Source organism: Pongo abelii, chromosome 6 (genome assembly GCF_028885655.2).
Source record: "Pongo abelii isolate AG06213 chromosome 6, NHGRI_mPonAbe1-v2.0_pri, whole genome shotgun sequence".
In the NCBI taxonomy this organism is placed as follows: domain Eukaryota; kingdom Metazoa; phylum Chordata; class Mammalia; order Primates; family Hominidae; genus Pongo; species Pongo abelii.
Genome location: NC_071991.2, coordinates 41,413,042 through 41,989,757, shown reverse-complemented (window position 1 = coordinate 41,989,757; position 576,716 = coordinate 41,413,042). Strand labels below are relative to the sequence as shown.

At 41.4% G+C, this 576,716-nt stretch overlaps 1 protein-coding gene, 2 non-coding genes and 2 pseudogenes across 12 annotated transcripts; 4 read left to right on the top strand and 1 right to left on the bottom strand.

Annotated features, from left to right (window-relative positions):
- The first annotated feature begins 103,261 nt into the window (after positions 1-103,261).
- On the top strand, positions 103,262-559,960 carry HECW1 (HECT, C2 and WW domain containing E3 ubiquitin protein ligase 1). 10 transcript variants are annotated; one of them, XM_054558881.2, is made up of 29 exons: positions 103,262-103,633; positions 234,951-235,008; positions 302,873-303,197; positions 311,453-311,560; positions 360,158-360,252; positions 395,651-395,726; positions 406,383-406,552; positions 435,491-435,633; positions 440,009-440,109; positions 441,697-443,055; positions 448,322-448,423; positions 453,743-453,893; positions 461,118-461,257; positions 463,932-464,053; positions 466,413-466,598; positions 477,282-477,416; positions 489,703-489,808; positions 490,714-490,810; positions 498,372-498,455; positions 498,882-498,991; positions 504,854-504,974; positions 505,738-505,851; positions 506,687-506,839; positions 538,883-538,981; positions 539,594-539,723; positions 548,198-548,344; positions 549,954-550,068; positions 552,276-552,474; positions 559,491-559,960. In XM_054558881.2, exons 2-29 carry the CDS (start codon positions 234,982-234,984, stop codon positions 559,600-559,602), a joined length of 4,827 nt encoding a protein of 1,608 aa, XP_054414856.1. In that variant the 5' UTR covers positions 103,262-103,633; positions 234,951-234,981; the 3' UTR covers positions 559,603-559,960.
- On the top strand, positions 115,416-122,032 carry LOC129060324 (tigger transposable element-derived protein 1-like; annotated as a pseudogene).
- On the top strand, positions 184,876-184,937 carry LOC112134466 (U7 small nuclear RNA). Its single transcript, XR_002915892.2, has one exon. It is a non-coding gene; the product is annotated as a U7 small nuclear RNA (small nuclear RNA).
- LOC112134444 (U6 spliceosomal RNA) lies at positions 198,292-198,395 on the bottom strand. The gene has a single exon (XR_002915874.1). It is a non-coding gene; the product is annotated as a U6 spliceosomal RNA (small nuclear RNA).
- On the top strand, positions 261,729-265,949 carry LOC134761701 (large ribosomal subunit protein eL20-like; annotated as a pseudogene).
- Positions 559,961-576,716: the final 16,756 nt, after the last annotated feature.

The window sequence follows — 576,716 nt, the reverse complement described above, 5'->3', positions numbered from 1 at the left end:
TACAGGCACACGCCACCATGCACAACTAATTATTTTTCATTTTTTGTAGAGATAAGCTCTCGCCATGTTGGCCAGGCTGGTCTCGAATTCCTGGGCACAAGTGATCTGTTCACTTTGGCTTCCCAAAGTGCTGGGATTGCAGGCATGAGCCATAGTGCCTAGTCTGCCTTGTTATTCTTTTGGAAGTAATCTTTCTTTCTGCTCTTATGATTTTCTTTTTAGTTTCCCCTCCTCCACCACCGCAGGTTTACTCTGATGTTTTTAGATGTGCATTTCTATTTTTCTGGCTTGGGTTTTTTGTTTTTTGTTTTTAAATTTTTGAATCTGTTGTAATTGATGTTTTTCATTAGTCTTACAGAGTTCAAAGCCATGATGTAAGTTAGGATTTTTAACTGTATCTCCTACCCTCTCTTCTGTGTTTCCTCTTCCTGTATCTTAAATATTTTTTGATCTTTTGAATGTTTTTCTTCTGAACTTTTTTTTATCAAATTCACTAATTTTCTCTTCAAATTTGTCTAATCTCCCATAAACCCTGATCGTTGAGTTCTTAATTTCACTATATTTTTATTTCTATTATTTGAGCGTTGTTCTTTTTCAACACATATTATTTTTTACGTTTTGTATTCTATGGGGAAATATTTAATCCTGTGTTTTTAGCTACTTGACCATAATAAAAGGAATTATTTTAAAGTTTAGGTCTAATAATTCCAATGTCTGGAGCCATGTAATCTTTCTGCTGTTTCTCTTCCATGTAGTATTGACTCCTATTCTGACTGATTTATTTTGTATCAGCTTCCAGGAATTGTATTTGAAAATGTGTTTACGTCATAAACACATTTAGTAAATGAAATGAAATTTATAAATGTAAATGAAAATTATAGATGTAACTTGAAGCCCAGAATTGTGACATTTTCCTCCAAAGATGCTTTTCATCTCTTTTTGCCACATCCCTGTGGGGTCTGAGACATCCGGGCTCATGTTGATTGCTTTTCAGCTTTTGCCATTTCCAGGGCTGCTCTGGTGATGGTAAGCTGGGATTCAGCGGGAATGAGCACTAGCTTACTTCCAATTCTCCTCCACTCCCAAGGCACCATCCTTTAGAACAACACCTGGAGCACATGGGGTTTTCCAGGGACCTTACCCTTAGTGCTCTTGAGCTCTTCCTCTCTTCTCCAGGACTCCACACTCTGACAAATGCCGATTTCTCTCAGCCACCTCTTTTGGGTTGGCAACTGTTCCTGGACAGAAAGATGTCTCAAATGTTAGGCTTCTCTTTCCATTTTTTTGGTTTTGCTTTTTGTTTTGCCTTGTTTTGTTGTTGTTGTTGTTGCCTTCTCTCAGCTTTGTCTTAGTAATTTTTACCTCCTAGTCACCAAAGCAGATTTATTTAGTTGCAGTAGTATACATAGCATAAAATGTACTATTGTGACCATTTTTAACTGTACAGCTCAGTGGCATTAAGTATATTCACATTGTTATATAACCATCACCACTATCCATCTGCATAACTTTTTCACCATCTCAAACTGAAACTCTGTACCCATTAGACAAGCACTTCCCATCCCCCTCCCCCAGCTTCTCCTCCCCTTCACTCTCTGATGACAGCTATCCTACTTCCTGTCTTCATGAATCTGACTATTCTAGGTATGTGGCTCATGTAATTGGAATCATACTGTATTTGTCCTTGTGTGTCTGACTTATTTCACTTAGCATAGTGTTTAAGGCCCATCCATATTATAACATGTGTCAGAATTCTCTTCTTTTTAAGGCTGAATTATATATACATATATATATACACACACACACATATATATTTATGTATACATATATACACATATATATTTATATATACATATATACACACATATATATACACACACACACATACAAACACACACACACACACACATATATATACATACACACACAAATACCATATTTTGTTTACCTATTCATCCCTGGATAAACGCATGCGTTTCTTCCACCTTTTGGCTATTGTGAGTAATGCTGCTATGAACATGGGTGTACAAATACCTGCTGAATCCTCTTTCTTTTCTTTTTTTTTTTTTTGTTGTTGTTGTTGTTGTTGAGATGGAGTCTTGCTCTGTTGCCCAGGCTGGAGTGCAGTGGCATGATCTCAGCTCACTGCAACCTCTGCCTCCCAGGTTCAAGCAATTCTCTGCCTCATCCTCCCGAGTAGCTGGAATTACAGGTGCCCACCACCATGCCCAGCTAATTTTTTTGTATTTTTAGTAGAGATGGGGTTTCACCATCTTGGCCAGGCTGGTCTTGAACTCCTGATCTCGTGATCCACCCGCCTCAGCCTCCTAAAGTTCTGGGATTACAGGTGTGAGCCGCCATGCCCAGCCCTGAAGTCCTTTCTTTCAATTCTTTTAGGTATGTACTCAGAAGTAGAATTGCTGGAACATATGGTACTTTTGTGTTAATTTTTTGAGGAACCCACCATATTATTTTCCACAGCATCTGCACTATTTTGCATTTCCATCAACAATGCACAAGGGCTCCATTTGTCTGGGATCTTTGTTTTAATAATAACCATCCTAATCAGTATGAGGTGGCATCTCATTATGGTTTTTATTTGCATTTCCCTAATGGTTAGAGATGTTGAGTACCTTCTCATGTGCTTATTGGCCATTCGTGTATCTTCTTTGGAGAAATGTCTATTCAAATCCTTTGTCCATTTTTGAATTGGGTTGTTTGGGTTTTTGTTGTTGAGTGTCAGGAACTCTTTATATATTCTGGATATTAATTTCTTATAGATGTGTGATTTGCCAATATTTTCTTCCATTCTGTCCATCTTCATATCAATCAAAGAGGCATCACCCCTCAGCAAGTAGACTTTCGCTTACTCTTCTGCCTCAGCATGTCCCCTCAACTTACCTCTGCCACACCTGCTGCCCTGAGTTCTGTGCTATGTGTGCTCAGTTCCCACAGACAATACATTTCCCTTTTCTTGCTGGGGTAGAGGAGGGCTAGTCACTTGGCTGCGTGGGCATAGAAAGAGATTTACAGACCTAGGCATTCCTCATAAAGGCTCTTCTCAGAGCTTCCTGTACTTAGTCTGCTCCCCAGCCATGCCTCCAGCTCCTGGGCCTTTCTGGAATTCTGTGACACAGTCCTTGCTTCTTGTCAGTCATCCTTTCTTTAAACACATGAGATTTTACTTTCTCTGCTAGGTCAGTTTCCACTTTTATTTCACCTTTCATCTTCCAAAACATGTGCTGATATCTGCCATCAGCTGTCCTTTTCTTTCCTATTCTGTTTTCCCTGAAGAATGTATATGCTTTTATCTCAATGCTGCCACTTTGATGGGGTTGCAGGAGGGAGTGGTGATAATATGCGTTTAAGCCCTCAGGTCTACAGGAAGCCCATTTAATTCTGTCAATCAAGAAAATGACGAGACAAATCTCAATCATTTTTGGAGATTTATTTGCCAAAGTTAAGGACAAAGTTAAGACCTGCCCGGGAGACAGGTCTATGCCTTTTCCCCAGGATGATTTTGAGGGCTCCAAATTTAAAGGGGATAGGGCGGGATATTGAGAAGCACACAGTTCTCACTTAAACAAAAGGGCAAAGAAAAATGAGGGGAATCTGCATTTTACATAAGATAACACAGACAAAATGGGGTAGAGGAACAATCGGATATGCATTTGTGTCTGGCAGGCCAGGGTGACTGCCTGTAAAGCTATCAATTAGCATTGCCATGGTGAAGTTTTAACAGCTCACCAGGTATTTCCTTGTTGGCAAAGTAAGGGGAAGGTGGGTAGCTTTTCATCTTGTAGCCATTTCATTTAGGAACCAAAAGGTGGAGGCAGGTGTGCGTGACCCAGTTTCCAGCTTGAATTTTCCCTTTGGCTAACTGAGTTTGGGGTCCCAAAATTTAATTTCTTCTCACAATTCTCTCAACAACACTAAGACTACTTGTGGTAATTTTATTTATTTATTTTTATGTTTTTGAGACGGAGTCTTGCTCTGTCACCCAAGCTGGAGTACAGTGGCAGGATCTTGGCTCACTGCAACCTCCACTTCCTGGGTTCAAGTGATTCTCGTGCCTCAGCTTCCCAGGTAGCTGGGGTTACAGACACCCACCACCATGACTGGCTAATTTTTGTATTTTTAGTAGAGGCAGGGTTTCACCATCTTGGCCAGGGTGGTTTTGAACTCCTGACCTCAGGTGATCCTCCCGCTTCGGCCTCCCAAAGTGCTGGGATTACAGGCATGAGCCACCGCACCTGGCTGCTTGTGCTAATTTTAAAGATAAATTGTCATGGTCACTCAGTTAGGAGGTGGAGAGGCTGGGTTTGGAGCACAAATCTGTCTGATGCTGGAGCACGTGCTCTCATGCTATACCATCATATGCTCACTCTCATGTTATGCCTTCTGCTGTAGTTAAACAAAGCTTATGCTTAAAAAAACTATTAATTTAATGTAGAGAAGTCCTAGGCAAAATAAAAACATTTTGATTTTTTTTCTAGTAAAGAAGGAAACTTACTTCAAAGTTCTTAAGTAATTATGCACATCTCAGGAAGTAATCTTTCAACTCTTGTGTTGCCCACATTCACTGTGCCATGTAAGAATTTAGCAATCAAAATATTAATAATAGCAATAATAGAAAGTATATGTGTTTATTAAATGCAATATGCATCCAATTTTCAGAGTCTACAGCTTACAAATAACTAATTACACTGCAATCTCTTTCTCTCTCTCTCTCTGATGTACATTTCTTTTAGTAAAAGTCATCTGAGAAAGCACAGTAGTGATACATAACCCTTAGAATTCATGTGCTTTGGCAGAAGCCCCTGGAAATATCACCTAAAAGTCAAATACCAGAGAATTATCTGAACATTTGTCATCCATGAAGACTCACAGTCAAAACTATATCTTCTTGGTTTTAGGTTACATGTCTGGCAGTACAGTTGATTGAATATTAATTTGATTACTTTTTACACTAAGAAAAAGACTGATCATTTCTTATGCTATGCCTCTTAAGATAGCAAAGAAGAAATTATACAGTGGTGGCTGATTGCATGGACTTTAGGACTTGACTGAGCTTTGTTCAAATCTGGGGCCTACTAGTTGCATGACGTTGAGGAAGTCTACATCTCTAAACACAGAGGTTCCTTGGAAAATGAGGACGATAAGAACAGTGTCTACTTCAAGGAGTTTTTGTAAATATTAAAAGAGGAAATAGAGGTTGGCATAGTGTCTAACGCCTGTAATCCCAGCACTTTGGGAAGCCAAGGTGGGCGGATCACTTGAGATCAGGATTTTGAGACCAGCCTGGCCATCATGGTGAAACCCCATCTCTACTAAAAATATGAAAATCAGCCAGGTATGATGGCAGGCACCTGTCATCCCAGCTACTCAGAAGGCTGAGGTAAGAGAATCACTTGAACCCCGGAGGCGGAGGTTGCAGTGAGCTGAAATTGAGGCACTGCACTCCAGCCTGGGTGACAGAGCAAGACTCTGTCTCATAATAAATAAATAAATAAATAATAAATAAAAAGAGGAAATGCAGGTAAAGGGTTTAGCATGGTGTCAGGCACATAATCAGAGCATAGTAACGGGCAGGGGCTATTACCCTACATTTGTTCAAAAGTTTTACTGGGAAGGCCCCTAGAAAAGTGAATGAAATGGAAATAAACAGAAAGAAGAGAGGGTGGGTATGAGAGAAACAAAGATTTGTTGAAGGCCTACTTCATATCAAGCATCAAGCTACAGTAATTACATAGCTTAATCACTTTCATCCTGCAGCAACTCCCGGGGTTGTGTGGGGTCACCCATTTCCCAGACAAGGAGGAAAGTAAGTTGGGGTCACATGGATGTGGAAGTGGAATTTGGATTCCTGTTTGCCGAACTCTAGTCTACTCTCATTTTTACAACACGCACTTTGCCGGAGCCGGATGCTGAAGTGACTGGAAGTCAGGTCATCTGTGAATTTGTATTCTATTCTATTTCTGAATCTTTCTTTTTTTCAAAAAAGCAAATTCTCCCAGATATTTCTGGTTGTTTCATTAATGTTATGTTATTATGTGTAAAGTACAAAATTAATTTCTTCTCCTTTATTAATCATCCTTGGGGTGTGGGGTTAAAAATAATTGTCCCTGATTTCTCATGGGGTATTTAAAAATAATAAATTTCATGAGTTATTTTAGAGGGCAAGTCTCTAGATAAAATAATAACCAAATTTTAGAACTAGAAGAGCTTTTAGAGATCACGCAGGAGACCTGCTCATTCAACAGAGGAAGAGACCCAGGCTTAAAGAAAAAGACTTGTCCATGTTCTGACAATGAGTTAACTGCAGGGCGGTCCTGACTCTTTTCCACAACCACCACCTTAGGGCATTTTTTCCTGTCTGCCTGATGTGGGAGGAGAGAAGCATCATGGCTCTCTTCTAGGTTTGTAGACTCCTCGTCAACTTCAAGATCTTCCAATTCAGTCTTGCAAACCTTCCTGTAATTTCACCCATAGTTAATAAAAGTAGTTTCTAACAGTAATAATAAGTGGACTTATGATGAGAAGTATCTATCATATATAAAATATACCTGGTAGGTGGTAATTCTATTATTTTCACTGATTTTTCCCTCTATTTTTTCCTATTTCCTTTGTCCAGCGGAGTGTAGGCAATTAGTGCTCCAATGCATCCTCAAAATGGCAGAAGAGACACGTGCAGAATTGGAAGGTTGGCTGTGCAATAGGTATCGGTTGAGAGGTCACAAGACAAAAAGCCCAGCCTAATAACACTTCCAAACCAAATATGTGTCTTCAACATCTATGTCTCTATTTTTATTTAATAAAATCAGGAATCTTGGTAATTCTTTCAACAGATGTCCATTCATCTTTCAGCTTTAAAAAACAGTCAGTCAGTGTCATTGATGCCCACAGTGGAATGGGAATATTATTTCTCTGGTCAATTGTAGATGTGGAAAAGGGCAGTAGCGCCCAAACTCTGCCTCACCAAGCAAGATATGCTGTGCACGGTGCTCAGGGGAGCTGTTAGGCTTCTCACTGTGCCTTTATTAGAAAGTGAGCAGGTGCCACACTGTGTACGCATTAGCAGAATACACTGAACACAAGTTGCAGGCTCAGCCTATTGTGCTGATGGAGGCAAAGTGAGAGCAGGACCATTATAAAGACTGCTAGACCCAGAGTATGAGGAAGACTGTGAAGCAGTATGTGCTACATATGTATATATATTTTTTGGTTTTGCACATTTGAACTTCATTTATTCAAACATACATAACCCTATCATTAAACACCAGGAAAACACTCTCTAACAATTCATCTGTCTTTAGAAGAATGCTTTCAATCTGGATCGGCCTTGCTGGTGGAATTCACCAAATCATAACTGTCAACAGTCAAAGCATACAATGGCCCACATGAGGCCTCTTCCAGAGAGACACTGGAAAAATGGAGAAAAGACTCTCCTTGCTTCTGCCAATAGCCCCTTAGATTAATTGTGTTGATTGTTTTCCAAAAGCATGGGAAAGAAAGGAATGATTTAAGAAACAAAGGTGTTTGGAAGTGAGCTCCAAGACCCCACAGACAGGAAAGGGCACCCTTTAGAGGTTGCTCACATCATTTGCTGGCTGTCAAGGTCCCCAGTCTTATCTACCTCACAGGAGTGGCCTGAGTGCTATTTCTTAGCACTGTTCAGTAAGATTTTATGCTAGCCAGAGAAGAAATAAAAATAATTTTTTTCCATCATGCAAAAATTATGTGGGGCAGCAACACTGAACATTCAAATTGAGAATTTTTCTGAGCTCACAGTAATTAGTGAGACCTTTTCAAGTTTCTCAAAATTTGTGAGTCTGCTTAAGGGAAAAGAGTCATTAACATAAGCAAAAAAGGACGAAATTATTATTTGATGCTCACTGGAAGCACTGGGTGTGGTATTTTATTTGTTTTGTTTGTTTGTTTGTTTGTTTTATCATTCAAACCTACTGGCTCCTAGCCTTCTTCATATAGTAGTCTCAGGGGGTTTTTTTGTTTGTTTGTTTGTTTTTTTTTTTGAGATGGTGTCTTGTTTTGTCACCCAGGCTGGAGTGCAGTGGCGCAATCTCAGTTCACTGCAACCTCTGCCTCCCAGGTTCAAGCGATTATCCTGCCTCAGCCTCCCAAGTAGCTGGGATTACAGGCACATGCCACCATGCTTGGCTCATTTTTGTATTTTTAGTAGAGACGGGGTTTCACCATGTTGGCCAGGCTGGTTTCAAATTCCTGGGCTCCAGTGAGCTGCCCGCCTCGGCCTCCCAAAATGCTGGGATTACAGGCATGAGCCATCATGCCCAACCCAGGTTATTTTAAAAGGAAAGATTTGGCTCTCTCCTTAATCACATTCTCGTCTTGTATTTACTGTCTACCACCATCCATTGTCTGTCTGATTCTCTAACATTCTGAACCTTCTTCCTGGTCCCTCTGAAATGCAATTCTGTCTATGCCTGTCTACAGTGTCCAGAGAAACAATATGAAATTGGAAGCTTGTGAGGAGATTGCAGTAACCAATGGAGCAGCTCTGAGAAACAACCCACTCAGAGGCTGCCTCTCAACTCCCCCAGTAATGACCCACTTCCTGACCTAACACATCTTCAGGTATGAAGGGTATTAAGGGTTTAGTCAAACAGGTCACTTGATAGCTGCGGTGGACATCTGCCCTTTTTATCAGCCAGACATCTATCCCCTACTAAGAAATAGACATTTACCGAGACTGTCACTTGCAACAAGCAAGTGCCGGACTAGGGGAAACTGCTACTGTTGATTTGCGAAAATTAGTCTCTGGGGAGGACTGAGATGTTCCACTGAAGATGTACTGCAGAAGTTCCACTTCATGTCTTCCAACCCTTTTTTTTTTTTTTAACTTTTCTTTGAAGTTCAGGGGTACAAGTGCAGGTTTGTTACATAGTAAACTTATGGGCGTTTGTTGGATAGATTATTTCATCACCCAGGTATGAAGCCTAGTACCCATTCATTGTTTTTCCTGATCCTCTCCCTTCTCCCACCACCCACCCTCCAAGAGGCCTCAGTGTGTGTTGCTTCCCTCTATGTGTCCATGTGTTCTCAACATTTAGCTCCCGCTTATAAGTGAGAACATGCATTATTTGGTTTCTGTTCCCGTGTTAGTTTGCTAAGGATAATGACCTCCAGCTCCATCCATGTCCCTGGCAAAGGACATGATTTTATTCTTTTTTTATGGCTGTATAGTATTCCATGGTGTATATGTACCACATTTTCGTTATCCAGCCTGTCATTGATGGGCATTTAGGCTGATTCCATGTCTTCACTATTGTGAATAGTGTTGCAATGAACAAACACATGCATGTGTCTTCATAACAGTGCAATTTGTATTCCTTTTAGTATATACCCAGTAATTGGATTGCTGGGTCGAATGGTATTTCTCTTTTTAGGTATTTGAGCAATCCCCACTCTGTCTTTCACTATCAACCTTTTGAAAGCTCCTTCCACCTGCCCACTCATTCTCCACTTCCAAAATCCCACTCTGACATCATTGGAGTTCTACCTGACCTCCTCAGCACTAGTCCCGTAAAAATCCTGCCATACTTTCCTTGTTGATGAGACTGCATTTGTGAGTGTTTTCCCTTGCCCAGCAAGAATAAATTTAACTTAACCAACCAATTATCCCTAATGGGCTTGTGGGACTTTTGGCATTTCCTTCTGGTAAAAGCACCTCAAATTCTCTTGGGAGAACTCATCCATAGTCTCGATGCACATGTTTCCAGGCATTACTGACTTTGCTCTCATTTCTAAGTGTGAACACTGGCTCTGGCCTATGCAACTATCGCATCTTGACAGATGAACCAGTGCTGGGCACATGAATCAAGCCAGATGATCAGAAGCAATGAGCATCAACCTGAGGATAGTTCTAGAGCTATTGGTGAAAGGCATTTTTCTGTCTACTGGGGTTGCTAAGCCAGAAGCTTCCTGAGGCCATTTTGAAACTGTATGAAAGAGGCTGCCTGAAACAGAGAGAAAGCAATTCCTAGAGACAGCATTTTCGAGCATAGATTTTTCATGCTTGAACTTTGTTTGGACTTTTAGTTATGTGAACCCATTAGCTCCTTTTTCACTGAAGCTAATTTGAGTTACTGCCTATTGCTTGTAATAAAAAAAAATATTAACAGAAAGTCAATAATCGAGTTACTGCTTATTCTGTGTGGACAAAACCCAGCTGGTACCTTAATCTAGTAACTGGGGTTGTTTATTCCTCTTGCCCTCCCTTAATCCATTTGCCATAATATTGTTTCCAAATATTTGCTCTTTCTCTACAGTGGGATTATACATCCCCACCCTGTGTTTTGATCTGTCCACATCCTAGGGAAGGAGCACTTGGGATCACCTCATTGATGGACTTAGCCCACTGTGCTTTAGCCAATGGGATATAAATGTCCATGACATCAGCTGTATTTTACCTGAAGCTTTACATCATATGGTAAATGTGATGCAAAGATGGCCCAGGGTCTTCTGCATTCCTGCCCTCTGCCATGAGAATAGCAGTTCTCCTATAGAAACTTTTTGTCCAATCTGGGTGCCAGACATCTACAACCCTCATGTATCTGTAGCAAGAAATACTGTTCTTGTTGTAAGCCATCCAGATTTCTTGGAGCTGTTTCTCACTGCTGCAAAAACTAAGGCATCTTAGTTCATCTTGGCCTAGCATTGCCTTGATTTGACAATTCTAATCTCATACTTTTAAATGACAAGGACCTTATTACCTGCTGCCTGTCTGAATCTCCTAACTCCAAGGGGGAGAAGGGGCAAGAGGATCTGGGGAAGAAGGAGCCAGGGCTGAGAGTCCACCCCTGAGAAACCATGAGTTCAAAGACTGTAGTGCCAGAAGACTCAGAAACAGTAGAAACAACACTGACTACAAAAGCTGGAGGAAAGACAGAAACAGCAACAGACCTGTAAAGGTCCAGATCATACATGAAGCAAGGAGCCAAGAATTTAGGACCTAGGGCTCAAAACTACTAAGGGTAGGAGAATTAAACCTGGCTGATCTGGGAATGGTATAGGGTGGGAAAGTGAATCCTGATTATTTTGTTAAGTTCACATTAAACGTCCTTGATGGAGCAGAAATCACCTCTACCCAGATCCCCTCACATTCCCCCCCGGTGTTGGGATATCCCAATGGGTTGCTCTGATGCACTTTAAGCCACTCTTAAGGTGGCAAGAAGATTCATTAACAGTTTTCCACCCCATATCCTTTCGATCACCACTGGCAGTAGAACTGAGTGCAGTGCTGGCCAAAGTCCCATCTTTCTCTCCCACATGCCCAATTATTTCTTCCTTTCACATGGTTGGTGTGGGAAGTTGGAATGGGGTGTTGGGGTTTCACATTGGGCTTTTTGTGGAGGAGCCCTGAAGAAAGCTGTAGAAAAAAGGACAGAATCCCATGGTGCTGACAGCCAAAGGTAGAATGCTGCAAATTTGATCCTTTTATGCTTTCCATGAAGTTATATTTTCCCTAGTAGTAGTTTTCCTGATTTCCGAAAGAGTGGGTTAGGCTCAATTGTCAGGAGGAAAACCAGCCAGCTCTTCAATTCAGATTGTCTCCCTGAATTCTTTGCCTGTTTGCATTTGTGTTTTGCTATACTTGGCATGCCAGAGGGTGTCATGGTGGTGATCAGGAATGTTAAAAGCAGTGGGAGGGGTCATAGCTATGAAATGGTGCTGTGGGTAAAGAGTACAATGAGTTGTTAAACCCCATTCTGTGCAATGGATGGGTAGGTGGACCCATTATAAATAAAGCCTGTCAGATGTGCGGCAATAAAGGTGCTTTATTAGAAAGACCCATCTGTAAGATCTATCCATGGGTGAAGAGTATGAAAGAGAAGAATGAGGGCATGTGCACTTAGAGACAAAGACTTTGAACAGTGCTCTTCAAGGCTAAAAATGAGGCCCAGATGCAGGAGCCAGGTAGTCTGGGGAAGTGAAAAACTTCCCTCATGTATGGTGTGGCTGTGGCCAGTGTGGATGGAGTAAACTGCTGTAAGGTGGGTGGGTGGGGGCGGGAGTGAGATTTCTAATACTCTGCTTTTATTTTGGTGACTAGCTACATGTACTAAATTGCTATGCTATTACATTCTGAGCTCCTTGTATACTTTCCTATTTATTGTTTTACCGCACCCCCCCGCCCACCCCCGCAACTTAGCACAAGCATTGTTCTTTGTTCTGTGGGTGATAATGGCTGAATAATAACAATTATGGCAACAAATGGTTAATTAAATGAATGAATGATATAGATCCACACAGGAGTACTATCAGGTAAAAATAGCCATAACACCAAGCTGTTTTCATAAAGTAGATTCATTTACAGATTTTTTATTATTGTTAGAGACATAACTTCTTTTAATGAAAAAAATGTTAGATGATAGCCAGTAAAACACATTTAATTGTTAATTCTGGGCTTAGAAGAAGATACAATAAACGGGAATATCGCCAATAGGTTTTACAACAATCATTTGAAAAGGCAGTCATTTTCCCAAGCAGTTCCCATTTGATCACCTCCATTAAGGACTTCACACAAGGGAACCATGGTATCTTTCTAACAAAGGCACCGGAGGTATTCAAGCCATTGTCATCTAATAGCAAAGCCCTTAATCCTGCCCGCCTACCTTCTAATCTTATATGCAATATAGTTAGTTTGTAAGGCTAGAGAAAAACATGCATAGTTGACTAATTATTTAGGACTCCAGGGTAATTCTTAAAGGAGAGAGTGTTAATTCCCAGGCACCCCTCAGCAAGCCTCTGCGGATGTTTTTCTTGCATCAAAGTAAAAAGTTCATGTATCATTATAGGGTACAGTCTCTGAAGATCTATTCCATCTCAGAAAAAAATGCCTTTGAAGAATTTAGGCGATACACAGTCCCATTAATGGTGTATTGCGCAAAGTAATTATGCACACAGAATCATTATATTTATAAGGAAGTTTGAACACGTTTGAAATGAGGGCTGTTGGTTTTCGTTTTGCTTTGTTTTATTTTGTTCTTGGTAGCTTCCGGTACTATTATGTTCATCCCATGATTGAAGATAGTCTTAGGTTTAATTTTTTAGTTTTTTACTCCCAAAGAGCCAGTTACAATTAGGTTAGTAAAGCCTAATTTATTTCCATCTCTGCCCACCCAACAAGTTTGGTTAAACAGGACCAAAGCTAGTAATTAGAAACCAGGAACTCTGCTACCCACCCACCATTAGTAAGGCGGGTACATGGAATTATTTTGGTAGTAGCAGAAATGGGTAGGTCTTTTTTTTTTTTTTTTTTTGAGACAGAGCCTCACTGTGTCACCAGGCTGGAGTGCAGTGGCTCTATCTTGGCTCACTGCAACCTCCGACCCCCTGGTTCAATCGATTATCGTGCATTAGCCTCCCATGTAGCTGGGATTACAGGCGTGTGCCACCATGCCCAGCTAATTTTTATACTTTTAGTAGAGATGAGATTTCACCATCTTGGCCAGGATGGTCTCAATCTCCTGATCTCGTGATCTGCCCACCTCGGCCTCCCAAAGTGCTGGGATTACAGGTATGAGGCACCGCGCCTGGCATGGGTAGGTCTTTATATATTCACATTATCTTATCGATTGTTAGCTAACAGATGATTGCAATCGGGGAGCATAATATTTTGCCTCACTTAGCACAGCATTTTAATCTATCACCCGCTTAACAGGTATTCACTGAGATACTTTACAAGGCACTGTAGGGATACGCATCATAAAAAAGTAATTCTCACCTTCAAGAAACTAATAATCTCTTGTTCTAAGCAATGAAAAAGAAAATAAATACTCAGTCCCTTTCTGATTCCAGCTCAGATCACCAGTCTTTTGGGAAATTTAACCAAAATAATGCTGGAAATGAGAACAAGAAGCTGGTTTTAGGAGACAGGAGGAGATAAGCAGTTGAATTCCAGGTATGCTTATTTTGAAGTGAGAGAGTGGGAACGTTTGAATGGTAATATCCCAGAAACAGCTGAAAATAGAAGTTTGGAGATCACAAGTGTATATGTACTATATCAGGATAGAGTGATCAAAGAAAACGAGGAAATGAACAAAGTCCCTGAGCAGCCAAGTATAGTGATAGACAAACAGACGCCCTGGAATAGAGCGGCAGATCAGGACTGTGGTTAGGTAATTGGAAAGAAAGGAAAACGCAGGAGAGAAGTTGGAAAAACAAAAATAGTTGTTTCCAAGCAGAGCTTCTAATTTCCCTTACATTCTAAATAGTCACAGAGTACTACTACTATCTCTAAAGTCACAAAGTGTCTGAGAGGCTCAGAAGATCAAGAGCCAAGAAGGCGTTCAATTGACATTAGTGATGATGGTAAAACAAATAAAGGCTGTTGAAACTGAAAGACCAAGAACTTGTCAGTTACTAACTTTATCATATAAAGCCTTGCATTCCTGCAAAGAAAATGGGGGGCAGAGGTACTAATGAAACCCTAGTTAGGGAATTGATCTCAGAAGGGATATTTATTTGTAGATTATTTTCCAGGCTTTAGGTAATAAATAAATAAGCAAATACATAAATTAGAAGTCATGTGGAATACTACAGCAAGAGGCAGATGAAGGAGTTTAGTACAAATCCATTTCAATCAGAAAATAAGAAGACACCTCAACGTGTATGTCTGTGCATGGATATTCAGCATGTCTCCTTAAACTACAGAAAGTAAAGAGCCTGCTCTGAGTGCAAGATGGTATTTTATTTTGGTGTCTAAGCTACTAATGATCCTCCTGGAATCCACAACTATTTCTTTAAATCCTTTTGCAGCTCAGTTTTGAAGAATTATGTCAGTTTTTTAGTCTTCTTGCCTACTTCTCTAGATCCCAGAAAATTAGTCCACTAACAGAGTAAATGTTTTTTGGGGCACCGTGGCAAAATTTTGGTTGTCAGACAAATTAAGTCACAGCATCCCTCAGGGAAGCCATATCAGAGGAATACGGAAATGGGAAGAATGAGGCTAAATGCCACTACATTTAAATGCTGGGTGTAGCCCAGGAGACTCTGCATGGGAAGCCTGTTCCGACTTCTATGTATATAATTGTGTGTTCCATGCACGTGAGTGCTGTACGCTGTGTCCTGTGTCTAAATGCTTCTTGTTGCCTGCTTTCAGTCCCTACAGGTTCATTTCTCGTCTATACTATTCTTGTCCCAGAGTATAAAACACCATGAGGATTTTACTAATTGGAAAACACTCCAATATAATTGGTCTGTAGGAAACTCCAAGTTTACAGAAGGCATTTATCACAGTTAAAAGAATAAGCAAAATTATTATTTTAAAAAACTTGGCGCACGAATGAACATTTCTCTGAAAGAGAAAAGGGTTCTTTATACATGGTGCAAGTGCTTCAGAGTGGTTTTCATGCTGTATACAGCTGTTTTGAGGGTAAATGAGGCTTTCTTAAAAAGGAAAAGAAAAGGAAGGAAACTAACATTTCAAACAACATGCTACGTGTTAGTTGCTGTAGTAGATGCTTCATAGACATTATTTCCATTTTATTTCATTTATGAGAAGTTTTAATTATATTTGCAATTGGCAGAAATTTCAATTTTCATTAGGGAAATAATAAAAGGAATGAGGATGACTGGAAGGACAAGGTGGCATTGAAAGAGATATTTTAAGCCAAGGTACATTTGGCAGGCGGCATGGAATTGAGGAGTATGAGAGACACCATAGGCCAAAACATTCTTAGTCATCTCTAAGAGCAAGGCTGTTTCCTGAGGAAGTACAATGGCAAATATTGGTTGGATGAATCATAATTAGGTAAGAGGAAACAATTAAACCTGTATTAAGGAGGACAAGCAGAGTAAGCAATGAATGAACTGAAAGGAAAACTGAGAAATTAAGAATATGAGCCGGGCACGGTGGCTCACGCCTGTAATCTGAGCACTTTGGGAGGCCGAGGTGGGTGGATCACCTGAGGTCAAGGGTTCGAGACCAGCCTGGCTAACATGGCAAAACCTGGTCTCTACTAAAAATACAAAAATTAGCCGGGCGTGGTAGCGCATGCCTGTAATCCCAGCCACTTAGGAGGCTGAGGCACGAGAATCGCTTGAACCTGGGAGGCAGAGGTTGCAGTGAGCCAAAACCATGCCACTACACTTCAGCCTGGGCAACAGAGTGAGACTCCATCTTAAAAAAAATTAAGAATATGGACATTGCCTAGCTGTTCTCCAAACATCTGCAAAAATTTATATATAATTTATATATAAATATAAAGAGTATTTATATACTCTTCCCTCAATCTGGTCATCACTTGCATATTATCAAAACTGTAAATTGTTTGCCAAACTCGAAATTAAACTAGGCTTTTAGAGGTCAGGATCACGGTTGCTCTGGGGGTAGGCAATAGCTGGACAGAAGCCCACGGGAGGATTCCTGGGAGCTGACACAGTTCTGCTCTTGGTCTGGATGCTGGTTACACACAGGAGTTCAGTTTGTGGAAATTCATCAAGCTATACAATTATGATATATGTTTTTCTCTGTATACATACTAGACTTCAATAAAAAATGCTTGACAATTTAAATAAAGTATCTTGTTACACATACTTTGAGTTTCCCTGATTACTTCTGTGTCTGTGCATCTTTTTTATTTTGTTGGTCATCAGTCTTTCCATTCCATATATAGATGAAAAGAGACTTCAACCTATCATAGTAAAATTTAGATTTTCAAAGTTAAAGAAAGAATTCAACAAGGCATACACACACACACACACACACACACACATCTCACATATAAATAGAATACAAAGTCTACTTCACCATGTTATCAAACAAAATTGGGGTCCACTGGCTGGTGCAATAAGGCAAACATCCACACTGAGATTTGCAGCAGGAGAAATGAGGGTGTTTATTTGCAGGGCACCAAGTATAGAGACTCAGGCAGCTCTTGCTTCAGCCCTGACCTCTCCAATGGCTTACAGGTAAGAGTTTTTAAAGGTGGGAAGGCAGAAGCTGCAGGCAAAGTCATAAATCAGTAATGGAGGCTCTACATTGGTTTGACTTTAAAAGGCAGGACATCTCAAAGCAGGGGCCATGAGTCATAGGTAGATTCAAAGCTTTTCTGATTTGTGATTGGTTAAGGAGGTGAAGCTTTGTCTAAAAATTTTGGGTTATCAGAAAAGAATGCTAGCTCTGGCTCATGAACGTGACCTCCTCTAGACCCCTCAGGAAGAAATTTAGAACAAAACATGGCAGTCAAAGTTCAGTCCTCAGCTCCCCCCTCATTTAAGGTCTGTGCCAGCAGATTCGTTTGGTGGGGGTCTGGGTTTCTGAAGAATGTATTTATATCTTAAGATATGAAACATCTGTTAAGATGCTATCTTTAGTTTCTATAGTGAATGATTCTCCTGACTCTAGCTTCCTTGGCTATTGTTTTAGGCTGCTATTACCTTCTCATTTATCAAGTTACTTATTTACTTCTCAGGCCTACCTAGGTGCCTGGAATTTCCCTTGACAGAACTCAAGATTTTTCTTTATTTTCATGCTTGCCAGGGGTTGGGGGTTGGTTACAGGTTGCTAAGAGGGCTCCCTGTTCTGTCTCAACCATAGGAAAAATTTCACTTAAGTTAATTCTAAAGAAAAAAAGATCAGACTTCAGATCTCACCTTCACAATATTAAATGATACATTATCATAAAGGCAAAAGAAATACTATTCCATATTAAATAATTCCAAAATAAACCTCATATATAATCTTTCTATAAAATGTATCAAAAGCATTTCCAATTAATTAATAAAAAGAAAAAGAAAATTATCATATAAATAAATTGCAGGTTAACGTTAACACCTAAATGTAGAATTTAAAACTAGTGCACATATCAAAAATCATTCTAAGTAAAAAGTCTTTAGGGAAATTAAAGTATACAGAATATATAACACAATAAAAAAAGCAGAGAAGGGAATAAAAAAGGTAAAGCAAATCTAAGGTAACAACATTAAGTTGGATGTGCAATTTATATAAATATATTTAATTCTCTTATTAAAAGATTAGGTGAATGCTAAAGTGGACTAAAATAGTAGCTTCAAAGATGGTCATTGGAGCATTCCTCTTAATAGCTAGAAGCATAAATTTCTACCTATTCCTTCATCTTGGCTTGAAGTAAGGGACCAAGATGAGACCATTTTTTGACAGAATGGTCAAATTCAGTCAAAAAATGGTCAAATTGTGTATGGAACAAACACAAATGTCCTCCACATAACAACGAACAAACAGGAAATAGGACAACATGGGAAAAGGCAGGAGTTCAGAAGAGGGAGCACCATTCTGAGTTAATAGATTAAATTCATTCATTTAATTTTATTATTTCCAAAAACCCTGCTAAAATCCCATTAAAAAAAAGACATTTACAAAGAGCTCATAAATCCACAAGAACATTGAGAACATGGGAGAAGACAACAGCAACACATTTCTTGAAAATGGATGCAAGGAAACAGACAAGGTGTAAACAGGCCAGTCGTGGAGGAAGCTGAGAGCCCGCAGCTGTGTGTGGCTTGGTCATGGCAAAAAGGCTCCCACTCTGGAGGCTGAGTTGGAGCTGAAATCCTGGCCACACATTTCTCCAGTCAAGCATGCACCCTGACATGGGGCTATGTCTGCCCTGAAGAAGGGGTGCCTTTGCTAATTCATTCAAAGCCATCGTGGGCTCAGCAACTGCCTTTGTCTAGAAGAGCATTCTTATCCATATACTCATATACCTCAGTGGGGGCTCTCCTGAGAGTTCAACCCAGTTTACACTCAGAATCCCCAAAATGCTTGAGAACTGTCAGCACTAAATCTCTAAATCTCTGGCTCATGGGGCATAAAAAGCTGCCAAATTAAGGAAAATCACATAAGTTGTTTGGGAAGCACCTGCATTTCCCGACTCCTTACTCCATACATGAGGCAGCTGCCCCTCACTGCTGCTCCCTCATCCTCTCTCCTAGATTTCTAAAGGTTTTTTTCCCCTAGAGACTGTAAAAACAGGTTCTCTGGACTGGGAGTACAGTTGAGAGCCTTTGGATCTTATCAAAATCAGGGGAATTAAGTAGACTGCCGGCATACAGAATGCTAACTCCCAAGACACCTCCTCCCAGCCTCATGCCTTTTCTTTGCTCTCGGAAAACCGGCAGTCAGACCTTAACCTAAAAGGCAAGATGCCTCTCTGGGAAATGTGCCCAGACCAAAAGAACAGATCTGAAAATACTGACATCAAGGCAGCCCAACCAGTAGCCCACCCAAAATATCTTAAAGCGAAGCTCAGAGTTGACAAGCCCCACCACACCAGCATGGGTTTAGAGCTTCCACGTGGCTTTTTTCCTCCCACTCTTTATCTTGACCATGCCATCAAGAATGGCCATACATATGAGGAAAGCCCCTTATGTGGAGGATAGGCAAAAAGAAGGATGGGGGATAGTTTCATAGTTAGGAGTGTGTTAAAATGCACTCTGAGGAGTTGAATTTAGAGCAAACTCTTGAATGAAGCAAGAAAAGGATGCATGCAAATATCTGGGGGAAGAGCGTCAGGCCAAGAGCAGAACAGGTGTGCTAAGACAGCATACCGTCTAGGGTACATGAGGACCAGCTATCTTGCCAGTGCAGGTGGATTCACAGGTAATAAGAGGAGAGTGGTGGAAGCTGAGGTCAATGGGGGAGGCCCCTTGGGGGGAATGGACTTTGGTAGATATGATCAGCTGTGATAAAGGATTTGAAATTGTTAGCGTGATGTGAAATTGTTATTGTGATATAAAGTAATTGCAAGGTTTTGAGTAGAAAAGTGGCACAATACGTGACCTAGTTCAGCTTTTTTTCTGAGATGGAGTCTCGCTCTGTCGCACAGGCTGGAGTGCAGTAGCACCATCTCGGCTCACTGCAACTTCTGCCTCCCTGGTTCAAGAGATTCTCCTGCCTCAGCCTCCCGAGTAGCTGGGATTACAGGCATGCGCCACCACGCCTGGATAATTTTTTGTATTTTTAGTAGAGACGGGGTTTCACTGTGTTAGCCAGGATGATTTTGATCTCCTGACCTCATGATCTGCCCGCCTCGGCCTCCCAAAGTGCCAGGATTACAGGCATGAGCCACTGTGCTGGGCTCTAATTCAGCTTTTATCTATTTATTTTTAATTTTTTTAAGAGATGTGGTCTCACTATGTTGTCCGGGCTGGCCTCAAACTCCTGGCCTCAAGCCATGCTCCCACCTCCAGCTCCCACAGCACTGGGATTACAGGCATGTGCCAGGCTGAAATTCAGATTTTAGAAGGATCCCTTGACTGCAGAGTGAAAAATGGACTGCAGACTGGGCAGAAATGGATGCACAAAGACGGGTTTTTGGAAGCTATTCTAATAGTCAAGGTGAGAGATGATGTGGCTTGGACTAGAGTCAAAGTGATTGGAGCAGTGAGAAGCAGCTCTATTTGGGTCTAAACATAAGGTAAAAAATGGCCCTAAGGATTTTTGTCCAAGCAACTTGAATGGAGATGCCATTTCCTGAGTGGGGAAGACTGTGGGAGGAGCAGGTTTGAAGAAAAAAAGTTAAACAAGTAGTTTTGTTTTTGACAAGTTAAGGTGTAGATATTCTCAGATATCCCATTGCAGATATTAAGTACACAATTGTTTATAAGACTCCACAAGTCAGGGCAAAGCAGCAAAGCTGGAGGTTGGAGCTAAAATTTAACCTGCCGAAAAGTCATGGAATTGATTGTCAATGTGTAGGAAATCATTGTTGGCTGAGAAAGCATAGCTTCCAAGACTGGGCCCTGGGGCACTCTAATATTTAGAGGTCAGCGAGATGAGGAGGACACTGTACAATCCAAAGAAGGAGCAGCCAATGAGGACAGTAAAACCAAGAGTGTGGTGTTCCTGAAGTCAGTATAGCTTCCACATAAAATCTGTGATTGCCAAGTTTTAAACACTTGGTAAAAGTCTGCACCAGAAATACATCAGCATCTTCTCACATAACACTTAAAAAATAAACGTACAGAAAGAGCACAAAGTAAAGGTCCTCATCATGGCCCAATCTTATTTTCTAGCATAGAAATAAACCATTTTTAACTATTCATTGTATATATCTTCCAGTCAATTTCCTCAATTTTATGTGCATGTGTTTGTGTGTATGTATGGGGGGATGCATACATATTCATGTATTTTCGTATATATATGTGTGTGTGCATAATTTTTACTCTTTATATAAATGGGATCATTTGTTCATAGTGTGTGAAATTTCTTTCTATACTTAAGAATGTGAAATTTCTTTCTATACTTAAGAATGTGTCATGTTTCTATACTTAAGAATGTGACATGAAGAAAAACACATGGTTTTTCTTCATGTCAATATGTGTAAATTCATGTCATTTTTCTTTAACTTATACAGATTATCCTAGAGTATACAGGCACCATAATCCATTCAAGCACACTCCTATTGATAAACATACGTAATGTTTCATGTTTTCACAATTAAAACAATGCCATAGTAAAAATTTTTGCACACACTTTGTGTATACTTATTCCCAAGGATAGATCTCTGTGCATAGACTAGCCAGATTTATGGTACACACTTTTAAAATGTTGATAGATACTACCATATTCCTTGACAATACTGAATATTATAAATTTGGTATGCTGCCACTCTGGTAATAGATACTTGGTGTGATTTGCATTTCCCCAGTTACTGGTGAAGTAGAGTCGAGTATCTGTTCATGATTTTGGACTGTTTGTATTTCTTCTCTGGGGATTGCCCATTCATTTTTTCAGATTTTTCTAAGAAATTGATTTTCTCCATCTAAGAAAGTCTTATCTAACTCATGATTCTAAAGATGTTTAACAATATATTCTATTGGTGCTTTACAATTTCATTTTTTATTGTTAGATGGTTAATCCTCTTGTAGTTAATTTTATGTACAGTGTTATGAAGTGATCTAACATTTTAGGTTTTTTTCCCCGAGTGAACAATGAATTTTTCTAACACTTCAACTAAAATTTCTATTTCTTTTTCCCTACTCACTATGTTGCTGCTGGCTTCCCAGAGTTGAAGCAGGGCCTTAAGTGAGAGTTAAGAGTCAAGAGAACCCTTATGTGGCTGGTTCTGATACAAGACACGATTGACATAATCTGTTGTTGGTTTCCTCTGACCACAGCAGTGGCTTCAGACTGACTCTTTCTCTAGGGCACTTCTATGGGCTCCTCAGGAATTCCCTTGCTGGGCACCTGCAGCTGCAACATGGACGTGTGGCAGTGCCTCATCTTCAGAGCCACTTCCACATGCCTGACCTTTGCAACCAAACATATATGTCTAGGTCATCCAGACACACACAAAACTATCCTTTCAAAGCAGAAACGGTCCCACTTTTAATGTGACTCTGAATGTTTTATTAAACTTGCCTATAATTGAAAATGCTTTTTATAATTGTATAAACCTAGAATGAATTCCAATTTTCATAGACACACAAAGTATTTTTGCATCATTTTAATACATTCAGTGATCTAGAAGTGAAAATACTAAGTGAATCAAGAGATGATTGTACTTTTTTGTGTTCAGCATTTCTCCAAAGTTAACATTTCAGAAAATCACATCAAATGACAAGGTCCATGACTCGCTAGTTCCATGCCCCTGTATTGTTTGTATTTGTAGCTGTCACATCTTGGTGCTTCTGTGTATAGTCATAAACAGCCAACCACTTCAGTATGTTTTCTGTTTTTTTTTTAGTCAGATTCAAGCATTTACATGAAATACATGTTTTCCTTTGATGTTCTTCATGTCAGGCCATTATAGTGATTTTCATTTTTCATTTAATTTTTCACTGTATATGTAGGTAGGATGTATAGCAATATGAATTTCATTTCAGGATATATAGACAACATTACAAAATACTTGTTATAAAAAGGGCCATTGGATGCGGTAGGGTTGGGAGCTGCTGCTATTCAGAACAAATTCTACACTTTTTAGCTCATTATCCAAACCCTGTATGGTCAGAGCTCTGCCTACTTTTCTAGACTCATTCACCTGGTCATTCCCCATGTGCACCCTACACACAAGGCATCCAGAATAGCTTGTCATCCCCTGAACATGCCATTCTCATATATGTCTCTGTGCTTTGCTACTCCACTTCACTACTTCCTGGAGTGCTTTCTACCTCCTGAACCTGGCAGACCCCACTTTGGCCTCCATTTCTCTGCCCAAGATCCCTCTTCTCTGCAGAGCTTCCCCGTTTTCATCTGACATTGTCAGTGCTGTGTTTGAGTTTATCTATGTACATTTCTGTTTCCCCACCTGAACTTAGACCTCTTTGAGCACACGGTTTAAGGACTCATCTTGCTATCCTCAGATTTTCACCCTGCATTTGTGTGGCAAATTGCAGGAGTATAGACAGTATTTAGTAAATCATTTGATTCTCACAAGGCCAAGTCACGAAACATCCATATTCTGTGGTGATATCAGTCCCCTGGAGAGTAGAGGACAAAGTGGCATGGAACAGGGTAGCACTTAGGCCAGGAATGAGGCAGAAAATGAAGCTTCTGTCTGAACCTTAAGAACTCCATTCTCCCACTCCTCTGTTTCTCTCTCCCACTTCCTGCCCGTTAAATGCACATCAGTGAGCTACAGCTACCCAATGAGTGTGGCAGGAACTCAAAGCACCAGGCAACGCTATGAGAAAATGTGCACGTCTGCAGGGCCCTGGCCAGTGTCTGACAGCTCTGACAGGCGCGGGTCTTAAAGAACATGATGTGGATCTTTGCAGAATATTGGTCATTTGGAAGTGTCCCCAAGTGCCACAGTTATGACATCACAGACAAGAGACATAGAACATTAGACTGTATCTCGGGTATTCCCAGCCCTTCATCCTACCATGAGATAGCTGAGTCTTGAGAGGGGAGGAGAATTTCCTAAGATCTCTGCCCAGAGATTGCCATGAATGAGGAGGCCTGGCCAGATTACTTGGATTCCAGCCTGCACTCAAAGATCGCTAGTGTGGCTCGGGCACGTGCATCAGTCAAGCTCTGTCATCCTGACTGATGCCTTCTCTCTCATGTCCCAGCAGACAGGCGCTTGGAGTCACGGTGACATCTGGAAGCCCCAGAATGTGAAATATAAAAAGTCAAGTAACTCTTTTAATGATATAAGTATATAGCAACTGTAATATTTACATATTAATATATAGATATGGAGATACACAGCAGTAGAATATAGATTTAAAGGAATAGAGGCATAGAGGGAGTGTATGCCCAGAGAAAATTTCTAAAAAGGGATAATGATCAAGAGATAATGATCAAGAAATGATCATTATCTCTGAGGACTGCAGAGTTGGGATGTCAGGAGTTTTTCATCTTTTTCACAGTTTTTCATCTTTTTCACAGCACCTCTTTCTTTTTACCATTTGAATTATTTTTACCATACATGTGTAGTGCTGTAACAGTAAAAAGCAAGCTGTTTTTAAAGACCAGCTATCTCATTCAAAAAATGAATTCAAAGTAAAGGCCTATGGAAAAGCATTTCTGATATTAATAACTCGATTACACAATCAGAATCTTCTTCCAAGACTTCCAGCCTCCCTTTTGCAGATGGACCTCGGAATTCAGGTTTCTTTCGTTAACATCCCAGGTTGTCTCCATGCTTTGAGGTTTGAAACCATAATGTACGATTTCTTTTGTTGAAACACTTCTAATCTTTTCTATCAAAAGTAAAGACACTTATTTCTAAAGATAAAGGTACCACAATGCTATTTTCAATAGGCAGACTCCTGACAAAGATTGAAAAAACCTTATTTTTTTTCCCTTAACAAAACTAGTACTTGCTCATTGTAGAAAATTAAGAAAACTCAGGTAAACAAGAATGGTGCATGTTACAAGTAGAGAAGTATTTTTTTCAATTTACATGAAATGTTTATTTCCCAAATCGTGGTATGGTTCAATTAATGTTTGCTTTTTCATTGAAGAGAAGAAAGAAATGTCTGTGAGTCTCAATAGAATTGTGTGGTACTTACATACAATTAGGATGCAATGAGTAAGAATCCATGTGTTGAATTGCTGCACTCTGTTCATTAAGTCACTGTAGGATTACTGAAAAGCAGAGTGAATGATCCATTGCTTTAATTAGACTGCCTTAGGCTATTGAGAGTAGTTTGAAGAAAAACTACTATGCTTGGTAGTGGGAAATCTTGGAAGAAAATAGAAGACAAATAGAGGTGGCTAAATGAAATCTCTTGGGAAGAGAAATTCTGACTATCATTTTCTTTTGCCAAGAGGGTTCAGCTTTTAAAATTAAAGTACTAGGATTAGTTCACAGCATCTGATTGCCACATTGGATTAATGTAGTTTCGTTTGTTGATATCTAGGTTTTTAAAGAAACAGCATCACGAATAGCTGTAGATTCAGAGCTTAGCCTTGTGTAGCATCAACACAAAAGGGGGAGTTACTGAGTTACCGCAGTGACTTGGTAAAGAATTATTCCATTATTGCAATTATCTCACCTCAATTATCTCACCTCAGGGTTTCAGTTCCAATTTGGGTCTCTGAGAGGGAGAGGAAGCCAGAGAGACATTCTGAGGACAAGAGAGAAAGAAGAGTCATAATCCCCTTAGATAACTGGAGCTTAGTGGAGGAAAGAATGTGAGAAGTGTTCCAGGCCCTGGTGATATCTAGCCCAGCCTCCCTTGCAGACATTTGCTATTCTAGACAGACCTTTCATTCATATAAACCAGACAACAGGCTGGGTGCGGTGGCTCACGCCTGTAATCCCAGCACTTTGGGAGGCCGAGGTGGGCAGATCATGAGGTCAGGAGATCGAGACCATCCTGGCCAACATGGTGAAACCCCATCTCTACTAAAATACAAAAAATTATCTGGGCATGGTGGCGTGTGCCTGCAGTCTTAGCTACTCGGGAGGCTGAGGCAGGGGAATCACTTAAACCTGGGAGGTGGAGGTTGCAGTGAGCCAAGATGGTGCCACTGCACTCCAGCCTGGTGATAGAGCAAGATTCCGTCTCCAAAAAAAAAAACACCAGACACCACTTTTGCAAGTCTAGGGGGTAGGACACAGCTGTAAACTGTAACACCTGTTGGAAGGCCAGGAGCTGTGAGAGGGTTTCTAGATTCTACAGTGGAATTTAGTCATCCCAGGTGAATCTTCATCTCCTGGGGCAATGGTTGGAGGCCCATGTGTAAAACACAGGCAAAAAGGAGAAGGGGCTCAATTAAGACATCCCAGAGAAATTATCCATCAACACCAGAAAGCTCAGTAGATGGGCAGAAGAGAGGCACTTCGCTACACGGATTTGGGGCCAAACTTGTCAAATCCTTCATAAGAGAGTGTGGCTGAGGTGGAGAATGAGGTGTGGGAATCAAAAGCAGGATTTGAGAGCTGGAGCTTGGGCACCAGCCCTTTCATCCCCATGTGAATTAATGAAAACATGATAGTGTCTTAAGATTTTGCTTCTCACAGTGTGATCCCAGAGGTGTCTAAAAGAACAGACAACTGGCCGGGCGGGGTGGCTCACGCCTGTAATCCCAGCACTTTGGGAGGCTGAGATGGGTGGATCAGGAGGTCAAGAGATCAAGACCACCTTGACTAACATGGTGAAACCCTGTCTCTACTAAAAATACAAAACTTAGCTGGGTGTGGTGGTGTGCGCCTGTGTTCCCAGCTACTTAGGAGGCTGAGGCAGGAGAATCGCTTGAACCCGGGAGGCAGAGTTTGCAGCGAGCCGAGATTGTGCCACTGCACTCCAGCCTGGCTACATAGCAAGACTCCCTCTCAAAAAAAAAAAAAAAGAAGAAGAAGAAGAAGAGAACCACAAGAATCAAGGACTCCTGGACCTGGGAAAGGCTCTTGCTTCATGAAAGAGCCCAGGGCCGGTGCTGAGGTTCCCAGCCAAAGGGAATGCAAACTCATTCTGTAACCCATTTTATTTCCTGCTGGGACTATTTCTGAGCACAGGCTATGCATGCGGGTACCATTCACGTTTCTTGAAGCTATTTGGAATATTTTGGAGGCTATAGCCAAAGGCCATTTCTGGAGTTCTTAGCTAAATGATTAAAATAAACAACAACAACAAACAAACCTAAAATCAACAACATGACCTCTGCCAATTTTTCTATCACCCGTTGTAGGAATCTCTGGTCAAGAAACTGCAAATATTAATATTTCCCTGGGATGTTTGGTGGGAAGTAGGGAGGGAAATGTCCATACCAAAAGCTTCCAAGTGAAATGTTCTGGCTGACACCCCCAGAAGAAAGCGAAAGCTAGAATGGCAGAAGCCATTGATGGAGAAGGAACATGCGGGCAGGAGAAGTCCCTGGAACCTGGATGGAAAGAAAGTCGGAATAGACTTCTTTATGGGCTGCAGAAAGAAAAAGGCTTGGCTATGATGAGGACTGTTTCCAGCAGGCAAATTTCAGCAGCTTAATCTCAGTCACAAAGGAGATCTTATCCATGAGACAGGGGCTCAGGTGCCACAGAGAAATCTGTCTGAGGAGTCTGCAGATGGCCCACATGTGCCAGTGATGAAGACAGATTCCACTGGAGCCACTGAGCACCATCTTAGCACCCTGCAGGGCCAAGAAGCCACACCAGCCCCAGGGAAGAGATAATTTGCAAGGCAGCTAATGGCACGCACCATTCTCCTCGCTTCCTTCCAGCCTTTTTACGTTTTCCAATGTGTTGGAAAAAGAGATTTTGATAGAAACTAGAATACCCATGAAGAGTAAGGTTGAGGTCATGGCAGATGAAGATTAAGAGTGAAGAAACAGAGCAAGTGGAGGAACAAACACAAAATTAAAGAAATCACAGAAACGCTTGACACTTCAGGTTGAAGATGCTCTCAGTGTATCAGGTTGTGTTTTGTTTTGTCTTTTTACCTTAGAAAATGAGAAGACACACCTATATTTATCCCGATGAAATTTCAGATTTTTAAAGATAAAGGAAAATTCCCAAAGGACATAGACAGTAAAACCAGGTTAACTATAGGATTTGTCTCCAGGCTTCTCTGCAATATAATCATGCCAAAGATCATGGAATAAGATCCACAGAGTTTAGAGAGGAAAGGATGTGGTTCAGGACTTGTAAACCAGGACAATTTATCATCATAGCATCAGAAAATGACAAACGTAGTTTGAGATAGGCAAGTATTCCAAGAGCGAATTACCCATGTTATAGTAAAAATATCCAGGAAGAAGGTGAAAGAGGTAAACAATAGTGATATCAATGAAACAAAGTATCCCAGTGAATAATTGCTGTTTCTGTGGTTATGAGATATACTTAAAATGTCCAAATGGTTTTTAAAGAGAAATTGCAGAGTAAAAAACCTACGTGTAATATTCTGGTTTTAAAATCTGAGATAATTCTAATGTAATCTGGGAGATAGAGAAAAAAAGAAGAAACTTTTAAAAGCAAGATGAATTCCTCATCTTATTTGAGGCATTGAGGTTTTATTGTTATTATAACAGAGAAATAAAGGCTTACATGCTTTTAAGGAAAGATGTTCTCTAACAGACTATGAGTAGAATGTATATTTTCCAAATTAGTAGAAATACAAAATACAATACACTAAAATAAACAAAAAACCAACAAAAGTAAAGAACAAAGAAATAGAAAAGCATGAAACACAACTGCATCAACTAAGATAAATGTAAGTTGATCAAATTTCATCTTTAAAAGACAATAATTTTTAAATTGGGTCAGCAAAACAAAATCTAGCTAAACATTATTTTCAAAAACATATTTAAAACAATTTGAAGCAGAAATATTTTTTGAAGAGGTGGACAAAGACACACCAGATGAATGCAAATAGAAAACAAATAAGAATATTAATACTAGACCAACTAGAATTAAGGAAAAATCACTTGAACAATGGAGACTTTATAAATAAAATACATTATCCAAAATGAAGATATGATTGTCATGAATAATTAAGGGACCAACAAAAGCACAGCATCCAGAGATATGAAACCAATGTTCTTAGTAATTATCTTAGAATATGCAAACTAAAAACACAGTTGGGGGTTACCTGCTCTTTAATTATATTATTTTGTGAGTTTTAAAACAATTTATTAATGTTTGTATTAGGGTTCTTCACAGAAACAGTATACATATAGAACACACATATCACTTTCTCTACATTTACATATACATAGAGAAAGAGATTGATGTATTATAGAAATTGGCTCATGGAGGCTAAGTTGCACGATCTGTCTGCAAGCTGGTGAACCATGAAAAGCCAGTGGTGTGATTCAGTCCAATGGCCTGAGAACCAGGAGTGCCCACGTCTAATATCAGAAGACAGATGTGGGCCGGGCATGGTGGCTTCATGCCTGTAATCCCAGTACTTTGGGAGGCCGAGGCAAGTGGATCACCTGAGCTCAGGAGTTTGAGACCAGCCTGACCAATATGGTAAAACCCTGTCTCTACTAAAAACACAAAAATTAGCTGGGTGTGGTGGTTTGCACCTGTAGTCCCAGCTACTGGGGAGGCTGAGACAGGAGAATTGCTTAAACCTGGGAGGTAGAGGTTGCAGTGCGCTGAGATCGCACCACTGCGCTGCAGGCTGGGCGACAGAGCGAGACCCTGTCTCAAAAAAAAGAAGACAGATGCACTAGTTCAGAGGAAGCAAATTCCCCTTTCCTTTGCCTTTTTGCCCTATTCAGAACCCTTGAGAGAATGGATGATGCCTACTTACATTGGAGGTGGTGATCTTCTCTCAGTCTACACATTCAAATGCTAATCTCTTCCAGACCACCCTGACAGACACATCCAGAAATAATTCTTTATAGCTATTATAGCCTCTTTTATGCATTTTTATTTTCAAGAATTTGTATTTTATTGAATGCTTAACTAAAATTCTTTTGGATTTGTAGTAAGAATATTTAAAGTCAGGAATTTTCTTTTAAGTATGGCTCTGAACATATTTCATTAGTTTGGGTAGTATTAACTCACACTACTAGTCTTATAATCTGTGACCTGCTTTAAATTTAAATTTTCTCTTTTACCCAAGACTTATTTAGTAATATCTACTTTTAATTCCTAAGTAATGAATCCTAGCTTCTTCATATTGCGCTCAAAGAATGTGGCCTAAATAAAATTTACAAACACTTAAAATAAATTGAGAAAATATAATCTTATTTGTAACATGAATAATTTTTATTTGTCTCAATGTTTTCTCAATTCTTAATTTAATTTTCTAAAATGAGCATTACTATTTTTGTTAAGAGAAAAAATAATTACAATTAATAAAAATAAACTCAATAACAACAACGACAAAACTAACAACTCAATTTAAAATGACCAAACGACTCGAATAGGTACTTCTCTGAAGAAGATACACAAATGGCCAATAAACACATGAAAGTGTGTTTAGCATCACTAGTCACTAGCAAAATGCAAAGAAAAACCACAAGAAGATATCCCTTCTCACCCATTAGGATGGCTACTATGAAAATCAATAAATAAACAAATAACAAGTGTTGGTGAGTGTGGTAGTCCATTCTTGCATTGCTATAAAGAAATACCTGAGGCTGGGTAATTTATAAAGAAAAGAGGTTTAATTGGCTTGTGCTTCTGCAGGCTGTACAGGAAGCATACCTGCTCTTCTGCCTCTAGGAAGCCTCGAGGAGCTTACAATCATGAAAGAAGGCAAAGGGGGAGCAGACATCTCACATGGTGGGAGGGGGAGCAAGAGAGAGAGAGTAGAGGGGAGGTGCCATATACTTAAACAACCAGATCTTGTGAGAACTCACTCAGTATCTTGATGACAGCACCAAGCCATGAGGGATCTGCCCTCATGGCCCAATCACCTCCCACCAGGCCCCACCTCTAACACTGAGGATTACAATTCCACATGAGATTTGGTGGGCTCATGTGTTCAAAATACATCAGTGAGAATGTAAAGAAATTGGAACTCTTGTGCATTCCTGGTAGAAATGTAAAATAGTATAGCCGCTATAAAAAAACAGTATGGTGGTTCCTCAACAAATTAAATATAGAATTACTATATGATCCAGCAATTTCGCTTCTGGGTTTATACTGAAAAGAAGTAAAAGAAGGGACTTGAACATATATTTATAAACTCATGTTCCTAGCAGCATTATTCACAATAGCTGAGAGTAGGAAGAAACCCATGTGCCCAGGCAGGGATAAATATATACACAAAATGTGGATACATACACAATGGAATATCATTCAGCCTTAAAAAGGAAGGCAATTTTGTCACATGCTACAACATGGACGGAACCTGAAGACATTATGTCAAGTGAAATAAGCCAGTCACAAAAGAACAAATGCTGTATTTGTATTTGTATTTGTATGAGGTACCTAGAATTGTCAAGTTCATAGAGACAGAAAGTAGAACGGCAGTTGCCAGGGGCTGGAGTGAGGAAGGAAAAGGAAATAATGTTTAATGGGTAAAGAATTTCCATTTGGGATGATGAGAAAGTTCTGGAAATTGATAGTGGTAATGTAAGTACAACATATAAATGTAATTAATGCCACTGAACTGTACACTTAAAAATGATTAAAATAGTAAATTTTATGGTTATGTATAGTTTGTCACAATAAAAAAAATAATAAAGAGTAAGAAGAGAGATGCTAAGAAGAGTGGGAGGCGTTACAGGATAAGCCTTGGGAAGCTCCTGAGAGACGGCAATAGTCTAGGAGCCACAACCTGGGTTTGGTGGCTTCCAGTTTGGCCAGAGCCTCCTTTTCTATGAACTGTGTCCTCTCCTTCTCCTTTATCAGTGGCACCTGATGGAGGTGAATGTCTATGGCCACAGTCCCAGGGACAGAAGAGGGAAGCATAGGTCACATACCCTGTGCCTGGCCTCAGTCCAGGGTTTTGTCTGGGTGAAGGGAACCACTCTGCAGAAGTCAGAGCCTGGCCAGAAAGAGAGGAAGAAGATCTCAAGGGAGACTGGAAGTGAAGAGGAAACGAAAAAATGGTAAAGGAAAGAGGAGGAGGTAGTGACAGTGTGAGAAAGAAACCAATGCCCCTTCCTCCTTGCAAAATGGTGGGGTAGAGGGAGCAGATAAGATGGTTGCTGAGGCAGCACGTTCCCCAAAGCTAGAAGACTAAGGGCGGGAGAAGTGAGAAATGGAACAGGAGGCCACTGCAGTAGCAAGATGTCAAGATGGAAAAGACTTTGTATCCAACTGTCCTCCACTGGGACAACACCTAGTACGTGAGTGCCGTGGCCTTAAGAAGGTGAAGTGCAGAGAGCCACTGAGTTACTGCTACCTTCAGTTATTGACCTATATCCAATACACAGAACCCTCTGCTCATTGTAAGAAATGTATCTGGGGCATAACATTGTGGGTGTTAACAGTTTAACATGATCGATATTTCCCAGTATAATCCATGGTCAAGAAATAAGATAAGGTTTTGGGGTCAGCACAGTAGGAATGAATCTTACAAAAGAAAGAAATTGCTGGCTCAAAATTGATTGGTTTACTTCTGAAAAATGAAGTTTTCCATTGCTGTTGAGATCTTTTGATACAGATCTGGCTGAGATTGTCTTTGGTATAGTTTAAGTCATTGTGGAATTTGAAACCTATGTTGCTCATTGAATGGAGTTTGGAAAATGAGGTATTTCCTTCTATATTTTAAAGATGATATCTAAAATTTTTCCTCTAAAATAGAGGCAAAATACGTGATTTCTGGCATATTGTAAATGTTAACATTTTCAAATGAAACAGTTGCATTGTTCTGATAAATATAAAATGTGTTCTGAAAATGGAATATAAACACTATTGCAATTTGATAGGCAACATCCATTTTTTAAATACATGAACATTTCTTAATTAACAGGGAGAAAATTTACATCATTCACTTCTGACTTAAACCATATTTCCATCACACTTCCTCCATCAAGTTGTCTTAGTGCAACTTTTATTCTTTATGCTGTCAAATTTCTTTGAAAGAAAAACATGTCCATAAATTAAAATTTATTTTTTATTTTTATTTTTTATTTTTTTCTGATTAAAACTCTCTAAACTTAAAATTTTCATTTTAGTTTAATTATTAAAAACCAAAACACCTTAAACATATAATAAATTTTAATAAATTATTTTTAACCATAAAAAAATTTTATTGGAAATGAAGCTGTTACTAAAATAGACTGGGGGAGGAATTCTATGAGGTCTTTGCTGAAGGTGACTTTCCTGAGTGATATTGACAATTGTTCTTTTGCTTAGAGCCCCAGACACTTTTGCAACTTGAGTCACTGTACCAGAGTTGGATTTCAGTTGGGTGAATCTTTTGTAAGGTGCATGAAAGGAAGTCCTGGTAGGAAATTTGAGAAAGCATTAATGTGACAGATGAGTTCCCATGTGGTTCCGTGTGAGAAAAGAGTACATATGAACCTTGAGGGCCTGAAAACTGATTGCCCTAGGAAGCCTTCGTCCAAGCCCAAGGAAGTGAACTTCAATGTACATCACTGCTCAAGGAAAACAGTCTCCAAGGGCAAGTGGGGTATATCCCAGTGGGGGGTGAAATGAAACCATTCAAACTTTACTTTTTAAACTCTCACTTCTAAATTTTCTACCTTTTCTGTGGTGAAGAATATTTTGGGTATAATTTCTAATACATCGATAAAGTAGAACAAGGGTGTAAATGTGAAAATCTCCCCTGTGGAGCAAGACAGTGATGAATATGATTTTAGAATCATATCATTCTGTCTCAACTTGAAGAACTATCTTGCCTATGATTGAGGTCTGTGAAGCAGGATTTCTCAAAGGAGGGTTTTAGGTGCATCACCAAGATCTGTGAGTTCTCCACATAACCTATAAATGATGCTTTCACTGTAATGATAACTTGGAAACAATGTAACTATAGTGTAGACTGGAGCATCCGGGTGAAAACTCTATCTCAAGACCTCCTGTAGGATTTTGATGTCCCCTGCATTGTGGGGGCCCCAGGTCTGATCCTTGGTCCTCTTTTTTTCTCCAGCCACATTTACTCCCTTGCATCTTCTTCATTCAGTGCCTTGGCTTCAATGCCATCTATCTACTCCCTGACTTTTAACTTTAAATCTCCAGCTCAGACCTCTCTCCCAAACTTCAGATGCTAGAACCCAACTTATACCCCACTTGGATGCTTACCAGATGTGCCAAAGTTAATCGAGTCACAACTGAGCTTGTTATTTCTTTCCACTTTGGAACCTGCTCTACCCACAGCTTCCCCACCTCTGGTGAAGGCAGGCTCCATCCTTCCTGAGTGACATTTCCTTTTTTTTTTTTTGAGGAGTTTCACTCTTTCACCCAGGCTGGAGTGAAGTGGTGCGATCTCGGCTCACTGCAACCTCCACCCCCCAGGTTCAAGCAATTATCCTGCCTCAGCCTCCTGAGTAGCTGGGATTATAGGCGCCTGCCACCACACCTGGCTAATTTTTGTATTTTTAGTAGAGACGGGGTTTCGCCATGTTGGCCAGGCTGGTCTCCAACTCCTGACCTCAGGTGATCCACCTGACTCGGCTTCCCAAAGTGCTAGGATTACAGGCGTGAGCCACTGAGCCCAGCCACCTGAGTGACACTTCTAAACTGTGAATGAGATCATGCCATGACTCTGCTCAAAGCACTGAAATAGCTCCCCATTTCACTCAAAGAAAAAGCCAAAGTGCTTACCTTGGTTTCCTGGAGTTTTCACATTCTTCCCTGCTGCTATGCTTTGAATGTTTTGTCCCTTCTGAAATTCATGTAGAAACTTATCTCCAATGTGGCAGTATTGGGAGGTGGGGCCTTTAAGAGGTGATTGGGTCATGAGAGCTTTCATGGATTAATGGATTAATGGGTTATCACAAGCGTGGGGCTGGTGGCTTTATAAGAAGACAAAGAGACCTGAGCTAGCACACTCAGCTCCCTCACCATGTGTTGCCTGGAGCAACCCTGGGACTCTGCAGAGAGTCAGCAACAGCAAGAAGGCCCTCACCAGATGCTGCCTCAAACTTGGAGCCGGTCCCAGCCTCCAGAACTATAAGAAATAACTTTCTTTGCTTTATAAATTACCTAGTTTTAGGTATTCTGTTATAAGCAACAGAAAACAGACTAAGATAACCTTTACTTCTTCAACCTCCTCTCTTACTCCTCCACTCCCAGCTCACTGATGTACAGCCCCATTGACTTCTCAGCTCTTTCCTGAACACATCAGGTATATCCCCACCTCAAGAATCTGCCCTACCTGGTCCTTCAGCCTGAACTGCTCATTTCTCCTCAACAGCCCCTTGGCTCACACCCTCACCTTTCATAAATGTTTTCTCTCATCACACTTTTCCAGTGAAGCCTACCCTGACCCCTATTTCAAATTGCAACCTGCCCCACTCCAGCCCCAGCAGTCCCTAAAGCCCTGTCCTACTCTTTTTTCTTTTTAAAAAAATTGTTTTTAAACACACTATAAAATTTACTTATTAAAATAACTTTTGTTTTCTGTCTCCTCCTGCTGGAAGAGGAGTTTCATGAAGATGAGGTTTTTCATTTTGTCCACCAGTGTATGCAATTGCCTAGAGCCTGTCTGGCACATGGCACGTGTTTGAATGAGTGTGCAAGTGAGTGAGCAACTGAATAGAATGTAGAATAGCATGAATCATGCATAGCTTTCTGCTTAAAGGAAACTTTCATCATGCTTTAAATAGATAACAGTTGTGGGCCATGTGAGTTCTCACACAGTGCATGGAGCCAAGGTTTATAAAACTCAAAGGTCTGCACCAGACAACAATCGAGCCAGGTTTCCATTTCAGGCAGGCACATGGCACCCTGTCCAGCCAGCCCCTCCTGCTCCGTAGTCACTTGCAAAAATTCAAAAGCAGCAACTATCGGAATTACAATGAAGATTTTTTTTTGTTTTCAATTCCAGAAATAATTGGATTAAATACCCATTTATTATAGATTCAATAATATCACAATGCCGATCTTATTTTCAGATGAACTAGTCATTACAAGTTACTATATGACGCCTCTTCAAAACAGGCATTGAATGATTGCTTGCCAGCAGAATTTGGGTTAAATATGAAGTCTGTTTATCCTGAACTGAAAAAGCCTTGTAGTTATTCATATCACTTTGCCCATCAAACTTATCCAAACAGGCATTCTCTAAAAATTTCAAGTTAAAATATAGAAATGGATTAAATAAAGAGTGGAAACTAAGGCTATCTCTTTTATTTCATTAAGCCCAAATTGAATGATTTAGTTTCACCAAAATAACATCAATTATTATATTACATTAGGGTCATTAATGTGATTTTTTTATACTTATATTTAAGTTTTGTTTTAGTTTTGTGGTTAAGAGCCATGCGTATAAAAGCATTTATACCTAGTTTCGTGTTTGTCATAAAAACTGAGTCCTAACAGGTCTCTATCTGTTATTTACCAGAATTCGGGACAAATTCTACAAGGAAAGTCATAAGGAATAGGCATTACTGAGAAGAAAAAAAAAGTAACAAGGTTGGATTAAGACAAGAAAAGGCAATGAGATCACCCATGTTCCCGTCACTCCATAGAGAGGAAACCCAGGGCCAGCCAGAACATGAGAGACACACAATGGGGCTTGTGTCCCATTGCAAGGGCCCTTTCCCATGGGGAAGTTCCTCCTTACAGCGCAAGTATGCAAACGTTGTCTTGTCAATGGGGAGATAACCCCAGCAGGGTGCCAGCAGCTGGGAAATGGATGCCAGCTGTTTGCAGGAGTGGTCTGGAAAGGACAGTTCAGGCCCTGCTGTCAGGGGAAGGAAGTTGCTGGTCCCAAGGGAAAGGGGGATCCCTGGTCCCTGTTTGCTCATTGCCCAGGCAATGCAGCATGCAAGCATGACGATTCTACTTGATGTATCACCGTGTTTGATGTATTTTAAATAACAGTATAATAAAAATCATTTAAATCAGTAACAGATGTTTGTTACTTTCCTTTAATAAGTTCTACACAAAACTCAAGTTTTTAAATGTTGTCGGATTAGCAATGGCATTTGGTGGGATGCCAAAAGCCATTGGTGTTTGCTGAAAAATAGCCTCAGCCCACCAAGATATCTTAGTTTACTATCAACAAGTAGTTTAGGAGACCTGATTACTATACTATGTAAGACCAAGTAAATCCTTCACTTCAGGGAACTGCATTTTTGGGATCTGGGTTAAGTGCATAGTAGAAATAAGCCCCTTGGCTATTTTCTCCTTAGTGGTAGAGGTATATTCCTTAGAGAGTCCCTCAAAGGCTTCGAGGTTTTCCAAAGATCAAACTAATGCCAATCCACAGCATTTTCAGATAGGAGTTGATCCACCTCTAGCTTCAGACTCAAACATAGCAAGTCCTATAGTGCAGTCAGTGAAGAATGAATATTTTTCCCTTGCCACATGGCATTGCCATCAGCTTAACCAAAGACCAGATCTTCTTATACCACCTGCTCACTGACCAGGTAAGGGCTGTGAAATCAATGAAACTGGCGGTCTCTGAATTCAGCTGTTTTTGTTTGTTTTGAAAAATAATCACTCTTCAAAAAGGATGTCTATATATATGACAGATAAAAATCTTTTTTAAAAAAAATAAATGATTTATGTAGAGACAGTGTCTCTCTATATTGCCCAGGCTGGTCTCAAACTCCTGGCCTCAAGCAATCTTTCTGCCTCGGCCTCCCAAAGTATTGGGATTATAGGAGTGAGCCACCATGCCCAGACTATGACAGATGAAAATCTTAAAGGATAATTTTACCTTTTTTTGTGCTTCAGTTAGACATATTAAGGGATTATTTCAGTCTCCAAAAGCTAGGACACTTAAAGTTGAGATGACCAACTGCAAGTCCAATTAGTTGAAGATGCATTGGCTTAGTTCCAGGAATTGGTACAACTTTTGCATTTCCTGAAGAAGCAATTATCTTCTTCATGGGGCATAATCCACTTCTTTGTTCATTTTTTCACACTGTTGATCAAGGAAAGTTTTGTGGAATTAACTAGAGTTCATTTGAAGTCATTATACCTTTCACAGGAAGCTTTGTTGGAGGCCACACTCTATGATTACTTTGCACTTTATAAGCAAGAACTTTTCCATGAAGACCTCTCAGGATTTCCTTTTCTTTCCTTTATATGTTTAGTGTGTTTTAGAATAACATACTACAGCTGATAATGCAACCTAGATGACAGACAATCTCTCTAGCAGAGAAGTCAACTTTAGTTTCCAGCCAAGAGGAGCCATCCCTGTGGGTGGGCATTGATCAAGAAAGAGCCTGCTTAATTTGGAGAGCCTTTTGGCAGTTTGCAAAGCTCTTTCTCCTATGATTCCTTTTTTTTCCCTTCCAACAACCCTGGAAAAAAATCTATTGTTATTCCCATTGCAAGGATGTGGCTAATCAAGCTTAGAGAAGTTGAAGCCCTGCCAGGTAATGAGTTACAAATGAGGGAGGAATTGATGTCTTCTGCTCATGAATCCTGTGCACTTCCCAACATATCACCCCCTCCTTATGATATGAGGTGTGGGGTGAAGATAGCTCTTCCTAACAGCTGCCACACCCCCATAGGTCACAGACTCATGATGGCTTCCAATGGTGGGAGTTTGAAATATGCCAGGCAATAATGTCATAGACAAGGTGAGTACTGCTCCAATTGGAAAATGTGTTGAAGTGAAAAATAAGGCCATTATTTAAAAATACCCTGAAGGTTTATAGTACTTAAAATTCTATTTTTAAAAACCATTTGTTTTCATTATTAATCTACTCTAGTAGTATTCGACTTTCCCCTAAAGGATTTCTAGTACAGAAAAAGATTGATTTACAAAACCAAAAATAAATCACATGCAAATTAATATTAAATATTGTCAGTATGGTTTCTGATATATAGAAGTTTTGTGGCCCTTGGGCCATAATCGCCTTTTACCAGTCAGCAGAAGACTAAAGAAAACAAAATTTTCTTTAGTCTTTCTTTACTCTTAAATCTTAAAGATTTAAAGGAAGCAAAAGGAATGCTTTTTAAATCCAATGGCTGTCAGCAGGGTCAGAACTAATAATTTAATATTATTATTATATATTTTCCTTTTTTTATTTGCTTTTTTTGGTTTTTTAATTTTAATTTTTTTTGTTTTCAAGAAAAATAATATTTTAATCTGATCTGGAAAATCAAATGAAAGCAAAAAATTCATGATGAATCAAATCTAAAAATTTTAAATGAAAACTGGATAGGTATTACTGATTTTTCCTTTTACTACAAGCTCAAATATGGCTCAACACAGCACCATTACTGATCCTCTCTTTATTTAGAATTTTTATATTTTGTCCAACATGAATTTTTTTATTTGAGTTTTTAAAAAATATAGTATTAAAATATTATTTACAAATTTTGCACCCAAGCCAGGTGCCTACTCACCTCACCGTCGTCCTGGCCCAAGCTCTCAACACACAATCTCCATCCCTGGACACTTACATCAGAAATAACATTTGAGTTCTTCAGGTCATCATGTACTTGGATATGTTAACAGCCCTTTGAGAGCCCCTCTACCCACCAGGGCCCCTTGTTGCAACTAAAACTGTGTCCTGTTAGACACAGACATTGAGGGAGCCAAACCAGCAGCAGACAAGTAACAAATGCCTCTCCCTTCAGATTCCCCATGGTCTAAAGAATGCATAATTCCCACAACCCGGAAGCATTGCATGGCTCAGCTATGTATTTCTGTCGACGACTTTATTCATGAAAATGCAAACAGATTGAGGACTAAGCACACAAACAAATACTGCACCTCTACATATTCAGTAAAAAGGATTAAAAAATGATTTCACTAAATGTCCTATTTTTTAGAGTCTTGAAGGAATATCCAACTCAGCTAGTCTCTCAGAGACCAACTTGCAGGAGAATCTCACACAGGGCAGTGTGATGAACACCACAGAGCTGACATGGAGCTTCAGCCACACAGACCACCTAGCTTCTGGGACACAAGGGGACAGGAGAAGGGGCATTTACTCAGCTTCTGAGCTGCATGTGTCCAGCACTGTCAGGACCCTCTGCCTCTAAGGGTATGTAATTGAGGGAATGGGGGAAGTTGAAATTTCAGAATGCGTGGTTAATAGAGTGGAGTGGGCAAGATTGTAAGAGCAGAATTTGATGGATATGAGAGCCTTGACTGAGGGTGCACTTACAGGAGGAGATGAATTGGCAGTAAGACAAGAAAAGGGGCATGCCTCGTGGTAGACACCTGATGGCTAGAACCCACTGACAGTAGACCACTGACTGCTAAAGGTCCAGGTGAATGCGGCCATTGAGGACCTTGCTTCCCACCCTCCTGGTCCTTTCTGGACAATATTCCCTCCCACCACTATAATTATCGGATCATGGTGGAAATGAGAGCATTGGGTAGCATTTGACACATGGGCTGAAGGAGGGATTACAAGAGCACAGCAAGACCCCAGGAGGCCAACGGGCTATGGCCCTCTCAGCTCAGGCATTGTGCAGCAAGCTGCTAAGGGGCTGTGCTTGGCGCTTGGGCAATTCTTCTGGCCAAGCTTGGAACCTGCATGTTTCCAGTGACCCCAAGCGAGAGGAAGGCAAAAACACTGGATAACACAACAGTCCAGATAGGGAGCCTCAGGATTAACTTGTGTACGCTGCCTCGCCTCTGTCCCACAGCAACCTACAAGATAGGAATTGCTGTTCCTAAATTACAGAGGATGAAGCAAATTCAGAAAGATTTGTCAGCTTGTCTAAAGTAATGCAATAAATAAGCAGTCTCCAAGTCACATGGATAATCACATGGAGGCTATAAAAGGAAGAATCACCGCTTTTCTCAAGCAAATCGGTTTCTTGATGTCTTTTGGTTCTCACTCCTTGCCTGTTCCTGATGCTTTGACCCCTTTTATAGAACAGGATGCTCTAGAATAATGGATGGTCTTGGGTGGTGAATTAACGTGGATAAATAGGGACAGGGACGGTTAAATTGGAAGCCTTTCTTACAACGGTGATGGTTTTTTTCCCCCCGTCAGGTTTCCTTTTCCACTGAAATGCCACACCAATACTTGTTGGATTTATGAGGTGGCCAGACCAATGTGTTGTTTTTTCTTTTTCTTTTTTTTTTTAAGTTTCCCTTGAGAGAATAAATGGTAATGGAGAGAACTATTTAAAAAGGTCGTGGTTTCTCTTGCAACACAGTAGCTAAACCTGCCTGATTTTATGTGCATTTTTGTAAGGATCAGCTTGTTAGACAGTATTAGCAGAGAAATGACACCTTGATCTTGGTTTGCAAGCACTTCTCCCATCAGTCCTAGATTAGGCCATGCAGGGGTGTTGGTTTATGCATGCTGCAGCAGTGGGCATAATGAATATAATTTACCCAGTGGACAAAGGTGTATACCAAGTGAATTTAAATAATTGGTGTGGATTGACTAGTAGCTAAGAAGTGGGCTTTTAAAGAGATACTAAAGATTGAAAAGTTTTTCTTTTTAAGAAAAAAGAAAACATTGATTGTAGATAATGAAAAGCTAGGGTTTGCCCTCTTCATGTCTACTTGCCTTCCAAATAGTTATATCCAAAACTGTTTTTCCCTCTCCCCTACCTTGCCCCCATGTTAAAATAGAAATTGGGATTAATATCCTACTCCTGAATACTTGTAAAATTTGTACAAAAATATCTTCTATGAAAATTATTTGTAATCTGTAGACTTATTACCTGTGAGATGTCTTGAGATGTAAAATCCCATCCTTTGGGTTGTGAGTTTTTTGTTTTCTCCAAATAAATCTGAACTTTAAAAAGAAAAAAAAATAAGTTGTAAAAATGAGAACCCAGTACAATCTGTTTGACCTCAAAGACTGTGGTCTTTCCACCAAATGGCACAGCCTTCAAAACTTCTATTTCAAAAGTATTTAAAACATAAACAAATACTTAAGCTAGCAAAGGCATCTGAGACTTGAGAATTCTTGCAAGCAAAGAACAACAACAACAAAACTGAGCACCAAACTGTCAAGAAGTCAATAAAACCCAGTGGCCTCAAACTAGACTGATACACGAAGTAAAAGATACCAAAGACGCTTGAAAATGCTTTGCATTCACAATAACCTTGATTTCAACAACGGAAAGACACCAACTTTGTTACCAATTCAAAGATACCAACTCAGAATGTAAAAGAAATAAAGGTAATAGGATATCACCAAAGTTTTGCTCTGTAGCCTGTATTTTGCAGGTTATTTTCCTGTGAATGATTTTAAAGCTTTGCTCTTGTTTTACAAACACATTTTATTGCCTTCGGGTTGGAATCAAGCACCAAATATACAAACTACAAATATGTTTAGACGTTGGACTGAAGAATTTGATATTTCAGAGATTTCACAGTCACATTCCCCGAATCTAATTTTACAAAACAGAAAATCAACATTTTATCTGATGATTTGGGCATAAATAAGGTTTAATTTTTATTATCAGTAAGGAGGATGAATTAAACTGGGTAATGTTTCAATTAAAAAGTGAACAAAGTGTATGGCAGCCATGAAAATTCATTTTGCAGCCTCTAAGTACATGGAACACATTTGAGCAAGAGCCCAGCCACTCATTTTTAAATTCATTGCCATGTTTGACCCAAAGCAACACTTCCGATGGGCTGTTCCCAGCCAGCAGCTGAGTACAGCAGGGACAGCCCCATTCTGGGGAGACATAAGACTCTTCTGACAGCCAACTGTGCCTCAAGGACGCCTTAAGTCTTGCTGAACCTTCGTTATTGACGCATGGGGTCTAGGATGTCTCCTATCCAGTCATTCTTCTCTCTCTCCTTCATTCAGGGCCAGGATTGCAATGCAGTCTGACAGCTCTTTCAGCTTTTCCCAGCTCTCTCTCCACTTCCTATTTTATAACTCAATAAAATCCTTGCATGTTTAATCCTTTCCTGGTGTCTGCTTGTCAAAAGACATACATTCACATCAAACATAAACAAAAGTAAAAACTGTGATAACTTATTTTCTTGAATTTTGTATTTATTGCTGAAGTTTTAGAGCTTAATTTAGTACCTTTTACATAGTACTTAATCAAATTGGTAAAAAAAAAAAAGATATTCATTTAATCAATGAATATCATAGTAAAAAATGTGTGAAATATGTAGCTTCCAATTGCACACCAAATTTTACATATTTGTGATCTTCCTTTTTTATGACATTTTATTCATAGAGGATAAGATATACATCTAGGATTGGAGATGGCTGAATAGAAGCCTTCACTAGTCATTCTCCTCACAGGAACACCAAATTGATCAACTATTCACACACAAAAAAAGTACCTTCATAAGAACCAAAAATCAGGTGAGTGATCACAGTACCTGGTTTTAATTTCATATCACAGAAAGAGGCATTGAAGAGGGTAGGAAAGACAGTCTTGAATCACTGGCACTACCCCTCCCCATCCCCCAGCAGTGGCTGCATGGTACAGAAACAGAATCTGTGTGCTTGGGGAAGTGACAGCACAGTGATTGTGGGACTTTGCGTTGGAACTCAGTGCTGCCCAGTCACAGCAGAAAACAACACCAGGCAGAACTCAGCTGACACCCTCGGAGGTAGCATTTAGACCAGCCCTAACCAAAGGGGAATAGTCCATCCCAAAGGTCTGAACTTGAGTTTCAGTGAGCCTCGCCACCACAGGCTAAAGTGCTGTGGGGACATAAATAAATTTGAAAGGCAGTCTAGGCCACAAGGACTGCAACTCCTAGGCAAGTCCTAGTGCTGTGCTGGGCTCAGACCCAGTGAACTTGTGGGGCATGTGACCTAGTGAGACACCAACCTGGGGTGGCCAAGGGAGTGCTTGTGCCTCCCCACCCCCAACCCCAATTAGCACAGCTTGCAGTTTCAAAAGACACTCCTTCCTTCTGCTTAACGAGAAGGAAGAGTAAAGAGGGCTTTGTCTTGCAACTTGGATTCCAGCTCAGCCACAGTAGGATCTGGCACTGGACAGGGACCTGAGGCACTCATTCCAACATTCCAAGTCCTAGCTCCCAGATACATTTCTAGACATTTCCTGGGCCAGAAGGGAACCTTCTGCCTTGAAGGAAAGAACCCAGTACTGACAGGATCATAACCTGCTGACTAAAGAGCCCTTGGGTCCTAAAGAATCAGTAGGAATAATGAGATAGTACACACCATGGGCCTTGAGAGAGACTCTGAGACATACTGGCTTCAGATGTGACCCAGTACATTCCCAGTTGTGGTGGCTATGGAGAAATACTCCTTCTTCTAGAGAAAAGAAGAGGGAAGAGTAAAGGGGACTTTTTCTTGCAGTTTAGGTACCAGTTTGGCCACAGTGAGGTAGAGTACCAAGCAGGCTCTTGGAATCACTGATTCTAGTCCTTGGCTCTTGGGTGGCATTTTTGGACTGCCCTCGGCCAAAAGGGAGTCCACTATTCTGAAAGGTGAGTCCCAGGCCTGGAAGCATTCACCACAAGCTGACTGAAGAGCCCTTGGGCCTTGAGTGAACACTGGTAGTAGCCTAGCAGGACTCCCTATGGGTGTGTGGCGGTGATGGCCATGGGAAGATACTCCTCTGCTTGTTGCAAGGGGAGGAAAGAGTGGGAAGGACTTTGTCTTGTGGTTTTGCTGCCAGCTCAGCCACATAAAATAAAGCATCAGGTAGATTCCTAAGGTTTCTGACTCCAGGCCCTTGTTCCCAGATGGCATCTCTAAACCTGCCCAGGACTAGGAGGAACTCACCACCCCAAAGGAAAGGATGCAAGCCTGGCTGGCTTTACCTGAAGTTGACTGTAGAGCCGTAGGGCCTTGAGCAAATATAGGCAGGAGTGAGGTAGTGGTTACAGTGGGCCTTGGGTGAGACCCAGTGCTATGCTTGTTTCAGGTCCAAACCAATGCAGTTCCAGTTGTGGTGGCCACAAGGGTGCTTGTGTCACCCTTCCCCCAGCTCCAGGCAGCTCAGCACAGAAAGAGAGACCCCATCTATTTGAGACAAAGTAAGGGGAGAGAATGAGAATCTCTGCCTGGGCATCCAGAGAATTCTTCTGGATCTTATCCAAGACCACTAAGGCAGTACTCCTATGAGTCTAAAAGAGCCACAGCATTACTGGGCTTGGGGTGCCCCTTAATGCAGATATGACTGCAGTGACCAAAAACATAGTTCACAACACCCAAGTACCTTCAAATACCTGGAGAGCCTTTCCAAGAAGGACAGGTACAAACAAACTCAGACTGTGAAGACTACAATACCTAACTCTTCAGTGCTCAGACACTGATAAATATCCACAAGCATCAAGACCATCTAGGAAAACAAAACCTCACCAAATAAACTAAATAAGGCACCAGAAACCAATCCTGGAGAGACAGTGGTATGTGACCTTTTAGACAGAGAATTCGAAATAGCTGTTTTGAGGAAACTCAATGAAATTTAAGATAACACAGAGAAGGAATTCAAAATCCTATTGATAAATTTAATAAAGAGATTGAAATAATTTAAAAGAATCAAGCAAAAATTCTGGGGTTGAAAAATGCAATTGATATATTGAAGAATGCATCAGAGAACTGATCAAGCAGAAGAAAGAATTAGTGAGCTTGAAGATAGGCTATTTGAAAATACACAGTTAAATTGTCATCAGTTTAAAATAATGGGTTATAAGATATTATTTGCAAGCCTCATAGTAACCTCAAATTTAAAAAAACATACAATGAATACGCAAAAACTAAAAAAAAAAGAAATTAAAATATATCACCAAAGAAAATTACTTTCATTAAAAGGAAGACAGGAAGGGAGGAAAGAAGTAAGAGAAGACCACAAAACAACTAGAAAACAACACAATGGCAGGAGTAAATTCTTGCTTATTAATAATAACATTGTATGTAAATGTACTAAACTCTCCATTCAAAAGACACAGAGTTTCTGAATGGATAAACAAAAAACAAAAAACAAAAAACAAAACCCAATGATCTGTTGCCTACAAGAAACATACTTTACCTATAAAGACACACATAGACTGAAAATAAAGGGATGGAAAAACATATTCCATGCAAATAGAAACCAAAAAAGAGCAGCAGTAAAACATCAGACAAAATAGATCTCAAGACAAAAACCATAAAAAGAGATAAGGAGGTCTCTTTATAATAATAAAGGGGTCAATTCAGGAAGAGAATATAACAATCATAAGTATATATGCACTCAACACTGGAGCACCCAGACATATTAAGCAAATATTATTAGAACTGAAGAGAGCTCTAGACCCCAATACAATAATAGTTAAAGACTTCAACACCCTACTTTCAGCATTGGACAGATCATCCAGACAGAAAATCAACAAAGAAACTTTGGACTTAATCTGCACTATAGACCAAATGGGCCACAACTAATAAAAGAAAAGAAATAATAATGATTAGTGCAGAAATACATGAAATTGAAACAAAGAAAACAATTCAAAAGATCAATAAAGTGAAAAGTTGGTTTTTGAAAAGATAAACACAATTGACAAATATTTAGCCAGACTAAGGAAAAAAATAGAGAACACCCAAATAAAATCAGACATGAAAAAGGAGACATTACAACCAGTGCTGCAGAAATTCAAAGGATCATTAGAGGTTACTATAAGCAACTATATGCTAATAAATTGGAAAACTAGAAGAAATGGATAAGTTCCTAGATATATGCAACCTACCAAGATTAAACCATGAAGAAATCCAAAACCTGAACAGACCAATAACAAGTAATGAGATAGAAGCCACAATAAAGATTCCCAGCAAAGAAAAGCCTAGGACCCGATAGCTTCACTGCTGAATTTTACCAAACATTTAAGGAAGAACTAATACCAATCCTACTCAAACTATTCTGAAAAATAGAGGAGGAGGGAATACTTCCAAACTCATTCTATGAGGCCAGTTTTGCCCTGATATCAAAACTAAAGACACATCAAAAAAACAAAAACAAAAAACAAAATACTACAGGCCAGTATCCCTGATGAGGGCTAATGCAAAAATCCTCAACAAAATACTAGCAAACCAAATTTAACAACACATTAGAAAGATCATTCATCTTGGGAAACTGGGATTTATTTGTGGGATGCAAGGATGGTTCAGTATATACGGATCAATGATCACATCATATCAACAGAATGAATGACAAAAACCATATGATCATTTCAATTGATGCAAAGAAGTGTTTGATTAAAATTCAGTAACCCTTCATGATAAAAGCCCTCAAAAAACTGGTTATAGAAGGAATATACCTCAACATAAAAAGAGCCATATGCAACAGACCCACAGTTAGTATCATACTGAGTGGGGATAAACTGAAAGTCTTTCCTCTAAGTTTTGGACCATTACAAGGATGCCCACTTTCATCACTGTTATTTAACATGGTACTGAAAGTCCTAGCTACAGCAATCAGACAAGAGAAAGAGATAAAGGGCATTTGTCTCACTTGGAAAGGAAAAAGTCAAATTATCCTTGTTTGCTGATGATATGATCTTGTATTTGGAAAAACCTAAAGGATCCACCAAAAAACTATTAGAACTGATAAACAAATTAAGTAAATTTGCAGGATACACAATTAACAGAAAAATCTGTAGCATTTCTATATGTCAATAACAAACAATCTGAAAAAGAAACTTAAAAAGTAATTCCATTTACAATAGCTACAAATAAAATTAAATACCTAGAAATTAACCGAAGAAGTGAAAGAGCTCTACAATGAAAACTATAAAACATTGATGAAAGAAATTAAAAAGGACACACAAAAAATTTGAAAGGTATTCCATGTTCATGGTTTGAAAGATTGTTAAAATGTCCAAAGCAATCTATAGATTCAATGCAACCCCTATAAAAAAAAATGACATTCTTCACAGAAATATAAAAAACAATCCTAAAATTTATATGGAGACACAAAAGACCCAGAATAATCAAAGGTATATTGAGGAAAAAAAAAAACGGGAGGAATCACATTGCCTGACTTCAAATTATACTACAGAGCTATCATAAGCAAAACAGCCTGGTACTGGCATAAAAACAGACACATAGACCAACAGAACAGAAAAGAGAACACCAAAATAAATCCATACATCTACAGTGAATTCATTTTCAACAAAGGTGCCAAGAGCATACAACAGGGAAAGGACTCTTTCTTCAATAAATGGTGCTGTGAAAATTAGACATCCACAGGCAAGAGAATGAAAATAGACCTCTATCTCTCACGATATACAAAGATCAAATCAAAATGTATTAAAGACTTAAATCTAGGACTACAAACTATGAAACTGCTAAATTCAAACTATGAAAACATCAGGGAAACTCTTCAGGACATTGGATAGGGCAAAGATTTCTTGGATAATACCCCGTAAGCACAGGAAACCAAAGGAAAAATGGATAAATAGGATTACATCAAATTAAACACCTTCTGCACAGCAAAGTAAACAATGAGCAAAGTGAAGAGACAACCCACAGAATGGAAGAAAATATTTGCAAACTATTCATCTGACAAGGGATTAATAAACAGAATATATAAGGAGCTCAAACAACTCTATAGGAAAAAAATCTAATAATCTGATTTCAAAATGGGCAAAAGATCTGAATAGACATTTCTCAAAAGAAGACATACAAATAGCAAACGGACATATGAAAAGGTGCATAACATCACTGATCATCAGAGAAATACAAATAAAAACTACAGTGAGATATTATCACATCCCAGTTAAAATGGTTTTTATCCAAAAGACAGGCAATAACAAACACTGCTGAGGATATGGAGAAAAGGGAACCCTCATACACCATTGGTGGGAATGTAAATTAGTACAACCCTAGGAGACGAGTTTGGAGGTTCCTCAAAACCTAAAAATAGAGTTACTAGCTATCCAGCAATCCCATTGCTAGGCATATACCCAAAAGAAAGGAGATCAGTATATCAAAGAGATAGTTGCACTTTCATGTTTATTGCAGCACTATTCACAATAGCCAAGATTTGGAAGCAACCTAAGTGTCCATCAACATATGAGTGGATAAAGGAAATGTGTTACATACACACAATGGAGCACTATTCAGCCATAGAAAACAATGAGAACTTGTCATTTGCAATAACATGGATGGAACTGAAGGTCATTATGTTAAATAAAATAAGCCAGGTACAGAAAGACAAACTTCATATGTTCTTACTCATTTGTAGGAGCTAAAATTTAAAACAATTGAACTCATGGAGATAAAGAGTAGAATGATGGTTATCAAAGGCTGGAAAGTGTAATGGGATGAAGGGAGGATGGTTAATGGGCACAAAAATATAAATAGATGAATAAGATATAATATTTGATAGTACAACAGAGTGACTATAGTCTACAATAATTTATTATACATTTAAAAATAACTGTAAGAGTATAATTGCCTTGTTTGTAATACAAAGAAATGATAAATGCTTGAGGTAGATAAATACCCCATTTACCCTGATGTGATTATTATGCATTGTACACCTGTATCAAAATATCTCATATACCCCTATATAGTTTGGATATATGTCCCTGCCCAAATCTCATGTTGGAATATAATCCCCAGTGTTGGAGGTGGTCCCTGGTGGGATGTGTCTGGGTCATGAGGGTGGATCCCTGATGGCTTGGTGCTGTCCTCAAGGTACTGAGTGAGTGAGTTCTCGGGAGATCTGGTTGTTTAAAGTGTGTCCTATCTCCCCAACTCTCTCTTGTTCCCACTCCTGCCATGTGAAATACTTGTTCCCTCTTGGCCTTCCACCATGATTGTAAGCTACCTGAGGCCCTACAAGAAGCAGATGTTGGTGCTACACTTCCTGTTAGCCTACAGAACCATGAGCCAATTGAATATTTTTTCTTTATAAATTAGCCAGTCTCAGGTATTCCTTTACAGCAATGCAAGAATGGCCTAACACATACCCCATAAATATATACACCTACTATGTATGCACAAAAATTAAAAATTGGGCAGACACTGTGGTTCATGCCTGTAATCCCAGCACTTTGGAAGGCCAAGACAGGTGTATCACTTGAGCTCAGGAGTTCGAGACCAGCCTGGGATACATGGTGAAACCCCATCTCTACCCAAAATGCAAAAATTAGCCAGGCATGGCCAGGTGCAGTGGCTCACACCTGTAATCCCAGCACTTTGGGAGGCCAAGGTGGGTGGATCACCTGAGGTCAGTAGTTTGCAACCAGCCTGGCCAACATGGTGAAACCCCATCTCTACTAAAAATACAAAAAATTAGCTGGGCATGATGGCGCTTGCCTGTAATCCCAGCTACTCAGGAGGCTGAGGAAGGAGCATCGCTTGAACCCAGGAGGCAGAGGTTGCAGTGAGCCAAGATTGCACCATTGCACTCCAGCCTGGGCAACAAGAGGGAAACTCCATCTTAAAAAAAAAAAAAAAAAAAAAAAATTAGCCAGGCTAATGGTGGTGCATGCCTGTGGTCCCAGCTACTTGGGAAGCTGAGGTGGGAGAATCACTGGAGCCTGGGAAGTCGAGGCTGCAGTGAGCCCATGATTGCACCACTGCACTTCAGCCTGGGTGACAGAATGAGACCCTGTCTCAAAAAAAAAAGAAAAATTGGAAAAAAGTCAAAGAATGTGGGATTCAGCAGGGGGCATAAATGTCTAATGAAATCTTTAGTTTAAAAAAATGTTCCAGCCAGGTGTGATGGCTCACGCCTGTAATCTCAGCACTTTGGGAGGCCGAGGTGGGTGGATCACCTGAGGTCAGGAGTTTGAGACCAGCCTGGCCAACATGGTGAAACTCCATCTCTACTAAAAATACAAAATTAGCCAGGCATGGTGGCCGGCAACTGTAATCCCAGCTACTAGGGAGGCTGAGGCAGGAGAATCGCTTGAACCTGGGAGGCAGAGGTTGCAGTGAGCTGAGATTGCACCACTGCACTCCAGCCTGGGTGACAGAGTGAGACTCAGTCTCAAAAAATAAATAAATAATTTAAAATGTTCCCAATTCTAACTGGGAGACGAATACATTTTTTAGGCATTAGATTAAAAAGGATTTTAACTCACCGCTTCAGTGTCAATAGATGACGTATCAACATATATTACTAAAAAGAAGTAACAATGACTACCATTGCCTTAATCTTCCTTGTCATTTCTAGCATTTTTATGTCCTAAATAGGTGGCTTGGAAACTACCCTTCATTTTCCAGAATAGCATAAAAACATCAAATGTACATTACCACCAATACAGTGGGTGTCTTGGAAACCATGCAGGAGCCTTTAATCTCCTGGTCACAATTTCTTTTATTCTTTCTGGCAATTTTAGGGAGCTGACTAAGAGCCAAATGTTATCATAGTTTAGCCTAAGCAGAAGATAAAAGTCCATTGAGAGCTTACCTTATGGTTTTTAATAAAGTGCTTTCTCACTTTCATACAAGCTAGACGAAGTTAATTAGTTTGGATATGAGAAGCTGTTCCCTGTCCTCTTTCCCCTCCAAGCACTAATTAATATTAATGAGTAAAAGGATAAAATTACTAAGTACTCCTATAATTGTACTCGTGGATCATTTCCATAGGATGATCCTGAAATCCAGATAAATAGGACTAAATGCGGACTATCAACCATGACAGAGTTGCCAGACCTTGCTATAGATTTCACTGAAAACCCTGATAAGAGGGCTCTCCCCACCTTTAGGAAAGGATTTAAGAGGATTATTTTCCAGGAACTGATTGATTTTCTAATAGTGATGTTCCCGCTTTCCCTTCCTTCTTATTGCTTTCTTTTTTTCTCCCTGTTTGGCAGGGAGAAACAGCGAGATTTGAGATTCTGCCATGCAAATTATTTTAACTCTTTAGATGCAAAGCTTTCAGGCTTTTATCCCAATGCTTCATGAGACTAAGAAGACAAAAGAGAGCACCACATTTTTTTGTGAAGTGAAACTCTTGAAGGAGGATGTCAACAATGTGATAAAATGGAAAGCTGGTCTGCAGACTGAGAGATGACGTTAAGAGTGGTAAAAAGCAAGGCCCAGGCCGCTCCTGCCGGCAGGTGAAAGTCATCTGCAAATGTCTCAAGCCCAGTTAGAGTTAAGGTGTTTTCAGCATATTAATTAGGCTGCCAGGCTTGAGACAAAGGAAACCCATGTCTCTAGGGAATTACATCACTCAGTTGTAACCACCTTCGCTGCCTGGTTCTGGTATCACTGGGACTGAAATCTGACCGAGAGATGTTTCATAAGGGTTAAACATTACTACTTTCACACTGAATAGTAGAGTAAGGCATTTTGCGGAGATTCTGGGTCTGAAAAATGAGGAAAGATTGTAAGAAAATGAAAAGGTAGGCGTCTTTTAAAAGGCAATCTATTGTGTTAGAATAAAACCAATAGTCATTTGTAGCGAAATGTATATATACTCATGAAAGCTACACCTGTATGTAGTAAGAAGCTTTAAAAACAGGAAGAAGGTCTAAGCCATACATACTCAAAATGCTTTTTTTTTTGGTTGGTTGGTTTTCTTTTTGTTATTGTTGTTTGAGATAGTGTCTTGCTCTGTCACCAGGCTGGAGTGCAATGGTGCAATCTCGGCTCACTGCAACCTCCACCTCCCGGGTTCAAGTGATTCTCCTGCCTCAGCCTCCCAGGTAGCTGGGACTACAGGCGCATGCCACCACACCCGGCTAATTTTTGTATTTTCAGTAGAGACAGGGTTTCACCATGTTTGCCAGGCTGGTCGCAAACTCCTGAACTCAGGTGATCCACCCACCTTGGCCTCCCAAATTGCTGGGATTACAGGCGTGAGCCACCGCGCCCAGCCATACCCGAAAAGTTTTAAGCATCTTGGTTAACAAGATAAATAGGAGCTATATGGCTGACTGACAGAATCAGGGGAAAAAAATAACTCCCAATTATATTTACAAGTAATTAAAGATATGGCTAGAATGCATCCAAATGATGGAAAGTCTCCATAATATTTAAGCTCTGCCTGTTTCCCTCACAAATGTCTTCGTTACAGATTCTAGCCTCGTTAAGAAAGCCAAACAGAAATGAAGAGATTCTAAATAGGATAGTGGCAGAGCTTGGGAAGGGTTTGAGGGATAGTCTTAGAGTTATAAATAAAAACAACGGGCTGGGCGTGGTGGCTCATGCCTGTAATCCCAGCACTTTGGGAGGCTGGGGTGGGCGGATCGCTTGAGGCCAGGAGTTCAAGACCAGCCTGGCCAACATGGCAAAACCCTGTCTCTACTATTAGGTTGGTGCAAAAGCAATTGCGTTATTTTTGCCATTAAAGTAATGGCAAAAAAATGCAATTGCTTTTGCACCAACCTAATAAAAATGCAAACATTAGCTGGGCATGGTGGTGCAAGCCTGTGTTCCCAGCTACTCAGGAGGCTGAGGCATGAGAATCACTTGATCCTGGGAGGTGGAGGTTGCAGTGAGCCCAGAACATGCCACTGCATTCCAGCCTGGGTGACAGAGTGAGATCCTGTCTAAAATAAATAAATAAATAAAAACAGTGGAGCAAGCCTTGAAAAACGCAGACCTGCTGTGTACCCCACAGCCATGCTCCAGATGCTTCCCCTGGTGGTTGCTGCTTCACTGCAGAAAACCTAGGATGGGAAGATGCTGGAGCTTCTGTATTTCCTTGGCTTCTGCAATACCACTTTTCCCTGCTTTCTATTTGTCTTTTTTGTTGTTGTCTTGGCACAGGGCCTCGCTCTGTCACCCAGGCTGGAGTGCAGTGGTGCAATCTTGGCTCGCTGCAGCCTTGACCTACTGAGCTCAAGCAGTCCTACCACCTTGGCCTCCCAAGTAGCTGGAACTACAAGCACGCACAAACTTCATCCAGATAAATTTTTTTTTGGTACAGATGGGGGTCTCATTATGTTGTGCAGGATGGTCTTGAATTCCTGCCTCAAGTGATCCTCCCACTTCGATCTCCCAAAGCTTTGTGGTAACAGGCATGAGCCATGCTACCTCACCTATCCTACTTATATAAAAATCTCAACCCCAAGACTTACTTTTTTGTTTTTGTGTTTTGTTTTGAGACAGAGTCTCGCTCTTGTTGCCCAGGCTGGAGTGCAGTGGCTCGATCTTGGCTCACTGCAACCTCCACCTCCTGGGTTCAAGCAATTCTCCTGCCTCAGCCACCCAAGTAGCTGGGATTATAGGCACATGCCACCACACCCAGCTAATTTTTGTATTTTTAGTAGAGACGAGGTTTCACTATGTTGGCCAGGCTGGTCTTGAACTCCTGACCTCAGGTGATCCACCCACTTCGGCCTCCCAAAGTGCTGGGCTTACAGTTGTGAGCCAGCGCACCTGGCCTGAGACTTAGGTGTTTAATGGAAGGAAGGAGTGTCAATGGAGTGCCCTCAGTGACTCCTCCCTGGCTAAAAGTAAGGAAAGTGGTGAGTGTGTGCATGTGCCTGTGTATGTGCACACATCTCCACATTCTTGTAGATAGGAGTCTGTTTAGGCCTGACCAGCTATCCCAGCTATTTCTTGCCATATTTAAAGGGAGGGGACATGTGGGACTAGGAAAAAGTTGTTTCTCAAGAAGGTCTGTATACTAATGGTCCCAGAGTTCCTAAAAGACTAGAACCTTAACAATTGGGTACTATCCTTACACTTTGCCGACCGTCTCATCTGTCTCCTCCCTCTGCCCCTCCCAAAACATTTCAGATAAGAATTACAAGACATCCAACCCCTTCTAGCACCTCATCAAGTCACAGACCTTGTCTCAGGGTTAATCCACCTACCTTATAGGTGGCTGTGGGAAGGAAACTTGGCAGCCCACCCATGTTGACCTTCAGGCTCCTATGCAGACTGCTGTGCCCCTGAAGAACCCTGGAAGGTTATTGACTCCGTTGGAGTAGCCAGCATTTTAGTGACACGTGGGGTTCTTTTGGGACTCAGTGTGTGGGCATTCCTTACCACTCCTTAGTCTGTTCTACAGGGAGATTTCAAGAGTTGAGCTCTCAGTAGAGTTTCACTTCTGTCTTACATTCTTTGATGCAAATGGTCCTCTGAAACCCCCATTCACCTTGAGCTCATCTGCAGATGGGCCATTTACAGATGTACTGAACATACAGCAGAGTAACCCACCCTTCCCTTTCTCCAACACAGACTCCTGGAAACAGTGAAAATCCATTTCTGACTGAGAGTATACACACGTTTGCCCAAGAATATGGTTTATGAACATGTGATCACTGCAAGCAATTCTCAACCCTTTTTGAGCACATTGGCCTCGGGTACCACAAGTGCCTGGGTCAGAGGTACCAGGTGACAAAAATCAGGGAACACTGTTAAGAACAAGGATTCCAGAAGGCTGCCTGGGTTCAAATGCCAACTCCACTGCTTATTCACCATATCACCTTTGAGTCAGTTATTTTACTTTTTTGTGCCTCTGTTTACTCATCTAAAAACTGGAATAATAATGACAACTACCTTATGTATTTTTATAAGAATAAAATGATTTAATGATTTCAAAGTGCTTAGAACAGTGCTTATTACATAGTAAATGCCATATGAGAATTAACCACTTACTATTTATTTATTTTAGAGACAGGGTCTCACTCTGTTGCCCAGGCTGGGGTGCAGTGGCATGATCCTACCTCATTGCAGCCTTGAACTCCTAGGCTCAAGTGATCCTCTCACCTCAGCCTCCTGAGTAGCTGGGACTACAGGCAGGCAACACCATGCTGGGCTAATTGTTTTTATTTTTGTAGAGTCTTGCTATGTTGTCCAGGCTTGTCTCAAATGTCTAGCCTCAAGTGATTCTCGCATCTCTGCATCATTTATTATTATTATAAAGATAGGACCAAGCGTGGTGGTTCAAGTCTATAATCCCAGCACTTTGAAAGGCCAAAATGGGAGGATCGCCTACACCTAGGAGTCTGAGACCAGCCTAGGCAACATAGTGAGACGTCATCTCTACAAAAAATAAAATTAGCTGGACATGGTGCCACATGCTTATGGTCCCAGCTATAGGGAGGCTGAGGTGGAATGATTGCTTAAGCCCGAGAGATCGAGGCTGCAGTGAGCCATGACTGTGCCAGCATACTCGTAAAGAAAAGAAAATAAGGAAGGAAAAATGAGGAAAGAAAGAAAGAGAGAGAAAGAAAGAAAGAGTGAGAGAAAAAGAAAGAAGAAAGAAAGAAAAGAAAAGATAAAAAAAGAAAGAGAGAGAGAGGGAAGGAAGAAGGGAAGGAGGGAGGGAGGGAAGGCTTCAATAAGCATCTAACATGCAGATTAGGGAAAAGGAAGATCTGGCTACTATGTCCAAAACCAAAAGTAAAAACAAATCACCTATGAGAGAAGTAGAAGCAAGAAGCTTTAGAAAGTAAAATTTGCTTGCTAAATGGACTGAGGTCTGGGGATTTTTCTGAAATGTCAGTTCTTTTAGACTCCCATGCCTCAGGAGTGAGATAATACAATAATGTAAACGGTCTTGTTTGTTGGAAGTTAGTACATTTTGGGCTTCTACTGATCTAAGATGATCTAGGTTCATTATGTCTGTCTTTTAAGACGTGATAAAAGAATGAAAACTTTATAAATGTTTGCTATATTATTCTTATGGTAATTAATCCATGCAATTAAACAATCACAGATGGCACACCATTCAGGGCTGTACAGATGATATTGAAATAGCCATTTGGCTATTTGGATTTCTAAAAGTTTGATTGAAGCAGAAATTTACTGTTATATTTTGGCCAAATACGGAGGTGGAAGCTGAATTTCAGAACATCCCTATAAAATGACAAATTTCTGCCAAGATGAATAAAGAAAAGAGAAAAAAAAGGAAGAGAGGGAGAAAGATGCACAAATAAATAAATTAGGAATGAAAGATAAGAGGGGAAAATACCATGAACAACTTAATGCCAACACAATTTAAAATATATACAAAATAAAATCCTAGGCAGGGCACTGTGGCTTCCACCTGTAATCCCAGCACTTACAAAGGCCAAGGTGGGCAGATCACTTGAGCCCAGGAGTTCAAGAGTAGCCTTGGCAACACAGGGAGACCGTATCTCTACAAATAATAAAAATAATTGGCCAACCGTGGTGGTGAATGCCCGTGGTCCCAGCTACTCGAGAGGCTGAGGCAGGAGGATAGCCTGAGGCCAGGTCAAGGCCGCAGGGTGCCACTGCACTCACTCAATGCAGAGTATCACTGCACTCCAACCTGGGTGACAGAGTAAGATGCTGTCTCAAAAATTTAAAAAAAATAAATAACACCTGAGAATAATATAGCTTATAAAAAACCTAACTCAGGGTGAAATAGCTTGAATGCTTCTCTAACCATTAGAGAAACCTATAGTGTTCCCACAAAAACATCAAGCTCAGATGGTTTTACAGTCAAGTTCTAGGAAATTTTCAAAGAACAGATCTTTCCAATATTATGCAAACTTTTTTCAGGAAATGTAAAAGAGAGAACACTTTCTATTTTAATACCAATATCAGAAAATGGAACTGTGAGAAAGGAAAAAATTAATTATCTATACATGAGATTTAAAAATCCTAAACAACATAATAGTAAATATGATCTAGTCATGTACAAGAATAGATCATACAACACAGCCAAGAGAGATAAACAAACCCCAGAAATGCGAAGATGGATTAACATTAAAGCAATCTATGAATATAGTTCTCCTCAAGAAGAACAAAATTTCAGAAAATGTAATCATTTCAATACATTTTTAAAAAGCTTTTGAAAAATTCAGCACTTGTACCTGACAAAAAATTTGGCAAATCATGAATATAAGTGTATTATTTCCTTTTTTTTTTTCTTTTTTTTTTGAGACAGTCTCGCTGTTTTGCCCAGGCTGGAGTGCAGTTGTGCAATCTCGGCTCACTGCAACCTCCACCCCCTGGGTTCAAGCAATTCTGCCTTAGCCTCCCGAGTAGCTGGGATTATAGGCACATACCATACCACCACTCCTAGCTAATTTTTGCATCTTTAGTAGAGACGGGTTTTTGCCATGTTGGCCAGGCTGGTATTTCCTTAACATGATAAATGATGTCCACAAAAAAACTTACAGGAAATAATAAATATTATTAATGGTTTAACATTAGAAGTCTTCCCTTTAAAGCCAGTAATAAAACTAGGATATGTACTGTGGCCATAATAGATATCCTCTATCCCTCATTATACTGGAGATCTTATTCAGCAGAGTAAGAGGAAAGAAAGAAGAAAGAAATGAGAGACAAAGGCATAAGGAATAGAAAAGAATAAACAAAACTGTCATTATTTGTATATGATTGTCTATATAGAAAATCTCAAAGAATCTGCATACAAATCATGATAAATGTGAGAGTATAGCAAGGTATCCAGATGTAAGCTTATTAGATTTAAGTCAATTGCAATTTTTTTAAGAGACAGGATCTTGTTCTTGTCACCAAGACTGGAATGCAGTGGTGTGATCAGGACTCACTGCAGCCTCGACCTTCCAGGCTCAGGTGATCCTCCCGCCTCAGCATCCTGAGTAGCTGGGACCACAGTCACACACCACCATGCCAGGCTAAGTTTTGCAATTTTTGTAGAAATGAGGTTTCACCATGTAGACGAGGCTGATCTTGAACTCCTGGGCTCAAGCAATCCACCAGCCTAGGCTTCCCAAAGTGCTGGGATTACAGGCGTTGGACACCACTCCCAGCTGTCAACTGCACTTTTGTACACCAGTCAGAAAGGACTGCTTGACATGTGTTGGTGCTTCACAATCTTTGAAGAGGGGACCCAGAGAATAGGGCTTAGGTTTCTGAGAAACAGAAACTACTCAGGTGATGATTATACCTTTAAGGTGATATGATTAAGTCGGGTCTGAGAATGGAAAAAAAGAGCTGGAAACTGGAACCAATTATTCCAGAACCAAATATTCCCGCCATGGTAAAAATCCATTGCTTGAGTGAACACAAGGCTCTTCTCCCTTCCTGCCTTCCATTCTTCCCCAGCATCCCTCATCATGGAACCTAAAAGGAAGCCATTTGGCAGAAATACAGTTTGCAGAGACTTAGTCCAGTATCCATTGCAGGGTATAGAAGGCTGGGCTTGAAACAAGAGACAATAGTTAATAATCCAGCCATATGTATATAGAATATTTTAATATTTAATGTTTAGATTTTTTTTTTTTTTAGAGATGGGTCTCACTTTGTTGGCCAGGCTAGATTCCAACTCCTGGGCTTAACCCATCCTCCTGCCTCAGCCTCCCGAATAGGTGGGACTACAGGCATGTGCCACCACACCTTGCTCTAAAATATTTTTAATATTTAATTATTAAATGACATTTAAAAAGTCTTAACAGGAGAAATATACTGTTTTCATGGATAAGATGCCACATTCCAAAAATTTATCTATATTCAACACAGTTTCAATCAAAATTCCCACAGGTTTATTTTTGGTGAAACTTGTCAAAATAGGATTTTAAAATTTATACAGAGAAGCAAAACCCCAAGAAGAGTGAAGCCATTTATGAAGAAAAATAACAAAATATAAAATTACTGTTTTGCAAATGTTTCTAAGTTACAGTAAAATTTGTTCAGCTCTGAGTGTTGACAAATGTATGCAGCCATATAATCCTCCCCACAATCGAGTTATAAATTATTTCTGTGACCTCCTCCCTCAAATATCCTCGTGTCTTCTTGTGGCCAATCCCTTTCCCCACTTCTGTCCCCAGCAACCTCTGATTTTCCTTCTGTCTCTACAGTTTTAAGTTTTTGAAAATGGTAAGTTTTAAAATATGTTTTTAATGCAGAATTAAACATACTGACCAAGGCAACAAAATAATGAACCCAGAAACAAACAAATACATAGAAGGAGACTTGATATGCGACAGCGGTGCAATTGCCCATCAGTGGGAGGAGGGTAGATTTGTCGATAAATGGTGCAGAGGTAATTGGCTTATCCACATGGAAAAAAATGCAATTGAATTTCTCTCTCATACCATACAGAAAATTTAATGGATTAGTGACTTAAAAGGTACATAAAAGTCATACTTAAACACTTGGTGGAAAATATAGGACGCTATCTTTCTGACTTTAAGAAAAGAAATTTTTTGTTAAATAAGACCCAAAAGCCACCAACATAAAAATTAAGAAACTAAAATTAAGACTTACTGTTCTCCAAAAGACACCATAGTGAAAATAAAAAGATAAGCCATAATCTGAGAGAATTTACAACAAAGATTAATATCCAGAAATATAAAAATTCTTATGATTTAATCATAAAAGACAAACCACTGGGAAAAGGAGTAAAACATGAACAGGCATTCTATAGAAAAGAAAACAAAAATGACTGGTAGATGATAGGTAGATGGATGGATAGATAGATGATAGATAGATAGGTAGATAGACAGATAGATAGATAGATAGATATAGTGATAGGGAAGTATGCTTAGTGGATGCTTAGTAGTCAGGGAAATTCAAAACAAGAACATAATTTTGTTAAATGGGTAAATACATAAGAACTCTAACAATACCAAGTGTCAGAATGCAAAAGAAGAAAATGCACGCTGTCTGTGGGAGCGTCAACTTGGCATTACTTGAAAAAGTTAAATACTTGAGTTTCCTGTGATCCAGAAATTTCATTCTCAAGTATATTTTCATGAATGTATGTTCCAGAAGTCATATATACAAATATACTCATAGTAGCATTATTTGATATTTCAAGATACTGGAAAAAACCTGATATTGATTGATAAGAGAATGAATTATTATTTAATGTAGAATATTTATTTAGTATGCAAAATACTTATTTCACTAGTGTATAATAAATTGTAGCTAAATGGAACAAAATGGATGAAACTTAGAAGTAATTATTCAGTTTAAAATGGTAAATAAATAAAATCAAATTACAGAGAACTAAATACAGTATTGTGCCTTTTTCTAAGACTCAAGCACAAGTAAAGGGGAAGAACATAACGTTTAGAGATCTACGCATACACGAAAAGCTATGGATTTCTGTGCTATGGCTACCTCTGGTGGGGCAGGTGGTGGGGTTGTAAGACTCAGGTAACTCCAGTGAGACTGGGAAGATCTGAGTTCACAATTTGAGTGCTAGATTCACAGGTATTCATTTTGTTATTATGCTTATCACTTAAGAAAAATTACACAAATTCAACTATTATATGATAAAAGCAAGACCGTAAATAAGAAGATTTATTCTTTTTCAAAAGGCTGCTGGACTTTAAAAAATATTTACTAATTTTTGGTTCTACAATATCTTGAAAAAACATTAAATGCTTGGAAATTTAAATTTGCATTGCATGAAGATTCTCTTCTTGTCTAAGCAGTCAATAATGTTACCTCTGAAGCTGTCAGTTGCACACCAGGGTGGGTATGAATTTATAGAAGTGGCTTCCTTTTGAAATTGTATTACAGTGTGCTCTGAAAGCTTCAGAGGCTACAGGGAGAAGGTGCCTTCTTTTTGATAGAGTATTAAATTTTCTGTGTTAAAACTATGGAAAACAATCTTCCTCTACATTCTCTTTTTGAAATTATTGATGCTTTGGGAACATAATTACTATTTCCCTTGCACATCCCATTTCTTAAAATAAAATCTTTTACAATAAAGATTTACCTGTTAGCCCAAATCTGTCAAAACCTAGTGTAATATTCTTTTTACATTCCCGTAGTAAATACCAGCATACAAATTCATTTGAGTGTCATGATTATTCCACGGATCAATGAGTGTAACAGATTGTGTGAAGGTGGTATAAACTGCATTACCATGGAGGGATTCTTTTTTAACATCTTCCACTTGGACAATGAAAGAAAAAAATAGCTCCACTATCTGAAATAAAATGTAACATAGAATATAATTAAGATGATTATTAATGCTTTTTATTTATATATGTTTGACTTTCAAGCCATCTGGCATCCCAGCTCTCTGCTTTATTTTTCTTTTGCCCATATTTCCTTCCTTACTTATTGTTAACGTAGCTTTATCTTATCTATTGGTATTTGTGAATTTCCTTAAGTCTGTTTTAAGATTTCAAGTGTAAATGAATAAAATAACTGATAAAATATGCCATTGTTAACAGAAAAACCAGCTCTGTAAAATATTTTAAAGAGGTTTATTCTGAGTCAATATGAGTGACCATGGCGGGGGAACACAGTCTCAAGAGGTCCTGAGAAAGTGGGTTTTACTTTTTCACTTTTTTCAGTTGCACACCGGGGTGGGTATGAATTTATAAAAGTGGTTTCCTTTTGAAATTGTATCACAGTGTGCTCTGAAAACTTCAGAGGGCTACAGGGAGAAGGTGCGTTGTTTTTGATAGAGTATTAAACTTTCTGTGCTAAAACTATGGAAAACAATCTTCCCCTGCATTCTCTTTTTGAAATTATTGATGCTTTGGGAACACAATTACCATTTCCCTTGCACATCCCATTTCTTAAAATAATATTTTTTTTTACAATAAAGATTTAAAATATTGAGGCAGCCGGGTTACAGTTGAGTATTATACCTTTCAGGGAGACAAGAGTTACAGGCAAAGACATCAATCAATATTTTGCAGGTCTGTTCTTTAGTTCAGCTAAAGACAGGGTCCTTCTCCGTCCCACGGCCATGAAAATTTAGACTCAAAGACGGTTTGAAGGGTGGGTAAGACAAGGTTTTATTCGGTGAAAAGCGGGGAGAAAAAGGGGGAAATAGGGATCGTCCACAAGCCAGAGTCCCTGCTAGAGTGCTTGCCGCCAGCGGCTTGAATTCCAGGTTCCACACAGAAGAGGAGGAGCTGGCTCTTCCCTGCTGCAAAGGACATGAACTATTGTGGCTCCACCCCAGTGTGCAGGCCAGCTGGAGTTTCTCTGAGGACCCCCTCCAAACTGGGTGTCTCATTCCCCGCTCTAGAGAGGTGTATCTAACTGCCGTTAGAATAAGGATAAGGAAGAGCGATCTTAACTGCCTCCTGCTGACAGGGGGCGCTGTTTTGGGGGAAGCCGCAGTCAGAGCTCCTTCAGAGGCCTATTTAAGGGTTCCCAGCAGAAAGGGTCGTCATCAGAGGCTCCCGTTGCATGACTGACTGTAGTTTGATGGCCTGAAGGCAAGAATAGACAAACCAGGTTATTAGAAAACATTTATCAAAACAAAACAAGGAGAGGAGTAAGAACAGCTCAAAAATTCCAAGGCCTTTTACCAGTTTGCACAGGGAGAGGGAGGCCAAAAGCCCAACTGGTTAAAAAAACTTTACCCTTTTGCCAGCACATTAGGCTTCTGGGTTCCCTTCCCCGAGCCCATTCCTAAGCCAGTCAGTTTAAGGTTTGGGAAATTAATTCTTTCGGGTTTGGAGGATGTTTCTGAGGGGAGTGTCCCATAGTAGGAAGACACAGTTACCTATCAGTGAAGAAGACAGAGGAGGAGAAAGGAAAAAAAGAAGGTGGTTTTTTTTTTTTTTTTAAAAGGAGTCCTAGAAGTTCAGGATGCATTCAAAAGGGGTACAGACTGAAGGCGAATGGCTACCCATCTAGAAAGAGGGTGGCAGGCATCCCTGGTTCCCTTCTCTTCCTAGCAGATACCTGAGGTATTGTGGGACAATCAAAGATGGGAGAGACTGAACAGAGTGAGTCCAGGAAAGGTCTTTATTAAAAGGTGATCACCTGGCTCAGTAGGACTAGCATCCAGGAAAGTCTGAGCCCCGGACAAAGAAAACAGCCACTTTTTAAGCAGCCAGTGGCTGGGAGCTATGTGATGCAGGAAGCGTACTTACAGAAGCGAGAACAAAGGCAGTTGATCAGTCTTTTACATTTATTTATATTACATGTTTCACATCCTTGGGAAACCATTAACTGTATAAACCATTTCTGTATCAACCTTGTAACTTTGCAGCTGTGCCAGGGAGGTGAAGCAGGAACTCACTGAGCCTCAAGGAATGTGAAACTAGCAAGTACAGATAAGGCTGGCTGAGCACAGAAGGAAAAACAGGCAGTTAGTATTTTTCTCTAACTTAGACTACGGGGTGGGGCTACACTACACTTAGCTTTGGAAGGCAAAAGTAAACATTTTTGGTTGTCTCATAAAATTATACTTGTAATTATACTTGTAAAATTCATAAATTCCTTCTTCAGACATACATGAGGGAGAGAGGGAAAAGCATCCTCTTTCCTCTTCCATCTTTGCATCCCTGAGTCCCAGCAACCTTGGCAGGTGCCACCTTGGGTGGAAGAGCGGCTTGCACCCATGAAGCAGGGGGCCTAGTGGGTGAGAATCATCCACTCTTATCCACATATGCCCTATCTCCCCTGCTGCCAGCAGCCTTGGATTCCCTAGACCTCATTTATGCCACGGATTCTAACGTGGTCTTTATCCCTGAAACAGGAAGCCTGGGGTTGGCTTAATCGACAGGAATCAGCCATGCTTACCTGTGTTGTGCCTTTTAATTTCTGTTATTGTCTGCCTCTGGATCCCTCAGATCCAGTTTTCTTTCCTAGGGCTTTGACCCGATGCTTGGAATTGAGTTTGGGACAAAAATGTGTCTCAGCAGGGGTTGCATGGACTTCTTATCATAAGCCGAAAGCAAAAGTGAAGCTGTGGAACTGAGTCCTCCTCCAACAAGAGAGAGGAAAGGATGTCTTGTGACACATCCAGATAACTGGTAGCTATATTTATGCTTGACAGAATTTGGGTGCATGTTGCTTGGCTTTGGTTAGCTCCCTTGGTCTTACTTTCCCAAAAGGAAACCTCCAAGTGATGGGCATCCTATTTATTCCCTATTTATTCCATTACCTGGCAGGATTTGTAGGATAATTGCTCTGAACTAGAATATTGATCTGGATTTCTACATTACCTATCCCCTTTGTTCTTTCTGAGCTGCAGCCAGGGATTGCTGGTTGGTTCATAGGAGCAAGCAGGGTTAGTCTAAAATGTAGCCCAAAATCTTAAAAACAACTAATGAGTTTAGAATTTAATGACAAATGTTGACCCAGCAATCCCATTACTGGGTAAATACCCCAAGGATTATGAATCATTTTACTATAAAGACACACGCATGTGTATGCTTATTGCGGCACTATTCACAATAGCAAAGACTTGGAACCAACCTAAATGTCCATCAACGATAGACTGGATAAAGAAAATGTGGCACATATACACCATGGAATACTATGCAGCCATAAAAAAGGATAAGTTCATGTCCTCTGCAGGGACATGGATGAAGCTGGAAACCATCATTCTCAGCAAACTAACACAAGAAAAGAAAACCAAATGCCGCATGTTCTCACTCATAGGTGGGAATTGAACAATGAGAACACATGGACACAGGGAGGGGAATATCACACACTGGGGACTGTCAGGGAGTGGGGACTAGGGGAGGGATAGCATTAGGAGAAATACCTAATGTAGGTGACAGGTTGATGGGTGCAGCAAACCACCATGGCGCATATATACCTATGTAACAAACCGGCACGTTCTGCACATGTACCCCAGAACTTAAAGTATAATAAAAAAAGAATTTAATGACAAATGTATGTTTTGAAACATGATTTCTCTCTCCAGTCCTCATTTTTGTTAAAAAAAAAAATCATCATAGAACTGAATGGTTTACAAAATAAATTTTAGTCTTATACTTGGCCTGATTATTTGCATAAAGTGCAGCAAGAATAATTCTTTCTAATTAGGCCTTTTAGATTGGCTTTGATGGAAGTTTGTTCCACAAGGAATCTCAGATAAGACCTTTTAAAACTGAGCCCAACCATGAGTTTGTATCCTCAAAACCCTGTGAATTGGGTGATCCTTTCCTCTTAAGGTCCCATAATAAACTTGGAGCTCTTGGAACTGTTAGAAAGTGACATTCTTTACTGACCACAGGTCAGGAACCCTTTACAGGGACTGCATAGACAAGGGTATGACACCAGTTTCCTCACTGGGCTTTTATTGGCTCTGCAAGTCAAGATTGACTCCTTAAAGGGAAGCATACCCTTCCAGTCAAATCCTTGGTAAAAGAACCACTTTCTCCAATTGTGTTCTGTTGCAAAAGAAAAATGGATTCTTATTGCACTGATGCAAAGAACTATATTGCCATAAGAATATTCACAAATAGTTTCCAAATTCTAGAGGATTCAGGCAGAGAGAAACAAACATGCTCCAAATTTTGATCACAGGAGTGTATAACTTACTTATTAAAGGCTGTAAATAGTTCAAAATAAGTTTCCTTGACTCTGAAAAAAACAAAACAAGGATCAGAAATATTCCAAGCAAGGGTCAAAAAGATTTGCTTCAGCTTCCTGAATTCAGTCCAGTTAGTTAATTCTTGTTTTGCTTGATATTCATGAATATTTCAGCTCTTTATGAGTCCTATACATTTTCCTTTATTCCAGTGTTACAACCTCTAAAGTTATCAGAAGCCTGCATTTGAGAGCACCTGTTAAAGTTCTATAGCTCATTATAAACCATTTTTGAAAAGGATTAAAATAAGACAACAATTGTCTATGAATAGCAAAATGTCCAGGATAGTTACAGTTAGAAACATGATTGACAAAGAAGTTTGGTTATTTCCATGGTTTACAATAACCTAACATAACAACCCTAATTATGATGGATAGCATATACTCGCACATTAGAATTTTAGAAATCCCATACAATTTTGGAACATATATTAGCATTATTCACCAAAATATAACCTAAAGAAGATTGAGCATCATTCTGGCAATCCCATGTACCTAAATATGTTAAATAATTCCTTTTACCTCTTTTCTGGACACTTCATGGGCCCTCTGAAGTATTCAAAAAGCCAGGTGTCAGGAAAGACAATTTTAAAACTTAAGGTCGATTTTGGGCAGCCTTTTAAATATGTTTAAAACACTTGATATTATGAAATAGAATTCCAGATTACCATAAGTTATTTATTTTGCCAAAAAGATGACCCCGAAATTTTAAATAATCAAAAATCTTTTATAATCCTTTAAAAATTTTGCCAAAGAGCAGATTAGTGCCTTAGGAAAACCTTGTTATGCTTTTATTTCAATGCTCAATTTACAGAAAAAACCATATAATACCCTTTTTTTGAATTTAGTCAATACGTTCACACACAGAACCTCTTCTGCAATATTGATTTCCATAATTCTTCTACCACTTCTTTGAACCTTCAGCTTTTTCCTAATTTAACTCAAAAAATCCTTTAATCCTTTAATTCTTAAAAACTTTAGGCAAAAGTTTACATTTCCATGCCTTCTTATAACCTTTTACTAAAAAATACATTTTACAGTTCTTACACACCTTGCATGCAAATCTATTTCTAGTAGTTTCAATTAACTCCTAGCTATTTTTAACTTTAAGGTAAAACTTGGCAAGTTGCTTTAACTGTGTGCTAACTGCAGTAAGCTTTGCCTTCTTAGTTAAGGACATGGTTAGTTCCTTAAGTCCCCAGGTCTTACCAGTTGTGAAGCCAGAAAGTCAAATCAGAAAGTCAAATAGTTCTCAAAACGCAAAAGTCAGTTTGCAACCTCAAAACACTTAGCAAACCTTGCATCTTGAGGGACTAAGTGGCTAAGTTGGCTGGACTTCCTGGGTCCCTAGGGACTTCCCTAAGGGGACTTTCCCCTAAGCCAAAATAAGTCACAGCTGCAAGCTAAGGGCTTGAAACTTCAACCAATCAAAGGGGACTTTCCCCTAAGCCAAAATGAGTCACAGCTGCAAGCTAAGGAATTGAAACTTCAACCAATCATATAGGGCGTTTAAGCTCTAGCTGCAGCCTGATGTTTTTAACCAATCAGGCCCGCCAACCCACAAGTGGATAGAACTTAAGCTAATTCTATAGGACAGGAAAAGAGGAGGGGTCATAAGGGGATATAAGCATAAGACAGGCAAGCCAAAAACAGCAACCCTTCCAGGTCCAACACCCAAGCCAAAAACGGCAAGCCTTCCAGGTCCCCTTCCACCACGTGGAAACTTTACTTTCGCTTTAATAAATCTTGCTGCTGCACACTCATTGGGTCTGTGCGTTTCTCTAATCGAGCTGTAACACTCGCCGCTGCAGTCCACAGCTTCATTCCTTGAAGCGCGTGAGACCACGAACCCTTCAATGGAGAGAAACCTTTGATCGGAAGAAGACTTCTCGTCTCACATCTGACCTGCATTTAACCAATAATCTTTAAGGCTGTTTTTATTTCTCAAAGATTAAAGTCACGTGAACTGAAAGGTACCACAGCTTTTAACTTTCCTTAAAAAACTACTTGACCCAAGCACTTGTTTTTCTTTAGGACAAATTAACTAGAGCTCTTTTTACAGACATTACACACAATACACACACAGAGAGACAGAAGAAAACCCAGTCTTCACAAGATCCTTTTTCACAAGCAAAACTTTACAGAGAGTACAAACAGTGATAGTTGGGGGACCCGGCCTAGTAAAAAAAACATCTTCTAAAAGAAAAAAAAAACTTTAAAGGTTAACTGCTGACGGGGTAGAGAAGTGGAAGCAAAAAACAGTTTTAAAATGCCTGGAGAAGAACCTCTTATTCTTATGCAACTGGTTCCTCCACCAGGGAAAAAAGCTTAAGCTTAATTACTGTCCAATAGAGTTAAACCCCTTGGCCAGGGAAGGGGAAGACTGCGGCAGCAGTGCGTGGCTGGGAACCAGCCAGCCAGCTGTGCGGGACCCTTGGACCATGCGTCCTAGGCCCAGCAGGGAATAGGCAAGGAATAGCGGGTGGAGGGGAGCTGCTGCTCACTGGTCCCTCCCAAAAAAGGAAAGAAAAGGCCATGAAAAGGCCCGGGAGTGACAGGGCAGGGTGGAGGGGGCGAAATGGTTTCCTCCACCCTCAGAAGTGTGAGGATGAAAAGGCTCAGAACCAACAGTGAGAGTTTTTGAGTCCCCATTTCACTCACTGCTTCTCAAGCCCCACATTGGGAGCCAAAAATGTTACAGGACTTTTTTAGTTCAGCTAAAGACGGGGTCCTTGTCTGTCCCACAGCTATGAAAACTTAGTCTCACAGACAGTTTGAAGGGTGAGGAAGATAGGGTTTTATTGGGTGAAAAGGGAAAAAACAGGGGAAACAGGGATCCTCCACAAGGTCAGAGTCCCCGCTAGAGGGCTTCCCGCCGGCAGCTTGAATTCCAGGTTCCACACAGGAAGAGGAGGAGCCAACTCCACCCAGCTGCAAAGGGTGCAGACTTCTGTGGCTCCGCCCCAGCGTGCAGGCCCGTTGGAGTTTCTCTAGGAACGCCCTCCTCCCTGGCTGTCTCAAATACATGGAAGATATACACTGATTCAGCCCAAAAAGGTGGGATATCTTCAAGTAGAGGCTTCCAGGTTATAGATAGATGCAGAGATTCTTCAATTTGCAAATGGTTAAAGGAAGAATATTCTGTAAAAATTCGGAGCCAGCAGAAAGGAATGTTTAAGATAAGAAATTCTCTTAACATGGGTCAGAGTGACGTATAGGGGTGTGTGACTTAACCATTGTCTGGCATGGCCTTAGGTTTTGTTTGTAATTTGGTGTCTTATTGTCACAAACAGTTAATGTTATATTCTTTTTGTTGTTGTTGTTAATGTTATTATCTCTATTTTAGCATTAATGCCAGTCGGTTGTGCCTAAACTCCAAAAGGGAGGGGGTGTAACAAGGCGTGTTCCACCTCCCTTCATGTCATGTCTGGGAATTCAATTTTTAAGGTTTCTCTGGGGTACTCTTGGCCAAGAAGAGGTCTATTCAGTCAGTATGGAGCTTGGGATTTTATTTTTAGTTTACACTATATACCTATACCTATGTCAATATATATCTTTTAAATCAGAAACTAAAAGTATTTAAAGTGGGCAATTATTTCAGCTAAGGAAAGGGGATTCCTGCTCATTCTTGGATCAGAGTGGGAATAAATTCCCAGGTGTGGTTGAAGTAAATGGGATGGCAAACCAGCCAACCCATGGGACCCTAGACTGACTGGTGTATAAAATGATGATACAACCCTATCAAAATATTGATGTACCTGCATAAATGCATGGCTGCAAACTTTCACAAAAATGAACATAGGAAAATATAAATGTGTATCGTGTACATATTTTTTCATTTTCTGTGTATTACAACGTTTTGACATCTTAAAATACTCTGAGTACAGACTGACTCTCCTGGGTCTAGCCAGTTCCTGGAGGTAACAGAGAACTCAGCTAGGAGCATGCCTTTGATATGCAAACTAACCAGCTGGAGCCATACCTCCTCTTCCACCCGAGGAGGAGGCAACATTATCTGCCTTATTAGCCCAGGCCAGGTTCCGGGCAACTAGGGACCACCCTTTTGGTTTAGAGCCCCCCGAAATGATTAAAACTAGCCAACCCTACACTGCCTCCCCTGCCTTGCCTTTCCTTTTCTGCAAAATCCAGAATAAAAATACTGGCTTTGACTTTCCTCGGCCAGTTGACCAAAACCCGGCACTTCCCCTGTGACCCTGATGATTTGCTGTGACCCCTGCTCTAGAACTTGGGAATATAACAAACTTTGTTCTCTTGTACCTCTCCTGTGTTCCCTCTTGTGGCTGCACCCGACTGACCATCACCTAAAAGAGGACAGAACAAAACACTTGACAGCTAGTGATAACCTTAAAAAAACAGAACTCAGAGAGCAGCTGGAAGGAGAGAGCCCTACTGTATGAGCATCGTGTGCTGAGACCTGCCTATTCACTCCCAGGTACATTACACGTATGATCAGTAAGCTCCAAAAACATCCTACAAGGTAAGAACTACTGTACTTCTGTTACAGATGAGAAAATTCGAGAATTAAAAAAGCAAAGTAAAACACATAAGACTTCATAGCAAGTCTTATGAATTTTACACCATCACATAGGATGTAAGAAATATATTCTCTTCTTACTTTCTAAATCAAGTTTAATTGAATTGCTGGCAGAGGATTCAGTCTCTGACACTGCTTGGGCTCCCTCACTGGCCCAGGCTCCTACAGAAGTCTCAAGAGAATCATGTCATTCAAAATAGCACTAATATCAGAGCTACAAAAGTTGATCTCATGGAGGTAGAGAGTAAAATGATAGACACCAAAGGCTGGATAGGGGAAGGGGAGGGAGAAATGAAGAGAGGTTTGAGTGAGTATGCAAACACAGTTAGATGGAAGGAATAAATTCTAGTGTTCAGTAGCACGGTAGAGTGACCATAGTTACCAATAACTTACTGTATATTTCAAATTAGCTAGAAGAGAAGATTTGGGATGCTCTCAACACAAATGATAAATGTTTGAGTCAATAAATATCCCAATTACCCTGATTTGGTCACTACCCACTGCATGTACATACCAAAATATCATATGTACCCCATAAATATCTACAATTATTATGAACCAATTTTTTAAAATAGCTCCAAAATAGTTATTATAATCTTTAAGTCACACCAGTAACTAGAGATATGCTATTATTCAAAGCTCCATGATCCTTTGTCAATGGTACAACACTAAAACGTTTTCCCACAAACTGGGCACATTGGTGTATATTGATTAGTCCCCCCAGCGCCCCAAATGCTAGTCCCTTCTGAAGGCTGAGCAACTCTCCTCTCTCCAGCTCATATTGTAAGGAAAGAACTGACTCCCATTCTTCTCCTTCTCCTTAAAGACACTCTTCCCACATTAGCCCCTTTCAACCTATGTGCTATTCCTCAAACACTACATGCATTCAGAGATCACAGCCACCAGAAACAACACAGTACACAGAATAAGAGTAAGCATGGAGATGGTGGCAGGTTGGATCTAGGTGGCTGTAGTGTCCACAAGTTAAAAATGCCCTTTGGTAATATTGTATGCTACCTATATTACAGTTTTATATAAAAAGCCATTCTACCAGATTCTTGTCTGTGGATTTAAAACTTAAGAACAAGAGACACTGGGGAAAATTACATCTTAATCCAGCTCCTCACAGGTGCAGCCCATCACTCAGCCTCTGACTGTACATCAGGGCAGACATCAATGCACATCAATACATCAACAGATCCAAAAGTACATTTCAGATACAGTATCTCATATGATCCCACTCTATGACATTATGTTTGACACTTGGTCAGCACTGAATACATATTTGCTGTATACATTCTGTAGGAAGCAGACATCAATGGGTGGTAAAAATGTAGGGAAATGATGTGATTATAGCTGTGCTTCATCAAAATCACTTACCAGGTGGAGGGACTTGATGTGGTAGATAGTAGAAGCAGAAAGACCAGAATATCTTTTAACATTTATAGTCAATCCTCATTACTTGCAGATTCCAAAAAAATGAGTTTTACCTCTAGCTAACATTTATTTGCAGACCCAAAATCAATACTTGCAGGATTTTGATGCCATTTGTGGGCATGCACAGAACAGCAAAAACTTTGAGTCACTCAACATACACGTTCACCACCAAGGCTGAGCAAGCCAACACTCTGCCTTCTTGTTTCAGCTCTCATACTGTAAACGAGTGTCCTGTTCACAGGCTATTTAATGCCACATTTTTTTTTATGGCTTTATGCGTTTTGATGGTAATTTCTTTTTTTTTTTTTTTTTTGACATTGAGTTTCACTCTTGTTGCCCAGGCTGGACTACAATGGCATGAACTTGGCTCACTGCAACCTCCACCTCCTGGGTTCAAGTGATTCTCCTGCCTCAGCCTCCCAAGTAGCTGGGATTACAGGTGCCCGTCACCACGCCCAGCTAGTTATTTATTTATTTATTTTTTATATTTTTAGTAGAGACAGGGTTTCACTATGTTGGCCAGGCTAGTCTCAAACTCCTGACCTCAGGTGATCCACCCACCTTGGCCTCCCAAAGTGCTGGGATTACAGGCGTAAGCCACCATGCCCAGCCTTTTGATGGCAATTGCTCTGTTTAAAATGCCCCTCAGGGATAGTACTGACATGCTGTCTAGTGTTCCGAAGCACGAGAAGGCTGTTTTGTGCCTTATGGAGAAAATACATGTTAGATAATCTTCATTCATCCATGAGTTGTAGTGCTGTTGACCATGAGTTCAGTGTTAATGAATCAGCAATTATAAGGTATCTTTAAACAGAAACGCACATAATACAAGGTAATATATCAATCAGTTGACAAAAATGTTGGACCAGGGGCTTGCAGGAACCTAATTCTGTATTTCCTCTAGGAGCAATTGTTCAGTCTTCACTAATTCTGTGTTCAGGGTGACTTTATTCTAACTACTGTGAATCACAAGAATAGACTGTATAACCATATAAATATTTCATCTATTATTTTTATTTGAAAATCTGGCAGTAACACCTATTGACAGTAAAAGGGCCAGAATGCAAGAATTGGTTAACAAACACCAGGTTTGCAAATAGCCCCTTACTTAAAGATGAGTCCAAAACATCATAGGCTCAGAGGCAGGGCCCTAAGGAAAAAGTAGACAGAATCAGGGAAGTGGAATGAGATCACCAAGTCTCAGAGGAGGAACAGATGACTGAAACTCTCTTTTAGTGAGACCAGAAGAATTTTTTTTAAACTTCTGTATCCCCAAATCAAATTGCAGACATGGTCTTTGAATAAATATCCATAAGGAGAGAACAGGTTGAGAAAATTTTAAAGATGCAGAATGAGATTTCTAAATTAGGAAAGTCACACAAGGAAACCCAAAATACAACAGAAGAGTTAAAACATAAATGATGGCAGAAAAGGACAAATAAAATTTGCACCTAATGAGTAAGCGATAGGAGCAACAAACCTGGCTAAATCTCCCAGAGTGTAAAAGTCTCCCAGGACAAAAGGGCAAAAATATGAAAGTTACAAGAAACTGTAGTCTATGCATGATATGTGCAGAATGGAGATCTAACCAAAGAATCATGAATTCTCTAAAGCAGGAAAGAGACAAATGAACTTAGCAGCAAAAATTAAAGGCGTGATTTAAGGAAACTTTCTTTAGCTGACAAAACATCAGATTATGCAGAAGGAAAAGCTCCACAGTGTTTCAAGAAAAACAATCAACAAAAGTGATATATATCTAGACCCTTTTCTAACCAAAACTCTGAATCATAAAAATAATCATCTAGGCAACAGAAGAAAAAAATGTTTGATTCTGAAAAATTGGAGTTAAGATGTATTGTAGGCCAGGTATGGTGTCTCATCCCTGTAATCCCAGCACTTTGGGAGGCCAAGGCGGGCAGATCACAAAGTCAGGAGTTTGAGTCAAGCCTGGCCAATATGGTGAAACCCCGTCTCTACTAAAAATACGAAAATTAGCTGAGCATGGTGGCGGGCACTTGTAATACCAGCTACTTGGGAGCCTGAGGCAGGAGAAACACTTGAACCCAGGAGGCAGAGGTTGTAGTGAGCCGAAATCATGCCACTGCACTCCAGCCTGGGCAACAGAGTGAGACTGTTAAAAAAAAAAAAAAAAAAAAAAAAAAAAAGATGTACTGTAGCTAACTGGAAAAAGAAAGCAGAATTCAGAACTCATAAAGAGAAAGTCGTATTCTAAAAAGACAAATGATAAATAACACTGAAACAAGTGAAATGCCGAGTTAGCCCTGCATAGCTGTGGTTTTTGTGTTCTGAGCACAAAACTGAATGCCCAGATCCAAAGTCCTGAGAAAGAATCTATGTGGTAAAAAAAATTCACATATTAGCAATAACCTAGGTTTATATCTAAAACCATTTAATCTATATAATATCATATCACTAATAAGTTATACTGTATATTAATCAATTTATATTATATTGTATTATAAAATAACAAGATGGGAAGGGAAGGAAGAAAATGTTGAAAGCCCATAGATTCTTCATCTTGAAGTAATGCCATTCGCTTCTCACTATGACATTAGAGAAACTGATGATAGAACACTTTTGAATTTGAAGGTAAATGTAAGCCTGAGTAAAGAGTAAGTGGTGGTAGCAAAATCACAGTGGCTTAGCACAGCAGAGGTTTAAGTCCAGAGTGATCTTCTGGTTGGATGATTCTTCTCAAGAACTTTGCTTCTTCTAACATATGGCTCCACCATCTGAGAGACTTTCACTTCCAGCCATACGGAGGAAGAAAGAGTGTGCATGAGGAAGATTGTGCTATTTCATGACCAGGGCTGACATTCTATTGGGCAGTCACAAGGTCACCATTGGATGCCAAGTGGCGAAGAGCCAGTTGCTGGGAAAGGTAGCTTAGTTTTTGAGCCCAGGAAGGAGATGAATAGTGGCTGTCTTTGTCACAATAATCAATACATACATATTTGCCTTCTAAAATACTTGGAAGGATAAAGGTAAAGAAAGTATGGCCTGGCCAGGCGTGGTGGCTCATGCCTGTAATCCCAGCACTTTGGGAGGCCAAGGCGGGCAGATCACCTGAGGTCAGGAGTTCAAGACCAGCCTGACCAACATAGAGAAACCCCATCTCTACTAAAAAACAAAACAAAAATACAGAAATTAGTTGGGTGTGGTGGCACATGCCTGTAATCCCAGCTACTTGGGAGGCTGAGGCAGGAGAATCACTTGAACCTGGGAGGCGGAGGTTGCGGTGAGCCGAGATTGCGCCATTGCACACCAGCCTGGGCAACAAGAGCAAAACTCTATCTCACCAAAAAAAAAAAAAAAAAAAAAAAAAAGTATAGCCCATATAGCCAAAGATAGAAGTAAAGAGAATGATATGTTCTGCAATTATGCAAAACAAGTCTAGCCTACTAAAGGGTAGGTGACCATGAAGAGGGAACAACCCAGCAGAAACCATACACCAACAGCCAGACAGATGAGTGAGGCTTTCCTGGACCAGCAAACAGCCAAATTATCAATTCACTTGAAATGCATGAGTTAGCACAGCTGATACCATAAGGAAAAGAAGAATTATCCAGTTGAGCCCAACCCAAATTGCCAACACATAGGATTGTGAAAAAAAAACAAATGGTTATAATATTAAACCACAAGTTTTGGGGTGGTTTCTTGCACAGCAATAGATATCTGATACAAATAGTTATGTAGCATATTGATTTCAAAGCCAGTTTCTAGAGGGTCTTCTGTTGCCAATCATGATGGAGTAACAGGGATCAGATTTATTCTCCCTCCTTAACTATGTACAAAGCCTGACAAAATATATGAAGCAAAGACTTTCAGACATCAGACAACAGGTAACACAGGTCAGTGATCCCTGAGAGGAGAGAAACAAACCAAGTAAGCCCCGTGATTGTTTCAGCTTAGTGCCTAGAGAGACTTTTTGGGCTGCAGTGTAGGAAAGGGAAACCCAAAGAAACAGAGCCTGGCAGTCTCCCTGCGGTGAGGTGATAGGATGAGAATCAGTGAGGCCGCAGAGGCTGGAAGTCACAGCACAAAGCACAGAGAGGAGGGAACTGCTTAGAGAGGAGGAAGCTGCGCGGGGAGAGTCCTGGAGATCCACAGCGGGTTCCCCTCAAACCTTCAGCTGAGTACTAATCAGTGCATGTGTGTGAGGAACTACCCCAGGCTGGTGAAAGAACTTCCCAAGTGGATTAGCAGAAAAATCCTGGAAACTCATACAGGGCCAAGAATAGTTTGTATTTTTACCATCGAGAGTGAAACAACTATATTTAATATGTCCAAGTAGGCTGAGGAGAGAGCGAGCATGCTAAGGAGAGACACGGAAGGTATGAAAAAGATCCAAATTAAGCTCCTGAACATGAAAAATTAATGTCTGAGTCAAAAAATATATGTGATGGGATTAACTGAAACTTGGAGACTACAGAAGAAGATTGCAGTCTCCTATTGAAAACACAGCATTAAAAAGTATACAGAAGAGAAAGAAGTTTAGAAAAATAAATGAAACATCGGTGACCTATGGAACATAGCTATAGTACACAGCTGCCCGACTTACATGTAACTGAAGTCCCATGGAGGACTGGGGACTTATATTTGAAGAAACAATGGCTCCAATTTTCCCAACTTTGGTGGAAATGTAAACCCATAGATCCATAAAGTTCAATTACTCAAACACAAGAAACATGAAAAAGTCTTTACCAAAGAACAACATATAATCAAATTGCTCAAAACCAGCGATAAAGGAAAAAATCTTAAAGCAGCCAGAGGAAAAAAGACATACTATGTACAGAGAAATAAAATTTAAGAGTGACAGCCAACTTCTTGTTTGAAATAATACAAACTATTGCAAGCCAGAAGACAGTGGAACAATATCTTTAAAGTACTGACAGAAAAAAACAAATAAAAAATAACCTGTCAACCTAGAATTTTATGCCTGGCAAAAATATCTTTCACAAACAGAGTTGAAAGCAATCCGAAGTGAAACAACAAAGCTTCAGGCATCACGCTACCCAACTCCAAGTTATACTACAAGGCCATAGTAACCAAAACAACATGGTACTGGTATAAAAATAGATGCATAGATCAATGGAACAGAATAGAGAACCCAGAAATAAAGCCACCTACTTAGAGTCAACTGATCTTTGACAAGTTGAAAAAAACCTATGCTGGGGAAAAGAGATCCTATTCAATAAATTGTGCTGGGAAAATTGGATAACCATATGCAGAATGAAACTGACCCATATCTCTCCTCATATACAAAAATTAACAAAAAGTGGATTAAAGACTTAAATGGAAGACCTGAAACTATGAAAATTCTAGAAGAAAATCTACAAAAAACTTTCTGGACATTGGCTTAGGCAAAGAATTCATGACTAAGACCTCAAAAGCAAATGCAATAAAAACAAAAGTAGACAAATCAGACTTGATTAAACTAAAAAGCTTCTTCAGAGCAAAAGAAATAATCAACAGAGTAAACAAACAACCTAGGGAATGGGAGAAAATATTTGCAAACTATGCATCCAACAAAGGACCAATATCCAGAATCTACAAGGAAATCTAACAACTCAATAGAAAAAAAAAAACTCCATTTAAAAGTGGGCAAAGGACATAAACAGACATTTTGCAAAAGAAAACATACAAACTGTTAATGAGCATATGAAAAAATGTTCAACATCACTAATCAGAGAGATGCAAATTAAAACCACAATGGGATACCATTTTATACCAATCAGAATGGCTATTATTTAAAAGTCAAAAAATAACAGATGTTGGTGAAGATGCAGAGAAAAGGGAATACTTATACACTCTTAGTGGGAATGTAAACTAATGTAAACTAATACAATCTCTATGGAGGTTAGAGGTGCTCAAATAACTGAAAATAGAACTACCATCTGATCCAGCAATCCCACTACTGGGTATCTAACCAAAGGAAAAGAAATCACTGTATCAAAAAGAGAATTGCACTTGCATGTTCATTGCAGCACTATTCATAATAACAAAGATATAGAACCAATCTAAGTGTCCATCAATGGATGATTAGATAAAGAAAAAGTGATACACACACACACAGACACACAGACATCATGGAATACTACCCAGCCATAAAAAGAATGAAATAATGTCTTTTGCAGCAACACGGATGGAACTGGAGGCCACTATCTTAAGTAAAATACTTACAAACAGAAAGTCACATATCACACGTTCTCACTTGTAAGTAGGAGCTGAATAATGTGCACACATAAACATAGAGAGTGAGCAATAGATGTAGGAGACTCAGAAAGGTGAGAGGGTGGGAGGTGGGTGAGGGATAGAAATTACCTAATGGGTACAATGTACACTATTCAGGTGATGGGTCCACTAAAAGCCCAGACTTCACTGCTATGCGATATATCCATGTAACAAAACTGTACTTGTATCCTCTACATTTATAAAAAGAAAAAAAAGAGAGATGAAATAAAGACTCTTTCAGTCATACAAAGTCTGAAAGAACTCATCAACAATAGACCTACACTACAAGAAAATGAAGTAAACGGTTAGAGGGCATAAAATTGGAAGGAATAGAACGTTCATGTATATGGCTTAAACATTACGATTAGATGACAAAGAGTTTTGAATTGTGTCCCCAAACAAAGTCCAACTAGTGTTGTTTAGGAGACTTTGTCATGGTTGAAAAAGAGGTCAATAAATTAATTATTGAATATTCCTCCCCAAAAGATGTAACCTGGTCAGGTGCAGTGGCTCACACCAGTAATCCTAAGACTTTGGGAGGCTGAGGTGGGAGGATAACTTGAGCCCAGGAGTTTGAGACCAGCCTGGACAGCATGCCGAAACACCATCTTTACAAAAAATACAAAAATTAGCTGGGCATGCGGACACATACCTGTAGTCCTAGCTAATCAGGAGGCTGAGGTGGGAGGATCACCTGACCCAGGAGGTTGAGGCTGCGGTGAGCCGTGATCACGCCACTTCACTCCAGCCTGGGTGACAAAGCAAGATCCAGTCTCAAAAACCAAAAAAAGAGGTAGACTAATTTCCCTCCCTTTAAGTGAGTACTTAATGACTTGTTTCTAATGAGTAGAATGTGGCAGGAGTGATGATGTGTAACTTTTGAAACAAGATTATAAAAGGCATTATGGTTTCCTCCTTTCTCACTCTCTTGGATCCATCCCTTGAGTAGGAGTCACCTGCCATGTCATGAGGACATACTTAAGCACTCCTACAGAGAGGTCCGCATGGCAAGGGACTGAGACATTCTTACAGCAACCAGCACTGACTGATCAAGCATGTGAGGGAGCCATCCTGAAAGCAGATTATTCAGCCCTAGTCCAGCCTTCAGATGACTTCAGCTCTGGGTAACATCTTAACCATAACCATGATCATGAGATGCCTTGAGCTAGAACCATCCAATAAGCCATCCCTAGATTCCTGACACATTGAAATCATGAAATAATAAATGTATATTACTTAAGCCACTAAGTTTTGGGGTAATTTGTTATGTAGCTTTAGATCGTAAATAAAAAGTTAAAATCTCAAACAAAACTATATACTAAACCTCTTAGAATGCCTAACAGCATAGCAGGGAGATGCAGACAAAATATTATTGGGATTATGATGTTGATATTAGTTGATGTAGACTTCAAGTCTTGATGCATACCAAACTTCCCTTCATATCTGAATCTGCAGAGGAGATTTAAACATCACTATGTAGGCAGATGTTAGGTATAATTCATCATAGCCCAAGATAGAAACATTTATACGGAAAAGATGGGCTGGCATTCAGATTTCTGAGAAGACTTGCTTACTGCCTCTCCAGGGTAAGAAGGGACATGAGTACAGAGAAGGCTAGGTAAAGGTGTGCTACTTATTACTAGCTAGGGAGAAAATGGATTATTTTTCTTTTATAAAAACGGACATTTAAAATGAAGCTATCAATGTCATGAGCTTTGATATAACAAAAATGCCTTGAAAAAGTACGTAAAGCACAATCTTTTAGAAATACATGGAGAATTGACAAAAAAATACAACATTAGTATAAACTTCACCCAATTCAAAAGGCAACTGGAATGATCTACAAATAGATGGACTTGGAATTACTTGCTGTTCCAACAGTTTATTAAATGAAACATTGCCTAGAGGATGGACCACTGAAGAAGTTGGCTGAGTCCAAGGCCAGGACCCAGTGCTCCCAGAGGCTTCCTCCAGGGGTGCAGCTACCTCAAATACACAGCTGCCTGGGCCCAATCCTAAGTGTCTGCAAGCGCTTTGGCAAAAGAGGTTTTTGGAAGTCTCCCAGGTAAGCATGAGAGCTTGCCTGCCTCAACAATCATTACATGGAAGCTCCTTCTTTGCTTTGTCTTCAGCAGCTATTTTGGTTCAATCCTTCTGTTTGGGTGAACTTGGCCAGCTTGCTTTAAACATCTCAGCAAACTTCTGCCGTAAATATAAGGGTGTCTATAAAATATTTTCAATGGTGAAAAACAACTGATGAAGCTAAGTGATGGGTAAATGGATTGTGCTAGCCTTCCAACATCTTTTATAGGTTTGAAATTTTAAAAACTAAAATGTTAAGCAGGGGCGGGGGATGCCACGTATTAAAGAAATAACATTAATCCAAGATGTGGGGGAGATGGATAGGTGAGGGTAGCATTGAAATGAGTGGGTACTTGCCAAAGCTCTGTGGTGAATGCATAGGAATTCATTATGCTTTCCTCTCTACCCCTGTACATGTTCAAGATTTTTCACAATGAAACACTGAAAGAAAATCAATTGTAGATGGAGTATAGTATGATTCCACTTCAGAAAAAACAAAGAGAGAGAGAAAGCAGATATGCTTAAATGTATATGTGAGGGATAGGAGGGCTGGCACACAGCGTGCTACTAGCACTGGTTACAGAGGATTCGCTGTGTCATTATACCTATTTATAATGCACTGTTTGACTTATTATATAATATGCATGTATTATTGTTATAATTTTCAAAGCGTAAAAAAGAATTTTAAAAATGATACCATAAAGGGAAATAGACTTAAATGCCTTCAGGCCTTAGGAAGATATTGATGTGTGACAAAGTCTGGGAGTTTGGAGAACTGTAGCAAACAGGAACAAACCAGTTCCATTAAAAAGAAATTCACTCTGTATGTCCAACTAGACACCTCCAGTTTTCAACCTCTGAACAGACCCTTTCTCAATATCCCCTTCATAGATAACTTAAGAGTCTAACAGTCTACGGAGCTGAAATGACCTCTTCTAAAAATACCCCTTTGCAATCCCTGCGACTCGTATTCAGGAACCAGAAACCAGTTCTTGCTGCTTTCTCACAGACTCCAACATACTTACTTCAGACTTTGACATTTTCTAAGACATTGATTCCAGCAGAGACAAACCTGAATAGACCAATAATTGTGGAAAAGTTTGGGAATATTGTCAAAGAACATCTGTCCCAAAATATACTGGACTAGGCCATTTTATTGATCATTTAGACCAATCCCTCCAAGAACAGATGATGCTTTGGTTCACATGAATTGCCTGGGGGCCTAGATAAAATTGGAAATCCTCTCAACACATTTTGTATAGCTTTGAAAACCCTCACAGAGCACAGAAAAGAAAACTACTTGGCCATCCTTGATTATAAATAGGCAAATATGAACAAGTTGAACCGATACCATATTAAAAGAATAATGCACCATGGCCAAGTACAACTGTCTTTCCAGGCATGCAGCAGCAGGGACTCTAATAGAACATGTGTTTTTACATTAATAGGTTAAAGGAGGCAACCCATTACATAATTTCAATTAAAGTAGGGAAGCTGCCTTTGTGATTGTGTGTAGGTGACTGTTCAGCATCAGAACCTCTTCCTATGTCTAGGGAATTCCATACCTTGTGAGTAATGTACGGTATGAGAGAGAAGATGGAAGTAGAAATTATCTGTTCTTTCAGCTTCTTCTGCATCCAGGGCATGAGTACATCTCCTAGGTTTGGCCAATCATACTGACACCAAATTTGAATAAAAATTAAATCGGTAAGCAAAGAAGTCAGGCCAGCAGCAGCATCATGTCCACGCTCTTGGGTGGCAACGCAGCTGTGCCCCCAGAAGAATCCAGGGTCATCTGGTATGCAGAAGTGATCTCACTGGTTTCGTGGATGATTTGGCTGTCATCCTGATTGATGTCTCCCCTTTCTGAGGACTTTGCCAGCCTGATTCCCCATCTTCCATGGGAATGATCTGGGCCCCTCAGGTTCCAGTTTACAAATTCCCTTTCTGATTAGATCTGCTATTCAGTTCTTTCACTTGGAACTGAGATCCTTGAATCATAGAGGCTGAAAGGGGATCTGATAAAATTAATCAGCCTTCTTAAATTTAAAAATAAATAAAAGTAAGCTTTTAGAAAACCAAAAATAAAAAGTGGCTTGCTTAATGCAGTACATACCTACTACCTATATTCTACTTAGTAGTGAAACACTAAAAATAGTTCTATTAAAATCAGGGCAAAGACCATGGCTGCTGTCACTACAGTTGTTAACATGTTTGAGAGAATCAATGCAATAACAAATAAAGAGAAAATAATGGGAATACTGAAAAAGAAAATAAAGTCATCATTATTTGCAGGTGATATGATTTTATCTGGAAAAGCCAACAGAATTAACTAAAAAATCATAAGATCAAACAGATAGTTAAAAACATTAACCTGTTAAAAAGTAAATAGTAACAAGTCAACTAATTTTTCCTTTTTTTCTTCCTTTTTTTTTTTGAGAGAAGTCTCACTCTTGTCCCCCAGGCTGGAGTGCAATGGCGTGATCTTGGCTCACTGCAATGTCCGTCTCCCAGGTTCAGATGATTCTCCTGCCTCAGCCTCCCAAGTAGCTGGGATTACAGGCGCCTACCAGCATGCCCAGCTAATGTTTGTATTTTTAATAGAGACAGGGTTTCACCATGTTGGCCAGGCTGGTCTCATACTCCTGACCTCAGGTGATCTGCCCGCCTCGGCTTCCCACAGTGCTCACAGGTGTGAGCCACTGTACCCGGCCAAGTCAAAGAATTTTTCTACACATCAGCAGTGACCAGTTTGTGCTAGAATGGAAAAATAATACCCAGAAATATTTCCTGGAAGATAATTCCTACAATTACTGTTGTTGGGAAATATATATATATAAGATCTATATTAAAATCTACAAACCTATAATATATAAATGTAAAATTTAGAAACAATGTAAATAATGGTTGATATTTATTGAGGAATTATTGAATAAATAACAAGACATATCCATGGATGTAAAATTTAATATCATAAACATGCCACTTCTTTCTAAACTAATCTATATTTTAAATTCCAGTGACAACATGAGTGGAATGAAATATTTTTAGAGAACCTGACAAAACTATTTTCAAGTTCATAACTGTGAATAAGTGCCCAATAAGAGCCAAGAGAATCTTACACAATGAAGAGGGCTTGTTCTGTGAGCTATCACATTATCTTATAAAGCCAGGAAGAGTAAAACAATGTGAGAATATGACCAGAATAAACAGAAAAATAATAGAACAGAAAAGAAAGTTCAGAAACAGAGTCAAGTGCACACAGAATATAGCAATTACAATGTAGCACAAAAAAGGATTTCTCCATCTAGGCCAACATATGAAATTGTAACATGGTAAATTTGTCAAATGCAACTACAGCCATACTTGCATGAAATTTATAGCATTAAATGCATATATTAGAAAAGAAGAAAGACTGAAAAACAATAATCTAAGCATCCATCTAAAAATTAGTAAAAGAACAGCAAGTTAAACCCATAAGCAGAAAAAAAATGAAATAAAATAGGTAAGTGTAAAAAGTATGACATCATCATCATTATCATGTAGAAAAATGTGAAGGATTATCAATTCCAAAAGTTGGTTTCTTGAAAATACTACTGAAATTGATAAACTTCTGGCAAGCTGATCAAGAACCAGAGAGGAAGAAAACATACATCATTCATATAAGGAATAAACAAAGGGACATCTCACAAATATTAAAATGACAGAACGAAAATATTATCAACAAAGAGAACATTGCCCGATTCATATTGTAAAGCCAGCTAAACTTTGATACTGCAATCTGATAAAAAAATAAAATCTTACTACATGCTAGTAATATGTAAAAAGAAATAATACTAACCTTTTGATTTATTCTTAGAAAGTAAGGCTGATTTAACACTCAAAAATAAACTACCAAATTAGCAAAAAAAAAAAACCTTATATAATAACCTCAATGAAATAGAGAAAGCATTTAATAAAATTCCTCATCCATTTATTGAGGGGGGAAAAGACTCTCAGTATATTAGGGAGAGAGGAGAATTAACTCCTTAACCTAGAGTATCTGTAAAAACCTATAGCAGATTTCTGAACAGTCAAATGGTAAAATGTTGGAAGCTTTCTGAGACTGGGAACCAGATAAAGATTTCTGTCTACTTGACTTTTATTCAATATTGTACTGGAGGTCTTAGTGTAATTAGACAAGAAAAAGAAATAAAGGATTAAAAAGGTAGAAAGAAAACTCTCATTGTTCTCAGATGGTAAGACTGTGTATTTGTAATTACCTTAAAAAATACCAATAAGTCATTATAATTAATACATGAATTACCAAGGTCTGTGGAAACCAGATTTTAAAAAATTCAACTTTATTTCTATATACCAGCAACAAACAATTAGAAATTTAACAATTTTAAATATTTTATTTAAAATAATATCAAAACATCTGATATATAAAAATAAAACTAACAAAAGATAAGGAAAAGTTCTTCACAGAATCTAAAGCACTATTGGGGGAATTAAATACTTTGAGGAGGTATATGAACATTCAGTATAGCAAAAATTTCAGTGTGCCCTGAAACTAATATAAGATTCAATGTAATCCCAATCAATATTTAAATGTTTGGGGGAGAGGGGGTTGAAGAGGATTCTTTAATTTACATGGAAATGGAAAACATCACAAATAGAAGAAAGATACCTTCCACTATATTTAGTAGTATAGACCTATACTACTACCTATATGATACTATCAGGACTAGTAAACATACAGTAATTAGTATGATTTTTCCTTTCTAGCACAAACTGGTCACTGCTTATATACAGTGACTGAAAAAGACTTGGTGGGGGCATCCCAGATGCTGGCAATGTTTTACTTCTTGGGCTGGATGGTATTTTTATGAATGTGTTCACGTGGTGATAATCCATTGAATGGCATCTTTTATGAAAATGTAGGAAAGTGATTTGTCAACCGATTAAGTTATAAAATTTGGTTAAGTTCTAGCAGAAAAGGTTAGATACGATTTCACACCATATAGTAAGATTAAGTTATAATATCTGGTTCTATTCTAGAGGAAAGGTTAGATATTAATAGCATTTCATGCCATATAGTAAAATAAATTCCAATAAGCTAAATAATTAAATGTAACAAATAGCACAATTTAAAGTTCAAGAAGAAAATATGGGAGAATATACAACCTTGGGGAGCAGGAAGAAGCCGAGAAATTGAAGGTGATTTGACATATGATCCTCAGTGCAGAACACTGAAAAGCAAAAAGATTTCTGGAAGTGTATACAAATTTCTTAATGATGATATATAAAACATCCAAATACTAATGATAAACTGGGAAAATATTTATACTACATGAGCAGTCTAGGAATCAACGTGTTTACTAATAAAATGTTTTTAAAGATGAGACTCGAGAGACTTAGACTTAGCAGGTGAATGACAATTGAAAGAATCCACTGGGAAGAGGAATTTTACATGGAGTAAGTTTCCTGAGGCTGTTGGTGGCCCGTCTTATAATTAACACAGGACTGTTCAAAATATATAAAAGAAGACTCATTAAATTGTAAAACCATTACATTTTTATTTGTTCTTCAGCATTGCTAAACATCGTATTCAAGTCTTATTCAAAACAAAAAGTAAATCTTACTTTTTCCAAGAAGAGCAACCTTTCTCTCTCCCACACACAGTGGTGGTCTCCCTGTGATGAGAGAAGACAAAAACCAGGTCCCGGGTCATTCTGTCCCTCCTCAGAAGATGCCCCTCTCTGAAGGAAAGGGACCGTCTGTAGAAGATGTGTCTACCTGGGTCCAGTCTGATGCCCATTGGAAGCCCACTCTCTGTTTACAAGACCCTGCACAGCCACCTCTGGGTCCGAGTGGCCTCTTCCCAGAGTCCTTCCTCCTGTGAGTGGGCTCAATAGTTCTGAGCCACCCTTAAGGTGGAGGTCAAAGGTGACTGTTTTGGGGGTTGCACAGAGCTTGGACCTGCAGGAGAGGTCCCTTCAGTGTGGGATGGAGCCCAAGGCCAGAAGAGAAGGAGGACAGGCTGAGAGTGAAGCTAGGGCCAGCCATTCCTGCACCCACCTTGTTCAGCTCAGAACTTCCCAGGAATTTGATTTCCAAATTGGTTTTCCAAGTCTTAGGAAGGTATATTTGTTCATCAGGAGGATTGAACATATTTTACATAACAGTTAGCTTGAATTCTAACTTTAAATTGTTTATGCACACTGTATGTGAGTGTCCATTTGAAGTCTGCCCTGCCCTTCATTTATTATAGGGGGCCAGATTGCTCCCAAAAGCCCAGGTGATAGAATAAGCTTGGAATAGATGAGGGAGTACCTTTTCACTGTTGAAGGACAGAGAGAGAGAGAGAATATGAAGCATCCATGGCTGTAAGTCAAGAACCTTGTAGGTGTCATGATAGAAATTGAGAGAGGTCCTATCTTTACTTTAAAACAGGGTTTCCAATTTTTTGGCTTCCCTGGGCCACATTGTCTTGGGTCACACATAAAATACACTAACACCAATGATAGCTGATGAGCTGAAAAAAATTAAAAGTCAGAAAAAAATCTCATAATGTTTTAAGAAAGTTTACAAAATTGTGTTGGGCTGCATTCAAAGCCATCCTGGGCTGCATGGGGCCCACAGGCCATGGGTTAGACAAGCTTGCTTTAAAGGAAAGATTTTTTTCCTTTTAGGTAAAAGTTGAGAACGTGTGAATAAAGAAAGTGTGTTGGATAAGAAATTTGAAGGATTATGAATGTTTGAATTGTGTTAAGAATGCATAGCTAGAGAGATAGTTTTCTAACCTTCTTTGTATCTTAAAATGCCATAAATATTTTTCCATATCATCCATAATCTTTCTACAGTATCATTGTCAATTTATGTATAATAGTCCATTTGAAGAATGCCATATTACATTGAACAAATGTACTATTTTGGATTTGTGGGTAATTTGTAATTTTTTTCAATTACAAAAATACCCCCTAAGCATCACCAGAGATAAATATCTAAATATTTCTTAGATAACTTTCTAAGATAAATTCCTGTAAGAGTAATTTTTGAGTCAAAGGATAAGGTTTTAAAAGCATTTCCAGTTTGCCTTCTACAAAGTTTGAATCAACTCATCCTCATTTTCTATGCTGTAAGAGAGTAGTAGTATTCCAGCACCATCACCAAAATCAGGTAGTGTTGTTTACTTTATCATTAGTATCCACAAATTTCTTAGACATAAAGATCTGGCTGGTCTGAAAGTAGCAGGTTATCTCAATTGATTGTTCACAGTCAGTTGTAGAGCAAACTGCTTCCTCTACTCTTTCACCCCTTCTCACTACTGCACTTGACTAGTTGATATGGTTTGGCTCTGTGTCCCCACCCAAATCTTATGTTGAATTGTAATTCGCAATGTTGGTGATGGGGTCTGGTGGGAGGTCATTGGATCATGGGGGTGGATTCTAATAGTTTAGCACCATCCTCCTGGGGCTGTCTCATGATACAGTTCTCATGAGATCTGGTTGTTTAAAAGTGTATAGCACCTCCCACTTGGCTCTCATTTCCTTCTGCTCCAGCCATGTAGAACGTGCCTCCTTCCCTTCCCACTTCGGCCATGATTGTAGGTTTCCTGAGGTCTCCCCAGCCATGCTTCCTGTACAGCTTGTGGAACTGTTAGTCAATTAAACCTCTTTTCTTTATAAATTACCCAGTCTCAAGTAGTTCTTTATAGCAACGTGAGAACAGACTAATACACTAGTCTTAAAACGTTTTTTAAGAGCTATCATTATCTTTAATTTGCTTACCTTAGATTACTAGTATAACCTTTTTTTAATGTTTCTTGGTCACTTGTAATTCTTTCATAACTAGTCTGTCCTTTTTATTTCTTTCTCTAATGGATTATTCCTTTTACTTTTTGCTTTGTCATTGTTCTTTAAGCATTATTAATTTCTCCATTATACGGGTGACAAAAAATTTGCCTAGTTTTTTTACCATTTACATTTCGTACTTATACTCAACTTATAAAATTCGGGTTGCAAAGTGAGAATTAAGAAAACAAGAAGGCTTGTTGAGACTTCTTTTGTCTTTTTCCAAAACTTGGTGTGAACATAAACTATTTTCCCCCAGATTTTAGAAAACTATGCTCTTCAGGGAAAAAAAAGGCATAAATTCCAAAATTCATCTTTGCGTGCTTATTTCTAATTATAAGAATGCTATTTAAGACACATTGCTTGTCTTACCCATTTGAATAAGACAAATGTTGAGTTTAAGTCTCCTCTTGGAGTGAAAGAAAAAGAGGAGAATGGCTCCCCAGTACAACTCTACCAGGATGTTGGCAGCCACATGCTCCCAATATTCCTGGGAGACAGAATGCACTCTTCAACATGTACAGAAATGGGATTTCACAAATGAGCTTTATGTCCAACAGGAAGCTCTGAAATCTGGATGGTGTGCAGGCATGGCTGGAAAATATGTCACATGGATCTCGTGTGTGTGTGTGTGTGTGTGTGTGTAGAAAAACATGAGATTCAGTCTATTTTGCTAGTCTTTAGCTGGAGAAGTAATACATTAAGAATGGGGTAGAGTCTTATATGAAAAAACGCAGCCCAGCACTTTGGGAGGCCAAGGCAGGTGAATCACTTGAGGTCAGGAGTTTGAGACCAGCCTGGCCAATATGGTGAAACTGTCTCTACTAAAAATACAAAAATTAGCTCAGCGTGGTGGTGCATGCCTATAATCCCAGCTACTTGGGAGGCTGAGGCAGGAAAATCGATTCAACCCAGGAGGCAGAGGTTGCAGTAAGCCAAGATCGTGCCACTGCACTCCTGCCTGGGTGACAGAGCGAGACTCTGCCTCAAAAAAACAGAAAAAACATGGGACTGGAGGGTGGGGGAGTACTTTGTAATAAGTGCTATTTTAAACTGGCAGTGAAGTTTCCCAGTCAGCTCCTGTTCTGCCCCTTGTTGACATCAGTGACGTTCTGCTGCATTATGTTGTACTTTTTTGGCAACTAGAGGACTCTTGGGTCCAGCATGTGCTAATTATAATGAAAATAGAATAATTAACATATATCAGAAACTTATTTGTGGTAAGAAGACACTAAGTGCCTACATGTATTTATTTGTTTAATCCTCATAATCAACTTATGAAGACATTATTGTACCGATTTTCAAATGAGGGAAACTGAGAAAAAGAAGGTGAAAAACACACCTGTACATATATGAGCCACTGCTACTGAGAATAATTAGAAAAAGAAGGAACTGGACTTTAGGACTACCTAAGGCAATAAAGCATGGCAGAATGTGCGTAGAAATTTTTACCTTGGAATAAATAGATCTTGACGGTAGAGGAGTATTCTTGTATCTTTGTAAAAGCATTAGTATTATGCACTCTGAGACTATGAGGGGATAACAATGAGTCAAAATTAGAAAAGTATAAGAGAATAATTAATTTTATTATTTATAATCTGTGTGTCTGATAACAAAAGTGACATGAGTTGAACAGCAGCACCTTTCTGCTGGGCTGAAGGGTTTGTGTGGGGAAGTTTGGGAGAGGAGTTAGAGGGAAGCTTATCTCTTCATAAAGGTAAGGAGGAAAAACTATTTTGGTTTCCAAGGCAATCTTGGTGGGAGGAAGTTAGGACCAGAGGAAAGGGAAGAACCTGTGAGGTGGGGCAAAGCTCCAGTAGCAAAATGATGGAGAGAATTTGAACAACAGATTGTTAGATTTTGAGTCAGTAAACATTTGCTATGCCACCTCCCCTCCCCCACAACCTACTCCCAAACATCCAGAAATACCTGCATGTGTCATTTTTGTCTTTTTTTTTTTTTTTTCTTTTTGGGTAGGTGAAGAACAGCCTCTGTTCCGTCTGGCTGAACCTGCAGCCGGATTCATCCCAAAAGCAGTGACAGTGAAGTTTTCCCTCAAGAAACTGCCCCAAACCATCCCAAGATGGGACCCTTTGAGATTCCAAAGAAAAAAGCACTAAATGCCAGGGTGCTGAGTCCAAAGAATGTATTAGGGTAACTTACCTCAAAAGGGCTGCAGCATTCTCCAATGGACAGTGAGACAAAAGATGTCCTACCCACATGTGTCAGTAATGGGCTGGGGTAGGGGTCAGGTTATGGAGTTTATTTGAAGGTTTAAGGAATTTGGCTCAAGGCTGGGGCTAGTTTCTGCAGGTGTAGCAACATGGTTGGTCTTTCAGTGTTTTGAGCAAAAACCTAGACAACTTTATCAGTGCCTGGGAATAGTCCACGCGCCCCCTTTGGTTCAAGCCTGCAGGGGAAATTATGCAGCTGGCTAGGTCATAGAACAGTCGAAGTACTCTGTCATTTTTGGTCAGGACAAAGAAAGAAAACAGGGGTAACTGGGGCATCCTACAGCATCGCATCTGTGTCAGTGCAGTCCATTATGATAGCAAGCAGAAGTTGTCCAGGGTCAGACATGACCGAGAATATGAGCACACCAAGAATTCGAATAACTCTCTAGCACGTTTAGGACTTTCCCCAGAGTGTGGAAGTAGAACGTTTGAGCTGATCATAAAGATATCAAGAACTACTGTATAGAAAGGTCCCTGATGACCTTTTATTGCTAATAACGCACATCCAAAAAGGCATCTTTTTTCAGTGACTGGATGTTTATTCAAATATTCAGTACCTACCATTATTTGAGTAAACATCCAGTCACTGAAAAAGGATGCCTTTTTGGATGTGTGTTATTGGCAATAGAACAAAATAATTTATAACCCTATCTTTGTAGATGCATGGGGAGTAACATCCTGAGTGAGTTTTCTTAATTGTTTTGGAATCCTTTAGCAGAGAAAATGACAGGCTTAGATCAGCTAGCTATGCACTTCCAGCATGTTATAAAAGCCAGAAGGTCTCTGTGACAGGACTGTGGGAAATCCTTACATCTTTCAATGACAGCGCAGACTGCTGAAAATCACGCCAACGATCGTACTGTCAGAGAGTGGTAAAGCTGCAAAAGAAACTGAATGCACAGCACAGCCTTCATAGGTTGCCTATGTCAAAGTTAGGTCCCTGGTAGGAAAAGAATGGGACTTAAGACCTGAGAGTGGGACATTTGGTTGATTTTCCTGAAAACCGTAGTCCAGCAGAAGCAGCTGTCTTTCTCCTTTGCTAGAAAATTTTCCTTGCTTGGAGGCCTTGTAGAGGCACACGTGAGGCAGGCATCTTACAAGATGAATCTTGTCCTCTGTTAAATTTGCCCTGATCTCCTGTCATTATCTCTATCCTGTTAAATTAGGGTCAGGTCTCAGCATAACAACTGGTGATTACTGTCTATTTTCCAAGATAGAGAAAATAGGTTTCACACTGCAGGGTTTGCAGGACCTGGTTAATGTGTACCACCAAGTTCCAGGATTTTGCAGTTAAGAACTAGAAAGAAAGAGTCAAAGAATATTTATCCTATGGAGGAAAATATGAGAGAAGACAAAGATGTTTTAACCTATTAATATATTATAATATATGAAGTATTAAATATTTTATTTTAGATATTCAGGAGGTTTACTTTGTAGCCTTGTATATAGTCCATTTTTATAAATGTTTCTTGGCTGATTAAATCAAACATATCTGTTTGATTTTTAAAACGTGATATGTGTCTACTGTTTTTTTCAATAATGTTATTCTAAGTATGCAATTTAAATTTCTCTGTGCAATATGGTATTAATTCAGATTTACTGAAGTTGCCCCAAAAAAGATTTTGTAAACAGTTTCTCTGTGCTTAACATTTGTTCACATCTTGATACAAGGTTATTCTACACATTCTGACTTTACAAACTTTTTTTTCTTTTCCTTTCTTTTTCTTTTCTTTTCTTTCTTTCTTTCTTTTTTTTTTTTGAGACAGGGTCTCACTCTGTCACCCAGGCTGGAGTGCAGTGGTGTGAACATGGCTCACAGCAGCCTCAACCTCCTGGGATCAAGTGATTCTCCCACCTCAGCCTCCTTAGTAGCTGGGACTACAGGCCTGTGCCATAATCCCTGGCTAATTTTTTATTTTTATTTTTTGTAAAGACAGGGTCTCGCTATGTTATCCAGGCTGGTCTTGAACTCCCAGGCTCAAGTGATCCTCCTGCCTCAGCCTCCCCAAAGTCCTGAGATTACAGGTATGAGCCACTTCACCCAATTTTAAGAACTTTTTTTAATAAATAATTAATATCAGTATAAAATTATTCATTATGCAATTTGTTGGTATGTTTAAGGCTTAAATTTGTCAATAGAGTTGCAAATGCTATTTTAATGTATTATTTTGCCTATTCTGCCTACTTTTCCTTTTAAATCTCTTTATATTTACTTTACACTTTTAATATATGTATATATGATGTATATGGGTGAATTAAATTGTTATATTTATTTTAAAACCTTCTTCAGGGTTCTGTGTGTGTGCGTGTTTTTTGAGACAGAGTCTTGCTCTGTCACGCAGGCTGGAGTACAGTGGTGCAATCATGGCTCACTGCAGCCTTGACCTCTAAGGTTCAAGCGATCCTCCCACCTCAGCCTCCCGAGTAACTGGGACCACAGGTGGGCGCCACCATGCTTGGTTAACTTCAGGAGTTTTAGAAAAGGAATTTAAGCCATTTATTTTAAATAGGGCAACAATTATCAGACCCAAATGGTATGTTTGACCTTAATTATATTATTGCTTTATCTTTCTCTGTCTCTATGAATATGGTTTATGATTTGTTTGCTTCTATTTTGTGGATTGAAAAGATGTTGAAATCTTGTTTTATATTCTAGTATTTAAATGGTTTAAAAGAGCTCAAGCTCTCCCATGCCTAATCCTCAGAGGAAAGCACTGTTAACAGTTTGGATTTTGTCCTTCCTATATTTTCCTTATGATTTTATAGACATAAAATATATTTATATTGGCATGAATCAATGTAGAGATGTTTAGCTATTAATATGCAATAACATATGTTTTATTTACAAAAATGGGATCATATTATAAGTTTTCATTCTCACTTACCAATAAAACATGGACAACTGTCCAGACCAGCACATATAGCTCTCCTCCATTCTTCTATAATGGCTATATAGAATTCCTTTGATTATATGTATCAATTCCTTATTAATGGACATTTAAGTCCTTCCCAGTTTTTTGCTTGGTTTTGTATTACAAACAATACTCCAATAGCTATCCTTGTACATAAATATTTTTACTTATCTGTTTAACTATTGCTTTGTCTAAGAATAGACTCATAAGAAAACTGCTGGGTATTTGCATAACATATTTCATATTTTAATAAATACTCCACAACTGCTTTCCAAAAAAGTTTTCTTAATCAACTAAGTACTTATATTTTTTAAATTATCAAAATCAGAACAAGGACTGTTGTGTATCCTTACCTCCCACCCAACCATCAGTTTTCCTGTCTTTATCCACACAATTTATCAACACACAATTACAGTTGTACTTTATCATGATTTTTCCATATATAACTTCTACCTCAATAAGAGCATTTTTTTCATTGATTTTGTTACTCTATTACCAAAGTTCTAATGAAATTTATATTTAATTGGTTTTGATGTTCAGTTATATTAGTCCATTTTCCCACTGCTATAAATAACTACCTAAGACTGGATAATTTATAAAGAAAAGAGGTTTATTTTTTATTTTTATTATTTATTTTTTTGAGAGGGAGTCTCACTCTGTTGCCCAGGCTGGAGTTCAGTGGTGTGATCTCTGCTCCCTGCAGCCTCTGTATCCTGGGTTCAAGCGATTCTCCTCCCTCAGCCTCCTGAGTACTGGGATTACAGGCGCCAGTCACCACAACTGACTAATTTTTGTAGTTTAGTAGAGACGGGGTTTCACCAGGCTGGTCTCGAACTCCTAACCTCAAGTGATCCTCCAGCCATGGCCTCCCAAAGTACTGGGATTACAGGCATAAGCCACCACACCTGGCCAAGAAAAGAGGTTTAATTGACTCACAGTTCTGCATGGCTGGGGAGGCCTCAGGATACTTACAATCATGGAGGAAGGCAAAGGAGAAGCAAGGCATACCTTACGTGGTGACAGCAGAGAGAGAGCAAGGCGGAAAGTGACACACTTGAGAACTCACTCACTATCAGGAGAACAGCATGGGGGAAATCTGTCCCTAGGATCCAATCCCCTCCCACCAGGTCCCTCTCATGAAACATGGGGATTACAATTCAACATGAGATTTAGGTGAGCACACAGAGTCAAAACATGTAAGTTGTAGTTCTATATTTCTGCATTTTTATTTCTATCTTGCTGTCTTGATGTATATTTTAGAGGAGTTTTTATAGGAAGATACAAGAATATTATGTTTCTGAATTCCTCGATATCTTGAGCAATCTTTCTATTGCTTTTACATCTGAATAACTTATGAAGGTATAGAATTTTTATTGACAAAATATTTTGCACTCTCAAATGTTGTTTTAGTGTATGTTAGCATTTGATGATGGAGAATAGAAATCAGTTCAGCCAGTCTTTTGTTCTTTTGTTTTTTTCTATATGTTTAATGTCACTTGTATAATTTTTTCCGTATTGATAATAATCTAAAATTTAGTATATATTTAGGTGTAAGATTTTTATTTATTTATATTTTTTTTGGAATACCAAGAATTCTTTAGACTTGTAGACCCAAGGATTACATCAACTCAGGAAACTTTGCTTCTGTAAAGTTTTTGATTGTTTTATTTTACTTTTGCTTCAAGTTTTCCCTCTTTCCCCTGAGCAAGACAAGAATTTTAAGGTTGGGGCTCCTTTATCTGCACTATATAGCTTGCATTTATTCTCTTATCCATCTCATTGTCATTTTCCTCTGGAATTTGGTAGTTTCCTCAGGGTTATCTTTTATATCAATCCTTTATTTTCTATAGTGCCTTTTCTTCCCTGTCAGTCTCCAATATCGATTTTTAGTTTGCATTTAGAATTTTCTTACATTTTTATTGTTCCTCTCCTTTTTGTATCTCTACCTCCATCAGTTTTTTTTTATTTTTATATTTTCTTTGTCAACTTTATAAAGTTATCTAGGAAATACCTTCTAAATTAAAAAAATTGGCATAAAGTTATTTCATCTATATGATCTTTTTTAATTTCTCAGAACAATATTATTTCTTTAATAAGGTGTACTTCTAGTGCTCCCATTTTTGTTTTTAAATTGTTTATTTTATGATTCCTCAAAAGGCCAGAGAGTTCTCCAGGTTCTTGGAGTGTGCGGTGAGAGGAACATTCTTAGCCTCCTCACTGCTGACTTCAGTTTAACTTTAACTTTAACTTTCAGTGCCTTGCAGGCAACAGGGGTCTATAGGATTGTGGTTGGGTGTAAACATCCTTTGGTAGGCTAGGTTATTTAAACTGGAAACCCAGTTTGCAATGTTTTTGAAGAGCATACTTCATTTAAGTCTATACTCCTGCTCCAGTGTTCACTCCTTCCATAGCTCATCCTGGATCCACTTTAGCTCATAAAGCTTTCGTCATGGGTGACTAAGCATTCTAGAGAGCAGTGCAGCTCTTCCTGGCCCTTATGTTCTCTGTCATGTCTATTCTATGAGATATAGATCTAAGTGGATGAATAGAAAAAAAAAAATAGAGGGACAATTGCAAGACCATTTTTAGCCAGCTCAGAAGATAAATGTCAAACAGTGGAAGGATGACCCCTGGTGTGTTTAGGTGAATGCCTCAGAGTTGGTCAAAGAAAATGTGGTTTGAGGAGGGCTCAAAGTTTTATCCTACCTCATTTGATGTTGTATGATCCATGCTAGATTCCAAAGGTCAGATCATGTGATATACAGTCCAAGAATACAATCTCAGTCCTTCATTTTAAGGGTGCAATTGTTAGAATCCTGCTCAGATTTTGGCCACTGTGGTTTTCTTATCTCTTTTATTTCTGACAATACTGTTGTTTTTTGGCTTCTGTTCTCCATCCTCTCTGCATTCATACTCTTTACCCTGTGGCCTTGCAGTTCCTTCCATCAGTGAGTGGAGTCTCTTTCCCTATCACCTGTATCTGGGCTGGCCTCATGGTGGGCTTTGGCCAGCAGAATATGGTAGAAGTGACAGTATGCCAGTTCTGAGACCAGACCTCAGAAGTCTTGCATATTTCTCTCTCTCTCTCTCTCACTCGCTCCAGCTATTGCTATGAAAACAAGACTGGAATAGCCTATTACAGGATGAGTGACCACATGGAACAGAGCCAAGTTGTCCCAGATGAAGTTGTCCTAGATCAGCCAGCTCCCAGGAAACCTGCCAACTGCCCACACAAAGGAGCCCAGCTGAGATCAGCTTAGTCTGGACTAGATCAGCAATTTATGGTGGATTTATAGACTCAGGAGAAATAGTACATGGTTGTTAACTAACTTTTGGGATGGTTTGTTAGGCAGCAATAACTAACTGATGCATTACATTTAATCACAGGAGCTGTGTAAAGATCCTTGACATAAATGCAAATTACACTTCAGATATGTTGGAACAATTTACTTTCCTACCAGGAGAAATACAAGTCCTAAAATGAGGAAAAAGGTATCTCAATTTAATTTGCACTTAATTGGGTTATAGGGCTATTTAAGAATTTTTCATGCATTTATTGCAAATTTTAAATCATCAGAGTTTTTTAGTAACATTTGCCCACTTTTGTGTAATTTGGTTTAAAAATTTTTTCGGTAAAACTTAAAAAAATTTGCAATATCTCACTTTCCTCAAAACACTTTTAAACTTAGTCATATACATTACAGCCTGTTGAAATCTCCAAAAGGACTTGAAAAGAACATTACTGATGGAATGAGCTAAGGAATACTGAAGGCTACCATGTATTAATCACAATGTTATAAACTTTACATTTGTTATCTCACTTGACTCTCAACAATATTTTTTTTTTTTTTTTGAGATGGAGTCTTGCTCTGTTGCCCAGGCTGGAGTGCAGTGGCACAATCTCAGCTCACTGCAAGTTCCGCCTCCTGGGTTCGCGCTATTCTCCTGCCTCAGCCTCCCCAGTAGCTGGGACTACAGGCGCCCACTACCATGTCCAGCTAATTTTTTGTATTTTTTAGTAGAGATGGGGTTTCACCGTGTTAGCCAGGATGGTCTCAATCTCCTGACCTCGTGATCTGCCTACCTTGGCCTCCCAAAGTGCTGGGATTACAGGTGTGAGCCACCGTGCCCAGCCAAAAATTTTTAAGGTAAAAATATTCATAAGTAGTTTTATAGATGAGGAAATTGAATTTAAATAAATTGCAGAAGAGTACAAACAAGTAAATAATTGATCCAAGTTTCAAACCCAGGTGATTTGCTTTGTGTCTATGCTCTTATTATCACCCTCTATTGCTGTTCCTAAATGAAGGCTTCACCTTTCTAAAGGCATTTGTTTCTAATTTCTTTCTTTTTTTTTTGGTCTGGCTGTGTTTTAATGCCTAAACACACTTTGATTAGGTTAGTGAGAATCTTTCTGGCATATGATAAATTGTTGATAAGCATTCATAGTTCATACTTGTGTGTCACTTTTCTTTGTCTCGTGCTTTTTAATAAGTATTTTGATGGAAAGGTGGGTGAGGGCAAATTAGCCAGCTGCCATCCTCATCTGACACTTGTTATCAACATCTCTCTCTTTTTTTAATTTTTAATTTTAATTTTTGATCAACATATATTAATAATCTAAAAGTATTAGAAATAATAATTTGTAAAATTTATACACTGTATATTTTGCTTCACAATATGTTTTTCATTTATTTATGTTTAATTAAAAAAAAATAGAGACAAAGTCTCATGATGTTGCCCAGGCTGGACTTGAACTCCTGGGCTCAAGTGATCCTTCTGCCTCAGCCTCTCAAGTAGCTAGAACTACAGGTACATGCCACCACACATGGCTTTTGCAATATATTTAAATGACAAATCTCGTTGTTTCCGTTCCTGGCTTTAAAAATCTTTACGGTTCTCCATTACTTGCCGAATGAATTCTAACAGCTGGAGCAGGGCATGTTTGCCCTATCACGTATGTCTCAAACCTTTGCTTCCAGTCTTCTCTCTGACACCTCTCTTTGCTCCAGTCAAATTGAACTCTTCACCAAGTACATTCTGTTCTTTCTGTCTTCTGCTTTTTCATGTATGCTTTTCTTTCTTCTTCGGATGTCTTTTGGTCACCCAACAAACTTCTGCTCTTCATTCAAAGCTCTATTAATAGAGGCGTTTCTAGCCTCCCTAGCCATATTAGTGTGGTTGCTCCTCTCACACTGACAACACATCCCTCTCTCAGCACCTATATCGTATTGTACTTACATGTTTAACTTGACCACAAGTTTAGTGTGATTGATATTTACACTGCCTATCATAAAGTAAAAGCTCAGTAATAAATTTTTTAATTAATAAAATAAACAATATATGCAATAAATAGAAAGGATAGCTGGTGAAAGAAGGTGGAAAAAAGAAACAACAGGCATACAGATTGGAAAGCAAGAATAAAACATCCTCTATTCACAGACAACATAATTATCTACATTGAAAATTCCAAGAAATCTATACAAAAGCTACTAGAATGAATAAATGAGTTTAGCAAGGTCACGGGATACATAACAAATACACATACACACTGTTCTACCAGTGAATGAGTTTTAGTTATGTTTTTTATTTTCCGTATTTTGTGGTGCCTTGACATCTTAGGGGCTTTTCAGGCTTGGAAGAAACTGCCTCTCCCAGGGCTAGCTAATTCCTAGAGATGGCAAACAACTTGCCTGAGAGCCCACCATTCATATGTAAACCAACCAATCCAGAGTCCATGCCCACAACCACCTCCTTTGTCCAACTCACATAGCAAGCCAATTTCCCTTGCCCTAAGTCTCCCCAGGGACAAGTACAGGCCAACTAGAGACTACTTCTATAGCCCACAGCCACTGAAATTATTGGAACTATCAAATCCTAGACTTGCTCAAACTGGTCTGCCCTGCCTGGCCGTTCCTTACCATAGCATACAAAATAGAGGCTCTGAGCCATGCTCTCCCCGGCTTCTGCCTCCTGACTGACCCAGGAGCTCCCCCTGTGGCCCTGCGCGGTATGCCATGCCTCCTGTTTCTAGGGTTCTGTGAGTATAAACTTCTCCCTTCATGAGAAGCATTTCCATGTCTGTATGTCTGCATGTGCATACTTAATTAAAACAAATCCCAGGTACACTTTAATACAAAGTGAAATTCAAAATTAAAATCAATACCTTTTACAATAGTACCAAAAAATGAAACTCTTAGAATCTACGTGGAAACTCTTAGAATCTGTGTAGAATTTGCATGCTGAAAACTTCAACTACTGATGAAATAAATCAAAAGAAACCTAAACAAATGCAGAGAAATGCTAAGTTTGTGGGTTGAAAGGTATTCAGAAATTGGAAGATTGTTAAAATGTCAATTCTTCTGATGTTCATCTATAAATTTAACACAATTGCAATCAAAATCCTAGTAGGATTTTTTTTGTAGATATTGACAAACATTTCTAAATTCATATAAAAAGGCAAAGAAATGAAAATAGCCAAAATAATGTTTAAAAAGGACAGAATTGGAGGGTTCACACTACCTGATTTTAAGGCAGTATACATCTACAAAATAGTGTAGTATTTGTAAAACAATAGAAAGACAGATCAGAGGCACAAAACAGAGAATATAGAAAGAGACTCCTACAAATCTAACCAAGTGATTATTGAAAAGTTGCAAAAGCAATTCAATCAAGAAAGGATCGTTTTTTTCAATAAATGGCGCTAGAAGAATTGGACATCCCATGTGCAAAAACAAATAAGCCAACAAATAAAAACGTCACCATCCATAGCTCACACCTAAAAAATAATAAGAATTCAAAATGAACCAAATACTTAAGTGTAAAATGTAAAACCTTAAAACTTATAAGCAAAACACAACTCTTTGTAACCTTGGTTAGTCAAAAGAGTTCTTAGATATACAAAAAGCATGATCTCTGAAAGAAAAAGTTGATACATTGAACTCCATCAACTTTAAAGACATTTACTCTGTGACAGAAACTACTAAGAGAATGAAAAGACAAGCCACACATGGGGAGGAAATATTCAGAAAACTTATCTGACAAAGACATTGTATCTAGAATACAGAACTCTCAAAAATGAACAATATAAAAGCAAACAACCCATTTAAAAATGAGCAAAAATTTTGAGCACTTTACTACAAATGATAGACAGATGGAAGAGAAGCACAAAAGTAGATGCTCACCATCATTAGTCATTAGGAAAGTCCAAATGACAATCTTGTATTATTGGCTACAATTTGTTCCTGTGCAGAGACTGTGTGAGATAGCTTCAACAGCTCGGTCTTTTTCTTCTCCTAGTTATAGTGCATTCACTTCCGACATTATGTTGAAGGCCTGTCCCCAAAGATAAAGCCCTGGATCGGTTCAAGTTATTGTTTTCTCAGCATTGGAGGGACCACTTGTGAATGGTGCTCTGTTTGCTAATCTTTATCTGCATGTGGCCTGAGATGAGCAGGTGAGCAGGCATGTCAGCCCCTCCCTGGGTCCTCCTGGGCCTCGAGTTACAAAAGGTGGAAGATTCGGTTGCATGGGCATTATGATAATACAGGTGTTTGTATATGCATCTCAAAACCTTCAACATCACTTTACGCCATTATATAAGGTTAGTATTAGGAGGGATGCACTGGGACTGTGACTTATTATTATTTATAACAGTATTTTGAGTACATTAGGAACTTAATAAATATGACTACTAGGATGGCTTTAAGATTCATGCCATGTCTTTTCCTTTCTCCACCAAATACTCTTCTCTTTGAGGTTAGGGCAGCTGACATCTGTAAACTCTAGATTCAAGGTCTTCTGCTTGAAACAAGACCTTAAGGAAATTACAGAACTAACATAGCCTTTTTGCTTTCTTCTGTAAAATAGGATCATGCTACCCAGACTACAGGGGAACTGTTAGGAATAACAAACAAAACGGGCCAGGCATGGTGGTTCACGTCTGTAATCCTAGCACTTTGGAAGGCTGAGGCAGGAGGATTGCTTGAGCTCAGGAGTTCAAGACCAGCCTGGGCAACTTGGCAAAACCCCATCTCTACTAAGAATACAAAAAACAAATTATCCAGGCATGGTGGCACACACCTGTACTCCCAGGTACTCGGGAGGCTGAGGGGGGAGAGTTGCTTGAGCCTGGGAGGCAGAGGTTGCAGTGAATGGAGATTGCACCACTATACTCCACCCTGGGCATTGGAGTGAGACCCCTCACAAAAAATAAAAAAGGACAATACACAGGAGTCTGTATATGCTGCCATTGCACCTGGCATGTAGAAGCTGCTCTACAAGGCTTCTTTATCTACTCAGGATGTGAAACTTTGTGTACTGCTACTTTAATATCTTTTGTCTTCAGTATAAAAAAAGCAACTCCTCAGGGGAGGATAAAGCACACCACAAGGATCACTACATCAATAACCTCTATGAGAGATGTGGACTTGTCAAGTCATCTCCATGATGGATAGAACAGAGAGCAAACATCTCTGAGCCAAGTTGATGCTGATTCACTGAAAATAATGAGGTGAACATCCTGGCAATTAGTTGAGGTAAAAAAATTATCCTTTATTGTGGTTTGGTGACATTGTGCTAATTTAGAAACCATGGATGCTGGTTTATGTGAGAGTTTTTGTTTTCTTTCAAGTCTCTGGTTGGAAACATCACATGGTTGGTTGCTGTTGCTGTTTACTGCCACAGCCTGTTCAAGTCTATTCTCGGAGAGTTTTCTTCATATAGGAGTTGGTACTAATCCAAGTGTAAAATCCGGAGAAATGTGTGCACAGCTTTCTGTGTGGATTCTTAGCTGAGGTTTGAAAAGTGGTCGCTTTGAGCTCATCTGACCAGAAGATCTGACTGCTGTCAGGCAAAGAAAAGGGTCTGTCAGGAAAGGACTGGGCACCCCAAGTGGAATACGGAAAGAGAAGGGCTGTGCCTCCTTGCAGAAAAGAGCACAGCTGGTGAAGCTGCCTTCACATCGTCCAAAGTTTCCAGTTCTAGAAAGTTCCAGTTGTAAGAGTGAAATCAATGCCAAGAGGCAGGTCAGTTGAATGAGGGCCACTGAGAAACTAGCCACTGTGGGTGGAAGGGGAAGGAGATTTGGTATTGAGAAGTCTGTACTCAGGTCTTCAGTAAGGAGTTCTGAAGTCAGGGTGAAGCCTTTGTTTATTCTAGAGGAGGCGGAGTTTGGGGTCTGGGAAAGAAGATAACTTCTCAGAAAGTGAAAAAAAGCTCATGTAGAGGATGCTGGGCAAAATAATGGGAAGGAATAAATCAGCATTGTAGAGAATGTGGTTGGATCATAAAATCCCAGGCTATAAAGATTATGTGCTCAAAGCTTCTGCATTTTATGTGAACACACACAAACCAAATGTCGACCAAATGCACAAAAATGTGCATACATGGAGCAGCCAGCCACCAATAGTAACCAGCATTTCACTTCTCTTTGCATCTCAGTTGGCTGTACCTGGAAGGGTCTAGACTTTGCCTCCTTCTCGTTCTAGCATTCTGACACTGTGCTGTGTAACAGAAAACCCGGTTTGGGAGCTAGGTTTGCCCAACAATAGATATTCTGGGGTGATTTTCATCCTTTGCATTTGTCATTACGATGTTTGTTTTGTGTGCTTGTGCAAATACAGGACAGTTCCTGAAATGTGTCTCTGAGTGTTCTTAACTGTGTGTAAGGTAAGCGAGGAAAGTGTGTAAGACAGAGGCCAAGAACACCTGTCACAGGGTACCCGCCTAGAGTGTCTGTACTGCATCCTTTCTGCTACTCTGTTTGCACACACACAAAAGGGCCGAGGAGCCGGGGTTGGTGCTGGATATGCCCAGTACGCGTGCTGGGTGTTGGAAGGATGGGGCCGGCGGTAACAAGAATCAATATATATTTACCGCGGGGGCGGGGGTGGGGGTGCGCGGAGGCTGCAGGGCGGGGCAGCGCTAATGAGAGCAAGCCCGGCTTGTGGTTGGTTCTGGAGTCTGGTACCCACAGAGGAGCAGGCAGGGAGGGAGGGGATGCAAGCGGGAGGATAAAGCGATGAAGTGTGCTGCGTTACCGCACATCAGGCGCTGTTGTTGGAGCCGGAACACCGTGCGACTCTGACAGAACCGGCCCCCTCCTCGCGCACACACTCGCCGAGCCGCGCGCGCCCCTCCGCCGTGACAGTGGCCGTGGCCGCCGCTCTCTCGGGGCACCCGGCAGCCAGAGCGCGGCGAGAGCGGGCGGTCGCCAGGGTCCCCTCCCCAGCCAGTCCCAGGCTCCCGGTGCACTATGCGGGGCACGTGCGCCCCCCAGCTCTAATCTGCGCGCTGACAGGAGCATGATCTGTGCCCAGGCCAGGGCTGCCAAGGTAAGCGGGCGTAGCGCGGGGACACTGCCTGCCGCCCCTTCCCCCCCGCCCTTCTCTGGGCGGCTTCCCCGCCGCACGCGAGGCCCCGGCAGCGCCCTCCCTTCCCGGGGCCGAGATCCACCCTCCTCCCCACCCTCTCGCTTCTCCCGCGAGGTTCAATTGTCAGCCTGGGACGCACCGCTGCCCGGGCCGGGCCGGCATCCCCGGGTGGCGACCCCGGCTTGGGTACTGCAGGCGCACCCGGCCCTCCTGTGGGGTACGGAGAGAAACAAAGAAGCCCCCAAGCGGGTTCGCAGCGCCTCCCCCGCCCCTCGGCGCCCTCCCAGTGGCAAGGAGGTGTCAGGGGAGGGGGCGGAGAGACCTACGTAATCCCCCTTCCCAGCCCACACCCACCCCTTGTGAACCAAAGCTCTGGATTTGCGCTTCGCCTTGGGCTCGCTTTTGAACAATTGTGTCCCATGCAATGCCCGTGGTTATCCCAGAGAGCGCCCAGAGCCTCCGCATGGGCTCGCCGGTGCTCGCTCGAGGGGCGCGTGGCCAGGTCCGGCCCTTGCTCCCATGGATGGGTGCAGGAGGGGAGGAGGCGCGGTATGGGTGCTCCCTCAGCGCCTCCCTGTTCCTGGCCGGCTGCGCCGCTCAGCCGGGCCTGCCACCTGAGTTTTAGCGGGAGCGGTCCGTCATGTCGCCTACCGTATTGCGACTTGCAGACAGGCGGGGAGGGAGCCGCCGGGGGAAAAAAATGCGTCCGGTCCATTTTTGGCTGGAGGTGCGCTTCCTGCTACCCCTACGTTCCCGGGCGGTGACAATGCAGCAAAATCCGAGGGCTCAAACAATGTGGTCCCTCCATCCCCGGTTCCAGGGCATTCTGATTGCTCTGTCGGTTTGACGTCCCGGCCACTTGGCTGATTTTCAGAGCCATGATGCGCGGTGTCTCTGTCTTGCACACAGAGGCTGGGCACCATAACTTCTTCCCTGCCGAATTTCAGCGCGTAGGGGGAGCTGGCAGGGACACAGGCTGCAGAGATGCCCGGCTTCCTGTGGTTCCGGGCACAGCGCGCCTCAGTCTGCATTGGGCTGACACCAGATAGCATGTGGGGATTTTCCTAGTTGCCGAAGAAGATATTATTTGACGTTGCTGTAGTTCTGTGCTTACTTCTCTTGGAATCTGCAGTGGTGCAATTCTCCCCTTGTTTTTCCCCCCTTCTCTTTGAAAAGATATCAATGCTATGTTCAGCAGAAATGGATACAGCAAGAGCAGCATAGTTCAAAAACTGAGGGAGGCATCTTCTCTCTTTTCCTGGGATTTAAACGCGATTTAGGAGGGCAGATGCCCTACCCGAGAAGGCCAACCTTTAAAGACCCCGGCAGTGTTGTGGTCCAAGGCGTCTCAAAGCAGGTGGGCAGATCTGCGTTTCTCATCAGCGGACTCGCTCCGGCTGTGGCTATTACGGTAATTCATTCTAGATTGGGGATTCATTTTAAAATGTGTGTTTTCCACTAAGAAGGGATTAGAGTCCACATTCCCACCCTGGTATGAATGTGTGTGCCTGTTTGGTAGAGAGATAGATTGTGGTAGAATTCCCTGTTGCTCGTTCCCTCCGCTTGCTGCCTCCTCTGGAATGTGGCATTGGAAAAACAAAGCACTATTTTAATTCCTAGACCTCCAGGCAAATTGGCCGTTCTAGTGTTTTATTTAATAAACCACGTTCTGATTAATTCCACACTATAATCCCAGTCTAGTGCAGTTGGCTGCTTTGTGGAATGATAGTTCTCTTTTTTGTTTGGGGTAGTTTTTTCATGAAGGCAAATTGCCTAAGTTTGTTTAGATTGTGACATTACTGACTTGGTAGGGAGGCCACATCCTGAGCTGGAACAGCCCATCAATGCATCAATACAGAGGGCCTGCAGCTCTGTTATTTGTGTATATAGCATCGTTTGACTTGATTCCTTTTACACTCTGGCTTTTAAAGATGGATGTGTTACAAGATCACTTTGAGCTTTACCTTCTATTATGCTTCCATCTGATATGATTGTTAACAAAAGAAATATCAAAAGGCCAGATGTGATGGGAAGACAAGCCTGAGTCTCATTCCTTATGGTAGAGGAAGTTGGACTGGCTGGTTTCTATCGTTCTTTCTACTTCCAGCATTCTGTGGTAACTGACAGAGGAGTAAGAAAAGTTACCCAGTGTTGGAAAGGCAAATAATTATAATGTGAACCATGCAAGCAAACCAAGGATTGATTATAGAATCTGCAGCTTATTTTTATACCTTGCAGCTTTTAAAACCCAAGTGTCTGCATTTTCTCCATAAATGAAATTACTCACCAACTCAAACAGGTCTTTTTTTTTTTTTTTTTTGGCCACTATAGCAAAACATTTGGTGGAGGGTTGGGGAAAAGAGAAGAAGATTGAATTAATTGGATAACAGGTTTTCTCCTTTTGTGGAGTTATTCATTCCAACCCAGTCTTAGATAATTGAGAATTCACTTTTTCCAATCATTGGTTTTTGTTTGTTTCTAATGAGACACTCTAGATAGCTGTTTCATCCTATGCAGTAATTGACAATGGCATGAGACTTACTTTCTCTGATGTAATTTGGTGTTGCTCACAAAACTTGCTAGCACTGTTGCTTGTTATAAAAATGGGCAAAGCAATGATTGGTCTAAATAGGCAGGCAGGCAGTGTTTTCGTGCGCTATGGTAATTTTTATAATTTAGGTATAGTCAAGATATTTGATTCATGCTTAGCCACACAATTTTCCGTAGTTGTGCACTCATTTGTTTTAAGTTACAATCAGAATAACATCCTGAAATTGCAGTCCCTGCAAGCCATAATTAACCACTTCTTCTCCTGTTTTCCCATAGCCTTTTTGTTCATAGAGCTAAGATAGCACTTACAATATTGCAGTTATCTGAGTTGTAAATGTGCCACAGTCTCCTTATCTTAAATATGGGATGAGCTTCTTCAGAACAAGGGCATGTTTATATTAATCTCTCCAGCACCTAGCAGTTTGCCTGGTACAGCGTGTGTTCTCAGAAATGTTTATTGAGTGGATTTCAGGTCATAAAAATGCCCTCTAATTGTATAGGCAGGAGGTAGATGGGAATCCTTCACTTTGTGAGTCAGCTGGGGGAATCAGAAAGGTTATGTAAGATGCTTAAGGGGGAACTGAGAGCGAGGACTCAAATCCAGGCCTTCCACAACACTGCCTCTGAGAGAGGCTCCACCCACCCTCAGTAAACAAAAAAACATGTAGAGAATGAGTTCAAATGCTGTAGGTTTTGGTTATTTATTTTTTTCCTTGAATGATCTGGATTATCCATTTTGACAAAATTTATCTGATAACTGCTCTGTTCTGTCTTGCTCTGGCCTTAGAAGGAAACATGGCCCAAGCACTCTAACCTCTAATTCACACTTAAACAGAAGACATGAGCACCCTTCTGCCCACTTTCTCTCTAAGTCCTGGTTCTATCCACCAGAGCTTGCTAGGATGATGGACACGTCTAGGGAATGTCTACTCATTATTTGCTCAAGCAACATTGAACCACTATAAGTGCTTCTGAAATGACCTACAGTTAGACCAGAGACAACCATCCTTCCTGGGCCAGCCAAGCTTGACTGAGTCTCCCAATAGGCAGGTTTCTAGACTAACAGGTGTGACTTACAGACATCGAGACACCTGCTTCTCTCCCATTTACCTGCTTCTTTTTCCATCCTAAAAAAACAGGACAAGCTACATTAGGAAACCAGGAAGTTGCAATACCCACATGTCCTCTCTGTAAAACAGCCGTTGACGCATTTGATGTTCACGGACTTTTAGAGAAAACAGTATGAAATGCTCTGTGGGGTTTTCTTCAAGTCACTTTTCCTCTTTGAGGGTTAGTTTCTTCTTCTTTAAAAGTAGAAAGTTGAATCAAGTAATCCCAAAGGTCACTTCTAACATCATCATTCTGTGATTATTTTTGTTGGTTTATTCAGTTGAGCAATTTGAAAGGAGAAAAAGATTAGAAATAATGTAACTTGGCAATATGTAGAGAAGAAATAATTCAGGCTACATGGGTCAGCCTGAATGGTTATCTACTAACTACTTTGAGCCTTCTGTTAAAGCTATTCTTTATACATTTCTATAATTCTTTCTTATTTGTAAAACAATTTACTATATTAAGGGGAAAGATTTGTGGCATTTCTTGTTCCCAGTGAGGAATGCAGTGGTGGAAAAAGTATGCGATCTCCAAAATGTACAAAGTGTTTAGAATTTGGGGGTTTAATAGCCTAGGTTCTAAGCATTTTTATTCTCACCACTGAGTATGTTTCACAGCTGAATAACTCTTACGGTCAAAGTACAATTCATCCAACAAATTCCCCTTTCAGTTTCTCTCTGGTTCCTCACTTTGCTCTTTTTTTCCACTTCTTTAGCTCCACCCAACTTCCTATAACATCCCCCACATACGTAAGCCATATGCCAGTAGTACACTGCCACCCCCTACCCGTCCCACCAAAGGCAGGAGTCAGAGCTTCACAACCTCCTTACTCAGCTCAAGCTTTTCTACTTTCTGAGGTTTATTCATTACCATTGCTTTTCCAAGTTAAGACACAATGAGATATAGAAGTAGGTCGAATCTTTTAACATATTGTTTATCGTTTACGTCTTTTTCTCAGACTTTCTGACCACCATTTGGAACCTCAATGCCATGCATTTAGGTGTCTTAAAGCCTCTTTAAATATTTTAGGAAGCAAAGCAGCATATTAGCGATTTTATGTATCCCATCCCGCAGCGTTTGGATGTGTGGATATTGGTAAGTAGTTGTACTGTTCTGTGACATGGGCACTGAAAGGAGAATGATAATAATGCCATTACTTACTGGCAACATATGACAAAGATCACTAAGCTCCTAGGTCATCTGGATTCCCACAGCAACAAGTGGTATACACTGTTTGCATTATTTGTTCAGAACCGATACTTTTCCTGATTTATTGGTCTGAAGCTTGATGCATATGGAGGCCTGAAAAATAAGGATGTCGCATACAGACAGGCTCTCCTGGTGTTATCAGGCATCTATGCATGTGATATGCAGGGAGAATTTGGTGGATGGAACTTAAGCCGGTACCAGGGGGGCAGGGGAAGAGCTGGGAAAGGACGCCATCTGTGCCCATGATGACAAATGCCATCATGGAGACTTCATTCGGGGTCCCTTTTATATATTTAGTGAAGCAGATTTTCCATTTCACACTTTCTAGATATATTTGTATTGCACAGATGTCAGGGAAATATCATGTGTGTGAAAGAAAAAAAAAAGATCAAAATTCACATCCATGGCCAGGGATTGTAATTCAATCATTTTGTCCTGAAATTGACACCCATTTAACGTGCATGGATGTTCCCTGCTTTTGCTTTTGCTTTGGGGGTTCAAGTCAGAGCAGTTTGAGAAACAGATATCTCAGCCCTACACATTGTTAAAATTTAGAGATCTAGATTAACGGGGGAAAAGATGGGGAGAACAAAATTAAACATATAAGACCTTGCCATCAGTGCCATCAGTACCAGAGCTGATGAAATCAATCAGCAAGTGATTCCCCATCCTCTTTCCTGTAACACACAGATGAGCTGAAGAAACCACAGGACGCAGTCAATAAGTTTTTATCCTCAAAAGGACTTCTTTTTTTCTTTACCGTTATTCATAATTCCTTTTACCATCAAAACTTAAAACTACTTAATGACGTTTTCCCTCTATTTTGAATACAAATTATTTTGTAGAAATGAGGTTTTTGAAATTGAAAAAAAAAATCATTTTGAGGATTGTTGCCAGCTTTATTTCCCCCTGCCTACCCCCAGCATTGTCCTTGGTGTCCCCTCTACGTGACTGGGCATAGGACCTGCATGTAAAGAGGATGATGATAAGGAAATAATCGGCATACAAATGGTACTGTGATATATGACATTTACAAAACCCCTCCCTGACTCCACATCCCCCTGATTGATTTTCTGTTCCTTTTTAAAGGATATGCTTCAAAAAGGTTGTCCCACTGGCCTTCTTCACTCCCTCCATCTCAGCCTCTAAAGACATATTTTATTGTGACATATTTGATTTTGACAAACAACACATTGAACATATATGAAATATATGAAGCAAAATACAACACACACCCACCATGCAGACTGAGACCAGAAGATCACCGTCTTATTTGAAGCTACTTTTGTGTTTCTGCCCCCTCTCACCTTTTGCCTGTCTTGAGAGCACCTCGATCAGGTATCAGTCACTCGTTCCTGTCACTCCCCTCCCTGTTGTCATTAGGGTCACCAATGATCTCTACCTGGTGAAGTACAAGGGCACAGCTTTGCTGATCTGAGCAGCATTTCCCATGGGGCTGTGGGGGACCACTCTCTCTTTCTTAAGCACCTGGCTTCTTCCGGGACACCAGATTCTCCTGGTGTTCCTGCAGCCTCTCTGGCTCTTCTCTCTCAGGCTCTTTGGATGGCCCCTGAGTTTTTACCCCGATTGATCTCAACTGAATTTTGACCTTTAAATGCAGGTACGGGGATTCCCCAGGCCTTGGCTCTCAGACTTCTTCCCTTCTTACTTAAATTCCTTCTCTGAACACTGTCTTCATGCTGATGATTCCAAGTTTATTTCGTCAGCCCTGACTCATTCCCAGAACTCCAGACTTGAAAATGCAACCGCCCAGCATCTCCCTTTGAATGGCACGTTAGCTTAAAATTAACATGTGCAAAATACAACCCCCGATTTTTGCTCCCTAAATGTGCTTCTCTTTTGGTGTTCTCCATCTCTCTCAGGGACAACTCTGTCCTTTCAGTTGTTCAGGTCAAATACCTGTGAGTCCTTCCGACTTTTTTCTCACCCAGATCTAGCTTTCAATAAATCTCTCTCCCTCTCCATCCAGCACAGCCATCCCTGTCTAAGCGCCAGTAAGCTTTCCTAACTGGTTTTCTGTAGTCCTTGCCCATCTGCAGTCTGTTCCCTATACAGCAGCCCAAACGAGCCTTTAAAAGTGGAAGTCTTCTCATTCATTCATTCAACAAATACTGCCTAGACATCTGCTGTGTACCAGGCATTGGTTTAGGTGCTGGTACCAGGTTAGGTGCTGGTACCAGGTGCTGGTTTAGGTGTGTACCAGACATTGGTTTAGGTGCTGGGATGTAGCAGGATCACAGTGCAAAACAGTCACAAGTCCTTGTCCTCCTGGAGTGGACATTGTGTTACTTCTTTGCCCATAGCCCTGTTCAGGATGAAACCCAAACTCCTTACTTTGCCTACAGGGCTTGTGTTGCCACTCTCCCAGTCCCCAGTTGTCCTTGCTCTTCCTAGAACATGCCAGGTACAAATACTGTTCCCTTGACCTGGAGGGATGGTCCGCAAGCTACCTGCATCCTGACCCCCTTTATCAGATATCACCCTCAGAAAGGCTTATTCTGACCACACACAATGTGCCCTCTTCCATCTGCTTGCTTGCTTTCTTTTTCTTCATACCACTTAGCACCATGCAATTTGTTACATAGTTTCTGCTTATGTGCTATTCTCTGTCTTCCCTTCTAACTTGTAATCTCCATTAGAGCAGGAACCTATTTGTTTACCCAGTGCCTGGAAAAGTGTCTGGAACGTATTAGACACCACACTGAATGTTTGCCGACTGACTGAACGATGTAACAGGTGCTTTCCTTAACCGAAATCCAACCTCAGAACTTTCTCTATGTTCACATTATATTGGATAAATTCCCTCTATTTATTTATTTATTTGTTTTATTTTTTGAGACAGGGTTTCACTCTGTAACCCAGGCTTGAGTGCAGTGGCATGATCTTGGCTCACTACAACCTCCGCCTCCCAGGCTCAAGTGATTTTTCTGCCTCAGCCTCCTGAGTAGCTGGGACTACAGGTGCACACCACCACACCCGGCTGATTTTTGTATTTTGTGCAGAGATGGGGTTTCACCATGTTGGCCAGGCTGGTCTGGAACTCCTGGCCCCGAGTGATCTGCAAATCTGAGTGATCTGTAATCCCAAAGTGCTGGGATTACAGGTGTGAGCCACCATGCCTGGGCAGATAAAACCCCCCTAAAAGCTGCTGGATTAGAGTTTAGATATTTTCAGGTCTCAGGATCCTCTGAGCATACATCTTCCCTTTTCCATGCACTATTTTTCCCTCCCCTACAAGGAGGTGGCTGGGGGTCTTCCTTCCTGCCTGGACATTTTGTTGGTCCTGAACCTCCGTGTTTTTCTCCCGGCTGGTGTTCTCTGACAGTTAAAGAGAGTGGCTAGCTTGAGCTTGTCTTTGCTTTCTCAGCACCCAGCAAGCAGACCTGGCAACTCAATTATTGTTGAGTTGAATCACTTAGTTGTTATTGTTGCTGCCAGGACTTGATAAAAACTGTTCTTTGCTTCCTCTGGGCCACACTGACTTTGTCATCTTGAATGTGAGCATGGCAGTCCTGTGTTCAAAGCTCTCAGGAGTGGCCAAAGTACGCACAATTCCCTAGGCTGGCATCGTAGCGCTGTAGGCCTTGGCCAGCCCATGTCCCCATGCACTCTTTTGACCCTCTGTGGCAGCCAAGCAAATCATTTTCCCATTTCTCCAAACATGCTCTGTGCTTTTCCGTAGTTGTGTAAACATATAGTGATATGTAAACATATAGTGATATGTAAAATAGCACTATATGTATAATAAATGATACTATTTTCTGCTCTTAGACTCCCCATCCCTCTGTAAATGTAACCATTTTTAAGATCTAGCTTAAACCTTACCGCCTAGCAGAGTCCATCACTCAGTTTCCTAATAGGATATGATTTATCTCCCTACAGAATTCTCCTGGAATGAGTATCATTATTTGCTTATTCTTCACTCTCCTGTCTTTCAGCCTCCCTACTAAATGCTGAGCACCTCTAGGTTAAGGGCTTGTCACACTTCTCTTAGTATTCCTGAAAATACGTGTCCCAGTATCTGCCTCAGCAGGTACTTCTTTCTCCGAATGTGAAATGAGCTCAAGGAACAACCTAAATGTTGAGAAGGTCTGCATTTCATTGCTTCTAGAATGCTATATGCCATGTTGTATCCACAAAATGCATACCCCAAAGGTAAGTAGAAAGTTAGAAGAGGTGCACTCCACAAGGATAGATTTTTATTTGTTTGTTGATTCTCCAAGGACAAAGAACAGTGCTCTTCACTCAGTAACCATTTAAAGAATGAATGAAGTACATAGCTGGCATCTTAAATTTCTAATACCCTTGTTCTATAAATGAGCAAAGCCGAGGACTGCAGAGCTTTCCCAGGTTCACAAGATCAGAGGTAGAGCCCAGTTTTCTGCAGCGTGAATCCTGTCTTTCTCCTGATCCCTACCCGTGCCGTGAATAGCGTCAGACCTGAGCGAGAACTGTCCCAATAACTCTCTCCAGGTGATGCTCACTAGTGTTACTTTGTTACCAGTATCTGAGGAACTTCCTTCTTTAGGCAAGGTCTACTTTTTAGATCATCTGAAAGAAGCAAGAGTAGAAATTGCAGAATTTCGAAGGACTCAGAGACCCAGAAAGGGGGGTTTATTGGCAGTGCTCCTCTCCTGCTTTAGAAACAACTTTTAACAGCAAGTAGCAAACTTTTTGATGAGACCTCTCTCATAGGAACTTTGCAAGCACTCTCCATCCTGTTGTCTCAATAAAGTAAAATTTATCTTTCTTAGAAACATACATTCAGATCATGGTGTGACATCCTTGGGAAAAATAGTGGAAATTCACAAATTGTTATTTTCTCCTTTCTCCCAGGAAAGGAAAAAAATATCACTATATGTATAATAAATGTTAAGCTTCGAGATTCTAAAGAGAAATTTGACCAAGGGACTACTAAATCACAAATCTAAAAATAAGTCCTATATATCTATACACAAATATGTATAAAACTACATACACATACACATAACATATATAAACACATGCATATAATTTTTAAAATTCTGGTTATTTTCAAGTCATTTTCTGTTGCTTATTTATTCCGAAAACATTTCTTGAGCTATTATGTGAAAAGCATTTAGGTTCTTTTGTGTGTGAGATTTTTCCGTCTAGACAAAAATCTGCTTATGGTTAAAGGTGAAAATGTCCAAAGACAAAGCAGAATTAAATCCCTCCCATGCAGAAACATCTAATTTGAGAAGGCAAAATGAAAAAGTTGTAGCCTTTAAGGGTGATTTTTTTTTTTTTTTTTGCACTATTCATGGCGCATCTATTTTGTACCAGACGCTGGGCTGGGGGCCATTACCACGATGAATGAATCCACAGCACATTTCTTGTCTTTACAGAGTGAGCTCCTCAGTTTTACAATATTGCTTCCGGAGGAGCTACTCACAGTTCAGTCATTAAACAGAACATTGCCCTTGTCAGGAGCTTAGAAATCATCGTGACATTCTTGGCTTAAACTTAATTTTACCAAAACTGAGTGTACCTGCTGTTGACCTTGGGTCCCTTAGGGCCAAGGCACCAGGTCCGCTTCCCGAGAGACCACTGCTGTAGGAACCTGCTCCCCTGTGACCCTGAGCTTTGACATAAGTTGCCTTTTTCTAGGGGATCCAGATAATCTTCTGGAGCAGGGAGCACTTTCTGTCTAAATATTCCATATGGACTTTAATGAACAGCTGTGTCCTTGCCCATCTGCAGTCGTTGCCCATTCTGAGGTTCAGATTTGGCCTGAAAGTCAAGTTTCTGTGGTTTTTGCCAGATCAGGACCCACAGGCAGAGTGAATGATCTGGCTTGGTGCACATAATTAGCAGGTGGATGAGGCCAGGGTGGCAGATGTTTCCAGACCACACTGGACATGAGCCCCACCCAGCCCTCTTGCCTGCCTGATGCTGTGGAATAGTGGTACCATAGCCCTTCCAACGAGGTGGGCTGTGGGCTGGGAGGGGAGGCTGGAAGACCAGGCCCTCCTCTCGAGAAGTCTGTGTCCTGCTCTCAGTTAAACGGCACATATTGCCTTATTCTAGAATGTGTTTTAGTTTCTTGGAGAAAGCGTTTAATGAACCGTTTAAGCTATATAGAGAAAGTTGAGAGATTATGGCAAGAGAGATAAAACAAATCTAAACCCAAGTTTTATCTACAGGTGTGGGAGTGATTGGGGGTGGGTAGGAACTGGAGGAAAGCATCAAGCTCTAAGATAGAAAACCTTCATTCTGTGCTCCTGACTCCATCCTTTTTCAAGTGTTCATTTGTGTCTACTAAACGATGTAATCGACGCACTATTTTTATAGAAACATGAAACTTTGTGGTAGATATTTTTTTCTTCATTGTTAGAACTCCTGCCTTTGAAATTTCATTTTAGAGGCAAAAGAGAGTGAACGGCTTTGCTTTTACATTTAGCATATGTTGGTATAAATTCGCAAATGGCTTTTGAGGGATCCAGATATTTTATTTTTCAAATCTATTTTTTCAAAGTGCTATTAGCAGGTGGAACTCATGACTTCAGGCAATTTTCAGGCAATGAGCTCAGTGAGATTTGAAAATTAGCTAAGCCATTTATAGATTCATAGAATGCTGTCTGGGTAAGGAACCTAAGCCATGGTCCCATTCAACCCACTCATTTTCCACACGGTGAAACACGTTGTGAGCACCCATCTCCCAGGGCCACAGAACTTATATTTGTTAAACCTGAGAGAGGAACCTGTCTCTGAGCTTGGGACCTCATGCTCTGCAGCACCTTTTGCTAGCTCTTTTCAGGGGCTGTCCTCAGGGTGCAGGGTGGTGGCGTCAACGATCGAGGTGCAAAGTCAGTGCTGGGATAGGGGACTGGGAGTAGCCAGGAGCTTACGCTGGTTGCTCCTTATCTTCAGCCAATTATTGACAATATTGCTAGTTCTTCAGATTTTTCTAAGAAAACCAAAAGATTGTGTTTTTAAGATAAATTTTATAATTTTAAGATTTTTTTTCTCATTCAACTTAATGATTTTACAATACTCAGTGGGCCAAACCAAGTATAATTGTAAGTCTCCAATTTGCAACCTCTGCTGTAGGAAAACTGTGCTTTCAAGATGCCTTAGTTTGGGGGGTTATACCAAATACCATAGATTGAGTGGCTTATAAACAACAGAAATTTATTTCTTACAGTTGTGGAGGCTAGAAATCCAACCTAGCTTGGTCGGGTTCTGTAAGAGCCCCCTTCTGGGTTGCAGGCTGCTGACTCCTTGCACCCTCGCTTGGTGGAAAGAGGGCTAGGGAGCGTTCTTGGGCCTCTTTTATAAGGGAACTAATGCCATTCATGAGGGTTCCAGCCTCATGACCTGTTACCTTCAAAGGCTCCTCCTCCAAGTATCATCACACTGGGAGTTAGGATTCCAACATGCGAATTTGAGCGGTGCAAACATTCAGTCCCTAACAGAGGATTTCTATGAATGGGAAAAGGACCATGATCATGGCTTCGAATAACTAAAATCTGAATGTGGCAGAGGGGCTTGGCACCTCCTGACTTGCTCTGAGTCCAGAATGAAAAGTAGCGGATAGAAGATTTTGACTCAATAACAATATATATTTTCTATTACTCAGACTTATTCAAGAAGAGTGAGGCATTGGCCAGGCGCAGTGGCTCACGCCTATAATCTCAGCACTTTGGGAGGTCAAGGTGGGTGGATCACAAGGTCAGGAGTTCGAGACCAGCCTGGCCAATATGGTGAAACTTCATCTCTACTAAAAATACAAAAAAAATTAGTCAGGCATGGTGGCACATGCCTGTAATCCCAGCTACTTGGGAGGCTAAGGCAGGAGAATTGCTTGAATCTGGGAGGCAGAGGTTGCAGTGAGCCGAGATCATGCCACTGCACTCCAGCCTGGATGGCAGAGCGAGATTCCGTCTCAAAAAAAAAAAAAAAAAAAAAAGAGTGAGGCATTAATACGAAAGTTGCCACTGAGTGGAGCTAAGCGGCCTTTGTAAGGGATGCTGGAAAGGTCTCTGCTGGATGGAGGCTGGTCCCGTCCCATCCTGGAGAGGTGAACCCATAACTTCCTCAGTCTAAGCTCAAGGAGACCTTGCTTTCTAACCTGGCTTTGCAGTCATCCTGAAAACCTCCAACCACGTTAACATGCCATGGGAAATGGTCCAAAAGCTTTGGGGGACAAAATCCATGTAAATGCAAGGCATGCGTATATATGAGTTTGTTCTCACTTTTTTTTTTTTTGGTTTTTAGTCACCACTGTACCGACGAGGATCGCTTTCCTATTTAAATGAAACCCTACCAGCTTGAGTTTCCTTGGATTCTTAGGGATTGCTCCTTCCCTTCTTTTATAATTGTTCTATTTTCTCTTGTCCAAAAAAGCATTGTGCAAACCTTCTTTGTCATCTATATCTCTTCCCCACCACTAGAAAAATTCTTCTCTTTACTTGATTTTTGCTACAACACCTTAAAAATGTTATTTTTAAAATATAACATGTATATATCATTGTCTAAAGCAAGGATCTGCAAACTGAATTGGCTGGCCTCTTGTTTTCATAGATAAGGTTTTATTAGAACACAGCCATGCCAGTCATTTACATCGTGCTTAAAGCTACTGCCACACTATAATGGCAGAGCTGACTAGTTTAGACAGAGACCATAAGACCCACAAAACCTTAAATGTTTACTAACTAGCCCTTTAAGAAAAAATTGACCTAACCGCTGATTTATATGAAAACAAGTATACAGGTGTACTTGTTTTATTGCATTTCACTTTATTGCACTTCCACAGATACTGCATTTTTCTTACAAATTGAAGATTTGTGGCAACCCTGAGTCCAGCAAGTCTATCGGTGCCGTTTTTTCCAACAGCATGTGCTCGCTTAGTTTCCGTGTGTCGCATTTTGGTAATTCTTATAATATTTTAAGCTTATTTATTATGATATCTGTTATGGTGATTTCTGATCAGTGATCTTTGATGTTACTAATGTAATTGCTTTGGGGCCCCATGAACTACACACATATAACATGGCGAACTCAATCAATAAATGTGGTGTGTGTTCTGACTCTTCCACCCATTGGCCATGCCCTCATCCTTCTTCCTTGCCTCGGGCCACCCTATTCCTTGAGACACAACAATATGGAAATTAGGCCAATAAATAACTTTACAACAGCCTTTAAGTGTTCAAGTGGAAGGGAGAGTCTCATGTCTCTCATTTGATATCAAAAGCTAGAAATGGTCAAGCTTAGTGAGGAAGGCATGTCAAAAGCCAAGACAAGTCAAAAGCTAAGCCTCTTGCACCAAACAGTTAGCCAAGTTGTGAATGCAAAGGAAAAGTTCTTGGAGGAAATTAAAAGTGCTACTGCAATGAACTCCTGAATGATAAGAAAACAAACAGCTGGCCAGGCAAGGTAGCTCATGCCTGTAATCCCAGCACTTTGGGAGGCCGAGGCGGACAGATCACCTGAAGTCAGGGGTTTGAGGCCAGCCTGACCAACAAGGAGAAACCCCATCTCTATTAAAAATACAAAATTAGCCGGGTGTGGTGGCATATGCCTGTAATCCCAGCTACTTGGGAGGCTGAAACAGGAGAATAGCTTGAACCCGGGAGGCGGAGGTTGCGGTAAGCCGAGGTTGCACCACTGCACTCCAGCCTGGGCAACAAGAGCGAAACTCCATCTCAAAAAAAAAAAAAAAAAAAAAAAAGGTGGGGTAAAACAAACAGCCTTCTTGCTGATATAAAGAAAGTTTTCGTGGTTTTGGATAGAAGATCGAACCAGCCGCACAGCATTCCTTTAAGCTAAAGCTTAATCCAAAGCAAATCCCTAATTCTCTCCGATTCCATGAAGGCTGAGAGACATGAGCAAGCTGCAGAAGAAAAGTCTGAAGCTAGCAGAGGTTGGTTCATTAGGTTTAAGGAAAGACACTATCTTCAGACATAAAAGTACAAGATGAAGCAACAAGTGCTGATGGAGAAGCTGCAGCAAATTGTCCAGAAGATCCAGGTAAGATCATTGATGAAGGTGGCTACATTAAAAATAGATTTTCCTTTTTTTCTTTTTTTAAAGACAAGGTCTTGCTCTGTCACTCAGGCTGGCATGTAGTAGCGTGATCACAGCTCACTGCAACCTCGGCTTCCTGGGCTCAAGTGATCCTCCTGCTTCAGCTTCCTGAGTAGCAGGAACCACAGGTGCACACCACCACATTGGGCTAATTTTTTGATTTTTATGTAGAGATGAGGTTTCATTATGTTACCCAGGCTGGGCTCGAACTGCTGGGCTCAAGCAATCCTCCCACCTCAGCCCCCCAAATTATTGGGATTACAGGCGTGAGCCACCGCACCTGGCCAAAAATAGATTTTCAATGCAGATAAAACAACCTTCTATTGGAAAAAGTTGCCATGTAGGATTTTCATAGCTAGAGAGAAGTAAGTGCCTGGCTTCAAATCTTCAAAAAATACATTGACTTGCTTGTTAGGGGCTAATGCAGCTGGTGACTAAGTTGAAGCCAATGCTCATTTACCATTTGAAAAATCCTAGGGCCCTTAAGAATTATGCTAAATCTATTTTGCCTGTGCTCTATAAATGGAACAATGAAGCTTGAATGACAGCACATCTGTTTATAGCATGGTTTACTAAATATTTAAACCCACTTAGAAAAAAGATTCCGTTCAAAATATTACTGCTCATTGCCAATGCACTTGGTCACCCAAGAGCACTGATGAAGATATACAAGGAGGTGAATGTTTTCATGCCTGCCAAGATAACACATTCTGCAGCCCATGAATCTAGGGGTAATATTGACTTTCAAGTCTTATTATTTAAGAAATACATTTCTTGATGCTATAGCTGCTGTAGACAGTGATTCTTCTGCTGGATCTGGGCAGTCCATTGAAAACCTTCTGGAAAGGATTCACCATTCTAGATGCCATTAAGAACACTTGAGGTTCATGAGAAGAGGTCAGAATATCAACATTAACAGGACTTTGGAAGACATTGGTTCCAACCCTCATGGATGATTTTGAAGGGTTCAAGACCTCAGTGGAGGAAGTCACTGCAGATGGAATGGAAATAACAACAGAACTAGAATTGGAAATGGAGCGTGATGATGTGACTGAATTGCTGCAATATCATGATAAAACTTTAACAGATGAGGAGTTGCTTCTTATGGATGAGCAAGGAAAGTGATTTCTTGAGATGAAATCTATTCCTGGTGAAGATACTGTGAACATTGTTGAAATGACAACGAAGGATTTAGAATATTACATAAACATAGTTGATAAAGCAGCAGCAGGGTTTAAGAGGATTGACTCCAATTTTGAAAGAAGTTCTATTATGGGTAAAATGCTATCAAAGAGCATCACATGCTACAGAGAAATCTTTTGTGAAAGGAAGATTCAGTCGATGGGGCAGACTTCACTGTTGTCTTATTCTAAGAAATTACTACAGCCGCCCAACCTTCAGCAACCACCACCCTGATCAGTCAGCAGCCATCAACACTGAGGCAAGACCCTCCACCAGCAAAAAGATTGTGACTTGCTGAAGGCCCAGATAGATAATTGTTTGCGTTTCTTAGCATATTTTTGAAATTAAGGTGTGTGCATTATTTTTCTAGACATAATGCTATTGCACTGCTAATAGACTACAGTATAGTGTAAACATAACTTTTATATGCACCAGAAAAGCAAAAAATTTGTATGATCCATTTTGTTGAGATAGTCACTTTATTGCAGTGGTCTGGAACTGAACATGCAATATCTCTGAGGTATGCTTATATTAAATAGGTAATTGAAAAACAAAAACAAAAAGGATAAAGGATAAAATAACCATCTGTAATGCAATGACTAGCTGGACAAACCACTGGTGTCTTAATTTCCTCTAATCATATACAGTTGTCCCTTTGGTATCCATGGGGGATTAGTTCAGGACCTCCTGTGAATACCAAAATCCACAGATGCTCAAGTCTCTGGTATACGATGGTGTAGTATCTGCCCATAAGCTACATACATCCTCCTTATACTTCAAATCATCTCGAGATTACTTATAATGCCTAATACAATGTGCATGCTATGTAAATAGGTGTTATATTGTTTAGGGAGTAATGACAAGAAAAAGTCTGTACATGTTCATATAGATGCAACTTTTTCTCAAATATTTTCAATCTGCAGTTGGTTGAATCTAAAAATGCAGAACTTTTAGATTAGAAAGGCTGATTGTATACATTGCAATATGAAATCACACCATAAATACAATTTTTTTAAGCTTTGACTTATGTAATTCTAGGTGTGATTTTAAGCACTCAGAAACACCTATGTTCATTTAGCAATATATTAGATGCATTTTCTTCTCAGAGATTTTTTGACATTGTATATGTGTATATTACATGTTGAGTATCCCTTACCAAAATGCTTGGGCCTAGAGTGTTTCAAATTTTGAAATAGTTGCATATACACAATGAGGAATCTTGAGGCTGGAACTTAAATCTAAACATGAAATTCATTTATGTTTCATGTACACCTTATACACATATCCTGAAGGTAATTACACAATATTTTTGATAATTTTATACATAATACAGTCTGTGCACATTGAACCGTCAGAAAGCAAGGGTGTCATTATCTCAGGCACCCATGTGGACAATCTGTGGGTGTTTGACATCACCATCATTCCTGACTCAGAATTTGTATGCTACAAAGAAAATGATAAGTAATCATTTTCTTACACTTATTCGCACTTCAGTACTCAACAGTAAAACAATATGGCATATCATTAATATAGTGATAAACAATGTGTTCCAGGTAGCTAAGCAACACAGTAGCATCACCAGAATACCTGTATCAGCTGTTAGACAATGACAACAAACATCAGCAGACTGGATCAATTGTGTGTGGTGCACATGAATTTTGACTGTGACCTGGCACATGAGGTCCATTGTGGAATTTTCCACTTGTGGCATTATGTCAGCATTTAAAACGTTTCAAACGTTGCAGTATTTCAGATTTCAGATTTTTGGATTAGAAATGTTCAACCTGTATTTTATTAATAACTGGTTATATAATAATCTACTTAGTACTTTGTGTATATGTATGTATCTATTATGCATTGATTCTTTAGTGTGGCACTTTACTGTATGTTTTATATATAAAATTTTATTTGGCTGAGCATGGTGGCTCACACCTGTTATCCTAACACTTTGGGAGGCCAAGGAGGGTGAATCACTGGAGGTCAGGAGTTCAAGACCAGCCTGGCCAATATATGGTGAAACCCCATCTCTACAAAAATACAAAAATTAGATGGGCATGGTGGAACATGCCTGTAATCCCAGCTACTTGGGAGTCTGAGGCGGGAGAATCGCTTGAACCCAGGAACAGAGGTTGCGGTGAGCCGAGATCTCGCCACTGCACTCCAGCCTGGGCAACAGAGTGAGACTCTGTCTCAAAAAAAAATTTTATTTTTTATTTAATCCTTCCAAGTTTTTGTGAGAAGTATTATTAACTTCAATTTACAGATGGGAGTACTGAGACCTGAAGTGTTTCTATGGCTTGACCAGCTCACTCTGCTGGGCTTTCCAATGACCAACCCTGCATTTTCAGCCTTTCACTTATTAGTGGGCACTGAAGTTAAATGTACCTTTGTTTTGTTTTTTGAGAGGAGTGGATATTAGAAACATTGAATTGATTAATACAGTGTACACAAATCATTGACTGAATTTTGTTAGTATTTCCATAGAAATGATTCTCAAAAGCAGAACTGATTAATCAAAAGGTACACTGGGGTTTCCTCAAACATACTGAAGAATGTGGCTTTTCAGAAAGTTGTAACAACATATATTGTATTCCAACCCTCTATGAAGGTGCCAGACTCCAGCTTGTCAGGGCTGAGCGCTATGATTTAAACCCTTTTAGTTTTGCTCTTTTGCCAAAGGAAGAGGGATACTGGAGGTGGGCTCTTTGCAGGTAGGTGCAGCCAGGTGACTCCTGAGAGTGGAATCTGGGAAAGATGTTGTTTTCCTGATAAGGAGGTACATTTTCAGTTGGCACAAGTGTTCACCCTTTGTCCTTCTGTCTCCTCCTGCTGTCTTATGACCGAGGATTGAAAGCTGCATGCTGAGGACTCCACATGGAGGGAAAGGTGGCCTGAGGGCCTGGGTTACCAGGGCATCGAGTGGGGAAAATACCCAGTTTACTGAAACCTCTGTTGTTAGGTTCAGATGCAAAGGCAAATGCAATCCTATCCACTCTGTTTTCTCTGACTCTCAGTGAAAGGATCATGTTTGTATCTCATTTTCTGCAAATTCTCTGTACTGGGACTTTGCATCTCCACACAGCCCCTCACAGCGCCCCCTCCCAAGTAAGGTTTTGGTGTTTCTCTTGCCAATTTGAATTAAGTCTATATATTCTAGATATTAAGTATCATTTTTGATGCAGTTTAAGATGTGTCTTTTAATTTTATTTATGATGACCTATTGGTTAAATAGTGATCTTCAGATGTCTCCATCAAAAAGTACAATTTGTCTTCACACTTACTAATAGAGACAAATTCCTGTTCCCCAATAACCTTGCACTTAATTGTCGTATCATTGAATGGATCACCCCTGAATCTACATTGGGGGTTGCAAAATGGTAACTTTACAATCATATGATTCCCTTCACATTCATTAGCGGTCATTCTTCTGTGAACGAGTTTCCCTCTCTCTCCCTCTCTCTTTCTCTCTCTCCCTTCCCCCACCCCTCCCTTTAGGGGAAGAGAGTCACTGGGTTCTTAAGGATTTTTACTTACTCAGTGTGATACAATCATTATTCTTTATGGTGCTCAAATTAACCCAGTTTTGCCCAGTGAGTGCCTTTTATATTATCTCTAACACAATAAATTGAGGGCTTACACTTTTCTTTAATTCTTGACCCTTCTTTCTTCTTTCCTTCCACCCTCCTGGTCTCTTCCCCTTCCTCTGCTCCTTCCTTCCTTCCTCCCTTCTTTTCTTCTTCAGTTGGAGGTGGGAGGTGCTTATAACATTGGCTAAAATTAGAACGATAGTAAATAATAGTGCTGAAAGAAGTCTTCTATTTAGCTCTTGTCTTGAAGCTGGATTTAGTTTTTCATTATTAAATAATAAGGGCTATTTGTTTCAGTTTTTTAATAAGAAAGAAGGATGATTCTATTCTAGTTTTGTCGGTGTTTTAATCATGTCTAAACATTGAATTTGGGGGAATTTACTGAAGTTAACTAGTGTGTTTTTTCCTTTGACCTAATGAAATGATCAATTACATTAATAAGTTTCCTAGAATTAAACTATCTTTACAGCCTTCAAATACACCCAACCTGAGCACTATTATTTTTTCAATTCTGTGATGACTCAATATGTTTAGTTTTATATATATATGATATACTTACATATGAAATATATACACATTTATATAGAAATGAATAAATAAGATTAGTTTACATTTTTATTATACTATGTATTTAACATTTATAAAATGAATTGGTAAACTTTTTAAATTCTCCTGGGAAATGAATATCATGTCGTGATTACTATTCCCTGGAAAATCTCCTTGAGCTTATTCCTTTTTCTGTATCAATCTGATAAATTAATTCATTAATCTCATGGTTATTGGTCTCCTTAGTTTTTATTTCTAGTTGAGATAAATAAATTATCTTTTCCTAGAAAACTATTTTTCTAAATTCAAGTTTTTGACCATTTTTCTTTTATAGAGTTTCCTGTTTATTAGTAGATTTAATTCCTTTTGTTGTTGTTTTTACATTTTATATTTCTCTCTTTCTTTCTCTGTTCCTTCCTTACTCCGTCCCTTACTCTCCCCCTCTCTTCCTCCCTCTGTTTTTCAAATAAGATTAGTTGTAAATGTGTCTATTTTATTGTTTTTTTAACTCAAGAACTAATGCTGATATTCATTTCCTTCATTTTATACTTTCTTATATCTATTGTTTTCAAATATATGTATATTTTTAATAATACAATTTTCATGAGTGTCTTTTGCTTTTCTTTTTATGCTGTTTTGGATGAAAACTTTATTGTTGATTCCCATCTTGGTATGTCAATAATTTTAAGCCATTCTTTTCTGCTAAGTCTAGATTTAGCTTAAGAATTCTTCTCAACAGAGAGCTGTACATTGTCACATGTAGGCTAGGATATATAGCTGTGTCCATCTTTGGAAAATATAATTAGTCACAAGGCCTCTCTAACTTGTTCAAACTTACCTAAATTATGTTTTTTTATAGCCCAAGTGTTTCATTCTTAAATTTTAAGAATAAATTTGTGGCTGGGCATGGTGGCTCAAGCCTGTAATCCCAGCACTTTGGGAGGCCAAGGTGGGCGGGTCACCTGAGGTCAGGAGTTCGAGACCAGCCTGGTCAACATGACAAAACCCTGTCTCTACTAAAAATGCAAAAATTAGCTGGGCGTGGTGGTGCATGCCTGTAATCCCAGCTACTTGGGAGGCTGAAGCAGAAGAATTGCTTGAACCCGGGAGGCGGAGGTTGCAGTGAGCCTTGAACCCGGGAGGCGGAGGTTGCAGTGAGCCAAGATTGCGCCATTGCACTCCAAGTGAGACTCTGTCTCAAAAAAAAAAAAAAAAAAAAAAAGGAATACATGTGTTTTAAAATACGAATGGAATGAGCTTCCCACCTATAGATTTTGGGGAAAGTCTATGTTTAAGTGTTTTTATATTTAAGTTTAAATTTAATTTTTTAAAGACAGGGTCTTGCTCTGTCCCCAGAGCTGGAATTCAGTGGTGAAATCATAGCTCACTGCAGCTTTGAACTCCTGGGCTCAAGCAATTCTCCTGCCTCAGCCTCCTAAGTAGTTGGGACTACAGGCATGCACCACCATGCTGGGCTTCTGCGGGTTTCTAAGTGGCATATTTTCCTCAATCTTTCAATATTTGGGGGATTTTTTTCTTACTTTAATAAATAGTGTTTTGTCTGCAACTATCATTTTTGTGTTGTGACTTTTTCCCCAAGACTCTTGACATAGTATTCTACCTTTGGTGATCATGGTGAAGTCTGAGGGCAGCCTAAATTTAAATTAAATCTTTGTAGATAATCTGGATTGTTTTTCTACTTGGGTACATTTAAGAGTTTTAAAAAATGTATCAGAGCATTTTGCTAAAATGTCTAGGTATATATTTTGCTAAAATGTCTAGGTTTTTGCTCTCATTGACTTTACCTGAAACATGAAGAATTTTGATTTGCATACTCAGTGAAGGAAAATCTTTACTTATTATATTTTTGTGTATTGATTCTTCCCCCTATGGTACTGTATTTATCTTGGGGATGTTGTTATAGGCTGTTATCTATCTACCGATATCTTCCCTCTCTTTTTTCACTTACTAACAAGACCATGACTTAATTTGGGAATGGTCTCTTCTTAACAGCTTTATCTCCCAGTCTACCTTACAGGCAGGGGGTAGTCATATGACATATTTGAATCTAATGAGATAAATTTGGAAGCTGCCAGGTAGAGCTCCTGAGAATGCTCTTTAAGGGGGGATGACTCATCTGACATGCCTCATTCACCTCTTACTCTTCCTCTGTTAGATCTGGAATGTGATTGTAATGGTTGGAGTGCCAGCAGCCACATTGGAAGCTGGGGAGGAGGGCCACACACTAAATTTGATGGAGCTAGGGCTAAAAAAAAATAGTCTGGGGTTCTTAGAACATCATGTAGCTGCCCTACCACCCCAGATCTGTCCATCTCTGGACTTCTTGCCACATAAGAGAAAATAAATATTTCCCTTGACTAAGGAAGTGCTCATGGCTTGTTTGGTCAATGTCTGAACAAAATAACTTCTCTGATAAACCAATAAAGGTAAATTATCCATCTACACCTATCATCTTTTCATGCATAGCTTTTTCCTTTGACCCATTCTTTCATATTCTTGAAGAGCTTTTTATTCCTTTTTGATACCTCTAATTTGAATTTTCACTCCAAAGCAGACTTTATTTCTATTACTTTTAATTTTCATGCTGGAAAGATATAGCTCTAATCCCCTATTTGAGTTATATCTTTTTTCATTTCAACTTGCATTTCATTTCGTTTGATTTCTGAATGTAAGTTTTGTCTAAAATCAAGATTATTAAGTTATTTTTCACATCATTTCTCACCTGATTTCACAAGGCCTTTTATGCTTTTATGACATTTTATTCAGGATGCAAAATAGATACCATTTACACTTTTTTTACTATTTGCTGATAGCTCCTTTTCAAACTGTGATTTTCCCAAAATCCTTAGAATTGCACTCCCCTATCTGTATTAAACTTTTTTTTTTCAGTTTATTCACCTTTGGACAGTAAAACAATCCAGGCTGATGTTTACTAAATTATTAGAGGAACCTAGTCCTGTCTCTATGTGGGTTCTGCCAGAATCGGAGGCACCTGATACTACTATAGACAGGATGAGGGCTCTAGACCCTGCCAAATTTTAATGCTTAGTTGGCACCTATCTATTGAGGCATATCTCCTAGGGCTTATTTTGAATGAGTATCTTCCCAAAGCTGTTATATGTGTTTCTCTCATGACTGGAACAGGGGTTGTTTCCTGGGTAATAACATAAGAGGATGCACTTGCAGAGCTCTTTAGCTCTTCATTCCCAAAGGGGGCCAATTCCAGCCCCAGGGCTGAGAGCACGCTCCTTCCTCAGCTGGGTTGAAATTACAGGGAGGTTCTCTCATCTCCCAGAAGATGTAGAAAGAGACTGCTTAGGAAGGAGAGCTGGCAAAAACGGGTCACTTCTGGAAGCACTGCTTCCACAATGGAGGAATGACAACCCATTTTCTGGTGGTGTATGGCTGTGGCCTCAGCCTCATATCTGAAATAGGGTGGTAGGCTACAGGTGGAAGATTTCCAGCCCGTTTTCTTCTAAATTACCCCCTCAAACAGATCACAGTTTTGCAATCCAACCCATTCACACTGCAGATAAGAGAACTTTTTCCCAGGGAGCTGCAAAACATTGGTCAGCATTAGCAATTCCCAGTGCTGTGCCTTGGGGAGCATTGCAGTCAATGCACGTCCACTCTCACTTGTTCTGGTGGTGGCCGACGCTAGCCCAGGATGTTCCCAACCTAAGACTGATCCCACTGCTTTCAAGGCATTTCAGCTGAGAAACCCTTTATTATCTCAAGTTTAATATGCCCAAAGCCAAGTGTATGACTTTTCCTGGTAATGACATTTTAATTCTTCTTGCCCTTAAAACTTGTAGTTAAGCAACTAGACCCACCGTCCAGGTCAACCTGTTAGACTTAAACAATGAGACACAGATGTATCACCCAAATACCCCTGAGGTTATCCAGAATTCCACTTTCCCTCCTTTCCATTCTCACTGCTGTCACAAGTGTGTGGGGTTCAATCGCTTCATGTCTGAATCACCAAAGGAGCACTCCTGCTCATCTCCTCTGCATCTCCTCTCCCCTCCCTCCCAGCAGGCATGTCAATCCCAGGGTGATGCTTTCAGCAGAGCATCAGTCATGCTACCCTTAGCTGAGGAGCTGCTGTCTCTTCCCTGTGGTCTGAAGCTCAGGTTCCAAGACCATGATTAAATGGTCTAGGCCCTCCAGAGATGTGGCCCACATTCATCATCCATCCATCCAGTATTCCTTCCTGCCTCTCTCTAAAATGGATACTCATCTCATCAGTAGATTCCACACATTCCATTCTATATTTATCCTCAGCTCTTGGAACTTGTAAATGATATCTTTTCTGCCTGGAATGCTTTCTGCCTTCTTTTCTTTCTTTCTTTCTTTCTTTATTTTTTTTATTTGAGACAGGGTCTTGCTCTGTTGTCCAGGCTCGAGTGCAGTGGTATATCACGGCTCACTGCAACCCCCACCTCCTGGGCTCAGGTGATCCTCCCACCTCAGCCTCCCAAGTAGCTAGGACTACAGGCATGTGCCACCACGCTCAGCTAATTTTTGTATTTTTAGTAGAGATAGGGTTTCACCGTGTTGCTCAGGCTGGTCTCGAACTCCTGAGCTCAAGTGATCTGCCTGCTTTGGCCTCCCAAAATGCTGGGATTACAGGCATGAGCCACTGTGCCCAGCCACTTTCTGCTTTCTTTATCACCCGTTTAGATCTTATTCCCTCCCAAAGGTGCAGCTCAAATCCAGATGTCATATTATTCTGACCAACCCTTTTTTTCTTTTTTTTTAAAGAGTCCGGCCATTATATACTGAATAAGAGACATACACATTTGGAAATGATCTCAATGGCTTTGTTTGTAAATTCTTTTGCATCTCTCTCATTTATGTGTGTGATTCCTCAAAAGAATGTTCAATAAATAAATAGATGCTATAAAAGTCAGAATAATAACCCTCGAATTTTTTTCTCTAGCTGTAAAAGTCAGAATAATAACCCTCCAACTTGGAGAGGTAATGAAAGAAGTTGTTTTCTCAGTGATTGAAATTGCTGCTGCCCGGACTGGCATAACCCAGTTGTTCAGGAACTATTGGATGCTGGTGAAGATATCATTTCAACTTTACATTTTCTCGGCTTATGTAGTCAATGGTTTAATCTATGCTGATGATTAGATATCTCTTTATTAAAAACATGAGTTTTTTGTTTTGTTTTTGTGTCTGTTTTTCCTTTTTAGTTCCTAAAGCACAGATTGCTCTAGCACTGCCAGTAAATTAATTAGGAACCACCAGGTGGTTTTCTTCTGGGAGTAGGAGTTGAGGGTCACTTTGGGGGAGTTCATTGTCGTGTCCTTTCTTCCATATTTCTGAAGTGTTGTTATAAAACGCCTTGCTTTTCTGTCTGGATATGTACTTGCCTGCACGGTCTATTTACCACCCCTATGGAATCATCATCTTCTCAAACTATGTCTACAACGTTTGCTTTTACATAAGTTGGACAATTAGGATAGTGTTCTGTGCCTTAGTAAAAACGCTCTCTTTCTTTTAGACCAAGTGACCTAAAACCTCAAGCAATAGTTTTAGGACAGAGTATTCCAAAGCACTTTCCATAAAACTGTTTTAGGATGAAAATAGAGCTTATTCCGGGGTAGGGGTGGGGGGAAGGGTGAGTGAGAGATTTTAAATGTCAGATAAAGTGGCCTGAACAAAGAGAAACAGATTTCTTTGCTTCTTTACTGCAGGACTTCTCAAGGCCTTTGGCAGGCTGCTGTTGCGTGGTAAAGCTCCACCAGGGCCAGGTTTCCATGTGCAGCTGTGCACAGAGACTGGTTTTTTGTTTGTTTGTTTTTGGTTTTTTGTTTTTTTTTTAAAATAACATTTAGTATTTTAGCATTGTTTTAACAAGGCGTTTTCACATCCTTCGTGCCATTTTAATTGGTGTTCTTTTTGTTTCCATCTCCATTTTATTATGATATCTTCTTTATTCTTAATGAGCAGCTCTGATGTGAATGGTGCCTCTAGGAGGGAAATAGTGACCTGACCCTAGGGGGGCTGCCACAGCATCCCCAGAAGCATTTGGCATGAAACTCTTGTTCTTCAAAGAACATCTTTCAGGCCTAGTGTTTAATGGGGAGCACCATGGCAAACCTCAGCCTGGGCTGTTGCAAATCTTGTAATCAGAGTAAAATGGAAGTTTTGCCATATAGCTTGTCTGGCCACTAAAATGCTACCGGCTTGGCTCAGAAATGTTCAAAAGACCCCCTGCATAGAGGATGAGTCAAAGACGCAACATGCAACTATTCCTTTGTGCTGCTGGGAAGACCGTGCTGTGAATCCATTTCCTCCTTAGAGACTCCTGTTTTCCTATTTAATTAATGTCATATTTTCTCTTCTATAACATTTAGTATTTTAGCATTGTTTTAACAAGGTGTTTTCACATCATTCGTGCCATTTTAATTGGTGTTCTTTTTGTTTCCATCTCCATTATAATACCTTCTTTATTCTTAATTTTTCTGCTCTTTAGTTTTCCCTTATTTCTTTTCATTCAAAAATTTAACACAATTTTATATTGTTCTCGGCTTCTAATCTTTTAATTTACTTTCTTAATCCAAGTTTGGTTGCATTCCTCTTAATTGCTTTATTTCATTATTCATTTTGAGGCTTTCATCTTTGGAAAAAAGGGCAAATTTGGTGATCAGATTATATGGTTTTGACTACCTTCCCAACCAGTACCTGTCTGGGTGTCTTAGGTGAGTTGTTTAACCATTCTCAAAGCTTCAGTTTTCTGGTCTGTGAAATGGACTTGGTGATAAGTTGTTGTAAGTATTAAATGAGAAAATGCATCCAAAGTTCTTAGCCCAGTGCCTAGCTAGATAAGAAATGTCTAATAAAGATTATTTACAATGTGAATATTATTACATTTTAAGTTGTTTTGTCATCTTTTTATTGTTAAATTTATACTTATCTAATATTTTTTATTATTTGTTTCATTTTTTTTTCCCCATTCACCCTTAAACTTTGGAATTCTGGATTCTGACATCCTTTTTTGGCTCTGTTTCATCTGTATTTCTCCTCATTAAATTTTTTCCATTTCTCCTGAATTTGGTTATTTTTATGCTGACATCTTTATACAGTACATGAAGCAGGGATGAAGGGATTGCTGAAGTTAGTGGACTCACAGGACTGGCAGGGAGGTCCCAGGCCACAGAGGTGCTTCTTGACTGATGAGTGACTGTGCCCCTTCGTAAGTCTCCTGTCTCTTTTCTTGTCAGTTCTCCAAAAAAATCCTACTGTGAGCTATTTCCCATTGGTTAAGGGCACATCTAAGTGCTGAAGTAATGCTGTTCCGTCACACTCATTAACCATGAAGAACCACACATCGAATCCGTCGTTTCTGGCCTTCATGGTCCCTCATTTATCTTCTTTTGTTACTTTTTGAAGGTAGTTTCTAAATGGCGTCCTGATAGATCCTCTAGTCTTAGATTATAATATGATTCACTGATTCAATATATCGTGCTCAGTATTCTCCCATGAGATTAGGAGAACCCAAAGTAATGCAAATGCTCCCTTTTTGCGGTATCAGCTCGGCTGCTGTAAGTGATGACACAGACTGGGCATCTTCAGCAGAAATTTATTTTCTCTCAGTTCCGGAGGCTGGAAGTCTGAGGTCAGGGTTCCCACTGAGTCTGTTCCTGGTGAGGGCTTGCTTTCTGGCTTCCAGGTGGCCACCACCTTACTCTGCTCACGTGGCCTTCTCCATCATAGACAGAGACAGGAGCAGAGAGAGAGACAGAGCTCCCAGGGGTCCCTTCTTCCTAGAACATTGGTCCTATTGGATCAGAGCCCCGCCCTTCTGACTTCATTTAATCGTAATTACTTCCCTAGAAGCTCTGTGTCTTAATACAGCCATGCGGTGGGTTAGGACATCAACAGGTGAATTGTGGGGAGACACAGACATTCAGTTCATAACACCCGTCTTTGGTGTGGAGAAAGCTGACCAATGGTCTGGTCTGCCAGCACTGCGAGGTGACATTTCTCACTACCCACTCGTGACTGAAAGCTGGCTCCCTCTGGCTATAACATTCTTTGCTTGAATCCACTGACTGGGGTCATTAGGAAACTCTATTCAGTTACCTCACCAGGGCGCCCACCCACACGGCCCTGGAATCTCACCGAAACCACCTGTCCAGGAATTGCCCAGACACAGGCACGCTGACCCCCTGCTGGGTCACGGTGCTTACCTCAGAGAACTGCTGCACCTGGGGCTGAGCCCTTTGAAGCTAGTGGTTTTCTTAGAATGTGCTTCTCTTGGAATGTAGCCAAGAGTGTTGACATTTCTCTTGGGTTTTAACATATTTTTGTGAGATATTTGGATTTTTTTTTTTTTTTTAAAACAGAGTTTCGCTGTTGTTGCCCAGGCTGGAGTGCAATGGCGCAATCTCGGCTCACCACAACCTCCGCCACCCAGGTTTAAGCAATTCTCCTGCCTCAGCCTCCTGAGTAGCTGGGATTACAGGCATGCGCCACCACCCTGGCTAATTTTGTATTTTTAGTAGAGACGGGGTTTCTCCTTGTTGGTCAGGATGGTCTTGAACTCCCGACGTCAGGTGATCCACCAGCCTCGGCCTCCCAAAGTGCTGAGATAACAGGTGTGAGCCACTGCACCCGGTGAGCTATTTGGATTTTAGAAAACTGATTTCTCAGTTTGCAGGGGACCAAAGAGATACAAATCCTTCCTAACAGCATGGGTGTACTGGCGACTTGGAGTCTATGAGCCGGCCACCTCAAGTCCTACCGCAGGATTCCTCCCACTGGCTCTAATTTAGGCTTTGAGAGTTTGGATGCAACTGACCTCAAAGTTTTATTCCTCCCGAAAATCTGCACACGCTATGCTTGCACTGGAGTCTGTATTTACTTCTCCATTTATTTTACTGCATTCCACATTCTCTATGATAGAGAAAATTCTCTGAGGACTTGAAAACTAGATTGAGGTCTGGGTCTGATGGAGGTGTGGGATGCCTGTTTCTGTTGTGAACGCCTGGCCTGGATACCCTGCATCCTCATCATTTGGGGATGCCAATTAAACCTGCAGATTCTGAGCTCCCAGGAGGGGGCCCATGAAATTGGGCCCCTGGGACTTGGACCCAACACTGTGGATATTGCCTAAAATCAGCACTTTTAAACAAGTTCCCAAGATAATTCTTATACTCGCACTCCAGTGTTCCCCTAGGGCAGCTTTGTCACCCAAACAGAAAATTCTTAGAAATGTATTCATGCACAGAATCTAGCATGCTGAAGGGTAGCACTGGAGACCAAGCTGGGGGAAGTTACCTCCTCCCTGCTGAGGGTGGAGGGTGGGCTGCTGTACCCACCAATCCTGGCTCTGGCTCAGCTCCCTCCCCACACAAAGCCAACGTCCTGCTAGGTTTCAGCTCAGAGTGACAGCAGACTGGCTCCCCATCCTCACATCTCTTTGCCCACAGGCCTGGCCCCTCTGTCCATCCTATGTGGCTTCTAATTTTTTGTTTTACCTCTGGAATTTGACAACAGTTCCTAAGGGATCTAGCATGTATACACATTGGTTCTTTTAGCACTCCAGTTTCAGCATCCACTTGATAGCTTCCTGTGCCTCATGCTCAGAAGCAGGGGTTCTGGCTTGTCTTGCATCTACTCCTATCTGTGGGATGGAGCAAAGTGTGTAAAATCGACAGGTCCCAGATCTTAAGGCTGGCTCAGAGTGGTGCGTGCTGTGGTTGCCAAAGCTGGGCTTGGCCATGTAACACTTCAGACTGGAGAGTGGTAGGCTGCCTATTTTATTTTATTTTATTTTATTTTGACAGAGTCTTGCTCTGTTGCCCAGGTCAGAGTGCAGTGGCATGATCTCAGCTCACTGAAACCTCCACCTCCCGAGTAGCTGGGATCACAGGTGCATGCCACCACGCCCAGCAATTTTTGTAGTTTTAGTAGAGACAGGGTTTTACCATGTTGGCCAGACTGGTCTTGAACTCCTGAACTCAGATGATCCACCTACTTCAGCTTCCCAAGGTGCTGAGATTACAGGGGTGAGCCACTGTGCCCAGCCAAGGCTGCCTTTATTTTTTATGTATTTTTTTGAGGCAAGGTCTCGCTCTGTCACTGACGCTGAAGTGCAGGGACTTGATCACAGCAAACTGCAGCCTCAACTTCCTGGGTTCAAGCAATCTTCCCACCTCAGCCTCTTGAGTAGCTGGGGCTACAGGGATGCACCACCATGCCCGGCTAATTTTTTTATTTTTTTGTTAGAGACAGGCTCTCACCATGCTACCCAGGCTCGTCTTGAACTCCTGGGCTCAAGAAATCCTCCCACCTCAGCCTCCCAAAGTATTGGGATTATAGGTGTGAGCCATGGTGCCCAGCTGGACGCCTCCTTTAGATGCCAGATCTCACTCCCCAGGTTGAAGCTGTGGGCATAATTGTAGGAGTCTGGCCCTGGAACCCTTATGCAGCTGCTGCTTCAACTGCCCAAAGGACTTTGGGGAAGATCCTCCTGGCTACCAACCGCTTGTTCAACCGCAAAATGTGGTCATTCCATGTATACTCACTGGGGAGATTGAGTTATTTGCCTTATTTGATGGCCACTTGGGATGGGTACAGGACATTGATTAAGTTAGGAATTTTTCCAGCTCAGAAGTCTAGAGGGAACTAGGTAGTTTTTCTCTGCATACTCAGGAGTATAACTCATAACCTTCCTGGTCAAGATTTGACCTGCTAAGACTGTGTTTGTCAGCCAATGGCCAGCAGGCTTCTTGCCACTTTGCCACAGATGATGATATTGCTGCACTCATGGTCAGCAAGTCTAGCGTGTTCCAGGATCCCATTTCAAATGCCAAATGACATCGAGTCATCATGTCTTCCTAGACACCTGTTAGCTGTGAGAGTTTCTTGGACGTTCCTTGTTTTTGATGACCTTGACAGTTTTGAAGAATGTTGGTCAGGTATTTTATAGAATGTTCCTTCATTGGGACTTTTTTTCTCACAATTATACTGGGGCTATGTGGTTTGAAGAGTAAGGTGCCATTTCATTCCATTATATTAAGGGTATACACTATCAATATGACTCATCACTGTTGACCTTAATCACTTGGCTGAGGTAGTGTTTGTTGGATTTCTCCTCTATGAAGTTTCGCTTTTTCCCCTTCCCATGCAGAGCTCTTTGGAAGGAAGTCAGTCTGCATAGCTCACACTGAAGGAGTAGGAAGTCTGTTCTTCTTCCTTGAAAGCAGATACCTACCTACCTATGGAATTTTGCTCCAAGGGAGATTGGACTCTTCTCCCCCATTGATTAGTTTACTCACTTATTTTTGTCAGTATGAACTCAGGAGTATTTTTTATTATTTCAGTTATAATCCAATAATACATTATTTTGTTGTTGAACTTGTCTGGGAGCTCTTTTATTGACTCGTGTGTCCCTTTGATATGCTGCATTTTGTGGAGTTTTCTTGTTTCTTTGTCTGTTGCTTTGTTTTCTGGAGCACTTTCTTGTTTCCTGGCACTACAAAATACTCCAGACTCATCTTGTCTATTTCTTGTTTTAGTCCTAGATCAGCCATTTCTCCAAGGTGCCCTGTTTTCTTTTATTGGGGAATAGAATCAGACATCGAGATGTGGGTGCTGGTTTTATGGTATTTTTGATGTTCGAAAACCCATACAATTAAATTTTATGTAGCAAAATCTATCAACCTTTTACATTCTATTTTCTCACTTGCTTTTAAAATTCCTTCTTTCTAAAGACAAATCGGTGGATAATTATATGAATTTAGATGTAAATAATCTGCATATATGTCCTTTCATTTTTTTTAACATTTGAATCTTTAAATATATGAGCTATACTTTTGGTACATGGTGTAGATGTTTTACAACTTTATTCCCAAAATAAATTACTAATTCTCTCAACAGAAATCATTTTATACTTTTTAAGCTATTTTTCCTTATCTTTTGAATCTTGAGATATGGGTTAATTGGATTGTGGGTTAAGCTATGTGAACTCAGTGTAGTCTGCATGGCCCCTTAAGATGATTAATGGAGTGTGTTTCCCTGGTAAAATCAGCATGGCTTTGCCCTTTCCGTCTTTCATACACATATATATTTGAGACAGGGTCTCGCTGTCTTGCCCAGGCTGGAGTGCAGTGGTGTGATCTGACCTCACTGCAACATCTACCTCCTGGACTCAGGCGATCCTCCCACCTCAGCCTCCTCAGTAGCTGGGACCACAGATATGTGCCACCACGCCTGGCTAATTTTTGTATTTTTTTGTAGAGACAGGGTTTTGCCATGTTGCCCAGACTGGTTCTTGAACTCCTGGGCTCAAGCAGTCCTCCCGCTTTGGCCTCCCAAAGTGCTGGGATTACAGGTATGTCTTTCTTATATCTTCCTGAACAGCTTCTGGAGGCAGAGGTGTCTTCCTGCTATAGAGGTCTAGAGAATATATCTCTGCCCTTAACTGAGAAGTCTATATGCTCTCATGTATTGCCACAAGAGATAATTTCAAACTCTCTGTTGCCCAAGTGTTATCCAGAGCATGATTGTGAGAAACAGAGCACTAAATCATTTTATGAAAAGATCTGTAGGCTACCCAACCTTCTGTGTGTCACCTCCAGGGTAAAAAAAAATAATAATAACAGAGTGGAAGTTGACTTGGGTCTACCACTTTGAGTCCTCTGTAGAACTGCTCTTGCTGAACGGCGTTGGTTTTTGCTCCTTCCTTGCACAGTGGTATGCGGTGAGAAGCAGCCACAGTTAAATCACACCTGGATTTATCATTTGGGGCCCTTACAATGGAAAATGTGATTCTCTCCACTACCCCGTGTCTCCTCTTTGGTTTGGCTGATAGGAAACTCAAAGCCAAATCTATCCCCATTTACAGCAAAATGTTTGCCTTTGACTGAATTTTACTATCTTGCTTCCAATTTTGCTTTGTCCTAATTTCCTTTTCCACTTAATTTTCTGTGGTATTGGATTTAGGGTTTCTCCACCTTGGCACTATCGACATTCTGGGTCCAATGATTCTTTTTTGCCAATGATTCTTTTTTGTTGGAGGCTGCCCTTTGCTTTGTAGGATATTTGGCAGCATCTCTGACCTCTGCTTGCTAGTAGCAGCTGCACCCACCCCACCCTTTCCAGTTGTAACGATCAAAAATATCTCTAGAGTTTTCCAAATGTCCCATGGGGAGCAAAATTGCCTCTGGTTGGGAACTACTAGATTATATGTATCAATGCCATCACTGAAATATTTTGGTTATAAGGCAGTATATAATATTTTGAATTAATAATAAGGAAATGAATAAGCCTTAACTGGTGAAAAGGGGAGAAAGGGAGTGGAACATTTACAGTTGGACCTGGAAATTAGAGTCTTAATAAGTTGCTCAAGCATTACTGTAACAATTCTGAACCACTGCTTGTCTCTTCACCTGGTGGTTCTTAGATGGAATTTCCCTGAAGTATCATGTCTTTAAAGAGAGAAGCTTCTGAAGGGGAGAAATAGAGGCTGTATGATGGACAAGGATTCTTTGGGGATGCCCACTCCATGCAGACAAGGAAGATGCGCCAGGCTAATCAGGAGCCAGTGGCAGTAGGGCACTGGCCAAGCCCCATGTCTGTGCACAGACAGCTCACAGCCCATTGGTGTATGGTGCTTATCCCAGAATATGTGGACATGAAGAAATGAAGATAGAGGACTTGAGTAGGTGGTGAAGATCATCAAACTGGGATATAGGAACTAGGTTATTTGCCACTTTGGGGGTGCCATATTGCTTCTAAAGACTATTTTATGGCTGCTTTATGTGCCAGTGCATTTGCATACCCCTTGAGGAACTTGCCTCTGGCCAGCAGTGGGTAATGGAAATTTTGTACTTTTAAATTTTGTTGTGAAAGACTATTAAAGTTTTCTATTATCCAAGGAAACCTTTACTAGGCTTTCAAAGCCAGAGCTAAAGAATAATAGGTAGTTCCCAGGCAAATATTTTAATGTGCCTATTCTTATTTCTCTAATGGTAATATGCATTTAATCATGAAAGAATGTAGTTTTTTTTTTTTTAACAGCACTCCAGGCTAAGCATCTTGCATTACAGTAAATAATTGAGAATTGAGCTTTACACCATTTCATCCAATTGAAATAGTGACATAGAGTGCATTTTGCCCTTTACTTGAAGAAACATGATTTTGCTCAGCTTTCAATGCACATTCCTTTGCAATTGAAGCACAATGTAGTTTTTCTTTTGTTATTGCAGAACAGCTGAAATGAAACCATAGATAAACGTGTAAGAGGTACTTTTGAAAGCAGAGCTATAAAACTCAGTTCCATATTCATCATGGCTTGGATGTCCAGAACTTGCTTACATCTATTTGTGGACTTTTTTGTATCAAAGGTAAACAAAGACTTTTAATAAAACAATAAATGTCTTTAGTTTAAAATCAGGTCATGTCCCCTTTTTTTAATTAAAAAAGGAGTGATGATTCATCTTCCATCTCCCAACTAGGGTTCTCCAGTAATGGCCCTTGATGGTGCTATTTCAAGTTGTGTGTATCAGGAGAGTTTCAGCTGCAAAGGGACTGGCCATTGGCCACAGGAGTCTTGCCAAAATGATGTTTGGGTTAATTGCACCATCTAGTTTATTTTCAGTCTTCCCTACTAGATAGCACTTAGCATTGTTTTGCTAAACTCTATATCCCTAAGCTGAGCACTAGGCCAAGTGTATAATAAAAACTTAATATATATTTGGGTCACTTTGTATTTAGTGATAGTGGGCAATTTGCAAAGCTCATCCCCCAAAGGCATAATAATGATATTTATAACAGTTGTTCCTAATTCTTGAGAATCTATTATGTGCCATGTGGCAGTTTGGGTTCTCCTGGAAATGAACCCTGAAATGGATTTGCGTGTAGAGAGTGCCCTTGAATTCAACATCTGTGAAGGAAGGGGGCAGAAACGGGAATGAGCCAAGGGAGAGGTGAACTATAAAACAGGACAGGGCAGAAAGAAGGCCAGCAGGCCTCAAAGAGTTCTGGAGCTGAAATGGTCATCAAGGTTGTTCCATTCTGTGTCTGGCCAAAATGGCTGGGCCTCCACATCCCTGTCTTTGGATGTGAGTCACCACTGAAAAGGCATGACCTTGGGTGAGGCTTGAAGAGGCTGGCAGCTGAAGGTATGTGCTGACAGCACTTCCAGCACCTGGCTGCAGTCCATCTTAGAAGAGGATGTGCCTGCATGTCTCTGTGTCCTCATGCCCAAGCCATTCTGCCAGATGCTTTCCACCTAGTAGCTCTTGTCTTCACTGTGATCCTTAAAGTTAGCTAATATTTGCCCCGCCCTTTACATATGCAGAAACTCAGGTTCAGAGAGGTTAAGTAGCTTGCTAGGTAAACAGTGTTAGATATTTAAATCTGGGTCTGAGTCCAAAGCCTGTACTCTTTGGATTTCTCTAGAGAATGGATCAATCAAATAAGAAAAGAAGAGTGCATTGGGAGTCAGGAGACTGAGGTGTGGTCTGGCTCTGCTGCTAACTTCAAGTTTAGACTCAGTTGATCAAGTCCCTTGATGACATGGAACCAAAGTGACTTTTGAAGAACATGAGTACATCAAGGATCTTGCTAAAATACAGATTTTGCTCTAGTAGGTCTGAGATAGGGCCTGAGATTTTGCATTTCTAAGAAGCTCTCAGGTGATGTCTACGCTGCTGGCAAGCTGAAATCTCAGAAGACTCCAAAGTCTCCTTCAGCCCTGAAAGTCAATAAGTCTCAAAAATGTAGGGATAGTTCTTCCCTACAGAAGAATTCCATTTGATAAACATAGAAGAAATTAAGGAAATACAAAATTACCATTAGAACACCCCTGTAATAATTGTGGCAGATAAAATCCACAGATGAATGCTAAAATTAGAAGCTAAAAGTTTTAGGAGAAATACAATATTTGCATAGTATCAATGTATCTCCCCCTTAAATACTTATTGATTACAAAGAAAAAATAATGAGGTTAGAGCAGAGACCCCCTTAACCATGTGATCAAAGTCAATTATCACCAGTAATAAAACATTGTCATCATGTTGACATATCGACATCACCTCCAGATACAATGCACTGAGAAAGACACATCCCTTCTATGTATTCTTGTCCAGAACACACAACCTCAGTCTAATCATGAGAGAATTATTAGACAAACCCAAAATAGGGGTCATGCTACAAAATAACTGTCCAGAATTTTTTGAAATGTCCACATCCTGAGAGACAAGGAAAGGCTGAGGAATTCTCATAGATTAGAGGAGAGCAAGGAGACATAACAGTATAATGTGGGATCTTGGATTGAATCTTGGAACAGAAAAGGGATGTTGGTAAAACATGCAAATGTCAGCAGTTTATAGTACTGTACCAATACTTAATTTTGACAAATGTATCATGATGATGTAAGATTAGATATTAACATAAGAGGATGCTTGGTGGAAGATAAATGGTAACTCTGCTCTATTTTTGCAACTTTTCTATAAGCCTAAAATTATTCAAAAATGAAAAGTAAAAAAGTAAAAATATTTACAGATATATTCAAATTTTTTTCAGACATATTTTATACATAAAGCACTCATACAATAGGGATTATTTAGACTTTATGTATTGCATGATTTGCAAATAATGATGATTTTACTTTTAATTTTCTACTATTTTTACCTCTTTTTTCATCAAAAAAGTAAAACTCAAACAATTTTGAATTACTGTAGTGATCGTAGATATCTTTGGGCATTGCTGAATGCAATGCAATTCTATTTCATAGAATGCCCCTTATTTCATGATATCTTCTTGCAGTGCAATGTATCTTATGGTTAAAAATGATGATAACTAACATTTATTGTACTTACTGCAAATCAGGCATGTGCTGAATTGTTTTAAGCACCTTACTTCATTATTCTGCCCAATAACCCTATTATTATCACTACTTTACAGAAAAGGAAATAGAGAAGTAAAATAACTTGTTCAAGTTCACATAGTAATTTGTGAAACCAGGATTTGAACCAAGGTTACTTAATTTTCTAAGAAAGCTTTTAGTTACACTGTCTGTAACACTGTATATTCCTCTGACCAATTGATTTCAGATAGATTTGCTTTAACATTGAAGGCTGCCATCACTGAACCAGCATTTTATTTTATTTTATTTTATTTTATTTTATTTTATTTTATTTATTTTATTTTATTTTTTATTTTATTTTATTTTATTTTATTTAGATCGAGTCTCACTCTGCCACCTAGACAGGAGTGCAGTGGCGCAATGTCAGCTCACTGCAACCTCTGCTTCCCGGGTTCAAGTGATTCTCATGCCTCAGCCTCCTGAGTAGCTGGGATTATAGGCACCTGCCATCATGCCGGCTAATTTTTGTATTTTTAGTAAAGATGGGGTTCACCATTCTGGCCAGGCTGGTTTTGAACTCCTGACCTCAAGTGATCCACCTGCCTTGGCCTCCCAAAGTGCTGGGATTACAGGCATGAACCACTGCATCAGGCCTGAATCAGCATTTTAAAGATGGCATCACAATGGCAAAGAAACCAGTCAGTGCTTTGTGATCCTCCACCCAGTACAGGCACAACAGGGCATCCAGAGAAGATAGGGGTCCCAGGTTGACCCCTGCCACATTCTTGGCTCAGAACAGCTGTGGTTGGGAAGGTCCATGGGCCGGGGAGCGGGTGATGAAGGACTTCAGCATCTGTATCAGCGCCCCCCACACAGACGGCAGCTGCGGCCTAGCCCCCAGGCTTCACTTGGCGTGGACAACTTGCTAAGTAAAGTGGGGGGTGGGCCACGGCTGGCTCCTACCTGGACAGGCCTCCAGCTAACTCCTGGCTTGCACAGCAAATACAAGAAAAAAAGAAACATAAAAATCAGTTCATGTGCCCTTTCCTGACTTCTCCTGGCACTACAGCTCTGACTGCAGAGATGGTCCCGTGGTCCCAAGACAGAGGCTGGAGAAGTGAGTGGAGCCAAGAGGCATAAAGATCTCAGTAATTTGGAAAAAATTCCCAACTGGGTGCAGCTGGCTACACCTTTTCTTCCCCAGGTGACACTCAGGGAGGATAACATGATCTCATAAGATTATTTTGGGGTTTCCTTGACTTAGAGTTTCCATTCTTTAGTATTCTGCCTGGGGCACAGAAAGTACTCAGTAAACCTTGTAAAAATGATTGGTTTACACTTTTCTTTGATAAACATGGACAGACAATGAAGGATTTTAACTGAAGACACTTTAAGAAAAGCAGCAGGTCAGATGGGTGGGGAGAAGATGTGAAGTGTTTGGGAAAATGCATAAAACAGAATTAATTTTTAAAATAAAAATTGAAGAACATCTCAATTAGCAATCTCAAAGAGAGTTGGAGGGGATATTGTGCCAAAAAAGTAGGCTGCTGTGAAAAAGGAAATTTAAAATGTGATTGCTGAAGGAGCTCCACCAATATTGGCAACAAATACCAAATAAACATTGCTAAAAATTGAATTAGGGATTTAGAAACTAACTTGAGGGATTTTCACAGAACATAGAGTGAAAATATAAATAGGAATTACAAGATGGAAGTGACTGAGAGGATAGATTTAGTGTATCCAACATACGTTTATTCTCTTCACTCTAATTGGAACAGATGGAGACGGGATAATATTTAAAGATATATAAGAGAAAATTTACCTAGGCTAAAGAAAGATTTGAGGTTGGTGGTGAAAATTTCTCCCAAACCCATATAAGACATTGAAAAAGACACACACATATACATATCCTAATAATATGTTCTAATTTCATGGGTAAAGACATAAATTCTATACATCTCTAAACTAAAAAAAAGATGGGAGAGATCAACCTAAAGTGTCATCAAATAGCTCATTTACCACAAATTGCCTGATGACAAAGGAGCAAGATTCACCAAGATTGTGAACCTGGATTCCTTTGTGTAGACAAACTAGTCTTTGTATAGCTACAAATGAAATATACTTTGAGATGTGAAAATACTTAGGAAATATTCTGTTAATGCATAATTTCTGGGAAAAAAATGTCCAAGGACCTATACCACTCATTAAAACCCATCAGAATACAGAACGAATACAAGGGAAAGATAGTACATACATGAGACAGTTATAAGCATTGAAAGCAGTAATCTCACAGATAAGCCAAAATGTATTTTGAAACTATATATTTTGGAAATACAACTGTGAACAAATAAGTCCTAATAATAAGAGGCATAAATTAATAAAATCGTAACAATCCAGAGCTAAAGTTTCAAATGTTTTTTTAAATACATTGGATAGAAGTATTTAATTTTTCAGAGCATTATATTACTCTTTATTCTTTTTTATAGGCTCATGTTCCTGTTTCATGGATGAGCTCTCTTATATAAGGGTACAATATTGCTTTTTTGTTGTTGTTTTTGTTAGTTTTCCTCTGCTCCTTAATATCTCTGTTTCTTCCAAGTTCTTTTTACCTGCCTGTTTGTTTTGGTCTCTATATTTCCTGTTAGAAGCTTTCTTCAACTATCTGGTGGTCCTTGGCTGTGTGGTCACATTTAGGAATGAGATTTAGTCTATCAATTGGTGGAGCTCACTTCATTCCGGGGGCCCTCGGGTCTTCATATCTGTAGGTGTTTCCCCCTGAGTTGGTTGTTTTCTTCAGAGAAGCCTCCAGACTTCTTCCTGTGGATGTGAGCTTGACTATGAGTTTGGGAGCTGGAGAAGGCTTAAGTCAACGTGGTGCAATTTAGTAATGTCCGTCACTCCTCTTCTGTGCCTGGTGCCTCTTAGTCTGGAGCTTTTTAAAAAAAATTCCTCTGAGAATAAACTTTCTGTTGATTGCTGGGGTGGGTAAGAGGATGCGAGAGTCAGCTTTCCCTATATACACCTTCTCTTATGTAGGCTTCTCTCGAGTTCTAGAACTTTCTATAATTCTGTGATGTGAATTGGCTTGTTTCCTGCTGACTTCCTTTTTGGGGCACTAGTTTTTGGTCTTTGCATTTTTTTTTTTAAACCCACTGATCTCCATCAAGCCCATTGTTTAAAAATATACGGATTGTTTCATTCTCATTATTTCTTGAATTTTCTTGTCCTTGTGAAATTACTGCTTTTACAGTGTTCTTCTGCTATCTGGTCAGCATTGGAAAAAGGGAGTGGAGATGGGCATATGTATACCCTTTCCTGTCGATGTATATCCGTGAACTTTGGGGTAACATTTCCACAAAAGTGTCTCCCCCCACAAAAAGGAAGTCTCATAGAGATTTTGGATGGAGTTACATTAAACCCGTACATTATTTTAAGGGGAAAAATGTCTTTCTCATGTCTAGTTTTCCCATCTGGAGACATAGATGTCTCTACATTCAGTTCAGAGCCCTCTTGTCAGCATCTGTTTTCTTTGTATTGGTTGTGCAGCTGATCAAGGGACAGTGGAGAGTGGAAAGACTTTGAAGAGGCTTTGAAGAAAGACAAAGTTTCCCAGCCTGCCTCTCCAAGAGCTATGTGGCATCTGACAATTTACTCAGTTGTCCAGACCTCATTTTCCTGAGGTCTGACTAACAAAAATGGAATTTTTTATATATATTGTTGAAATGCTTTGTATAGTAAACATGGAGACAGTAACCCCACTTGTGGAGTTGTGAGAATCAGAAAGAGTTCATGTGAAGCATACAGGATTGAGATAACATTTACTGTTTTATTAGAACAAGGCACTTCTAGGTACATGCCCGTGTATTTTATGCTTTTTGTTGATGAGATAAATGAGATGTTTACTTTTTGAAGATTGTAATTTTTTTTTTGGTAGTTGTTAGAAAAGCAATTTCTCTTTGGAGATTTAGCCTTAATCTTGTTACTCAAATTCCATGTCAATTCTAATAGTATTTTAAAATCATTTCTTGGATTTGGAAATAATGAATGACTGCCTCCATTTTCTTAAGGTTCTATAAATGTGGTATTGATTTCCTCTATGGCAAAATACTTATTTACAGTAGTCAACAATCTTTCCAAGTAGTCATGTGTTTGCATGTCTGTGTCTTAAATTTTATTAATAATTTCTAACATTTCTGCATTGTGGTCCAGTGATGTGGTTTATCAAATATATTGATATATTTGAGCATGTTCCATTTACAAGGAAGGTGTACTTCCTGTTTAGTAGGTACAAGTTTGTTATGTACTATTAATTTTTCCTTACTGGTTAAATATCAGAAGACCAATTTCATTCACTCATTCACTCATTCATTCACCTGCTTTATCTGTCAAAGACAAAATAAATTATGGTAAAATCTCCCCAGTTTAGTTTCTATTTGTCCCCTTTGCATTTCTAGGTAGTGAAAGTTTCCTCCATTCTCCAGTGAATTATATTCTCGTTGTAGTAATCAGTAGTTTTCACGAGCATTTGTATTGTTCTTATTTACACCTTAGGTGTATTTGTTTGTGGGAGTAAATAGTGTATATCAGGAAACATTAGTATGCATTTGAAATGAAATTTTTGCCCCTAGCATCCTAAAGAGGAAATTTCAAGAAAGCCCTGCATTCCAGCACAGGAAGCAGGAATGTCTTAAGCCACACTGCACTGTTTCTGCTGGAGAAGTCTCCCTGCTCTCAAACCTTCCTTCACTGGTAGCTTCTAAGATGCATTTTTGCAGAGTGATGTTTCTTCCATAGTGAAATAGGTATAATGTTCTGGAAAGGTTAGGCATTATCTTTTTGTTTTATTTTTAAAATTATATAACATTTGATATGTACAGAGAACATCTGTAACCTTAGAACTGGAACATTACTGAGACTGCTTCATCTACCCAGGTGCTCCTCCCCAATCCTGAACTTTGTATTTAGCGTAACCTTCTGTGAGGGGTACAGACTGCAACACAAGGCTGCGGCTCAGGTGACTTAGGGAGCCTGCCTTTTGCTTTCAAGTCATGGAGTAAATTCATCCACCTCCTGAAGAACATCCTCAAGTGGCTGGCTAACTTGTTGCACGACTTTCAAAATAACAAACTTTGTGCTTTGCTCTACCAAGTGAGACCACATGTAGGAAAGTTCTTGGAAATTATGAAATTGTACACACATGTAAATGTCCTTATGAAGACGCAATATACTGCTATCAAATTTATCAACTTTCTAAAATGTCCTTAAAGAAATACAATTCTTAAAAATAAACAATAAACAGAGAATATACCAAGAGGGCTAGAATACCTGGCAACTAGAAGTTGGAGGGGAAAAAAGGAGACTTTGGGGACAAAAAAGGTTCATAACTCTTCAAAGACATTTTTTGGTTAAAATCCAAGATGAAGAACAAGTGAACAGAGGAAAACAAATTCATCTTATAAGGAACTTGAGTTTACTAAAAATTATTATAAAGTCTTTACAGAAATTTGTATTTTACTTTGGCAAAAGAATTTTATATATATGTATTATTGAAATGCTTTGTATAGTAAACACAGGGAGGTTGATTTAAAATAGGCTATTTGATAAATTTACTGAGTGTGTACCTCTCTACTCAGTGAGTATTACCGTTTTGACTTTTCTCTGTGGCAATTGTCTCTAAGATAATAAAAGCTGGCGAACATTTATCATGGGATACAATGGACACTGATTTTATGAAATTGACTTCAGAGAAACCCTTGTGCTCACAGGCATGCTGAGCTCAGAGAGGTCCTGCCACCTTCCCGGGTCCAGTACAACAATCTCACAGGTGTAACAGCAGATTCATGAATGAACACAAAAGACCTGTGCTCACAAAGGTCTTTTATTCATGGACAGAACCACTTAGACTGACAACAATCTACATTTCACTAGTGTCTTTCTTTGTTCGTTTAAAACAGTAAATCCAGAATGAATCCAGTGACAGTAATACAGGAAGAAAATTAGCACTGCAGTTAAATACTTAAGAACACTTAACTGGGGGAAATAAATTCTACCAATTCTAAACTGTGATGAAGGATCAATAATTGGAAGTTTTTTAAAAATGACTTTTTAATAAAATTATAAAAGGAAAACAAGACAAATATCTTGTACGTGAAAGACTACCATATAAAGAAAAACTTATTCTTTACAATACTTTAAGATTTTGGTGTGCATTAAGTGTTTGTCAGCTTCATACTCCCAGAGTCTCTGAGGTATCTGGGACAGAGCAGGCCCCCAGTAGATGTTCGCTGAATTAAGTGAATGAATTATGGGGTGTGCCCAAGCCAGTCTTTCTTCTTTCACTTTTCTTATTGGTCATTATTAATCAATGGTATTTCTCTTATCTTAGTACCTCTGGAAAGATCAAAGTAGTGAATAAATGTAGAATTAATATGAATTTTGCCACACATAATGAAATGAAATTAATATTTCAGCAACAACACAACTGCAACCTCAAAACGATGTGTATCTATTTCTATGTTTGGCTTGATTCATCTCAGAAAAGATAACCTGAGATAGTAGGCTGTCACTAGTGAGTAAATGAATTAACAAGTCCTAATTAATAATTTCATGATTCATTCCCAAAACCTTTTTGTGCCAGTCCTTAATATTATCACCAGATATTTCTGGTTCTCCATCTTCCAGGCATGTGGTAGCACTGCTCACGTTAGGCGTGGTCATGTGACCTGCACTGGCCAGTGGAATAAGTGGAAGTGATGTGTGTTACCTCTAGGTTGAAGTTTATGAGGCCATTCACCACATTATCCTCCCACACCAGAGTGATTAGGAAAGCATGGGTCAAGCCAAAGCTTCCATCAGCATGTGTTTCTTATAAGCAAGCCTTCCCTACTCACCCAGATTAGACATCTAGTGTGAATGAGAAAAGAAACTTTTATCAGATTAAGTCAATGAGATTTGAGGGGCTATTTGTTACCACAGCATAATTTAGCCTGTCCTAACTGACACATGTTCATTCGCAAACCTGGGCTTTGTGCTAGGCATAGTGGAAGTCAATACTAATAAAATATGCATCTTTATTTCAAAGGAATTTACATTCAATAGGAGAGGCATGCGTATAAAAAAGTACCACTCAGACTATAAGCACAAAATCAAACATTTATGGGACCCATTAAACATTGTGGGAAGTGTTGCTTCAGGTATAATGGCTTGAATTAATCTTTAGGAAACTCCAGAGTTTTCATAGTTGAAAATGAATTCTTTCCAGTAGAGTCTATCAAACACCCAAAAAAATGTTATCAGTAGATTCATTCCTCTGGCTGCATTATTCAAGACCAAAGTAAAAAAAAAAAATGTTTTTACATTTGATATATTAAATCATTTCTGAGTAGACTATTAAAATAATAATTTTGACTGTAATATTCAGATACTTATATGAAAACCATTGCTGTACTCATAGAATAATAAATTACTGTGTGAAATTATGCAGCGAATTGTGCTGTCACAGGGTTTACATTTATAAGGATAAAATTGATATATTCTTTTCTTTCTTTTTTTGAGACAGGGTCTCACTCTGTCATTCAATCTGGAGTGCAGTGGTGCAGTCTCAGCTCACTGCAACCTCTGCTTCCTGGGCTTAAGCGATCTTCCCACCTTAGCCTACCGAGTAGCTGGTACTATAGGCACATGCCACCAAACCTGGCTAATTTTTCTATTTTTTTGTAGTGTGATGGTGTTTCGCCGCGTTGCCCAGGCCGGTCTTAATCTCCTGAGCTCAAGTGGTGCACCTGTCTTGGCCTCCCAAAGTGCTGGGACTACAGGCAGGAGCCACCATGCCCACCCAATACATTATTTTCAAAATCATATTTCCTCACATCCACAGAAATGTAGAGCACAGATTTTGGCCTTAGACAGCTCTGGTCTGAGTCCTTGCTCCCCTAAGATGAAAAGTGAAGATGTAGTCTAGTACAGGTAACTCGTGTATCTTAGCTTGAATTTCCTTATCAATACAGTGAAGTATAATATAAGGCTTTTAAGCTTCTTTTGAGTAGTGATTGAGATAATTCAGGAAGCACTTTGTGCAGTGTTTTATTTGGAGTAGTCACTGAAGAAATGTTTACTAAATAGTACTAACTGTTACTTATTACATTTTCTCTTCTTATAACCACATTGCTTCCAAAAACTTGTGAAGGTAAAAGGCAATACAGGTTAACCAATATGGGTGGTTATTATACATAAACCATAAAAATTAAGAGATTCGGGAAACACACCAGTTTTCCGATTTTCTTTGAGATTCTTATATTCATGATTTTGCTTAAGGGAATGCATTAAATTTTTTTCTTGCATGCTTATTGTAGAACTTTTAGAAAACATAGATAAGCAAAAAGGATCAAGTAATAAGAACTTACCCATTATCTCAAGATCTGGACATAACTACTGTTAATACTTTGGCATATATCCTACAAGCATTTTTTCATGCGTATCTGTGGGTGCATACAAAATATGTATGATATATATTTCTGAATGAAAAAGGAACTGGGTACCGCTTTTTAAAAACTGGATATTTCATGAACACCTTTCATGTGGATATTCTCCTGCACAATCCTTTACAATGAGGGCATGTGCCGCACATCTCCCATCTACCCCTCCAATCCCATCCCCTCCTCTTTCCATCTTGCCTGTTCCATTAGGCAGTCATTCCCACCCAGCTACCTCTCCCTGGGTTCCAGTTACCATACCCTTGAGACAATGGTAACTGTACCATGCTTGTGGTTTACTTTCTTTTTGTGAATAGTTCAAAATACTTCAAATACCCAATTCAAGTGTCTCATCTAGTTCCTCCTAGGACCCTGACTTACACACCAAGAGAGAGGTTCTCAAACTATAGTGTGCATCAGAATCACACGGAAGGTTTGTTAAAACACAGATTGCTGGGAATCACTCTCCAGAGGTTCTGATTCAGTAGGTGGGAAAGGGCCAGATAATTTGCATTTTTAACAAGTTCCCAGATGGTGCTGGAGCTGCTGGTCTAGGGACCACAGCCTGAGAACTGCTGCACTAAGCATTCACGCCATTGTGTGAATCTGACAGTTTATTTATTTATTTATTTAATATTTTTAAAGAGGAATTTATTTTTTATTTTTCTTTTTTTTTACCTTTGTTCATTTTCTTTTTTTTATTATTATACTTTAAGTTCTAGGGTACATGTGCACAATGTGCAGGTTTGATATATATGTATACATGTGCTATGTTGGTTTGCTGCACCCATCAACTCATCACTGGCCTTAGGTATTTCTCCTAATGCTATCCTTCCCCCAGCCCCCAACCCCCCGACAGGCCCCAGTGTGTGATGTTCCCCACGCTGTGTCCAAGTGATCTCGTTGGAATCTGACAGTTTATTTAACCATTTATCTCTTATGCAAATAACTCTGGCTTTTTTATTCTTTTAGCTAAATCTTTATACATTGATATGTTAGTTTCCTTAAAAAAAATTTCTAAAAAGTAGAACTTGGGCACAGGTATATGCACATTTTTAAAGTTTCTGAGATTGCCAAATTGTCCGTCAGATAGATTTTATGAATTTACAATTCTACTAACACATACAAAAAGCATTTCCTTATATCTTTACAAATATATGAAAGCATTTCCTTGTATCTTTTTTTTTTTTGAGACGGAGTCTTGCTCTGTTGCCCAGGCTGGAGTGCAGTGGTGGCGATCTTGGCTCACTGCAAGCTCCACCTCCCAGGTTCATGCCATTCTCCTGCCTCAGCCTCCCAAGTAGCTGGGACTACAGGTGCCCACCACCACGCCTGGCTAATTTTTTGTATTTTCAGTAAAGACAGAGTTTCACCATGTTAGCCAGGATGGTCTGGATCTCCTGACCTCGTGATCTGCCCACCTCGGCCTCTCAAAGTGCTGGGATTACAGGCGTAAGCCACCGCGCCCGGCCGTATCTTTACAAATATAGTACATACACTATTTTCTTGTTTATTAAAATCCTCACCAATTGATAAATGAGCAAATTAAACTATTGTTTCACTTCACATTATTTTGATAACTAGTGAGATTAAACAGTTTTGCAGATACTTTTGTCCCTTTGCACTTACTGATTTGTGGGTGGCATCTTCATGATCTTTGCCCATTTTTCTATGGGTCTGTTTGTCATTTGTTTTATAATTTAAGGTATCCTTTATATGTAAAGAATTACCTTTTATACATATTTTCAATATTTCCCCCCAATTTGTTGTTTGCCTTTGGATTTTTGTTTATTTGTTTTTATGCAAATACTTTTTTTCATTCTTTGGTTAGAGCTCTCAATGCTTCACTTGTGTTGTTGTGGTTTAGTCTTGTCGTTAGAAAAATGAGAGCTGCCTTCACCCCCAGCAGGATGTTACTATCCACTTGGATTTTCTAATACTTTTATGGTTTTCTTTCTTTTTACATTTCAATGCTTCGACTTTATTTTGATAAAAGAGAGATATAATGTTTTCCCTCCATAAATGTCCTAGAGGCACGCGTTGAGTAATTCATCCATTCTCCCTTGGTTTGGAAGTGTCACTTTTACTCATCGCAAAAACAAACAAAGTATCAGTGTTTGTTTTTGGAGTTTCTTTCATTCCATTGATCTGTGGTTCTGGTCCAGAACCACACTGTTAATTATTGTTATTTACTATACTTTTAATTCATCTCATTAATTTTCTTTTTTTTCAAAATTTCTTTAGCAATTATAATGGCTTACAAATCAAATAAATAAAATGTTATTTCTCCTATTTCTTTCACAAAGGCCAATAAAATTGTATCAAATTTCACCTCAGGGACAAGCTCTTTTGTTCATGAGTTTCAGCACTTCTACCGTTCCGGCCCACTGTGCTGTGCCTTTTACAGTTGATGTCATATTTATTTATTTATTTACTTATTTATTTTTACCTTATTCAATTTACTTTCCTTATTTAAATTTTATAACATCTCCCCACTTCTACAGGTTTTTTTTATCCTTCTAAACCATCAGCTTTCTTGAGGGGATGTTGGCCCTGGGTGTTTGAGTCCCCTGGGTCCTGTAGGGTGAGGCGGGGATGGGATCTTTGAAAACTCAGAGCCCAGGGAGTGGTGTCTCCTGCCAGATCCACAGGTGGAACTGTGTGTCATGACTGATTGGGAATGAAGGATGACAAAAGAATCTGAATTAGTGTCACTTTTTCAAGAGGCCTCGCTTTTGCAGTTGCCCATTGGTTTCTATGACGTAGTTTTTGGGATTGCTTTGGGTCTCTTTTAATGTTATTGGTACAATTATTTTTCATTATGTTGGTTAATGGTATTCCTATTGGTAGTGTTTTAGATTCAGTCTGAGAATGAGAAGAGCTGGTGGAGGGAAGTTAGAGATCCCATAGCAACCTCTCTGAAGTGTGGCCTTGTCCTGAGAGCAGAGGGCTCCTAAGCCTCTAGATCCCTTGTGTAATTACAGTGCTTGGCACACAGCACAGGCCTAGGTAGTATCTGTTGAGTAAATGAATGTAAGGATTGTGTACAGTTCTTAAATCAGAAACAGCACCAGTATGCATGGTACAGCGAGATATATTTTCTCTGGCTCTGACTGAGAAAGATATTTCAAATAACGCTTTCAGATAATGCAGGCTTGTGAGATAGTGAACTCTCCATTCCTGGAAGTATTCAAGCTAAGGCTGGAGAGGTGATGACCGCTTCCATTATTTTGGAGGGTGAACTTCTAAGGTCCCTGTGTCACTAAGACTGGGTGATTCTGTTATTCCTGGCTGATTAAGCTTATGTTTTAGATTTTTCCTTTTCCTTTTTCTCCGGTCCCTAATTCCCATATACACTTCTCTACAAAGTGTCTTCATTGCGGTGTCACTTGTGTGCATCTGCGTCCTCTGTGCTATAACTGCAACATGACCCATTTCCCATGAACACCCTGGGGGTGGTGCTTGCGCTTTTCATGGGCTTGCGCCTTTCACCGCTCACTATTGAACATGCAGATGTGATGGTGGCATCTGTCACTTGCTCTGTGATCACTCTTCTCTCATAACTGGTGGAAGGAAAAAAATGATTTCACATTAATGAACACCATAAACAATTGGATATCCACTTTAGTGAACATCAAGATCTATCCATTAGTGTGTCTTATCACTCTCAGCTACTTTTTGTTCATTTCCTTGTGTTTTGTAAGGAATTGAAAAAGAAAGCAAGATGATATTTAGAGCTTACTTGTTAGTGGGTCAGTTTCCTTGGGCTGCCATAACAAATTACTACAAACTGGCTTAAAACAATAGAAATGTATTCTTTCAAAGTTCTAGAGGCCAGAAGTCTGAGATCCAGGCATTGGCGGGGCTACACTCCCTCCCAAGGCTCCAGAGCCCAATCAGTGCCTTTCCTCTCCCAGCTTCTGGGGGCTCCAGTTGCTTGGTGGCTATGACTGCATCACTCCAACCTCTGTCTCCATGGTCTGCCTCCTCTTCTCTCTGTCTCTCCTCTGTGTGTCCCTCACAAGGACACTTGTCATTGGATTTAGGATCCACCTGAATAATCCAGGATGAACTTTTTATCTCAAGATACTTGACTTAATTACATATGCACCCTTTTCCCAAATAAGGTCATATTCACAGTTGCCAGGCATTAGAACGTGGACATATCTTTTGGAGGCCCACCATTCATCTTATTACAGGCAGTAAGCCAGGAGATTCCATAGGGAGAAAAACTGAGTAAGATCTCACTTGGAGATCCTGGGAATGCCTTTTAATACTGAGGTAGTGGTCCCTATAAACAAAGCTCCCATATTACTGTGATAATAACATTCTAATAATAGCAGCAGTAATTTATGGAGCACTTGTTCTGTGCCAGGCATTGTTCTAATTACCTTTACAAGCATCATCTGAGCTAATCTCTCAACGACTCTATTAAGAGGCAACTATTGTTACTGTTGTTTTACAGATGAAGAACATGAGTCTTAGAGAAGTCAAAGAAGTTGCCTAAGGTCACATGAGCAGTGGGCAGAGGAGTTGCTTACCTTTGTTAGACTCCAAATCCTGTGTGACTATGAAACTCATTAACTGAAACAACCCAGCACCCTTGGACCTGTGCAGGCAAAGGCAATGGAGTTGACGAGGAGCACACAGCACAGACGAGAATAGTCCCAAAGCCTTTTGCTGTATCCCATCTGTGCAAACCACTCCCAATAAACAAACAAACAAACACCAGGCTTCTTGAACAATTTCTCCCCATTGCCAAGCTATTGGAAGAAAAGAACACAAATCCGATCAGATTCATTACTAGTTTGAGGATTGCAAATACATTCCACCTTGGGTTGGATTGCGAACCATATATGGAAAGGACACCATGTTGATCAGTGTGCATGCACACACACATACACACTCCCACTGTGTGCAGTGACAGAAGTGCTCTTTGTGTGCCAAACACCGCCCTTGTTCTGTCTGGAGGGAGGTGCTGCAAAGACTGGGGAGATCGAGGCAGGCTCTGCTTCTGGCTGGATTCCTCAACCCACCTCCCTAGGCTCCCTGACCTTCCATTTGAAGGTCCAGGCCAAGTCGCAGACCATACGCCAGTCATCCAGGGAGCTTGCTACAAGTCACCCTCATGCTCCCGGTCTTCCATCCCCAGCTGTCAGCCAGAACCCAGATTCAGTGACCAGTTATGACCCCTGGGAAAGAGTTGCCCCAGATTCGATCAACTGAGCTCCCCCAAATGGCTCTGCTTTAATTCTCCCTAATCTTGTTCATTCCCTTCCTGCCTGCTACATGTGGCTGCCAGGAACCCTCACATCTTGGGTCTCACCACTGAGAAATGGTGGAGATGTTTGGATTTGACAGAAGGATTTGGACAAGCAAAGATGAGGATATTGCAGGTGACTCGAACCGTTGAGTACAACTGGAAAGAAGGAAGTCATTGTCCTGTTCTGGCAAGAGCAAGTAATTTATTTAATATTTCTAGAATCTGAGTCTAACAGAAAAAACTGGGCCTTGGGTGGCAGGAGGTGGGCAGGAGTTCATCTTGCCCTGGCTGGCAGATTTCACACAGGGAGAAGAGCCGAGGCAGGCAGCGAAGAGAGCGGCTGGAGGCCCAGGCTTGGGTGGAGGTAGTGGGAATGAAAGGGAGCCAATACATGCGGGAAGTCAAAGAGCAGCTAAGGACCAGGCTGGGGAGAGGAATGGCCAGAGAGAAGTCAGAGTTGGCCTGAGGCATCCGGTCTGCATGGGCTGGAGACAGGCAGGCAGCAGGGAAGGCAGGAGGAAGAAGGGCTCAGCCATTGGCACTTAATAGTTATTATTTTTATGATTTATTTATGCCTCAATTACTTTCAAAAAATTAAAGCAGCTAGTAAAAAGTGCACGACCAATAAAATGTTAGCACATATTGAAACAGTGTTTTGTATAAGTTGAATTGAAGGTGCCAGTGGGGCCTCCTGGGGGAAGATTCAGCAACATTGGGAAATCAAGAGGGCACCAGGGTGTCCTCTGGATTGAGCCTTGAGTGGAGGGGGCTGCTCGGTATCTGTGCTGTGTGCCCAGACTCCCCTCAGTGCACCCCTCCTGTGCTCCCCATGGGAGGACGCACCCCTGCCTCCTTCCCTTGTCAGGCCTTCTGAGGGTCAGGCCCCTGCAGGGCCAGCAGCCGTGGCACAGTCCTTGGTGCATAGTGGGTGTGTTTCAGGGCCAAACTGGACTGGACTTTCCTTTTGGTGTGGAGGGAGGGAGAACCGATGGAGAAAGAGGTAAGGACAGAGAGGGCCACGTCCTGGGGTCAGATCTCCAGGACTGATGGTGCATGTGAGGCGAGTGCAGACTCTTCCAGAATCAGAAAGGAGATGCTGAGCATGGAGCCGCGCTTCCATGGTGTAGGATTTAGACTATTTGTCCTGCACTCTGCAGGTCATCATAACACGAGCTCTTTCATCAGCGAGTGTCTTAAGAGTGAAGAGTTGTGGCTGAAGGCAGAAGGATGAATCAGTGGTTTCTAAAGGTTCCTCCCTCTGTGAGTCAGGGAATGCCCCTTTGTCTTTATTTGTAACTGCTCACTTGTTTCAGAACATTTCCACTTTTGGAGAAATGCCATAAGTTAGTCTGGCTTGAAATTTGGTTTCAGTGGTAAGGCCTTCTCAATCCCTAAATGATGAAAATAATAAAATAGTGGAAATAAAAGGGATTTTAATTTTCCCTGGCATCTATTTCAAGTATTATTACAGTGCACTGATTGTTTGTAATGTTTATTGAAATGTATCAATTTCCCTTTTTCTTTTCCTCTGTTTTCACTTTTGTGTCCAGAGTTGGAGATTTCCAGAACACATTGGCAGCCATGTGCATACAATTTCCAACTTTAGAACACTGTGTATGAATTATGTTACAGTATACGTATCATGAGGTTAGAAAATAATGCAAAGGACACTGGGCTTTTGGGGGGGGTGTTTGTGTGTGTGCACACAGGTGTGTGTGTCTGTGTGTGTTTGAATACAACAGCCTCTAATGACATCAAAGGTCATTAATAACAACTCAATCAATTATCCGTGAAGGTGTAAGATGCTTACTCTGTGGAGTTTAGATAGATTTGAGAACATAAGAGTGGTTTTATTTTTGCTTTTTATGCATTTGAAAAGAACACAACTCTCCTATATAGAGTTTTTGGTTTCTGGTTGTATGATGCTTTTTATCCATACACAGGCATTGTGAGCCCACTCTAATCACTTAGATTTTTTTTAGTAATAGTTTCCTTACAATCAATCATGCTAGCAGTTGTGAAAATATTCTATGAGCTTTATATTAAGACAAATAATGTTGAGATGCTGTGTCTCCAGCAGAAATAAACAACTTCCTTTCTATTTCTTAATTCAATCAGTCATGCCAGAGATATAAAACCATGCCATCAGCCATTTGCATGTGTTGAGATTTTGAGACTCTGAGTCCCAATCCAGATTTAAAAGAGGACTTTCCCTCTAACTCCTTGCCTATTAATATACTCATTCACTCATTCAATTATTCAACCAGTGTCTATGAGCTCCTACTGTGGTTCAAGCACAGCTGGAGTGGCTAGGTCACAAAGATGAATTGGACATGGGTAAAAGTCTTCCTTCCTCTCTGGTGAAGGGGTTTTTGTTTGTTTGTGTTTTTGGGTTTTTTTGAGACGGAGTTTCACTCTTTCGCCCAGGCTGGAGTGAAGTGGCACTGTCTCAGTTCACTGCAACCTCTGCCCCCTGGGTTCAAGCGATTCTCTTGCCTCAGCCTCCCAAGTAGCTGGGATTATAGGCACCCACCACCACAGCCAGCTACTTTTGTATTTTTAGTAGAGATGGGGTTTTGCGATGTTGGCCAGGTTGGTCACGAACTCCTGACCTCAGGTGTGTTCCACCTGCCTTGGCCTCCCAAAGTGCTAAGATTATAGGCATGAGCCACTGTGCCTGGCCTGGTGAAGGAGACTGACTTTGAAATGGTGAATGATAAGCTAGATGCCTACCCAAGCTATAGTAGTATTAGGATCTAGAAGAAGCACCCAGGCCAGCTGCAGGGTAGAGATGGATGAGGGAAGGCTGACCCCTGAGCCAACTCTTATTATTACTGATATTTTAAGAAAAGATAGGGGTTAGTCACATTACAAGTAAAAGCTTTTCTTTACTGAAAAGATGTTTTGTTTATTTCACATTGCACAGTATACATTATCCTCCAGATTACATTTTATTGATGATTATAGATGATTCATAACTTGAGAGGAAGTGTAATAAGAATCTTTGCCCACTAAAGAGTAATAAGACACTGAGGTGAATGCTGCAAAGCATTCTGTTGGTCAGGTGGAAAGGGCCCATTTGAATTATTGATCTTAATTAATTACCAGCACAGGACTGAGGGTGGGGCCAGGGAGGGCAGCACAGGCACGGGCCATGGCTGGCCATGGGTGACGACAGGTGCTCCTGGAGAGCTCAGCAACTGTGGCCACATGTGGATGACCCCGTGTGCCAGGCCCCAGGGGACTTCACCTCTCAGGCTGTAGGCAGCCACTGAATGATGCAAGGCAGGCAAGAGGCATGACCAGAGTGGGGTGTTACCAAAAGACCCCTTTCTGATGAGACAGTGGATTCACTTCCCATTGTTATAACAACTTATCACAAACTTTGCGGCCTAAAGCAACGGAAATTTATTCTCTCAGTTCTGGAAGCCAGAAGTCTCATATTAGGTATGAGAAGGGCCATGCTCCCTTCAAAGGCCCTAGAGGAGGATCCTCCCCTATCCTCTTCCAGCTCCTGGTGGTGCTTGACCTTTCTCGGTTTGTGGCCATATAACTCCAACCCTTGCCTTCATCTCCACATGGCCTCCTTCCCCTATGTCTCTGTGTCTTCTCCTATTCGAGGAATACTAGTCATTGCACTTAGAGTCCACCCCAAATCTAGGGTGATTTTATCTCAAGATCCTTGCTTAATCACCTCTGCAAAGAGCCTCTTTCCAAATAAAGTCATATTCTGAAGTTCTAGAAGGGTGGATATAAATTTAAGGGATCCACTATTCAACCGACTCCAGATGGGGGGAGGTTGGAAGAGGTTCGGAGGATGAGGTCTAGTAGGACCTGGGAGGACATTACAGAGGAACCTACAAGGAGAGAAAGAGAACGCATAGGTGGGATGCTGGGGCAGGTTTCAAGAAATGTGTGCTCAGGAGGAATAAGGGAGGAAAGGGTAAAAAAGAAGGATGAGGGATTGTGGCATAAAAGCCAAACCTTCACAAATTTGCTTTCCGCCCATGTAGGTATCTTCTAGCATTAAGTCCTAGTTCAAGTACCACCCTCTCTCCTGTAATGGCTGACAAAACTGTTACTAGGATCACCTCATTTAATTCTTAAACAGTACTATTATGATCACTCACACTCTAACACACACCCTGTTTTAAAGACGAAACAAATTGAGGCTTGGAGAGGTTAGGTGGCTTGCTAGTAAATAAATGCTGGAGCTAGAATTTGAACCAGATAACCATACTGTAAACCCAGCACTCCTGAATACTCACACATCACACATACCCCTCACCAACACCGCACCAGCAAGTAAAATTATTCCTCCCTTCTCTAAATCCCCATAGCCCGTGGTGTATGCTTCCTTTCAGCATTTGTTCAAGTACCAACTAGTTTATTTTTACAAATAGATATGTATACATGTCGTGAGGAGAGGGACTGGACATGTTTCACTTTTGCATGATGTCCCCAATATCTTGCACCTGCATTGCACAAAGATCATGTTTGTGAGTGTTGAATCGTGGGATGCTATCATTAATTCAGACCACAATTATATGTTCAGCCTATGCGAGAGAGAGAGAGAGAGAGAAGGAAACATACAGCTATTATACAGTATGTGGTGTGCAGGGATACAGGTGAACACACAGAGACCTTGGGATGCACCTCATATGTATGTGCCAGCTGGGCATGGTGGCTCATGCTTGTAATCTCAACAATTTGGGAAGCTGAAGTGGGAGGACCCCTTGAGGCCAGGAGTTTGAGTCCAACCTGGGCAACATACCGAGACCCTATCTTCTCAAAAATTTTTTTAAAAATTAGCCAGGCATGGTGGTGTGTGCCTGAGGTCCCAGCTACTCAGGAGACTGAGGTGGGAGGATTGCTTGAGCCTAGGAGTCTGAGGCTGCAGTAAGCTGTGATTGCACCACTACACTTCAGCCTGGGTGACACTGCAAAACCCTGTCTCCAAAATGATAATAATAATACAATAATAATAATAATATGTATTAATCAATAGGGATAAGAGACACATACACAGACAGACACAAATCAGTGAAGGAGGTGAACAGGCAATTCACAGAGGAAATAAAAGTCAATAAGTATATGCAAGGATACTCAGTTTCACCTGCAATTAGCACTATGCGTGTTAAAACACTGACAAGATATGATTCTACTCCAACCAGATTGGTGAAATAAAACATTTAAGGGGGGCAGGAAATTTGTCATTGTTCACCACAGAAAGATATGCACCAAACTGAAAATAAACTGAAATGGTGTCTTCTGAGAGCTTGGGTGGGGCGTGATTTCTTGGAGGACTTTACTTTTCTCTGTAATATTTAAATTGTTTTACCAGGAGAATATGTTCATGCATTACTTGTATATTTGAAATTAGTAGGGAAAGAAATCAAATGCTCCCCCTCAATTTACATTACTGGGTAATTACAAGGAATCATATGCTATTCATTTCTACTCCCATAGCTGAAAGAGGACCTTGCATTCCCAATTCTGTCATCTTTCTACTACATTTAGATGATAAGTTAGATGAGATCTGGAAGTTCAGGAAATACCTGTATGGAGGTGAAGTGTAGAGCCTAGAGCTGTGTTTCCCAGGGGCTGGACACTTTATTGTCATGGGGGCTGACCTGTGCATGGCAGGGTGTGCCACAGCATCCTGGCCTCTGCCCACCAGATGCCAGTAGCAACCCACCCCCCACCCTTTCTATTGTAAGTTGTAACAACCAAAAATGTCTCCAGACATTGACGGATACCCCTGGGAGATACACCCTTTTCCCCATTGAGAACCACTGGTGTCCAGGGAGAGCTCAGAAAAAGAACTTAAGCATCCCAACTCAGCCCAATTTCACTTCTATAAGAGTAAAAGTAATGGGCTTAATTATCATATGCTAGTACTTTGCTCTTGTCTAAAATGACCAGTGTCATAAACTCCTTAACAAAAATTACATTATATTGCTTTTCTTATCTTTGTATCTTTTTTTTTTTTTGAGACAGAGTCTCGCTGTCGCCCAGGCTAGAGTACAGTGGCGCGATCTCGGCTTATTGTAAGCTTCGCCTCCCGGGTTCACGCCATTCTCCTGCCTTAGCCTCCCGATCTTTGTATCTTAAACACATCTTCCTTCTCATGATGCCAATTCCCCACCCCCAGGGGACAATCCCCTACCTGGTGAGGCTGATTGATTTTGAGCCTCTAGGGTAGCACAGAGCCACATATGTAGAGAGTAAGTGATTACTTTGTCTGCCAACATTGTCTTTATCAGAACCACTGGACAGATCATTTAATGCAGGGGTCCCCAACCCCCGGGCCATGGGGCTGGTACTGGTCCATGGCCTGTTGGTAACTGGGCCTCACAGCAGGAGGTGAGCAAGCATTACTGCCTGAGCTCTGCCTCCAGTCAGATCAGTAGTGACAAGATTCTCATAGGAGCCCAAACCCTATTGTGGACTGCACATGCAAGGGATCTAGGTTGTGGGCTCCTCATGAGAATCTAATGCCTGATGATCTGTCACTGTATATATTAACATGTAATAATATATACATGTATATATGTTATATATTACAGTGTAATAATAGTAGAAATAAAGTGCACAATAAATGTAATGTTCTTGAATCATCTCAAAATCATCCTCCCCCACCCCTGTCTGTGGAAAAATTGTTTTCCATAAAACAGGTCCCTGGTCCCAAAAAGGTTGGAGACCGCTGGTTTCATAGACACCCTTGGCTCCCAGCCACATATGAGTTGGGACTCTTGGTTATAGAAGAAACCCATGCAAATTAGCTTAGGCCAAAAGAAGGGGTTAGTCACCATAAGGTTACAGCCCGTGAACAGACCCTGAAGGGAGAGCACACTGTCTCTGGCAGAGGTCAGGGTGCCTGGAAAATAGTGGTAGCAGGGATTGCATTTGAAAGGGCCTTGTCAAAGGTGCATGGTTTGTATTAACAGAAAGCGAACTCACAGATCATCCAGGCCTGGAGGATGGGTTGGGAAGTGAGGGTGAGTTCAGGAAGGACTTATTAAGTGGATGCCAGCTGTCCAGTGAGAGATGAAAGTGGCCCAACTACCCGTGCAAAGGTGAGGATAGAGTGAGTACATAGACCCCAAGGAAATCAGAGTTGGCTGAGCTGAAAGTAGGGCGGAGCGCACATGTGCAGGGTGAGTGTCCTTTCCCACACAGGGAGGAAAAGAAAAACGTTTGTGCAAAAGGTTAGGCAGCCAGGGGAAACATGAATGAAACCAGTGTCCTTGAGCTAGAGAAAGTGACACTGTTGTGGATCAGTCGCATTTTCGCTTCCTTACAGAAACTCAACAGGGGCACACTGTGGTTGGTCAGATGGGAGTGCACAAGCACGAAAATCCATGGATTTGGTATTTGAGTCTTCTCCAATTTTAACTTAAAAATGACAACATGAAAATAAGTGTGTGAGTTTAGAAAAAATAAAATGCTTGACTTTCTTATGCGGAATGAAGATTATGCCTTTACAATCAAGGAGTTCCATGTATTCTGAGTGCTGGGAAATGTGATTCCACTAAATGTTGAACTGTCCAAAGTCACTGGTGAAACACACGCACATACACACACACACACACTCAGATGGTTAAGATTTCGTGTGCTGCTTTTATAAAATCTCATTTTTCACAGCTGTATTTTCCAATCCATAAGTCTGCTATTTCTTTAGTTCTTGCCCAAAGCTTGAATGAACGTTGAAAAGTTTGGGCATCACACTTTTGGTCAGCCACTGCATGCTGGCCAGGCTCCAAGGAAAGATGACCCTCAGGGGCTCCAAGGAAAGGACAATGCTCAGGAGCTTCATGTGCGCAAACAAGTGGGAAACAGCTTCTTAAAAACCAATTCAATACAATAGGTTTTAACAGATGCGTGCAGTACAATGAAAGGAAAAAAAGGGGCGTTTAGCTCATATCCTAGAAAAATCTCTAAGCCTGAGATTTTGAAGAATTGTCTGAAAATGATAAACTATCAGACTTGAAAGTGTTTAATACAGAATCTTCCTCAATGGATTGGGCATCTTTATCCCTTCTCCCTGTTGTTGGCTACATTGCAAGAACTCTTTTGCAGTAAGATGGCACTTGTAGATAATAAAAGTAAAATGCTTTTGGGGTCTTTCTTTTGACAGTTTTTGAGATTAGTTTAATGTTACTTGTGTGCTGTGAGCTTTAAGTTTTGATGAGCTGAATCTTCAAGCAGATAAAAGATTTTTACCGTTGCTCAGTGTTATGTAGATTCCTTATAGGTACAAAAATAAAATAAAAATCCAGGCACAGTGGCTCACATCTGTAATCCCAGCACTTTGGGAGGCTGAGGCGGGTGGATAACTTGAGGTATGGCGTTCAAAACCAGCCTGGCCAACGTGATAAGACCCTGTCTCTACTAAAAATACAAAAAAAAAAAAAAAAAAAAATTAGCCAGGCACAATGGTGGGGGTGGGGGGATGTGTAATCTCAGCTACTCAGGAGGCTAAGGCATGAGAATCACTTGAACCCAGGAGGTGGAGGTTGCAGTGAGCTGAGATTGCGCCACTGAACTCCAGCCTGGTGGACAGGGTGAGACTCTGTCTCTATATAAATAAATGAAATAAAATACAAACTACAACTCTTAGTATTTTCACTATTGGAAAAAATAGAAAAAAATTTTCTATTTTTAGAAAATTTTTAGTATTTTCTAAAAATCTCTAGAAATCCTAGAGATTTCTAGGATTTTTTTTTTGATAAATTCTTTCACACATGCCCATGTTTATACATCAAATTCATGTATACATCTAGGCAGGGTTGAATTATACCCATGTTTACTAATTTAACTATTACTATATGCATTAAATGTAATGTGTTACCTAATGTTTAATGTCACTTTTATAAACGTGCTTTACATGTGAGAAAAATAAACAAAAAAGACATGAGACAATTAGGGTTCAGCCCTTTCTGCCCTATGTCCCTTCCCCAGAACTCAGAATCTTCTTAATTGGCACAGATCCCTAAAGGGAACAAATGTGACAATTAGAAGTCTGCCCTAATTATGAGAGGCTCACAGGAATACCTGATATTGGGAAATACTCTTACTTTCTGAATAGCATTGTAAGTGATCCTTGGACACAGCATGAAGAACTCATGTGTGTAGGAGCAGGGACACTTTTTTACTCAGGATAGAACAAACAAGCAGCCAGAAGAACACATACAGCTAGACCATTACACATTCGTTTGCCTTTGTCTAGCCCTCGAATGTGCCTTTAAGCACCCACTGTCTGTGGTTCCTAATCCTGAGTCTGTCCAAAGCAGTGGTTTCACACCACATTGACAGAAGCCTCCGTGTTCAGACACCGCACTCCTTACAGCTAAAGTTGCTCTGATTCTCTATTTTACATATTCTGATTCTATGTAAAATTTAATCTGAAACTGGGGTTCTCTGGGGAAAATTAAAACAAAGACAGCAGATCCCAGGTTTGAGATGTATGATACCATTCCAGTCACATCTGAGCTACCTGCAAATGGTGACTAAAAAAGATGCAGAGGAAAATTAAAGGGCCACTTTGCATGGCTAAGCAAGGGAGAATGGTTTTGCTATCTGGTTTCTGGAAAGAACGGTTTGGTTTCCTTGGGGCCAGTCAATAGAAAGTTTGGGTTTCTCCTGAGCATCCAGTGACCATATGTTGTCTCCAGTGGCTGTCCACCCCTCCCCATGTGTTAGGAAAACCATCTGATTAAATAAAGTTCTCTAGGGCAGCAGTCCCCAATATTTTGGGCACCAGGGACTGGTCTCATGGAAGACAATTTTTCCATGGGGTCTGGGGTTGGTTTGGGGATGAAACTGTTCCATCTCAGATCATCAGGCATTAGTTAGATTCTCATAAGGAGCATGCAACCTAGATCCCTCTCATGCGCAGTTCACAGTAGGGTTCAGCCTCCTATGAGAATCTAATGCAGCCACTGATCTGGCAGGAGGCAGAGCTCAGGCAGTAATGCTTTCTCACCTGCAGCTCACCTCCCGCTGTGCAGCCCAGTTCCAAACAGGCCAAGGACCACTATTGGTCTATGGTCCAGGATTTGGGGACCTCAGCTCTGGAGTGTGAAAGACTCACAGTATCACCTCCACCACCCAGGTGCCTGTTGTTTTAAATGAGTTTTTTTTTTTTTTTTTTTTTTTTTTGGAGACAGGGTATCACTCTGTTAGTCTGGGATGGGGTGGGGTAATCAAAGCTCACTGCAGACTCCAACTCCTGGCTCACGTTATCCTCCCCCTCAGCCTCCCTAGTAGCTGGGACTACACGCGTGCACCATCACACCTGGCTAATTTTTAAAAATTTTCTTGTAGAGACAATGTCTTGCTTTTTTGGCCAGGCTGGTCTTGAACTCCTGGCCTCAAGCAGTCCTCCCACCTCGGCCTTCCTACTGGGATTACAGGCATAAGCCACAGTGCCTAGCCTTAAATGAATCTTGATAGGTGGAATTTCAGACCATACTGGGAAGATGTCTTAAATATCCCTGCTATATAAGAAATGGGTTTGTCCCCCAGTTCCTGACAAAGCCCCATTTTCTGACGCATCATCATTGCTACTGGAGGATCCATGGAGATCCCTTATGAGGGAGGCTGGACCCTTATCAGCCTGGGTTTTCTGGGTCATACATAGTGGGTCTCAGAGCCAACCCTTCTCCCAGCCAACTTTGCAAATGCTGTTTCTTTCTTAGTTTCTGCAACTATTCTACTCCTTGATCCAAAGGTGTGTCTTGTTCTGCTTACTATTGATGTCATTCAGAGATAACCCTAGTTACTTCTCTGCTTCCTTGATCTTCTCCCAGTGTCAATCCAGATCAAGAATAATTCTCTGGACTAGGCCCTGAGCAAGGTTCTTGTCTCCTGGGATTGAATGAGCTCAGATGAGCTCCCTGGCCACCACATCAAAGCTTCGCTATTTCTCTCCTTCACACTCAATCTTAATAGCTTTTTTTTTCTTTCCTTACGAAAAAAGGCTGTCAGCTCGCAATAACAAAAACAGCTCCAGGGAATTTTGTTTCCTTTTTGGGGGATGCACAAAGTTTTTATTTTAACCAACTCGTTGACACACTAGAGAACATTGTCACTATGTCCCTTCCCTTGCCACGTGTGAATAGTAAGCAAAGAAGAATGGTTTAAAGTAGTTGACATTTTGCTGTGCCCCTAACAGCAACTCGGATGGCATATACTTACTCATCTCTGTTTTGTTCTATTTAAAATTTTTTTATATAATATTTGAACAAAAAGAATAGATATTATAGGTATATGTATATGTGAGATATATTAATAAAACAAACACATCTGCCAACTCAAGAATTAGAAGAGCTCGAGGTACCTATGTGCTCCCCAGTCCCATCCCACTGATTTCCTGTTATCATTTTCCCAACATTTTATTATGAAATTTTTCTCTTTTTTTTAAGTTGAGGTATACATTTTTGTTGGATTTTGTGGGTTTTTTTGGTGTACAACATGATGTGTGTGTACACATACACATACACACACACAGTGATGTGGCTAAATCAAGCTGATTAACACTCATTTCCTCACACACTTACCATTTGCTTGTCATAAGAACATTCAGAATCCACTCTCAGCAATTTGTAAGTATATAATACATTGTTATAGCTACAGTCACCATGTTGTACAATAGGTCTGAACTTACTCTTCTTAAGTGACATTTTGTATCCTTTGACCCACATCTTTTCCATCTTTTATTATGAAAATGTCCCAGCATAAAGGAAGGTTAAAGAATTTTGCTGTGAACATTGTCATTATTTTTAAAATTAAACTTTCTTTGGGGATTTTTGAAGACCATTTCATGAACATCAGTGCTGACCGAGTTAGGAGTTTCCCTTATGGTGCAGGTTGCGAATTTCCAGATGAAAGACTCTGTATAAGCACCACAAATAACTGTCAAAAATGCAACCAATGTGAAGGCAAATAGAGTAAATCTAATCTTTGCTAGACCTTGTCCATGGATGTAAGATGAAGTGTTTTGGGAAAAGCGCGAAGCCTTTGTGTAACGAACAAGTCATGAACGCATGAAGCTAACGTTTCACTCCAGGCTTGTGTAAACTGCCCGCTTTGATAAATGCAGGCTTCATGACGGCTTTTGGTTGTTCTAGTCACGTTTTCCTTCTCACAGGCACACCTCATTTTAACACCCTGTCAGTTCTGCCACCTTTTCAATACCTAATTATATCTCAAGTCTTAAATGTCCCTTACCCACCAGAGCAAATTTCCTCTTAATGTTCACAGTGCCTAATGGCCAGCTGAGATTTGGATAACCTTTTGGATAATTCTTCTCAGTGAGCCATGTAGTGTTTTCTCAGCATAATGTTTACCTATTTTGCAAGTACTACTCGAGGAGGAAAAATGGATTTCCTGATACAGTAGACAGCATTTGCAAATAAAAAGTGGCAAATATGGGCAATTTATTTGGTAAATAATGGTAGACATTTGAATCCCTGGATTCAATTCTGGGGTCTGTTACTGTGTGCAGAGGACTTTGTGGGTGAACTGTAAAAGAAACCCTCAATGTCTCCTTTTGCTCTGCCATATATTTTTCGGAAAGCAGAAAGAGGCTTCAGTCAGAAGGAGTATACAACAGAACTTCAATAAGAGGTCGTGAAGCAGTCCTCATTTTGTATTTTAGGACCATTTTCATTATGCATCTGTGTCTCAGTCAATTTTCTGTGGCTATAACTGAACATCCAAGACTGGGTAATTTATAAAGAAAAAAATTCTTTATTTGAATCCTGTAGGTTGGGAAGCCCAAAGTTGAGGGGCTGCATCTGATGAGGGCCTTCTTATTGGTGGGGACTCTGCAGAGGCCTGAGGTGTCTGGGGCCTTCACACAGTGGGGGGCTCACAACAGATGGCCAAACTGCCTTTATAACAGACCCGCTTTTGTGATAACTAACCCTCTCCCTCAATAACCCATTAATCCATTAATCGACTAAATGATAAATAGGTTAATCCATGCATGAGGGCAGAGTCCTCTTGACCCAATCATCTCCCGAAGGTCTGACTTCTCAACACTGCTGCATGGCGGACTAAGTTTCCAACACATTAACTTTTGGGGACACATTCAAACCATACCACTATGTGATGTTCTAGAATAGGGGCTCTTTCTCTAGGGACTGGGGACCCCTAGGTCTGAGTTTCTAGAAGTTTGTCTAAAGGCCATCTGCATTGCAATGACGAAGCAGTGCCTCTTCATTTGCAGGCTCCTGGGCCTCTTCCTGAGATCCCTTAGATTACTATTTTTGAGGCTGGAGTTTGAAAATTTGCATTATAACAAGCTCTCTGGCTATTATTTTATGATATTGTAGTTTGAGAACTACTTCTCTAGAGTTTCAGGGTTGAAAATTGCCTGAAATTGTAGGCAAACATTTTTGCGATTTGCATATAAACTTTTTTTTCTATGGCATTCAACATATTTGGACCTATTACTCTAGAAAACAGAAGCTTGGACCCTGGAAGAATATTGCTCTCTCACACATTTGGAATTAAGTGGCTCAGCTTCTGTGGGAAATGATGCCCAGAGAGGCTTAATGAGAACTTTGTAGGAAAAAGTTCCAGCACTCTTCTCTCTGATCATTGGTGATGGGGCCTTCCACAGTGAATCTACCAGTACACAGGTCTGATCGTGTCACTCTTCATTCAAAAAGGTCATGTGTTCCCCAGTACCTAATGACCAGAACCCCAGGATCTGAGCCTGACCCCAGGGCAGTCTGGACTGAGTTTGTCCCTCATCAGATTTTTCAGTGTATTCCCCACAGTCATCTTTCCCGTGCTGTCTCCCAGCCAGGGTTTGAGCCAGTCATCCTTTTATTCTCCATGTATTGTGGTTTTAAAAAAGACTGCGGATTCAGACAACTTGCACTCTAGCCCTGGCCCTGCTGCTTGTCACCTGTGTGAGTCTAGGCAAGTGACTTAATCACTGTGAGCCTTCATTTCATCCTTAATAATATAAGAAAAATAGCACCTACTTCAACCCGTTTTGTGAAGGTTAAATGAGTCTGTGTGAACATGAAGCTTAGCACAGCGTCTGGCACAAACACTCTGGCTGGCACCCTTCCTCCCATCTCAATGCCTTCTCCCCTTCTCTACAAATCCCAAACCTATCCATCTCCTCCTGAAGTCTTCTCAGTTCTTCCCTTTACTCCCCTGCAGGAAGGCACTGTCTCCCTCTTCTGAATACTGGTAACATTATTTTCATCCTTCTTTAGCACTTAACCAATCCTGGCTTTGTGAACTTTTCAGACATCTGTTTGATCTCCCCTGCCCCTGTGGGCAGGGTTTTTTTGGTTTGGTTTGGTTTTTGAGACAGTCTCACTCTGTCACGCAGACTGGAGTGCAGTGGCATGATCTCGACTCACTGCAAACTCTGCCTCCTGGATTCAAGCAATTCTGCTTCAGCCTCCCAAGTAGCTGGGACTACAGGTGCCCACCACCATGCCTGACTAATTTTTGTATTTTAGTAGAGACGAGGTTTCACCATGTTGACCAGGCTGGTCTCAAACTCCTGAACTCAAATGATCTGCCCGTCTTGGCCTCCCAAAGTGCTGGGATTACAGGCGTGAGCCACCGCACCTGGCCAGCAGGGTTCCTATCCAACTATCCCCATGGACCCAGCCACAAGCTTTCTTGCACATAAAAGGTGCAAGACTGGAACTTGGTTTTAATGCTATTCATGATAGACAGGAATTTAGTGTAAGATGTATTCCATGTTACCCAGGAATTTACTGGATTAAATAAGCCACCACTTCGTAACATGAAAGAAAGTGCCAAATATCAAGTGATCCTCCAGCTTGGACTCCAGACAGCTTTCTGCAAAGCTGCTGCTTTCTATGATAGCTCACATGTGTTGAGCTCCTCAATGCTTATTAGGCACTGGTCACTGTGCGGAGTGCTGCCTCCTCACACTCGCCTCTTGTCTTGAGTTCTCTCACATCCCTAATTTAAAGGCAAGAAAGTGGAGGCTGAAAGATGGAAAGAAACATGTCCAAGGTGCCACAGCTAGAGGCTGGGCAGGAAGGGGGACTGTATGCTTTGAATCACTGTGGTTCACTACCAGAGCCGCTGTGGCGTTCCTCAATTCCAGCCCACTTGGACCTTCAAGGCTTACAAAGATCCTTTCATTGTAGATTCTTTAAATTAAGGATGGCTTGTTAAAATGGAAAGCTCAATTGCAAAAGCAGCCTTTTCAGAACACTTCCTGAAAATATCTTTTTTATGGAGCATGATACCTGATTCATATTCACCAAGTACTGAAAATAATGTTGTCTAGAGAAAAAAGCCTTGGAGAATATCAACTACTTTCTTAGAAGTGCCAGGCCCTTCACAAGTAACACCGAGGAAAAAGAAAGCATTTTCTCCAGAATAATTCATCTCCTTTCCTCTGCAGTGAGAAAACATCAAAGTTGTTGACACTCAAAAGACACAGGTTCTTGCTTTCACAGAAAATAATAAATGGAAAATAGCCAAACCAAGATGCTGGAGAGAGTGGCTGACAGCAGCACCCAAGGGCTCCAACTTGAATCGAGCTGTATTATTTGTGCAGCGTCAAGGTGAAGCTGAAGTCTACAGCATTGAGAGCAAAGGAGACTGTAATATTAATAGAAGCCTCTCACTCCCAAGTCTGAGAGTTCCAAGTGTGGTGAAAATGGCAACCTTTGCTTGAATTATGCCATGCTTCAGTAGAAGTTCTTTGTGCTCAAGAGCTAAGTGTGGTACTAAAATTGAATGGCTTTATGTTTTACTAGTACCTGAACGTCTTAACATGATTATGTTCACCCATTAAAAGAAATACCATTGGTTATTTGGGAGAATTGTATATTTGCTAAGTTTGTTGTTGTTGTTGTTGTTTTTGTTTTTGCTGAGACAGCAAATACATCTAAATGCAAGGTTTATGCTTTTTAGTTTTAAGAACAAATGACTACAAAGAAGTGTTTTAAATATATTTAGTATTGCTTATTGTCTGTATTAAATACTGCAGCATAGAATATGACTGCCTTAATTTATACCTACGGAAAGTTAGATAACATCCAAATTTTCCTAGTAGTAGCCCATACCTCAGTGTTATATAAAAGAGCCTAAGGGAGAGTTCATTTTCAAAAACATGATTAAGATTTATTTATCACCATGTAAATCGACCCTGAAAGGTGCATTTATTAGCGCAGTAATTTTTATAGGTAAAATGAATGAAGGTTCAATTTGACCAGGGATGTTATACAGGAACCTTTGCTCTGTCTGTGGAGGGTAAAATAATCAGACATCTCCAGCAACCTTAGATCTGACACTCTGATCCTGTGGCCCCCAAATCAGTAGAGGAGTTTCACAACTGCACTTGCCAGTTTACCTTATCCTGCCCTTAGCAGAATTGGTAACATTCACTTTTATGCAAGATGCACTTTGCAGAGCCTAAAAGAACAAAAGATGGGGACATCACCAACTTATAGCACAGGTTGTGTGACTGTGTTTGAGCCTGCTGGTAAGGAATGTTTGCCCAGGATTACTTTCACTGCACTGAGGCTCCTGGGACAGGCTGTGTAGGTAGAGTCCTCTAGCTCCCACTCCCTCTAATGGTTGGAGGGTGCACAAAGAACTTGAGGATTTTGAGTAATCATATTGACTTATATTTTTATTGCTTTTTAAGTTTTATTTTATTTTTAATTGACACATAATAACTATATATATTTATGAAGTACAATGTGATGTCTCAATACATGTGCACATTGTGTAATGAACAAATCAGGGTAATTAGCAAATCCATCACCTCAAACATATATAATTTCCTTGTAGTGAGAATATTTAGAATCCTCTCTTGTAGCTATTTTGAAATATGCAATACATTATTGCTAACCATAGTCATCCTACTGTGCAATAGAATAGCTGAACTTATTCCTTCTATCTAACTGTAACTTTGTAACACATTGACCAACCTCTCCTCATTCCTCTCTCTCCCCTAACCTCCCCAGCATGTGATAACCACTATTCTACTCTCTTCTTCTATGAGATCAACTTTTTAAGATTCCACATATGAGGGAGTTCATGTGGTGTTTGTCTTTCTGTGCCTGGCTTATTTCACTTAACATAATGTCCTCCAGGTTCATCCATGCTGTGGCAAATGACACCATTTCATTCCTTTTTATGGCTGAATAGTATTCCATTGTGTATATATACCATACTTTATCCATTCATCTCTTGATGGATACTTAGGTTGTTTCCATGGCTTGGCTGTTGTGAATAGTGCTGCAATAAATAAGGGAGTGCAGATCTCTTGGACATATTGATTTCATTTCCTTTGGATAAATATTCAGCAGTGGGATTGCTGGATCATATGGTAGTTCTATTTTACATTTTTTGAGGAACCTCAATACTGTTTTCCATAATAGCTGTACAAATTTAAATTTCCACCAACATTGCATAAGGGTTTCTTTTTCTCCACACCCCACCAGCACTTGTTTTCTTTTATCTTTTTGACAATGGCCATTCTAACTGGAGTGAGACAATATCTCATTTTGATTTGCATTTCTCTGATGATTAGTGATGTTGAGTATTTTTTTACATACTTGTTGACTGTATTTCTTCTTTTGAGAAATGTCTATTCAGATCTTTCACTCTTTTAAAATTGAATTATTTGGGTTCTTTGCTATTGAGTTGCTTGAGTTCCTAATATATTCTGGATATTAACTCTCTGTCAGATGTATAGTTCCCTAATATTTTCTCATATTCTTTTTTTTTTGAGACGGAGTCTTGCTCTGTTGCCCAGGCTGGAGTTCAGTGGTGCGGTCTCCGCTCATTGCAAGCTCTACCTCCCAGGTTCATGCCATTCTTCTGCCTCAGCTTCCCAAGTAGCTGGGACTACAGGCGCCCACCACCGCGCCCAGTTAATTTTTTGTATTTTTAGTAGAAACAGGGTTTCACCGTGTTAGTCAGGAAGGTCTCGATCTCCTGACCTCATGATCTACCTGCCTTGGCCTCCCAAAGTGCTGGGATTACAGGCGTGAGCCACCACACCCAACATCTCATATTCTTTAAGTTCTCTCTTAACTCTGTTGATTATTTCATTTTCTGTGTGGAAGTGTTTTCATTTGATATATTTCCACTTGTCTATTTTTACATTTGTTGCCTGTGCTTTCAATGTCTTATTTAAGAAAGTATTTAACCAGTCCAATGTCATGAAACATTTCCCCAATGTTTTCTTCTAGTAGTTTCATAGTTTCTGGTCTTATATTTAAGTCTTTAATCCATTTTGAGTTGATTTTGGTATATGGTGAGAGGTGTTAAGTGTTAAGTCTCATTCTTCTGCCTGCGGACATCCAGTTTTCCCAGCTCCTTTTACTGAAAAGATTGTCCTTTCCCCAATGTGTGTTATTGGGCCCTTCATGGAAAAATCAGTTGGCTGTAGATGTGTGGATTTATTTCTGGGCTATTTTGTTCCATTGGTCTACATGTCTGTTTTTATGCCAGTACCATGCTGTTTTGGTTACTGTAGCTTTGCAGTATATTTTGAAGTCAAGTAGTATGATGCCTCCAACTTTATTCTTTTTTCTCAAGATTGCTTTGCCTATTTGAGGCCTTTTGTGGTTTCATACAAATTTTAGGATTTTTTTTCTATTTATGTGAAAAATTACATTGATATTTTGATACGGAGGGTATTCAATCTGTAGATCATTTTTGGTAGTACGATTACTTTTGGTAGTATGATCATTTTCACAATATTAATTCTTCCAATCAGTGAACATGGGATATCTTTCCATGCATTTGTGTCCTCTTCAATTTCTTTCATCATTGTTTTATGGTTTTAAATGTAGAGATCTTTAACTTCCTTGGTTAAATTTTTCCTAGAAATAGATTTTTTTTGGTGGTTATTTTAAATGGGATTATTTTCTTGATTACTTTTTCAGATAGTTCACTATTAGCATATAGAAGTACTACTGATTTTTATATGTTGATTTTTATCACTATATCTTTATTTTAATGCAAGTTTTTATCAAATATTTTTGATCATCTCCTAAGCTCAGTGCTCTGTGAAGGTAAGTACAGAGTTGTGGGGGAAAAGGCATATAAGATATAGTCTTTTGTGTAGGTACTCATCTACCATTTGCACTTGACCTCACTACTTAGGTTACAATTGAGTTACAGTAACATCAGTCTCATAAACCTTTCCCCTGTGAAAACAGCTCTTCCACTTCTACCACAAGTCTCACTTCCCTGTCGACCTGGTAGGTGAAGCCAGGCTGGAGAATAGATACCTGGTTTTCCTCCCTTATTCCTAGTTTTCCTGCTCCTGCCCACAGGTAAAGATACTGCAAACATCCTCCGCCCTCAATACACAATGTAGACTCATTATTAAGAAAAGTAATTTATCTACTATAGTCAGCATGAGTTAGTGTCATTGATATGCTGGTAAACGTTTAAAACCTGACAATTTTTGAAAAATGAAGAATATATATACACATACACTTATTTAAAAATATTGCTGATATAAAGGATGTGTAGCACACAGTTTACAAATAATAATAAAATATAAAATCTTATATAAATTCTGTGAAGTCAGTTGATTTTCATACAATGTTTACCTTGATTTTTGCCAAATTTCTGACTATCCATAGTCAATCTATGGTTACAACTGATGAGTGAGTATAATTCATATTGACTGTTATTTGATACTTTCATTTATCTTAACCAATAAGACATACATTGGAACTTCACTTATTCTTCTGGAATGTGAGTAACTATTTTGCTAAGGATAGAATTTTTCTGAACACTGGAAGAATATATCACCAATGTTTTTTGCTATTAACAATATAACAAGTGTAGGCACACTTTTAAGTTTAATCTATGCTATTAACATTTTCTTTATCACTGTTTTAAGACTACACAATTAAAAAAAAACAATAAATCAAGACGTGCTTTGTAGCATTTGCCAATTCTTTTAAAATTATTATTATTATTATTATTTTTTGAGACGAAGTCTCACTCTGTTGCCCAGGCTGGAGTGCAGTGGCTAGATCATGACTCACTGCAAGCTCCACTTCCTGAGTTCATGCCATTCTCCTCCCTCAGCCTCCCAAGTAGCTGGGACTACAGGCACCCACCACCACGCCTGGCTAATTTTTTGTATTTTTAGTAGAGACGGGGTTTCACCGTGCTAGCCAGGATGGTCTCGATCTCCTGACCTCGTGATCTGCTTGCCTCGGCTTCCCAAAGTGCTGGGATTACAGGCGTGAGCCACCGCCCCACCAATTTTTACATTATATTCTTACCATGTCCAATTTCAAGCTATCGGTGTGGTGCCACTGAACATTGAGTTGGACAGAGATGCCCAGTAGCAGACCATTATATAGCTGTGATATTATGAAATATGTATTTGGTCTTCATCCCAATTTCCTGAGATAGAGTTTCTAAAATCCTTGGAATCTCTGGAATAATAAGAGTGCTTTTCGTATGCTAAAGAAATGGCTGGTGGCTGGACGTCCCTAAATAGCTTCAGGATAGGGGCTGGTCATAAGAAAGAACATTAGAGGATTGGGACTTTCAGCATTACCCCTCAACTTCTGGGGAGAAGAGAGGGGCTAAAGGTTGAGTTGATCACCAATGTCCAATGATTTAACCAATTATGCCTGTATTCATCCGTTCTCACACTGCTATAAAGAAATATCTGAGACTGGGTAATTTACAAAGAAAAGAGGTTTAGTTGGCTCATGGTTCTGCAGGCTGTCCAGGAAACACGATGCTGGCATCTGCTTGGGGAGGCCTCAGAAAGCTTACAGTGATAGCAGAAGATGAAGGGGAAGCAGGCAGGTCTTACATGGCTGGAGCAAGAGGAACAGATGAGGGGAGGTGCCACACACCCTTAAACAATGAGATCTCAGGAGAATTCACTCACTATAAAGTACCAAGGGAGCATGGTGTTAAACCATTAGAACCACCCCCATGATCCAGTCGCCCCCCACCCCACCAGGCCCCACCTCCAACATTGGGGATTACACCTTAACATGAAATTTGTGTGGGGACGCAGATGCAAACCATATCAATGCCCGTGTAGGGAAGTTTCCATTAAAAACCCAAAAGGACAGGGATGGTGGCGGGGAAGGGGCTGGCTTCCTGAAGGCTGAACACACGGGGGGAGATTCCTGAAGGGTAGCACACCTCGAGAGGGCACGGAAGGTCCACTCCCCATGCCCCAGAACTTGGTCTGTGTGTCTCCTCCATCTAGCTGTTCACTGTATCATCTGCAATATCCTTTGTAATAAACTGGTAAACATAAGTAAAGTGTTTCACTGAGTTCTGTAAGCTCCTCCAGCAAATTAATCAAACTCGACGGGTAAATGGTGGGAACTGGCTCAGAGTTATAGGTGACAACCTGCTTCTTGCAACTGGCATCTGAAGTGGGGCCAATCTTGTGGGACTGGGCCCTCAACCTGTGAGATCTGATGCTATCTCCAGGTAGAGTGTCAGAATTGAATCGGAGGACACCCAGCTAGCGTCCGCTAGAGAATCCCCTGAAAGACTGTTTGGTGGGGAAAAAATCCCCACACATTTTGGTGGCCAAGGGTCACAGAAGTATTCTTTGCTGATTATTGTATGAGAGTAGGAGAAAGCATTTTGGCTTGGTTTTTTCTATATTTAATAGTAGAATTTCCATCATATAAATTCGGTACACACAGAATAACTTCAAAAGCACAGATGACTGTATAATGTAGTCAAATCATTAGGATAGAATGAGTTTTGAGTATTTGTTACATTTTCCTTTAATATAATTTAATTTTAAGTGATATAATTTAATTTGTAATAAAGATTTCATGGTTTTATTTAACAATTGGCATGCAGACTTTCTGAAAATTTAACAGTCTTCTCTCACAAGGCAGTGTGGGCTGGCTCCAGCAAGCTGGGATGGGATATGGGTTAGGTTGTATGCTGAAGAACCCTTAGATGTATTGCAGGAGAGGATGGGCCTATACTACTCAGTAGGTCCTGGATAACGGGTGGTTTCCAGGGCTTACTTGCTCAAAGATCAAGAGCAAGATAATCATCATAGAGCTTCTTTGGGAATTTCATGCTTAGAGGTCACCTCTCTTAAACGGGAGAATTCCATTAGAACACACCTTCTCTGATTCATTTCTAACTCCTAGATGATTTATTTGCTTATTTATAAAACATAGCTCTAGCAGTTTGTGCTCATTATCTGTTGGTGCTTCACAAATTACCTAAAAGTTAGTAGCTTCAAGTAACAAGTACACATGTACACCACATAACAATGTTTCAGTCAAAGATGAACCTTATGTATGCTAGTGGTCCTGTTTAGATTATGATACCATGGCTGGGCGTGGTGGCTCACGCCTATAATCCCAGCGCTTTGGGAGGCTGAGGCGGATGGATCACGAGGTCAGGAGATCAAGACCATCCTGGCTAACACAGTGAAACCCCGTCTCTACTAAAAATACAAAAAAATTACCCGGGCTTGTTGGCAGGCTCCTGTAGTCCCAGCTATTCGGGAGGCTGAGGCAGGAGAATGGCGTGAACCCAGGAGGCAGAGCTTGCAGTGAGCTGGGATTGCACCACTGCACTCCAGCCTGGACGACAGAGCGAGACTCCGTCTCAAAAAAAAAAAAAAAAAAGATTATGATACCATAATTTGACTGTGCCTTTTGTACATTTAGATATGCTTAGATGCACAAATACTTACCATTGCGTTACAATTGCCTACAGTATTCAGAACAGTAACATGCTGTGCAGGTTTTCAGCCTAGGAGCAATAGGTTATATCATATAGCCTAGGTGTGTCTTAGGCTGAACCATCTAGGTTTGTTTAAGTATACTCTAGGATGTTCACACAACATTTCTCAGGACATATCCCAGCCATTAAGTGACATGACTGTATTGATGATTTTCTCACAGTTTCTGAGGGCAGGTGTCTAGAGTGGCTTATCTGGAAGGCTCTGCCTCAGTCTCTCATGAGGTTGCAGTCAAGACGTCAGTCAAAACTACAGTGTCTGAGGGCTTGACTGGTCTGCAGGGTCTGCTCCTATGAGGACTCACCACATGGTTGTTTTCCTTGCTACCTGGACCTCTCCACAGGGCTGCTCAATTGCACTCACAACATGGCAGATGCCTCTTCCAGAGCAAATGATCACAGAAGAGAGCAAGTCAGAAGTCATGATGTCTTTTAAGACCTGGTCCCAGAAGTCGCACATCACTTCTGCTCTATTCACTTCACTAGGAGTGAGTCACTAAGTGCAGCCTCTCAAGTGGAGGGAAATTAGGCTCCACCTGCTGAAGACAGTGTCAAGGAACCTGTGAACATATTTTGAACCACAACAAACCATAATTTTAGGTAACTTAACTCATTTTGTTATTTTGATTCGTGCTTTCAAATTTTAGGGTTTTTATTTTACTTTTCAATAGTTCATTATATTATCTATATTTTATTCTTTTAGTCACTATTACCTTTTACTCATTCTAAAATCATTTTTGTGACTTCTATTACTAATATTCTTATGTCGTTTGTCTGAAATTTTGATTTTATGTGATTGAATTTGGGCTTTTCATTTATATTATAATTTGCTTTTCTATATTAAATATGATAACCTTTAAATAGTTGGATTTCTTTCCAACTCCTTCAAGCTTGCCTTTCTTGTCTATTAGTGTGCCTTCTCACCCAATTTGACCAAATAGGTTCTTCTGATAATCATCCGATTCTTTTGGTAATTATAGGTGAGCTCCAACATTTAGAGGTAGATGGGAGCTCTATATCTCCTACCCCAAAACTACACTAAAAAGTGATATGCTACAGCACAAGTCAGTCCCAGACTGAATTTTTTCACATGTGCAACCATCTGTTACCAAGCAGGCACTAAATGGCTGAATGTCCCATCAGTGGACTCTGTGAAGACCCCACCACTGCCTTTTTGGCACCGTAGCACGTACCTTGTAGGAAGGACTAATTCCAGCACAAACCTAACAAATATCCTGATGACAAGAGTGGCTTACCTTGTGGTGGGATCAGGTGAGGGATGTTCTCTGGGCATAGGGCAGAATGTGGTTCTAGACTGAGGATGTCTCTTCAAAGGGATTGTTTTCTTGGCTCACCGGTTTCTTCAGCCCCATTCATTACAAGTTGGAGATGCCTGTACAATACTCTGGTTAATGAAAAGTTATTTCCAAATCCCATAGATCAACTAGCAATCTCCTCTGATACAGATTTAGATTGAGGTTTTTGAACGAAAACCACATTCTGAGCTGAAGACTCCTGTAGGAGCTAAATAACTGCTCCTGTGATTGGTGTGTGGGGATTTTAAATCAAGGAAATTCAGTGTTATTTACCCAACACTAGGTTAGTGGTTAAACTCAAGCACACCTAAACTCAAGCACACCATCTACACGAAGGCATTTTAAAGCTAACTCCTGATTGATGGTGTGCTTGAATTTAATCACTAACCTAGGGCTGTACCCTCTAAGTGAGAATACTGTCTCTGTCAGCACTGACTAGGTTCGGCTGTGGGAAACCCCAGAATCACCGGCAATTAAAATGTAGGAGGTGTTTCCTTGCTGGCTCATAGCTGACACCTCTGATATTGTTGGGCCAAAGGGAAATTGAGGGCTCTGAGGAGTTCAATAAAAATTAAGTGTACTGGCTGGAAATGACACATGTTACTTTGGCTCACAATTCATTGGCCAGATGAGACTCCTGCCCCCATGCCATATCTGGCCAGAAAGAGCAATCCTGCAAGTGGCTGGAGGGGGAAGAACTGGGAATACTTGGCCAACAGTTCAGTGCCTTCTGCTAACACCCTCCTGCCATCTTGTCGTTGGGGTTAGAAACAATTCATGAAAAGTCATCGGTGAATATCAATTACAATTATAGGACTGGTTCTTTTAAACAGCCTACATTTAAGCCAATCCCTGGATTCCTAGAAGCTCTCTTCCCTCTGTAATACATCCTGAGTGATGCCCACAGGGTGAGGTGCACTCGGCTAATCCTACACTCATTCGCTTCCTTTCTCACGGTTGAGTTGAATGCTTACAGAGGCAGTTGTGTGTTTGCCCAAGCTTGTTTATGCCAGTAATACTTACTTCTACAATGACATAATTTAGTTAAATAGTACATAATATTATAAAATATAAGGACAGAAAGAAAGAACAAATCTCTTTTAAAATTGCTACTGAAATAGGAACTGAATAGGCCATATCATAGCTACTCAAATTTTAATGTGCGCACAAACCACCCAGAGAGCTTGTTAAGGGGCAGATTCTGATTCAGTAGGTGAGGTAGGGCCTGAGACTTCGCATTTCTAATTAGCTCCCAGGCGATAGGGACACTGCTGGTCCACAGATTATGCAGTGAGTAGCAAAATATGAGACTATTACAAAAGCTTATTGGAAAATCATTAAAATACAAAAAGAGATTGCCTGCAAGTCACTTTGCTAGTACTTTATTTAAGAGCTCACTCCACTTTGAAAACCTAGACCTGGATATCATGAAGCTGCTTCTTCTCATAAAGATAATGTGAATACCATTCAGTAAAACACATTAAAAAAAAAAGAGAGAGAGAACTTGACCTTATTATGAAAAATAAATACATGGGGTTAAAAGTAAAAGTTTCTGGAGGCATTTTATTGTTTTTAAGTGATTCATTACTAAAGAAAACTTTTTGCACTGGAGAAGAGAGTTTCTACCATATTGTATTAAATGCACAGTTACCAATGGAAGTTGATAACAAGACTCTTGGCAATTAACCAAACTTTAAGTAGATACGTCTCACAAAATGTCAGAGTCACCTCACTGCCCAGTTCCAAAAGTGCCTGGTACATAGAATACAATTGCAGACCTGCCACATATTTTGAATCTCGGGGCTTTTTGTGTATTGTTTTTTTTCTAAGAAGGGGAAAGTTAGTAACATTCAATATTTCAGGAGCCAATATTGGGAGAGAGAAAAACTTGCTGAGTGTTTTCAAAGCAAATAAATGCTCCTTACTTCTGACATTTCCTTCACACAGCTGTGGTCACAGCTGTGGAAATTGTTGTTGTTGTTGTTGTTTGTTTGTTTTGTTTGTTTGTTTTTTGAGACGGAGTCACGCTCTGTCACCCAGGCTGGAGTGCAGTGGCATGATCTCGTCTCACTGCAGCCTCCACCTCCTGGGTTCAAGCAATTCTCCTGCCTCAGCCTCCTGAGTAGCTAGGATTACAGGCGCGCACCACCACGCCTGGCTAATTTTTGTGTTTTTAGTAGAGACGGGGTTTTACCATGTTGGTCAGGCTGGTCTTGAACTCCTGACCTCGTGATCCGCCCACCTCGGCCTCCCAAAGTGCTGGGGTTACAGGCGTGAGCCCCTGCGCCTGGCCGGGAATGTGTTTTATAGTCACAGTAGGGAAGGGGAGGGATAATGTATTTCTTCATTGTACGACTAAATCCTGATAAGCTTGAGGGATTTTCAAAGGAAAAATGACAATGAAATACATTGATATAGTGGAGCCATGGATTGAGAACTATTTCTCATAACGTATTCAGTTGTCCGGTGACGTATTTGTGGAAAAATTTCAGTCCTCATCTTTCTACGCTCTCTCCAAGGATCAGAGAGCTTGCTGCTAAAGGAAATATTGAGAAATGCTCCAACCATCCCAAATGGGGCAGTCTTAAGGTTTCCAAAAAACCCATCTGCACACAGACCCTCTTCCCAGAATGCTCTCCCTCCATGTTCCAAACTCATCTCCTCCCTTATTCAAGGCCTCTAAGTTTATAAGGGATTATTCTGTGCAAACTGTTCCTTCCTAATTTAGACCCAGTCTTGTTTCTGACTGCTAATAGGTCACTGCATGACTTCATATCAAATCCCAAACTGGAGTCTGTCTCAAGTATTAATACCATTCTGTGAAAGACAAGAATATTTTCCCCCTTCCATAAGCTGTGTAGGGAAGGACCTTGGTGCAAGTACCCACCAAGCAAGCTATTCCAGAAATCACAAAACAAAAAGGCTCACAGACCAAATTAAGATGCTTGAATTCCACAGTTTACTAAATCAATATAAAATGCAAACAATGGAAAACTGTGGGGTAGATTAACACACTTGGGTTATATATATATGCAGGAGGAAGGCGCACACTACCTAAATCCTGGGCTAGTAAAGTTCATGTGTTCTGTCTGTCTGCCATAGGAGCCTTCTCCAGTGATGGTGTTATTAAGAGGCCAGAGTTGAGTTTGAGCAAGAGTACCTCCAGACTAGAAGATATCTGAGGCCATTGGCATACACTAGCTCTATTACAGCGATGTAGCCAGCCTATAGCTGTAGCTTGCCAGTTAGCTGCTAAACTGCCATGTTTCTAATTACACTTCTTGGACAAAACACATGCAGAGCCAGAATGGGGACATATGAGGTGTCACCAGTGGACAGTCAATGTCAGGCATGGCCCAGCTGTCACCCACAGGTGTGTGCTTATAACTTGGTCTATCCATCCTTTTCTAGCTCTAAGTAACACATTTTTGCCATCATATATTCCATTTTCTATTTTTAGCATTTCAGGTTTCTAATTTACTGTCAGCATTTAGCATATACGATCAATTCTGCCCATGTCTTGCAAGCCATTTGCTTACTCATTGTCGGGACTTAACACAGACTACGAGATTCTCCTGTGGCATACAAACCACTTGCTAACTCACTATGTATGCTTTTACATTGCTTATGTATTTCATCCACTTAATTTGCTCTTCTTGTCTTCTTCAGCAGAATCGAATAATCTCAAATAATACAGCAAACTCATATTATGCAGTAGAACAGGAGGACTGATGGAAAACACAAGGTGCAAAATATGTTTTTGATGGCTTAGCCAGTTGGTGCTCCTTTAAAAAGTGGCACATTACTCATTTAGAAGAAATAAGACCTAGTTGTTTTTTTTTCTTTTTTTTTTTGAGATGGTGTCTCACTCTTGTCGCCTAGACTGGAGTGCAATAGCGTGATCTCGGCTCACTGCAACCTCCGCCTCCTGGGTTCAAGCGATTCTCCTGCCTCAGCCTTCCAAGTAGCTGGGATTGCAGGTGTCTGCCACCACACCTGGCTAATTTTTATATTTTTGTAGAGATGGGGTTTCACCATATTGGCCAGGCTGGTCTCGAACTCCTGACCTCAGGTGATCCACCTGCCTCGGCTTCCCAAAGTGCTGGGATTACAGGCGTGAGCCACTGTGCCTGGCAAGACCTAGTATTAATAGATCAGTAGGGTGACTCATTAACATTAATTGGTTATGCATTTCAAAATAGCTAGTAGAGAATAACTTGAATGTTCCTGGCATAAAGAAAATATAAATATTTAAGTTGATGGATATTCCAGTTACCCTGATTTGATTATATGAATGTACCAAATTATTATTACTTTCACACCAACCTAATATGACATGTACCTTGAGTATACATATATCTAATATGTATCAACAAAAATGACTAAATATGTAAAGATAAACTTCATAAAAAGAAAAAAGTGATACATTATCGAAGATTCTTTTTAAATAAATTCATTTAAATCTACTAATTATATTAATAACTTATGCATGCTTACTTTAGGACATTGGAAAATATAGAAAAGTATAAAGAAAAAAATTGTCCTTAATGCTACCAGCTGGTGACGATCAATTCAACATTTTGGCATACTTTATTTTTTAGATCTTATTTTAATAGATATCTTTCCCCATCTGTTAAAGTTGTACATACATTTCTATATCCTTGCTGTCATAGGGCGAACCCCAAAATTGGGATTCAGCCTGGAAGGCCACCTGGGCTCTTGGCTTTACACAGAAAGGAATTCAAGAGCCGGCTGACAGGGTAAAGTGAAAGCAAGTTTATTAAGAAAGTAAAGTCATAAAAGCGTGGCTACTCCATAGGCAGAGCAGCCCCAACGGCTGCTGGCTGGCTGTTTTTATGGCTATTTCTTGATTATATGCTAAATAACGGGTGCATTATTCATGAGCTTTCCAGGAAAGGGGATGGGAATTCCTGGAACCGATGGTCCCTCCCCCTTTCACACCATATAAGGTAACTTCTGGACATTGCTATGGCATTTGTAAACTGTCATGGCGCTGGTGAGAGTGTCTTTTAGCATGCTAATGCATTATAATTAGCGAATAATGAGCAGTGAGGACTACTAGAATTTGCATTTGTAGCCATCTTGGTTTCAGCAGGTTTTGGCCAGCTCCTTTACCGCGTCCTGTTTCATCAGCAGGATCTTTGTGACCTGTATCTTCAGAAACCAGTCCTGCCGAACTCCTATCTCATGCCCTCTTTCCAAAATATTATATGTATTATATCTTCCTATCTTACTTCACGTGTTTTCTTTTTTTTGAGATGGAGACTTGCTCTGTCGCCCAGGCTGGAGTGCAATGGCGCAATCTTGGCTCACTGCACCCTTTGCCTCCGAGGTTCAAACAATTCTCCTGCCTCAGCCTCCTAAGTAGCTGGGATTACAGGTGCCCGCCACCACACCCAGCTAATTTTTATATTTTTAGTAGAGATGGGGTTTCACCATCTTGGTCAGGTTGGTCTTGAACTCCTGACCTCAAGTGATCAACCCAACTCAGCCTCCCAAGTTGCTGGGATTATAAGCATGAGCCACCACACCCAGCCACTTGATGTGTTTTCTATCTAGTGGGAGACTGCCTTTCCCTGGCACTGGCTGCGACCAATTATTATTTTAGAGAGACAGTTAACAACTGCCTGACCTTCACCTGATGGCTACAAGTTGACATTCCTGGGTGGCCTCTCCTGCCCTGCTTGCGTCTGCCTAACTATGTACTCTAACAGAAAGACCTAGTAAGGGAAGGAGATTCTCTACAGATTATGAATGCCCCCCACAAGAGACAGCTTTGCAGGGCCATTTCAAAATATGTCAAAAAATATATTTTGGAGTAAAATGCTTTGATTCGCTTCAGCACTGGCTATGTGTTATGTGATGCTATGCAAACATGTTTGCATCTTATTGTTGCAAAGAGTCTGTTCTGTCAATCTTGGGATCTCTTTTAATGTTAATGCCGGTCAGTTGTGCCTGAACTCCAAAGGGAGGAGGGTATCATGAGGCACGTCCCATATGGCCTGAACTGGTTTTTCAGGTTTCTTTGGGTCCTCTTGGCCAAGAAGAGGGTCTGTTCAGTCAGTTGAGTGGCTTGGAATTCTATTTTTTTGGTTTATAAGACCATGGTAATTTCTGTATTTAGTCAGCATTTAATCACTAAATCTTAATCTTAGTAGGCATTTTTTAAAATGCTGAACTAAAGTGAGATTTTCTCTTCCTTAAAAATCTGGGATGCTCGTTCATTCTCTGATCAGTTCAGATGCAGTGTATGAAAAAGCATAAAGCTAGTGTTACAGCTCATTTAGAATTTGTCTAGCAGGTTTTCCGGTCTTTACCAGAAAGCCACCCCTACCCCAAAAAAGAAAGAAAAACCATAAACCTGTGTGTGTGCTCCCTGGACCCTTCTTTTCCGCAAAACCTTGCTCAAATCAGAGACAAGGACCTTCTTTTCTTGGCTAGTCCTTGACCTGTCCTTTCTCTGAAATCCTTTAAGATGGCCAAGCTCTGTGGATTCAACCAGGCAAATGCTTTAACAGAAGGGGAAGGGGATGCTCTCCACCCTTTTTTTTTTTTTTTTTTTTTTGAGATGGAGTCTCACTCTGTCGCCCAGGCTGGAGTGCAATGGCACGATCTTGGCTCACTGCACCCTCCGCCTCCTGGGTTCAAGCAATTCTGCCTCAGCCTCCCAAGTAGCTGAGATTATAGGTGCCTGCCACCACGCCTGGCTAGTTTTTGTATTTTTAGTAGAGACAGGGTTTCACCACGTTGGTCTGTCTGGTCTCGAACTCCTGACCTCAGGTAATCCGTCCTTCTTGGCCTCCCAAAGTGCTGGGATTACAGGCATGAGCCACAGTGCCCGGCCACTATTCACCTTTTATTACCTTCCTTAAGCCAAAATAACTGGGCTGTGGCAACCAGCATTCAGTACCCTGCTACCTCATCTGAGGCAGGTCCGATGACGGTTTCTCTGAAGGACTGTTTTTTAATCAGGGAGTCTTTTTGCCAAGACTTTGGCAATCATTGTGTTCCCCTTACTTACTGCCACAAGTATGATTTACTTTCCACATAGAAGGATTCCCAGATCCAAAGAATGACTTAATAGCAATAGATAACTGTCACATATTGCTAATTCTATTTATTTCCCGAGAAAAAAGAAAGAAGTGTTAATGGTATGGTGTTCATTACTGGGGCTTCAGTCTTAAAAGGGGAATATAAACTTCTCAAGGCTGTGCACTGCACTGTATGTGAGGTCGCACAGTCTGGGAGGCCCTGTGCCACCTTGTCAGGCTTCCTAAAGGAGCTCTCAACTCCCATCCACACACAAAGGTGTCTCCTGGGGGCCAGGCCCTGGGCAAGGCTGTCTGCCTCAGGAAGTTGCCCACACAGCCACAGGGTGGCAGATCTGCCTGGTAACTTGAACGACCGGTAGTCCTCCCTGCTTGGTAGCCATGCCTCTTACGTTACTGCCCCAGAAAGCAGAGCCCACGGGCATCATCACTTCCATCTCTTAGGCTGGCACCATTGATACTGGTGGGCTGGGGTCGGTCCCCAAATACCAGTAGGACCTGGACTCAAGCTGATATCCAGACTTTTGACACCATTGTGAGAAGGAACTTGAGGATGAATCCAAAAATCGTGAAAGTTGGGAGATTTATTTGCAAAACAAAAAGTACATACTCAAGGAAGTGCAGGCATATTAAAGAGAGAGTTTGCCCCATGGATTTGGGCTGCTATCTTTATGGATTTCTTTAACCAAGAGGTGGAATATTCATGAAAATTCCTGGAAGAAGGTAGAAATTTCTCGGAACTGTGGTGCCACCCATTTTTACACCAAATATAGGTATTCCCAGAACTGTCACGGGGTGGTGGGTGTGTGATTGAGGATGTTAATGAGCGTATAATGAGGTTCTAGGAGAAACCCAGGCCAAATCCGGCACCACCTTGGGTCCAGTCGGTCTTAGCCAGCTTGGTCCACACCCTGGTTTTTCAGGATTTTATAAGCTCATAGCTTCTGCAGCTATTTCAAGTGTCCTTTTTCTAGTCATGTGAAACTGCCGCCTGGAATTTTCCAATCTCCTGCAACCACTTTGTATTATTATTATCTAACCATCAGTGCTATAGCGGGTGAAATCCCTCCTATGGACTGACTCTTCTCCTTCCTCTCCAATACTGTTAGGAGATATGTGTTTGTTTCTTAATTTTGACACATTATCGGATTTTGATATTTTGATATTTTGGTATTCTAAAGAGTTTAGTATTTTGCAGGTATTTTAATATAAAAAGGTAGGCACTGCCTCTATCTTTACTTGATTTTATCTGAAACCAGATAGGTCTTACTGTTTCTAAGACAACTATTTCAATCAGTGTCTAGGGTTTGTTGCATTCAATTGTTCCATTTTGCATAAGTGAACCATGCTTTGATGACAAACAGCCAGCACCTCTGTGATGATCTCATTCAGCATTGGAGTCCAGGGTAGTTTGCCACAGGTCCCGGCTCTCAGAGGGTAACTGCATATGTATGAATCTCCTGCCTCATTGATTTAACGCCCTCAGGATGAGTGCGGTGGGCCACTCTCTCTGCACACTTCTGCCCTGAGCGGGAGATGGGCCAGGCTCCAGTGAGAGGCTCTAGGAGTGTGTTTTGATAGTTTCTTCCACAGTATGCACAGCTACAAAGTCAGCTCGGCAAGTTTCTAAGTAAGTTTGGAGTTACATTACATACCTTTATTTATTAAATTTAAATCTTTGGTGGTTTTAACACTCATATGAAGAATAATTTGTAATATTTTACATTCATGTACATCAGAAAGTGAGAAAAAATTAAACTATGTTTTAAATTGAGTTTTATTTTCCCCCTGCCCTTGAGCCATTTTTTTAAGTATATACATGGTAGTGTGTGTATCATATTCATTTCATAAAAGCACCGATTGTTGTAGGAGATCAGTGAGCTAAAGGACGGGCACATATCTCTCAAACGCATTCATATTATCCAATAAATTAAATTCTTAAAGAAAAGAAAAAAGGCCTATTGATTGGAACACAAAAGCCCCCATCCCTGATCCCAGTGCATCTTTCTCTAAGGTGATGTAATCCAAAGGAGAATTTATAGAAAAAAATAGTTTTTGTTCTGTGTACACTCAAGAAAATTAGGAAAGATGAGAAAAAAAAAAAAAAAGAAAACGGAAAATCTCTTCTTTTGGGGGTATGGGTGGGGGTCACAGTCTTACCATGTAGGAACTCACTCATTAAGTGGAAGAGGGAGCGGAATCCCCCCATCCCACCCCCACACACTCACACAGAGAAACAGCTTTTCCAGATAATGACTTTATGCAAATCAGAGAAAGGCTCTGCTGCCCTAGACCGCCTTCCTGCTACCTGTGGAGAGGCATTGATTAGCCCCGTGCAAAGCGATGCGTCCTGGGTGGACAGATGCCCAGAAGCGCACACGGTGGCCCAAGGAGAGGGTGGGACCCGCCTCTTGGCACAGAGCGATCACTGCCTCTGCTAAATAACCCTCTACAGCTCCCCCAGCCCTGAGCGATTTCTCCAAACTGAGCCCCTAAATCTGTATCAGGCACTGCTGCATAAAGAACAGGTGTGGCTCATGGCAAGACAAGGATCAGCAGGACTCTGCCCACTGGGAGAGGAGCGGTAAGGTGAGGGGGATGTGAGTATGCTGGGCAGGTGGGGGCCTCTGACGAACAGAGACCGCTTCCAGGACTGGCAACATAACCGTGGCCCCAGTGACAAAGGAAAATGCGGGACAGCTTGTGCAAAAATTATTAAAGATTTCAAGATGGCGACAGCAGAGCATTAAACCCAGCACAGGGTTCCCAGTGAAGGCGCTGGTTCACAGGCCCCTGGAGCCGGCACTGGGCCCCTGATTCCCTGTCAGCTGTGGCTGCCCCATTCAGTCTGAGCAATGACAACCCACATCTTTCCTGCCATTGCCCCTAGGTCATCTCGACCCTCAACGCACACACTCCAACACCCTACACACACACACACCATAGTCACACACCCCACACTCACACACACACACTCACACACCACACACTCACATTTACACACACCCTACACATACTCACCTACCATAGTCACACACCCCACACTCTCTCACACTCACACTCACACCCCACATTCACACACAGCACACACATTCACACGCTCACCCTATACACACCCACCATAGTCGCACATCCCACAGTCTCACACACCCACTCACACACTCACACTTACACACCCCCCACACACACCACACACATTCGCACACTCACCCTACACTCTATCACTTACACACACACCCTACATACACTCATCATAGTCACACACCCGATGCTCTCACACACACGCACATCTTACACACACTCACCAGTCACACACCCATACTCTCTTACACTCATACTCACATTCACACACTCACCCACCCTAACACGTACCCACCATAGTCACACACCCCACACTCCTACACTCACACACCATAGTCACACACCACAGACACCACACTCACACTCGACACTCTGTCTCACACACACCCTTCACTTACACACACTCACATACCACACACACCATACACAACCCACAGTCATACACACTCATTCATACACCATAGTCACACACCCCACACTCTATCTCACACACACCCCCACACTCACACACACACCACACATACCATACACACCCCACACAATACAGATTTGTACACTCTCACACCCCACACTCTCACACACACTATAGATTTGCACACTCTCACACACTCCACACTCGCGTGCACACACACATCCTCGCACACCCGCAGTCCTCCTGAGATCCCTTTGGGCTGGCCATGTTCTTCTCCCAGGAGAACTGGTGAAGTAGGAAGCACCTTCTCCAGCGTTCTCATCATCAAGAGCTAGCTGGCTATTGTTCCTCTGAAGGCTCTCACAGCATGCTTCCTACCTTGTATTTGTTCAATAATGCTAAGCTAAACCATTTCCCTTCCCAGTTCCAAAGCCTGGAATGACCACAAATCCGATATAAGAGAGTCCAAATATCCTGCCTCCACACGGAGAACCCTCCAGACCTCATTGCACACTCTCTCTCTCCACGGTTTTCTCCAGGCAAGCTGAGAGCTCCTGCTCAGGGAACAGCCTCTGTGCTTCCCTTCTGCACGCCTGGTCTCTTATGATTATGCCTGCCTGTCTTTAGCTGTCCCTTCAACTCACAAGTTTTGCACTTTTAATGTTGACATTTTAAAAATGTGTTTTATAAGTCTAATCAGTAGCAAAGTATATTATCTGTATTTACTTCAATATTGACATTTTACAATAAAGTTATCTGTTCAAGAATATATATCCTATGGAATCTGAATATTATAGACTTTGAGAGTTTCCATGATCAATTTATAAAATACATGTAAAGCTTTTAATTAACAGTTGAATATTTACATTATTCTTTTCCCCCGGAACTTACATTTCTATTTCACCAACCCCGCTGCATTTTATCCTAATATAGTATAACCCTCTGGCAGGAAGTCTTACTCATCACTATGTCATATGTCCTGTCAACAAAAATAAGTACATAGTGGGAATTAGATTTTTTTAATTCTTTGTAAGCATCGAGTTTTTATATATGAGAAATATCCAGATTAATATATTTTACAGTTGTGATTCATACACAATTGATTACACATGTTATACATTTTTAGTAGAAAAAATATAGAATTTTATCCGAAATGTATCTCTTACTGAGTAGGAAGGGGCTTTTATTTCTCTTGTGTTCCAGTACCCATGAATGAGTGCTATTTCTTGTTAAAATGAGACAGTTTGGGCATCAATTCTATATATACACGTTTGGTTTGTTGTTGTGGTTGTTTTTTAATTTCACTGTTGTAAGCAGTGAGGGCAATTTTAAGATTTAATTCTGTTTGTATTTAGGGGCATGGTTATAGTAATGATCTGTGAATAAGTACATAGGAATGGAAGAAGTCACTAAGCGTCGCTCAATTTTTACAACTCCTTCTAGGGCTCATGCCAAAAATCACAGAAACTTATTTTTAAGGTCCTATTATCTGACAATTTGATTAGGTTCTCCTCTATTTTTTAAAAGTACTAGAAACCAGCTAACTTTCAAACAAATTTGATTGGCCCAAATTAGAGTCATTGTCTCAGTTTCTGGAACATCTACCAAAAAAAAAGCTTTCCTGAATGACATTAATTATACTTATTTTATTAGAGGTACCTTCTATAATTGATTAATACTGTTAGAAAAAGTAAGATTGAAATATTGTTCGTTAGTACACTTTTGTAGTATGATACAGTATTTTTAAATCTTCTTTTAAAATGCTTTTGTCAAAAACTTAAGAATGGCAAATTTTGGCTCATTGATGTCACTCAATTAGTAAAATGATCACCTTTTAACCAAATCTGCAAAGCCAGTCCTCTTCAGCAAACCCAGCAGCCAACTCAGATTTCTTCTCTGTTGGGTAATCCTACCTTCCAATTTTTTAGATTCAAACCCTTTGTGTTAATGTGTGTGCTGAGACAGCCATCCCACTTCTGAGGTTGCCTTCTAAGATAAATACACAGGTGAGACACAGAGCTTTGCCATGTTCTCTTGTCTGATGAAATAAAGCTCTTCTGCTGCCAATGTTGTGTCCTGGGCTCATTGCTCTGCTCTTATGGCCAGCTCTTGCAGGAGCAATTTGGCTTCAGCTGAGTAATAGAAGAAACAAGGTCTTCAAAACTTATTACCACTTCTGCCTCCCTGTTGGGTAGTAAGTCTTATTATCAAACATAGCAATGTGGCCCAACATGCTCACCTCTGACTCTGTTTCCATGCTTTACCCTAAACAAAAATAGTTACAAAGCCAGCAAGATGGGAAACCTTACCAAAGCGCCTTGATGGAAGGAAGCTTCACAAGGACATGATCTCATTAACCCTTTCTTCATTTTCCAGAAGCTTTTTATTTCCAGAGTCGATGTAAGGTTCACAGTGGGGAAGAAATACACCTCTGTTATTTTGAAACATGGGAGAAGGACATTTGTGATAGGGGAGGTGTGTGTGTGTTATTCAGCTTGAAGACCGTGGACAAAAAATAACAGACTTGCTCTAGGCTGGACTCAAATCCATCACACACTGGCCCTTGGTGTTCCTTTTCATCAAAACGTTGCTTGACTGGCCTGCCCAAGTCCCTCCTGCTCTCTGGGCGTGGTGAATTAGAGGACACTCCAATGGAAGAGGTAGTCCCAATCACAGAGCTCCAGAGAAGGGGGTTTGGAAGCTGGAAATGCAGATTTCTGAGTCTTTCTTCTAAAGCTGAGGCTGCGGAAGCCCATGAGCCTGTAGAGGCAGGATGTACAGAGAATTACCTATGTGCATATTCATGGGGAAGCATGCTGTGTTAACACAAAAGGAGGAAGGATGCCCAGAAGTCAAATTGAGAATCCACGCTCGATGGGATGCTAGGGGGCTTTTCTGTAAACCTATAATATTTTTAGGGTAATTATGATAAGAAAAACAGTAATGGAACAGCCAGTGTTCATTCATCTTTACATTCCCCATGGTAGATTTGTGACTTAAGATATGCAAGTGGTAAAGCTGACATTTTCTTCACAATTCCACTTTCCAAGTCTTTTTCCTGCACAAAGTCACCAAAGAAAATCCGCAATTCTCCTAGACTCTAGACTAGGGAATCTTGGTCAGAGAATTTGCCTGCAATGACTTATGTCCAGAGAATGGTCTTGTGTGGAGAGAAATATCTATGCTGAATTCTTACAACTAAACGAAAAAAATATATGCTTGAAGATTTCATTAACATTAGGACATAAAAGCAAAAAGAAAAATGCCTAAATGTCCAAGTATAGATAAAGGACTGACTAAAATAATGGTTCATGTGAGAGGAGTATGACTTATGACTCTGGGGTAGAATCAAAGTCCATTTTATCTGTGAGAGCTTCAGAGAAATTCATAATAAGGAGACTTCTGTGTAAAGAGGTTCCTTGATAATAATAAAAATAATACTTAGCCAACACTGAACTACTCATGATGCTCCAGATACTGTTTTAAGCACTTACTCATTTAACCCTCAGAGTAACCCTATGAAATACAAGTAGATGGGAAAGCCAAGGGCTACAGAAGTTGAGTAACTTGCTGAAGGATACCTAGCTAGTCAGTGGCAGAGTCAGAATTTGAACACAGAGTCTTGTACTAGAGTCTGCACAATGCACACTGTCCTGTCCCAACAGTTTTCTCATTTGTTTTGGTCAAGATCTGTACTCCACAGGATCTCTCTCTCATCAAAAAATTGTGTGTGCATATTTTTGGGCACTAAAAACATGACATCAATAATGACAATAGTTACAGAACCAAAAAGAAAAGTATCTTTCCTTTTCCATATTCTTTTTCACATTCATGTGCATACATAATTATTATAAGATTATAATCATAAAATTTTTCTCCTTGCCTTTTTTTTTTTTGAAACAGTCTCACTCTATCCCCCAGGCTGGAGTGCAGTGGCACAATCTCGGCTCACTGCAACCTCTGCCTCCTGGGTTCAAGCGATTATCATGCCTCCGCCTCCCGAGGAGCTGGGATTACAGGCACCCGCCACCACGCCCAGCTAATTTTTGTGTTTTTAGTAGAGATGGGGTTTCACCATGTTGGTCTGAACTCCTGACTTCAGTGTCAGGCCTCTGAGCCCAAGCTAAGCCATCATATCCCCTGTGACCTGCATGTATACATCCAGATGGCCTGAAGCAAGTGAAGAATCACGAAAGAAGTGAAAATGGCTGATTCCTGCCTTGACTGATGACATTACCTTGTGAAATTCCTTCTCCTGGCTCAGAAGTTCCCCAACGGAGCACCTTGTGACCCCCACCCCTGCCAGCCAGAGGACAACCCCCTTTGACTGTAATTTTCCACTACCTAGCCAAATCCTATAAAACAGCGCCACCCCATCTCCCTTCGCTGATTCTCTTTTTGGACTCAGCCCGCCTGCACCCAGGTGAAATAAACAGCTTTGTTGCTCACATAAAGCCTGTTTGGTGGTCTCTTCACACGGACGCGCGTGACACTCAGGCGATCTGCCTGCCTCGACCTCCCAAAGTGCTGGGATTACAAGGGTGAGCCACCGTGCCCAGCCCTCTCCTTGCCTTTTATACTTATTATATTTCAAATAGTTTTATTTTGCTATATTATCTTTATCATCATCAGTTGTGATAGCTGCAACATGCTACAGTAAGTTGATGTTCCCTAACTTATTGAGATAGTCCTCTCAGTTTCTTTTTTTGTGTGATATTGCAAATAATGTGGCAGTGAACATCCCATATATCATTTCTTTTCCTTCTTCGATTATTTTTTAAAGATAATTCCTGGAGTGAGATTACTGAACGAAGGATAAGGATAGTTTTTGTTTCTTGTAAGAATAAAGCCACATTACTTTTTTTTTTTTTTTCTTGCTTGTCACCCAGGCTGGAGGGCAGTGGCACAATCTTGCTTATTGCATCTTCTGCCTCCCCAGTTCAAATGATTCTCCTACCTCAGCCTCCTGAATAGCTGGGATTACAGATTACAGGCACCCGCCACCATATCCGGCTAATTTTTGTGTTTTTAGTAGAGACGGGGTTTCGCCATATTGGCCAGGGTGGTCTTGAACTCCTGACCTCAAATGATCCACCCACCTCAGCCTCCCAAAGTGCTGGTCACTGGCGGTAGCCACCGCTCCCGGCCAAGCCACATCACTTTTTAATGGGTAATAGTGTATTGTCATCAGTAACATATCACAAGTGTTATTGCATTTTAATGTTACAATCCTTTTGCAGTTGTATCTTAAATTGTATGTATTTAATAGCTGACAATTCTCGCTATTATGTAATATCTTGTATTCACTATGTTTAGATGTATATTGCTGAAAAAAACACAAATTGAATTATAAATGGACTCTCTTTGTCTTACCTAAAGAATTTATTTTGAACTTGTAATAACAAATGAATTGTTGCTTAGCAAGAATGCTGATTGTGACTATTTAGTTCAAGACATCAATAATTCCTGAAGTTCTTGGCAGATTATGGTTAGAACTCTTATACCTCGGCACCATAATAAATAAATATTTTTGCCTTCTTCAACAGTAGGTGTCAAAGCAGCTAATTTTGTTGCTCCATCATTGTTTTAGTTCATTCTTATCCTGAGGAAATTTCAAAAGAAAGCTTGAAACTGAAGACCATTTTGCATGACTCATGTAAAGTTTGTTGAATAAACAAAATAAACCCATGGCAGTGAAATCACTCCATGATTAGTTGGCAGTAGATTTTGTTCAAGAAACCCTAAGTCATTTTCTTGGTGCATTTGTTTGTTCAGCACTGTATTTTTTGCAAGATGGCAGTTAAAGGATGCAACTCACTATCAGAGTGCAAATCAAGTGAAAAAAAAACCTTATGTTCATTTATTCATTATGTAAATATCTACTGAACACCTTGACTCTGGTGGTGGCCAATTATACAAGACAGGCATGGCCCTGCCCTCATGGAACTTTTGGCCCAGCTTGGAATTGTCAAAGAAACACAAAGCTGAACACTAGTTAAGGAGACAAGATGGATTCTAGTCAGTACTACTGCAGTAAGGAAGAGACCTCAGTGAAATCTCAGCTCAGCTCCCCTGAGACAAAGGTGGTATGTGCTAAAGGAAAGGGACTAAAGGAAGGTAATGGGGGGTGGTCTATGGGTTTAGGCCATCTGAGTTTGTTAATTGACACTTACCTGGAGGAGAAACAAAAGACTCCTATCTTTAGGACAGGACATAGTTTTGCCAACTGGATTAAGACCCCACAAAGTTAGGATCTTACCATCCCACAGGAACTGGGAGACAAGAGAGCTATTTCACTGAATGTTTGCATTTCAAAGAGATGGCTCCCACATACTTGATGGAACATTTCTGGGTGGTAGAAGGTTTCTGTCTCAAACAGGCACAGAAAGAATATATAATTGCAAGCTTTCTAAAGTAAATGCCCTAAGAAAAGTGAGCTCAGAGGCCTATCATCAGGTGTTGTCTGAAACAAACAGTAATTTTTTTTTTTTTTGGAAATGGAGTCTCGCACTGTCGCCCAGGCTGGAGTGCAGTGGTGCAATCTTGGCTCACTGCAACCTTCACCTCCTGGGTTCAAGAGATTCTCTTGCCTCAGCCTCCCAAGTAGCTGGGATTACAGGCGCCCATCACCATGCCCAGCTAATTGTTTGTATTTTTAGTAGAGATGGTGTTTCACTATGTTGGCCAGGCTGGTCTCAAACTCCTGACCTCATGATCTGCCTGCCTCGGCCTCCCAAACAAACAATAAATTCTTTCGGCAGCATTGAGTTTTCTCAGGCAGGCATTTTAAGGGGGCTGGAATTGTCATCCTAGGAACACAGCCTGGAACTGATGGGAACTATGCTAGTGTTTATTCAAGACTTTTCCTGTAGTGGGGTGGATGAAATCACTTGTGCTGCAAGTCGTAGTTCTTCTAGGCCAAGGTCAAGCCTGCTTGAGAACTCTGAATAGAGTCTGGTCAAGGAGAGTCTTTGTCCCAACACTGGCAGTTAAAACAAGGCTCATTGTGTCTGCAGTAAGAATGTCGTGCAGGTCGTACACTCCACAGCATGCCTGGCCATGTGCAGTGGTCTCGTGACCACAGCTGCTTCAGCTGTTCAGAAAATTTCTAATCGATTCTCCTCAGTTTCATCATGGTCAGTGAACAAGGTCCCTTCTGTCCTACCCCTACCCAAGATCTTCAGGTCCCTTACTCTCATTTCGGGGCAAGATGACGGGAGAGTTATAAGTGCCCAGGGCTGTTGGACGATTTGTGGTCCACAGTGCAGGGGGCTGGGGGCCTCCTACACTGAGCACAGCTGGGCCCCATCTTCCTTCCAGCCTTTCCTTTAGCCCTTCAAGGAGAAGGTCTTTGTTATCCCTCCCCATCCAGGACACCCTCTCTCCCCTGCCACTTCCACCGCCTGGACACTAAAATTCTCCATAAGCAGACATTGTCTGGCGCTCAGGCTGTGGCTCTTTCTTTCTCCTCTTAGTTTCCTCTTTGCATTGGACTAGGGGAGAAAACCCATCTTTTGGAACGGAGAGCAACTTAATGTACAGAGGAAACACATGAATTAATACTTTTAGATGAGCCCCCGCCATGTGCACTCACAAGGGAGCATTGTAAGGGTTCTGATGGTGGAGTTCCAGGAGCTGTGGGCACAGACACCAGGAACGCGGCAGCTGATCTGCCGTGGAGTCAAGAGGATCTTCCGGGAGACTCTGTCATTTCTGTAAATCAAGGGGTTAGGAAGACAGGGGAGAGGAGAGGGAAATGGAATGCGAAGATAAGGGTTGGCCAAAAAGGTCTACGATGCTTTTTTTTGGTCTTTTATTTTTTGTCTCTTCTGCTCTCTATTGGATCAAACACATTTTGTTTTATAGCTTTCTTTCCTCCCCTCAGTCCCCCACTGGCTTGGAAGTAATGTGTTCTACTTCAATTCTTTAGTGGTTAACTTTCATTTTTTAAGAGGCATAATTAACTTTATAAACACTGAAGCTCATTAATCTCTGTATTGTACTCTAACACCACAAAAGCCTTACAATGCCCAGCTTCCCTCCCCCACCTCCCATACTGGGCGCTGCTTTTATTTCCTTCTTTTTGTAAACTTGCAGGTCTGGTCATTTATCATTATTTTTACACTCAGTTCATATTTAAGTGAATCAAAATGTTTTTTCATCCCTTCAGATGGTTTCTTAAATCCAATTCACTTCTAGATTCAGTATTCTTTCTGCTGAAATAATCTTTAAGCTATTTAGAATGAAAAACTCTCTCAGTCTTTGTTATAGCTGAGTTAACCTTTATTCTTGAACGACAGACTTGCGAAATATATAATTCTAGGATAGCTGTTGTATTTTCACTTGGCACTTTGAGTATATTATTGCATTATCTTCCAAAGTCGTTTGCTGCTTTGTAAAAAGGTGCTTTTACCTAATTGCCGTTACTTTTTAAATTTTTATTTTTTTATTTTTGAGATGGAGTTTCGCTCTGTTGCCCAGGCTGGAGTCCAGTGGTGCGATCTCAGCTCACTGCAACCTCCGCCTCCCGGGTTCAAGCAATTATCCTGCCTCAGCCTACAGAGTAGCTGGGATTACAGGTGCATGCCACCATGCCTGGCTAATTTTTGTATTTTTAGTAGAGATGGGGTTTCACCATGTTGGCCAGGCTGGTCTCGAATTCTTGACCTCAAGTGATCCGCCCGCCTCGGCCCCCAAAGTGCTGGGATTACAGACGTGAGCCACCGCACCCCGCCTTTTTAAATTGACAAATAATATTGTACATTCGTGGTGTACAAAGTGATGGATAGTGATGCAATCAAGGTAATTAGCATATTTGCTATCTCAAACATTCATCATTTCTTTGTCTTGGAAACATTCAATACCCTCCTTCTATTTAATAGCTGTTTGAAACTATATAATACATTACTGTTAATTGTAGTCATCTTACCATGCTATAGAACCTAGAACTGATCCCTCTTGTCTAGCTGAAATTTTATATCTTTTAACATATGTCTCCCTATCCTTCCCTCCCCCTTCCCTTGTCAGCTTCTAGTATCCTCTGCTCTACTTTTAACCTCTATGAGATCAACACTTTTAGTTTCCAGGTATGAATCAGAACATATGGTGCCTAACTTTCTATTCCTGGCTTATTGTACTTTAAAAAACATGGAATACTTCACAGTTTGCGTGTCATCTCGTGCAGGAGCCATGCTTATCTTCTCTTACTGTTCCAATTCTGGCAGGTGTGTTGCAGAAATGAACACTGCCATTACTTTTGAGATAATCTTTCTTGTCTTGGTAATTAAAGTAGTTGTCTTTTTATGGTCTGCAGATTTACTAAGCTGTACCTATGTGTAGATTTATTTAATTTATTCTGATTAGGATTTGTGGTGTTGCCTCAATTAGAAATTCCATTTTTCTTTATATCTGGAAACTTCACCATCATCCCTTCAAACATCCCTCCTCTCCCATTTTCTTTTTCTGTTTCTGGAGCTCCTGTTAATAGATAATGGACATTTTCATTTCTCTTCCCTATTATTGAAACCCTCATATTTTCCAGATCTTTACCTCTTCGTGTGACATTTGAGTGATTTTCTCAAATCTTTTTTCCAATAGACTAATTCTCTGAAGTCTGCTCTTTCAACCTTCTATTGATTTCTCTATTTCAATGGCTAGACGTTTCATTGTAGAATTCCTTTGCTTCTTTTGCAAATCAACGTGATCTTTTCCCACAGGGTCCTGTTACTGTCTTATGACTCCCACATCTTCCTTTACCTCAAAACAATGAAAGGTGACATTCTTATTTTAAGTGTTCTCTTGAGCTGTTTTATTATCCTGAGTTATTGGGGTTAAAGTCTCCCGGTCTTTCACCTGCTGCCTCTCCTGGTGGTTTTCTATCACTGAGAGTCCCCGGGGTCTCGGCCTGGCAGAATCTCCAGGGGACAGCTCACATTCACCTTTTCTGGGCCTCGTACGATTCAGCAGTTTAGGGTAATTTTTTGTGTCAGTTTTCAGCTGGGGAAGCAAATGCGTGTCTCTTTACCACCCACACAGTGTGAGTTCTAGCTTCATTCTCATTGGTGGTTTAGGTCTAGGACATGCTCCTTTTAGGCAATTCCGATCCCTCTTAACCTCTTTGGAGCCACCGTTTCCCAGGGCTGGTGGTCAGTGCTGTTTCTTTCCACCGAAGCAACAAGCCAGCCCTCCAAGTTGGAGTTCCTCCAAGCATGGAACTGGAGGTCTGGATTCATCTCCCTGCAAGAGCATCAGAAACCACACACTCCTGGAGGCTGAGGCCCGGGTCTGGCTCTGAAATACCTGTGCCTGCCTCTGGCTTCCATTTTAGCCAAGTCACCCTGGCTTTTAGAAGATTTTGCTTCATTTCTGGCACCTCTTTTGATATTGAACTTGGCTATATGCACAAAGCATTACCTCTTATTTAGCATTTTTACGTATCTGAGGCTGGTAGGGCAGGGTTAGGAGTGGGAGGTGGGCAGCCTTTCATGCCAGCTCAGCTTGCCCTGTGGTGTGAGGCCCCAAATTGTTTTATGAAGCCAGCATAACAGTGGCATCAGACCCGCTGAGCCCCTCACAATCTTGCCCATGATCGCCATCGTGGTGAATGGTTTCCAGGCAAGACCACATACGGCATGCTGGCCCCCTGAAGACCCACACTCCCCTGTCCCCTGTTGCTCCTGCTGAGCAGAGCCAGAGCTGATGACGCCTCGCAGGCAAGTGTCCTCAGCCAGGGCCTGCGGGCGTGTGACACTCTCCAGGCACCAGGCATCACTCTGCTTCCTGAGCCTCTCACTCTGCATCCGGTTCTCTGCCTTTTTCAGGCCAATGACTATTATTTTATTTCTCAGGGGTATCTCAGGGCTCCTGTCTCCTCTGTAAAGCACTGTCATTTATAAGGGAGCTTCTCTCTCCTGTCTCAAAGAGATTAGAATTTGCAAGAAAGAGCCTCCTTGCCCATTTTTTTTTTCTCTGTGAAAAAAAGTTTCAGTTGGAGAGTGATTTCACAGCCAGGCTACAACTGGGTAAGGTTTGATGGAGACGTACAGATGCGAAGCCAGGAGTATCAGTGTCTTTCCACAAGTCTGCTGGGAAGGAGAAAAGAAAATTGGTTATTTGAGTGAGAGGAATGTGGAGAAGAGTGGACATATCTGAATGCTGGCAGGAAGGAGCTGAAACAAAACGAAAGGCGGGCATTCCAGAAGAGTGAAGGGAGCATTAATAGAGCAAGTTCCGAGATGGGCCAGGCACTGGCGTTCACCCCGAGGTCATCTGCCATGCCCAGTCCTACAGTGTCTTTACTTAAGATGAGGTACTCAATATGTCAGAGCAGAACTTTAACCATAAGAACACAGCCACCACTCTGAACTTTGGGCTCTTCTCCAAAGCGAAGGTCGGACAGAGTTGAGAGAAACTTAAAATCAACTTCTCTTGATGGTTTTACGTCAAGAGCCGGGGACTGGCAGTTTCCTGGCCTGAGTGGACCCAGCCATATGTGGGGTCTGAGTACAGGACCTTCCTTCCCACAGAAGGATCCCTGCAGCCTGTCCCACTGCCTGGATGGGGAGACCTTGCTGACCAAGGACTCTCTTAACTGGAGGGGTTTCATAGAAGTTGATGTGTCTATTGTCACTGCCCAAAAAGAACTTATTGTGGAGATAGGTCATTGAAAAGGTGCATTGTGATGACGTGAGAATAGGAAAACTTTCAGAGTATGAGGCCCTGGGTGGCTCTGGTAGAACATCATTAAGAGGGGCTCAGGTCATCCTGAGACAGGATTTTTGCATGCCTGGGCCACTGATAGAAGACTCAAGAAGGATCAAGTAGAAGTGAGTGTGTGTGTGTGTGTGAGTGTGTGTGTGTGTGTTATTGTTACAGGGGGTCCTTGCTCCCAGAGCTCCCAAGATGGTGTTGGGCCACTTCCAAGATGGCTGCAAGCCTCATGTTCTCTAACCTGGGGTTCTTGGCCTCATGGGTTCCAAGGAACGGAATCTGGGACCATGAGGTGAGTGTTATAGCTCTATTAGAAGCCGTGGGTCATGGAAGAGAACCGTGGAACCCAGTGACTAGTGTTCAGCTCGATTAGGACGAACCCGGGCAATTAGCCGAGCAGGAAAAATGGCAATGGCAAGCCTTTAGCCCAATCCAGAGGAGCAATGGGTGCCTTGCTGGATTAGGAGCACAGAGGATGACACCCTGCCGGATCCGGAGGGGTGGAAGTCAGTGGTGGGTCTGCGATGGCAGCAAATAGCAGTGGTGGACGGCGAGCGAAAGCTCAGCTCGAGCTGTAACAAACATGGACCAGAAGAGTGTGCAATTGTAAGATTTATTAGAGTGAATACAGAGCACCTACACAAAGGGAGGGGACCCAAAGAGGGTAGTCGTTGCCAGCTGGAATGCCTGGGTTTATATCCCAATCATTGTATTGTCCCTCCCGCTGTGCTCTCAGGCGATAGATGATTGGCTATTTCTTTACCTCCTGTTTTTGCCTAATTAGTATTTTAGTGAGCTCTCTGATTAGTCGGGTGTGAGCTAAGTTGCAAGCCCTGTGTTTAAAGGTGGATGCGGTCACCTTCCCAGCTAGGCTTAGGGATTCTTAGTCAGCCTAGGAAATCCAGCTAGTCCTGTCTCTCAGTATGGAGACAGGTAGGCTAAATATCAGGATGAAAAATCCAACCTTTACCATTTTATGTAAATCAAACTGCTTTTGGCTTATTCAAGCAGTTCCCATTGTTTAAGTCCCATCTGACACATCACCTTTCTCCTCTGTGAATGAATGAACCAGTTCTGTAAGTATCCAAGTGTGAATGCTCCATGCGGGCACCATGTGGGTGCTAGCGATGCAGGGAGAGTTGGGATTGACCATCTCTGTCCTCAGGGAACTCACAGTCTCATGGGACAGTGTCTTCCCACCAGAAGGCATGATTCCCAGGGGTAAAATACTTTCCAAGGGGGACTCAAGCATGGAGATTCTATGGAATCCTGTCCTCAAAACCTCAACTTCTATCCATTCTTTTCTAAAATTGACCTGCTAGAATAAACCTGTGTTCATAATAACCCTTCACAAAAGGTGGGCATTCCCCCTTGCCTCCCTCAAATTTTACCTGTGCATTACCCACAGAGCATAAAACTTTGAGGATATTGAACAAAGGGAAAACCTTTTTCAAAATAATAAATCAAGACATCATAAACCCTTTGAGCTTCCCTTCTGTTTCTGCCTTATACAGCTCAGTTAAGAATAAAGGGTGGTGTTAGAAGGGGATGCTTTGTCCTGCATGTTTGTGATGTTTGGAATTCTTCAGATGTATGGTATGTGGAGTAATGACAAGTTTCATTTTAATGACTTTGCCTCTGCCTGTCTACTATGCAAGGAGTTCTTAAGGGAGACTTACAGGAGAACAAGGCCAAGACAGCACTGTAAGAAAGACTGAATATTGGAAACAACCCCTACCCATATTTAAATGTAAGCATTTCTTTACACCTGTCCTCAGCACTCATCCCTCTGCTAAGACAACAGTCCCTTCAAAGAGATTTTTGCTATTGATTCTTGTAAACACAGTTGTGATGTTTCCTGAACTATCAACATTTTCAAGGCTATTAAATGAAATGCATGAATAAAACTTTTACCCAATCTCTCTCAGATTAGGGTTGTGTTATTAATTAAGGTAGTCAAAATCTGGTTTATCAAATCAGATCATACACTCTTTATTTACAGTCATTTGCCATTTTATAAAACATCCAATAACTTTTTCCTGCTATTAATACAAAGCAAAATTATATACTAGCTGCTAGACTGATAATTTTTAGCAAAATATTCTTTTCACTTTTTAAAATATATAAATTATGTTATAATTGTGTTTAACAAGACTATTGGAGTTATTTCTGGTGTTTATACATGAGACTCATTTAACTGCCCCTCAAAACCAAATCATATGCACACAATTACAGAAGGGAGGCCAAGGCTATTATGCTGCACTCTTCTTAAGTAACTGGTAATTTTAGCTGCAAATTACATTGCACTATAGCAAATTAAGTAATGAGAATGATTTATTATCTTGTTTATAGAACTTACTTTAAAATGGATAAATATATTAGATCTTCATTATTTTAATCTTACTGGAATGTCTAAGTACTCTAACTTACAAATTGCATCTTTTACTTTATTTCCAGTCATATTTCTAATATTCTTTAAAATGTACATTAACACATTTATCTGGATTTTAAAATGAAGTCAGACATTTTTCTGAAAAAGATCTTATTTGGCTAGTTGGTTTGACAAAGAGAACTGGCTTTGCCATTTATATTATATGGTAGATATTTTCCACAAATAGAACGACTAAATCTGTAGCTCTAAGATTATGACAAAAGTATATTTAAAGCATGAGCTAAGATTAAATCATGTTATTACAATATTATATCAGTAAAAGAGTAACGAAATTAGTAATATGTCCATTTTCTTGCCTTTTCATGAGTTAATCTATGTATTTCTCAGTGAAAGAATAGCAGGTGTAATTATCCATCACCTGATAAGGCATGGTAAGTCTTTTTTATATACTTCCCAGAAAGTGCATGACTCTGGGACTGGGTAACAAATCTTGCCCCAAGTGAGGTGTTTTCAAGTTCTTTACATTCATCAAACTGAAGCAGGACTGACTTGATTGAGTTATTGGCTTGTAAATCATTAAAGATGATTTCATGATAAGAGACTTTATCATAAATGACATGTGCTTATTTTGTTTGGATCAACTGTATACTACTGATGATAACTCTAACAGTACTAATTGATTACTCAACCTGGAAGAAATGGTTTAACACTTAGAGCTGGTGATCATAAGAATTTTTATTTTTATTTATTTATTTATTTATTTTTCTTTTTTGAGACGGAGTCTCACTCTGTCCCCCAGGCTGGAGTGCAGTGGCGCGATCTCGGCTCCCTGCAAGCTCTGCCTCACAGGTTCACACCGTTCTCCTGCCTCAGTCTCCCAAGTAGCTGGGACTACAGGCACCCGCCACCACGCCCTGCTAATTTTTTGTATTTTGGAGTGCAGTGGCGCGATCTCAGCTCACTGCAAGCTCCGCCTTCCGGGTTCACACCATTCTCCTGCCTCAGCCTCCTGAGTAGCTGGGACTACAGGCGCCTGCCACCACGCCCGGCTAATTTTTTGTATTTTTAATAGAGATGGGGTTTCACCGTGTTAGCCAGGATGGTCTCGATCTCCTGACCTCATGATCCACCCGCCTCAGCCTCCAAAAGTGCAGGGATTACAGGCGTGAGCCACTGCGCCCAGCCAATAATTTTTTTAAAAATTAAATTTAAATCTTTATACATATTTTTATCACAGAAAAGAATGATATAATTAATAAAAGAGTTTACATCATAAACAGCTATAGCATTAGGAAGAAATTTTGTTGGGGACTTAGAATGGGAATATGATTGCAATGAGAAAAACAAAAGGTATAAAGTTTCTATGTGATCAAATCAGTATGTATTTTTTCAGGAAACTAAACATTTCATCAGGATTTTGGAATTTATTATATTAGACCTTTAGAGACCTTTATTTTAATTCTTTAAAAGCTGTTTTCCCTACTGGTGGTGATTCTAATCTTCTATATTACTGGTATTGTTTACTTGCTTTTTCCCTCTAGTTTTTCTTTTCTAATTGAAATACACATATGTATTTCTATAGTTTTTCTAGTTTTTCATATATATTTCTCTCTAATTTTTATAGTTATTTTCCATTTTTTCAAATCTTTTCTGTTTTTATACATGGATGTACATACATGTAAAATTAGAGAAAATAAAGCAAATAAACAAGATTAGAAATGTGAAAGGAGATTATAACTGTCCTTGATAGGGAAAACAGCTTTTAAAGAATAAAAGAATGCCATCTAAAGAACTAGAGTAATATAAATATCATAATAAATAACTTAGGAAATAATACATTCAAATATATATTCAAATAACTTTTCTGAGTAATAGGTACAAAAAACTAGACAAACTAGAGTTTCATGTGTGTGTCTGTGTATATGCATCTATATATCCTTGTCAAAAAATAGCTGTTTAATTTAGATGGCAATGCTACCTTCCCCTGCCCCTGTTTTGTTTGGTTTTGTTTTTATTGTTCTGTGGTGGTGATTGTTGGTATGTCAGTCAGGATCCAATCAGGAAGTTATGGCAAACTCAGGGTGGCTAATTTAAGGAGCATTTCATAAAAGGACTGTTGACCAAGGCATGGGCAGAGCACAGGAGATGGCAGGGTGGCTGGGCAGGCGTGAGCAGATGCAGGTGGGCACGGGCACTAGCCCAGAAGGAGGAGGAGCCCCCAGAGAGGGGCCAGCTCACAGCCCACAGTGAGGGAACCATGTGGGGGCATGCTCTGACCTTGCACTTCTCCCTCCCTCCAGTCTTCTGTGTGTTCCACATTGGCTGAACCCAAGTGGGAGGCAGCAGGTGAGGGGGCCCATGAATGCCTGCCTCCTCCCAGTCAGCGCCCCAGGACCCAGGGCAGGAAGAGCAAAGTGGGACAGAAGAGGCAGGTGCAAGGTAGCCTACACATTTGGGGTATTTATTCACTTACTCTTCCTGCTGTCCTTGGGTTTGCTTTGCTCTTTTTATCCTGATTTTAAGAAATGTAAGGATTGAATTCTCAGGTTCTTGATTTACATTCTTCTTGTTTTATAACAATAGCAGCTAAACTATACAATATGTAATTACCAGTGACTGTATAGGCACTGCCTAGTCAGAATGCACACTGCCCTTGGGACTCCTGGAGAGCCCTTGCTGTGCCCACATTAACCCTTTAGCTGCTGCACCTTGCGAGGGTCGGTTGTCCCGAGAGAGGCTGAAAGCAGTGCTGTTTTCCAATCCTCACAGAAACGTTGCCCTGTCCTAACAGTCAGCACGGCTGACCCAGCCAGTGTTGGCTAGACGGCAATCCTATGTAATGCTATGGATTCCACTGTTGCACATAATTTTATTTGCATTCCTTTTGTGGCATTCTCATTTTCTTTCATTTCTGAGCAGTATGTAATTGCAATTTAAAATTCCTTTTTAACCAAAGGTTAAATCGTTAACAAATGGTTAAGGTATTTTTAAGCTTCAAACTTGTATTATTATACAATATCTATCCTAGTTGCTTTGCAGTCAGAAAATGTTATCACCACTCTTTATGCATTTCATAATTTATCAAGGTTTTCTTTGAGGCCCTTGTATAATCAATTTTTGGTAAATGGTCCATGGATATTAGAAAACAGTCTATTCTTTGATTGTAAAGATCTTGAAAGACATCCACTTAACTGATATTATTTAAATCAGAGTCCCTGCATACTGTTATATTTTATCAAATTGATGTGTCAAATGCTGAAGGAGTTAGGTCAACATCCTCTGCCATGTCTGTGCCTCCCTCTGTAGCTTTGTTCTGGTCACTGCTGTGTCTCCAAGGATGTATAGGGCCAGTGTTCAGAGACCAGGCAGAGGAGTGGGGCAGACAGAGACCGCTGTAGTTTCTTCAAACTGTCTGACCCCATGACAGAGAGATGTTGCACAGTTTATGGAAGTAGTCTCTGGCCCTGAGTCAGGGAGAAGACAGAACGGGAAGTCATATGAGTCTGTCGTTTTATATGGTCTTTGTTTTATAAGATGAAAGCTGAGTCTGATGAGATGAAGCAGGCTTTTTTTTTTTTTTTTGGGATGGAGTCTTGCCCTGTCACCCAGGCTGGAGTTCAGTGGTGCGATCTGGGCTCACTGCAACCTTCACCTTCCCAATTCAAGCGATTCTTCAGCCTCAGCCTCAGCCTCAGCCTCCCGAGTAGCTGAGACTACAGGTGTGCACCACCATGCTCAGCTAAGTTTTGTATTTTTAGGAGAGACGAGCTTTCACCATATTGGCCAGGCTGATCTCAATCTCGTGACCTTGTGATCCGCCCGCCTCAGCCTCTCAAAGTGCTGGGATTACAGGCATGTGCCACCTCGCCCAGCCAAAGCAGGTTTTTAATGCCTTAAAGGTTTCTGCTGTGGCAGAAGGCAGTCCATCCACCTTAGCCATCAGCACCATTGAGTTTTTCTCTTTCCTGGATCATGGTAAGCTGAAGACATTGCCTGGTACTGCTCCCCAGATGCTGTGTTAGCCCCAGGGACAAAGGTCTCCACTAGCCCACATCCTGCTTCCCTTTAGCAGTGTGGCAAAAACAGTGTAATTTTTTTTTTTTTTTTTTTTTTTTTTTTTCTGAGAGTCTTGCATCTTGCTCTTTCCCCCAGGCTGGAGTACAGTGACATGATCTCAGCTCACTGCAACCTCTGCCTTCCGGGTTCAAGTGATTCTCCTGCTTCAGCCTCCCAGGTAGTTGGGATTACAGGCGCCCACCATCATGCCCGGCTAATTTTTGTATTTTTAGTAAAGACGGGGTTTCACCATGTTGCCCCGGCTGGCCTCGAACCCCTGGCCTCAAGTGATGCTCCCACCTCAGCCACCTAAAGTGCTGGGATTACAGGCGTGAGTCACCACTCCCAGCTGCAGTATAATCTTAAAGCATCCTTGCACCAGAGGGACCAGCTGTCAAGGGTTCTACGGCTCACAGTCTGGTCATAGTGGCAGTATTCGAGTGCTTTCCAACACCATTTTAATAGCTCCTTCTCTGATCACACTCTCCTGTTTGTGTCCTATCCCTAGGCCAGGCACATATTTTAATGACAGCAACTTATTACCAAGTACATGAAAAAAGTGAGCTCTTTATCTAATAAAATTTTTTAATACTGGAATAAATTTAAACACTCACTTACCTTTCTCATCTCTTCATATTTTGCTGCATAGGCACTTTATGCTTGAGTTCTGACCCTGAGCCCACTACTGTAAATTAAAATTGAGTCTCAGTTAGCTATGTAAAATACACTTTGGGTTCCAGCTAAATGAAGTCCTTTTCTGGAAATACAGATAAGAAATAAGAAACATGTTTCTCTCTACTTCAAGTGCATGAGTTCTGGTAACTAGGGTAGGTGTTGGATTATAGTTGAATGTCTATATCAAATTAATGAGAGATACTGTTGCTGCTTTTCATCTGTAGATGAATTGGGGTACCCTTGAAAGCAGGGAATGTCTCACTCCCTCCAGAATCACTGATTGCAAGGAAGTGAAACCTACCTGAGGTAATTTCAAATGACCATAAAAGGGGGAAGAGGGGAGAAGGATCAATGTAATAAGATTATACAGCAGACAGCTTTACTTGCAAAATGATGAGGGGCTTAGGCATCACTCCTCTTCTCTTTCTGAACTATATCCTATTTCTTGGCCATGTCCTTACACAGCTATTGGCGTATGGTTTGGAGGACTTCACAGAATTAACACCCACCACTCATATCTTTTAGAATTATCAGGAAAGGAACTATTTTTGGTCACTGAGCATCTAATTAATTAGCTCCTTTGGGTGCCATGTCCATCTCTGGCCCAAGAGCAGTGTTATCTAGCACAAGCCTGGCCACCAGCACCCAATCCTTCTGGGGCTGGAAAGTGCAGGATTTCCTGGAAGAAAAGCCTCCCAGGGAGGCTTGTGGGGTCCACTAGAGGGAATGGGGGCACAGCACCAGCTAGGTATTAGGAAGAGTTTTAGATTCCACTTTGGAGGAGAGCTGTGTAAATGGCCCAACAAAGTCTGTGTCAAAAAGGATTTTGAAGCTTTAGAAACAGGATTTTGTAGATGAAAACTGATAGTTCATCTTGTATTTTTAACTTAAAAAATCAATACCACAATGCTGGGCCATTCAGTGTAAGATATATTTAGATCACGGATTGAATTGTTATTCCTGAGCAGCAATATGGTCCAAGGGAAGGTGAGATGAGGCAGGAGGCCTCGCTGCTTTCTCCTGCAGCAGCACTGGGTCACCTTGAGAACCTGCTCATCTGAACCTCTTAGAACTCAGGGTATTTTTTCCAAACAAGAGGACAAGATGTATCATGGATCTGAACACAGCAGTGGTTTAGGATATCACATCTTGGATGCACATCTTTATCTTAGAAACAATTGGGTCCTGATAACACATTTTGGTGGAGAAGGGAAGGAAGCAAGGAATGGGGTATGGCAGGGCAGAGGGAATGAACCTGGCCACAGTGTGCCTGTGACCAGCAGTATAGATCACAGTGTCTTGGAAGGCACAGCAAAGCTGGCTTTGGACAACATTTATACCTAGGGCGTTTTACTGATGGGCTGATAAAGCCACCCTCATCTTCTGGATTGATAGTTCTTGATGAACAAAGCCCAAGGGAAAAGAGCATGTCATGGTTTAAGAGGTTCGTTAATTTGGAGCAAGTCCCCAGCCAGGATTGGAAGGTGTATAGAGAAAGTGATACAATGAGTGGAGGAACATGAGGGCTCTTGTCTCACGTGATTTAGATAAAATGACACAGACACACGTAGAGTGGATTTAAGGAGCAGAGAGTTTAATAGACAAGAAAGAAGAAAGAAGGAAGAAGCTCCCCTGTAGAGAGACAGAAAGACCAGGGCTCCAAAGCCAAGAGAGGGAACTCACGTGCCAGGGAGCCAAGAGAGGGAACTCACCTGTGGGGTACACCAGCCAGGTATACAAACAGGCTGGAGGAGGTGGTGTCTGATTTGCACAGGGCTCAGGGGATTGGTTTGACCAGGCATGTCATTCAGGTAGCCTGCGAAAAAAACTGGCCTTCCCACCCTAGCCTTTTAATATGCAAATACAGGGCGCCATGTTCTACACATGTGGGGATATGTGGGAGTGGCCATGTTGCCAGGCACCTGTGGGGGCAAGGGCAAGAGGACAACAGTGGGAATCGCCATGTTGGGTGGACCCGGTTTCTAATGGCCTGCATTTGCATATCAAAGGTTGTCAGCCAGGCTCTAAGACCCAGGACTTTCCTACTGGACAAGAAATGTTTCTGGAGCTGCTTCAAAAATGAAAACTTTCCAAGGACCCGTTTTCCTCTCTGTCTGCCTAAAATAATTTCTTAATAACTTCTACTGTAACAGGACAAGCAGCAGACAAAACCCCTTGGACACCAAGCTAAAGAAGGAAGGGCTTTATTCAGCTGGGAGCTTCAGCAAGACTCATGTCTCCAACAACCGAGCTCTCCAAGTGAGCAATTCCTGTCCCTTTTAAAGGCTCACAACTCTAAGGGGGTCCGTGTGAGAGGGTCATGATCGATTGAGCAAGCAGTGGGTATGTGACTGGGGGCTGCATGCACCGGTAATTAGAATAAAACAGAACAGAACAGGACAGGGATTTTCACAGTGCTTTTCTATACAATGTTTGTAATCTATAGATAACATAACTGATTAAGTCAGGAGTCGATCTTTAACTACCAGCCCAGGGTGTGGTGCCGGGCTGTCTGCTTGTGGATTTCATTTCTGCCTTTTAGTTTTTACTTCTTCTTTCTTTGGAGGCAGAAATTGGGCATAAGACAATATGAAGGGTTGTCTCCTCCCTTATTACCACAAAAGGTTCTTTTGTGGGCAGGAGATGGACACAGTCTCAGTCAGCTGGGCCAGCCCTCCAGTGCGGTGCTGCTGGGGAAGCTGAGGAAGGCTTCTGCAGTGAATTCTGACACCAACTACCTGGGGCTGGGCCAGACTTCGCAAGTCAACACTGTCCCCCACACACTGCCACAAGGCCATGGGCCCCAGGTCACCCACACTTCTACCAGCTGGCTACAAATTTAGGAGTTCCCAGTACCCCTTAGGTTTGCTAATTTACTAGAATAACTTTCAGAACACAGGAAAGTGGTATATTTATTATTACAGTTTTATTATAGCAAAAGGAGATAAATCAGAACCTGCCAAAAGAAGAGCTGCATAGGGTGAGGTCTGGGAGCACCTAGAATGCAACGCTTCCTGTGTCCTCTCCCTGCGGGGTCAGGATGCATTACCCTCCCAGCACAGAGTATTGCCAATAGGGACGTTCGCCTGAGTCTTCACGTCCAGAGTTGTTATTGGAGTTTCATATGAAGGCATAGTTGACTGAATCATTGGCCATGTGGCTGACCTCAATCACCAGCTCCTCTCCAGAGATCAGGCTGATGTCACGTGACTCAGAGACACAACACTCTAATCACAGCCCTCATCCTAAGTCATCTGTAGGCATAAGCTAACTAGGAGCCCACCAGCTCTAGCATAAACTATTAGAGCCTGCCATGAATAACAAAAGCACTACTATCATCCAAGAAATTCCAAGGATTTAGAGGCTACCTCCCAGGAATTGGAAACAAAGTCCAGCCAAACTCTAGGACACAGGAATCCCAATCCTTTTTGGCTGAGCAGGTATATTGAAGAAAATGTTGACGTGTGGGTGCCTGGGCCTGGCAACCAGATAGTAGCTTTAGGGTAGCCACCAATCCCTTCCACCCCCATGGCCTGCCCTGGAACAAAGGAGAGAAGGGAGACCAGTTTCTTGTGAGCTTTCCATTATGGTGCCCCTTGGCTTTAAAAATGGGCAGGGCTGGGCCAGAAATTCACAGGCCTCCCTGTGCAGACCATGTGTGGCTGGTATCACAGAAGGAAGCCATTAGAAATGCATATTCATGATCATGATTCCTACTGCTGGAGAGGGACCATTGGGGCTCAGCATTTAGTGCCCACCTCTGCAAGGTGGGCACCCACTGATGCACCACTGTGGGCTTGATGAATGTTTTAAAGAATCTTTCTTCTAGTGACCTGGAAGCACCTTGAGTACTATTTGGTAAGGGGACAGTACATTATACTTTTGTTACTTGGATCGCTTATCAATTAGTAGGGTTTATTACCTGGGTTTTAGGGCTAAGAGAGTTTAGGTAGGCAGCTGTGCGTCAACAGCTGCCAGGGGTCCCATTTCACATACACTAGAAGAATGTGATGGTACCTGGCACCACATCTAGAGGATTAGGGAGATTCTGTGGTTTCTGACACTGTGTTTCCAGGGTCATTTTATATTTTGATTTCTTTAGGCCAAGGATGAAATATGTACCAGTCAATCAGAGAAGACAATTGAAATGAAGCCTATTTAGCTTTCCTTTCCTAACCCTAGTCAGAACCACACATTTTTAAATCTCCTTATCTCTTAAAGCCTCTAATGCTAAGCCTTGTGCACTAAGTGCTCAGTAAGTATTTGCTAAACTAAATGTCAGAGGGATTCGGTTTTTTTTTTTTTTTTTTTTTTTTTTTTGAGACAGCCTGTTGCCCAGGCTGGAGTGCAGTGGCGCGATCTCGGCTTACTGCAAGCTCCGACTCCTGGGTTCATGTCATTCTCCTGCCTCAGCCTCCCGAGTAGCTGGGACTACAGGTGCCCACCACCACGCCCAGCTAATTTTTTGTATTTTTAGTAGAGACGGGGTTTCACTGTGTCAGCCAGGATGGTGTCGATCTTGCAATCTGCCTGCTTCGGCCTCCCAAAGTGCTGGGATTACAGGCGTGAGCCACTGTGCCCAGCGGGATTAGTTTTTAATTGTTGAGCTGATTGCATTTTATCATCATAGGTGGCAATGCCAAATGACTGTTGCAGAGACGATTATGAGATGCAGATCCTCGTTACTCAAAATATAATCCTTAGACCAGAGTGTCCTCACCTGGTAGCTCAATAAAAATGCGTAGTCTCAGACCTACTGAATCAGATTCTGCATTTTAACAAGATCTGCAGGCCATTCATATGGACGTTAAGGTTTAAAAGTTCCTCTAGACCAGCGTTCCTCGACTGTCATGGCACATTAGAATCTCAGAGCAATTAGGTCAGAATTTCTGGGGTTGGAACCCAGGCTTCGGTACTTAGTAAAGCTCTCCAGGAAAACCACTGAGGTAAGCATTGCAAATCACAAGGAAATAGCCTGGATCCATTCAGAGAACCTGGGGTTTTTTTGCTCTGAAAATAAGAAGCCGAATACTCATGAACCAAGTCAGCTTTCCTTCCAATAAAATCTGGTTCCATCTCTGTATTTTGCACATCTTTCAAAGATTACGCAAACAATCTTTGAAAGATTATGGACTGTTCTATGTCCAGAAGGTACTTTGTATAAGAGGGATTGCATTTGGGGCCTTTTTAATCTAGGATCAGATGTTTTCAAAATGTTGACTCTGAAGAGGATTGAAGTGTCTTGAGGAAGAACGCAAGAAATGTACAATGCATCTTTCTGGGGTGAGATCTTTTGATCATATTTTCTTCAGCTGCTACTGCTGAATTAGAGTCTAAAGATATTGTTCTTCTTCCATAGAGGGCCAAGTTCAGTAGGGTGCAGCTTGCTAACACAGGAGTTTCAAATTATGCAATTAGTCTGGAAACCTGACGTGTGTGAGATTTGTAGCATTCAGTCTATCTTCCCATGGTCACAGGGGACCTTCCCCACCATGTGGATGCCTGTTTCCTTTGCAGGCTCCTCCTTTCCCTGAGCTCTTACCATTGGGCTGTCTCAGGGCTTAGGGCTGTGATCTTCTCTCCTGTCTCCACTCCCTGCCCTGGTCATCCCATCCCATCTTATGACCTATTTCACCTGTGCACTGGTGGCATAAATTTTCATTTCCATCCCACATCTCCTTCCTGAATGCCAGACTTGTTTTTCTATCACCACTTGGATGTCTAAGAAGCATTTCAAACAGAAAATGTCCAAAACCAAACTCTTGTTTTTCTTCTCCAAACCTCCCCTGCCTACTTCCTCATCTTAGTTCATGGCCAATCTATTCTTCCAATTCACTCAGGTTAAAAAATGAAGTCATCCTTCTCTTTCTATCCTGCTCCACATTCAATCTAGCAGCAGATCCTTTGCTTTTATCATCAAGGTATATCTAGAATCCAACAACAGCTTCTCACCACCGTCCTGGTTCAGACCACCACTGTTTCTCACCAGACTTATTGCAAAGGCTCCTAATCTGTCTCTTGTGCTTGCTCTTGGTCACCTTCAGTATATCCACAGCACGACATCTGGAGAGAGCCCATTAAAACATGTGTCAAGGCCAGGCACCGTGGCTCACGCCTGTAATCCCAACACTTTGGGAGGCTGAGGTAGGCAGATCACCTGAGGTCAGGAGTTCCTGACCAGCCTGGCTAACATGGTGAACCCCCATTTCTACTAAAAATACAAAAAATTAGCCAGGCGTGGTGATGCACACCTGTAATCCCAGCTATTCGGGAGGCCGAGGCAGGAGAATTGCTTGAACCTGGGAGGTGGAAGTTGAAGCGAGCCGAGATTGCACCATTGCACTCCAGCTTGGGCAACAAGAGCAAAACTCCATCTCAAAAAAAAAAAAAATATGTCAGGTCCTGTCACTTCTCTGTTCAAATCCCATCAGTGGTTTCCTATGCCTTGGGAGCAGAATCAGAGTCCTTGCTGTGACTTACAAGGTGCCACCTAATGTGCTTTCTCCTTACCTCTCACTCTGCCTCTCTGCCCCTCCTGCTGGGTCTCTGCTCTGGCCACTCCAGTCACTCCTGCCTCAGGGCCTTTGCCTGTGCCATTCCCTCTGCCTGAAAGCTCCCCTACCCCAGCTGCGAATCTCCAGGTCTCACTTCTTCCCTCCTTCACATCTGCAAAAATGCCACCTTCTCTCTCCTTTGATTGCCCCTTCTTAGATTCAACCCTTTCAGCAGCCTCCCATCCCCTCTTCCCTCTCCCACATTCATGCATCATTGTCCCCAGAGTTCACATCACTTTCTACTATACTACAGGACTCCATTAGTTTTATTCATTGCCTGTCTTCTCACTCTAGAGTGTAAGCTCTGTGATTGTGGAAAAAAGAGCTTTGATTATTTTAGTCACTGCTGTCTTCTGTCGTCTAGAAAAGGCACATCAAATGAATGAATAGATGTATTTGCTATTCCAAAGAACATCGAACTGCATTTAATGTAAAACATCATGCATTTCTCACCCAGTGCTTACCAGGCCCATGCCAGGAGTTGGGGAAGATCAGTAAGACATTATCCCTGCATCTCTAAGTTCATAGCCTAGTGGAGGCTCTGATGTACAAACAAGCACAATACAAAATGATCCATGTACTTGTAGCTCAAAATCAGATGCCCTGGGAGCCCAGGGGGACACTCATAACCTGGCTGAGTTCGGGGATGTGGCATTTGTACTTGTGCAGAATGGGAGTCCCAGGCAAAGAAAAAGAATGCACCTTAGACAAAGACTGTGCCATGTGAAAAGGGGCACAGGTAAGGCCGAGCGCAGTGACTCACGCCTGTAATCACACCACTTTGAGATGCTGAGGTGGGCAATTGCTTGAGCCCAGGAGTTCAAGACCAGCCTGGGCAACACAGCAAAACCCTGGCTCTACAGAAAATAAAAAGTTAGCCGGCCATGGTGGCACATGTCTGTCATCCCAGCTACTCGGGAAGCTGACGTGGCAGGATCACCTGAGCCCAGGAGGTTGAGGTTGCAGTGAGCCATGATTGCACCACTGCCTGGGTGATGGAGTAAGGCCTTGCCTCAAATGAAAACCAAACAAAAAAAGAAAAAGGACCCACACAGGGAGTGTCTCTGGGATTGCTGGACAGCAGGAGGGATGTGGGTGTAGTGGAGGGAGTGGCTGGGAGAGGCCTGGAAAAAGGGCAGGGATGAGGCCAGCTTTTCAGGCTGTTTGCTGTGCTGGTGAGTTTGTATTTATCCTGCAGGCAATTGGGGACCTATTGAGTGTTTTGAGCAAAGAAATGACATGATTAGATTGATGGCAGGTAAATCCTATAGCAAAGGTGTGGGGGAAGATGGCAGGTGACACATTGGAGGTTTGTCAGGGGCCTGGAGATGGACTGAGCCAGATCGAGGGACTCACCCAGCTATCAAATGGTGGCTGGACTGTTTTTCATGGTTGAAGCCATGACTGGAGACTTAAATTATTTTACAACCATCAAGTTAAAAACAAAGAAGGCTGGCGACAGCAAGTACTGGAAAGAGTGTAAAAATAGGTGAACTGCGCAGATGGTGGGAGAATCAACTGTTCCCTTCCCTTTGGTGAGCACGATGGCCCTACCTAGCAAAGTGGAGGATGGGCTGACTTACTGCACCAAGAGACCTGGGCTTGCGCATACACTGGGGAACCACTCATATGTATAACCAGTTGTATAACCAGTTGTAGGTAAGAAAGTGATTTGCTTGAAATAGCAAAATAAAAAAACTGGAAACAATCTAAATGCTCATCTGTAGGAGAATAGATAAATAAATTTTGGAATATACATCAATGAAATATTATAGAATGATTAAACCAGAAAACCAGAGATGCCTGTATTAACGTAGGTAAGTATCCCAAATAAGAATTTTATTCCTATAGTGTGAGGAACTTTTAAAATGATGATTATGAAATTATTCATGCTACCAAAAAATTATTAAAAACCATGAATAATGGTAGAAAATGCTGCTAATTTTCTATGAGATCAATATAGAATCTACATAGGATGCCATGATTATTAACTGAATAGATCTTTTTTTTTTTTTTTTGAGACAGGATCTCACTGTGTCACCGAGGCTGGAGTGCAGCAGTATGATCACAGCTCTCTGCAGCTTCGACTGATCTTCCTGCCTCAGCCTCCTGAGTAGCTGGGACCACAGGCACATGCCACCAACTCAGCTAACATTTTTTTAATTTTTAGTAGAGACGAGGTCTCAGTATGTTGCCCAGGCTGGTCTCGATCTCCTGGACTCAAGCAATCCTCCCGCGTTGGCCTCCCAAAGTACTGGGATTATAGATGTCACCATGCCTGGCCAGTTGAATAGACCTTTGATTTGGATTTGCATCTTATTATATTATTTTTAGATGCCTACATGAAAATTCAAAATGCCACTAAATACCATATTTGCTTTTGTAAACCAAATAATAATATCATGTTTTATATGAATTTAGGTTCGGAACATCGGGGTTAAAATGGAAAAAATTTTGATAAAAGTTCAAATGATATAAACTCTAGCCTTGGCTCTGTCCTTCTTATTTCCATAATTTTGCTCATATCCTTTAAACAACCTGAGACTTCTATTATTGGTTGGTTTGTCTTAAAATGAAGTCAGGAATATCTACCCTGCCTCCCCAGTGGGGTGATGATGTTGAGGATCACGAGATGGCATCAGGAAAGGGGCTCTGCCACATGTAAGTGCCCTCCAGCGCTTGTTACTAATAATTCACTGTCTAAATGCTTTACTTTTTTCATCTCGTGGAAGTAAGAGATTTCAAAATAACATTGTCACTCAACTGACAGGTCGAAAAGGACAGTAAAGCAGCCTGGCTTTTCTGTTCACAGACCAAACCATTAGGGTCTGTGTTGTTCCAGATCCTTGACAAAGCAGGTGCCAGGGTGGGACTGGACATGCAGGAGATGGGTGAGGAAAGAGCCTGTGAGGGGAAAAGGCCAGGGAGCTGCAAGGGCCTGATCCTCCTGAAAGAGAATGCAAGGGAGGAGGGTGGAGCAGAAGCCCCCAGGCAGCAACATCATTTCTAAAATACTGCCCTCAGAAGAGCCTGGCATCTCCCGGACATGGGCATCCTCTGCATCCCTGCTGTGTGCAGTCATTGGTCAGGGCAGCCTGCAGAGGATGGCCTGGGTGTGGGGGCTCCGGAACACAGGACGGGGGCCATTTCCGGCCGTCCAAAATCTAAGCACTACATTTTCACGGCTGTCACAACGTCATGAAAACTGCCTGTCATATTTGGATGACCATGGCTGCCATTATTTTTAGCAAAATGACATATTAAAAGAATATATTCATCTAGACAATATAATCTGGAAGACAATGCCTCTCTCATTCTTAATGTCTCATTATTAACATTGATTATTTCATTATTTAGTGCCCAGTGTCCTTCTTTATGTTAAATGCATTCCTGTCACTGACAGAAACAATATGAAATTGACCACTATTTTTAGTGATTATTTAACATTGATCTTGAAGTTCAGGCTACTGAAATAATATGTGAAGCAAAAGCTACAGGGATGGTTATTTTAAGGAGAACAAATGGTCATTTTTTTTTAGGGATGTGAGTTTATACCTGTAAAGTGTAAGGAAAATATCTAGTTATTTGAATTAATAAGAGTTTACAAAGCTAACAGTATTCAAATATAAAATTTAAGTCATTTAAAAAGCGTCTGATTTTCAATGATAATGAAAATATAAACTATCCATAGTTTAATCACTAAGTGCAGAAAGTATGTAATAGAAGTACAAAACTTTACTAAGAAACATAAAAGATTTAAGTTAATCTACCAATATGCCATGTTCTTTCATGAGAAAACTGAATATTGTAAAGTTACATTTTATGTTAATTCATATACAGTTTATGATGTTATTAATAAAATATCCTCTATTTTTCTGTTAACTGACATTTTTTCTTACTTGAAATTATTAACATTATTTTAAAATATTCTGAAATAATGAATAGTCCAGAAGAGGTACATTTCAAGAGGGCAAAGAAGAGGAATGAAATAGGATTAATACGACTGTATTTTAAAGCTACCATAATGAACAAAATGTGATCCTGACTCCAGAAAAAGCAATACGTCCATGAAACTGCATAACTCAGAGTAAATTCTGGCACACGGAAAAATCTGATACATGATAAGGGGGAAGCAGGTTACCAGTAAGGAAGAAGTATGTTACTCACATGCACCCAAATAAATTACAAATGGATCTAAGAGCTGATGTTTTCAAAATAGTGCTATCACATGCTAGATGGGTGTAGAAATAATGTTTACCTCTATCTGGCTGGGAAGGGTGAGTAAGTAGGGCTTTCCAAAATTAAAGTGTTAGGAGGAACCGGAAAGAATAGTTTTAACACATAAAATTGGAAATCTTCCATTAACAGCCAGATACACAAAATTAAAAAGCAAATAACACCCAGGGAAAATATTTGCAACAAGTATGTTAGACAAAATTTTGTAGGCCAGGCACAGTGGCTCACGCCTGTAATCCCAGCACTTTGGGAGGCCAAGGCAGGGGAATCACTTGAGTCTAGGAGTTCAAGACCAGCTTGGGCAACATACAGAGACCTCGTCTCTACAAAATAAAAAAAAAAAAAAAAGCAGCTTGATATTTTAGAATTCACAGAGCTCATATACTTAAGTAAAAAATAATAGCAAGCTTGAGTAGATAAGGCTTTAAAGAACAAGATCAGACAGCTCACAACAGGGCAATATAAATTGGCTAAGAGAAGGTTGAAAATGTACAGTCAGGAGATGCAAAGAACTATGGGAACACTCAGTGTTGTTGAGTTTGGGGGAGAAGAACACTTGTGTGGATCATCAGCTGGGTAGAAATTAGGCCCTTTTGTAAGTTCACTTGGCTATGTATTCATAGCCTTTCACTCAGCTATACTCATTCAGGCCATAATATTTCTCACACAAATGAAGCAAAATGCAGTACACATTTTGTGTGTGCGCAAAGATGCTTCTCCACGATTATTTAATAGCAAAAATATAAACAATCTACGTGTCCAAAATGGTATCAAAAAACTAAATGGTAGTGTGTTTATAAAAGGCATCCATTAAAATTTATGAAACTATCTTAGAATTTTCAATGAATTCCAGTTATTAAAATTGGAATACAAAATTGTGTATACAATATGTCTTAAGACCAAAAAAAAAGGAAAAACAAACGACAACAAGGAATCTACCAAATTGGTTAACAGTGGTAGATTCTGCATCATGAGTGTCTTTTTTTCTTCTGTTTTCTGCTTTTTATAGCTTTCAGATTTTCCACAGTACGAATGAATTATTTTTGTAATAAAAATGAAGAACAATGAATGCTATGTTTAAACCAGATGTGAGATAGCTGCTGTACCTTAAGGTCAAGAGACATTTAATTTGTATTTGCTTTCTGGTAAATTAGATATGTTTCCAGTGTTGAGCTCTCTCCTCCTTCCCTATATTGAAGTCTTTGCAATCAGCTGACACCAAATAGGAGTTCATTATTTTGGAGAGATGCTTTACACCATAATGGCTTTGATAAGTCTCATAAGATCCATTGCCATGGAAAATATTTCTTAAACGATAGAATTCAAAACTCTATTTAAAAAGAGACCTCTGCCATTATCGTTAGCAAACTAACACAGGAACAGAAAAAAACCAAAGACAGAATGTTCTCACTTATAAGTGGGAGCTAAATGATGAGAACTCATGAACACATAAGAAGGGAACAACAGACACTGGGGTCTACTTGAGGGTGAAGAGTGGGAGGAGGGAGGGGAGCAGAAAAGATAACTGTTGGGTACCAGGTTTAGTACCTGGGTGATGAAATAATCTGTACCACCATCCCCTGTGACACAAGTTTACCTGTACGACAAATCTGCACAGGTACCCCTGAACCTAAAATAAAAGTTAAAAAAAAGAAAAAAATTAATGGGCTATAAATAAATAAAGAGGCCTCTGATTCAAGCAAAAACTAATTAATGGAGGGTAAAGGAAATGGGTGAAAGTTTGAGAAGTAACAGTATATTTATGTAATTTCCGAGTGTCTCTCCACAAGATACTTATTATTTACAAAGGATAAAATAGTGACTTTACAGTGGAGAAATCTGACAGACAGCACCTTAACCAAGAGTTGCCATCACCAGTGCAGCTTGTATTGGGTTGGTGCAAAAGTAATTGTGGGTCTTTTTTGCCATACTTTTGATGGCAAAAACCACGATAACTTTTGCACCAGCCTAATACCTCCTGATACAGGGCATTGAGGGCTCAACATGGCTTCTGTGGCTCCTGCTGAAGTCAGAGCCTGACTCTTATCACAAGGAAACATCAGGCAAATTTAAAGTGGGCAGTATTGTACAAAGTAACTAGCCTATACCCTTAAAAACCATCAGTGGGCTGGGCATAGTGGCTCATGCCTGTAATCCCAGCACTTTGGGAGGCTGAGGCGGAAGGATTGCTTGAGGTCAGGAGTTTGAGACCAGTCTGGCCAACATGGTGAAACTCCATCTCTACTAAAAATACAAAAAATTAGCTGGGCATGGTGGCGGGTACCTAATAGTCCTAGCTACTCAGGAGGCTGAGACCAGAGAATCACTTGAACCCTGGAGGCAGAGGTTGCAATGAGCCAAGATCGCACCACTGTACTCCAGCCTGGGTGACAGAGAGAGACTCTGTCTCAAAAATAAATAAATAAATAAATAAAAACAACCAGTGTCGTGAAATACAAAGAAGACAACTGAACTGAATATAACACAAGATCTCGCATCTTGGATTTTTCTTTTACACAAAGGACATTATTGAGAAAATTGATGAGATCTGAATAAGGTCTGTAGATTAGATAATAGGACCATGTTGAGATTAATATCCTGATTTTTATAACTGTACTGTAGGTATATAAAAGAATGTCTTGTTTTTAGGAAATATGCATCATAGTATTTAGGAGTATGGGAGCATCCTGTCAACAGATTACTCTTGAATGGTTCGGAAAAACATGACACATATGTATGTATAAATATGTACACATATATAAATTATATGTCTCTCACATAGAGAGAGACAGAAAAAGGAAAAACAAACAGCAAAATGTGAACATTTGGAGCATCTGCGTGAAATATATTAGGGAATTCATTGTCATATTCTTACAACTTCTCTGTAAGTCTGAAAGTATGCCAAGATTTAAAAAAATAAATTAAAGCAGAAAGGGACTGTTGGTTGCAGCTCTTCCAAGCATTAGCACATCATCAGGGCCCTCCAGCTCCTGAGTTTGACATGCCTTTTTCAACACTGAATCCTCTGTCTGTCCTGTAGGGAACAGACGCTATGTGTCTGGTGCTATTCTTAAGTCCTCTCCATATATTTTCCCTCCAAAATCTGTTGACAGCACTATGAAGTAGATAGAATTCTAATTCTCATTGACAAGTAAGAAACTAACATTTAGAGAGGCTAACTAACTTCCATAAGATCCCACAGCCAGAAAGTAGCAGAATGAGACTTGAACTGGGGCTTCTCTACCTCCCTCTGCTCTTCTGTCCTTTCCACAGTTGGGAATCATATGTCCCTCCCATCACAGCCCCTTGAATGTAAGTCTTTTTTTCTGGGCATTTACAAATCTGAAAGCATCCCTTTTGGTGTTTTCACATGACATGGATTCACTGAATTGATTTCCACCAAGGCATGTTATCTGCTTTGCTCAGTGTGCTACCACTAAAATCATGTTCCGCCTTAGAATTCCTCAAACTATTGGATGCCAGTTAGGGAACATGAAGCAGTGGGCTATTTCACTAAGTCTGTATATGTGAGATCCTTTAAGCTCTTTGGCATAATATGAGCAATCTCTAGCATACTCCGGGTGCTGTTTTGTCAGAAGTCCCTCCTGGGCTATGGTAAACAGTGAAAGCAGCCAAGATGATAACCTCCCTTGGCAGGTCTTCCTCCTCCTCCCTCCCTGTTCCAGATGCTATGATGGAAGATGGCACTTCTTTTAAAACGTAAATGCCTCCAGGAGGACCCAGTTTAGGTCTGTGAAATTCAACATCATAATTGTGTTAGTGCCTTCATGGAGACTCACTGCTTGCCAGCTAAAGAGACTGAAAAGGACCCAAGATAGTAGATTCAAGGAGAATATGTAGACCTTGGATGGTGCTAGAGACATACTTCCCCTGGTTTTCAATGCTTGGGATGAAAACCTAGTGAAGATATAGGAATTCAGCTGTGGGCTTGTACCAGTAACATAGATCATCAGCTGTTGTCAGCAGGAACCAAGTCCCGCTGGCAGCCTTGAGGAAGGCACACAAAATGTATTCTGACATAAGAACCTCTTGGGGCCAGGCACGGTGGCTCACGCCTGTAATCCCAGCACTTTGGGAGGCTGAGGTGGGCGGATCACGAGGTCAGGAGATTGAGACCATCCTGGCTAACACAGTGAAACCCCATCTCTACTAAAAAATACAAAAAAAAAAATTAACCGGGCGTGGTGGCGGGCGCCTGTAGTCCCAGCTACTTGGGAGGCTGAGGCAGGAGAATGGCGTGAACCCGGGAGGCGGAGCTTGCAGTGAGCTGAGATCGCACCACTGCACTCCAGCCTAGGCAACAGGGTGAGACTTTGTCTCAAAAAAAAAAAAAAAAAAAAACAAAAAACCTCTTGGAGGAATTTGATCCCAGAGTTGACAGTAATTGGAGAAAACTGATTGTTAAGGAAAGAGCTTGGAATTTCAATGAAAGAAAGAAACCAGCAAATACAAAAAGAAAAAGTAGAGGACCTGGTTGATTGGGATAGTTTGAATGGGCCACAGGAAAGAAGAAAGACACCCCTCAGTGCAACCTTACAAGTCTCTATTTGTGCCAGAACCTCTCCTCCACTGGTGAACTATAAGAACCCTCCTTCAAAGTAGGTCAATTTAGGCAAAAGCCAAGTGCTGGTGGCATAAAAGAATCAGGACATGCCATCTTGCCCCGAGCAGTGGAATTTAATTCAGAAGAGGAGTAGAAATGGAGGCTGGCTGTGCAACTGCATTAGCTTGCTTTTGCTGGTTATGCTGTGAAATAAATATCCATATAATCTCAGTGACTTCCACAACAAACGCTTATTTCTCACTCACATCACATTTGGCTGTGGGTCAGCTGCAGCTTTGCTTCCCCTTGTGGTTTGGGCTCAGATGTGCTTCTGAAGTGTAGGCTGAAGGCATAGCCCAATCTAGAACTAGAACATGGTGTTCTTGCAGGAAAGGGGGCAGTAGCAAGAGGGATGGTGAAACTCATGATACCTCTTAAAACTTCTTGCTTACAGTGAACATCACATTTAATTGGCCAAAGCCAGACCTCCGCTCTGGAATGTAAAATAATCCTCTCTGGGGAGAGGAGGCAAAGGACTCTAGGCTTTCACCATCTCCAGAAGAGAGAAGACTTTATATTTCTCCAGAAGTCTCTTTAGGGTAGCCAATTATCATCCTTTAACCCATGTGCCTTTGCTCAGAAATCATTAACACCAAAAACATAAAAATATTCATGGAACATTGTTTCATGACACTCATGCTTTTTAATATTCTGATTACTGTGTTTAGTTGTAGAGACCCAGTTTTCAGAGTTGTGGAGATGAGTGCCCCTCTGGCTCATAGCTCTCAGTAGGCACATATTCTCCTTTGGCTGACATATAGAGACTGGATCCAAAATCTAACTTCTCTCCTTCTCCCTAGCTGGTTGACACTATCTCCCAGAACCTCTATTTCTATGTTCAATATCACATCTGGAAACTCTTAATGTTTTCATATATATGCAATGTAGAAACAACAGTTACTTAAAATATCACAATTTGGATATTATAAGTTTTCTTGCCTCATTAGCCCTCCATTTCTTATCACCAACTAACATAATTTATTTAGTCTCCAGGACATTTTAGATTCTATTATGGTAAAGACAAGAGTTGACCACACATAGTCACATATATCCAAGTCAGTGCATGCCTATGGGTTTTAATATCTTTATGTTGAAAGATGCTGCTGTTTGCTTTTCAATGTCTTAGACACTCATGTGTCTGTAGAATCTTAAAATATTATCCAGTGGAAAAATATGTAATTGGAAAAAGTGGTGGTGCAGTCCATTTAGCAGGCTGATGATAGATTTTCCTGGATGCCTCTCCTTCCCCCAAATAATAACTTCCATAAAAATAGTTTTATGAAAGCTTCCAAAATGGTGCAAAATAATACTGTTGTGGAAGCTAGAAACAGGGATCGGTATATCTGACTCCAGAATTGATTTCCAGGATAAAGGTGCAAATGGACTCTGAAGATCAGCCCAGACCTCTGCCTACCTGCACATTTCACCTGCCATTGGTAGCTCCAGGCCTGCACCAGTCAGTCTCAAAGCCTCCACTTGCTCCTCTCTTCCTATATTTATTGGAGCTCTCCAGTTCCCAAAAATGCAGCAAAGCTGGAAGTAGGTATAGCGACACAATGGGCATAATAGAAGCTGTGATAGCTGCAATAGAAAAAGGCAGATTCAGAGAGAGAGACATGGAAATAGATTATAGCTTCTGGTACGGGAAAGATAAGATGCTTCATATCATCCAGAAATAAGCTTCATCGCAGGTAGCGAGATGAGCAGGTGAGGAGCAGCCAGCTTCTCTCCACAGTCTGCAAGAGCAGCGTGTGATATACGGGTTGCTAAAGAAGCAAAAGGTTAGCCACAGGCTTTAGAAATTACATGCCTGTGACAGCTCTCTTCTATCTACAATTCTGCCAAATTCTCACCACCCACACCTCTCCCACCCTGTTCACACCACCGTGTCTGGCCTAGATTCTTGCAAGGTCTCCCAACTTCCTCCCTCCTCTTCTTTCCAGTGTGTTCCTAAAGCAGCAGCCAGAGAGCCCCTGCTCACTGCCAGCCAGATCATGTCGCTTCCCCACTCAGGGCTCACCAGTGACTTCCCACCTTGCAATGTGTGAACACCAGAGTCCTTACAGTGAACTAGAAGCCTAACACAACCCGGCCCCTTGTGACATCCCCAGCTTTATTTCCCTCTGTCCTCCCCTTTGTTCCCCATGCTCTGGCCACACTGGCCTCTGCAGATGCTCTCCCACCTCAGGCCTTTTTTTTTGCCTGGAATATTCTTCCCTTGGGCAGGAATGGACACTTCCTTTTCTTCCTTCAGGTCTTTATTCAAAACCTCCTTATCTTTGAAGCTTTTCCTGGAGACCCAGGGAAACCTTCATGTCCTACCCACATCTTAACATTTCATTTCTCATTTGTTATTTCTTGAAGTTGCATGATCTCTAACATGTGCAGTTTACTTATTTATTGTGTTTTTGGTTGCTCTCTTTCCCTCAACATGAGCTCCATAGCCAGGGCCTGTAGGCTGTGTTGCTCACTCACGTATTGCCTGATCCACAGTGCCTGGTATGAAGTTGGCCCACCACAGACATTTGCTGAGTGAATGCATGAATGAAAAGCCCCCTCCACATGAGGCCCTGAAAGGAAATATGTGCACAGCAAATGAAATAAGTGCTGAATGAGGTCACCTTTTATGACTATCTTGGTCCCTGTGCAGGCGTCTCCTCCCTATCTCATTGCCTCACAATAGTGAATCGCCAGCAAATCCGGCCAATCCCCTGCCAGACCCGTGGTCCAGACCCAAGTCTTGATGGCACTAGTCCCTTGGAAGCCAGCCAGAGCACACCTGGGGCTGGCCAGGTCAGGAGAGCCTCCCCTGGAACTGGCAGAGCCATATCCAAAGGAGCCCAGAGCTCTGTTCCTGGGGACCCTGCAGGAAGAAGTGGAGTCCCCCGGCCCCCACACCCAGCACCTTACTTGGGGTGAAATCCACAGAGAGTAACCCCTGCTCTGAGGAGTGGCCACAGCAGGAGGAGGTTTGGCCCTCCTTGATGGGGGACCTCTGCCCTCCCAGCCTGCACTTCAGACCAGGAAAAGTGTTTAAAGATAATACTTGGGAACAAATACTAGGCTGATAAAAGACAACAGAAGGGAATAAGGGACTATTATTCTTTAAAAATGCAGAATAAGAGAGGCATCCTTGGCCCAAGCCTATGATAATTTCAGAAAACCTTTTGAACTCAAGAAAAAAGGAAAACATGGACTACCAAGCAGCTAGGACTTTGTGTGAGCTACATGAGGAAATCTATGAAGATTCATTTAAAAAATCAAAAGGAATTTAATCCGTACAGAGACATGGTGCTCCTGGATGGGATAACTTAATGTGCAAAACTTTCCCATATACATTTATTAGTTTAATTTAATCCCACTAACAAGATACATGAGTCTTTATGTTCTGGAGGATGGCCAATGGGTCTCAGTGTTGGGCTCTACTGGCATCTTGGTGGGGAGTCCTGAGTGTGGGCATGGGTGTGGGTGGCATTCTCCTACACACCCAGCACACTCCCCTGGGCCCACAGTAACCAGCTCTCTGGATTCTAGATGGACAAAAATGCAAGCACACCTAAGAGAACTTATTTCAAAAATCAATGAAGGGCCGGGCACGGTGGTTCACACCAGTAATCCCAGCACTTTGGGATGCCAAGAGGGGCGGATCACTTGAGCCCAGGAGTTTGAGAACAGCCTGGGCAACATAGCGAGACTCCGTCTCTTTTATAGAAATGAGAAATTAAAATTAATGAAGGAGGTACCTCTGCTACCCAATGTGATATATATAATAAATATACAGTAAATATGTTTATATGTGCTAGTCCATGTATATGCACACATGCAAACACTAATCTTCATGGGTGGGCATATGAATAGAAACAGCAATAGGAGTAAAGTCCTGAAATAGACACAAGTTAATAAGAAATTTCATATATTATGATATATTAAGTGATTACTTAATCTATATCATTATTTAAGTAAGTACTAAAATTATTAAGTGATTTGGAAAACCATTCATGGGGAGAAAAGCTAAAATGAAAGAGTGAATTCAAAGTGTCTGAGACAGGTCTCAATCACTTTAGAAAGTTTCTTTTGGCAAGGTTAAGGCTTACTCCTGACGGTGTCAGGAGGTCCTGAGGCCCAAGGTGGTTGGGGTACAGCTTGCTTTTGTACATTTTAGGGAGACATGAGATGTCAATCAATAGGTATAAGATATACATTGGTTTGGTCCGGAAAGGTGGGAAAACTTGAAGCAGAAACTTCTAGGTCGTAGGTAGATAGATAAGAGACAGAAGATTTCATTCTTTTGAGTCCTTGATCAGCCTTTTGCTGAATAGTCAATGTAGTCTGGCTCAGTGAATCTGCATTTTTACATAAACAATAGGGCAGAGGAAGCAATCAAATATGCATTTGTCTCAGGTGAGCTGTGAAGATCAGCTATCAATTCACATTGCCAGGGTGAAATTCAACAGAACTATTTTAGGGTAAAGATCATGAGGCCCACAACAAATTTCCTTGTGGGCACATTATGAGGGAGGTATGTAGCTTTTTAAAAATCTTTATAGCTGCCTTATTTAGGAATAAAATGGAAAGCAGGTTTGCCTGCGATAGTTGCCAGATTGACTTTTCCCTTGGGTTAGTGATTTGGGGGTCCCAAGATTTATTTTCCTTTCACAATAGTAAATGAAACAAAAAAACTAACTATACCCAGTGATACATTTCAGAAAGAAGAGACTATAAAGGTAAAGTGAAAACTAGGGAAGAGAAGGAGGGAGGAAGGGAGGAAGGGAGGAAGCAGGGATGGGAGGGAGGAAAGAAAGAAAAAGGAAGGAAGGAAGGAAGGAAGGAAGGAAAGAAGTAGGTAGGTAGGTAGGTAGGTAAAGTGTGACTGTTTGCCTAATGGAAGCTGGGGCTTCAGAGGTTCTGGGGAGAAGGGACATTGCTGCCAGTGTCTTAAAGGTATTTCTGACCAAAATAAAATGTAAATCACTGGAGAAGACCTGCCTGGAGCCCTCCTCGGCTCTTAAATGGAATGCTCTAACATCTTGTTGTGTGTTCAGCTCATCTGTTCAGTGTGTCTCCCCTCCTGAAGGGCAGGGACCACACTAGTCTTTGCAGGGTGGGCCACTGAGCATTGGCACTCTGGAGCCAGGTGCCTGGCTCTGAATCTGCTCTTCTGCTCCTTACTACTTGCATGACATTGGGCATATTACAGTGACTCTCCATGCCTCAGTTTCCTCCTCTGTAAAGTGTAGACAGTTATAGCAACTGCCTCGCTAGATTATTGTGAGGATCAAATGGGTTAATATGTGTAAAGCACTCAAAACAGTGCCTGGCACATAGGAAATCACATCAATACTAGAGATGAGCATTTACCCCCGTATCTGCAGCTCCCAAAACAATGCCAGCTATATGGGAGACAGTCAATGCATGTTGGGTGACTCTGAGCCTGCTTTGCTAGATAATACCTCTCCAACTCCCTAAGAACACAAGCAAACCACCCCTCAAGGATAACTGGTGACAGATTTTGAAAATAGAGGCAGAAATGCAATTCACCAGACTTTTTTATTTCCCCCCACTTGGAGCCTGCAAAAGCGCTGAGCAGGACTTAGTCTGCTTGCATATCCATGACGGGAAAGTTAAATGAGATACTGAAGCCAATGGGAGAGGGCCCTTGGTTGCTCAGGGCAGAGTGAAGCCTGTATCCGTTTCATAATTCTGCCCCATCATATTGCTTTTTGTAAAAGGAAAATGTTTTGATAGTCTGTCACTGAAATCTGTTTTTAATGAAAATACCCTAGGATTAGCTATTATTCTTAGAAGACAGCTCTGTTGTGGAGTTATTCAAGGATGGAGTTCTATTACATGTGTTTGCCCATCACAGATGTGCCTCAGATGAAACATGAAGGTTAGGGAAGAAAGCAAACAGCTCTGGGCTGAGCAGCAATAAAGCGCTGCATTGGGAGGGATAGCACTGGTGGGGAGGGGTCCCAGCTCATGGACATGACGCTGGCACCACAGTGGGTGCTGGCCAGAAGCTGTCCCCATCCCTGTTCTTACCACCTTGGCTCCAGGACCCAGCTTGACTTCTCATGTGACTTTTCCCTTTGGTACTCAGAATTGGAGTCTGAGGAGTAAGGCCTGGGGAGGAGGTGGCCACACCCACAGGTGGTCATATTTATATTGCCTGGTTATGGAGTTAGAACTGTTCCTCTAGGGACAAACTGGATCTTTGGACCAGTCTATCTACCAACAAGGATGGCTCCCTCAGGTTGGGAAGAAAGTGTCAAATGGGAAGTTAGGGAACGTGGAAGTTTAAAGTGAAGCCATCTTTATGTTCTCCCTGTGTGTCATTGTTTAGCCATATGGATATGCTACAGAAGTGAAAAAATGTATGAATGAATGAAAATGAAAAATATATGAGTAAAATAAATATCTTTAAAAAGGAATAGCCCACTGGCTATACCACTAAGTTCATGCTCTTCAAGTAAAGCCTGGACTATTTGTCAAATCCTTTTTTTCCCTCTAATGTAAGAGGGTTTTTCTGTCATAGAGGAGGGGCCTGGGAATTTGGAAGGCATTGTAAGTCATTGCTGACAGGAAATGATGCTATTAAGTATTGGATCATAAAGAGACCTCCTCCCAGGAAAATGAATTCAGTGACAATAACACCATAATGTTATATAACAGTAAATTTTATATCTCCTGAAAATTGATGTTGGATCAAAACAAGTGACTGAAAGAAAATAGATTGGGACAAAACAAAATCAGTCAGAGCCCAACTCATGCTGATGAAATCAAGGTCACAAAGTTTAAAACAGAACTTCCAACATGAGACCAGACGGCCACTTTTTTGGCCTGCTATCCAGTCTGGCTGATGGCTGATGGCTGATGAATACTTGCTGCGTCATCAGCCAAAAGGGAGACAATCTAGTGAAACTCTTCATCCCACCTCTTGGGCTCTTGCAACAAAGAATAGTTTTATTAAATTAGCAAATGTAATTTTCTGGTCTCTAAGGAGAAGAAAGTTTTAAAAATCCCCTTCAAAATATGTGCAGCTGAGTCTTACTTTGTCTTTGCAAGGGTGTCTAGTGTGACGTTTCAGGAATTAACCACATATATGGGAATGCACACACAGGTTTTCCTTCCTTCATGTACCAGGTTGGTTGGTCTGTTGGCAAATAGTTATTAGATGGCTCACACTGTGCTAGGGTCTTTGCCCTAGAGGGCAAAGATAGAAGAGGAGGGCCGTAAATTTCCTTGAGGGGTTTGGGGTCACTGAAATAGGAATTGTATGTCTTTAAATATCTCTACAGCTTGGCACCTCCTGTTGGAACTCAACAAATCCTAAATGCCAATTGTCCATACTTAGGACAACTTAAAATAATTGATAGTCACAATGATAGTCTTTTGTGAGGGGCAATTGCCCCAGCTGACCAGATTTCTGGGGATGTCAGATACACCCACTTAAAATAAGTGTAAATTATTTTTAAATATCACAAGCCCCCTTTGAGGACCAGCCACTCCAGGGCTTCTTAGCTGTGATGCGCTCTTACAGCCCCAGACCTGTAGGGACACGACCCTCCCACAAGGGGGCACACTGGCTGGGCTTCCCACAAACTACCCCATAAAAAAGAGAACCTTACCCGAACAAGGACTTCTGGCTTTCTTCTAGGGTGTGGTTCTGAGTGACCTTTCATCATATTGTTTGTCGTCTGTATGGCTTGGCTTTTCAAAAGCAAATGTACTTTGTTTCTATAATTAGGAAAAAAAGTTTTTTTAAAATGTCATCTTTTGCCAGGCACGGTGGCTCACGCCTGTAATCCCAGCCCTTTGGGAGGCCGAGGCGAGCGAATCACGAGGTCAGGAGATCGAGATCATCCTGGCTAACACGGTGAAACCCCATCTCTACTAAAAATACAAAAAGTTAGCGGTGGTGGGCGCTTGTAGTCCCAGCTACTCAGGAGGCTAAGGCAAGAGAATGGCGTGAACCCGGGAGGCAGAGCTTGCAGTGAGCCGAGATCCGGCCACTACACTCCAGCCTGGGCGACAGAGCAAGACTCCGTCTCAAATAAAGTAATAATAAATAAATAAATGTCATCTTTTATATTGCTAGCTTTTATGTATTCCACCCATGAATGATCTTGACCTCTTCCTCAAAAAATCCTCCACTTATCAGATGACAGACCGAATGAAAGACGAGGGAAGCAAAACAATGAAACAATTTGTTTTAGCCTATGATAAATCACAGTATGGTCTGAAGGGTAATGTGCTTTCTAATATTTGGTTTTTAATCTTAGTTCATTTGGGTAGGGACAGATCAATATTTGCCCAGGAGAAACATCCTGCTTGGTTCATTTGATTTTTAATAATCCTAACTCTACTCAGGTGACCTAGCAGCTGTGGCAGAGCATCAGGCCTCGGAGGTGGTGTCACTGCCAGTCAGCGTTGATGAGTAGTGACAGGCCCTGTCGGATGGTTGATTCACAGGGCTCTAGAGAGGTCCCAGGGGTTTGCAGGGCATGAACAGGGTGCGGCAGCCAGGACCTATGGAGAAGCGGCCTCAGGCAGGGCTGGGCCTCCAACACCGCCCTGCTCTCCTGTTGCTGTGCCGCAAGGGTCTGCAGAGGGACCCTCCCCACGTGACTTCCTGCTGCCCTGTGCCGAGCACTCCTAGAGGATTTTCCTGAGGGTCATGGCCACTTGAGTGCAACAGAGGAACTGGCTGTGTATAGCTGTGTATAAACCAGTTGTGCCTTTGAAGGAAGAATCATCTAATCTAAGGTTATTTTAAAGTAGTACTTTGTTGATTCCTAATACTGTCCCTTGCCATTTCCTGGGGATTTCCTCTACTTGAAATCTGTGCACTCATTCGCTGCTGTCAGGCTGGATCCCATATGGCAGAAGCAAGGGGCCGTGCAAATCTGTGTAGCTGAAGGTGGGCTGCGAGCAGGGAGTAGAAGTACTCATCAGATGGCTTTTGTGTGGACAGGTCACTTGGTCCCCATTTGATTCCTTCATTTCCTTGGGCTCCAGTTTATTCCTGATGGACGAGGGTTCCATCCAGGTTCTCTTTGGTGGGGTGGGGTAAGCTTCCAGGAGCTGGAGCTGGATCCTTTTTGATCCCCATTCACTTTCTTTATAAAGTCTCCACTTCTGCTCTCATTCCTTTTTTATTTCCAGAGTCGAGCTTTGCAGTTAAACAATTAGTAAACTGTAAAGAGATAATTTACAGTAAACTGTCAAGTGAAATACACCAGTATCCCCAGTGCTAAGTGCTAAATAGATAATGTCTAAACAGCCCATTTGAGTGGTCTTTTTTCCTCTTCTTTTTACTCTCCTAATGTACGTGTGTGTGTGTTTAATTAATTGGATCAATATTTGGCTTAGGACAGTGAGCACACCCTGTACCAGGCTCTGTGCTAAGTGCTGAGGATGGCAGCCCTAGCTCCCAGAGAATTCTGAGTCAGTTTTGCAAGATAGACATTAAACAAATACATACATAAACAGTTCATTAGAATTATTTTTAAAACTGTCAAAAAATACTAACTACAGGGTACTATTCCCAGGCCTCTGTCATGGGGGAAGGGGAAGTACAGGGGACGCCAAGGAGTGGGGGGTGTGGAGGAAGAAGGGCTGAGGGCAGCTCAGGTCAGGCAGCAGGGACAGCACACTGGCATCTCCAAGGAAGGGGGAAATAAGTGCCTCTGGAGACTGTAGGATTCCCAAGTGGCCAGAGTGTCACAGGTCAGGAGGAGTGAGGCAGCAGTGAGGCCGGGGAGGAGGGAGAGCCAGATCCACTTTGCATGTTTGTATAAAGTAAGTCTCAAACTGGTATTTAGAGCTTTAGCCTAAAGGAAGTGTGAAGCCACTAAAACAAGGAAGGACGACATCAGGTTTCCTTTTTCAATAAAGTGTTCTGTCCATTGTGGAGACTGTATTAAGAGCAAAGGTGCAGACCAGGAGGCCGATTAGGCTCCATGGGAGTTGAGTGGGAGAGGGAGGTTTGGACCATGCTGGAGGAGGCAGAAATGGTGAGAAGCAGATGAATTCTAGAACCGTTAAGAGGTAGGAGCAGATGAACTCAGTGCTTGGTTGCACAAAAAGGATGAAGAAAGAGGGCTGGAGAAAGAACGCTGTCCAAGTTCCTGACAGGGAGCTCTAAGTGGCGGAGGAACCATGACTAAGACTGGACTTTTAAGGGAAGCTTGGGCATAGGAATAAAGATCCTGAGTTTTTCTTGCACGATGCTTCGGTGGCTGCGCAAAGCTTCAGTGGATGGGGACTGGGTTTGGACATCAGATGAGTGCTCTGACCTATCACAGAAATTGAAGAGTTGGCAATGTTCACATGGTAACTAAGGCCAGAGGCAGGGACATGGCCCTAGTGTGTTCCCTCTTGCGTCTTTTCCTAGTTGGCCCTTCTCCAAGGGGGAAGGCAGTGCAGGGGAGCCTGCAGATGGGGCAGAGCTGGGGCAGCCTGAGAACCATCCAGAAAGCCAGTGGCTGTGGCAGGGAGTGGGAAGGAGCAAGGGTGCTGCACAGTGTGAGTCACCACTGAGAAGTCCAGTAGCGTCCACCAGGGCGTTGGACACAGAGCAGGATCTCAGTACATAGATGTTGAATTCTCTCCGTCTTCTATTCAGATCTGCTTGGACCAGGGTTGAGAACATAATCTCTGCACCCAGAATGCAAGCTTGCTACTCGTTTCTTACATGAATTCATTTGTCAGCAAAGCTTCAGGTTTCATCGGGGTTTGGGAATGCTGACATCATAGACTGCTTTTTTTTGGAATCAGGACATATTGATTATTTTCATGGTGACTGTAACTCCAAAGGAAGATGAGGTTATAAAATCAGAATAAAGACTCATTAACCAAAACAATACCTGGATTAAGAGGGCCCTGATGGATGATGCCGTCAGCAACTTTCCCATGCCTGGCATCTCTGCTCAAGTCCTGTATGCTAATTTTGGACATGGTAGCTCTAAAGTGCCAATGATGAGACCAATGATGCCAAGTTTATTGTGGTGACAGTCACTCCGCAGGACAACAAGTGGAAGGGGACGGCACTTCTTGAGTCTTTCCCATCTGAGTAAATGCCTGAGGGAGTAAGGGCACTGAAACAGGCAGTGAATTTTCAGCAGTTTAACTGTAGATTCCCCTTCCTTTGTGGTTGAGGGAGCTTCAGGAGTGGATCATATGTGAGGATGCTTTTAGCTGGTCTTCTCAGACGGCTGGGAGAGCAGAACTTCTCTTTCCCCACAAACACCCACACCAAATCCTTGTTTCTTGAAAAAGAAAAAAAAATTCTAGGCTCGTAAGTCTCATTCCTTAAATTAAAATTTAAAATCAAATCAAATTACTTATGGTACAGAATAATGTTGCTTGCAACTTTTTATCCACTTTATCAAAATGAGTGTGGTCCTTGTGTGATTTTTCCTTTTGCACGTCGGTTGCCCAGGCCAGGTATCTTGGCAGGGGTGGGGGGAACAATGTTGTTTGTGTGGGTAATGTTGCTGATTTTGTTTGCTTGGGATACACGCTAAGTTAACCTCGTTGGACTTTTCCCCAGGAATTGATGCGCGTACACGTGGTGGGTCATTATGCTGCTGCACCTGTGTAGTGTGAAGGTCAGTGTGCTTTTCTGATTATAAGAAACCATCCATGTCATTCCATTATAAACCCACTCCACTCATAATGGAATGTGCCTCAGCCCAGGGCCATTGCGGTTGCCCAGCCCAGGAATTATCTCAAGTGTGGCTGGACATTTGAGATCCATCACCCTCCCTCCCCACCACCTGCATCCACCCCAGAATTCGACTGTGCTCCATTTTGAGATGATGTTTTTGCATGTCGAGTCCTCCTTGTGTGATGTGAACGTACAGTTGTTGCAAGTGAATTTGTACCTGGAAACACTCTATGATGCTACTTCCAGAATTACAGCTGAGAGCTCCGCTGTCTATGGGTAATTGCTGTACAGTTGATATGGACAGACAGAAATAGGCCTTGAGACAAGAGCAATGGCTTCTCCTCCTGACTCAGAGCCAGGCCATCCTCTGGGAGGCTGATGGCTCATTAGGATGGGCCCTTGCAGCAGGGTGGCTTTCCCTGGAAGTACTTTCCACCAGCTCCCCAAGACTTCCTGCTGAGGCTCCTTCCTCTGTGTCATGGTTTTACTTTTGGTGACAGCCCAGGTTTACAGTCATCACAGCTCACATTTACTGGGCACCGTGCATCATGGTTTGTGCCGAATGAGCTCCCCTCATTGTGCCGAATGAGCTCCTCTCTTGAGAGGTAGGTATGATCATTGTCCCCATTTGATGTATGAGGGAACTGGGTCATAGAGGGTTGAGTGGCTGCTCTGAAGTCTCCCAGTAGGTAAATGAGGAGCATTGATTCCAACTGAGGTCTGCCTGTCCGAGCTGGAGTCCATCCACTGGGCCCTGTGCTGCTCGGGTAATACTCAGCCAATCCTGATGTGAGGCTTTTCTCTAAAAAAGAAATAAAAGCCCACATTTGCATAGCACTTTGCAAATTTATTAAGCATATCCACATGCATATTCAGCTAATCCTTGAAATAACCCTGCAAGAAGGAGAGGGACGCCCTGAGATGTTTAGTGTGTGCCTTGGTACGCGTCAGCAGAGGGGAGGATGAGGCCACGCTCACATGCAGAGGCAGCTTCTCCTCTGCCACAGGGCCCTGCTGGCTACTCATGCAGAGGGCAGCCTCTTAATTCACAAGTGCTGCCTAATGCACTTAAAGAATGAGCATAGCATGTGTTGGATTCAGGAAGCATTAAATTAATACTTAATCCTGTGCTGCCAAACATCCAGGAACAGTCTCAGCACAGTCACTTAAATTCCCCTTTATCTCCTTGAGTATCCCAGCTTGGTGTGCGCTCAGGAGCCACTTTCTCTGTACCATTTGCACAACTCAGAGCTCAGCAAAGCCTTGATTTCCCCAGTTCACTCAGCTTACTCCACCCTCCAGCCATCCTTTGGGGAAGGCGTAACTTTTGCTAAGAGAAAGTTTCCATAGCATTCAGTCTGTCTGCATTCCCCTTGGACTTCGATGTTTTCTCTTTGGCTTTAAAGATAGAGTGAGAAGTAGTTTTTAAATACCAATCAGTTCTTTCTGAGTGCATTTCACTTTCAGGAAGAATGCCCCCTCTTTCTTCTTTCCAGGACTAGTGTCCTTGGGAAGTTAGGGCTTCTCAGTCCTAGACAATCTCAGCTCATGGCATCTTCAGATACAAGCTTTGCCTTGAAATAAAACTCCTGGAACCAAACAGCAAAGCCAAATACGCACACAGATCATCATAGGGGATTTTATTCAGTGATCCAGGAAACAGAAGGCCAAGTATTCTCCCCTGACATTTATGTGAGTGAGTTCTCACTGGGTAACATGAGAGAGAAGACTGGGACCCCAGCTGATGCTGTCAAGGACTTAGCTTGTGAAACAAAACATGAGCATCAGTACAGCCTCCTGCAATGACACAGGGAACCTGAAAGGACAGGATGCAGCAACCTTATTTCCAGGTTTCCTGGAAGGTAAATGCAAAGCTCCTTACCCTGAACCTTACTCAGTAAAGGGAATCTACGGCCCCATAACTTCTGTGCTTTCATGTAAATCTTCAAAATTAAAAATAATCTCAAAGTTCCCTACACCTTCCCCTAATATTTTATAAGAAGATTCATCATGCTCTGAAATGAGTCTGCAGCACTACTAGCTGGACTTATGAAAATACCTGGAAATAAGCTCTGGAGGCTAAGACAGGAAGATCACTTGACGCCAGGAGTATGAGACCAGCCCGAGCCATAGGGAGATCCCATTTCTATGAAAAATAAAATAAAAAAAAATTAGCTGGGCATGGTGGTGTGTGCCTGTAGTCCCAGCTACTGAAGAGGCTGAATGGGGAGAATTGCTTGAGCCCAGGAGTTCCAGGCTACAGTGAGCTAATATGGCACCACTGCATTCCAGCCTGGGTGACATAGCAAGACCTTGTCTCTAAAAAAGAAAAGAAAAGAAATAAACTAGGGATCATTTAATTGACCACTTAATGTATTTTCAGCTTCTGGAATGATCCTTAGCAGGATGAATGCTCATCTCTGGGAGAGGCTCATACAAGGAAGAATTTTATGCTATAACCACCGGTTCTCAACCAGGGGTACATCGCAAACCACCAAGTCTAGCTCTGCACATGAAGCCTGTGTACTTGCACACTGAAAAGATCTCTAGGTGATTCTGGTATGCACTCCTGGTTGAGAAACACTAGCTAGACCTGACGGGAACTAAGCCTTTCCACGTCTGTGAATAAGAGAATGAGAAAGAAATCTGTGCTGAAGATCTTTATGCTACAAAAACAAGTATCTTATCACCCAAAGATGGCTTTCTGAAGCCTATCAAAGGCCCTCAGTGGAGAAAAAACAAAACATGCATTGCAAATGATCGGCATCTCTGTGTCTGTTAGGTCCCCCAAGAGGGCAAGAGAGAACTAACGTTTGTGACAGAGAAAGGGAGGAAGTAGATTGTGTGGTGGCTGCAGCCTGGCAGAGCCTCTGCCAGCCCAGTGGACTCTCAGAAGCGAAAACTGCCTGTTCAGAGACCCAGTGTTGGGTGGGAATGGCTAGGCCCTTGCACTCTCACCTAGCTTAGTGTTAGACCAAGGCACCCTAAAAAGAGCCTGAGTACCCCTCCATACATAGGTGGAGTGGAAGGAGTTGGTGGCTGGAAGCTGTCAGCTGACAGCATCCTGACAACTGGGCAATGAATCTGTTCTTAAAAGAGAAGCACAGCTCCATGTCTGCTATACTCTCCAAAGACTAGAAAATCATTTCCTCTGGGCTGTTCAGAGTTTAGCTCTGTTTTGACTACAATGCCAAGGTGTGATCCTTTGGTGGAATTCACTGCCTTAAGGTAGAGGAATGAAGGGAGGGCAATGGAAGAAATATGCAGGAAAACTTGGTTCATTTGATTTCCTTCTGTTTAGGGCATGTGCTGGATGGCAGGACATGGAAGAATAGGGCACTAAAATTTGAGGGGTCATAACAACTTCTCATGTCAAAAGTGAAGCCCAGACCAGGCACAGTGGCTCACACCTGTAATCCAGCACTTTGGGAGGCAGATAGCAGGAGGATAGCTTGAGACCAGTCTATATAAGCCTGGGCAACATAGTGAGACCCCATCTCTAATAAAAATAAAGTTTTAGCCAGGCATGGCAGTGCACCTGTAGTCGCAGCTACTCTGGTGGTTGAGGCAGAATTGCTTGAGCCCAGGAGTTAGAGGCTGCAGTGGGCTATAATCGTGCCATTGCACTCCAGCCTAGGCAACAGAGCAAGATGCTATGGAAGGAAAGAGAGAGAGAGAGAGGGGGGGGAAGGAAGGGGAGAGGGAGGGAGGGAGGGAGGGAAGAAGGAAGGAAGGAAGGAAGTAGGGAGGGAGGGAGGAAGGGAAAGAGAGAAAAAAAGAGAGAGAAAAAAAGAAAAAGGAAGGAGGAAAGGAAAGAAAAGAGAGAGAGAGAAAGGAAAGAAGGAAGAAGGAAGGAAAGAAAGAGAAAGAAGAAAGCAAGCAAGAAGGGAGGAAGAGAGAGAGGAAGGAAGGAAGGGAGGGAGGGAGGGAAAACAATGGAGAGAGGGCGGGAAGAGAAAGATAAAGGAGAGGAGGAGAGGCGAGGAGAGGAGAGAAAGAAGAAGAAAGAGAGAGGAGCCCAGAGAGGTGGTGTGTTATCAGAGATCACCCAGAGATCGTGGGGCTGAGGTGGAGCCCCAGAGCTCCCAACAGCACACCCCTCTCCTGACACAGAATGGGCATTGTTACATCAATCTCCTTCACCCCAAACTCTACACAATAAAGAAAATCTGTGGCTCCAGAACTTTTATGTTCTTGCTTAAATCTTCCAAACTGAAAACGATCCTGAGGTTCCCTACACCATACCCCGCCCCACCACATCCTTCATCTAGACACATCCTGGGTCTAGAACGTATCAGCAGACAGAGGTGTAGAACCACAGCCAGTTTCCCTAAACTTCCACTAATCTCTGGCTTGCTTTTGGTTATAATGTTGTGCAGATATAAATTGACAAAGTCATGAGAAGCCTCTCTTCTAACTCTGCAATTTGTCATCCTGACACCAACAGAAAATCAGGACATCATTAATTCTCTACACTTATTGATTTGGAACCTCCATTGTAAGGCTGGCTGCTTTTCTCTCCCTCCTCCTCCTCCTCCTCCTCCTCCTTTTCCTCCTCCTTCTCCTGTCCCTCTTCCCCCTTCTCCCCGTTCTCCTCCTGTTTCCCCTCCCCCTCCTCATAGTTTTCAGGGTCGGAGTCCTAAGCCACTCTATTGCAATAGCTACCAAAAAGAAAGGGGCTGAATCTGTGTGCATGTGAGGCCACGACCTCTAGACCCCACTGACTTAGGGGCTGCCCTGCCACTCCTCTAGCTCTTCTCCAGTCACTGCCTGAACTCGGCTTTCCTGGACCTTAGGGGATAAATAGTGTGGTCCAGCACTGCCCTGGGTGAGCTGAGTCATGCCCTTGGCAGGGTCGAGGAGCTCCCGTGAGGAGACCAATCGCCTAGCGTGAGTCTTCTTCCGGGACTGCTCGCCCTCTGCCCTCTAGGTGCCGGGCGCCGCCCGTCCCCACCTCCATCAGAACTCGGGTCATCTGCGGAGCCTTGGCTGCGGCCCAGTACCTGGGTGTGACTCCGCCACTAACATTTTCCCAGCAGGAAGCAGCAAGAAGCTCAGCACAGAAATAAAACTGTCCTGGTGAGTCGCTCACAGCCTGTCCCAGTAACTGTTCCGGAGCGTCAGCCTGACGCAGCACCCCTGGAGGACCACGCCGTGCGGGCTGCGAGCCTCGCCCTTAACCATGCCCAGCAGGACCAGAGCCGCCAGCACAAATCAAGGTCCTGGCCATTGAACAACTTCTGAGCCTGCACTTTAAGAAGGCGCTCTTGTTTTGAATACGTAATCTGTCCTGTTCTTTCAAAGTAAGTGCTTTTATCAAGGGCCTGGACTGTCTTTTAAACATATTTTTTTCTCACTTGTACATTAAAGGGAAATGTATTTCTGTCTAGAAAAGGAGACCGGGAGAGGAATGAGACTGTGCGGTATTCAGGCTTGGTTTAAACTAGGGCATGCACACTGCATAGCTATTTTCTTCAGGCAGCATGTGGCCAAAAAACATGCGTGTGTAGCTGACTGTTTTGAGCTTTGTTTATTTTAAGTACTGTATACTGAGGGATTTTGTTCAAGCAAAGGAGTACCAGCTTTATATGCAGCCACAGATGCCTCTCTTGCTTGGTAGTGCTAGATTTAGAGCTCAAAATTTTCCTTTTCAGCAAGAACTAGAAGTTCCCTAGTAGTATTTTTTCCCCTCATGCCTGTTTGCACTGTGCAGAATTCTTAGAGAACACGGCTTTGCAAATGTTCTGCGGCAGTCTCAGGATAGCACGGTATGTCAGCAGATATGGGTCCCAGGCCTGTTTGCTTAGCTATGCTTTCTTAATGCAGGTTCTTGCTTTACACGATTTCAAACAATAACTCAGTATTTTCATGATCACAGCTGAATATACGCCACGGATGGATGTGTATTTTTCTTCCTCTCGCAGATTTTTTTTAACCAAAACACACACACACATGCGTGCACACACACATACACACACACACACACACAGAGAAATACAAAATAAAAGTGGATTTGGTAGCATTGTATTTGTCTTAAAATTTCTGGATAGGGATTATGCTGGGTCACTCTGGTCCACAGCAGCCTCATGAACTATTCTGAATTCGATGACAGACCCTGAAATGAGGGGGTCCGTGACACCAGCTCAGCCTGGCTTGGATGTTGTAGATGGGAGCATGGACCAGTCATTCCTTTTCAACTGGGCCACTATTTATTGAGCGCCTAGTGTGTACCAGATATAGTCAAAAAATGAGAGATACAGCTGTTAGCAAACAGGTCTCTGGCCTCCTGGAGGTTTTATTCTATCTGTGAGGAGGGGTGTCAGAAAATGAAGAACCCACACAAGTGTAGAACACAATGTAAAGCCCTAGGAAGTGCTAAGAAGAGAGGACAGGGGAAGGAAGGTGGAGAAGAGAGCACCAGGAACATCCTGTGTGTACCTGCCCTGCCTTGTACCTCTGCCTCTGGGTACAATCTAAAAACCCATGCTGTCTCTCTGAACTTGCGTAAAAAAATAGCCCAGAGGTCACCAACTCGTGCTCCCTTGCAAGTTTATTTTATTTGGCTGCCAGTGTTTTTTGTTTTTTTAGGTTTGATTTTATTAATGACTTTTTAAATAAAAACAGGCAATTTTATGTAAAAATTCAGAATCTTAGCTTCTCTTGAAAAAGATCAAAAGCTCCTACAGTCCTGGGCCCACCCTCTGCTTGGCCACAGAGCTGAGTGAGGAGGGCCCTGTTAGGCCAGAGGGCATATGACCTTCAGATCCTCACAGCTCCTACTTAGCTCACCTCCTCTGAAGGCAGCTGTGTTTTAGCCTATTTTGTTGCTGGCCCTACAATCATTCATTACTTCTCCCAGGGCAGTAATGCTTCCGGTGTCAGGGACCCCACCCCCCTTACTGGATGGGCCCTGTGGGTGCTTCCTCCTCTGGCTTTCTCTCCCAGTCATTTTATTGAGGTTTGCCTCTCCTTGAGGGCTGCAAGGGGCAGTGAAGGTGCCAAGCTATCAGAGTCCCAGGCCAAGTCACAGAAGCTGTCTGTCGAAGAACAAGCCCTGTCCTTCTGCAATTCCAGATTCCTTTTGCCTAGCCTAGTGGGACAGGGGACTGAATGTGGATGCACACAATCTAGTTTCTTTCTTTTTTTCTTTTATTTTTTTGAGATGGAGTCTCACTCTATCACCCAGACTGGAGTGCGATAGCGCGGCCTCGGCTCACTGCAACTTCCGCCTCCCAGGTTCAAGCAATTCTCCAGCCTCAGCCTCCTGAGTAGCTGGGATTACCAGTGCCTGCCAACACGCCCAGCTAATTTTTGTATTTTTAATAGAGATGGGGTTTCACCATGTTGGCCAGGCTGGTCTCGAACTCCTGACCTCAGGTGATCCGCCCGCCTTGGCCTCCCAAAGTGCTGAGATTACAGGTGTGAGCCACCATGCCTGGCCACAAAATCTAGTTTCTTTGTACTTATTATACTCACAGGTCTAAATGGCTAAGATGCTTTTGGAGTTACGGGTTCATTACACTCCTGCCTGATTAAAACCCAGCCGATGCTCTGGTTATTTCCTCTTTTCTCCCTTATACAATTCCCCGCACAAAGTCCTTCTCAGACTCTTTCTTCCCCAAATGGAATTAGCCGAAGCGCATGTTATTTTGCTCCAGTTACTGTTTACTTTATTTATTTCCATGTGGCTGTTCAGAGTAGAATGCTATTACCTGACAGGTAGGCATAGAAACTCAGCAATCGCAAGAGGTGGCGTCATTCATCCAAGCTGGACCCAATGCTCTGGGGGGGTACATTCCACGGGGTCCTTGGCTTGACTTGTAAGAATCTCAGCATCCAGCAGTATCCTCCTCCTGTCTCCACTGATTCAACCAATGTTGGTCTAGAATTCGCTCCCTTAACATACAGAATATTTCCAAATGTGCATCACTATCAGAACCATACACCTGCGAGCCCTCTACTCAACATACAAGTGTTTCACTTACACTCATCACCCTTCCTTACTCCATGATAGATAATAGGTTTTTCTCTGGGCAATACCTTCCCCTGCTATGTGGGTCTTTCAGTAGCTCACCTCTGAGTGTCCTCCCCAGCTTTCTGCCCCCAGTCAGTATCCGTGTCAGTGAGGAGTTGTCTGATGCTCACTCCCAGGGCTTGTGGTTCTTCTGCTGAGAGTGGATCTCTTCATAGCTGTCTTAGGGCCATGTGTACTTATACCCAAGAACCGGCAGCTTTAGCATCACCTGGGAGCTCAGAAAAGTAAACTCCAGAGCCCACTCCAGAAATGCTGAATCAATATCTGCACTTTAATAAGATTTCCAGGTAATTCAGGCAGACATTTAAGTTGGGAACACACTGGCTTATGCCATGGCCCAAGCCATGCAGAGGCTTTCACAGCTACCTCTGGGCACATTGATCCCAGCCTGTCATTAAAAACTCCCTTCACCAATGTACAGATGTCATTTGATCATTGGTTATGAGTTCCCACAGTCATACCCACGCATTTTGTAACCTTCATCATGGATAGTTAGACTCTCCATCTATAGGTAAATATCACTAGCAGTTGGCCAGACTATAAAAGATCCTTGGGAGCTAAGTCATTTATTATTAAACACCTAAATGGTTACTGGGGAAAAGTAGTCTTGCAGTGTAGTTTAACAGTAGGTGTAGAATGTGGAAAAACTAATTAAAGTCAATAAAAGACAGTTGTTGTTAAATAGACTGTTAACCGCCAATCGAACAAGACAAAAGTGGTTAAGAGCTGACACGGGAGTCCAGTGGCCAACCTTGGTTAGAGTTCAACTTTGCTTCCAGCTGCATAACCTTGGAGAAGTTATTTAGCCCAGTCATTTGCAAGTCTGTCTGCTCAGTAAAATCATCTGTGGAGCTTGGACATGGATTTTCAGCTGCTTGGGATTTACCTGGTTCAGTAGCTGGTCAAGGCTCAAACATCTGCACTTTAAAAAAAAAAAAAATCCTGGTCATTTTGATGCACAGCCCGTTTCGGGAACCACTGGCAACCTCTTGGAGCCTCTCATTCCCCCTTTCTTGAATGAGGACAGTAACAGAGAAGCCTCTTGAGTTTTTGAGAGAATTGAACGGTAGCATGAAGGGAAGGAAGGGTCCTGCCACATGCCTACACGTAGTTGTTGCTCACTATGATGATGACGGTGATGACCATGGTGATGCTGATGGCGAGGATGCAGGCTCCATTTACACACCCACTGAATAAACTCAAATCTAGCCTCCTTTATTTCTCAAATACAAGCCTTGCTTTATGTACACATCTGTTTAGAAGCCCACAAACATAGATTGTCAGAATAAACCCTATTATTTTATTATGGCTGCTGGTAGCTCTGTTCTAAGCTTGATTCCACCTTTTAATAACTCTGACTTAGTTTTGTTCAGTGCCTTCAGTTTTCCAAGGGCTTTAAATACATCATCAACTTTGACATTCCCTCCAATGTTAAGAGATGTGCATTGGGAGGCCAAGGAGTGGGGTAGATCACCTGAGGTCAGGAGTTCGAGACCAGCCTGGCCAATATGGTGAAACCCTGTCTCTACTAAAAATACGAAAAAATTAGCCAGGCATTGTGGCAGGTGCCTGTAATCCCAGCTACTGGAGAAGCTGAGGCAGAAGAATCACTTGAACCTGGAAAGCGGAGGTTGCAGTGAGCCGAGATCATGCCATTGCACTCCAGCCTGGACAACAAGAGTGAAATTACATCTCAAAAAAAAAAAAGAGATATGCAGAGATATCACATGAATACATTCATTTTATAACTGAGGAAACAGGCTTAGAGAAGTGAGGGGCTTGCTTAAAGGTGCCCACTGTACAATCTGGAGTGAGGTTTAGATCTCTGGACTCTGAGTCTGTGCTGACTGTTGGTCTTTCTATCTAAAGCTCATATTAAGGGAAATTTTCCAGGCAAATCTCTTTGATTGACTGGTAATGAATATCCCCAGATTAGATGAACAATTGCCTAGGAAGCGTCTTTGTTTCCTGAGTCAGGCTCCAATTTAGTCTTATCTTCAGGTCTTTTCAAATCCCAGGAGACCAAACACAGAAGATCTTTTTTTTTTTCCAGTGGAGAATGACCACTGAGAGCAAAATAATGAAGCCCCACTTAAGTGAAAATAACACAGGTAATTGTTAGAGAGAAGAAATATGGCATGGCCCAGTAACTCTATATTGTAGCACTTGTATTTGCAATTTTTCATGAATTCGTTCAGGTAATTAATTTTATGAAATAATGCCAGGTGGCATGGTTCCACTTTCCCAGCCCTGCTGGAAATGTCTGACTTACTAGACAAGCACTTTTACTGGAGAATGTACTGGAAAACACACAAATCAAACATTACGTCAATATACAATCTACTGACACCATACTAGCAGGAACCTCAACAAAAGCCCCCTTGCCTCCCCCACCATTGTTTCTCCTCAGCAGAGAGTTCAGCCTTCCAGCTTTCTTGGATATGATGTACGAAAGTGTGTGAGGAGCCAGGAATTTCCTCAGCTGCCCCTCAGTTTAATTACCATCTCTCTTCGCTTCCAGCACTGGTCCTAATGCCCAGAGAGATGGCTACTCTCTACTTTTGAAAACCACAGAACCAACTGTAACTGTATCTATCTAAACTTGTCTTTGCTAGAGTCATTTATACACCCTAACCTTCTTTTATGTCACTAGAAGAAGGGATGTTGAATCACCCCCACTAGGGGCTGCCATCTTGGTTTGCTCACCTCATCACGTTTTCTATTGTTGACTAAGGATAGCTTTGTCATTCCTTGCTGGGCTGTGCAATAGCTACTTTACACCCAGTCCAATGATCCATATTACAAGTTTAGAAGAGGAAACACAATGCCCTAGTCAATGAAGACAATTAGAGGTTAGAACACAAACTCTATGTTATTTAAGAATTAGGGCATCTAAAAGCTTGACAAGTGTGCCCAATGTGATCCAAGGAGCTAACCCAACTATGCTAATACCTCATCTGGAATTCTACTTCCAAGCAAAAGAGTTTGAAATAAAAATAGCTGGAGAGAGTCAAGTACTGTTCCAGGTACTACATTACCTTATTTTGATAACTTCAGTCACCATTGCATAAAATAAGATTTATTCAGGCCGGGCATGGTGGCTCATGCCTGTAATCCCAGCACTTTCAGAGGCCGAGGTGGGTGGATCACCTAAGGTCAGGAGTTCGAGAGCAGCCTGGCCAACATGGTGAAACCCCCTCTCTACCAAAAATACAAAAATTAGCTGGATATGGTTGCGCGCCTGTAATCCCAGCTACTTGGGAAGCTGGGGCAGGAGAATCACTTGAACCCAGGAGGTGGAGGTTGCAGTGAGCCAAGATCGCACCACTGCACTCCAGCCTGGGTGACAAGAGCGAAACTCTGTCTAAAAAAAAAAAATATGTATTTTTCAACAGATTTATTCATAAATATTTGTGACATGGCTCTTCTGGGCCGTGCACTGTGCCGGGTGCAGGAGATGACATAATGAGCCAAGCCAGCCCCAGCTTATTAACAGGCTTCCAGTTTAGTGAAGGAGAAAAGCCATTCCACTCACAGGAAATGTGGATATTCTGAAGGGAAAGAACACAGCTCTATGAGCATGCATGAGGGAGGAGGGAGGACTTTATTTGGACTGAAGTTAAGGAACTAAAATGTGAGTTGTAGTTAATTAGGTGAGAAGGAAGGATTTCTTTTCCTTATTATAAAAAGTGATGTCATCTGCTTCCAAGAAAATCTGACCTAATTATTTAATATGAAGAGGTATGAAAAATAAAACAAGCTAAAGTTTGTCATGGCTAAAACTGTCCTTTTAATCTTTAAAGTGTGCTGCTCACCATCTTGCACACCATCTCCTATTATTGGATAGATAACTCACGCTCTAGGTCCATAGTAGGCCCTTGTAAATGTTTTGAGCGTCTTTAAGGCAAAGAATAATGATTGGCTATTTGCTTTATCATACAATCCAAAATAGTAAATGTGAAAAGTGAGTATGTGGGTTTTGAAACTGTTTGGCATTGAAGATCTCATGGAGCACTGTGAAAAGGGAGCATTATAGTTCAAGCCAAGTAAAAACATAGTAAAGATGAACATCGGCTGGGTATGGTGGTTCACACCTGTAATCCCAGCACTTTGGGAGGCCAAGGTGGGCGGATCACCTGAGGTCAGGAGTTCGAGACCAGCCTGGTCAACATGGTGAAACCCTGTCTCTACTAAAAATACAAAATTAGCCAGGCGTGGTGGCAGGCACCTGTAATCCCAGCTACTCGGGAGGCTGAAGCAGGAGAATCGCTTAACCTGGGAGGCAGAGGTTGCAGTGAGCCAAGATTGCGCCACTGCACTCTAGCCTGGGCAAAAAGAGCAAAACTTCATCTCAAAAAAAAAAAAAGAAAAGAAAAGAAAAGATGAACATCAAAGTAATTTCTGATTAATAATATCATAGTGAAATACTAGAATAATTAATAAGTAGTAAATTAGCTTAATGTGTGCCAAGGGAGTGATAAGTAAAAGCTACTTCACTAAAAGCAATATTTCCTGGAACAGAACCTGCTATTCTTCATCCCCCTTCTCTGCATCTGGCTTCCCCTCCCCCAACACCCCCCCCCAAAAAAAGAAAGAAAGTAAGGTATATAGACCATGTATTGACAATCATTTATTCGATTCTATTTATGCCAAGTTAAGACTTAATTTTAACTTGAGAGCTAAGCATTTTAGAATATTGATACAGAAATCAGGAAACAAAAAAGAAAAATGCCCACTCTCTCTCCGTTCCCAAATTAACAGTTAGTGTCACGATGATGGTTATTAGATACTCACTCATCCTTTTCATCATTCATTCATTCATTCTGTGAGCCTTAAGTGATTATTGTACTAAGTGCTGTGGGGCCACCTGAATGAACACGACACAAAGAGATGTTCACACAAATACATTGTATATGTTAATATTCCAAAGTGAGCTATTAGTAGTTGGTCATGAAAGAGTTCTGTGGTCAAGTAAATTTGGGAAACACCAAGTTAAACAGAATTGATCGGATGTATTTGCTGCAGGACCTCTCTGAGTCTAATACGTGGCAAGAAGGGGATTTTGAAACATAGCATTTATATCACGTTTTTCTAACCTATCATCTAGTAACTCATGATTACTTGGATACACTCTGGGAATCACTAACGTAGTCAGTAAAACAGGGTTCTGCCTTCAAGGTAAGAAGGCTGATATTAGTAAGGCAGATTAGGGCCCGAAGTAAGAGGCATGGGGTTTGGGTGGGTCAGATTCCCACGCTGATGGAGGGGTAGCAGCAAACCTCCAGTGGAGAGGAGGTGAAAAACCAAAACCAAGCACCATCCTCTAGACCAAGCAGACTTGATAGGGGATTTATTTTACTTGTGTGGTTAATGTTAACACTATTAATTATTATTAGTAAAAGCAGTGTGTTGAGGTGACCCTCAACAGAGTACCAGGAATTTTAGCACAAGGGCTAAAGAGTATAGACTCTCAGCTCAGAGTTTTTAGGTTTGTATCCATGTTTTACCACTGCTGACTTAGACGACCTGAGGCAAGTTATTTTGCCTCTCTATGTCTTAATTTATTCATATGCAATTAGAAATAATAATAAGAATAGTGATATTTAGTGGGATAACATGGGTGAAGCACTCTTCACATTCCTGGCGCTTGGCAGGTTTTCATTAAGTGCTCATTAATTATTAAATGCTCATTAGTCTTCCCAATCCTATGAATCTGATATTGTCTTCTCTATTTTATAGATAATAAAATTGAAAATCAGAAAGTTTAATGCGATGTTAGAATTACACAGTAAAGGCCAGGAGTGGTGGCTCACGCCTGTAATCTCAGCACTTCGGGAGGCCAAGGCAGGTGGATCACCTGAGGTCATGAGTTCGAGACCAGCCTGGCCAACATGGTGAAACCCTGTCTCTACTAAAAATACAAAAAAATTAGCCGGGCGTGGTGGCGCATGGCCTGTAGTCCCAGCTACTCGGGAGGCTAAGGCATGAGAATTGCTTGAACCTGGGAGGTGGAGGTTGCAGTGAGCCGAGATTGCACCACTGCACTTCAGCCTGGGCGAAAGAGTGAGACTCCATCTCAAAAAAATAAAAATAAATAAAAATAAAAAAAAGAATTACCCATTAAAAAGCAGTGGAGCTAGCATTCAAACCCACGTTAGTTTAACCCCAAGCCCCATGTTTTTCTAGTGTAGCATGCCAATAAAGCGACTGAGAGGTGTATGGATACCAGATTATGGAACTAATTATATACTTCATTTACAGGTAGATCTTGGTCAAGAATGTCTCCAAAGCTGGATTAAGCCAGTGTAATTGAATGGGAATATAGACAACCAGGACAGACTCAGATTTTTTTTTAATGTATTGGCCCAGGAAGGCTAGAAATCCTCCACTTGACCTAACAGAAGATAATTAGAATTAAAAATGGCACTAACTGAAAACGTACTTGTTAAATTGCCTGTGCTTATAGAGTTGTTGTTGGCCCTGTTGTTTTTGGTCGGCAAAAAGAGACATATTTTTATTTGTTGGAGCTAACAGAGGCAAATGTCTTGAGTTGGGCAACAGTTACACTGCTGATGGTAGGGAATGGCTTCTGTAGAGTGAAAGCGTGGCTAGAAAATCCCTACATCTAGCAGTGGGAAGTGCACCCCAGTTTGTTTTTTTTGTTTTGTTTTGTTTTTGTTGTTGTTTTTACCAATTCAACTCTTAGTGAAATATGAATGATCACTTTTACCTTAGCCCCCAGATATAGGAAAAAGTCAGCACTCTCAAGGAAAACAAAACAAACAATAGTATGCTTCAGTCTGCACTATTCTTCTACAAAAAATGTCCAATTTGGCCAGGAGCAGCAGCTCAACCTGTAATTCCAGCACCTTGGGAGGCAGAGGAGGCGGGATCACCTAAGGTCAGGACTTCGAGACCAGCCTGGCCGACATGGCGAAAGTCTGTCTCTACTAAAAATACAAACATTAGCCAGGTGTGGTGGCACAGGCCTGTAGTCCCAGCTACTCAGGAGGCTGAGGCAGGAGAATCACTTGAACTCAGGAGGTGGAGGTTGCAGTGAGCTGAGATTGCGCCACTGCACTCCAGCCTGGACAACAGAGTAAGACTCCGTCTCCAAAAAAAACCGTTCAATATATATAATTTTTAGAGTTATAAAACATGGAAAGAAGCAAGATAATATGATAAATAAATAGAAAAAATACTATCAACAGAAGCAGGCCCACAGATGAATCAGATATTGGAACTAGCAGAGAAAGACTTTAAAACATCTACTGTAAAGATATTCAAGGATGTTCAGAAAAAGATTGCCAGAATGAATAAATAGATAGGGGATTACAACAGAGAAATGGAAGCCATAAAAAAGAAACAAATGAAATTCTACAGTAAAAATAAACATCTGATGTAAATAATGGATTGAATAGGCTTAACAGCAGAACAGAAACTGAAAGAAAAGATTAGTGAACTTAAAGAATGGTTAATAGAAATTGTTCAAACTAAAGCACAGGGAAAAAAATATTTAAAAACACTTTACCCATCATCAATCAGTGACCTATTAAATGGCCTAAAATATGAGTAGTTTCAATCCTAGAATAATGAGAGAGAAAATGGGCCAGAAAACATATTGAAAGAAATAACAGCTGAAATATTTGGGCTACAATGAGAAAATATCAATCTATAGATTCAAGAATCTCAGTGAATTCTAAGTAGTAGAGATACAAATAAAACAACACCCAGGCACATCACAGTCAAACTTCTGAAAACCAAAGATAAAGAAAATATAAAAGCAACCACAGGAAAAAATGATATGTTGCATATAGAGGAATAATGACAAAAAATTATGACTGACTTCTTATCAGAACAATGAATGCCTAAAGGCAATGGAAAGGCATCCCCAGTTGAGAAAGAATTTGTGGAGGAAGTATACACCATGCTCTGAGGACAGATAATAGAGGGTACAATCTGGTTAAGGGATCAAGACAGGCTTTCTGAAGAAAGAACTATCTGAACTAAGATCAGAAGCATGAGATGTTAAGTAGGCACTGAGAAGGGAAGATGTTCCTGGTATATGCAAAGCCCCCACTGCAAAGGAAAACACGTCACATGGAAAGACTGAAAAGTGCCAAGATAGGTGCAACACAGGGACCAAGGAAAAGAGATGAGCCACACTAGCCATTATAGGACACAATATGGATTATTGTTTTCATTCTAAGAAAAATAAGATTTTCAAGTGTTTTAAGCTGTGCAGATCACTTCTGCTGTCATGAAGCAGCAAATTTGGGTTTGAAAAATTCTGGATAAAGTAGAGAGGCACCAGAGTAGCTGAGGAGATACCAGGAGGCCATAGGACTGGCTCAGGTGAGAAATGATGGTGGCTTGGACTAGGTGATGGTACCTGTGAAGATGGAGAGAGGTGGACAGATGTAATGTTGATTTAGTAGATAGAAGTCATAGGACTTAGTCATTGCTTGGATATGGGAGATGAGGGACACAGGGGTATCAAGACTGACTTGTAGGTTTCATCTAGTTGGGTGGATGAAGGTGCCATTTACTGATGAAGGAAACTGTGAAAAGGAGCAAGAATTATTTATTTTTATTTAACAAGCATTCACATAGGACCTATTGTGTGCCAAGCACTGTTCTAAGAAAGTTTGCAAACATTAACCTCTTTCACAAGAGTGAGAGGTTGGTGCAATTTTTGCCCCAGTTTTACAGATGAGGAAATTAAGAAATTAATTAACTTGCCCAAAGCATTAATTGGTAAATGCTGAAGTAGGATTGGAACCCAGACAGTGTGGCTCCAGGGAACAAGTTCTTGAGCTCTGCACTAGGTTGCTTACAAGGAAGTATAATGAGGATGAGTCGCAGGAGACTGAGGCATTCAAGTGGCCATAGGGACCTGGAACTGAGAAGAGAAGTTATGGCTAGCGATGAATATTTGAAAATTATTGGCGTAGGAAAAGTAGTTTGTCTTGATGTAAAGAAATTGCCTTTTTTTCCCCTTAAACAGGAGCCTTATGTCTAGAGCTCCAGTTCTGTTGCTGTGCTGTGCGTAGCATCCCAAGCATGTTCTTTGAAGAGGGCAGAACCTTTTTCCTGAGGAGTGTGACTTCCATGTCTTCCTCGTCGGATTTGTTCTCTTCTATTTGCTCTTTCTCACATGTTTGCTGCCCCCTAGTGGCCCTTGGAAGCTCTGCCCCAAGTGCAAGGCAGTTTAAACCTTTGGGGGTTAAATGCAGCTGGTGCAGAGTGACCTGGCTGCCCCTGGTAGAGGACCAGAAAGCTCTGAACTCCAGGAACATGTGGCACGGACTCCACCCCAATTACATGGTACCTTCAGTTAAACTCACGGGATAATCACACCAGCAGGGGACAAGCTGGAAAGCGTTTTGTTCTGTGACAGTGATGTTATTTAGCAAGTGGCTACTGACAAAGCAAACATTCAGATTTCAGTGGTTGCTGAATTTTGGCCATATCAATCATATCTTTATTGTGACAGTAAGGGGCCCATCAATGAGTGCTTCTGTCTCATAAAAAAAGAGTAACTGGCAGATTTTTGCTTTGTTTTGTTTTTTGTTTGTTTGTTTTTAATTTTTCAGTGTTACTTATTTCTTGCTTAACCAAATTAGTAAAAAATTACAAACCTGGTCTGGTGCAGTGGTTTATGCCTGTAATCCCAGCTCTGTGTGAGGCCAAGGCAGGAGAATCACTTGAGGCCAGGAGCCCAAGACCAGCCTGAACAATATGGTGAAACCCCGTCTCTACTAAAAACACAAAAATTAGCCAGGCATGGTGGCACACACCTGTAATCCCAGCTACTCGGGAGGCTGAGGCATGAGAATTGCTTGAACCCAGGAGACGGAGGTTGCAGTGAGCTGAGATTGCGCCACTACACTCCAGCCTGGGTGACAGAATGAGACAGTCTCAAAAAATATATATATGTGTGTGTGCGTGTGTGTGTGTGTGTGTGTGTGTAACAAACCTAAAGAAATCAATAAATATTGAGGCTACAAGAAAAAAGAAAACAATGGCTATAATTCATTGAATGATATCTGTATATCAGCCACTTTATAGATTTCATCTGATTTAACATTCACAGCAACTTGCGAGGTATTGATGATATTATTTCACATATGATGAAACTGAGGCTGCAGGGATAAGTCCTGGGCTTTCCCAGGATCCTATAGCTATGGAGGCAGAGATGAGATTCAGACCTAGTCTTCATGATTTTAAAACTATGTTCTTTCCCTGGTGTTATGATGCCTTCAAATGAATCTATAATTACTTACTTAGCAGTTACCTTACAAAAACTAAGCTATGAAAAGTAGTTTTCTCCTCCAAAGAGTCTTCAATGCAGTAATGAGGTTAACATGCATTCCTAGGGGGAAACAAACTATTAAAAATAATAACTTTACCATTTAAAATGCCATTTCCTCCTTTGCTTCCTCTGAATAGCTACTATAAAGAGACCAGAGATGCTCTGTAAGTAAATTATACAGCCCTGGGCCACTATCCTTGGCCATTTGCATTTCCACCTTCTCCCCATTTCCCAGTCCCCAGGCCCTCCTGCCATTCAATCATACCTCAGACTCTTACATGGCACATATATGGCTTGATTTGAGTACAAGGAGGTCGCTTCCACCCATTTATGAACAGTCACATCACATGTCTGTCGAAAACAGAAGGCTACACATTTGTATGTAACAGTTATATTTAAAAGAATTGATATCAGAATGACAAGAGTGGTTATGATGGCTAGCAGGATTTTGCATAATTTCTTCTCATCTGCATTTCCTGCGATTACTTACCTGTGCGATGAAAAGAATACAGTTCAATTTCCACATTCTAAAGAGAGAAAAATTGTTATTTTTCTCAGAGAGGAAACAAGAATTTTATTGAAGCATCTAAAAGCGTCAAAACTTCAAAGATTTTTGCCTCTTAAGGACCTAGAGATGGGGGTTTTCATTAACTTATTAAACACAAAAGAATTAAAGAAAATTACAAATATTCTTGTCAACATAGCACTGCAGAACAAGCCATGGAATTGCTAAAATAATCTGAGCTCTGTTGTTGTTGTTGTTGTTGTTGTTGTTGTTTGAGATGGAGTCTCACTCTGTCACTCAGGCTGGAGTGCAGTGGTGCCATCTTGGCTCACTGCAACCTCCGCCTCCCGGGTTCAAGCAATTCTCATGCCTCAGCCTCCCGAGTAGCTGAGACTACAGGCGTGTGCCACTATGGCCGGCTAATTTTTATATTTTCAGTAGAGACGGGGTTTCACCATATTGGCCAGGCTAGTCTTGAACTCCTGACCTTGTGATCTGCCTGCCTCAGCCTCCCAAAGTGCTGGGATTACAGGCATAAGCCACTGCTCCTGGCCCTGAGCTCTGTTAATAGGAAGGAAAACATAAGGAGAAATACTAGGGAACACAGAAGAAGGGAGGGAGGAAGGTGGGAAGGAGACAAAAGGAAGGGAGGGAGGGAGAGAGAGGGGGCCAAAGAAAGAGAAAGAAGAAGAGGCTGCAGGATTTGTTGTATTCTTCCTAGCATTATTATTGTTTTTATTTAAATTCATGTTTCTCCACTCCTTACCTCTTAATTTTATTATTTACCATTCACAAATCACAAAGTAATGATAAAAATGCACAAATCTCTAATTTTTAAAAATTTTACTTGACAAATAATAACTGTGGAATTATCCCAACAAATATATATTTGCGGGATGAAATGTTATGTTTTTATATATGTTTATATTGTGGAATGATTCAGACAAGCTAATTAATATATCCATCCTCACATAGTTATTTTTTGTGGTGAGAACATTTAAAATCTACTGTTTTTGCAATTTTGAAATATGCAATACCTTATTATTAACTACAGTCACCATACTGTGCAATAGATCTCTAAAACTTATCCTAACTGACAGAAGCATTATACCTTTCGACCAGCATCTCCCCATCCCTCCCCCTCCCCCCAGCCTCTGGTAACTGCCATTCTACTCTCTGCTTCTGTGAATTTGACTTTTTTAGATTCCACATATAAGTGAGATCATGCAGTATATGTCTTTCTGTGTCTGGCTATGTCACTTAACATATAACCTGAACATCCTCCAGGTTCATCCAGGTTATTGCAAATAACGGAATTTTACTCTTTTTAAAGATTGAATAGTATTCCATTTTCTATGTATACCACACTGACTTTAGCCATAAATCTCTACATTTTGCTTTTATGTTTGTTTTTCTTCAATAGAGCATCTGTCTTTTGTAAAAAATAATTACTATTGTCAGCCAGGCACGGTGGCTCACGCCTGTAATCTCAGCACTTTGGGAGGCCGAGGCGGGCAGATCACAAGGTCAGGAGATCGAGACCATCCTGGCTAACACAGTGAACCCCGTCTCTACTAAAAATACAAAAAATTAGCCGGGTGTGGTGGCAGGCACCTGTAGTCTCAGCTACTCGGGTGGCTGAGGCAGGAGAATGGCATGAACCCAGGAGGCGGAGCTTGCAGTGAGCCGAGATCACACCACTGCACTCCAGCCCGGGCAACAGAGTGAGACTCGGTCTCAAAAAAAAAAAAAAAAAAAAATTGCTATTGTCAAGAAATAGTTCTTGCAATCTGCTTCCCCTTCTAAAATATCTGGGGATAATTAGTCTGGATGACTTGGAATATTAAATTTGCTCCTCCATTTTTTCTTATTTACCATGGAAACTTGATAATATGGATGCAAAAGCATATTTTCATATAGTCAAGAAATTAGGAAAACAAAATGGACAGAAAATAGGTCAGGATGCACTAGCTTCTATCATGGAAACAAACAACCCTCATATTTTAGTGGCTGAAACAGGTGACTATGTTTTGCTCATTGTCCTAGTCTATGGGTCGGAAGGGTAGCTCTGCTCATTCTAGCCACCCTTGGTCCTGCTGACAGCCACCATCTCTGAGGTTGCCAGTTTCCATCTCAGAGGTAAAGAGAATTCTGAGGTTCTGCACAGCCATTTAAACACCTCAGCATGAAAGCTACACCTACTCTGCTTACAACTTATTGGCCAGAATTGGTCCCATGGCCCTCCTAACCACAGGGGGCCAGGAAGTGTCATCCTGCCTTGTGCTGGGTAGCTGAGAGCAGACAGCCTAAACAAGAGCACAGATTTTATTACAGAAGCATAAAAAGAGAAGCTATAATATCAGATAACATAAGTTTATGTTGAAATGTATAAAATTGTTCATACTTTGCTATCTTGACCTACAAAAATGGCAATTTCATAAGGTTCATGCTAATAAGTTTAAAACACCTTTTTTGTTGTCTTTTTCCTGACACCACTCCTGACACCAAATGTCTGGTCTTCCACACTAATTCTCCAGTTCCCTGACACCAACGGGGTATCCAACAATTCAAATCAATTCTGGCACTCACTCCTAGAGTTAGTCCAAATCCTACAAGTTAAAGGCTCATTCTCACAAGGCTGCTCCCACTTCAGGCATCAGCCTAAAACAGGGTTCCCAGGATTCCCATGCTTTTGCCCAACCAACTACAAATTTGAAGGTTCCCAAAACTCCCCCCTCAGGTTCAATGATCTACTAGAATGACTTATAAAACACAGGGAAGAACTGTACTTACTATGACAGCTTCTCATCAAGGGTACAAATGAACAGCCAGATGAAGAGGAAACTGTGGGGGGGTGTGGATTCTGGAGGGTGGGGTGCACCACCCTCCCAGCACCCAGATGTATTCACCAGCTCGGGAGCACCCCTGGGCTACATCATTTAGGGTTTTTTTATGGAGGCTGCATTATGTAGGCATGATTGATTAAATCGCTGGCCATTGATTGCTGGATCAGTCTCTACCCCTTCCCATTCTCCCAAGGTCAAGGGGTGGGCTAAAAATTCCCACCCTCTTGTCACATGGTTGTTTCCTCTGTTGACAGCCCCCCATCCTGAAGCTGTCTAGGGACCTACCAAAAGCTACCTCATTACCATAAACTCTGGTAGGGGTGAAGGGGCTGATTATGAGTAACAAAAGACACTTCTCTCACTCAGGAAGTGTTTTTTTGTTTGTTTTGTTTTGTTTTCATTTTTTGAGACAAGAGTCTCACTCTGTCACCCAGGCTGGAGTGCAGTGGTGCGATCTTGGCTCACTGCATCCTCCGCCTCCCGGGTTCAAGCAATTCTCTGCCTCAGCCTCCTGAGTAGCTGGGATTACAGGCATCTGCCACCACGCCCAACTAATTTTTTGTGTTTTTATTAGAGACGGGGTTTCACCATCTTGGCCAGGCTGGTCTTGAACTCCCGACCTCATGATCCACCCGCCTCGGCCTCCCAGAATGCTGGGATTACAGGCGTGAGCCACCGTACCCGGCCTCAGGAAATGTTTTAAGAACTTCTACGTCAGGAACTAGGAACGAATAAAGACCTAATAAAATATATATTTTGTATTATACCACACGCCTCCTTCAAAATAAATGTAAATAAATATCACCTAACAACAGAAAAATTCTCAAACTGGACCAAACTACAAAATTCATCTATATTCTATTTAAAAGAGACACATAAAATGAATGAATAAAAGTGAAGACATAAAAGTAAAATAAATAAATGTCAGCTTAATATGAAATCAAGTGAGGTTTGAAGAGGAGAAGTGTTTAATGGGACAAAGTTGATAATTCTATATTGATGAAGTTATAATCTATAGTGACAAAGGGCCATCATCCTCTATACTCCTAATAGTATAGAATCGAAATAGGTAAAGCAAAAACTGCTAGAAGTTAGCAGAAATGTATGTAATTGTGTTGGGAGTTTTAATTCATTATTTTGCATGTAAAAAAGATAACTAATATTACATAAAATCAAATAATATTTACAATTAAAACTTGTACTGGCCATTTTGCCATGAAATAGACTATGTCATCATTGCAAGGATCTATAAAGCATCTATACAATTAGCAATATACTACTGGAGCATGAGAACATCCTCAATAAATTTCAAAAAGGAGAAATTATTGAAGGCACATTTTCCGATCACAATACAATTAGACATTAATGTTTTTTAAAATTTCAAACATTTTCAAATTGAAAAATAACTATTGGCCAAAGGGGAAATTGAAGCCGTAATTTTGACTATTTAGGAAATAACGTCAATATAATAATTATACATGAAAACTTAGCAGATGTGACTAAAATTATTTACAGGGAAAAATTCACAGTTTTATACGTTTTTATTATTTAAGATGAAAGAAAAGAAAATAACTGTGTTCAAGTAAAAAAAAAATTGGAAAACCCTCAGCCAAAGAAACCTAGGGAAAGAAAAATTAAATAACTAAAATATAAGAAGAAATTAATGAACTAAAAACAAAATATAATGAAACAGTGGCATTGATAAATAAATCTAAAAATATTTACTTGGGGGACCGAACACTCTGGCATAGCTAATTAAGAGAAAACAAATATTCATGATTAGAATCAGAAAAGGAATATAAAATTATGTATAGTTCAAAGAGAAATATTAATAGAAATTTTTATGTTCAGAATTTTAATAATATATTTGAAAGACTTGATGAGTTAATTTCCTTAGGAAATTACCATACTTAAGAAGTAGAAAATTTCAAAACACTGAAGTTATGAAAGTAACTATAAAACTTGCCAGATAATTTTTCATAAAGTTTTCAGAACCACACCATTTCACAAATGAAAATTGATAAACTTTTAAGCAGTACAAAATTCACCTGATAGTTATCACAGACAAATAAAGGTAGAACATTTGCCACTTCATATTGGTGCTAGAATCCGTTTAAATTTTTAGTAAATCAAAACCAACAACTTATAATTTATGCATTTATTTTAAAATATTCATTGAGTTTCTCTAAAGTGCAAGAGACTCTACTAGGCATCCTGTGTGTGCAGAGGCTCTGCCCTCAGGGTGGTTACTTTCTCCTTGGGGAAACAGACATTTCCAACTCAGCTACAGAATTAGTTACATAAGCCAATGAGATAAATCCTAGAAGGAGACTCGCAGTGTTCTGTAACAGTGTGTAGCAGGGATCCTTACACATGGCTCAGTGGAGAAGGGCTGTAGTTGAGAGACAGGCCACCAGGATTTGAATCAAAGATCTGCAGCCTTATTCCCTGTGAAACCTTTAACCCAGAGGCTCTCCCCTGGGGGTGATTTTGTCCCCCGGGGACATTTGGCAATGTCTGGAGACATGTTTCATTGTCATGACTTGGACATGCTACTGGACCTAGTGGGCAGAGGCTGGGGATGCAGCTGCTCATCCCACTGTGCCCTGGACAGCCTCACAGCAAAGCTGTATCTGCCCCAAAATGTTACCAGTGCCAACGCTGAGAAACACTCCTCTGTAGGATGATGAATCCCTGGGCGCTCCTGAGAGTCAGATCCACATTTCTAACTGTCCACTGGGCTTTTCCACTTCATGTGCCTCAGGCATGACAAACTCAAAATGTGTCATCTTCCCCTGACCTGTGTTTTCTTGTTGTTGTTGTTGTTTGTTTGTTTGTTTCTTTAACAAGATCTTGCTCTGTCACCCAGGCTGGAGTGCAGTAGTGTGATCATGACTCACTGCAGCTTCAACCTCCTGGGCTCAAGTGATCCTCCCACCTCAGCCTCCTGAGTAGCTACTGGGACTACCAGTGTGCACCACCAACCCCTGCTAATTTTTCTATTTTCTGTTTTTTGTAGAGATGGGGTCTTGGTATGCTGCCTAGGCTTATGTTCATTTTTTTAAGTAAACAGTGCCACCCTCTACCCACTCTCATGTCAGAGCTCAGAGTGCCGTTCTTAATTCATCCTCTCCCTCACCACTGAAATATTTAATAAAGTTCTGACCATCTACCTCTTGACATCTCTGGAAACCATCTACTGCTTTCCTTTGTCAGGCTTCTACTTACTTCTTCAGTTTGCTTGCCATTCACACCCCTTGCCATCTCCTATAGCAAGCATGCTGGAAACATTCTCTGTTTTAGTTGTACTGAATACAGCACAGCTGGCATGTGCCATGCTCCTACTGGCCACAGAACCCTCACATATTCTGCTCTTTTTGTCTGCAACAGTTTGAAGTTGCCCCCGATCCCTTTCCCTGACACACACTTCACTGGATGAGTTGATTCCTCCAGGAGGTTTTCTATGAGACAAGGCCTGGGTGCCCCTTAAATGCATGCCCATGGCATTTCCCTAACATAGAATAACACTCTATTGTAGGAACCAGAAAGACACATCTGATATTCACACTTGAAACATATTTGGGTTAGGAAGACCGTTTCAATATAGGAGTGAAGGAAGCTGGAGAGGACGATTGGAGTGCTGGAGGAAATAAACGAATTGAAAGGCAAGACCATCCATCTGGGAATACCCCACCACAGAGTCTACGGAATAACCAGGAAGCAGAAAACTGAGGCATTCCTAGAGCCTTTTTAACTGCTGTCAAAAATCTAGCCTGTCTGATAACACACAAGTAGTCTAATGCATGCAAGAATACAAAGCTGGGGGCGGGAAGTGAGGGTAGGGTTACCTCTGAGGAGACAATTGGCAATGTCTGGAGGCATTTTTTGTTTTTTGCAATTGGGTGACTGCTACTGAAATCTGATGTGTAGAAGCTAGAAACCCTGCAATGCATGGGACAACCGCCATAACAAAGAATTATCTGGCTCAAAATGTAAAACAAGGTTGAGAAGCCTTGCTTTAACTTAATATTTCTCAGCCTCTATATCTTCATCTCTGAAACAGGAATGTCCACATTAGCATTGTTGTAAGCCCTGTTACTAGAGTATAGTAAGTGCTCAATAATTGTTGGATTTTTTTTTCACTTACATTCTTTTGAAATTCTGTGTGTTATCTGTTGCTTAATAATAAACCATAACAAATCAGCCCCAAAATTTAGTGACTCAAAACAGCAATCATTTAATAGTCTCTCGTGGTTTCTGCCGGTCAGTCATTCAGCAGCAGCTTGGCTGGCGGGTTTAGACTTCAGATCTCTTAGAAGGTTGTAAGTCAGATGTCAGCTGGGGCTGCTGTCATCTGAAGGGTTGACTAGGGCAGGAGGACCCACTTCCAATGTGGCTCACTAGTGTGGCTGGCAAACTAGGGAAACTGTCAGATGGAGGTATCAGCTAGCAACTCGGTCTCTCCACAGGACTGCATGTGCATCCTCAAAGCATGGCAGCTGCCTCTCCACAAACAAGGGAGCCAGGAGACTGAGGTAGAAGCTGCAGTGCCTTTATGACTTAGCCTGAGAAGTCACACATTGTTAATCCTGCTAAATTCTGTTGGTCACACTGACAAGCTCTGGTTCAGTGTGGAAGGGCACTTCATAATGGTGTGAACATCAGGTGGTAAGGATAATTGAGACCATCTCAGGGGCTGGCAAAAACTCTACCAAAACAAACGAAGGTATTAGAAAAAATCAATATAGCATTTGCAGATGTTTAATTATTGAACTAAAACATTGCACTGATTCAACTTAAATATTATTAGAATTAAAAAGAATTAAATAATGTGGCAATATACAAAATAAGTATGGTAGATATCAATAGATTTCATTTACACCAGTGATATCAAATTGGAAAATATAAAAGTAAGAAAATCTTAGTTATAAAGTACCTAGAGATAACTTTGAAAAGAAGTATGTGGAAACTCTCTGAAGAAAACCATAAAATTTCACTAAAGGACCTAAAAGATGGGAAGAAATTGAGAGGTACATCATGTGGCTGGATGGAAACACTGAGCTTTAGATAACTTCACTTCTCCACAAATTAATATACAGGTTTAATGCAAATCTAAAAATGTCAAGGAGATAGATTTATATAATTTTATGTACATGTGTTGTATGTATATATATTTCATTCTACAATTCCACAAATTATCTAGAAGATTGAGTGGAAAACTTAACCAAGAAACTTTGGGGAAAGAAGTGTGGATGTATGTACATCCACATTAAACATTAATGTATGTTTAAAAAGTAATTGACAACATCATATGGAATGAGCAAAAACTGGAAACATTCCCTTTGAGAACTGGAACAAGACAAGGATACAACTCTCACCTATTCAACATAGTACTGGAAGTGCTAGCCAAAGCAATTAGGCAAGAGCAACAAATGAAAGGGGCATCCAAACAGGAAAAGAAGAAGTTGAACTCTTTCTTCCCTAATGATATTATTCTATACTTAGAAAACCCTAAGGACTTTGTCAAAAGGCTATTAGAACTGATAAATGATTTTAGCAAGGTGGTAGGGTACAAAATCAATGGACAAAAATCAGTAGCATTTCTATACATGTTCAAACTGAGAGCCAAATTAAGAATACAATCCAATTTACAATAGATAAAAAAATTGAGATATCTAGGAGTACATCTAACCAAAGAAGTGAAAGATTTGTACAAGGAGAACTACAAAACACTGATAAAAGAAATCATGGATGACGGAATGAAATAGAAAAACATCCCATGCTCATGGATTGAAAGAATCAGTATTATTAAAATGGCCATATTTCACAAAGCAATCCACAGATACAACACTATTCTTATCAAACTATCAATGTCATTTTTTACAGAATTGGAAAAAACTGTGCTAAAATTCATATGGAACCAAAAAGAGCTTGAATAGCCAAAGAAATCCTAAGCAAAAAGAACAACACCAGAGGCATCACATTACCTGACTTCAAATTGTGCTATAAGGCTACAGTAACCAAAACAGCACGGTACTGCTGCAAAAACAGACACAGACCAATGCAACAGAGTAGGGCAGCCAGAAATAAGGCCACCCCCCTACAGCCATGTAATCTCCAACAAAATTGACAAAAATAAACAATAGGGAAAGGAGACCCTAATAAATGATACTGGAAAAACTGGCTAGTCACAAGCAGAAGAATGAAACTGAATCCCTATCTCTCACCATATGCAAAAATTAACTCAAGATGGTTTAAAGATTTACATTCTCAAACTATAAGAATCCTAGAAGAAAACCTAGGAGACACCAGTCTGGACATCAGCCTTGGGAAAGAATTTATAAGTCCTCAAAAGCAATTGCAACAAAAACAAAAGTTGACAAGTGGAACCTATTAAACTAAAGATCTTCTGCATAGCAAAAGAAACTATCAACAGAGTGAATAGACAACCTACAGAATGGGAGAAAATATTTGCAAATGATGCATCCAACAAAAGTCTATTATCTAAAATCTATAAAAACTTAATTGAACAAGCAAAAAACAACCCCATTAAAAAATGGGCAAAAGACATGAACAGACACTTCTCAAAAGAAGACATATAAGCAGCCAGCAAACATATGAAGAAATGCTCCATGTCACTAATCATCAGAGAAATGCAAATCAAAACCGGAATGAGATACCATCTCACATCAGTCAGGATGGCTATTATTAAGGTCAAAAAACATGATGGCAAGGCTGTGGAGAAAAGGGAACATTTATACACTGCTGGTGGGAATGTAAATTAGTTCAGCCACCATGAAGAGCAGTTTGGAGATTTCTAAAAGAACTTAAAACAGAGCTATCGTTTGTCCCAGCAATCCCATTACTCCCTATATTTCCAAAAGAAAACAAATCATTATACCAAAAAGACACAGGTAAATGCATGATCATCGCAGCACTATTTGCAATAGCAAATAGTGTCCATCAATGGTGGACTGAATAAAGAAAATGTGGTACATATACACCACGGAATACTAGGCAGCCATAAAAAAGAATGAATCATGTCCTTTGCAGCAACGTGCATGCAGCGGGAGGCCATTGTACTAAGCAAATTAGTGCAGGAACAGAAAACCAAATACTACATGTTCTTACCTATAAGTGGGAGCTAAACATTGGGTACTCATGGACATAAAGATGGCAACAGTAGAAACTGGGTTCTACTAGAAGGGGGACGGAGGGAGTGGGGCAAGGGTTGAAAAACTAATTGCTGGGTACTATGCTCAGTACCTGGGTGACAGGAACATGTGTACCCCAAACCTCAGAATCACACAATATACCCAGGCAACAAACCTCCACTTGTACCCCTGAATATAAAAGTTGAAAAAAATAAAGATAAATAAATAAATAAATTGAAATGGTATGAGTGCAGCAACATAATGACAGATTAGTGGAACTATATAAATTGAACAGAAATTGACCCTAATATAAATTTCATAAATAATAGTGATAGAATAAAAAATATTTGAGTAAAGAATATATTAAACAATAAGTATTACTAATACAATTAGTTAACTACTTTGAAAAAAACTTTAAGGCATATTTCCTCTTTTACCCATACCTCAATCCCTGATAGATTTGAGTGAAACATAAAGTATGAAATCATAAAAAGTCAAAAGAAAATATGGATAAATATCTTGAGTTAGAGACAGAAATCTTTTAAGCCTAAAATAACAGAATGATAACAATGGAAAAGAAATCAAGATATTTGACAATATAAAATGTTGACGTTTTGTAAGTTAAAAAAATAAGCAAAACAAAAAGATAAGCAAATATTGGGAAATTGTGTCATATTTACAAAAATGGTGAATATTTTCCCATTTTCCCTTAATATATGACAGAAGTTGTAAAATATGATTTTTTTTTTTTTTTGAGATGGAGTCTCTCTGTCACCTAAGCTGGAGTGCGGTGGCACAATCTCGGCTCACTGCAATCTCCACCTCCTGGGTTCAAGCGATTCTCCTACCTCCACCTCCCGAATAGCTGGGATTGCAGGTCGCACCACCACACGCAGTTAATTTTTGTATTTTTAGTGGAGACGGGGTTTTGCCGTGTTGACCAGGCTGGTCTCGAACTCCTGACCTCAGTTGATCCACCCACCTCGGCCTCCCAAAGTGCTGGAGAAAAGCGCGGGTGGCGGCAGGCATGGAAAGAACGCCACGAAGGCCTCGGGTGCACTACAAGAGTACAAGGTGGTGGTCTCTCCTTGGCCACCCCCAAATGCCACACACTGCCCCTCTACCACATGCGAATCTTTGCGCCTAATCACATCGTCGCCAAGTCCCGCTTCTGGTACTTCGTATCTCAGTTAAAGAAGATGAGGATGTCTTCAGGCTAGATTGTCTACTGTGGACAGGTGTTTGAGAAGGCCCCCCAGCGGGTAAAGAACTTCAGCGTCTGGCTGCTCTATGACTCCCGGAGCTGCACCCACAACACATACAGGGAATACTGGGACCTGACCACCACGGACCGGCACCGCACCCGGGCCCACTGCATCCAGATCATGAAGGTGGAGGAGATCGCAGCCAACAAGTGCCACCGAGCCACGCTTCACCACCAAGAGGCCCAACATCTTCTTCTAGGTGCAGGGTCCTCGCCCGGGTGTGCCCCACATAAACTCAGGAACGCGCCGGGGGAGGGAGGGAGAGAGAGAGAGAGAGCGAGAGAGAGAGCACAGTAAAATCCTATTACAAAAATAGACACGAACTATCTCTCCATTTATTGTTTTTATTTGATACACACTTATTGAGCACCTATGGTGTACCAGCCAATGTGATAGATGTGAGTCACACGTGAGGACATGTAAACAACTTTAAAAAGACTATGAAATCAGTGAGAAGATATTTACTCATACTAGAAAACAAACCACAAATTAATGAAAAGTACTGTCATTTTGCATATCGTATTTAAAAAATTAAAAACTATACAACTCAATGCTGTTGAAGATGTCCTGAGACGGACACTCAGTGCAGAGGGAAGTGTCCAGGGGTCTCTACGTGTGCTTTGCAAGCAGTTTGGCGCTCAGCATCCATGGTGTCACTGAGTTATCATGGTCCTCAGAGAATAACAGAGCAAAGTACTCAAAAATTGGTGCAAGGAATAAGCTATACAGATATTCATTTGCAGCATTATATATATATATATTTAAAATAGTGTAAAATTAAGAATATCTTTAAAAATCCAACAAAAAGGTTACTTGAAATCCTATTTAGTAATACCATAATATGGAATAATATGTAGCCTTTATGAAAGAATTCTCCTAAGACTATTTAATAAAATAAAAATCTCTCATAACAATGTTACATAAGTAAATAACAATGTTACATAAGTAAATCACAATGTTAATGGTATATGCAGCATAGTATTTGTTGGCTGAAAAATACACATGCATGCATTGAAAATAGAATGGAAGGAAATCTCTAATATAATAATAGTGCTTATCTTGGGGTGATGATGCTTGAGGTGGTTTTTGGTTTTCTCTGAATGCTTCTTAAAAATTTGTTATAAACTACCTGTAATTAGCAAGCATTGTTTTTATCATAAAAACTGTGAATATGGAAGAAATGGTATTAAGTTTTAGAAAAGTAGGGGTGAGGGAGAGTAATGTAGATGCAAATGCACTAATCACCTCCCCAAATTACGGAGCTGCCTTGAAGCCTGGTCATTAATTCATCCACACTATCTTCTTCCACTATTTACTCATCAAGTAGTCTGTTCTTATGGGCACGCACACACACACACATACCACCCTCCCACCATCCCCCACTCACTCCCTGCAACAATTTCAGTCATTGTTAATTTGCTGGATAGGTGGCTGTAGGTTTATTCAATCAAATGCTTTACAGAGTTTTGCCAATATCCTGCTAATTGATCCACAGGCCACCTCTGGTGATTTATGGTGTTTTATAGTGTCAGCTCTTATTGAATTTTCTTACTAGATTTTTGTGGTTAAAATTGTTTCATACATTGAGATCTATTATAGGGTATGGCATTCAATACTTGTACTGGAAGACAGAGGCAGAGGTTTAAGGAATAAGGAGGTTTAAAGAATCAATTGTGCAGAAGGCCCCTTATCAAATGGCTCAAGTCTGGTTCCTGTTGATGGAAGGAAAAGGTCACAAAAAGATGTGACCTTTTCATTTTTTTTCTTGTCTGTGTAAGGGATATCAGAAACGGTAAGAAATGATGTTACATAACAACTATGCCAGGGACAGTTTATTTTGGATCAGTCTAACAGACTGACTCCTAGCATAGCCTGTTCTTTAGAGTTATTAAAAGGCCAGCGACACTGATTTCCATGTCAAGACTCATAAGCTCTTTGTGTGTGGGGCTCCCCTGAGAATTCCCCTTATGTCCCAGCAAGTAACTAGAGACCTCCGGTGATGCTGGTCCCAGTATGGCATTGATTTTGAAAGGATAAGTTTCTCACACAGTGGTTTGTAGAATTTAAAAAGAGACCACATTGTTTAAAAATATAGGTAATAAGATACTATTCAAAATAAAATGCAGGTAGAAATACACATTACGATTACTTTTAAAACTCATAAGTAGCCTGTTCTTTTCCTGTTTTATGTGGAATTCCATCATCTTTATGTCATTATAAATTATGCCTAATCCTGATAAAATGTGCTTTATTTATTTGATGGTACTATTTATTTTTGCAAGTCTAAATGCTTTAGGCCAATGCAGTCTTCCCTGTCCACTGGCACACTCCAGGTTTGAAACTAGATCTGAAACTGAAGCTGACTGACGATTTATAGTACGTACAAAATTAGCTCAGCTTTCCTGTCTCCTGAGGAGCAAGTTCTTTATTTGGCACATGCTCCAGCTTCTCTGTTTTCTTAGTTTTACTTTTCCTAAAGTGAAGTCAACCACCTGAACCATACAGAATGCTCTGCAACCCTCCTTCATTCACAGAGCTTAGAAAGTGCGTTCAGCAGAAATACAGACGTCTCTAATTCCACTTCGCCAGATTATATTTGTACTCAGAAATTTGTTGGATCTTCTCAGTGTTGGCCAGAAGCCTCATTTGGGGTTTCTCTTGGATTTTCAGGATGCTCAGGACTCTTTGGTCTCCTCCTTTCTCTAGTCCTCCTTCTCTTCTTTCTGCACCTAATGTAAGAACAGATTTTATAATATATGTGAAAGAGAAATCACTTCATTCATTAGGTAAAATGTGAAGATGAACAAACCTCCCTCATCTTCTCTCCATCCTCCTACTCAGGCAATGGATGACCCTACTTCACACTTTGTTGAGACAATTGCAGGGATCAGAAAAGAGCTTCCACTGACTCCCACTGCCACCTGCCGCCATGACGCTGCCTCCCTGCCTTATATGACAGGTGAACTGCCCGCATGTCCAAGCTTCTGAAACCCACCTTATCTTGTTGTTGTTGTTCTGTTTGGTTTTGTTTTAGGTGTTTAGCAGCCTGAAGCCATGGTTTTTCCTTTCTGTCTGTACTGATAAGCAGATGAGAGGGATGAGGAAGGGGCTTTACTGGCCCAACCAAAAATAGAAACTAAGAACCCGTGACTGTATTCTCCGCCATGACTGGGACCCACCTGCACACCAGGCCTTGCCCTTTGCCACCTGCTAGGATGTCTTTCCAGCAGCTCCTCTCTCCCTCAGTTAGACCATTTCCGTAGGCATCCACCAGCAATTTCTCCCAGATCTTCTCATCTCCCACTTCCTTCTCCATTTACCACACATTGCCTTCTCCCCTCTTCCAGCAGAACTTCTTCCAAGAAGCATCTGGACTGCCTGAAGTTCCTCCCTACTCCTTCAGTAAAGCTGTTCTTGTTAGAACTACCAAGGATCTCCACTTTGGAAATTCCCCTGGCCCATTTTCAGCCCTCACCTTCTGTGCTGGACACGGTTGACTGTACCTCCCAGGAAATGCAGCTTGCTCTGCTTCCAGGAAGTCATCATTCCCTGTTTTCTTTTTCCAAATTCATGCTCCTTCTTGGGCTCTTTCCCTGACTTCCCCAGACCTTTAACTGTGGGCTGCCCCTGGGCTCAGACCTGTCCCTCTCCTGCTATCCATACCCTTCCTGGTGGTCACATCTACTCTTGTGACTTGAAATAACATCTATTGGCAGGTGACCCCCAAATGTATATGCCCATTTCAGACCCTGCCCCTGAATGTTCCCCTGAATATTCAGCTCCTGCTTGAGGTCTTCAATTGGGATGTCTTATAAGCATCTCAAACTTAAAATATTCCAGCCAACATCCTTATCTGATCATCAGCCATTTCAATCTTCCTCATGTCAGTGAACAGCAATTCCCTCCTTCCTGTTTCTCCAGCCAAAACCTGTGGTGTCATCCTTGACACATCCTTTCTCTGCACCCCACATCCAAACCTCTAGCCTCAAAAATAGATCTGGAATCTGATCGTCTCTCGGCACATCCACAGCTCCCACCCTGGTTCTAGCAAGCGGCGGCTCCCCCATCACTGCAGCGGCTTCCTACCTGCTCCTCCTGTTCCCACACATGTGGCCCGTTCTCATCACAGCCCCCAGCATGGGCCTTCTCAAAGCATGGAACATGTCACTTCCCTGTTCAGATCCTCAGATGGCTCCCAGAGCCCCAACCATGGCCTCCGAGGCTCTATGTGATCTGATCCCCCTTTTGTCTTCTTTCCCCTTCCCCTCCTCTCTCTCCGCTCCAGTCACATGGCCTTCCTGCCACTCCCCAGGTGCACCTGCTTAAGGGTGTCAGGCTTGGTCTCCCCTCTGCTCCCAGTGCTCTTTCCCTTGAGGTCTAAGTTGTCGCTTCTCCTCCTCCTTCTAAGTCACCCCTAGGAGGTCTTTCCTGACCACCGCATTTACAATTGCAACCACCTACGCTCCCTAACTCCCTTCCCTGCCTCACACTCCACACCCTCATCCCTTTCTAATATAGATTATAATTTACATAACTGTCTTGTTTGTAGTCTCCTCCCCATTAGGATTCAAGCTCTGTGAGGACAGAAATTTCTGTCTGTGTTTGCTGCTGTATCTGGAGTGCCTAGCATAGTCCCTGGAGTACAGGAAGTCAGTTGCATAAATGAATACATCCAGCGGTTTTCAGTGATTGAGAGCAAGGACAGTGTTATTTCTTTGAGCTGGGTTAGATTATATTTCATACCCATTTATTTCAGATTCAACATTTGGTGTGGGCTTGAGGTTGGGTATTCAATTTGTGCTATGTGTAAGGGCATTCCCCTTCCAGCTGTGCGGACTCTGTGATAATGAACTGACTGAATAAGTTTTATTTTTATGAACTCATTTTAAACAAGTAGCAGACAAAGCAAAATGCTTCTCTGTGTCCTTTTTTTTTTTTTTTAGGGTGTGGGAGGGATTACCTCACAGTTTCAATTGAGTGAGAAGAAGCATTTTAAATAAAATACTTGTTCCTAAGCCAGAGGCCCTGCGCTTTCATCAGATCCTGTTGCCCTCTAAAGTGTGCCATGGCATTTAGGCCAAATTGCAAATCCTCTCGGTGAGCTGCAAGGTTCTGCCTCATGTAGACCCTACCCCCACCATCCATGCTCTTCTTTTTTACTATGCTGGGGCCTTACTAGTCTTCACTTAGTTCCTTGGACCTGTTGGGAATTCCCATCTTCATACCTTTGCACAGGCTGTGCGTCTGCCTAGAATGTGCGCCCTCCTTGTCCCCATTTCATTTGTTCTTAAGCTGATGTGTTGCCTCTGCAGGTAGCTCCTCTGCCACCTTCTCCAAAATATCTCCCGCCTTGATTCTCTTATGGCACCTGATTTTTTTCCTTCATGGGGTATAGTAATTTGTAAGTATATTTTTACTGGTGTATTTGTTTCCTTGACTGTCTCCCTGAAACTCTAAGTTGCCTGAGAACAGGGACCATTGTTTTGTCTAAACCACAGCAGTGCAGCGACTATTACAGTGGATGCTCAGTGGGCCTTTCCCCTTGGTCAAGAATCACCAAGAGCTCCCTCCACTGGGGAACTCTTCTGAGTTAAACCATCTTCTGAGGCAGACCATCTGCTGAAGACAGATGGTCTTCACAGCTCACTGGGGAGGCCGAAGAGGAGAAGGTCCGAATGGAATTGGGGTGGTCTCAGCATGGAAAGGGAGTGGTGAGTGAAGGGACCCTGGATCCTGTGATAAATCTCTGTCCCAGATGCTGGGTCAGGACTAGGAATTCTTATCACCTTTTCCCAGAGGAGTCAGATGCTCCAAGGAGAGACTGCCTCCTCTAGGTAACACCAGTGGTGACAGAGCCCATCTGCACTTGAGGTTTAATCCAAGATCCCCATGGAAATAGCATCGTGCAGGAGTGCAGGGTCACAAGATGGAGTGGCGATTCCACCACTGAACACCTGTGACCTTACCCGTCCAGTGTCAGGGAGGGGCAGGACCTTGTGGATTTGGTCCAAATTTACTCTAGGAAATGTCAATCCACTCCAAAAAAGGGCGATTAAAATGCCGAGTCACACAGCTAGTTAACTGCAGAATGACAACTAGAACCTAAGTTACCTCAATCCCAGGCCACTGAGACGTAAGACAAGTTTTGCCAGCTTCTCTTTTATTTGATGAATTGTAGTTCCTGGTGAGCAGAAATACAAGGAGAAAAAGTTTTACAAATTTAAGCAAGTAGCACAATAGCACACTTAGAAGACTTTTGAGAGGAGGATGAATACTCATGATAATCCCAGTACAATGAGAAAGCCAGCACCCCCCTTTCTGTGATCTGAAATGGATCTCGGCTCATTCCCTTTACAACTTTGTTGGAAAGAGAACGAACACACAACGGACCTCAAGACACTGCCAGAAAAGAACACTTCAAGACACTTGAAGAAAAGAACCCCAGCCAACTATTTCCCCAGGTGGACAATAACGCTCTTGCTCACTAGGAGCAAATGGGTTTGAGGAACAGGGAGAAGGCAGTTAAGAGAGGGGAAGTCTCCAGTTAGGGGAAGACTGGAAATGTAACCCAAATGCTGAGGTTTTCATGCATTCCCGACACAGTATTCTCTTTTCCCGTTTTGTTTGGGGCTGTTTTTCCCCCATGAAAATTGGCATTTAAGATTTTTGACGGCTTAAGATTCTAGGATCCTGCACTCCTTGACTGGGGAGTGGAGGTGAGGTGATTTCTGACCCGCTGCTTCTCGTCACAGCAGTTCTGCACCCCTCACCTCACTGCCCGCCCAGGCAAGTGGCAGAAGAGTCCCTTCAGCAGCCTTTGGCCCTGTCACTGCAGGAAGCCCCAGCCCAAATCATTTGCTTCATGGCCATCACTGTCTCAGGCTCAGCTCCAAAAAGGCATCTCCTATCTCCTGTTTCCTGCAGACTGAGCCCCTCTCTGCGACTTGTTGCACCAGGCTCTCCACAGCTGGTGTCCAACAATAGCTGACATTGGGTGGACACCTGCTGTGTGCCAAGCTCTACACGTGAATTAGTCCTGATTTTCAAACAACTTTATCATGGAAATATGATTATTCCTCATTTTACAGATAGAAAACCTGTTATTCAGAGGTTGTGCAATATCACAATAGCAAGGGGAGAACTGGAGTTTAAACCCAGACCTGACTTCAAACACAAGCTCTTTCAAGTCTGTAGCCTCCTCTCCAACCTCAGCTCTTCTTTCTCTCGGTCCACTCTCCCTCAAACGCACTGCAGCTAACAACCAGACTGCTTGCTAAGCCTCTTCTAGCTCTGCCTTCAGAATTAGATCCTCCTCTTTCTTTTTCTTTTCTTTCTTTCTTTTTCTTTTTCTTTTTTTTTTTTTTTTTTTTTTTGAGACACGTTCTAGCTATGTGGCCCAGGCTAGTCTCTTGTATTCTTGGCCTCAAGTAATCCTCCTGCCTTAGCCTCCCAAGTAGCTGGGATTTAACATTATGGGTGTGAGCCACCATGCTCTTATGGCATCCTGCATGTGCAAGAACTCAAAGTCCTGCCCTGCATCCTTTAAGTCCCAACATGTCTGACACTCTCTCCATGAGCCTTCTTCGAGTCCCTCCTCATCCAGCTTAATTGTGTTTCCTTTCCAGCTGTCATAGAACAATGTGACTTTATTGCACTCTGCCTCAGATTTTAGTTGTGCAGCTATTTATTCACAGGATTAATTTCTACTGCTAGATTGAAGGACGTGTATTTACAGCAGGAGGAATGTCTTGCTCAGCTTAGATCACTGAATGTGCCTCTTATGGCTGTGTGCATGGGTCACTCATGTCCCTCCAGCCAGGATGCTTGATGGGCAAACCCAGTTCAGTGGCTGGTGTATCACTTTAATGAACAGAGCAGGAGGAAAGGCAGGTGGCAGGACAAGGCAAGGGCTGCTGTGGCAAGGGCCCCGCATCACACTCTTTTTGGCTGACTTCACTCATCTGCTGAGAACTTCCTTCCCTGTGGTGTCATCGGGATGACAGGAGCTGGCAACCAAGGGTCAGATCTGCCTTCTGTAAAGTCATTTCCAGCCTCTATGGGCATGTTTCTTGCCTAGTGTTCAGTGTTCACAGGCTGTCTGAAATCCCACTACCTGCCAGGCCCAGAGCAGAGCAAGAATAAGAAGAGAGACCCAACATATGATTAAGTATTTGGAAGTTATAAAATGAGACACAAACTGTTCAAGAAAATATAATAAATAGGTATCATTAAATATATCTTTTAAAATTGTTAAATAAAATACCAAATTTAAATGCAAGTCACTAATAAAGCTGATTTTAAACACTTTCAATAATTATATTTTATTAAATATTATTATAAGACCATTTGCCTCTCTAGCATCCAACAGTCATCTAATTGACAATGTATAGAATCAATATTATGCTTCACAGCGTAATAGTCACAGCATATCTTGAACAGAAATTCCCAGTGTTGGCCGGGCATGGTGGCTCACACCTGTAATACCAGCACTTTGGGAGGCCAAGGCAGGCAGATCCCCTGAGGTCGAGAGTTCGAGGCCAGCCTGGCCAACATGGGAAAACCCCATTCCTACTAAAAATACAAAAATTAGCTGGGCGCAGTGGCAAGCACCTGTAATCCCAGCTACTCGGGAGGCTGAGGCAGGAGAATTGCTTGAACCCAGGAGGCAGAGGTTGCAGTGAGCCGAGATCATGTCACTGCACTCCAACCTGGGTGACAGAGTAAGACTATCTCCAAAAAAAAAGAAAGAAATTCTCAGTGTACAGTTTGGGGATCCCTGGAGGACCCCCAGAGCCTTCAGTAAGGTCTGTAAGGTCAAAACTAATCAAAACTAATTTCATCGCAATATTAAGATTTTATTTGACCTTTTCACTCTCATTATCTCACGAGTGAACACCAGAGTTTTTCAGAAGCTCCATGAAGTGTGATAATCACAACCCATTGAAGTCAGAAGTATGTGTGAGAATCCAGCTGTCTTCTGTTAAACCAGCTCTTAAAGACATTTGCAGAAATGTTAAATGATGCCATAATTCTCACCTTTTTTAATTTTGGAAAATGTATTTATTTTGCATAAAATATGTTATCCATGTTAATGTTATGGTTTTCTTATTGTTCTCAAATGAACCAGTATAAATAGTTTGCATTTTTTGCCTTAATTTCTAACATAATAAATACTGATAGATATAAGCCACGTAAGTAAAATTTCTTTAGGATCCTCAATAATATTCAAGATTGTTGGTCAGTCCTGAAACCAAAACATTTACCAAGCACTGATTTAGACCTACAGATATATCGATGTAAGAGTAACATACATTGTTCACTATTGCAATACGTCCCTCAGAGTAGGATCCCAAAGTAGGACCTTGAATTGGAAGAGGAAAAAATGTTAAGACTGGACACAGCTGGGAAAGGATGCTTTTTTATGCAGCAATCTATTTCCTCCATGTTTTCTGAGAGAAACAGTTGACAAGTTAATTAAATTGTCATTTCTCCTACCTGAGCTTGTCATTGCTGAAATCGTCCCCCAGCTGCGGCTGCCTTGAGTGTCAGGAGTGGAATAGCCACACCTCTTCCCAGCATCAGGATGCGGCTGCCCTTTGATTCAAGGACAAAGGGAGTAGAGGTGGAGGATAGAGTCAGGAGCCTGGGCTAATAATGGGGTCTCCAGCAGCAGGGCATTCCTGTGTTTGAGATACGTGACTCTCTAAAGCAGGACCATGGGGCCGGGACCCTTCTCACCTGGTTCTCTGCAGGCTGCCTAGTGACAGGTAATCTTATAGGAAATGGGAGGACTGTTTTTCCCAGATCTGAAATAGTTTTCTTTTTTAAACATTTTTTAATTGACAAATGAAAATCATATTTCATCATGTACATGTTGTTTTGAAATATGTATGCATTATAGAGTGGCTAAGTCAAGCTAAGTAACATATGCATTATCTCACATACTTCTTATTTTTTTGTGGTGAGAGCACTTAAAATCTATTCTCTTGGGGCCAAGTGCAGTGGCTTATGCCTATAATCCTAGCACTTTGGGAGACCAAGACCAGCAGATGGCTTGAGCCCAGGAGTTTGAGACCAGCCTGGGCAACAAAGTGAGACCCATTTCTACAAAAAAAAAAAAAAAAAAAGACAGAAACAGAAGGAAGTAAGGAAAGAAAGAAGAAAGAAAGAAAGAGAGAGAGAGAGAGAAAGAAAGAAATTCCCTTGTCAATTTTCAAGATCAATACCTTGTTATTATCTACAGTCACCCTGTTGTACAATAGATCACCTGAACTTACTCATTCTTTCTATCTAACTGAAATGTATCCTTTGACCAACATCTCCCCAATTTCCCTTCCCTGAAATAATTTTTATTCTATTCTTAATAAAATAATAACCTTATGAGGTACATTTACAAGTATTATTCCATTTTCTTTCCACAACAAACATGAGAAATCATAGAATTTACATTTGATGTTATTAATGAGGAAATTGTGGAGGAAAAAGGTTAAGAAACACCCAAGGTTGCAGATCTGGCAAGTGGCAGAGCCAGGACTGCCCCAGGTCTTATAATTTGAAACTTTGAAGGGCTCTGATTTTATTCCCTTTGTGCTTTATTCATATTTATGTGCTTTCTGTATGGAATTTTTTTTTTTTTTTGCTTTAAGGTTCTCATATTTGAATTTATTAAGTGTAGTTATATAAACTTATAACTTTGGGGTAAAAAATGGACCAGCTCTTTTTAAAAAGAGCAAGTCTTACTGCTAACTGGGTCTTGCTAGGACAATATTTATAGACGCAGTAAAATGCAGCTCAAGACAAAGGGGGGAAATGGAACAGGTTGTTGTGAGAGCTTCCTGGGATTAGGTATGTAGAAAAACTGGATCAGGGTCTCACCTGTGGAGCTCTGAAAAACCCTGATACTTAGACCACACCACTGGCCAGTTAAGTCAGAATCCCTGGAGGCTGGGACCCAGACATCTGCATTGGTTAATGCTCTTCAAGCTATTTCAACATGCATCCCAGGTTGGCAACCACTGGACTAGGAAATCAAAAATCAGCCTGCATAGGTCCGTGAGGATCTCTGAAGTTCATGAGTCATATGCCACTTGGACTGTAACCATTCATCAGGAGTGCAGTCGGGAATGAGCCCACCCAAAGTCATAAAAAATAAAGAACCTACAGTGGTCCACACCTATAATCCCAGCACTTTGGGAGGCCAAGGCAGGTGGATTGCTTGAGCCTAGGAGTTTGAGACCAGCCTGGGCAACATGGCAAAACCCCATCTCTATTAAAAAATTTTTAAAAATAGCTGGGTGTGGTGGCTCATGCCTGTAGTCCCAGCTGCTCAGGTAGCTGAGGTGGTAGGATCTATTGAGCCCAGAAAGTCAAGGCTGCAGTGAGCCGTGATTGTACTACTTCATGCCAGCCTGAGTGACAGACCTCATCTCAACAAAAAATAAAATAAAATAAAGAACCTGAGTGGGCAAAATAAATAAATGACAATGAGCTAGATAGCAAGCTAACTCTTTTTAATCCCAGGAAAATGCTTAAACATGAAGTAACAGATTATACTGAAAGTACTAGGAATCCAAGTTTTGGCAAAGGCCAGTGGTCTAAACACAAGAACTAGTTAGGGACATCTTAGTCTATGTCAGTAAGTCATATGGCTTGCAAAAAGTCAGAGACCACAGAGATAGATCAGAGAGACCTTCGAGCCATGTGCAAGATGGAAAGGACAAGCCAGAGGGTAAGTACATTATTGCCCTTGCTTTCAAGAGAGGACCTCAGGACCCTGAGAGGGTGGATGACGTGGAGGGAGGGCAGGTAGAGAAATGAATTGAACAGAGAGATGATGAGAAATCAGCACAGTCCAAACAGTCAAGTTTCCCTTGAAGAAAAGAGACCTCTGAGATCCAACTACTGGGACCACATGAAGCACAGAGCATGCAGCCCAGTGATAATGCCATCAAGACTGCCCAAGCCTATGATGGGGGTGCCCTGTGACAGCCTTCCTTGATTTTGAGGCTAGCTTAGGTCCTTAAACCTTCAGAGATGTAGTACAAGCAGGAAGGCTGACTTCTGCATTTTCCTTTCTCCTGATTGTCCAGTTGACCATTGCTCAGTTTTTACCCTGGGAAAGTAAATTTAATGCCAGTTTCATTATAGTAAATATTTAAAGGAATATTTAGTAACTAAGTGCTGGCAAATGATAAGCTCTCAAAAATGGCAGCTATTATTTTTTCTTTACTACTTCTATTGGCAAATGCACAGTTTTCATTTGCCACTTTTTGAATGATTTTTGTGCCCAGTTCAAACTGCCACCCACCCCCCAAAGGTGCTTGGGAGGAGGGATATCACCAACCAAGGCCTCACCCAGAATCACACCTTATAACTACTAAAAAGTCGTAGTCTCGGCCTACATAGACTTTGAGAATTGTAGACAGAGTTCAGGAAGCTCCATATGCTACATGAATGCCTGCCTTTTGTTGAAGCACCCTGAACTTCATGGGTCATCACTTAAGTTGTCCATACTAATGAAATGTGAAAGTCAATAGATTTGAAGGATTTGCATACAATGATAGCAGTGACATTCTCTCATTTATCCACTCAAAAGGTAGTGAGTAATTTGCTGTGTCCCGGGCATTGTTTAAAGATGGTTGGGGATAGCAGGGAGTTGTTTAAGGATGGTTGGGGGTGGTGGGGAGGTACGTAGTAGTGAACGTAACAAAGTCCTCATGGAATGTACCTTGTTGTGAGAGGAAATGAACAATAAACTAACAGAGTGTATGTTTGTTTTCAGTGGTGTTAAATTGTGTAAAGAGAAATAATACAGGGAATAGGGAAAGAGAGTGAGCATGGCAAAGGATGTTACACAGGGGATTAGGGAGGAGTAGGTGAGCAGGTACTGTGGAGATGCTGGAATGGAGGCCTGATGAAGGGAGAGCCAGAGGCCCAGAGATGTCTGGGGGTGCACATTCCTGGCAGTGGGAGTAGGGAGTGCAGAGGCCCTGAGGCAGGGTTGTGATGGGCAGGCAGGAGGAAGAGCCAGGAGTCCAGGGTTGCTGGACCCAAGGGAAAAGGAGGCAATGGTGGGAGAAGGAGGTCATGGAAGGTTTGGCAGAGGGGATGTGATCTGATATAGAGCTGTGTTCATTTTTTTCTTTGTTTGGAGACAGGGTCTCACTATATTGCCCAGGCTGGTCTCCAACTCCTGGCCTAGAGTGATCCTCCTGCCTCGGCCTCCCAACGTGCTGGGATTACAGGCATAAGCCACCATGTGCAGCCCTGATTTAGGTTTTTTTTAAAGGTTTCTCTGGCTGCTCTGTGGAGAGCAGAATGTAGGATAGAAGTCGGGAAACCTGATAGACCAGGTAAGAGATACTGGTGGCTGAGGCTAGGAAGACAGCAGTGGGAGACTGAGAAGTGGTCAGAGGTCAGGGCAGATTTTGAAGCCAGCATCGTCTGGATTTAGACAGTTTGCATTTCAGCGTTGGCTGGATTGTACCTGAGGAGTGTGAAGAATCATCAAGGATGCCTCTAGGTGTTCAGTCTGGTACCTGAAAGAATAGAGTTACCATCTACGGAGATGGGGAAGAGTACATTTAAGGCTGGGATAACGAAGAACTTGTTTTTGGAGGTGGGCTTGAGATGCGTATTAGATATCCATGTAGACAGAGATAGTTGAGGAAAGCAACCCACCAGCACTCATTGTTCGATTTTCTGTGTGTTACAAATGAGAAACATATTCCCCTTGTCTCGTTTCATCAAGAATGTTATGTTAACATCTCTTCTTTCTCTAGGGCTTTTGCAATTAAACACACAGCCCAAACCACCAGGACTGAACTTTCTCAATGAGAAGAGGAGGGGGAATTAGCTGGACATGCTGCAGTGAAAGCTGCAGGTAGTACAGTCACTGGAGCTCTTGCAAATTAGACACATCTAAGTGACACTGTCAAAATCTGGGAGCAGGGAGGGAGGAAGGTGGCCATGAGTATTTGAAAAAAATCCCCAGGCAATACTGTATTCCTCTCTCTTGACATTTTTCTGAAACATTGTAATAAAGCTTTCCATAATTTTAAGTTGAACATCCTCCTTAAAGAGAAAACGTGCACTGTGTTTGGTAAATACAGTCTTTGCTGGGAAAGGGAAATATACAGACTAGAAGATGAGATGCCACAAGGCAGAGCTTTGAGGCCCTGCTCTCCACTCACTCACCCTGTGGCCCCAGGCTAGTCCCTCCCTGGGTGCCCAGCCTTGTCTCTGAATGGGGCCTTTATTTGACTCCCAGAGCCCAGGAGGATTGTGAGATATGATAGCTGATAAAGCCTCTTGTAAATTGGAAAATGCTGTGCAAAGGTTTTGTTGTTGTTATTCACCCACCCTGTCTTGTCAGAGACATTTTTCTAAAAGTCCATTTTTGCCCTGTTATTCTCCACTCTTCCTGACAAATGTGCAGTGGTTCATCTCACCCACTGTTGGTGATTCAGCTCAAAGACAAAATCTTCTGCTGAGATCAGGGCTCCCAGACCTGGCCCCAGCCTACCTCTCTTGCCTTATTCTTATATTTTAGTTACGGGGATATCCAGGTGCGCTATATGCAGTCAAATACAAACTCCACACAGGCAGGGCCTTTTGTCTCTTTAACTCACCAATTTATCCCATGGCCTACAACAGTGCCTGGCTGGTACTAGGCATTCCCCAATTCCCACCCAGTGAAAGAATGGAGTGCCGTCTCTAACACTTTCTCTTTTTTTTTTTTTTTTTTTTTGAGACAGAGTATCGATCACTCTGTCACCAGCCTGGAGTGCAGTGGCACGATCTCGGCTCACTGCAACCTCCAACTCCCTGGTTCAAGTGATTCTCCTGCCTCAGCCTCCCGAGTAGATGGGATTACAGGCACACGCCACCATGCCCAGCTAATTTTTGTATTTTTAGTAGAGACAGGGTTTCACCATGTTGGCCAGGATGGTCTCAATCTCCTGACCTCGTGATCTGCCTGCCTTGGCCTCCCAAAGTGCTGGGATTATAGGCATGAGCCACCGCACCCAGCCTCCAGCACTTTCTAATGCTGTCCCTACAGGCAGTGGCAGCTCTACCCTTACAGGGGTTGGGTTCCAGCCTCTTTATGAGACCTCCCTGATATTCTTACTTGTCTGAATGATAGCTTGGACTTCAGGAGGTCATGGGCTAGTGTGGAAGAGGAGGAATGAGGACCCTGGGGACAGTAATCCAGTTACCATTGGTAGATCAGGCATATGCCCATTGGCCTGGCCCATAGGTGGTCCTATTAACAGAAGAGCAGAACTCTGTAAAATATTTAAAGAGGTTTATTCTGAGCCAATATAAGTGACCACTGCCTGGAAAACAATCTCAAGAGGTCCTGAGAAAGTGTGGCCCAGGTGGTTACAGTTTGGTTTTATACATGTTAGAAGAGACAGGAGTTATAGGAAAGGACATAAATCAGTACATCGAAAGTGTACACTGGTTAGGCAGGAAAAGGCGAGACATCTTGAAGTGGGGGCTTACAAGTCATAGATGAGTTTTAGGGATTCTTTAGTTGACAGTTGGTTGAGAGAGTTGAGCTTTGTCTAAAGACTTGAAGTCAGTAGAAAGGAAAGCTTGAGTTAGGATAAAGTGGGTTGTGGAGGCCAAGGCCTTTGTTATGTAGATGAAGCCTTATAGGTAGAAGGCTTCAGAAAGACAGATTGTAAATGTCTCTTTTCAGAACTTAAGGTGTCAGACTCTTAGTTAATCTCTCCTAGATCTAAGAAAGGTCTAGAAAGGGAAGGCCTGTCTGCATTCATGGAGATTCTCTACAAATGCAGATTTCTCCCTCAAAAGACAGCTTTGCAGGGCCATTTCAAAAGATGTCAAAGAAATATATTTGGAGGTAAAATATTTTTATTTTCTCCAGGGTCTGCTATCTGTCATGTGATGTTATATCACAGTCAGTTTGGAAAGTAAGCCACATGACACCAGCATAAATTTTAAAAGCCTGTTTAATGAGATTTTATGGTTTGTAGGGTGTGACTTGCATTGCATGGCTTTAGGTTTTGTTTATAATTTGGTATTGGTATCTTATTGCCACAAAAAACCTGTTCTGTCTATAGAGGTCTTGTGATTTTAACCTTAATGCTGGTTAGCTGTGCCTAAACTCCAGAAGGGAGGGGGTGTAACGAGGCATGTCCGGCCTCTCTTCTTGTCATGGATGGGAATTCCGTTTTTCAGGTTTCTCTGGGGTCCTCCTGGCCAAGAGGGGGTCCATCCCGTCAGTTGGGCGATGTCTGAGTTTTATTTTTGGTTTACAGTCCGTAGGAGCTTGACAGGGACGTCATAATGTCCAGAGCCCCAGTGACAAGTAGCAGGTGATAGTCCATGCAGTCAGAGGGTCTCTGAAGCCAACAGGGAGTCCCCCACATGAGTGCCCATGGTGGGGCCCAGGGAGGCAGTGCTTGGGATCCAAGCCAGCTGTTGTCATGGTGGAGACCTAAGAGCCATGGTGGGACCAAGTTTCAGGAGCAGTTTTCAGTCCAGGGAGAATAGCAGGACAAGGCAGGGACCCCATCCCAGAGGAGCTGGGATGAAGTTTCCATCAAGAGAAGACTACATATGGGGAATACTCACAGTAGTAACATGAACCATTGCCAAGAGCCTGCTGGAGCCAGGCACCCCACCTCAGTTCTCTTTACTGTTTAGATCTGCAGGGGGGAAAAATAGTTTTCTCCTCCACGCTGTTATATGTACAATGTTTATGTAGAAACAGAATGCTTGTTTCGTGGTGCTGCAAAGAAATAGCACTCGAACATAAATTTAATTCTCTCAGCAAGGCAATTTTTACTTTCTGCAGAAAGGGTACACCCGCTAGCAGTCTTGCTACGAGAGTACACTGAACAAAGGAAAAGCAGACATATTTATCCTTTACGCATTTGGGTCATCCTTACTGCTGTGTCTTGCATCCATTGGCTGGAGCTAGACTTCACAATCTAAACTGAATTTGATTGGCTAACAGTTTAAAACTTTTTTTAAAATAGGTAAAGGCAAGGGAGAACAAAGGAAAAGAGGAAGTTGCTTATGCCAAGTAGGGAAGGGGCATAGGCTGCAAGCTGGAACGTTCCTGTGAGCGTGTCCTGCACAAATACCTTGGTTAAAGTACAAGGACATAGAATGTACTTATTCCTTTATATTTAACAGCTGCATAGAATAGGGCTTAACAAAGAGTTATTAGCACAAAGCAAGGAAGCTTGAAGGAAGTTAGTCTTTAAAAGAAACTATTATTTCTAACACTTATGATTTATTCTTCAACAACAAAGGAAACTTTGAAGAGGAAACCTTTTACTTTCTACAGTTCTTTATGAATTCTTAGCTGGGACTCCCTCTAACAAAAGACAGATTAACATTAACGTGAGAAAAACAAACAGAAGTTTAATAATGTGTATCTCATCTGTACGTGGGGGAAAACTCAGAGAAATGGGTAAATCTCGAGTAGATTTCAAAGTATTATCTTAGAAGTCAGGCTTAAATACCATCGTTCTCCAATACAAAGAGAGAAGGGTCTAGGGAAAGGCCCAGTTAAGATAAGGTGGCCAGGAAAAGCACTTTAAACAAAGGTAAGGCTTTTTATGCAGTTTTAAGTCCCTGCCTTCTCCATTAATTCAGTCTCTAGTGATTCAGGGTCACCCTTCTCTTCCTGGGGCTGAGAGAGAGAAACGCTTACAAATGGAGATTTCCTTTATAGATGTAAATTTCTCTTACAAAAGGGTAACAGTTTTTAAGCCTGACTTCTAAGATAATACTTTGAAATCTACTCGAGATTTACCCATTTCTCTGAGTTTTCCCCCATGTACAGATGAGATACACATTATTAAACTTCTGTTTGTTTTTCTCATGTTAATGTTAATCTGTCTTTTGTTAGAGGGAGTTTCAGAGCTTTTCTGCATCTGCAGTTTCTCAAAATAAACAGCTCAAAATAATCCTTATGCCAAAGAGGCATATTCTGGGGTGGCATATTCTGGTCTCCTACAATCATATCTTAGGATAATGTGTCCTAAACCCCATCACAACCAGCCAGGATGGTTATTCACCTGATGAAATGGAGGCTCAGAGAGGCCAACTAGCTTGCATAAGAACACATTGCTAGTTAAGTTTACGGCCAGCACTTGTGCAAAAAGGTCTGTCCAGACCCAAAGCCCATGCTGTCTCCTCTGTATCACAAGGCCCCTGGGAACCAGCCTTGATAACAAGGCATCAGGGCAAAGGTGTAGTTATAAGAACAACTGAAGCCCAACTAATACCCAGGGTCACAAAGTCAGAGTAGAATAGAAGCCAATTGTATTTTTTGCTGTGTCACCTGAAATTCCCCACCAAGGACTAAGCACAAGTGTGGCCCAGAGCCTGAGAGGGAGCTCAGGGGACAGCTGAGCAGTAAGTGGCAAGGTGTGAGGAGAGGAGGGCTGGGAACAGAGCTAGGAAGGTGGCCTTTGGTGACATACCTCTTCCATTCAGCACACGTCACCCAGCACCCGGGGCTCTTCTCTGAAGTTATGCATGTGAGGCAAACTTTCCCAGCAGGGTGTGAGGGCTTTGTCTTCAGCTCAGCCCCTATGATAGTACAAGGCAAAATCTGGATATGTCACTAGCAGAGGGTTGTGACTGCAAGTTGTCCAGGTTCTTGGCATTTTGAACAAAGAATTGGACAAAATGCCCAGAAAAGCAAACAAAGAATGAAGGAACAAAAGAATGAAAGCTGGGATTGATTGAAAATGAAAGTACATCACACCTGTAATCCCATCACTTTGGGAGGCCAAGGCGGGTGGATCATGAGGTCAGGAGATCAAGATCATCCTAGCTAACACAGTGAAACCCCATCTCTACTAAAAATACAATTAGCCGGGCATGGTGGCAGGTGCCTGTGGTCCCAGCTACTCTGGAGGCTGAGGCAGGAAAATCGCTTGAACCCGGGAGGCGGAGGTTGCAGTGAACCGAGATTGTGCCACTGCACTCCAGCCTGGGCAACACAGCGAGACTATGTCTCAAAAAAAAAAAAAAAAAAGAAAAAGAAAGAAAATGAAAGTACGCTTCACAGTGTGGGAGCGGACCCGAGCAGCGGTTCAAGGGCCCGAATACAGAATCTTCTTGGGTTCAAATACCCCCTAGAGGTTTCCCATTGGCCATTTCATGCTCACCTCCTGTAACTGAAGTGGTAGCCCGCAATCAGTCTGATTGGTTACGAACAGCCAATTTCCCATCTGCAGTGCAGAAAAGGTCAAAGGGAGTAGCCTCTGGTCCTTTTGTTACTTAAGCATGGAAAGTTAGGGTTTTCCTTTCAATTTAGTTCTAGGAAGTCGGCATGAAACAACCTTAGGTTCCCTGGCTCCAGACCCTATTCTGCTGCCTCAGATACATGTATCAAATAACGCGCCGTTGCTTGTAGCTTCAGTCCTCAACCTTTGGCATCACATGCCTAAAGGAGTGCTCCAGATCTGAAGACAGCCTCTAGTGTGGTGGTAGGATTTTGTTTTTTAAATTAGAAACTTTAATTTTAGTGCATTATATAACCTTTAAACCCTTAGGGCAGGGGTCCTCAACCCCTGGGGCACAGACTGGTACCAGCCCATGGCCTATTAAAAACTGAGCCACACAGCAGGAGGTGAGCAGCAGCAAGCAAGCATTACCACCTGAGCGCCACCTCCCATCACATAAGCAGCGACATTAGATTTTCGTAGGAGCATGAACCCTATTGTGAACTGCACATCTGAGGGATCTAGGTTGCATGCTCCTTGTGAGAACATAAGTAATGCCTGATAATCTGAGGTAGAACAGTTTCATTCTGAAAACAACCCCCACCACACACACTGTCCTTGGAAAAATTGTCTTCCATGAAATCGATCCCTCATGCCAAAAAGTTTGGGGACCACTGCTGCAGAGGTAAAGTCTCATGTGCATTGCAGTGGAAACCTCTCAGTGAAATTCACTGTTCTCCAAACACTTTGAGCTGCTCACTCCCAAAAGGAAAAAGGGTGCTGCATCTCCTAGGACCACAGAGGCTCTGGTGCCTTTGGCATGTCCACTAACTGGCTTTAAGAGCAACATGTACATCCACACAGGTGACTACAACAGGGAAGATCTCCAAGACAATGGCAATAGTCCTGCAACTAGCTGTTCCCATGGGAGGAGGGGGGAGGATGAGAGAGGGTGTTTCTAAGATAGCATTTTCTTGGCAGAGAGAGGTGAAGTGACTCAGCCTCCCAGGGGCCTTCCAGAAGTCCTGGGGAATCAGCTGCCACTGTTGCTGTAAAACTAGCTCCTCCCAGTCTCACTGGATGCAGTCAGAAAAAAGCAGATTATTCACCTGGCTAATACTGGGCTTCTCGGTCCCCATCCTAGTCCCAGCTTCCAGTTTTGTGGCTGTAGCAACATTTCCTGAAGGGGTCAGGACTTATTTGATTGAACCTGCTGACATTGGGAGAGCCTAGTCATTGGTCAGGATTGTGCAGCAGGTGGAAGAGAGTTTAAGCCCAGGTCAGTCTGACTTCAAAAGCTTTTGTCCCCATAAACCAAAAAGTATCTGAGACGGGTCTCAATCAATTTAGAAAGTTTATTTTGCCAAGGTTAGGGATGCACCCATGATGCAGCCTCAGGAGGTCCTGACAACATTAGCCAGGGTGGTCAGGAAACAGCTTGGTTTTATACATTTTAGGGAGACATGAGACTTCAATCTATATATGTAAGATGTACATTGTATAATATGTAAGATGTACATTGATTGAGTCCGGAAAGCAGGACAACTCCAAGCAGGGAGGGGGCTTCCAGGTCACAGGCAGATAAGAAAAAAAAACGGTTACATTCTTTTGAGTTTCTGATTAGCTTTTCACTGAATACACAATTTACAGGAATAGTCACTTATGCCTTAGTCTGGCTTACTGAAACAATAGGGCAAAAAAAAAAAAAAAAAATCAGATACGCATTGTCTCGTGTGAGCAGAAGGACGACTTTGAGTTCTGCCTCTTATTTGTCCACAAGGAATTTCCTTTTGTGAGAGAGGGAGGGAGGTATATATCATTTTTATAATCGTGAGGGAGATATATAGCTTTTTTATAATTGTGGGGGAGGTATATGGCTTTTTTATCTTTGTAGCTATCTTATTTAGGAATAGAATAGGAGGCAGGTTGGCCCAAGACAATTCCCAGCATGAATTTTCCCTGTGGCTTAGTGATTTTAAAGTCCTGAGATTTATTTTCCTTTCACTCTCCCAATCTTTATGTTCAGGGATGTTCCACTGTCATGCCATCCTCGATGAGGACACTAATACTGAATACAGAGAAGGTCCCGCTCCCTGGGGCCTGGATCAGCCTGCTCTTGGAGGGAGACTTTCCCTAGAATGAAGACAAGACCAGAGGGCAGGGAGGCAAGAGGCCCAAGGGGGAGGGGAGGAGTGGTGGAGGAGGGGCTGGTGGCAGCAGTGGAACATCTGCACGACCTACGTATTTTCCAGCTCCTTTAAAGACCTTCGAAGAGACCTTTGTTTATATCCCACTATCTCTCAGTCTCATAGCTCTAAGCAATAATTTCTACATCACTTTGGTAAGGGAGCCTTTTCATTGTAAGCCCGTTTATACTCATACCAGATAAACAGAGAAAGAGGCAATAAACTGTTTTCCACAAGTAATGGCATCTATGACATTGACATATTGTTTTTAATCATTTTTTTAAAACTCAAATCTATAGACAAATTGCTGCTTTTGACTTAGATATTTTCATTGGCCCATGGTCATGCCTGCTTAATTAGCATTACTTATAATGGAGAAAAATTAGAGCAACCTAAAGTTACAAAAATAGAATTACCTTGCTAATTATTATTATAAATATTCATGTGTTAAAATGTTATGTTTATTGAAATAACTTTGTGATATATTTGTAATCACATAAGAGGAATTCTTCTACTATAATAGTTAACCATTTAAAAAAGCAGAATACAAAAATGTGTGGTCCCAACTATCTTGTAAAACACATGAAGGAAAAATGCAGGAAATATTTCTGCATAATTATTCTGGTAGTCTCTGTGTTACATAATTATGGGGCCTTGCTGTTTTTTCTTAATTTTCTGTATTTTTCAAATTTTTAGCATGGACTGGTTTTCCTCAAAAGTCCCGACTCTGGACTTCTCTCAGGCCTTTGGAATTTGCAGAGTGTGGCTCAGCTTTTCTTGATGCCCAGGAAGGTCTATGGTATGTCCTCCTAGTGGTGACAGTGAGGCCCCTGGTTCATGACAAGACACACACTCATGAATGCTCAATTCTGAACTTGGCGGCGCAGCTGTGGACGCAGCTGCAGAAGCCTCAAGTTGAAACATGAGCCCTCCTCTCTCCTCTCTCATCCCTGGTGCTCTGATGTCCAACAAAAATTTATCCATGTCACTTTTGTTTGTCTCAATTCAGGTTTATGGCTCCTTTGCATCATTCTGGATTGAGAAATGAGGCCAAATATGAACTAATGGAAAAAAATAAGGCTGATGAGTTCATTTAGAAATGAACTGTTCCAACGTTCTTCTTGACATCTCTCAAGAGGGCCAGCCGTTCAGGATGCACTTTGCGGCCTCCACAGCTCTGCTCCTTGCTAGAAACATCCCCCTTCTGTGTCCTCCACTTGCCCAAGTCTGACCTGTGCCTTCAAGGCACTTAACATGCAGTTGTTGTTGAAATATCTCAAGGTGACTATACCTCCTCTTTGCAGCTTTTTGTGACAACCGCCAATTAGAGACAGTGATGGCCTCCTTCTGAGTGCTTGCCTGCTGGTCAGAACCAGGCTGAGCTGATGCTTGGTAACATATAGCTGCCTGGGCCCCATCCAGCCTATTGAATTAGAATCTCCAGGAAGAAGGCTGTTTTATTTTTAATTTTGTTTTCATCTCATGCATTCAGCTTTTTCTGCCTCATTTGTTTTGACCTGAGAACAAAGATCATATGCTGAACAACAGCTAGCCCAGAGCTTTACAAGCAATAGATATTCAATGGATGTTTGTTCAATTGAACTGAATTAGATACAGTCAGAGCAAGGGCACATTTCAGTCCTTAAGTTGGAACCCTTGCCAAAATGTCACAATTACTCTTGTTTGTTTATTTATTTCTAACACTCCCTAATCAGCAGGTAGAAATTTATTATGAAAATTGCTTTTTATCATCTTTCATATTGTTTTTGCATGCTGCAAAGCAGAGACTATGTGGAACATGTCTTCTGTGGATGTGTGTGGCCAGTAGTCTCTAGGGATAGTACTCAGAGTGGTAGCTAAGGAGAAGAGTGGTTCAGGCACACTCAGAAGGTGCCATTCTCCAAGGTGGTTGGCGGGGATGTCCAGGCACCAGTCACAGCAAGGATCCATCATGCCTCCACTGCTCTTGTAATCGAGATGAAAATTACTGCCCAGATTTTGATGGACACTCTAAGACTGAAAAATACAGCTGCATTGGGTTTGGCTCTAAGGATTCTTCTTCAGTGTGTTTATAAGATGACAATTTAAACATACATACAGTGGAGTCACTAGAAAACAACATAGTGATTTTTCTAAAAAAAAAACTAAATTGGGTCAGGCATGGTGGCTCATGCCTATACTCCCAGCACTTTGAGAGGCCAAAGCAGGAGGATTACTGGAGGCCAGGAGTTGAAGACCAATCTGGGCAGCATAGAGAGACCTGTCTCTAGAAAAACGTTTTTTAAAATTAGCCAGACGTGACAGTACATGACTGTGGTCCCAACTACTGAAAAGGCTGAGGCAGAAGGATAGCTTGAGCCAGGAATTCGAGGTTGCAGTGAGCTTTAGTGGCACCACTGAATCCAGCCAGGGTGACAGGGTGAGACCCTGTTTCTGGGGAAAAATAGGAAAAAAAGACAATTTAGATTGGATAGGACTTAGAGTATGTGCCCTGGTACCTTTATATTCTAGTTGGAATAGAGTGCACCATTCGCCCTGTCTGGAATATTCACCCCACTCTCTCCCTGCAGTGGTGCTTTCTTCTAACAACCTCATTTTGGCAATTAGGTATGGAAAACTCCATAGAATATTTGGAGTTATTAAGTTTTCACATGAATAAGTCCTAAATCTCCAGGGCAGAGGCCATCGTTTCTATTTCAGTTCATTTTCCAGGGTTTGGCATGTGCATTTGTTGACTGAATAAAAAAATGAAGCCCTGCTGGGAAATGCACCCTTAGCAGTTTACAGTCCCCCTGACATGTACTTCTAACTGCCTCCAAGTAGTATTAATAAAGCAGTAGTCGTATGCCAGCCTCCGAGTGGGGATCATAATTGAGGCACTGACATGATGACTTTATCTCTGATGACTGATGGCAATGAGACCCGTCCTTTGCAAAGAGCAAAGCCCAAGTCTTGCAGTATGTGGGGCATTAAGACTCAGTAGCATGTACCTGTGGCTCTAGCTTCCTCAGAACTGATGTTTCCTCTTGGAAAAACCCAAATTACTTTCATTGTCTCTCTTTCCTTTTAATACTTAGTCTCTTGGAGCTTTGTAGAAAGCCTGAGGAGCAGTGTGAATGGCAAGCCAGGGGCCTCACTGCAATGAGCTGGTCTCCGTTGCCACCACTTACCATGAGGTGCAGGCTCTGTCTGCTGCCCCTGCATCTCGAGGCTCCTTTCACAGCTCTTATTCTCTGGAGCGAGACCACACTTTAATCTCGGCTGTTTTCCGCATACAAGGTAAAATGGAAAATTAGAGATGTTATCTGAATAATTAATTCAAGCCTCAAATGAAAAGGAAATTCTAAAATATCCAGATCATTGAGACTTCTGAGTTTCTATTAGTCTGGACGTAGACGGCTTGTCTTGTAACCAATGGAAATGGCAGTGAGTGCCCTTGAATATATTATCATATCCTTGAGGCCGGAGATGTCTAAGCATCAGCTTACAAGTGAAAAATGTCTTAGTGAAATGATAATCATCGGTTTGCCATCTGATAATTGCTACAGAGAGTCAAGGAGGTAGCACCAATTCAACTGTTTATCTCATAGAATTTAATGTAAACCTATACTACACTGTTGAGCAAAGATTCCGCAAGGCCAGAATCGGTGGGAGAGGCTGTGGGGCTGGTACCTTCCCGGTATCTTTGGTGTATCTTTGGTGCATCTTTGGTGTATCAGAGACAAGCTCAGGAGATGGTCATGGGCATCTAAGCAAACGAGATGGACTGCACGAAAACCATGCCTTTTCCCTCATCTGTAAAATTGAAAATACTGTCCAAAATCCCACAGCAGACTATAGCTTTTGTCCATGAGTTCAAAGGTTCCAAGTTTAGTCCTGCATAATTGAGAAAAAGACTTAAAAAAATAAAAGTTTCCAAACTGCCTCAATTGTTGTCCTTCCTTTTAGCTCTGAAGAATCAGAAAGGTTAGTTGTGTGGAAAATGTCAGAAGAGACTTTCTGTTAAATATGTTAAAGAATTTCAGCAGTAAGTGTCGCCTGAGATGTTTAAGAGATCATAGTAGCTAAGTGTCTCCTTTCTTTTAACATTCTTCTAGAACCCAGTGAAACTTTGGACTGAGGCGATTCCTCCACACTCCCAGCTCACATCACAGAGTCTTAGTGATCATTTCTCCTTTGCTGTCAGAGCTGAGTATCAAATCCCATTTTTTTGTTTTCAAAATAGAATTGTTCCTTTCTTTTACCATTCCTCTGAATAATTGCTAATAAAGCAATATGCCACTCATCTAGGTCACCTGATTTGCTGGTTTTGATCACAGGGATATCTTGATGCTGTTGGACTTTTCCCCATGGAGCTCTTACTCTGTTAGACAGGTGTCCATTCTGCTGTGGCTCACTTAAAAAGCAAGGCTTTGTCTTTGTCCCTTTGTGATTTCTTTCTTCCATCAATGCTGAGAGCTTGATGGAGATGCTGGTGGGTTAATTCTCCTCCTTATCCTTTCAATTCCCCCATTCTATCCTAAATCACTACAGATAGGCCTATTCTATACATATATTGCCAGTTCTTCCTTATTTCCTTCCTCTTCCAATAGGAATCTGTTGATGTAAACCACCTCTGCCAGTCCTCCTATCACAGCCTGGTGCTGAGATGGTGCAGCCTGGTGTGGCTAAGGCGTGTGGCAGCCAGAATTGGAGCTGAGTAACAGTTAGAGCTAGAAAGAGCACAAGAGTGGGCAGAGTGATGACAGGGAAGGAACCTAGGAAGGAACGTGCTACCTGTGGCCCCATCTGGAATATGAACTGGCTTTGTCTCCTTTCAAGAGTGGAAGAGAGATAGAAGAAGGTGGAAGAAGGGTGGAAGGAGCAAGAGATTCCTTTATATTGCCAATATAGGTATGAAATGTAGGAGAGAGAGATGACTTTATATTGCTAACGGCCATGCCTGCTTTACTCTTCATCACGGCTCTAAGTTGCTCTCATAAATGCTCTGAGACATCAACACTGAATTTATATCAGATATGGCCATGTTCATCTGGGGCACTTTGATCACAATAGGAAAGTGCTGCTGCTGCTGGTTCAACCCCACTGTGTACTGATGATGGGCATTATGGTTCATAATCCCAATGACTGGCACGCTTATCAGAGCTGCAGTCCAACATGGGGCCTTCCTCTGGCTTAATGGGTGATCTGGAAAAGCAGGTACGATGACCTCCCACACTGAGGTGAGAGCTGCACACTGCCCCAGCACCCACCCAGGAGCCGCCCCTGCTACTTCGGCAGTAACTTCTGCCAAGGTGCCGCTTATTTAGACTTGAGGGACCACTTGATCGGTAAAGCTTCTCCCTGCATGTAGACCTTGGCATTCAGCAGAGCTATACTTGGGCTCCCCAAGACACAGCAGCTCTGTCCACCTTGCTCTCCCCCTCATTGCTGCAGTGTGAAGTTTCTAAGGTGAACAAAACCTCCGTGGCCCCCCACTGTCCAATGGAGAAGGTCTTATTTCTTGGTGTGCCATGGGAGACCCCTTTCACATACTTCCAGCTGCCCCCAACACTGTCTGGCAGACAGCTAAGAGGAGCTCTGCTGAATCTGGAAGCTCGGCATGCTTTTAGTAAAGATACGCTTTTACACGAGAAATTCCTTTTGCTTAGATTGGATTTCCCTCAGCTCTTGCCCCTTCCTTCCAGGTCCAGCTTCCATGTCCTCCCATCTGGGAAGGTGGTCCCAGCATCTCTCTCCCTCCCAGTGGGGACCATGCCCACCACCCCGTCATTGCCCTCACCATTGTGTCATAGTTGACTGCTTAAATGTCTGCCTCCTGCACCAAAGTCTCCGAGGCTATGATCACTGTTTAAGTCCTCTCTGTATCCATACTTAGCATTTAGCACAAGGCCTGGTACACACTAAAGACTCCATCCACATTTCCTAATTGACTGGGCTAAAGGAAGGAAGAAGAGGCCAGATGCAGTGGCTCACGCCTGTAATCCCAGCTGTTTGCGAGGCTGAGGCGGGTGGATCACTTGAGGTCAGGAGTTCAAGACCAGCCTGGCCAACATGGTGAAACCCCATCTCTACTAAAAATACAAAAAAATTAGCCAGGCATGGTGGCATGCGCCTGTAATCCCAGCTACTCGGGAGGCTGAAGCAGGAGAATCTCTTGAACCCAGGAGGCAGAGGTTACAGTGAGCTGAGATCGCACCATTGCCTTCCAGCCTAGGCAACAAGAGTGGAAACTCTGTCAAAAAAAAAAAAAGGAAGCAGGAGAAGAAAACCAAAGACAGGATTTACTTAAAAATAAACCCAAAGATGCTGGGTCGAACCACCCAGGGGATACAAGAATTTAAAAGAGAGCATCTTTACAGCACCTTGAGCCTCCATGACAAATGATAACATGCTTTTGAGTATTAATTTCAATGAGGATACAAACTCAGCACTGCATCTGAAACCCTCCTAAGTGTATTTCTTAGAACTGTAATCCCTGTCTGGCTCCATCACCTAATAGCAGGCAAATGAGGACACAACTATGAATGGAGGAGGGAAACACACTGGCTTACGCTCTCAACAAGCCTGAAGCTCCCTCCCAAGCCAGGCAGCTCAGGCCATGGATGAGGCAGCTAACTGGCCAGAGGAGTCTCAAGGTCCACTTGGGGCCCTGCTGCTCCCCTGCTGCGTGGTCAGGGCAGGCAGCTGCCCTTCTCAGGCTTCAGTTTCCTAGTGAATAAGAGGAGGGGCTGGCCCAGAACCCTCCCATGACTGTCACTGTGGGTTCCTGTGTGATTCACAGTATTGTGGGTTGGCTTTTGGAGACTGGACTGTAGCCAAGCAGGTGGTGGTGCCCTGGTTATAGGAAGAGACACAGTCACCCCACTCAGCACAGCACACGCCCTGCTGGGCTCAGGATGGAGTGAGGCTGAGGTCATCATGGGGGCTCCTCACAAATGCCCGGCACGGGGCCACCCCGGGAGGATGATGTGGCCAGCTCACAGCAGCTCCACCTCCCTTTCTCTCCTGTATGGTCCGCAGGGCTCCTGGAGCCGGGTGACTTGGGCCCCTGGAGCCACACTATAGTTCTGGGAGGTGAACACATATCCTTTTCCTCTGTAGGTATCAGTAGGTAAAGAGGAAACTTTTCCACTTTCAATCAGGCTAGTGCCTTCCTGAGGAAGAAACAGTATTTCCTAACATTGAGAAGGGAAAAATGGGTCTCTTTCTCACATCTGTAAGTTCCCATTCATTCTCTGTGTCTTACACACACACCACACACACACGTGCACACACACATGTGCACACACACATGCGCACGTGCACACACACAGGAATACCAGTTCTCATCTTTCCTTTTTGTGTAAACCAGAGGAGGTACTAAATATTATGAACAGGAATTTGCCCCAGCTAACCCAACGAGGCCCTCCTGCCTGCCACCTTCCTTCCTCTCCCACGCCCACAGCCCCCTGCCCATTCCTCTGCCCATACAAACCACCCAGATTTCAGCAGCTTCGCTGCTGAACACCTCCAAACATAAACCTCCCAAATAACCCAGAGCTGCACCAAGCAATTCTAGACTTGAACAAAGCAGTGAAAGGTCCAATAATGCTCCTCCTGGAGCCTGGCCTCCAGCTGGTTTCTCTTACGTGTGAGTGAGAATGGTGTGCGAGTGACAAGGAGCAAAGACCACCCCACCCCCCGCCCCCCCACACCTGCCATCAAAGGGCTGCCAAGTCAAAAGTGGGAGGGGATGTTCAACCTTACACTTATTGGTGGATTTTTTTTTTATGAGCGATAAGGCATTATGTGTTCCTAAAATAATGTGTCTGACTGTCATTTTAACAAGTTCCTTGTATTTTAAATCATGACTTCCTGTGTGGATATTATCTGGCTTGGCTTGATTTGCTTATTAAAATTTTCTCCCCCAATGTTCCCTCAGCCAGCAATGAGTGGGATTTTATTTCTTTTTCAAAGAAAAGAAGCCCACACAATTTAGTTTATGTAATTCTGTGATATTCTTCCACACAATGGCCAGCACAAAAGAAAGCTTTTTTAGCCCATGGATTTGAGGCTGAAAACACAAATTGAGGCACAGGTTTCAGGAACAGGTGTCTGGGAGCTGAAGAGTTAAACAGAGATGGTGGTTTAGCAGCCACCTCCCACTCTCCTCCCTTACACCTGAGAGCGTGTCAAGGCCACCTCACAGCCCCTACACCCACCCCTGTCCCACAACATCCCTCATACACAGCAGTTCCCAAGCAGAGGTACAAATGGGTAAGCAGGACTCAAATCTCAGGATGTGAGAGGGAGAGGGGGACCCAGGGGCAGTATTTAATCTCATCCCAACACTTTCTTCTTATTTGACAGGTGATGAAGGCAATTCCCAGAGAGGTGGAGCCCTTCTTTTTAGCCTAAAGAATTGTTTCCCTTAACAGTGGTGACTCAGAGGAAATGAGTGGGCTACAGTGATTTTTGTGATCTCTTGTGCCTGCCACTGGGTTGGGTAGGAGGTTTCTGCTTTTAGACTGTTAGGACCAGCAGGGCCCAGCAGCAAGTAGAGCTCTGGATAAAGCTGCATTGGCCTTGTCTCCGAACCCTCCAGCCCAGGCCATCCCCACTTCTCCTGTGCTGCCTCAGGGATTCCCGGTGCTTCTGCTGGTCCTGCATCCGGACACCTGACCCATTCCAATGCAGTCCAGGAACCAGGAACTCAATTCGAGCAATTCTGGGCACCAAGCCTTGTGTTTAAGGAAAAATAAGTGCTTAGAAGAGTTCCTGAGCTCAAGGAGCAGAGCCCCATGTCCAGGGGCACCCCAGCCCACACATTACCCACAGGTGCATTCATTCATTCAACACAGTTATTTATTTATTTATTTACTTATTTTTCGATCTGGAGTTTCACTGTGTCACCCAGGCTGGAGTGCAGTGGCGCAATCTTAGCTCACTGCAGCCTCCGCCTCCCTGGTTCAAGCGATTCTCCTGATTCAGCCTCCTGGGATAGCTGGGATTACAGGCACGTGCCACCACACATGGCTAATTTTTTTGTATTTTTAGTAGAGACGGGGTTTCACCATGTTGGCCAGGCTGGTCTCAAACTCCTGACCTCAGGTGATATGCCCACCTTGGCCTCCCAAAGTGTTGGGATTACAGGCGTGAGCCACAGCACCCAGCCTCAACAAAGTATTTACTGAGCATCATCTATGTTCTTGCCAGGCACTACTTTTGCTGGAAATGCAGACCTGAAGGAGATAGGCCGGGCTGCTGTCTTGGTGCCTGCCTTCTAAGTAGAGGGGGCTAACAAAAAATAAGTTGACAAGTAAGGCAGTTTTAGACAGAACATCTCATTCAGGCTCTGATCAAAATCTCCATTGAGGCCAGAGAGGAAGCTGCGGGACTGAGAACAGTCACTGAGTTCAGAGTGGAAGCTTCAGGGTATAAACTTCCCCTGGAAGTGACTAAGCCAGGTAGACTTTGGAATGTGGTCAGAAGGCAACACAGTACAGTCGCTCAGTCCCTAATGAACTCTCTTCCTGCAATGACCTTGGCTTTTGTCAAAGCCTTGTACAAGGAATCTGCCACTATAATCGTGATTAAAATGCTCTTAAGGTCTTACTGACCACATTTCATTGTGTTTCCTACAGAAAGTCTAAGATGAAACATTTTGTTAAGAACTTGGAGGAAGAAAAAAGTCCCTGTATTCTGATCATAAGAACTAAGCTTTCCTTTTATCTTCTTGGCTGCCAAGAAGCTCAGAGAAGTATCTGAATCTCAGTTGCTGCAATTCTGTCCATCCGTTTTATAATTTGGAGAGAATGCTTAAGAATGATAAAAGTGCCCTCTTACACTCGCCCATACACAGGCTCAAATCCCCATTTCCTGCCACACGATGGATGACCTCAGAATTTTTATTAACATTCTGAGCTGGGTTTTCTAGCAACCTGAGAATAGTGAAACTTGATAGTGCTTTTGTTGTTGTTCTTGTTGTTGTTTGTTTTTTTGGGGGGGATGGAGTCTCATTCTGTCACAGAGTACAGTGCATGATCTCAGCTCACTGCAAACTCCACCTCCCGGGTTCAAGCGATTCTCCCTGCCTCAGCCTCAGCAGCTGTGATTACAGGTGCCCATCACCACGCCCAGCTAATTTTTTTTTTTTTTTTTTTTTTTTTTGAGATGGAGTTTCGCTCTTGTTGCCCAGGCTGGAGTTCAATGGCGTGATCTCAGCTCATTGCAACCTCTGCCTCCTGGGTTCAAGTGATTCTCCTGCCTCAGCCTCCCAAGTAGCTGGGATTACAGGCATGTGCCACCACGCCTGGCTAATTTTGTATTTTTAGTAGAGACGGGGTTTCTCCATGTTGGTCAAGCTGGTCTCGAACTCCCAACCTCAGATGATCTGCCTACCTCAGCCTCCCAAAGTACCGGGATTACAGGTGTGAGCCACCCCGCCCAGCCTAATTTTGTGTATTTGTGGTAGAGACAGGGTTTCGCCATGTTGCTCAAGCTGGTCTTGAACTCCTGACCTCAGGTGATCCACCCACCTCAGCCTCCCAAAGTGCTGGGATTACAGGCATAAGCCACCATGCCTGGCCTTGATAGTGTTTTAATGAGATGTACAAAAGTCCGCTGCATAGAGCAAATGCTCAGAATTATTTTTGTCTTCCTTCATATTGCTACTTCCTGATTTCTGTCTGTTTTGTATTTTCCTATTTTATTATACATTTCTTGGGTTGTAAATTTTCTCAAATCCTTTGTAGAAAAAGGCAAGTTTTGATTTTTTTTTTTTAAGTTCCATTACCCACCTGGTGGCATGACAAAGCCGAGTGCAGGATAGCAAAAGCTGCAGGCATCCTCTTGATCAAAGTAAAATCTGCTCATGGACTAAAAAAGTATTACATTCTTTCTTCCAACTAAATAACGCCAGTTTCTATAACCTCATCTTACATACTTTAATGAAGCTTCCTTCAAGGGCTGTGTATTTCACTTACAATTTTTGATTCCTCGGTGTAGAGGCAATTTTTAAGAGTCATTTTCTCTGTTATAGACATGCCTGTGTCTGCTTTCTTTTCATTCCTGAGATGGCACTCACTCACGGCTTTATATTCCAAGACAGAAATGCTATTAATGACTTAGTTAGATAGAAACTGACAGAGCACAATCTTTTGACTCCAGGTTCTTAAAAAAAAATCCGTGCATAATAACATGTTCCATCCCTGGAAGTGATGATTTTCTGCTTTTAAGATTCTGGTTTTTTACAGGTTTTGTTTTTGTTAATGTGCTGTACTCCATGAGAATGTCTTAAAATATATTAAACCCACAAGGCCTGTTCCAAGATTAAGAAAAAAAGAAAAACAACAAAGAGCATATCACTTAATTCAAAACATTTCAACAATTACGATGTTATTTAAGTTGGAAAGCAAAACAAATAAACAAAACATGGTGGCTCCTCTGCTACAAATAGAAAAAAAAAAAAACAGCAGATGGTTTTTACTCCCATAGCAGGGCACTTTGTACAGTGTATTTAAATTGCTCTCAGAGGCTCACTTATCAGACCCACTTTTTCAAGGGTCAACTAAAATCTATGCTTGACATAGCCCGTAACTAGGGCCACGTGATTACAACCAATAACTGGAAAATTACACTGTTATTGAAACTATCACTGATATTCTTGTGGTCCTCCTATCGGTTCATATTGTCTATCACCAAAGGGAAAAGAAGACAAAAGATACTTGAGTTATTAGTGGGTTGGAGAAAAGGCTGGGAGAAATTTAGTGATATCCGTTGATTTCCCATACATACAGAGATCGGGAGGGCCACCCTTTGCAGAGAGGAAAGAGAAAGGAGGTCTCCTGTTGGGGAGATCTGCTTTAGAGGTTAGGAAGAATGGCGGAGTTGTAAGACATTGGAATCACTGTCTAGGAAGAGAGTGGCCTTTTATCCAGGGCTATTTAAAAACAGGACAGAGCTTCATCTATCTCCCACAGTTCATATGTGAAGAGAGAATGATTAAATTGCTTCTTCCAGACTGAGGAGTCTATAGTATATGCTAGAAACACTTGTGAATGCCTGGGAGAAACATAGCCACAAAGGAATTGCATGTTGAGCAATCAGCTCTATCCACCTGCTGTGTTCAAGAAGCAACTGTTGACATTTGCTCAAATGTGCTCACCACAAACCAAAACAAAATAAAATAAAAATGGAGTAACTAGGTGAGGGATGGATGTGCTAACTAACTTGATTGTGGTAATCATTTCACTATATATATATATATAAAATATATATAATATATGATATATTATATATAATATATAATAATACATTTCACTATATATTATATTATATATAACATAATATATAATATATAAAATATATAAATATATATGGTATATATAATATAACAAACCCTTTCTGGGACAAGAAGGGATATCACTGAATAAAATAATTTCTATAAATTAAAGCTTTGGGGGCTTTTCATGGCAGGAATTATGCCAGGTACAGGGGATATACAGAGGAGAAAACTTCACAGTGTAGGAGTGAACGTGGACAGATCAACTAGCAACAGTACCTAATATATATTTGTATATTATATATTATATATAATACAACATATAGTATATAATATATAATATATTATACATTATATTATATATAATATAGAATATAATATAATATATTATATTATATTATATTATATATAATATATTATATTATATTATATTATATATTATATTATATATTATATTATATTATATTATATATTATATTATATATTATATTATATTATATTATATATTATATTATATATTATATATATGCCAAGTGTATATTATCTATAAATATAATACATAATATATTTATATTTATAATATATAATATATGTATATATAATATATAATATATTTTTATATATATATAAAATCTTCACATTGTACACCTTGAAAGTCATACAATTTTATTTGTCAATTATACCTCAATAAAGCTGGGAAATTAAAAATAAGAAGGAGCAACTGTTGTGAGTCTTTAATAAAACACCTGTTTAGGACATGATGGAATACAATTTTAAGTTCACCTCCTTCCTACCTAACTTTGTGTTCGTATCTTTATTTTCTTCTCTCTGTGTACCATCTACTACTAAATTATCATGCCTTTCTGTAATTTTTTTTTTTTGAGACGGGGTCTCTTGTTGCCCAGGAGTGCAGTGGCACAATCTTGGCTCACTGCAACCTCCACCTCCCAGGTTCCAGCAATTCTCCTGCCTCAACCTCCCAAGTAGCTGGGATTACAGGCACCTGCCAACACGCCCGGCTAATTTTTGTACTTTTAGTAGAGACGGGGCTTCGCCATGTTGGCCAGGCTGGTCTTGAACTCCCGACCTCAGGTGATCCGCCTGCCTCAGCCTCCCAAAGTGCTGGAATTACAGGCCTGAACCACCAATCCCGGCCATTTTATCTATTTTTATAAGCCATCTTAAACCCTTTCTGAAACAAGAAGGGATATCACTGAATAAAATAATTTCTATAAATTAAAGCTTTGGGGGCTTTTCGTGGCAGGAATTATGCCAGGTACAGGGGATATACAGAGGAGAAAACTTCACAGTGTAGGAGTGAACATGGACAGATCAACTAGCAACAGTACCTAAGAATCCCTGCAGGGGAATGGGATTCCTGTGCATCACGGAGCAGAAAGTTCCACTCTTGGGAATGGGAAGGAGGCAAGGAGCGGTTACAGCAGAGTTGGTGCTGGAGCATAATTCTGATGCAGAAGTGCAGATCCTGCCTGCAAGTAGGAATCGGGAGGACGTGTGCAAAGACAGGGTGGTGGGAGAGGGTGGGGTGCAAGGGACGGCTTTGAGGCTGCCCTGCTTACCCCGGACAAATGTCATTGTTCCAATCCAGTAATCACTGACAAACGTCTTCCTTGACTAATGTTTCCTTCTCTACCTTTGCTCTCACCGTGTGGACAGTGATCACTGGTGTAATTTGACAGTTTCAGGAGAGTTCTCTAGTTTCCAGGGGATTTTGGTAAAAATACAATAGCAGAATTGTTGTCTTCAGCAAAAGAGAAACACCCTACAATCTTTTGGGGCCCTGATGGAAACCACGTACATAAAAATCTTTATCTTAGGCTCTTCATAATTAATGCAAATATATCCTACTCAATCATAAACCTTACAAATAAAGGAGCCTCTCCCCTGAACACCAGTATATAGAGCACCTTTACAAACACACTGGGCTGTGTAAGCCTTGGCACTTTGATTTTGTAAGAAAACCTGAAGGTTTCTTGAATTTAACGCAAGTTCATAACAGTGAGGACTCTGGGGTGACATGAAGGAAGCCTGTTCAGTGACAGAGCCTGGCTGAGTGCCCAGGCCCTATGTCTCAGTGAGGTTTCCTTCCTAAAGCATTACCAGTAGTATCTTAGCAAGAGATTTTTATTTACTGAGCACGTGCTATACTAAGAACTTGACTTGCACTGTCTTATTAAATTCTGACAATGGCCCATTTACAGAGGAGGAAACCGAGGTCCAGAAAGATTAAATTGTCCAGGGATAGACCCACAGCTGGGAAGCTGGTAGATGTTGCCTCAGCTTTTATTATGGTCTAACTCATAATTATTTTGAATCTCTGTAATACTATAAGATGGTATTAGCCCACTTAAAGTATGTGGGAACTAAACAAACCTTGTGCTCTTGCAGCAGCCTTTCTGTTTGGGGATTTTACAAAGGTCTCTGGACAGAGCCTCCTGGAGGGCTGTCAGTTTACTGAGATCCTCCCTGAACTGCCCAGAATAGCCATGGTGCCTTGAGATTGGTGGGTGGTTCCTGCTTCCCTGGCCTTCAGCGCTTTGCCAGTCTTCCTGAGAGGAGGGATGGTTTCCAGGCAACACCATGGTCCATCTATTTTCATACTGCTATAGTGACAAGCATTTTGAGAAAATAAGAAATATGGTCCCAATAGGGTGATGAGATGCTTTTTGGAGTCTGTCTTGTCTGCCTGTCGTAATTCTACAGCAACCACCAGTAGGGCCAAAGGAATTCCAAACAGGAGACACAGATGAGTGAAAGGGCCTGCCTGCCCCATGGCCATAGAGGACCAAGACTCAGAATGCCAACACTGTGCTTTCTCAGGCTAATAGACTTTTTACAACATTCTGGTCTTGGAGGATGGAAAAAGTGCAGGCCTAAATTACTGCTAACTAGATTGATGTAACTGAAAGAGTAGACTGTTGCTGTAGTCTGCTCATCATGGCTGGTAAACAAAAAGTCAATAATTTGCATTTGATTAGGTGCATAATAAGTTACAGTTCCTGGGATCTAAACTTCATGAGTCAACACTTTTTTAGGCCTTAATCTTCTCTTCTTGAAAACTACATATAGAACAACATGAACTTCAATAACCAGGACCCCCCAAAAATGTTCATTTAAACGCAATTTTAGTATACTTTGATGAAGTCAGAATCACCCTTGCTTGTTTCAAAAACAAATCCCCTGCATGAGTTCTATTTGCTGCCTGTCCTTCTGTGTTTTCAAAGTTATCTGTGCCCAAAACGAGTTAGTGCTCTGCATCAGGTAGGCTCATTTTAAGTGCTCAAAGTTGTAAACAACACAAAAATGCATCTTTTTCTCATCAGATACAATGTTTTCTACAATAACATTGGCTCCAAGGGAGATACAGTCCTCTGAGATTGGATTTTATTGAAAATCATGGCATTCAAAGAGTACTAGGATGTTTGAAATCCTTCACAGAAACTTCATACAGCCCGAAGGCATTCTGTAGAGTGAAAGATGTAAATGGAGGAGTGACTGCCTCATCCAGCAGGGACCACTCCTAATTCTGGGCTGTGTGTAGTGATCTAAATGCTGCAGGGATCACTCAGAGGTTAATAATGATAATCATCGTTTGCCTTAAAGAAGGATAAAATCAGATCCAATCTAATTGACGTTGGAGAACTCAAGGAATGGCATTTGGTTGGAGAATAGTCACACCTTCAGGGTCATTCTACACATCCCAGTCCTTCTGGTATCAAGTGGGTTAGAGCCGGGAGAGGCAGAGACTCCAACAGAGCATGGAAACACAGAACACCCTGGTGCACTCATGTTTTTGTTCTTGCTGTCCCCGTGTGAACCCAGAGCTGCAGCCTTTGTCACGAGGAAGATGCTCTATGCCGTGTTTCAGATCTGCCCAGTAGGGCAGCTCACTCACAGCGCGTGTCTCCCAGCACATCTTTCGTTTTCATGTGATGACAGCAACTGAGTTGCCGGCGTGCCCTGACTCTGCTCACTGTCTCTTTGCTCCCACAGAATCTGTACCAGAACAGATTTTTAGGCCTGGCCGCCATGGCGTCTCCTTCTAGAAACTCCCAGAGCCGACGCCGGTGCAAGGAGCCGCTCCGATACAGCTACAACCCCGACCAGTTCCACAACATGGACCTCAGGGGCGGCCCCCATGATGGCGTCACCATTCCCCGCTCCACCAGCGACACTGACCTGGTCACCTCGGACAGCCGCTCCACGCTTATGGTCAGCAGCTCCTACTATTCCATCGGGCACTCTCAGGACCTGGTCATCCACTGGGACATAAAGGAGGAAGTGGACGCTGGGGACTGGATTGGCATGTACCTCATTGGTGAGTAGAATGTGCCAAGTGTATTATTCATAATTCACTTTTACATATGCTGTCACATTTTAATAAACTCTACAATATAATTAAAATATACAAGCAACTGTGTTATATGCCAGATTCTAACACACTGAAGACCACTGTTGCATGACCCTGTTTTTCTGCAAAATGGACAATAAGGCCTCTCTTGCCATCTCTATTCCATGGAAGAAAATCATGAGATATAGCAGAGTCAGGTGTGGTCAAACACAAACGTCATTATCATTTGCAACTATAGAAGCTCTTCTACTTGTGAATAAGTTAATATCAAAGCCTGTTTTTAAATCTATGTGCTTATAAGACAAAGTAACACCATATGCCCAACCAATGTACGTAGAGGTAATTTCACTTTAGTTTCCAGCATAATCTTTGCCAGCTCTTCCAACATTCTTACTACTTTGTATTCAACAGACAAGCTGGGATTATACATACAGGCATACGGGCATGGTGCTGGAGAAAGTTGACTTGCCTTACTTTAGGTGGAGATTTATTCAAAATTTTGAAAGTGCCAAAGTTGAAAGTTTACTAGAAGAAATTGTTCTATGAGAATTTTCTCAAGTCTTTGCAAACAAAACTAATTATGCAAATAAGTTGGATGCTGAGGCAATTATTTTTATGAAAGTTTCACCATTCCCACGGATTGGTTTTGAAAATCTTATAATTATGAAAACCAATTTAAATGAAAAATGTATTTCATCTATTTTATGTGATAGAATCAGCTGTCATGGAAATTGATGTGTTTACCCAAAAGTCGAGTTATAATTGCTGGAAGGCCACAAGAGTCAACAGATTCAACACCAGGTTCATCTGAGGCCAGGCCTTCTGCCTTCAGTCTGTGCTCTGCAACATTTGCACATTCAGACACACAAAACCGGATTTAACATCACAGAAAGTAATGGATTGTTATGAGTAGTTTACAACCTGCACAGTTTTTCTGATAAAATAAAAGGGATCTTATCTGACTAACTAGTTCTCAGGGAAATATTCTTGGGTCTCTTAAAGCTTTTTTCATCAGCTTGGTTACTGTGTTTATAATACACACATTAATGTAAAGATGGAGATGCATACATTGTTGAAATTTTTACACAAATAGCTGTGACTAGCTGAACTGGATTTCCAAAAGTTAAAATTCAATTTATTTCTGAAAAAAAAAATTGTTCTTGAATAAAAGTAGATACTATAGATTAAGAACAGAGATTGCAAAGTAACAGCCCAAAGAGCATTTTTTTTTTTTTTTTTTGAGACGGAGTTTCGCTCTTGTTGCACAGGCTGGAGTTCAATGGTGCAATCTCGGCTCACCGCAACCTCTGCCTCCTGGGTTCAAGTGATTCTCCTGCCTCAGCCTCCCAAGTAGCTGGGATTACAGGCATGTGCCACCATGCCTGGCTAGTTTTGTATTTTTAGTAGAGATGGGGTTTCTCCATGTTGGTCAGGCTGGTCTCGAACTCCCGACCTCAGGTGATCCTCCTGCCTCGGCTTCCCATAGTGCTGGGATTACAGGTGTGAGTCACAGCCCCTGGCCGCATATTTTGTTTCATTTACATTGTTTTGTTTTAAATTTGATTGATTATCCACACTTAAAATGTGGAAGTTTCAAGTTGAAACCCAACTTTCTAGCTTCTTTCACAAAAGCCTCCAATTTGGCTGCCTGAGCCTGTGATACCACATGGTTCTAATCAGCTGGAGTTAAGCATCTGCACCCTCCCTAGACTGGCCTGTGACCTTCAGTGTTGCCACAGTCCCCTCCCACCCATTCTGACCTTCATCATGAGTGTTTTTTGTTTAGCACTTGAGGCAATTAGGTTTAGGCTCCGAATCTAGGGTTTTGGTTTGATTTGGTTTGGTTTTGGTTTTGGTTTTGGTTTGTTTTTTGGTTTGGTTTTTTATTGAGATGGAGTCTCACTATATTGCCCAGGCTCAAACTCCTGGGCTCAAGTGATCCTTCAGCCTCAGCCTCCCAAAATGCTGAGATTACAGTCATGAGCCACCATGCCCAGCGCAGATCTAGTTTTGAGTCAACTCCTTACAAGGGCATCTGCCCGCAGCTGGTGAGTGCTGATGCTATTCCTCAAGTTAGGTACCCACTGGAAGAGAAGCCTGTTTGGGGAGAAGGTAATGAGCTCAAGATGGAATTACTGAGTGTGGAACACCTGAGGGACGTGCGTCCACAGTGAATGAATGAATGAATGAATGGGTCTGAAGCTCAGCCAGGGATCCGAGCTAGGGTTGTAGATTTGGGGTAACAGACACCTTGGGGGTGGATAAGCTCACTCTAGTGTTGTGTATAGAAAGAGAGCACCAGATAGTCACAGTGAGAGGGGGCAGGGGAGAGGCAGACGAGGAACTCAGACAGAAGAGGAGGAGATGGTGAAGGGGCAGGATAACCAGGAGACTAGAGAGAACAAAAGAAGAGGGTGGTAGAGGGAAGGGGTGGGTAGCCATATCAGGTATTACGAAACTCCATGAATGAATAAGATCTGGTGTTAACATGACATTTTGACTAAGACAAAAGTAACCACAACTCATCATCCTAGAACCTTAATTTGACAGTTTGTTATTCTCATTGTAGCTACACATATATAACTGTGAAGTTATGTAATGCAAAATGCCAACACTTTCAATGGCATAGCATTTCAAAAATAACTTCCAAATCCGAAATTGTCTGTGAATCTTAAAAGTCAATAATGTGTAAGTCCTTAGTAGCTTATCTTCCACATTTTCCGTGCTTTGCCAGAGATCAAATCAGAGATCTAGGCTGAGAAATGTAGAGATGGTGATTTCATCTCATCTGTCATTTCATGAATGAGGAGATGTCGAGTCAGTGTCTCCCACAGTCACACAGCTTCCTCCCCGGCTCAGGACTCATGCTGCCACAGGGGTAGCACAGCATTGTGGTGCAGTGTTGGGTATGGGCCACGGCACATCCGTGTGCCATCAAATGTCCAGCAGAGGCCAGGGTTGTGATGCTTTCAGCATGGTAGGACTTCTAGAGCTCTCAAAGCAAATAGGACTGTTCTGCCATAAGAGGGGGAAGATACCTGGATGTGGAGGGTGAAGTGTGGCTGCTGATTTATGGAACCCAACTCTTGAAGAATTAAGGTTTTTCCTTTACATCAGGCACCCTACTAGAATCTAGAAGAGCAGAAGCTATATAAGGCACAAAGAGAATTCTTGTGTCCAAAGAAACAATATGAAGGAAAGGCCACAGAAGGGGAGAAAGTGGCATTGATTTTTAGGAGCTCCTCTATCACTTTATGCTTAGAGTTCCTGCTTCTACAAGAGAATGGCGCTCCTACATCATTGGCTTAGTAGTAAGAAAGACAAGTAGATTCTCCCCATATCTCCCGTCCCATTATTATTATTATTATTATTTTGAGATGGAATCTTGCTCCGTTGCCCAGACTAGAGTACAGTGGCACAATCCCAGCTCACTGCAACCTCTGCCTCCCGGGTTCAAGCGATTCTCCTGATTCAGCCTCTCAAGTAGCTGGGATTACAGGCATGCACCACCACCCCTGGCTAATTTTTCTATTTTTAGTAGAGATGGGGTTTCACCATGTTGGCCAGGCTGATCTCAAACTCCTGACCTCAGGTGATCCACCCACCTCGGCCTCCCAAACTCCTGGGATTACAGACGTGATCCACCACGCCTGGCCCTGTCCCATTATTTAGTGAAGTCATGGTCCAGCCACAGTGGGAGAATCTTGGGAGATTTTTTCCCAAGATTTGGTTGTCAGAAAGCATGAATTACTCTGAAAAATGGAAGCCATATCTTTTTTCTGATGGGTGTAGGAGACCTCTTTTAATCAGTTGTGGGCTCACTTGCTCATTCCACTCTTAACAGCAATAGCATGTTTGTTGTCCACTCTTCTATTATAGATTATGGCATGGAAACCATAGCTATAATTTTTATTTTGAAGACAAATCAAGAGAAAATATATTACTTGTTTCTTAGGTATGTCTGTTTCTGTAAGCTTCATTAGAACTTTCTGATGAAAATTTTAATAATCCACAAAGATCCTTTCTCTATTATAAACTGAGGAGCAGGTGGTAGGATTCTACACACCAGAAGAAATGCATACCACTCAGAAAATATAATCTTTTCCTGAGGAACTTATCTCTACATGTTCTGTACAAAATGTACGGTGACAAAATCTTGAACAGTACTGATGTGAACTAGTGCTTCAAGTTATTATTAATGGTTTTACATAGTGAGTATCATAGGGATTTGCAATAGAGGGCCCTATTTTGGGCCCAGATTCTGAGCAGAAATAGCTGCTTATTAGATGTTGGACACTGGTCTAAGACCACTAGCTGTATTAGCTCAAGGAATCCTTTCAACAAGATTTTGAGGTAGGTACTTATAGTATTTATCCTCATTTTGTAGTGAATGATTAAATTAACTGCCTAAGATCACATAGTAATGGTAGATGTAAGCTTCCTGCCTCAAAGGGGATGTAATATTGCTCCCACAAAGAGGCTTCCGTCATGACAAGAATGCAGAAAATAACAGCCTCCTGGTAGAGAGCCTAGAGCACCCATTCCACACTGAGGTGGAGAGTGTGGCTTGGCCCACAGCATCCATTCCAGTTCTCCTCTCCCCTCCCCTTTTTTCTCCTCCCCTCCCTTCTCCCCTCTCCTCTCCTTTCCCCTTCCTTCTCCTCCCCTGCCCTCCCCTTCCTTCTCCTCCCCTCCCCTCCTCTCCTCTCCTCTCCCCTCCCATCTCCTCCCCTCTACTCTCTTCTCTCCTCTCATCTCCTGTGCCTTCCCCTAGTGCAGAATCTGGTCCTCTAAATTTACATTTCCCAGACTCCCGTGCAACCATGTTCTGGAAATTCGATTCATTTAGCTGCACCTGTGCAAGATCGGGAAGGTGAATATGTGAAATGTGGGGAAGCTTACATCTACCATTACTATGTGATCTTAGGCAGTTTATTTAATCATTCACTACAAAATGGGGATAAATACTATAAGTACCTACCTCAAAATCTTGTTGAAAGGATTCCTTGAGCTAATACAGCTAGTGGTCTTAGACCAGGCTCTTGGGCCTGGGGCTGCTACAAGCATGGCCTTGAGAAATGGAGCTTTTCTGCAGCAGCGTCCCATGTCTACTCTCTAGCTTCCTGAACACCAACAGGCAGTGGGGGTGGGGGCAGGCAGTGACCTACTCCACTTGCCACTGGCTGGTCACTGTCTTCGCCAGTGGAGAGGCAGCTGCCATGGCCTGGACAGCAGCCTCCTGCCCTCCAGATTGCAGTGACTGTACTGAGTTTTCATATTCAGCAGGTCCCAGGGCAGCCCTTGCGAGTGAGGCAAAGGCATCAGCCTCGTTGGAGAGCCAGTTAGGCAGTTATCCTGATTCCGGAGGCCCTGCCTAGAGTCCACTTCTCCAGCCCTGAATTCCCTGCATTGAATCCCTTTCTGAATAAAATACATAGACAGATTTTGGATTTCTGCAGCTGACCCTGTCAATGCAGTTTGATTCCTAAGCAAAGACTAGTAACTTTTCTAACAACTGGTAACAAATGCCTTTGGGGAAGGGTTTGACCTCTCAGCCCAGGCAAGAATACTGACTACTCTATTTTTCCTGTGTGATACTTGTGATTAAGTGTTATTGTTAGTGTGAGGGAAGGGGATGTTATCGGGACTAATAGCCAGTCCTTTAAAATATATTGTGTTTAAATGTGTACAGCAAAATATACATTTTTCTCATTATTGTATGTCTGTGTGTGTGTGTTTTTTGCCATCCTCATCATCCTTTTCTGATTCTTCCCACTTCCCATTCATCCTTTTCTCATTCATGTTCCTGTGGTCCCTTGATAATTAACCCCCTTTTGTGCATTCTATATTCTAATGAAATTACCTGTTTTCTTGAATAAATCTCCAAATATATTAGAAACTCCCTGAGAACATAGACCGTGACTTGTTCACCAGTGTATCCCCACAGTTTAGCACAATGCCTGGAACAGAACAAAGTACCCAATACCCATTATCTCATGCATGAATGGACATCCTTCTTCCAGGTGTTATTGTCTATAAATCCCTGACCATGACTATTAAAGGGAATATCCCAGTGATAAGAGTGGAGAAATTCGGGGAAATACTATCCCTTGGAGAACTACTATAATGAGGCAAATTTCTACCTGGGTGTGAAACTTGTTATATCTGTGCTGAAGACCCAGGGAGCTAGGAAAATATTATGCCTTTTTGCAGAAATGAGGCAATTACTATAAAAGATGTATTATGCAGTCTTCTTGGTAACCCAAACAGGGCTGTGAGCACACACTGTGAATAAAAAGACAGGCAAATTTTGCAAACAAGCGATTTTCCAAAGGATACAAACAGTTCTTATCGGTAATGAGTGTTCATTTGCCCAGTCATTTTTTTTGCCAGAGAAGGGGCAGCCTAAAATGTGCAATCCACATAGCAGATTACAAGTAGGCTTACCAGTTATCTCATTTAGTGCTCCCCTGTAAGGCTGAAGTTGTTACTACTCCCCACTTTACAGATGAAGAAAGACTATAGAAGTGACACTATTGGCAAATGGCACAAAAGGCAAGAGCTGGGCCCTTTGGCTTCAAGCTCAGTGCTTTTTGCACTTCATCTCTGTCTGTTTTCTCAGTCCAGCCAGATGCAGCATGTGAACTGCAGGGTATCAGGAGAGAAAAGGGCAATCATGAAAAGGGCTCTCTGCAGAGCTGGGGCTCTGGGCCTGCCCTCAGGTGCCCTTGCCCAGGTTGTCCCTCCAGCCCCTACAGTGGATTTGGATTCTCAAAACTTGGTTTTCCACACAGCCTCAGATCCATCTAGCTCAGATTATTTCTGGTGAAGTGGAAACTACAAGGGCTCCATAGAAGATCAAGGTAAAAGTCACATCCCTGTCTTAGTCTGCACTGAAAGTGTGGGGTCTGGAACCAAGAAGGTGACAGGCAGCTTGGTATTCTCAGATCTGTCCTCCCCAAGAATGCCGCATTTCTCTCCGGGCACTGGTTTTAAAGAGGACATCGATAGGTTGCAAAGTGATGAGCAGAGAATAGCAGGAGGTGAAAGCACACAGTCACCCAGAGCTCCTCCCGGGCCTCGTCTCCTCCCTCAGTGCTCTCCTGACCATCCGCCCCCCACCTGCCGGCCTCCTTCCTTGTCACTCTCTATCACAGCACCCTGTTCTTTTCCTTTCTTTTCTTTTCTTTTTTCTTTTTTTTTTTTTTGTGAGACAGAGTCTCGCTCTGTAAACAGGCTGGATATGATCTCAGTTCACTGCAAACTCCACCTCCTGGGTTCAAGCGATTCTCCTGCCTCAACCTCTTGAATAGCTGAGATTATAGGTGCCTGCCACCACGCCTGGCTAATTTTTGTATTTTTTTTTTTTTTTTTTTTTGGTAGAGATGATGTTTCACCATGTTGGCCAGGCTGGTCTCGAACTCCTGACCTCAGGTGATCTTCCCACCTCGGCCTCTCAAAGTGCTGGGATTACAGGTGTGAGCCACTGCACCTGGCCTCCTTGCCATCTCTTATCACAAGTTACAATCAAACATTTATTCCTTTGCTTAGTGTTTACAGTCTGTCTTCTCAATTGTTTGTAAGCTTTGGTTCAGAAGAGACCATACTGGTTTTGCCCAACACCACAGCCCCTGCACCTTCCCCAGCATCTGGCAGATGGTTAGATTTCAGCTGCTGAATGAACAATGAATGCATGAGTGCATGATGGATGGATGGATAAGTTCATGGGTGCAACCATGTATAGGATGGTGGTGATGCCCAGGTGGGAGGAGAGATGATTCGAGGTGGAGTCCATGAGAACTAGACCCCAAATGGAGACTTTTTCTTTATGTCTCGCCCTTAGTCTCAAATAGGGATCAGTTCATAGAAGCTTTAGGAGGAAGATTTTCACACTGAGCTTCCACGCATAGAAGAGCTATTTAAAAGTGAAGTGAACCGCAATAGCAGTAATTATTTCTCTGTTTCTGGAGGTGTTCCAGAACCAGCTAGATGATCTCCTGCCAGTAGTGCGATGGGGTTGGGAGGCGATCCCAGAATATAAAAAGCGTTTGGTCCCAATGGCGTCTTGGGGTGCTTCCTGCTCTCTGATTCTCTGATTCCAGGTGCTTTTTCTTCTGTTGAGATGGAAGCAGCATTTGTATCCTTTGCTTTTCTTTTATTCCCCTACATATGCTGTTGACTGATATGTTTCTCTGCTCTGCTTTCTTCCTCTGGGAATATAGATGAGGTCTTGTCCGAAAACTTTCTGGACTATAAAAACCGTGGAGTCAATGGTTCTCATCGGGGCCAGATCATCTGGAAGATCGATGCCAGCTCGTACTTTGTGGAACGTGAGTACCTTTACCATTCTTGTGGCTTGGTAGACATGGATGAAGCAGAATTCAACTGTTTCATTATTTGTTCTGTTGCACTGCCTCCACTAAGAAATGGGCCCTCTAAAAGAGAGGTGTAGATTTAAAGAGATCCTTAAAAAGATGTTCAGTAGTAAGTGGTGAGGTCTAGGGCAGTTGGATAAAAGCCAGCCAACCAGCACAGAGGGCTGCCCCTTTAATACCAAGGAAGAGTTGGTTCCTATTCATAAGCCTCTGGACTTGGGACCCTTTGGCTCAGGTCCCTTAACTTTCACCCCATGGCTCCTCCGGGGGCGTCTCCAATGTGGCCATAGTTAGACCAGGTCTTCTCAACAGACATCCTGCCCTCCAGTTTTGCCTTTGCTTGACCAAGTCCTTCAAGGCTTCCTGCCCATGGTCCCAGTCTGTCAGTGATTTTCCACATTTTGCTCTGACCTTTGGCTCTGGCCACAGCTCCTCCGGAGGGCTGTGAGACATTGGTACTGCCAGCCTGTTTCTTTGATTTTTAATCTACTGACATTTTTGGATGTATAAACTTTCTATCATATATCTTATTTATATGTTTTCTAAAATTTTCTTCTGCCTTTGAAAATAAATCATTATCAGAGTTATGGCAGGCTTTTTTCATGGGTCCCCATACTGGTGTATTTCTCATTGCATGGGGAAATACCTAGGTGGGCTTCATGTTTAGGTATTTCCTACATACGAAGTTCAGATCATGGGCTTGACATTTGCCAGCTGAGGGAATGCACAGCTTACCTTCAGTCCACAGCTCCTTCTCCTCCACTTGGGTACGGAGTGATTTCATGGACAAACTTCTTCATGCACTTTCTGGTTCTTAGCAGATGTTCATTCAATGTGGCATGTTGGAAAGGAAATGGAGTGATCTGTTATTCCAGCTATCCAGTTCTCAGAGGAAAAGATGCATAGCTAGGAATCTGAAGTTATCCATTGGCATTTTACTTGTGGTCCAGGAAAAACTATATCCTCAAGTATATTTTGCTTTCATTTTCATTCACTCTTATTTTCATTCACTCCCTTGACAAACATTTTTGTAAGACCTACTATATTTCAAGGACTATAGATGTGAAGATGAAAGTCCTGGTGTCTGTCTTTGAAGAAATTTATGGTATCCCTGCTCCCAGTAATGACACCAATAGCTCTTTTTGGTGTTGGCTCATGCAGAATGAATAGACAACGAGGAAATTTTTATGCTATCAGGGTGTAGAGGGAACATGATTTTATAAGATATGGTTTTTGGCTCTTGTGTTTGAGATAGGCATAATAAAACTCCCAGCAACAGAATTTCTTTTCTTTTTTTGAGACGGAGTTTCGTTCTTGTTGCCCAGGCTAGAGTGCAATGGCACGATCTCGGCTCACTGCAACCTCCGCCTCCCGGGTTCAAGCGATTCTGCTGACTCAGCCTCCCGAGTAGCTGGGATTACAGGCACCCGCCACCATTTTTTGTATTTTTAGTAGGGACGGGGTTTCAGAATGCTAGCCAGGCTGGTCTCGAACTCCTGACCTCAGGCAATCCACCTGCCTTGGCCTCCCAAAGTGCTGGGATTACAGGCGTGAGCCACCACGCCTGGCCAGAATTTCTTTTCTTTACTTATCTCCCTGGCTCTGGCTTTTCTCCTCTCTAATCCATGCCAGGCAAAATCCCTTAAACCCAATTTTGCTACCATCTGCCCCAAAGCTCCATGGATCCTCTTTCCTACTGCATCAGCTGCAATCTCTCTGCTCAGCTGCCAAGCCCCAACATAAACTCACCCTCAGACCACAGCCCTACTTCTCCATCCTCCCCAGCAGACACCTTTCACCCTAGTCATGCTGACCTCTCCCATTACCTAACAAATAGCATCATTCAGCATAGGAAATATGGGCTTGTTTGGGGTGTAAAGATGGCTCCAGCAAGTGGTACCTGATATAAACCTTCTAAAGTTCAAGAAGAGTGAAAAGGATACAAACCTGCATGAGTAGTGATTGTTAGACATAATACTCGAATGTGTGCACAAACCTACAATGGAAGTTTGGTAAGAGAGGTTTTTCTCTCTCACTATGCACCAATTTTTTCCCTTTGGGTTCTAATTAATTGAGAAATAGACAAAAGAACCCATTTTAAGGTCACAGTAAAGTAGCAGTTCTCAATGGTGCTGGCACAAACACAACTTACAAGTTTTTATCTTTTTTAAGTCAGGAAGATAAATATTAAGGAAGAGGAAATCGTAGGTGGGAACTTCAATATACCTGACTCAGATTCAAAGGGCAGTGACCACATCCCATCAAGCCACATCCCTTCTACACTTTGATACTATATGATCTCCTGACTATCTCCTCATTTGCATGGCCTAACACACCAAAAAATGGGGAATTTGTGTTGTAAATTAATCCAGCCCTAGTGCCATTCTCTTCAAGGCAGTTTTTAAAGATTTCTGTAACATATATAGAACATTTCTTGTATATTTATTCCAAATAACCATTTCATATAATTGTCTTCATGGGCAGTATGAAAACACACTTTAAGTATTATTAGAAAGACATTAAAGGCCGGGCAAAGTAGCTCACACCTGTAATCCCGCTTTGGGAGGCCAGGGCAGGCAGATTGCTTGAGCCCAGGAGTTCGAGACCAACCTGGGCAATGTGGAAAAACCCCATCTCTACAAAAAATTAGTCACGTATGATGATGTATGCTTGTAGTCGCAGCTACTTGGGAGGCTGCAGTGGAAGCATCACCTGTACCCAGGAAGTTGAGGCTGCAGTGAGCTATGATAGTGCCACTAAACTCTAGCCTGGCCACTGAACTCCAGCGTGGGCGGCAGAGTGAGACCCTGTCTCATAAAACAAACACAACAACAACAACAACAAAAATACATTATAATATAAAATCAGCTCTTTATAATACATAAACATTGGCATAATGGAATGAAAGCATATTCAAACTTGGTCAAGCAGCAGCATCCTATAAAAAACAAATGGCTTGACCATGCACGGTGACTCATGCCTATAATCCCAGCACTTTGGGAGGCCTAGGTGGGCGGATCACCCGAGGTTAGAAGTTCAATCTAGGGTTTCACCCTGGCCAATATGGTGAAACCCCATCTCTACTAAAAATACAAAAATTAGCCAGGCATGGTGGCATGAGCCTGTAGTCCCAGCTACTCGGGAGGCTGAGGCAGGAGAATCCCTTGAACCAGGGAGGCGGAGGTTGCAGTGAGCCGAGATCACACCATTGCACTCCAGTCTGGGCGACAAGAGTGAAACTCTATTTCAAAAAAAAAAGGCTTGCAGAAGGCATATTCCAAATAACTGAAATTTGAACACTTTAGATAATGACATTGTAAAATGTTTTTGTGCAGACTTGAGAAGATGCTGGTCCGCAATATACCTGTTGGACTAGCAATGTCCCAGTGTTTTGGGAATATCAATGAAAGTGAAATGGGAAAGGCAGGTATTTACATTTTGCAAATATATCAAACTAATATAGTATAATTTGTCAAAAAGTAAAAATTTATCGAGACAAAGCTTCAGTTTGCAAATGATTAGAGTATTAACTCGAGGCACATATATTAATATAAATAAAATAAGATGCTATAATGAATTATAGCTTTAGGGGTCTGAATGCATTAAAACTGTATATAAGATGCTATATAAATTTATATGTTATGTGAAATAATTAGCGTTTTCAAAAATATATGATTGAGAGGTGCCAAATTAACAAGTAGGGAGAGATTGGCTCTACGAAACGTTCTCATATGGCTATCCTTCCCTAACACATCCAAGCATCAAAGCTCTCTTGCTATAATAAAAATGCAGAATCCCAGCCATGATCCAAAGGGTTACAGAAGCTTCTGTTATGAACTAAAAATAAGACTCTTTGCAGTCTCCCGGCAGTAATAAACACAATTAATCTAATTGGTAAATTATACTCTCTTAAAATTAAAAATAATTTTGTAAACATTAAACATTGGCCAGATTTTAAACATTGAAGTACAACAGAAGCTCATTCTTTCTACCAGGGGATGAAATTAACATAATAAAATAAAATGAGGTCTACCTTTTATTTTGGTTTTTATTTTTCCCTTTATTTTTTCCTTTTGTTATTTCTTTTTTTGAGATTGGGTGTATATTGCAGATGACCTGGAGTCTGCTGTGTTCTAATAGCACTTTTCTTTGGGGATAATGATTCAATTTAGAAGTAAGTAATTGCTATTGATTTATACAATTTTTAGTGGTCTGACTAAATCTGATTTTTTTTTTTTATTATTATTATACTTTAGGTTTTATGGTACATGTGCACAATGTGCAGGTAATTTACATATGTATACATGTGCCATGCTGGTGTGCTGCACCCACTAACTCGTCATCTAGCATTAGGTATATCTCCCAGTGCTATCCCTCCCCCCTCCCCCCACCCCACAACAGTCCCCGAAGTGTGATGTTCCCCTTCCTGTGTCCATGTGTTCTCATTGTTCAATTCCCACCTATGAGTGAGAACATGCGGTGTTTGGTTTTTTGTTCTTGCGATAGTTTACTGAGAATGATGATTTCCAATGTCATCCATGTCCCTACAAAGGACATGAACTCATCATTTTTTATGGCTGCATAGTATTCCATGGTGTATATGTGCCACATTTTCTTAATCCAGTCTATCATTGTTGGACATTTGGGTTGGTTCCAAGTCTTTGCTATTGTGAATAATGCTGCAATAAACATACGTGTGCATGTGTCTTTATAGCAGCATGATTTATAGTCCTTTGGGTATATACCCAGTAATGGGATGGCTGGGTCGAATGGAATTTCTAGTTCTAGATCCCTGAGGAATCGCCACACTGACTTCCACAAGGGTTGAACTAGTTTACAGTCCCACCAACAGTGTAAAAGTGTTCCTATTTCTCCACATCCTCTCCAGCACCTGTTGTTTCCTGACTTTTTAATGATTGCCATTCTAACTGGTGTGAGATGGTATCTCATTGTGGTTTTGATTTGCATTTCTCTGATGGCCAGTGATGGTGAGCATTTTTTCATGTGTTTTTTGGCTGCATAAATGTCTTCTTTTGAGAAGTGTCTGTTCATGTCCTTTGCCCACTTTTTGATGGGGTTGTTTGTTTTTTCTTGTAAATTTGTTGGAGTTCATTGTAGATTCTGGATATTAGCCCTTTGTCAGATGAGTAGGTTGCGAAAATTTTCTCCCATTTTGTAGGTTGCCTGTTCACTCTGATGGTAGTTTCTTTTGCTGTGCAGAAGCTCTTTAGTTTAATTAGATCCCATTTGTCAATTTTGGCTTTTGTGGCCATTGCTTTTGGTGTTTTAGACATGAAGTCCTTGCCCATGCCTATGTCCTGAATGGTAATGCCTAGGTTTTCTTGTAGGGTTTTTATGGTTTTAGGTCTAACATTTAAGTCTTTAATCCATCTTGAATTGATTTTTGTATAAGGTGTAAGGAAGGCATCCAGTTTCAGCTTTCTACATATGGCTAGCCAGTTTTCCCAGCACCATTTATTAAATAGGGAATCCTTTCCCCATTTCTTGTTTTTCTCAGGTTTGTCAAAGATCAGATAGTTGTAGATATGTGGCATTATTTCTGACGGCTCTGTTCTGTTCCATTGATCTATATCTCTGTTTTGGTTACTGTAGCCTTGTAGTATAGTTTGAAGTCAGGTAGTGTGATGCCTCCAGCTTTGTTCCTTTGGCTTAGGATTGACTTGGTGATGCGGGCTCTTTTTTGGTTCCATATGAACTTTAAAGTAGTTTTTTCCAGTTCTGTGAAGAAAGTCATTGGTAGCTTGATGGGGATGGCATTGAATTTGTAAATTACCTTGGGAAGGATGGCCATTTTCACGATATTGATTCTTCCTATCCATGAGCATGGAATGTTCTTCCATTTGTTTGTATCCTCTTTTATTTCCTTGAGCAGTGGTTTGTAGTTCTCCCTGAAGAGGTCCTTCACATCCCTTGTAAGTTGGATTCCTAGGTATTTTATTCTCTTTGAAGCAATTGTGAATGGGAGTTCACTCATGATTTGGCTCTCTGTTTGTCTGTTATTGATGTATAAGAGTGCTTGTGATTTTTGTACATTGATTTTGTATCCTGAGACTTTGCTGAAGTTGCTTATCAGCTGAAGGAGATTTGGGGCTGAGACAATGGGGTTTTCTAGATATACAATCATGTCGTCTGCAAACAGGGACAATTTGACTTCCTCTTTTCCTAATTGAATACCCTTTATTTCCTTCTCCTGCCTAATTGCCCTGGCCAGAACTTCCACCACTATGTTGAATAGAAGTGGTGAGAGAGGGCATCCCTGTCTTGTGCCAGTTTTCAAAGGGAATGCTTCCAGTTTTTGCCCATTCAGTATGATATTGGCTGTGGGTTTGTCATAGATAGCTCTTATTATTTTGAGATACGTCCCATCAATACCTAATTTATTGAGAGTTTTTAGCATGAAGGGTTGTTGAATTTTGTCAAAGGCCTTTTCTGCATCTATTGAGATAATCATGTGGTTTTTGTCTTTGGTTCTGTTTATATGCTGGATTACATTTATTGATTTGCGTATATTGAACCAGCCTTGCATCCCAGGGATGAAGCCCACTTGATCATGGTGGATAAGCTTTTGGATGTGCTGCTGGATTCGGTTTGCCAGTATTTTATTGAGGATTTTTGCATCGATGTTCATCAAGGATATTGGTCTAAAATTCTCTTTTTTTGTTGTGTCTCTGCCAGGCTTTGGTATCAGGATGATGCTGGCCTCATAAAATGAGTTAGGGAGGATTCCCTCTTTTTCTATTGATTGGAATAGTTTCAGAAGGAATGGTACCAGTTCCTCCTTGTACCTCTGGTAGAATTCGGCTGTGAACCTGTCTGGTCCTGGACTTTTTTTGTTGGTAAGCTATTGATTATTGCCACAATTTCAGCTCCTGTTATTGGTCTATTCAGAGATTCAACTTCTTCCTGGTTTAGTCTTGGGAGGGTGTATGTGTTGAGGAATTTATCCATTTCTTCTAGATTTTCTAGTTTATTTGCGTAGAGGTGTTTGTAGTATTCTCTGATGGTAGTTTGTATTTCTGTGGGATCGGTGGTGATATCCCCTTTATCATTTTTTATTGCATCTATTTGATTCTTCTCTCTTTTTTTATTTATTAATCTTGCTAGCAGTCTATCAATGTTGTTGATCCTTTCAAAAAACCAGCTCCTGGATTCATTGATTTTTTGAAGGGTTTTTTGTGTCTCTATTTCCTTCAGTTCTGCTCTGATTTTAGTTATTTCTTGCCTTCTGCTAGCTTTTGAATGTGTTTGCTCTTGCTTTTCTAGTTCTTTTAATTGTGATGTTAGGGTGTCAATTTTGGATCTTCCCTGCTTTCTCTTGTGGGCATTTAGTGCTATAAATTTCCCTCTACACACTGCTTTGAATGCATCCCAGAGATTCTGGTATGTTGTGTCTTGGTTCTCGTTGGTTTCAAGAACATCTTTATTTCTGCCTTCGTTTCATTATGTACCCAGTAGTCATTCAGAAGCAGGTTGTTCAGTTTCCATGTAGTTGAGCGGTTTTGAGTGAGATTCTTAATCCTGAGTTCTAGCTTGATTGCACTGTGATCTGAGAGATAGTTTGTTATAATTTCTATTCTTTTACATTTATTGAGGAGAGCTTTACTTCCAAGTATGTGGTCAATTTTGGAATGGGTGTGGTGTGGTGCTGAAAAAAATCTATATTCTGTTGATTTGGGGTGGAGAGTTCTGTAGATGTCTATTAGGTCCGCTTGGTGCAGAGCTGAGTTCAATTCCTGGGTATCCTTGTTGACTTTCTGTCTCATTGATCTGTCTAATGTTGACAGTGGGGTGTTAAAGTCTCCCATTATTAATGTGTGGGAGTCTAAGTCTCTTTGTAGGTCACTCAGGACTTGCTTTATGAATCTGGGTGCTCCTGTATTGGGTGCATATATATTTAGGATAGTTAGCTCTTCTTGTTGAATTAATCCCTTTACCATTGTGTAATGGCCTTCTTTGTCTCTTTTGATCTTTGTTGGTTTAAAGTCTATTTTATCAGAGACTAGGAATGCAACCCCTGCCTTTTTTTGTTTTCCATTTGCTTGGTAGATCTTCCTCCATCCTTTTATTTTGAGCCTATGTGTGTCTCTGCACGTGAGATGGGTTTCCTGAATACAGCACACTGATGGGTCTTGAGTCTTTATCCAATTTGCCAATCTGTGTCTTTTAATTGGAACATTTAGTCCATTTACATTTAAAGTTAATATTGTTATGTGTGAATTTGATCCTGTCATTATGATGTTAGCTGGTTATTTTGCTCGTTAGTTGATGCAGTCTCTTCCTAGTCTCAATGGTCTTTACATTTTGGCATGATTTTGCAGTGGCTGGTACCGGTTGTGCCTTTCCATGTTTAGCGCTTCCTTCAGGAGCTCTTTTAGGGCAGGCCTGATGGTGACAAAATCTCTCAGCATTTGCTTGTCTGAAAAGTATTTTATTTCTCCTTCACTTATGAAGCTTAGTTTGGCTGGATATGAAATTCTGGGTTGAAAATTCTTTTCTTTAAGAATGTTGAATATTGGCCCCTACTCTCTTCTGGCTTGTAGGGTTTCTGCCGAGAGATCCGCTGTTAGTCTGATGGGCTTCCCTTTGATGGTAACCCGACCTTTCTCTCTGGCTGCCCTTAACATTTTTTCCTTCATTTCAACTTTGGTGAATCTGACAATTATGTGTCTTGGAGTTGCTCTTCTCGAGGAGTATCTTTGTGGCATTCTCTGTATTTCCTGAATCTGAATGTTGGCCTGCCTTGCTAGATTGGGGAAGTTCTCCTGGATAATACCCTGCAGAGTGTTTTCCAACTTGTTTCCATTCTCCCCGTCACTTTCAGGTACACCAATCAGACGTAGATTTGGTCTTTTCACATAGTCCCACATTTCTTGGAGGCTTTGCTCATTTCTTTTTATTCTTTTTTCTCTAAACTTCCCTTCTCGCTTCATTTCATTCATTTCATCTTCCAGGGCTGATACCCTTTCTTCCATTTGATCGCATCGGCTCCTGAGGCTTCTGCATTCTTCACGTAGTTCTCGAGCCTTGGTTTTCAGCTCCATCAGCTCCTTTAAGCACTTCTCTGTATTGGTTATTCTAGTTATACATTCTTCTAAATTTTTTTCAAAGTTTTCAACTTCTTCGCCTTTGGTTTGAATATCCTCCCGTAGCTCAGAGTAATTTGATCGTCTGAAGCCTTCTTCTCTCAGCTCGTCACAGTCATTCTCTGTCCAGCTTTGTTCCGTTGCTGGTGAGGAACTGCGTTCCTTTGGAGGAGGAGAGGTACTCTGCTTTTTAGAGTTTCCAGTTTTTCTGCTCTGTTTTTTCCCCATCTTTGTGGTTTTATCTACTTTTGGTCTTTGATGATGGTGATGTACAGATGGGTTTTTGGTGTGGATGTCCTTTCTGTTAGTTTTCCTTCTAACAGACAGGACCCTCAGCTGCAGGTCTGTTGGAGTACCTGGCTGGCCGTGTGAGGTGTCAGTCTGCCCCTGCTGGGGGGTGCCTCCCAGTTAGGCTGCTCGAGGGTCAGGGGTCAGGGACCCACTTGAGGAGACAGTCTGCCTGTTCTCAGATCTCCAGCTGCGTGCTGGGAGAACCACTGCTCTCCTCAAAGCTGTCAGACAGGGACATTTAAGTCTGCAGAGGTTACTGCTGTCTTTTTGTTTGCCTGTGCCCTGCCCCCAGAGGTGGAGCCTACAGAGGCAGGCAGGCCTCCTTGAGCTGTGGTGGGCTCCACCCAGTTTGAGCTTCCCGGCTGCTTTGTTTACCTAAGCGAGCCTGGGCAATGGCGGGCGCCCCTCCCCCAGCCTCGCTGCCGACTTGCTGTTTGATCTCAGACTGCTGTGCTAGCAATCAGCGAAACTCCGTGGGCATAGGACCCTCTGAGGCAGGTGCGGGCTATAATCTCCTGGGGCACCGTTTCCTAAGCCCGTCGGAAAAGCACAGTGTTCGGGTGGGAGTGGTCCGATTTTCCAGGTGCCATCTGCCACCCCTGGAAAGGGAACTCCCTGACCCCTTGCGCTTCCCAAGTGAGGCAATGCCTCGCCCCTGCTTCAGCTGGCGCACGGTGCACTCACCCACTGACCTGCGCCCACTGTCTGGCACTCCCTAGTGAGATGAACACGGTACCTCAGATGGAAATGCAGAAATCACCCGTCTTCTGCTTCGCTCACACTGGGAGCTGTAGACCGGAGCTGTTCCTATTCGGCCATCTTGGCTCCTCCCCCTCCTAAATCTGATTTTGAAAGTACCATCAAATTAGGAATATTTTAAACAAATATTTTCTGCACTCTCCAAGGAGTAACATACCTGATAAAAATACTAAAGAAAATAAAGCCTGAATCATTTCTTATTCTCTGGCATAATTTTTCTCCAGTGGGCACCTGGCTATTTGACCATAGTATCAATGTCTATAACATGAGAACTGTAAAGATACAAACTTTAACACCGACAGAAGACAGAACTGGTGAAATTTTAAGTTGACCCATCCTATAAAGTCATATGATACTGTATTATTGTAGTAACTCAATTATCATTTTTTAATACGTGCATTTGGGCTCCGCTGGCCCATTCAAACCTTCAGAGGGAGCTAGCACAGTCCTTGTTCATTGTGTACTTTGTCAGAATCCTTCCAAATCAGGGCTTGGATTGCCCCAGAACACTGAGATGAGGTGATCCTGAAAATAAGGTATCCTGTCTTGATCTCTGGCCCAGATCTGCTCTGTGTACCTCCTTGTTCATCCAATTTTAGTAGGAAGAACTGGGCAGTGTGTCTGAAGTGACCTCTGATTACAGCAAAAAGAGACCACTGCCAAAGGGGCTGCCCTTCTCCCCCACCCTTGTGTTGTTGTCACTGTTGTGGGCACCACCTCCTCACAGCTGTCCAGGCATAAAGGAGAAATCAGGAGTCATTTTCAACCTCCGTGCCTTGCCCTAGTGTCCTGCCCCTGCCAGTCAGCACCACTCATCCCGGATCCCATCTCACCTCCTGGGTCAGTCTCAGGCTCAGCCTATCTCGCCCCTCGTTTCGTTGTGTGGAAACCTGGCTGGATGCACACCCAGATTGCTGCACGCTGTGGCCTCATCATTCCCTGCACCCATCAGAAGAACGCCCCTCAACCTTTTTAGCACCTCATTTTAAAATCCTTTTCCATCATGCCATCTGTCTGAGTCCATTTGGGCTGTTATAACAAAATACCTTACACTGGGGAATTCATAAATAATACAAATTTATTTCTCACCATTCTGAAGGCTGGGAAGTCCATGATCACAGTGCCAACAGATTCTGCTTCTGCTGAGGGCCTGCTCAGCTTCAAAGACAGTGCCCTCTTGTCTTGCTGTTTCTGCATAGGGCCAGAGGGGCCAAAGGGGCTGGGGCGCCCCTTCAACCTCTCTTCCAAGGGCATTAATCCCATTTAAATCATCATCCCATATTTTAAAAACACACAGGGGCTCCTGATGATACATAACAGAAAATCTAAGCAGCCAACCTTACTGACAATTTGTAATGACTCCTACTTGACCATGGTGAGGTGAACCTCACACAGGTGGGGGCTGTCGGGATCTGCCTCCTCACTCTGGGCTTCAGCCAGTGGCTTCTAAGCCAGAGGCAGCATGATGGCCACGGTGACTTGGGGCTCAACCCCACGCCCAGAGAGGCCCTCTGGACTCTGAGATTCGGTTTCTTCATCTATACAATGAAAGTGATATATGTCCTCCACAAGGTGGCCCCATGAAGATGACCTGAAAAAACTCAGGAGAAGTGTCCAGCCATGTGTCAGGGACAGCAAGAGCTCAGTCAATACCAGACCCTCTGCCATAATTAGAGGGCTGTGAATTAGGAATTACAGGTGTTGCTCTGAGAGGAAACAGGGCAGGAACGTACATCCACCTTTTATTTCCGCTCTGGAAATGAACATATTGGTGACTTGGTGACAATTGAGACATGAATGGCTTTATGCTGAGAGTTTTCTGTGGGGAAACCCTCTGCTCTGCAGCCAAAGCTGGAAACCAAAGGGCTCTGGAGGAAAAGCAGGGCTCCAGGGGAGCCAGCTGCCTTCTCTTCCTTGACATTCGGAGCAATGTTTCCCTGCAGCGATGCAGCCAGAGCCAGAATAAGCTCGCTGGGACCAGAGGCACCAGCACCGAGATTAGACACAGGGGCTTCATCAGGCCACAGTCTAGATGGTTAAGGTGACATGTTGTTAGAGTCTTTTATTTGAACTTGGGCATGTTTTCACCAGGACTGCTCTGCCTTTAGAACCAGCGTGGCTAAGGACTGCACCGCAGGCTGCCATTTTCAATCACTGTTGTGTTATTTCCAAGGAGATGTCTCAATTTGTGCTACAATAAATATTTGGGCCATAGGCGCTAAGCCCTTAAGAAGGTTAAGTCTACGTGGGGAGACTGAACCCATCCTGTGCAATGTAAAGGTGTGATCATTGCACTGCTTCACAAGTTTTCTGTTAGGAAAAAGTATGACTCCATATACATATCTGCAAGATAATAGGCATATTTATATTATTGTGCCATCTGATTTTTTTATAGAGCTCCGTGGAAACCAAGACTCCCCCCGCCACTGCCCACTCACTTTAGCACTACGCTAAAGTGAAATCATGGTTAAAATTGCACTGTGTAACAGTCATGAAGTAATTCGTGTTGCTTATATTCTTACTTGTGTTTCTTAAATTTTAGGAAAAGAATATAGAGTTCACAGTGATACTCCTGAGATTCTTTTTCTTCTTTCATCTATATCCTTTCACCACACAATTAATTCCCCTCCCTGGTGTCCCTACCACCTAAACTTCTCCAAAAACCTACCTCTGGTTATACCTCATACTCATTTTGGTCTTCTCTTCCTTATTTCCTTCCAGTTTTGCTTTAAAATCCCAAAAGAATTAATCTTGCTAGACAGGCATCCCCTGGGTAGAGGAAGGAGTCCAAGCTACCAAGTCCATAGGCACTCTCTAGCAGCCCCAAGTGAAGGGGTTGGAAATATTCATACAGTGATAATTTTGTCCCTTTGAGGTTATCAGGTATCATGTGATATCATATATTAGATATTATGCATCCTGTGTGCTAATCGGATGTAGAAAGAACGTAATAGTGATTAAAGAGCAAGATTAAAGGCACGGCAGGGTGGAGCTGAGAAGCACAGGAAAGATAAGTGCTTAGACTTTATGTAGTCTATGAACCATTTATATTATTATTATTATTATTATTATTATTAGTTTTAGTTTTAGGATGACATGATAAAACGGATTTGGGGCCAGGTATAGTGGCTCACACCTATAATCGTAGCATTTTGGGAGGAAGAGGTGGAAGGATCACTAGAGCCCAGGAGCTCAAGACCAGCCTGGGCAACAAAGTGAGACCCCCATCTCTACAAAAAATAAAAATTTAAAAATATTAGCTCTGTTTGTTGGCATGCACCAGTAGACCCAGCTACTTGGGAAGCTGAGATGGGAGAATCACTTGAGCTGGGGAGGTCTGCAGTCTAGCCTGAGCTATGGAGCAAGATCTTGTCTCAAATTAAAAAAAACAAAAACAAAAAAAAAAAACAAGGGTTTGTGACTATTCGTGCAAGGCAACTTCAGGGAAACATATCCACCTTCAGCAATCCCAGCTAAGGCCTGCAACATGGGACACAGAAGAAGCAGAGAACTAGAGGGGCTGCGGTTGCTGCTGGTCCCTGTCTGAACTGCATGGGGCTGCCAGAGGACAATCTGACTGAACACGGCCAATGAGACAATGGTGTGTGGCAGTGGAGGGCCCGGCCCATGTGGGAAGACAAGACACAGGCGTGCAGTCACTTCTCAGCACATCAAGGATTCCATTGCATCTGGGGGACATCAAAATTGACCTGCAGTGCATGGAGGTCTCAGTCCCTCAGATTAAATAACAAAGCATGACTGAGCATTATTACAGAAAACAGCCAGAAAGATATAACCAGAACATTCCATTCAGATTCGCAGTAATACAAAACGATGGTGCCGGCTTCCAGTCAGATACATGCCAGGTCTTCCCAATGAGAAGAAAACCCTCAATTGACATAAATAAAGGGTCAAGGCCCTATTAACCCAAAGTCAGACTCTTCTGGATTAACCTTAAGTTGCCAAGTCGGTGTGAGAACATAACAGATACAGCTGTCTCTCTTAGCCCTATTGTGCTGGAGGCCTGCTGGGGATCGTGCTGGTCTCCAGGGGCTCAGATCTAGACATGCAGGCTCCATCTCTGCATGCCGAGGTTCTGGCATTACACTGGGGAGACAAGCATGTACTTCTTTTCGTGCTTTGTGTGAAATAGTAAGAGGAGGAGCCCTAGCCTGACCTTGGGGCAAAGACCTAATCACCTCCAAGTTACAGGAACTCGGCCAGTGGGAAGGAAGTTCTGGGCTCAGGGCCAAGTGGCATACAGGGGTGGGAAGGGGTGAGGCTGGGGCGGGTGAGACAGAATTGGAAAAGAAACATTCCAGGGAAGGAGCCCAGGGTCAGAGGTTCTAGGCAGTTTAGACATATGCCTGCAGAGCACACAGAGCTATGCAAATGCTTTAAGTAGAAAAAGCATTCCGATTAGGCTTGCATTCTAGAAATTGCATTCTGGCAGAAGTGTGGCGAGAAGACTGTAAGGTGCTGATATTAGAGGCTTGAGACCACCAAGAAACTATGGCATAAAAACAGGTGAGAAACAAAGAACACCTGGAATGAGAAAAATGGAAGGGGCTGATTCAGAAAGAGGCTTAGGAGGTAGGATCAACATGGCTTGGTGAGGAACTGGATGTGTGCCTGGGGAGAGGAAAGGGGCAGAAGGAGAATCAGCTGCCTCTACGGCACATCATCCAAGACTGAGAGGTCAGAAAGGGGGAGAGTTTGGGGATTGAAGACACCGAGTTCAGGTTGAAGTGTCTGTGGGCTGGAAAGATGCAGCACACAGTTGCCTGGACACGGCGTGCTAAAGAGAAGAACCTGGCTTTGAAACAGAGATGGGAAAGGAACAAGCAAGTGCTGTGTGAAGTGAGGGTGTGAAGGACTTTATGTAGGGGGAGTGTAAAGTAGTGTTTCTCAAAGTGTAGCCTGCTGAAAATTGCAAGAGAGTCCTTTACCCAGGGTGGTTATTAGAAATGCAGATTCCATAGGCAAGAGCCTTTCTTTTTCATAAGCATGCCATGTTATTCTGATATGCCTGTAAATGTGAAGATGACTGATACAGACTGTGAGAAGAGGAGAGTTGAGGATGGAATTCCACCGAGGAGCAAGAGGAAGAACAGAAAGAGAGATCACGGAGCTAGGCAGGTTAAGGGTGGCCGTAAATTCCTTGATGCTCCTCCTATTGAGAGGAAGGGTCCATGTTGCCTCCCCTTGAGCCTGGGTGGGTGCCGTGACCTGGGCTGGTTTCCAAACGAAAGTACCAACTTCTAGCCTAGGCCTCAAGATATTGGAAGTTTCCACTTCCTGCCTCTTGGGACATTCATTCTTAAAGCCCTGAGACAGCTGGGCTGGGAGAAGCCCTGGCTAGCTATGTTTGGGGCTGTGTGACAAGAGCATGCTGGCAGGCCCAGAGCTTCCAGCCATCCCCAACCAGGAAGAGGCCACATCATACATCTAGCCCTAGCTGCTGTCAATGGCAACAGCATGTGAGAACCGCAGGAGAGCTGCCATGCTGAGCCCACACCTCACAGAACTTTGAGAGATAATAAGAGGGTGCTGCTGAAGCTGTCAAGTTTTTGGTTTGATGATTATACAGCCATAGTAACCAGAGCACCAGGGAAACCATCAAGAGCAAGGCCCTGGAAGTCGAGGGAGGAGAAACCATCAAGGGTGTCATCAGTATGACCTGCTGAGCGCCACAGAGTCACAGAAGATACAGAAGTCACCTGTGGAGGGTGGCCATGTGGGGGCTATGGGCTTTGTCTAAATAATTCGAGGAGTTGGTGAGAAAGACTGTAGGCTGAAAGGTAGAGAGACCAGTTCATCCTAGTTTGCTGGAACTCTCTTGGTTTGGGCCCTAATAGTTCTGTGTCCCAGGAAAAAGCTCAGGCGTGAACATGCTGGAGTGGTTGGTGACCCTCTGGTGAGTCTGCACTGATAAAGAAGAGGCCAGGGGAATACAGCAGTCCTGTGGGATGGCTGGCAATGACAGTGGCTCTGAGAAGGCAGCCAAATGAGGAATAAAATCAAAGGGAGGTCTTTTATTTATTTATTTTATTTTATTTTTATTATATTTTAAGTTCTAGAGTACATGCGCACAACATGCAGGTTTGTTACATATGTATACATGTGCCATGTTGGTGTGCTGCACCCATTAACTTGTCATTTACATTAGGTATATCTCCTAATGCTATCATCCCTCCCCACTCCCCCCCACCCCACGACAGGCCCCGGTGTTTGATGTCCCCCCCCTGTGTCCAGGTGTTCCCATTGTTCAATTCCCACCTATGAGTGAGAACATGTGGTGTTTGGTTTTCTGTCCTTGCGATAGTTTGCTCAGAATGATGGTTTCTAGCTTCATCCATGTAAGATCGGGATGGGGCCAGGCACGGTGGCTCACACCTGTAATCCCAGCACTTTGGGAGGGTGAGGCGGGCAGATCATGAGGCCAGGAGATCGAGACCATCCTGGCTAACATGGTGAAACCCCATCTCTACTAAAAAAAAATACAAAAAATTAGCCGGGCGTGGTGGTGGGTGACTGTAGTCCCAGCTACTCGGGAGGCTGAGGCTGGAGAATGGTGTGAACCCAGGAGGCGGAGTTTGCAGTGATCCGAGATTGCGCCACTGCACTCCAGCCTGGGTGACAGAGTGAGACTCTGTCTCAAAAAAAAAAAAAAAAAAAGATCAAGGTGAGCTTGCACATGTTTATAGACTGAGTGGAATAGGCCATAAAAATAGAGACTCTCATTAACTTAGTGCTTACAGGTATCAATGTTCTTGGCAAGGATGTTACCATGAGGTGGACGCCATCACTGTTGTATCCAGTGAGAAATCTTATTCTCTGAGCATCATGGCAGCTTGCCTAAGGTTCAGAGTGGTAGGTGGTGGAGCTGGGATTTGAGCTCAGGATTATCTGTTGTGCTTCAGTACCATGGCAGAGCCCATGGGAATGTCAGGGATATGGGAGATTGAAGGGCAGTTTGATGGATTGAAGGCCATGAGGAGTCAGTAGGCAACAGGATCCAGAGAACAGTTATGGGACAGGCCTTTCCTAGAAGCTCTTGACTGGCTAGGGGTGGGATGACCAGAAGTGTGGGTGAGGCAGGTGGCAGGTGCAAGATGGGAACAAAGAGACAGGAAGAAATGTGTTTCTGCTGACCACTCTACAGTGCCCGCTTTCCTAACAAGAAGGGAAATAATAAGAAGAAATTGGAAAAACTCAGGAATGATTTTCATCTACACAGATGTGGTAGAGTGAAATTGGAACTCTACAAAAATAAATAAATAAATAAATAAATAAATAAATAGCTTCTCCTCTTCCCTTTCAAATCCACTCTACACACAAAATGAATCTCTTTTGCTCAAAATCACAGACACATGGAGCTGGAACCTCAACCCGGGCTGCTGAGACCCTCTAAAGGCTTCAACAACCCAAGGAAGGGACTGTTAGCCCATTATGATCTCCATGAGATGGATACAGATCCCCAGGCATGCGCACAGGCCACATTCTTGAAATGGGGCCTTGCTCTAAAGGCCTGTGGCAGGTGTGTGTGGCGAGAGGCCAAATTTGGCAGACAAGAATATGGGGCAGACAAGGGACACTGACCTAACTAAGATTCTGTGTCTGGACCTGCAGCCAGGTGGGTGAAGCAGTGTCTGAAGGGCATGGCAAGCTGATCACCACGGTGTCCAATTACACAGACAGACACAGCAGATGGGAGCAAAGGTGGCTGTGGTCACTTCAGGAGTGTGGCCTGTGCTCATCCCTGGGGAACAGTACATGGGCTGCAAGGTCTGACCACTGGGCTGTTGTTTGGGGTAAGGCTACTGTCCTGAGTAGAGGAATAACACTAATAATACCAGCAGCTAAACTTCTTTGAGCCATCCCAATGTACCTGGCATCATGCTGAGCACCTTAAATATATTGCCTCATTTAATCCTTATGGAACCCTAGATGGCAGATATTTTTATTTTCCCTTTTTGTTAATGAGAAACCTGAGGCAGAGGAAGATAATTAAACCGGTCCAATAGTCACAGGTAACAAACAAGTGATAGGACTGGGATGGGAACCAAGACAGCCTGCCTTCAGAGACTGCTCTTTAGCCACTGTGATGTCCTGATAAGACCAAAGTAGGCCAGTAGGGGTCCCATGACTAAGGTAGAGGATTGGTGCAAAATTCTGGTCCCATGGAGAGCTGCAGTACTGGCTTATCCACTGGATAGAACTTTGAAGTAGGAGTCATTCCTGCTGGCCTTACCTCCCAGGTATGATAGGCAAGGAAATGTGGGGGGCATCAGAGAATACAGACATCACTAGACTATCACACTCTACCAAAACGGAGGTCTGGAAGGAAGGTCAAGGTGGTTAGTATACAGCCTTCCTCATATCCAGATGATCCCAAGTGGGGAGCTCAGTGTGCCTTCTATAAAAAGCTATAGAGAAAGTCACATTAAAAGAAAAGGCTACACAAGATTTCAATCACTTCCTCACATGTAAATCCAGAATCGCCCCTGTTTTGGTGCATTTGTTATGTATGGATGGATTCCATTTGTATATGCATTTATAAAAGTATTATTTATTCCCTACAGAAAATTTGAGGAAAAGATCAAAACAAAAATCATCTATAATTTCAACACCTAGATAACATTTTAGAAGAGTGTTTTATTGCTAGTAGCATTTCCCCTTAGAGGGCTTAATAAGTATGTATTCAATTATTTAATGAATGAATTAAGCTGGTGCTCAGTATTCCAGTGCAGGAAGCATGAGACTTATGTATGCTCAAGGACAGCAGCCATTACATCTTGTCTTTCCCATAGATGCCCCTGAGCCTAAAATGTTGAGTTTCTCTGCTAGAGGAAGAGACAGGGAAATACAGGCAGAGGGAAGGGGCCAGATGGTCTCTGGGTCAGCCACAGGGGGATAACAGAGTCAACTGACCTATCTACCTTCCCCTTGTAAGAAAGAGGTGGCAGAAAGGTACCACCTTTGAAAACAGAGGACTCTGCTCTCTGTCAAACATGGCCCAATCCACACTGGGAATCTGACCAACCAGTTTAGCTACTCCTCCTCCCTCCACTGGGACCAGGAAACGGATGTTAGAAAAGCAGTGGAAAGGGAGAATTTTCACTTTTTCCACTTTATTCCCACCTTATACTTCTCTCTTTTAACCTATTGAGTGTTTCAGCCAAGTCAATGGTTGTGCATAGCCACAGCTGTTTTTGGTGAGGACAGAGATCTGTGGAGCTTCAGAAAGTCCTGCCTGAACATTGCGTGTGCCTTCCTGGGTACTTTCGCAGCTTCTGTGCACCTTATCTACCCGGGACCAATTCAGAGGTCACTCTCAGGACTTTCTGACATCAGTCAAGATAGGTCTCTAGTCAACTGCAAGGCCATTGTCAAATGGTGCCAGCTACATTGTCCGCTCCAGCTTTGAACAACCAGGAAAGTGTTCAGAGTCCAAACAATACAAAAATATACAAAACCTCTCCCAAAATGTTGTTAATGCAGATGTCTCTGTCTCATGTATCACACTTTCCCAAAATTCTAGAGTCAATATGGTACCCAAGAATATTGAAAAATCCACCAACACCCACAAAATTTAGACACAAACAACCCTTATCCATTGCAGCAGCTACTAATCTAAGCCTTCTTCCTTCTCTCTAAGCAAAACCAGAGTTTGCAGAACCTGGTACATATTTAGACTTACATTGCTGTTGCCAGCTGTGTTACCTGAGGAAAGTAGGCAGACAAAAAGCAGAAAAGAAAAAGGAGAAAGTCATCCTTGTTTTATTGTCATTAGAATGAATGTCAGTCTCTTCCAGGTTATCCAAGGCTTATGAATTTAAATCTCAAATCAGAGAACCCACCTTAGAGGGGAGAAATTGTGACATTATGCTTCTCATATCCTTTGGGGAAAATACAGTTACAAATAATCTACCCTCTACCAGAGAATGGCATATGAAATACTCTATCTCTATACAGAGTCTAGAAATTTGGAACTACAGACACAGCCTTTTCTTGGAACTTCTGTTCTTTTCTTCATATTTACCCTCGAAAAGAAGAGGCTTATTTTACAATATGAATTTTCTATAACACAGAACATAAATTTCTGGTGAAAATTAAACACTTAAAACCTGCCTAACCCTTCAACAATGAAAAGGTTAAGTATTAAAAGAACATGATGAGATATTTTTCAGAAGGGGAAGAGTAGATTATGTCAATTCTTTTTAAACAGTCAATAATAGAAGGGAAAAGGCAGAAAGAGTTCAGGAACATGCAGAAAAAAGTAGTCAAAATAATCCACAATTAGGCCTTACCCTTACTGCTAGCCTAATCACCAGCAGTTCCCAAATTAGAGAAAAATACATTTCAGGCAAACTCAATATAAAAAAATTAATATTCAAATATCAGAACCAGTTAAATGGAAGTCTAGCTGCTTGACACATATGAAGTGATTATGGTGACCTTACAACCTCACTGCTATAGACTAATGTTTGTGAGTGGGCCCTCCTAATGGAATTAATGCCTTTATAAAAAGAGGAAGAGACACATGATTTCTCTCCCTTTGCTATGTGAGAACACAGCAAGAAGGCCACCATCTGCAAACCAGGAAGAGAGCCCTTAGCAGAAACCTGACCCACCAGCACCTTGATATTGAACTTTCCAGCCTTCAGAACTGTGAGGAATAAATGTCTGTAGTTTAAGCAACTGAGTCTATGATATTTTTATAGCAGTCCAAAATGACTTAGATACTCACAAAACAAATTCTTACAAGATTTGCAATCTTTCTTTCTTTTTCCTTCGTTCTTTCCTTTCCTTTCCTTCTTTTTTTATCTCTTTCCTCCCTTCCTCCTTTCCTCTCTTTCTTTCTTTTTTCTTTCTTCCTTCCTTCCATCTCTTTCCTTTTCTTCATTTTTCCTCTTTCTCCCTTGCCTCCCTTTCTCCCTTCATCTCTCTCTTTCTCTCTCTTTCTCCCTTCATCTTTCTTTCTCTTTTTCTGTCTTTTTCTTTCTGTCTCCTTTCTTTCTTTCTCTCTCTCTCCTTCCTTCCTTTCCCTCTCTCTCTCTTTCTCTCTCTCTCCTTCCTTCCTTTCTCTTTCTTTCTTTTTCTTTCTTTCTCTCTCTCTCTCTTCCTTCCTTCCTCTCTCTTTCTTTCTTCCTCTCCGTTTCTCTTTCTTTCTTTCTCTTTTTTCTTCTTTCTTTTTCTTTCTTTCTCTGTCTCTCTTTCGTTCTTTCCTTCTTTCTTTCTTTCACTCTATTGCCCAGGCTGGAGTACAGTGGTGTGATCATACATCACTGCAGCCTCAAGGGCTCAAGTGATCCTCCTGCCTCAGCCTCCTGAGTAGCTGGGACCACACTCACACACCACCATGCCCAGCTACTTAAAAAAAATTTTTTTTTAGAGATGGGGTCTTACTATGTTATCCAGACTAGTCTCCAATTCCTGGCCTCTAGTGGTCCTTCACCTCAGCCTCTCAAAGTGCTGGGATTACAGGTGTAAGCCACCACTCCCAGCCAAGATTTGGACTTTTGAAAGAAAATCCAGCCTCCTTCTCAGGACTCTGTGCAAACCATGACTTTTTCTTTTCTTGTTTATTTTCTCTTATTTCATTTTAAATTCAAGGGGTACATGGCTTGTTTGTTATAAGGGTATTACATGCATAATAATGAGGATTGGGCTTCTAATCTACCCATCACCCAAATATTGAACATTGAACTCAATAAGTAATTTTTCAACCCTTATCCCTCTCCTAATCTCCCCACTTTTGGGGTCCTCAGTCTATTATCTCCATCTTTATGCTCATGTGTACCCATTGTTTAGCTCACACTTATACATTAAAGCATGTGATGCTTGATTTTCTGTTTCTGAGTTAGTTCACTTAAGATAATGGCCTCCAGCTCCATCCATGTTGCTGCAAAGGACATGATTTTATGTTTTATGGCTGTGTAGTATTCCATGGCGTATATATACATTTTCTTTATCCAATCAACTATTGGTGACACTTAGGTTGGTTCCATGACTTTGCTATTGTGAATAGTGCTGCAATAAACATAGTGCAGATGTCTTTTTAATTAATTATTTCTTGTCCTTTGGGTAGGTACCTAGTAGTGGGTTTGCTGGATCTAATGGTAGTTCTATTTTTAGTTATTTGGAATATCTCCATATTGTTTTCCATAGAGGTTGAACTAATTTACACTCCCACCAAAAGTATATGAGTGTCACCCTTTCTCTGCAACCATGCCATCATCCATTGTTTTTTGACTTTTTAAATAATAGCCATTCTGACTAGTATAAGATAATATCTCACTGTGATTTTAATTTGCATTTCTCTGATGATTAGTGATGTTGAGCATGTGTTTGTTGACCACTTGTATTTCCTATTTTGCAAAATGTCTGTTCATGCCCTTTACCCAGTTTTTAATGTGGTTGTTTTTTTCTTGTTGAGTTGTTTGAGTCATCTGATATAGACTCATCTCTGAGTCTACCCAGACAAAGATATATTTGAGAGCCCCAAGGTGACATCTCTAGGTCAGTCAAGTAGCCAAGAGCCCCAAGGTGACCTCTCTAGGTCAGCCAAGTGGCCAGTGCATGCTGGACAACAGGTTGTGGGAAGGCACACACTATTTCCCAGGTGTTACAGGATGGTATGTGCATGTACTTCATTTCTCACCTTTTCTTCTAACAGTCTGACACTAACCTGCTTCATCACAGCATCTCAGTGTCTTCAGATGCTCTTCCTGGATGACCTCTCCAACTCAGCCGAATAGCCAAGATCATTGTCTCCCAAGAGGCAACAATTCCAGCAAATTCTAAACCTACAGACATTATAGTTTCATGAAATCCCACCCCAATGGAGCACAATGTCTTTTTTTTATAAAAGACACTCACTTGCTGTGAAGGCTGCATTTGCAGTGTCAGGGGCCCCTTAGAAGGAACAAACATCCAGTTCCTGCACCCTGAATTTGAATCAACTGCAACTGGGAAAAGAAACTACCAATTGAATATGCACCATGCCAGATGGCCTGGCATATTTATGTGCTTTGAGTTGCCATGTCCTCTGTGCCAGAGAGCTAAAACTGGTTTCAGGCAACTCAGTCCTCCACCATCTGACCAGCCAAGATTATTCTCTCCACTTAGATTGAAACACAGAGACCTACTCCAGTGATCTAGGATTAGGGACTTTTGTGGCACAGAAGGCACTAGACTCGGTGATGATATTACTGCTGCTCTTGTCGTTGGCGTGGGAGACACTGCTGGGATACCCTGCCTCCAGCCTGAATGCTTGGGATAGGCTTAGAAAGTACTCAGCTGGTTCCATCCAGGACAGGGGACTGTAGCGTCAGTGCTGTGTGATGCCCTGTTTTCATACCTCATGTTCTTCGCTCTTGCCTTCTATATCCCTCACCAGGGATTTTTTATTTTATTAGTCTTTTCAAAGATCCAACTTTTGGTTTTCTTGATCCTCTATATATGTTTGTTTTCTGTTTAATTACTTTCTGCTCTTTATTCTTTATCATTTCCTTCTTTCTACTTTCCTTGGATTTAATTTGTTGTTCTTTTGCTAATTTCTTGAGATTGCTGCTTAGCTCGTTGGTTTGTAGCCATTCTTGTCTAATGTATGCAATGAGACTGTCAATTTTCCTCTAAGCAGTTTTTATTTTGCTTTATTTTGGTAAAATTCTTGCTGAAGCACAACACACACACAGAAAAGTGCACAAATTTAAGTGCAGAGCTTATGAATTTTTCAGAAAGGGAACTCTTTCACGTAAACAGCACTCAAATCAAGAAGCAGAGCTTTACTCACATTTTAATCTGTTCTGTTTCTCTTCATCCTTCTCACACATCTGTGTTTCTGTCTGGGATCATTTTCCTCTAAAAAAAAAAAAAAAAAAGAGTTCTCTTTAGTATTTCTTTTAGTGCAAGCCCACCGGAGATAAATCGTCTCAGTTTTTGTTTGTCTGAAAACATCACTATTTCACCTATACTTTTGAAGAGTAATTTCACAATATACAGAGAGAGAACTCAAAGTTAGGTGTTTTTCTCTTTAGCACTTAGGAATGTCATTTATCTTCTGAAAAGTCAATGGTTAGTCTTTTTGTCATTCCTTTGAAGGTAACTATCTTCCCCCATCTTATGCTTTTAAGACTTTAATCTTTGTCTTTGGATTTCATCAGTTTAACTATGATGTGCTTACCAGAGATCCTTGTTTTTATCCTAGGGCTTATCCTGAAGCTTAAATGAGAAGCTATTATCTCCTCAAAAGTTGCCTTTACCTCATTCTCTGGAACTCCAATTACATACAGTGGATCATTCCATTGTGTCCCTCTGTTCCTTTTTCTCTATGTACTTTCTACCCTTTTTTTCCTCTACCTTCTTTCAATCCGGATATTTTCAGTTGACCTGTCTCCCAGTTTACGAACCCTCTGTCTGCTATACCTGATCTCCTGCTAAACACATGTATAAATTTCCTAATTTCAGCTATTCTATTTTTCAGTAATAAAATCTTCATTTGATTCTTTTCTATTGGTTTTAATTTTCTGGCAAAGGCTGTACTTAATATATCCATTTTCTATGTACATCATTGTTTCTTTAAAGTCTTTGCCAGATGACTTCAACATCAGGATTCTGTTTCCCTGCTTCTATCTATTGCTGTACTTGTTAATTTTCTGTCAATTGCCATACATTGGGTATGAAATATTATACACTTGAGGTACTTTAGGTGATGACATCTTCTCCCAAAGAGAGTTTGCCATGTCCTCAGCTAGGCAGTTGGGGTGCTGATGGCCTTAGTCCAATAAGAGGGGAGCTCCGTGGGGTGCAGTCCAATTCTGGTAAGCCACAGTCTCCCTCTGGCTATCCCACGTTCCTTAGGACCCCTCTCAAGGGCTTTCAGTGGGGCCCCTCTCCCTGCCAGATCTCAATACCAAGAGATGGAAAATTTTGCCTCTACTTTTCAAATGTTTTCATGATTAGATTTTTAGTCTTTTGCCCTCAAAGCTTCAGTATTTGTGAAAGTCTGAGGGGAAACCAGTTGTGTATTTGAGATCTCCTGTGCCGTAACTCTCGCCCCATCTAGTGAGCCACCAGGGAAAAGGGGCTATAGGTTACCAGAAACCTCTCATCTAGAAGTTTTAGTCCTTTCTGAGATTCCACTGCTCTGCAGTGCCTGGAAACATTTTGTTTTAAAATCAGCTTATTTAGTTAGCTGTAGAAGCATTCATCTGCTGCAACTACTCTATCCTAGCAAAAAGAAGAAGTCTCTAATTCCTACCCCCACCCCTTTTTTTTTCTGAAACGGAGTATCGCTCTGTGGCCCAGGCTAGAGTACAGCAGAGCAATCTCAGCTCACTGCAACCACTGCCTCCTGGGTTCAAGCAATTCTCCTGCTTCAGCCTCCCAAGTAGCTGGGATTAGAGGCGCCGGCCATCATGCCCAGCTAATTTTTGTATTTTTGGTAGAGATGGGGTTTCACCATATTGGCTAGGCTGGTCTCACACTCCTGACCTCAGGTGATCCTCCCACCTCAGCCTTCCAAAGTGCTGGGATTACAGGTGTGAGCCACCGCGCCCGGCCTCTAATTACCTTTGAACTGTGCAAGCAGTAGCCCCAGGGATCAAAAACTCTGTCTGGGGGTGGTGACAGTAATCAACACTGAAATGAAAACAAAATACATTTTCTGATTGTTTTTGAATTTAGAATTGGCCCCTTGACACATGAAGTAACACGTGAAGTCGTATGTTGGTGGGAGTGTAAACTAGTTCAACCATTGTGGAAGACAGTGTGGGGTTCCTCAAGGATCTAGAACTAGAAATACCATTTGACCCAGTGATCCCATTACTGGGTATATACCCAAAGGATTATAAATCATGCTGCTATAAAGACACAGCACACATATGTTTATTGTGGCACTATTCACAATAGCAAAGACTTGGAACCAACCCAAAAGTCTATCAATGATAGAGTGGATTAAGAAAATGTGGCACATATACACCATGGAATACTATGCAGCCATAAAAAAGGATGAGTTCATGTCCTTTGCAGGGACATGGATGAAGCTGGAAAACATCATTCTCAGCAAACTATCGCAAGGACGGAAAACCAAACACTGCATGTTCTCACTCATAGGTGGGAATTGAACAATGAGAACACTTGGACACAGGGTGGGGAATATCACACCCCAGGGTCTGTCATAGGGTCAGGGGGCAGGGGAAGGGATAGCATTAGGTGAAATATCTAATGTAAATGATGAGTTGATGGGTGCAGCAAAACAACATGGCACATGTATACCTATGTAACAAACCTGCACATTGTGCACATGTACCCTAGAACTTAGAGTATTATAAATAAATAAATAAATAAATAAATAGTTACAGTGTCATTTTACATATTGGTTCGTTTTGGTCACTTTTGCTATGGTACCATATTTAAAGACATTAACATGGGATTTATTCTTCTAAATAAGAAATTAGTCAAGTAATATACAGTTACTCATGTAAAAAATATATATCAGCTATCACAATTACTTCAAAAAGAAGTTGCAATTAACCATTTTTCATTCAAATAACCAGACAGCTCAGAATTTAGCTATTAGAGAAGCATGAGTTTATCACGTGGCAATTTGTATAAGTTAGGCAAATGTGAAATTGTTAAAAATACAAACATCTTCTGTTTATTAAAAATTTATGACTTTTCCAGTTATTTTCAAATTAATTTAATTTTAGTTTAGTTTTAGTTAATATAACCAGTCCGTAATACAGCATTCTAAATCACAATGACTTTTGGAAGTACATATCCAAATTAGATGATACCTGTATCAAATTATAAAATTTTGACTGTCAATATGACATTCTGTAATACAATAAGATTTTTTCTGTTAGAGTCATATATTACTTTAATGATAATTTTACTACAAAAATATCATTTGAGTAGCAAAAATATCATGACTTTCAGGGCTGTTTATAGTAGAGCAAGGGTTTGTTTGTTTGTTGTTGTTTTGGTGCAATTTAATATGGCTTTAAAAATTATGTAATTTTACCCCTTTGAATGAGTTCTTAGATACAAGTTGCTAAAATTAAATGTTAGCAGGACAAGTACGTATAAAAGATGACTCTGTTTCATTCTGGTGTTGGTTAAAAACCAGACTCATGCCTGAAAAGCTTTAACATTTTACCTTAAGGAGATTCAACAGGTAATATCAGTTTTTAAATTAACATAAATTTTCCAGTGTTTACTATGAATATTTACACTTAACAGTGGAATCATCAATGTTAGATGCCTCGTCAATGAACATTATTTCCATTTATCCTCATTTATTTGGAAACCCTTCACCCTTCCTTTGTTTTGATCAAAAGTCACAGCCTTTCTCTAAGCTGCTTATTTCTTAAAATCCATTTAATTCATAAAAAGAAATACAAATGGATATACTGCCATATAGGATAGACTGGCAGGACTCAAGGTTTTATACAATTAATGTTGATTATTTCTCTAAAAATGCTGCTCTTACTCTTTCCTCTTGCTGAAACTAAACACTCTTCAGACTCAATTTATATCGCATTATTCTACTGTTACTCAATCTTTTTGAGCATCTGAAGACATTGTACTTTCCATTCCTCCTTCTAGATAACTCTTGAGGCTAACTCTTACAGAGTAATTATAGCTTTTTTGGTTAAAATTGCTTTTCTTGGGGTTTGAGGATGTAGTCTCACATCTATTTTGTAAATGACATATTAGCAGATTTAAGTTCATTATTCTTAAGAATGTTTATACATAGAGGCCGGGCATGGTGGCTCACGCCTGTAATCCCGGCACTTTGGGAGGCCGAGGCAGGCGGATCACAAGGTCAGGAGATCGAGACCATCCTGGCTAACACAGGGAAACCCTGTCTCTACTAAAGATACAAAAAAATTAGCTGGGCATGGTGGCAGGCATCTGTAGTCCCAGCTACTCAGCAGGCTGAGGCAGGAGAATGGCATGAACCTGGGAGGCGGAGCTGGCAGTGAGCCAAGATGCACCACTGCACTCCAGCCTGGGAGAAAGAGCAAGACTCCATCTCAAAAGAAAAAAAAAATGTTTCTACGTAGATAATTTGATCCTTTCTGGAAAATAAGTGACTTCACAATGGAAGGCTGTGCTGATCTGTGTCTGTCTAATTCATCAACTCTGATTATACTCTGGTTCATAAGATCTGAGTGTTTTTGCATTGCAGATATTGTAACACCTGAGTAGCTAAAAACTTGCCATGATGTTCAGATATTCACAGTGCTGGCAAACTGCAATGTCTGGGCAACAGTATTCTTTTTTTTTTTTTTTAATTATACTTTAAGTTCTAGGGTACATGTGCACAGCGTGCAGGTTTGTTACATAGGTATACACGTGCCATGTTGGTTTGCTGCACCCATCAACTCGTCATTTACATTAGGTAATTTCTCCTAATGCTATCCCTCCCCCTGCCCCCCACCCCATGACAGGCCCCAGGGTGTGATGTTCCCCGCCCTGTGTCCAAGTGTTCTCATTGTTCAATTCCCACCTGTGAGTGAGAACATGCAGTGTTTGGTTTTCCGTCCTTGCGATAGTTTGCTGAGAATGATGTTTTCCAGCTTCATCCATGTCCCTGCAAAGGACATGAACTCATCCTTTTTTATGGCTGCATAGTATTCCATGGTGTATATGTGCCACATTTTCTTAATCCACTCTATCATTGATGGATATTTGGGTTGGTTTCAAGTCTTTGCTATTGTGAATAGTGCCACAATAAAAATACGTGTGCATGTGTCTTTATAGTAGCATGATTTATAATCCTTTGGGTATATACCCAGTAATGGGGTCAAATGGTATTTCTAGTTCTAGATCCTTGAGGAATCCCACACTGTCTTCCACAATGGTTGAACTAGTTTACACTCCCACCAACAGTGTAAAAGCATTCCTATTTCTCCACATCCTCTCCAGCATCTGTTGTTTCCTGACCTTTTAATGATCGCCATTCTTACTGGTGTGAGATGGTGTCTCATTGTGGTTTTAATTTGCATTTCTCTGATGACCAGTGATAATGAGCATTTCTTCATGTGTCTGTTGGCTGCATAAATGTCTTCTTTTGAGAAGTGTCTGTTCATAACCTTTGCCCACTTTTTGATGGGGTTGTTTGGTTTTTTTCTTGTAAATTTGTTTAAGTTCTTGGTAGATTCTGGATATTAGCCCTTTGTCAGATGGGTAGATTGCAAAACTTTTCTCCCATCTGTAGGTTGCCTGTTCACTCTGATGGTAGTTTCTTTTGCTGTGCAGAAGCTCTTTAGTTTAATTAGATCCCATTTGTCTATTTTGGCTTTTGTTGCCATTGCTTTTGGTGTTTTAGTCATGAAGTCCTCTGGGCAACAGTATTCTTAAGGCATATTTTTATGTTGACAGATATCTCCTTTCAGCACTTTGAAGTTCTCATTCCCTTGTCTTCCATTGTTTCTGTTTGTGTTAAGAAGTCATCTGTAAATATGATTGTTGCTCCTTTGAAGGTAAGCCAGCTTTTTCCTTCATCGGATGATGATGTTGTTTTTGTCTTTTTTTTTTTTCTCTGATGTCTGATTGCTTTGTTCCTTTTGGATTCATAGGACTTTTTGAATCTATACCTTGATGTCTTTCGATGTAGCACCATCATCTCTCTGCTGTCCTTTTAGATTTCAGTTAGCTATATTTTAGACTACCTGCTAGTATCCTGTGTGTTTCTTGCTCTTTCGTCTATATTTTCCATTCTTTTCCTCTGCATGCTTCTTTCTGGGTTTTTTTCTGACCTATATTCCAGTTCCTTAAATTTTCTCCTCTGTGTTGTTTAATCTACTGTTAAACCTATTCATTGAGTTCACTATTTCAAAGTACAGTTTCTCAGAATTTCTCAGATTCAAAATTTCCGTTTGGTTCGTTTTGTAGACTTCATTCTTTGCTAGTAGTTTCAATCTTGTCTTCTTTTTGCTCGAGTGTTTTAAGTATATGTTCAGTGACATCTACTAGTTTTTTGTTTTTAATTTAGAAAGGGGACTTTATTTTGTATAAGGGTTTATAGTCTGCAGGGTGGCCATTCCACAGGCTGGGAAGTATAGACTCCACTCAGCAGAGACCGGAAACAGGCACTTTAAGGGAGGAGAGAGCTGAAGAGGAACTTACATTGAACAGGTTGGCCAAGTATACATATTTAACAGGTTATAGCAGGAGTTATGAATATTCACAAAGGGGCTCCTGACACATGCATATTGAAAAACATGTATGTAACATACAACCCAAGTTAACATTAGAGTAGAGACTTAACATTTAAATGAATTACTATTAGGCCCTATACATCAAAAGCTAAAGCAGGGACATGGAGGCACTCAGGTGTGCAGCCTCTGTAAACAAGCCAGAATCAGTCTATGGTTGGCGGTCTCTTATCAAAAGAAAGTTACTGAAATCATTCTCTTTTATGGTCTTTTATTTTTATTTTTATTATTTTATTTTGTTTTCCATAAGTTATTGGGGTACAAGTGGTATTTGGTTACATGAGTAAGTTCTTTAGTGATTTGTGAGATTTTGGTGTACCCATCACCCGTGTAGACACCACACCATACTTGTAGTCTTTTATCCCTTGCTCCCCTCTCACTCTTCCCCACAAGTCCCCAAAGTCCATTGTATCATTTTTATGCCTTTGCGTCCTCATAGCTCAGCTCCCACATATCAGTGAGAACATACGATGTTTGATTTTCCCTTCCTGAGTGACATTATACTTAGAATAATAGTCTCCAGCCTCATCCAGGTCACTGCAAATGTTAATTCATTCCTTTTTATGGTTGCATAGTATTCCATCATTATATATATATACACACACTACAGTTTCTTTATCCACTTGTTGATTGATGGGCATTTGGGTTGGTTGCATGATTTTGTAATTGTGAATTTAGCTGCTATAAACATGCCTGTGCAAGTATCTTTTTCAAATAATGACTTCTTTTCCTCTTGGTAGATGCCCAGTAGTGGGATTGCTGGATCAAATGGTAGTTCATTTTTAGTTCTTTAAGGAATCGCCACACTGTTTTCCATAGTGGCTGTACTAGTTTACATTCCCACCAGCAGTGTAGAAGTGTTCCCTGCTCACCACATCCACGCCAACATCTATTGTTTTTTGATTTTTTTATTATGGCCATTCTTGCAGGAGTAAGGTGGTATCACATTGTGGTTTTGATTTGCATTTCCCTGATAATTAGTGATGTTGAGTATTTTTTCATATGTTTGTTGGCCATTTGTATATCTTCTTTTGAGAATTGTCTATTCATGTCCTTAGCCCACTTTTTGATGGGATTGTTTGTTTTTTTCTTACTGATTTGAGTTTGTTGTAGATTCTGACTATTAGTCCTTTGTCAGATGTATAGATTGTGAAGATTTTTCTCCCAATATGTGGGTTGTATGTTTATTCTTCTGACTGTTCCTTGTGCCATGCAAAAGCTTTTTAGTTTAATTAGGTCCCAGGTATTTATCTTTGTTTTTATTGCATTTGCTTTTGGGTTCTTGGTCATGAAATCCTTGCGTAAGCCAATGTCTAGAAAATTTTTTCAATGTTATCTTCTAGAATTTTTATAGCTTCAGGTCTTAGGTTTAAGTCCTTAATCTATCTTGAGTTGATTTTTGTATAAGGTGAGATGTGAGGATCCAGTTTCACTCTCCTACATGAGGCTAGCCAATTATCCCAGCACCATTTGTTGAAAAGGGCATCCTTTCCCCACTTTATGTTTTTGTTTGCTTTGTGGAAGATCAGTTGGCTGTAAGTATTTGGGTTTATTTCTGGGTTCTCTATTCTGTTCCATTAGTCTATGTGCCTATTTTTATACCAGTACAATGCTGTTTGGGTGACTATGGCCTTATAGTATAGTTTGAAATCAGGTAGTATGATGCCTCCAGATTTGTTCTTTTTGCTTATCTTGCATTGGCTATGTGGGCTGTTTTTTGCTTCCATATGAATTTTAGAATTGTGTCTTCTAATTCTGTGAAGAATGATGGTGGTATTCTGAAGGGGATTGCATTGAATTTGTAGATTGCTTTTGGCAGTATGGTCATTTTCACAATATTGATTCTACCCATCCGTGAGCTTGGGATGTGTTTCCATTTGTTTGTGTCATCTGTGATTTCTTTCAGTAGTGTTTTGCAGTTTTCCTTGTAGAGGTCTTTCAACTCCTTGGTTAGGTATATTCCTAAGGTTTTTTTTTATTTTTTAAATTTAATTTAATTTAATTTAAATTTTTTTGCAGCTATTGTAAAAGGGGTTGAGTTCTTGATTTGATTCTCTGTTTGGTTGCTGTTGATATATAGAAGAGGTACTGATTTGTGTACATTAATCTTGTATCCAGAAACTTTGCTGAATTCTTTTATCAGTTCTAGGAGCTTTCTGGAGGAGTCCTTAGGGTTTTCAAGGTAAACGATCACATCGTCAGCAAACAGTGATAGTTTGACTTCCTCTTTACTGCTCTGGATGCCCTTTATTTCTTTCTCTTGTCTGATTGCTCTGGCTAGGACTTCCAGTACCATGTTGAAGAGGAGTGGTGAGAGTGGTCATCCTTGTTTTATTCCAGTTCTCAGAGGGAATGCTTTCAACTTTTCCCCATTCAGTATTTTGTTGGCTGTGGGTTTGTCATAGATGGCTTTTATTGCACTAAGGTATGTTCCTTCTATGCCAATTTTGCTGAAAGTTTTAATCATAAATATTGGATTTTGTCAGTTGCTTTCTCTGCATCTATTGAGATGATCATGTGATTTTGTTTTCAATTCTGTTTATGTGGTATATCACATTTATTGACTTGCATATGTTAAACCATCCTACATCCCTCTTATAAAACCCACTTGATCATGGTGGATTATCTTTTTGATATGTTGTTGGATTCATTTAGCTACTATTTTGTTAAAGATTTTAGCATCTATGTTCATCAAGGACATTGGTATGTAGTTTTCTTTTTTGGTTAAGTCCTTTCCTGGTTTTGGTATTAGGGTAATGCTGGCTTCACAGAATGAATTAGAGAGGGTTCCTTCTTTCTCTATCTTGTGGAATAGTGTCAAAAGTACCAATTCTTCTTTCAATGTCTGGTAGAATTTTGCTGTGAATCTGTCTGGTCCTGGACTTTTTTTTGTTGGTAATTTTTAAATTACCATTTTAATCTCACTGTTATTGGTCTGTTCAGGGTATCTAATTCTTTTTGATTTAAGCTAAGAGGGCTGTATTTTTCCAGGAATTTATGCATTTCTTCTAGGTTTTCTAGTTTATGTGCATAAAGGTGTTCATACTAGCCTTGAATAATCTTTTGTATTTCTGTGGTATCAGTTGTAATATCTCCTGTTTCATTTCTTAGTAAGGTTATTTGAATATTCTCTCTTCTTTTCTTGGTTAATCTTGCTAATGGTCTGTCAATTTTATTTATCTTTTCAAAGAACCAGCTTTTGCTTCATTTATCTTTTGTAATTTTTTTTTTTGTTTCAATTTCATTTAGTTCTGCTCTGATCTTGGTTATTTCCTTTCTTCTGCTGGGTTTGGGTTTGGTTTGTTCTTGTTTCTCTAGTTCCTTGAGATATGACTTAAACTGTCTGTTTGTGCTCTTTCAGACTTTTTGATGTAGGCATTCAGGGCTATGAACTTTCCTCTTAGCACCACCTTTGCTGTATCCCAGAGGTTTTGATAGTTTGTGTCATTATTGTCATTCAGTTCAAAGAATATTTTAATTTCCATCTTGATTTCGTTTTTGACCCAATGCTCATTCAGGAGCAGGTTATTTAATATCCATGTATTCGCATGGTTTTAAAGGTTCCTTTTGGAGTTAATTTCACAGTTGATTAGACTGTGGTCTGAGAGAGTGCTTGATATAATTTCAGTTTTCTTAAATTTATTGAGGCTCGTTTTATGGCCTATCATATGATCTATCTTGGAGAAAGTTCCATGCGCTGTTGAATAGAATGTGTATTCTGTGTTTGTTGAATGAAATGTTCTTTTTCTTCTTTGTTTTTGTTTTTGTTTTGTTTTGTTTTGTTTTTTGAGATGGAATTTTGCTCTGGTTGCCCAGGCTGGAGTGCAATGGTGCAATCTCAACTCACTGAAACCTTTACCTCCCGGGTTCAAGTGATTCTCCTGCCTCAGCCTACTGAGTAGTTGGGATTACAGGCATGCGCCACCACGCCCAGCTAATTTTGTATTTTTAGTAGAGACGGGGTTTCTCCATGTTGATCAGGTCGGTCTCAAACTCCTGACCTCAAGTCATCCACCTGCCTCAGCCTCCCAAAGTGCTGGGATTACAAGTGTGAGCCACCACACCCAACCTGTTGGATGAAATGTTCTATGTCTATCTGTTAAGTACATTTGTTCCAAGGTATAGTTTAAGTCCATTGTTTCTTTGTTGACTTCCTGTCTTAATGACCTGTCTAGTGCTGTCAGTGAAGTATTGAAGATCCCCCACTATTATTATGTTGCTGTCTATATCATTTATTAGGTCTATTAGTAATTGTTTTATAAATTTGGGAGCTCCAGTGTTAGGTGCATGTATGTTTAGGATTGTGATGTTTTCCTTTGGACAAGGTCTTTTACCCTTACATACTGTCCCTCTTTGTCTCTTTTAAACACTGGTGCTTTAAAGTTTGTTTTGTCTCACATAATAATAGCTACCCCTGCTCACTTTTGGTGTCCATTTGCATGAAATGCCTTTTTTCACCCCTTTACTTTAAGTTTATGTGAGTCCTTATGTGTTAGGTGAGTCTCCTAAAGGCAGCGGATAGTTGGTTGGTGAGTTATTATCCATTCTGCAGTTCTGTATCTTTTAAGTGGGGAATTTAGGCCATTTACATTCAATGTAAGTATCGAAATATGAGGTACCATTGCTTTCATCATGTTCTTTGTTGCCTGTGTACCTTGTTTTTGTTTTTATGCTTTTAAAATTGTATTTTTGTTTTATAGGTCCTGTGTGATTTATGCTTTAAAGAGGTTCGGTTTTGATGTGTTTTCAGGATTTGTTTCAAGATTTAGGGCTCCTTTTAGCAGTTCTTGTAGTGGTGGTTTGGTAATGGCAAATTCTCTCAGCATTTGTTTGTCTGAAAGAGACTCTATCTTTCCTTCATATATGATGCTTAGTTTCGCTAGATACAAAATTCTTGGCTGATAATTGTTTTGTTTGAGGAGGCTGAAGATAGAGCCCCAATCCCTTCTAGCTTGTAGGGTTTCTGCTGAGAAATCTGCTGTTAATCTGATAGGTTTTCCTTTTAGTTTACCTGGTGCTTCTGTCTCACAGCCCTTAAGATTCTTTCCTTCATCTTAACTTTAGATAACCTGATGACAGTGTGCCTAGGGGAAGATCTTTTTGTGGTTAATTTCCCAGGTGTTCTTTGTGCTTCTTGTATTTGGCTGTCTAGGTCTCTTGCAAGGCCAGGGAAGTTTTCCTCAATTACTCCCCCAAATGTTTTCCAGGATTTTAGAATTCTCTTCTTCCTCAGGAATATCGATTATACTTAGGTTTGGTCATTTAACATAATCCCAGACTCCTTGGAGGCTTTGTTCATGTTTTCTTATTCTTTTTCCTTTGTCTTTGTTGGATTGGGTTAATTCAAAGACCTTGTCTTCAAGCTCTGAATTTCTTTCTTCTACTTGTTCAATTCTATTGCTGTGACTTTCCAGAGCATTTCACAGTTCTAAAAGTGTGTCCAAAGTTTCCTGAATTGTTTATTGTTTTTTTCTTTAAGCTGTCTATTTCCATGACTATTTCTCCCTTTACTTCTTGTATCATTTTTTGGATTTCCTTGCATTGGGCTTCGCCCTTCTGTGGTCCCTCCCTGATTAGCATAATAACTAACCTCCTGAATTCTTTTTCAGGTAAATCAGGGATTTCTTCTTGGTTTGGATCCATTGCTGGTGAACTAGTGTGATTTTGGGGAGGCATTGACGAGCCTTGTTTTATCATACTACCAGGGTTGGTGTTTTCTGGTTCCTTTTCGTTTGGGTAGGCTCTATCAGAGGGAAGGTCTAGGGCTGAAGGCTGTTGTTCAGATTCTTTTGCCTCCAGGGTGTTCCCTTGAATTAGTACTGTCCCCTTTTCCTATGGTGTGGCTTCCTGTGAGCCAAACTGCAGTGATTGTTGTCTCTCTTCTGGGTCTAGCCACCCAGCGAGTCTACCTGCCTCCGGGCTGGTACTGGGGGTTATCTGCACAGAGTCCTGTGATGTGAACCATCTATAGGTCTCTCAGCCATGAATACCAGTGCCTGTTCTGGTGGAGGTGGCAGAGGGTGCAATGGACTCCATAGGGGTCCTTGGCTTTGGTTGTTTAATGATCTATTTTTGTACGGGTTAGCCTCCTACCAGGAGGTGGCACTTTCCAGAGAGTTTCGGCTGTAGTAGTGTGCAGAGGGACTGGTGGTGGGTGATGCCTTAGAACTCTCAAGATTATATGCCCTTTATCTTCCACTACCAGGGTGGGTAGGGAAGGACCACCAGGTGGGGGCAGGGCTAGACGTGTCTGAGCTCAGACTCTTTTAGGGCAGGTCTTGCTGTGGCTGCTGTGAGGGATGGGGGTGAGATTCCCAGGAGTGACATCTACTTGTTACTGAACATATGCCTGTATCTGATGACTCTAATATCTGGAAATTCTATGTATCTGTCTTTTCTTTGTCAGCTGTTTTTTGTTTTTTTTTTTGTTTTGTTTTTTTTTTACATTGCCTTGTCTTTGCATGTGCTTGGTCAATTTTAATTAAGAACTGTACAATGTAAGTGAAAACTTGTAGAAATCAGTTGAGGCTTAGAATGATGCTACTTTCCTCCTGAGGGGTTTTACATTTTCTTCTGACCAATGTCTAGCAATCCAGAATAACCTCAATTGAATTTCAAGGCTTGAGATGATTCGGAGGGCTAAGGCTGGTATATTTCTCAACAGTATATCCATTCACTTATTCAGAGTCCCACCTTGAATCGTGAGGGAATTACCAGAGATTTCCTTTTTTACAGGCTTTAGATTTTTCAGTTTTATCCCCTTAACCCTGCAAACCTGTCAAATATTCTTTTCAGCTTCTCAGCCTCTCAGATGCTTCTTTCAGAATCAACACATTTACCCCTAGAGAAACAACCCCAAATCCTGGGCTTATCTCTGAGTTTTCATGTTCTGTATCTTGACCTCATTATTTTATTTTCCACTGCCTTGCTAGGTCTCTGATGCCTTCAGGCTAGGGTTTCTAGACCTAGGGGAAAAAACTTTCAGGACATCTAATTAAATTTGAATTTAAAATAAACAATGAATAATATTTTTATTGTATGTGTATTCCATGCAATAATCGAAACCTGCTTATACTAAAAACTCATTCCTTGTTTATCTGAAACTCAATTTTAACTGGGTGTCCTGTATTTGATTTGGTAACCCTACTTTTGGCGAATTATTTCTACATTTTAACAGCTTTTCTAGATGTTCTCTGAATTACCTAGTACATTATTACTGAAAGTGGAAGTTTACTTCTGCTAGCTGGTCAGCAGATTTGAGTTATTAAAAACTTTTGAGAGACAAATCACCAAGAAAGGAGTTAATGTTTGCTTAAATCCTAGGTCTGCCATGAACCATATGTGTGACCTTATGTAAGTGGCCTTAGTTTTGACCTCATTTTCCTTAGATGTAAAATAAGAATGACAGGTGACATTTACTGAGGTCTGATTATATGCCAAGCATTGTGCTAAACACATTTTTTTAAGAAAGCTAATAATGATTGGCTATACTTCATAGGATTCTTGTGAGGCTCAAATTAGAAAATATTATTAATGGCCTGGTACATAATAAGTGCTAATTAACTGTTAAGACAAATTTAAGTCATTGCTTTTAAACTTAATTGAACATTTTACTTACTCAGGTCTCCTATCATCATTGCATACTGATGTCTCAAGTGCTACAGCTGGCCTACTAATCCCTTAACAGTGTAGGAAGGTGGAGGATCAGGGAAGCAATTTTCTCATTTCTTTAAGTGATAATAAACTGAAGTGAAATAATCTGTACTCTCTGAATACATGCCCTAAATAAAGATTATAGTTGCAATCTGTGTATAAATATACATATTTATAGTGGTAGAAACTTCAGTTTTGCTCTACTTCGTGAATGACATGGTCACCCCGGCCCAAACTTGAAAATATAAATATATATATTATTGATGCATGTGTTTTAATATTTATGGATGGCTTTCATTGGTAGCCCACCCCTAAATAAGAAGAAACTTTAATGATTTAGTATCCCTTTTCAGCTAGAATGGGAAATCATTTTAAATTACAGGGATATTTAGGTTAAATAAAAGGAAGATCAATTTATAATCAAGTTGCTAAACACTGGAACATAGTATTAAAATATTTGTTTAAGAAAAAGGAAAACAACCTTTGCCAACAACTTCTCAGAAGAGTACCATGACGTCCATTTCCAAAAGGGTAGTATAGAGGCAAGCTGGCTTCACTTTCCCCTGCAGAAAATTTAAAACAATTGTATGGCACCAAGATGATCACCAGCAATATCCCAGAACTCAAATATGAAGGTAAGACAGCTCTCAGGGCCACAAAGCAGTGAAAAAAAGCAGATGGTAAGAGAATCAGACTTCCATATCCACAATGCCCCTCCCCTCAATCTACCTGGCACCAAGTGCATGGAAAATTTTTCCCCAACTCACGATTTCTACACTGGAAAAAGTGAAATGGAGGTAGACAACCAGCTTCCACATAATTTTGCGTTCCCTGGCAGGAGACTTGTCCCTGCCTCAACCCACGAGAAGCATTGGGAGTGCCTGAAGAGAGAACTATCCCTGAGAGCAACCATAGACAAAGCAAGGAGGAAAGACCACCACCCCTGGAAACTCTGAGATATAGCTCAGCCAAAGGAGACGCTAAATCAGAGTGAGTGTTCAGCAGCACCATGCCAAGCAAAGCTTGTTCCATAGATCCCCTTGGCATGAGCCCTTAGTCAGTTTTTCCATAGTCCTGGGATAACGCTTTTGGGACCTCCTCCATTCAGGATGGGCAGCAATCTGATTGTTTACTAGAAGTGAGGCAAACCTGGGTTTAATGTGCATCTAGTATCAAAAAGGAGGCAATTATTTATAGCAGGGGAAAAAAAAAGAAAGATATCAACAGGTAAATTACAAAGAATCTCTACACAAACATATCCAATAATAAAAAAAAAAAAGGCCAGACAGAGAAGACTGAAATAAATAACTAATCCTTCAATGCAAAGACATAGCTGTGTATCTACAAGAAACACAGCAAACAGAAAACCATGACCTCCTCAAGTGGGCAAAGAAAGGAACTAGTGATTGACCCCAATGAGACAACAATATGTGCACTCTCTAAGAACTGAAAAATAGCAGTTTTAAAGAAACTCAGTGATCTCCAAGATAAGACAGAAAAAGCAATTCAGAAATTTATCAAGGAAATTTAACAAAGAGATTGAAATAATTTTAAAAATAAAACAAATCTTGGAACTGAGAAATATATTTGCTGAAGTGAAAAATTTATTACACGTTCTCAACAGCAGACTGAATCAAGCAGAGAAAAGAATCAGTGAGCTCAAAGACAGGCTATTTGAAAATACACAGAGGAGAAAAAAGAAAAAAGAATAAAAAAGAACAAAGATCACCTACAAGACATAGAAAATTACCTCAAAAGACCAAATCTAAGAATTATTGGTGTTCAAAAGGAATTGAGCAACAGCAAGGAGAAAATTTATTCAAAGAAATAATAACAGAAAACTTCCCAAAACTTGAGAAAGAGGTGTATATCCATCCAGTTACAGAAAGATCAGAGAACACCAAACAGATTCAACTCAAATAAGGCTATCCCACGGCATATAATAATCAAACTTTCAAAGGTCAAGGACAAAGATGGCATCTTAAAAGCAACAAGAGAATAGAAGCGAAGAACATATAAAGGAGCTCCAGTTCATCAGGCAACAGACTTCTTAATGGAAACCATACAGACCAAGAGGGAGTGAGATGACATTTTCGAAGTGCTGAAAGGAAAAAAAAAAAACAAAACTGCCTCCCAGGAATTCTGTATCCAGCAAAGTTATCCTTCAAATACAGAAAAGAGATAAATTATTTCCCAGAGAAACAAAGGCTAAAAGAATTCACTACCACCAGACCCATCATACAAGAAATGCTAAAGAGAGTTAATTAATCTGAAAAACAAAAACAAAAAACACTAATGAGTAAAAAGGAAACATTTGAAGATATAAAATCCACTGGTAAAATTAAGTAGACAGACAAACCCAGAATACTCTAATACTATAATTTTGGTGTGCAGTCTACTCATATCTCTAGTAGGAAGCCCAAAAGACAAATTGATCAAAAACAGTAATACCTATAGCAACCTGTTAAGAGATAAGTAATATGAAAATATGTAAATTGAGACAACATAAAATCCAAATGTTGGGAGGATGGAGTTAAATTGTAGAGGCTTTTTTTTTTTAATTTGTTCTTTGTTTCTATTCTTTGTGATCTAAGATAAGTTGTCATCTCCTTAAAATAGCCTGTTACATCTATAAGATTTTTTTGTAAGCCTCATGGCAACCAAAATGCAAAAACCTATAATAGATTCACTAAAAATAAAAAGCAAAAAATTAAAACATACTACCAGAGAAAATAACTTAACCACAAAGGAAGATAGGGAATATAGAAAAAAGGAAGAGAGCAGTTAAAAACCAACAAGAGGCCAGGCACAGTAGCTCACGCCTGAAACCCCTTTGGGAGGCTGAGGCAGGCAGATCATGAGGTCAAGAGATCGAGACCATCCTGGCCAACATGGTGAAACCCTGTCTCTACTAAAAATACAAAAATTAGCTGGGTGTGATGGCGTGCACCTGTAGCCCCAGCTACTCGGGAGGCTGAGGCAGGAGAATCACTTGAACACAGGAGGTGGAGGTTGCAGTGAGCCAAGATCGCGCCACTGCATTCCAGCCTGGCAACAGAGCAAGACTCCGTCAAAAAAATAAATCAAATAAAATAAAAAAACAGAAAACAAGCAACAAAATGGCAGTAGTCAGTCCTTACTTATCAATAATAACAACAAATATAAATATACTCAGTTCTCTAATTAAAAGGGATAAAGTGGCTGAGTTAATAAAGAAACAAGACCCAATTATATGCTGCCTATAAGAAACCCACTTCAGTTATAAAGACACATACAGACTGAAAGTATTTAGGTGGAAAAAGACATTCCATGCAACTAGAAACCATAAAGGGCAGGAGTAGCTATGCTTACATCAGATAAAATAGACTACAAATCAAAGACTGTAAAAAGAGATAAAGAAGGTCACTATATAATGATAAAGGGGTCAATTCAGCAAATGGCTATGAAAATTATAAATATCTATGCACCCAACACCAGAGCTCCCAAATATGTAAAGCAAACATTAATAGATCTAAAATGAGAGATACACTACAATATGATCATAATAGGGGACTTCAATACCCCACTCTCCATAATGGCCATATCATTCCAGCAAGGAAATGTAAATAAACTACACACTGACCACATGGCCTAACTGACATCTATAGAACATTTCACTCAACTGCTGCAGAATACACATTTTTTTATCAACACATGGAACATTCTTCAGAATAGACCATATATTAAGCCACAAAATAAGTGTCAACAAATTCAAAAAAGTAGAAATCATATCAAGTATCTTCTCTGACCACAAAAGGAATAAAACAAAATCATTAACAAGAGAAACCTCAGAAACTACACAAACACATGGAAATTAAACTACATGCTCCTGAACAACTAATGGAGAAATTAAGAGAAAAGTTTTAAAATTTTTTGAAACAAATCAAATAGAAATACAGCATACCAAAATGTATGTGGTACAGTAAAAAGCATTACTAAGAGGGACGTTTATAGCAATAAACACCTATATCAAAAAAGTAGAAAGACTTTAAGTAAACAACCTAATGAAGTACCTCAAGGAACTAGAAAAGCAAGAACAACCCAAACCCAAAATAAGCAGAAAAAAGAAATAAAAAAGAGCAGGGCAGAAATAAATTAAATTCATACTTCAAAAATACAAAAGATCAATGAAATGAAGACTCAGTTTTTTTGAAAGGATAAACAAAGCTAGAATAGCTAAGAAAAAAAGGGAGAAGACTCAAATAAATAATATAAGAAAAAAAAGGAGACATAACAACTGAGACCTCAGAAATACAAAAAACCATTAGCGACTATTATGGACAACCATACACCAACAAATTGGAAAACCTAGAAAAAATGTATAAATTCCCAAATACATACATCCTACCAAGAGTGAACCATGAAGAAATAAGAAACTGCAACAAACCAATAATGAATAATAAGACTGGAGCCATAATAAAAAGTCTCCCTTCAGAGAAAACTTCAGGACCTGATGACTTCATTGCTGGATTCTACCAAATAGTTAAAGAAGAATGAGCACCAATTCTGCTCAAACTCTTTTAAAAAATCGAAGAGGAGGGAAGACTTCCAAACTCAGTCTACAAGGCCAGCATTATCCTGATACCAAAGCCAGACAAGGGCACAACAAAAAAAAAATGAAAACTGCAGGCCAATATCACTGATTAACATAGATACAAAAGTCCTCAACAAAACACTAGCAAACCTAATTCAACAACACATTAAAAAGAGTATTCACCATGATCAAGTGGGATTCATCACAGGGATGCAAGGATGATTCATCATATACGAATCAATAAATGTCATACATTACATTAACAGAATCAAGAGCAAAAACCATATGATCATTTCAATAAATGCTGAAAAAGCATTTGACAAAATCCACATCCTTTTATGATAAAAGCCCTCAATAAACTGGGTATAAAAGGAACATACCTCAAAATAATAAAGACCATGTATGACAAACCCACAACTAGCATAGCACTGAATGGGGAAAAAATGAAAGCCTTTCTTCTAAGATCTGGAACAAGACAAGGATCCACACTTTCACCATTTTTATTCAATATAGTACTAGAAGTTCTGGCCAGAGCAATTAGGCAAGAGAAAGAAATAAAGGGCACCCAAATTGGAAAGAAAGAAGGTAAAGTAGACTTGTTGAAAGATGACATGATTTTATATTAAAAAAAAAAGATTCCACCAAAAATTGTTAGAACTGATAGACAAATTTAGCAAAGGTGCAGGATACAAAATAAACATACTAAAGTCATGTATATGTGCCAACAGCAAACAATCTGAAAAAAGAAATCAAGCAAGCAATCCTATTTACAATAGCTACAAAGAATGTAAAATACCTAGGCATCAATTTAATGAGCAAAGGAAAACTGTAAAACACTGATGAAAGATGTTGAAGTAAACATTTAAAAATAGAAAGATATTCCATGCTTAGGTATTGGAAGAATTACTATGACTAAAATGACAGTTCTACCCAAAGCAATTTACAGATTCAATGCAATTCGTACCAAAATATCAATGACATTCTTCACAGAAACAGAAAAACTAATCCTAAAATGTATATGGAACCACAAAAGACCCTGGATAGCCAAAGCAATTCTGAACGGAAAAGAGCAAAGCTGGAGGCATCATACTACCTGACTTCAAAATATGCTACAAAGCTGGCTGGGCGCGGTGGCTCACGCCTGTAATCCCAGCACTTTGGGAGACCAAGGCAGGCAGATCACGAGGTCAGGAGATCGAGACCATCCTAGCTAACACGGTGAAACTCCGTCTCTACTAAAAATACAAAAAATTAGCCGGGCGATGTGGCAGGTGCCTGTAGTCCCAGCTACTCAGGAGGCTGAGGCAGAAGAATGGTGTGAACCCAGGAGGCAGAGCTTGCAGTGAGCCGAGATGGTGCCACTGCACTCCAGCCTGGGTGACAGAGTGAGACTCCATCTCAGAAAAAAAAAAGAAAAATATTCTACAAAGCTGTAGTAACCAAATCAGCATGGTAGTGGCAAAAAAACAGACACATAGACCAATGGAACATATAATAATAGAGGACCCAGATATAAATCCAGGCATTTACAGCCAATCCATTTTCAACAAAGGTGCCAAGAACATGCAATGGGGAAAGATTAGGCTCTTCAATAAATAATGCTGGGAAAACTGGAAATCCATATGCAGAAGAATGAAACTAGACCCCTATTGCTCATCATACACAGAAATAACATCAAAATGGATTAAAGACTTAAATCTAAGACCTAAAACTGAAACTACTAGAAGAAAACATTGGGAAAACTCTCCAGGCCCTTGGTCTGGGCAAAGTTTTCTTTGTGTAAGACCTAAAAATCACAGGCAACAAAAGCAACAGTTGACAGATAGGATTATATCAAGCTAAAAGGCTTCTGCACTGCAACAGAAACAATCAAAAAAGTGAAAAGACAAGCCAAAGAATGTGAGAAAATATTTGCAAACTATCTGTCTGATAAGGAATTAATAACCAAAATATACAAGAAGCTTAAACAACTCAAGAGCAAAAAACAATCTGATTTTTAAGTAGCATCTTTTAAAAGATGTGAATAGACATTTCTTAAAAGAAGACAGACAAATGGCCAACAGGTGCATGAAAAAAATGCTCAACATCAGTAATCAGGGAAATGCAAATCGAAACCACAATGAGTTATCATTCACCCCAATTAAAACAAGACAGGGAGCAACAAATGCTGGCGAGAACACAGAGAGAGGGGAACCCTCGTACACTGCTGGTGGGAATGTAAATTAGTACAGCCACTATGAAAAACTAACAGATTCCTCAAAAAATTAAAAATAGAACTACCATATGACCCAGCAATTCCATTACAGGGTATATAGCCAAAAGAAAGGAAATCAATATATCAAAGAGATATCTGCACTCCCATGTTTATTGCAGTACTGATCACAACAGTCAAAATATAGAATCAACCTAAGTGCCCATTAATAGATGAGTGGATAAAGAAAATGTGGTATGTAATAGTATTGAGTCATAAAAAAGAATGGAATTCTGTCATTTGCAGTAACATAGATGGAACTGGAGGTCATTATGTTAAGTGAAATAAGCCAAGCACAGAAAGGTAAATATTGCATGTTTTCATTCGTATGTGGGAGCTAACAAAGTGGATCTCATGGAGATTGAGAGTAGATTGGTGGTTACCAGAGACCAAGAAATGTAGAAGGAAGAAGAAGATGAATAGAGATTGATTAATGGGTACAAATATACAGTCTGATAGAAGAAATAAAATTTAGTGTTTGATAGATCAATAGAGTGACTATAATTTATAATAATCTATCATATGTTTCCAAATGGCTAGAAGAGAATAATTCAAATGTCTCTAGCGCAAAAAAAGACAAATAATTAAGATGATGTATATCCCAATTACATTCATTTGATCTTTACAAATTATATGAATGTATTCAATCATCACATGTATCCTGAAAATATGTACATCTATTATGTATCAATAAAAAACTAAAAATGGAAGAAACAAAGAAGAGTACAGAGTTTGAAGTGTTCCATGAATTCCTGGCTCGAAATATGCCCTGATCTGCTCATCTAGCAATAGAGTTCAGTGCAGGATTGTATGTAATTTCCCTGACCTTTTTGCTCAAAGGCATTGAAATAATTTTTTCTCTAAATGGAAATCTAGTAGTGCCCATTTGGGATTCCTGGTACCTAAAATTCCTTTCCACCCAACTGAGCTGAAGGTGAGGCCATTTGGCCCCTCCATGCTGATCCCACCGGCACCTACAGGCAGAGTAACTCATGCACTAGGCAACAGTAACTCATTGTGATTAACTAGGTAGATGGCTCACTGCTTTATTCAGAGTCCTTCCCTGATCCCTGACTTACAGGAAACTTGCCTCTCAGGCCAACACGGTGTTGGATCTGAGTGTGTAGACCTAACATGGGGACAACTTTGAGGTGTCTTGGAGAATAAGTACAGAACTGGGTTATAAGATTGTCCACCAAGAGCTTGAAAAGACAATCAACAGACATGTGAAAGAACTATAGAGAAAGTGACTCAGGAAGGAAACTCAAAGTACAGGCATATCTGAAGTAAGAACACATCCACTAACAGAGGGACTGATTAGCGTCCAGGCATCACCCAGGTAATGGAAAACCTGAACAACTGCAATTAAATGGCTTCAAAAATATTTAAATAGCTGATTAAAATTTAATGAAAAAGTTTAACCCTACTAATAATCAAATAAATGAAACAAAAATAATAATCGGATTCTATTTTAAGCCTATCTTTAAGTGATGATGCTCAGTGCTAACAAGGGTTCTATGAGATGGTCAGAGTCACATTTCCTGATAGAAATGTAAAGTGTTATTTGGAAAGCAATTTTGCCCCAGGAAGGGAGGATTCTTAAAATATATTCTTTTTTTTTTTTTTTTTTTTTGAGACTGAGTCTTGCTCTGTTGCCCAGGCTGGAGTGCAATGGCGTGATCTTGGCTCACTGCCACCTCCACCTCCCAAGTTCCAGCAATTCTCCTGCTTCAGCCTTCCGAAGTAGCTGGGATTGCAGGAGTGCAACACCACGCCCAGCTAATTTTTGTATTTTTAGTAGAGATGAGGTTTCACCATGTTGGCCAGGCTGGTCTCAAACCCCTGACCACAGATGATCCACCCACCTCGGCCTCCCAAAGTGTTGGGATTACAGGTGTGAGCCACCGCGCCCGGCCCATATCTTTTAACCTAAAGAAGACTACTGCAATATTCATATCTACAGCATTGAGGAAACCTTTACATATCAGTTAGGTTTAGGTTTAGCTGCATATAACAGAGATCCTAAAATAACAATGGTAAACTGCATAGGTGTTATTCTGCCAGGGAGGCTGCAAAATGTAGTACTTTAGCTGGTCATTATCACTCAAAATAAAATTGAGATTCTGTTATTAAGGAGGAAAGGTTGAACGGATGTCGGGTAGGTATCTAGCGATTTTTGCTCCATTGTCCTAGAGAGAAAATTTGAACTTAAAAAATAATTTGTAAAAAGTAATTGATTTTCAGAGAAAAGCCTGAATTTCCAAATATAGGAAATATTTGCAATGTGTAAATCTATTCAGTTGTTCTATATAATAAGTAATGTTATTTGAGGAGTTTTAAATGATAGTTGGCCATGCTTATTTCATAATGTCAATTTTTTTAAAAAGCAAAATGTATTATTCTATAGTTTATAGTCTCAATTATGCAAAAATCTCAGAAGATTGTTATTTCATTTATACTTATCTTCATTTTTCATATTTTCCATTCTGAGCACATTTCAAATGCATGCTAAGAAAATTGTAGATATTAGTTTTAATATGATAATTGAAGGCAAATTTCCATATTTGAGTGAAAATATCTCAAATTGGAGATTTCTCATATTGTTTCAAACAAAATATAAGGGACCAAGACATAGCCTGGTAATTTTTTTAAATTTTAAGAAAACAAATCCTATAAACAGTGAATTGGGGAAAGCAAGTCACCTTCAAATGAACTAAGCTCGTGTTGGCTACAGATCTTGTCCTCTACGGAACTAAATGCCAGAAGGAAAAGGACTCATGTTATTGTCATTTAGTCATCACATCATCACAATCACTAACATTTACTGAGCATTTAATTGAATCTAAGCACTTTTATTTGCTTAACCAACGTCTTATGAAGTCCTATTTTAACAGGGGGTACAGGGACTTATTCATTGTCTCACAGATTGTAAATAATGGAGCTGAAATTCAAACCCAGTGTGATCCCCCTAAACTCTTTACATTCTGATTAACCATTTATAGAACTTTCTTTTTTTTTTTTTTTTTTTTAAATGGAGTCTCACCCTATTACCCAGGCTGGAGTGCACTGATGTGATTATAACTCTCTGCAGCCTTAAACTCCTGAGCTCAAGCCATCCTCCTGCCTCAGCCTCCCAAGTAGCTGGGAACTACAGATGCGTGCCACCACTGCCAGCTACATCTATAGAACTTTGAAGGAAACAAATTGTGATGCAAAGAGGTTATTATTGATGGGTACAGGAGTTTAGAAAATATGCCTCTCTCCCATATACTTCAATAACTTCTCAAAGTCTTTCTGCAAATTACCAAGATATTAATCACAATGAATTAAATAATAGGACATTACAGAAGAAACAGACAGGTGATAGGCATCTACCCACCTCACATCTTAGAACTAAGAGTTTTAAATCAATGACCTCTAATAGGGCAGGATGGATGCTGAGAAGTCTAAATAATGGACTTAACTTGGATACAAAAATATTAAGGCCAAAACAATTTTTCATGTCACAGTTTTAAGAAGAAGTCAGACCTGTCCTTGAGGCCACATGAGGAGCATCATTGTCGAGTGTGGCCTGGCTTGCTTGTGGGGGAATTAGGTTGCAGTTCTTAGAGATGTCTTCTGTGGCCATAGCTGTCTCTCACTGGGTTATACCCTACTTCTCAGTCTCATTTTTTGTTTGTCTTTCAGCTGAAACTAAGATCTGCTTCAAATACTACCATGGAGTGAGTGGGGCCCTGCGAGCAACCACCCCCAGTGTCACGGTCAAAAACTCGGCAGCTCCTGTAAGTCTCATTTCTCCGTCTTTGGTTAGACCTAACTCTGGTCTTTCTTCACTTTCCTATTTTGTTCTTGTGCGTGCGTGTGTGTGTGTGTGTGTGTACATGTACATACACACATATGGAGATATACTGATAGATTGATCATGAATAAATGGAGAGACACCTCAAAATAGTCAAGAGGAATGAGATCCATAGTTGACCTTATTAAGCCTCATGCTACACTTGTGTGTTAGGGAGGAGCCAAGCTTCTGTATTTTCCTTAGATGGCCAAATGTTTCTAACAGAAACATGTGCAATCACAGCAAAAAAGCCTTTTCTTTGGATCACGTTTTTTAATTATTTGGTTTTAAATATTTATATTTTCTTATGTTTTTTTTCTTTTAGGCTTGTAAATAAATTAATGGAGTAGGATTTATTGCCTCAGGTTGATTTTAGTCATAGAATTATAACATGATAGGCCTGGAAAGACCAGAATCTCTCACCCTTCTCTGTGTATAAATGAGGACAGTGGCCAAGGAGCCTAAATAATCTGTCTCAGGTCACAGAACTCGTTGCAGATCCAGGATTTAAGTCACTTCTTTTGTTCCCTGCTGTGTGGCTTTGCTCAGGCCTATGGTAATAGATGCCATCTTTCCTAAGTTACAATCCAGTTTTAATCTTTGTAGTGCTTCTCACTTAGTGCTTAATGCATCTGATTAGGCTGAAATGCACTGAGAAATGGCATTCCTTTTCCTTTTCACATAAATTTAAAATGACCAACTGGGGAGGCTGGACAGAAACCAGTGGGGGACTTTGTCATGCTAGTGGAAATAAAAAAGACTCTCTTTTTTCTTTTTTACATTAAAAAAACAGGCCAGACGCAGTAGCTCATGCCTGTAATCCCCACACTTTGGGAGGTCCCAGGCAGGTGGATCACTTGAGGTCAGGAGTTTAAGACCAGCCTGGCCAACATGGTGAAACCCTGTCTCTACTAAAAATACAAAATTAGCCAGGCATGGTGGCGAGCATCTGCAATCCCAGCTACTTGAGAAGCTAAGGCAGAAGAATCACTTGAACCCGGGTGCAGTGAGCAGAGATCGCACCACTGCACTCCAGCCTGGGCAACAAGAGCAAAACTCCATCTCAGAAAAAAAAAGAGAGAGAGAGAAAGTATTTGACATGAAATATGAATGATTCAGAAAGGACTTTGACTCCAAAAAATATTCCACTTTGCTGCTTTGCAAATCAGTTCTGCAGCATCCTGAAGATGAGCTGATTGAGGCCTTGGTAGTAAGCAGTAAGGTAAGCAGGCCCGAGGCCCAAAGCCTGGCTGCCTCCATCCTCGGCAGGACTGGACACTGAACTGGGTTTACCATCCGGGAACTCATAGCGGAAAGTGCAGTGGGAAGACAAGGAGAGGCACATGTGCTTTTGATGGCTTTGCCGTTTTTCCCTCACTGGCCATGCAGATTGGAATGTGATTCCTGTCTGTCTGGGACAGCAATTTCAGTGAGAAAATCTAGGGAGGTGTCCTCAGAGTGCCAGAACCTCTCTTCCAGGCCCGTTTGTTTGGGCATCCCTCAAAAGAGGGTACCCCTTAAAACCAGACACGTCCTGACACCTGTTAGCCAATCATTGATGGTGAGTGACAACTAAATCAAGGTAGCTTAGAGACAGCTAAATCAAGGCAGAAAAGAAAAAGTGAACCAGAAGCTAGGGAGACGAGCAGGAAGGCATTGAGCACACAATACGCAGAGAAGGAAGGAGGTGGGAAGTGGAGTGAAGCCAATTAGGGAAAACCCTTCCACTGCAGGCCTGGCCTCTTGCCACCGCACAGCAGGTCACTGAATGAGGCAGACACAAGGATCCCTCAGCAGGGATGGGCTGTGCCCACTGATGGGACTGGCCTGTTGGCTCAAGGCTCAGAGGGGGGAGGAGTTCCTCACCTTCTTCTGCTCTGGAATGATACTGTGGGTGTGTTGGCCAGCCCTGGAATTCAGACAAATTCTTACCTGAAGCACTTTTTCTTATTTAAATAAAGCTCCCTAGAGCATTTGACTTCTCTGAACTCAGCCTGCTGGAGACTCCAGATGTTCACCTGCTGCTCAGACCAGTGCAAAATGTGACACATCACAGTGTTGTGCAATGTAGGCTTAAAATTAAGCAAGAGGCCAACTGCCCAGAAAATGGCCTCTAAAGTATGATGTACAGCCCCTTAGGGCAGGATAAATTTTCAACAAGCATATGCTCCCCAAGGGCTGCCATCACCAGAAACAAAGGCTTGTACCTCAGAAGAGGAAATGAGATGCTTCCATCACACTGTTGATATAAGGTTCAGCAGGTGCCTGATTGCTACTGCCCTGACCTCATCTTTGTCATTCCACGTGAGCTGCTGCTGCTCATACTTCAAACTCTGGCATCTTGAAATATTTAGACATATTGCTGTCACCCTGATTTTTATCTCCTAATGATTTTGTCACACAAATCAGTAGACACTTGGGTTGACACTTGAATATACATCCTGCAGACAACTTTTATTCCCCAAGCATGTGAGAGCTCAATCGCATAGCCCCTCTGCCACCAGGGACAAAGAGAGAAATCCTGGGCTCCTGTTGTCATGGTGAAAATGAGTCCCTGGAGTCCCAGGGCAGAAGGCAGTACACAGTATCCCACAGGACTGTATTTTCACAGGCAATTAGGTTTCATAGGAGCCACACTAGGAGGAGCCCCCTTTGTTTGATAGCGTGGCACACTTCTCAAAGCTGTTTATCACACATTATTCTAGTTGATGCCCAGCACATCTGTGGAGAGAGGCAGGAACTACCATTCTGGTTAAGTGATCATTTGGCTATATGGTGATGGAGAAAAACCACATTTCGCTTATACTTTTTGCAACCCAGCTCAGTTTGGGCATAATCTAGCAACCTTCCAGGTTAAATAAGCCTTTGCAGTCTGGTCTGGGGACTTGAGCACACAGTTTCTAAGGGGAAATGCTGTGAGGTTTCCCTAAATCAATTTGTTAATAAACTTGACGTGTCAACTTCTAGGTTGAGGATTGCTGCTGCTGCATTCATCTCTTATGAAGAGTTGCTGTGTATTGCCATTATATCACGTCCCCAAAGTCACTGAGTTGGTTTGTGACAATACGCTAAACCTAACATTCTTTGAAAAGGAGGAACAAGCTGTCACATGCTCCTTTGTTGTAATCAATGCTTTAATTTTCTGAGCATTATATGGTCTCATGATGCATCAGTTCTTTTTCTCATTCTCTTGTTCCCTCTCATCTTTGTCTTTGTCCCATGGGCAACTGTTGAGGTCCTTGTTTAAAAAGAGGTTGTCTTCTACTCTTGTCTTTCTGGGGCTCTCATTTATTGTATATCAGAAACTGTGATGGATGTACTTATAGAGATAGATGAAATATAAGCCCTGTCACTGAGAACTCACAGTTACTCCAGTATAAATTATAATACTATATAAAGTATCCAGTACTGGAGCGTGAAGCCTGCTGTGCTGGTGTATAGAGAAAGCCGTGACCAGGCACCTGCAGCAGCTGTGCTGGCTGCGGGAAGAGGGGGCATGGCCTGAGGCAGGCGCCATTACTGGGCCTTGGCCATGCCTTGAAGACAGACAGGCAAGGCCAGCAGAAGGGATGGCCTGTACAAAGGCATGGGGTGAGAAATGGCTCAGGCCTGGCAGGGAAGGAGACCTAGTTGTCTTAGGTTTAAAGAATATGGGACTTATTATCCCTATATATCCTCCTGTTTTTCGTACTTTTTGTGTCTTATTGGTAGCACCTATCACGTTTTATATCTTTCTTTTATTTTCTGTAGAAAATCACTGTCAAAGGCAAGCTCTTCCTCTCCATATTCTGGCCCTTGCTAACTCCCCCTTGTGCATTACCATTACAGTCTTCTTAAATAAGCCCCATGATATATTTTTCTTTCTCTGATTATACATCAAAAAACAGAAATCAGCCCATCACGACAGTTTGCCAAAGACAGGGTGGGTAAACTGTCCTCAGCCCAACACACAGTCCACTGAAAATAACCAGGCTGCCCTGCTGGGTCTAGACCTGACAGTGAGTTTTCACATCCTCCTCTTCCCACTCTCAGGCACCGAGCCGGCATCATCTGTAGGGGCTGCTGGAGGGAGTGGGGGCCCTCCCTTTGCCTGCCGGTTCTACTGCAGTGCCAGAGACTCTGATGCAGTCTGAAGCTGTTGGTGTGAGCCAGGTAAGTGAGAGTCTTTCAAGTCCTGAGCATACTGCTCCCACACCTGGTTTATGAGACCTTCCCTGCAGAGCGTTCACCTGGCAGTGCAGTGGGCCTCCTCCCCACCCATGCTGAGGCCTGGGACTGCGGCTTCCAGATAGAAAATAGGAAGCTGGGGAATGACTCTGGCAGAGTCCAAGCAATTGGGAAAGGCCACCAGCATGCAGGGCAGGCTGAGGACATGACATTCCCACCCCGTGTGGGGCCATCTACTCTGGAGTAGAGACTTCTCTAGATTTAGAGGCTGGGTCATGTGTAGTCAAAGGTGTATTTCTTATGTTGTCTTTATCAGCATTAAAATGTGTGGAAACCCCATCAGGATTATGTTACACTGGATTATTCTTATTCTTACCTCAGATTGCTATTGTTTATTTATTTACTTCATATTCTGTATCTTCTGGCTCTTTCAATGAGAAGTTGGAAGTAAACATAGGAAGGTCCTCTCCTTCTTCCTTCATGTTAATCTAGTGCCGCTGCAACCAAGCTTTTGATAATAACTGAACAGCATAACATTCAAAGTAAAGTTCTTTGCCAAAGAACAAAGAACAGCTGGGTGCAGTGGCTCACGCCTGTAATCCTAGCACTTTGGGAGGCCAAGGTGAGTATATCACATGTGGCCAGGAGTTCGAGACAAGTATGGCCAACATGGCAAAACCCCATCTCTATAAAAAAATAAAAAATAAAATAATATTAGCCAGGCATGGTGGTGCACGTCTGCAATCCTAGCTACTTGGGCGGCTGAGGCACAAGAATCACTTGAACCTGGGAGGCAGAGGTTGCAGTGAGCCGAGATCACACCACTGCACTCCAGCTTGGTGGACAGAGCAAGACTGTCTCAAAAAAAATAAAAAAGAACAAAGAACAAACTTAAACTATCTTTTCACTAGTTCATGTTTACAGATTCATTTACTTTGTCAGACCCCCTGAGCAGAGGTAAGAGTTGACACTATCCTCTTAAAAAAAAGGCAACTCAGTAGGACATTTCCCCACCAACATAGGCTAAATTAGCACTCTAAAATAGGGTCAAGATTTTCCTCCTCCACATAAGTCTGAGTCTCCTGCAGTGGACAAATAATTGATAAATACCTTCCCTTCCCCAAATTCTAGGTCATTACCTTCGGCTATAGTAGTATTTTTCTTGGAGATTTTAAAAGTAGATATTTCAAAAAAATATTTCAAATCATAATAAAGCAACTATGGACCAGCTGCTATAGGTTATAAAATGACCTGGAAAATACTTCAACCAAGTTAGTAGCAAAAGGAATCCACAGGTTGCCGACTGATGGGACCAGCTACCTAGAATTGTTAGACACAGGCCAATTAATTTGGAAGACACCTCAGCTTTATAATAAATGATCTTGAGCGCTTGTGCTTGGCAGAGATTAAATGGCAAGACCAGGTTCCAATAAACATCAATCACCATGTATCTTCAATATTGGGGTGAAGGTCCCCGAAGTTGCCAAAGGATCCCCTTCATCCAGTGTGTCCAGATGAAGTCTCAATTTTACCCTTGAAATGTGTCAAAAAGGAGTATCCAAAAACTAATGGAGAAGGAGAGAGTTTGTTCTCTGTTTAATTGGGATGGACTGCACTGCCCCAGTGAGGTGGACCCGCCCCCTGAGATCCCAGGAGAGCAGGCAGCCTTACACAGACCTCAGAACCACAGGACTGCCCAAGATGCTATTTTCTCTTAATTGTAGTTTTCTATTCATTATGCTATGTAAAGAACTGTCTCTGCACAAAGAGGGACTTGGGGAAATTTCAGAGTCATTTTCCTCAACTTGTAAGAAAATGGGGCTTTCTAAGGATTTAGTTGGAATTCTGGCTTTCATGATGTCACCAGATTCATGGCACTATAGCCATGTTCTTAAACTTGCCTCATTTCCAGTTCTGATTTTGGAAACTTGGCCCCATGGTATTTTGGGCAAGTGACATGGCATTTATTTTTTGACTTAGATTTTATAATAGCCAGAGCAGCCTTTTGTGAATTCTTTTCCTATTGCCTTCCTATTACATCCAGAATTTATTTTTGCAGCATATCACCAATACTTAGCTAACCAGCACTAAAAGGAAACCTCATTAACAATATTATGATGAGGCAAAATTTTGAGACTTAGTCCCTAATATTCTGAAAATCTGTTTTTAACTGAAATAATTCTAGTTATGCTAGGGAAGCAAGATGTCTGAAGAAGTTATACAGTACAATATTCTATTTTTATTTATTCCCTTCATAAATGTCTGTTAACCTTTTCTTAGAGGAGAATTTAAGAAAGCATTTTGATTTGTAGGAGCTATAGATTAAATGATACAGATAAAACACAATAAATGTAATCTTAAGTGCTTGAGCTAGAATTACATACATGATTTATTTACATGCAAAGGATCAATGCTGCCCAGACATTTACTAGAGGGTTTTAGAATGACTTTTTAAGGGGTTATTTTACAAGATCTTCTGACTATTGTTAACTTTTAAACTTTGCCTCCATTCTCAAAAGTCAAGGGTAGAATAGAAGAGGAGTTTCCAAGGGTGATAGAAGTTGATGGTTAGATATCAACATAATGTAGAATTTATTCTAGCTGAGAATCCACATCACGTTTTTTCTTACTGCTAATCTGGCAAATTGTTTTCTGATGCTCAAAGCCTCTTGCCTCTAATCTGTTCCCAGAACCTGCTTCCACCTCCTCAGCCCTTCTGCTCCCACCTCTCCAGTCCATGCAACACTCTGTCCCTCAACCACGGAGGTCTGCTCAGAACAGTTATTCTGGGCATCTTTACGTAGCCTGTGGCTTCAATGTCATTTATGTACTTAGTAAATATTTGTCACTAAGCTCCTTGGGGCTAACCATTAGGCATGTAAAACCAAACAAGACAAATCCCCATGCTCATCAAGCCACCTGCCTAAGATACAGGCAAGTGTGTAGCGGGGAGACAGACAAGAAAACAGGCAATGACAGAGCACTATTCCATGCCTCTGGAGGTGGACAATATAGGGTACTTTGTAAGGACCAATTATGGGCAGGCCCAGAACATGATGCAGGGTTTTCCAGAAGGAGTAAGCTGAAATGTGCACACACCACAGCCATGATTTCTGATCAAGCCCTTTATTTCTTGTAAGCAAATTTAACCCAGAATATAGTGGCTGCTTATTCATAAATGTGTCTCCTGCAAAAGTCCCTTCAGGTTTTGATCAGACTAATTTCAGGTTTGATCAGCAGTGGGGACATTTGTACATTTGCTTTTTGGGCAAGGCATCAGGTGGACTTGCCCTTCTAGAACAGAAAGGGAAGGGATTGGGCATCCTCTCACTAGATAATTTACCCAGGCCCTACTCACAATCTCTAACCTCTCAAAGAGGCATTTTGGAAGTTTAGATTCTATCCTAGCCCAACATTAAGGAATCTGTTCAGTTTGAGGGGAAGAGGTCCAGAGCTCACACTAATGAGGCATTCTGGGGTCTCAAGTCTGGAAATGCTGTTTTCTGAAACACTTTTCCCACCAGCTATGGTTCAGCTGCCATACTGTAGGGGTGGGTGGTTTACATCCTTCCTTTCTGGACTCTAAGAAGCAAAATGCCAAATCACGTTCTGTGATCGCCAATGGTTGGTTCTAAACCTTCTCTTCAAGTTGCATTTTCTGTAGAAATGACATTAGAAAAAATTTATGGAAAGTGGAAATGGAAATCCTAATGGAAAGTGGAAATCCTTTCTATGTTTGTAAGAGCCACATTCTGAAATTGGGGTCAGGACATCTATGAAGCCCTGGTGTTTCATGGACACATTTGCACATGTTGCTAGGAATGGATCCAAGGCCCTCATCAGATAAACAGGGTTCATGGCTCCAGAAAGATAATGGACTTCTGTCACAGGAAATATCAATGTCACTCTTTGCTGACATTAAGAGACAATTTAGGGCCAGGTGCAGTGGCTCATGCTTGTAATCCCAGCACTTTGGGAGGCCGAGGCAGGCAGATCACCTGAGGTCAAGAGTTCGAGACCAGCCTGACCAACATGGAGAAACCCCATCTCTACTAAAAATACAAAATTTGCTGGGTGTGGTGGCGCATGCCTGTAATCCCAGCTACTCAGGAGGCTGAGGCAAGAAAATCGCTTGAACTTGGGAGGCGGAGGTTGCGGTGAGCCAAGATCATGCCATTGCACTCCAGCCTGGGCTACAAGACTGAGTGAAACTCCATCTCAAAAAAAATAAAGAGACAATTTGACAGTCTTGATACTGTTAAAAGTCTACCTTTGCCTTTTTGGGAGAGAACACCTTAATCTTTGGCAGCACTATGAAAGCTGGAATGTTCTTATTTACTACCTAGGCATTTACTACCTGACCTAGAAATTGTGAATGAACACATCAAGATAAATATATTCATGTGATGAATCTTGACATGAATATATCCAGTGACCTAGAAAAAAGAGGACATGAAAATTAAATGAGGACTTCTTAAACGAAAGACTTTTCTCTTCTTTCTCTGCAGCAAGGTCCAAATGTTGACTTCTCAGGGATTAGAGGCAAGGAGCTTAGCACAGAATAGACAAAAGGGAATGTTCCCTTTCCCTAAAACAAAACAAAATGGATGAGTTCACAGGTGAAGTCTTTCAAATGATGGAGGGATAGATAAATCTGATACAGCTTAAGCTTTTAAGAGCAAAATCAACTAATTTACATCATTAAAGAAAAGACAAACCATCTGACAAGTGGGCCAGAACCTAAAGTCAGTTTTTAGGGGGGAAAAATGCAATGGCCAATAAACACACAAAAGATGTTCCATCAAGAGAATGAGACGACAAATTACAGACTGGAAGAAAATATTGCAAAATACATATTTGATCAAGGGCTAGTATTCTCAATGTACCAAGAGCTCACGAAAGTCAACAATAAGAAAGCAATCAAGCCAATTTTTAAAAATGGACAAAACACTTGGATAGATATCTCACCAAAAATATACAAATGGAAAATTAGCATATGAAAAGATGCCCAACAATATATGTCATTAGAGAATTGCAAATTAAAACAATGAGGTACCAAAGACACCTATTGAAATAGCCAAAATCCAAACACTAACAACACAAAATTCTGTCAAGGATATGGAGCAACAGGAACTCTCATTCATTGCTGGTGGAAATGCAAAATGGTACAGCTACTTTGGAAGACAGTTTGGTTGTTTCTCACAAAACTAAACATACCCTTACCATATGATTCAGCAATCTCACTCCTTGGTATTTACCCAACAGAGCTGAAAACTTATATCCATACAAACATCTGCACATGTTTACAGCACCTCTATCCATAATTGTCAAAATTTGGAGGCATCTTGGAAGCAAGATGTCCTTTAGCAGGCAAGCAGATAAATTGTGCTACATCCAAACAATGGAATATTATTCAGTACTAAAAAAAATGAGCTGCCAAGCTATAAAAAAAAATGAGAAAATCTTAGACGCATATTACTAAGTGAAAGAAGCCAATCTGAAAGCCTACATAATTTTACAATTCATCTATATGATCTTCCAAACATATGGAGACAGTAAAAAAGATCAGTGATTGTGAAGATTTAGCGGGGAAGGAGGGATGAATAGGAGGATCACAAAGGATTTTTAGGGCAATGAAATTCTTTTTTTTTTTTGAAATGGAGTCTTGCTCTGTCACCCAGACTGGAGTGCAGTGGCGCGATCTCGACTCACTGCAAGCTCCACTTCCTGGGTTCTCACCATTCTACTGCCTCAGCCTCCCAAGTAGCTGGGACTACAGGCGCCCGCCACCACGCCTGGCTAATTTTTTGTATTTTTAGTAGAGATGGGGTTTTGCCGTGTTAGCCAGGATGGTCTCGATCTCCTGACATTGTGATCCGCCCACCTCGGCCTCCCAAAGTGCTGGGATTACAGGCGTGAGCCACCACGCCCGGCCAATGAAATTCTTTAATGTGATACTATGATGGTGGCTACATGTTATTATACATTTGTCAAAACCCACAGAATATACAACACCAAGAGTAACCACTGATGGGAAGTATGCACTTTGGGTAATAATGATGTGCCAGGGTAGGCTCATCAAGTATGACAAATATGCCACTCTTATGTGGAACGTTGGTAGTTGGGGAGGCTGTGCGTGTGTGGGGACAGGGGATATATGGGAATGCTGTGCCTTCTGCTCAATTTTGCTGTGGACCTAAACCTGCTGTAAAATAAATGAAAGGCTATTTTTTTAAATGCTCCAATCAGACAGCAAAAATTCAAAAGTTTTATGGTACCCAGGGATGATAAGAGAGTGAAAGAAGCATGTGTACACTGTTGGGCCCATTTTTTTCAAGGCAGTTTAGCAAAATTCATCAAATTTATCAAAATTTATCCTGGGCATATTTGCAAAAGCTATTTGGGATATATAGACAAAATTATTCATTGCTGCATTACAGCAACGACAGGAAAGCCAGTGTCTCCATTAGGGAGACTAGATGCTACACTCTATGGGCAAAAGCAGCAGGGGAGCAGATTGTGATTATGGGGAAAGGTTCTCAATACATTTTTTGTTGATGGTGGATTTTGTTTTGTTTTGAGACAGAGTTTCGTTCTTGTTGCCCAGGCTAGAGTGCAATGGCACGGTCTCGGCTCACTGCAACCTCCTCCTCCCTGGTTCAAGTGATTCTTCTGTCTCAACCTCCTGAGTAGCTGGGATTACAGGTGCCCACCACCACGCCCGGCTAATTTTTTTGTATTTTTAGTAGAGACGGGGTTTCACCGTGTTGGCCAGTCTGGTCTTGAACTCCTGACCTCAGGAGATCCGCCTGTCTCGGCCTCCCAAAGTGCTGGGATTACAGGTGTGAGCCACCAAGCCCGGCCTCAATATGTTTTATGAAGTGCAAAAGCAAGGCTCAGAGCAGTGCTTTTAATATTACCCCATTGATGTAGTTTTTAATTAATAGTTAGAAAAATTATTCCCAGGAAAGGATAACAAGAAATGAGTAACAGTGACTACCTTTGAGGATTATGTGGGGGTGGGGTGTGCAGGATTTCACTTATCATTCTGTGCCTTTTCTTTTTTACTTGTTTATATTTACTAACAAAGGGTTATTTTCCTTTTTTTATTATTATTATACCTTAAGTTCTAGGGTACATGTGCACAACGTGCAGGTTTGCTACATTATGTATACATGTGCCGTGTTGGTGTGCTGCACCCATTAACTCGTCATTTACATTAGGTATATCTCCTAATGCTATCCCTCTCCGCTCCCCCCTGTTTTCCTTTTTTTAGACTTGTTTATGTTTTCTAACAATAGATTTCTTTTTTTAAAAAATCACAGGAATTATCAAAATAGTGGGATTGTGGCTTTTTGTGTTTTCTCTATTAACTATTTTAACATCTATAATTTTTTAAATAATTTTTTTACAAGGAAAAAGCCTTGTAAAATATTTTTAAATATTTTTTAAAATATTCCCTTTTCTCCCTTCTCATGACTGGTCTGGCTTTATCTAGATGCTCAAACTTGTAGTGTCACAATTTAGTCCTTGATGCGAAGGGAAAGAATGTTGGCATGTGCTAATATATGAGTGCTAAAACAGTTGCCAAATCCCTCCTTTTCCAGAGCAGGGGTCAGACATCCATCAAGTGATATAGATGCCTGTTTAGTCTACCCATCAACCCCACAGCCATTCCTGTGGGAATGATAAACAGAAAAGACAAAACCAATCAATACTGAAACCCATGATTTAATTAAATCCAGAGATGAAGACAGTGCTCAGGCCAGAAATGGAGAGGAATTTCTGATGATTATAATGTTGTTAAGATGCCCCAAACCTGGAGCAGGAAGAGATGGAGGCAAATCAGACTGATGGTGCTGGGAGTCGCTGCAGGCATCACAGTGAACTCTGTGGTGTTGCCCATGCACTTTGGTGTCGTTCTGCCTTCTTCCTTTTTTTTTTCTTTTTGAGACAGAGTCTCCCTCTGTTGCTCAGGCTGGAGTGCAGTGGCTTGATCTGGGCTCACTGCAACCTCTGCTTCTTGGGTTCAAGTGATTCTCCTACCTGAATTTTGTATTTTAGTTGAGATGGGGTTTCTCTGTTGGCCAGGCTCATCTCAAACTCCTGATCTCAAGTGATCCTCCTGCCTTGGCTTCCTAAAGTGCTGGGATTACAGACATGAGCCACCATGCCCGGCTCCTTTCTTCTTTTCCTTTTTTTCCCTGTCTCGCTCTGAAAAAAGAATCTCACTGGTTTTTTTTAAACATTTTTTTCTTTGCCTGTGCCTACAAATACAAATTTGAGTAAACTCTCCCTTCTAATGGCTGATATAGTAGATATACGTGTTTTTTTTTTAGTTTTTAATTGTGATAAAATATACATAACAAAATTTACCATCATAACCATTTTTCAGCATGTAGAGCTCAGTGACACTGTGTGCATTCACTTTGTCCAACCATCATCACTTCCATCTCCAGAACTTTTCATCTTCCCAAACTGAAATTCTGTCCCCACTAAACACCAACTCATCATTCTTCCCATCCTCGGAGCCTTTGGCAGCCAGCGTTCTACTTCCTGTCTCTAGGAATTTGACCACACTAGGCACCTTATATAGGAGGAATCATACAGTGTTTGCCCTTTTGTGCCTGGCTTATTTCAGTGAACATAGTATCTTCAAGGTTCAACCATGTTGCCGCGTGGGCCAGAATTTCCTCCCTTTTTAAGGCTGAATAGTATTCCCTAGTATGTATATGCTCTATTCTGATTATCCATTCCTCTGTAGGAGGATCTACGGGTTGCTTGATATAGGTATTTCTTGGAGGAAACTCCACTGGTTATTTGGTCAGGAAAATAATTTGTTGTTACATTCTTTGCATTGAAATAAGTTATCACTCATTTCATATAAAAAGTATTCTGCGGTTCAAATAAAAAGAAACACTAAGAAAATTCATAGAGGTTGGCTCCTTTTGAAATAAATTCAATGTAAAGAAATTCTAGAAAATTACACCTGTTCTCTACATGATTCAAGAGAACATTGTATCTTTGAAACTTCCTGAGAGAGCAATGAATGGTAAGAAAGACAGTAAGGAGATAATGGGTCCAACCTTTTGACCAACAGTCACAGGTATGTGACTTAGAGACCATGGGAAAAGGAATTACTGAATTAGAAGACAACCTAAAACAAAATCATCCCCAACCCAGTGGAAACAGAAGATGAAAATAGAACTTTTTAAAACCCAGAAATCTAATTTATGAACAACAGATGTTTCTAAAAAATAACATAGAGAAATATAATAACCAGTGAAAAAAAAGATGAAAATTTTTTGATCTAAAAAAATACATACCTAACTAAAATTGAAATTCCTCATATTTCAGAGAGCTTGAATTGATATAATAAAATATATATGTAGGTTCATAGTAGAAAATTTAGTAGACACATAAATAAGAAAAAACAATAATAATCCAATACACAGCAAGCTTCCAGAACTACATAGTCCTTCTTACCATTCATTGCTCTAATAAAGTTTTAAAAATAAAATGTTCTTTTGAATCATGTTAAGAACAATGTGAAATTTCCTAAAATTTCCTTCAGTTTCTTGCATTGAATTTACTCCAAAAGGAGCCAAGGGGTTCCTGGAGGAAGAATTTTTGAACTGAAGAATGCTATAAACAAACAGGAGAAACTGTCGGACGCCTGGAAAATAGCAAAAGCCAAGAAAATTTGAATGTTCTCTTCACAGCACAAAGATGTGCTTGGTAAGATGTCTATTTAAAGGGGAAAAAAAAATAGTTCTCTACCATACCAGTTGTCAGTGATATGTGACTATGCCAAATACAGACATTCTCAAGCACGTAAAAATAGAGAAATTGCCCACATGTCAAATATACGATTTCAGGATTGAGAAAATTGTGGATGGCAGAAACCAGTAGTGAATAAGGAAACTAGTTACTTACAAAGAGATATGAAATGATTGCAAGGATGTATTATTATTTTATTACTTAAATATATATTGTATGGCTTATTGCACCAATTAGCTAAATAAAAAATAATAAAGAGGTATTCTGTAACACTTGTTTTTAAAAAAGCTCCAGGCCAGGCATGGTGGCTCACACCAATAATCCCAGCAGTTTGGGAGGCCGAGGTGGGCAGATCACTTAAGACCAGGAGTTCAAGACCAGCCTGGGCAACATGGCAAAACCCTGTCTCTACAAAAACTACAAAAATTAGCCAGGCATGATAGCATGTGCCTGTAATCCCAGCTACTGGAAAGACTATGGCGAGAGGATTGCTTGAGCCGTGGAGGTCAAGGCTGCAGTGAGCCATGATCAAGCCACTGTACTCCAGCCTGGGTGACAGACAAGACCCTTCTCAAAAAAAAAAAAAAAGAAAAAAAAGCTCTTTAAAAATCAAGACTTGCCATGGTAAAGATAACATTTGAAGGAAAAAGGCAATATAATTACTGGTTGAGGTGCATATATATAATCATATATATATGAAATATGTATATATATATATAACACATATATACACACACTATTTTATTTTATTTTTATTTATATGAGCTTGATCATCTCCACATAACCCAATAAACCAAACATATACTGACCTATTACAGTACCTAACCATGAAACACTAGATGTTTTTAGAATTAAAATTAGGACCAAAATAAGATTGTAAGATGTCACCAGCTCTAACATTTAAAAAGTAAAATAATACATGTTCCTTGGGAATCCATATAAACAAAAGAAAAATGTCACCGTAATAATCTCACCACCCAAGGAGCCTCAGGAACCTGCAGAAAGGAAGGGCTTTTTGATCATCTCTGACTGCAGAGCCAGCAATTAAAATAAGTGTAGCAAGTCTCCCTGGGATGGGGGTAGCCAGCCAGTATCTGGGCTATGTGGATTCTCCAGGCCATTGGACACCATGCCCTTTACTCAGTAGGTGCCCGTGAGTTGGCAGAAGTCTAGCTGATTACATACTGGTTTTTAAATCCTAAATGGCCTCTCAATAAAAACTCTTTTTATTAACATTTCATTGAAGGATAAAAAATTTCAAATATAGCTGGGCACGGTGGCTTACACCTATAATCCCAGCACTTTGGGAGGCCTAGGCAAGTGGATCACTTGAGGTCAGGAGTTTGAGATCAGCCTGGCCAACATGGTGAAACCCCATCTCCACCAAAAATATAAAAAATTAGCTGGGCACGGTGGCAGGCGTCTGTAATCCCAGCTACTCGGGAGGCTGAGGCAGGAGAATCGCTTGAACCCAGGGGGCAGAGATTGCAGTGAACCGAGATCGTGCCATTGCACTCCAGCCTGGGTAACAGAGCAAGGACTCTGTCTCAAAAAAAAAGAAATTTCAAATATATAGATCTTGATTTCAGATTTGTAACATTCAACTCCAGCATTCAATTTAGTGGTCACACTCTAGTGAAAAAAAGAGACTTTTCTTCAGGTAAAAGTCTTGAGAAAAATAAATTCTTACTTCCCAAGGATCTCACAGAGCCAACATGAGTAAAGTTAGTCTGACTTGTAAGCAGGTGAATGAATGTAGCACAGAGGCATTCGGGCAAGTCAGAGATGCCTGGGACTGTGCTCTTCCCATCCCTGGCCTCACCCAACACTGTGAGACCCAGGGTAGGGAGGAAGGCAGCCCAGGCCCGTCTCCTCCTCCACACCAACTACCTTTTCAAGCCTGTTCTGAAGGCAGAATGTTCTACTATCAGTGCTTTTTACCCTTCTTGCTCTATGAGGACAGGGAAGTTCAGGTTGATGAACAAGTGGATTAACTATGATCAACTGATTTCTTTTGCTTCAAAACACACATTAAGACTAACCCAAAGAGCAAAGCCCTCAAAATGCGCTTACTCAAGAGTTTGTGGTTCACTGTGACCTCGCCCTGCCCCCTCACAATAATTAATCTCAGGTTCTAGTAGATCATTACATCCCACTTCTTTCAACCATCTAAACTAGGTGAAAGTGTCCCTGGATTTAAGGTGCTGTAGCTTAAGACAGGACTGGTGCTTTTAGATCAGGGGTTTTCTCCGGTGGGCTGTTTCCTGAAAGAGTCCAAAAAATTAGAATCAAATCCTTGCATATGAATGCACAGAAATAACATTTTTTTTCTCTTTGTGAGTTTTTCCTATGTTACTTACAGCAGAGATGGCAGAAGCCCTTAAGTTAATGAAGTCCCCAGGCATGTTGCCAGGGTGTAAATGCCCTTATCTGTGCTCTCTGCCAATGGGAAGTCGGAATTATCAAGCAGCCCTTGGATCAAAGGGAAGTCTGATCCTGGGGACTTTCTTATGCCTCCCCCAGAGCTATGGATAATTTCCCTGCCTGCATTCTTCACTGCAACTCTCTTTTATGAGAAATGGCTGCTCTGGCAGAACACAAAGATGACTGCATTTCCAAGGAGGTTAGTAGACCCTTAGCATTAATGCTCAGTTTATGGGTACAATGTAGTTATACATCCAAATTTATACATTTACACATAGTCACTAATAATAGTTGTGTTTTAAAGAGTTGAGTTTAATTGGAAACTACTTAATTTTGTTAGCCAAGTATATAATATGTATATATGTGTGTTACACTTTCAGATTTTAAAAAAAAGCTTGCTTGCTTAAAATTGTCAACATTACATTTTTGTAATCTAGTTATTCTAATCTAGAATCTAGAAAAATCGTTTTCTTTGTAGACCCTTCATTTCTAGAAATTTCTAAGTCTCTTTAGTTTGCCTTTTATTAAGGACTTAGAGAGCGAATATGAGGTGATTTTGCTCTCCTGTGTGCACAGTGACTACTGGATAAGGAGAAAGAAGAGGACTTGTCAGGAATAGGATTATTCAAGAGCAAGAGAATCTAACTTTTCAGAGAGCAGCCTGTAACACAGAGCTATCTAGAACAGTCACGTGGTTTATGAGCGGAGCTCTCTCAGATAACTTGCCTTAGAAAGATTCTGCATTGCCCTCTCAGACATCCCAAATACGCATGGTTAAAACCCTTTGCACTTTTGGCCAGGCATGGCGGCTCACACCTGTAATTCTAGCACTTTGGGAGGCCAAGGCGGGTGGATCACTTGAGGTCGGGAGTTTGAGACCAGCCTGGCCAACATAGTGAAACCCCATCTCTACTAAACAGACAAAAAATTAGCTGAGTGTGGTGGTGCGCACCTGTAATCCCAGCTACTCAGGAGGCTGAGGCACGAGAATAGCTTGAACCCAGGATGCAGAGGTTGCTGTGAACTGAGATTGTGCCACTGCACTCCAGCCTGGGCAACAGAGTGAGACTGTCTCAAAAAACAAAAATAAAAACAAAAGAAGGAGGCAGTGTCAGGCAAAGGCAGAGCAGCAGGAATGATGGTAAAACAGACAAAACTGTCTCAAAAAACAAAATAAAAAACCCTTTGCACTTTGAACAGGAAAGAAAATAGGGACAACCTACCTTCCAGACATAGAACATGGGGTGGTTATTGCTTATGGGGGGGCGGTGTGCCCTTGCTCACACAAGCACTGTGTTGGACTAATAGGCATAGGAAGTTAAGAGCACGACTGAAGTAAAACAAAACCCATCACCCTCACCTGGCAAAACCCCACCCTCGTTAAACTTAATTCTCTGTCCACTCTTTACTTGCATCCAGGCAGCATAAGAGTGTTCCTTTAATCTTATGACCACAGATCTCAAGCTCTCTTTAAAGCTCACTCCCAAAAGCACTGCACCTCTCTGATGTGGAGAGAAGGCTGCTTTACACTTTCATTTCCCTCACACCTAGAGTGCCCTTCCCTCTCTCACTGAGAAATGAAGGCAATCAGAACACACTCAGCCTGTCTGCACACACACTCCCATGCTGTGCCTCCTTCCAGTGACAACTGTCTCAAGCCAGCCTCTCCATTTGCACATGGGATCCCATCCTATCTTGTGTTTAAGCAGCCTTGATCCTGAAAGTAGCTCCTCCTTCTCCTGCATAGTCCACTGTCCTCTCCGCTCAATCACTTCCATCCCATTACATAACAATTCCACTCAGAACTCTCCAGTGGCTTTATCACCATCATTCCTGCTGCTCTGCCCTCGCATGACACTGCCTCCTTCTTTTCCACCTAATTCCAGCCTCGAGGGTCCTCTTTCTAACCCTTGAATACAGCAAGATGGTTCTTCCCTCAGGGCCCTTGCGCTTCAGGTTTGTCTGCTTGGGACAGTTCCTCCAAATAAATAATTCACTCCCTCCCCCCATTTAGATCTTTTTCCCAAATGTCACCTCCTGGGAGAGGCCTTACATCACCACCCTATCTAAACTATTCTCCACACAGCTCTTTATTTTCTCCAATCACTATTTTCATTCATGGTGCTGGTGTTGTAATTGTGTTTGCCTCCCTCCTAAAGGGCAGCCTCCAGGGGCAGAGATGTACCTGCCTGTCCTCTTCAGAGCTGTTCCTTATCACGCACCAGAGCAGTACCTGGCACACAGCAGACGGCCCATAAAACATTTGTATCCAACAAACATGGGTTATTCCCTGGCTCAGCCACTTAATAACTTGGTGGCCTTGGGCCTCAATTTCTCTTTTGTTGAGACAAGGTCTCTCACTCTGTAGCCCAGGCTAGAATTCAGTGGTGTTATCAGGTTCACTGCAACTTTGACCTCCTGTGCTCAAGCAATGCCCCTGCCTCAGCCTCCTGAGTAGCTAGGACTACAGGCACATGCCACCACACCTGGCTAATATTTTAAAAATATTTTAAATTTTTGTAGAGATGGAGTCTTGCTTTGTTGCCTACGCTGGTCTCAAACTCCTGGGCTCAAGCGATTCTCCTGTCTTGTCCCCCCAAAGTGCTGGGATTACAGGAGTGAGCCACTGTGCCCAGCCTCTTTGAGTTTCTTTTGCTCAACATTACTTTTGTAGGATTAATCCATATCGTGCTGTAGTTTTTCATTCTTTTGTGTGACTGTACCAGTTTATTTATTCTACTGTTGATGGACATTTGGGTTTACTGTTGCTGCTATGAATATTTTTATACATTTTTTTGGTGAACGTATGTGATTTTTTTCCCCCTAGATGAAGTTTTGCTCTTGTTACCTAGGCTAGGGTGCAATGGTGTGATCTTGGCTCACTGCAACCTCCATCTCCTGGGTTCAAGCGATTGTCCTGCCTCAGCCTCTGAGTAGCTGGGATTACAGGTGCCCACCACCACACTCGGGTAATTTTTTGTATTTTTAGTAGAGACAGCGTTTCACCATGTTGCCCAGGTTGATCTCAAACTCCTGACCTCAGGTGATCCACCTGCCTCGGCCTCCTGAAGTGCTGGGATTACAGACATGAGCCACCAGGCCTGGCCAATATATGTGACTTTTGATGGGTATATAATTAGGGTGAAATTATTAGGTCATGGTTTATGCATATGGTAATTTTTAGTAGATTCTGCTAAAGTTTTACGAAGCGGTTTTACAAATTTACACTTCCACCAGCAGTGTATGAGAGCTCCAGTTGTTCCACATCCTTGCCAACACTTGATATTGTCTTTTTATTTTTAGTTGTGAAAGGGTATGTAGTAGTATTGCAGCGTAGTTTCATTTGTATCTTCCTGATGATTAATGAAGTGAACATTTTTTCATGTTAGGGACCCCAGGTTTATTGGCCACTAGATTCCTGCTTTTGTGAAGTGTTTGCAAAATCTTTTGTCCTTTTTTCCCATTGGGCTATTTACTTTTTTCAAGTTAATTTGTAGTTCTTTATATATTCTGGATATAGTTCTTTGTTATATATCTTCTACCCGTGGATGGCATTTTAAAATCTTTGTGCTGTGGTGAATTAAAGTTCTTACTTTTATTTATTTATTTACTTCTTTGAGACAAGAGTCTTGCTCTGTTACCAAAGCTGGAGGGCGATGGCTTGATCACAGCTCACTGCAGCCCTGAACTCCTGGGCTCAAGCAATTCTCCCACCTTTGCCTCCTGAGTAGCTAGGACTACAGGCACATACTACCATGCATGGCTAAGTTTTTTTTTTTTTTTTTTTTTTGAGATGGAGTCTTTCTCTGTCACCTAGGCTGGAGTGCAGTGGTGCGATATCCGCTCACTGCAGCCTCCACCTCCCAGGTGATTCTCCTGTCTCCTGTCTCAACCTCCCGAGTAGCTGGGATTACAGGCATGTGCCACCACACCCAGCTAATTTTTGTATTTTCAGTGGAGACAGAGTTTCACCATGTTGGCTAGGCTGGTTGCAAACTCTTGACCTCAGGTGATCCGCCTGCCTTGGCCTCACAAAGTGCTGGGATTATACGTGTGAGCCACCACACCTGGCTGATAATTTTTAAAAAATTTTTTTAGAAATGGGGTTTCACTATGTTGCCCAGGCTGGTCTCAAACTCCTGGCCTCAAGCAGTCCTCCTGCCTTGGCCTCCCAGAGTGCTATGATTACAGGTGTGAGGCACCACACCCAGCCGAGCCTCAAATTCTGGATTTATAATGATATGGATAGATGATAAAAATAGAAGCCCCTCACACCTGTGGTCCCAGCAGTTTGGGAGGCCGAGGCAGGTGGATCACGAGGTCAGGAGATCCAGACCATCCTGGCTAACATGGTGAAACCCCGTCTCTACTAAAAAATACAAAAAATTAGCCGGGCATGGTGGCGGGTGCCTGTAGTCCCAGCTGCTCGGGAGGCTGAGGCAGGAGAATGGCGTGAACCCAGGAGGCAGAGCTTGCAGTGAGCCGAGATCGTGCCACTGCACTCCAGCCTGGGCAACACAGCGAGACTCCGTCTCAAAAAAAAAAAAAAAAAAATAGAAGCGCCTTCAGAGGACTGTGGAGAGTGTGTCTGAGGATGCGGTGAAGCAATGCCTGTGATGCTGTCAGCACTTGCCCCACATGGGGTAACTACCTAGGAAAAGTTAATTAGTACTGTTTTGTGAGCTTTTCTATGATGTTTCTCTCTGGAACTACTCCAGCTCTCTGGTTACAAAATACATAGACTTCAACATCATAGAGAAAATGCATATTTGGACAACATATACAAAACTGGAAAGTGCAAAAGATAACGAGTTACTGCCTATAAGCAGGAGCTTAATCCCTCATTCAAGATGTCTTTTTTAAAGGAATTTACTGACCCTAGAATAGTATCTGTGAGATGAATAGACAGTGGATCTATCCCACCAGATGGAAGGATGGATGTGGGGGGAGGGGTTGGATAAATGAGTGAACTGAGTGGATGGATTGCACATAGTTCAAAATGATGACTGAAATGTGGATTTATTATCTTTAAGTTCTGGGATACATGTGCTAAACATACAGGTTTGTTACATAGGTATACATGTGCCATGGTGGATTGCTGCACCCATCAACCCGTCATCTAGGTTTTAAGCCTCGCATGCATTAGGGGTTTGTCCTAATGCTCTCCCTCCCCTTGTCCCCCACCACCCAACAGGCCCCGGTGTGTGATGTTCCCTTCCCTGTGTCCATGTGTTCTCATTTTTCAACTCCCACTTATGAGTGAGAACATGTGGTGTTTGGTTTTCTGTTCCTGTGTTAGTTTACTGAGAACGATGGCTTCCGGCTTCATCCATGTACCTGCAAAGGACATGAACTCATTATTTTTTATGGCAGCATAGTATTCCATGGTGTATGTGTGCCACATTTTCTTTATCCAGTCTATCATTGATGGGTATTCGGGTTGGTTCCAAGTCTTTGCTATTGTAAATCGTGCTACAGTAAACATACGTGTGCATATGTCTTTATAGTAGCATGATTTATAATCCTTTGGGTATATACCCAGTAATGGGATTGCTGAGTCAAATGGTATTTCTGGTTCTAGATCCTTGAGGAATTGCCACACTGTCTTCCACAATGGTTGAACTAATTTACACTCCCACCAACAGTGTAAAAGCGTTCCTATTTCTCCACAGCCTCACCAGCATCTGTTGTTTCCTGACTTTTTAATAATTGCCATTCTAACTGGCGTGAAATGGTATCTCATTGTGGTTTTGATTTGCATTTCTCTAATGACCAGTGATGATGAGCTTGTTTTCATATGTTTATTGGCCACATAAATACCTTCTTTTGAGAAGCGTCTGTTCATGTCCTTTGCCCACTTTTTGATAGGGTTGTTTTCTTATAAATTTGTTTAAGTTCCTTGTAGGTTCTGGATATTAGCAAATATTTCTAAGAAAATGCAGTTGGCCCTTGAACAACACAGGAGTTTAAGGCTTCCAATCCCCCATGCAGTCAAACATTTGTGTGTAACTTTTGACTCCCCCAAAACTTAACCACTAACACCGTGTTGTTAACTAGAAGCCTTGCCAGTAACATAAACAGTTGATTAACATATTTTATATGTTATTTGTATTATATACCATAGTCTTACAATAAAGTAAGCTAGAGAAAAAATATTAAGAAAGTCATAAAGAAGAGAAAATATATTTGCTAGTCATTAAGTGGAAGTGAATCATCATAAAGGTTTTCATCCTTTTCGTTACATTGAGTAGACTGAGGAGGAGGAGGAGGAAGAGGAAGAGTTGGTCTTGCTGTCTCTGAGTTGGTGGTTTGTCTGCAAGTTTTTTCAAATTGTTGCAAACTCCAAAATGTTTTCCAATATATGTATTGAAAAAATTCATATATAAGTAGACCCACACAGTTCAAACCAATGTTGTTCAAGAGTGAACTGTAATTTGATGAGAATTACTATCGGTTACTTTTAGAGCACAAGTGAGTGTTGTATTGGGGGTTCTCCACGTACCCCCTGGAAATGCAGAAGAAGGTAGGTGTGAAGTTCTTGGATTCTGGCCAGTAATTAATGAAAGATTAACTCACTCATCCCATGATCCAGCAACCCATGGGTAGCGGGAAGCTCCAGGGACACCTCTGGAGGGAATGTGGCAGCTGCTGCAGGAAGACAGAGCCCCAAGATGGTGGTGTGCCCACGGCTGGCAGCAAGCTCATCCTTGGACCTTAGAGAGCTTTTCCTAAGTATCCATGTGGCATGTCCATAGGAAAAAAGATGTTACATTAGCAAGAAAAAAATACATCTTTGCCTAAAACTTAAACATATTTTTAGATGGGAATACAACTTAGAAATTTTAAAGCAAGTCAGTGAGGGGGAAAATGTTTGCCTTTAAAAAAATCATTTTCTAGGCATCTTTTCTTTTAGTGAGGAGTAAATATTATCATGTTTTTGCCATTACACTCACATGAATGAGCCATGTCCATTCTTCTTTGGATTATCCCTCAAAATTGCTCATCTATTCAGTGAGAGGGAGTGGGTGGCTAGAAAGAGCTCTATGCAAAATGCAGCCCTTGTCTTCACTAAGCAGACTGTCTGACCCAGATGGAACAGCAACCGACACACTTCCTATGATTTCATTTACCCAAAGGCTTTGCAGTCGTTTGGTTTAATCGCTGTTTTAAAAAGTAGAATCAAAGCAGTTTCTCCCTCCAACCTCACATGCTTAGATGAAAAGAGCTAACTCTTGTCACTCCTGCATCCGTAACTAGATTTGGTGATAAAGGACAAAACCCAGGTCTGGAAGGACAATAATTACAAGGAGTTTCATAATTTGTAAGAAAAAGATCCTGAATTCAAAGAAATGGGTTCAGCCAAAGGGGCGTCTGTCTTTCCCTCAACACTCTCTTCCAATCGGTCTCCAAGTTCTATCCATTTTATCACTTGGCAGTCTCCCCTCTCCCCTCCCCTCCCCTCCTGCATACTGACAGACAGGGTTTGTGTCATTGTCATCACTCAGACACTGTTGCAGCTGCCTCCAAATTAGTCTCTCTGCCTCTGTCTTCTGCCCTCTAATTTTGTGATTCACATCCTTGAGTATACACTGGACTCACCTGGGAGCCTTAAAGAGGAGAGATGCACAAGTCCCACCCACCTCCCCACCCCCAGTCTGACTCACATGGTCTTGGTAAAGCCTGGGGCAGCTCCTACACCATGGCAGAGCCGTCCCTCAGAGAGCTGGGGTAAGGGGCTGATCTCTATGAGTTCATGTTGCCCTTGCTAACAGAAGAGCAAGGCCACTTACACAGTTCGTGGTTTCCAGAAGATGCAGACCAGCCACAGTTTTCCAGGAGAAATACAACTGTTGTTGGTTCTACAATCAGGCAGATATTTCTCCCAAGGCAAAAGAATATGTCGAAAATGAGCTTTGGATCATAAAGGAAATCGCTTGAAGAAGGTTGTATTCGTTTCCTATTTTGTTGTGTTACAAATTATCACAAAGTTAGCTCATGGGTCTATAGGTCAGAAGTCCTGGACAGCATGGCTGGATTCTCTGCTCAGTCTATTGCAAGGTAAAATACCTGAAATCAATGTCAGCCAGGCTGAGTTCTCATCTGGAAGTTCTGTGGAAAAGCCTGCTTTCAAGCTCATTCTTGTTGTTGACAGAATTCAGTTCCTTGTGGTTAGGACTGAAGTGCCTGTTTCCTGTTTCCTTGCTGACTCAGCCAGGGGCCACCCTAGGTCCCTCATGCTGCCCACATTCCTTACCACATGGTCCCCTCCATCTTCCCGCCAGCAATGGTATGTCAAACCCTTCTCACCTTCAATCTTTGACTTCCTCTCTCTCTTTGACCTCTAGGCCCAGATTGAAAGAGTTTGTGTGATTAAGTCAGCCCCTTCTAATGTCCCTTTGTTAAAGTCAGCTATCCTGATCCCAGAGTAATTCACAGTCCCTGGGCACATACACCACAGAGGCAGGAAATCTTGGGGCCCATCTTAGAATTCTGCCTGCTTCAAAGGCTCAGAAGGGTCCCCCTAGTCATCCTGGTATTTGGAGGTTGAAGGTGGAGAAGGAAAGAGAAGAGCCAAGTCATCCCAACTCAGCCCAGAGTTTCTAACTACCCACATGATACAGAAACCCACTCCCAGGGATGTGCATGAGCCCTTAAGAAGCAGTGCTGCCCTGGCTCAAACAGCTTACCCTACATGAGCTGCCAACACTTGCCCCTAGATCCAGCCTGATGCCAAAGCAACCAGGGAGATGTTCCTTCCCCCCTGCATGTTTCTCCTGTCTTCTAATGAAACCCTTCCAGAAATTCTGCCCCACCCACTTCCCCACCAGCTTCAGCTGTGTCACCTATCATCTCAAGTTGTGAGCCCTCGTCTCAGGTCCATGGACTCTCAAATCAGCTCAGATGAGGGAGGAATGTGTCTGTCAGCTCCCTCATCTGGGCCAGCTGAAGGGTGTAGAAGCTAACAGAAGCTCACCGCACTGTGCTTTTATTTTTTATTTCACATAAGGACAGGTTTTGTTTACAAAATAATTAAAATAGCAGCTTGACATGAATTCCTTAGAAAACAGGATAGAAACATAAGGCCAAGACTACCCACATATTAAGTCAATCCAGATGAGTGTGGCATGCCAGGCAATGCATTTGTTTTCCTGGGGTGTGTATTTCAAATAGAGTCTGGCTGGGCAGAAACATGATCCAGCCATTTAGAAGGCACTGAGGCAGCTTCCAGGACTGTGTTTTGGTCCCATCTTTTCCTCACAGCAGCTTTTTCTTGTCATGAAACCATCAGCCCTCATTCTCCCACTCCCTCTCCATCTCTCCCAACCACCAATCCCATTGTTCTCCCTCCCCTCCTCACGCAGCCCCCAGCCAGCCCCTTCCCTTGGGCTGGCTTCGAATGGATCGAGATTATGGAAACGGATTCATCTTCACTCTTCCTGTTCTACCTTTTTCTAAGTCTTAGAAGATCCAGGTCTTTCTCTGTGGTCTTTATTCATCAAAACTACTACAGTGTTGGTGTCTTTCTGATTAAAGGACTCAGGTTCCTCAAGTTTGAAGGAGAAAGTAAGTTTTAAATACTTTTTACAAAGGAAACTTTCCTTCTTTCTTCTGCCTGTATGTTTATCTAATTCCACAACCAACCAGAGAAATAGGACCATCCATCTTCAGGTCTTTTACAGACTTGTAGACATGCAGAAAATGCTAACAGCAGCAAGATATTTACATAGGAAGCCTTTTTAAAGGATATAAATGTACCATATTGATAACCCATAGGTGTTAGACACAGACCAGTGCTTTTTGTTGGTTTTCAGCTTATGGTATATTTATAACTCTTCTAAGCTGGACCAAATGATCTAACAAAGGGCAACAGATTTCTGCTCCACAGTGAATGGGGGGTTCACGATTCTGGGCTCTGGCCCCAATTTGTCTGGCGTGACCAGTTATGTGACATCGTGGGCCCCTTGATTGACCAGCTTATGCTTCACGTTTTTCATCTATAAAGTAAGGAATCAGATATTAGATAATCTGCTAACATAATTCTTAACGATAGAAGTCAGAGGTTAAAAAACAAATACGATATAAATAACAACATTAGCCTGATTTAGAGCGTGTATTATGTGACACTTTTATACACATTATGCCATTCCGTTCTCAGGAGAACTCAGTGAGATACGTTTTATTATGATCTCCATTTGACGGAAAAGAAAACAGCATTGGAGCAATTGATTGCCTCACCCTAACACAGACAGAGGAGGAGCTGGCAGAGAAAGGGATGTGCTGGCTCCAGCCCGGCTGCCTCTTAACACCATATTGTACACCTGCCTGTGACCACCTCCGTAAATGCTCCCAACCATCCATCCACTCCACATCCAGGGAATTCAACATCCATTCCTGAATTGTTTATCTGTTTGTAAAGAAGGAATAAAACATGACTTGGTTATTATGCAATACAATAATGGTCAGCATCACATTTGTAGGTCAAATGTTCAGGACAAGAACTGCAAATTCAAAAGCTTCCAGGGAGCCAGGTCAGTATCACATGTCATCAGATCTAAAATGCCATGGACTTTCAGACCAACCATTGATTTTCATATTGCCAAGCTAGAAAAACTTTCTAATTTTAATTGCAAGACGTATGAGTGGTGTACTGCATAATGATTGTCAAATGTGAAGCAGTGGGTGCTTGGAATGAAAGAAGCAGTCACAGGACACCTGGGGACGTGTGATGCTTCTGAAGAGGATGCTGTTTCTCAGCCCCAGGGAGTTTCTGCTGGATATTCTGGGTTTTTTTGTTTTGTTTTGTTTTTGAGACTAGCCCAGGCTGGAGTGCAGTGGCATAATCTCAGCTCACTGAAACCTCTGCCTCCTGGGCTCAAGCAATTCTCATGCCTCAGCCTCCTGAGTAGCTGGGATTACAGGTGCATGCCACCATGCCCAGCTGAAACACTCTGTGATCCAAAGAAAACCCCATCAGTTTGCCATGCAGCCCACTGCCCAGCCTTACCTGTGCCAGTGGGTGCCTCTTGATGAGTTTGAACCAGGTAAGAATGATCAGCCTACAGAGAGTGGGATGATGACCCCTTCACAGGCCGAGGGGACAGCTGGCTGGGTAATGGTCATCCAGACAAGAAAGGAGTGGGCCTGGACCAAAGTGCCAGTGATGGGGATGCAAAGAAGCAGGTCATTGTTTCTAGTGGAAGATGCAGGCCCAAGCCCTGAAAACAAAAGCCTGTGTGGCCAAGGGGTCGCCAGAATCTAATTCTCACACAAGTCAGGGAAAGACAGTTTTGAGGGTAGGTGAGGTTTAGTTAGAGACAACTTTAAGATGTCTATCTTTCCATTACCATTTAAGACAGGTAGACCCTTGAGAGTGGTGTTTCTCAAAGTGTGGTCCCTCCACCGCCAGCGTCAGTGTCACCTGGGAACTTGTTAGCAATTCAGACTGCTGGAGCCCTCCCCAGACTTACAAAATCAGTCCTTCTGGGGGTGGGCCCAGCAATGTGTGTTTTATCAAGCCCTGTAGGCGACTCTGATGCATGCTAAAGTTGGAGAACCTCTGCACTAGAGGAGATGCCACTCAATTATTTTTTAGGATTCAGTACAATCTATGTCCTCACTTTTAGAACAGTCTGCACTACACAAGAAGCTACGTTAGGGAAGAATCACTTTATAGCCTAAGAACCATCAGGGAAAATCTACTATTGTATAAATCTCAGCCAGCATTTTCATTTGCACAGTGCTTCTTACACATTCTCATCACCTTGTTGTTGTTGTTGTTGTTTTAAAGAGACAGGATCTCATTCTGTCACCCAGGCTGGAGTGCAGTGGTGTGATCACGGCTCATTGCAGCCTTGAATTCCTGGGCTCAAGGGATCCTCCTACCTCAGCCTCCCAAGTAACTGGGACTACAGGTGTGCACCACCATGCCTGATTAAATTTTTGCAGAGAAAGAGTCTCACAATGTTGCTCAGGCTGATTTTGAACTCCTGGCCTCAAGTGATCCTTCCACTTTGGCCTCCAAAAGCGCTGAGATTACAGGTGTGAGCCACCCGCCTGGCCCCCTCATTATTTTTAGTAAGCTAAAAGCAGCAGATCTTTGCCTGAAGGAGACGTATTCCTCGTGCTAAAATCTTGCAGGCCTGTGTGGTCAAAAGCAATCAGAGTAAAGAAAATCATTCCTAATTAACTCATTATTTCCAATTTGCACCATGAAAGCTATAGGATAAATGCCTCATTTTTCCAACCCCTCTCTTTTTCCTCGTAGTGATTAGCATAAGAGCCCTGAAATTGAGGACCCTGTGCCTTGTCTTCAAGGTGGTAAAGAAAGCAGGAGCTGTGCAGACTGGAAGCTGGCTTGGTGATGGTAGCATCAGAAAGCAAAGGGAGGCCATGCATGGTGGCTCATGCCTGGAATCTCAGCACATGGGAGACCAAAGCAAGAGGATCACTGGAGCCCAGAAATTCCAGACCAGCCTGGGCAACATAGTGAGACCCCGTTCCTACCAAACAATTTTTAAAATTTGCCGGGCATGGTGGTGCACATCTGCAGTCCCAGCTACCCAGGAGTCTGAGGTGGGAGGACCACTTGAGCCTAGGAAGTCAAAGCTGCATTGAGCTATGATGGTGCTACTGCATCCAGCCTGGGTGGCACAGCAAGCAACTCTTAAAAAAAACAAAAACAAAAACAAACAAAAAAAAACAGCAGAGTTGTGGAGGCAGAATATGAACAAAATATGAGCAAAAGAGATGCAAGCAGCCAGGCTAGATCTGAGGAAATGGCCCCAGGGGGTTAACAGACTCTATGGAGTGGGGATAGTGAGTTCTGAAACTCTTGTTTTAAGTCTTTCAGACCAAATATTGATTCATCTCAAGTGAATTTTGTGAAGTTGTGGCAGGCCAGGTCTCACTAACACAGGCCTCCGTTACAACTGTCCCAGCACTAACTGAGGAGCTAGGTTAAACATTAAAAGCTGATTGAGCCAGTGCCCTTATACAATGGCTGGAATGTAACAAAGAGCCCACCAAGTGTATTGCCTAGGCTTTTCCTGGGCCTTGAGGCATGACAAGATAAGGAAGGAATTCTTAACAGGACCCTTTTAGAATTAAACAAGTTTTATTGGGGGTCTGAAAAAACTCCCCAGGCCTCCACAAACAAGTTTATTGGGGTCTAAAGGAACTCCCCAAACCTTTATAATTTGGCAGGAGGCAAGATAAGGGTAATCACCCTAGCACCTAGACCGTTTAGATTAAATAAACTTACTGAGGCTCCAGAAGAAGGTCTTCAGGACTCAGACCTTAGTTGTAGATTAAAAGAAGTTAATCACTTACATCTTTAGATGAATGCACACTTACACATAGACATATAGCTTAGAAGGTATGTAAGTTCTGGAAAACTTTGTAATTTTGAGTTGGTCTGGTGATAATCTCTAGATCTTCTCCCTGTAACTGGTTATAGAAATAAAAACTCTCTTCCTCCCAGTTCATCTGCATCTCGTTACTGGGCCACGAGAAATAGCAGCCTGACCCTCAGTTTGGTCCGGGAACAAAGTCATTGAATTGTTCTTAGCTCAGCTTTCACGTTTGTAAGCAGGAGTGGGAGTGAATGATACCTAATTCTTAAACAGTTAAAATAGTGCATATGGAAGAACAGGCTCTGTGCTTGGCACATAATTGCCACTCACCTGTGTTGCTTTCCCTACCCGCTTTGATGGGCCTTGTGCTAAGTCTTTCATCTCAAGTGTCCCTGAGGTTGGGGAGATTTCCTTGGGATTCAGTTGGCTTATGTTTCTTTTGTTTAGGGCCCTAAAGTTGGCTTTGCCCTTTCAGTTTACAGGTCTTTCTGTTGGAGAACTTGAAATGTGCTGCCTCCAACAGCAAGCAGCTAGAATGACAGTCACATAATAAGGGTCTAATGAGGGAAATGCACTCAGCAGTGCTCCGTAAACATGGGTGAGGTGTGTTTACTTATCTACCATTTACTTGTTTGAACATCTCAGAGATTTGGAGGTGGAAAAGGAACTTGGGCCTTTGGTTGGTTTGCTTTTTAGGTTTTGTTTCTTGGTCTTTTAAGGTGGCTTTGAGGCCTGATTATTTAACAGACTTTGTCTTGGAGGTAAAAGATACTGAACTTTAGAGGAATCCCTGGATCTCTGATGCAAAGTGGAACTCATAATTCCCTACTTTCAGCTGCCAATACACCGTAGCTTACATATTATTGATAATGTAATGATATTTGCACCTCATTTTTAGGTTCCATTATTATTATGGAGCCCTATACTTTTCATTTATAGGCAAATCAAAGTTTTCTGGGCCAGATAAATAAGACTCAGTGACATAATGAATTTTAATCTCTGCCTCATTGTCAATTTAATTGTTCTATAACTAAAACAAACCTTGTCAGCATGTTTAGGGGAAATAATTCTGTAATTATTTTAGAATAATCGTGGGTATGTAAATGGAGTTATCACATCAGAATTGAGCATAATGTGGCCACACTCCTATTGGAAATGCCATATGCACTAAAGGGAGCAGCTCCAGCTTTTACCCAAAGGAAGTAAACCCAGGTCTGGGCCATTCCAACAGGCAGCTTAGAAAGTTCTTTGAAATCTCCTGCTTTACCTTCCAAATATGTGCTCATTTGGCATTCAGCTTTAGATTTCTTCATATTTGTTTTTAAAATAAAGACAATTTTACCCAAAATTTTGGGTAAAATGATGTTCCCAGGCAGGCACCCTTGCCCCTGGGCATAGCTGCTTACTTCTGGGAACAGAAGGGGCCTGTGTGAGAAGCCCTGATGTCTTGGGAGGCTGGAAGACCTGGGATATAGGTCGGCACACATATATGACTGTGTCATTAGATGCTGCTATGTATTTTTAGCAAACCATCTCATCTTTCGTGCAGTGATACTGTGCAAAGAAAGGGTAAAATTTGAATAACATGCTGGAGAGTAAAGGCCGAGGGAGCCCTGTCAACTGAGCTATAGTCTCCAGACTGCTGAAACAGAAGATCCCCTGCCAGGGTGAAAAGAGCTGATCTTCACACTGTTTTGCTGAATTGCAGTTTTAGGGGTGTGCAAGTGGTGTGAATTCATATTTACAACTTTTCAAAAGGCAATTGTAAAGAGAAAATGAGAATGAGAGTAGGAGAGAAAGACATCTGAATTAACCTCAAAGCTCTTAATTTAACTCCAAGAGCTTCTCAATACCCTGCAGAATCTTCTACACCCCACAACAGATTCAGTTTGGAATCTGTTAAACCATTTGCCAAGTAGGCTCTGTTGTGGAAACATTTGGGTGCAAGACATACACAGTGAAACTGCCAGAGCTTCAACAGAGAGAGGCGGGCAACGGGACCCGGCACCAAGCAGTTAGAATGGTAGTCAGGCATCAGACAAGCCACAGAGCAAAGGGAGCTTGTCAGCCCTGAGAAGACAAGCCATCTCCCTGACAGGCCTGCAGCCTCAGGTTGCTCCAGGGTGAAACTATTTGGGCTGAGTCTTCAAGTCATTTTCACAGTCAATAAACTGTAAAGAGTCTGTCTGTGGGTACAGCACATTTCTCAACGTCAAACGTGCTTCTGCAACGCACCTCGAGTCAGAAGTCAGGATGTCAAACCTCCCTAAGACTGGGCAAACATTTTTACTTCCTGGAAAATGTTTATTATGGCTACCATTCCCTCCATTTTTGTATCATCAGTGTGGTGCTTAGATGACTTTGTAAATGATGTTAGTGAAAAGCCAAGAATTTAGGTGGGATTTTATGGAGACTTAAATGATGTGTCTCCTCACTGAGCTTAGTAGCTTTTGGAAAACATACTCTTTTTCCTTCTTCTTCTTCTTTTGTTTTTTTTTTTTTTTTCATCTACAGACCTGTTTTTGATGCAGTAAAGATGAAGAGGCTTCTTTGTAAATACTCTGAATGCCAGCAGAGGAGTATTTAAATATGAAGAACCAAAATATGTATGCTTTAAAAAGGAAGGAATAAATGCCATCCTTTGCTATCATTGCATGTTTGAGCTCATTTTCAGCTTAGCAAGAAATATGCAGCTTAATCCTATACTTTTTAAAAAATATACATTGGAATGCACACACTCTAGACTTATAATTCTATAAACTATAATTATTAAAATTATAGTTTCTGTTGTTCCCCCAAAGAACTTATATTCTTAGAAAGAGACAAACTTGGGGTGGACATTTTTAAATTAGAATTAGGAACCAGAGGCTTTAGCCATTGATTGTTAATTGTCCTGGTGGTGCAGTATAGCACTGTGAGGAGGGGTGCTCAGCATGTGGAGGTCTCCCTTGGCCATGTCCAGGCACAGGCTTGCAAGAGAAGAAAAGTCCACAACATTAAGGAATTTGGAATCCCTGATTATGCCATGAGGACTGGCCACCTTCATAGTTAAGAAGAGCATGGTCTAGCCTGAGGATGTGGTCTCTGAACTGATGACTGATCTCCATTTCTTAGTGTCAGCCATTGATGGGAATAACAAACAGCAAGGAGGAGGGAGAAGGCCCTCTGATGTGAAGAAGGCTAATTGTTATCAAAATGCCATTGATTTGTTCTAGGTCCCATTGCTCCATGCATAGAAAGCCAATCACTGAGACAATGAGTATTGCCAGGAAAGAAGGCTTTTTATTTGGGTGAGGTTAACTGGGAGAATAGGAGTTAAGTTTCAAATCCATCTCCTTGACCAACTAAAATTGGGGTTTATGTATCAGGGAAGGAATGTAAAACAGGAACAAAGGAGGAGTCTAAGGAACTAAGGAAGATGAATAAGGGGTCTGGCATCCAATGGTCTAGATCTGGGCATCTGGTGAGTTTCAGTCCCTCACCTGAGAGTCAGTTTCCTGAGGAAGGAATTCCAATGAGATTATAACTGCCCAAAGAGTTCACCTTGCCCACTGCCTAGACAGAGCCAATTCATCAAGACAGGGGAATTGCAATAGAGAAAGAGTAATTCACGCAGAGCCAGCTGTGCAGGAGACCAGAGTTTATTATTACTCAAATCCATCTCCCCGAGCATTCAGGGGACAGAGTTTTTAAGGATAGCTTGGTGGGGCGGGGCAGAGTAGTGGGTTGGGGGGTGGAAGCTAGTGAGCCAGGAGTGCTGATTGGTCAGAGATGAAATCATAGGGAGTTGGAGCTGTCTTCTTGCAGTGAGTCAGTTCCTGGGTAGAGGCCACAAGATCAGACTAGCCAGTTTATTGATCTTGGTGGTGCCAGCTGATCCATCAAGTGCAGGGTCTGTGAAATATCTCAAACACTGATCTCAGGAGCAGTTTAGGGAGGGCCAGAATCTTGTAGCCTCCAGCTGCATGACTCCTAAACCATAATTTCTAATCTTGTAGCTAACGTTAGTCCTACAAAGACAATCTAGTCTCCAGGCAAGAAGGAGGTCTGCTTTGGGAAAGGGCTGTTACTGTCTTTGTTTAAACTATAAACTACAAACTAAGTTTCTTCTAAAGTTAGTTCAGCCTATGCCCAGGAATGAACAAGGACAGCTTGGAGGTTAGAAGCAAGATGGAGTCAGTCAAGTTAGATCCCTTTCACTGTCTCAGCCATAATTTTGCAAAGGCAGCTTTAAGACAAATGTAAGTTTCAAGTTTTCATCACACCTCAGGACCTATGAGAGTTTTGACTCACCAATCCTGGCCATGTTTTACTCTTATTCTTATCAAATGAGACTCTAAGGGACAGACAAGTGTCAAAGAGTTTGACAATCTCTTATCTGGCCTGGTGCCGAGCCCCATTCCATATGTCACTCCACTGGTTGGCTCCCTCTGCTGAACAGCCCAGGATCCCTGAGATGCACATCACATTTGGGCCTCAGGGCAGTCATACCAAGATTTGTCTACAAGCTGCAGCCAAGCTCACAGGCTCACCAGGGGCACCTACTTCAGTGTGAAAAGATGAATAATAATCCCTTTGTACTTCCCTTGGTTGAAGCTGTGAGCCCTGTGATGCCCAGTCATTACTCCCAGTCTCCCATCAGGCAGGTTGATGTGAATATCCAATCACAACCTATACAGTATCAAGAATACTAAGAGAAGAAAGAAAAAGACTGAACCCACACAATCTACAAATAATGAGACTCTGAACAAGAGATTACGGATATTTTCATTTTTCTCTTTCTAGTACAGATTACCTTCTAAAAAATGGACACTGTGGATTTGCTTAATACCCAGAGTTTTAAAATTATTTTCTGCAAACATACAACACATGCAAAGGTAAATAGGAAGAGTCATTCTGCCTTCAAATACTCAAAATCATTTCTGAATAAAACCTTCCTAGAAGAGAATGGAAGCAAAAACTCTAGCTATTTTGATTAACCTATTACTAAATATTGAGCAATGATGAAAAACAAAACATTTTAGCAACATTGTTTTCAAATACCTACTAGACTCTAGATAATCCATGTAACAATTGTGTTCTGAAATTTCTGAGGAAGGCAATTGATTAATTAAGAGAGATCTCAGAAGAGCTCCTTAATGCCTTGTTCAGGCTCCTCTCCAGCAGTTTCCTGGAAATCCCTAAATAATAAGTGGAGATGCAGCAGTTCAACACTCTACTTTGCTAAATGGAAATACATTATAATTACAATAGTAAACATCTATTGACCTATCATTCTAGTGCCTTAGTCCTGCTTTAATAAATACTTTTTGCAAATTTAAATGTGAAAAGACATTGTTTGCATAAGTAGTTACAAAGGGTCTTTTCTATTACAGTAATTGTGTTTGTGGATTTCCATTTTCCTGAAAAGTACCCATCACCCCCACTAGCAGATCCTCTACTACTGGGAAAAACATTAGGTTGCTAGAAGGTTGTTTTAATCAATAATTGCCCAGTGAAATCACTGTCTTCGTTGCCTGTAGCTGGTAAAATCACTGTGAATAACCATGCTTGTGTTGAAGTGTGAATATCCATTTCAGTGTTTGTTTTGCTTGTCTCCCATTTTCCTTCTTTTTACAGATTTTTAAAAGCATTGGCACTGATGAGACTGTCCAAGGACAAGGAAGTCGGAGGCTGATCAGCTTCTCTCTCTCAGGTATGTTTTGCTCACCTAGAGACTTTGTGGAGAGACTAAGAATGTCAACCAAGAGTGAAGATACTCGCTTCCATGTCACTCTTACCTACAAGTCAGTCAACCTCTCTGTGCCTCAATTTCTCAATCTGTAAAGAAAAAATGTTTTTTAAATCTGTTCAATTTCCCTTGACCACATAAGGATAATAGAGAGTTTAGGAAGTAATAGATGTGAAAGCATGTTGAGATGATGGAAAGAGAGGCTGCAGTTCTACCTTTCCCCCAGGTCCATGTAGCAGTAGTTGAGCGTATACAAGGGGAAGTAAGAAAAACCTGGGAAGAGAAGCAGCTATTCAACTCTTTGTCTAAACGAAACCTCACATGGGGCACAACTGGCAAAACAGATAACTGAGCCGCTCAAAAATGCACATTCATGGAAAAAAAATCAGTGGAATCCAATTAAGTCTGTTAACTAATAATATTTTAGTTTAATATTTAAGAGTAAGTTAACGTTTTAGTTTTCATGAATGTACCATGGTTCCATCTGTCACGCGTGTCTGTGTGAAAAGAGTCCACCAACAGGCTTTGTGTGAGTAACAAGGCTGTTTATTTCACCTAGGTGCAGGTGGGCTGAGTCCAAAAAGAGAGTCAGCAAAGGGTGGTGGGATTATCATTAGTTCTTATAGGTTTGGGATAGGAGATGGAGTTAGGAGCAATTTTTTGTGGGCAAGGGGTGGATCTTACAAAGTACATTGTCAAGGGCAGGGAGAATATTATAAAGCACCTTCTTAAGGTTGGGGGAGTATCACAAAGTCCATTATTGCAAGGTGGAGAGGGCGTATTGTCATAAGGTCAATTGATCAGTTAGGGTGGGGCAGGAACAGAACACAATGGTGGAGTGTCATCTTTCGTGGTTCTTCAGTTGCTTCAGATCATCTGGATGTATATGTGCAGGTCACAGGGAATAAAATGGCTTATCTGGGGCTCAGATGTCTGACACCTTCATATGTTAATAATGGGACAAACTGGGCAAAGGGTATGTGGGAAATCTTTGTATTATCTTTGGAACTCTTCTGTAAACCCAGAATTATTTAAAAATTAAAAGTTTAGGGCTAGGCGTGGTGGCTCACACCTGTAATCCCAGCACTTTGGGAGGCAAAGGTGGGCAGATCACCTGAGGTCAGAAGTTTGAGACCAGCCTGGCCAACTTGGCAAAACCTCATCTCTGCTAAAAATACAAAAATTAGCCAGGCGCGGTGGTGGGCTCCAGCAGTCCTAGCTACTTGGAAGGCTGAGGCAGGAGAATCACTTGAACGTGGGAGGTGGAAGTTGCAGTGAGCTGAGATTGCACCACTGTACTCCAACCTGGGCAACAAAGTGAGACTCCATCTCAAAAACAATAAAATAAAATAAAATATAAAATAAAATAAAAGTTTAAAAGAAAAACTGAGCTGCTCTGGCCAACATGATATATACAAAGCTCAGGGCTTCACACACTCAGTCCCACCCTAAACAGTCTTTAAGGAGACACAGTGGTATAAAGCCTGAGTACTCTGTTGAGCACAGTTGAAAAACTACTACCTTAGCTTGTCACATCAACAGATGTTGCAGGCCATGAATGCCAGAGGTCACAGGCATGAAGCGTATGTGCCTCCTTGGGAGCTACACTGTTAACTGTGCTATTCAAGTCTAAGTGAGCCCCGTAAAGCAAATGTGTTTTGATCCATTGATCGTGTTAGCATGTGTATATCTAGGCTGAAGAAAAAAAAAAGAAGAAAAAACTTGTAACCACCCAATGGGTTCACCTTGCCCACTGCCTAGACAGAGCCAATTTATCAAGAGAGGGGAATTGCAATAAAGGAAGAGTAATGCACACAGAACCAGCTGTGCAGGAGACCAGAGTTTTGTATCACTCAAATCAGTCTCCCCAAGAATTTGGGCATCAGAATTTTTAAGGATAGTTTGGTGAGTAGGGGCCAGCGAGTCAGGAGTGCTGACTGGTTGGGTTGAAGGTGAAATCATAAGGAGTTGAAGCTGTCCTCCTGTGCTGAGTCAGTTCCTGGGTGGGGGACAAAAGATCAGATGAGCCAGTTTAGCCACCTGGGTGGTGCCAGCTGATCCATCAAGTACAGGGTCTGCAAAATATCTCAAGCACTAATCTCAGGTTTTGCAATAGTGACGTTATCTCCAGGAGCAATTTGGGGGTAGTCAGAATCTTGTAGCCTCCAGCTGCATGACTCCTAAATCATAATTGATAATCTTCTGACTAATTTGTTAGTCCTACAAATGCAGTCTAGTCTCCAGGCAAGAAGGGGGTTTGTTTCAGGAAAGGGCTGCTATTGTCTTTGTTTCAAAGGTAAACCATAAACTAAGTTCCTCCCAAAGTTAGTTGCGCCTGTTGCCAGGAATGAACAAAGACAGCTTGTAGGTTAGACACAAGATGGAGTTGGTTAGGTCAGATTTCTTTCACTGTCTCAGTTATAATTTTACAGAGGTGGCTTCAACTCACTAATTTTGTACTTCTAAGGCAAAAGCTAGCAACTCCTATTGAAATGCTTAAGAAATAACAATGATTAGTACCAACCTTCAAAACAGTAGAAACCAGGAATACTGCACAACTATGTGCCAGAAACCAAGAGTAATTGTCACTAACCAAAGCTCCAGTGAAGTCCAAGTCCTGAAGCCCAAGAGGAATGCCATGCATGGTGAGCAGGGCAGGGCTGGGGAGGGGACAATCTCTATTCCTTCATCTCTGCTTTGCCTCTGCCATGAAGACATGGGCTCACAGACCTACCAGAGGAGGAAGCCCCCCCACCACCCCAACTGGGTTCACAAAGCTACTTTATAAGGTGATCAGGGTTGGTTCATCTCCTGCAGTCCCCATACACATCATTTTTCTTACATTTATTCCAAGACAACAATTCCCAGCAAAGGAAAGTGACTAGGGATATAAAGTTAGTAGCTAGTGGAGCAAGCTTGGAATGGTCATGGACATATAATCCTCAGTAGTTGGCTATGTATATGTATGTTGCATTCACTATGTCTGCCTAGGACAAAAAGCAAATACTGTTAAAACTATCAAAATAAATTCCATGCAGCCAGGCATGGTGGCTCATACCTATAATCCCAGCACTTTGGGAGGCCAAGGCAGAAGGATTGCTTGAGCCCAGGAGTTTGAGACCACCTGGGCAATATAACAAGGTCCCATTAAAAAAGTTAGCCAGCCATGGTGGCATGTACCTATAGTCCCAGCTACTCAGGAAGCTGGGGCAGGAGGATCACTCGAGCCCAGGGGTTAGAGGCTACAGTGAGCTCTAACTGTGCCACTGTACTCCAGGCTGGGCAACAGAGCAAGACCCTGCTTCAAAAGACTAAAATAAAATAAAAATAAATTCCATGCCTCAAAAAAAGACAAGAGAGAAAGATCAGCAAAGCCCACAAAATATCAAAAATTTGCTCCATGCTGGTCAGCTCTGAGTATAGCAGCAGAGCTAAGGATTCCAGCAACAAGCAGTTGGACAACCAAACTCACTAAAGATGGACAAACACCGGGACTACATGACATGCTCATAGGTAAACAACAGAAATTTTGACTTGAACAATGTGTGGAGAAAATACTCTACCCTATTAAAAAGTTGAAGACTATAATACTCAAGAGAAAAAGAAACTATTCTATTGACAGATACCTACTGAAGAGAAGTAAAATATTTATCACTCATCTGCTTGTACCCTCAACAAAATAGAGGGAAGTGCAGAGCATATTAACTAGGAGATCAAAGATGAGAAAAGATGATAAGGGAGTTTTTTAAAGCTTGCAAAAATAGAAACTTAGAAAGTCAAGTGTATTTGCTTTCTCTTGCTGCTATAACAAATTGCCACCAACTTAGTGGCTTAAACAACACAAATGTACTCTTACTGTTCTGGAGGTCAGAAGTCCAGAATGAATGTTAAGGGACTAAAATCAAGCTGTCAGCCAGGCTGGTTCCTTCTGGGGGCTCTGGTGCAAATCCATCCCTTGCCTCTTTCAGCTTCTAGAGGCTGCCAGCATTCTTTGGCTCATGGCTACATTGCTCCAATCTCTGTTTCTTTCATCACATTGCCTTCTCCTCACTTTGCTCTTCCTGCCTCCATCTGACAAGGACTCTGTGATTACGTTGCACTCACCTGGACAGTCCAGGATAAATCTCTCTACTGCAAGATCCTTGACTTAATCACTCTGCAGAGTCCCTTTTACTGTGTAAGGTAACATATTCATAGGCTCCAAGGATTAGGATGTGAACATCTTTGTGGGGTCATTATTCTGTCTACCACTGTCAAGAAGAGATTTAAAATAAACTCTAAAAAGTACAATCACAGAATTAAAAGCCTTCAAAAGCAGTACAGAGCACAATCACCACTACAGAAAGGGAATCAGTGATATGACAGATTGACTTGAGAGTCTCTCCCAGAAGGCATCAATGAAGGGCAAAGCCCAAAAAGGATGAGGGAAAAAAAGATGAATGGCACATACAGAGCCAACACATAATCAGTGTTTTTGATGAAGAAATCAGAACAAACTGAACAGAAACAGTAATAGAAGAAAACTTGCTTGAGCTGAAGATAATTTTGAGTATTTAAATTAAAGAAGACCATCAGGTGCTCAGAGAAAGAAATGTATATGAAGAGACCAACACCTAGACAAATCTCATTTAAAAAGGTTTTTTTTTTTTTTTCCCCAAATATAGCCACAGTAGACATCTGGGCTGAAAATGCATGATACGTACAAAAGAACAATCCTCATGCTAATCTCAGACTTGTCTTCTGAGATGCCAAAATAATGAAGCAAAGCCTACCAAGTGATACGGACAGGAGACAGGGAAATACTGGGTAGAAGAGGGCAGTTACCCAGCAAAGGCCCCACCCTCAATCCTGGAAACCCACGACCCTAAATGGAAACAGGCATTCCTGTTTTCGCACCCAAATGTTGCCTTTTGGCCCGCCATGCCCCTCTATCTTGTACCCATATAAGCCCCATACCCCAGGCTCCATAAGCAGATGAACAGAAGAGCAGAGCAACAGAAGAGTGGCACAGCAGAGAAGGAGAGAAGAGAAGGAGCATCCGAATGTTGAGAGGAGTTCAGTTGGGGAAGGTCGAAGAGGAGATTGGCCGAGGGACAGCCAAACTCCAGGAGAAGATCATCTTCCCACTCCATCCTCTTTCCAGCTCCCCACTCATCCTGCTGAGAGCTACCTCCGCCAATCACTAAAACCCCTGCATTCACCATCCTTCAGGTCGGTGTGTGATCTGATTCTTCCTGGACGCCAGACAAGGATCCAGATACCAAGAAGGCAATGAGTTGGTTAACACTTAAGCCAGCCACAGATGGAAGAGCTAAAGGAGCACTGTAACACACCCACTGGGGCTTCAGGAGTCACAGACACCCTCCCCTAGATGCTACCGCGGGGCCGGAGCCCAAAAGCACTCACTCAGGTTCCTGCACCTGCCCGTCTGCATGCTCCCTCTCCCATAAGGGGCTTGAGCATGCGAGCCATACCCCTGTTGCATGTCCTGTGAGGGGGGTCAGGGAACTCTCCTATTTCACAAGTTCTAAGGGGAGAATTGTTTTACCCAAGATTTCCATGTCCACCAGATTTTCATTTATGTGGGAAGGCAAGAGGAACATCCTCAGGTTTATAAGGGCTCAAAGACTACCACCCTTACACCTCACTTTAAAATAATATGTGAGTATGTACTCCAGCATACAGAGATAAAATTGAAGAAAACTCGAGAAATGGGGACATTGCAATATAAAAAGACTGATTTTCTTTTTAGGGTTTAAAAGGGGAAATAAGCAGAAAGTAGATAATGGAATTGCCTTCTTAGAAAGCTCCAAGAGTACAATGAACGTATCAAAGCAAGATTGCTCACGCAGATGCTTTACTTGTCAAGTCTATTTATACTTCCTGTTTTTACCACTTCCTGGAGGTAATACATTTTCTAGGTAAATATTATCACTTTAATTTTCAATGAAGTGCACTTTTAGCATTCTAACTGAAAGAAATGCAAACAAAGATTTATTTACAAATATATTGGAGACAACTTAAACATTCAAAATTAGGGCTTGGTTAAATAAATTACCATAGAGCCAAATCATTAAATGCTATATACCCTTAAGAATTGGGTATACAAAATGTTCTAAAAGGCATGGGAACATCCTTATGATGTTGTTGGCGTGGGAAATAATTTTTCCTCTGGTTTTCATAAGTTCTTGGCTGAGGACCCCCTGTAACAGAAGATAGATTAACAAGAGAAAAACAAACAGAAGTTATTAACGTGTATATCTCATGTATACATAGGAGATACCCAGGGAAAATGAGTACATCTCAAAGAAGTGGCTTAGAATTTCAGCTTACGTAATGTCTTCAACAAAGAACAGTACAATTTTTAGTGAAGTGACAGGGCAAAGGAAAAGGACTTTGAGTCTTCAGGGGCAGCAAGTTCTGGGAAGGCTATGGTATGATAGATAGATGCTGTTTAGTACAGTTTATTATGCAGATTCGTCTGGTGCTGTCTCCTGGTTGGTACTGGTCTGAAGTCATCTCTGGTGATCAACCTTTGATTCCCCTGGTAGAGAGCGGAAGAGGGACACCTTTGTAAATTTATGCCCTGCTTTTGGGAAAATAGCGAGAGGGCAAAGAGCTTTTCTTTTATCTACTTCTTCTCAGTTGTCTTCAGCTCAAAATAATCCTTATGCCAAAGTCACAGATTTTGGGATGTTGTTTCCCGGGCTCTCACATATAATGGGGTGATATATTCTGGTCTCTTACACATACGATGCAAGTCAAAAGAAAAATCTTGGATGCAGTAATGAATATGCAGTATGTTCTCAACTACACAAAGAAAAATACTAGGAGGCAATAAGGTTTGGCAAAGGTTGCCACTGGTGGGGAGGGGGTACTTACTTGAAATAAATAATTATTTCAATTAGTTATTTGAAATGACTTTAAAATTCTATTTTTTATTCTATATTTTAAGTATTATAATAAATGTACATATGTTTATCACCAGAACCAAAAAATACAGGCAAAAATGAGAGGAAATTAACTATTCTCCTTTAATGTAGCATTTACTTTTGGAAAATTCTAGAACTCTATGTGCTCTTATGGACATTTCTCCCAACAGTCTCATGGGGAAAACATTAAGATCTGAAAGAGTTAAATTGGTTTACTCAAAGTTACAAATTTCAACAATGAGTGTTCTCAAATGACTACCAGTCCAGCGCCTTTTAAATTATACCTCTTATTGCAACAGTTTTCAAGTACTTTTATTCCATGAAACGTATATCTCAGTGAGTATTTAGACTGAAATTAAATATGTAAGTCTTTATAAAGAAAAGTGTAAACATTTGCTGAAGGACAGGAAAGAAGACCTGTACAAATGAAGAAACGTGCTCTTGAGTGGAAGTCTCCATTTTCTAAAGCTACTAATTCTCCCAAAGCTAAGGTATAAATTCAATGCAGTTCTAATCAAAATCTAAGTGTTTTGAAAGGAGTTATTAAAATTTAATAAGACTCCTCTGGAACAATAAATGGCTGAGTGATAAAGAAAGGTGTTATCTTTTTAAAAAAATAAGAACAATAAGAGTGACTTAATTTAGCAGCTATCAAACATTTGATGAAGACATGTTGGTGCAGATATGGACAAGTTGTTTGATAGAACAGGACAAAGTGTATCGAAAAAAGACTCATTTATATTTGAGAATTTAACCTATGCCAAAGTTGACATTTTTATAAAAGGACAATATAACAGATTGGTTAAAAGCACAGACTTTGGGTCGGGCACAGTGGCTCACACCTGTAATCCCAGCATTTTGGGAGGCCGAGGTAGATCACCCTAGGTCAAGAGTTCAAGACCAGCTGGCCAACCTGATGAAACCCTATCCCTACTAAAAATACAAAAAATTAGCCAGGGGTGGTGGTGAGCACCTGTAATCCCAGCTACTTGGTAGGTTGAGGCAGGAGAATTGCTTGAACCTGGGAGGCGGAGGTTGCAGTGAGCCAAGATTACACCATTGCACTCCAGGCTGGGCAACAAGAGTGAAACTCCGTCTCAAAAAAACCAAACAAACAAACAAACAAAAGCACAGACTTTGGAATCAAAGAGGCGGGTTCAAATCTCATCTCTGATGTCAACCAGCCCTGACAATCTGTAAGCCTTCATTTTCTCTTCCTTGTATTAAGGATATAATCTCCACCTTGCGGAGTTTGTGGTCAGGATTAAATCAGAAAATGTATTTTAAGTGCTTAGAATGGTTCCCAGAATGTAGTAGATAGCAAATAAACAGTAGGTGGTGGTGGAGGCAATGGTAGTCACTATTTTATGATGAATGTTTTTTATATATATGTCTTTCACACTCTAATAAGTCAGGGTCTCCAAGACCACCCCTAGGTTCAACAATTTGCTAGGAGGACTCACAAGACTCAGCATCTAGTTATACTCGTGGTATGACTTATTACAGTGAAAGGATACTTAGCAAAATCAGCTAAGGGAAAAGGTGCTTAGGGCAAAGTCTGGAGGAAGCCAGGAGCAAGCTTCCAATGGGCCTCTCCCGGTGGAGTTACACAGACATGCTTCATTTCCCCGGTGTGAACTGTGACAGCACGTGGAAATGCTGTCTACCAGGGAAGTTTCTTAGAGACTAGAGACAGGGTTTCTACTAGATGGGGGGTTGGGGGACAGTGGGGGTCGTGCTGGTCATGTGTGCATCTTCTGCTTAGCCCACCCCAAACTTCCAGCCTCCCAGAAGGAAAGCAATGTTCACCATAAGCCACATCATTTACACAAACACTTTAGGTACAGTGAGCCACTCTTACCAGTTCTGGGAAGGTAGGAGCCCTCCTGAAATCCAAGTTTCTAGACATTAGCCAAGAGCCAACCTTATAAGCAGTTGAGTAGTCTCAGGCTGCTATGTCAACTTCTGTCTACACACATTCCTGCAGATGTGGCCTGGGTTTTGCAAATTTCTGTGATGCTTGTACTTCCTGCCTTTTTTCTTTCATTGGCAATTGTGGGGGCAAAAGTGACTCCATTGTGGATGCGAATCCGCTGTGTTGACTTCTGATCACCCCCCAGTCCTGCACATGCCTCCTCTTCCTACTTTATCCACTGGCTCTAGTGTAAGAACATGTCAACCTTGATATTATGGCAGAAACAATAGGCTGAGGTGCAATGAGCATTCCTGCCTGTTCTGGAGGGCTGCCTTTCATTGTCTTGCACAGAGCAAGGGCTTATGTACCCCTTCGCTATGGTACATAAGCCCTGGGTCTAGGGAGTAACAGTGCAGAGATCTACCAGTCTCCTACAGCCCAAGACCATGCTTATCTGTGAGTTCCCTAATAAAACTCCTTTTACCGACAAACTGGATTTGTCTGCCTCCTTCTTTGGTTTCTCAACTCCTTTGGCATTTGGGGGCCATTTTGAATATATGGCCCTTTCACAGAGCAGTAATACATTATTATGTCAGAGAGCAGGAATAATTTTATTAAGGGGATAACCTTGGATCAACTCAAAATAACTTTTAAATAAGTGTATATGAAAACATCTGTGCTTTTTTATCAGTAACAAATTATTGAAACCCCTCACAACTTAAACCATGACTGGGAATCCCTGATTCTGTGTATCTTTACTTCCATTTGTTTCACTTGTGTATAAATGTAAATAATTTTGTTTGAAAAATACTTCAACAATAGAAAAGCTTTAAAAATTATATTCCTTGGCTGGGCACCGTGGCTCACACCTGTAATCCCAACACTTTGGGAGGCCAAGGCGGGCGGATCACCTGAGGTCAGGAGTTCAAAACCAGCCTTGCCAACATGGCGGAAATCTGTCTCTACTAAAAATACAAAAATTCTCCAGGCATGGTGATAGGCACTTGTAATCCCAGCTACTCGAGAGGCTGAGTCAGGAAGAAATGCTTGAACCCAGGAGGCAGAGTTTGCAGTGAGCCAAGATCCCACCACTGCACTTCAGCCTGGGTGACTCCATCTCAAAAAAAAAATTATATTCCTTGACATCATAAATATATTTCTAATAAATATAATATGATTTCAAATTATCCAACTATAAACCGTTGCCTTAAATGATCTTGTGCACACACACTCTTTCTGTCTCTCTCTCCTTGTGCAGCATGAAATTGTACATGGTCAGATATCTTCAATTAAACAGAACAGCTCGGTTTTCAAAGCCCTGCCCTCCCTGGCAGCAGGGTTTCTTAGAACTCTCCTCATTGACTGCACTCAGCCCCATGGAGGCCAGGTCTTGTTTGTTCTTTCCTCCATTGTCCACGCTCTGTGCTCTTTTCATCTTCTCCTCTCTTTATTTCTGCCAATTCTCTCACCTTACTCAGTGAGGCCCACATATATAGTGAGACTACAACCCTTATTTTTTTAATGTCTCCACCTTGCAGAGGAATTTTACACCTGGACCCATCAAATTTCCAAAGTTGGACTTTCTCTCCCTGTGCTACCCACGTTTCCTGGGGTGACCCTCACTCCTGCACCCCAGCCCGTTTGCCTGCCTGAGTAACACTAGAGATCTAGTTCATAAGGGCCAATGGTCCTCTCATGAAAGGTGTAGTTACCAAATGCCAGTCATTAACCTCCCTAAAACATATTTAAATTAAAGTATCCTTTATTTTATAGATTTCCAAGCCATGGGGTTGAAGAAAGGGATGTTTTTCAACCCAGACCCTTATCTGAAGATTTCCATTCAGCCTGGGAAGCACAGCATCTTCCCCGCTCTCCCTCACCATGGACAGGAGAGGAGATCCAAGATCATAGGCAACACCGTGAACCCCATCTGGCAGGCCGAGGTGAGTGCTGTGGGCCCTGAAAAAAAGCCCAAGTAACAAAGTGAAAGGGCTGACTGTGAACCAGCCCTCCTCCTTCCCTCCATTCGTGGAGCCCTGGACTCTGCTGCTCAGTCTATGGTTGTCATGGTCTTAGAAGGGAGCCATGTTCTCCAGGGGTTGCAACTCAGGGATCTTGATCAAGTCCCTCCAGACAGTACTAACACACTTTTCATTGCACTGCACGCAGTAGCCTCTTCTGATTCAGAACCCATGCCGCAAGCAGGACGGCCTTTCCCTCTGCCCTTCACGTGGGAGAAGGAAGAAAAGAGTTGTGATCAGAGCCTTCCCGTTTCTCCACAGCTCTTCCCATGCATGTGATCCTTGAGCAAGGGTGTCAAATCTTAAATGTAGCCTTCTAGACCAGTTTCAGAGATTCTAAAACTGTCAGGTTCCTGGGATAGGTGAATCGAATCAGTAAGCCCTAAAATATCCCTGGTTGGGTTAAATATTGTTTGATTTAAATAGATAATGAAGCCTAATGGTTTATCCCATCTTCATGATTTGCAAGGGGCTGGGCAGCTTGCTAGAGTGTTGAATAGTCTGTGTTGTCTACAAAGGCCCTTCTCCACTCCTAAAAGTGTCACCTTTGCCGGGGGTTAGGAGGGTCCTCAAAGTTCTCTCCTAAAGGACATGTAGAAAGTCGGCACCACTTATTTGGCCAGGCAAGGTAGCTCACACCTATAATACCAGCACTTAGGGAGGCTAGGGCAGGTGAATCGCTTGACTCCAGAAGTTCAAGACCAGCCTGGGCAACATGGCGAAACCCCAGCTCTACCAAAAAAAAAAAAAAATTAGCTGAGCCTGGCGGTGTGTGCCTGTGGTCCCAGCTACTGGAGAGGCTGATGTGGGAGGATTTCTTGAGCCTGACAGGCAGAGGTTGTAGTGAGCTGGGATCATGCCACTGTACTCCAACCTGGGTGACAGAGCGAGACCCTGTCTCTAAAAAAGAAAGAAAAAAGAAAGTCATCACCACCCATTTGGCTGCCTCCCTGCCAGACCTGAGCTTGAAGCTATGACCTCCAAACCATATGACTGAGGGGCAGGGAGGCCTAGATCATGAGAGTGGATGGGATATAATGTAGGTTAAAAGTATAGTTTTACAGTCATAGAAACCTGGATTCTAATCCGAGCTTGGCCAGTTAATAGTTTTATAAATTTGAGAGATCAGTTATCCTCCACCTGAGCCTTAGATTACCCTCATCAGCCTATTATTGATGGAAACGTGCTCCCACCAAAGGAACTTGCTTTGGAGAGGATTTCTTCCTTTATTTTTCAGAGTGGATCATCTCTGACTTAGAGCTTTCAAGCATCCTTGACAAGAAAACATAATTAGACATATGCAAGCAAAGATTTTTTATTATCCATTAAATCATACCACCCCCTTCCTGGGCTTAATTAACCCTCTCCCAGGCTTCCCAGAAGAGCTTCGTTAGAGCTTTGAAGTGGACGTGAGGGAAACAGACTTGTACTTAAACTTCCTCCTAGCGTTGGTTATCAACAGATTCTAAAACACTGATAGCACCGCTAGAATGGAATAATGAATCTTAATTTGTTTCTTCAGTCCTGGCTATGCTCATCAATTATTTCTGAACTCTTCCTTGCATTCCTAGAGATAATAAAAGATGTCACAAGAATTTATTTTGTATGAGGGGGAAAGGCTTCTCTCTCCTGAAGGACTTTAAAGGAACCTATTCTAAGACATTTAGTCATAAAGGTGTTTTAAGTGTCAGAGAATGTTTGGAAAATCCAGCACCATCAGAATGTTTTTTGGATAAAAATGTCAACTAGAATCCACTTTAAGTTCTGAAATGATTTCTGAAGCTTTGGTTAAGACTGATTTTGTTCTGGCAGAATACTAGCAAACTCTCCACAGTCCTCTGCTCTGGGCCACCTCCCTTCCATCCCACATGCTGCAGTTGGAGTTACTGATCTAAAATATGCCTCATCTCATGTCCCCCTAATAAGGCTCAGGCTGAGGATAACTGATGTCTCAAGTTAAACAGTGTGTAACTGGCTGAAGGAGATTTGAACCAAGGTTTGTGTTGCTGCAAAACTGTCCATTCAGCCCCTAAATTGTACTACAGTTCCCAGGGTCCAAGTGTCAATGTCATAGCTCCTCTGCAGAGCATTCAAGGCCTTCTTTGATCAGGCATTTCTTACCATTATGTCAGTTAAGGATGTATTTGGCTCCATGCAGGGGGAAGTCTGGCTGGCTCTGATATTTCTCACAAACAAGACGTCCAGAGGGAGGTGATCCAGGCAGTGCCACTGCTGAGTGAGCCCCCAGGGCTCCCAGCTCTCCAGGCCTGCCACTGCACCATCCTTAGCAGATGGCCTCATCCTCCTCTGTTAAAGCCTCAAGTCCAAATTCCAGGCAGGAAGAAAGCAACAGGCCAAAAGAGCCTTCTCCTTGCAGGACTTTGCATTTTCTTCCTGGGAGAAAAGTCCCAGAAAAGCCAGACTTCCCCTTGCATGGAGCCAAATACATCCTTAACTGACACAATGGTAAGCAATGCCTGATCAGAGAAAGCCTTGAATGCTCTGCAGAGGAGCTATGCAGAGGAGCTATGCAGGGTCCAAGAGGTACTTGGACCCTGGGAACTGTAGTACAATTTAGGGGCTGAATGGACAGTTTTGCATAAAATATATATATAGATATATATTTTTTTAAGCAGAGTCTTACTCTGTCACCCAGGCTGGAGTGCACTGGTGTGATCTTGGCTTACTGCAACCTCCCCCTCCTGGGTTCAAGTGATTCTCCTGCCTCAGCCTCCCGAGTAGCTGGGATTACAGGCATGCCCCACCACACCCAGCTAATTTTGTATTTTTAGTAGAGATGGGGTTTCTCCATGTTGGTCAGGCTGGTCTTGAACTCCCAACCTCAGGTGATCTGCCTGCCTCGACCTCCCAAAGTGCTGGGATTACAGGCGTGAGCCACCGCCCCTGGCCTGTCTTTCATATATTTTGTCTTTACTTATATTTGTCTAAAATGCGCATCCCCACCTAATCCACCCAGCAGTTACCACTCATCCATCAAATCTCAGCTAAACTACCACTTCCCATATGGGGTGCTCCTGGACTCCCCCACCCCAGGCCTTAAGAACAAAGCACTTCCTTGTACAGACTCTACCATGGTGTTGCCAGGTTCCTTTTATTTCCACCTCTGTCTTTCCCACAAGACGCTGAAGAAAAGGAAATCACATCTAATTCATCGGGTATTTCTAGTTCCTGGAACCTACTAATAGTAGGTTATGGGGTTTATAAAGGGCCTACTATGCCAAGCAGTGTTCTAAAGATTTTACGTAATCAATTCACTTAATCCTCACAACACCCCTATGAGGTATACACTATTATAATCTTTGTTTAAAGGGGAGGAAACTAAGGCACAGAGAAGTTAAGTAAATTTCCCAAGGCCACACAGCTGGTAAACGGCAAAACCAGTATTTGAACCAGGTAGTCTGCCTCTAGAGCCTGATACTGAACAGTTTTATTCTTAGGCAGATCTGAGTAAATTCTGGAAGAGTATCAACAATTTATAACAGATATTCAAACTGATCACAACTTCTCCCTTTCATTTAAGAAATGTCTATTAAATGTCTCCTCTGTAGTAAAAACAGAAGTCACTGAAAGGACACATAGCTGATTGACAGATAAGACCTCTCAGATGGCTGGGCGTGGTGGCTCATGCCTGTAATCCCAGCAATTTGGGAGGCTGAGACGGGTGGATCACCTGAGGTCAGGAGTTCCAGACCAGCCTGGCCAACATGGTGAAACCCCATCTCTACTAAAAATACAAAAATTAGCCAGGCATGGTGGCAGGCGCCTGTAATCCCACCTACTCGGGGGACCGAGACAGGAGAGTCGCTTGAACCTGGGAGGCGGAGGTTGCAGTGAGCTGAGATCGCGCCATCACACTCCAGCCTGGGGAACAAGAGCGAGACTTCATCTCAAAAAAAAAAAAAAAAAAAAGAACTCTGAGATTAGTGCAAGGAGACAATACAACACAATAAATGTTCTAATCAAAGTGTGAACAAAACACTACAGAATACAAAGAAAAGAGCACCGTGGCCTGAGAGACTTCACAGGGGATGTGCTACTGGACTTGGTCTTTACAGGGGACAAAATGCTTTTCAGGGTGGAAGGGTCCTTCCAAGCAGAAGAAACAGCATGTGCAAAGCTGCCAAGGCATCCCACAGACACTTAGCATACTGTTTGGAAACGTCATGTGGTTAGAGCTTGCGGTGTGCAAGCAACTGGGCTGGGTTTATTCTAGTCACTGTCATTTAGGATGGTTCCCTTATTCCTTGCAAATAAAAGCTAATGTTGGCTTTGGGGTCCCATATTGCACCTTGGTGAGTGAAATGATGATACCCTGTTCCTACAAGATCCATGCAAGTCTTCACATTTCTATGCAAGAGGGTAAGAACCAAACTGCCCTGCTTTGTGTGTTTACTGACTAATATATAAAGGACATTCAGCGAGAAATCATTGAAGTTGCCCTGGCACTGAAGTGCAAGAATATCCTTTAATATGTAGTGTACATGCTACATTTATTTCTGTGGTTAATGTTGCATTGAAGTCTTATGCGATTCTTTTCAAATTTATGTAAAGTCAAACTTGAAACGTATTTTTTTTGCTAATTAAGACATGTTAGTTACAGCTGCTTGGGAGGCTGAGGTGGGAGGATTGCTTAAGGCCAGGAGTTTGAGGCCAGCCTGAGCAACACAGTGAAATTCTGGCTCAAAAAAAAAAAAAGACAAAAAAGTTAAACCTTAGAAAAATTAAAGTTTCTATTAAGATAAGGAGGGAAAAATTAAGAGAAATAAATACATATGAAATGCAATGAAAGTGACTATAAATAAACAAGAGAGTTCCATGTTGATTAATCAATCTCCTTCTCTTCATTATGACTGTAACTAGAAACTCTTTGTACTCAGGGAACACTCTGCTTGATTTTCAGGTTCGTTTTCTTTCCTAGATGGATACAATGAACACTTTTAAGATGATAGTTACACAGAGAAGTTAAACACAAACAGCAGCAACTGGAGTCTTGGGTGCTCACCTAGAGAGTATATTTAGACATCTGAATAAAACTAAGAACTCCTAAAAGCAGATTCTCAGGAATATCGAGTGGATGGAGCAAATACTAAACTCCAGCCTAGAGCCATAGTGTTTGTTAGCCTCCAACGCCTTCTCTCTGCCTTTGCCTTCCAAAGCTGGGCGGATTAATCGCCATGCATGCACTGTCAGCCAGCTGCATCAATCTGATCACAAGATTAGAAGATTATACAGAGAAGGCCTAGCGTTTGCTCATGGAGCTTATATTCCAATGTGAGAAGACAAAACAAAACACACAAATAAGTTAACAATATAATTTCGGTGGGCAGTAAGTAGTGTGAAGGAAGTCTCACACAGTTACAGGATATGCATGACTAAGGGGCTTCTTTAGTTAGCAGTGGCCCAGGGAGGCCTTTCTGAGTCACCGTCACATGACCTGAGAAGCCAGACATGCAAGAACCTGGTTAGATCCATGTTCCAGGCAGAGGATGCAGCTAGTGTGAGGGCCCGAGTGTAACCAGCATGGCAGGGAGGTCATTGTGGCTGGAGTACAGTGAGTGTGTGAGGGGTGGGGCATAAAAGGAAGCTGGAGAGAGGCAGGGCCAGCGCCTTGTAAGCCACGGAGGAGAGTTGGGATGTTACTCTAAGAGTGATAAGAAGACATTGGAGTGTTTTTAACAGGGAAGCATCACGGTCTGATTAAAATTTTATGGAAACTTCCCTACTGCCATGCGTGGGATAGATATAAAGAATCAGGAATAGAAGCCATTGATTTCCTATTTGGTCAAGAGGTATCATTCTTTTCATACATTGTTGGATTTGGTTTACTAATATTTTGCCAAGGATTTTTGCATGCACATTCATGAAGAATATTGGTCTTCAGTTTTCTTGTATTAGTCTGGTCTTGGTATCGGTGGTATTGGTATTGGTTTTGGTATCAGCTGGCCTTTAAAATAATTTGGGAAATGTCTTTGTCAACCTGGGCTGCTATAACAAAACACCATAGACTGGTTAGCTTAAACTTTAGCAGATATGTATTTCTCAAAGTTCCGAAGCTGGGAAGTCCGAGCCCAGGGTGCTGGCATGATTGGGTTCTGGTGAGGGCCTCTTTGGCTGCCTTCTTGCTGCATCCACACGTTAGAAAGAGAGAAAAGGAAAGAGAGCACACTCTTATAAGGGCACTAATCCCATCGTGAGGACCCTATCCTCATGACCTCATCTAAACGTAATGACGTCCAAAGGCCCCGCCTCTTAATACCATCACTTTGGGTGTTAGAGTTTCACATATGAACTTGGGGGTTGGTGGTGGAAGGAGACAGACACACACACACATTCAGTCCATAACAGGTTTCAGTCCACAACAGGAAATTTTCCTCCTCTTATATTTTCTGGAAATGTCTGTGTATAATTATTATTTCTTCCTTAAATGTTTGATATAATTTACCAGTGAAAACATCTTAGGCTGGAGTTTCTCTGTGAGAAGACTTTAAATTATGAATTTAGTCTTTTAAATATAAAGAGTCATTTAGATTACCTATTTCTTCTAAGAGAAAGCGTTTGTCTTTCAAGAAATATTGCCATCTTTTCGTGTTGTTTGGCATAAAGTTGTTCAAAATATTGTTTTATTGTCCTTTAATGTTTGTAGGCCTATTAAGGATAATACCTGTTTCATTTATATATTGGTGAATTGCTTTTTTTCTCTCTTTTTGTTAACCCGTCTAAATATGGGTTTATTAAATTTGTTTATTTTGTGAAAGAACTAGCTCTTGACATCATTTTCTCTATGTTTAACTGTTTTCTATTTATTTTTATATATGCCCTTATTTTTATTTATTTATCTCCTTTATTGCCTTCTTTCTATTTTTTTTTTTTTTTTTTTTTAGCTCCTTAGGGTAAAATTCTAGGTCTTGATTTTAGACTTACATTTATTCTCTAATATAATTATTTAAGCAATAAATTTTCTTCTAATCTCTGTTTTAACTGCATTTTATAAATTTGTATATATTTTATACTTTTATTATCATTCCGTCAAAAATATTTCTTCATATTCCTTCTTTGACCCATGGATTATTTTGAAGTAAGTTGTTTAATTTCCAAACCTGGGGATTTTCCTAAATATCTTCTTGTTACTGACTTTTAATTTTATTTTATTGTGGTTAGAGAACATACTCTATATGATTGCAATCTGTTTAAATTTATCAAGCCATGTTTTACAGTCCAGCATATGATGCATTTTGGTAGACTTACCATATCAATTTGAAAAGAATGTATATTCCCCTATAGTGGCATATCAAGTCCTATAAATATCAGTTGAGTCAAGGTGGTTGACTGAGTTGTAGAGATTCTCTGTGTCTTTATTGCTTTCTGTGTCTAGCTGTTTTATCAGTTGCCACAAGAAGCATGTTTAAATCCTTTACTATGTTCATGAAATTGTCTGTTTCTCTAATTCTGTCAACCTTTGTTTCATGTATTTTGAAGCTCTGATATTAGGTACTTGCATAGTTGTGCCTACGCATCATGTTTATAATTATAAAATATTACCAAGGAGCAAAATGTTAATTTTGGTAATGCTCCTTGTCTTGAAGGCTGTTTTATCACACTAATATAGCCACTCCAGCCTCCCTTATGTTTAGTATTTGTTCCATTTACTTTCAAAATGTTTGTGTTTTTACTTATAAAGTACATTGCCTATGGACAGCATATTCTTGGGACTTAATTTCATTTATTACAATAATCTCTGCCTTTTAATAGGAATGAATGGCCCATTGCCATTTAACATATTTATTCATGTAATTGTATTTAGGCCTACTATTTTATTATTTGTTTTCTGTTTGTCCTCTGGATTGTTTTCCTATTTCCCCTTCTTGACTTGTTTTTGGATTATTTGAATATATTTTAGAATTTAATTTCAATTTATCTACTGGATTTTTAGGTACATAGCTTTGCGTTACTTCCTTTGTAGTTGCTTTAGGGACTGTAAAATACCTTCCTATATTTTCATGACCTACATTGAGTTAATTTTGTACCACTTTACATAAAATGCAGTAACTCTTCAACAATATTACCTGCATTTATCCACACTCATGATCTTTCTTGTTACAGTTATTATATATATCACATTGTATATACATTATTAACCCTACATGACGATATTAAAAATTTTTGCTTTAAGTGGATGTGTATTTTAAAGAAATTAGGAAAAAAAATATAGTCCTTAATGCCTCCCCATACATTTCCTATTTCTAATGCTTTTCATTTATTTCTTTTATTTATTTATTTATTTATTTGTTTGTTTATTTATTGAGACAGAGTTTCACTCTTGTCGCCCAGGCTGGAGTGCAATGGCACAATCTCGGCTCACTACAACCTCCGCCTCCTGGGTTCAAGTGATTATCCTGCCTCAGCCTCCCGAGTAGCTGGGATTACAGGCACCCACCACCACGCCCAGCTAATTGTTGTATTTTTAGTAGAGATGGGTTTTCACCATGTTGGCCAGGCTTGTCTCAAACTCCTGACCTCAGGTGATCCACCTGCCTCGATTTCCCAAAGTGCTGAGATTACAGGCATGAGCCACCGCACCTGGCCTCTTCATTTATTTCTGAAGACCTGGGTTTTCCTCTGATATCATTTCCCTTCATCATGAGCTCCTTCCCCTGGCCTTTCTAGAGTGGGCCTGCTGAGTCTAATCTTCTTATTGTTTATTTGAATGTCTTTATTTCATGTCCTGCAGATATTTTCACTGGATACAGAATTCTGGGTTAACTGGTATGTTTCCCCTCAACACTTGAAAAACTATGGTTCCACCCAGTGAGGTGGCACACACCTACAATCCCAGCTACTCAGGAGGCTGTGGTGGGAGGATCACTTGAGCCCAGGAGTTCAAGGCCAGCCAGGGTAACATAGCAAGACCCCATCTCAAAAAAAAGGTTTAAAATGCAGTTCCACTGTGTTATGGTCTCCATAGTTTCCAATAATAAATCTATAATAATTTAAATCATTGTTGCTTTCCTATCTGTCAGGTGTCAGTTTTCTCTGGCAGATTCAGGATTTTCTCTTTGTCTTTGGTTTTCAAGTTGGATTTTGGCATTCCCAGGCATGGTTTTTGTATTAGTTTCCTAGAGCTGTCATAACAGAGTCCCACAAATTAGGTGGCTTAAAACTACAAAAATATATTGTTTCATAGTTCTGGTGGCCAGAAGTCCAAAATGAAGGTGTGGGCAGAGTTGTTTCCTTCTGAAGGCTCTAAAGCTGTTCCATGCCTCTCTCCTAGCTCCAGCGAGGTAGGCAATTCTTGGTGTTCTTGGCTTGCAGACTCCATCTCTGCCTCCATCTTCACGTGGTGCTCTCCCTGTGTGTCTCTGTGTCCAAATTTTCTTCTTCTTAGAAGGACATCAGTCATACGAGATTAGGGCTCACCCTAATGGCTTCATCTTAACGTGATTACATCTGTAAAGACCCTATTTCCAAATAAGTTTGCATTCAAAAGCACCAGGGTCTTAGACTTCAGTATACCTGTTGAGGGACACAATTCAACTCATAACAGTTTTCCTCTAATTTAATCTGTTGTTGGTTCACTGAACTTCTTGAAGCTATAAGTTTATGTTTTCACCAAATCAAGGAAGTTTGGCCATTATTTATTTTTTTCAAATATTTTTCTGTTTAATTCTCTCCCCTTTTTCTTGAGCTCCAAATGACCCATATGCTAGATCTTCAGAGTCCCACAGGTCCCTGAGGGTGTTTTCTCTCTCCTTGTAATTAGATAATTTCTATTGATCTATCTTCAGTTTTATTGTATGTTTTCTCTATAGAGTCCATTCTACTATTGCTTCTATGCAATGAATATTTTCAGATATCAGAATTTTTTATTTTAAGATTACCATTTGGGTTTTTTTAATGTGCTTTATTTTGCTGATGATATTTCTTACCTATGTATATTCATCATAAGTTAATAGTTTCCTTTACCACACTGGATATAGTTATAATAGCTGCTTTAAAGTATTTTCCTGATAACTTCAACATCTGGAGAATATTGAAAATGGGTCATGTTTTGTGATTTTTTTTTTAAAAGCAAGTCATTCTGGGTGATATCTCAAGCATTGTTAATGTTATACTGAAGAGACTCTGGATTTTGCTTCGGAGGTATTGATGTTTTTGTTACATTGATTTGGCGCAGCTCCTACTGTCATCCAAGTGGTGGGAGGCACCTCAGATCTCAGTTCAGTTCTTTAAGCCCTAACTGCAAACTGATTTCATTTGCCCTGTGCATGTATGATTCTGAGATCAGCCATGAACTTGGGCCGAGTTTCTATACATCGTTTGGGGCTCTCCTTTGTCTCTCTTCTTTCCAGAGTTCCTCCTTTACTCTCTGGTGGTGCTGGTTGCCCCAGACTTCTTTGCCTGGTTCATCCAGCCAAAAAGATAGTGAGATTTGTATTGGCATTTTAGCTGCTCTGTACCACTATTGCAGAGACTGTGGCTGCATTCAGGGCAAAGACCCCGCTGTGAAGAATTCATTCCATGCCCATCTCTTGTTGCAGTGAACAAGTTTCAACAATTAACTGTGTAGCAATTAGAAACAATTATTTTACATTTTTCTGGACATTACCAACATTCGGATTTTTTAAAACAAGCAACAAATGTGTTTTGTAGCATTTTTATCATCTAATAGATTCCACCTCTTCACTGTACTTTGTAAGTTATCCTATAAGCTAATATAGGTTTTAAATGTTGTCTTCTGTGCTATTCTTTGTAAGTGTACTAGTGAAATAATTTAACTTAAAAATAAATTAATGTAATCCGCCACGTTGACAACATAAAGGAGAAAAATCATGTTTATCTCTATAGATCCATAAAAAGTCTTTGATAAAATTTAATATTCATTTATGATCTTCAACAACTACAAAACTAGGAATAGAAGGGAACTTTTTTGTTAGAAATGCTTGTTTCCCGATGCTGTAAAGAAATAGCACTTGAATATAAATTTAATTTCCTCAGCAAGGCCGTTTTTACTTTCTGCAGAAAGGGTACACTCGCCAGCAGTTTTGCCATGAGAGTATGCCGAACAAAGGAGACAAGGTCATTTATAACCTGACACGTCCACTCTACTGCTGTGTCCAGTTTCCATTGGCTGGAACAGGACCTCACATTCTGTATTTGTCCCGATTGGCTAGCAACTTAGAACTTTTTAAAAGAGGCAAAGGCAGAGGAGAACAAAGCAAGGAGGAAGTAACTTGTGGAATGCTGAGAAAGGTAAAAACACCTTAAAATAAGGAAGAGGAAGAGGCTATGACCTAATGCTTACTTGGACCAATATAAGCATGCCAGGGCAAATATTTAGGCTAAATTGTGGGAGCTAAGAACATAAAGTACATTGATTTCTTTATTACGGCTAGCAGATATTTAGGAATGTTAGCACAGGTCTTTGAATGAATTTTGATTCTAAGAGAAGTTACTATTTATTCCTAACTAGAAGGGGAGGAAAGTCTTTGAAGAGGAACCTCTACTTTACTTTTTACATTTTCAATCCAATAGAGGACTTAATAATAATAACAACAATAAAATCCACAGCAAACACTATACTTACTGGTAAAATATTAAAATATATTTCCTTAGAACCAAGAATAAGACAAGGATGCACACTTTAGCCACTTCTGTTTAATATTGTGCTAGAGATTCTAGCCAGTGCAACAAGGTAAAAAAATAAACAAATAAAGTATGTCAGCTTTGGAAAGGAGGACACAAAACTGTCTGTATTTTCAGATAACATTGTTGTGTCAGTAAACAGTATAAAACATTACCCAAACTACCCAAATTAGTTAGTGAATTTAGCAAAGTAACTGAATAAATAAAATGTAGATACGTAAAATAAATATTTCTATATGCAAATAGAAGATAAAAATCGTTAAAAGATACTATTTATAATAGCATCAAAAACCAAGGAATAAATCTAACCACAGAGGAGGAAGATGGTTACACCGTGCACTACCACTTTGCTGAGAGAAATTTAAAACGGCCTAGATGAAAGGAGATATTGTTCAAGGCTTAGAAAAGTCAATATTCTTTAGGTGTCAATTCTTCCCCAAATTGATCTGTGGTTTCAGTGATATCCTAATCAAAGTCCTGGGAGATATGTTAATGTAACTTGACAAGCTAATTCTAACATTTATATGCAAATACAAAATGCCAAGTAGAGGTAAGAGAGTCTTGAAAAAGAAAAGAAAAAAAAAGCAGACTTTTATACTGCCAGATGTCCAGATAAAATATGAAGCTCTAAGAATTAAATAGTGTGGCATTGGCACAGAACAGACAAATAGCTAATTAAGTAGATTAGAATCCAGAAATAGATGCATCACATATCATCATAATTTTACGACAGCAGTGCTCCTGCTGTGCGTTACGGAAAGGATAGCCTGTTCAAAATTAGATGTTGGGTCAATTTGCTGTCCATATAGAAAAGAAAGAAACCTTGAATGCAGTCCCAAAACATACACAGTCTATTCCAAATCAATTGTACATTTAGATATGAAATTATAACAATAAAGCTTCTAATTCATAAGAAAACAAGTAAGAATACTTTCATGTCCTTGTGGAAGCCAAAAAAAAATCTTAAATAGAAAATAGAAAGCATTAATCATAAAATAAAAGAATAATTAATTGAATGGCAATAAAATTAAGAACCACCGTTCATCAAAACTTTCCATTAAGAGCAAGCCACAGAGTGGGTAAAGATGTTGAGCTATGTCTGGGTGACAACTAATATCTAGACTACAAACACTACCCCCTAAAATCAAAAAGAAAAGGACAGAAACCAACAGAAAAATGGAACAAAGACTTCAACAGCCACCACACAAAGCGGGGATGTCCAAATGCCACTAAACCTATGAAAAGGTGTTTAACTTATTTTGACATCCAGGAATGAAAATTAAACTTACAGTGTGATACCACTGCACGCTCAGCAGTGTGCAATGGTATGGCCAAACTGAAGAAGATCAACAATGATGGCTGCTGGCGAGGTGTGGAACATAGACTCTCCGACTCTGCTGATAGGAGGCAGGGAGCAAGGACATCAGTTAGGAGGCAATTACAGAAGCCAGGTGGGAAACAAGGAAGACTGGACCAGGCTGAGGCATGAACACAGAGAAGTGTGGAGGTAAATATACTTAGCCATGATCCCTCGCTTTTGTCTTCTGGTCTCTTCAATATCCCTTTGCTTATCTCCCTACAGTATGTTTAAACTAGGGCTCTGGTGTGTGAGAAGAACATCAAACAAACAGTACAGAGAGCTCAGGGTGTTTTCTAATGCTGGTGCTGGTTGTGAGATGTTGTTAAATATCAGGTTGGAGGAAACGTAATTGTGGTTTTGCCATTAAAAGTAATGGCCAAAATTGCAATTACTTTGCACCAACCTAACCAAAAGATTACCAAACAATTTAAACATAACCAAATCATTACCCTACAATTACCCAAACCACTGGCAGACAACTTGAAGAGTCAAATATAGGCATAAACACCAAGGGTCAGGGTTGGGCCTGAACCTTTAGAGTATACTTCTCTTTTTTGAATTGTTTTTTTGTTTGTTGGTTTTTTTTGTTTTGTTTTGTTTTGTTTTTGAGAAGGAGTCTCGCTCTGTCACCCAGGCTGGAGTGCAGTGGTACGATCTCGGCTCACTGCAACCTCCGCCTCCTGGGTTCCAGCAGTTCTCCTACCTCAGCCTCCCAAGTAGCTGAGATTACAGACACACACTACCATGCCTGGCTAATTTTTTTGAATTTTTAGTAGAGATGGGGTTTCACTATGTTCATTAGCCAGGCTGGTCTTGAACTCCTGATCTCAGGTGATCTGCCTGCCTCAGCCTCCCAAAGTGCTGGGATTACAAGCGTGAGCCACAGCATCCGACCTTTAGAAGATATTTCTTGATGCCGAGTGCTTTACCAGAATTATATATACCAGTAGATTGTTTACCAGAGTTACCACATTTAATCATTTCGACAACATCATGAGTAAATGAGAATGAGACTTATTAGAAAGGGAAATTGCCAAAACCTTTTTGATGGAGCAGTACAAGCAGCCAGGTTAAGCTAAAAGCCCCGTCACCTGGAGATAAATCACAGTGCCTGGCCAAGAGTCGTGGTCTCTCCAGGATTTAAGCACAATTGCTAAATGATTACTGTCATCAGCCAGCCCCAAGGAGTTGTAAACAATCTCTGATTGGTTTAAGATAGATCATTCACTTCAGTCCTGACTGATTAGAAATTACGAGATAATTTAATCAGACATTAAAGTGTGCTTTTGACCTGGACAAAGTAAACAGTGTCATTAGCACAAAAAAATCACATTTATGGAAGAAAATCATTCTCTGAAATGCAGAGCTGGTACTGGTGGTGAGTATGTGAGCAGCCCTAAAGACGGCATTATTTCCCCAGGACAGCAGTTTCACAAATGATTTTTTAAGTTCCCTGACATAGACAACCATCATCTAAGTACAAAAATCAGTTCTTTTGTTAGTAAAATCAGCTGCTGAACCATTTTATGAAAGGAACTCATGAATGGAACACCAACATGAAAACACAGGGGACACTCTTCTGTTTACGTGGGGTGGGAGACTGGAGGTACTGCCTCTTGTTCTACAGTGATGCCTGAGGCTCATTCACAGAACCTGAGACTCAGAGACACACTGTTTGATATTCACTTGCCAAAGTGTTCCTTGCACTTGTCTGTTAGCATCATTTTTCAACTTCTGAGGACATAAGATAGAGTTTTTGAGAGCAGCAGTGAAACTCCTTGAAAACCATTGCCAATGTCTTATGGAGGAATAGAGTGAGCTGGGCAAGGGGTTAGCTTGGCACATCCATCCATAGTGGTGGGTGGTGAGCTGGAGCCAGCTCATGTGAGCTGACAGGAACCAACCGTGTACACCTCTTCCCAACTCCACATTTAGTGAAATCAGCCATCGAGGGAGTATTTGCACCAAGAAAACTGGCAAACACTACAGATTGGAGCTGGAACTGGTACCTCGTTCATTGAAAAAGCTGAAGACTAACACTAAAAGTGACATCCTGTAAGACTGATAACCAAAAATCAAAGGTGGGGCTAGAGTCTGAGGAGAGCAAATCTAAGCAGATTTCTAAGCACAAAGGCTTCAGAAAAACAGAAACCAGGTACAGACAGAGCCAAAGGAGTATCTAGAAATGAGGAAATACAAGAATCAGGAATGATGGAGCAGGCAGGTGGGAGAGAACCAAAGAAATTTCAGAGATGGTAGGCAATTGTCTTTGGCGTATCTACATAAAACGGCCACAGCAGAAATTCCACTTCAGCCAGGCTCATCTCTGACTGTGATTCCATCCTTTTGGGGGCCCTCTTAGCAGGTCCCCATCTTTGTCTCCATCAGGCTTGTCTTGCTAGAAGAAAATAACTATGCTCCAGTAACAAATCTCAAGTCATGACAGGCTTTGCTCCGTGTAGCTTTCTCAGCATTTTTCAGGGCAATGGGTTATTAGCCTGGAAAAAAGTTACTAAAAAAATACGAACAGGCCAGGTGCAGTGGCTCATGCCTCTAATCCCAACACTTTGGGAAGCCAAGGTGGTAGGATCACTTTAGCCCAGGAGTTCAAGACCAGCCTAGGCAACATAGCAGAACCCCATCTCCAGACACACACAATTTAAAATTAGCTGAGTATGGTGGTGTGTGCCTGTAGTTCCAGGTACTTGGGAAGCTGAGGTGGGAAAATGGCTTGAGCCCGGGAGGTCAAGGCTACAGTGAGCCATGATCACACCACTGCTCTCCAGCCTGGGTGGCAGAGCAAGACCTTGTCTCAAAAATAAATAAAAAAATAAATAAAATGAAACAACAGTCTTTTCAAAGTTAAAAATATCAGGAAATATCAATAGAGTTCTTATAATATTGTAAATTACTTTAAATTGCAATTTTGTAACAACAGAATTACTGTGGTTATGCTATTGATTTCGTGTATTATGTAATTATCACTATACTGATACCATGATTAATTAGCTAATCCCACATTTTCTGGGATTTTTTTTTAATTTTAAGCCCAGAATGGGAGCAGAGAAGGTATTATGTATCTTGTAAAAGCTTATGACAAACATTTAAATTATTAACGCATCCATCCTTGACTAAGAGAACATTATATATTAGGGAGGGATTAATGGGTATGGGTATAACTTAGTGTGTTTTTGAGAGAAACATACAAACAGAATTAATACAGCACAAGTCCAGTGATTGATAGAGTAATCAAAAGGGGATATTATGCAGCCTGCCGATAATGTGGAACAGTGGAATGGCAAAGCCATAAAGCCATAGCAATGGAGTTGCAATAAGCTTTCAAGCCCAGCTAATACAATCAAGGACATTTGAACAGAAGTGGATATTTTATATATTTACCAAGACACTCACACACACACACACGTGTACATATATGCAGATGTACACATGTGGATAGCTAGGTAGATAGATAGATAGATAGATAGATAGTTAGATAGATAGATAGATGCTTTATTGAGCAGTCTCAATTTGGTAGGGTATCTTAATAATGTCTTGGGCATATTCCATAACCTTCTGGTCACTTGTATTTATAAGTAATCCAATCAAGTCTAATTTTATATTCAGCTTACATCTCTTGTTTCTTGCCCCAGCCTCCTATGCCATCCACTACAGATCAGAATTGTGGTTTGAGGGTCTTGGAAATTGTCTTGGTTCATTTTCTGTTGCTATAATGGAATACTACAGACTGGGTAATTTATAAATAAGTTTATTCAGCTCACAGTTCTGGAAGCTGGGAAGTCCAGTAGCATGGCACTGGCATCTGGTGAGAACATAGTAGAAAGACAGAAGCAGAAGCAAGAGACGAGAAAGGAGAACCAGGCCAAAGTCATCCTTTTTATCAGGAACCCATTGATAATTAATGCCTTCAATAATGGCATTAATCCATTTATGAGGGCAGAGCCTTCATGACCTATCACCTCTCAAAGGCCCCACCTCTAATACTGTTACAATGGCAGTTAAATTTCAACGTCAGTTTTCGTAGGGATATTCAAGCCATCGCAGAGAAGAAAGAAGACATATATTATTTTGTCCCTTTTTTCTACTCCAGCACCTTTGAGAGAAAAGAGAGTCATGGAAAGGGATTTAGAGATCCCCCTCAACTTTTCTCTGTAAGGATTATGGCTGCATTGTTGGGACTGGGATGAGGAGAGATGGAGTCCAAATTTTCTTACTAACAAGCTGTCTGATGGGATGAGGAGGGTATCTGGCCCCAATTATTGACCAATCATGGGGCACTTAATGACCTGAGTTTTCCTGTGAGCACAAAAGTGCCAAATCTGAGTCACAGAACATCCTTTTACATCTATGTTTATATATAGATACACTTTGAAATATTTGCATCCCTTCTAGTACTGAAAACATACAAAATACATAGAATACAGCAAGATAAAATATATTTAAATATAGGTGAGGAACAGGAAACCAAGGAAATGTTTTAGTAAAAAGTAAGATGAAATAAAGTTAGTATAAAAGGTGATGTCAGAAGTCTTGCATACCCTCCTGAATAACATTAGAAATGACCAAGGAGAAAGGGTCTCTTGATTTCACAGGAGGGATCATATGGATAGCACTTGGCCTGGAAGACATATTTTAGTATTTTTCATACAAATACTGTTTTTGATTTGCAGCTAATTTTATTTGGGATTTCTGTAATTATCTTTCATTTCCTTTCTTATGCTTGTTCAGTTTGTATCAAAGATGTCCTATCCTTAGAAAATGATTTGGGTAGCTGTCCCTTTTTAAAAATTTTCTTGATTGGCTTATAAAAGACCAGGATTATCTGATCCAAGAAATTTTGGGAAAATACTTATAACGTGTTCTGGTTACATGATGTTTGATTATCAATTCAATTATTTGTTATTTATTCAGGTTTTCTATTTCCTCTTGAATTAATTTTAAATTTTTTATTTTCTAGAAAATATTCATTATATATGTTTTCTATTTATTTTCAGAATGTTTTCATAGTAATATACCCAAAATATACGCAAAACGTGGAAGCTGTATCTCCAAAAATATATAGAGAGAACAACCATAGTTTTTTTATATCTCTACTATATCTCTTTTTATTAATCTGATGCCTTGGTTTATTATTATAATCTATAAATTATAAGTTTGAAAAAAAGGCCCTGAAAGTTTGTGGTTGCTAAGCTCTCTAAGTCTTTGTATATTTGAAAATGTTTTTATTTTTACTTCACTCAGAAATGAGAGTTTTGTGGACATAGAACTCTAGATTGACAGTTATTTTTCCCTCAGTACTTTGATGTATAACTAGACACAAAATAACAGTTTCCCCAACTATGATCAACATAACGTCAGTCAACCACATACTACACACACAACACACAGAGGGAGGTGCCACAGTCAAATATGGAAGCACTGCATACTATCTTGCAAATTCACAATGCACATTTGTATAATTAAAGCCTTTGAGACACCTAACAGTAAAATTTCTTCACCCTTTTAAGCTAGTACTTCTCTTCAGAGCTCTTTTTCTTAGAATTGTCAACATCACATAGAAACAAGTTTCAGAGATCCTACAGCACACTGATTTAAACATCAACTGTCAACAAATAACTGCATATTTGTTCAAAGTATATCTCTATTATGCTGTTACTTGCCCTAATTTAGACTACTGCATTAGGTTTCTATCAGTACATAACAAATTGCCACAAATTTAGCAACTTACAAGAGCAGCCATTTATTATCTCACTGTTCTGTAGGTCAGAAGTCTGGGCACAACCTGCATTCTCTGCTCAGGATCTCAGACGCTGAAACCACTTGTGTTCTCATCTAGGGCCTTGTCTGGTGAAAACATTGTTTCCAAGATCATTCAGGTTGTTGGCAGAACTGAGATCCTTGCTAGTTATTGGCCAGAGTGGTCCATGACACCTGACCCTCTCCATCATCAAAGCCATTGATGGAGAATGTCCCTTGCATTGAATCCTTCTCACATTTTGTCCCTCTGACTTCAGACACGGCCCAATGTTTTTGTTTTTAAGGGCTGATCTAATTAGGTCAGGCTCACCCAAATAATCTCCCCTTCGACTGATTAATTCAAGGTCAGTTGCTTGGTAATCTAATCATGGCTTGGCGTCCAACACATTCACAGGCCCCACCTACACCCAGTGGAAGGGGATTATACAGAGTGTGTACACAGGGGGCAGGAATCTTGAGGACCATCTCAGAATTCTCTCTACCACATTTATTATCCTTCAGTGCCAACCTGTGTAGGTGGCCACACCTCACACCAGATGAAAAGTTTCACTTTGCTTCCTCTTCAGAGAAGTGCATCACTATAATGTAATCCTTAGATTTTCTGCCAGAACAATAACTGGTGTGAGTCGGGCTTTGAGTGTGCAGTCTAGCATGCATAAAGGAATATATTTAAGCTGACCCACAACCTTGGATTGTATTCCATTTTTGCAGTATCATTATCCAGTTACCACAGGAAGTTGCCATTCATTCATTTTCTCATTTATCAATGTGCTCAGTTCACATCACGTGTGGTTTCTGTGTACCAAGTTTTTCTGCGTTTCAGAGACATAACTTTACTGGCAATTGTAAGAGAGAAGCTGAAGACAGGGAGACCAGTTAGGAAGTAATTACAAGGACAAGGAATGACAAGAGCCATACATAGACTAGTGGAAGTAAAGAGAAAGAATGGACTCTAGAGTGAGGAAGAAAATTTAGACTCACTGACTGATTGGATATGGGCTCCTGAAGGTTGACCAAGGTTGACCAAGATATACAGATGGGGAGCATCACTGAAGATGACAATTTACCAACAAAGCACGTGCAGAAGGCAAAGTTAGAATAATAGCTCTTTTCTTCCTTCTATGTTCTGGGCACTCTAAAGTAGGCACAAGAAGGTCAGTTACATTGCTTATGATCACACAGCAGATTTTGTTCTTAGTTTCCAGTCTGTTCATCCAATCCTATGCTTTCTTTATAGGTGTTTAAGTGAATCATCTCCAGAAGTAAAAGATTGGAGATATACATATGGATATAAATATAGATATGGATACAGATATAGACAGAATACATATATGTATAATATATGTATGTGTATATGTATATATGCAAATATGTACAGATATATAATATACAAATATATAATATACAAATTTTACATATACAATTATACGCATATTACATATTTAAATACATACACAGAGACCTTGCTTCCCATTCTACCAAACCACAACTAAATATTGATATTGGCCTAATTTGCCATAGCAGTACATATCAATAAAATCAATATTATTCTATTTTGTGGCTGAGGATTCTCATATGGAGAGAGATGGTGAAGGCTTGATCAAAATCCAGTTTATTTGCTCTTATGCAAATATTTCAAGAAGAAATATAAACTTTCCATATATTATATGCATATATATATATATACACATATATGCAGATTCCCTGCAGTTACAAGGCTTATGTCTCAGCAGCATGGTCTCCGGCACTTCCTTCCTAGGATAGAGTCAAACCACGCACTACTGGGAGGGGCAGATCTTCTCCCATGACCATACTCCAAGGGCACCACTTCTTAATGTAAAATGCTGTTATGTTGCTAGCGAGAAGGGGGAAGAATGCTCCTGATTCAATTCCTACTCTACTAATGGAGTTGTCTATCATTGTCCTTGACTTTAGGCAGCACTATTTCTGAATGTCATTTTTAAACCTAATGACTAGTGCCACCTGAATTGAAAGTCACATACATTGTAAGGTTCTAAGGAAAAGTAGCTATAGTTCACATGCTCCACTTGCTTCTTACCTGCTCTTTCTCCTCCAGGGAGAACTTTTACACAGAAAGCACCAAGTCCAGTCCATTTAATTTCCATTAGTAATAAATAATGGCATTGGCTGAATGGTACCAGGCAGCCTCTTGTGAATGAAACCTCTTTTTCATTTCCCCCCTTTATATCTCGCTGCAAGAGAGGAGAGGCAAAGCTAGATGCCAGTCTAACTGATGTCATGACCTATGTCACACAGTTAAGACTACCCTTCCTCCACATCATGGGGTATCTAATCTCCACTTCTAACTGGTATTCCTGCCTTACTCTTGAATATTCTCTACCCCTTCAAACTTAACACAACCCAAATCGAATTAACTTTCCTTACCAGTTTCCCATTCTTAACCTTTTCTGAATTTCATAAATTTGTGAGTGTGCATAAATGAATCACTATACCTCTGTTCTCACAGACTGGAGTCATTTTTTCTCATACCTCTCCCTAAATGAAAATACTAAGTGAAAATACTTCCTAACTCATGTCTGAAATTTCCCACAAAGTTCTCCTTTTTGATTATAGCATCACCCTCACATCCATATCCTCATCATCTTAGCTACACTGAGGCAATAATGGGTCCCATTATTTACTCTGCCACAGCCAGTAAAACTCTTTCTACCTACAGCACAATCTTCCTTTTATAATATCAACAATAAAAGCAGACCAAGTTAGGAAAAGTTGCAAAGTTTATTGTCACACAAAAAGTATGGATTACAATCTGGGAGACTTCAAACCAAATGGTAAAAAGCTCCACTAAGCAGTTACAACACAGTTTATAAAGCAAAAAGGAGGAAGTATTTTGACTTTTTCCATGATTGGCTGTTATACATTATTGTTTTTCTTTTCAAGCAAAACAGAGCTGTTTAAGCCGATTTGTCTATAGCTGACTGGTTTAATTTTGTTGAGTCATGTGGACAAGGATGGTAAAGCTTACATTTTATGTTTATAATTAGAAAGAGCCTTTCAGGGAAATTAGGATGACAAGTTTTGATTACATGGTTATGGGCAGCTGGCTTTGGGGTATATCTAGACTGTGGCCTCCATTTTTATTTTTCTTTATTATTATTATTATTATTATTATCATTATTATTGAGATGGAGTCTCACTCTGTCCCCCAGGCTGGAGTGCAGTGGGGTAATCTTGGCTCACTGCAACCTCTGCCTCCTGGGTTCAAGCAATTCTCCTGCCTCAGCCTCCCGAGTAGCTGGGATAACAGGTGCATGCCACTATGCCTGGCTAATTTTTGTATTTTTAGTAGAGAGGGGGTTTTACCATGTTGTCCAGGCTGGTCTCCAACTCCTGAGCATTCCTCCTGCCTCGGCCTCCCGAAGTGCTGGGGTTACAGGCATGAGCCACCACGTCCAGCCCAATTTTTATTTTTCTTTAACAATGTCTTTAACATTTCTCCAGATGATCAAGGTCTGCATGAATGACTCATAGTTTCCTTGACCACCCCAATCTCTTTGACCTTCAATTACATTCACCATGAGCCATCCATTCCTGCACTTATACCCTAGATCTTGTTGAAATATCACAAGCTCTCCAGCCCTGTACAGTCTTCTATCCTTCCATACCCAGGCCTCTATTTCCATCATTCTGTTCCTTCATTGCTTTGGGACACTCAGTCATTCAGCCCCTCTCTGCATTCCTAGCTATGTCACTCCTCCCACATGCCCTCAATCTTGGGAATTCAGGCTTGGGAATTTGTGACCTCTTCCTCTCCCACATTCCATAGCTCTCACTGACATTTAACCAGTCCACACTCTGCCACCCTTTTCTCCTTGCCTGCTAGTCTTCCCACCACTTTGCACTTATCTTACCTGATCTGCCTCCTCCAGGCCTGACCCATCTATGGGCCACCCCTCAGCACTGCCTCAGTGGCTTCTCTACACTGCAGATCTGAGTGTGTCATTTGCATGGTGCAGATCCTTCAGTTGCTCCCAGATGCCTTCAGGATAAGTCCAAGCTGTGGCCAGGAGGCTGTTCATGATCTGGATTCTACATATCTATTCAGTTTCATCCACAACAAGATCCTCCAGTATGACCCAGATGTAGTAAGCCACTTGCAGTTCCCCAAGGGACTCATGTACTCTGTGAACTTCAGCCCCTGCCCATGGCACCCCTCTACCTGGAATGTTCCTCCCACTCCTTCTTCATCCCACCGATACTTGCTTTTTTTTTTTTGAGACGGAGTCTCACTCTGTCGCCCGAGGTTCAAGCAATTTTCCTGCCTCAGCCTCCCAAGTAGGTGGGATTACAGGCACCTGCCACCATGCCTGGCTAATTTTTGTAGTTTTTAGTAGAGATGGGGTTTCACCATCTTGGCCAGGCTTGTCTTGAACTCTTGACCTCATGATCCACCCACCTCGGCCTTCCAAAGTGCTGGGATTACAGGCGTGAGCCACTGCACATGGCCAGTTGTTTATTTTTTAAGACTCAGTTAAAGCATTATGTTCTCTGGGAAATCATCTCTTACCTGTCCATCAGACTGAGCCTTTGGGAAGCCTTACTATAGCAGTGCTTTGTCATTGTCTGCCTGCAATGTAAGACTCTGAGGTCTAAAGTTGGAGGCTGTGGCCCCAGCACTCCAGCACAGAAGGGTGGTAGGTGTGTCCCAGCACCCAGCTCACAGCCAGTGCCCAACAAGTGTTTATGAATGAATGAATACAACTTTCCCCTCCTTTATTTACCAACACTCTCCTAATCTCTGCCTAAATTGCTCATTATGCAACTGCTACCAGTTTACATAATTGCCAATTAAATATTTCCTTTAGTTATTTACCCTGTTTTAATTTCATTAAGTTCAATTTATAAAAGTTCTGTTTAGAGGCGATCTACCTCAGATCTTTTCTGAAGCAAGATGGAATATAATAAGCATCTTAGTTCTATAAATGGCCTATTGAGTAAAGAACACAAACAAAATAAATAACATCCTCCTATATTGCAGCACCAATCCTAATATCTCTCTGGACGATTGAAGATGATAGGAGCACATCAGTGGTTTTCAACAAGGGTGATTTTGTTTCCCAAAGGACATGAGGCAATGTCTGGAGACATTTTTGGCTACCATATCTACGGGAGTGTCACTGGCATCTAATGGGTAGAGAGTCACTTCCATCCACTGCCATTAATAAGAATGCCAACAAAAAATAAGCTATTAAACTCAGGTTTCAAGAATGCTTTACAGATCATTGGACTAAATATTTAGGCCATGGAGGAAGATTTAGATTTGGTGTAAGAAATACTTTCCTAACTGTAACATTATTTGGTATTAAAATAGATTATTGCTGAGAGAACAGTGGTTCTCCACCCAGTTGCACAGTGGAGTCACCTGAGAAGCTTTAAACGCTACCAGTGCCCTGCTCTCTCAAGGGAGTCTAATATAGTCAAGAACGGGACCCAGTAATGGGTACTATTGTGAAAGCTTCCCAGATTATTCTGAGAACCAAGGCTAAGATCCACTGGTCAAAGCAAAAGTAAGAATCCCAACACCTGTGCTTAAACAAAAGAAAGTTTACTTTTAGCCAGAAGGGTGCTTGACCCTGTAGGAATACTATATGCATCATTCTTGCTCACAGTGGCCCCAGCGGTGGGCCTTGTACAGCTGTCTTCCTGCTGTTGCTGATCAGTTGAAAAGGCCTAACAGTTAAGTCCTAAAGTGCAGCCAAGAAAGAGAATTCAGACTCTGATGCTCTGATGAAGAAATGACCTATGGAACTTTCTTTTCTGACCCGAGTGCCAATAGTCTTTTGTTTAGGACAGTTTCACAGCTTGTGAGGAGGTGAGGAGCCATTTATTCATTGGTTGGCCCAAGCATGTGTTACAGTTGCTCTGAAAAGCTCAGATCAAAAGGTAAAGGACAAAGATGGAAAATAGCCAGGCATCAGACCCCCAAGGATGCCCAGCATTGGCTTTGTCATTTCCACACTGGTTTTCTTTCACTGGTGAAGTAAGATGCAAGGAGATAAAATTCCCAAACCAGCAGAGGGCTTAGGCAACAATACATCCTTTTTTTTTTTTTTTAAAAAAAAAAAAAAAAAAAAAACCTTTTGCAGATATAGTTCACAAATTTATCTTTTAACCAAGAAGTGGCCGTTTCTCTGGAAACAAAGAGTGGGCCTTAGTAATAGGACAATCATAGCTTTAGTCTGCATACTAAGCATTTGAAATAGGCCTACAGATTACTACAAACAGCTGTATAGGATTATTGGCCATTAAGGGCCAGCTGAAATGAGTTAGTAAACTTAAGAAAGTTCAATAACCAGAGAGTCAAAAGGAGAAAGTGATAGTAAATCATGAGGCAGGTGGGGTCTGGATAGAATAGGAATGGAGAGGGAAGAAACTTGGTCTGACATGGCGTGGGCCTTCTTTTCCCATTCTACAGGTGAAGATGCTGAGGTTTGGAGAGGTTGTGAATAAGAGAGTCCAGAACTTGGATGTGCAGAGCTAGGAATAAAGCCAAGTTTATCTCACTCCAAAGGTTCTTCAGAGGCTTGAAGTAAAGGCCAAGTCAGGGTAGCCAGGTGAAATCCATGATATTGGCTTGAGGCTCATGGGTGCAAGTAGCTGGTCCACAAACAGGCAGACTTTTACATTTTCAGGACTACTCACTAGTTCTTAACAGAGCCTGACCTAGCTGGGGGTCTAAATGGACTCCAGTAACCATGGCATGGAGACAAGGGCCTGGTAGGGAGAAAGGTTGATGTCTGGGATGAAGGGGTGGGTGTGTAAAGAGAGTTTAAGAAGAAAGTTCTTGTGGAGGGAGGAAAGAACCCAGAAGCTCCACCTAAGTTTCATAATACATTTTGATAAGCTACCTTCAGTGTCCCATGTAGGCTACTGTAGGTAGAAATAGTCTCATTTTAATAAAGGTGATTATGTTTTTCCTTGTGAAAATAATAGGTGTTCATTATAGAAAGCGTGGAAAATACAGAAAAAGGAAATGGGGGAAAATATATTCTTACTTGGTAAAACAACTGTTATAAAATCTGTTGTAATTTTTTCCAGTCTTTTTCTATTCATATAATTCATATTATTGTGATCATGAATTGTATTTGTCCTGCTTTTGTTACTTAACACTGCAAAACAAGCATTTTCCATCTTATTAGCATTTAGTGTTACATGTAATTATATATAAATTATTATAATTTAGAAAAGTATAAACTGTTCTATTATATGTGCATATCACAATGTACCTAACCTATTGTTGGGTATTTAGATTAGAAGATATATTATAATACACTCCAGAATGGAATAACTGGACCAAAGACATAGAAGTTTTAAGGACCTGAGACAATCAGCAGGGCTGGATTCTCACTTAGGAAGGCCTTTTTAGAGTAGTACCTATTCCTGGGTTTGATCCTCAAACTTGACATGCCCATAATTCAGTTTTCTCAGTACTGGGAATGATTAGTTCTTAGGAGTTATATAGGAGTTAACTAAAACTAATTTATAATAGCAATCAGATGTACCACATGGTCACTGTGGAACTCATTAGTTCTGTTTGTCAAATATTTCTGTGGACCATCTCCCAGGCACCTTATAGGATTACACTTCCTGCTCCCTGAGGGTGGCTGGGGCCTGTGTCTAGTTCTGAGGAGCTATGTTTGGAAGTGAACACTTATTTACAGGGGGAGCTCTTTTTGCCTCTGTCACTGTAACTGGCAATGCTTGAGAGGGTGGCTGCTCCATCAGCCCACAGTGAGAATGTGAGCAAGAAATACAACTTGAAGCCCCTGAGACTTGGAAGTTGGCTGTTAGTGCAGCATGCCCTAGCTCATCCTGACTGCCACAAAGAAGATACTCACATTAGCATGCCCAGCATATTTAATCTCTATAAATAGAAATCAACTAAAGTTAAAAGATTGCTAGGCCGGGCATGGTGGCTCACGCCTGTAATCCCAGCACTTTGGGAGGCCGAGGCAGGCGGATCACGAGGTCAGGAAATCAAGACCATCCTGGCTAACACAGTGAAACCCCGTCTCTACTAAAAATACAAAAAATTAGCCGAACGTGGTGGCGGGCGCCTATAGTCCCAGCTACTCGGGAGGCTGAGACAGGAGAATGGCGTGAACCTGGGAGGCGGGGCTTGCAGTGAGCCGAGATTCTGCCACTGCACTCCAGCCTGGGCGAGAGAACTAGACTTTGTCTCAAAAAAAAAAAAAAAAGAAAAAAAAAGGATTGCTGTTAGGATTCATCAGAATAAAAGAAAAATATGTATTTATTTCAGGTGTTTCACAGCCCTTGATTAAGGGGACAGTAACATTCAATGTTAATTAAGACTTCCTCCTCCCAGGTAGTTTGGGCTGGGCAATGCCAACATTTACCTTCCCGAGTCTCCTTTTTACACTTTTAATTTTCACACGCGTTCATGTGAAGAGACCACCAAACAGGATTTGTGTGAGCAATAAAGCTTTTTAATCACCTGGGTGCAGGCGGGCTGAGTCCGAAAAGGGAGTCAGCGAAGGGAGATAGGGGTGGGGCCGTTTTATAGGATTTGGGTAGACAGTGGAAAATTATAGTCAAAGGAGGTTGTTCTCTGGCAGGCAGGGGTGGGGGTCACAAGGTGCTCAGTGGGGGAGCTTCTGAGCCAGGAGAAGGAATTTCACAAGGTAATGTCATCAGTTAAGGCAGGAACAGGCCATTTCACTTCTTTTGTGATTTTTCAGTTACTTCAGGCCATCTGGATGTATACATGCAGGTCACAGGGGATATGATGGCTTAGCTTGGGCTCTGAGGCCTGACATTCATGTTGACCAAGCCAACTTCTGATGGTCACAGTCTTCCTTTAATTGTTATTGTTTTATTTTAAAAGTCACACCATACACTATTTAACAAACAAATACTTTTTTAAATTTTTGTGTATATTGTTTTGAGATGGAGTCTCACTCTGTCGCCCAGGCTGGAGTCCAGTAGTGCAATCTCAGCTCACTGCAACCTCCACCTCCCAGGTTCAAGCAATTCTCCTGCCTCAGTCTCCCAAAGTAGGTGGGATTACAGGTGCCCACCACCACAACCGGCTAACAAATGAATACTTTAGAATCAAATGAAGTAAAATGTAAAAAACCTGCTTTCTCCCTCCCCTACCAGCCCACTTCCTGGAGTTCAATTTGGCGCATCCCCCTCTAGACATTTTCTCTGCAGTTCAAAGTACAAATGGAATCCTACTCTTCGTATTCTTCTGCGCTTTGCTTTTTCACCTAGTTTCTCGGGTGTCTTTTCATGTCAGTGCATGTTGATTCACCCCTTTCTTTTTAACGATGGCAGAGTTCTCAGTTTCAAAGATTTATCAGCCTTCACTTAACCAGTTTCCTCTTTGTAAACAGTTTTGGGTTTTTCCCCAGTCTTTTACTATTGTTAGTAATGCTCCAATAAACATCCCTGTTAAATGTATCTTTTGCACATTTGTGCAAATTAATCCAGAAGGAAAATCTCTAAAAATATAATTCTAGGTTGAAGGAATTTGCAGTTTAAATGCCAGTAAATATTGTCAGTTCCTTTCCCAAAGGTCAAATCAATTTGCATTCCCACCAAAACAGTGTGAAAATTCTTGTCTCTTCCCCCTCTCAAGGATGCAGGGTATTACCAAACTTCTAGAAATCTCTTCCATCATAATCATGAAAAACTATATTGCATTGTTGATTTAAAGTACATTTTCTTAATTACAGGTGAGTTTGTGCTTGTTCTTTCTTAAAGTATAATACCTTCAATCAAGTATGGTGAGGCTTTGGTGGCATTCTTTCTCTTTAAAGTGTGCTGATTTTACTGCTTGAATCTCAAAGAATAAGCCTATTTTTAAGCCCTGCAGAAGCATCTTGTCACTGCCCCTCATTCACTGAAAAAACAGGGTTCATAGCATTTCTGAGACCCTTTATATATATGTATATTATAGCTAGGATGTTCTACAGTGACAGCATCAAGGCAGATGGACTGGGAATTGGCCAGCCCTCCAACCTCTCAGTTAATTGATGTGACATATTCTTTCATTGCAGCAATTCAGTTTTGTGTCCTTGCCCACTGACGTGCTGGAAATTGAGGTGAAGGACAAGTTTGCCAAGAGCCGCCCCATCATCAAGCGCTTCTTGGGAAAGCTGTCGATGCCCGTTCAAAGACTCCTGGAGAGACACGCCATAGGGTAAACCTGTGACTGAGATCTTACTATCACTAGGTTCCCGCCAACATGCCGTGCCCAAAGGTGGCCTGTAGGCTGCAATAGTATAGTCTCACAGAGAGTCAAAATGTTATCATTATATGTCCTTGGCTTTTCCTACTAATTATGTTGCCTGAGCCAACATAAGTGTTTGTTAGATTAAACAAACCCATCCCTTTTCACTTGATTGTGTAACACTGGTTACTTACCCAAGAGAGTAAAAAATCCTATTGAAAGTATTAAACAGTATTAAAAGAAGCCCTCAATGGGGCATTTTTCTGTACAGATAGAAACTAAAGTTTGTTTTACTATGAAGAATATTATTTCATTCATATGCCGGTCTGGTATGTAAGATTTAATCATATGTGACATTTCCATAACAAGATGAAATACTGGGTAACTACTGTAGAGTGTCTTACTTAGAAGACACTAGTATCTGCAGATGCTAGATAACATGGATGAGAATTTGAAAGCCTGATTCTCGTGGAATGACAGCAGTTAAGATGCTCACAAAATTCAGTTGTATATGAGAATGGGTTTCTGTTTTGTCTCTTTTACATTCATGTCCACTCATGGTTCTCATTAAAGTGGACTATGACCAGATAACAGCCCTATGTATAATATGCATTTCTTTAGGTAACAGGGACTACATTTGAAAACACTAAATAAAGCTTTCTATTGATAAACATATACTTATATACAATGTAACCCTTACAAAGACAGCAAAAGAATGAGAAATAATATGCAGAATTTCCAAGTGTCTTAATTTAAAGTTCTTTAGATTATCAGAAGGACTTTGGAATCACTGATAATTATCATAAAGACATTTATTATTAATTGGAACCTTATGGTGTGTATGCAGCAGGGTGCACAGATACCTGCCACTAACTCTCCAGCCAAAGGGAGCTGAGTTTATGGAGCTGCAGTCACGTGTCACACGCAGCTTTTGCACTTGCCATTCGTGGTTGTGAGGATTAAACAGACAAAAAGTGTACATAAAGAACCTAGCACGGTCACTGGCACGTAGTAGGAACCCAAAAGAAAATGGTATTCCTTGTGATCTTTTTTATTTCATTTAGTCCTCATAACGCTTCTGTGACAGCATTATCACCATTCCTCCACGAGGAAAGAAGGCTTCAAAAGGATCAATAATTATGTAAACCCAAGGCTTGTGGGTGGCAGAGATCCAGCCGGAGTTCAGACTCACACCTGTGTCTCTCCAAAGTCCGGGGGCCATCCCGGCACAACAGACTTCTCTCAGGGTTCCTGGGACTGATTCTCTAGTTTATTGTGGGCCACGCTTTTCATTTCTCTCCTTCTCTGCCCTAGTGGCTGCTCTCACAGCTGTTAGCACCTCTGCCAGGGGGTAGGCTGGAGAACAAAAACAGGGGCTGTGTGGGATTCTTTCTACCCCAGCACCCAGTGCACCGCCGCCCAGCATGCATTAGACAGATATCAGTTCGTACGTATGGAACAGAACTTCTCTCTCCAGCTCGCTGCAGCCGCAGAGCCCTTCTGCCCTCCCATGCTGAGTTCTCTCCTAAGTCCAAGCTGCCGGCTCCTATCTTCTTGGCACTGTCCCGCTCTCCAAGCCTCCCACTGTGGAAAGGCACATTCCCAGCTGAAAGCAAGTACCTGAGGTGGAAAAGGGTGTCCCCGACCAGAAGAAGGTTAGCTATGATTTTCCCAGTGTTCTTGCCACCCAGGGAAATGGAGAGCACAGATCGAGTGTGATTGAGCTTACACCTCTCCAAGAGGCAGCAACAGCAAGCCGTGGAGGCGTTTTTCCTCCCACCCTCTTTGATGGGATGACAGACCGCCCCCTGGTGGCAGCGCAGAGCAGCTCCTCCTCCAAAGCCTTCTGCTTCCACAGCCCCTGGGGGCCACTTCTGCAGTGCTGCCTCCTCCGGAGGTGTCCCACCGTGGTTAGGAGCAGAGTGTTGGGGTGATGGCCATGGAAGCAGTGGCCATGCAGCCTGAGCCATGGCAGAACCCCAGAGTGCACCCATAACAAAAGTGAATCCACTTTGCACCGCAGCTTCCCTCTGCCCTCAGCACATGCTCTCCTCATAAAGCCCCTGCATCTGTGGCTTCTGAAACGTTTGGCTCCACCTGTACCGGCTCACTCCCTGCCCTGAGATATTTGCACCTTTCCCCCCTGGGCACACATGCACTCTCATTTCCAATCCTCTCTCGATTCCTTGGCTTGTAAAATCCCAGGCTTCTGTTGGCTCTCTGCCTGTAACTCTAACCATCTCACCTTCGCATTGAAGTGTCACTGGCTGTCTTGAACCATTATTTAGTGGTCCTACCTTATGCCCCCAGCTGGACATAAGCTATTTAAAGGCAGGGTCAATGTATGACATGCTTTGTATCAACTGTAGCACCTTTCACATGGCAGGGGCTCAAAAAATATTTGTTAAGTGGGTGAAAAGCAAAAAAAAAGAAAAGCCCCAAAAGTAAATGCAAAGCATAATAAATGTAATTTTTGTGCCATTGTCTGATTGTCTTTAGGCCTGATTTCAGTTAAGTTTTGGGTTTGGGATGTCTTCATTATGGTCGTAATAGACCTACTTCATAATATTGACCAAAGGCTCTTTCTAAATAGACAAAATACTGAAGCTCATCCTATTTTTTTCTGCACATAATGCTTTACTTAATGGACTTCTGAGGAACTCCAAACACTAAATCATGGCTTATCAAAGAACAATTTTTAAGTCAGGGGCTTGTTGGGATATAGGTTGTTTGTCTCATAATGCCAGTGTTTTCTAGAAAGAAACATTAAAACACTATCAGCCAGTGATTTATCTTTTTATTTTCATGTCACAAACTAATAAATGGAATAAATACAGAGTCATCTGAGTAACACTGGTTTGGGGCTATATGTTTGTTATTACTGGGTACCCTGGGTTTGTTAACTCCTGAATATCCGAAGGTGGTCACTCTTCCTATTTAGGCCCAGGTAAGGGGCAATTTACTCTGTTGAAGCTGTATTGTTAATGAAAATATAATAGCAAAGTTTCAGGTTGATTGCCTCTAGAAAGTTTTCTTTTTATAATTAAGAAATTGCTTTGAGGGGGTGGAGGGGATGGCACGAAAGTCCAGGGTGGAGACTTGGGGTCCCTACATGTGGATCCCTGCAATTGGTGTTAAGTGGAAGTCACAAGCCAAAGAACTCAGCCCACGAGTCTTGCTCTGCTCCATCCTGGAGCAGGTGCCATTCTGTAGCGCCCACAGACTTTCCAGTAACCATGACAGCATCCTTTCTTAGACATTACATATATACCACAAGATATGCATCTGCTGGCACTGTCCATCATTGAGGACATATTTGGAAAATGGCAATCTGCACAGGAAAAGCAGGCCAAGGACATCCGTGTCTTTTTTTATTCTCTGTCTCTGTTTTAGAACACAGGTTGGCAAACTTTTTTGTACAGGGCCAGGTAGTAAATATTTTAGGCTTTGCAAGGCCCACAGTCCCTGTCTAAATTACTCAACTCTACCATTATAGCATGAAAGTTGCTACAGATAATACGTAAGCTAACAAGCATGGCCGTGCTCCAATAAAACTTTATTTATGGACACTGAAATTTGAATTTCATATAATTTTCACATGCTACAAAATGTTACTCTTCTTTTGTTTCTTTTTCCAACTATTTAAAATGTAAAAAGCTCACAACCACACAAAAACAGGTGGTGGGCCGCATTTAGCCCACAGGCTGTAGTTTGCCTACCCTACCACTGCTTTAGAATACAGACAGTCCGTTCAACTTAACCATTTTTTGCTTTACAATGAATTCAGCAGAAACCATACATCGAATTTTGAATTTTGAATTTTGATCTTTTCCTGGGCTAGCGATACACAACATACTTTTGTGAAGCTGGCAGCAGCAGCAAGCCATAGCTCCCAGTCAGCCATGTGATCACAGGGTAAACAAGTGATACGGTACTCTACAGTAGACTGTATTCGATAAATTACATGAGATATCCAATACTTTATTATAAAATAGTTTTGTTTTTGTGTTACATGATTTTGCATATTTGTAGGCTAATGTAAGTGTTCCAAGCACTTTTAAGGTAGGCTAGGCTAAGCTATGATGTTTGGTAGGCTAAATGTATTAAATGCATTTTTGACTTGCCAGTATTTTCAACTTTTGATGAGTTTATTGGGTCATAATCCATGGTAGTTCGAGGGGCATCTGTATTTGATAAGGACTTCCTTACAGTTTTGTATTGCTGTTGAGCACATCAGGACTTCCCTGGGCTTGCCTGCCTCACCCACTGGTATAGAAAGCACACTGCATGGTCATTAGGAAGAGAGGTATTGACCAGAACTGTGATGGTGCTTATTTCCTTCTAGGGATAGGGTGGTCAGCTACACACTTGGCCGCAGGCTTCCAACAGATCATGTGAGTGGACAGCTGCAATTCCGATTTGAGATCACTTCCTCCATCCACCCAGGTATTTTCAGCATGAACTTCATGTCTTGTCCTAGGCTAGTGTCATAAGTGTGGTTCCTTTTTCTAAAATACAATAACCATGGTTCCCTCCAGACATATCCTAGGTTTTGTGGTTATCTTCTCCATTTGAGGCCCAGAAGCCAGTGATCTATTCTGGAAGCCAGGTTGCTGTCCCTCTGATGGAGAAGCTCTTCTTCATTCTAGTGACCCAAAGGTAGAAATTAGACAGTGGACTGAAGGTTAACAATGAGGCCAACATGGATAGGGAGCTCTGTCTTATTTATCTTCCTACTCTCAGCACCCACATAGGTGTTTAATCATCACATACATGAATGAATGAATGAATGAACGTGAAACATCTTTCTACCTAGTAACTAGATATAGACTAGCCAGTTGCTGAAGAATGTCATGTTGAAGAACTATAATTGTACAATGAATTTTTATAATATCACAGAAAAACAAGAAAGGTATAAATAGGACAGAAAACTCCAGAATCATCCAGTGTTCCATTTAATGCTAAAACAGATTTCAAAATACGAATGATAAGATGCCTCATAATTCTATTTTTGCTCTTCTTCTGCAGCCCCCATACATCTCAATATAGATCACACTGAGAACTGTTAGGACCTCCTGGATCATTTACAAGTTGCTGTTAAGTCTAATGAAGCCCTTGAGAACTTAGAGCCTGGAGTTGATCACTACCCACTCATTAAACTCCAGGTGTACTTTCCTATGCCAATATACAACTTAGATTGTAAGAAAACACCTTGACTATTTTGTCTTTTCAAATTCAGTCTATTTCTATATTCTGAGAATACAAGTGACTCTTCCTTTGGTGTAGCCATAAGGACAGCTTTACAGCTCACCAGAGGGACTGATTTTCTTTAGTGAATTTCACTAATGCATTTGAAATGGGGAATTTCACATCTGGCAGGAATCCAGTAGAACAGCTGCAGGAAGGTAGAGTTAAACACTGGCTGGCTGCTACCTCGTGAATGGCTGCTTGAGGTGAAGACCTTGTTTTTTTTAAATTGGAATAAACTCTAAATGTTGGGAACCTTCCAGCCTGAGATATTGGATGACTGTGATTGTTCCTATTCTTCATCCAGCCTTTTTCTTCTCTCTGGTTGCCTGAGAATCCTGTTTACCCCTTATGCCACCCTGCAGGACCTAAGCATAAGAAACATTCTGAGCAAATGCAATTAACTAAATATAATCATCAAGGAGCTATAAATAACACCACTACTACCCTCATCCCTGGAAGTCATTCCATGTGGCAAACACTGTTGAGCACCTACTATGTGCCCAGAACTGGGTTAGTGCTAGGCTTCGGGCATTTTAACCAAAAGATGAATTCCCTTGAAACATATTTCGGAAATATATCCATGACTGCAAGTTGTTGTTAACATAGCAAGAACTCATTCTTACAGAATTTTTCACTAGAGCTCTGGCCGGTGAGAAACCCTCATCAACCTACATTCACTATCCTAATGTAGAAATCCTTTAGTGATGGTTACATGTCCCACAGGGTATCCTAACACCACAATGCTCTCTTCTGGGAGAAATGACATATTTTTCTTCTTACCAGCAGATGATGAGGAGATTTCCCTGAGTACCGAGCCTGAGTCAGCCCAAATTCAGGACAGCCCCATGAACAACCTGATGGAAAGCGGCAGTGGGGAACCTCGGTCTGAGGCACCAGAGTCCTCTGAGAGCTGGAAGCCAGAGCAGCTGGGTGAGGGCAGTGTCCCCGATGGTCCAGGAAACCAAAGCATGGAGCTTTCCAGACCAGCTGAAGAAGCAGCAGTCATCACTGAGGCAGGAGACCAGGGCATGGTCTCTGTGGGACCTGAGGGGGCTGGGGAGCTCCTGGCCCAGGTGCAAAAGGACATCCAGCCTGCCCCCAGTGCAGAAGAGCTGGCCGAGCAGCTGGACCTGGGTGAGGAGGCGTCAGCACTGCTGCTGGAAGACGGTGAAGCCCCAGCCAGCACCAAGGAGGAGCCCTTGGAGGAGGAAGCAACGACGCAGAGCCGGGCTGGAAGGGAAGAAGAGGAGAAGGAGCAGGAGGAGGAGGAGGGAGATGTGTCTACCCTGGAGCAGGGAGAGGGCAGGCTGCAGCTGCGGGCCTCGGTGAAGAGAAAAAGCAGGCCCTGCTCCTTGCCTGTGTCCGAGCTGGAGACGGTCATCGCGTCAGCCTGCGGGGACCCCGAGACCCCGCGGACACACTACATCCGCATCCACACCCTGCTGCACAGCATGCCCTCGGCCCAGGGAGGCAGCGCGGCAGAGGAGGAGGACGGCGCGGAGGAGGAGTCCACCCTCAAGGACTCGTCGGAGAAGGATGGGCTCAGCGAGGTGGACACGATGGCCGCTGACCCGTCTGCCCTGGAAGAGGACAGAGAAGAGCCCGAGGGGGCTACTCCAGGCACGGCACACCCTGGCCACTCCGAGGGCCACTTCCCCAGCCTGGCCAATGGCGCGGCCCAGGATGGCGACACGCACCCCAGCACCGGGAGCGAGAGCGACTCCAGCCCCAGGCAAGGCGGGGACCACAGTTGCGAGGGCTGTGACGCGTCCTGCTGCAGCCCCTCGTGCTACAGCTCCTCTTGCTACAGCACGTCCTGCTACAGCAGCTCGTGCTACAGCGCCTCGTGCTACAGCCCCTCCTGCTACAACGGCAACAGGTTCGCCAGCCACACGCGCTTCTCCTCCGTGGACAGCGCCAAGATCTCCGAGAGCACGGTCTTCTCCTCGCAAGACGACGAGGAGGAGGAGAACAGCGCGTTCGAGTCGGTACCCGACTCCATGCAGAGCCCTGAGCTGGACCCGGAGTCCACGAACGGCGCTGGGCCGTGGCAAGACGAGCTGGCTGCCCCTAGCGGGCACGTGGAAAGAACCCCGGAAGGTCTGGAATCCCCCGTGGCAGGTCCAAGCAATCGGAGAGAAGGTTAGACCTCAAACCTGATCAGAGTGAGATTAGGACCGTCAGGGGGACAAAGGTGTCACCAACAGTTTAAAAACAAGAGGGGCGGGGGATCGGTGTCAAACGGGGTTGCTGTGGCAATGTATGCCTGTCTTGTACATATATGTGTGCATGTGTATCTGTGTGTGAGCATAGATAACTGTGAGTAGCTGACACCCCACAATGTCTCAGATACACACCAGGAATTACGACTGGTTGGATGTGAGCGTGCACTTGTATGTGTGCTTCTATGTTTGTTTTAACTAAGCACCAGAACTGGTTAGTGTACATGTTATCCTAGTCTTGACAGCAGCCAGAGCCCCAAGACTAGTATCAAATGATATACATGGGAAATAATCTATCTACATTAAATGGATAATGTGTAAATATCTGCTGACTTTCAAAGCACATGGAAGATTAGCAATAGATGTTAATATTAGTTGAAGAACAGATTTTACCTCTGTTTTAGAATTCAACTAGCCCATGTACGTACATATAGATATGTCTAGCCTATGTATATTTGTCATTATTTATGTCCACTCAATTCTTGTTATTACTGTTGGTTTTGTTTTGTTGTTGTTTTTGTTGTTGTTGTTGGCTATTTTGGCTAATGGAAGGGAAAAATAACATGATTGTATATAAATCACTTTGTTTTCAATAAGAATCAAATCCAAAAGCTGCCACCATTAGTTTTAAAAGGTATTCTGTGTTTTAACCAAAGATGTTCTTTCTTAGTCCTGCCTGTGGAATTATAAGTGAAATTAATTTGCATTTCCTTATCCAGGAGTGGGAACTGTCTTCCAGTCAAGTGACAGTGGTATGACTGGGAAAAAAAAAAATTGAAAAGTCACATAATAATATGAAATAATTCAGTTGTTTTAAAAGAGAAAAACATAGCCTCTGCTATTTTGCTGTTCTGCTGTTGAAATTAGCCTCCAACAAAAGGCGGGGATATTTTCTCTAGATTGTAAGCTTATCAAGGGCCAGAGTTGTGTTTCTTTATGTTTGAATTCTTAGCACCTAAACAAACCCCTGGTGCCTACAAATTTTTTTTTAACAGGAGCTAAAGTGAGTATTAAAAAAAATAATTTTAAGTATTCAATAATGCCCACTTCTACATTTCAGAAAAAGAGTGAGAGAAGGTGGCACATGCGATAATGAGAAACGCGAGGAAATTGGTAGAGAAAAAGAAACACAGGCAGAAAGGTAAAACAGACAGCATGGAAAGGCACCCACAAGGAGCGGGATGGAAAATCCCTCCTGTGAGGAGAAGGGAATGGGAAATGCCTTTCTTTCACAAGGATGTTTCGAGGACTTCCTTTATTCTAGGCCAGATGTAATGCACTGGGCACAGGAAGATGGAATGGCATCAGGTGATGTATGGACATTACTCGATAATTACAGCATAATTAAAATAATACAACAAAAGGGGATTGGGGGATTCCCACATAAAAGGCACACGTAGGAGCTGGCAGGGATGTTGGGTTACAGAGGTCTGCAAATTTTTCCTATGAAGAGCCAGATAGTGAATACTTTAGGCTTTGTGGGTCTAGAGGTGAAAAATTAAATAACTGTTCTCACTAAAAAGCTTTTTTTTTTTTTAGTATTGAAAAGTGTACTGACACTTTTCTTAGCTCAGAGCGATACAACCCTGTTTTAGTGCACAGTTTTCTGGCCCCCATGTTGGGAGATAATCTACACATGGTCAGTTGAAACTTGGCTCAGTGTAAATTTATGTAAGATCATGTTTTACAAACAAAAAAGTCACATCCTTACCCTTTAGAGGCCAGGTGGAAGAGCAGGAAGTGTTTCGGGGTCACAGTGGACATCTCTGCATTGGCATTGGCAGTTTCTAAAGAAATGTCTAAGTTCCTGAACTCTGCAGAGTGTAAACTCAGAAAAGGTTAAGAAGCACCTGCATGCTTCACTATGGTGATCACAAGGGGAAACACAAAGATTCCCGAGGGGTCTCTTGATCTCCTGTAGGCCATGCACACGCTGGCATGTGACTTCTTCCCAGCCAGCCTTCCCCGCCTCAGCAGTGAGTCCCCAGGCTAACCCTGTCTGCATTGTGGGACTGTCCTTCACTTGCCACCAGGCTTCACAACAGCAGATGCTTCAAGAAAGCGGGGCTTTAACATGACCTGCCTGATACGTGATTGTGTGGGTGACGTCTGCTTCCATAAAAATCCCTATTGCTCCTTCTCCTTGACTTCTAAGATTGCAAATTCCTTTACTGTAGAAATTGCATTAGACGGCCGGGTGTGTGGACTCACGCCTGTAATCCCAGCACTTTGGGAGGCCGAGGTGGGTGGATTGCCTGAAGTCAGGAGTTCAAGACCAGCCTGGCCAACAGGGTGAAACCCTGTCTCTACTAAAAAAAAAATACAAAATATTAGCTGGGCATGGTGGTGGGCACCTGTAATCTCAGCTACTTGGGAGGCTGAGGCAGGAGAATCACTGGAACCCAGGAGGGAGAGGTTGCAGTGAGCCGAGATCGTGCCATTGCACTCCCGACTGGGCAACAAGAACAGAACTCCATCTCAAAAAAAAGAGAGAGAGAGAAAAAAAAAAACTGCATTAGATTAACCCAGGTGGATTTGTTGTCCACGTGCCCACATAGATGAGGCTGCAACAATTTATAGAGGAACACTGTTCTAAGTCTGAACTGACAACTATACAGGCTAGTATTCTTTCATACTTTTTGCTTTATTTCCCTCTATAAATACCTCCTTTTTGAAAGTTTAATTTAGAATAGTTCTTGAAAGACCTTCTGCAGATGAATGAAAAGAGTAACATAATGTCATGGTTATGAGCTCAGGCCCTGGAGTCAGGCCTCCTGGATTTATATTCACTCCTCCCACTTCCTCGCCAAGTTACCTAGCTGTTCTGTGCCTCAGTTTCCTCATGTGCAAAATGGGTATAATTATAGAATCTCCCTCAAAGTGTTGTTGGGAAAATTTAATGAGATGATACTACAAAAGCACTCTGCTTCCCACCAAGTGAGGAAGACAAGCAGTGAGCAGTTCCAGGCAGACAAGCAGTGAGGGTAACTGTTTATATTATGTTGTATAAAGCATCTAAAACAATCCTTTGAATTTGCATTTCCTGTACTTTATAATTCAAGGGAAATTTTCACATTATTAGGTATAAATCGCTTTGCTTCAAATAATATGCAAGGCAACCTATCTTTCTCTACAATTAGGTTATATTATTTATAAATAGAAGGGAATTTAAAAGGACATTGCTTGCTGTTTGCTGAGGAATAGATCTCCTTCTGGGAGGTTCTGGCGGGTTTCAACACTTGCTTTGTGTTTGAGGCAAGGGTGATGATGTGGAGCCCTGTCCTTGTGCAGAATAGAACTGCTTGCTTCTTCAGTGCCTCCATCCATTCAGTCGGCTGAGACATGTCGGTCACATCATTGCATTTGCTTGGGGTTCACAAGCAGGTGGGATCAGCTCCATTAACCCCAGGCAGTCGACAATATTGTATTTCCACTAGCTTGGAGGAGTAATTAACCTGATTGGTTGCATTAATTTCAAGAGGTAAGTCTATTGTTGTTTTTAAAGAAACTAAGTTAAAAATGCAGCAGCTGATGACATAACAACTATACCATGGTTTTGTTTAATTTCTGACACTAAACATGTATACAAACAAACATGAGTGTGGTATCCACTTAAACACAGAGCCCATCTTTGAAACAGCAGTCTGTCCACAATGAACTGGGTGCCGGCATGAGGGGAACCTTCCTTGTTTTCCATTAGCATCTCCAAGGACCCAGAGGATTTGAGTAACATAGCAGAATTTGCTCAACAAATAATGTTCTATATTTAACATTTAAAAGGACCCTTTGTTCCTGAATATATCTCTACTTCTGTTTGCCAGTGAGCTCTAGGAATTAAATCACAAAATTAAACCCACCTTTCTTCCTAATTAATTTATTTTTATTTTTGATCAGTTCCATAGAACTAGAGTGAGAAGAAATAATCATCCTTTCCATGTGTGGATATTCTAGGAAATATTCAGCATTTGAGATCCTACAACGATTTGACCACCATTTTTCAGTCTCTCTCCTTTTTGACCCAAGGGATAATGGAACACTTGCTATTTGCATCAGCAGAGGACAGAAGAAGGAAAAGGCCTGACCTTTGCCCTCTGGCCCTTAAAGCCTTTTGCAAGAAAACCAGCACGGTGTGAGGCAGGAGGAACCATCTGAAAAAGGGCCATCCTTTGTCCTGGGCCCTTCTCACTCTGCAAAGATCAAGAGCACTGGCCTCTGATTATGTGACGCAAGCAGCTGGTGCTGCAGGCCTGCCTTCTGCATGGCTGCTCTACATGCCTGAGGACACCACTTCAGAATATTGTTCAGTTCATTATAAGTCCGAACTGAGAACAGTATAAGCTATGTCTGTTGTAGGTTTCCTTTTAGTAATCTGAGACATGCATCCTGTGGATATAATGTTTATTTCTAAACTTTCTCCATGTCTGTCTTTCTTCCTCCTTCCTTCCCATTTCTGTGTTTTGAGCTTTCCTGTAGCCGTCTTTCTGCTTTTTATCTACTTCCTTTGTCTCTTGTCCTTTCCTCTTTCCGGAGCACCCTGGCTTGTCTGATTTCTCCTCAAAATAATCTGGACAGTCCTGAGATCCCTCGGCACCTTGGCTCCCCTCCCCAACCCCCCAGCCTCCAGCTTTCCTACTACAGGAATTTACATTCTTGGCTCGCCAGCTCCTTGACCTGTCTTGGTGCCATCTAAGAGTTCATTCCCCTCAAAAATCTGAAAAACAGCCTTTCGGCAGCCCTGTGACGAAACCTATCCAAGTGAGGAGGTGTCATTTTGCACAAGCCCAAGGAACTTTTATAGAACCTTATAAAATGCTGCATTTCCCTCAAACAGGCCTATTTCCTCCACTGGGCTAAAATCAGGCTCTGCTAATTTTCTCTTGTGTTCCTTTCTGGTGCCACTTTCTGATTCAGGAAATTCGGGTCATTACAGAATCAGACTCAAATCCTACATATTGGACTGTGTGGCGCAGATCATTAGTTATGAAGTGTTTGGATTTTCTTCTTTTTTAAAAAAATATATCCCCCCTCATGAATGACTGTGAATGTAGCAAACTGACACACACACACAAATGGATTTCCCACTCTTTGGGGTTGTTTCTTGTAGTGCTTAGTTTTACAGTCATGCTTTTTGATGATGTTGCCGCGGCAGTGAATGAATCTGAATGTATTGACTATCTTGTCCATAGGTGAATGTCCTATACTCCATAATTCCCAGCCAGTAAGCCAGCTTCCTTCCCTGAGGCCTGAACATCATCACTACCCAACAATCGATGAGCCTCTTCCACCAAGTAAGCTTTAGTTTTTAAAATCTGTGTCTTAACTCTTCCTATCAAGTCTAAGCAGGTCAGTATGAATTTGTGTGTAAACATCTAAAGTCTTTCCCAACTCCGTGCCTTACAGTGTTAACAAAGACCAGTATGACACCTGCTCTAAAAACTGGTGGTTTTTGGGGGGTTTTTAGTTTGTTTTTTTGACTAGTGATTTCACCATGTGATCTTGAAGAGATAACACAGTGTTTTCAGTGCCTCTCAACTTCTGAAATGGAGAGCATTTCTTTATTAGACTTGACTAGTCTTTGCAAACTGTTCATGACCTTTAAATCCCAAATTTTACATTTTATATTTAAAATTTGCAGTTCAAGATAGAATAATCCTATTGTTCTCCATTGGATCTGTTACATCACAAGCATCTCCATATGTTAAAACAACTTCAACCCATCTGGGCACATGAACGTGTACTTTCCTTACTTTAACTTGCATCTATAGGTAGTAGCTTCAAATTTCTTCTGCAGTTCTTAGGGGTTGCCAGGCAAAATATCATCTTTAAGATAGAATTCAATGTCAGTTTCTCCTGGTAACTGTAGTATGTAATTAATAATTATCTAACTAGTCATCTGAACTTGGGAAATTCATTTAATCTCTCAGGGACTTAGTTTTCTCATTTGTAAAATTTAAAAAATAAAGTTTAAATGTCTTCATCTGCTAAATGAAAGATTTGACCTAGATAGTCTCTAGATACCATTCTAGCTTTAACTTCATAATACTCCATTTAATAAATTTATAGGAAGAAATTGATAGCCCAGACATTATATATTCACTTAGCATCACATATGTTCATGAATTCTAGAACATCTCTGTTTTGGTTTTGCTTATTTTTCAAGCAAAGATAATATTTAAGATTTGATAGATTTTACAACTACAAAATCTTTCCAGAATGCAAGGAACCAGTGTTTCTTTACATTCTTTTGCCTGTGCTTACATGAAGCAGTTACAGTTTTCAAAAGGAGAAGTGCTTATTTCTTAGTTCATCTGTTCTTGGTAATGTGCTGTACTTTACAGGAACACCACTCCTCTCCCTATTCGACTGTAATTTGTTGGTAAGAAATCAAAGAACATCTTTTATATGTGGACTAATTTAAAGAAACACAATATTTGTTTTTCAAGGGCCAAGCCAAACATCATGTCCTTGAATTTTGGTGCCTGATTTCTTTCTTTCTTTATACACTGATTTATGGACATTCCATAAATGAATAGTAACATTTTAGCATCACTACAAATACTTCCTAGGTAACATTTATTTGAAAAACATGTATAACATGTTATCTCCAGGAAAGGGACGCTTTCCCCACAACAAATAACCTTTCAATGCATGAATCTACTTCGAATCTGTGCAGTACAGGTAACTAGTTATACAGGCAAATATTATAAATGATTGTATATAAATCCATTGTAAAATAATTACTTTATATAAGCCACTTTCAATAATGAGAACAAATTTCTCCAGACAGCTTTCCATTTTCTATCCATATAACAGTGAAAGACCTTAGAAAAATTGGTAACGCATCCTACCAACTGAATATTGTTAAATAATCTCAAATAGTACAAGAATTACCTTATTGCTGATAGTCATTCATTCAACACATATTTATTGAATGTTTACCCTGTGCTAGGTACTATTGTGGGTAAGCAAAACAAACAAAGATTCCTGCCCTCATGGAGCTTACAGTCTAGTCTGGAAGACAGATTAGCAAACAATAAAATAATTAAAAAGGGACTGGCCTAGCATAGGAGATGCTATGGAAAAGCAAAAATAGACCAGGGTGAGGGATCTCTGAGTTCGTGTGGTGGCGGCTGGTTTGCAATTTTAAAACAAGTGGTGAGAATAGGCTTCATTGAGAAGACAATGACTGAGGGTTAAGAGAGTTATCCCTGCAAGTAATGGGCAGGAAGAGCTTTGCAGGCACAGGGAATGGCCACTGCCAGTCGGGAGGTGGAAACACCGTGGTGGGTTTAAGGAATAGGAGACCAGTTTGTCTGGAGCAAACTGAGGAAGGGAGAAGGCAGCAGGTGATGTGGTTAGGGAACTAGCAAGGCCCAGATCACGCAGGGCCTTGTAAACCACTTAAGGGCTTTGGCTTTTACTCTGAATGAAAGGAGGACATTGTAGAGTTTTCAGCAGAGAAGTGACATTGTCTGCCTCAGGTTTTGCAAAGTTTGCCCAGGTTGCTGTGTAGGGAATAAATTGGGAAGAGGAAGGATAGAAGCATGAGATTCAACATAAGATTATGTCTTTATGCAGTAACCCAGGTGACAAACAATAGTAGCTTGGGCCAGAGTGGGAGCAGTGGAGGTGGTAAGGAGTGGTCTGATTCTGGACATATATTTTAAAGGTAGATTTGATGACAGATTGGATATGGATGAGAGAAAGATAGGTATCAAAAATGACCTAAGAATTTCAACCTACAAAGATGGAGTTGTCTTCAACTGAGATGGGTAGGAAAGGCTGCAGGCACTGCAGGCTTTGATGGGGAGGATCTGACACTCAGTTTCGATCATCTTATATTTGAGATGTCATCCAGGTAGTAATGTCAAGAAGGAAATTGGATGTGTGACTCTGAAGTTCAAGAGAAAGGTCTAGACTATGCAATAGTATTGCATTTGTTAAAATTGTTCAAAATATACAGTTGTATAGGTTTTTGTTAATATAATAACTAAATATGATACATTATAGGTTCTACATTGTTCTTAGACTTTGTGGAGAACGTATAATTTAGTGTGCAGTAGATCCTTCGGCCACAAATGAATTGTGACTGCAATTCTGACCTGCACTGCTATCACTTGCCCCAGAATCATGGAGGTACTGTTTTCAGATGGCTCTTTAGACAAACCCATGGCATCACAGTGCTGAGCCCTTCAAGTCATGTTGATGCCTGAAGTTCCATTTGGAATTTATTTCCTTTGGTTATAAAATATGTGAGAGTAAATTCTTTACAAAGCAACCCAGAAAACATGTTCATAATTTCTGATTACACTTAGCTATTATTTTCTGAATATGTATGAGTATATAATTAGCACAATACATTCCAGATATTTAATGTATTGACGAAAGAGCCCAGCTGTTGGGCTTACCATGCTTTTCCATGAGGAATTGAAACGTGGTGATAAATTATCATTATTGCAGCTTCATTTTCTAGCTTTTTCCCTTAATTTATAAAACCCAACCTTTGTCTATGAAGGACCCCTCTCTTTACTGTAGGTTCCTGGAGGGCAGAGTCATGTGTCACTCAGCTCTGTGTCCTCAGGACCTGGCACAGTCTCCAGTTCAGAGTGAGTGCTACACAGTTTGTTCAATCGAATTAAATTCCACAATACTCTTCAAAGACTAATGCTCATTTTTTGTTGGATGACAGTCATGTTGGATTCAAGAAAAATAGTTGTCCTATTGCTTTTACTAATATTAGTTTGGGATCCATTAAAATTTTTAAGTTTCTAGATCAAGATTAATTACCTAGTAATCATATGTATATACAATTTCATCCATGAGCGAATTACCATTTACACCTAACACTTGACATCTGGATTATCATTAGATAATCATTAGATCAATTTTAGTCAAAATCTCCTAGGACATATTTATACAATCTGCCTACATTTTTCCTTCAATTTCTCTCATAAGTTAAGTTTGGTGTTTGGGGGTCCTTTGGTTTTTACTGGGCATTATTTGACAATCCATCAGGTCAGGCATAAGCCATAATGCCACAAACAGATATACTGTGTACATATAAAACCATAAATATGCCAAATATATTTTTTCCCTTAAAAAAATGAGAGTTGCTATGTCATTACCTGAATGATAAGTTTTCAACGGGACTGTTAGTATCTGACCTACTCCCAAAAGCTATGGCTTTTCTCACTGAAAAGCCTGGATGGTTTTCCTCCTTTTGCAGTCATTTTTGCTTTTTCTTCTTCTTTAGTCTTGTGCATTTTCAGCATAACTTTATCACACTGCTGCTATTTCCACAATGTGATGTGTGGACTGTGAAAGCTTTGCCCATCTCTGTACAGCAGGCATTGCTCTTCTATGTTTCGCTCAGATGTGAACACATTGCTTCCAGCTCTTTTTCACCCACCTCACCCCAGCTCAGCCCCTGCCTGTATTATGTAGTGAATCATCCATGCTTCCACCTTTTTGTTTCCTTATTTGTTTTATTTTTAATTTGGGAAGCAAGGGAACTTTTCTTTATCTCGGGCTCCCTCTACTGTTTGTGATGGTTATTTATCAACAAAAGGGTACTTCCTAGTTACTGGTTTGGTTTGGTGGCCAGAGATATTTGACAGCTGCGTGTTGAATATACACTGTTAATTAACAACTTATCAAAAGGCTGTTTTGAAACCCTAAAAATCATTTCCTTCCATTCACCCACTCAAAAGGAAAGGCAATCTATTAAGTTCGCTAAGTGTAAGACAGAGGTTATCTAAATTCACACATCCAAGATTTTAGAACAGTAGTTAAAACTGGTTTTAATCTGAGGGCCATTCTTCTCTCCACTGAACCTAATAGCCCTCTATTAGACTTAGCAAAGAAAGGGTTCTCCAGCATCACAGTGTCAGCTCACACTGGAGGATACTCCAATCTTCCACAGCTGTCGTTTGAGTAGCCAACAAGAGTGACAGTGGGGATGGACATTTCTAAAGGAATAAATTCATTAAACAGTAGATTTTCTCTTTATAAATTATTAGAATTTTGGATGGGTGTGATGACTCATGCCTGTAATCTCAGCACTTTGGGAGGCTGAGGCGGGCAGATCACCTGAGGTCAGGAGTTTGAGACCAGCCTGGCCAACCATGGCCAACATGGTGAAACCCTGTCTCTACTAAAAAATACCAAAATTAGCCGGACCTGGTGGCGGGCACCTGTAATCCCAGCTACTTGGAAGGCTGAGTCAGGAGAATTGCTCGAACCCAGGAGGTGGAGGTTGCAGTGAGCCAAGATCGCACCACCGCACTTCAGCCTGGGTGACAGAGCAAGAGTGTCTCAAAAAGAAAAAAAAAGAAAGTATTAGAATTTTAACATAGGTCTTGATCAAGGAACCACAATGACTGTTTAACATGGCCCAGCAGAGAGTCTGAGTTCATTAAATTGTTTTCTGAGCTCCCGAGTTCATGCCAGTGCCCCAGAAGTTGTGGCAGGTGCTGTGGGCAGGGTCTGGCCTGCAGCCATGAACCAATGGTGAGTTCTACCTGCAGAAGACCTGGAAGTTGTATGCGTTTCACATGGGTCAGTAGTTTGTCCTTGATTTTTCTTTTTGCCTTTTTATTAAACACTAGACTGGGAAGCTCGAATTGACAGCCACGGGCGGGTCTTTTATGTGGACCACGTGAACCGCACAACCACCTGGCAGCGTCCGACGGCAGCAGCCACCCCGGATGGCATGCGGAGATCGGGGTCCATCCAGCAGATGGAGCAACTCAACAGGCGGTTGGTGATCAGTATGCAATGAGCTCCCCTAAACCACAGTGAAAGGAGAATGGCAGCTAGAGATGCTCCCCTTACACTTTTCTGCTCAGACTATATGAGGAGACTGGAAAGTAATTAAGTATCTTAAGAAACCTGTTCCTAGTAGGTATTTGGAAAGCTAGATTTAGAATTTGGAGGCAAGAGACAAGTTAAGCTTGAGTGTCATTTAAGGATGGGAAATCATCTAAACTTCTTAATAGCCTAGGCTCAAAAACAGGAGTTCTTAACCAAGGGCCAGTGTATGCCCCTCTCCTGGGATGTTCACCAAGGATGTCAGTGTTCCTTGAACTTTCCAGGCACTGTACCCAAATTATACATAGATACACATTTTTCTGGCAGACTGGTCCACACCCATCATACAGTTCTCAAAAGGATACAGACCTCAGTTAAACACATTCCAAGGACAGGTTCCATAAGAAGATTAAAAGCTGCCTGGAGAATAAACTGTCTCATAAATCACTGTATGCGTTCCTACCCTGATCCCATAACTGATATATGCCCATCAATAATAATGCTTGAAAAGCCTTCATCTTAGAAAAAGAAATGTTTAAAAGCATTTTTTGAGAATTATTTTGTTGAAAAACTAGGCCCTCTCTATTGAACTTGTAAAGATGTCCTTTTGTTTTTAACCTGCAAACAAAGCCTTAAATAGTATCAGGCTTAAACAGTGGTCCATTCATGTCAGAGATGATGCAGTAAGCTAGTATAAAGCATCGTCTCTGACATCTTGCTCTTTAAGACTGGAGTGGCAGCTTCAGGATACTTTTCATTACCAGGAATGCAAACTGAGGCTTCCTTCAGTTGAAATTGCACCCACATGCTGTCTTGCTTTCATGTCAAGTATGAAAAGTATGAAGGTGAAGGAAAAGTTGAGAAAGACTAAAAAGAATGAAGAACTGGGTTTGTGGAACACACCTACTGACAGCAAATGCCTTTGAGACTTAACTGTTATCTGCCAGAAAAAAAGGAGGAGAAACAATTTAGTCCTATTAAAAACACATGGGGCCAGGCGCAGTGGCTCACGCCTGTAATCCCAGCACTTTGGGTGGCTGAGGCGGGTGGATCATTTGAAGTCAGGAGTTCGAGACCAGCCTGGCCAACATGGTAAAACCCTGTCTCTACTAAGAATGCAAAAAAATTAGCCAAGCATGGTGGAAGGCACCTGTAATCTCAGCTACTCAGGGGGCTAAGGCAGGAGAATCGCTTGAACCCGGGAGGCAGAGGTTGCAGTGAGCTGAGATCGCACCACTGCACTCCAGCCTGGGAGACAGAGTAAGACTCCATCTCAAAAACAAACAAACAAACAAAAAACATGGAAACAAAAAAATAAAAATGAACTTCTGTTTACTGTTGTACACAGAGGATCATGCTTTAGGTGAAAATCACCAGCACATTTTTTCATTGCCTGAGTGTTTGGAAGACATTTGCTTTCCACTTTTCCCCATCAGCAGCCGAGTGTTTAAGTCATTAATGAAAACCATAAAAGACTTGCATTGGCAGCACACTTTACAATCATTCTCACCCCAACAAAGCATGTTACAGAGAGGAAGTCCTGATAACCCAGTTTTACTAGACATGAATGGACCAAAAATCCATGGGAGAGTCCTTTCATGGTGATTGCAACAAGATTCGTGTAACTAAAAATGTAGAAGACATAGTAAGCTCATCTTACATAGAGACCCTGTTGTGATTCCATAGGCAGAAGTTAGCCCCTAGGTCTGTCTTGCCAAAACTGATAAGCTCCAATTGTTTAGCAGAGAAACAGGGGAAGGTATCATCAGGCTGTATTCATAAGAGGTGCTGTTTTGAACACTAACCAAAGCAAGGCAATGAATCTGAAGCAGAAGGAAGCACCTTGACCTATGGCATAAACATCCATGAAAGTTTATCGGGGTGATCCGCTTGCATAATATAAAAATTAGGCCAAATCCATCCTGAACCAGGTCTCCAAATAAGTTTTATAGCCTTTGATATATAAATTCCTGTGCCCTCCAGTGGAGATGAACATGCTGGGAGAGGCAGCTGGACTTTGCTGAATAGGAGGTTGCATTTGCTACATCCATCTGGACAGATAAAAAGAAAAGGAATTTAGCACTTTGAGAAGGTACTTATTTCTTGTGAAAAAGCATACCTAGGGAAGATCAGATAACCTTCAGATAAGTATCCAGACTTTTCCATACTTATCTTAACCTATTGCTTTGAAGCATTTAAAATTTTTATATTTGGCATGATAACAGGCAGCCCAATAAAGTACATTTCCAGTCTTCTATCCATCTCACATGCGACCACACACAAGGGTCATTTTTTTGATAACCCACAGTTATCCAGAGAAATTTACAATGATTACTGGCTCACAGCCATGTGGAAGTATTACTCAGTGTTGCAAGGAGTTTCCTTTGAGCCTAACCAGATGATTCTGAAAATCAAATGTGTTTGTGCAAGGAGATATAAAACTAGGAAGTGCAGAGTACAAAATAGCAATCAATGTGTAAGCTTGTGTGGTAGGTCGCAGTAACCATGTTCCAACTCAGCCATTCCCCAGACCCGGCACACTCTTCCAGGCCTTTATGGCTTGGCCACATGCTCCCACTGCAGGAAAATGCCTCACACGTGCCTCCCACCTGAAACACATCTCGTCCTACAGACCTGACTCAATGTCATGTGCCCCAGGAAGCCATCCCAGAATCCCCCACACAGAGCCAATGACTTCCTCCCCTATAGCCTCCAGAATGTGCCTGCCTCTGTGCCTGTTCTTACCTTTTTGCCTTACTCTTCTTTCTACTCTTTTCTGCTCCCAGCACCTAGTGTGGTGCCAGAAGTTTGATAGTACTCAGTACAAGATCGTTTTCTGAGTTAATTCCCATGCTTTCAGAATATCCAGAATTAATTAATTCTACTTTCACAAGTATTTACTGTAAAGCAGAAAATATAAATATGTATTCTTATTTTAAATAATCAACTAAAGTTTGATTTTTTAATTATTTGTATGAAATTATGATAATTTAAGGGAAATAGAAGTTTTAAATAGAAAAAAGTGATCTACACTCTACCCTAAGGATGATTTAGCTTTTTTTTTTTTGAGATGGAGTCTCACTCTGTCGCCCAGGCTGGAGTGCAATGGCATGATCTCAGCTCACTGCAACCTCCGCCTCCTGGGTTCAAGTGATCCTCCTGCCTCCGCCTCCCTAGTAGCTGGGACTACAGGCATGCACCACCGCACTCAGCTAATTTTTGCATTTTTAGTAGAGAGAAGGTCTCACCATGTTGGCCAGGCTTGTCTCGAATCCCTGGCCTCAGGTGATCCCTCCGTCTTGGCCTCCCAAAGTGCTAGAATTACAGACATGAGCCACTGTGCCCAGCCAATTTAGCTTTTTAAAAACACGTATCCATCTTCAATTTCCATATGCGTGCACAATTCTTACATGGTTATGATGGTCATATGTAGTTAGTTTCATATTCTTTTTTCACTTACTACACTGTAAGCATTTAATATTGCCACATAGTCTTCAGATTAACATGTAATTTCTTGTATAGTATTCCACTGAATGGCTGAAGTTTAGTTAACCTAATTTCATATTGTTGAATGTTTTGCTTATTGCTTTTGTCACTGTTTTTTGTCACAGGGCCCTGCTAAATATTAAGATTGCCTTATAGTGGAGGGTTTCCTTAGGGTTCTATTCCCAAAAGATTAGGCCAAGGGAGATAAATGTGGATTTGGCATTTGGTATCAATGCCTAACTGCTTTCTACATTGGACATTGTGGTTCTAGGGGTTTACTCTGCCAACAGCTACAGCTTCACTTCCATCTTATCGTTTGGTTTGTTTTTGTTGTTGTAAGAGGTGCTCCTGGTATTTTGATGCCACTTACATTTTGCTTGTTGGAGCAAGGGTCAACTTGTTTTCCATAAGCTTTTCTTTAATAAGGAGTAGTTTCTTCCATGTGAATTGTCTATTCTTGGGCTTTTTTAAAGAGGGGAGGTTGTGTAGTTGGCTGATTGGTTTGGCTTGGTTTTGGAGGGCTTTTTTTTTTCGTTTGGCTTTGTACGTGTGTGTGTGTGTGCATGTGTGTGCGTGTGTGTGTGTCCATTTACAAATTATGTATTTCAGCTGACTTTCTAGCTAATTTTCATTAGCCCTCTATCTATTATAAATATTTAACCTTTTGCTACAAAAAAATGGAGGAGGTTATTGATGGATAATTCCTAAGGAAATAGAAGAGAGCTGTCTCTCTCTCCTGTTTAAAGCTCGGGAGCCTCTGAGGCTGCAGTCCTGCCCTGAGAGACTGAGAGACCCTCCTCAAGCCACTGCGTGACCTGCTTCCCCAAACTGCCTCTGTGCTTCGGCAGAGGTCAGACATAGGGTCAAATGCAGGATTTGAGGCTGTTGACTCAGTAAGGCCTGCGATAACTAAGGTCCAGCTGAGGACATGTGAAGTAGGTTGTGACACTGCTGACATTATCCTCATCAAATAAGATCATATTTACTTATAATGCTCTGCTGTGGTTACTGCACATTGGGAAGGAAAGGAGAGGCTACAACTTGACATTTGTCTAAGCCCTATTCCAGGCATCTATTGCTGAGTAAAACTACACCAAACGTAGTGGCATAAAACAACCACAAACATTTCTTCTTACCATTATTTCTCGTGGTTCTGGTTTGACTGAGCCCAGCTAGGCAGTTCTCTGCCGGAATATCTCCTGGTTGCAGTGAGAGGGTGGCCGGGGCTGGAGACTCACATATTAGGAGCTTGATGCTGGCTGTGGGCTGGGCCTCTCAGCCAGGACACCTGCACAGAGACTTTCCATGAGGCCTGGGCCGCCTCAGAGCATGGCTGCTAAGTTCCATCACGAACTGTTACAAACTCTATTAGTCAAGGTAGTTGAAGGGGACATGGATTCTATCTTTTAAAAGGAGAGATACAGTTCTGGAAGAGCATGTGGTTCTAAAAATATCGTTGAACCATTTTGACAAACGCAGTCTGCCATAAGGCATTTAGGGAATCCTCCCAGTAGCAGCTGCCTTAGTCTTTGGCAGGCCCTGTTCCCCGCCTTGGTCAAGGTCACACACTTGAGCAGCTTCTTGCTGGCACCCCTTGCTTTCCTGCCATGGCTATGTTCCCTGAGTCCCCAGCAGAGAGAAGATCACAGAGGGCCATCCTTCACCATCCATCACTCTTCATAACCTCCCACCACAGATGTACGGAGTGGTGAATTACCACAAATGTTTCTCTCTGTAATTCCGCCACCGCTCAGCTCATTGCCCCCTTCCACATTTTGTTCTAAGAGGCCTGCTCAGGAAATGCCTTGCAGTAACCACTACAGGCAAAGGTGGCTTCTGAAAGGTGTCAGAAGTGAGTGGGAGTCTCTCCAGATAAAACAAAACTGAAAGAAAGCTCTTAGACCAGTAGTTCTCAAACCTAGATATAAATAATACTTCCTAAAGAACTTGTTAGAAATGCAGATTTTTATTTTGCTTCAATTTCTGTAACTTTAACAATCACTCAGATGATGCTCTTGCAAATGGCTGGAGACTACAGTAAGAAAGCTTTCCTCTGTAAGGTCAAGGAAAGAGCAGGGCACTGGTCTGCAGAAATCCTGCCATAGTGGAGCCTCATCTGTGCAGCGAGCATCCCCATGCTTTCCCACCTGGGATTGCAGTTGGAGACTGGCTATTCCCTGCTACCTTGTCTCTCATCCTCCTCCTCCTCTTCACCCCCTCCCTCCACCCCTCATTGCTTTCCTGGAGACAAAAAGTCTCCAGGAAATTCTCCAGCCTAGGCTTTTGCAGGAGCCCCCAGCTGCTCTCCACAGCTCCAGGCTCCTCTCCTCCAATGCATTCTCCACTCCGACACTGGATGATCAATCTCCGTGTACATCTGGCCCTGCCTGGTTTTTTTTTTCGCAGCTACCCATCACCAAGAGCAATGGTTCATTCTCAAGATTGATCCCTGGGCCAGCAGCATCAGGATCACCTGGGAACTCATCAGAAATGCACATTCTATAATAAAAAAAAAAAAAAAGAAAAGAAAAAGAAAAAAGAAATGCACATTCTTGGGCCCTACACCAAACCTACTGAATCAGAGACTCGGGGGGTGGAGCCAGCAGTCTGTGTTTTAAGTCCTGCGGGTGATTCTGCGTGGCTCAGGTTGGGGAACCTGTGGCTTAGAGAATAATACCCATCCTACGGCAGGGGGAGCCCTCTGGGGCTCCCTCCTCCCTCTCCACTGGTCTCCTGGCCCTGCCCGGTGCCCACACATCCTGATGCCACTGCCAGGCGTCTCAGAGCTCCCCAAGGGTGGCCTGCTTTTGTACATGTTGTTTCTCTTCTGAAATGCCCTTTCCTAACAAGCTCCCCAACAAATTCATACTCCAGCTTCACAAATTACAAACCTTGGGAGTCTCCTCATCTGTGTCCCACGCACCTCTTGCCTGTCTGTGACAGCCTTTCACCTGGCTGGAGTTATGGCTTCCGTCCCATTTCCCTTTTGTTCCATCTCGACTGTGTGTGTTTAAAGGGCAATGTCATATTCTAATCCTCTCTTCCATCTGAAAGTCTAGCACAGAGCCTGCACACATTGGAAGGGTTAGGAAATATTTAGTACTTGGCAAGATGGCCAGCTGGCTGGCCAAATGACTAAATCCCCAACTTGGGAAGAAAAGCAAAATGAGCCTTTGAATAAGAAGAAAACATTTATTTATTTGCCAGCATGCTATTAGATGTAATATTTCCACGACCTCTGCCCAATTATATCAATTACCCAACAAATAAAACTAAGTGAGTAGAACTGCTAGCCCAGTTTGTACACTTATTACAATAATGTTGAGGTAATTTGATATCTTAGTTGTAGCATTTTAATTTACTTCCCACACTCTTATTTTAGACTTAGCCTGATTTTGTTTAATGCAGGGCACAGGCTGTTTTGCATGATTAGTTATTATTTGTGTTGATTTTTTAAAAGTCACCATACTTGAAACTCATCATAGCTTACAAAACAAAAAGAACTCGAATCATCTTAGAGATACTTGTCTTGCTAATTGTTCTGGCTATCTTGTGGGAATTTTAAGCATTTCTTTCCTGACATTCAAGACAGTTCTTTACAGATTTCTCTAATTATCTGATTCAGAGTTTTGGCCCCCAAGGAGCAAACCAAAGTTAACTCCTGTCTTTCCATTTTCTAATGCAAAGGTATCAAAACATTCAGCGAACCATTGCAACAGAGAGGTCCGAAGAAGATTCTGGCAGCCAAAGCTGTGAGCAAGCCCCAGCAGGAGGAGGCGGAGGTGGAGGGAGTGACTCAGAAGCCGAATCTTCCCAGTCCAGCTTAGGTATTGGAGGAGGGGTCCCCACAACATGTGATGGCTTCCAGGGGCTGCGTGACAGAGGGCTACAAGCCTCTCACCCTGCCTCATGGGGAGCAATGTGCCCCAGGGTGAAGAGAGTGGAATGCCAGGGTGGAGGAGAGAGGCATGCCTGCTGCCCACAAGGGAAAGCAGACAGAAGGAGCTTCCCACCAGGAAACTGAGGAGAAGTGATCACAGTGAAGGAAACATCACCACCCTGGCGTGGGGATCTGGAGACAGGAAAGCAGATGAATTCTGGGGATGGAGCTGAGTTTGCTACAGTGCTTGTGGAGCAAGGCAACTTTGTCAGTGGCTCAATCATTTATTGTTAAGTAAATGTTTTATTTATTTTTTATTTATAAGTTATTGTTAAGTAAATTTATTGTATTTGTTGGTGTCCTAAGGATTTTTTCACTTATAAATAAAACATGCAATAAAAATTCACCGTCTATTGCAAAGGAGCCATGTGACAACACTAGGAATAATCACTTGTTTGTAGAATAAAATTCAATTCCCCCAAGAGAGGAACCTGGGAGTGAAGAGGTTTTCCAGCATGCCACAGGAGGGAATTTTTTCCCACTACAGTAGGCATTCACCTGGGGCCTGGTTTTCATTTCTTTGAATTTGCCCAAGTGGAACTCAGACAAGGATAATCAAAAGGCATGAGACTGGCTTCCACTTTTTTTTTTTTTTTAACCTGTAATGAGATAAGATTATCACAGTGACATCCTAATAATCCACTTTCTTTTTAAGTTGGATAAATGATGGCCGATTTATTTGCCAAAAGAAGGCTTAGAGAACAGTCTGGGCAGGCAGCACTGGGATTCCAATCCTGCCAGATCTCAGCCGTCTACAGCAACGCAGAATATTGGACATTTTCATGTGATTTTTCAAAATGCACATCCACAGTTCCACCACCAATTTTAATTTCCCCGTTTCTATTCATTTTACCAGATATGCTAACTAAACTGACTAGTTTAGGTTTTTCTGTTATCGTTATTATTATTATTGAAGACAGAGTCTCTCTTTGTCACCCAGGCTGGAGTGCATGGTGCGATCATAGCTCACTGCAGCCTCAAACTCCTGGGCTCAAACAGTCCTCCCAACTCAGCCTCCTGCGTAGCTGGGACCTCAGGCATGCACCACCATGCCTGGCTAATTTTTTCATTTTTTGTAGAGACACAGTCTTGCTATGTTGCCCAGGCTGGTCTCAAATTCCTGGCCTCAAGTGGTCCTCCCACCTCAGCCTCCTGAAGTGCTAGGATTACAGGCATGAGACACCACACCTGGCCTGTTATTAATTTCTTTGTTCAAACTTCTGAGAGAGACATGGTACAATAGCCAAGTAACTAGAAACATGAGGAAAAAGCAGCAGAAAGTTTATTTCTGAGTTTGATATTAAATAAGTTGGCATTTATTGTATAGAAAAAAAATCCCACAATTAGTGGCTGAAACTCACAGCCATGCATCTACCCCACAGTTCTACAGGTTGGCAATTTGAGCTGAGCTCAGCTAGGTGGCTCCTCAGGGTGCTGCTGGGCTCACCTGTCCATCTTGGGTCAGCTGCAGAGTCGGCCACAGGCTGACCTGAGACGGCTGCCACTAGGGTGGCTTGTTCCTGCTCCCGTGGCCTTGTGGCCTCTCATCTTGCAGCAGGCTTGCCCAAGCTCGTTCTCATGGCAGTGGCAGGGTTACCAGAGAGTGGAGACACACAGGTCTCTTGAAACCCTGATGCAGAACTGACCCGTTGTCACTTCTGACATGTTCTATTGGTTGAAACAAGGCACATGGCCAGCCCCAATTCACCATGGAGAAGAGTAGCGAAGTCCCAATACAACTGGATGTGGATACAAGGAGGAGAGGAACTGTGGTCCTTTCTGCAAACAATCTATCACAGCTATGGGTAGCAACTTGTAAAGGAAATAAGAAAAAAATAGCTAGGCATGGTGCTGCATGCCTGTAGTCGCAGCTACTCAGCAGGCTGAGTATCTGGGAGGATGGCTTGAGCCCAGGAGTTAAAGGCTGCGGTGAGCTGCGATTGCGCGGCTGCACTCCAGCCTGGATGACAGAGCGAGATTCTGTCTCAAGGAAGACAAAGAGAGAGAGAGAGAAGAAAGAAAGAAGAAAGGAAGAAAAGAAAGAAAGAAAGAGAGAGAGAAAGGAAGGAAGGAAGGAAGGAAGGAAAGAAAGGAGGGAGGGAGGGAAGGAAGGAAGAGGGAAGGAGGGAGGGATGGAGGGAAGGAAGGGGGAAGGAGGGAGGGAGGGAAGGAAGGAAGGAAGGAAGGAAGGAGAGAGAAGAAAGAGAAAGAAGGAAAGAAAGAAAGGGAAAGAGAGAGAAAGAAAGAGAAGGAAGGAAGGAAGGAAAGAAGGAAGGGAGGGAAAAGAAAAGAAAGAAAATCATTGTGATAAAAGGGAAGAGATGTTGGAGGACTTGAGCCTTACTGAAGTTATGCGAAACACTACTAGGAAATGATGATTCGTAACACTACTAGGAAATGATGATTCTTAACTGATGTACATAAAGTAATGACACTTGGCCTAAATCCAACAGTCTGCTGTGTGGGTGAAGGCTTGTGTGCCACTGCCGTCAGGAGCGAAGTACAGAGGTTGAAATGCCTTTTTCCCAATGCATTCTGTTGCTTTGCTTCACTTTTTTCAGATCTAAGGAGAGATGGGTCACTTTCTCCAGTGAACTCACAAAAAATCACCTTGCTGCTGCAGTCCCCAGCGGTCAAGTTCATCACCAACCCCGAGTTCTTCACTGTGCTGCATGCCAATTATGTGAGTGCCCTAAAATGCAGAGGGGGCAGCCTGGCTCGGCAAGACCCAAACACAGCTTTGTAAAGTCATCTGATAGATCTAAAAGGGTAGAATTTTAACATAAGCAAGAAAAAACAAAGAAAACAGCTCAGTCCACTCTTTTGACTATCCATGAGTCTCCCAAAAAGGAAAAAGGCTGGATTTGGGAATGCTGTTGCCTCTGGGTTTTTTTAAGGCTCAAATGTGTTAATGTCAGTGAACATGCTTTGGAAACAAACCTGTTTTTATTATTATTAAAATTTTAAAGGAGCAAGATTATGAATTGGCCAGATTCCCTTCAGCCTAATCATTTTATAAAATCATTTTCACTGATACAATTTTAAAGCACAGTTCTTCTAGGTAAATAACTAGGTTTCTTTTTGATATGGTTTTTTCAAATATCGTGCTGAAGTTAAATTTCATATGATTTTACATATGTAGTTTTTTCATTGCTTTTTTGGTATTTTCAAGAAAGCAATGGCATGATATCACTATATTCATTAATTTTTCCGTTCAACAAACATTTTCTGCGGTTCAGGCTCAGATCTAGGTGCTGGAGTTACAAAGACAGATTAAGGTGACACCTAAACAGTAGGAGCTCCCATTTTGAGGAGCAATGACGTGAAAAAGATCAGCCCAGTGTGACAGGACCAGGCCAAACTGAGGGAGGACAGAGTGCTCTGGGGGCGCCAGGGAGCATTCTTGGGGAGGCGGCTGAATTGAGTCCTGAAGGTCGAAAGTGGACAGGAAGAAGTCCAGGCAGAGGGACATCTGTAGAAAGGATGCACCCGTGAGGAGGCCTGGGGGATAAGTCCAGGGTGGTGAGTGTGGGTGGCTGGCAGAAGGGAGAGGGGAGGAGGGGCTGGAGATTGGGCAGCAGAACACCCCATAACTCATGCATAGGAGCCTGGATTTACTGCAGCAGGCCACAGGAACCAAGAGTAGCACTTGGGCTGCCTGACCAGGGGGGTTGATGATGCATTTTCTCTGGCAGAGTGTCAGGGAGAGACTGAGCTGAGGGGATTAAGACACAGGCTGATTCAACCGCTGAGTGAGAGATGATCTGGCTCTGACCTAAGGAAAGGGTGGGAGCATGGCAAGGAATGGCTCCATTCAGGGACATTTCTCATGGACTCAGCAGCACTTAGGTCCACCATGATCATGAGTGGGTGCAAGATGGAACTCAAGAAAGACAGCGTAGTTTCTGCTTTGGGCGCCTAGGTGAGGCAGTGACCCCACTAAGCTGGAGCTGGAGTTTGACTGGGTGATGGAGGGCGTGGCTGCGGAGCAGGGGATCAGTTTTTAGCAGGTTATTTCTGAGAAGCCTGTGGGATGCCCAGGGCTCGATTCCAAGCAGCTCCCCAGAGGTGTTGTGGGGGCCACAGGGAGAACGCACGTGGCACATGGCCATGCCCCAGCCCTGGGTGCAGGTGGCCCTGGGCCAGTAGGAGCCACTGGCCCAACCCTCCGTCTACACGTGGTCTGTTCTTTCACCCCTCTCACTACACACACACACACCAGCCCTGTGTACCGTCACATTGTCATTTCTTTCTTCATCTCTTCCCATCCTCCAACCCCCCTACACACACACACACATACACACACACACAAGTTTTTACATAGGGGTCAAAGAAATGACAGACCTCTCATGTCCAGCCTTCAATCCCCAGAGGCCCTAAATTAATGCTCCCCGTTTTAGACAGGTAGGAGAACCACAGGCAGACCTCAATAGTCAGAGAAGGGACCATGAAGGAGAGAGAGGAGTGAGGCTCAGGCAGGTAGGGGGAGGCCAAGGAGAGCCAGGCATGGCTGAGACAGCGAGAAAACCGTGTGGAGTCACACAGAGAGGTGGGCCGTGTCCCAAGCTGCACAGCACTCAGGTGGAACGGATGTCACAGATAGTCCATGTGGGCCCAGGGGGCATGATTCAATGCACATCCACTTTTTTTTTTTTTTTTTTTGAGACAAGGCCTTGCTCTGTTGTCCAGGCTGGAGTGCAACGGCACAATCATAGCTCACTGCAGCCTCTATTCTCAGACTCAGGTGATCCTCCCACCTCAGCCTCCCAAGTAGCTGGGATCACAAGCACGTGCCACCATGCCCAGCTAATTTTTAAAATTTTTTGTAGAGACCGGGTCTCGCTATGTAGCCCAGGCTGGTCTCGAATTCCTGGGTGTTCACTTCTTGAGCAAGAGCTCATTTTCTGAAGCCTCTACCTCACACTCACAATAAACTGCTGTGTCACAATCACACTTAGCAGTGTTAGGGTGCTCACAGTGTGCTTGCTCTATGTTTTTCCTAATCCCCTGCTCCTTACCCCATCTGCCCTGACCCGTCTCAGAGTGCCTACCGAGTCTTCACCAGTAGCACCTGCTTAAAGCACATGATTCTGAAAGTCCGACGGGATGCTCGCAATTTTGAACGCTACCAGCACAACCGGGACTTGGTGAATTTCATCAACATGTTCGCAGACACTCGGCTGGAACTGCCCCGGGGCTGGGAAATCAAAACGGACCAGCAGGGAAAGGTGAGTGTGACCCACGTGCGGGGCTTTCATCAAACAGGCTTCTTCCCCAAGGTGAAGACTAGCAAGGACATGAGGAGGAGAGTGTGGGGAGGAGTTATGTCTGAGAGGTGTGCTATCGGCCACCAGCAGTAAAGGGAGTGATAACCATCCACATCTGGGTTTCTCAACCTCAGCACTACTGTGGGGAATATCCTGTGCCTTACGGGACATTAGCAGCACTCCTAGCCCTCATGCCACTAGATACCAACTGTTGTGACATTGTTATGTGTTCCCTGTAATTAAGAACCACTGTCTACATTTTTTTTTAATTTAGGTTTGGAACGTGGAACCGAATTCTGTCCAATGACCTTTCGGTTGTTTGCCTCCTTAGACAGCTAACTCTCAGGGGATAAACTCATTGGTTAAATGCAGTGACATTGTTAGATTATTTGTTGTGATTTCCCTAATATACCTTAAGTTTTCCGTAAAACAGCCTAACAAGCAGGGTGGGGTGTGCCAGGCCCGTGTGATCTTCCTGGCTTACATTTTGCTTCTGTGTAATCTTAACCCAAACCAGGCCTTCCTGGCCATGCTTTAGAAGACCAGCTGAGTCTGAAAACAAGAAGGTTTTTCCCTAATCTTCATCAGCCATCTCGTTGTATTCAAAGGACAGGCCAAGTAATTTACTAGAACTGAACCTGTGTAACCTTCTATGAACTTTACCAGAGAGAATCCCTCCCTCTTTATGGTCCAAGGAACCAGAAGCTTTGCCTGCAGTCATGTCTGTGACGTGTCCTTTCCTCTGTGAACGTGAGCCTGCAAAGCCACGTTCCCCAAAGGGAGATGATGGGGCATCAATGTCCCCTCGAAGCCATGAGTCTGTCTCCTATAAACCCCTTAGTATGCCTCAGAACCTGGACTCTCTGGAGTGTGTGGGGAAAGAATGGGGGACTCATTACAAGTCCATTCATAAAATGAATCTCTACGACCAGCTCCTCTGTAACCAGGGATCAATTAGGGGAGGGGAAAGGACATGCCTTGTGTAGTAGAAAAGCCACTGTAGCCAGGATCTGCTCCCTGGGACCTTCTCATTGACTGGACGTGGCCTCTGTTGGGAGAGTGACAATGATTTGTATGTGGGGACTTGGTGATATGTATTAGGGTGGGAAAATGAAGCCTGAGCCAGAACAGAAAGTAAAGGAGTGGCTTATCAGAGCTGGGTTTCAGGTAGCCACGTTTACATTTATTGCTTAACCAGGATGCCAAGACGACACCACCATGTTCATCATGCAAACAGCACACACCAATGTGAACAGCTTGCCGAGCCTTGGATTTCCATGACTGCAGCTTTTGCACCAAGATAAGGATGACAGGGAGCACAGTGGAATGACAAGGAGGCTTCTCAATGCAATAAGCCCTGGTTCTCCGTGGTACACATGCAGATGATGTGACATCTCCTGGTCATCACACCAGCAGGGAAGCACAGAGATGCACTCTGAGAGTTTTGTTCCATTTGGGAATGCATATGAGGGAATTTCTGGCAAGACCTCTTCCCCCTAATTCTCTTTAGCAAGAAGATATCATACATGAGAAAGAAAAAATCTGAATTTGAAATGAGAAGCCTTTCAGTTATGACATAAACTAACTGTGTGCTTACACACACATGCATACACACACACACACAAATGGTCTCAGCAATTTCTTATTAATTGAACACACACACATACACAAATGGTCTCAGCAATTTCTTATTAATTGAACACACACACATACACACACTCATAGTTACAGAATGTCTAAGAGGCACACCATGTAGTGAATTGCTGGGGAAAGTAGCCTTAGACTTGCAATGTATTACCACAGTCCATAGGGTGGTCAGAGAGGAACAAAGGAGGATAGTGGGAAAAATACATTGGCCAGTCCATCTCAGTCTAAATACATGACCCTGTGCAAGTCACTCCACCTTTCTGAGCCTTAAAATAGCAACAGTAATGCCTACATTGCCTTCATGATTTTACAACCAGACAAATAAGTTAATAAGTTAATGAAGGAATGATTGTTAATATCATGACAGATTAGTAGTATCTACCACTTTCTCTTAATGTCCCCAAAAATAATCCAAGATCAAGATTGTGAAGTGGGGGAAATAAAAGAATATCTCATTGCCAAAGCCCATTGATGAGGGGAATAGATTGAGAAAAACATGTTTGGACTGTGTCTTACAGGTTTCACCCTCTAACTTGGAAAGGATATGCTGCACAGGAGGCTGAGAGTTAGGAATACAACTCACTGAACAATGGGGTGGCCATAGCTCACTATGCAAAAGCCATCTTCGTAGCTGGCCAGAGCAGGTCCTTGCCCCTCACCCTGGACAATCTGCTTCTTGCTTTATCTACACGTTCAAAGATGGCAACCTTTGCTTTTATCATCCACCATGGTAGGAAGTAGAAGGGATGGGCAGAGCTGTTTGGTGTCTTTGAATGCGTGGTCATCTCTACAAAGGGGACAGAGGTAAGGAGCTCAGAGCTCTGCTGCTTCAGGAGGACTGGGGCAAAGAACACCCTGGCATCTGACTCATCTGCCATCTTCAGAGTCTGAGAAAGGAGGACAGAGCCTTCTGCCCAATTTAATAGAGATTTCATGTGTGCCTCACACCTCATTCCAAGTCTAAGCTGAGGGAGGCAGTCACCATCAGAGAGGTAGGGCGATGGGCCCTATGGGTCCTATCTTGTGGCAGACATGAGACCAAGGCAGCCTCTGCTAAGGAATGAATAAATAAAATGAGAAGGGGCCTAGGAAGAGACACTACTGCAAGAAGCAAACAGAATCTTGGTCTGACAAAAAGCATGTCTTTTTTTCAGAAAGTATATTTTTTTCTCAGAAAATATAATTTTCTTTGGAAAATAGAACTATTTAAAAGACATCTATTCATCATCCATGAAATGGTACAGGAGCACATGACTTCTGTTATTAACTAAGAGGAAAAAGCCACAAACAGAAAACAAGCTGAGAGGAAACAGACATAAGTAGTCCGAAAATAGCTGTTTTAAGATTGCAGGGAAAAGCAAAAGGTAATAATAGCATAGGGATAAAACAGAGCAGCACTGATGCTATGTGAAATCTCATCACCGATATGGTGTATGAACATGGAAACAGCCCCTAAAGCAGAAGGAAGGGACCAGATTTCAATCAGTGGAGGAGACAGTAAAAAAAAAAGAAATGCAAAAGCTGAAAAAAGAAAAAACTTATCTTCTCTATGCCTATCCTAACCGTCCAAGTTAATACCACAACCTTCCCTGACCCCTAGGCCATGTGCTCCCCCATGTCACTTACACATTTATTAGGTTTACTGCTTATTGTCTGTTTCTTGTGGCAGGATTTTAAGCTTTTTGAGAACAGAAATCTTTGTTTTGCTCATTGATAAAACATCAAGGGCCAAGAATAATGCCTAGTATATAGTTGGCATTCAATAAATCTCTGTTGCACCAATGACTTATAGAGTTACCTGAGGGAAGAAACCAGAATACTAGGTATAGCAGGAATAATTAAATATTAATGTTAATTATATTAAATAAATATTAATTAAATATTAAAATTAAAACGTTGCTGATTTAAAACAAATTTTTTAGGTGAGCAGATTAATTGGGCTCACTAAATTACAGTAAAGGTAATTAAAATACATATATATCTACACATGTTCTGGAATGTCTTTAAATAGAAATTCTTTAAAAATCATATCAATATGCAGCCATGATAATATAAAAGTTACCTACAAAAGAATAGAAATCAGACAAACTTCAGATTTCCCATCCTAAAAATGAAACTAGAGAAATCCACAGAGCAATGACTCCAAGATATTGATGAGAAAAGATTGTAGCCCAGTAGTCCTAAATACAGACAATGATTGTCATTCATGGGTGAAGACAGAAAAACAACCTCATGTGCAAAATCAGAGCTTACCCTACTCTTTTACCCATCCTGATTGTTACAGTTTGATAGTTTGGATATGATTTGTTTGACCCCTTCAAATCTCACACTGGAATTTAATCCCCACTGTGGCAGTGTTGGAGGTGGGGCCTAGTAGAAGGTGTTTGGGTCACAGGGACAGATCCGTCAGGAAGGACTGGTGCCATCCTTGCAGCAATGAGTGAGTTCTCGCCTTATTAGTTCCCTCTAGAGCTGGTTGTTAAAAACAGCCTGGCACCCACCCCCTACCACCACTCTCTCTGGCTTCCTCTCTTACTTACCATGAAATCTCTGCACATGCTCCCCTTCACCCTCCACCGTGAGTGGAAGGAAGCAGCCTGGGGCTTTCCCCAGACACCCAGTCTTCCATTCAGCAGGAGCATGAGCCAAATAAACCTTTTTTCTTTAGAAATTTCTTGGTCTTAGGTATTCCTGTATAGCAACACAAACACGCTAAGACACTGATGAAACGCCAAAAGCCATTCTCCAGTTGGATCACTAACGAATCAAAGCACGACATTAATAGTGAGAAAATGATAGTATAAAAAGGACTAGTGGTGAGTATTTAAATCAATCAAATACATAAGTATAAATAAAAGTAATTGTTAAAATGCTTTAAAACATATTGGAAAAGTCTAAATAAAATATGGGAAAAGTTGTATAATACAAATGGAATAGTTGTATAATAACAGTCTGGATCAATATCACCGGACAGGAATTAAAAAAAAAAAAGTAAGGAAGTGAGAAGAGGGAAGATGAGCAGGGGAAGGAAAGTTATGCTGAGTTACTAGTTGGGCTCAAGGGGAGTAAAACTGGATCATTTAAAAAACAAAGGCTAAATATGGTAATCTGACAAGCTTAAAAGGCAATTGTTTGTACCGTTTAAAATAGAATTTTTCTCTTCCAAATTCCTTCAAAAGATAAAATCAAACAAAATAGAGTTTGTATGACAAAGCACACAAAAAATTGCAAAGAAGATGGAAATAATAAAAGTAAGATAACAAGTAAGTAAGTAAAGTAAAAAAGTAAGTAAAGCCAAGCATAACAGTTATGGCAATAGGTGGAAACATGATAAACTTAGGTACCAAAAGGAAAACACTCTCAGCTTTGGTAACAAACAGATCCAGTTTACGAAAAGACACACCTAAGAGGTGATTTAGAAAGTTTAGAAATAAAAGAATAAATATTAATATAGCGTGAAGACAATCACAGAAAAACCAGTGGTGATGTATTAATACAATACAAAGGGGAGTTTCAATCATAATCCTTAAATGGGCCAGGCGTGGTGGCTCACGCCTGTAATCCCAGCTCTTTCGGAGGCCGAGGTGGGCGGATCATGAGGTCAGTAGATGGAGACCATCCTGGCTAACATGGTGAAACCTCGTCTCTACTAAAAATACAAAAAATTAGCTGGGCGTGGTGGCGGGCACCTGTAGTCCCAGCTACTCGGGAGGCTGAGGCAGGAGAATGGCGTGAACCCGGGAGGCGGAGCTTGCAGTGAGCCGAGATCACGCCACTGCACTCCAGCCTGAGTGACAGAGCGAGACTCCGTCTCAAAATAAAAAATAAATAAATAAATAAAAATCCTTAAATGGGGGTCAAAGAAATATTTTATATTAATCAATGGCAAAATTAAGATAAAGATATAATAATCATGTACCTTATGAGCCAAATAATAACATATTATATTAAATAAAGAAAAATCAAGGAGAAATGAAAGGATATGAAAGACATACAGTCGTAGTAGGAAAATGTGTTTTATATCCATCAGTTTGACAGATTAAATAGACAAAATAATTTGAGATTTAAATAATATAACTTTATGTGAATTAAACATATTAATTCTTTTATTAGGAATAGAGTTTACATGAATGGATAAACAAAATGTGGTATATACCTGCAATGAAATGTTTGTCCTTACAAAGAAATGAAATTCTGACGCACGCTACAACATGAATGAACCTTGAAGACATTGTACTAAGTGAAATAAGCAAGACACAGAAGGACAAGAATTATGATTCCACTCATATGAGGAACCTGGAATAGATTTATAGAGATAGAAAGTAGATCAGAGGTTACCAGGTGCTTCAAGGAGTAGAAAATGAGGAGTTATTGTTTTGTGGATACAGTGTTTCAATTTGAGAAGGTGAAAAAGTGCTGGGGAAGGAGAGTGGCGATGGTTGCACAACCGTGAGAATTTATTATACTTAATACCACTGAACTGTACACTTAAAAATGGTTTTTGTTTTACGTATATTTTGCCACAACAACAAAAAAGAAAAAGGGCCCCAAAAATAAAGTTGACAACTTTTCATGATTGTTTTTGTAAGTGGTGATAGTCTATACTGCAAAGAAAACAAAAAAGCAGAATATAGCCAGGTCACATCCTATGGCCATATAGCAATAAAACTGAATTGTAAGTAAATTTAAGCACAATCATAAAAACAGAATCTTTGCCAGCTGGAAAGTAAAAGCAATGTTCTAGATGACTCTTGGGTTTAAAATAAAATAAAGACTTAGAAACCATTGAGAAATTGTTGAAAATACATGTGAACAATACTTAATAAAATATAGAAAGGATATACTCAAAGACTTAGTAGCATTAGGGAATTTCAGCTGATGACTTTAAGAAGTGTTTTTTAAAAATTACTTGATAAAAATTAAATATTTATTTATTTATTTATTTATTTATTTAGTGAGACTGAGTCTCGCTCTGTCTCCTAGACTGAAGTGCAGTGGCGTGATTACAGCTCACTGCAGCCTCGACTTCCTGTGCTCCAGCAATCTTCCCACCTCAGTCTCCCGAGTAGCTGGGACCACAGATGCAAGGCCACTACACCTAGCTTTTTTGGTATATTTTTGTATGTTTTTGGTAGAGACAGGTTTTCGCCATGTTGCCCAGGCTAGTCTCAAAACTCCCAAGCTCAAGAGATCCACCTGCTTTGGCCTCCCAAACTGCTGGGATTACAGGTGTGATGAATACACGTTTATATTTTAAAAACAAATACTCTTGGTAAACTAAGAATGTAAATATGTTTTCGTGACCTAATAAAGCCTCCTTTAAAACAGTGGACATCTTATTGTACAATCGGGCCTAGCAGTTTTCCCTTAAAAATCCAGAGTAAGAAAAGATTTCAACCACCACTTCTTATTTAACGTTGTTCTAGAAGTACTTACCAATATTACAAAAAAGGAGGTAAAAATAAAAGAGCCCTCCTAAAGAAGGAGACAAAATTAACATGATTTGCAATTAAAAATCAACGAGGATATACTTTAAAGAGTCATTTATTTGATGGAAGCATTTAATATGATGAGCAGACAAAAAGTAAATACACAAATAATAACTTTCCTGAGTACCAGCAATGAAGGGTTATAAAACATGATAGGAAAAGATACACTCAGAATAGCAACAGACAATATTAAATACCTATAAATCATCTTAACCAGAAATATGTGTCTTTCAGTAAAACAACTACAAAACTGTACTAAGAAAAAAATTCTTTAATAGACATGTTCAGAAATGGGAAATGGTTACACCAGCTGTCATAAGGAAAGAATTCTCTCCAAAATCATTTGCGGTCTCAAAGTGATTCTAAACAAAATCCCAACAGAACTATTTTTGGAACTTAATAAAATTAATATTAGTTCCTCTGGAAAAATGAAAACAGACAAGAATATGTAAGAAAATATTGGAAAAGAAGGAGGAAACTTGCCCTACAGACGTTAATAATTGGAATAGTGTGGTACCAGTGAAAAGCCTCAGGCCGCTGGAACAAATAAAATATCCTGAAACAGACAGTAGTATTTATAAGAAATTTATTTATAATAAAACAATAGGAAATGAATGGTTTGGAAAAATGAGCTCTCTGAGAAAAATATCAAACTACAACTTAATATTATACCAAAATAAGTTTCAGAAAGGTAAAGATTTAGTGTTAACGATTAACTCACCTAAACTAAAGCTAGAACAATATAGTTAAACACTTAACTGACCCCTGGAGAGGAATGATTGAGAGATTTGAATACATAGGAATATTAAAAATTCAGCATATTAGAAAATAAAGCAAACAAAAATCAAAAGCAAATTTGAAAGCAGATGTATAACTTAGCACTTGGATAATAAATAAGAAAACTTTAACATCCCAACAACAATAACAAAAAAGGGAACAGACATCGCAGGCAATACACTAAGGAAGGAATTGACTAATTAGCCTATGAGAAAATGTTTTTCTTTTGTAAATTCCCTGGGAAATTGTAATTCATCATTATTTACCATTTAACATTTCTAAGATTTCTTTCAAAATTACTATTTGTGAGAGCATTATAAAGAGGAAGATTCATGAACTAATGGTAACATGATAAATCTGGACAACTGTTGTGAAGATAGTTTATTAGTATGGATCAATAATCGTAAATATTTTTCTAACTTTAACCAAGTAATTAATTCAACTTTTAGAAATGCATACTAAACAATTGCCACAGATACACAAATATGAGGAACCTATTTAATTTAATTTATGAACATCTCAGCATGTATTTGAATAATGAAAAGTCTATTTTTAATATTTATTAGTTTAGCTTACACTTGTGTGTTTAAAATGCATGTTGATGCATTTTGTTTTTTCCCATTCCCATTTAAGTCTCATTCCATTTCCTTGTATTTTTGACGTCACTAGTGTCATTTTTTGAGTCCTCTACCAATTTTTCAAGGGTATGTCATCTTCAGTTCCAATTGAACATACAGCCCTTTTTGAATCTGTGTGGGATGCTATCTTGGGGAATTTTACTGCAAGTCACAAATATTGATTCGCATGATATTAGTAGTGTTGTTATTTACCTTTTTCCTGGGGGGTGTATTTTTATCTCAATTATGAAACTACTTCCTGTATGAGTTTTTGTAAAGCTCTTTAAACTGCTTGTTTACGGTGACATCCAATACTTGAAATTATAAGCTCGTACCTTCCAAGAATAATTTCTAAATCTGTATAAAATTTCTTTAACTACTTTTGTCAGGTAAACCTAAAAATATCTAAAACTAGCATTGATTGAGGTCATTTAAAGCTGATATGACTTCATCAAATATTACTGTTCGTTGAAAAGAGAGTAATTAAAAAGTTGTCTTATGGTACAAAGGGTTTTGTTGAAAAAAAAGGTGATAACTTTCTCTTTTATGAGAGATAATTTTAAATATAAAGAACAATGTTGCCATATATTGGAATATATATGGTACTCAGACATGGCACAAGGATTTATATTCAAGAGTGTTCGGCCAGGCTTGGTGGCTCACACCTGTAACCCCAGCACTATGGGAGGGCGAGGCGGGCAGATCACCTGAGGTCAGGAGCTCGAGACCAGCCTGACCAACACGGAGAAACCCCGTCTCTACTAAAAATACAAAATTAGCTGGGCGTGGGGGTGTGCGCCTGTAATCCCAGCTACTCAGGAGGCTGAGGCAGGAGAATCACTTGAACCCAGGAGGCAGAGGTTGCAGTGAGCCGAGATCGCACCACTGCACTCCAGCTTCGGTGACAGGCAACGAGAGTGAAACTCCATCTCAAAAAAAAAGTGTTCATTGAAGCATTATTTTAAAACAGTAAAAAAGTCAAATGTCTAACAATTAAGGGTACTAAAATTAATTGTTATACTTCCATCAAACAATATCATGTAGTCATTAAAATTCTCTGTTAAAAGAATATTTAATAATTTAGGGAAATACTTACAAAATAATACATGAAAAACCTCATAAAATTATAGATCTTGATGTGAAGAAAATATGTATATATTTGTATGTATAGAAAAGAAAAAACTAAGGAGGAAAAAATCAACAATTTTTTTGATTTGGGGTAATTTTTATTATCTTCTTTCTACTTTTTTATCTTTTTAAAGTTTTTTCTCAGTGAAAATATACACATTCTATAATAAAAAAGAGCATTTATCTTAAATGTAAATAAAATACTCTACAAATTATTAATTACTAGTATTATCTTAACCCAGTAAAGGCTCTATTGCTCTTACTTTCCATGTTGAATAAAGTATTATAGTCACTACTTAGAAACTCCATGTTTTATCTATGACTGATACTGCTTCATTCAGCTACTGAGCAAACAGGCACAGTGTCCTGTTCCCCATTTAGATCAGTGGTCTCCAACCTTTCTGACACCAGGGACCAGTTTTGTGGAAGACAATTTTTCCACCGATGGGAGGGTAGGGGATAGTTTTAGGAAGACAAGCTCATTACATTTATTATGCACTTTATTTGTATTATTATTACATTGTATCATATAAGGAAATAATCCTATAGCTCACCGTGATGTACAATCAGTGGGAGCCCTGAGCTGGTTTTCTGTGATTAGATGCTGCCATCTGGGGGTAATGAGAGACAGTGACAGATCATCAGGCATTAGATTCTCATAAGGAGTGTGCAACCTAGATCCCACACATGCGCAGTTCACAATGGGGTTTGTGCTCCTATGAGAATCTAATGGCACCGCTGATCTGACAGGAGGCGGAGCTCAGGTGGTAATGCTCACTCGCCCATGGCTCACCTCCTGCTGTGCAGCCAAGTTTTTAACCTGAACTAGATAGAGGAGTTTTGAGTAGATTAAAAAAGGAAGTAGGGGTAGGGGAGGCTGGGCAGAAATAAACCTGAGGCCCAGGCCCTGTAGCACTCCTGTATATTACTGACTCCATTTTGGCCTATTCTCACACATGGTGCTTTTCTCACTGGTCTGTTTGCAGTCTTTTTTCGTGGACCACAACAGTCGAGCTACCACTTTCATTGACCCCCGAATCCCTCTTCAGAATGGTCGTCTTCCCAATCATCTAACTCACCGACAGCACCTCCAGAGGCTCCGAAGTTACAGCGCTGGAGAGGTAACCCTCCCTACACCCCGCCCTACTGTTCACCAGTCACAGTCTCTGCCTCTTCCATGGGAGCAGAACAGTTCTTTAGTGGCTAGGATCTAGGGTTGCCTGCGCTGGAAGAGATTAAGCCATATGCACCCTACTTTGTAGAAGAATGATGACCGGGACACCCACTTAACAGCCCAGACCTGTCTTCGGTTACCTTTTCTGCCTTGCCTTTTGTCCCACACAATCACCACTACTAAAAACCTGTCTAGTTGAAAGGAAACTGAAAATGCAGTGTCAGGAGATCCCTACACTTATGGCTGGAGCTGTGCCTCCTGAGGCCTGTCATATGTGAATATTTGGAACTGCTATGTTATGTCTGACTAACTTTAAACTTCTACCTCTCCATAACATCCTAGAAAATACTTCAATAATGTATCCATGGACTAGAAACTAGGGGGAATTAACCAGGCCACAGGAAGTTGTGCTCTATTCCCACTCTATTCCCACTCTACCATGTGCTCTTTCCTTGGCAGCCCTTTGTGGCTACCATGAAAGGCTAAGGATCACTTCATTGCTTTTCTGAATTAGTATCTATATCCCATACTCTTCCTGCCCTTCTTTCTTGAGCCAAAACTCAAAACATAGCTCTTTTTTTGCTCCTGATCAGTTCCTGACAATATCATGAGCAAATTTCTTTTTATGTCCTAACTGACATTTCCCGAGTATCTGTGCCTTCTTTTTGCGGAAACCACCAGGACCTCAAGAGATGTGGCCTCTGAGAACTACTTCCCATAAAACAGCTTTTAGAATTGGATTATAATAAGGTTAAAAAATGAAAAATATGGAGTAGGAAGGAAAGGAATATATGTGTATGTAGGTGAGTGAGTTTGTGTGTGTGTGTGCGTGTGTGTGTGTGTATATATATACACACACATATATACACATATATATATATAGATACATATATGCCACAGTGAGTCATTCCAGGGAGAGCCAGGGAGTTTCTCTCCAGAGAAACTGGGAAGATAACAATTCACCCTGCAGCCACCTCCTCCAGATAGCAAACATAAGTCTCAAGGGAAGAGCCTATTGTTGATGTATCGGCATCGGTTATTTACCACTTTTTCAGAAGGAGTCCTGTGTATACTCTGAGAAACATAACTATTTCCAACCAGTGGCACTCATGGCTTAATGCCAGTGTGATAAAATGAATTTTTTTTCATGGAGTCGTCTTAAGTATCATTGTTTCAGGAGACTGCTGAAAGCATGCTAAATCTTTCTTTCTCCATATACATAAGGTGTATGTGACCAGGCAGAGAGGGAGTACTACACATCCCTGAGCATTACATGGGTGTCAGGATTTGCTAGATGCAGACGTGTTCAGAGACTACAGAAAGCAATGCCCCAGCTTCCCAGTTCAACATACATAGTCTCCCTCTCTGGTGGCATTCCTGTAACACTTCAAAAGGACAAGGTGGGTTGTCTTGAGATTATAGGGAATAAATTCAAAATTCTTCATGAACTTGAATATGCCTTTTAAATTTACTTAAAAAGTTCAAGTTCTTTAATCTCATTAAGACAATTTCAGTATCCACATAGGGTAACTACATGTGATAAAGTAGCTGAGTACTACAGACAGATTCACTGTCAATAAAACAGAAACTTCAGTTGTGCAAGATTAAGTCCCTAAAATACAGATCTCTTACAATTACAAGAAATTAGTCTGAAATGTAAATATTTAAAACCTTTCTAACTGAAAGAACAAGACTGAAACCATGGACACCACTTGCATTACCTGTTTTAAAACATGTGTTTGATGTGATTGAATAGCCCAAATAGAGTTAATTTAATGTCATTTAAATCATTAATATCATTTGCCATAACATGTATGGCAAAGTGCCATCTGTATCAGTTAAGAACTAGCTGGGGCCAGGTGTGATGGCTCACACCTGTAATCCCGGCACTTTGGGAGGTCGAGGCGGGCAGATCACGAGGTCAGGAAATCAAGACCATCCTGGTGAAACCCCATCTCTACTAAAATAATACAAAAAATTAGCCGGGCGTGGTGGTGGGTGCCTGTAGTCCCAGCTACTCGGGAGGCTGAGGCAGGAGAATGGCGTGAACCCCGGGAGGCAGAGCTTGCAGTGAGCTGAGATGGCGCCACTGCACTCCAGCCTGAGCGACACAGCGAGACTCCATCTCAAAAAAAAAAAAACAAAAAAAAAAAAAACAAAAAAAACTAGCTGGAAGACTCTAACACATACGATGAAAGGGCGTTGCTGTGCACCAGCCATCTGACTGCTTCCTAATGCATCCACCCTGACTGTTCGTCACATTTCCCAATCTCACTCATCCCTATGCCCATCCTCTCTCTTCTGGTAGCTTTTGGCTGATACAAGGGGACACCAAGAAAAGCAATGGAGAGAGAAGCCAAGAGGCAGAGGGTATCTGATCCAGAGGCAGTGCACCAGAGAAAACAAAGACTCGGCCTCTAAGAAAATAAATATGTGGTTCCTCCCACTGCAAGAGCCCTCAGCCTAGGGATAAGGAAACAGAGGGACTCTGGTATCAAAATAGAGCGGAGTGGGTGGTAGGAAATGTTGACTGCATTTGCTGTGAGTGATTTTGCTCAGCAAAAATTGATTCCATGCATGGCTTGCTATGAGCACTGTGGAATGCAAAGTATGAGACAATCCCTGCCTTAGAGAAGTTTGTATTCCACTTTTGAAGCCAGGCCAAAAATACATACAGAGTTAAGTAATGAGAGAAATCAGAATATGGTTGAGTGGCAAGAGAGATGTTAGGATAAGTGCCACAAAAGTTCAAAAGAAGCCAAGGAGAAGTATCTTTTAAAATAAGGTGCCTGGCCAGGCACAGTGACTCACGCCTGTAATGCAAACACTTTGGGAAGCTGAGATGGGAGGATCGCTTGAGCCTAGGAGTTTGTGACCAGCCTGGGCAGCACGGTGGGACCCTTTCTCTACAAAAAATTTAAAAATTAGTCAGGTGTGGTGGCGTGCACCTGTGCTCCCAGCTTCTCGGGAGGCTGAAGTGGGAGGATGGCTTGAGCCTGGGAGGTAGAGGCTGAAGCGAAATGTGTTCACACTACTGCACTCCAGCCTAGGCAACAGTGCAAGACTCTGTCTCAACAAAACAAAACAAATAAAAAAATAAAATAAGGTACCTGGCTAGAACTTGAAAACTGGTAGAATAGGTACAAAGGATGGGGAAGGGAAGCCTTACAGAGCGCAGCCTAAGCAAAGGTGCAGAGGTCGGGTTGAGAAAGGCTCACAGAGAGACAGTGACTAGTTCAGTCTGAGCCGAGCAGCAGGTTCCCACTTGCTGCGCCTTGGTTTTCAGAAAACTTTAGTGCTTCATGGAAGAGTTGGAACGTTTTTAAGGGACCACTGAATGAATTTGAGGAAAGTAATTGATTCACCCATTGTTTCAGGGTGAAATCATCTCTAAAACACATTTTGAGAGATGGGGAAAGACTCTTGGCATTTGGGGTAGGACAATTCTCTGATGTGTGGAATCATCCCATTACATTGCAGGACCTTTTTTTCCTGACCCCATCCGTTAAATGTCAGGAGTGCCCCCACTTCCCCAAGTCATTATGACAAAACAAAACAGAACAGCCCCCCAGCATTTCCACACACCCATAGATGGTAGCATTACCCCAGTGAAGAACCATTATTTTACAGTCCAGTAAACTGAAATACCAAGAGCTCACTTCACATAGGGAGTTCAGGACCACAGCTCAGGTTTCCTAACAGCCATCCATGCAAACTCTTTTTTTTTTTTTTTTTTTTTGAGCTAGAGTCTCACTCTGTCACCCAGGCTGGAGTGCAGTGGTACGATCTCGGCTCACTGCAACCTCTGCCTCCTGGGTTCAAGCGATTCTCCTGCCTCAGCCTCCCAAATAGTTGGGATTACAGGCGTGCACCACCACACCTGCCTAATTTTTCTATTTTTAGTAGAGACGGGGTTTCACCATGTTGGCCAGACTGGTCTCGAACTCTTGACCTCAAGTGATCTGCCTGCCTCGGCCTCCCAAAGTGCTGGGATTACAGACGTGAGCCACCACGCCCAGCCACAAACTTATATTTTTAAAAGAAGACCATGAAAGCCAAGAAGAGGAAGGGCTGTGGCAAAGAGGGATTCGAGAGAGGCCTGCTGGAGACCACTGCCACAATCAGATGGAAGGGGATGAGACCGAGTTGAGGTGACAAGGAGAAAAAAAGGGCAGCCCATGGGGAGAAGCCTCAAGGAAGTCGGGGGGTGTGGAGGAAAAAGTCACTGGGACTTCAGTCTGCAGACAGGCGTTCCAGCTCCGGCATGTCCACAGAGGAGCTGAGTATCAATCATTGTTCATTCCTCCCCTGCCAGGGACCCCAGCTTCCTCTGCAAATGGGTGACCACTAACGTGTGTTCCAGCTGTGTGATTCTCAGAGTCTTTGGGGCTTGATTCCACGTCTTCAGGACCGCATAACTAAGAGTCCCATTAACAACATAGAGCTAAGAGGAGCAGGAAAGGCAGGACGGGAGGAAGGCAGGTTTGTCTTTAGGCAAGTTGATAATGTGTGTGAAAATAGCAGGATATCTGATTAGGTATGACCGTTAAACAGATGGAAATATGAGATTTAGGAATCATCGATGGGTTATTTCCATAATCCATTATTTTTGTGTGTCCCGTATCACAGGCAATAGGGAATTAACTATAGATATTTCTTAGACTACAACTTACAAGTGTGGGTATTTTCTGTTCACCTACATAAGCCATTCTCTTTAGTGTTATTCAGCAGTTGATTTTTTTATAAATTGCGTGTAAGCACAGAATTAAAATGAGTTTCTATATTAAGGATCCTAAATGGTAAAATGTTTTTCTTCAAACCCCAATGGCAGATTATTAATAGAAACGTTGTTAAAAATCTTTTGGATTGTCCTTTACCTCACCTGGAAAATTTTCAGACAGATTCCTGAAAGCAGTTATTATGAATATAGGATTTATACATAAAAAGATCATTATTTGACACTTTCACTTGCATTTTAAGGCAGAGGCACATCTGTCTGTAATATATTCAAGCACCAGCAAAGTAGGCCTTATCTCTCCTCAGAATGTGTGACCAGCATAGGTCACAGATAAGTGGAGTGCTATGAATCCTGGATCCCATCTTAGCAAGGAAATCACGAAAGGGTAACACATTTGTCTTGTTTACACTGCAATTCCTAATATAAGTTGACATCAATAAGGAAGGATAAGCAGAGCACATAATTTTCATTTCTTTTGCCATCTTATCTTGGTCAGGTTAGAAAATCGTTAGTCATATAAAATTTCTGGAAGGTACACACCCAAAAAAAAGCTTGACAGTGACTGCCTCAGGAAAGGGCAAGAGTCTGACAGGGAAGAGAAACTTGCTTGTCACTTTAGAAGCAGAAGTCACTCTTAGTCATTCTTTGCAGTGAGCTTCTTTGATGGCAGAAGTCATTTCATTGGCTCTGGTGACATGGAGGAATCTTCATTCAGGAAGCTTGCTTTTGGGGAGAGTAATTGCTGCATTGCTTCTTAAAATTGGTCATTTTCCTCTTGGTTCAATGTAACCTGCACTTGATCACAGGTATGGCTGGAAGTTTGTAAAATTCAGACACCTTTGAAAATAAACTGTTTAATTACAGTCATACATCACTTAACAGCAGGGATACATTCTGAAAATGTTGTTGTTAGGCAATCTTGTCACTGTGGACATCCTAGAGTGCGCTTACACAAACCTAGATGGTATAGCCTACCACACACCTAGGCTATACGGTATGGCTATGGCTCCCAGGCTGCAAACCTGTACAGCATATTAACTGTACAGAATCCTGTAGGCAGTTGTAACACAATGGTATTTGTGCCTCTAAACATATCTAAACATAGAAAAGGTAAAGTAAAAATACAATATAAAAGATTTAAAAAATAGTACACCTGTATAGGATACTTACAGTGAATGGAGCTTGAAGGACTGGAAGTTGCTCTGGGTGAGTCAGTGAGTGAGTGACTGTGAGGCCTAGGACATTACTGTACACTACTATAGAATATAAACACTGAGCACTTAGGCTACACTAAATTTTTTTTATTATTATACTTTAAGTTCTGGGGTACATGTTTACAACGCGCAGGTTTGTTACATTTGTATGCATGTGCCATGTGGGTTTGCTGTACCCATTAACTCGTCATTTACATTAGGTATTTCTCCTAATGCTCTTCCTCCTCCAGCCCCAAACCCCACTACAGGCCCCTGTGTGTCATGTTCCCCTCCCTGTGTCCACGTGTTCTCATTGTTCAACTCCTACTTATGAGTGAGAACATGAGGTGTTTGGTTTTCTCTTCTTGTGTTATTTTGCTGAGAATGATGGTTTCCAGTTTCATCCGTTTCATCCATGTCCCTGCAAAGGACATGAACTCATCCTTTATTATGGCTGCATAGTATTCCATGGTGTATATGTGCCACATTTTCTTTATCCAGTCTATGGTTGATGGGCATTTGGGTTGGTTCGATTTTTTTTTTTTTTTTTTTTTTTTTTTTTTTGAGATGGAGTCTCACCCTGTCTCCCAGGCTGGAGTGCAGTGGCACGATCTTGGCTCGCTGCAAACTCCTCCTCCTGGGTTCAAGCGATTCTTCTGTCTCAGCCTCCTGAGTAGCTGGGGCTACAGGCACGCACCACTACACCCGGCTAATTTTTTGTATCTTTAGTAGAGACGGGGTTTCACCATGTTGGCCAGGCTGGTCTCGAACTCCTGACCTCATGATCCACCTGCCTCGGCCTCCCAAAGTGCTGGGATTACAGGTGTGAGCCACCGTGCCTGGCCTAAATTTATTTTTTTAAAGCAATTACACCTGACATTGTGACAGCTATGACATGACCAGTGATAGGACTTTTTCGGCTCTATTATAAGCTTATGGGAACACCATTGCCTATGCATCCTTTGTTGACTGAAACATCGCTATGTGGCGCATCACTGTATGAACAATATGTAATGAATGCAGAATACAGACACAGATGGAAAAGCATAATTCCCCATCTGGAGACACAGGTACACATAAAAATAAAGACATTAGATTCTGTTGTCTGTGGTTCTATATCCTAGTGCCTCGTAGACAGTTTCCACACCATTAACATTTTTCTATAATATTTAATCACATGGATCTACCATCATTTAACACAAGCCTTTCTTGAACATGATGTTTATTGCCTGCTTTTTATTATAAAAATATTGAACAACTCAAATATCTCTCTTTTGTTTCCTTAAGATAATTCTGACAACTTTGTTAATGATCTATTTTCAGAACACAGAAGGAATCTAGAGATGAATGTAAATTCATCCTTTGAGCCCTTCCTGTGAACTTGCTACATTTTTTTTTATCATCAAGTCTCCAGTGTTTGCAGAGAGAGAGTTAGCTGATTATTAACCCAAATTCAGTCTAAAACATGCAATTTTCAATCACAGCTTTAAGGAAACCCACAAGTGTACATTTCCAAATTGCAATGCTGAAGAGCAGCTTGTTTACCAGTTGCTGAAAACTATTTTCTGAGGATATCTATTTTGTTTTGTCTGGAGAGCTAAATGTTTGAAGTTTTCACATTTACAATTATGATGAAAGTGATCGATATCAAAAGAAAAAGAAATCCTAAAAGTAGTCCCTACTTCAAACTGGGTTTTACCCAATTATGGAAGAGTTGTTGCAGCATGTCTGGGGAAAGGCAGGCCACCAGGGGCTCTCTCTCCCCTTGCTCACCCCTTACCACATGTGCCCACACACGCACGTACACCCCTGAGAAACTTAATACGACCAAAGGGGTCAAATGCCAGGAAATTAGAGTCATGTCATTTTGGTTTTAAATGGAAAATCAGTCCTGTAGTCATTTTCTGACCTTAGGAAAACAAAGCAGGCCGGGGATGGTGGCTCACACCTGTAATCCCAGCACTTTGGGAGGCCAGGGCAGGAGGATCTCTTGAAGCCAGGAGTTCAAGACCAGCCTGGGCAACATAGCAAGAACCCATCTCTACAAAAACATTTTTAAAATTAGCTGGGCACAGTGGTGTGTGCCTATAGTCCCTGCTGTTCAGGAGGCTGAGGCAGGAAGATTGCTTGGGCCCAGGAGTTTGAGCTTGTAGTGAGCTATGATTGCACCACTACACTCCAGCCTGGATAACAGAGACTGTCTCAAAAAAAAGAAAGAGAGAGAGAGAGAAAGAAAACAGAAAGAAAGAAAGCCAGCCAGCCAGCCAGGCAGGCACAGTGGCTAAAGCCTGTAATCCCAGCACTTTGGGAGGCCGAGGCGGGCAGATCACCTGAGGTCAGGAGTTCAAAACTAGCCTGGCCAACATGGTAAAACACCATCTCTACTAAAAATAGAAAAATTAGCCGGGCGTGGTGGTGCATGCCTGTAATCTCAACTACTCGGGAGGCTAAGGCATGAGAATCTCTTGAACCCGGGAGGCAGAGGTTGCAGTGAGCCAAGATTGCGCCACTGCACTCCAGCCTAGGCAATAGAGCGAGACTCCATCTCAAAAAAGAAAGAAAGAGAAAGGAAGGAAGGAAGGAAGGAAGGAAGGAAGGGAGGGAGGGAGGGAGGGAGGGAGGGAGGGAAGAAGAAAGAAAGAAGGAAGGAAGGAAGGAAGGAAGGAAGGAAGGAAGGAAGGAAGGAAGGAAGGAAGGAAGGAAGGAAGAAAGAAAGAAAGAAGAAGGAAAGAAAAGAAAGAAAGCCAGCCATATTGGCATCCTGTTTGCAGTGAGATTCAAATCAGTCACTCAGTTGCTATCAGACGTCCCTCAGGATGGATTGTTTAGTACCACTACAGGGCTTCAAGGATCCTAGCACATACTAAATCCTAGTTCAAACAGACCCTCGGAATTTCCTCCAGCCCTGCCTGAAACGGTCTTCATTGCTGTCCATTCCTGGGCCCCTTGTTGGAGAAGGGTGTTTATATCCAACCCTCCTGTCCTCCAGACTCTGGTCTATGAGCCATCCAGTACCAACCAACCCTTTGCAGACATTTCTGTGGCTCAGGGATGCAACAAGCCGTATCTCCCCCTGTGTTATTTCCTCTATCACACTCATATTAGGCCTGAAGAATGTTTGTCAGTCAGTCATCTGCCTTTGGGCTAGCTGGACTTCAGCTGGTTTCTGAAGTTTTTCAATCTGGCTCAGTTTTACCCGTGAGTGGGTGACCTCAGAAGTAGGCACCATTAATGAATTTCCTGTGAGGGCCAGAAATAGAAGTGAGCCTCTTTCTGTTTCAAAGCCTTATTCATTTCTGGGTGATGCCCTGACAGTTAGACACTTTCACTCAGGGCAAAACAACAAATGTCTCCTGAGTTCAGTGCACAGCCAAGCCTTCCCGAGCTCAGCCAGCAGATCTGGCTGTTTCCCCAGTTTCCCTCTGTAATTTATCACTTAGATAACCTTCAGCTGGTGGGTCTCTGAGAATTCTGTCTTTACAAGATCAATAATATTTTAAATACACATTAAGGCAAACTGACATGATTCCCTCCAAGAAAAAGAGGCTTATAATTTCAATCCCAGAAAGCCTTTACGTATTTATTTATTTATCTATTCATGGAGAAAAAAGAGAAGTATGAGGATTCAATACTGCATAGTTTATTGATCAGCAAACTTTTCTTTCATCTTTTGCTTTGTAACATTTGAGACTGGAATGTGCTGCTGCAGAAATACCAGCTTCTAAACCCTGGTGTCTGGCTTTGCCAGCTAAGCAGAGCTGAGATCTAATGACATCAAAGTGAGAAGTCCACCAAAGTGGCACAGAATCTATTCCCTTGTCCTTCAAGTAGGCCATGGGCAATAAGAAGGACCAGGAGAGAAAACAGATGCATCTGCATCTCTACCCAACTTCCAGAAAAGCAGCAAAGACTACCACATACAGAGAGTGAACTGGTGGCCCCTGTCTGCATACAAAGGATGTTATCCTTGGGTGTGAAGTATGGAAGTGGGAACCAAAGGAAAATCAGCAATGCCTGTGTTTGTCATTAGGGATCGTTAAGTAATTTGCCCTACATTACGATCTGCAATATCACACATGGCCTATTCTTAAGTGGCCGTTTGGAACTGACTTGTCTAGACTTTGTAGCACTGGTCCTTGTCACCTTCCTGAATTCTGTGTGAGTGAGTTTTATGCTGGTCTCAGAGGGAGAATTGTCTTTCCTTTTTTTTAAATCTGGATGTTTGAACTCTTTCTAAGTGTCTTACAAAGTTATCATCTGTTACATTAAATTAAACTTGGCTTGAGGATGCCTTCATACTTTTGAGTCGTTACGTAATGGATTGCCACCTCACTTGGGACATGAATTAACTGAAAGCCTAATTTGGGAGTATACTTTGGCAATAAAGGGTTGAGTCTCAGCCAATCACAACAGCCAAGCTTCAGTCAATTGCAGGTGGCTAACTGATCAGACCATGTTCAAATAAGGCAAACACTGAGCTATAACCAGTCCAGCTGCTTCTGTACCACGCTCCCATTCCCCATCCATAAATGCTGCCTGCCCACGGTTGCAGAACAGAGCTCTTTCCTCCCTTTCTGGCTCTGGTTCTGAATGAGGACCAACCCATTCTCACACCGTTCTTTGATCAATTAAACTCTGTAAATTTACTTTGTCTAAAGTCTTTAACACTTCAAAATTCTTAACTATTTTAAAGCCTATTTTAGCATACTTTGCCAAATATCATAGGATGAGTTACACTCTACTTTAAATCCCATATATCTGGTGAATGTACTGCAATGTGGAAAATCTATAGTGCCTCTATAGATTTTAACATCTTACTCTGCAGGGGTCTTAAAAAACAAAATGTATGTAGAATCACAGTGAGAATGTCCGTTATCATGCTCTAGAACTGCATAGTCTATTGATCAGCAAACTCTTCTTTCACCTTTTACAAAGGTGATTTTTTTAAATTTACAAAATTTAAAATTGAGCTAAGTTAGTTTTTTTGTTTTGTTTTGTTTTTGAGACAGAATCTTGCTGTGTCGCCCAGGCTGAAGTGCAATGGCACAATCTCGGTTCACTGCAACCTCTGCCTCCTAGGTTCAAGGGATTCTCGTGCCTCAGCCTTCCGAGTAGCTAGGATTACAGGCATGCGCCACCATGCCTGGCTCATTTTTGGATTTTTAGTGGAAACGGGGTTTTACCATGTTGGCCAATCTCAAACTTCTATCCTCAAGTGATTCACCTACCTCAGCCTCCCAAAGTGCTGGGATTACAGGTGTGAGCCACCGCACTGGCAAAATTGAGCTAATTTAGTTTAAAGTTAATCATCACAAGTATCAACTTTAGGCTAAGCAAGTTATTTATCTCTGAAGTTTTGTCAAAATGCCTAAGCAGAACCAAGATATCGGAAACAGGCAGGCAGCGTGGAAGGAGTAAACAAGTGCTTTGCAGTCAAGTATTAGAATCCTGGTTATCCCCCTCTCTTATGGTTGTAAATCTGGGGAAACCTTACTTTTCCTGGATCCTCAGATTCCCTATTTGTAAATTTTGGTTAATAATGCTTATCTTGCAGAATTTGTTAGGATATATAAGATGCTATGTGAACAGAAGCCAGTACAGTGAATGCAATAACAGGCATTCAACAAAGAATGAATGTAATCAATACTATTTAAACAAGAAGTCCATTATACATTCGGTACTGAAGTTCAATGCTACCTTGGAAAGTTATAGGCCTACCTTACCAATAATATTTATCTAGGATTTATCTCTCTTTAACAAATTTATGATGAGAAATGTTTCTTGGGCTATTCAGTATATTAATTTGATTAATATTCATGACTTTGACATGATCACTTCTTTTTTTCTGAAACAGAGCCTTGCTCTGTTGCCCAGGCCAGAGTGATTTTGGCTAACAGCAACCTCTACCTCCCGGGTTCAAGTGATTCTTCTGCCTCAGCTTCCCAAGTAGCTGGGATGACAGGCACCTGCCACCACGTCTGGCTAAGTTTTGTATTTTTAGTAGAGACGGGGTTTCACTATGTTGGCCAGGCTGGTCTCAAACTCCTGACCTCATTATCTACCCGTCTCAGCCTCCCCAAGTGCTAGGATTACAGGCGTGAGCCAGATGGCTTTCTTAACCATAGTGAAGCACATCATCAACTCTACTTAGACACTTTTGTAAGCTTTCTTTTCTGTCACTTTATTACTTTTTCAACTTAGGTGACTTCAGAATCTTTTACCCCTTAGGTTGAAAAACTGTATCAAGAGACTTCTGAAATTGATACAAATTTCTAATGCTTATGCTTTTATTCTAAAATTAGGCCTCAGAAGTTTCTAGAAACAGAGGAGCCTCTTTACTCGCCAGGCCAGGACACAGCTTAGTAGCTGCTATTCGAAGCCAACATCAACATGAGTCATTGCCACTGGGTATGTATCATGCTTGTTTGAGCCCCTGGCTCAAAGAATAGCAACACCTAGCCTTGATTTTTTGTTTTTCTGGTTTTTGTCATGAACCCTTTACTATTCAACATTCTGTCTTTCCTTTCTCCTCTTTTAGGATATAGTGCACTCCCCGACCCCTGCTACCATCCTCCCCTCTGTCCTTTTCCCCTCTTCCTTCCTCCTCACCTATCTGTTCCCCTCCCTGTCTTTTCTATTCTTTCCCAAACTCTCAGGTCCTTTCTTCCTTATTCTATTCAGTGATGTGTTAACCCCGTGCACACGAGCATGGTTTAAATGAGGAGGTGAATTTTACTGTTTTTAGACAGTTTTTAATGTATACCTCTCTTTCCATGTATGTATGGCATAAAGTTTGCAGTCTCCATTCCTAACTTCAGCCACCTCTTTCCAAAACATATGCCACTTGTATCAAGGAAAATGAAATGAGAGCATCGAAATGGTATTTCCATTATCACTACTGGGAAATCAACACATGGATTTCTTTGCACTCATAAAGAATCTTTTACCATAACTACAGCAAAATTACCAAGAAAAGTTAGAAGAAAGAGAGGAGAACTCGTCTTATGGGAGAGCTATTTTGTTCTCCTTTACCTGTTCATGCAGAGATGCATTAATACCCAGTAAAGATCCTGAAACGTTAAGGACGATTAACATAGATCTGGTTCACTTTTAGTTTGATCCCTTAAAAAATTAAAATGTTATTATGTCACATTTTAAAAACTCTCAAGAGCTTGCATTTTTTTGATGAGTATGCTGCCTGCCCTTCAAACTCCTTCATTAATCCTGGTATCAAGCAGCCATTTTCCAATCATCAGAGTGATTATCTCTGGGCTGCAGACTCAACCACAACTCTGTGCTTTTGTCTGTTTCAGCATATAATGACAAGATTGTGGCATTTCTTCGCCAGCCAAACATTTTTGAAATGCTGCAAGAGCGTCAGCCAAGCTTAGCAAGAAACCACACACTCAGGTAAGCCTTGCCCCTCACTCCCTGGAACTCTAGGTCTTTCCAGCCATTTTTCCTGGTAGGAAAACACCTCTGCGGAGAAAGAGCAGAAGCTTATTATGCATTGTATTTGTACATTTAAATGAGAACTTGAATCCTCAAGATGAAGGGTTTGGGGTTCCTGTATTCTGGGAAATGGCATAATCAGAGATGGTCATATTATCAGATTACATATCATTTATATGGTACTGAAATGATTTCCATTGATGTGGGGGGAAGGACAGAAAGGAAACAAAATAGCTTCCATTAAAAAATTATTTATGTACAGCACCATATAAATTACTTTTAGTTTTGAAATATAATTGTTGAATGGTAAACCAAATATTGAGCGGCCATGTTCGAAAATAAAAAAGCAAACAAAAAGTTTCCTGTGTGTTCTAACTACTTACATCTTACGCTTCATTAGGGTCATTTTTGAACAAGTGCCCCTGAAACTCTGAATCACTTCATGTGGAAGGGATAGCGATCTAAAATAATAAAAAGAGAAAATATTCCCTGAACTTGAATCCTGCTTTCTCACCAAAATATTCAAACATCTTTTTCCTTTGGTTTACTCTCCAACGTTCCAAAAGCTGGAGAGGCGCGGGGGTTAAGAGCACATCTCTTTGACATTTGAATTTTCACTCCAACAGGTAGGGACTACTGATGGAGGTGTGTTATTCAACCCTCTGCCCTTAGTCTCCCAAACGGGGGTCACAAAGTGAGCATGGTTGCAGTACTTACATGAGGATGTGTAAAGGTTAAGGCAGGGCAAGCGAGAATCCCATCAACGGCTGCATCTCATTCTTCCCTGCCCATGTGGTGCAGCCTTGTGAATGGGGCTGATACTTGCAATACCATACTCCGACTTCCTCGGGGAATCACTGACAGCTTCAAGTAGTCTCTGCTTTTCAACCCTTGCCACTCCCGCCGGAATGGATAATTCACTATTCTTTCCCCTCCAACACACCCTCATTGACACCCCTTTTCCCCGTATTTTCACTCTGTAAATTAGAGCCACTACCCTCCCAGCTGTCCCTGATCTCCTCTCCTCCCTCTTCTTCCACTTCCACACCTAAACATGCACCTCCTCATACTCTCTCCTCCATCCTCATTTTCTCTTCTCCCTGCCGTGGTTCAAGTTTAGGTGCTCATCATCTCTCTTCTGGACCATACAGGGGTTTCTCATAAAATATTCCCTATCACCCTATCATAACCAGAGTTACCTACTTAAAGCATAGATTAAATCATGACCTCCCTACCCTTCAAAAAAGCTTTCATGGTTTCCATCACATATGAAATAAAGTCAAGATTTTTTTTTTTTTTTTTTTGAGACGGAGTCTTGCTCTGTTGCCTGGGCTGAAGTGAGATGGTACAATCTCAGCTCACTGCAACCTCTGCCTGCCAGGTTCAAGCAATTCCTGAGCCTCAGCCTCGCGAGTAATTGGGACTACAGGCATGTGCCGCCACACCCAGCAAAATTTTGCTAATTTTTGTATATTTATTAGAGATGGGGTTTCACCATGTTGGTCAGGCTGGTCTCAAACTCCTGACCTCAAGGGATCCACCCATCTCAGCCTCCCAAAGTACTGGGATTACAGGTGTTAGCCACCTCACCTGGCCTAAAGTCAAGATTTCTAGGCACAATGTCCATGGTCTCAAAGTCTGGCCCTAACCTAACTCTCCATCCTGCGCTAAGCTTTTCCTTCCAGGGTATTCCACCTCCACCACACAGGCTGTGTACTCTCCTGCCTTTGTCTTTCCGGGAATGACTTCCCTGTTAAGGACATCTCATCCCATTTTAAAGGCTCAGATCAAAAGCAAAAATTCGGTGATCTAGGCAGGCTTTAGTATTTATTTTTCTTTGAGGGGATGGGAACTTCCTGATGTTACCATGGCATTTGTTTTTTTGTTTGTTTGTTTGTTTTTAATTTTTTTATTATACTTTTAAGTTCTGGGATAAATGTGCAGAACGTGCAGGATTGTTACACAGGTATACATGTGCCATGGTGGTTTGCTGCACCCAGCAATCCGTCATCTACATTAGGTATTTCTCCTAATGCTATCCCTCCCCTAGCCCCCCATCCCTCAACAGGCCCCGCTGTGTGATGTTCCCCTCCCTGTGTCCGTGTGTTCTCGTTGTTCAGTTCCCACTTATGAGTGAGAACATGTAGTATTTGGTTTTCTGTTCTTATGTTAGTTTGCTGAGAATGATGGTTTCCTAGTATTTCTTTTGTCTTGCTTTGATAGCATGCTTTTTGTGCCTCGAAGATATTTTTAGATCTCTTGTATTCTGTCATTTACTTGTGTCTCCCTACAGCACTCAACTCTTTAGAGCAAGGCCTTTCTCTTCCTTGTCTTTGTGCCCACTCTGCCCCTTAGAACCTTGTCCTCTACTTTGAAAATAGGAACCACCAATTACTTTTAGAGTGAATGAGAGATCTTTAGCATGAGCAAATGATCTTTAGCGTGATGAATGGTCACTTTCATTTACGTTCAACTCTTAAGAATTCTCTCCCCTGGTTTCATTACTGCACTGCTGCAGAAGGCAGAGTCATATTCAGCCACCTGGGTCATTCATTCATGGGCTGCTCTTTGACTCACCTAAAAACCCAAGGGACTTTTCAAGGGACTTCCAGGGGAGTTGTATTATCTTAAGGGTTTTTGACGCATGGTTGTTCTTGAACATTCTTTACATTATTGATTTTACTATTAAGTAGTGAGTTCACTGCTTGCTTTGTGGAAGAATTTCAACTCACCAAAGACACAAAAGTCTCATTTTAATCATTAGAAAAGTTTTTTTTTAAAGTAATTCCCTATATAAATGAGTGGAATGTATTTCCAAAGGGCAGTAGACTGTTTTCATCCCTATTATATATCACATTACAACAATCTAAGCAACTTTAAATGTTTTGTTGCAATATGGGATTGTACAATTATGATTTTGAACAGCTGGGGGAACTTGAAATCAGGCCACGTTGGAATTGGAAAAAAAACTTGGAGATTATCTAATATGGAAACTAATAACCTATTTTAAGGTTATGGACTCCTTTGAGATGCTGATGGAAGCGCTTATGGACTCTCCTCCACATATAAATATAAACCTCTGAATATAATTTCAAATAGTTAATGGACCCTAAAGAAACTGTGGACCCAGGTTGAGAACCCAAATATTTCATCAAAAACAGAAGGCTAACAATGACTATCAGAAACTGGACTATGTGACGATAGAACTAAAACAGCAGAAAGCAAAGAGCAAGAACTTGTTCTTCAGGAGGTCAAGCTTAAGAGACGCAGGAAGCCAGGCCCTGCTCTCCATGATGAGGCCTCCACCTGCCCCCGAGTGCCATGTCAGGGTGAGTCAGATCCACTTTGAAGGTTCGGAAATTGAAGAGAATACCACTCTCCTCAGGACCCCACCCAGAAGAACTCATGGCTTCCTCTGTGGTCCCCAAGAGCAGATGGTGACCCCTGTTCAGCCATTGCTATTCTCAGGGAGTCATGGAGTCTCTGTCTTGTGTCTGCAAAGCCAGTTGCTGGGTTTGAGTATGTAGAAAACTGTCCAGTTGACAGCAGTGACTTGCGGTGAAAGGCAGGAAGCCACATGTAGAGAAGGAGATGGAGCCAGAAAACCCAGGTTAATGGCATCTGTTATCTTCAAGGGGCATGGAGGTGGTCCTTCAACTAGTGCTTTGATTGTGTCACTCATCTGAATCAGGATTGTCCCAGGGCTATGTATGCAGTAGCAAGCAAAACAGACCTGTAAATTCTCAATGAATTTACAATCTATTGAGGGAGACAGATAATAGACAAGCTTGGGGTTTGTTTTTTTAAGCCAAATATACAGCTACATAATATGTTAAGTGCCATGAAGAACATGATTAGAATTCAGCAATAGTGGATAATATGCTGGTGCAGAGGAAGAGGACTTACATCCTAAACAGAACACAGGGAAGGCTTTTCCAAGTAGGTGATGCTTAAACTGAAACCTGAAGGATGAGAAGGCATTGTCCCTTGAGATGCAAAGTAGAGATCAGGGAGAGAGTATGCAATGGCCCTGAGGCAGGAAAAGCTTAGATGTAGGTGAAAAATGAAAGAAAGCTAGTGTGGCCCGGGAGTAGATTGGGAGGGTAGGCGAGACCTACCATGGTGAAGCTGGAGAGGGAGGCCCTATCACCAACCGGAAATATTTTATTTGAATTGCGATTCTATTTGAGAAGTGATTGAGAAGTTTTCAGCTGGAAAGAAATATGATTGCATCTGGGTTTTTAGTGACCACAGATGCAATCATATTTCATCTGTTTTTCATGACCCCCGATGAAATATGATTGCAGCTGTGGTCACTAAAAACCCAGATGCAATGTTTGGGCAGCTCTGTGGGGGAAAGATAGGCTGGGGAGGGGCATGAGATGGAACAGGGGCTATGCAGGAGACTATTATATTCATCCATGATGATGGTCGTGTGGATAATGGGAAAATATGGATGAAGAGGAGGGAGCAGTTTGGGGTGGTACTGTGGATGCAAAAACAACAGGAGCTGATGACACCTTGAACATGGTGGGTGAGGAGAAGAGAGTAATTAAGAATGACAGCCAAGTGTGGGGCTTGCGCAGGTGAATGGATAATGGCGTCATTTACTGAGATGGGAAAGAGTGGAGGAGGAACTGGCTTGAGGAGAGGAAGAATGTCAAGGATTTCATTTTGGATATTGAGTTTTGAGGTCTTTGAAGCCACAAGTGGCTTCAAATGTCAAGATGTCAAGGAGGCAGTCACCTGTCCTGTCCTGAACTCTAGGGAAAGTGTGCTCTGAAGTTCTCCCGATGGTCAAGGGATATATGTAGGAGAGACAGCTGGCATTCTTGCCCTTAGATGTCTTCCTCAGTTCTCAATGCACTTTGGGATGGAGTCCCAGGGGCATCTGGAGGTCCCTCACATCACTGGCTCTGCATGAAATGTTGCTAGACATGACAGAGGATATAATGTCTGGTGGAGAGCCACCAAAACTCTCAGAAAATCTTGCTTAGCATTCAGACACCTGGATGTGGTCCATATGGTGGTGCCACTATAGAACCACTGCGCTGGGTGGCACTTTCTAAACTGGGGACTGCACTTTGCTGCCCTAGTGGAGATGGCCCTCTCTGGGCTTCTTTTTCCCCCAGGGAGGGAGGCCAGGGGCTTAACCAGATGTTGATCCCTTGGGGCAGGAGGATAACCTGCCCAAGGGGACATTATCATTGGGAGAGCATATAGATTTGAGGTCATTCATAAGGCCAAAGTCATTAAATTAGAGAAGATTCAAGAGCATCTTCCAAATAACGGGGCTGTGAGGTAGTGTCAGGATTTGGAGGAGAAAGCCCAGGGCTGGGGTTAAGGACATAGGCAGAGGGAGAAGAGGGTGATGAGAGGGGTGAGGATGTTCTGTTCTCTTGGCCAGGCTTCCACACGTTCCCTGCTGACTGACATGTGGACACTGCTGCTCCCTTTTTCAAACCCCAGTCAAAGAAGCCACTGTGAACATCCCCCACGTTCTGATGATGCCATTTCCTGCAACGGTGCTTCACCCGCACTGAAGTTGGATCAGAGTGCATTTCCCTGTTTAATACCATTCTGTCTATCTTTGTAGAGGCTCAAAATCTTCCCTTGCCTTAAAAAAAAGATCTCCATACCAAAAGGTCAAATTGATTATATTTTTTGTCTGAAAATCTCTAAGTTATGATGAAGATTTGGATTTATATTAATATAATCAAAGAGAGGAAAAAGTTGTACCTGCAGTATTTTGGAAAATAGATTTTTTTTTAAATCATTCATCTTTTGGGCCAGGCTCAGTGGCTAATGCCTGTAATCCCAGCACTTTGGGAGACTGAGGCAGGCGAATCTCTTGAGCCCAGGAGTTCAAGACCAGCCTGGGCAACATGGTGAAACCCTGTATCTACTAAAAATACAAAAATTAGCCGAGCCTGGTGGTGTGCATTTGTAGTCCCAGCTACATGGAGGGACTGAGGCAGGAGGATCACTGGAGCCTTGGGAGGTTGGGGCTTCAGTGAGCCGTGATCAGGTCACTGCACTGCAGACTGAGTGACAGAGTGAGACCCTGTCTCAAAAAAATAAAAATTTTTTTAAAGAAAATACAAAAAACTAGCTGAGTGTGGTGGCACACGCCTATAATCTCAGCTACTCAGGAGGCTGAGGCACAAGAATCGTTTGAATGCAGGAGGCAGAGGTTGCAGTGAGCTGAGATTTTACTACTGCCCTCCAGCCTAGGCAACAGAACAAGACTCTGCCTCAAAAAAAAAAAAGAAAGAAAGAAAGAAAGAAAGAAAGGAAACAAAAGAAAAGAAAATCATCCATCTTTTACCACTGGGAGAAACTGAGTGAGGGGTATACAGGATCTGTCTGTTTATTTCTTATAATTACACATCACTCTAAAATTACCTCAAAGTGTACAAATTAAACAAGAAAAGAAAAAAGTTAAAGATTAAAAAAAAACAGATCCTTAATTTTCCCTGATTTCTGCTGCATCTCTTCAAAAATGGCAAAAAATATTAACTCCTTTGAAGCGTGCATACAATAGAAAGATTCTTGGATATGGTGTTTGTAATATTTGAATAACATCAGGGAAGCAAATTAAAAAGTTAATTTGATCCAAAAAAATCCTACTTATCCATAGACTTACTTGAAATAATTTGCCGAGTTGGAGCTGGAGGTTGTCTAAAGGATCAGAATAGACGAGTTGTAGCTAACAGAGACAAAATTGATGCCTGTGCCTTGACTGACCTGGGAGACTGTTCTTGGTTCTTGGGGCCGGGCCCCCTCTGAGCCCAATGTGGCATGATAAATTTTCCATCAGGCACAAGATTTCTCAAGAGACACCCATCCCCCAACTCACTCTTTCCTCCCATGGCTTCCAACATGACATGAGCCCAGAACAGTGGTTTTTTTTGTTTGTTTGTTTTGTTTTTTGAGATGAAGTCTTCCTTTGTCGCCCAGGCTGGAGTGCAGTGGTGCGATCTCATCTCAGTTCACTGCAACCTCCGCCTCCCAGGTTCAAGCGATTCTCCTGCCTCAGCATCCTGAGTAGCTGGGATTACAGGCAGGCAACACCACACCTGGCTAATTTTTGTATTGTTAGTAGAGACGAGGTTTCACCATGTTCCTCGGGCTGGTCTCGAACTCCTGACCTCGTGATCCGTCCGCCTCAGCCTCCCAAAGTGCTGGGATTACAAGTGTGAGCCACTGTGCCCGGCCCCAGAACAGTCTTTCAGGAGCAATCTCTTACCCAGCTCCACTCCTGACTGTCTTAGCTACCTGAGGACCTAACTTTGCTGTGTTCCTCAGCTTCTGTACCTGTGCAAGTCTATAGAAAAGCCATCCCTTATAGAGCATCCTGAGAGCCTGTGATACAAACTTAGAATTCTGCAAAATACATAGGACGTTAGGACATTGCTATTCAGCAGTATTGGAAGAGGAAATAAGAGATCAGAAGAAGATGTATTCTTGAGTTTATGTGTTGGCGTCTAATTTTCCTCTTCTTTCTCGCATGATTCAGGGAGAAAATCCATTACATTCGGACTGAGGGTAATCACGGGCTTGAGAAGTTGTCCTGTGATGCAGATCTGGTCATTTTGCTGAGGTAAGGGGCTAGGCCTGAAATCCTTCTGGAAAAGCTTCCCTGGGCAGCTCTCCTCCATCACGGCCACCCTGAAAATGGCCTAGACTGAAACACTCACCACTTGTTCTAGAGGATTCTAGTAACTGCAACGCAAGTGGGACCCCACCCTTGTACCTGTGTCCATCACAATCCTTAGATTTGCAATTGAGCTAGCAAGAGCTGCCTAAAGTACTTGATGGAGACTTTGTTGTAGGGTTAATCAAGGTTTAAAACAACACTGAGAATTTGCAAGTGGCATGTACCTATCTTTCTGTACTACATTTAAATCTAATTGCTTTTGTTGTTTTGTGAGAAGTGTAACTGCTGCTACCCCAATTCATGAACACTTTCTCAGGGACGTAAAACTGACTTTTCTTTTTCTTTCTTTTTTTTTTTTTTCATATGCAGTCTCTTTGAAGAAGAGATTATGTCCTACGTTCCCCTGCAGGCTGCCTTCCACCCTGGGTATAGCTTCTCTCCCCGCTGTTCACCCTGTTCTTCACCTCAGAACTCCCCAGGTAACAGGAATCTGGCCTAATAGCTCCTGTTAAGTGGCCATGTGTGTTTCCTCCGGTGAAGGTGAATGAAAGGCAACTGTATGTGTGTGTTCTTTCTCTTGGCCTTCCCAATTCCCTAATTGAAAACGCACTCTATCAGGTTTTGACAAACAGCTGCCTGTTTTTCGTAATGCCCCCCAAGCTAGAATGGGGTTTACAGTTTGAAATGGTTGGGAAAAAAATGTTTTGCTGAGCAGGTGGCTCATGCTTGTAATCCCAGTGCTTTGGGAGGCCAAGCCAGAAGGATCACTTGAGTCCAGGAGTTCAAGGTCAGCCTGGGCAACATAGCGAGATCCCCTTCTCTACAAAAAAATTAAAACTAAGCCAAGTGAGGTAGCGTGTGCCTGTAGTCCCAGCTACTAGGGAGGCTGAAGAAGGAGGGTTCCTTGAGCCCAGCAGGTTGAGGCTGCAGTGAGCTATGATTTCACCACTGCACTCCTGCCCATACAACAAAGGGAGTCCCTATCTAAAAAAAGAAAAAAAAAAGAAAGAAAGAAAGAAAGAAAGAAAGAAAGAAAAGAAAAAAAATAAAGACAGTATTTTATGACACGTGAAAACTATATGAAATTTAAATTGCAGTGTCCATAAATAAAGTGTAATTGGACCCCAGCCATGCCTGTTCTATGCTAGCTTTCACACCAGACATGATTAATAGCAACAGAAACCACATGGTCTGCAAAGCCTCAAATATTTACTCTCTGGTCCTTTGCAGAAAAAGGTTACTGTCCCTGCTCTAAATTACTATTGCATTCCAAAGTCACTCTCCGAGCATTCCAAAGGGAAGAGCCCTTTCTGAAACATTCTGCCTTGTGACTCTGAATCGATTGCACACCACTTTTGGTGATACAGCTACTAGGAACCATTGTTATATCTCCACAAAGATTCCAAAGAATTTTCTTACACATTTCAAAATTTTTCCTCCTGTTTTCTTTATGTATGAGAATGAACTTGTGGTACAAAAACTCTTTGCAGGTATTTTCCATTCCAAGTGAGGGAATACATATGTTGAACTGTTTAGTGAATAAAAGACATTTTCGCCAGACACAATGGCTAACCTGTGTAATCCCAGCACTTTAGGAAGCTGAGGTGGGCAGATCACTTGAGCCCAAGAGTTCGAGACCGGCCTGGGCCATATAGTGAGACCTCATCTCTACCAAAAAAAAATTTTTTTAATTAGCCAGGTGTGGTGGTGCACACCTTTAGTATCAGCTATTCAGGAGGCTAAGGCGGGATCTCTTGAACCCGGGAGACAGAGGTTGCAGTGAACCGAGATTGTGCCACTGCACTCCAAGCACTAGGCAACAGAGCAAGACCCTGTCTCAAAAAGCAAACAAACAAAAAAAAAGATATTTTCTGGATTCATCAAGATAAAGAGCTTAGGTCAAATCCATACCTCCAGACTGGATCCAGATATTGGAGAATGTTTCCATTCGTATTTGACTTGCATTATCACATCATTGTAGGTTTCATTTAAAGTAAAAGAGATTAGTTTGAAACATCTAGGAACATCCTATCTCACAAGCTCTAGGGCCAGGGCTGGAGCATGGTTTTTGAAGCCAGGGTAAAATTCCCAAGAGAAACAGAACTTGGTAATAAGCTTTGTCTCTGAGAAGGGATGTCGCACTCAGAGTTAGTATCATTCAGTACTGCCATAGGTCTCCAGACTAAAGTATCTTTTAGTCTGGTTCCTCTAAGTTGTAGCATTCAGAACTCTGTCTTAGAGGTAGTTGTGCTAGTCGTTAAAATATGTTTTCAAGATAGTATCTCCCTGTTGTCACTTCCTCCAAACAAGTGTCCCAATAGCATTGTTAAGGAAATGTGCAATGCTTGCTACCTCTGACACACAACCTAATTAAGATCCCGTTGCCTAAGAAGACCAGGAGCTTTGCTAGAGCCGACATCAGTACAGCCACACACTTTCAGCACTCATAGGATGACCTACTTTTGGGGAGCGAAGACAAAAGTAAGGGGTTTGAGGGGAAAAGTGTGGAGAAGCTGTAGGACTGCATGATGGTCTGCCATGTTGTAGAGATTGTCCCAGCCTGATAATGTGCCTATGCTTTGGTCTACAGACTTTGATACTAGACTATGATGTTAACATCATTATATGGGAGAGATATCATATTGCAAATAGAAAAATAAGAATAAATGAAGAGTTATTTCCTATATGAGAATTATTTGGGTATTCTAAAAGGAATAAAATTTCCTGATAGAGATATGACTGATGCCATGAATCTAAGTAATCATCCAATTCATTTTGTCAAAGTACTTCTTTATTCTCTAGCGTTGACCACAGGGTCCTAGAATATGTAATCCAAATATGTTGATTTTAAACTTTACAATCCCCATTCTCTTAGACCGGTACGAAATCTACGCAGGTGCTACAGAGATGGTGAATCATGAAGTTTATGCCAAAGTACTTTGTAAAGCATAAATTATTTGAAAAATGCACAGCAGTCATCATGGGGACAGGTGATAGTACCAGTGGTAGTGAAAATCATAATTAATAAAATATACTGAAATGTGCTGGACAGAAAATTATACTTGCACTTACAGACCTGTATTCTAGTTCTGTGTACATCCCAAAACCTGGTATTCCGCCAAGACCACTTCTTTTCAAGTGGTGGCCATTGGTTCCCTCAGGCCCAGGTGAGCGGGGCCCAGGTGAGCGGGGCCCCCACACTTCCTTGCTTTTATCACTCAGCCATATCCCTCCCCTACCTTTCTCCCAGTTACTATCATCTACCAACCTTTTTCTCATTCTCAAGGCCTGTGGCCCCTGCCTTGTAGTCTTCCTCTCCTTCCCACGCAGGTCCTTCCATCCTCCTGGATGACTTCAACATCGACAGGGACCCTTATTCCGTTCCCTGGCTTCCCAGTCTCTAGACTTTGTCTGCAGTGACTCTCTCCTCCCCTCCCTCAAACACTTACTCCCAAAATCACATTCCTGACCTTGTGACCATCTCCACAATCGCTAATTCAAACCTCCTCTTCTCTTCCAATGTGCTTGATCCGTTACCCTTCCTAGTACCATCCTTTGGCCTCATCAAGGCCTCTGGTTCATGGACTTTTCTCCTTTCCTTTCTAACGTCTTTCCCTGATGCAGCGTAGATTCTGCGGTTCATCATTTCAGTAGCACCCTTGCCAATGCCCTGAACTCCCCTGGCCCTCTCCATTTTGTTTGCACCCTCTGACAGAGCTTCACCCCTAGATGAACCTTCCTGTCTGCTTCCCCCACTTCTGCAATCAGGCACTCTTGGGCAAATTCACCTCACAAGGCAGATTATTAATTCTAAATTAGTCATCTCTCATCTCACATGAACCTTGAACACCCAAAGGAAAATTCTAGCACATTTTTTCGATCTCCTCTACTATTATTTCAAACATTTCCCCTAAAGCCTCCAACCCTCAGCACCCCTCCTCTCTCCTAGCAAATGACATCCTGTTTTACCTCACTGAGAAGTTGAAGCCATCCAGCAGAAACTTCTTCAAAGGCCTGCCATCAGACCCACAAGGCTAGCAAACCTGCATACATCTTCTCTGTCATGTCTGGAGGTCACGAAAGGAGGTGTCCTCGCTGAGGTCGCCATGAACTCTGGCCACCCAATCCAGCGGGCAGTTCTCAGCCTTCCTAATCTTCGGCAGCATGTAACATGACCAACTGCTGTCCCCCAACATCCCCTATTCAGTTTCCTTCTGGGACACCACTCCAGACATCTCATCTACTTCCCTGGCCATTCCCGCAGCCTCATCCTCCCCTTCTATCATCCTTAAGTCTCAAACCCAGGCTTTTTTCTCCACTCAAACTGTGTATCTCTCCAGACAAAGGGACTATCATCAAAGACCATCAAAGACCAAGTTCATGCTCTTCCCCCACAAATGTGTTCTTTTTCTACTCCTCCCCGTCTCAGTGAATGTCACCACAGGGCATTCAGTTACAAAATCTGAAACCCACCTCTCCTTCACTACGTGTATCCAATTCATTGCCTCTTAAATACATCTTCTCTCTGCCCACTTCGCTTCATCTCCACTGACACCAGCCTAGTCCCCTTTGAGCTCTTTAAATCCACCTTGGTCCTCTGGGGTTTTGTTCTTTTCTGCAGGAAGATGGATGTTTTTATGATTCCAGTGACATCATGCCAGCCACTATGCAAGGGCTTCCTACTACACTTAGCATAAAACAAAATTACTTAACAATGTACCTTGTCCTGTTTCATGCAGCTCCTGCCTACTTCTCAGGCCTTGTTTTTGTACCACTTTGGTCCTTGGACTCTGTGCTCCAGACAAACTGGAATACCACTTTCCATTCTGCCACAGGACCTTTGCACATGCTGATCTTCCACCTGGAATGCTCTTCTTCTCCCAGCTCATCTCCTCTCTTAGTTAAAGCAAAGCTTTTCTTGACCCATGCAATCTAATTTGTGCCTATTTATTCTTCAGATTGTCCCCAGAGAAGCCTTCCCAGACTTAGCCAGCAGATTCTGTGATCTCAAAGAACTGGCTTTCTTTCCTTCGTGGATAGCAATCATTGTAACTTGTATTATATACTCATTTCTGAGAGTTTACCAGCATCAGTCTTCTCTAAATTGTAAGCTTAGTGCCTGGAATATAGTAAGTAACTAATAAATGGTTATTGAATGGGCAAGCCTTGATTCTGACCACCTTTAAAACTTGGGTAAGAATGTTAATTTTTCATTCTTTTTTAAATTAAAAGGTATATATAGTAAAGTATTTACAAAGCACTCTAAATGAGACAAAAGTTCTCCTCTATGTAGAGTTAATGAATTATTATTATTGTAAACTTTCCTCTTAAGATGCAAGGTCATCTAATATAAACTCTAATCTAATATAAACTCCTAAATGCTCTGAGCCTTTGTGTACAGGTATGTTTATTTGAGCATCAATATCAATACAGGAACATGATGGACACATATACTAAAGTCCTACTTACCTCATTATAGTTTCAATCACTTCTTGTAGCAACTTACAAGAAAAGTTTAGTCTAGTTCAGTTTATGTTAATTATTTTAGATTATGCAAGTACAATTAAAGCTAAGAAAAATGCTCATCCATGTCCTTTTAAGAGAAACACAACTTGAAAGAATTAGAGAGGAAAACATAAATATTTATTCTCATTAGAACTCATAAATGAATGTCGTATATTATTTTTATACTTTAGTATGTTATTTCTATTTATTATAAAAGTCACTGAGAGAGTGATGGAAATGAAGGGACTTGTTGGAGAAGAAAAATATGGAGATGCCAGAATGTGCCTCTGTTGAGCTCTTGCTCTACTGTCACTTTGCGTATTTGTTCTTCCACAGAAAGTGATGACCTCACGCTTGTAATCCCAGCACTTTGGGAGGCCTAGGCGGGCGGATCACTTGAGGTCGGGAGTTCCAGACCAGCCTGGCCAATGTAGTGAAAGCTCATCTCTACTAAAAATACAAAAATTAACAAAAATTATCCAGGCGTGGTAGTGCACACCTGTAATCCCAGCACTTTGGGAGGCCAAGGCGGGTGAATCACCTGAAGTCAGGAGTTTGAGACCAGCCTGGTCAACATGGTGAAACCCCGTCTGTACTAAAAATACAAAAAAATATCAGCCAGGTGTGGTGGCACGCACCTATAATCCCAGCTACTCGGGAGGCTGAAGTAGGAGAATCGCTTGAACCCAGGAGGTGGAGGTTGCGGTAAGCCGAGATCACACCACTGCACTCCAGCCTGGGCAACAGAGCAAGACTCCTTCTCAAAAAAGAAAAAGAAAAAAGAAGAAGAAGAAAAAAAAAAGAAAGTGATGACCTCTGTGTGTTTCTCTGTGCAGGTTTACAGAGAGCCAGTGCAAGAGCCCCTTCCCCCTACCGGAGAGACTTTGAGGCCAAGCTCCGCAATTTCTACAGAAAACTGGAAGCCAAAGGATTTGGTCAGGGTCCAGGGAAAATTAAGTGAGTGCTCCAGTGCTTGGCACTGAATTCAGACAGTAAATTTTTCAATCCCTTTCTCCCCTACACCCTTGTAATATTGTTTTTGAGATTGGCTACTCTGGTGTGGTAGTGGTTATGGTCTGAAGCGGGGAAAGAAGGAAGTTGGGAAGCTGGAAGGAAAGAGGAAAGGACGTTAAGAAATTGGAAGGGAGGCAGGAAGAGAAGGTAAGAGAGGGAAAGAGAATGAGAAAGAACAGAAGATTTTAGGCAAAGGCATGTCGAAAATCACAGGGTAGACCTTTTCAGAAAACAAGGAATCTTAAACTAAATAAAAAATCTCATATTTCCCTTCACTTATTCCTGGGAAAAAAAAATTAACTCATTGGTCAAATTTAAACTCTTGGTAACTTTGTAATTGAAGTCTAAGTAAAATGTTGTTTATATTTTCCCTTCTGGGTTTATTATTTTCATCTCACAAAGCTGAACCCAAACTCAGGAATCTTAAGCAATATCCTATGAGCTGATCAAAACGAATTATCTTAAAAGTAGTTCCATATGATGGAATGCACGAGAAGTGTACACATTTTCCTTGTGCTCCTGATGTTTTGAAAAGCGTGTTCAGATAATCCCTCGATGAACTGACGGAACCTGGGTCCTGCTCTTTCCTCTCTCATTGGAGAGGCTGGGGAGTGAGAACCTAAACCTGGGCACTCACAACTCACTTAGAACCCTGTCCAGCATCCTGACTTCAGGGCCACCGCTCACCACCCCTTCTCCTTCTCAGGCTCATTATTCGCCGGGATCATTTGTTGGAGGGAACCTTCAATCAGGTGATGGCCTATTCACGGAAAGAGCTCCAGCGAAACAAGCTCTACGTCACCTTTGTTGGAGAGGAGGGGTGAGGCACCAGGAGTTTTATGCAGACACCTAAGCATGGGTGGGCCAGAGCCTCAGGATCAGGGGTGACTTTTCTCAAGAAGGAGCAGGGTCACTGTCAGCCTTCACCCCAATGCGATTCTGATCACATCCTCCCAGGAGGTCCTTCTTTTCAGGTATTGCCAAGCTTTAAAAAATGCCATGTTCTTCAAAAACCTAAGATTATTGACATGCACAAGAGGATAAGCCAAAAATACAGTCCCAGAGCACTGGATCTTTCCTTTTTAGGTGGTGTACCCTTCTGAGTATCTAATTTTAAAAACTCTTTCTCTTAAAGTGCATGTATACAACTTCATGCCAAACTTTTCATATCATTTCAGTGATTTCATGGGAAACCACCTCAACCATGAAGGGCAAGCCCATGTAGGAGGACGTATCAAAATGAACTTGGAAGCCTTTTCAGTCCACCCACATACACATACATGCACACACGCATGCACACATTCACTGTTGCAGGAAATTCTTTTGTGTGTCCCACAACAAAGGCCTTGTATTCAATGGGCCAGCTGTGTGTTTTAGCTCAGAGGTGTTAGATGATCAAAAGAAAACACTAAGGAAAGCTGCCATAAGAGTTTATTCATGGACATCTTGTTAAGAAACATCTCCAAACCAATTACTGCATCCTCATTTTCTACAGCAAATTGATACTTCCACTGGTATTCACTCCAAAGAGCAGAGGCTGCTCTCTGCTTTCCCCAGCACCCAACTCTGAAAGGGCACACTAGAATCTGGGTGCAAACAGGTCCCCCCACCTCCGGGCACAGAATGAGCTTCCTGGACCTCTGCTTTCTTTGCAGCCTGGACTACAGTGGCCCCTCGCGGGAGTTCTTCTTCCTTCTGTCTCAGGAGCTCTTCAACCCTTACTATGGACTCTTTGAGTACTCGGCAAATGATACTTACACGGTGCAGATCAGCCCCATGTCCGCATTTGTAGAAAATCATCTTGAGTGGTAAGCTCTATAATGTTCACTTTCTTGTATTTGAAAGTTCTCCTCTTTCTTAGTCAGAATTCAGCAGCATTTCTCAAAGGCCACTGTGTTTAGAGCAGTGTCCGGATGTTATGAGGGATGAGAGTGAATGACACAGCCCAAGAAGGAAGAATCTGTTAGTCTTCACCCAGAACACAAGATGAATTTACCAAGGATGCTGATAATATAGCAACTGCAAATTGATATGAGAAAGAATAATTGCCTACTGAGAAGACACTAAGATCAGTAGACATAGGTCATGAATGTTGATAATTTTACTAAAATCATAAGGTCCCAGTGGAAGCTTCTTGGAGGTATTTATGGGTTTGAAATTCTTTGACCTTGGACCAATGGCTTTAGCACTGTGGACACTGGCTTCTGCATCTTACTGTAAAATACGGCTATTGGGTCAGATGATCTCTAAGCATTCTTCTGACTTGAAAATCCAGTATGTCTTTGGTTCCTGGGTTGTCTGCTGTTGAGGCATTCTATTACCACTTACCGATATGTGTAAGAAGATTGGTATCAGTCAATGCTGTGCAGTTTTGTGGTGCAGATGTGGGTATTAGAGGTCTCCAGAAAGCTGCTGGGACACCTGGGATGCAGGCACTTTCCTGCTGCATCACCACATGCCTGATTTGAAAATTACCACTGTTCTGACTGCAGGAGCTCCTGCTGTTGAGAGGGAAATGAGTCCTGGAGATGGCTAATGTGAGTTCTTCTGACATGACTTATTTATGCTGCTGTTGAAGGGAGCCATTGGGGTGACACCTGCGCCTGCTGGCCTTAGAACCCAAGTTCCTATAGTTTGTCTGTAGAGCATCAGTATAACCCACCTGTGCTAAGGCTTCCAGATATTGCACATGCCTTCTCTCCAAATGCACTCCCAGCCCTGAAGTTCTTGAGCTGAGGTAGAGTGAGTGAGTGCACACCGAGGGTCTGGCACAAGATGAAACAAAACATGCCCTTTGTCACCCCAGAACTTGTGAATAAGTGGATGATGGAGCAGAGCAGGCAAGTCACCGTGGACAGGCCCAAGAATGGAATGTGCCTCTCACTGAGCTCACATTCAGGCAGGCTCCATTCTGATGGTAGGGAGTGCTATGACCTGTAACATAGGAATATACACATACACAGATTATACCTAATACAATCCCTCAACTAGCTCTTAGTTCGTGAGCGTGAAATTTAAGATGGTGTCTTAGAGATCATGAATTGGAATCAGCAATCAACAGAGAAATATTTTCATCAAATATCTACCATATAAGACTATGCTGGGTAGTGTCAGGAATACCTTCGCTAATTTAACAATTATAAATTAAGCACATAGTATGTGCTGGGAGGATACAAACATAAAATGAGCAAGGTCTCATGCCTCAAAGAGACTAGTGTGAGGAACACATGAGCCAACCAACAATTACAATACAATAGCTTAAATGCTCACTTATACGCACATATACATATGTGGGCATATGTTTGCCTGAGATACATAGATAAGCCTGAGAATGTATTCAATCACAAGGGAAAAATATCTCACTCTGTCCAAGTTAGGGGGTCAGGGAGTGGGGAGTGGAGTCTGTGAATCTTACAAAAAGAGGAGACGGTGGCATAGGACAACAGGGAGAAGTACCACAGTGGGATGAATGGAAGCTGACGTTTGAAGAAAACCTTGGTGTCAAGCATGTTTCAGTGCAGCCACAAAATAAGGCCACAGGTGAAGGCCTGATGGGAAGCACAGAAGATACTGTGGCCCACACTTGGCTGGACTGCCTGTTAAAAGTGGCCTCCGTCGCTTTCCACAGTGACCATGCCTTGCCTGCTGCCCCGTCCCTGCAACCAACCTGGCTTTGTGGCCTTCTGCTCATCCATGCACTGCAGGGCTGAAGAGGCTCTGTAGATGTGTCCGTTACACTTTATCACATTAAGGAAGGAAATTGTGTGATACAGGGATTTTGCAAGAATTACCAAAGTTCTCTGGATGGATCCCTGATGAGGGCTTCACAGTGCCTGTCCTCGCAATGCAGGTTAACTGCTGTGTCCTTTGTTAGAGGACTTGGCCCCGCACTAAGCATGCTGAGTTTCATCTGCTGATGTTTTCACTCATGTGGAGAGTATTTGTGATGCATCCTGGAAACGCAATTGCAGGTAGCTTTCTGAGCCGACTAGCAATCTAAACTGAGCCCACGGTGATGAGATTTTCTTCAATGCCACTCTTTGGATGTTGCTGACTTGTGATGAAATGGGCAGGGAACTCCCTTCTGATTTAAAGCTGCAACTCTGAATGCCTCAGTCCCAGAGTCCTCAGCCTGGTATGCAGAACAAGCCCCTTCACCTCCACGGGGTCAGAGATCAGATTGTATCATGACCCTCCATGTGGAGTCACACTTTTCTTCTCTTATCAGTGGCTCCAAATTTCCGAGCAAGGGAAACTGGTTTTCTTTGCACAGAGCCACAGCTGACTGAACGTAAGCCACCTAGGAAGAGTCTCATTTAGATTTTAACAGGAAGCCCTGATCAGCTTTGGGACATCTTAACAAAACCATGATGCTGCAGTTATTCCTTTTGTTTATTTTTTGTTATTTTCTTGTGCCATGTGGCAAATAGTTTAACAAACAAAACATGCAGGTTTCACCTATCTTGTGCCCCTGAGTGGCTCGTTAAGCTCTTTGGCCAGCATTTTAGCAAAAGGAGGCTAGGAGAGCCCAGATCTGGTGATGTGGCTTTGGGTATTTTGCACAAAATGCTGGCAGTGTGTGGGTGCTGTGGCACCTGCCTGAGACCTGTTGCTGTCATTCCTGCAGCCCGCAGGTCCATGACACTCAGGAAACCAGAATCCTGAGTCCTCAAATCTGATTGCTCACAACTGGTACCACTGGCTGCCTCTTAACTGCCCACAGCGTGGGCGTGGCTGCTGCTGATCTCGGCTCGGTGTCAGGTGCTCCTTCCACCTTCTGAGGGAGTTCATCAGGAGATTCATGGAGGCTGTGAAGAGGATGACAATCATCAGAGCCTGTGCATCACTCATAAGGAAATGGAGAAACCAAAAGATTACAAGGCTTTCTATGGGTACAGCCTTGACTTTGTAAAGCAGGACATTGTCCCTTGACACAGGACAAGCCAGATCAGGATTTGGCCTGCAGGGAGGACAGAGGTGCCTTCATGGACACCCACGCCCTGCCCACCTCCCTTCACTCTGGAATCAGAGATAAGCATAACCACAGACCCAAAATAAACATGGCAAACACAGGTCAGCTTCGAAAGTTGTTGTTGGTTTTTTCCAAAAATGGAAATTTCATTCTCTAGTAAGGCATATCAGAAAATGCTGTGAAAGTGGTATTCATATTTTATTAAATTTATAAATGTATAAAACGCTGATGAGCTAAATGGATCTATTTTGTACTGCTGAGCATAATTTTATATGTTATCATAATCATTAATAAAAATTAGATTAATTTAAAAGTCAGTTGCTTGTAGGCTAGTGAAATAGTGAAAGGACTGGAGTTTTCGTTTAACTGGAAGAATTATTACCACTTAACATACACACATTTAATACCGATTGGTTTGCTATGGAGGAATAACTGAGAAACCAAATGCACTGAGTAGAGTTTATATGAATGTTTTAACACAGCCACTCTTACATGATTATTTTTTTTAATGCCTAGCAAAAATCCATTATAAGGCTTCAAAGGATTAAACATCACTCAGGATTGACATGGTACTCAGCTGTGGCTGGAGGCAGCATCTTTGCAGTGGTCAATTTTATCTTTTTTGTTGTTGTTATTCTGCTTCTTTATCCTTCGCTGACCTTCTTCTGTGTCCCATCCTCTTACACATTTTCTGAGTTCCCTCTAAAAAATAAGCTCTATTGGAGCAGAGACACTTTTGTCTTATTTCACTCTAGCACAACACCTGGCACTTTCAGGTGTTCAGAACATCTCCCCGACCACTGGGTGCCTAAATGAGTATTATTCCACAAGTCACACCAGTCTCTTCCTTCTAGCAGGGTTAAGATTAATAGAGTGCTCCCTCCTGCCATGTGCAATTAATTGCTCAAATTTCACACTTTTCTGTATTATCTGTGGTTTTAAAGCCCTTGCAAAGTCAGCGATAAATGCACATGTCCCTTAAGAGCTTTACACTCTGGGAATCTGCTCTCCATGATGCGTGAATGCTGCTTGTTACTAAAGGAAGGCCTCCTCCTTCTTCTCACACTGCATGTGGTCCTGCAGCGGCCACTTCCAGGCGAGGCACTGCCCAAAGACATCAATGGAGAAACCCCCGACACTGTGTCCTTCCTCTGAAAGCTCCCCTTTGAGAGTAGGTACTTGACATTCTGGGCTTCCTGCTCCCTGTGTGTGGGCTTTGTATCCATTGGAATAGAGCCAGCTTAATCAAAAGCCCTAGCAGGGCATCATGATTCCACCCACTTCCTTTCTTTCTAGTCCAGTGTTGAGACATACCAATATGAATAAATATAGTGAAAATTCTGTGTTACACACATTAAGTAAGCTGGAAAAAAAAACTGTTTTGGGGTTTTGTTTTGTTTTTTTGTCTTTTGCTTTTGGTCAGGATTTTTGATTTTTGTTTTGTTTTGTTTTGTTGCCTTTGGCCTAAAGAGACTTTCTGCAATTGCTGTTTCATTACTTATTTGTACGACTGACTTCCAAACTGAAAGGACCGTGTCAAAGTCAGCAGTGATAATATTCAGGCCAAGGAGAGAGAGGAGATAGAGTCAGAAGAGCTCTTTCAAAGCTGGAGCCTAGAAGGGACCACCCATGGACACTGTGGTCACTCATGGACACAGCCCCTGCGAGACCTGGCCACAGCAGGGCAAAGCAGGGAAATAACACTCTCAATCAACACTCTTCTTCCACCCTCCAGTCCCAATGGCCAAACCCAACCATAAACCAGAGGACAGAGGCTCTCCAGTTACTGCAACCCACAGTGGCCAGTCCCTAGGTCACAGAGCAGGACAGAAAAAGATGGGAAATTAGTGGAGGACAGGAAAGCAGGGAATGGAAAATTACCACAAGAGCCTATACATTTCAGGACATTCAACCCATCCACCGGAAATCTTATAATTTATAGAACAGTGTGTGTCTGTTGTGTCTTTGATGACAGAAGTCTTGGAATACTAGTCCAAATTTCTTTTTTCTTTTATTTTCTTTTTTTTGAGATGGAGTTTCACTCTTGTCCCCCAGGCTGAGTGCAATCTTGGCTCACTGCAACCTCCACCTCCTGGGTTCAAGCGAGTCTCCTGCCTCAGCCTCCCAAGTAGCTGGGATTACAGGCGCATGCCACCACGCCCAGCTAATTTTTGTATTTTTAGTAGAGACGGGGTTTCACCATGTTGGACAGGGTGGTCTCAAACTCCTGACCTCGGTGATCCACCCTCCTTGGCCTCCCAAAGTGCTGGGATTACAGGCGTGAGCCAACATGCCCAGCCTATTCCAAATTTCATATCTTCATTCTTTGATTATGATGATGTCATTTGTATATTGATGAGGCACTCATATGCTACTTTTTTATCCTTTTCATATTTATTGTATCCTGATTTTCTATCTTTAGGGATACAGAATTTAATAATTAAGCTAAATAATGAAGGATCCATTGAGAACATGCTAAATATACCAGACACTGTCTAACAATATTATAACCCAGATATAATGTTATTATTACAACATTATAACCCAGATACTGAGTTATCCTACTTTTACAGATGAGGAAAATGAAGTGCAGACATAAACAAAGCCACAGAGATAGTCGAGGACCAGGTAGGAATAGGAACCCAGGTATCATGGCTCTATCATCTGGATCTAGCCCCCATTCAAAGGCAAAGTCAGATATATAATTGGTAAAATTAAAATACAATGTGACCAACGCTGTGCATACCTCTGTTATAGTGCTTATCACGTTGTATTGTAATAATGAGGTACAAGGAACTTTGGAAAAATGAATGAGAATAATTGGCTGGCAGAGAAGACAAGTGGGGAATTCTAGATGGAGGGCCCAGCGTTCACAGCAGATGTCAGTCTGGTGTGGCCTCAGAAGAGAGAAAGAGGCTGGAAAGGCATCCTGGTGTCGGGTAGGGAAAAGCATTTGATGGCATTCCCGGGCGTTTGGGTTTTGTCATGAAGATGACAATGACAGGGAGCCAGGCATTTCATTAGTAAAGGAAGAGCCTGATCAGATCTTTATTAAACTCAGAAAGTCAACTCTGGTTACAAGTGGAAGATGAACTGGAATGGGCAATAGGGGTGTCATTTAAGAGGCTAGTGAAATAGTTGTTGGAAGAGAGATTAAAGAATCAAAATACGGCAGAAGCAGTAGAAATGGAAAGATTTTTCAGAAGGAGCATGAACAAATGAATGAAGAAAACTTGGTGATAGATTATAAATGGTGGGAGGTTAAGTATATGACAGGCTAAATAGCTTGAAATGACATTGGTGATCACCTAAAATTCTACCAAATACTTACCAGTGCAAAGACACCTTTTTAAAAATCAACCTACCATTCCTTCTTTATGTAGTACCCTCTATTTTAAATGATACTTCTTTATAATCTGAATTAGCCAGATTATAGTAGCACACTCCCAGATGCTGTGAGATATGTTATTTCAACATTTTTGATATTTACCAAAACTTTGTGTCATTGGAAACTCTTCACTTACTTGCTACAAAATTACATATAAGAAACTACCAAGTTAAAATGCTCACATATTTTGAATGGAGGCATAAAAAACAAAACTATAAATGAATTGTGAAAGGTCCAAATTTATTTTTATGTCTAATACAATGCATGAATATTGCAAATGCATATAGTTTCAAACTATTATGTTTATATAAGAAAGATTCACATTTAAGTTCAAACATTCCCTTCTCTAAGGGTCTTTACTGAGCACTCAATTTAAAATAGTGCATCCATTTATAATTTTCCAACTTAACATCTTACTTTAATATATTGACTGAATTTATCACTATATAAAGTATTAATATGTTTACAATTCGTTGTCGTTTCTTCCCGAAAATGTAAGCCCAGTGAGACCAGAGTCTTGGCTGTAGCTTTCCTAGTCACACACTTGGCACTCAGTAAATATGTGTGGAAGGAAGGAAGGAAAAAAAGAAAGGAGGGAGGGAAGAAGAGAGGCTGGACAGATAGACGGATGGTTGAATGGAAGGATGAATGGATGGATGGAATACTTCTCAGGTAAAACTTCTTGGTTAATGAGAATTTTTATCTCATTTCAATTTTTAGTCCAGAATATTTAAACTAAAATAAAATAAATAAAAACAGTAAAAATAAATAAATAAATTTGGAGCTTCTCACTCATTGTTGCGTGTCATTTAAGCTCCTACCAGCTATTCTCTCTGAAATCACCACTGGAAATTCTTTTTGTCCCAATCATTCTGAATGTCACTTTTCCTGGAGCAAATCTAAGATGCCCTAAAAGTCTGAACAATTGAAATAGGTGAGTTCCTTCTCTATTCCTAGGAAGAATATCAGAGCCTCAGACACATTTTCTTTGTCTTAAGTACAGTCATGTGTCACTTAACGACAGGGATACTTCTGAGAAATGCATCACTAAGCAATTTTATCATTGTGTGAACATCATAGAGTGGAATTACACAAACCTAGATGGCAGAGCCTAACTCACACCTATGCTCTATGGTATAGCCTATTGCTCCTGGGCAACAAACCTGCACAACATGTTACTATACTGAATACCTTAGGCAACTGTAACAAAATAGCAAGTATTTGTGTATCTCAACATAGCTAAACATAGAAAAAGTACAGTAAAATTATTGTATAGAAGATAAGAAATGGTACACCTGTATAGGGAAGCTCCGTTATAATCTTTTGAGACCACCATTGTATATGTGGTCTGTCATTAACTGAAATGTGGTTATGTGGCCTATGCTTGTGCTAACATGTATCATTTTAAGAAATGACTACGTTATGAGTCACTCTTTACATAATTGTCAGTGTGAGAAGGATTTTCAGAGCCAGATTTCAGATTTGATGCTGTTAATCAGTTTCTCTGCAGCCACCAAAATGTCTGTGTGCTCATTTATGTCTGTGGTGGTGATGAATCTAACCTTACAGTTGTCACAATCAGACATTTTACCACCTCTCAAACCAAAATTTCCAAGAGGATCCCAAGGCCCTTTGCTAACTGCAAAATGAACAGACTCCCCTCTCCCCTGCCCCCTTCTGCCCCAGCCCCGACCTCTCTGCCTTCCCAAGCAGATACTACCTGGGTGGTAAAAATCTTTTGTTTTCAGGTCTTTAGCAAGGGGAAGTCGGGGAGGAGAGAAGCTCTTTTGTGCATGTTTAGAGTTTGTCCAAGTGGGTAAGTGGGTATTAAGTGTAATTGTAGAGTTTTATGGAACTTAAGAAATCCTGGATAACACATTTTAAATATCCCTTGCTACATCTGCAGAGTCTTGAATTAGTAGGTAGAAACCACAACATTATGAGATCCCACTGGGTGTCTCATGGCCCTTCAACCTCCCAGGGCCCTCCTGACAGAAGAGCTCAGTGTGGACTTTTGATCTGAGTTTAAGATCAGGTAAGCCCCAGCCCCAGACCTACCCCTAACAACAGCCCCTGGGTTCTTTCACGAACACCTACAAGAGCTTTGCTGACCCCATCTCTGGCTGAATCTCAGTAGCCTCCCTATCAATTCTCAAAGAAGATGTGCAGCAAAAGTTAGATGAGAAGTCACCATAGAATGTGCGGGATTGGTTGGGATTCTGCCTGTCCTATTTCCGAACCCAGCTTTCTTCAGAATGTGTGAGAAACTTCCAGTAGGAAAAGAATTAACTCTTTAGTTAATGATGCCAGTACTGTAACTGGGTATGCAACCAAAAGAAAATTATGTTAGATTCCTCTCTACTTTGAAAATACTTGAAAAAAAGGAATGAAATTTCTTCAGGAAAATCTAGGTGAATTTATGCATATGCTAGAACATAAAAATCATTGAGAACATAAAATGAACTCAAGAAACCTTGAGTGGTAGAGACCTTTTTAGAGACAATCAGTCTTTTTAATCAACAACTAGAATCTGTAAAAGAAAAGAAAGGCCGGGCACAGTGGCTCAAGCCTGTAATCCCAACACTTTAGGAGGCCGAGGCGGGTGGATCACTTGAGGTCAGGAGTTTGAGACCATCCTGGCCAACATGGTGAAACCCTGTCTCTACTAAAAAATACAAAAATTAACCAGGCCTAGTGGCATATGCCTGTAATCCCAGCTACTCAGGAGGCTGAGGCAGGAGAATTGCTTGAACTCGGGTGGCGAAGGTTGCAATGGGCCTGGATCGAGCCACTGCGCTCCAGCCTGGGCAACAGAGTGAGACTCCATCTCAAAAAAAAAAAAAAGTATTTGAATATATAAAAGTTAAAATACTTTTATGACAAAAATACCATAAACAAGGTCAAAAGACAAGCTTTGATCTTGAAAATTAATCTTTGCAACTCAAGAAAATCAGAGGTTGAAAATCTGTAATACAAATTTCAAAGAGCTCTTACAACTTGAAAAAAAGAGGAGATACAACCCTGGGAAAACTGGCAAAGAATATGAAACAGTTGGTCAGAGAAGAACAAATTCAAATGATTGATAAACCCATTAAAAAATTTCAACTTTTCCAGTGGTGAAGGAAATGAAAACTAAGGTAACAATGATATATCACTTTATAATGATCAAATTGCCAAAAATTAAAGAGTTATTTATTTTTGGAGGGGACATAAGTAAAAGGATGCTTTCATACATTGTTGGTAGAAACATGCATGAAAGCAATTTTATAGCCTTTCGGGGGGAATGCAATCCACAATATAAACTAAAATTTTTAAAACCCCTATACCCTTTAGCCCATAAAGTTATCTCATAGAAACAAAAGCACCAATATTCAGTACTTTTATAATAACAGGTAATATTTATTGAGCCCTTATTATGGGCCAGGTATTTTTGCAAAGGCTCGACATGAATTACATAACCTAGTATAATCCTCTATTTTACAAATGAGGAAACTGATACCCATAGAGGTTTAAACTTGCCCAATACAAGAGCTAGTAAGTGACAGAGGTAGGGAGCAATCACATGCAGCCTGACTCTAGAGTGCAGACTTTTTTTTTTTTAGACAGAGTCTTGCTCTGTCACCAGGCTGGAGTGCAATGGCACGATCTTGGCTCACTGCAACCTCCACCTCCCTGGTTCAAGCGATTCTCCTGCCTCAGCCTCCTGAGTAGCTGGGACTACAGGCGCCCACTACTACACCCGGCTAATTTTTGTATTTTTAGTAGAGACGGGGTTTCACTATTTTGGCCAGGCTGGTCTCAAACTCCTGACCTCATGATTGGCCCGCCTCGGCCTCCCAAAGTGCTGGGATTACAGGCATGAGCCACTGCACCTGGCCTAGTGCAGACTTTTAAAAGCTATGCTGGACTGCCGCACAAAACACACAGGTGTGTTTATTTCAGCATTGTTTGTAAAGACACAAACCTAGAAGCAATGCAAATGTCCATCAGCAGGGGAATGGTTAAATGTATTATAGCAGATCCACACTGCATAGTCATATGAGGCATAAAAAAGACTGAATTAGAACATTACCAGGTGATAGAGATTTCCTCAAGATATTGTTGAGAAAAGAAAAGCAGAAAAGCATGAAAAATGCAATTCAAATATTGAAAAATAGTAACCCCAAGCCTGTGTGTATGTAGCTAGAGATATGTAAATATAAATATATTAGTATGTGATTATATGATTCAGATAAAAAATATGAAAGGGCACATTTTAGATTATCAATATGAGTCACAGGAGATGAGCCAAGGTAACAGGAGCCAGCCACGCCAGGAGAAGCCAAAATCTATATAAAAATTACATCTGTGTGTAAAAAATAAATAAATCTCTTACAGCCAAGATGCCATTTGGTACAAATGTCTTAGCTTAATTATTAGTGGTAAACAAATATCTTAGATATGCATTCATCAATGCACTATTCTTATCACCTAAGGACTTGATGCTGGGTTCTACAAAGTGTTCTACACATGAGCTCCTGGCATATTGTGAATGCCTCATGTATATGGTACAACTGTGCTCACCCTACCCCGGGTCTCTTCCCTTAATTTATCTCTTTTTGCCATTTATCCCCCCTTTACTCAGCACAGACCTCTTTACTAATTCCCTACTGCCTACGAAATGGAGTCTGGACTCCTCGGATTCTCAGGACAGCCAAAGCACGAAGACCACCTGCCTTGAGATACCATCTGCCCCTCCCGGGCAGCTCCTCCTCTGCCCTCCCCACACTTCCTTAGGCTTTGCTCTGCTGCCCATATGTGCGCGATTGTTTCTTCTGTTCTTCTTCTCTCATTTATATGGGCGCAAATTTCCTACCCTGAAAATCCACTTAAAATACTGCGTAGTTCCTTCATGATTTCTTCATGATTTCCTGAACCTTCTCAAGACAAATATGTTCGTCTTCTCTTGAATTCTTTTTTTTATTATTATTATTATTCTACTGTAAGTTTTTTTAAAAAAACCCAAAGGTTTCCAAACCCTTTTAGCTGGAACCTTGTTCTCCAGTCTAGAACAGATGAAAGTGAAGCCAGGCTCTGGCAAGGAGGAGGGGTGCCTGGTCCACTGAGCCCCTCAGGCTCTTCCTCCTCCCCATCTCTATGCTTCTGTGCAAAATAGCTTGAGAAAGCACTGCTCTAATCTACTGTCTGCATCTCTCCTTCCATCCCTCCCTGGCCACTTTGTGTTAGCTTTTAAACTGGATCAGGGCAACATCTTATTGTTCGGGTTTGCCCTCTGCAGCCAGCGTGGTTTCTGGCATGGAGGCAGCACCCTTCAGGTCCTGAGGCAGGTGCCACACAGCAAAAGGCAAACCCAGGTTTCATGCCTGCTCCAACTCTCAGTAGAACCTGGGCAGCTTTCTTAACCTATCTGAGTCTAAGCCTCCTAGTTCACCAAAAGGACACAAGAGTGCCTGATGTGGTTTGAAGGATGCGTCTCTCAGAATTCATGTGTTGAAACTTAATCACCGAAGTGATGATATTAAGAGGTGGGGCCTTTAAGAAGTGATTAAACGATGAGGGCAGAGTCATGAATGGGAGTAAGGCCCTTATGAAAGGCCTTGAGAGAGTGAGTTTGCCCACTAGGTACAGTAGCACCACCACGACCACCCCCAGCTGTCACAACCAAAAATGTTTCCAGACATTGCCATAATTCTCCTAGGAGGCAAAATCACTCTCTTGAGAACCACTGTTTTCGTGATGGAAGACTGGAAAAAGAAAAGGTTAAGCAAAATTTTTGCAGGATAAAAAGTATTTCTGTAGGCCTAGAGTTTTAGGAAAACGTTTTCGGCCTTGGAATATGTCATTGCTGCGGGTTGAATGTATGTGTTTTTCCAAAATTCATAGGTTGGAACTTAACCCCCAAGGTGATCGTATTAAGAAGTCAGACCTTGGCTGGGCAAGGAAAGTCATGCCTGTAATCCCAGCACTTTGGGAGGCCAAGGCGGGTGGATCACCTGAGGTCAGGAGTTCAAGACCAGTCTGACAACATGGTGAAACCCCATCTCTACTAAAAATACAAAAATTAGCCAGGCGTGATGGCACATGACTGTAATCCCAGCTACTCAGGAAGGCTAAAGCAGGAGAATCACTTGAACCTGGGAGGCAGAGGTTGCAGTGAGCCTAATTGCATTGTACTCCAGCCTAGGCAACAAAAGCAAAACTCCATCTCAAGAACAAACAACAACAAAAAAAGAAGTGAGGTCTTTGGGAAAGTGATTAAGTCATGAAGCCTCCACCTTTGTGAATGGAATCAGTCCCCCTATAAAAGAGGTTGAAGGGAGTGGCCTAGCCCCTTTTGTTCTTCTCATCCTGCCATTTGAGGATACAGCAAGGTGTCCATCTTAGAAGCAGAGAACAAGGCCTTACCAGACCCTGAATCTTTTGGCACCTTGATCTTGGGTTTCTTAGCCTTCAGAGCTGTGAGAAATAAATTTCTATTATTTATAAATTACTCAAGCCATGGTATTTTGTTATAGCCACAGGAATGAACTAAAACACTCACATGTTAGACCTCTCTGATTATTGGACCAGCATAACTGAACCACACACTTTAGTTTTCAAATGTTGGCAACTGAAGAACTTACTTTAAGTAATGACCTTCAAGTAATGACCAGGTGAGTCTCGGTGCAGTCAGTCCACTGAGTTCATGTCCTGATTCCCTGCTAGTCCATCCAGAAGAGAATCTCCCAGATGCTGTTATCATTTGCTTCCCAAGACAGTTGCCTCCTGAACTGAGTCAGAGGGAAAAGCTTAGATAGAAGCCACACCTCTGTCTCCAGCCATAAGCGGGCTGCTGGAAGCATTCCCACAGAGTTGCCATGGGCTCTTCATGAAGGCTGGAGGTTAGCTATGGCCCTGGTGTGCTCTCACCTGCCCCACAACAGCCACCTCACCCTCCAAGCAAGCCTGCAGCTGCGCAGGAGTTCCAGACGCCATGCTTCAGTCCTCCCACAGGCCAAGAGGGAAAAGTTACAAAGCAAACCACTGGTGGGGATGCCAGGGCTTACACCAAACCCACTATTAGCTGTGGAGACAGGAGACTAGCCTACGGCCAAACCCTGAACTGAGCCCAGAAGAATGTGCACGGAGCACAGGGAATGACAGTAATGCTGGCCTTGGTATAAGAGCCAGGAGCAGAGAAACTTGATTGTGCCAGGAGGACAGGGAGCTGCAAAGAATCAAAACTCCGCTTCAGTAATATGTATTCCAAAAACAGCTCCATGGTGGGGATGTTATTGCTGGCGCTTCCCCTTACTCTTTGTACTGTGTGTTCACTTTCCAAAGGTAGTTCTGCTTGTTTGTTTGTTTTGAGATGGAATTTCGCTCTTGTCCCCCAGGCTAGAGTGCAATGGCACGATCTTGGCTCACTGCAACCTCCTCCTCCCAGGTTCAAGCAATTCTCCTGCCTCAGCCTCTCAAGTAGCTGGGATTACAGGTGTATGCCACCAGGCCCGGCTAATTTTTGTGGTTTTAGTACAGAAGGGGTTTCTCCATGTTGGCCAGGGGGGGTCTCGAACTCCTGACCTCAGGTGATTCACCTGCCTCGGCCTCCCAAAGTGCTGGGATTATAGTCATGAGCCACCATGCCTGGCCTTGCTCGTATTTTTAAATACCAGCATCAAACAGCCCTGAAAACTGCTCTTTCTAGGAGCTTGGCTTTGTGGGGCCGCTAGAAGGTTGCAAGGCCTTTGAGGAGACAATGTCAGAAGACAGACAAATCTTGAATTATAAGAGAGAGCAAAAAGTGGATGGAAGAAGAGCCCAGAGGAGGCAGGGAAAGGCAATAGATAGCCCAAGTGGAGATATTAACTTTGAAAAAGAGTCAGCCCCAGCAGGAGAATTGCTTGAACCCAGGAGGTGGAGGTTGCAGTGAGCAGAGATCTCGCCATTGCACTCCAGCCTGAGCAACAAGAGGGAAACGCCATCTCAAAAAAAGAAAAGAGTCAGCCCCTTTTTCCTTGAGATGGAGGGAAATAAATGGCAAGTGTAGATTGCAGATGTACTTACTAATGAGAGAGGCGCCAAAAGCAAGAACTGGAGGGAGAGGCTGGTGATATGAGGGGGATTAGATAAAAAGAAGACCCCCCTAATTAGTGGGGTGTGAGGAGGCAAGGATGCATGTGCCTGCAGGCGGTGGTGTGAGAGGAGGCCAACTGGAGCCCTTCATACTCTCAGCTCTAGAAAAGCCTTTGTCCTCCATCCCTTCTTCCAGTATCCATGAGGAAAATGCAGTGAGTGATGCCTAAGGCAAAAAACTTCACTTTTGACCTTCAGACTATGTTTTTCATCTTTAAAAAAAGATGAGGGACTTGGAATGGGTGGTTCTCAAATTTTAGAAAGCAACTGCAGAATTTATTTTAAATGCAGATTTCCATAACCCACCCCATAGAGTCTGATCTCCAGGCACCTAGAGCTTAACAAACACCCCAGGGATTCAGATACCAATGGAAGGGTCACCCCACCTTTGAGAAATTCTGCCTCAGATGTTAGCAGCGTCAAGAGCTTTTCGAAGAGTGTGAGAAAAAAAGCTGGCTGTTCATGCAATTTTCACACTCTGAAATGAAATCTACCCCAGGCAGACACAACAGGTTTTCACTAGATTTTCTAATATATAAGAAGTTAGAAAGTATGAAAGGCCCAAACCTGAAAGCAGTAACACTGGGTAAAGCATGGAAACATACATTGTGTGGGAACGTCATGAAGTCTTATGTACTTAAATAATGAGGTTGAGAAAGGATAATTATTTTTAATTAAAGTTATGAGGATAAGGAAAGAGAGGTATCTTTGAGATGGGTTTTTAAAAATGTAATAGAACTTAGCAATTATGAAGTACTTTTCATCTTCAAAGAACCTATTAACATTAAATTACTCTTTCTTTTCATTCTCCTGTGAGGTATGTAAGCAAATATTAACATTATTATCCCTTATTTGTAGATGGGAAGAGAGGAGTGGAGAGGCTTTGACATGCCCATGCAGAGCTAAAATTGAAAGAATTTTTTTTTCACAAGTTCCTACTAGAGACTGTGGAGATCCAGGTTTGGGGCTATTGTTTCACCTCTAGCTCTCCCGTGTGCTTGTAATATTTGGAAAAGAAGTTACTGCAAAATTATGTAAGCAAGCATTAGTGGGAGGTGGAAGGAGCTCCTGTGTCCTGTACAGGGGCATGAAATGCTATTTACAAGTCTCCAAATTTCCCAGGTATATCAGGATTTCAACTGAGGAGGTTTTCACAAGAATCAGAGTTAATTAACTTGAGCAGACTCTTTACATTATCTTATTTCAGCATCCTAATATAAAATAGGGATTAAAAATTAGGCTTTATTTGTTGATTCAAAATTCTTTTTTATGAATGTATTATGGCATGATTACACAAATGAACATTGATGCTGCCTTCCTTAGAAATTTGCTTCAAGGACAAAGGAAAGTAAAGCACTCTAGTAACAATATCAAGCCCAAGAATCAGTCGGAATATGTGGTCAGCATCATGGCTGAGAAATTTTTAGGCTTGACTCTAAGTATGAAAATTAACAAAATTGGAACTATTACTTAAATTACTGAAAATGTAATTTCCATGAAATCAGTTAATTTCCTGAATATTTAAATGCCAAATAGAATTAACAGAATCGATATATTGCATTCAAAAGTCTTTTTGTCTGTTGGGAGAGGTTTAAAAAGCAAATTATATGAAAGTATAAAGACGTCTTTCTGTTCAGCCCAATTTCATGAAAGGAGGGATACATTCAGCGGGGTGGAGGGTAAGGAGTTTGACAGCAACAGAAACTGGAATGACAGGAGGGGTGGGGCAAATGTAAACCACCTAGCATGGGTTATTCTCAATTAAGAATAACACAGCTGGAAAAAGTACTGAAAATGGCATTAGCAGAGGTGGACCAGGGACAGAAGTACAATCCTAATCAAATTGAGAACAGAACCAAGGTAGCCCAGTGATCTCAGGATCTGAGAAAGGGGATGGTTGGTGGAGATGTATAAAACTAATGATCAGGAATATCATTATGAATGACAAATGGGAATCACTGTAGACCTCTAGGGAAGTGTGTGATGTAATCCAGGAGATGGATCCTCCAGCCTAGGCTGAGAGCAGATCAGCCTTGGGACCTTTAGGGGTACAGAGGAGAGGGGAGGCTTCCTACTTTCAGATGATGAATAGAAAACAGAGGCTACACTGGCTGTCCCTACTATCCAGACTTCTAGGGACTTTCTCTTTATAGTCTAATTTTAAAGAGTATCAATAAATTCTATTATCTAAGGAAAAATATCATCAGTAGGTAAATCTTCAAAACAATAAAGCATCATAGAACATAGTCACAAGCCTCAATATTATGCTGATTTAGTATTTTATTTGGCTTATGCATTCCATATTTTCCCTCTATCTATGCAATTAATTCAGAACCAATTACTTAAATAGCTTCAGGTATTTCTGGTATCCTGATTGTATCAGTACATAGATCTTGTGTGGCATGGCAACTTGATGTTGTCAGAGCCATTATTATTTTGCCATTCATGTGAAAACTACAGAATGCTACATCAGTTTAGAATTAGGTCATATTTAAATAATTCTAACATCTTCCTGAAACATAATGTCCCTAGACTGTACACTCCATGGGAGCATGAGGGCCTTGTCTATTATGTTCACTAAGTATTCCAGCAGTTAGCACAGTGCCTTGCAGATGATAGATAACTTATGATTCATAGAAAGATTGAATGAATGAATGAATGAATGAGTGGAAATTCTAAACATTGTTTGGTTTCACCCAAGTTGATTTTTTTTAACCTGACTCAGATTTATGGCAATATTGTGCATTGGTTAATGCATCACAGGTAAGAAAGAAATAATAACATTTAAAGGGTCAATAAGGCACTCTGGGTTCTGCCTGGAACACAATGGCATTGCCATTCCTGTATTCTCTGGTCTGTGCAGCTCAAATAATTAAGACTTCTAAACCTTCACCTTCCTGGATTATTCAGTTAGATGAAGATATAGCAGGGCCAGGTGCAGTGGCTCACGCCTGTAATCCCAACACTTTGGGAGGCCAAGGCAGGAAGATTGCTTGTGTCCAGGAGTTCGAGACTAGCCTGGGCAACACAGCAAGACCTGTCTCTACAAAAAATAAATTAGCCAGGCATGGTAGTATGCAACTGTGGTCCCTGCTACTCAGGAGACTAAGGCGAGAGGATCACTTGAACCCAGGAGGTCAAAGCTGCAGTGAGCTGAGATCGCATCACTGCATTCAGCCTGGGCAACAGAATGAGACTCTGTCTCAAAAAAAAAAAAAACTGTTGAGGCTATAGCAGGTTTCAGAGCACTTTAGTTATCCAGGCAAGCAGCCTCTTATGGTCAAATTTTCTATATAATTCTGGGCTTGGAACTAGACACTGTATCTCATTCTAAAACTAGATAAATTATCTTCTTGCATGAAATTAAATATATTACTTTAGTGGAACAACTTACAGATTACAAGATCCTATGCTGAGTGAAAGGTGTTCTGGACAAGCAAGGAGGAGGGCTATGATGCGGGTGGGCGCTCCCTCACTTTCCTAAGGCTGCCGTAGCAAATTACCACAAACTGGCCATTCTCAGTTCTGGAAGCCAGAAGGCCAAAATCAAGGTGTCAGCAAGGCCACACTCCCTCCGAAGGCTCCAGGGGAGACCCTTTTTTGCCTCTTTCAGCTTCTGGGGTTTCAACGGCTCCTTGGCTTGTGGCTGCATCACTCCAGTCTCTGTCTCGCATGGCCTTCTCATCGGTTCCTGTGTCCTCTCCTCTCTATCTCTTATAAGAACGCTTGTCGATGGATTAGGGCCCACCTGGATAATCCAAGATCATCTTATCTTGAGGTCCTTTACTTAATTATATCTTCAAAGACTCCTTTTCCAAATAACATCACGTTCACAGGTTCCAGGGTTTAGGATATGGGCATATCTTGTGAGAGCCAATATTCAACCCATTCAGATACCTCCCATCATGGAAACCTCCAAGTTTAATAATGCAGTATTATATTTCACTCTGAACATTTGGAGTGTCTGTTTCTAAAGAATACACCAGATTTTGATAGAAAATTCACCAATCTTTCCAACAGCCCCCAAAGGCCTCTGAGAAGAAATCGGTAGTATTCTCCCAAGGTAAACAGAGAAACCGGTGAAAAAAATTTCAACTGTTTCCCTGAGCTCATAAAGCAAATTCACAAAAAAGTCAACCTGGAGAACTAATGACTGAGGCTTAGACAACGGTAAAATAGCTAGAAAGTTAAATAACTAAAAACTGCGCTATTAGCTAACGTTAATAGCTAAACTGAGAGCTGAGCTATTTTGGTCCATTGATTAACTACTTTGATTAATTTTGTCCAGTGAATTGTTCAGTCATTTGACCATGAAAGGCTGCTTGCCTGGATAACTAAATGCACATCGTTTTTGCGACTTGTAGACATAATCTCAGTCATGAGCATCCATGATATTGCAAAACAAAATATTTCAACTCTCCCAGTAAAGAATACTTGGAAACTAGGAGGAATCATGCCTTAGAGGTCAATGAAAGCATCTTTGAGGGCCAAAGTGGTAACATACCTGGACACATCTAGATACAGGAGGGAATCAAAGATGGGGTAATGTTCTCTATATCTATGGGAAGGTTTATTTTCCTGGATCTTTGTTCCTCAACTCCTTTCCACATTAACCTAACTTAATCCTTATAATCTGGGAAAATGTGATTGATACATTCAGTATTAACACAAGCTAACCAGAATGATGGGTCAAAAAATATCCACACTTTCAAATGATCAATTTTACCACAACTAGTTTTTCATTCAATTAAAGAGCAATACTACGTATGTTATTTGCCATCCCTATATAGTCAGAGGGTATGTTAAGAGTCTGCATAAGGTACTTTTAGAAGTGCTTTCTCTAAAAGGGAGGCACACTGCACACTTGGCCCACCATGTTGAGGGGAAGCAGCTCTGGTCTCACTCCTCTGCCCCGCTGCAGGGCAGATATTAATGGAGGGGACTTGGCGGCACCAGGGCTAGACATTCATTTCAGTTGCTAATTAGCAATCCAAAGATAATATCCTGTCATTATCCTGTGTTGGCAGAGTCTCTTTCATGGCAGATGAAGAAAACTTCAAGTTTTCTCAGCTAATTTGTAAAACCATTTCCACATAAAGGGAAGCTATGAAAACCAAATATAAATTATGCCTTGCATCTGCAATATTTAAACAATTTTTATGGGGCATTGGGGAGGAGATTCTTTATACATTCCCCAAAACAGTATCTGAATAAAGGTGGGTGTAGAGAATAGACCAAACCTACCTAACCCCCATGGCAGTGACCTACATTCCACTCCAGCCACCTGCTCCCACTGTGGCCCTCCCAACCTCATTATCACCCAGAACTGTGCCATGTCAGAAACTGAAAATTCTAAAATCCCACTGTCAATCATTCTACAGCCGGCGTTCCCACCTCCTCCCCCTACCACCACTCCTTGCCAAGCTCGTTCTCACCTTGGATTCTCTGTCTCCTCATAGTCTGGCATGGCCTCCTTCATCCCAGGCCTCCTGAGTGCCTTCATTCCCTGCACACCCAATTCCCTCCCTGCTCCATGCTTGCACCCCATCTGACGGACAAAACGCCACTGTGGATTAGTATTGTAACTCACTCTTCCCCATTCCATGCCAGGGTAGTTTTCTATAGCTCTAGCCCTGGAGAAAATGAAATAATTCCAAGAAAGGGGAGAATTCTAATTCACGCTCTCTGACCTCAGAAAGTGCCACAGCAAAGCTCACCAGTCCTGTTATGGGGGCATCTTCCATTTGACTGTCCCAAAAGCCTCCATCAACCAAAATCACATCCACTGTGAGATGACTTCAGACCCTACTGAAATGGAAACACTGAGGTGACCACTTCAATTTCTCACCCCAAATACAAATGCTACCCAACCTTAACACCCTCGCTGGAGTCCGTTCCTCTACTCAAGGTGGACCTACCCACTCAGGCTCTAGGCCCACCAGTCCCCATCTCCACACCTCTCCAGCAGTCATCCCTTTCTCATGGCTCTTTACACTTCATGCTCTCCCCCTGCTCTGCTCCTCTCCCTCACTCACTTCCTCACCTACCGAAGTCTGATTTCAGTAATCGTCACCAGCACTGCCCTTTCCATGAGCAGCAGAGACCAACTAATCAACAGAGCCGGTGAACTCTTACCACTTTTTATTTTTTTTATTTTTTTTTATTTATTTTTTTTGAGACAGAGTTTCGCTCTGTCACCCATGCTGGAGTGCAGTGGTGCAGTCTCGGCTCACTGCAACCTCTGCCTCCCAGGTTCAAGCAATTCTCCCGCCTCAGCCTCTCAAGTAGCTGGGATTACAGGCCTGTGCCACCATGCTTGGCTAATTTTTTTTTTTTTTTTTTTTTTTAGTAGAGATGGGGATTCACCACATTGGTCAGGCTGGTTTCGAACTCCTGACCTCAGGTGATCCACCCACCTCAGCCTTCCAAAGCGCTGGGATTACAGGCATGAGCCACCACGCCTGGCCCACGCTTTACTTTAATCGACGCTTTACTGCAGTAAATACAAACTCCTATTTGAAACTCTTCCACCTTAGATTCTGACATGCCATTGTCACCTAGTTTTTATTATAGCTTTATTATAAGTAAATAAATATAGTTTTATCACATCAGTAAGGTACACTCATTATGAAAAAATTTAATATACATAAGAAAATATCTCCAAACAAAAATAAATGCCATTATTCTTCTGACCTAAGTTTTTCCATATTCTTTTATGGATGGATGGATGGAGAGATGGAAAGACAGATATAATTTTATATAAAATATAGCAATGTAATCAAAATTTTACTGCTTTATAAACTTCTCTCCATACTAACATATGAATTCTAAATTTATATTTTCAGCTCTGACCTCTCTGTTGAGCTTCAAACTTTATTATCAAAATACCTACTAGACATCACCACTTTGATCCTCCTCCAAGTTAACAATTAATCTCTCCCACCAAGCCACTTCTTCCTGTCATCCTTCTCTTCTGCTGCTGCTCACTGTCCTGCTGATTTACCTCCAAAATGTTTGGCATGATCCCCTTGACATATTGTAATAACCTCCAAATATGCCCCCTCCTAAAATCTATATCCTTCATATGGGTGCAAAGTGATTTCTCTAAAAATGCCAAAACAAGCATGTCACTCCCCTGTTTAAACCTGTCAATGGGTTCTCATCGTCTACAATTTAAAGGGTGAACTTGTTGACGTGGAAAATAAGATCTTCCAGGACCTCCTGCTATCTCTCTCCACAACCTTATCTCACATCTTGTCCTTCCTCATTCTGTATGCTCTAGTAATCATGAATTGCACGCTGTTCTAAACACATACCATTATCTTTCTTGACTCTTTTGCGATGTGATTTTATTTTCTTGGAAAGCCTTTCCCTGTCTTCTTAAGCAAACTAATTTCTATTCATTCTTCCAGGCTAATTCTTAGGCTTACCTCACTTGTCACCTCCTTCAGGAGCCCTGCCTGGATTTAACCCCCCCAGAGCCAAGCTATGCTTCCTCCCCTGAGTTTTCACAGCACCCTGTGCACTCCTCTTCTCCACCACTTGCTCCATGGTGATGAGATGCTGCATTGCTCTGTCTATCTCCCTTCCTAGCTTGTAAACTCAAAATGAATGAGTAACTTAGGATCTTCCTATGCACCTGGCACATAGTAGGCACTTGATAAGTTTGTTGAAATTGGAAATGTATGAACACACTGCAATTTCCCTCACATTGAAAAAACAAAAACCCAAACCTCCATGTCATGCCCTCCTCCACTGACCACTCCACTGCTCCCCTTTAGAGGTGCATTCCCAGAAAGAGTTATCTGTGCTGGCTTTCTCCACTTCCTCTCCTCCCATTCTCTCCAGCCAGCTTCCTCCCCTGCACCCCTCATGAAGATTGCCAAAGCCATCTGGTGACTCTCAGACCGCTTACTACCTGATCTCAGAGGCACTTGACACAGTCAGCCTCTGCCTCCTTCCTGTACCATGCGCTCCACATCTCTGTTCCTCCAGCCTCACCGCCTGTTCTTTCTCATGTACTTTATTGTTGCCTCTCATCTTCCAGATCCCCGAATGCTGCATCAATTAACATTCAGCCCTGAGTCCTCCTCTCCATCTGCACAAACTTCCTCCATGATCTTGTCCAGATGCCTGGCTTCAAATGCCATCTGCATCCCGACGGCCCCACGGTGACATCTGTAGTGCGGCCGTGTGCCCGGAGGTACTGACTCCTCAGTACAACTGCCTACTCCACAGCTCCACTCGGATATAAATAGGCAGCACAAACGTAATATGTCTGAAAGAGAACTCTCCATTTCCTCCTCCAAGCCCTCTGTTCTGGTGTTTCCCATCTCAGCAAATGGCACCCCATTGCTCTGGCCCAAGGCCGTGGATTGTTCTTGGTGCCTCTCTTTTTCTCATCTCTCCCCTTAAATGCATCAGTAAATTCCCTTGGCTGTATCATGAGAATGCATCCAGACTCTGACCTCCTCACCTCCACTACCACCCCCAGTATAAGCCACCATCACCTCCCATCTGGATGCAGAAGCCTCCAGACAGGCCTCTGCCTTCACTCTTGCCAGACTCACCTCTCTCCATGCAGCATCCAGAGTGATCATTTTAACACATCGGTTCATTCCAAAGACCCTACATGAAACTTCCAATGGATTCCCATCATACTTAGAATAAAATCTAAAGTCCTTCCCATGGCCTGCCAAGTCCGGCATGATCTATTGCCTGAGTGCCTCTCCAAACTCATGTTCTGCCATTTCCCCCTTCTCTCTCTGGGGTCCACCCACACTGGCCTCTTTGCATTGCTCAAACAAGCCACACACCTTCCCACCTTAGGTCCCCTAAGCTGTCCCCCAGCTTGTGATGCTCATTCTCCAGGAGCTCACTCTTTTTCTTTACTCAGATCCTGCATCATCCCCTCAGCAATGTTGACGCTCCCTGGTGCATTCAGAAGGAATTATTCTCCCCCCTCATTACTTCCCCAAAAGAAACCTGGAGCCCAAATTATTGGTGGGAGTTTAAGATGATATTTGGTGGGGTAGGAAGTACACTTACAGATTCAGAAAATGATGAAAAGCTGCTCAGATGTGCAGAGTGGAGCACAAAGCCTTAGGGGTAAGACCTGCATTGCCTCGGAGGGCCCAGGCAGCCTTCCTCAAGTTTTCAAGAAAGGCAAGTTAGAAAGGAGTATATCGTCACCTGTTTAGATATATTTTTCCACACCCTATATTCTATTCAAGTGGTTCTCAAGAGAGGTTGATTTTGCACCATCACTCTCCACCGCCAGTGGACACTGGCAATGTCAGGAGGTAGTTTGGGTTGTCACAGCTTGGGAGGCTGGTATTACTGGGCGTCTAGTAGGTAGGGGTCAGAGATGCTGTTAAACATCCTATAATACATCGGAAAGCAAACATCAATAGTGCCGAGGCTGAGGAACCAAGTCTATTCTTTTGAGAACTGCAAAAGACTCCTTGAAGGAACTTAACCCATGCAAGTCCTGGTCCATTACCAGGGAAGCAGTGTCTGGGAAAGATCCAGGAAGTATCAGAGATAGAAAACATGACTGCTACAGAAAGAATCTTCTAGAACTCAGCTGACCCAAACCACCTGGGTGTCAACCGGCAGGTGGTAGGCAATGCATAGGTGAATGCAGTCCCCAGAGTCATGGCTTGGGAAACAGGACATTACAATGGTGTCCTGGAGGCATCCAGGCATAGATGCAGTTGTAGCAACCCTCTGGCCTCATTCACTCACCCAACAAAATGTGTGAACCCCCAAAATTTGCCAGTACAGTGCTTGTTTCGACAGACATTTGTGCTCCAGAAGATGCCATAGTGGTTAGAAGAGGCCTTTATAGACTAACGACTGTGTGCAGGGTTTTTAACAGACCTCAGTGTCCTGCCATATGTTACTGCATCTGCCTCAGCCCCCATCTCCTCACCAAAGGCACAAGAGCCAAGCACATTATCACCAAATGCCCAGCCTCTTTACAGTGCCCAGTACACCATGTGATCAGCTCTCCAGGCAGGAAGACCCAGCTTTGGGTCTCCCAAGTCTGAAGCTTATCAGGGAGTATTTTTCATGCTGAGCTGTGATGCATCAAAAGATGCAGAAGCCAAGAATTAAGCAGAAGGAGACGAGTGGCCTGATCTGTTGGGGCAACAGATCAAGAAGAAGAGACAAAGAAGGTCACCCAAACCAGGAGACCCCTTGGATCAATCCTTAGCAGCCCAAGTTGAATGCCGGGAAATCAAACTGCCAGAAATGCCCTACAGAGCCTTTTCAGACTTGGCATATTGCCTGGGTGCTGCACTGAGGGTTTCACTCAATTTTTATATCACTTTCATATAAAAGGATTAACTAGAAGCCTTTTAAAGTATTTTCTTTCACTATCCAAAATGTCCTTCCAGAGTATCATTAGGTCTTTTATTTTCTTGGCTTGGAGAGCTATCCTGCTTCCCCTTCCATAAATCTTGGCCTGTAAATAAGAGATTCCTCTTGAAGACTTCCCAACTGCATTTTTTTGTCATTACAAAAACTGCTTTCATTTAAATAATCTGTTGAAAAATACACTGAAATCATTACATACTAATTCCTGCTAAAACATGTTCCCCCACAGTAGTTCATTGGAGAAACTGAAGAGGGAGAGAAGGAAGGGAGAGGGAGACTTGTATTTCAGCCCCTTGATGTAAAACATTTGCCACATCTTTCCATACATTGACTCAGCCCCTAAACTCTCCTCTGCAGTTTGCGCTTTCTGTCCATCTTCCTGCGTGGAGACCTACTGCAGATATTGGAAATTTGAGCAGTTAACCTAGTCAAATAGGGTTCAAATAGTATGTGACATTTCAGACGTTTTCTGTGGGTTTGTATAGTTGCGCTCCACTGGGATAAAACCAGATGATAATTTTCAATTTAATTCCATTCAACAAATCTTGATTGAGACCTTAACTGTGCCAGGCACCATGATACATAAATGCTGTTTGTAAGCAGAGCAGAAGTTTGCAGCAGGAAATTTCAGGCTAGCCACTGTCAGCCCAATCCATGTTTTCACTCTTCAATTCAGAATGGGTTTTTAGGCCTAGGGTTCTGAGTGTGGTGTAAGAAACTAGACATGCCAGTCTATGGATAGGAATTCATTAGATGCTCAGGTGGACTGACCTCCACTAGTCCTTGTACAAAGGACTTTTAGCATCTTAGCAGCTGTCCTATACTGTAGGTGCCATTATGATTCCCATTTTGCAGGTAAGTTAATTGATATTAAACAGGTGTCCCAAAGTCACACAGGTCAGAAGATCCAAACCAAGGCAGCCTAACATCAGATCTTGTGATATCATCCTCCACAGCACATTGCCTTCCTTGGATTATTGGCAAATGGCCCAAAGAGGAGTCAAGTCAACAAACAGTAATGCACTCAAGGGGAGGGTTGAGTCTTTTTGGGGCCTTTAAGCCACTTGGGAAGATGGGCTGGAAATGTGTGAAACTCCATTACCTTTTGAACTCTCACTAAAATGTGCAAAACCCAGATGGAACTATGAGAAATCCTTGCCCATAACATTAGCTCCCTTCAGATCTCCTGCCGTAAGAGCCCTCCACGTATTTTTGAAAGGTCAGAGTGGCTGGAGTTTTCTTCAGCATAGGTCAAGTTCATCTCCCAGACATCTGGGGAGGTGCTGATGTGCGCACACCAAGAGTGACATCTGCTCATTCCCAAAGTTACTCCACAGTCCCAGTGCACACTGGGTCCAGGCTTCCCCTCAGGATCTATGAGCAGACGGATAAAGATGAAAAACATATATGTTTCCATCAGAGGGGAAAGGGCTGAACCAAGCATAGAGCATTCCTAAAAAGAAGTATTTTGCAGTGTATTAAAGGATAATGAAAACCACTATTTGCATGTATCGAGGGTGTCTGTACTGTACCGTGGTGGGAACATGATGGCACAGAGGTCCCATCTACGTATGTATGCCCCTGCTCTCGCCAACTGGTAATCAGGGGAAGAGTCATCTCAGGGTTGTAAATGTCACCTTGGGTGACAGAGTTGACTCACTTTTTAAAAATATTCTATATATCACTCGTATTCTACTTTACACTAAAAAATACCAATTCTGTTATTTTTCTTTGGCAGGAGGGAAGGGGTTGATGATACCAAAAACAAAAACTTGCAACATACTAAAACCAAGGATATGAAAATAATTTATATCAGAGTCCAGGAATGTTCCCACAAACCACGGGGTTGTGGTTTGGATTGAGGAATCTAACCATGAACTGTCTGTGCTCTTCATCTGAAGGAAAACAGAGCATGCCTTCCACCCCAAGGAGACTTGGACTTCATTGATCCTCAATAGAAAGGATTTGGTTGTTGTTGTTAAATGTGGGTTCTTGGTATTTTGCTATATTGGTAATCTTTCTGTGGTCTCAGGTCTAAATGGGTGGAAACACATCTCGAATTTATAAATAAATAGAAAAATATGCTTTATGTGTTTCTTAAAAGTCAGGAATATGTCTTACTGTGATGGCATGTCAGAATCTCCTGGGAGGTTTCAAATTACACTGAAAACATTGCCGGAGAGAGAGACTCTTCCCCCTCCACTGCCCAGGGGAGGCTCCATTCCTGATCCATCCGGGTGTGGCTAGAATGGGGAAAAGGCTGGGACCCACCACCCACTGCTGGGAGGTTACATGGGCTGACCCGCCTTGCCTCCTCTCCTCAGCCACGTGTGCATGCATGTGCACCTGCTCGGTACCTGGGGGCTGAGGTCTGTCTTGTGAAGAGGAGTTGAAGGGCACTCATCGTTGGAACTTAGACACACATAGGAAACAGCAGAAAGCAGATTCTGAGCAGGAACCTGGGGGCCCTTCAGATACAATAGCCCCCATGAGAAGCAGAAGAATGGCCTAGGGAGCCGGGGCGCCCAACACGGCCTGAGGGGTAGAGGTGAACATGGTAGCTGTTCCCTCCACCTACCAGGCCCTGGCTGCCCTAGGAATTCAAGGATGGTGAGCAAACTTCAAAAGCAGTCCCTGTAAACTCTTAGGGCCCAGGCAACTCCTCTGCAAGGCCCCTCTAAGAAAGCAGGACAACACGGAGGAGCCACTCCCTCCTGGCAAAGTAAAACTGAGCACAGGCCAGGAAAAAGCACAGATGCGGGGCCACAGCCTGGGCGGGCAGCGACGGCACCAGCACACGCAGCGCATGAACCACACGTCTGTGAGGTGCTGAGTTGCAGAGGCTGAGACAGTAGAAGCTGCGGTCAAGCAGGGCTGCCAGAATGTCAGCACAGAAAAAGCGGGGAGCAGTGCTACCCCCAGGAGCAGGCCTGGCCTGCAATATCGGTCGAGACTCCTGAGATCCATGGAGAGAAAGGAGTGAGCAAAGCCCTGCAAGCTCACACACACAGGCTCTCGAACGGGGCCCTGGGGCCGGGTATTTAAGTAACAGACTCACACCCACAGGCAGGGGGAGCGGCTCCGCTACTTCTGTAGGGTCTTATTTTAGTTTATCCTCTGAACTCTATTTATGCCAAGTAACTTAGGTCGAAACCTCAACACTTAATTTTGCTTAAATTATTGGGATAGTTTCTTCATACCTAGACACACTATCTTAGATCCAGAGACTAAGGAAAAGTATTTTCTTTCTGTCTCATACTTCCTCCTCGTTTGTAACCTGTGTTAACAGCAAATGTAATCAACTTCCCCACAAGCAATTGTTTAGTTTAGGGGAGACAAATACAGAAGATAAATAAAGGAGGTGCACCATTACTAGAAGGTGTTTTCTCATTCATGGAATTGCACACACAGCAACTCATCAGCTATTGTTTTTTTTTCCATCAGCTATTGTTTTAGATTTGAATTGTATAGTTGCTGTATTTTGCTTTCTACAAACATGTCCCAGATCATAGTTCATGGCTCTGGAATATATTTTACGGTATATATGGGACTGGCTTAGAGCCATCCCGTCTGTGGTTATGTAAAGCCAAACCACGTTATCATAGCTTTGTTGCAGTTATTTTAAAAAAAACTAGGGCTTGTTTGTTGCCCATATCAGTCCGAGAAACCAGTGTAATTCTGACTTTGGAAATTCCACCTTATGGTCTACCCAATTCAAAGCAAATACACAATTCTCTGTTGGCAGTCTGCACTGCAGTCCCCTGTGCTAGGAAATCCCATCGCCACACCCCCTAGTTGAGAGGCATGCAACAGTGATCCCACCCCCTGGTTGAGAGTGGTCCTTGCTGCAAAGTGGTCTTTGCTGCAAAGTACTCGAGACTCAGATTTCCTCCCTGGTTGCTCATGATTGATCCGGTGGGCATCCAACCTGAGTTAGAACAGTCAGAGAATCATGCTGAAAATTTAGACCTAGGTCAGAGGGAGTCAAGTTGGTCTCTTTTGTGCTTGAACTCTGGGATGTAAACCATAGGAGGTGTTGGCAGTGAGAGAGGAGAAACGAGCTTAGAGGAGCCAAAGGGAGAAACTGGATGAGGAAGGGTGATATCACTCATGTCCCTGGAGTTCCTGAGGCCCAACTGCATTCCTGACCCTGGACTCCTTGAGACAACACCGTGGCCTTAGAGGGCTTAAGCTGGTTGAAGATTACCTGAACCAAAATGTATCTAATTAGCACAAGAGATGTTGGTAGCCAACATAAAAAACTAATAGCAAAAATAGGTAACACTTAAACAGTGAAGTTTTCCAGAAGAAGAAACTGAGAAGAGGGAGGTTAAATGCTTGCACAGGATCACACACCAGGCAGCCTGGCCCCAAAACCCAGAGTAGCAACCTCTCCATCGCTCATATCTCAAAATGGACACAAAGGAAAAGGCCTGGTCTGGTGTCAGGCAGATGTGGGTCAGTTTCCTCGCTGAACCACTTGCCTGGGGCTAATTATTGACCCTCGGTTTCTTAATCTGCAAAATGAAGATGACCAAAACCATAAAATAGAATTGTTGCAAGGGTCAATGAGATACTGTAAATAACGTGCCTTGACCCAGCAGGCATTTGATAAAAGTTACTTCTAATCTGTTTCCAATTTTTTATTTATAATTAACTGTAGTGACTAGAACTGACAGAATATCGTGACGAGTGGTAGTAACAAGCATCAGTATTTTTACTGTTAAATATATTCCGAGATAGATGTGCTTTATTTTGTTAAGGAAGCATTGTTCTATTGCTGGTTTACTACAAAGATTTTTTTTTTCTCCAGAAATTGGTGATGGATATTTTCAAGTAACTTTCCAGTTTGTAACCAAAAAAAAGTCGTATGATTTTTGTCTTTTGACCTTATACTTGATTTTAGTAATAGAATTCTTAATATTGAACTATCCTTATCTAATTAAACATCCTTAATCATTTTGCATTGTTCTGGGAATGAACTAGTAGGTTCAATTCTCTTGTGTTAATTTAGGATTTATGTACAAGTGCAATTTCTCTAGTTTTCTTTCTTGTTTTATCTTTTCCAGGTTCCACTTTGTGTTTATGGTAGCTCATAATGATGAATTAAGAAGTTTTCCACCCTTTTCTGATTTCTGGAACTGTTGAAATAGCAGAAAGGTTTTCTGCCCTTGAGTTTTTGAAAGAACATGTCTTTAAAAATATATATATCCAGTCCCAGCATCAATTTTGGAAATAGTCCTTTCTCCTCAAAGTTTCCTAATTGGCACTGTGGTTATCGATCTGTTTAAGTTTTCTACATCTTCCTGAATAAATTCGAATAATTTTTATTTTGCTAGAAAATTTGTAATTCATTGAGATACTTAATTTTTTAGCACTAAGCTGAACATAGTAATCTCATTTAATGTTATCATTTATTCCATATCTGCATATATTTACTACCTGCTTTGATTCCCAGCTCTCTTTACTGGACCCTCAGGGGCCACCTCTAAACGTGGAAGCCACGGGCCCGTCACCTCTGTGCTGACCTTTAGTCTTTTCCTGGTTTGGATCATCTCGGTCATCTCAACCTAGATGGCCACAACCCTACTATCATGTTAGAAGCATTGGTTACAATGCCCTAGAGTCTATTTAGAGTAGGTGAGCCAATCTTCTATTGGAGTAGAAGATAACTGTTTTTATACACAGGTTGTGGTTACTGTCTTGGGGACTGGTCAGTTATGGGGTGGTCGGGAAAGGGCACCCAGGAATGAAGCACTGGTGGGGTACCCAGGCCCAAGGACCCATTGTCCCAGAAGTCCCCTAACCACAGTGCCCCATAGCACTTTCACTGAGGTTTTGTTTGCCTCTAGTCTCTTCAGAGTCAATAACACTAGCATGTTATTTCATGGAAAAAGAATCAACTACTTCAAACATATCAGTTTGAAGTGTTTTTATAAATATATTTATTCTATGGAATCAGACAATCTATTCATTTTAACGTCTTTATAGCAGCTATACAGTAGGAAACACTCTGAGTCTAAAAAGAGCCACATAAAAGGCATTGGAGATAGATTAGTTGGAAATTCTGACAGGGAGGATCTGAGAAAATTCACAACTAAATCCCGGATTAGGTGAAAACCTACTTAGAGTGGACACCATGGAGACTCCAGTTATGAAAGTAGGTGCCAGAGATAGGCAAGGCCCACATGATGGGGAAAGCATAGGGTGCTAGACCAGGCAGTCAAGAAGCTGGTTTAGGAGCAGGCAACAATGGAATCAAGCCCAGGTAGCCTCAGCATTTTGCTAAGCAGGTTAATTGCAAAATGCTCAGGAAGTCAATGCTCCAACAAGCATTTAAATCAGTAAAGGCACTTGCATCTGGAGGTGGCCAGATCTGTATGGCCAGTTCTTCCTAGCAGTGACCTCGTTCTGTCTTTTATGTGGCTGGCGATTTTAAAGAGTGATGCTCATTCAGCTTATCTCTTACCATGTTGTGATTCTATGTAACTCTTCCCCACTGTCTGCAAGCACAACTGCCATATGGGTTCCATACTCAAACCCTCCACCTGCCATCATGGACCTTAGGTAATGTAGATAAAATGCTTGAATGGGTAAGGACACACATCCAGAAAGCCTTCTGTGTCACTGGATCTGGGTCCTCCTCCAGTTCAGTGTGGGCTTTTTATCTAAGATTCCTGAATTCCCCTTCCCAGTGCTTTTCTCTTCTTGGGTCCTCATTCTCCCCGGTTGGAAAAAGGTTGTGGAAAAATGACTCAAGTCTGCTACGTGGCTGGGAGAGGAGGCTTCCTTTAGCCCCTAACAAGCACACAGGCATTGTTCATGGTAAAGCATAAGGAGGAGGAGAACAGGCGCCTCCCTTGCGTCGTCAATGAGAAGATTCCTTAAGCAGCTGAAGATGAATGCTCAAACACATCAAATAAAAGTGCAAACTAAAATATTTAACAATGTAAATTTCCACTTGCCCATTTCTCTGCCTTGTCTGTGTTCCAGGTTCAGGTTTAGCGGTCGCATCCTGGGCCTGGCTCTGATCCATCAGTACCTTCTTGACGCTTTCTTCACGAGGCCCTTCTACAAGGCACTCTTGAGACTGTAAGTGCTTTGCAGACCACACTTCCACCCCAGCCCTGTCTGCAGGGCAAGGACACCGACCTCTCTGGTGCCACTGACCCTTTTGTCACTGTTTTGCCCTAACCATTCCTGTTAGGGTTATGGTGGCTTCCTGTTCTGAGTGCTTAGATATCACATACATTTTTTAGCACAATAAAAAGGTATTTGGGGATTTTGTTGTTGTTATAGGGGAAGATTCTATTATCAAAATGTCATATCATGGAGATGAATCATTTTATATAAAATTATAATAATATTACAAACATTGCATTAAACTGTTAAGTAGAACTGATCTGTTTATAGCATAATTGTTTTAAAATGATAGTTTTCTCCAATTTTCATGCGGAGTCCATGAGTCAATAATTATTTCATGTTTGTTATTGTAAACAATTTCACATTTCCTTTTCAAAGGAAAATCATTGAATGAACTAAAGTGACTGAATGATCTGATTCATCAGTGGATTCAAAAGTATCCAATTGTTAGGATAAGTCTGTGATGTTTTAGCCAGGAATGATATAACCACATTTTGAAGTGAGGTCTGGGCAGCCATTTGTTCAGTAATTCTGTTTGCCTTTCTCACTGAATTCACCCAGGCCCTGCGATTTGAGTGACCTGGAATATTTGGATGAGGAATTCCACCAGAGCTTGCAGTGGATGAAGGACAACAACATCACAGACATCTTAGACCTCACTTTCACTGTTAATGAAGAGGTTTTTGGACAGGTTTGTGTGACATGGGGTTTGGAAAACGGATTTTGTTTTTTACTATGGAAGATGCACATAACATAAAGTTATCATCTTAATCATTTTTAAGTGTAGACTTCAGTGCTTCAGTATATCCACATTGTTGGGCATCCAATCTCCAGAACTTTTTCATCTTGCAAAACAGAAACTCTACCCATTAAACAATAACTTTCCATTTCTCCCACCCACAACTCCTGGAAACTACCATTCTATTTTGTTTTTATGAATTTGACTACTCTAGATACTTCATATAAGTGGAACTATACAATATTTGTCTTTTTGTGGCTGACTTATTTCACTTAGCATAATGTCCTCAAGGCTCATCCATGTTGTAGCATGTGTCTGAATTTACTTCCTTTTTAAGACTAAATAATATTTCATTATGTAGATATATATGTATACGCACATATATACACAAATATATATAGTATTCTTCCTTTACATGTATATAAAATATTCCTCCCTTTTTAAAGCTGAAAAATATTTCATTATGTGTATATTATATATATATAAACAAATATATATACATATATGCCATATTTTGTTTATCCATTCATCCATTTGTCTGTTGATGAACACCTGGGTTTTTTCCACCTTTTGGCTGTTGTGAATCATGCTGCTATGAACATGAGTGTACAAATATCTGTTCAAGTCCCTGCTGCATATATCAATTCTTTTGGATATATACACAGAAGTAGGATTGCTAGATCATGTGGTAATGGGATTTTGTTTTTAAATTAGTGAATAAGAGATCTCATTCATTCAAACCAATTCCTTGGGAACTACTTCCTTTAATAAATCTGCCCGTGTCCCCTTTCTTCTTTTTCTTGTTATGACCTGGATCTACTTTATGGAGTTTTTTGAAAATCAAATATGATAATGGATCAGAAAGCATTTTTGTGAAGTACACCATACATATGTCAGAGATTTCTGCTATCTGTGCCATTACAGAAATGATTCTTTTTATCACATCCAGATAGCTACTCCTCCAAAATACATATATCTCAACACTAAATAATAAGATAAAGTTTCCCATTTGTTTTCTACTAGCATTTATATAACATCAAATCTTCTGATCAAATGGGTTACAATTTTAACAGAAAATAACCATAGCCTGAGTAGATTTAACAAACAAGGTTTGAGGAACCTCATTTTCTAGACCTAAAGCCTGTGACATAAGGTAATTCGTAACAGGGGTTGTTGTGATAGTTAAATCAGAATGCTTTAGAGGTGCCTCACATCAATGTGGACAGTGCACTGGGTCGCTGCATGAGAATGAATGAATGCTGCAGGCCACCAAGCACCCGCATCCCAGTCAAGAATCTTGGCTAGGTCCTGGAAAACATTAACATTCTGTTGTATTTCTTCTGTAAAAACATGCCTCTGAAGAATGCTGTCTTACCTATTTGAGAAAAAAATATTTCTTCCTACAACTCTGGAGAGCACATTTAAATATGTTCGAGAATATGCTACTCATGGCTGGGCATGGTGGCTCACACCTGTAATCCCAGCACTTTGGAAAGCCAAGGTGGGCAGATCACCTGAGGTCAGGAGTTTGAGACCAGCCTGACCAACATGGTGAAACCCCGTCTCTACTAAAAATACAAAAATTAGCTGGGCATGATGGCAGACACCTGTAATCCCAGCTACTCGGGAGGCTGAGACAGGAGAATCACTTGAACCTAGGAGGTGGCAGTTACAGTGAGCCGAGATCACGTCATTGCTCTCCAGCCTGGGCGACAAGAGCAAAACTCCATCTCACAAAAAAAAAAAACTACTCATTTAACTTTCCTGCCATGTACTCATTGAACAGGCAAAATACGCTGTTCTCTGTGCATGACCACTTTTAGCCCATCTTTCACATATGCCCTATTGTAGAGGGTAAGTTTGTAAAATATACACAATTACTTAACAAATTGTATTAAGACAACTGGGTAGCCATCTGTAAAAGTTTTAAATTAGATCCCTAACATAACTTATTACACTAAATAAATTCCAGCTGGATCAGAAACCTGAATGTAAAAATTTTTTAAAAAGGAAAAAAGAGATAATTTTTATTTTTAATCTTGCACTAAAGAATGCTGATACAGATATGGCACAAATTCTCAAAGTCATAAAAGTCATCTGACATAGTCAAATATTATTTTTAAATTTCTGCATGAAAAACTATACTATAAACAAACTGAAAGCAACATAATGTTTAATAGATAACATTAAGACTATTTCTTTCAATATCAGAAGAGATCCCACAGATCAATAAGAAATTATCAGTCAACAACCTAATAGTAAAGTCGCAAAGAATATAAATAGATAGTTCCCAGAAAAGGAAAGACAAGGAGATAATCTCATTTACAATTTTTTAAAATAAATTAACACTATAGTGAGATACCATTTTCCCTCATTAGAATGTCAAGAATCAGAAAATTTAGCAGTATTTTGGGATGGTGTAGAGAAAGAGACCTTCCTGTCCATTGTAGGTGGAAGTGTGATTCACTCTCTATGAACGGCACTTTGGTGATATCGGTTCATATTTTAAATCACATGCCTTTGACTCAGCACACATGTCTAGAAATTTGTCCTACCGATATATTAACACCTAATTAAAATTACTAATATATTAGGATCTTCATCACAGCCTTGTTGATAGTTGAAAAATATCTGTAACAGTCTAAATGTCCAGCAGTAGAGCACTGGTTAAATAAATGATACATTTACTAAGTGGAGTAGTGAAATCATGTGGGGTTATTAAAAAGCATGAGGACACCCCAACCCCTCAATTCACATATAATCATGAGCAATAAACAGGGTACACTAACAACAATAAAGAAAGAAAAACACAGATATAAATTGGCATGAAAAATGTCCAAGATATAGTTTAAAGAGAAAAAAAGGTAGTGAAGAACAGTGTGTAAAACACACTACTGTTTACAGGGAAAAAGAGTTTATGTTGGTCAGGCACAGTGTCTCATGCCTGTAATCCCAGCACTGTGGGAGGCAGAGGTGGAAAGATCTCTTGAAGCCAGGAGTTCAAGACCAGCCTGGGCAACATAGCAAGACCCCATCTCTAAAAATGTTTAAAGATTATATACATACATTCCCCAGCATATGCATAGAATCTCCCTGGAAGGGAAATAGAGATGACTGTCTCCAGAAAGGGAGAATGCATGGCTGGGAGGTTAGGTGGGAGAAAAACTGACTTTTCATTTTATGGCCTTCCACACCACTTGAATTTTATTCCATGGCCATATACTATCTATTCAAGAAAACGAGGTCAACTACAAATAACTGAATGTATAAAATTAGAGGAAAAAATAAAGTTGAAGATACAAAAGAGCAATCCTCTGTGTAAAGTGTAGGAACTCGACAACTTAGGAAAAAAGCTTAAATGTTCCCAGTGCTAAAAATAAGGATGTGTTGTAGATCTACAATAATGTACAGTTGACCCTTCAAGATGCAAAGGTTAGGGCACTGAGTCCTGTACAGTTGAAAATTCATTCATAACTTTTGATTCTCCAAAAACTTAACTACTAGTAGCCTGCTGTTGACTAGAAGTCTTATTAATAACAAAAATGGTCAATTAACAAATATTTTGTAGGTTATAGATGTTATAAACTGTATTCTTACAATAAGGAAAGCTAGAGTAAAGAGAACGTTATTAAGAACATCATAAGGAAGAGAAAATATATTTTCTATTCATTGAGTGGAAGTGGATCATCATAAAGGTTGTCTTCACTTTGAATAGGCTGAAGAGGAGCAGGAAAGGAAGGTTTGGTCTTGCTGTTTCAGGGGTGGAGGAGGTGGAAGAGCGGGCAGGAGAGGCAGTCACACTTGGTGTAACTTTATGGAAATACATCGTAATTTCTGTCGTTTTTGCTTTTTCCTTTCTCTAAAAATGTGTCTATATAGTACCAATCCTTCTTCTACCAATCCTTTGCTTAAGTTTCAGTGCCCATATCTAGAAAGGTTTATTATCATAAAAGAAGTCAAAAGCAGTCAAACAATCAGAACCATTCTGCCAGATTGTCTAACATCGATTTGTTTTCTGGCACTGCTTCTTCTAGATCTTCTTCCTCGTCACCTGGCACTGGTTCAGAAGCACTCATTTCCATCAAGTCATCTTCTGTTAGTTCCTCTGGCGTGATGTCTGTCAGCTCTTGAATTTCTCCAAGATCCATATCTTGAAACCCTTTACCCGCAACCTTTTTTTTTTTTTTTTTTTTTTTGCCATATCCACAATCTCTTTCATGATTTCCTTGATGGGCTCTGTCATAAATCCTAGGAGGCTATACACAACATTTGGACACAGTTTTCTCTAGCAGAAATTTATTGTTTGGGGCTTGATGACTTTCATTGCTTTTTCTATAACATCTTCAGTGGCATAACTTTTCCAGAATTTCACAATGTTCTCTCTATTGAAGTCATCCATAGTGTTGACATCCTTTCCATAGAGTGTCATGTGTAATGAGACTTAAAGTTCCTATGACTCCTGATCTAAAGGCTGAATTAGAGACGTTGTTTTGGGGGGCAAGTAGACCACTTTGATGCCTTGGTGTTGAACTCAGGGGGTTCTGGGTGGCCAAGGGCATTGTCCAATATCAAAAAAAAAAAAAAACTTTAAAAGGCAGTCCCTTTCTGGCAAGGTACTTCCTAACTTCGGGAACAAATCACTGACAGAACCAATCCAGAAAAGAGGTTCTCATTATCCAGGCTTTCTTGTTGGCAGCTGGTGTTATCTTTTCTCTTCAAGGCTCGGGGGTTAAAGCTTTAATGGATAAGGGCAATCCTGATCATAAATCCAAATGTGTTTGCACAAAACAGTAGAGTTAGCCTATCACTTCCTGCCCTAAATCCTGGTGCTCACTTATCTTCCTTACTAATAAAGGACCTTTGTGGTGCTTCTTTTCCAGAACAGGGCACTTTCGCCTGCATTAAAAACCTGTAAAGGCAGATATCCTTTCTCCTCAGTGATTTTCTTAACAGTGTCTGGGAATTCGTCTGCTGCCTCTTGGTCAGCACGAGCTGCTTCTCTTCTTATCTTGACTTTTTTTCAGCCAAACCTGTTTCTAAAATTATCAAACCATCCTTTGCTGGCATTAAATTTTCCAACTTTAGATCCTTCACCTTCCTTTTGCTTTGAGTTATCATATAATGACTTTGCTTTATCTAGAATCATATTAGAGTCTACAGGTATGTATGCCATTGTTCTAGCAATACTGCACTCACATAAAGGCTGTGTTTTCAGCCAGGCATGGTGGCTCATGCCTGTAATCCCAGCACTTTGGGAGGCCAAGGTGGGCAGATCACAAGGTCAAGAGATCGAGATCTTCCTGACCGACATAGTGAAACCGCATCTCTACTAAAAATACAAAAATTAACCGGGTGTGGTGGCACGTGCCTGTAATCTCAGCTACTCGGGAGGCTGAGGCAGGAGAGTCGCTTGAACCCAGGAGGCAGAGATTGCAGCAAGCCAGGATTGCACCACTGCACTCCAGCCTGGTGACAGAGTGAGACTCTGTCTCAAAGAAAAAAAAGAAACAAAAGCTGTGTTTTCAATATGAGATAAAAATGTATTCCACAAAAAGTGCCAGGTTTTCATACCTGCTGGCATAGCTGCAGTGATGGCTTCATGAATTTCCTTTTCTTTTTTTACAATGATCCCTATGCTGGATTCATTTATTTTGAAAAGATGGGCAACCACATCTGCAGACCTCAATCTGTGGTGCCTATCAAGTAATTCAGTTTTCCCTTGTAATATCATGATTTTTCTCTGCTTCTTGGGAGTATTTCCAGCATCATTAGTGGCCCTTCGTGTGGGTCCCTCAATGTTATTCAAAGTTTACAATATTGCACTTAAACACAGTGGAAAATACGCAGTAAACAAGAAAGATCACTTTTTACTGTGATACACAATTTACTGGAGAGAGGCTGTTCATCAGCAACACTTGAGCTCATCGCAAAAAACAGCAGGAGGTGACTACAAAATTGTTACAATAGTACAGTATGTACTACAGTTAATTTTATGCAGTTATGATTTAATACCGCATTTTGATGTTTGTTTTTCTCTCAACTGCCAGTGGCACCATGTACAGGCTCTAAGTGTTTGTGTGTGTACATTTTCCTAAATTTTAACTTTTTAATAACAGATTTATGTACATTTTATGTTAGTAAATGATAAAATAGACTAGTATCTACATATATTTTATGGACTCATTACATTTCTAACTTTTTTTTTTCATTTTAAAAAAGCTTCTATTAATTTTCCAGGTATGCAGGTCATCTGTGAGTTTTTTCAAATTGTTGTAAATCTCCAAAAAAATTTCCAATATATTTATTGAAAAAAATCCATGTACAAGTGGACCCATGCAGTCCAAACCCATGCTGCTCAAGGGTCACCTGTATACCTGTTTAAAGTTTATCTCATTTCTCTTCAAAAGGAGGTCACCAAGAACAATGAGTGGTTTTAGAAGATTGAATTGCGGCCCTTCTTTTGTCAAGTTGTTATAGATAGTGGAGAGCAGAGGGATGCAGGTGAAAGACACCATAGGCTTTAGGATTAGATTCAGCTACTAGTGAAGAAGCCAAAAGTGACCCTGTTGAAATTAATAGAAGCTCTTTTTTTCTCACATAAAAGCCCTGTTGAGGCTGAGTGTGGTGGTCCATGCCTATAATCCTAGCACTTTGGGAGGCCAAGGCGGGTGGATCGCTTGAGGCCAGGAGCTCAAGACCAACCTGGCCAACGTGGCGAAACCCTGTCTGTACTAAAAATGAAAAAATTAGTCAGGTGTGGTGGCATGCGCCTATAGTCCCAGTTACTTGGGAGGCTGAGGTGGGAGAATCGCTTGAGCCTGGGAGAGAGAGGTTGCAGAGAGCTGAGATTGTACCACTGCACTCCAGCCTGAGTGACAGGGTGAGACCCTGTCTCAAAACAAAAACAAAAAAAGCTCTGTTTGATAAAATCCTCAGGCATCAAGCTCCTTCCAGGTCTCCCCACTGCTATTGCTAGGATAGGCCCCCTGCACTCTTAGCCTAGATGCATACAGCATCCCAACCATCATAACTGTGTTCAATGCAGCAGGACAAAGGAACACACAGCCCATCCCTTCAAGGAGGCCTCCTGACAGTGCCATACACTTCTGCTTACATCCCATTGGACAGAATTTACTTACATGCCACACCTAGCTGTGAGAGAGGTTGGAAAATAAAGTCTTTAACTGGGCAGCTAAAAATCAGACATTCCAAAGAATATGGATGCTGGGTGGTAACAAGTATTTTATCATTAGCCAATATTTTATAATTAGCACTAATCACCTAAGTGATAAGAGAAAAAGTAACCATCAGACTACTTACGGACTCTTTGTTTAGGTACCTGTGTCCACAGTGCCAAACATATATGTATTTTTTTCTTTAAACCAATAACTAAGTCCAGTGATGCCTCATTTGTCTTGCAGCATTGAGCACTGCAGTGAGCCCTTAAGTGAATTTAAGATGACTGAAGATTACCCCCTTCATACATGAACATATTTTGACTTTTTAAAAAATGTCTAGTATGTTATCTACCTTCTTGCCCGTGAAAAGATGGCACACAGATCAGAGCCTTCCCTGATGACTCAAGCATGTCCTAACAAACAGGCATCATCACACAAGTGGCAGCGCCATTTGCTGTGTGTGCCTGCATGCTTCTGGTTCCCTTCCCAGGGTCAGGCTGCCCTGGCTGTGTAATATTATACCCCACCCTCTGCCAGAAGACCACTGTCTTCTGGCCAGCTGTGGGAGTGGAAGCTGATGGCTGTCAAGAATTTGCTGTCATTGAGATTTGGGGGCATCAAGTATGTGATTGTAGTGTTGAGACATTCAGCTTCACCATTAGGGACAACCTAGGACATTTTCCTTTTATTTCCATTATGCCTCTTGAGTATAGGAAACTTGTTTCCTCTGTATAAAACAAAAACTGTAGCCTTTCCAAGGTGCTTAACAATCTGCTTAGAGGTCAGGTGCAGTGGCTCATGCCTGTAATCTCAATCCCAATACTTTGGAGTTGGGAGGATCACTTAAGGCCAGGAGTTCAAGACTAGCCTAGGCAACATAGACCACATTCTACCAAAAAAAACAAAAAAGAAGGAGGAGAAGAAGAAGAAAGAAAAAAAAAATTAACCAGGCAGAGTGGGGCTTGTCTGTGGTCCCAGCTACTCAGGAGGCTGAGGCAGGAGGGTCATTTGCCCCCAGGAATGCAGGGCTGCAATAAGCTATGATTGCACCACTGTGCTCCAATCTGCTTAGAACAGCCAGAGCTTTTTTAGTGATTTTTAGCAAGGAAAAAAGACTCCAGGGATAATAATGCTGAATAATGCCCTGTAGAGGATTTTTGGCATACAGTCATCCCCCTAAAATCAGTGTGCCTCCCTGAGAGATAAGCTGAACTGGCAAGCATCGCAATATTTCTGTTTTCCTACAAGGTCACGGAAAGGGAGTTGAAGTCTGGAGGAGCCAACACACAGGTGACGGAGAAAAACAAGAAGGAGTACATCGAGCGCATGGTGAAGTGGCGGGTGGAGCGCGGCGTGGTACAGCAGACCGAGGCGCTGGTGCGCGGCTTCTACGAGGTGAGGCCCGGTGGCCTGGGGAAGGCAAGCTGTGGCCAGGGTGCTGCTTCACGGGGCCTCGTCCTCCAGGCTCCCTGAGGGAGCAGCAGCTCAGGTGGTGAGAACAGAGAGGGAGAGCTAAGGTGGGCAGTGGGCTCAGCGAATGCTCCTCACCAGGGAATACTGACGACCTTCGTGAGGTAGAGGGCTGAGGGGTCAGAGTTCTCTGGGAAACTCAACTCTTACGGATGAAAAATGCTTTCAGGCAACTGGCATGTGACCCTGGTGTGCCAGATGTGAAAACATCTAGCATCTCTTGTCATGATATGTGGAGGTGGTGTTTCCTTTCAGTCAATGAAACAAAAATAAGTGCAGTGAAGACATTGGGGTGGGTATTGTCCACTGTCACTAGAATTTTATTTTGTGCCACGTAATCTATGCTGAGTGGTAAATGAGGAAGACAGGGAGGGCCGCCAGACATCCTATGATGTCCTTGAACTCCAGTTTAAAAACCAGAGGCTATAAATGTTTTCTCAGGTCTTGGGTTGTGGAAGGCTCTCCTTCCCTGCCAGAATGGAGAAGTGCACGGGCCATGGTCTCGTCCACCACTGGTTTGATTAAAGGAGGTACCACCACAGGACCTCAGTTGTGCCTGGTACATTTGGCACAAGATGCAAAGTCAGAATGCAGAACCCTAACAAAACAAGTCTTCCCAGATCTCTAAGGAGGGAGGGAGGAAGTGAGAGAAGAAGGGAAGGAAAAGACAAATTTCCACCCAGCTAGCTCAGTCCAGTGAGCATGAGGCTTTTAATCTTAGGGTCGTGGTTTGAGAAGGGATGGAAAATACAGTCGTTTTAATACAAATGCTCAATTTTAGGAAATAAGTCATAATTGCATGTGAAAGATTACATTTTAAGTGAAATAGTAATACTAATAGCTATTAAGTCCTTCAAAGTGATGTGGACTTTTGGCCTTTAAAATCCAATATTATTTGAAAACTTCAATGTGACTTAAGAAAGTCGAGTCAGATTTGTTTACAAAATCATTCTGAGAGGGAGCATTAGGGGTGGAGCATGGGATTCTTTTTTCTGTTCCCCACTCATGAAGGCTTGTGTTCTAAAATATTTAAGTCAATGATCACCGTTCAAGCTGCTATAACAAGATACTGTGAGATGGGTGGCTTACAGCAACAGACATTTTTTTCTCACACTTTTGGAGGCTGGGAAGTCCAAAATCAAGGTACCAGCAGATTTGGTGTCCGGTAAGGGGCCACCTTCTGGTTCATAGATGGTACCTTCTCCCTGTGTCTTCATGTGAAGGAAGGGACGCAAGGTCTCTCTTGGGCCTGTTTAATAAAAGCATGAAGCTCTCATATCTAATCACCCCCCAAAGGCCCCACCTCCTAATACAATCCCCTCAGGGGTGAAGATTTCAACATATGAATTTGGGGAAGGAAAAGGATATAAACATTCAGATCATAGCCATAATTTTCAAGTTAAAAATGATTACAGACTGAAAAAAGTATTGCCAGTGATGGTCAGTTTCCCAGTTTAACCCACATAAATATAATAATGAACACAGCCTTTCCATGTGTTTGGACCTGGATGCTGAAGCCTAACCTGCATTTCAGGTTGTAGACTCGAGGCTAGTGTCCGTGTTTGATGCCAGGGAGCTGGAGCTGGTGATAGCTGGCACCGCGGAAATCGACCTAAATGACTGGCGGAATAACACCGAGTACCGGGGAGGTGAGTGGGCAGGAGCTGTGATGATGCAATGATCACAAATAGAACTCAGCACTTTCCAAAAGATTGTTTTGTTGAGGTGAAATTGATGTAAAATAAAATTGACTAAAGCGAACAAGTCAGTGGCATTTAGTACATTCACAGTGTTGAGCAACCATTGCCTCTAGCTACTTCTGGAATATTTTCATCACCCCAAAAGGAAACCCTGTACCCATTAAGCAGTTGCTCTCACTCCCACGCCCCTTTCCCCCAACCCTTGGCAAACATCAATCTGCTTTCTGTCTCAATGGATTTGCCTATTCTGGATATGTCATATAAATAGAATCATACAAAATGTGGTCTTTTGTGTCTGGCTTCTTTGACTTAGCCTGCTGTTTTGAGGTTCATCCATGTTGTATGTAGCATGTTTCAGTATTTTATTCCTTTTTATAGCCAAATAACATTCCATTGCATGTATATATAATTCATCACATTTTGAAGACTACGAAAAGCTTAGCCTTACTTCAGTACAAAGCAGGAGCTTGTACATGCCTTTCTCCAACTCCCAACCTGAACTTTCCTTCAGGTGACATCATCCTCATATTGGTCAAGTCTCTGGCCTAACTCGATGTAGAGGCTTACAGAGAACATTCCATCCAGGACCCAGCTCCTGAGCATCATGCATGGCTCCAGGAAAGGGTGTATCACTACCTACAGAATTGGAGCCCTCTCTGCCTCAATCCTGGTTTGCCACAACACGGTTCTAACCGTGGCCCTAAGCAAAGCTAATGTCTAACCCCTCCTAAATACTCACCTTGCACACTGCCAGACCTGTCTTCCTGAAACATTGTTTTACTTATAGATTTGAAGGGTTTTGTTAGCCTCAAAACTCTTCATTTAAAATATCACAGAAATCCCATCAATACAGTAGAGAGTGAGCTGGGGGCATTGCCTCAGCCTCCCTCATGTCCCCAGTACACTCAGCCCTGCAAAGCCTCTTATAGTATAAAACCGGTATAGAATGAAAATGGCTGTCTGCCTAGCTGGGCATGGTGGCTCACGCCTGTAATCCCAGCACTTTGGAAGACCGAGGCAGACAGATTGCTTGAACTCATAAATTCGAGACCAGCCTGGTGAAACCCCACCTCTAAAAAAAATACAAAAATTAGCCAGGTGTGGTGGCACATGCCTGTAGTCCCAGCTACTCGAGGCTGAGATAGGAGGATCCCTTGAACCTAGGAGGCAGAGGTTGCAGTGAGCTAAGATCGTGCCACTGCACTCCAGCCTGGGCAACAGAGCAAGATTCTGTCTCAAAAAAAAAAAAAAAGTCTCTGCCTGGCTGTTAAGGCCCCATAACACCCCCAGAAATATTCCTTCCTGCCTTCACCAGACACCCCTCTACTCTAGTGGCTTACTGTTGCCTGCATATTTCCTCCTCTTTCTTGTTATTCTTTATCTTTCCTGCCAGGAATGTCCTCCTTCTTCCTTCCACTTGCACAAGCCCTTTGCACGCTGCTCATAGCTTCACCTCCTTTCTGAAGCTTTCCTTGCTTCTACCTTGGCACACATAGATTTCTCCCCTCTGTGAATGCCTCTTGCATTTGCAGTCAATGGCAAATCATTTAATTGATATATCCAAGCATGGTCTCCCCAGCTTACTGTGAGAGGGACCCAGTACTTAATCCATGAGCCCAGCATGTATCCATCCAGGGCTGGTCTGAGAACAGCTGCTCAAGGGGAGAGCCTGGGATCTCCTGTTCAACAAACTGGCTGTTCACCTCCAGCCTAGACTGGTAAGTCCTAGACTCTCCCGTGGTAGGTGGTTGCCAAGAGCTAAGACAGCAAAACAAAGGAAATATGATGCAATATTATACTCATAGGCCCTTTGGTCTCTACCAGGCCCTTCTACTTCTTATCTACACCTATATGAAGCAGGGACATTTTAAGTGGAGTCCTAGTTGTTTAAATAGAAAGCAGACATCTCTGAGAACATCTCACAGAACATAAAGTCCTTTTATAAAATGACTATTTTCTAAATCTGCTCTTGTTCTAAAACTTGACCTAGTTGCACAAATTGTTTTAGACCTCCCTAAAGGCCATCACAAGAGAAATCAGATCAAAAGCAGCGGTTCCGTTCCTATCATAGCTGATGTGTTTGATCTCTGTCTCCCTCCTCACCCCTTCCTCTTTTCTCCATGTCCTGTCTTCCTCCCTCCCTTTGCCTCGTGCAGGTTACCACGATGGGCATCTTGTGATCCGCTGGTTCTGGGCTGCAGTGGAGCGCTTCAATAATGAGCAGAGGCTGAGATTACTGCAGTTTGTCACGGGAACATCCAGCGTGCCCTACGAAGGCTTCGCAGCCCTCCGTGGGAGCAATGGGCTTCGGCGCTTCTGCATAGAGAAATGGGGGAAAATTACCTCTCTCCCCAGGTACAGAGCTCCTGCCAGCCTTCGGGGAAACCTGCTGAAGAGGGCAAAGTATACTTTGCTATTTGATTTTGAGTGACCATCCTTTGGGATGGAATTCTTTCCTGTCACCCAAAGTATTGTCATTGGAGTTATTAGGGAAAGGTGAAGGTGAGGTGGCTGTGAGACTTGCATTGAAACTATATTATTCTTAGGGAGGTTTTGATGACTGATGGTATTTGAGCTGTAATATCTTGGTCCGTGTGTCAGTCGTGGGATGCTGTCATAGCCCAACTTAATTTAAAGATGATTGTCTGACACAGGAGAGGGCAGAGGCAAGGACATTAATATAAAAATGCTGGAACCTGGAAGTAACCTCTCGAGCATCGTATCTGTACTTCTGCAGCGTATCACTTGATACTTCATAGGATCATTATATATTTGTGGTGTGTCGGATTTTTCCTACCAAGTTTTAGAACATGTGGGGATGAGACTACATGTATCTCTGGGTCTCTATGGTGACTTCTATTTAGAAAGCACATCTATTGTGGGATAAATGTGGAAAAGGAGACGCTGGGGCTCCAGGCAGTTTTACAGAAGAAATTCCCAGCACTGTGAGTTTTAATCCCAGCACTTCCTGAATCCTTTCTATGCCACTCTGGGTAGTGCATTCCCGATCAGAAAGCACTGAAGAGACAGTTGTGCATAGGCGCTATAGTGAGAAACGCTGCTGCAACAGACAGAAGAAAAGATTGACCCCTATTATCTTTTGCTAATAGGATATGTTCTAATTATAAAGAAGCTTTGCATTTAACTCCACTCTATTTCTACATGGCCACCCAAATACCTTTGCTAAATCCTTATTGCAGAAGGATTTACTGGACTATAGCTTTCACCGATTTTCCCCGAGGACAATTCACCTGGTGTCGGTCAGCATTCATGGGCATGCCCAGCTGGTTAATCACAGCTGAACACCCTGGTGCAGGCTTCAGCCCTGGCTTCACCCACTCAGTTCAGCAGACCCTCAGCTCCAAGGGTCTGTCTTGTTTGCATGGCTCTACCAATAGCTAAACCTAGTGAATGTAAGTCTGGCAAGAAAAGAAGACTAAAAAGGCAGAATTTCCATTTGTTAAGTTGAATGATAGATTTCAAGAATATAGTTATTTGGAAACATCTTGCTTTTATTTTAGAGAAATGCAGCTTGAGTCATCACTGATGATAGCATGCAGCTTGAGGAGGGGCTGAGCTACAACCACACACCTGCCCGTGGGAACCTGCAATCTAGGGAGAACACGGCCTGATAGTAACTAATCACAGCACAAGGTAGAATCAGAGGAGCACAGGGGGTAAGAGCAGCGTGCTGCGGGAGTGTGAAACAGAGCCTCCTAATCGAGTTGCCTAGAGAACATGCCACTAAAAAACTGGCATTTACGGGAGGATTGGGAGGCGAGGAATAGGGAGAAGGGGGCTTCCAGGCTGAAGCAATAACACAAGCAAGGGCTGAGAGCGGGGAACGGCAGCACGTGTTCAGGAAGGTGCGGCCAGCCAGTGCAGAGGGTAAGATGCCCAGAGCAACATCACAGGGGATGCAGTTGAGAGTTTGGTGAGCCACAAACAAAAGACCCTGCTGGCTGGGCGCAGTGGCTCACACCTGTAATCCTAGCACTGTGGGAGGCTAAGGCAGGCGATGGCTTGCGCCCAAGAGTTCAAGACCAACCTGGGCAACATGACAAGACCTCATCTGTACAAAAAATTTAAAAAATTAGCTGGGCATGGTGGCATGCACCGGTAGTCCCAGCTATTTGGGAAGCTGAGGCAGGAGGATCACTTGAGCCCAGGAGGCCGAGGCTGCAGTGAGCTGTGATTGCACCACCACACTCCAGCCTGGGCAACAGAGTGAGACCTTGTCTCAAATTAAATTAAAAAAAAAAAAAAAAGAAAGAAAGAAAAAAGAAAAGACCGTGCTGAGGAGTCTCTATTCTTTAGGAATTGAGAGTCATTGCTTCTGTTATCTGGGGTCACAGATTGAATGTAATTTCCATATTTGCTTTGGAAGCTTTGAAATACACATTAATATTATTAACCCACACAGAGAGCTTCTAAGGCAGACATTGGGCTTATGAACAGGTTCTTCATGTCTGAACCAAGGCACCCCTAAGAAGGCTGCTGCACCACAAGCCCCCGAGATGGTTTCTTGGGGAAGTAGGGATGTCTTCTTGGGACAAGAAGCAAATGCCTCTAAGAGGACACTGAAAATAACCCCCTGAATAGTGACCCCTGTCCAATCTCCTTTGGACAATGTCTGAAGATCCAAGACTCTAAAAAAAGTCGTCTATGTGTGGATAGAAAGAAAGAACCTCTGACTTCCAGAAACTGCCGTTCAGGAAGACCTGGCCTGGCTATGGCAGGTGGCAGGAAGCCCTGAGCAGGCAGGAAGCAGAGCAGACCCAGGGTGGCATGGGCTTCCCAGTTACTGTGAGCCACAGTGCATGTGGCCTGCACTCTGGGAGAGGCAACCTTCAGCTCTTTCCTCAGATCTTTCCTCTGCAGAAAGGAAAGGCAACTGGCTTCCCAGATGAGAGCGCCAGACACTGCCACAGCAAAACCCGGTCATAGCCCAGGCTACATAAAACCTTTGTGTCAATCCAAGCCCCTGCCTGCTAAAAGATGTGTGAGGGCCAGGAGAAAGGACTTTGAGGGTAGGGGCTTCTGGGATATAATTTCATAGTTGAAATAGATGAGAGGCAGGACTGTCACTGGAGTTGAGGTCAAGGAACTGGGGGCTTGGGTGTTCACCCTGTCAGCCATGTGGACTTAGTTGCCACACAGTCTGGTAGGAGGACTTGAAGTGGAAAAGAAGACTTCAGCAAAGTGCCAGATAATAATCATAATAAGTTAGAAGTTCAGAGGGTCAGAAGGAACCAAAGATCTATCTGGATCACTGATTTTCAAGCTTCTTAAACCATAGTCCACAGAAAGAAATGCCTTTTATATCACAACTCAGGACATGCACATGTACTCATTTGCACGTATTTGTGTGTATATCGGAAACTCAAGTTCCTCAAAATAGCACTTTACCCTTATTATCTGCAATAAAATCTATTTTCTGCTCTATCCTATTTCATTAAAATGAAATGCCAGCCAAAACCTATGGTTTTAAAAATAAATTATCTAAATGACATGAGATTCAAAGGAATGGAAACTGATCAAAGATTGCAAAAGTCATGACGTGGAATTGACAGCAGGGAGTGTAAAGAATGTTCATCCACGTCACAGCGTGTGGGGCAGTGAGCAATTTCCACCCATGAGGACTGGAGATGGGACACTAGGACCCGGATGCAGCATCTGGAAAGAGCTTAAGGAGGTGGCAAAGTTTCTTTACTTTGAACAAGAGCTCAAAGGAGGACAGAGGAAAGTCTTGGAAGGAAAGAGAAGCGCAGAAGCTAGGTCAGAGTCGAAGTAGCACTGGGCAGTGTGGAGATAGAATAAAGGAGAGGGGAGAATCCTTGGGTTTACCTTTGGGGCAGGGACCAGGGATATCAAAGCTAAGAGTCATGGGCAATTAACTGGCCTAAAAGTTGCAAATGAAATTCTAATATGAACATGTCTCACTGCAGATGTAAACTAAGCCCAGGCCCAGGGTGGAGTTGGAGGCCCGGTTAAGTTAGTAGTTGGTTTACTCTGTAGCAATGGTTCTCAAGGTGGGGCTGGGGAAGGTGACTTTGCCCCTCTTCCCCCACAGGAGGCAGTTGACAATGTCTGGAAACATTTTTGGTTGAGGGGAAGGGGTGCTACTGGTGTCTGTTGAGTAGAAGCCAAGGATGCTGCTAAACATCTCACAATGCACAAAACAGCTCCCACAACAAAGAGTTATCAAGTTTGAAAAGTGAATCGTGTCAAACTAAGAAATGCTGCTCTCTAGTACCTAAGGCCAGAAGAGGACCTACAAAGGAGGCCTGAGGGTGCCATCAGGGAGCTCAGCAGAGAAAATGGCAGCCATTGAGAAACCAAAGAGAAGCCAAGGAGGGAGATGTTCCAGAGCAAGAGCTGTCAAATGCTTTTAAAGAGCTGGAGCAGGTGGGAGTAGAGTATGGGCTTCTGGATTTAGGGATCAAGAGGTTATTGACAAACTTGAAGAAGAGTACATTTAGAAGGGAAGAGAGCAAGGCCTATCTGAAGAGAACAAGGCTGTAGTTAGGCAGTGGAAGAAGATTGGCATGAAAGGAAGACACAACTTACATAACTGGCTGAACAATTAGCAGCAAAGAGGAGTGACTGCTGCCACTTTTGTGTGTTTCTAGACAACCTTAAAGTGGTCTCTAGTAAAGAGGAGCAAGACTTTCTTTGGCCCTGTGTTGGTTAACATTTCAATCTATAACTTGGAAAAATAGAGGAGACAGGGAGATCAACTGTGTAGATGACACAGTTAGAAGGATAAACAATACAGGGATTGGCACAACCCAATCCAAAGTTATCTCAAAATGCTGGAACCCTAGCTTGACACCAATGGCGTGAAATTCGACACAACTTAAAGACCCGCGCAGATCTCCAAAACATCCGTCGCACCAAGTGTGAGAAGAGAGTGAGTCACCTGCCAGTATGTCACGTGCAAAACCCCAGAGGCTTCAGTTGCCACAAGTATGACACGGTTCCCCAAATCATTATCACAATCATGGTTGCATTATTAAGAGAATCTTATGTTTAAATGATGATTCACAGGTTACAAAACGCATTTACATGTGTTCTAGCGTTGATCCTCCCCATAACCCTTTGAGGTGAACACAGCATATATTATTATCCCCACTTTACAAGTGAGAAAGCTGAGGCTCAGGAAGATTAATTGACTTTTCCAGGGTCATAAAGCCGGTAAGTGGCTAGACTGGGGTCAGCATAGAGGTCTTCCAAGCCCTGGTTTCTTGCTGTCCACTGCCCCACACCACCGGGCAATGCTTGGTTTGGTGCACGGGAATGAGGTAAGCAGGCACTTGGTGCTGTCAGAACCACACCTGGAGGGTGGCGAGCTCTTAGGCATGCTGAATTGGATCATGATTTGATTGTGTTCATTCGTTCTAGATGACAAACTAAGGGAGTTCACCAAGACTCTAAATAAATGCAATAAAAGCAACTAGTAAGTAAACCATGAGTGTTCAGACTAGGTGCTATTCGCCAATGCTTTCTGTTTACTCCCAGAAATGATCTTTTACAGAATTAATTTGGTTCCAACTAATTTGTAAAGGTGACTTTTTTTCTGTAATATTTCCACTCATGAGTGCCAGTTAAAATGACCAGAGGAAGAAAACTATGAAGATGATGCCTGCTCCTATCTCGCCCCTGGCTAATTCAGCTAGTCCAAAAGCATGCTTGGGATTTTTCACCCGACTTCGCCTGTTTAGCCGTAGCCCAATGTATGTTCTAGTTTCATTGGAATCTTTTTAACATAGAGAGAAATCACTGTAACCATCCTACTCAATTTACTGAGTTCCCTTTCACTCAAATATTTACATCTAGGTAAAGTATTTCAATTATTTTCTTTTAAAGTAAAGGAAGGCCTGTTTGAATCTTAGATAATAATTTAAGAATTCTGCCAATCTGTATTCGTATGTTTCTTCCCAGTTATGTCTTTAAGGCCTAAGACCAGACACTCTACTGCCCTGTACCTGCCTTTGGAGCTTGAATGGGGAAGGGGACAGGGAGGAGGGAGGTAGGGGTTAGGGATAGTTCCCCAAGGACTGCCAGGAGGAGGAATGGGTGCTGGGCAGATGAAAACACCAGCATCCTCCCTAGATTCTCGATGGGCAGGAAACCCCACCTTCCCTCTTTCCTCTTCCCATCTTCCTCATTCCCAAAATAATCTCCCCCCATACCTGAGTGCTGCATCAGCCTGGGCAGTGATCTGATACTCTGGTTTATATACTTTAAAACAAAGGTGTAAATAATACACAAGTCCCCTAGGGATCTTGTAATGAAAAGAAGAGTTTAATATCCCAAATAAAACTCTAATGAAGAGTTTAGTTTTGTTTGTTTCTTTGTATGTTTGTTTTGTGATTTGATTTGATTTGGTTTGATTTAGAGTGCCCTTTTCTCTGCTGGTTGGTGTCTCAAAACACCATTTCAACACACCACTCTTAGGGAGGAAAAGGCAGGAGATGAACTTTCACCTGCACCCATCCACCTTTCTCCCTACTATGATACAGGACTCGGCATCAGCCAAAGTTTCTGTAAAAACAAAGAACTTCTGGCAGGCAGCAGCTAGTCAGGTGATTCAAGGCTCCACAGCAGGGAATCTATGTGTGCTAGGCTTCTTGTACCCACTGCTGGAGACCCACATGAGTCTTCCAGGTCCAGGTGTTAGCCTCTGGCGAGGAAGACATTCCTTGTCTAAGGCAGACACTGGCCATGCAGGAGGAAACACATGAAGCAAGCTAGAACCCTGGGCACCAGGACACTCCAGGCATCCAGGGAGGACTGGCTCACACTGGCAGCTTTTCTTGGAAATGCAGCACTTCAACTTTAGGTTCTGTGGGTTCTACTGGGGTAGAGGAGTCAGACTTGTCTCCAGAGCACACTTGACTTGAATGGAGAACTGGATCTCAGAATTCCAGGCCATCTCAGCTTCCTCTAAATAGATGCATGTGGTTCACAGAGGCTCACAAATCAGAGCTGGGCAAGAAGACTTAGGAATATAATCCTTCAATACTAATTATATTTCTGCCTCCTTCATTGACCACATCAAAATTTGTAACTCAATTGCAAATCAGGCTGATACCATAGAGTTTATAATCAGTTTGCTAGTGTCATTCTAGCGTAGTTGGTTTGCTTGCAAATGCAAACAACCCATTTTTAGTTATTCCATTCCTTCCACCAGTCTATTCATTCTAGAGGAATGAGGCTCTTTAGTGTGCAATGTTTTATGGTGGTCCTAAATCATGGTCCTGCTCACTTTTGATTCCTTTTTGAATCACAACTTCAGACAGTCACAGATCCAGAACCAGTTGTATCATTGAAACAAACACTCTCACCAATCTCTTCTCCCCATTCAGGGCACACACATGCTTCAACCGACTGGATCTTCCACCGTATCCCTCGTACTCCATGTTGTATGAAAAGCTGTTAACAGCAGTAGAGGAAACCAGCACCTTTGGACTTGAGTGAGGACATGGAACCTCGCCTGACATTTTCCTGGCCAGTGACATCACCCTTCCTGGGATGATCCCCTTTTCCCTTTCCCTTAATCAACTCTCCTTTGATTTTGGTATTCCATGATTTTTATTTTCAAACCAAATCAGGATTGACAAAAGCTGTGCATGAAGAACTGCCTTCTTCTAAGATCTAACCTTCAGGCTTCTCTCCTCTGTTTTCAGTGAACTGCTAGCCTGTATGCAATATTAAAAAACAGCTGTCTCAAGGTCTGTGTATATCTCCACATACCTCCATTACTAACAATGAAATATGAATGCAAGTTAAGCTACACTTGACCAAATGGTAATAAATGTTTACTTCCATTTCTATCATTGAAGGGAAAATGTGAGCATTAAGCACTCCAGGCTTTTATATGCCCATGTCTTCTGAGCAGAGCCACCATTTTTTATAATTTCTAACAACCAACTCCAGAACTAGGAGCTGATTAACTCTTTGTTTTCCTCTCCATCTACTTTTCCCTGTGCATAATATCCATCCAAAGGACAACAGTGGCAAAGCTGAAATTTTTATACATTCAACTCATGATTCACATGTGGCATCAGTCCCATCAGCCGGAACTAGCCTAGACATACGGTGCAAATATTCTAACGATTAACAGCAGCAAGAAAACACCTGCTGCTGATGCGATGCAATGCATCCCAATGGTTGTGGGGATTGTGGGCTCAACTCAAGAGAAGTTTAGGAGGGGGAGCATCCCTAGTGAATACTCACATCACAAGAAGGACAAACTTGTGCACATGTCCAAGAAAGAAAGCTTCTTGATTGATGTAGCATGAAGGATGAGGCTTCAGCCCCCATTGTCTTGTGTAGAATGTGGCAATGCCAACTGGAGAAAGGGAAGAAGGACATATTACCTTGGTTTGAATCCCTGAGTTCTGTACTCTTCTGTTTTGTTTAGTCTAGCCACAGTTCTTCACAAAGGAAAAAAAATGTGTAGATGATACCATGACTTTTGTTAAAGCCATGACTTTTGTTTGGTTGGCAGACAAACCCTTTTTTTTAAACTTTGATATTGGTTTTTTTTCACGTTTTTTTTTCCTTTTCCTTTCTTAATCATGGAGTTCAAGTTCCTTTGCATTCGATTGTCCATCGGGACCACACTAGGAAGCTGCAGAGAGTGATGGTGCTTGTTAGGGATCAAGGGCAACATAGTACTTCTCCTTCACCCATAGTAATACTCCTGGGGCAGAAACATAACACCCCAAAGGCACGTTGATTTGTATCAAAATAAATATCCAGTTTCTTTTAGCATTCAGTGAAAACATATCTCAGAAAACTTCATGTTGTCAGAAAAACAGTTGCAAGCTCCAAAGACAGCCTAACCTCTCAATTACATTTGAAATAAACCCAACCATAATGGTCATTTGCTATTTTTCTAACGTTGTTATCCATGTTGCCTGAAATAGGTCATAAATGAAAGTGTTTTTCTTCACTGGGAAAAAGAAGAGCTCAAGAGACCCCACTATTTAAATGTCACTTTATTGTTTTCCATATTAAAACAAGGGAGAAATGTAAGACGAAGTGAATTTCATATGAAGCCACGCCTAATGGCTCATTTTACCAGTTTGTGTCTGGACAGTGTGTTATTTGTGTTCCTACACTCTAAAGCATTCCGGCCAGGAACGGTGGCTCATGCCTGTAATCCCAGCACTTTGGGAGGCTGAGGTGGGGAGATCACTTGAGGTCAGGAGTTCAAGACAAGCCTGGCCAACATGGTGAAACCCCATCTCTACTAAAAACACAAAAATTAGCCAGGTGTGATGGCACATGACGCTAGTCCCAGATACTTGGGAGGCTAAGGAAGGAGAATCGCTTGAACCTGAGAAGCAGAGGTTGCAGTGAGCCAAGATTGTGCCGCTGCACTCCAGCCTGGATGACCGAGGGAGACTCCATCTCAAAAAAATAAATAAAAATAAAAGCATTTTTTAGTAGGAATTAGCTACAATGCCCAGCACCCCTTGAAGTGATGTGTCCATTGTCAATCAAGGAGTATACATTATAGAAATTTAGCCTTTTATTGTCTAAAAAGAATATTTTCTGAGACAGGATGGAATGTGTAAGTTATATGATATAGAATTTGAGGGATATGTAAAATTCAGTACATGTTCAGCATCTGAAGAATAATGGATTCCAATGGAGCTATTATTTTATTTATGAAATCAGAGCAAAAGGACTATGCAGATCACTGAACCATATCCTTATTCTAACTCTTGCAACAGCATCTCTAATATAGGGGCATCTTTTATCTTTAGAACTTGGTGTTATATATATGTAAATACTCATTAATTCAAGCACTCTCTTTCTAGTACTTACATTATTTGTCAGGCATTGGAAAGGGAGAAAGCTGTTTACAAGATGGACCGGCTCCTGGAGAGCTTTACAATTTATATAAATAACTAATTAATCTATTAATTAGATTAATTAATATCTAATCTACCTATATACAAAAGGAATGCAGTATCTCAGAAATTATATATAGATAGGTAACTTTGGCATACCTGATTTTTCAACTACCGTTTCCTTATCCACCAGCACTACTGATGTCACAGCTATAGATCTATCCCACAAAGCATAACAGGAACATTATTTCACAAAAGTGCAAAATTTCATGAAGAAATGCTGATGTCACGGTCACCTGAAAGAAGATGAAGCTTGTAATATTTTATTGCAACCTTGCATAGAATCCTTAAGGAAGAAAAACAAAAAGAAGAGGAACACAGAAACAAGTTATGGACATTCATGTTTACCTTATTTATAAGGCTGATTTTTAAATTATATATAATTTTTCATTCAATATGTATATGAAATGAAATAGCTATAGAACTAAATTTCACTTAGGTGGAGGTATAAACCACCTTAAATTATATAGTTCGGGAGAAAAACAGATCTATTTGTTACCACCTGTAATTTTTTTTTAAGCATGAGTTTTCTCCATGGAGGCAAATTGCAAAATTAATCACTTAAAAATTTATAAGCCACAATCTCCCTAAAACAATTGCTTTTTGTAAGAGTGTAACGCCTTTAATCAGGGGACAAACAAGAACAATAAATAAGAAAAGATTTATGTTACAACTTTGAAAAATGCTTTTAAAATTCTATAAAGTGTTATAATAATTTCACGGATATCACAAATGTTTTATGCTACAGTGTGAAGATGATAATCCTAAAAATGGAAATTGACTCTGTGGGGTCAGAAGTATTCTAAATCTACTGAACTCTTTGTAATTTCCTATGTATATAAATGAGTGGAGGTTGTGAAGATGCCGAGAGAGTGGTGAAAAAATTAAGAAAAAGAGACATATGATTTGGGGGAGCAGGCGTTAAACATGCAAGATCTAAATTTTCTTTTAATACATGACCATATGTCCTTGAACAGTAAGTATATTTGTGTGGCAAGCCAATGGCTGAGTTTTCCAGGGTAGTTTTAATATTACATCCATCATATTGTCAGTCCATATGTCAAACCATGTGTCCAAAATTTGGGTTCAGAAATTTCTCAGTTGCCACAAATATTTTCCCAGTCAAGATGAAACACTTTCAAATGAAAGTAGTTAGAACTTTACTTAACAAATGTGGTGCTTTATTATTATTATTATTACGTACTTCCGTGTTCATTATTAAAACTGCTGCAATACTATATCATAAAAATCTGGGATGGATGTTCCAGCCATCATAAGGTCCAAAAGAGAAAGTGTTATTTTCCTGTTAGTGACATGTAGTCCCTTTGTTCTAGTAGAAAAAAAGGTGCCTAGAGGTAGTATATAGAGTAAATATTGTTCCTTTAGCCTACTTCCTGCAGCTTCCAATTTATCCAAGGAAATGTCTACAACAATTTTGTTCAAAAGTCTGTTCTAGTCAATAGCAGGAGAAGTCCACGTTATTGGGCTGATTTTGCTTACATCAGCAAGAGAAATGTCACGTGATACTCAGGCCGCGCTTTCTCTTCCATCACACCATCTTCAAGGAATGTCAATAAACTCACTTTGGTATGGCATTGTGTATGCTCCTTATTGCAAACGGAAGTCTAGGACAACACATAACAATCTGTATCCTGCCTTACACTCTCACTGGATGTAAGCAATAAAACAACACAGAAGGTTACCAGCTGCTATGATTTTTTTAAAGTCCCAAGAAAAAAATTATTTATCAAAAAAGCATAATATGTGCTCACAAATCCATGAATACAGAAGAGAGCTTTTGTAAAAAGTTCCTTGTGTATGGCTGTAAGAACCCTACACAAACCACATGGGCAGCATTTTTTTTAGTGCCCTTTATGTAAACCAGTTGTACTGGTTTATATAAATTCCTAGCTATGGAGATGCTTCTATGAAAGCTCCAAGCTACTGCCTAACACCCAGTGTCATCCCAGGACAAGGGTCACCACTAGGCAAATATATTTTGTCCTATGGCTCGTATCACAAACTCCCAAGATGAAAACAGCATGATCTCCTTCCAAGCCTCTAAAAGACAAACCATGTGGCTCTTACTGGGTGGTTGGAAGCTGATTTATTCTTTAGAGAGAAAATATTCTATTATTAGAAAAAAGTGTGGGGAGTACTGGGAGAAGGAAAAACCTGACAGACTGATTTGGAAACAGAGAGTCATCTTGATATGGCATTTTTCTTTTATTATTATTATTATTATTTTGAGACAGAGCTTTGCTCTTGTTGGCCAGGCTGGAGTGCAATGGCGCAATCTTAGCTCACTGCAACCTCTGCCTCCCGGGTTCAATCAATTCTCCTGCCTCAGCCTCCCGAGTAGCTGGGATTACAGGCATGTGCCACCATGCTCAGCTAATTTTGTATTTTTAGTAGATACGGGTTTTCTCCATGTTGGTCCGGCTAGTCTCGAACTCCCGACCTTAGGTGATCCACCCACCTTGGCCTCCCAAAGTACTGGGATTACAGACGTGAGCCACCATGCCCGGCCGATACTGCATTTTTCCACACGTGCTGGGCTGACTTCAGATTTATTCTAACTGAAAATCACTTTTCTCCTAAGGCATAAAGAGAAAATCTGGACTAGATCATCATTTATAGTCATATATAGATTATAGTATTCTGCTTTAATCTTATTCTGAACTCAAGATTGGACTTTAGGTCTCCTGATTTCTTTTTTATTTTTATTTATTTATTTATTTTGAGACTGAGTTTCACTGTTGTTGCCCAGGCCAGAGTGCAATGGTGTGATCTCAGCTCACTGCAGCCTCCACCTCCCGGGTTCAAGCAATTCTCCTGCCTCAGCCTCCCAAGTATCTGGAATTACAGGTGTGCACCACCATGCCCAGCTAATTTTTGTATTTTTAGTAGAGATGGGGTTTCACCATGTTGGTCAGGCTGGTCTTAAACTCCTGGCCTCGAGTGATCCACCTGCCTTGACCTCCCAAAGTGCTGGGATTACAGGTGTGAGACCCCGCACTCGGCCAGGTCTCCTGATTTCTATGGCCATACCTTTCCAATTAATGTGCTGACAGCTCATTAATTATATACTGTAAGGGGAAAAGTGACACACATAGCTTGTACTCCAGACATGGTTTAGATGTGTTTATAGAGGATGGCTCTCAGAACAAGTGAAGGGAGTTATGGAGGATCAGGCTAACCTTTATCAGTGCTGCAGGAATTACATATCACATTTATGGCTGGGAATAGGCTTAGATACTTTTGTCCAACAGGTTTACCTTGGAGATCTGAGAACAGAATAGTTGATGTCAAGGCCACTGAGTTTTATCTTGAAGGCTACTGCCTTGTCACAAAATATCCTGTGGGGTCCCAGGCTCCTGGACCTGGCATAACCATTCAAAAATGTGCCAGGAGCATGAGGTATGCAGAAGAGATGGAACCTGAAAGAGTACAACTGGATGCCAGGAATCCACGGTCAGTGCGCAGTCACCAAAGAAGGATGTGGGCTGCTGGTTCCCACGGCCCCTCTGTGCGAGTTTGCTAGGGCTGCCAGAACAAAGAACCCCAAGGTGGATGGCTTAAACAAGGCTAGCAGTTTGAGATGAAGGTGTCGGGGGCTGGTTCCTTCTGAGGGCTGTGAGAAAGCATCTATTCCACCTCACTCTCCTAGTTTCCAGTGGTTTTCTTGCAGTATTTGGCATTCCTTGGCTTGTAGATCTCTGTCTTCATCTTTGTATGACTCTGTGTGTGTGTGTGTGTGTGTGTGTGTGTGTCCACACTTTTCCTTTTTATGAGGACACCATCATATTGGATTAGGGCTAACCCTAATGACCTCACTTTAACTTGATTAGTTCTGTAAAGACCTTACCTCCAAATAAGGAAATAGAATCACATTTGAGGTACTGGGTAGAGTTAGGGCTCCAGTATATCTTCTTTGGAGGACATGATTCAATATGTAACGTCCTCCTTCCCACCACCTTAAGAGCCTCCAGCAGTAATAGTAACAATCATAAATTCTGACATGCCTTCTATGTATCATCTTATGAAATAGCTACCTTTATATCCCTCTTTTAAGCTGAAAAAGAAAAAAAGTATAAAGAAGTTAACTAACTTGCCCAAAGACACACAGTTAGTAAAAGACATAGCCAAGATTTGAGAACAAGGAGCCAGCTCCAGGGCCCAAGCACTCAACCACACACCACCTCATTCAAGTAACCATTTATTGAATACTTGTTACATGTTGGGTCTTGTGCCAGACACAGGGGCCAGTGGCAGTCTTTGCCCTCAGGGAGCTCATGAACTAACAATATAATGATGCATTATTCTCCTCTAGTTGAGATTTGGCCCGATTCCAGTGTGAGTAGTCTTCCCAACCCAGCTCGCCAACCCTGGCTCCTGAGTACAATATGACGCCATTAAAAAATAATAAGCAACGTGCTACAGGAAAAGGCAACAGGAGCAATTGTCTCTGCTGGTGAGGAAGGATGGGCAGGAATGAACTCAGATGGAGACAGAATTTGAGCACTTATAAAAATGGGAAAAATAATTTAAATGTATTATATCAGAAAGAGGGAAACATTTTTTTCTGAAACAGTAAACAAAGAAATGAGCAGAGGTGACTCAATCAGCCTAAGAACCTTCATATCTTTAAAAGCTGGGAGAATACAGCTACAAAGAGATTTCTTTTTAATGTCTGGAACTTCTGATTGAATTAGCATTAAAACTTATTCAGATTAGAATTAATTTGTTCAAATAATTGGGCAAGTTATATATGCCCAAGAACTTGTATTTCTTTCCATTTTATTCCAAAGAGTACATCCTATAGAGTTTTCTGTTTTTCTTACACAGTTGTTACATAATCCCTATTACTTTTTAAATGTAATAAAAATTGGGTCATGGCTTTTATCCTGTCCAGAATTTTATATTCACTCATAAAAAGAGCTTCTTCCCTTTTTCCAACCTTATTCTTTCAGTAGGAAAAATTAAATGACAATGGGAAATAACTCTTTTCTAAGATTGTGGTGGATCACATAAAAGGGCCTCAATTCTTCAGCCCCCCTGAAGTCACATCCTTTACCCTGTAACTTTGCAGTCACCTCCATCTGTGGTTGGTCATTCTGACTCATTCCCTGAACCACCCACCCAGCATAACACAAGCAGATGCATGTAAAGTACTTGCGTGGCTGAGCTTGACCTCTCTCTCTTGTTGCTGTGCTATCACCATGAGAGCAGGCCTGGAATAAGAGGAGAATGAGAGATGTCAGGGGCCAAACTGAGCCAGGCTAGATCAACCAACAGCCAGCTGACCACCAGGTACTTGAGCAAATCCAGCCAGGATCATTAGAGCCACCCAGCCAACCTCCAGCTGACCCCAGAGACATCAACACTGAAAGTGCGTGGTTAAACACCAGTGATATTTTGTGATCACTGTACTTTTTTGGGGCAATAGATAATTGATTGAAAGACCATTCAGCATTCTTTCCTTTTTAGGATAACTTTTGAGAAGAAACACTGACAGTTTAACCTTAGGAGAGCATTCACTACGCATGGTAGCTACTCTTTAGTTTAAATTGACAATGGCCAAGTCTGGTGGCTCCCACCTGTAATCCCAACTACTCAGGAGGCTAAGGCAGAAGGACTGCTCGAGGCTCAGAGCTTGAGACCAGCCTAGGCAACATAGTGAGACCTTGTCTCAAAAAAAAAATAATTAATTAATTAATTAATAATGAGACTGCAGAGAAAAGAGAAATTGGCATGTTGGCATAACTTTTCTGAATATAATTTGATGATATGTATCAAGAGTTTTAAAATATCAAGGGCCCAAGTTATGGTTCAAAATTGCATCTTGCTGGTGGATCTGGAGGTGACATCGTTCATTCAGGTCAGACACTAAATTGTTCTTAGATACTCTTCCCACCCCATCATCAGTAACACTCTATGTTTATCCTGGATTAGAACTCCTATGTAGACAGCAGGAACTAAAGGAAAATTATCCTGTATCGCATATTCCAAAAGATGAAGCCCCCATACACAAATTCTGTAGGGGAGGGTAGGAGAAAGAAGAACCCTAGTGGCAAAGCATTTATTCATTCAATTTATCAATAAATGTTTATTGAACATCAGCACTGTGCTGGGCATTGTTTTAGGCACTGGGGTTGCATCAGTAAACAAAACAAAGAATAAGTAACTAAATAATAGAGTATGTTGAGAGGTGGTAAGTGTGATGGGGAAAAAGGAAAGGAAATGAAGAGGGTTGAAATAAAAGGGATTAGAAATATAAAAAGAATTTTTAGGGAAGGTGCTGACAAAAGATGATGTTTGGGCAAAATCTTAAGAGATGAGAGAATGAGCGCTGACACTCTCTGGAGGAAGAGTGGCTTGGTCAAAGGCAACAGCAAATACAAATGCCTTTGAAACTGAAGCATTTCTGGTCAAGCCTGTGGTGACTTGTAGTTTTCATGTAGTTTTTCAGAAGAGCAAGCAGTAAAGGTAGAAGGCAATACTTCCTCAGTTCCACTGAGCTTCACTTAGATGAATATTTACCAGATTCTCCAGTTGGTCTGTGCTCACCTACCTGCTGTCCAGATGTAGGAGTCCAGGTGTCCAAATGAACAGAGGATTGAACCAAAACACACACACACACATACACACACACACACACACACAGTTCCTTAGCAAAAGCTAGGTCTAATTTACTCACTGAAGGACAAATAATTCTGGAAACTATGACAAACATCACAGAACAAGAAAAAGAAACAGCACCCTGAAGACTCAAAGGAAGAGTTCATCCCTGAAGATGACTCACTACTGGCAACAATTGAAATTATTAAAAAATTTCTAATTGGGCCAGGCGCAGTGGCCCATGCCTGTGGTCCTAGCACTTTGGGAGGCCAAGGCAGGAGGACTGCTTGAGGCCAGGAGTTCAAGACCAGCCTGGGCAACATAGCAAGACCCTATCTCTCCTAAAAAAAAAAAAAATTAATTAGCCAGATGCGGTGGTACACACCTATAGTCCCAGCTACTCAGGAGACTGAGGTGGGAGGATCCCTTGAGCCTCGGAGTTCAAAGCTGCAGTGAGCTATGATCATGCCACTGCACTCCAGCCTGGGCAACAGAGCAAGACTCTGGCTCAAAAAAAATATGTATTTTCTAATTGGCATTCTGAGTAGCTAGCCGGAAGATATGACCCCTGAGAAATAGAAGCAAGATACATAAAAAGAAAGCTGAATTGACTGAAAAATAAACCAAAACAAAAAAACAAGCAAACAATAGCAGACTTCCAATTAAGATGGAGCACTAAGCTGACTTGAAAACAACACCACCCTCATGCTCGAAATGTAAAAGGATGGTGGTCCACGCCTGTAATCCCTGCACTTTAGGATCCTGAGGTGGGCTGATCATGAGATCAGGAGTTCCAGATCAGTCTGGCCAACATAGTGAAACCCCATCTCTACTAAAAATACAAAAAATTAGCCAGGTGTGGTGGTATGTGCCTGTAATCCAAGCTACTTGGGAGGCTGAAGCAGGAGAATCACATAAACCCAGGAGGCAGAGGTTGCAGTGAGCCAAGATTGCGCCATTGCACTCCAGCCTGGGCGACAGTGCAAGACTCTGTCTCAAAAAAAAAAAAAAAAAAAAGCCAGGCGTGGTGGCTCAGGCCTGTAATCCCAGCACTTTGGGAGGCTGAGGCGGGCAGATTGCCTGAGGTCAGGAGTTCGAGACCAGCCTGGCCAACATGGCGAAACCCCCTCTCTACTAAAAATACAAAAATTAGCCAGGCATGGTGGCGTGTGCCTGTAGTCCCAGCTACCCAGGAGACTGAGGCAGGAGAATGACTGGAACCCGGGAGACAGAGGCTGCAGTGAGCTGAGATCGTGCCACTGCACTCCAGCCTGGGTGACAGAGGAAGACTCCATCTCAAAAAAAAAAAAATATATATATATATATATATATAGTTTTCAATGTAATATACAGTGAAGCTAAGAAGCTAGCAATAAAAAGAAACCTACAGCTACAGTGGTTAGTAAGACTTGGTTAAACACTTTAAGGACATGGGTTTTCTTCTAGGTCAGGACTTGAGCCCTCGGTCTTCTTGCAGAGCAAGGAACTGAAAATGAACTCTTGGCATTTAACCTGAAGTTGGGAAAGTGCTGACTTCTTCATGAGTGGGTTGTAAAAACCTCCTCTGCTGGCACAGAGCAGGCAATAAGTTGTTTGATGGAGGAAGTGGTGTGAACCACAGATCCTGAATCCTGACTCATGGCTCATGACAGTGCAGAACACAAATTCATGTCATCCAAATGCTTTAGAACCCCCAAGCTCCACTGAGAAATTAAGCCAGAAATTTGTCTCCCAATCATCAAACTCTGTAGTCAGGACAGAGGCCATTTAGAAACCACATCACAGAGATTTTTTCCCAACTCAGACCCTATTTGGAACATTTAAAAATACAAAGTTACAGTTAAAATAGGAGTTCATCATCAAAAAAGTATAAAATATATAAGGAACTCCATGACTAGGAAAGAAAATCCACAGATGGAATGAGCCAATGGAACTTGAAATAGTACTGCACTCTAAAAAAGCCATAACATAAGTACTTTTAAATGTCCAAGTCGATAAAGAAAGATTCAAATATATGAATCAGGGATGAAAGATTATAAACCATGGAAAGGCAGGTTTGAGAAGAACAGTTTCTTTTTACTTTCTTTTTTTTTTTGAGACAGAGTCTTACTCTGTCGCCCAAGCTGGAGTGCAGTGGTGCGATCTCCACTCACTGCAACCTCCGCCTCCTGCGTTCGAGCAATTCTCCTGCCTCAGACTCCCGAGTAGCTGGGATTACAGGCGCCCACCACCACGCCCAGCTAATTATTTTGTACTTGTAGTAGAGACAGGATTTCACCGTGTTGACCAGGCTGGTCTCGAACTCCTGAGCTCAAGCCATCTGCCCACCTCGGCCTCCCAAAGTGTTGGGATTACAAGCATGAGCCACCATGCTCAGCCTACTTTTTTGTTTGTTTGTTTGCTAAAACAAGTCCCTTGAAACCTGTAAGTATTTAACATGAATGAGAATGTTGGCAGCTTGCAGCACTTGAAAGACCTAGCTTCTAAAAATAAGTGAATCTGTATTTTTCATATACATATATTTACAAAGTGTACTCTTATTATAATTGTATGTTTAAAAATATTGCCCAGTTGATTTTTTTAGATTAAACTTCCATCAGATTGACCTAAGAAAACTGATTTTCTACCCTAAAAATTTTTTTCAAAAGGTTGATATGTAAGTGCCAGGCACAGTGGCTCACGCCTGTAATCCGAGAACTTTGGGAGCCCAAGGCAGGTGGGTCACCTGAGGTCAGGCAACACCAGCCTGGCCAACATGGCGAAACCCTGTCTCTACTAAAAATACAAAAATTAGCTGGGCGTGGTGGTGGGCGCCTGTAATCCCAGCCACTTGGGAGGCTGAGGCAGGAGAATCGCTTGAACCTGAAAGGCAGAGGTTGCAGTGAGCCAAGACTGGGCCACTGCACTCCAGCCTGGGTGACAAGGCGAGACTCTGGCTCAAAAGTAAATAAACAAATAAAATAAATATGTCATTCAAATTAGTTGTTATAGGAATTATAATCTCTTTCATTGGTATAGCAACATTTATATATATGTATATATATATATAACATAATAATTAACAAACCAAATCATATTTATGTATATATTCATATATATACATTATATATATAGTACAATACTCATAATTTGGTTTATTAATTACTGTTACTAATTTTTGTCAAGTTTATAAGTAAAATTTTTTGTATTTCTAATTCAATAAGTTACATATTTTGAGTCTATATTATTATGTACATATAAGTTAATGATGGTTAGGTCTCTTTTGTGGCTTGTATCTTTTACAAAGATTTAATGGCCTTCTCAATCTCTAACAATGCTCATTTAAAATTCTATTTCCTGGTTATTAAGAGTTATTAAGGGTACACATACCACCTATTGTCTAGATACCCATCAAACCTTGTACCCAACATACAGAGAATATGCATTCTTCCCTAGTTCAAGAAACATCTGCAAAAAAGAAAAAAGACTACATTCAGGATACAAACAATATCTCAATAAATGCCAAAGAACTAATATTTCACATCCTCTCACCACAAAATAGTAAAACTAGAAAACAATAGTTTAAAAATTAGCTGCAGAATAATAACAAAGCACTAGGTATTCACAATTCATGGATACAGCTGAAACATCTTCTTATGTATTTGATTATCTAATGCACATCTCTATTCAGTGGGCTAATTGGCATATCAAACTTGCATCAGTTAGGGCTTTGATCTGGAAAGGAGAGCCACTCTGAGTGCTATGGGATAAGGATTTATTATAGGGATAAGCCTGATGCTGTTGTGGAGCTGGTGAAAAAATATGGAAGCTTTAGCATCTGATGGTGGATCTGAATCAGGAATGCAAGCCAGATATAAAGCAAGAGAGAACTAAGACAGTTGAATCTTACAAGGATAAACTAAACCCAAGAGGAAAAAAAAAGATAAGCCCTTCTGTTTCTCACTGCCTTCAACCTCAAAAGTGTGAGTAACCTGCTGAAAACATTGTCTCTTCTCATCATGAAGCTGTGCACATACCTGACCCAGGACTCAGAGAAACTGCATGAGGAGATCCTTCTCTCAAACTCTTCATCTAACCCACCAGCACTTCCTGTTGGCCCTCCCATGAAATAATTTCTATTGCTTTTTACCAATTACATTGCCACTTTCCTAATCCAAACCACAATAATTTCTCACCTATATTGTCGCTGTAGTCTCCCATGTGGCCTTACTACTTCGAATTTTGCCACCCTCAGTCTATCCTCCACATTATAGCCAGGCTAATCCTTCTAACATGTGTTAAATCACGCAGCTCTCCAGCTCAAACCCATCAATGATTTCCCATCAGCTCATAAATCCTTGCATGGCCTGCCCCCGGCTACCATCCTTTCTCCAGGCCAACACCCAGTCACCTTTTCACCGGAGAGCCTTTACATCGTGATTTCCTCTGCGTGGGTTCCTCTTCCCCTGGACTCTGGTGGCTCTCTTGCTCACTTCACTTAGGACTCTCCTTACATGTGCCTGTCCAATATATCTAAAGTTCTGCCTCCAGCCCCTTCCCATTTCCTTTTCTTGCTTCCTGTTTTTCCATACTACTTATCTCTAAGTTATATGCTATATCTATTTGTTTATTGGGTGTCTCCTCTATAAGAATGTAAACTCTAAGGAAGCAGGACTATTGTTTTGTTTACCATTACAGTGCCATGGCCTAGAACAGTTCCCGGCCCTGAGTACACATTCACCAGCTATTTCTTGAATAAATGGTTGAATTAATTTTATACAGAACATTAAAAATAAATGAGAAGTTAATTAATTCATATTATAAAGTCAGTATAACTATAATATCAAAACTGGAGAAAGTAGGCATAAGAAAATAAAACTATAGGTCAAACTCTTCTTTGAAAAATGATGTCAGCTGGGCATGGTGGCTCATGCCTGTAATCCCAGCACTTTGGGAGGCCGAGGTGAGTGAATCACGAGGTCAAGAGATTGAGACCATCCTGGCCAACATGGTGAAACCCCATCTCTACTAAAAATACAAAAATTAGCTGGGCATGGTGGCGTGTGCCTGTAGTCCCAGCTACTCGGGAGGCTGAGACAGGAGAATCACTTGAACATGGGAGGCAGAGGTTGCAGTAAGCCGAGATCACGTCACTGCACTCCAGCCTGGTGACAGAGCGAGACTCTGTGTCCAAAAAATAGTTGAATTAATACAATTCAACGCAATCTCAACCAAAATCCAAGTAGAATTTTTGTAGAAATTGACAAAATGCTTGTTTTTGAAATGACAAAATTTTAGAATGCTGATTCTAAAATTTATATGAAAATTCAAAGAACCTAGAAAAGCCATAAAAATCTTAAAAAGAAAAACAAAGTTAGAAGACTGAATGTACTGACTTCAAGACTTACTGTAAAGCTACCGTGACCAAGACAGTGAAAAGACAAATAAATCAGTGGAACAGTCTAGAGCAGCACTTCTCAACAGAATTTTCTGAGATTATGGAAATGTTCTATTCTTACACTATCCAATATGATAACCATTAGTTACATGCAGCTATTGGCACTTGAAATGTGGCTAGTGTAACTGAATAACTGAATTTTTAATTTAGTTTTAATGAACTTAAATCTAATTTAAATAGCCACATGTAGCTAGTGGCTACCATACTGAGCAGTACAGGAACAGACAGTCCCATAGTAGGCCTATAAATATATGGTGAAATGGTTTATAACCAAGGTGCCAAGGCATTTTCTTATGAAAAGGAAAACTTCTTCAACAAATGGTGCTGAAAAACTGAATAGTGATATTTAAAAAAAAAAAAAGGACGAAGCAACTATCTCACACACCATATGCAAAAATTAACTTGAGATACAGCCTACACATAAGCCTAAAAGCTAGAACTAGAAAGCATAGAGGATAACAGGAGAACATCTTTGCAACCATGGAGTAGCCTAATATTCCCTGGAAAGCACATAGAAAGCACTACCATGAAATTACAAATCGATAAACATTATTACAATTTAAACCTTCTGCTCATCCAAAGATGCTGTTAAGAAAAATGGATGCACAGACTAGATGTATCTAGCAACAGACTAGATGAGAATATTTACAACACATAAATCTTCCGGAAGATTTATATATCAAATACATAAACCACTCAAAAAAAAACAATTTTAAATGTGCAAAAGTCTTGAACACATACCTCATGAAAAAGATATACAAATAGCTAATAAGCACATGAGAAAGTACTAAACAGCATTAGTCATCATGGAAATACAAATTAAAACAATCATGTGGGGCCATTATACACTCACCAGAATAGCTAAAATGTTAAAACTCAGAGAGTACTAAATATTGGCAAGGATCTGGAAGTCTCATACATTGCTGGTAAGAGTGTTAAATGTTATAATTGCTTTTTGAAACCCTTTTGCAGTGTCTTAAGAATATAATTATATATCTACCCTATGACCCAGCAATTCCACTTCTAGGTATTTCCCAAGAGAGAGGAAAACATGTCCACACAAAGTTTAGTAGAAGAATTTTTGCTTTATTCATAATAGCTCAAAACTGGAAACAGTCCAGGTATCCATCAGCAGGAGAATGGATAAATACCATATGCATATATTCTGTTCTGTGCATAGAACATAATAGTACTCAGCAATAAGAAGGAACTTCTGATCTATACAATCACATGGACAAATCTTAAAAACATTATGCTGAGTAAACAAGATACAAATAGCACACTACATGGCATGGGCTAAACAATATTACTCAAAGTAATCAAAGCAATGTTTTAAAAGAATACAACATTATGACGGAGTAGATTTTATCCAGGAATGCAAAGATGTTCACTACATATTCAGATGAGAGGTAAAAAATAATAGTATCATCTTAATACATACTGGGAAAAATATTTTATGATATTCAATACCCATTCATGATTAATTTTTAAACTGTGGTAACCTGGCCGGGTGCAGTGGTGCATGCCTATAATCACAGCACTTTGGGAGGCCGAGGTGAGAGCTTCACTTGAGCCCAGGAGTTTGAAACCAGCCTGGGCAACAAAGTGAGACCACATTTCCACAAAAAATATAAATATAAAAAATTAGCCAGGCATGGTGGCATGCACCTGTGGTCCCAGCTACATGGGAGGCTGAGGCAGGAGGATCACTTGAGCCTAGGAGGTCAATGAAGCCACAGTGAGCCTTAATCCCACCACTGCCCTCCATCCTGGGTGACAGAGTGAGACCCTGTCTCAAAAAAAGTTATATATATATATATATAAAAAAATATAAATTATATATAATGCATCTATATAAATTATATATGTACACACACACATATATACAGACATATGTACATATATATACATACATATATTAAGAATATACTAAGAATAGAAAAGTATTTCCTAAACTTAGTAAGTTCTACCTCTCAAAAACCTTCACAATGGAGACCATTACTTATGCTGTTTCCATAGCCATTGCAGAATAGAGAAAGGCTGACCTTTCCTGTCCTCTCATTTCCCAGGAGAAGATCATCAGAAACAACTTCCAAAGCATACTTGTTCATCTTGTTTTCTAATCTGACGTCTTCAGACCTCAGAACTGTAAATAGTAGAAACTAATGGTAGAGTCAACCCCGAGGTAGATTTTGTTTCTTCTTATCTTCCAGAGCTCAGGTGGGTATTTCTAAAGGCACGTTTTTGTTAATAATTACATGAGAAGTTATGAGAAGAGATTCCATTCACCTATGCTGCTGATGCTTCTTGAGACATTCAGATACTTTTCATGATATTGATGGCAGTGGCAGGCCATCTGGAACAGCCACTGCTATCACTCTGGCTATAGCAGGGAGGCAGGCCAGGGCTGCAGGCTCCCTGGAGCTGGAGGGTACTGGGGACAAGTGTGAGCCCTGCCTTTCCTGAGTTGGGACAAGGAGCTCCCTGGGTGCCACTGCAGCTGCCCAAACCATGGCTGCAGACCCAGGCCTCCTGCTCCGCCAGCTGCAGCTGCCCAAACTGAGGCTGCAAACCCATGCATCCCGGCACTCTTGGGGGCCCAGGAAGGC

What these genes read in the sequence shown, in the direction of transcription:
- HECW1 (XM_054558879.2), top strand. Translation starts at nt 103,604, where the DNA reads ATGATCTGTGCCCAGGCCAGGGCTGCCAAG. An exon ending in GATTGGCATGTACCTCATTG is followed by an intron (nt 303,198 to 311,452) that starts GTGAGTAGAATG and finishes CTGGGAATATAG; the next exon opens with ATGAGGTCTTGTCCGAAAAC. An exon ending in TACAAGGCACTCTTGAGACT is followed by an intron (nt 538,982 to 539,593) that starts GTAAGTGCTTTG and finishes GAATTCACCCAG; the next exon opens with GCCCTGCGATTTGAGTGACC.